The 569,989-nt window shown below is 35.7% G+C and overlaps 45 protein-coding genes and 4 long non-coding RNA genes across 128 annotated transcripts in view; 25 read left to right on the top strand and 24 right to left on the bottom strand.

Moving 5' to 3' along the window:
• LOC106167145 (uncharacterized) overlaps positions 1–7,775 on the bottom strand; it is an 8,889-nt gene extending 1,114 nt beyond the window's left edge. The window contains exons 1-7 of the mRNA XM_013545855.2: positions 7,619–7,775; positions 6,925–6,998; positions 5,559–5,650; positions 4,801–4,906; positions 4,271–4,375; positions 3,662–3,864; positions 1–3,474 (exon numbers count right to left, since the gene is read on the bottom strand). The exon at positions 1–3,474 is cut by the window's left edge and continues 1,114 nt beyond it. Of these exons, the coding sequence (XP_013401309.2) occupies positions 3,262–3,474; positions 3,662–3,864; positions 4,271–4,375; positions 4,801–4,906; positions 5,559–5,650; positions 6,925–6,998; positions 7,619–7,662 (837 nt within the window). The 5' untranslated portion in view covers positions 7,663–7,775 and the 3' untranslated portion in view covers positions 1–3,261. The remainder of the gene's footprint in view (positions 3,475–3,661; positions 3,865–4,270; positions 4,376–4,800; positions 4,907–5,558; positions 5,651–6,924; positions 6,999–7,618) is intronic.
• A 99-nt stretch (positions 7,776–7,874) lies between these two features.
• Positions 7,875–19,780, top strand: LOC106159756 (dolichol kinase). The gene is made up of 13 exons (XM_087002942.1): positions 7,875–8,034; positions 8,321–8,474; positions 14,443–14,545; positions 15,029–15,108; positions 15,702–15,914; positions 16,206–16,381; positions 16,672–16,716; positions 16,949–17,134; positions 17,335–17,559; positions 17,832–17,994; positions 18,277–18,375; positions 18,753–18,830; positions 19,122–19,780. The coding sequence occupies exons 2-13, from the start codon at positions 8,378–8,380 to the stop codon at positions 19,286–19,288; spliced, it is 1,632 nt and encodes a 543-aa protein (XP_086859068.1). The 5' UTR covers positions 7,875–8,034; positions 8,321–8,377; the 3' UTR covers positions 19,289–19,780.
• On the top strand, positions 8,694–10,518 carry LOC147764169 (uncharacterized). The gene is made up of 3 exons (XR_015332254.1): positions 8,694–9,025; positions 9,463–9,518; positions 10,013–10,518. It is a non-coding gene; the product is annotated as an uncharacterized LOC147764169 (long non-coding RNA).
• On the bottom strand, positions 10,583–13,895 carry LOC147764168 (uncharacterized). Its single transcript, XR_015332255.1, has 3 exons — positions 13,377–13,895; positions 12,347–12,476; positions 10,583–11,638 (listed from the first exon to the last, which is right to left on the bottom strand). It is a non-coding gene; the product is annotated as an uncharacterized LOC147764168 (long non-coding RNA).
• Positions 19,781–20,117: 337 nt separating the features above from the next.
• On the bottom strand, positions 20,118–36,725 carry LOC106159758 (calcium/calmodulin-dependent protein kinase type IV). The gene is made up of 12 exons (XM_087002943.1): positions 36,530–36,725; positions 34,404–34,482; positions 32,661–32,723; positions 28,290–28,372; positions 24,567–24,639; positions 24,305–24,343; positions 23,989–24,040; positions 23,721–23,795; positions 23,184–23,259; positions 22,314–22,431; positions 22,000–22,155; positions 20,118–21,641 (listed from the first exon to the last, which is right to left on the bottom strand). Exons 1-12 carry the CDS (start codon positions 36,622–36,624, stop codon positions 21,537–21,539), a joined length of 1,014 nt encoding a protein of 337 aa, XP_086859069.1. The 5' UTR covers positions 36,625–36,725; the 3' UTR covers positions 20,118–21,536.
• Positions 36,726–38,390: 1,665 nt separating this feature from the next.
• LOC106159753 (poly [ADP-ribose] polymerase tankyrase-1) lies at positions 38,391–49,205 on the bottom strand. 2 transcript variants are annotated; one of them, XM_013536153.2, is made up of 27 exons: positions 48,968–49,205; positions 48,042–48,266; positions 47,676–47,884; positions 47,465–47,559; positions 47,179–47,245; positions 46,776–46,962; positions 46,473–46,594; positions 46,248–46,339; positions 45,999–46,077; positions 45,651–45,822; positions 45,380–45,483; positions 44,999–45,150; positions 44,798–44,864; positions 44,530–44,628; positions 44,199–44,292; positions 43,947–44,072; positions 43,666–43,775; positions 43,306–43,428; positions 43,058–43,123; positions 42,656–42,753; positions 42,038–42,354; positions 41,740–41,837; positions 41,353–41,421; positions 41,043–41,226; positions 40,695–40,803; positions 40,266–40,422; positions 38,391–39,632 (listed from the first exon to the last, which is right to left on the bottom strand). In XM_013536153.2, the coding sequence occupies exons 1-27, from the start codon at positions 49,152–49,154 to the stop codon at positions 39,570–39,572; spliced, it is 3,471 nt and encodes a 1,156-aa protein (XP_013391607.1). In that variant the 5' UTR covers positions 49,155–49,205; the 3' UTR covers positions 38,391–39,569. The 2 variants fall into 2 exon arrangements, with proteins under 2 accessions (XP_013391607.1, XP_013391608.1); XM_013536154.2 differs by lacking the exon at positions 40,266–40,422 and adding an exon at positions 40,070–40,226.
• Positions 49,206–49,226: 21 nt separating this feature from the next.
• LOC106159755 (DNA replication complex GINS protein SLD5) lies at positions 49,227–57,704 on the top strand. The gene is made up of 7 exons (XM_013536157.2): positions 49,227–49,434; positions 49,799–49,945; positions 50,231–50,284; positions 50,690–50,787; positions 51,036–51,124; positions 51,953–52,043; positions 57,237–57,704. The coding sequence occupies exons 1-7, from the start codon at positions 49,345–49,347 to the stop codon at positions 57,331–57,333; spliced, it is 666 nt and encodes a 221-aa protein (XP_013391611.2). The 5' UTR covers positions 49,227–49,344; the 3' UTR covers positions 57,334–57,704.
• Positions 57,705–60,653: 2,949 nt separating this feature from the next.
• Positions 60,654–66,090, top strand: LOC106159754 (protein phosphatase 1 regulatory subunit 3B). 2 transcript variants are annotated; one of them, XM_013536156.2, is made up of 2 exons: positions 60,654–60,824; positions 63,741–66,090. In XM_013536156.2, exon 2 carries the CDS (start codon positions 63,748–63,750, stop codon positions 64,735–64,737), a length of 990 nt encoding a protein of 329 aa, XP_013391610.1. In that variant the 5' UTR covers positions 60,654–60,824; positions 63,741–63,747; the 3' UTR covers positions 64,738–66,090. The 2 variants fall into 2 exon arrangements, with proteins under 2 accessions (XP_013391610.1, XP_013391609.1); XM_013536155.2 differs by lacking the exon at positions 60,654–60,824 and adding an exon at positions 62,002–62,193.
• Positions 66,091–70,213: 4,123 nt separating this feature from the next.
• Positions 70,214–73,677, bottom strand: LOC106164517 (glutamine amidotransferase-like class 1 domain-containing protein 3, mitochondrial). The gene is made up of 7 exons (XM_087000739.1): positions 73,495–73,677; positions 73,262–73,314; positions 72,544–72,654; positions 72,202–72,321; positions 71,609–71,701; positions 71,272–71,427; positions 70,214–70,959 (listed from the first exon to the last, which is right to left on the bottom strand). Exons 1-7 carry the CDS (start codon positions 73,603–73,605, stop codon positions 70,830–70,832), a joined length of 774 nt encoding a protein of 257 aa, XP_086856865.1. The 5' UTR covers positions 73,606–73,677; the 3' UTR covers positions 70,214–70,829.
• Positions 73,678–73,745: 68 nt separating this feature from the next.
• LOC106159752 (protein O-mannose kinase-like) lies at positions 73,746–76,088 on the top strand. 4 transcript variants are annotated; one of them, XM_087000733.1, is made up of 3 exons: positions 73,746–73,956; positions 74,260–74,501; positions 74,765–76,088. In XM_087000733.1, exons 2-3 carry the CDS (start codon positions 74,412–74,414, stop codon positions 75,524–75,526), a joined length of 852 nt encoding a protein of 283 aa, XP_086856859.1. In that variant the 5' UTR covers positions 73,746–73,956; positions 74,260–74,411; the 3' UTR covers positions 75,527–76,088. The 4 variants fall into 4 exon arrangements, with proteins under 4 accessions (XP_086856859.1, XP_013391606.3, XP_086856858.1 ...); XM_013536152.3 differs by having other exon boundaries at positions 73,747–73,956; positions 74,210–74,501; XM_087000732.1 differs by having other exon boundaries at positions 73,778–73,885.
• On the bottom strand, positions 75,759–85,353 carry LOC106164522 (ELMO domain-containing protein 3-like). Of its 6 annotated transcripts, XM_087000725.1 has the most exons (15): positions 85,249–85,353; positions 84,741–84,798; positions 84,223–84,361; positions 83,895–83,930; positions 83,534–83,606; positions 83,254–83,325; positions 82,548–82,577; positions 81,737–81,825; positions 81,378–81,501; positions 80,481–80,603; positions 80,203–80,333; positions 78,075–78,151; positions 77,510–77,637; positions 77,033–77,172; positions 75,759–76,445 (listed from the first exon to the last, which is right to left on the bottom strand). In XM_087000725.1, the coding sequence occupies exons 3-15, from the start codon at positions 84,286–84,288 to the stop codon at positions 76,413–76,415; spliced, it is 1,122 nt and encodes a 373-aa protein (XP_086856851.1). In that variant the 5' UTR covers positions 84,289–84,361; positions 84,741–84,798; positions 85,249–85,353; the 3' UTR covers positions 75,759–76,412. The 6 variants fall into 6 exon arrangements, with proteins under 6 accessions (XP_086856851.1, XP_086856856.1, XP_086856852.1 ...); XM_087000730.1 differs by lacking the exon at positions 82,548–82,577 and having other exon boundaries at positions 85,249–85,351; XM_087000726.1 differs by lacking the exons at positions 84,741–84,798; positions 85,249–85,353 and adding an exon at positions 84,713–84,736.
• Positions 84,914–87,573, top strand: LOC106164520 (uncharacterized). The gene is made up of 5 exons (XM_013542462.3): positions 84,914–85,084; positions 86,174–86,388; positions 86,677–86,760; positions 86,948–87,074; positions 87,229–87,573. Exons 1-5 carry the CDS (start codon positions 84,964–84,966, stop codon positions 87,366–87,368), a joined length of 687 nt encoding a protein of 228 aa, XP_013397916.3. The 5' UTR covers positions 84,914–84,963; the 3' UTR covers positions 87,369–87,573.
• Positions 87,574–99,729: 12,156 nt separating this feature from the next.
• On the top strand, positions 99,730–106,424 carry LOC147764167 (uncharacterized). Of its 2 annotated transcripts, XM_087000736.1 has the most exons (7): positions 99,730–100,888; positions 101,018–101,803; positions 102,214–102,396; positions 102,630–102,775; positions 103,076–103,469; positions 104,078–104,177; positions 104,640–106,424. In XM_087000736.1, exon 2 carries the CDS (start codon positions 101,173–101,175, stop codon positions 101,737–101,739), a length of 567 nt encoding a protein of 188 aa, XP_086856862.1. In that variant the 5' UTR covers positions 99,730–100,888; positions 101,018–101,172; the 3' UTR covers positions 101,740–101,803; positions 102,214–102,396; positions 102,630–102,775; positions 103,076–103,469; positions 104,078–104,177; positions 104,640–106,424. The 2 variants fall into 2 exon arrangements, with proteins under 2 accessions (XP_086856862.1, XP_086856861.1); XM_087000735.1 differs by having other exon boundaries at positions 99,730–101,803.
• A 5,939-nt stretch (positions 106,425–112,363) lies between these two features.
• On the bottom strand, positions 112,364–125,913 carry LOC106158479 (uncharacterized). Its single transcript, XM_087000724.1, has 14 exons — positions 125,736–125,913; positions 118,934–119,065; positions 117,585–117,662; positions 117,161–117,371; positions 116,788–116,861; positions 116,510–116,666; positions 115,958–116,157; positions 115,739–115,810; positions 115,343–115,372; positions 114,906–115,114; positions 114,367–114,642; positions 113,768–113,847; positions 113,131–113,482; positions 112,364–112,960 (listed from the first exon to the last, which is right to left on the bottom strand). The coding sequence occupies exons 1-14, from the start codon at positions 125,784–125,786 to the stop codon at positions 112,846–112,848; spliced, it is 2,037 nt and encodes a 678-aa protein (XP_086856850.1). The 5' UTR covers positions 125,787–125,913; the 3' UTR covers positions 112,364–112,845.
• LOC106169036 (helicase POLQ-like) lies at positions 119,184–137,600 on the top strand. The gene is made up of 20 exons (XM_024076661.2): positions 119,184–119,329; positions 126,091–126,210; positions 126,431–126,974; positions 127,120–127,254; positions 127,465–128,107; positions 128,420–128,598; positions 131,100–131,300; positions 131,525–131,603; positions 131,930–132,027; positions 132,328–132,435; positions 132,777–132,922; positions 133,226–133,465; positions 133,648–133,789; positions 133,894–133,998; positions 134,422–134,653; positions 134,910–135,067; positions 135,741–135,839; positions 136,067–136,357; positions 136,596–136,730; positions 136,913–137,600. The coding sequence occupies exons 3-20, from the start codon at positions 126,846–126,848 to the stop codon at positions 137,084–137,086; spliced, it is 3,294 nt and encodes a 1,097-aa protein (XP_023932429.2). The 5' UTR covers positions 119,184–119,329; positions 126,091–126,210; positions 126,431–126,845; the 3' UTR covers positions 137,087–137,600.
• Positions 137,601–138,733: 1,133 nt separating this feature from the next.
• LOC106158417 (potassium/sodium hyperpolarization-activated cyclic nucleotide-gated channel 3-like) lies at positions 138,734–159,177 on the bottom strand. Its single transcript, XM_013534369.3, has 10 exons — positions 157,112–159,177; positions 149,984–150,147; positions 147,303–147,473; positions 146,328–146,425; positions 144,089–144,238; positions 141,766–141,984; positions 141,310–141,456; positions 140,663–140,906; positions 139,953–140,207; positions 138,734–139,568 (listed from the first exon to the last, which is right to left on the bottom strand). The coding sequence occupies exons 1-10, from the start codon at positions 157,807–157,809 to the stop codon at positions 139,102–139,104; spliced, it is 2,613 nt and encodes an 870-aa protein (XP_013389823.2). The 5' UTR covers positions 157,810–159,177; the 3' UTR covers positions 138,734–139,101.
• Positions 159,178–163,261: 4,084 nt separating this feature from the next.
• Positions 163,262–165,725, bottom strand: LOC147764166 (uncharacterized). Its single transcript, XR_015331696.1, has 2 exons — positions 164,801–165,725; positions 163,262–163,963 (listed from the first exon to the last, which is right to left on the bottom strand). It is a non-coding gene; the product is annotated as an uncharacterized LOC147764166 (long non-coding RNA).
• An 837-nt stretch (positions 165,726–166,562) lies between these two features.
• Positions 166,563–168,377, top strand: LOC147764165 (uncharacterized). The gene is made up of 3 exons (XR_015331698.1): positions 166,563–166,917; positions 167,085–167,188; positions 167,643–168,377. It is a non-coding gene; the product is annotated as an uncharacterized LOC147764165 (long non-coding RNA).
• Positions 168,378–170,088: 1,711 nt separating this feature from the next.
• On the top strand, positions 170,089–180,489 carry LOC106167577 (NFX1-type zinc finger-containing protein 1-like). 2 transcript variants are annotated; one of them, XM_086999993.1, is made up of 5 exons: positions 170,089–170,390; positions 171,581–171,690; positions 173,624–179,917; positions 180,097–180,176; positions 180,303–180,489. In XM_086999993.1, exons 1-4 carry the CDS (start codon positions 170,337–170,339, stop codon positions 180,146–180,148), a joined length of 6,510 nt encoding a protein of 2,169 aa, XP_086856119.1. In that variant the 5' UTR covers positions 170,089–170,336; the 3' UTR covers positions 180,149–180,176; positions 180,303–180,489. The 2 variants fall into 2 exon arrangements, with proteins under 2 accessions (XP_086856119.1, XP_086856118.1); XM_086999992.1 differs by lacking the exon at positions 170,089–170,390 and adding an exon at positions 170,398–171,159.
• Positions 180,490–186,081: 5,592 nt separating this feature from the next.
• LOC106158494 (uncharacterized) lies at positions 186,082–192,337 on the bottom strand. 2 transcript variants are annotated; one of them, XM_087002667.1, is made up of 10 exons: positions 191,985–192,337; positions 190,417–190,615; positions 189,488–189,672; positions 189,063–189,213; positions 188,619–188,784; positions 188,221–188,415; positions 187,964–188,078; positions 187,516–187,710; positions 187,145–187,308; positions 186,082–186,824 (listed from the first exon to the last, which is right to left on the bottom strand). In XM_087002667.1, the coding sequence occupies exons 1-10, from the start codon at positions 192,073–192,075 to the stop codon at positions 186,660–186,662; spliced, it is 1,626 nt and encodes a 541-aa protein (XP_086858793.1). In that variant the 5' UTR covers positions 192,076–192,337; the 3' UTR covers positions 186,082–186,659. The 2 variants fall into 2 exon arrangements, with proteins under 2 accessions (XP_086858793.1, XP_013389968.2); XM_013534514.2 differs by having other exon boundaries at positions 190,417–190,621; positions 191,985–192,334.
• An 845-nt stretch (positions 192,338–193,182) lies between these two features.
• On the bottom strand, positions 193,183–210,209 carry LOC106158433 (uncharacterized). The gene is made up of 29 exons (XM_013534388.2): positions 209,839–210,209; positions 208,558–208,605; positions 208,134–208,197; positions 207,858–207,909; positions 207,658–207,713; positions 206,700–207,050; positions 205,778–205,858; positions 205,381–205,544; positions 204,935–205,049; positions 204,504–204,656; positions 204,085–204,190; positions 203,751–203,851; positions 203,371–203,463; positions 202,858–202,931; positions 202,565–202,658; positions 202,319–202,407; positions 202,027–202,132; positions 201,647–201,829; positions 200,061–201,260; positions 199,701–199,799; positions 199,319–199,462; positions 198,855–198,975; positions 198,275–198,483; positions 197,850–198,119; positions 197,479–197,544; positions 197,233–197,313; positions 196,819–196,993; positions 196,258–196,404; positions 193,183–196,004 (listed from the first exon to the last, which is right to left on the bottom strand). Exons 1-29 carry the CDS (start codon positions 210,027–210,029, stop codon positions 195,025–195,027), a joined length of 5,613 nt encoding a protein of 1,870 aa, XP_013389842.2. The 5' UTR covers positions 210,030–210,209; the 3' UTR covers positions 193,183–195,024.
• Positions 210,210–210,363: 154 nt separating this feature from the next.
• On the top strand, positions 210,364–225,967 carry LOC106158434 (uncharacterized). Of its 4 annotated transcripts, none has more exons than XM_013534392.3 (7): positions 210,364–210,513; positions 215,929–218,643; positions 220,156–221,630; positions 221,890–222,160; positions 222,541–222,713; positions 223,138–224,713; positions 225,198–225,967. In XM_013534392.3, the coding sequence occupies exons 2-7, from the start codon at positions 215,938–215,940 to the stop codon at positions 225,204–225,206; spliced, it is 6,210 nt and encodes a 2,069-aa protein (XP_013389846.1). In that variant the 5' UTR covers positions 210,364–210,513; positions 215,929–215,937; the 3' UTR covers positions 225,207–225,967. The 4 variants fall into 4 exon arrangements, with proteins under 4 accessions (XP_013389846.1, XP_086858792.1, XP_086858791.1 ...); XM_087002666.1 differs by lacking the exon at positions 210,364–210,513 and adding an exon at positions 213,699–213,767; XM_087002665.1 differs by lacking the exon at positions 210,364–210,513 and adding an exon at positions 215,043–215,323 and having other exon boundaries at positions 222,544–222,713.
• A 306-nt stretch (positions 225,968–226,273) lies between these two features.
• LOC106158436 (condensin complex subunit 3) lies at positions 226,274–235,751 on the bottom strand. Its single transcript, XM_013534396.3, has 20 exons — positions 235,653–235,751; positions 234,887–235,001; positions 234,264–234,500; positions 233,752–233,980; positions 233,253–233,483; positions 232,752–232,944; positions 232,303–232,452; positions 231,918–232,034; positions 231,451–231,664; positions 230,975–231,151; positions 230,576–230,683; positions 230,147–230,266; positions 229,612–229,899; positions 229,076–229,257; positions 228,689–228,863; positions 228,296–228,466; positions 227,708–227,971; positions 227,365–227,531; positions 226,937–227,107; positions 226,274–226,760 (listed from the first exon to the last, which is right to left on the bottom strand). Exons 2-20 carry the CDS (start codon positions 234,986–234,988, stop codon positions 226,712–226,714), a joined length of 3,345 nt encoding a protein of 1,114 aa, XP_013389850.1. The 5' UTR covers positions 234,989–235,001; positions 235,653–235,751; the 3' UTR covers positions 226,274–226,711.
• Positions 235,752–236,739: 988 nt separating this feature from the next.
• Positions 236,740–273,218, bottom strand: LOC106158443 (uncharacterized). Of its 14 annotated transcripts, none has more exons than XM_087009260.1 (24): positions 273,089–273,218; positions 271,803–272,275; positions 252,300–255,165; positions 247,834–249,841; positions 247,351–247,452; positions 246,212–246,518; positions 245,556–245,601; positions 244,809–245,066; positions 244,252–244,559; positions 243,908–244,072; positions 243,553–243,748; positions 243,363–243,417; positions 243,067–243,164; positions 242,749–242,803; positions 242,441–242,588; positions 241,775–241,934; positions 241,297–241,433; positions 240,988–241,074; positions 240,411–240,643; positions 240,160–240,244; positions 239,828–240,009; positions 239,497–239,569; positions 239,084–239,266; positions 236,740–238,757 (listed from the first exon to the last, which is right to left on the bottom strand). In XM_087009260.1, exons 2-24 carry the CDS (start codon positions 272,151–272,153, stop codon positions 238,614–238,616), a joined length of 8,247 nt encoding a protein of 2,748 aa, XP_086865386.1. In that variant the 5' UTR covers positions 272,154–272,275; positions 273,089–273,218; the 3' UTR covers positions 236,740–238,613. The 14 variants fall into 14 exon arrangements, with proteins under 14 accessions (XP_086865386.1, XP_086865399.1, XP_013389868.2 ...); XM_087009273.1 differs by having other exon boundaries at positions 239,099–239,266; XM_013534414.2 differs by having other exon boundaries at positions 241,297–241,430.
• A 257-nt stretch (positions 273,219–273,475) lies between these two features.
• Positions 273,476–282,000, top strand: LOC106158475 (small ribosomal subunit protein mS29). The gene is made up of 13 exons (XM_013534482.3): positions 273,476–273,626; positions 274,692–274,834; positions 275,469–275,573; positions 276,332–276,440; positions 277,569–277,661; positions 277,866–277,996; positions 278,316–278,396; positions 279,128–279,207; positions 279,711–279,789; positions 280,214–280,273; positions 280,818–280,910; positions 281,125–281,239; positions 281,531–282,000. Exons 1-13 carry the CDS (start codon positions 273,566–273,568, stop codon positions 281,614–281,616), a joined length of 1,236 nt encoding a protein of 411 aa, XP_013389936.2. The 5' UTR covers positions 273,476–273,565; the 3' UTR covers positions 281,617–282,000.
• On the bottom strand, positions 281,633–289,065 carry LOC106158476 (uncharacterized). Of its 5 annotated transcripts, none has more exons than XM_086996724.1 (6): positions 288,940–289,065; positions 288,481–288,564; positions 285,670–285,799; positions 285,208–285,318; positions 283,215–283,307; positions 281,633–282,696 (listed from the first exon to the last, which is right to left on the bottom strand). In XM_086996724.1, exons 3-6 carry the CDS (start codon positions 285,797–285,799, stop codon positions 282,392–282,394), a joined length of 639 nt encoding a protein of 212 aa, XP_086852850.1. In that variant the 5' UTR covers positions 288,481–288,564; positions 288,940–289,065; the 3' UTR covers positions 281,633–282,391. The 5 variants fall into 5 exon arrangements, with proteins under 5 accessions (XP_086852850.1, XP_086852837.1, XP_013389938.2 ...); XM_086996711.1 differs by having other exon boundaries at positions 288,475–288,564; positions 288,940–289,061; XM_013534484.3 differs by lacking the exon at positions 288,940–289,065 and having other exon boundaries at positions 288,475–288,651.
• Positions 289,066–289,178: 113 nt separating this feature from the next.
• Positions 289,179–298,131, top strand: LOC106169772 (hydroxylysine kinase). 4 transcript variants are annotated; one of them, XM_086996699.1, is made up of 7 exons: positions 289,179–289,308; positions 291,517–291,768; positions 291,969–292,127; positions 293,253–293,386; positions 295,547–295,721; positions 296,319–296,401; positions 296,517–298,131. In XM_086996699.1, the coding sequence occupies exons 1-7, from the start codon at positions 289,254–289,256 to the stop codon at positions 296,616–296,618; spliced, it is 960 nt and encodes a 319-aa protein (XP_086852825.1). In that variant the 5' UTR covers positions 289,179–289,253; the 3' UTR covers positions 296,619–298,131. The 4 variants fall into 4 exon arrangements, with proteins under 4 accessions (XP_086852825.1, XP_013404836.3, XP_013404837.3 ...); XM_013549382.3 differs by having other exon boundaries at positions 296,319–298,131; XM_013549383.3 differs by lacking the exon at positions 289,179–289,308 and adding an exon at positions 289,317–289,499 and having other exon boundaries at positions 296,319–298,131.
• Positions 298,132–301,858: 3,727 nt separating this feature from the next.
• On the top strand, positions 301,859–308,903 carry LOC106158486 (hydroxylysine kinase). Of its 6 annotated transcripts, none has more exons than XM_087002965.1 (6): positions 301,859–302,244; positions 303,869–304,175; positions 304,666–304,824; positions 307,126–307,259; positions 307,512–307,686; positions 308,069–308,903. In XM_087002965.1, exons 2-6 carry the CDS (start codon positions 303,926–303,928, stop codon positions 308,521–308,523), a joined length of 1,173 nt encoding a protein of 390 aa, XP_086859091.1. In that variant the 5' UTR covers positions 301,859–302,244; positions 303,869–303,925; the 3' UTR covers positions 308,524–308,903. The 6 variants fall into 6 exon arrangements, with proteins under 6 accessions (XP_086859091.1, XP_086859090.1, XP_086859089.1 ...); XM_087002964.1 differs by having other exon boundaries at positions 301,859–302,492; positions 303,924–304,175; XM_087002963.1 differs by having other exon boundaries at positions 301,859–302,492.
• A 2,791-nt stretch (positions 308,904–311,694) lies between these two features.
• On the bottom strand, positions 311,695–317,455 carry LOC106158456 (HAUS augmin-like complex subunit 1). The gene is made up of 9 exons (XM_013534453.2): positions 317,300–317,455; positions 316,101–316,275; positions 315,746–315,878; positions 315,030–315,164; positions 314,667–314,790; positions 314,333–314,398; positions 314,073–314,144; positions 312,298–312,345; positions 311,695–312,121 (listed from the first exon to the last, which is right to left on the bottom strand). Exons 1-9 carry the CDS (start codon positions 317,324–317,326, stop codon positions 312,068–312,070), a joined length of 834 nt encoding a protein of 277 aa, XP_013389907.1. The 5' UTR covers positions 317,327–317,455; the 3' UTR covers positions 311,695–312,067.
• LOC106158457 (ras-like protein family member 12) lies at positions 317,074–343,069 on the top strand. 8 transcript variants are annotated; one of them, XM_087002957.1, is made up of 8 exons: positions 317,074–317,092; positions 319,442–319,567; positions 319,957–320,084; positions 327,838–328,072; positions 334,345–334,401; positions 340,201–340,274; positions 340,735–340,922; positions 341,370–343,069. In XM_087002957.1, exons 4-8 carry the CDS (start codon positions 327,946–327,948, stop codon positions 341,728–341,730), a joined length of 807 nt encoding a protein of 268 aa, XP_086859083.1. In that variant the 5' UTR covers positions 317,074–317,092; positions 319,442–319,567; positions 319,957–320,084; positions 327,838–327,945; the 3' UTR covers positions 341,731–343,069. The 8 variants fall into 8 exon arrangements, with proteins under 8 accessions (XP_086859083.1, XP_086859080.1, XP_086859081.1 ...); XM_087002954.1 differs by lacking the exon at positions 317,074–317,092 and adding an exon at positions 317,622–317,688; XM_087002955.1 differs by lacking the exon at positions 317,074–317,092 and adding an exon at positions 317,709–317,729.
• Positions 343,070–343,444: 375 nt separating this feature from the next.
• Positions 343,445–353,898, top strand: LOC106158463 (uncharacterized). 3 transcript variants are annotated; one of them, XM_087002952.1, is made up of 19 exons: positions 343,445–343,534; positions 344,494–344,662; positions 344,865–344,966; positions 345,213–345,292; positions 345,518–345,576; positions 345,731–345,918; positions 346,061–346,147; positions 346,280–346,404; positions 346,620–346,680; positions 347,777–347,876; positions 349,562–349,636; positions 349,930–350,106; positions 350,381–350,512; positions 350,726–350,928; positions 351,118–351,480; positions 351,696–351,841; positions 352,368–352,435; positions 352,691–353,260; positions 353,347–353,898. In XM_087002952.1, the coding sequence occupies exons 1-19, from the start codon at positions 343,518–343,520 to the stop codon at positions 353,352–353,354; spliced, it is 2,730 nt and encodes a 909-aa protein (XP_086859078.1). In that variant the 5' UTR covers positions 343,445–343,517; the 3' UTR covers positions 353,355–353,898. The 3 variants fall into 3 exon arrangements, with proteins under 3 accessions (XP_086859078.1, XP_013389914.2, XP_013389913.2); XM_013534460.2 differs by having other exon boundaries at positions 352,694–353,898; XM_013534459.2 differs by having other exon boundaries at positions 352,691–353,898.
• Positions 353,899–361,330: 7,432 nt separating this feature from the next.
• On the bottom strand, positions 361,331–408,229 carry LOC106158445 (death-associated protein kinase 1). 4 transcript variants are annotated; one of them, XM_013534433.2, is made up of 26 exons: positions 407,988–408,229; positions 399,557–399,778; positions 392,310–392,448; positions 392,073–392,196; positions 391,744–391,819; positions 391,352–391,504; positions 390,861–390,906; positions 390,357–390,446; positions 389,196–389,303; positions 382,637–382,753; positions 382,088–382,186; positions 379,901–379,999; positions 379,457–379,555; positions 378,698–378,796; positions 378,013–378,111; positions 377,535–377,633; positions 377,247–377,345; positions 376,964–377,062; positions 376,504–376,581; positions 373,861–373,932; positions 371,510–371,720; positions 369,775–369,885; positions 367,913–368,107; positions 367,057–367,316; positions 366,049–366,237; positions 361,331–364,114 (listed from the first exon to the last, which is right to left on the bottom strand). In XM_013534433.2, exons 1-26 carry the CDS (start codon positions 408,047–408,049, stop codon positions 362,909–362,911), a joined length of 4,251 nt encoding a protein of 1,416 aa, XP_013389887.2. In that variant the 5' UTR covers positions 408,050–408,229; the 3' UTR covers positions 361,331–362,908. The 4 variants fall into 4 exon arrangements, with proteins under 4 accessions (XP_013389887.2, XP_013389888.2, XP_013389889.2 ...); XM_013534434.2 differs by lacking the exon at positions 373,861–373,932; XM_013534435.2 differs by lacking the exon at positions 378,698–378,796.
• Positions 408,230–408,406: 177 nt separating this feature from the next.
• LOC106158390 (very-long-chain (3R)-3-hydroxyacyl-CoA dehydratase 3) lies at positions 408,407–414,506 on the top strand. Of its 3 annotated transcripts, none has more exons than XM_013534334.2 (10): positions 408,407–408,539; positions 409,489–409,605; positions 409,837–410,007; positions 410,264–410,327; positions 410,819–410,929; positions 411,111–411,238; positions 411,390–411,502; positions 411,807–411,913; positions 412,110–412,241; positions 412,601–414,506. In XM_013534334.2, exons 1-10 carry the CDS (start codon positions 408,456–408,458, stop codon positions 412,684–412,686), a joined length of 1,113 nt encoding a protein of 370 aa, XP_013389788.2. In that variant the 5' UTR covers positions 408,407–408,455; the 3' UTR covers positions 412,687–414,506. The 3 variants fall into 3 exon arrangements, with proteins under 3 accessions (XP_013389788.2, XP_086857604.1, XP_086857603.1); XM_087001477.1 differs by lacking the exon at positions 408,407–408,539 and adding an exon at positions 408,989–409,188; XM_087001478.1 differs by lacking the exon at positions 410,819–410,929.
• Positions 414,507–417,327: 2,821 nt separating this feature from the next.
• LOC106158389 (transmembrane protein 221) lies at positions 417,328–426,487 on the top strand. 12 transcript variants are annotated; one of them, XM_087001486.1, is made up of 6 exons: positions 417,328–417,416; positions 419,634–419,735; positions 420,508–420,659; positions 423,871–424,694; positions 425,092–425,177; positions 425,760–426,487. In XM_087001486.1, exons 4-6 carry the CDS (start codon positions 424,189–424,191, stop codon positions 426,008–426,010), a joined length of 843 nt encoding a protein of 280 aa, XP_086857612.1. In that variant the 5' UTR covers positions 417,328–417,416; positions 419,634–419,735; positions 420,508–420,659; positions 423,871–424,188; the 3' UTR covers positions 426,011–426,487. The 12 variants fall into 12 exon arrangements, with proteins under 12 accessions (XP_086857612.1, XP_013389787.2, XP_086857609.1 ...); XM_087001488.1 differs by lacking the exon at positions 417,328–417,416 and adding an exon at positions 417,674–417,716; XM_087001487.1 differs by lacking the exon at positions 417,328–417,416 and adding an exon at positions 417,796–418,321.
• A 1,493-nt stretch (positions 426,488–427,980) lies between these two features.
• Positions 427,981–442,977, bottom strand: LOC106158465 (uncharacterized). Of its 3 annotated transcripts, none has more exons than XM_013534462.3 (16): positions 442,810–442,977; positions 441,768–441,970; positions 440,960–441,081; positions 440,425–440,596; positions 439,409–440,016; positions 439,126–439,169; positions 438,922–439,007; positions 438,355–438,488; positions 438,087–438,142; positions 437,563–437,639; positions 436,249–436,376; positions 434,995–435,788; positions 434,606–434,724; positions 433,826–433,974; positions 433,560–433,618; positions 427,981–433,253 (listed from the first exon to the last, which is right to left on the bottom strand). In XM_013534462.3, the coding sequence occupies exons 2-16, from the start codon at positions 441,953–441,955 to the stop codon at positions 433,221–433,223; spliced, it is 2,769 nt and encodes a 922-aa protein (XP_013389916.2). In that variant the 5' UTR covers positions 441,956–441,970; positions 442,810–442,977; the 3' UTR covers positions 427,981–433,220. The 3 variants fall into 3 exon arrangements, with proteins under 3 accessions (XP_013389916.2, XP_013389917.2, XP_086857600.1); XM_013534463.3 differs by lacking the exon at positions 442,810–442,977 and adding an exon at positions 442,619–442,755; XM_087001474.1 differs by lacking the exon at positions 442,810–442,977 and adding an exon at positions 442,251–442,483.
• LOC106158468 (uncharacterized protein C3orf38 homolog) lies at positions 442,941–446,005 on the top strand. Its single transcript, XM_087001479.1, has 3 exons — positions 442,941–443,133; positions 443,476–443,690; positions 444,920–446,005. The coding sequence occupies exons 1-3, from the start codon at positions 442,941–442,943 to the stop codon at positions 445,466–445,468; spliced, it is 957 nt and encodes a 318-aa protein (XP_086857605.1). The 3' UTR covers positions 445,469–446,005.
• LOC106158466 (endonuclease 8-like 1) lies at positions 445,709–448,982 on the bottom strand. Its single transcript, XM_087001476.1, has 6 exons — positions 448,432–448,982; positions 448,152–448,271; positions 447,499–447,629; positions 447,121–447,276; positions 446,753–446,850; positions 445,709–446,604 (listed from the first exon to the last, which is right to left on the bottom strand). The coding sequence occupies exons 1-6, from the start codon at positions 448,881–448,883 to the stop codon at positions 446,236–446,238; spliced, it is 1,326 nt and encodes a 441-aa protein (XP_086857602.1). The 5' UTR covers positions 448,884–448,982; the 3' UTR covers positions 445,709–446,235.
• Positions 448,983–449,954: 972 nt separating this feature from the next.
• Positions 449,955–453,110, top strand: LOC106158420 (uncharacterized). Of its 3 annotated transcripts, none has more exons than XM_087012981.1 (2): positions 449,955–450,426; positions 451,769–453,110. In XM_087012981.1, the coding sequence occupies exon 2, from the start codon at positions 451,815–451,817 to the stop codon at positions 452,823–452,825; it is 1,011 nt and encodes a 336-aa protein (XP_086869107.1). In that variant the 5' UTR covers positions 449,955–450,426; positions 451,769–451,814; the 3' UTR covers positions 452,826–453,110. The 3 variants fall into 3 exon arrangements, with proteins under 3 accessions (XP_086869107.1, XP_013389826.2, XP_086869114.1); XM_013534372.2 differs by having other exon boundaries at positions 449,956–450,766; XM_087012988.1 differs by lacking the exon at positions 449,955–450,426 and adding an exon at positions 451,060–451,083.
• Positions 453,111–453,621: 511 nt separating this feature from the next.
• Positions 453,622–456,294, bottom strand: LOC106158455 (tRNA (adenine(37)-N6)-methyltransferase). Of its 2 annotated transcripts, none has more exons than XM_013534451.3 (5): positions 455,905–456,294; positions 455,535–455,584; positions 455,064–455,248; positions 454,769–454,926; positions 453,622–454,627 (listed from the first exon to the last, which is right to left on the bottom strand). In XM_013534451.3, the coding sequence occupies exons 3-5, from the start codon at positions 455,225–455,227 to the stop codon at positions 453,867–453,869; spliced, it is 1,083 nt and encodes a 360-aa protein (XP_013389905.2). In that variant the 5' UTR covers positions 455,228–455,248; positions 455,535–455,584; positions 455,905–456,294; the 3' UTR covers positions 453,622–453,866. The 2 variants fall into 2 exon arrangements, with proteins under 2 accessions (XP_013389905.2, XP_013389904.2); XM_013534450.3 differs by having other exon boundaries at positions 455,947–456,294.
• Positions 456,295–456,300: 6 nt separating this feature from the next.
• On the top strand, positions 456,301–470,650 carry LOC106158452 (coiled-coil domain-containing protein 87). 5 transcript variants are annotated; one of them, XM_087012930.1, is made up of 31 exons: positions 456,301–456,457; positions 456,990–457,119; positions 457,386–457,458; positions 457,677–457,726; positions 457,988–458,101; positions 458,352–458,423; positions 458,588–458,684; positions 458,853–458,934; positions 459,086–459,236; positions 459,864–459,878; positions 461,142–461,213; positions 461,476–461,612; positions 461,840–461,879; positions 462,087–462,230; positions 462,586–462,714; positions 462,820–462,920; positions 463,376–463,439; positions 463,794–463,895; positions 464,129–464,245; positions 464,480–464,640; positions 465,978–466,029; positions 466,214–466,438; positions 466,659–466,768; positions 466,945–467,060; positions 467,234–467,366; positions 467,761–467,839; positions 468,149–468,298; positions 468,483–468,597; positions 468,821–468,882; positions 469,116–469,196; positions 470,148–470,650. In XM_087012930.1, the coding sequence occupies exons 2-31, from the start codon at positions 456,994–456,996 to the stop codon at positions 470,307–470,309; spliced, it is 3,132 nt and encodes a 1,043-aa protein (XP_086869056.1). In that variant the 5' UTR covers positions 456,301–456,457; positions 456,990–456,993; the 3' UTR covers positions 470,310–470,650. The 5 variants fall into 5 exon arrangements, with proteins under 5 accessions (XP_086869056.1, XP_086869038.1, XP_086869062.1 ...); XM_087012912.1 differs by having other exon boundaries at positions 468,146–468,298; XM_013534447.2 differs by having other exon boundaries at positions 456,346–456,501; positions 468,146–468,298.
• On the bottom strand, positions 470,465–474,282 carry LOC106158454 (large ribosomal subunit protein mL65). The gene is made up of 4 exons (XM_013534449.2): positions 473,365–474,282; positions 472,674–472,782; positions 472,300–472,467; positions 470,465–471,217 (listed from the first exon to the last, which is right to left on the bottom strand). The coding sequence occupies exons 1-4, from the start codon at positions 474,280–474,282 to the stop codon at positions 470,859–470,861; spliced, it is 1,554 nt and encodes a 517-aa protein (XP_013389903.2). The 3' UTR covers positions 470,465–470,858.
• Positions 474,283–474,423: 141 nt separating this feature from the next.
• On the top strand, positions 474,424–478,973 carry LOC106158489 (N-acetylgalactosamine kinase). Its single transcript, XM_013534506.2, has 8 exons — positions 474,424–474,607; positions 475,166–475,289; positions 475,624–475,861; positions 476,021–476,119; positions 476,329–476,481; positions 476,706–476,916; positions 477,180–477,381; positions 477,681–478,973. Exons 1-8 carry the CDS (start codon positions 474,460–474,462, stop codon positions 477,889–477,891), a joined length of 1,386 nt encoding a protein of 461 aa, XP_013389960.2. The 5' UTR covers positions 474,424–474,459; the 3' UTR covers positions 477,892–478,973.
• LOC106174695 (protein FAM227B) lies at positions 478,296–484,952 on the bottom strand. 2 transcript variants are annotated; one of them, XM_087012953.1, is made up of 15 exons: positions 484,837–484,952; positions 484,283–484,438; positions 483,995–484,103; positions 483,480–483,623; positions 483,141–483,211; positions 482,003–482,152; positions 481,710–481,808; positions 481,455–481,562; positions 481,149–481,275; positions 480,747–480,860; positions 480,300–480,535; positions 479,619–479,773; positions 479,384–479,461; positions 478,987–479,140; positions 478,296–478,795 (listed from the first exon to the last, which is right to left on the bottom strand). In XM_087012953.1, the coding sequence occupies exons 2-15, from the start codon at positions 484,430–484,432 to the stop codon at positions 478,700–478,702; spliced, it is 1,791 nt and encodes a 596-aa protein (XP_086869079.1). In that variant the 5' UTR covers positions 484,433–484,438; positions 484,837–484,952; the 3' UTR covers positions 478,296–478,699. The 2 variants fall into 2 exon arrangements, with proteins under 2 accessions (XP_086869079.1, XP_086869076.1); XM_087012950.1 differs by lacking the exons at positions 478,296–478,795; positions 478,987–479,140; positions 479,384–479,461 and adding an exon at positions 482,935–482,973 and having other exon boundaries at positions 479,496–479,773.
• Positions 484,953–485,961: 1,009 nt separating this feature from the next.
• LOC106174719 (synaptic vesicular amine transporter) lies at positions 485,962–504,675 on the bottom strand. 4 transcript variants are annotated; one of them, XM_013556391.2, is made up of 16 exons: positions 504,279–504,675; positions 499,207–499,434; positions 497,259–497,715; positions 496,197–496,255; positions 495,855–495,938; positions 495,404–495,496; positions 494,753–494,842; positions 494,421–494,522; positions 494,146–494,241; positions 493,880–493,958; positions 493,695–493,746; positions 489,985–490,048; positions 489,421–489,540; positions 489,227–489,272; positions 486,806–486,893; positions 485,962–486,435 (listed from the first exon to the last, which is right to left on the bottom strand). In XM_013556391.2, the coding sequence occupies exons 2-16, from the start codon at positions 499,343–499,345 to the stop codon at positions 486,337–486,339; spliced, it is 1,668 nt and encodes a 555-aa protein (XP_013411845.2). In that variant the 5' UTR covers positions 499,346–499,434; positions 504,279–504,675; the 3' UTR covers positions 485,962–486,336. The 4 variants fall into 4 exon arrangements, with proteins under 4 accessions (XP_013411845.2, XP_086856507.1, XP_013411843.2 ...); XM_087000381.1 differs by lacking the exons at positions 485,962–486,435; positions 486,806–486,893; positions 489,227–489,272; positions 489,421–489,540; positions 489,985–490,048 and adding exons at positions 490,065–490,991; positions 491,294–491,384; positions 491,640–491,685; positions 492,100–492,219; positions 492,703–492,766 and having other exon boundaries at positions 504,279–504,671; XM_013556389.2 differs by lacking the exons at positions 485,962–486,435; positions 486,806–486,893; positions 489,227–489,272; positions 489,421–489,540; positions 489,985–490,048 and adding exons at positions 490,065–490,991; positions 491,294–491,384; positions 491,640–491,685; positions 492,100–492,219; positions 493,130–493,193 and having other exon boundaries at positions 504,279–504,670.
• Positions 504,676–507,395: 2,720 nt separating this feature from the next.
• LOC106174702 (spermine oxidase) lies at positions 507,396–514,804 on the bottom strand. The gene is made up of 7 exons (XM_013556364.2): positions 514,545–514,804; positions 513,317–513,468; positions 512,238–513,014; positions 511,663–511,862; positions 511,286–511,394; positions 508,863–509,037; positions 507,396–507,560 (listed from the first exon to the last, which is right to left on the bottom strand). The coding sequence occupies exons 1-6, from the start codon at positions 514,693–514,695 to the stop codon at positions 508,912–508,914; spliced, it is 1,515 nt and encodes a 504-aa protein (XP_013411818.2). The 5' UTR covers positions 514,696–514,804; the 3' UTR covers positions 507,396–507,560; positions 508,863–508,911.
• A 1,196-nt stretch (positions 514,805–516,000) lies between these two features.
• Positions 516,001–518,623, bottom strand: LOC106174693 (grpE protein homolog 1, mitochondrial-like). The gene is made up of 3 exons (XM_013556354.2): positions 518,470–518,623; positions 517,264–517,411; positions 516,001–517,076 (listed from the first exon to the last, which is right to left on the bottom strand). Exons 1-3 carry the CDS (start codon positions 518,556–518,558, stop codon positions 516,648–516,650), a joined length of 666 nt encoding a protein of 221 aa, XP_013411808.2. The 5' UTR covers positions 518,559–518,623; the 3' UTR covers positions 516,001–516,647.
• Positions 518,624–518,634: 11 nt separating this feature from the next.
• LOC106169733 (uncharacterized) lies at positions 518,635–529,477 on the top strand. The gene is made up of 9 exons (XM_013549333.2): positions 518,635–518,770; positions 521,197–521,387; positions 521,848–522,039; positions 522,431–522,503; positions 526,341–526,502; positions 526,786–526,859; positions 527,306–527,354; positions 527,632–527,727; positions 528,102–529,477. The coding sequence occupies exons 1-9, from the start codon at positions 518,713–518,715 to the stop codon at positions 528,350–528,352; spliced, it is 1,146 nt and encodes a 381-aa protein (XP_013404787.2). The 5' UTR covers positions 518,635–518,712; the 3' UTR covers positions 528,353–529,477.
• A 4,652-nt stretch (positions 529,478–534,129) lies between these two features.
• Positions 534,130–549,707, top strand: LOC147764164 (RNA helicase MOV-10-like). The gene is made up of 14 exons (XM_086998616.1): positions 534,130–535,283; positions 536,112–536,288; positions 537,038–537,126; positions 537,627–537,742; positions 538,061–540,006; positions 541,641–541,914; positions 542,529–542,591; positions 543,249–544,123; positions 544,192–544,743; positions 545,154–545,334; positions 545,562–545,707; positions 546,009–546,755; positions 547,368–547,467; positions 547,938–549,707. Exons 1-5 carry the CDS (start codon positions 534,852–534,854, stop codon positions 538,123–538,125), a joined length of 879 nt encoding a protein of 292 aa, XP_086854742.1. The 5' UTR covers positions 534,130–534,851; the 3' UTR covers positions 538,126–540,006; positions 541,641–541,914; positions 542,529–542,591; positions 543,249–544,123; positions 544,192–544,743; positions 545,154–545,334; positions 545,562–545,707; positions 546,009–546,755; positions 547,368–547,467; positions 547,938–549,707.
• Positions 549,708–563,016: 13,309 nt separating this feature from the next.
• On the top strand, positions 563,017–566,462 carry LOC106169001 (uncharacterized). Its single transcript, XM_013548284.2, has 3 exons — positions 563,017–563,773; positions 564,143–564,283; positions 564,537–566,462. Exons 1-3 carry the CDS (start codon positions 563,220–563,222, stop codon positions 564,700–564,702), a joined length of 861 nt encoding a protein of 286 aa, XP_013403738.2. The 5' UTR covers positions 563,017–563,219; the 3' UTR covers positions 564,703–566,462.
• The last annotated feature ends 3,527 nt before the right edge of the window (positions 566,463–569,989 follow it).

Below are 569,989 nucleotides of genomic sequence, written 5' to 3'. Positions count from 1 at the left end.
TGCATCAGAATTGACAGCATCCTATTTTGTGCATTATTACTTTGTGCTTTTCTTCAGATGTGACTTATGGGCCTGAAAGACCTTTGAGAGGGTCAGTCTGTAAATTTCCCTTGGGTATCACTAAGCTAAGTTCAGAGTTATAAAGTCATTTGCCTAATTAATAGGTTATTAAATGAGATTACATAAAGCACAGTTGTTGATATTTCCCTGTAAACTCCCAAAGATTAAGCCAGTCTGCTAGATTAATAATAAGGAAGCAGTGATAATTATGCAGGTAAATTTTGCAATATCTCTGGGTCCACTCCTGTTATTGACCATGTTACCTGTTGTGCATGATTAAAATTCAGTGTTGACTGACAGTGCTATTATAAGCATTATTTATTATTGCATCAAAATTGACAAAATGACCTATTTTGCATCTTTATTTTCTGTTTTTTGTCTGTACATTTGACAGCTTTGCTGCCTTGTTAATTTCATTCTGATCAAAGGTGAGCCATCCAGTCCTCCTTTGGATGGTCTATTCAAGTAGAAGACTGCCTATTTTAGAGGTGGATGGTTTTTAAAATTCTTAGAGTTGGTCAACGTTTTAAAATTCTCATCATCAATGATAGAAGTCACGTACGACTTGAAAGTGTGAACTCTACCAGCAGGTATGCAATTTATTGTGCAGACTTGCTTAGAAGGCAAGAATGGAACATTGTGCATAGTCCAGGTACCACACAAATGACTGCTCTTTGTGCAGAAATTGAAATATCCCAGTTTAACAAAGAGTTCAACATAGAGCATGACATGAAGCAGTTTCTTCAAATCAAAATTTTAATATCCATGTCAGATGATTGTTATATGTATCATTCAATATTGCATTTCAAAAAACTATCACATGCACTGTGAGTGGTTTTGCTCAAGTGATACTACTGTACAATGTAAAGGTATTCACTAACTCCCTGAGTTTTTCATTGCTAATGGTAAGGGATCGTCATTACTTCCCTGATAATAACTACCTGTTACTAAAATCATGGCATTACGCATATCAGTATGCCTCCCTCCCCCAGCATTGCTTCCCTGCATTGTTACAGTGCTGGGTAGTAATGATGGATGATCACCATAATTATACATACATAAATTTCCATATAAATATTGAATTGAACATATACCAATGCTTCTTGTGGAATAAAAATTTTAAATACATATCTTCAGAAAACAACTTTCAATGCTTTGAATACAGAAAATAACACAAATTTTCCCTTTATTTTCTTCCTTTGAAAGAATATTTGGCTATTTTGCAATACTTCTGGGTCTAAGCATTTAGCACCAACATACAAATGTGGGTAACACATCAAGAATGCAAGGCATACAATGTAGGCAATTATTTTATTCATTCACCATGTAAAATGTTACAAGTAAATATATTTAATGCTTTAATATTAGAATCACAACTTCAAATATCTTTTCACTGTATTGCTTTTTAAAATTATTATACATCATTATATAATATTATAATTGGCATTCACCTTATATTGTATTGGTTTACTTTTCAGACATTATGAAATGTCCTGTGACCTGGTTTGTCAAGTTCCTCAAAATAGCAACACATCATCATGCTGAGTACTTTCCAGGAAAGCACCTTGGTCCATATCACTTTTCTGAGGTCAGCAAAACAACATAATGGCCTCAGTCAAAGTCACTAATTGTATAATATATCTTTAAAATATAGAAATTGTCAAAAAAAAAAAAAAATCTAAACTCATAATTCACATAAATATGCATAAAATTGCATAATGTATAATGTCACCTTAAAATGTTACTTAAGAGTATGTTTTATAATGATAATTACTTGGCTGCCTGATTGTAATCCCAACCCATGTAACTCCTTTTTAACAGGGAAGGCACTGCTTAAAACAAGACAATTAATATGGGTATGAATGTATACAAGTCCATATCCTTGCCAGTACATTATATACACTGATTAGAAAATGATTTTTATGTAAAAGATGCTAAAATCTTCAAGTGAATGCTTGTGACACAATATTCAGAATAAATGAATGAGGTGACAGATAAATACAGTTTTTTAGACGTGGTTGTTATATTAAAAACTCTCTTCTGAGAGACATGTATTCCCTTTTAGCCTTCACGGAGTAAACATGGAGTAACAGCATATGGCAGAGTCAACACCTACAAATGCCCCATCTACTGGTAGTTCTAAAAGAAAAAAGACCATAATGGCGAACCTCCACCGAATGCTGAACTCCAGTCAAGCAGTCCTCCCAACGGAAGCCAAGTTACCATCAGTCAAATACCACAGAGCAAGAGATGCAGACCACCAGTCCTGATTAAAAATAAGTCAGTGTTTTTAAAAATAACAGAAAAGTCCCCACTCAACAATTATGTTGTCTCATCATCACTGACTAGAAAGTTCAGTTTTCTGTGTGTTGTTGAAGCATGAGTAGGCCGAACATTATCTATAAACTTTGTTTTGATGGTTTATTTAGTAAATTGACTGACAGTTACCATAAACCATGGAATAACTCTTACAGATGTAATTTCCCATTTTTGAGCATAATATAAAGATTAAATTTTCATTTGCATTTTATTTCTTGGAGAGACTTGAGGATGAGCATGTTACTTCAGAGCAGGGGTTGGTTACATGCTAAACAAGATGCCACAGCAAAATGTATAACCTCGCTGAAGAGGGTATCAGTCTCATTTGGTCAAGAAGCAATCCAAGGACCCCTCAAACAAAAGGTGACATGCACAGAAATACAGTGACAAGAAAATAAAATAAATGATAAATGAATGACTAAGAAAAATGTCAACACTGCTTTTGTTTAGGGAAGGTGTTGGAAGTGCCAATGAATAAGACCTTGAGGAGAGAGAAGCCAAGAAGTCACCAAATTTTCTTTTTCTAAATGATCTGAATACAAACAGCTGCTTTTCTCATCAGTTTGGATATACTTTCCTACTGCAGTGCAACATCTTCCCAATCACACAGCTGACTTGATACCAGGAAAGTGGAACACAAAGTTATTTGTGATAAAAATGACATCCGAGTAATTTTGGAGCAAGGAAATATGTTTGAAATACAATGCAGTTGTGCTAATATGACTTGGCCTAAATTAAGATATTATTTCAATGGGAATATGCTTCAATAAGCTTTTCTGAATACATGCCTTCATAAAATGTCTTTAAATACATGGAAATGGCTGGTGGTACATCAACATACACTTATAAGTTGGTCTGTACCTCTCCATTCGCCTCTTTTCTTCACTGTTTTTGTTCTTGGCTACTACTACTGCTACTACTAGTGTCAGGAAACGGTAGCATACTATAAAGCAAGTCATTCTTGGTTCCTGAGAAATGTGGAACAACAGTTGGTTGTATTGATAGCTTTTCTTTCCTGTCTATCATATCTAGGTAGCATTGGGCAAACCTTTTGTTGGTATGGCTTACATCTGGATGGTTGATATATTCATCTAACTGGAAATGCCAAAACAAATCATAAACAGGTAATATTATCCTGACTAAAGCATACACCATTTTCTCTCCTCTACAAATGTTGAAACCTGTAAACTCCAAATTTCAAATCTGTACTCCATTCTAGTTTATGTTTACATTTCTCACCTCTTAAATGTGCAAAAAAATACTGCAAAGCTGTGCCACTTACATCCATCCAACAGCAGGCAGAAATTTCCCTGTCACACTTGGTTATTTCCTTTGACAAAGGCACCATTAGGCAGATAAAGTAGAAGTCATCCAATCCATGACGAAACTTGTGTTGATGTCGGAAACAAATTATTGACTGAAATTTACAGCGTACCCCAGTTTCTTCAAACACTTCCCTCTCTGCTGCTTCACCAATGTCTTCACCTAGTAGGTGCATGGAATGTTTAATTTTATGACATCTATGGAACACACATATATGCTTTTTTCATAAAATTTCACAGGCAAATTTTGAATATTTCATCTTTTAAATAAGGTTTCAGTCAGTGGCCAATTTAGATGCTTATTTTGCAACTCCTTTAAAAAACATGTAGGATAAAAAAGCTTTTAGCATATATTTTAAGTCTTGTCTTCAGACAAACATATATTCATTGTTTTGGAAAAGAAATATCTTTCTAACATTGTTGATGATTTAATCTAGAATGGTTGGTATTTTAATATCACATCAAGCACAATAAAATTGTTCAGGGTCATAAAATACCACATAGATATGAACACAATGTAACTTCAATTCTTAGTACTAACCAAATCTGTATGCTATATGCGCCCATACCTGTATCAGCCATTCCACCAGGTAACTTCCACGTTTTTTGAACATGGTACTTTTCCTGTATTACCAGTAATTTCTTTTCAGAGTTTACAACAAACCCAGCACAACCTGTTTGAAAGTAGATGAAACTGAAAATATTGTGCCACATAAATAACAGTACTGAGGTATATCAAAATTTTTAATAAAATCAATATTTAATTTAAAAGAATTGGTTCTCATTAATGACACAAAACATCAAATTTTGCCTATTCTTATGAAACATTGATGCCAAATGTAATTTCACCTTTTCCTTTCATCCAAATTACTACAGCCAAAATCTTATAGTTAATGGTCTCTACTTCAGTCAATGGGGTTCAAGCATGGTAAACATGAGATATACAATTTGGTAATTATTCTATAATTTACTTTCCTTTTTACTATAGAAAAAAGGCTGTTTTGCATAAACAATTTACATAAGAATTTTTTCTGCAAAAGAAAAATCAAGACATACATACAAGAACAAAGGCATTTTATTTGGTAAAACTTTGCATTACCTAAATACTGGTTTGCATATGGTGGAATGCAGTTTTCTTCATCTTGAGGTAGCCACCTAGTCATCATGACATAAGAAGGTTTAGCATGGTTGTACACAAATTTATGCTACAAAAAATAAAATCAATAATTTACAAAAAACTGGAATACACAGGAGATTATGTTCAATTTGAGCACCAGTAAATGCTATGCAAAGTGGAAAGAGGAAGCTAGAGTAAAGACACACACTAAGAAATTTTATAAGTAGTCAATTTTGGTTTTCCATGAGTACGGAATGCATGGCATTTAACAACTTATATGCATAAAAACAGGTCAGTAATATGACATACATCTTGAAATTAACTGAAGAGTAAATATTTCAACAGTATTTACAAACACATCTGGGACAATAACCCCTCAACCTGTGGGATTCATTCTAATTTTTCAGAAGTGAAAAGGGGAAAATATCCAGCCAAAAAAATAAGACAATCAAGATATAAGACAAGACAAGATCTGGTCTATATTTCTTATGCTGCATTTTCACTGGTCACATAGTGGGTTGTTTTAGGTGTGTTCCAACTCAAAGGTACTCATATGTACAATTCAAACCCTCCACCCACCCAGCCCCTCTGAAAATGAGCCTCACTCTGCCAACTTGAAACAAACTGATTGTTATTATCTCTCAAAATTCTTTAGCAATTATAATACAGAGTGCAAAATAATGCATGAACTGTAGAGGTTCATAAATCATATATAATGTAATGTAAGTTTATGCTCTTACCTTTGCACATATTGGCACCAGTGTTGCCATATCTAGGGGTATTTTCACCCACACACCCCGAACAGCCTCCTTTGACCAACTACACAAAGAATCTGACCAAAAAATCAGTTCACATTCATTAATATTTTTCAATAGCATACTTATATAACATCATCTTATGTGAAATATCTGTAAGTAAATCAGGCATTTCTATAAACATTCCTTTGCAAGAATGCTAATTCCAAATGCTATCAGTGAAGTTATGAACATTCAGCAAAGTAAAACAAGTCTCCCGACATACTGTGTCTGTCAATTAAAACATAAGCAAGAGGGTTATACTAGTAAGGCCACACTTTTTTATTTTTATGGATGACATCCTCTGTGTACCCGAAAATCGGTGCGAGAGGGCAAAAAAAAAAAAAAAAACAGTCCAAAAAAAAAAAAAAATTCTTAAGTAAAGGAATGCTGTCAGTACACAGCTGGAAACACAAATTTTACCACAGAAACACGTATCAAACTAACAATATGTCTTTATCCATGCTCTCAAAATATTAAAGCATTGTGAATACTATGTAGAAATGTAAAAAAAAAAAGTCATGAATAGATACATGTGTATACTTCATATTACCAAATCTATTTAAGGTTATTTCATGCATTTAGTTGGTATAGCAATCAATAAAACAAATATCAATCAAACAGTGTGTCTTTATTTGTATTCTCAGAATATTAAAGCATTTTGAACACTTCACAGAAATGTTTAAAAAATGATGCAAAGATATGCTTAATACTATCAAATCTATTAAAGGTCATTTCGGATGATGCCATTTTGTCTACTTCAACTCACACGAAGCAGCCAAACTTTCAGGTGGCCTGTCCGACCTTCAGCCCACCAAATACCTCAACGCCCTTGTCGACCCTTTTTTCGCTACAGAAAACCTGGTAAAAATGTGCTGCTTTGTACAGAATGTCACAGAAATTTTTCGGGCGATAATTGCTGGCCACCGCCAGTCTTTAGCACAATTGTAAAAAGGTGATATCTCCATGCCCAATATCAATGGCATACCAATCCAAAACGACGGCGCCCGTTCTCTTTATGACTTTTATTGTTGTGTAATTTGAAAGTAATCCTAGAGATAAATATGACGGCAAAGCGGCCACATTTCCATGTGGAGATAATACGTATGCGCAGAAAGCTCATATCCTGGCAAATTCAATAACGACTTTTGCGACAACCGACTTCGTTGGGGGCTGGATTTTTTTTTTTTTTTGGAGAACGGGCGAAAATCGGTGCGCGCGCAGGATGTCATCCATAAAAATAAAAAAGTGTGGCCTAATTTATTATTGCAAATCATTTTTTTTTTTTTTTGCTTTACCGTACAGTACATACTGACTAATTTTTTTTCAAAGTCCTCCTCAGTTTCATATGTTTGCTTGTTTATATCGATGATCACTCCATCATATCTAAAATAAAAACAAATAAATAAATAGAATATAAATATTCATACCATAATCATTTGTTTGAAATTTGAAATTGAAATACTGCATATTAACACATTCTTTTAACCTAGGTTCTTTTAACTTAATATAGTATGTCAAAGTACTTTTAATTTTGATTAAACACAATTGATGTGCTACCACAACGTTACACTTGAATACAAAAAATAAAATAATGTGCAAAACGGGTGTTCTCCACATCACAGCTTCAGAAATTTTTTGTCTATTTTCAGGGTAAAAATATTAGATTTGAAATAATCTTTGACATAATTTTTGGATATAAAACTGAAGGACGTGGACATGGACAAAAGTCGTGGAATACAAGCCCTTTTCAATACTAAAAACAGTGGTAGCACTACTGCATAAATGGAATTAATAGAATAAAAACGTTATCAAGCTGCAAGGCCCTACACTACTGTACCTCATGTACATGTAATTAACTGATGGGTTCTTTAAACTGAAGTAGGGTAGGTCTACAGATGTACGTCTCGATTGTCCAAAGGTTCATTGGTCCGAAAGAGTCGTAAACATTTTCATCAGTTTTTGTTTAAAAAGGTTACTCTGAACTTACATACCGTCAAACCTACCTATCTCTCTTTGCAGGAAGTGTGTTTGGATGATAGTCTGCCATAATTGCCGTCCTACCGCTGTGTGTCGGCTGCTCTTCGTACCCAGCAAAAACAAAGACAGAGTTATGATATTTTCGCAATTTCAGTTACACCTTCCGAATTATCGGTTGAATTATTGATAAATAACCATAAATAATAGATTTAAATCATAATAAATTAAGATTATAATGCTAAAATTTACAGTTTCTTCAAATAAGGTTTCTAAATTTCGTAGAAACTATTTTACATGTGCAGTATCGCTCTGTAACTGCGATTTCCACATCCGGCAGACAGTCTTAGCTTTAGCTTTTTTACAGAACTCCTTGCTAGAATGTAGAGAGTAACGCAAGAAAAAGATGGTGCTTTTTTTCAGAGGTTAATCATACACTGCAAAGGTAAAACACTTAATTCGGTTTAGTTAAAGTCGAAACTCATCTTTGACTCATTTTAAGACCTTTCTAGGTTCGGCTCAGATGAAAACTGCGCTACAGTAAGTGGCACTGCGGTGTGACTGTATTGCGCTGTGTTGCGCTATATTGCAGTGTATTGCGCATTTCAGTCACACCCAGTGGCACTGTCCACACACAATGCATCATGCATGAACTAAACTTGTTAAGTATAAAATTATAGTATTTGTTAAAACTTATTCATGTGTAAAATAATTCACTTTCTCATTTATAGGGCAATTGAAAAATGAACCATTCATAAGATCCTGCAGAGAGGGGAGAATTTGGCATTATGAGAGAGGAGGCTGTTCTTTTCTGTGCAATATTTTTTGCATTAAAAGAGCATTTTCAAAAACATACTTATGATGTCTACTTACTTGTTGTACATGGTATGTATCATGATAATTCCCCAATATTTTATAGGAAGACATAAGTATCTGATACAGTTTATAGAATTGAAGATATAATCTCCACGATTTTTGGTTTTTATCAATATCAGGGAGTTTTAACAAGCTCCTTGTCAATATCAACCACAAGCCTGGAGAACTGCAGTCTTCACAAAGGCGCTCTTTCACATTGTGCAGCATAGTTTTCTCAAAATCTGCATTGCAACATTTTGATAGATTGATAACTTAAAGGGACAAAAAATAGGATTAAAAACGCCTTTTTAGTGCATGGATTGCTTCTTTTTTAACTTATCTGAGAACAATTGCTATGGGTAAAGCATAAAATGGCAGGTAAATGGCCTTAATCAATATCGAAAAAAAGAATCATATTCACCGTCCACTTTCGAACCCCGGGCGTCAGCCATCTTGACACAGTTTGAAATAACGCGGCTTCTCGACTCCGATACGAGATGTAAACAATGCAGACAGCATGTCGTTTCGAAGGTGAGCGTGGACGTGAAGGAGAAGAGGAATTGCTCACCGAATCTTTGCAGGTAAGCGAGTTATATTTACCAAAAGTACTTTAAAATGGGAAGATGGCAATGGAAATCAAAATGTCTGGCAGAGGAAGTTAAAAAGCGTAGATAACTGCTAATAATTAACGTTTCCTCGGGTAACGCACTCGCAGCCAAATCACTCGCACTGGGTACGTACTACTAGTTATATGAAGCGAGATAGTGCACTTTACCCCTGAGGTGTATAGTTCTGTAAAGCAGGAGGAATACCCTTTTCTGCTCAATGTGGTCATCTACCAGTACTTACAGACTAACCTCACACCATATTCTCGCAGGGGAATCCCATGAGATATACAATGTAACTCGAGTACTAGTGGTGTTAGAGGGTGTTCTTTGTACGGCACGTAACTACGTTAGCTTATTTGTAAATTTAATAATATTGTCAATGAATATGATTATAAGGAATGATTTTTTAGCCTTTCAGAGGAGGAATTGGGTGATACACCCCTTCAAGCACGAGTGAAGAGATCAGGTATGTTAATAATTTTAGCAGTATAACATGGGCGGATCCAGGATTATTTGAAAGGGGGGGGGGGGGGTCCGCGGATGCAAAGCCGACCCCCCCTAGTTGGCGTGGGGTCCTGGGCCTGCTTAAAACTTTGGTATTTTAGAGGGTGAACAGTGCCATTTGGTACGGTTTAGCACTTTACTGTAGTAAATTAGCTAGTCAAAATTCTAATTCCAAGTGGGGAATATTAGTGTGATTTTTTTACATCAGTTCTTTGAAACCATGTGTGATTATGTTATTTCTTCTTGTGGCCTTTATGATTTAATGCAGCTGCAGATATTTAAATTTAATTTTTTTTTTTTTTTGCCATAATCAGACTTGCTTCTTTATAATAAGCTGGTTATCATGTAGTGATCATGCCCTCTAATTTGTTGATTTTTGTTAAAGAATAGTGCTGTTATGATAATATCAATACATTTTTTTCTTTATAACCATTTTATGTAATTTTACTATTACAGTGCCTCAAGTTATGTCTGGAAAACTCATACCAGGAAGCACTCCAATCTTACAATACTGCATCACTTCAATGTCGGTGTGACAAGTTGTGTAAAAGACTGCTACAAAAATTTGCAGCGATGACCACATGATCAACCACCTTTTACCAAAACCGAGTGAACAGTTTTATATTATAATGCCCATGTATATGTATTTAAAGTGACAAGACTGAGATCAGCGACAGCCTCAAGGCTTTTATTTTCTGTGCATTGTCAACTCTTCAATAATTTTATAATTTTGTCAAGTACATCCAAAGATTCAATTCTAATGCAATACTTGAAAACTTTTTTAGAATATATTTTAATGTCGAACATGTTTTTCTAAGAACTAGCCCTTTAGTAAATTAACATGTACTATCCAACTGTTATTATTAATTAACAAATTGTTATGTACAAAGCATAAGCTGCAGTATCAATGAAGCATTAACTGGGTAGAGATTATGAATGAAATAAAAGTTTAAATATTGAAACATCTTTTATTTATATTTTTATTTATTATTGGCAAAAATACAAGAATAAACAAAGTTTGCTACATAAGTTTGGAATTTGGCCAAATCATCTTTATTATTACCTGTCACATGTAATGAATAAGACATACACAGATTCTGTAAGCTAGAATGCATAATTATTTTCATACTCATTAATGCCATCTTCATAAATAAGCCTTCTATTCAAGCATTCACAAACTTTCACATTGTGCAGTACACATTATAGTATGATAACATTTTTGAGAGAGACTTATTAATAGCCAGGCTATCATGTTAAGAGTCTGATGTACATGCAGACCCATGAGGATTGCAGATCAACAAATTATCCCCCTCTCTGTCAGTGTATTGACTCATGTGAGCCGTCTCCATGCAAAGGGATGTGTCATAAGAAAGGACCAACCCAACTTACACAAACATAAATTGTTTCATCAGTAAGATATTCTATAAATAGAAAGGTATAAATATTTCTTTAAAAAATACAGGCATAGCTTCCCTGCATGAATTCTAAATAATGGCTGAGTGGAGAATTGAATACAGGCACAAGTGTTCACTCAAACCATTTTTGTAGGTCTTAAAAGAAATGACATGCAGTCATTTGCCAAATACAGAATTTTATGCTGTAACAAAGTCACAAAACTGCAACTGGTGATCTTACAAAATCTAACAACACACTGGTTTAAAATCAAGTTGAAATCACAATATGCCACCAGTACCATATTCCATAATACATTTGATGTCATTTAGACTTAAGAAGTAAATGCTGGACCAAAATGGTTCATTCTCAATATCAGGCATATGACTTAGGTTTGGGAGGAAAGACCACCTTGATTTCCAATCTGTCTGCATTATAGCATACATGTAAGTGCTAGATGGTTTGAAGTCAGCAGATTATGCTTTGTCACATTGGCAAGATGAGTTCACTGAATATATCCTGTAAGCAGCACTCGAAAGTCAGGAAAAGTCTCTCACTATCCAACTCGTCCCCGCTTTGGACCCTCAAGAAAAGTTCATCTTTTTTTGGTGGAGAGCCATGGAGTTCCTCTTCCATGTAAAAAACTCTTCTTCAGGACATCATACTGACAGTTGCTCATAACCTTTATGTCTAAAAAAGCAAATCAAAATAATAATAATAATAATAATTTATTAAGATTGCAACCCAGTGGGTTGAAGTTGTACATAGTGTTAAGAAAATTATAATGAAAATAAAGTGAATATTTGCTTGAATAAAACTGAGTTAAAAGACTGCTAATTGAACTTTAAAATTATTGTACTTAGGATAAAAGACAACATAATACTATTGGAAATTTAAAAGTGCATACGGAATAAAAGAGCATCAGAATCTGTCGGTCTTAAATTGTGGCACTTTGGTACTATTGTTTGATCTTAAGAGACGATTGGATTGATCAATAAAGATGTGATTCAGTTTGTCAGAGGATTCAGTTATTTTGTAAAAGAAAGTTTTGCACAGATCTCTTCGTTTATCTAAAGTACACATATGCCAGGTTCAGGGTTTCATCATAGTATAGGTCAGGGAAAATAATCTTCAAAGCACGAGTTTGGTCAGTCTCTTAGAGTTTGCATTGCTCTATAGTTAGTCCTGGATGCCACACAGGGCAGGCATATTCTAGAATTGAGTGCACAATACTTTGGTAAAGCTTAGCTCGTTTCAGTTGATGGAGGAAATAGAGTCTTGCATTATGTTTACATTATGTGTCGCCAATTTGGAAAAAAAAATTGATAAAAGAGAAATCATGCACCTATATGCCTAATATATGAGGAGTGAATATCAGCTTATTAAAATTCTGCTTACTCTAAAGACATGTTTTAGTCCCATTTTGGATCATCAGGATCCTTTAATTCCCTCTTCTTCAGCATCTTCCTCCTCTTCCATCTGCACTTCTTCCAGTTCAGGCATACCATAGGAAAAAGTTAACTTGATACTGCAACCAAAAAAAAAAAAAAAAGCAACAGTACATTAAATAAGATAATCGAGTTTGAGAAAAATTATGTAAAAACATAACTGAAATAAGTATATAACTCAACTGAAATAAGTATAAATGCCGTTTTTCTCAATATGATCACCTTAAATTATCTAGACTGTCATCTTCAACTGCACTAGTATTAACTACAACTTAATTTTGAAGTTTCTTGATCACTTCATATTGGTTTAATCTCCGAAATACTGGTTGGAAGTTAAAATTGTATGATCTAAATTATTACTCTGGACTATTTAATACATTAGAGTGATGTACCAAACATAAACATGTAATATCCCCTTTCTGATTTATTTATTTTTAATGTAAAAAGGAGACAAATTGTCTTTAAAATATAAAATCAAAATACTACTATTTATTTTCACTTATAGTTGACATGCCATTTAACATTGGGTTAAACTTAGATACAATAACAGCTTCTGCACATTCATTTTGGGATTTAGATGGCTAAAGAAATAGCATCTTTGTCATATGTCTTAATTACTGTGGTATGCCTAGATGTTAGAGGCACAAGAAATGTGCCCTCGGTAAGTCAAAAATTCGCCCTGGTCATTGTAATGTATATGTAATGAGACTAGTATCTCCCACCATGTCCGTTTTTATTTTAACTTTCTTTGCTCTATAAACTAACCCAAACCCTGTCAGAGTCGACATATGAGCAACACAACTTGCAATTTCTGTCATCGATACCACTCATATTAGTTACAATTTCATGGCATATTTTGACAGACGAGCCTGACAATCGTTAAGATATACAACGAACACACGTAAATAAACATAAATATCTGTGCTTATAAATATTTTCACTGGTGTCTTATCTCAAAGATTATTGTAAATGGTACTCACAAATCCAGTAAATACTTCGCGGCCAGGCCATTCTTCGTATCCATGGCCACCCAAGCAGGTTTTCATCTGCCTTCTTCCTCGCCGGTGTTTATTGCTTGCCTGTCGTACATTTGCTGATACACTGTTTTACGCATGTTTTTTGTAAAGGCTGTTTCTTTTTTCTTTTTGTTATCTGTCTTCGCTTCTTCGAAGGACTCCCAGCATAACTGAGCCTCCTGTTTCACGTTGTCCTTTCCCGGCAGCTTGAACTGGTTTTAACTAGGTCGCAATACGAGAATCTCGCGAGATCCGGAAGTCTAGAGAGCTCAATTATGAAATTGGAGGTGGTTGTTGGTAAACCTCCGCTTAAGCGGAGGTTTTCTTTTTATTGTATTTTCCAAAAATGTTACAGAGCGATGGCGAGTGCCGGGAATGATAGATTAAAGGTTGGTAAATCGCGGAAAAGTAGTGTTAACCTCGGGATAAATCAGGATAAATCAATTTTGGCGCGAAAATCCTCTTTTGTGTCCTTTTAATAACCTGGATATAACATATCAGAGTCCTCTCAATGGTGTCCTTACACTCGGTGTGGCCAGTTCCAACCTGATCAAATTTAATTAATCCAGACACTTTGAATTGAACTTATGAAAGGGACCAAAACCATACCATAATTATATATTAAGTTTAAGGACTGATCAAAAATCTGCATCATAGATAAGTATATTGCACAATGTAAAAAAAGGCTTTATTATTCCAAAGCTTAGCATAGGCCAATTAAATGCGCACATGGGAATTGTTTTTATTATCTTTTTAGTTGGAAAAAGGCCCAAATGTTTGCACATATAGCAATTTCAACATATTCATGCATATAGCATGAATTAAGTCTTTGGTATCTCTGCAAAGATATTAAGAAAAGAAAATTTAAACTTTTCAAACAATGCAAATTCTTTTAAATGTCTTACTAATCAGGATGAAAATAGGCTGTAATTATGAATTTTAAATATTTTCAACTGAAATTAAATGGAATCCTATACTTTTTATTGGTAGATGGCCAATATAAAAATAATGTTGACATTAATGTTTTCAGGAATGGCTCTTGTTTGTATTGTTTGTGGCTACAAACTTAACAAGAAAATTGAATTTCATCGCATGGTGCCAATGATGCAGAAACTAACTGGTTGGGAGTTAAGGTATCATATGCTGTCATTTGTGGATATTGATTTAAAATGCGTTTTAAACTTACCTGTGAATTCTCTGTGAAATAAAATGTGAACACAAGCCATCATCAAAATTGTCATGACAGATATGACATCAATCATTGAAGTTTTATGGAAAACAATAATGCACAGATGAGCCTGTCTTAGTCCTTGAAAAACAAGCTGAAGCTGCAGGCTCACCCAACTACCAGACTCGGCACCAAATGATTCTGAATTCACCAGTAGATCGGTCCACAATACCTGTTTTCAAGGTGTGTATCAATTGCTACACCGCTCTTGCCTAGTACTTGATAGTGACGATTCCCAGCATGGTTGGAAAGTAGTGGCTAAATTCGGGATCATTCGGTGCCGAGTCTGGTAGTTGGTTAGGCCTGAGCTGGCAGTCATCAGACTAGAGCATATTCATGTACTTGAATTATTGGTACAACTGATATCCAAAAAATTTTGATATTTTAGGGAGTATGCTGGGATGGGAGTGTGGTGTTGCATACTTCTGCCTCTTGCTACAGTTCTTCCTGAATATAACCTGAGGGGAGGTAAGCTAATGGTTGTTATTACATGCAAAGGTGTGTTTATGAGACTAATCTTTTCCAAAGGTCAAACAGATTATGCTTTTGAAACTGAATACCAAAAGGAAAAATTTACATTTGGGAGAAACTATGATTTTCTTTGATTTCAAATATAACCATGGTTTATTTTAACTTAACTGAGTGCATGAAGCAAGAAAATTGTATGTTTGTGTGTTTAGTTCAATGTGTTTAGCACTTAACCTTTTATTTTAATTCATATTGTTGATAAAATTTGTTCAGCTATTGTAAAGTACATTTAAAATAGTAATGACATTAAGGTTTCAGGTATAAAAGACACAGAATTAAGTCTGGCTTAAAGAAAATGTTCAAAACTAAAATACTATGATTTACAATCATCAATGGATATTATAGCTGTAGGGTAAAAGGTTTTTAAAAATCTCTTGCATTTGTCAAATGTTGAAAGCCTACTGTTGGTTGGAAGGAATTAAAGAAGCCCATAGGCAGGATGAGTTGTATCATCATAATCTTTTCAGTTTTGAGAGAGGGTCAATGAGTACCAAACTTTACTTTTATATAAACTGTCCTTGTTTGTTTTTTAGGACTGGATGCAGCAGTGGGACTTAGTCTCAACATATCATTTTTAATATGCAGCATATTAACCATTCACATACTTTGTGATAAAGTGAGAAAACTGTCACTGTCAAAAACAAAAACAGACAATGTACACCTGGAAAGAATCTGGAAGGACTTGATCCCTGGGGTGTGCTTAGCCAGTATTGTAGGGACAGCTGTGCCATATTTTTTGTTCAAAGGTACACACAGTTGAGGGACATTTGAAGAATGTTATTTCAGATATAAAAAATTAATGTTGAGTCAAAATATTGGTATTTTCATTTGTTATTATTATAAAATACATATGTCTTGTTATTATTTTTATGTTTGTTATTTGATGTATGGATGACTTTAAAAAAATTTAATATGAGAAAAAGTATTAACAAATTATGATAGAAAGTATATTTTGAAAAATAATGTTTCATCATATGTCCCAGGTTGTAGTAGGGAATTCAAAGTGTCTTTTCAGCATTGTTTTACTTCCATTTCAGGGAAGTTTGGTGTTATTCTTCTTAGTATAGGAATTCTTGGCCCCATCCTTTACACCTTTCTGCTATTGAAACTCCCAAAATGTTTACCCAAGAGTTTTACCTTTGGAGAAGCAACAATAGTGGCCCAGTCACTAGTGCTGTTTGTCAACAAGGTGTTCCTGAAAATTGTTTATATGGTAAGAACTTATGATATTGTAATGTATAACTTTTGATGAGGATGACAATCATAATACTTTACTGTTTAAAATTAGGTTCTTTTTTCGTGTTTCTGTGTACTCTTTGGCACCATGCACTTTATAGAATATTTGTAGTTCAGTTTACAAACCAATATAAAATCGTGGCTGGTACACAATCCTAAAGTGAAGGTACAATCTTGGGTTCCAAGAACATCTGATGGAAAATGTATTTCTTTGCTATGAACATGTGAAATCAATTTTGCTTTGATGTCATTACAATTGAATTTCAGAATCTTAACGTAGCTAATGACCAGAATGTGTCCACTATAACTATGGTATGTGTTGACATTGTACTTGTCTTTACTTATCTGGATACTGTACTTATCATTTAATGGGTTTTTCATTATTAGTTCTAATTGAAATTTTATTAAGTGATAAATACATATGAGTGACAGTTTTTTTTATTACTAGAAAACAATAAGTTTCTCCTTAAAAGTATAATTATTTTATACTTAACTACAGTAATAACAAATACCTGAGACTCTTAAATTATTAATTGTTCCTTAGGTTGCTGTTATGTCAGTGGGAGTTTTAGTCCTGTTGCTCAGATTATTTCCTGTCCTACAAACTACCAGAGGGTTTTATTTCACGCTATTGTTAGTCAGCATAGGGGCAGTCACTGGACTATATTTGGTGCTTCAAGACAATCTATTCATGTGGCTCTACCAGTACATTTTTTACAGCTCACTTAAGGTATAGAGTGTATTCACAAATTTTTGAAATATTGAGTGGAAATTAAATTGAAATTAAGATGATTCACAAACTTTAAAGAAAAAAGAACAAGGAGAAATCTCATATTGGGCTGATTGTTATTTAAATGAAGTATTATCAGTAAGTTAAAGAGCACACATTGATATGAAATCGTCATTATAGTATCTAATTCTATTTTCCAGAGATTCCTGTTTGCTTACTGGCTAGTCATGTCAGGGATAGCAGTCCTAATTGTGATATACCAGAATAACTGTCAAAAGAGTGATGAAAAGAAAACATCCACTACAGTGGTTAGGAAATATTTTCATATCATAGCAGTATGTGTTTATCTACCTGGGCTGTTATGGGACCCTGAATTTTTATACCTGGCCAGCATTGGGGCTTTCTGTGTATTTGTATTATTAGAGGTATGTACAGCTATATGATATACTTACTGTGAAGTCCATGTGCGTTGCATTACTATTCAACTTTTGGGAAACATATCCATAGTACTTAATCTGTTTAAATATGGGGAAGGAATGTAATACATTTTTATTAATTTTTTTTGACAATTAATATAAGTAACTTTATATAGTTTGCATAGAACCAGGGCCTAAAAATCATTGCTTATAGGTATGAAAAAATGTTAAAATTCCAAATGAAGTTGCAGTTCTGATTTAGTCTATGTATTCTCTTTTAGTCAATACGAACTCTATGTGTATATCCATTTGGTGAAATACTGAATATTTTTCTACAAGTATTCTTGGATGAAAGAGACGGAGGGCAGATAATTCTCACTCATATCTACTTATTAGTAGGCTGTTCCCTGTCATTATGGATATCTCCTTATGATTTAAACTTTGGTAAGTTGATGCCTGCAATGCAGTACTGTAAAAATTGAATCTGTTTTACAGTGATCCTCCTGATTGTAAAAAAAAAATGTACCAAACATAATTTTTGTTTGTTTGTTTGTAAATACAAGTTCATTTTAATCACAATGGCAATTTATTTTTACTTTTTTTAATGGAAAGGTGTATGGTAATATTTAAAGGATAAATTGTTAGTGCTAGAGTTAGTTAATTAGTTAGTTAGTGCTGTATGAACTGTTGTGCTAGAGTTATTTGTCTTAAAAATATGTCTTGCAGCTAACCACCTTCCCCTGTATAGCGGAGTCTTGTCACTTGGAATTGGAGACATGGTAGCATCAGTTTTTGGAACAGCTTTTGGTAAAACTAAGTGGGCAGGTATATATATGATTTATTTATTTATTTATTTATTTATTTATTTATTTTTCATCCAATATTAAATAGTAAATACCTTAAGTTATTAGTTACAGCAATAGCTCATTTTTGTTTTGATTTATTTAGATCTCTTCATTTTACAGCAGTAACCCTTATCAAATTACTCTAGATAAAATTTTCTTGTGGATTGTGAATAATTTATTACCTTTTGTTTAAAACACTTTTGTCTGCCAACAGTTTACAGGACCTTTTATTTATCTTAATCTATCAATTTAAATATTTAAACTGAATGATTATATTTATGTAAAATCCTGATTGCCATTTATACATTGATTTTATTATGTTCTGTTTACGTTTTGATTCATGTTTTACTTGAGTAGGCTCAGAAAAAAGTGTTGAGGGCACAGCAGCAGCTTTTGTAGCCCAAATTGCAGCAATAGCACTTCTCATGTATTTTGGTAAGTTGAGCATTTTGTTTTCTTACCAAATATGCATTGACATTGTTATCAGTGACTACTTAACATTCTAACAGCTTACAAAAACTAAAACTGGTTGATTTTGATCATTTGAATGAAAAGAATCTTGTAATGGGAATTAACATGAGTGTAAGTGTACCGTTTAATTTTGTGTACCATCAGCATGAGCCGTACTCATAGTTTTACCCCCAACCCATCTTGTCCACCTCTAGTTTCACACATGCTTTATGATATTAAAAATTAATGTTCTTATCATTTTTTTTCCTGTTTCAGGTGTTGATCCAAATTTGACCCCATCTGGTCATGGCCATTTAATTGACAGCCTGGTTCTGAACAAGATTGTAATTGGAATTGCGTTAACTTCTCTATTAGAGGCCTGGACAACACAGATAGACAACCTTGTCTTGCCTTTATTCATGTATGCAGTGATGGCTGGTTAACAGTATGCCTTACAAAGCATTTTCAAATTTCACAAAAGAATGTCTGCTACATATGATGGGGTTCTCAAGCAGGAGTTATGCAAGATGGTGCTTTTTTAAATTTTTTTTATTTTTATTTATTTATTTATTTAATTATTATTTTTTTTTGCAGTATAAAGTGATTGGAAGTTACTTCATTAAAACCAATTATAATGGAACTGGTCATTTCTTGATGGAAAAATAGTAATTTCTGGTGTGAAGGATGTCATTGTGAAATCTTTGCATATGAGGACATAGTTTAGAGGAAAAATCAGGGGAGTGTGTAATTATTTCAGTTCTTCAGATGGCATAACTGTTACACAGTCTAAATGTAAAAAACTTTTGGAGGTTAGAATAAAAGGTACATTTGGGGTCACAGAGTTCACCCCTTTTACAAGGGAATTACTCTAGGTTCAGTATGTTGTTATGCTAGTGTTATTGTTTATAATAAACAATTATATAGATTCCTGAGAATTGTTTATGACAAGATTTTTTTTACTACATTGTCTGTTATATTGTTTAGGACTTTGCATCAGAAATATGTCTCTTAGGGCCAACCACACAATTTATTACAGCCAGTTGTTTTTTGGAGAAAACTAATCAGAACTTAACATTTAAATGCAAACCCCAAAGTATTTATTTAATTGATGTGATCTCATTTGTTGTCCTGCTCTGTTGTTTATAGGTAATTATACTTATTAATATAATTGTTTCTGCTGCATAATAAGTTACAATTCAAATTTTACAGCAGATTTATTTTTTTATTTGTTTTATTTTTTACTGTTATTAAATGTTTTACATTTTATATCCATAAATTTTATATACAATCCTTTATTTCCTTAAGCATAATTACATTTCACAAAAAATTTGACAAATAAACAATATGTACACTATACCACTAAAGCTGTGACAGTTTATCATGGAATGGTGAATAGTTTTAGATGACTGCAAAGACAGATGGTTTTCAATATAACTGTGATATGAGATGATAATATATAAACAAATACTGCTGCAAGATCTAAGTATTTGGTTAATAAGCTATGTTAATGCAATATGTTTGATATAAATCTCATCTGAAGCTTTGCCCTGCTTATGACAAAAAACTTAAGAGCAAGACACCCAAAACAAAATTGAATGAAAATACTTGAAAGTAATTAAATTTTACAGCAAAACACTGTATACTACATTTGCAGCACAACACGTACCACGGTGCCTGCTTTATTCTTTGGACGGATATTCACAAGTATACATATACATATAAAGATGCACAAAAAGAGCCAAGATAAAGTGATAGTAGGTTAAGAATTAAGTTACATGTATAAATAGTGAAATTCTTTATTCTAAATAAAAGCTTAGCTTCTAGAATGAGATATCTGAAAATAGTTTATTATGGTGTAATAACGCATTTAATTGAAATGCAAAAAAGAAAAAAAAACATTTAGTCATTCTTGCAATAAACAATTGATCAGATGATTGATTGGAAGCGTCAAAATACAAAAACCAAAGAACAGTTAGAATGATTGCCAAATTTCACAACATTCAAAATTGGGGGGGGGGGGGGGGGGCAGTTAACAGTACAATAACATTAATATCTAAATATTTAAATTATAGATTAACAGATCTGCATGAGAATGGAGAATGTGCCTGATATTGTGGAAAGTTACAAAGATTATATAGCTGCATAACTTTACCATCAATCCAAACTAACTGGCTAAGAACAAGATATGGATTATTCAATCCAAATGCAAAATCACAGAGCTGGGATTATGCATCAGTGAAATCTTCCATCATGCCAATAATACTGGATTTATTTCAATCATAAAAGGTTCTGCAGGATGTAATGAACAAGAAAAAAAAAACAATGCCAATAATATCATTACAATAGAAATGATATTATTTGTATTCCTATTGAAAATGTTCTGATATTCTTTCAACACGTAAGGATATTCTACGAAGCAGACCTATATGTATTAATTTCCATCAAATTTCAGTGCAAAATTGTGTGTAAATAGTTTGTTCTGTATTCTCAATGCCACAAAATATATGATAACTTTGAGGAATGCAACACAGTGAGATATATACCTCTTCCCTTTCTGTCTCACTGAATATAAAAGATTTGGAAGGCCAAGTTTTATGAACCCTATCAATGTTAAGAGCACACTGTTCTTTCCATACTCTTCACAAAGACCAAGAATGTACATGTTTGCAAGTTGTCTAAACAGATTGTGTTCTATGGGACTTGCATGTCTTCCGGTACACTCCGTCTTTCACTCTGTGCTCTACCCTTGTCGCCCAGGGTCACTTTGTTCATAGCCATCACAACAGCTGTAGCTGCCTGGAAGATTTAAATCAACAGCAATAAGAACATCAACAACAACAACCATACTGCTGACAGACTAAAATGTGATATAGTTGTATTTAAAAAATTGATACGTGCTATTAAGAAGTAGCTTTCAAGGATGTTTATCATGAATATGTATAAATCCTTTGTGTGTGTGTGTGTGTGTGTGTGTGTGTGTGTGCGTGCATGTATAATTTTTTTACTTTTACAAACCTGATAATTTCACACATTTCACATAGAATCACTAAACAAACTTGAAACAGAGAAATAAATTGCTTAACTTTGTAACAGGCACCTTTTTACCGCAGTCATACTTAATGGTTAAGTGCAGTTATCTTTCAAAATTAATTACCCTGAGTTTCCTTTTGGCATTGAACTGTTTGAGTTTGCACTGAGCCTCCTCCATGTGCTGGCTCTTACATGCCCCTTTCAACCAGGGGTGCTCCAGAGCTTGGCTAGATGTCAGACGCTCTGCTGGATCAACCTTCAACAGCTGGCGAACCAAATCCTGACAAGTAAAAATTGCTTTGTAAAAGAAAAAATAATTTACCAAAAAAATAATAAAAATGTTCTCTAGGGAAGAAAAGTTTTATTGGTTGGTCTGCAAACCCATGTGATGTGTGTTTCAGGTATAATGTGGTGTCTTTACACATAGACCATGCTCACCTTTGCATTTTCACTGACATCATCCCACCAAGGTGCATCAAACATGTAGTCCCCTTTGATAATCTTTTTATACATCTCCTTCTCATTATCACAATAAAATGGTTCATAGCCACAAAGCCTGTAAAAATATGACTTTGATGAAAAAAGGCATGTACATTTTTCATTATGATCATAATATATTCTTGACTAGTTAACACATACCCTTTATTTTGCTACAATCAAGAAGTTACCATGAAACAAATTAGGACAAAGTATTTACTTGACAGGTGCTTATCCTTTAAGGGATAATAACTCTTCGCTTCAGCCAAAAAATGAATTTTCCTGGAGTAAACAACAATATTCCCATACTTACCAATGGTTAATGAATCCATTTTTACATTCAAACTTAGTCTCTGGTTTTTTTCCAAAAAGTTTGGTTTTGTGTTAAAATCTCTTAAGAGATTTTAACAGAGTATAGCCATCAATGGAGGTCACGTGATCTAAAGACAAGCTCAAATACCAGAATAATAGCTATAACTGCCGTTTTTGTGGTAAAACAGAATATATTATATTTCTATGAGTTATTCACAATGTTTTTATTGTGAAATATAGATCTCATACAAAGAGTTATTATCCCTATAACAATCTTATTATTTTTATCATAACAAATCTGTACACGTTAGTATTTGTTTTCAAATTATATATGCCATGCAAGACAAATGTGTAGGTAAAACACTCTCTTGGTAATGAAATAAATAATGCAAGATGAGTCCAGTCATTTTAAAAGCTTGAAAATCATATGTTCTTGGAATTTCTTGCCAATGGTTTATTCTAAAGATGACTCCTTCCAGATTTTGCTTTGTGTTTTGCAATTCATATGTAGATACTTACAGAATATATGTGATGACTCCCACACTCCACATATCAACTGCAGTGCTGTAGGGATTTCCTTGCAACACTTCTGGGGCTGGAATCAAAACAACACAGCTGAATTCCCTGAGGACATATACACTCCTTTAAATATTTTAAAGAATAAAACACATTTTTCTAACAGGACTGATAAAAACCAGAGCACCTATACACTGAACACAGAGCAAAGAAGGTGAAAGATATTATAAAATCTTAAATGCATAAAGGATAAATTATTGATGCAAGATATTCAAAGTCTTCTATCATATTTTTAAAAGATTTCTTTTGTCTGCTAATTAGGCATTATGAACCTATGTAAGTGAATTCAAATATATTCAAGTATCTTCTTTGTAATTAAAATAAAGTTTTACTGTTCCAGCATGACTAGTACAAGTTATGTATTCTCCCTTTTTTTAACACAACCCCCCTGCCTTAAAAAAGATAGGTCATTTTCAAACAAGCACTGGAATTTTATCTTAACTATCTTTTGCCATGGATCTTTCACATTAGATATCTTACCACAATATCCTGGGGTACCACACACTGTGGACATTTGGATGTTTGATTCGCAAATCTTCGACAGGCCAAAATCAGCTGAAAAGTAGCAAAATTTATTTACTTATTATCAAATTATAGTAAGAATTCACACATTTCAATTTCATTTAACTATTTTCGTAAGCTCTTATTATAACAATTCTGAAGTCAAACAGTTTTCATTTATTTTTCCCCTTTACTTGAGACTGATATAAAAATTAGAGAGAAAAATATAGAAGTACATGAAACTTACCAACTTTTAACAAAGACTCATCAGAGCTGTCTTGATATAATAAATTTTCAGGCTGAAAAATTCCAGAAAACAAATATGAATTTTAACCATGTTGCAAAAGAACAATATCTGTGTAAACAAATACCAGTTCTTTCCAATAGTTTATAAAATTATCTTCTACCTGGCATTCCAATGAATCTAATCATTCCTTTTTCATTCTCTCTAAAAAGATTGCATTGCTCTTCAGTGCCATTGTTGTGAATTCATTGTTGTCATTTATTTGAACAATATCTAAATATCAAAACATTATTCATTTTGTAAATCAACTTAAATCTACCTTAAGGTCCCTGTGTGCAACATCATTTTGGTGAAGAAACTGCAAGTAAAAGATAGCAAGTTGACTAAATAGTTGGACAAGAATTAAATGCTTCAAACTGTTACAATATTTTAATAATAAGTTTAAATATTATAAGGCATTTATTGATATTCTGCCCTCCAAAAAATGAAAAATTATGCTTGGCAAAAACAAGTACCCGGTATATGCTCAGCTTATAGAGATAACAACATGCAATAATAAACTCAGACATAAGAGCACCCACTTTGACTGCATCCAGCATTTGCTTGACACAATTTGCCGCATCCTTTTCACTGTAACAGCCTCTTGTTACAATCCTGAAAATTACAAAAGGTGAATGCAGTTTCAATCAACCTAAGTGAAAACTGAGGACAAGAGAAATTGTGCTCTCCTGTTACTGTTTGCATCAAGCTCAACTCAACAAGGTCAACCTGGCTTTTGTTGTTAGCTTGAAGAAGCTGCAGAAGTATATAAAGCTATTTCTAATACTCAAAAGAGGCAAGCTATCTATTTGAACGGAATAGAAATGATAATGTGGCCAAAGAAAAAAAGAGTCAGTTTTTTCTGACACCACACAGAACACTTCTTAATTCCAAACGTCAAAAAAAGAACATTCTTTTCCTTCTGTTGTCTTATAATAAGACAAATAAATGGTCACACCTTTTTTATTACTTTTCACTTAGAGGAAAAATTCTCGGGAATTGACTTAAACATATTTTTATGTCTTCTCCACCCCAAATTGCCACAAGCATTCTAACCATGCCATCCATACCAGGTAGGGAAATCAACAAAAGGTATTGGTTGTTTGAGATTTTGCCAATCAAGGCTGCTTTTATTAGATGACAGGGATTAGCCAAACAATGATTTATCTAGAAAAATCCATTTCACATTGTAACTAGTTATTACCAGTTTTAAATATGACCCAAGGAATTAAAATAAATTTCAAATAATCAGTTAGACAAATAATCCAAAATATTTTGTCGTTATCAGTCAGCATAAGTCATTGTTATTCACAAATGATTCTGGATCTATTTAATTCATAGGGTGCTAAAAAGGCTATGCCTGAATATAAAAAGGACGCCACATACCTGTGTGCAATTTCAATAGAAACAAATTATTACAACAAAAACTTATCTAGGGTGACTGCTGTGGAAACTACAGACATGTTTTTCTTCTTAATCCTCCCTTCCTTTTTTGACATAACCTTCCCGTTTTTACTTTATTTCATGTTTCTATTTTACTATTATTGAAAATGTACCTGTTAGTAAGTTCAAAAACAGATGCGCAAATATATGTACATTTTGGTTACATCAGCCAGTGACACGAGCCATGAACCAGTCATAAGTACTTTGAAACCAAATCCACCCAAAAATTATCAGTTGAACCATTAGTCCTGCACTTGTCTTCAAAGAATAGCAAGACTTGTCTTATTCACACTAACCTTGAACCCATCATACACATATGAATTTAAGTGTAGTTAACACTGGGCAATAGACGGAAAGTATTGAAAATGCAATCAAAATTTGCTTCACATAGTACTTCACATCAATTACTTGTTATTGTATATCACCCCTGTTCATTCTCTGTAGCCAGGTTCTCCCTCTTTTAGAAAAAAAGTCCTGACACAAAAAAAAACTTGGATTCCAAACTTTTGCCAATATTACATGAGCTGATTGATTAAAAACTACTTTTCACCTAAAATATGCGATACTTGATTGTTCAAGTTCTGAGGCTTCATGTAGCAACTAGCCTCTTATCAAAACCACATCAGCATATTATCAAAATAATTAAAATCTTACAGTTTCTATTCCTTTCCTTCATAATCCCACTTCTAGTCTTACAACACCATAATAGTTTGCACTACAGATACCAACACCTTTATACCTTGAGAAGACCCAGGTGATGCAAACTGCTGCATAATCCTTCTACTCTGATAGCCAATAATACTTTCAACAAATAACTCAAAGTCAATTGATCCTCTTACTTGGCGATTGGTGTTTAAATTACTCTGTTTTAAAACAGGATGCTATCCTAGAAAATAAATTTCAAGTTAGGAATACAGTGCCTGCTCTTTATTTAAATACCAGAAGGATGATCATTTACTAGAGTCAGCTGACACAAATGACAGTTTGTGTTTATAAAATGAAATGTATGAAATTTTTATAGAGTGTAAACTTTATGTAATATAATCTACTGTCCAAATAAGGAACAGTACAACACCAGATGTATGATTTCAATTTCTATATGCAGATTTATCTTAATCCACCCAGTCATTTCAACACTCCAGCTCTGAGAATTGAAAGCATCAAGAATGTACACATAAGATCAATAACAAGCCAAAAGCAACTGCCTATCACTTTTTAATGTACAATCCCATTATATATACAGAAAACTATGTAGCTGCCTAGATGACGTGATGGATGAAATAATGCCTAGACCAAATTCAAGGGGCCACAAGCTATTCTACCTTGTAATATATACCATTTGCTTTCAATATATAAGACATGGCATTTATCTAACTTAACTAATGTGGTTAGAAGATTGACAGGTCTGAAAATTTACTTTCAATCCCAGCTCCCCAGATCATTTTAAGTATGTTCTAAGAGAGACGAAAGGAAGATTTAAAAGCAGATAAACCAAAAGTTCTGTCTGCCATTATTTACTGACATGAGATGGACATATCAGTCTCCACTGCTGTATTGGTCTCCAGAGAAGGAAGTGCCCATAAGGCTATGGATGATAATTACTTTATCAATACCTTCAAAAGACATTCAACTGAGATAATAATTAAATAAACAGCACTTTATTTGACTTCAGTAAAGTGCCAAGAAAAAATCAATGAAAATTCTTAGATGTTTCTTCTTGCACATTTTATTGTGCTGGAGAATGGTCTCAGTGTGTAAGAAGACAATTAGATAATCTTTGAGATCAAGCACTGACTCTAGTCACAGTAGAAGAATAGAAAATCACCTGAACAACTGAACTGTATGCGATTTTAGCTGCCCCAATAAGGTTACTAATCATCAGCTGAAGGAAAAGAAAATGGTCTATTGCGAATGTGCAGTACCTCTGTTCAGCTGTTTTGACTTGTTACCAATGTCACATGAAACAAACAGCAAGTAGATTGCAACGAATGTCCTATTTCTTCTGATGACCTATACAGTTTCAGTGTTCTTAGAAATACATAAGTAGGCAAACAGTACATTTGTAGAAAATCACAAAAACAGCAAAAAGCAAACAGCACAAACAAATCTGGTGGCATTATGTGTTTTTATCTGTAAAAAATATAAAATATAATTTGTGCCATTATCGCTGATGAATTCACCTAGGAAATCAATGGGAGGAGGCTCTATCTGTTTGGCCCTAGGCTCCTCTGACCCCACCCTACCCAAACATACACCATTAAATGTTGCCTATTGTGCTGGTAAATTCCCTGTATAAAAATCACTCTCACTCAGTTTATATATTCGTTATTTGTTAAGACATGGGTAAACAGGAAGGAATGTCACCTGACCCCTAAGCTGAGGACAAGTAAGGTGAAAGCTTTTTCTGTGAGAATTGTATCAATAATGAAAGCTTCACACATATTCCAAATACACATCTGCTGGGAAATATTCTTCACAAAAGCTGGTTTGCCAACATTCAAGTTATAAGAATCTGTAGATCTGCAGATCAATTTTTTCATTATTTTTTTTACAACAGAATATCTAGCACCTGAAATTATAAGAATTGATATCCAAAATGTGTATCATATTCAAAAATTGCTATGACCTAGTGGTCTGAATAACCATTATAAGTCAAAAGGAAAAGACTATTTGGTTCTTACACGTAGTAAAAGATTAATCTACAACAAATTTACTGGAGGTTAGCTTTCAACAGTTGAAGAAAAAAAATCAAATTTAATCATTTACATTTTGCAGTGTATATTTGTATTTGTAAAGTGCATTAAGTGGGTAAACTGACATACCTGTCAAACAACTCCCCTCCTGTCACCAATTCCAATACCAGGTATATTTGAGTAGGTGTTTCATATATTTCTTTCAGTCGAATCTGAAAAGATAACAGCTCTCGATCAGTACTGAGATGAACTGCATGTACTTTTCAAGTAACAGGGTTTCAACTTCAGTAGAAAAGATAAAGCTACAGAAAAAATACAAATATTCCTAAATATTCTTACAATACTCAATATATTCTTGATGTAATGTACATTTTAGCAGTTGAATAATTGTATTAGGCAAAATCAAGATATATGTATATAACAATTAAATCAATCGTAATGAAAAAAATAAATACAATCATTCTCTGTTGTTGAAAAGCATTTGCATTGAACACTGTCCCAGCTATTATAATGCTTCTACTTTCATTATATTACGGAATCTAAATGGATGGGAGCTAGTGTGATAAAATAACAGCCAACCTCTATGAAATCCATACAAGCTTGTAATATTGATAAACTAGACCATAGAGAGCATGAGTGGGTGAGCTTCTAAGTTGGCTTGTGTTGGTAAATGTTTCCTGAAATCCAATCAAACTTTACCTTTCTTTGTGAGATTTCTCAATGCTTACATGTATACTTAGTAAGACAATAGCAAAGTACATTTACTGAATCAAATGGTGGTGGTATGGAAGGTTTCTGAGTAGCCAATAAAATCAATAGAGGGAAATAAAAAATGTTTATTTTGGCCTGGCTGACATGTTGTGTGTAGGTGTAAAGACTTCCTTCCTTGATGAGGCCTGCTGGACAAATTTATCTTGCATTTTTACAGCCTACATGCTCCTATCTAATCCTTTCTTTTTTTTTTTTTTTTTTTTTTTTGTATGTGTTTTTATCGGTAGAAAATATAAAATATCATTTTTTTGTGTGCAATGAATGCACGCAAGGACAAATGTGTTTTCAAGTATTTGGCAAAGTTTGATATTACATATATGGCAATTTGAAAACATTCAATATGAAAACTGAACAACAAGCAGGATTATATCACACAGGGTATCTCTTGTCTCCATTTTGCACCCGTAGTCTAAAACTAACATTTGTTCTAAATGTCAAACATTCATGTACATGTATAAAACCTCAGTTGAATCCGGTAAAATCTGCTTCATATAAAAAAGTCTCCCCTTGAGTATACTGCTATATAAAAAGAGAAGCAAACTAATGACAAATAGCTTAGCTAGGTCACATTGAAGCCTGACCCTAGAAACCAGATTGTGAAGCACAAACAGTTGGGATTGAACATGGATAACTGCATTAACACCCTTATAACTCTTGGTGTGGGAGATATACAAGCTCAAGAACACAAAAGTTAGACATTAATCTCTGGCCACTTGGCTTCAAGAAAAATATATCAATCAAAATGTTAAGTTTGCAAATTGCAGATAAAGAATAAAACTTCAATCATTTTAGTATTAATCAATAACATATCTTATTTAGATATGCAAAGAAAGTTTGTATCAGTATTTGGCCATGTATAACACTTTCACGCCTTTTTCTTTCTTACAAGCAAAACAAGCAACTTAATCAAATTATTCTAAAGATAAACTGCAGGAAATAACATTTATTAGTATCAATTAAGAAAAGTTTCAAAGACCTGAGCCTCAATATTCTATAAGTTTATATCAATATCATGAACCAATACAGAAAGGTGAAATATCATTGATAAATGTGCAAATATTTCATTTAAGTTTATTTGTAAGACCATCACTGCTTGATAAATTGCTTAAAAGCACTTTGAACTGTCCAGTTTAATTTCAAAATAAACACTAACTTAAGTTAACTTGATTAATTCAAGTGATCAGACAACAACACAACAAATCATAAACAAAACCATGCACATGCTAAAAATATGTGCATCTTGTGGCCATCAAAATTCTAATTTACATATTCTGATTAAAGTAGAAAATGAAACAACAACAATAATCTTGCTTTTTGAGCAGGGACACTTACTGGAGCATGGCTGACTAGTATGAACTGGTGATAAATACAATACTTAATTCCAAATGAGAGAAGAATAGTGAAGTGGTCAAAGTACAAATATTGTTTGCTTGATTTGCACTAGAAAATACTAATTCATAAGCAAACATTCCTCATTCTGACAAGAAGTTAAGGATGACAAAGTTCCCAATCTGGGAAGCTAATTGAACTGCCTTATCTGATCAAATTCTACCTATCATCCCTAATTAACTGCTGTGGGAGGAAAATAAGCAAACAGACTAGTGCTCCATACACCTTAATTCAACCTGTTATTTGCATTTTCTTTTGCTGTGTCAATAAGTTTACAAGAAAGACAATAAAGCATGCCTTTACAACTATGAAGGCCAAAGTGAACAAACAGAAATTTGAGAATTTTTGCCTGTTCTCTATATGTCTGTTGCTATATACATATTTTTGACATTTTTCAATCAATTGCTTGGCATCAGTGAGACAGGAAAAAAGCTGTATAGCATCAATTTGTTATTCTTTATAAAAATTTCCATAAGTTTATTTTTGCACAAGGTTGTAACAATATAGTTATGAAATAGAGAGGTACCATTTAATGAACTTAAAAAATTGCTTCCATCCCACAAGTTTGCCGCATTAAATAATTTTAAATTAGTTATTGCTTTTAAATGAACCATTTAGGACAAAGCTCAACAGTAAAACTAATCATACACAAGAACTTTTCTCTAGGGCAATTTAATTAGTTTGATGAAAAAGAACAATAAGCCAACAATAGGCACAAAACATGCTGCTAAGCATATATATTAACGACATTATTAATTGGTGCAAAATGAAGATTGTAAGTTACCAAATGTTTTTTGTATATGGGACAAAATTGATCAAAAGGAAGTGGATGGAAATCAATAAATTTTGATTAATAAATAAGAAAAAAATAAAATTTAAAAAATTGGCACCTGTACACATATAAAAAATCAGATAAAACAAATTGGTACACATATGAAGCATACCAGTAATAGTTGAAAAAATGCTAATTTTGACTGGGTTTTCATGTTTCCAATGGCAACCACGTGTAATTGAGAATAAATGATTAGTGGTAAATGCCAGCAAGTGAAATAAGAATTTGAGTCGGGAAGACTGAAACTTGTGACCATACAATCTTATTGCACATAAAGAGATATATATTCATACATCAAATAATCCTATATGAAGCAACAGCAAAGCAAACACTATGGCAAATTAAATTATGAATAAATGATAAAGTCGCTGTTTTTCTGTTAGTGCTAAATAGGTAGCCTATAGTGGCATGAATACAAACTATTGGAATTTGGGAATGTATACAGTGAATATCAAATTGGTCAGAGAAAAGGGACATTAAACAAGATTTGCCACCTCACACATCCATCTTGCAGGTAAACCTCTTTGGGTACTTCATTCTATATCAATTTTTATGTTGCCTTTTTAATCTGAACAAAAGTTCTACATCAAATTAATATGCAATAACAACCAAAATCTGACTTTCATTTAAACTAAAAAAAAAATCAAAACATAACTGGGAATGGCTTATTCATTTAAATATATATATTTACAAAGGTGCCAGAAATGCTAAGAATCCCAACAAAAAATAAATGCTTATATTTTTTTCCAGTAGAACCACTGACAGACAAACGTCCCCTTTCTGGTTTTCCAGAAAACTAGCAATGCACATTCAGCTGTACATAACAAAGGCAGGCAAATATCAATTATATGAGGACGATGTCAACAGAAGACCTATTAAGATAAAACATCACGTCTACCACCTGTGTATCATATGTCAACAATATAGCATGAACACCTAATCTTCCAGGAAAACTGGTTGTCCAGGGCACACACACATTTGTACCCCCCTGCTCCCTCCTATGGTTATCAATTGAACATGGACCTATGTTGCCAGGGTAGAGAAGATATATTTTGACATACTAATAATATTTATTCTTAAGGGAGAATTGTTTGGCTTGGTTGATGCTTAGTGTTTCTACAGTGATAAAGGCACTAAAATAACAGCATCTACATCAGAACATGATAGATTATGGGGGAAGCACAAATCAATATTTTAAGTCTACAGATGCTTCTAGAACTATCTCACTTCCAACAGGAATTGCAAAGGAAGGCAATCCTTATCCTTGTGCCTAAAGTTAAATCCCAACATACCCTTAATAAGGTCTCCTTTGCCAAAAGCGCTCTCACTGCCACAGCATTGTTTATGGATTCAATGCTGCTTAGTGACACCAGAATTTCCAGAACAATGTATCACTTATATCCACAGGCAGAACCCCTTGGGCTAACAACATACTGAACACAATAATGCATTTGGCCCCAGAATGTGTTTAGATAAATGACTACTAAAAACCACCAGCAGCTGCTTACCACATTACTATGCTTCAGCTTCAACAGCACCCCACATTCTGTTCTGACAATCTTCTTGTCAACCTGAAACACAATGTAGACACATATATAAAACACACAGACAGATTTTCAAATAATTCCTAAAAAGGTCTAATGAAATACAGATATTTTGTACCAAAATGTTCATCTGCAGTAAGGCAGAATTTGTTTTTTATACAGACTACCAGATCCCCAACCCATAAGCCAATTAACTTGATATATAACCCATGAAGACCCAAAAAAACAGCTTAAATGCATTGAGAATATTGAAATACTTTAATTGATCCGCTTAATCAAGTTCTAGTGATCCCCACTTCATTGCAAAACCCCAGATGATGTGTGGTCAGACAACAGTTGCTATATGCTATGTAAGACATATATACTTTTTTCTAATGAAATGCATTTGCAATTAATCCTGTGGCTGATTTTGCACCTATGCACCTTTGCTGCTACAAACTTAGAAAGTTAATGAATCTTCCCAACACAATGCTGTTAATTTCTATCCATGTTTGGGCAGATGAAGGGGAAGGTCAACAATAATTTCCAGCATCAATTGAAGTACATGTAAAGTGAATGTAAATACAAGGAATTAATTGCAAAAGAGTCTATTGATCTGCCCCATATCTGGCTCAGTGTATTCAAAGATTGCAGTTTATAAAACCACCAATCTCTGACATCAGAACAAAGTTTGGCTCTAATCAATCAATGGACACATTTACTAAATTGAGCTGAACTGCTCACTGATGCAACTAAATTCTCTGGTTTGTTTTAGAAAACCCTGATGCCTCGTCTAGTTCCTTAGAACAGTCAGCACTAAATGCTTTAGTCGATACCACATATCCTTATATCTGTCTAGTCCAAGGATATAAACAATTAATTAAGTTTAGTTGTGGTACCTGTATCTAAATGGATTTGCTGTGTATGCTCTTACGTGTCCAGGAAAGGATTGGAAGTTCTAATTTAGTACAATTAAGCCTTCAGTGTTTGCTAAATGCATTTGCATGGATGGCCAAGCCATACAAATATTTTCCAATGGACACAGAGATCTACTGCTGACAGCTAGTAAGGCACACCCTGTCATGCCAGTTACTATATAGTATATTAGTATTACAATAACATAATGCAAAGGTGTGTTGGTTTCCATTCCCATTATATCAGGTTTTAGGATCTTCAGGCCAATGAACTCTCATTTTGGGAGGAAATGAAACCTCAGAACAACAAACTTTGAGCTACTGAACCCTCAGACAAATCAACATCATGACCAATTGATTTTGGGAAAAATTGATGGACTTTTCATCTTTTTCTCAAACCAATGAACTTTAAAAATTCTAATAGAATCTTACACAATCAAATAGTTTCCCAGTAGAAAATGATTCCAAAGATTCATTTGTCTACAAATACAAAGTTGGTCTAGCTGACAAGTCTTAATGCTCAGCGGATGTTAAACTGAAACAATTTGATATATGAACTTGAAAGCAGAATGCTGAATGTTAGATTAGTTACCAGTTTAAAAAGTTTACCCCCACTAAGTTCCAGAATGTGAATAACAACTGCTCCACCAGATGCCTAAGTACCACTTTTACAATGTTATTTTAGTATGTTTATCAAAGAAAAATGGAAGGACACATAAATCCTGTTTTGTTAATAATCCACTAAATCATTACACTGATAATTACCTAAGGCAAGATTCTACAAAACCTTTTAGAGATTTGATTTTATGCTTACTTTCTTGGTCAATATCTTGACAGCCCATGGTTGGGCTAGACCCTTTTGTTCACATCTATAGACAACTGATGTAGCGCCCCTGCAAAAGAAAACAGGTTAATTATTCTATAATAACCACAGAAAAGGACGGAATATATAAATAAACATGCCCCTAAGATCAAGAAAAACAGACCTGATTTAGGGTGGATACCAGTAGCTACCTTCCAAATATTTATAGGGTTATTTTTGACTTTTAGAAAACATTTCAGAACACATTTCATTTTTTAGAAAACAATTGTCTGCATCCAGTAGCAACAACCCAACTCAAATTATAATGAACTTACAATATTTTATCTTTCTATTATTCATTTTCCTTTATCATGTTTTTCATTTTTTTTCCATTTGCCTGTTGAAGAAAAGATGCCTTCCTATTTATGATACATGCAGAGCAGGACAGTAGCCAGCAATTTTAAAAGGAGGGGGGGGGGGTTCTGAAAAAGTGGACCTTTTCCATGAAACCTTTGGGTACGTATTATTCAAACTTCACCAGAGCAGAACCTTTTCCAGTAGAAAGGGCAGTTTGTTTGAACTACCCAACCCTCAACCCCCCTGGCCATGACCCTCCATTTGCATGAGAAAATTGACCATAAACTGTTTATATAAGAAATCCATTATCTGTCCATGATAATTAATCCATTACGTAAGGCAATAGATTTTCAATATTTCAAGTTGTATTTATTCATATAACACTTATTTCAACTAACCCTTTTGTGTCAATCCCTAGAGAAAAAGCTAAAACAAAGGATACATATTCAACATTGCATGCCAACCATACAAAACCCTGTATTTCATTACTATCATTTTGCATCTCCAGTGACATTTGATTGTCCCTAGGCTCCACAGAAAAAAACATTGGATGTGGCATGTCACTACATAACTATATATCTGCTGCAGGGCACCCCTGTTAATGGGGCCATTCAGAATAGATGATCCGAGTACTAACTGATCTGCTGACTAAATATGGCCGACCACATTTCAAAAGCAATGTTGCTGATTCCCGGTGGTCTCCCTGCCTCCACACGCACCATTAAATGGATTAAATCTCGCCTCTGAAGTTTAATTGCTAGACCCCTGCAGCAACAGTGGAGGCAGGAAGGCCATCACGGAATTAGCAGCATCGCTTTTGAAGTAGGGTCCGCCATATTTAGTCGGCGGATCAGTTAGTAATTGGATCAGCTATTCTGAATGGCCCCAATGAAAAGAAAAAAAGAAGCTGCTTCTTGCAAAAAGAAAAAATAGACTTGATAATATAATACTAGAAATCTATAAAAAAACATTTTGCACCCCACACACTAATTCTTTAGATAGAAACGATAAAACTGATAAAGATTATGTTGGTCCAAATTAACCTAAAAATTAAACACAAAACATACCCGTATAGTCACCATTTGCTGTAAGTGCATGTTAATTATGCACTTTTTTTGCATTATATCATATGCAGCAATTTTTCAGTCTAGATATTGAAAGTATGTATGGCTTTTAAATACTAAAAAGATGTGATGCAAAGGTTATACAGGACCAAGCAAAATTGATGAGTTGGTTAACTAACAACATCTCTATAAAGAAGATTGGTACAAGAAATTTTATTTTTAGATTCTGTTTAGCATAGTAGCTAAAGCTTTTTAAGGGGGATGTTAACCTCACTGAGTGGGCTATTTTGTACCGCTATTTTACGGCTTAAAAACAACAGAATCAGAGTTTTTCTTAGGTCAATTGTATATTTCTCCCACTTATCATACCAGTGCATTTTTTTTTCATTTGAAAAAAATTAATTAATTGATGTAAAGCTGCAAAAAAAGGGGGGTCGGTCGCGCTCATTAACCAACTTATCAATTTACTATTTACTAACATACTATTAATAACATAGCAAACTTTTCTGTGCAGAAGCTGGAAATTATACAGTGGGATTTCATATATACTACAACGCAAAATACTCCTCCAAACGTCGTAAATCTGACAGAGAATTTGATATTTCATTGATGCATTGGGCATCCATTCAGCAAAGGATTTACTTCAACCACACAGACTAAGTTAAAAATTCCTTAGCAACCCAGTAATCTATTGACTATATAAATTAAATTACATACTTTCCCAATTCTTTAACTATGTTGTAGTAATCTTCAAATTTCTTGTCTTTTATACTATCTTCAATCCAATAGTCTTGCATTTTTTCTACTGGCATAATCGTTAGTTTCTTCTGTTGCTTGCGCTCTCACCGGATATCGAGTCTTACGATCAGTCTAGTGCGTGTTCAGGGTTTTGTTGTTGCTTCACTATGCGTGACGTCATGAAATTGAAGTGAGCATGCGTATCGAGAAGGGATTCCCCAATTTGACGTCATTTTGTGAAATTTGCCGCGCCAATTACAGCTTGTCAAACAAATCTTTTAATCTGCTGTCAAATCACCCACAGTATTAACTAAGAGGTTAAATAGTTTGATGTATAGCCCCTTTTCCTGGGGCTAGCTCGACTGCGTCCAAAAGGACTAATAAACCGGGATTCACGCGCTTTGTCAAGTTGATCGTTGAACGATCTAAAAGACCTAAAAGGCACAAGTAACAGATTTTAGAATTATACCACAATAGTCTACCAAATTGCAAAAAATCGGTTAAAGTATTTCTAAACAAATCTATCAAAAATTGACCTACGTAAACTAGTTACTAATGGAAGCTTGATAAACAAAAACTCGGCGCTACTACAAGTCACGCGTTCAAAATTCAATAAAAATCGAAACGGGCATCAAACTACCCACAAACAACTGTGGTTGCTAGCGTGGTCTTTTTTGTGGTTCTAAAATTTACCGATCGAGATGAAAGCAGAACGTGAAGATTTACACAAAACAATGGCAGTGTTTTTCAGCTGAATATAGGCCTAACCACGTTTTCAGCTTTGTAAAGAATCAATAGCAGCGAGCAGTCCTGTTTTCAGGTTCTCACTTCTGGTGCACCATTTCAGCAACAGCAACTCATCAGAATTTTATCAGGATATACATATGTGAAAAATATTAATCAATTTTCTTTAAAAAGCCTACAATCACTAACATTTATGTAAGAATACCTTTGAAGACTTATCAAAAAATGCATGTACATATTTATTTTTACAACCAAAGAAACCTAATAATCAAAATTTTACAAAAATAACATACACATGCCTTGATCATAACTGTGCTATTGCTTCGTAATTTTTCATTAGGGCTTTAGCATATAGCATTAGCCTAGTAGGCGTACCTTGTGGAAAAGTGCACACTGTCAACTTCAAGACCTTCAAGCCTCTCACCTTCTGTTAACTATGACAAACTCTGTAACCAACCCGTGTCTAACAGTATCACAAACATGATAATGACTCAGATCTTTTCAATGGGCAAAAATGCTTTAACTTTCAAGTACATAATTTTAAAGTCACAAAAATCATATTTCTATGTCACATTTGTGGTGCTTTTAATGTATAGAAGAGAACTATCAGGGATGAGACCAGTCCTCACTGAAAAAGTAGGAAAATTGACCGGGGATCCAGGGTATACGATTCACAAGAATGACCCAAGTGACCCTGATAAAGTCAGAATTCCGACAAAAGTCGGAAAAGTCTCATCAGTGACTATAGAGTAGCCTACCTTTTAAATTTGTTTCTACAATTCAGTGGGAATGTTCTAATTTTAAGAAATCACGACTTAAAAATAGTATCTGTAAAATTCACAATTTCCCCACATTGAAAATATAGAGTAATTACATACATCTAGCACATAAGAAAAATTTACCAGGAGTCCACATTTTTCATATTTAAGTGTGCTTCAAGCACCTCTTTTGAGTCAAATTCTTCAGATGTCCACATTTTTAACATAAAGGCATGTACCACGAGCACTTCAAGTTTCAAAAAGTAGAAATAACATTTTGAATCGAGAGAATACCTCTTTAAAAAATGCAAATAATACTGAGAAAATACAAAATAATATCATTTTGACTGAAATGGTTTATTTTCTTACAAAATGTTGCACGGAAGCAGATAATAATTTGATCCTAATTCTTCAATTATAGGCAAAATGGGTACCAACCTGTAGGCTGTATACAACATATAGAATGGATAATACCAACATTTCTAAATTATCATCTTCCATTCAAAACCTTTTGTCAACAGGGAATTGTCAATTAAGCACAATAAGCATGACACAAGTTAAACCATCTGTATTAAAATATTGCCAAATCATGTACGGTCCAAATTAAGATGGAAGGTCATATTTAATAAACAAACCTTCCGCTTATGACAGTAATCTGAAATAGCATGTTTACAATTTACATGGCAGTTATATACTAACCATAAAATATACTGTTTCTTTGAGCAAAAGCAAAGCTCACAAAGTCAAAGGTACACATTTAAGGTTTATTATTACACATTCATACCAGCTATATATTATCACTGAGTACATTATCATTTTCACAAACACACTTTAATGTGACATTAAAAAGAAAACTGTGAATTTATAATGTGCACATGACTTAAGTAAAAGGTTTTACAATTTTGTCTGGACACAAGGATATTGCACTAGTTCTTTACAGGTGAAAAAAAAATGAAAACAATACTAAGATGCTATTAAAGGTTCACCTTTCTTACAATACAAGATAAAGCAAACTACAAATAAAAAAATAAACTCACACTAATATCCTCAGCTCAGAGTGGCCATTTACAAGCATATCAATTCCAATGAAGAAATACACCTGTTATAATTATAACCTTGACAAAATTGCATTTTCATGAAGAACAAAATATTGCATCTGCTTTGGGATGTGTCATTGCCTTGGTACAAGTAAAAATGTGGGAAGGGGGGGGGAAGTACTGGGAAATGAAGAAACAAGCACGGTGATGGTTGAATTTAAACACAAGTCTAACTACAATCACATGTTCAAAGAACATAGAAATAAATAAATATTCTACAAATGCTGTTCCAAATATAAGCCAGATAATTTTTTCATTAAATCTGTCAGAAGCACAGAGAAATCTAGAACTATTTTAGTTCTGAAGCTCTTGATGTTATTGCAGAAGGATTTCACTCTGGTTGTCAAAGACTTGGAAATGACTTCAATTCTCTGTTTTTTCATAGCAAAATGAAGATTCTGTCCTCCCTGAGATCCAGGTTTACTTTTTCCCATCTGCTTCTGGTTTTACTATCTGGTATGTGATGAGATATTCTGGATAAGCCTGCAAAATGTTGAAGATCAGTGTTTAATTGTTTAAACATTAAAATTTAGACTTTAACTAAGACAAAAATCCACTCTCTGGGTGGTGTGTTTGTTTCTTCCAGATAAGCTTTCACAACTAAAATGTTTCAGGCAATAAAGCACATAGAAAACAACTGATGAAGTGCAAGTCTCTTATATATATATATATATTGTGCAAACTCTTGGTAGTCCCCAAATCAACTCACTACAGCTGCATTCATATCAGTGGACTAACTAGTCCACAGGCCAAATGTGTCAACCGACAAAAATGCTTGCTGTCTAATTATAGACACTAAATAGATTCCCCGTGGTAAAGTAGGTCAGCCATATTTGACCCGTGGACTAGTTAGTCCGCTATTCTGATTGCGGCCTAACACACCTGGCCTAATTCAGCCTTAAAGCACCACAAATACCTACCTGCTCTCCCCTGTACACCACATATTCAGCAAAGGTCAAGGCACCCATGCTGGGCCGCCCGATCACTGAGTGGTGGCCAGGAGGCGAGTGTGCCATTTTGATGGCGCTAAACTGTAGGAAAGACTTCCCAAGGGTCACACGACAAAGAACCAACTGTCTGAAAGAAAGTAATAATCCTGATGTATAGTTTACCCACCTGCTCACCCCTGTACACAACATACTCAGCAAATGTTAAACCACCCATACTAGGCCGGCCAATAACAGAATGGTGACCTGGTGGGGAATGGGCCATTTTGACAGCACTAAACTGCAGGAATGACTTGCCAAGTGTGGCACGACACAATAATAGCTGCCTGAAATAGATTGGATATATAAATATCAAAGCAAAGCTAAGACAAAAGATGAGCACAAATAAAACTTGAATCATCCTTGTTGCAGGTGTATCCCATCTTCTCTGATCATAGAAAATAAAAACAATAGCTATTTTTCAATAATTTGCATACCAATGATAAAAATATATATTTGCAAAATCCGTTTCATTTTTTAAAATTAGTACTTCTTAAAAAAGTTTCTGACTTGAATGAAACTACTTAAGCTTATTGCTATGTTACTAAGAGGTTCTTACCTATGACAAATGTAGCACGACTTGTCCTTGTGTACTGGACATCCAGTTCCTCCACCAATGCCATACACATACTGGTTACTTTTAGATGAATTCTCAGCAAAATATATACCTGTCATTCAATAAAAGAAAGGCATATGAATCACAAAACCAATACAAAATGAGCAACTGGAGACACGCATTGCCTTATCTCAATTTGAGAAGCAAACTTGCTGCTTCTATGTCTCCATTTTACATCTTTCATTACACAAGAGATGTACAAGTGAGGTACAACTCCAATGAATATATGTGACACTAGAGACATCTCCTTTTATCCAAAATCTTTTATTATTATGTGTTTCTGTCACTCACCTGCTCCAAACATGCCTCCAATGTAAGCATGCCTCTCATCGAAACCCTTGTGAACTATAGCATTAATAAATGGGGAGCCATGGAAAAGCAGCCTTTCATTATCATGGCCATGGTTTTCATCTGCAACTTCCTTTTTCCTGTGCTGATATCTCTCCCATAGCCTCTTGTTACGGATCTTCTGAATCTGATGTGAAGATTAGAAAAAAATCTCACAATCACATAGAGCTCTTGAAGCAAACATATTACAATTTGTTTCTGATTTCTCTACAACAAAGAATATTTAATGTAATTCTTTTTTTTTTTCACTTACCTTGATAATATTATATTTATCAAATATTCCTCCCACATTGTCTTTATGTTCACGAATTGTGCTTTGCATCTGTAATCGTGGAAATAAAATTTTCGTCATTCCAAGTTGGGGAAAAAAACATGAGTAAAGTATACAGTAAAATATATTTGCACAATCAAGTTACAAATTTCCATCAGATGATATGCTCTATAGGAAAAAAATGCTGATGTAAGAGATGAAAGTACTCTTTTTATTAATCCTAAAAATTATAAAGGCTACATAGGATGGGTATGAATTAAAACACTAAGGAATTTAACAATGTGATTACAGGACTTCCTTTGCTGGCACATCGTTTGGCGGACAATGCTGAAATCTAGCTTTCTCACACAGTAACTCAGAATCACTCACCTGTTCCTCCACAGACACATATTCTGCATCATCAGTAGTAAGATCTATGAGAATGGTGCCTTGTGGATTACTGTGTGTGGCTGGGGTGAACGGCATGGCTGAAAGGAGACACAACACATTTAAATACTTGTGACTGTAATTAGATATACTGCACGCATAAAACAGGTAATAAGGACCCAAAATTTATTACAAAACAATCTCAAATATTAAATACATCATCTTTATAAAAATTGCATCTTAAACAGGAGTCTATTGCAGTTAAAACCTATAAAGGCACATTGTTCTAAATAGTACTTACGTTGAGCAGCACCAGAAGGAAGTTTTTCAATCCCTTTTAAAATTTTATGTCGATGTCCATAGGCATTAATGCCAATATCTTTAAGTTCATCGTGCCTCATTTCAACTAAAATGTCCATAGTGATCTGTTCACGTTCAAAAATGTCTTTTAACTGATCTAAGCCAATGCTGCTGAGGAAAGATGCAACACTCATATTTTCCAGGTCCTTTTCGCCTTCAATTCTACCTCTGTCTATGCAGCCATCTCCAGTGTTAGGCTGGCTGATACCAATACCACCTACTGCTCCAACTAAATTATCTAGACCATTAGAGGCACCCCTGTAAGAAACAAATCAAGACTTCATGCTGAATGCTTTCAAGGCTAATATTTCAGTCCAACTTTCCCTGTTCAGCTTGAGCAATGTTGGAGAACTTATGCACTATGCTTTGAATTTCATTTATTATAAAAGAAGGCAATAACTTAAATGGAACAGTTTCAACCACTAGATCAGTACAGAGAAAATATTAACAAACACTTTTAAGGGAGCTTTAGTAAATCTGTGAATCACCTTGCTCATTCATTTATGTAGACTTAAATTTATTTAATAAACAACCCAGTTTTGAGTCTCCAATAACTTACACTGGGCCTGCTAGAGTAGGGACTGCAGCTTTGGTGGTTGTTGGTGGCATCAGAGCAGGGGGCATTGCATCCTGCAGCAACACTTTAACATCTTCTGCCTGGAAACAAAGATTACAAAAATGTATAGAATTTTAATCCTTGGTATAGCTTGCACAAAATAACTCAAAGGTCCACATTTATTTTAAAGCAATATTGCAATTAAAAATATGCAAACATTAAAATATGACCCACAAGGCTTTTCAAATTAAGCTTGTACAACTATGGCAGGGCATTTTATAACTGATCCAAATTCCAATGCCTCTACAAACACTTCCTTTACATAAAAAGTCACAGGACTATATGTAAATTATCAATTATACAACTAATTTCAAATTTGTTCATTAGAAGTTTAAAATATTTTACTGTGGTCAAGTCATGAGGTGTTTGGCCTTCTTGGTTCTTCATAGTTGGGTCAGCACCATGAGCAAGCTAGGAAATATAAAGAAATGAAATATATTCCCTGACAAATGCCTCGTCTATTCTCCCTTGCATCACATCAATTAATATAAAAAATACACTTTCTTTGAATAAAACTTCTGTCCTGTAAATATCATTCTTAAAATTAACTTTAATTAATATTACTCATTTTTCTGTCAATAAAATTTACTTACCAATAATGCACAAAGTTGTGTTCGGCCTTTCTGTGAGGCTTCATGCAATGGGGTAAAACCCCACCTGTCCACAGCATTAACATTGGCACTAAATTTGATCAGGAGGGCAGCAATATCCACATGCTGAAAAAATAAATAATTTCTTAATTCAAAAAAAAAAAAAAAAAAAAAAAAAAAAAAACGCATCAAGATAATAAATCCAGACAGGAATTTTGTAACTCCATCTGACCGATTTGTTTTACAAGCAGCACTGATGCCTTGGTACACCAATATTATAAAACTCTACTTGGCAATGCATACATTTAATGTTTAATGAGTTCCTGGAAGTTAAATTCCTTATTAAAACACTTTGCTACCAACCCCATAAGAAGAAGCATTGTGCAGAGGTATAAGTCCTCCTTTGTCCTGGGCGTTCACATCAGCTCCATGTTCCAGAAGAAACTCTGCCACTTCAACATTATTATACCCAGCTGTAACAGACATATAAAGATATTTTTCAAAAATGAAAAGATGAAAAAAATATGCATTTGCATTTGTAATTCAAGAAAACAGACATTCCATTTTTCTTTATACAATCCATTCCTTTGATACATCAATTGTCATCTAACGTTTTCTAAAAAGCTCTTTCAGTTTATTCTTACCTGCCAGGTGTAGAGGTGTAGAATTCCTTCCTTGTTGATCTCTACAGTTGATGTTATCAGGTGTGGCCAGCTTCTTCACTCTGTCCAGATTACCTTTTTTAGCAGCTTCAAGCAAGGCAGCATCACCTGTCGCATTTACCAAAAATTACTAAATATTGTTCAGAAAAAGTGAAAAAACTTTCATGTCAAACTATTTTCTGCCTTCCCCTTATAATTTTTAGCCTCAATCTTTAATAATGACTGTTACTCTACCTCTAAGTATATCAGCTACATCCTGGTCTCCTTCTTTTACCAAGTCCAGTGGTGTGTGACCATCTCTATTCTTCTTCACTGGATCTGCTCCATGCTACAGTGTGCATAAAATTACAATGGATAACAAATCAATCTAAGACTTACTGTCTTTTTATTTTAATAACATTTCTGTAATATCCATAAACTAATATCATATTTGCTGTTTCGTCCAAAATTGTCATTTCCACCACCTACCAACACTTTCCTCGGTAATCTTATGTTAAAATGTTGTTCTTCATTTTTTCAGAAAAGGCTGTGATCTTTACTTTTTCTGATGCAACTTATGTTTTACCTTTAAAAGGAGTTTTACAATCTCAAATTTCCCCTTTGCCGATGCTTCATGAAGAGGAGTAAACTTCCACAGGTCAGCTACATTGACACAAGCACCATGCTGAAAGAAAGTGAATAATATTGCAATTAGAGAAAAGAACAATGAGCTATAATATGCAACTTATTAGTGACTTTCACTATGCAGGAAGGGCACCAATCATTGATGGTTTAGATCACAAAAGAACAAAAACAAAAATTATCAATAAAAATTTAAACTGAAGAAAACTTACCTGAATCAATAGCTCTGTGACTTCCAAGTGACCATATGAACATGCATTGTGTAGGGGAACCAGTCCTCTGATTAAAAGAGACAAGAGATTAGAGACATTCATCTTTGTGAAAATAAAAGACAGAGAAATATGGAGAATCTGTAATATAGCCAACAAAGCCAACAACTCGCCAACAGTTCTTTTTTTTTTTTAATTACTTACCCTTTGTCTTTGGCATGCACATCTGCCCCATGTTCTAAGAGGAACTTCACCACAGCCACTCTATTATAACCAGCTGCAAAGTGCAAGGGTGTGGAGTGCCGCCCATCTAAATCTCGACAATTCACAGTGTTGGAATGGATACCAATCAGTTTCTAAAAGAATGCAATATATGTAAGTACCATGACGCACACATGAGCAGCTACTGCTTCGTGTCATCAATTTTTCTGACTTAACAGGTCACTTTCCTTGTTTCTCAAAATCCTGACAATGACTCAATGCTAATTTTTAAATCTACATGTAATTATTGATTTTACTATAGTAACTGCAGCCTTTATCTTCAATTAGAAAATGTCTATATGAGTCACTATATTCAATACTTACTTTCACCACTTCCATATCTCCTGCCTTTGCAGCCTCCAGTAGCTGTATATCAAAATCTGAAGCTCCTATGGCAGCCTCCTCTGCCATAGGCACTACTGAATCATCTTTATAAAAGAATGAAAATAAATTATTACCACATTTCCGTAAGTTAAAAAAAAGGCCATCTCTATGACAAGTTTGACAGTTATTATTTACATTAAAACCTGGTATATTGTGAGTTTAAACAGCTACAACAAATTTATCAAATAAAATTTGAAAAATTTCAACCCACCTCTGAGCACCTTCTGTATACTTTCTGTTCCCAGCTGGGCAGCAGTGTAGCCTTGTAGTGAAACTATACTAGGTTCAGCACCATAAGTTAGAAGAAGACGAGCAGCTTGGATATTACCTTGCTGGGCAACCCTATGGAGAGCAGTCTGACCAAGACCATCCAAGGCATTTACCTGGAAAGAATGAAACCACATCACTCCCCTATACCAACTTAATTCACTACCAAAAATCAGTTGAAAAAATTTATGGTACATACATAAGTATGTACATCTTAGAACCAACAATGGTGACCACTGTTATTTAGATTACAGCTTAGTGTCTATACATCTACTATTTTCTCCACACATACCTTGGCTCCATGTTTGAGCAAAACATCCACAATCTCAATGTGAGATTTGTCTGCAGCCATGTGTAAAGGTGTGAGGAACCTGGCAACAAAAACGGCAACAATCAGATTATAATGACAACTGGATCTGTTACAAATAATCCTGAACAAACAGGAAATAGACCTACAAAAAAATCATAATATTAAATTCTATTTTTACTTAACTAGGTTTTGCTGCTATTTGAGAAAGAAATGGGTGAAACTTTTACTTACTCCTTATTTTTGTCATTCAAGTTTGCTCCTTTTCTTATGAGAGCTTCAGTGACCTGTTTCCTCTTGGGGAATGGAGAGGAGGAGGAGCAGTGCTGGAATTGTGTAAAATAAAATGTGAAGGTATTATAAAACCACATTTTTGATTGAGTTTTAAAAGCAAGGCTGAGCAAATTACTAAACAGTTCTTACTATATATTTTTTTCTGATATGAAAAAAACTAATTACCAATGCTGAATCTCCAGTATAAGGATGCTTGAAATTGACTGTATCTGGACTGAGATATTTCTTCACTCTTGCCAAATCTGCCTGTCGAGCTCCCTCTAGCAGAGCATGTCCTCTGTATTCATCTGTAAAACAAAAGAGCAGAAACATTTACAGACATCTTATTTTTTTATGATCAGATACAAAGCAACTTTCACTGCTGGTTGAAATTATTTGAAATCACAATCAAGAAAACCAGATATTCTACCTGTAGAAATAGCAACCTCTTATAAACATCCTAATAATCTTCAATACATAAGCACTCACTCAGCAATTTCTCCTGTAAGTCTCTGGTAGGTGCTGCATCTATAGCACTCTTTGAGTGACAGTTGACAAGGGTGGGATCAGCACCATGAGCTAACAACAGAGAGCACACTTCTAATCTACTCTTGGAAGCTGCCTCATGGAGAGGGGTGAACTGCCACAAATCCATGGCATTCACATTAGCTCCATGCTGAAGGACAAAAAATCCAGGATTGAGAAATCAAAAGCATCCAAAATGTAAATAATTTAAAGCACCTATCAAAAGGTAGGTTACTCATTAATGTCATACTGCTATTGTTAAATCAATGTCTATTAAACCATTAAAACCATGTATTTGAAGATCAATTTTATATGTGGTTTCATCTATCAAAAAATATGTGTGGGTTTGTGTAAACATGTTCTTTACCTTGAGCAGCAGTTCGGTAACTTCAAAGTGACCATATGAACAGGCATTATGGAGAGGTACCAAGCCACTGGGGAGAGAAACAGTGTTTTTTTGCTTTAAAATGCAAAGATAAAACAAAAAGGATTTCCAGGCAATATGTTTACACATGAATTCTGACATCTGAATTCATGTACACAACAAGTGATGCATTTGTTTATAAGACTAAAAGAAAACATGATGTAAAGTTGTGGTTGTCTTAGTTCAAGCAGAAAATATAGCAATAGTAATCAATTCAGTTCACACCTACCCTTTATCCTTGGCATGTACATCTGCACCATGCTGTAGTAACAACTGCACAATTCTTGTCCTGTTATAACCTGCTGCTAGATGAAGTGGAGTAGACTGGAAAAATATAAATACAAATTTATGTCATTTTGCCAAACAAATGTTAATATCAAACTGATTAATTTAATATATCAGTATTCCTGTCATATTAAAAATTTTATTATCATTTTTACCTTTCTCCCATCACTAGCATGACAATTAACATTGAGGGGTGTAAGCAATGCCATCATTTTTTCCTCATTGCCACTTCTTGCCGATTCCAGCAGCTCATCTTTCTTATACTCTCCAGTGAGGACAATCTTTGCAGACTGCTCAGCCAGATCAAGGGCAGTCTTGCCATCTGTATTTCTTATTGAAGGATCTGCTCCATGCTGCAGTAAAACTGGAAATAAGATCAGCAACTTGGTATAACATATTAAATAGTTTAACAAACAAATAAAAATTCTGTAGATAGCAAACAAATAATAATGCCATAGATAGGAAAGACCAAGAAGTGACTTTCAAGTCAAGTGCAGTTTTCAACTTTAAATAATACTTACCTATACAAACATCAATTTTGCCCTTTATTGCAGCTTCATGCAATGGCGTATAGTTCCAGTTGTCTCTGGCATTGGCTTCTGCTCCCTGGCGTAACAAGAGCTGAACCACCTCTGCATGCCCAAATGAGCAAGCATTGTGGAGTGGGATTAACCCCCCATCATCTCTGGCATGAACATCTGCACCTATACCTAGTAAATGCTCCACCACATCCTTCCGGCCAAACCCTGAAATAAATACACATATTTTAATCAAACTTCACACTAGGTAACGAGTAAACTTAATTCACAAATACAAAACCTAAATTATTTAGTGGAAATACTGTATTTATGAATCTTCAAATAAATTGCCATAGAACCTTGTATAGTACAATTTTTTAACCAGCTGTCAACAAAGAGAGTTATTAGCCAGGCTTAAAATATTACAAATTTTTTTACACAGCCAACCCAGTCTGTGAGATCAAAATTCACTAAGATTTAGCTTCAAAAATTTCTGGTCTAAGGTCAATGACTAACAGTCATATTCTGTATCTTGGGTAGCCTGAGACAGTGAGAGCAACGAGTTTTGAAAACTACGATTGTAAAGGATATTAAGTTGTATGTGAACTTAACCAACAGTACTTCACAATGGAGATTAAACTGTCATGGCAGAGATATGTGGACAAAAACATAAATTTCCCACAGATAAAAATAGAACTTCCTTACCCACTTCCTTAGATTCTGAAAAACAGACTAGGTCGGAAAAGGGACTGAAAGGTTGTTGTGCCATCAAACTGATAGCTTAGAATAGAATATGCACTTTACACATAATAAATCTTAATGACGCACTAAATACGCTGCTAAAAGGGAACACTGACGTTCTAAAACCAGACGGTGTACGAGATAAAATAAGATAAGCGCTGAAGTGAAAAAGAAAAAAATTGACATACCTGCAGCGAAATGTAATGGTGAAGATTTCCTTCCAGCGGTATCTTTAGCGTTCACATTATTTGTATTGACGAGCTTTTTTACTTTATTAAGATCTCCGTTCCTACACGCTTCAAATAAATCCCGACCACAATCTGAACCGAGGGGTGAATTATCAGCAGTTAATCCAGCCCGACGGCTACTCGCCATTTTTCTGTAGTCTTCGCTTCTCGTTTTTTCGCGTTAAACACGCGAGATTTAAGTATCGCAGTGAATATCTTTTAGCCAATCACATTTATTGTGTCCATATGGCGGCAAGGAAGACACTTTTAGACACTTGACTGAACCTTCGCTACCTTCACTACCGCTGATTGAAGCGTAAAATACAATCTGTATTGAAATGGCTGATTTAACAGAAGAATTAGAGGATGAGAGTAGTGAAGAAGGCGAATCAATGACTGCAGCAGAAGTGTTACAAAAACTTGAAGAGGTAAGTCGACTTTAAGTCTCTCTTTCTCGGTCTCTCCCTCATCTTCTCTCTCTCGCATTACATAAGACAAACATAACTTTTACACAAGTATGCACATGCATTTAACACACGTCAGACACAAATCACTTATTTAAGGCAGCTGTGATGAAAACAACTGGTGGCGTGGAATGGAAAGCACAAGTAATACTAACTGTTCCTGGAGTTATGTACCAATTAAATGGTTTTGTTGTTGAGCTTGTGCCTTTAGATCACTCATTAAGTGACCCTGTACTAGATCTCTATGTGTTATTTTTTATGATTAAGTTGATAATACTGATTTTGGGTGACCCATACTGAAGCCTTCAAACTTAATTTTTTATTTCAGGCGTGGCTGAACGAAAAATTTTCACCAGATTTGTTGGAAATCAAAAATGACATAGTGGACTGCATGTTGGAACAGATTAAAGAAATGGAAGAAAATATAAGAAGAGCCAAAAAAGGAGATTTTAGGGTTGGCATACACAAAATGGAAGTAAGTATTTTTTAAAGAAGAAATTAAGTGGACCCTAATATATATGTATTTCAGGATGTTAAAGCAAAGTGACTTATTTACAACTTGCTAACAAACAGTGATCAAAGTTAACTTAAGTATTTAATGTGAACTTTCTTGTCAGTGTTTTTATAATCCCTTTCCTCAGTAAGGAAGAATGATTGAAATAAACATCTTTTCCAACATATGACCAGTAGTTTTATAAAAATTAAATTTGAATGGCATCAGATCTTGTAATTTGTATATTTTTCTTTTTGTTCTTTCCAGATAGATAGGATACGGTTCTTTATCAGTAGTTATCTAAGAACAAGATTACAAAAGGTATCATCATTTTATCATTTATTTTCTCTATGCTTGCATTTTAAATTATTTGTCTTCAAATATGGTGTTTTACTTCACTTTCGCTGCCCTTTGCCTCTTTCTCACATTAAGAGTCAAATAAAAAATCTACTTTGGTTGTAATGTTTGTCTTCACTATAAACTTGTTATCAGCTTGCACTTTTTTATCTTTGGTCTATTGCATTATTGCATTGATAAAAAGATTTTATATAATAGGAGCTTGCTACCGTTAATTCCCGTAAAGGAAAATATATCTAGGCTCTTGCTTCCCAGAATTTTGTGGAAGAAATATACAAAAGCAATAAAACTGTAGCCATAGTTGACATGATTATGTCAAAACCAATTTACAGCCTAATGTGGAAATTGAAATCTTTTTTTTTTTTCTAGATTGAAAAATACACAGCACATGTTTTAGAACAGGAAAAAGCTAGAGGGAGTGATGAGACACCACAGATGTCACCTGATGAATATACTTTTGCAAAGGAGTAAGATAATTTGATGCCTTTCTATGAGTGCTTATCATTTCTGAAGATTCAAGAATAGGAACACTAGTTTCCATAGTTGAGAAAACAAAGTCTTATTTTGTCATAAAACATGTTCAAGTTTTGCTTTCATATTTATATATACTCAGACACGTATTACTTACCTATAAAATTGCTTTTTGTTTATTTTTGTTTATTTGAATGTCATAAATCATTTTCAACTAAACAATTAAAACAATTTATCTTTTCAGATACTCAGAAAATATGGAAAATCACTTCAAAGTATTAGCACTGCGACACATGCCACCAAATTTACAAGCTCTAGATCCTAAACATACAGGTACAAATGTAGCAGAAAAGCAAATGAGACTTCAAGAAATACAATACACTAGATCTTTGTATTGCAGATGAATTTTATAGAATTAATCATATGATAATGTAATGATATTTTCTTGTTAATCTGGTCATCTGAGGATGGGTTAGCTGATTTTCATTTTATTTACTGTCTGATATACATTCTTTTGGGTAATAGATAGTGTTCAGTGACTAAATTAATTAAAATTTACACATATGTCATCTTACGGGTGACATCATAATGGTGATTTTGGGGTAAAAACTGAAAAATCAGTTTTTCAAATTTCTCTTTTACCTGAGCACCCACAATCACCGTTTCAACGCTGTAATCAAAATCTGTAATTAGGAGCTTATAACTCCTTAACAAAAGCATTTTAAACAAAATGACAGCACAGGATTGTAGCCTTTACACTCTGGCCAATTTTAGTGGTAAAATCTTGTTCAGGGATGAATAAACGCCCTATACCGATTGCTATCTCACCTCAAAATAGCCGATATTTTATATTTTCGAGTGTTTTTTTATTGTTTTAGATCAGCACAAAGAAAGGTGTTTTATTTAATAATTTTCGGTATCTGGATGATAATAAAAGGTTACAATATCCTTAAACAGTCCTGTCTATACAAATTTATTGTTATAACTATAAATGTTCATTCCTTAAAGATGCAAGAAATAAATGTCTTCCTGAATTGATTACTGAACCATCTGATGCAAATATGAGTGCAATTTCTGATCATAAAGATAAGTGGAAGTTGAGATTTATATTACTTGTATAAATTTGTTTATTTGCTAGTTAAATATTTCAATTTATTTTAGTAATGCGACCCAACTTGGATAGCTATGTGTTTTTACGAGTAAATGAAGATACAGCTGGTGTCCTTGTTGAAGAAGAAACTGCAGAGGCAGGGTGAGTACAGTTGCTGAGGATACAAAGCATGTTGTCTTGAAATATATTTGCTTATTGATAATAGTAATGCATTTCACCAGTCTGCATGTTAGGCAGCATTTCCAAGCAAGCTGTGATGACTAAAGTAGTGCACGCTTTCTCTGTTTAGCTTTTCATTGTAGAAAGCTAATTTATTCACAATGCTGCGTTTTGTTATTTATGTAACATCTGTAACATAAGACTGACCCTTTTTTTTTTTTTTTTTTGCTAGAATATTATAATCTTGCTTTAGATAACTAGTACTAATTTTATCCATTACTCAACTAGGTAACAAAAATGCCGTATCTGGTGTTGCTAAAAATGAGTGCTTTAACATTGGTTATTTATATGACATTTATTGATTGATATTATATTTTATACCATTTGTACCCTTACTGCAAAAAGTATTTTCGATTCACTTTGAATTTGCTAGGCCTTATTTGGTGAAAAGGCTGATGGAAATTGGCATAATGGGTTTATTTTTACTAAAGTTATTGAACATTTACAGCATTTTCAACCCTATTGTCTAATATCCTCTCTAACACAATCCATTTCTGATACAACCACATCCAGTGTTGATAAATTTGATGAATTTTGCTATGAGTTGTTATGTTTCAGTATTAAGTCAATACTTTATTTTATTTTGTAATTGGTTATTGGAAATAATTTTGTAATAATGTGACTTGTTTTAATGACAGTATCTCTAATAAACAGTGAGCATTTCATCTCAGCAAAATTTTGAGGCATAGTAGTTTTGTCATATCATTTGATTTCTTAAAATATAAAGGTAAAGGAAAATATTATGTTTTAGAAACAGTGAAAGAGGTCTTCATGTTCTATTTAAATTGTTTGTATTTATTTTGTGTTGAATGCTTGTAACCTTTTTATCAGATTATGAAACTATTACTCCTGCTAAAAATTGGATTTACTCAAATTGAGCTGTTCATTTAGCTGAAGCCAATTCCAGAAGATGGTGTTTAAAGCCCTTTTGGGGACTTTTTAGTTTGGAATTCTTAATTGATGGATCACAAAAAAATAGTTTAATACACTGGGAAAATGTATAATTTTTATTTTTATTGCTTAATTGTAGTATACATTCTCTTTAAGATCTCTAGAATTTTAATTTAACCAAAGTCACTTGTAAATTAGTTATTCATTTATTTTCTCTCAAATATACCTGTGTTTAGCCTGAGTGTTGGATCTGATACAATCCAGCTTCTTCACTTTGAAATTTCTACGTATGCCTGCAAAAAAAAACTGCTTTTTTATGGAGATTTGAAAATGCAAAACATGGTGTATATCAAACCTGAAACACAGGTAGTCGTGTCTAAACTTCTTGATAAAATGAAACCCTTGATGTTTATTTGATTGATGAGGTAAACACTGAACCATGACCAACCAGACAGTAGATAAAACAGGAAGCTTGAGTGTGACTTGGATTTTAATGAGATTTCAAATATCCTGAGCTCCTTGGCACAGTTGTTACCAGAGTAATCAAAGGCGTGAAGAAAGTAACATAATGTAGAAACTATTTCCTGTAAAGTATTATCTCTGACTGTATCACGGACAGATTATTGGCAGGCATGACAATTACATGTTTGAAACAATGTGCTCTTATGTATGGTGTCCAATTGCACATTTTAAAGAAAACACTAGATACAGGGTTTGTGATGGTTTTTAATTTTATTCATATCATTGCTTAAGGTTTGTTGGACAGTTTAAAGATGAGGCCAAATTTCTTACACTAATGTGGTTTCTAGGATTAACCTGATGTGAGGTCTTTTGGTTTTTAACTCATGCTTGGTTTGACATGATATTCAACAGATTATGAAAAAGAGGTTTTGATGGTGTTCTTGGTATATACTGGACATTGGAGATAACAGAAAGATATAAATGCTTCCAGTCTGGTTGTGAAATAAGCCTTAATATATGTGCACGTTGATGGATGTAGCCTCCCACCTTTTTTAAAATTAATATTATAAATCCAGTCCACATATCTTCTAGGAAAGGGAGAAAAGACAGAGGTCCACCTTGCTTTTTATGTACTTTTTTTTTCTTTTTTCGTAATTAAATATCTGTTTAAAAGCAGATTAACATTTCAGAATTTAACATTTCTTCCTTTTTAATAATAATAATAATAATAATAATAATAATAATAATAATTTATTTTTCTATGGCGCATTCCATTAAAAATCTCAATGCGCCTTACAACATTCACTTAAAAGAGCTAAATAACACAATACTAATATAAGAACACATTACAATTTTAAAGGACTAAGAACTAATTTAAAGAACCAATTATTCATATTCTAAAATGATAAGAACCTAAAGTGACAACATTTAAAATTAATCATAAAATTACAGTACACCTTATTAAAAACTAAAATTAACTATATGATAGCTACTGATAGGCTATTCTAAAAATATGAGTTTTCAAAAGCTTTTTAAAAGTATCTATGTCACCTGCTGCTCGTATTTCAGAGGGTAAAGTGTTCCAAACTTTGGGTGCATATATCATAAATGCCCTTTCACCGTAAAATTTACCAGCTTTTTTCTCTAAGACACTGTGTTCTAAAAGTAAATGACTAAAAGTTGAAGACCTGGTAACTCTTCCATGCTGATGTTGCTTCATAAGTTCTGAGATATAAAGTGGTTTATTCTCAGTGACTGCTTTAAAAATGACACATAAAATTTTAAATAAAATTCTCTCTCTTACTGGAAGCCAGTGAAGTTCCATCAAAACAGGTGTTATATGCTCTCGGCTATTCCATCCCATTTTAGTTACCAGCCTAGCTGCAGAATTTTGAATTAATTGAAGTTTGTTCAGATGATTTTTGCCTAAACCATATAAGAGACTGTTGCAATAATCAAGCTTAGAAGTAATGAAAGCATGGACTAGTTTTTCAGTTGAAGTTTTGTCCAGTAAGTCACGTATCTTACTAATTCGCCAAAGTGAGTATGATGCCGATTTGCAAATTTCAGAGATCCGTCTATCCATAGTTGCATACTGATCAAAGGTGACACCTAAATCTTTCACATAGCTAGATGGATTGATGTTGACACCACCGATACAAATATCAGATTTCATTGCATTTCCCCTGTCTGACTTAGACCTTGATGTAAACCATATTAGTTCAGTTTTTCCATCATTTAGTGCTAGCATGTTTGTTTTCATCCAATTTCGGATCTCAACTAGACAAGTTTCTATTGAGGTGATAGCCATGGAGCGATTACTTTCACTTGTGACATAAATTTGAGTGTCATCAGCAAAAATGACAGTGTTGAGACCATGTTTAACTATAATGTCTTCTACTGGTAGCATATACAATGAAAAGAGCAATGGACCTAGCACAGACCCCTGAGGGACACCATACTCTAAAATAGTGGGCTCTGATAGCAACGACTCAATTGACACCTTTTGTGTTCGATCTTTTAGATATGAGGTTAACCAATTAAGTGCTAAATCTTTTACTCCAAATCGGTACTGTAGTCTGTGCAGAAGTATGTTGTGGTCAATGGTGTCGAATGCAGCAGACAGATCTAAAAGGACTAAAATAACATCTTTTTGTTTGTCTAAAGAAAGCATGATGTCATTATGAACCCTTAGGAGAGCTGTTTCTGTGCTATGTCCTTCTCTATAAGCTGATTGAAACTTGCCATATAGACTGTTTTGAGCTAGATAGTTATTCAGTTGTATACATGCCATTTTCTCAAGAAACTTCCCTAAGAAGGGCAAGTTTGATATTGGTCGATAATTTTTTGATATCAGAGATTTACCAAACTGTGCATCTTTCAAAATAAATCATACTATTCTTACAGAAGTTTGTAAAAATGGCATGAATTGACAAAGTTCAGTAAGGATTTACATATTATATTTTATGTATGTTTTTATTTTGCAATTTTTAGCTTTGCTTTTAAGAAGAAGTTGAATTTTGTTTTCAACTCAACAAGGTTTTAAAGCCCTAAAGCTCCTGTGACTTTAATTCATTTGCACCCATCCTTTGTAATCATGGAAGAGATAGTACTGGCTTGTTCATGTAAAACCAGTTCCATTGTAAGCTGTGATACATCATACACCATTGCTTTGTGAACTTAATCAAATTGAAATGTAGGGTCTTAAATGACCCCTGTCACCTGGGTTACCCAGGCATAGAATGGAAACTTGTTTTTTTTTTTACATGAAGACAGATGCTTTAAGGGTGTTGTCATTTATCTTGTTACAGTGCTCTTGCTACTGTGAATACATCTCAAGTGATGTCTAGGCTAGGACTGTTTTAACTTAAACTAGTCATTCTTGTAGTTTTTTTTTTTTTTTTTTTGCCTTCAAATGTTATGCAACCCAGTGCCTAAGTTGTCAGCAACGTGCAGGTTTACCAAAATTATTTTAAAAATGTATTTTACATTTTGAAAATACAGATAACATGAGAAGACACATTAAGTTTAAAAAAAAACTGACAGTGAGTAGGTGGGAGGATTGACATAAGGTCCCTGGCCTGATACCGTTTCAGTTGTCAACATTTATGTTCTTAAAGTTTCTAAAAAACAGCTCAAATTAATGTTTTTTGCTATGGCAATACTGGCTCTAACTCATCTCAGCAGCTAAAACTTGGGTCATGACCTCCCTTTTTCTGCGATGATTGTTGGTTTTTGTTGTCATTTCATGTCTTTGATTAAGTTGGTGAAAAGTGAAAATGTCTAATATTTACATAGAAATTGTGTTTATGGATTGACTCAGGAAATCATAGATATTGGTACTCTAAAGTAATGCCTCTTTATTATACTTCATTTAATTGAAGTTACAAAAAAGTTGAATAAACTTTATTATTATAGAAAAAAAAACTTTTTTTATTATCTTTTAAAACTATGTTTAATTTTTCGTTGCTCTTCCAACCATTAGTTTCATCATTTGTTCTTCTCAAGTCTCATCATTGGCCTTTTGCTTTTACTTCTTAAGTAGGAACTTATTTTTTGCTTAATCAACATATCATTCAAACATTCCATTTTAGATACTAATAAACCTCTTTTTTTTTGGGGGGGGGGGTATTTTCCAACCTAATATTTTACTATTTTCATCAGCTTAAATAATTTTCTTACATTTAAGTTACTGACAGGCACTCCAGAAGAGGATGAAATATTTATCCAGTGACATTATATTTGTTCTGTTTACAATTTCAGGGAAGAGGTGATAGATTTGGAAAAGGGAGATCAGTTGATCGTAAGGTACAGACCAGTAGCAACACTAGTGGAATCTGGAGCAGTTGGACTCATTTGAAGTGACTTGTGGTTTTTATAGATTTGCAACAAACCGATCTTTCAAATATGATCAGCAGTATTTTCAAGGAAAGTGATTTCCTGATCTTTAAAGACAAACAAGAATTGAAAATGCTTTTATTCATCTGATTAAATTTTATTCACTTCAAATGTTTAAGAAGGTGTAGATTGTGATATTGAAGAGGATATATATTGGATAATAAAGATTTGCTTGTTCAAAAAAGCAGATGCATATGATAAGCAAATAATATCCATTAAAAACATTAAGACTTTGCAAGTTTCTAAATATTTCAACAGATTAATATTTATAGTGATCAAACATTGCTCTGAAATTTTTATCACTGTATTTAATAAAAGAAATCTGAAAATGTTTTCTTGTCTCAGTGTGATTAAACTAAACCATGACACCACACAAAAGTTATCACATTGATGTTACCTTATGCTTCATTTTGATAGTTATCCAGAACAATTTCAAATTTCTATCCATTATAATACATTTTTCATATGCAAATAGGGAACCCCCACCCTGAGCTTCAGAGATAACTTGACACTAACCTCTTCACTATAGCCTATCTTCGTCGTGTAACTTGACATGATGAAGATAGGCTATAGTGAAGAGGTTGGTGTCAAGTTATCTCTGAAGCTCAGGGTGGGAACCCCTCACATTGGTTTACAAAATTATTGGCCTTGAAAAAGGTTATCAGACTGTAAACCAGTCCTCCAAAAAAGCAAGCATGTCTGACTTTATCTCAAGTTTGCCAGTAAATGTCATTTGCAAATAAAGTTGAGGCTGCGGCACCTGAGGTTACCTCTCTAAAAACATTATCCCAACACCCACGTCTCAGGGCCTATGGGGAAAATTGGGGATTTAAAAGGGAACTGATGGTCTGAAACAGAACAGAACTAGAGCATATGATAAGTGTTTTTTGGTCAAATTTGAATAGAAAATATCCAAAAAGTACAGCAGGTCAGCACTATAAAAGTGTCATGAAAACCAATGGCCAGTAAACACCTCAAAATCATATTTTCTCTCAAAACATTTTAGTATAAATTGATTTTTATAATATATTGAGAATTTAAAACAATTTGAGTAGGTGATTCAGGATTTTAATTAAGGAGTCAGCTTTGCAAATGCATTGCTTCATTTATTTCAAACAACCGTCTTTATCCTAATAGTAGGCCACTGTAATACAAAATTCAATCCTCTAGCATGTGACTTGATGATATCATCAATTCAATAATGCTATTAAATAAAGTGATTGCAGGTGGTGCAAAGATTCTAAAAACTGCTGTATCTGAGATACTTTATAGAGTCTGTACTGTACCTAAAAACTGTAGTCTCCCAGGTGTCTTAAAATACTATATGAGTAGTACGATAAGTTTTCAAACTTTGGGCACCCTAAATTTTTCTGGAAAACTGATACGACAATAATTTCCTACTCTCTACAGGAGTCACAGAGATATTTTTTCAGTAGATATTCACAGATATTTCTCTGGCCATTCTGTATACATTTTTGTACCGTCCAGCAAGATTTTTTTGTAAAACAAATAATGTCATTATTCAGCTGGCATTTGGTGGACAGTAAGCTTTTTTTTCCAAATATGGCATTCCATTCAAACAGTACAATGTTAGTGGTTTCTAGTGGTATCTCCATATATGTAAAAAAAAAAAAAAGATGACATAAGCTGAAAGATAAAATCTATCTAATAAATGTTTCTGACATGCAAATTTAATGTCTCTCTCTGGCAATTGATTGTGTTCAGCATGTGATGATTAAACTAGCAATGATGCTCTGTCCACAGTTAGATCAGATAAATTTATTATTTTACAAATTTCTACTGTGTTCTTAAATATTCTCGGTGACCATTAAAAATGATAATGGGCTCCTTGGCGTCTGCCTGCATAATACAATACAATCCAAAACTAATTTCATTCAGGGTTTCCATCGAATTTTACATCTGAACTGCCGTGACCAGATTGATAATAGTAATTCTTCAAAAGATAAAAGGTAAAACCATTACGAAAGATAAAAACTATTACGAAAGCTAAAACTATCACGCTGGCGACTTCATTAGTAGTGATGTACAATTTAATCATTCATCTTATTATCGAGATCTGTGCGCAAGGCTCTAACAAAAGTTTATCAGATCAGTATTAATGTTACAGTTTATCAGCTGTCTGGCCTTGACGGGGCATAAACATATCAGTCGTTACAGATGCTTACTTTTTACGACGGCATACTTGCGTCATAACAGTGCTCGGTTATGCCGTAGAGTATGCCCTAGACGTTGGTGCCGCATGATAAGTGCGTGTACTCGTGGGTCTTCAGTCTTCTTATTGCCTGTTTTTGTAAACATATTCTGTCTGCACACACCACTTCAGAGTAGTGATTTTTTTTTCAAGTGTGTGGCAGGATAAGCAAAAATGTTAATTTTAATAACGTTTCAAGAACGATTCCCAATGTCAAATAGGTGTTGTTGTTTTTTAATCAAACGCGTTTTTGAGATCGTCTTAATACCATACCCTTTAGTTGTTTACAGTCAATTAAGGCTGAACTTGCTCTTCATGCTTCTCACCTTCACGAGGTAAAAAAAGCCTACCTGCAAGAATCCATTCATTCTTGATACCAGCAGCAGGGGTTGATTTTTATTTTTAGCCTAATCTCAGGTCACAACAGTCTTCGGTTATCATTAGAAGAAGGCTCAGTTTACCCCAGACGCGTTTATTATTATTTTTTTAATTGTTATTATAAAACTTTCACGGTCATGTAATCATGTGTCAGTTTCTTATCTCAGTGGTAAATCAATATCATATTAATGGGCCCCTTGTATAAAATCGAGACACCCTGAATAATAATAATTCCATACTGTTTATTGGGCATTCAAAGTTTTGTAAAGTTCCAGACACCGCCACCTTCACTGTTGGGACATTTTTTTCCTGCTGGACAGCAGACTCAGTCATACAGCACATATACCTGTACGTTGTAGCTCCTGAACAAACAAACTTTTTAGTAAGCTAATTAAAAGAGAGTTCTTAAAAAACTCTTTCACGCTTGAGTAATACTGCTCAAGTTTGTGCACATTGTTATTCGGCGTTTGGCAATACCTGTATGTATTTTTGTCGTATGCTAGATCTACGTGAAACAAAGGAAAAATGGTTGCATCATAGGTTGCCGAACAAAACATCACGGTTGAACATCAATTCCTCTCGAATAGATTTAGAGAGTATATTTAAACTACACCATATTACCAGGGAGGCTGAGTTAAAACGGGCATACATGTCAAGGCCGGCATCATGCATGTGAATGCTGATGTCAGGGGCTTTTCTCACGCATGACCTTCACTGTGTGCATCTGATGTAAACACCATTAGCTAACTGAGCGACTGAGCCACTTGAGCATCGTGAACATTTTGCTATGAAGGATTGACGTTGCAGCCTCTACACTGTCTATAAGCAGGCTACATCTATCAGGGGATTTGTATTCGGTTAAGGTGAGTATTAAGACTTAAAGTTAGGGAAGAAAGTGCGATTAGAGACTCTACATGTAGAAATGTTAACCGGAATTCTGGTAGAAACGCCGATTTGCCGGTTCTAGAATAGATTCTTACAGGCTTTTCTACTGGTTGCAGGTGTCGGTGAGATTTGCCAGCATTTAAATACTCAATACAGTAGATTTGGTAGTAAACGTACCCTTAACAAACGCATAAACACAGAAGGGTTGGGGGAAATGCACACCTACAGATCGGGTTTGTGAGATAAAGGAAATTATTGTATAAGCATCAAGATGTACTTGTAAGGTCTGCGATATTTCCAATATCTTCTCTTTTGTCTTTATTTTATCTGTTTTAATGAAAAGGGAAAATCCACTATGTTGAGAAGTTTATCGTATTTGTAAGCAAAATTTATCGTATGTTTGGGATTGGTTTCCTTGTCGATTTTATTCAAAACTCATTTCCAGTTACCATTGGGTACAATTAACAGGTGAGGTACGTTTGTTACATTGATAGCTGCCCTCCCCCATTTTCTCCACCCCCCCCCTTTTCAACCCCTGACAGGCCAGTAGGGGGCCTATAGACAGACGCTTGCGGCTTTGCTTAGTACTTGTGCCTTAGTATAGACAATAGACGGAGACGCTTGAGTACGTGTGGCGGCGATAGAATCACGCGTGATTCTGTTCACGTGAAGTTCATTTTGGTTTCGTTGAGGTTTCTGAAATTTTATGTCAATATGTAGGCTATTATCCAGTCTTTGTAAATGTATTGTTTGCCATGCCAAGCTCACAATCCTCTTCTGCCATTTAGCATGTAGGCCGTCTACCGTATGTTGAGGCAGACGAGACATGTTTATTTTACTGAGGCCAACACCAAATAAAAAGGGAGTGCTTGACTGGCATGATCAGTGACGCTCCCTCCACCCCCCCCCCCCCCCAACTTCCACCCAGTGTACTTAAGATGTGCACATTTATATCATAGTATAAATATATGACACCTCTGCCGAAAGGTTGGCAGTCGCAGACGAACATAGGTCAGTAATTGTTCAATAAACATGCGGCCATCAGGTTGAATGTTCTTTTAGTTGTCTCGTGAAGCCATGCACGTGAGTCGGCGATTGGTTCACACGTGACCCAGTTCTTGTAAAGTTCATATAAGGTTCTCTAAGTCATTTTGATTGGATGAACTTTTGTCTTGTCGCCCTATGATTGGTTGGCGTTTGTTGTTCACGTGCGGGAAGTACACTAATGACCTTGTGCTTTCGTTCCATTTCACTCGTACGTGATAATGGCGTGAAACTAGCTCTAAAGGAGATAGCTTTACTCGAGGGTAGTCATTGGGGACTGTACTCAATATGAAGATGAGCTAGGTGAGTTATTCGAGCATTTGATATCAAGATGCTAGAATTTTGTGGTTGATATAGGTGAAGGTGAAATGCCTTTATATGGTCACGTTTTCGAAAGAAAAAAATTAAGGACTCGGACTGAAAAAATATGCAGTCTCAAATATTTTAGTTTCTCTTTACATTTAAATAATAGATGGTTCATGAGCGTTAGTTTAAACAACATTCCAAATTAAACTAGCTATATTCCCTGTTACAACTAACGAATGCCAGATATAGATCTACGGTATGTAACAGCCAGCAAACGGAAACGACCAATATCATTTATTGATTAGTAGTCATTCTAGTCGTCGTGATCGCAACTTATGTTATAATTTACATTATGAATCGCATTTCACAACAAAAATGTAATAGTATAATCAGTAATTATCAAAACAAGTATCCCGATGGTGCACTTCGTTGTTTTTTTGTTTTTTTTAATTATTCAGTAAGAGTTTTTACAACTACCGGGATGCATGTAAGACTACCGGCAAATGCTCAAAACACGGAAACAAAAATCCACATGCTTTTGTGTACACAAAGCTCAATATGTTTTCAATATATCATATAAATTACTGATTAGAGTATTACATTTATAAAGCTACCTCATTAAAACCGTTCATCTGATCCAACATTGTGTTTGTGTAGTTGTCTTAGATCGCATTCACAACGAGTTGAGCCTGGCTTTACAAATCCTGGAACTAAATATGGCAGACGTACATGAAAGATAAACCGCCTAATCTGATAATAGTCTCTTCGTCTCTCACACGCCTCCCCACGCGTCGTCCCTGCAGGGGAACAGTTATTAAATCTCGGCTCCATTCGCAATGCAGAAGCTACCTGAGAAATATTAAGTGCGCATGCTCACCAATTAAACTCGAGATGAAGAAAGCATGGTGGCTGGAGGCGATTGAAGGAAAAAAGCTATTATCTTTTAAAACAGAGGCGAAAAAAGAATGAATTGACCCGTAGAGCAACAATGAATCGGCTATCTACGGAGATAATGTCACCAGAGATATTCAGGGTCCTGGGAGATACCCTACTTAATTAATGCACGTGATATTTTACTTTGGAGTAGGCCTACCAACGCAAATGAATGGCTTTTCACATCCGTCTTATGCTGTTGTGAAAAATTATCGTCGGTTAATTTCTTTATTGGAAGGGGGGGTGTTTTCACGATTTAGATCCCTATGAATTTGCGCACTTAATATTTCTCAGGTAGCCTCCGCATGGGGAATGGAGCCGAGATTTAATGACTGTACCCCCGCAGGGACTACGTGTGGGGAGGCGTGTGAGAGGCGGAGAGACTATTAAAAGATTAGGCGGTTTTTCTTTCATGTACGTCCGCCATATTTAGTTCTAGGATTTGTAAAGCCTGGCTCAACTCGTTGTGAATGCGATCTTAATGTCTTAATTGTTCCTTGATTGTCAAGAATCCAACTTTTCTCTGATATTTGACTATATATTGCCTATGCCTGCTGCTTTAGTCACCAGGCAGTTATATATATAACCTTTTTTTAAATTTTGTTTTACAGTGAATCGATGTTGGCTGTAGGAGTTCCACACCTTGGAACTGAAAGATCAGACATGCCAGTAGATCTGTCGTCATATCTGCTGGCTTCAAGTCCCCCAGTGTTTGATTTCTATGAATACCCAAGAGATGATTTACTGCAGCAGCTAAGAGACAGTTGCAAACAATCCTTCAAACAGAGAGAATATGAATCTTTCGACCTGCTGCAGTCATGTGTGGACACTGATGATCAGCAAGATGTCTTCAGAGGAGAGACAACCCCAGAAGACAAATCCCCAGTGACAGATGCTCCTCATTCTCTTTTGATACTGTCAAAAAATAATAGACCCAAGAAAAGGGTAACATTCGCTGATTACAATGGGCTTGCCCTTTCAACAGTTAAGATAATGACAGAGCCTTCAGATCAACCTCCTAAACTTCCACAGTCTATATTGGAAGCAGTCACAGAAGGAGTGAAAGCATCAGCCACAAGTGATGCACCATTGGAAATCAAGTTTCCTCAACCAGCAGCTGACTATATGAAGTTCAGAGATAAAATACAGAATAATTTTGTGTCACTGGAAAATGTTATTGTAAAGGAGTATCATGTTTATGGTACAGTGAAAGTAAAAAATGTGTCCTTTGAAAAAAAGGTTTTTGCTCGCTTTACTCATGACTCTTGGGGCAAATATGATGACATACCAGCAGAGTATTTGCCTCTGGGTGCAGGGGAATCGTCGCAATATTCCTCTATAGATACATTCTCATTTGAGTTTGATGTGCCTGCTACTTTTGACCCATCTAAGAGAATTGAGTTTGCTATATGCTATGAAGAAAATGGCATTCAACATTGGGACAGCAATGATGGGCAGAATTACGGAATTGCTAAAGCAAACTGCAATTCGGGACATGTGTCAGATACTCCAAAGTATGTTCAGACTGTCACAGACCTCCCAGGTGTGAAATCTTGGGCAGATATCTCCTCATGGAAATATGTGGATACATCTGTACCATATTGGTAGTAATCCGGTTATAATTGTTGAATGTTTTTGAAATTTTCTGATTTGAGGCAGCTCCTCTGCAACATATTACAACACTGAACATGTGTTTGGTTTGGGTGGCATTTAAAATCTTTGCCATTTTATACATTTAAACAATGTTTCTTTTTAACAATATAGAGTAGTCCATATTATGAGTGCTTTGGCACCAGTATACACTAGCCATATTTTTGAAACTTGGGTAATGTTAAGAAATGGTATAATAAAAAGTGCTATTGTACCACTTGATTTGACAGCCTCACATTGTTCATTTCGGTGCAAACCCAAATGCTCACTATTTTCATGGGTTTGCCATTTTACAGTACAACTGAGGTGTTGATCAGGTCTGTGGAACACTACAAATTTGCATCATTTTCTTTATACAAGTAGGATGGATCCAGGACTAGACTATGTCACACTGTACAGTCTTAGGTTATTCTCATATGGCAGCAATATTTAAGTAAATGCTTTCACAGTGATGGTGGTATTTCAGAGGTCTGTTATCCAAGTGATATAGCAAAAACTGGTTTTTACCTCTTGCACTTAATTATAACCAATAAACATCTCTAGAAACGGGGAAAAGAACTACCGTCCATGAAGTTGAATGCTACAGTCTCTTTGATGATAAAGATGATTGTCAGCCAGATAATGAACCCAGACCACATGTTTGCGGTTACATAAATTTATGCAGAATGTGAATTGCCTCAGCTCGTAGAATATTGCACCTTTTCACTGTTTATGATTCCTTGAGTCATCCACACCTGTATTCATTATTTTATGCACATCATTGCCTTTTTTTAACAAGGAGGTGCAAGTTGCTGCAGAGTTGGAATTTAATCAATTCATATGGAGATTGATGGCATCAATCAACCACTTTTACAGGTATGGTTGTATTGCCACATAAATATACAGGGTTAGTGTTTTCAGTAATATGAATTTCCATTGAGCACTGTATATAGCTGCTTTGAAGAAAATTGGCTGATAATTCGTACTTCAAAGTGAAATTCTACAAAGACATCTTATGTATAATGGTTTTGTGAAATATCCCTATGTTCATGTTTTGTTATCATTTCCATCTTTTTAATGTGGCATATGATGCTGAGCTTAAATTACGTAGACAAATGAATACCTTTTTTTACTGGAGAAACAGAGCTAAATCCAATAACACAGCATGCAAATGTTATTTACATGTGCATCAACGTTAAATTGTAAGATAGTGCATTTATAAATGAAAAAAATCTGAAGTGTAATCTGTGTAGGCTGTGCTTAAATTTGTGCAATTGTAAAAAAATGGACAGTATTATTATCTAATAATAAATTGGAATATTATATTTAAAATATTTGTTTTGCAGATTGATTATATTTGAAGTTGATACAACCTAAAAGTACATATTTGAATTTAGGTAATCTTGTTTTACTCGGTCCTACATGATACTGCTGCACAAAAAGGTATTCGCCTGCCCTAACTAAGAGAGGGTGCTATTCTTGTGCTTGTTTACCTGACCTTCACTTGAGCAACCTTGAATCCCTCGGCTTAAATTAACCTGGCAGACATTCTTTATACATGTCATATAGTTATTTAAAGATTAATGCACTGACACATTATCAAATTCACTTGATAAATAAGCATTATGTCGCCAATCAGTGTGTGTACTTAAAAGTTTAATTGTGTGCTTTACTTCAAGAAGGGGGGGGGGGGGGGCACCCTATCTGAAAGTAGTTGAGGAGGTAGGTGAGCCTTGACATTTTCTCTTTTTGTTACGTAGTTACGTACTTAATAAAAAAAAGAAGTGCATTCAAAAATATATATTGCACCGAAGAACTTAATACCTTGGCTTTTTTTCGTCCCAGATGTTCCCGTAAAATATGGACCAGGTGCTGAGATACTGCTTGTTTTGGTGTGCATTAAAATATTTATCGGAATGCTCGCAACATGTACGTTTGTTCTACCATCCACTATAACATTGAATTACCTAGTATTATTTTACGTTGTAAAGGTCAATGGCACACTGTTGATGGTTTTAGATTGTACTCTGGCTTTCTTGATGCGATCAGTTTCATTACATTGCTGCGTAAAGAAGCAAGATCTTTTTTCTCTTCAGTCAGAAAATTTAGATAAAATTTTGATACCGTTAGAAAAGATCTGTACTCTCAGAAAAGGATGATGTTAAATATATCTGCCAGACATTACTCATGTCGTGTGTTGGAACCCACCAGCAGTAGCAGGTGATTCATGCCATCAGCAAACAGCAGCACTGCGTGCTATGCAATGTTAATGGCTTCAACAAGGGACCCGATAATGAGTAATAATCTGTTGACTAAGGTCATTTTTTTATATTCTTCAAAAATAGTTTTTGTTTTGATACATGGAATTTCTTTTAATTTGCCTAAGCTTCTCATGGCATGGTCACAAAAGTGTCGAAAGTGTCGTCGTGCTTACAGTTGCTGGCCGTTTGCGAGGTTGCAGCTGGTCAACTGAGGACAGAGCTTGTCATATTACTTAATCTAGTTCGTTGATTAAATTTATATCTTCATGGCTATTATCAACCTCAAACAATCTCCATGCTGTCACCATCTATTGGCTACCGTAGTTTTATATCTTAAATGAACATTTTCCAGAAGTCATGAAAATGGTACTGATGCTGCGTGTTGCGATAAATTCACTTTAAAAGTTTACATAAACAGATTAAGAGATCCAAAGGTGAATTAAAGACAAAAAATGTAGTTCCGATACAACTGATGATATACATATAATCCATTCGCTTTAATTTGCACGTCTACTTGTTCGGCCTAGTCGCACAAGCTCGCAGGTAAGCGAGATCACATACGGTCAACTCACTCACGGTCAACTGAGGACAGAGGCAACCATATTACTCAATCTGTATGACGTAAGACTAGCCTGGATATTTTCACCTCAAATAACCTATGCCCTGTTACTGTACTGTACAAGACGTATAAGATTCCAGATCCTGTGAAATAGATCAAAATAAAATAGAAGAAAAGGCTCTACAGAAGTTTTCATAATGGATAAGGTCGCGTGTAGCGGTAAATCCATATGAATTATAAAATTCATGAAGAATTCCAGACATGAGCGAGGGACCATTACAAAAGTACTTAACCACCGTCACAATTGATTATTCATACATCAGAGAAGTGTTTCATAAACCATAGGCTGTACGGGGTTTTCACAACAAAAGGTCATTTATCTCGAGAAATGAAAGCGTTTTTTCATACGGATTATTGCTCGACCTGTCCCTGAACATGGATTCGATGTATTCTAGACCATTTCTAATTTAATAATATAATTAGTTTTAAACGAATCATGATTCTTTAAACCATAACGAAATATTGACATCAGGTACTTTTGTTATAGAGGTATAATCTACTTTAAGGTATGGGTTCCGAGAGATAAGTAGCTTTGCAGAAAATTCAGAAATAATAAATATAATTTTGGGACCTTTACATATGCATATATGTTCATCTTTAACGTGTCTACCTGCTCCTCAACGCATAAAGCGTATTCAAGCTCCGGTCATACCCTCTACCAGGGCAGCAGGTTGGAGAAAATGTGCCATGGATTGGCCAGATATATATATATATATATATATATATATATATATATATATATATATATATATATATAATGAAAAATCAATCTGCGGCCCTGGTAGAGGGAACAATCATACATGCATAATAACTTCTCTTTCAAGTCTTTCAAGCTACCGGTTGTTGCCCAGGTTTTTAATGCATCTCTTCAAAGTGAAGAGAAGCATTACCGCTAAGGTCAACTGCACATATAAGCTACTTCACATTTGCACAATAAGTGCATTGAAAGTTTTTGACTTAGGAGGAGTGTAACCATTTCTTAAACTGGCTATGTTGACACCTACTTACGGGTGTGGCATACAGACATTAACCCCGTCTCTCATCTTTATTCTAAAGCTATCCTGGCTATCCAGGTCTAACCTGATAAAAGACACGTAGGTCTATCTATATCACGAAGGAACATCTATAGTAAAGGTATTAAGACTTGTTTGTCAAGGCGATGGCATCAATTACGACATCAAATACATACGAAGTTGTAGTGACTGTTAATGGACAAAAAGAAAGAAATATGAGACTCGTCCTTGTTGTATGTGTAACTGTCAATTGGATAAATTTGCAAATCAAGTTTAAGATAATTGGCTTGTACAACTTGACTGCAATTTATGCTTTCATCGATTTATGACGAAAAATATGCAGAATATTTCCAAGGCTTTCATAACCAACCATATTTATATTGCTTACTCGCGTGTTGTAAGTGAATACAATTGAATGATCTGATTCGTAGAGACTTTGTATAGTTCTTTGATAAAATTCGATATCAAATTATACAACTGTAATTAATGGAATCGACTGTCATTGCCACTGGACAAAAGATATTAATTTTCTTCAATCAAGAGAATTCAGTTTTTTTTCTGTTAGAAAATAACATGCCGGCGAGAATCCTTTCAGTGATTTCTCCGCAAACCACAGAATGCATTGTAACAGTTTTTAGGCATTCTGAGGGCCTTGGAGGTCAAAAGCCATTTTGGTCGGTAGAAGGTTCTCTTCGAATCAAAATACTTTCTGTATATGTTCTGTGAAACCACGTACCTGTAGGTTTCGCAGTAAAAAAGATCCACTTTTTTTCAGAAAAAGAAATCCGTTTGATAGCGCTTGTCACAGGAAAGCTCTGACGCAAAATGGAAAGTTTGGATTAGTTTTCACATGACCAGGCGTAATATTTATTTTGTCAATTTACAGTAAACTTAATTCGAAACGGACTTCTGCAACCTAAACATGATGGTAAACGAGGGCTGTCTCAAATACAGACTGCGAAGTCAGGAGATTTCAACTTACGTATTCAGTCGATGCAACACTGAGCAATGCGGTAAATTGCTTGAAATACATTAAGTACAACATCAGATACGAGATAAGCAAAACGACGACTGGTGTCACGTGCTTGTATAATGGCCACGGAACGTTTTAGATATACTACTGCAAATTGCCAACAAATTAAAGTGGAGATGTCACTATTTAACAATCGTTGGGCTCATCGTAACGTAAATAGCACTGAAAAAAACTTATCACGCTTATTTTTTACTAATTTGGTAGAAGATTCGAAAAAAATGGCATATTATTTGCGGTCGTTTATCCACAACCCAGCCAGAATCTACACAGTCTTCACGTATATCTGACTTGATCATCTATTTGTGCAGCAGCATTCAAAAAGGTGAAGCTCATCAGGCTCAGATGACTAATCAGCAATTCATGAAGACAACCATGCGTGTACTGACGTATACTGTAGCTAAAATATTAAAATAGCATGCAATGATTTTCCCTTCCAAAAATTGATCTTCAATTCGTAAAACAAAACGCCAAAGCTCTTTTTCAGCAGCTCTCCTCTCTTAACCTTTCACAACCTCACAGGACAAGATCATTAACATTCTTTACACCACATTTTATTCATCTCAGGTATGAATACATTACAGCAATGATTATGCAAACGTGACATCTGTGCAGCCTATAATGACATTTTAACACATGGCAATTTTATAAGAGGGCACCTCCTACCATTGAGCGGGCAGAAAATGTGCCAAAAGACACAAAAGAGGCCCTTTTCCCCCTCATAATTTTCCACATTTTTTGAGTGATTGCAGTTGGCATTTAGATCTTAAGTCTGTGTTAAATGAGAATGAGCAGGATCTTGCCTTTATGCATGTCACTGACCACCCATACATTGTACCATGCAGTAGCCACATGTGTACATTTAAGCTTTTCTTGTTTGCTTGTGTTTGTCATTTAATTGTACATGGAAGTAGCTAGGTAAACCACAGGACTACTTTACCCAAGCCTCAAAGTGGCCAAGGGAGGGGAACACCCATCCGAAAGGTATTAGGGCTGTTGAACCTATAAGAATGTCCTTTTAATGTGACCAACACAAAAAAATGTATGCTTTTGCATGTTATTATATACTTCTGGACTTTGTAAACGAAGCATGCAGCAAGAATGTCCAACTCCAAAAGCACTGCCTTTATAAAGAAAAATCTCTTCAGTTAGTCTTCGACCAGCTTTAGGACATTCTGGATCATGCTACCAATGCCATCATATATTTCATGGACTGCAGTTTCACACATATAGGCTGGGGTGGTGACAATCTTGTTTTTTGAATCCACATGTGCCTCTTACAAATAAGTTAAGGAATAAAACTTAAAAACTGATGGTTATAGATCTTACCTGCAAAATCTGGACTGGATTTTATTGGAATAGGTTTGGGAAAAGGTCGCTTATGATACAATGTATCACAATGTGTTAGTTGTGAAATAAACGGAGTATATGCACAACTTCATAGATGTGTTAGGCTCTAAAGACGATCTTATTCATCAATTTATCAGTTCATCAATTATCAAGTTCAACTATCAGGCAAATGAATAAATCTTATTAATCCACCCAGTACATAAAAATAAAACAATACAATAAACATTTTAAAAGGATATTGTAACCTGTTTACAAACATGCTTTCCTCCCATGCTGTTGATTGCTGCAGCTGTTCCAGCATATGGCCACTTCCCACCTTCCTCTTTATCTGAGCCCACTGTCACTTCGCAACCCTTCAAAATCTTGGCAGCCAGCACAGGGGCAATGCAGCATAATCTGAGGAGAGACATCAGGTTTCAAAAATTTCCCTTTCCTAGTCTTTATTACAGAAATTATTCAGCAAGCAGTGAATTCTTAAATATGCAAAGAGCCAATCTAATTTTTTGTGAAGTTTTTAAGTGATAAATTAGGAATTTTACACAAACTTACTGACTGATCAACACTAAAAAAAACTTACCCTATGGGTTTTTTTGAACTATGAAAATCTTTTAGAATATTTTCTACATCAGCCTGCACTGAACAATCTGCACCATTTACAGCAAAATCAGATCTAAAAAGGCAAGGGTGTATTAATTAAACCTTTTCTAAAAAAAAGATGCTTCTTATGGAAATTTAGAACTGAAATGTAAAACTGACAAGATTAACTGTTGCTGTGAACAGCCTTTAATGGAATGTAAACAAAAATTGGAAATTAATTACTACCATTATATACACATTTTTCAAAGTTATAAACAGTAACCATCCTTTTTTTGTTTAAAATGTTAAGGTACATTTTTCAAACACTGCATTTTAACTCTTTTTAGTTATACTCGTTTTAACTAGTTATATATGAATGATTAGTTAAAAGTTTTGAAAGGAGAGAAGTGTCAGAAAAATTGTTTTTCAGGTAACTAAACAAAATAAATCCATTGGAATAAGTTAGATATTTAAACTTGTAAGTAAGAATGCTTCCTCTCATTCCAGACGAGTACATTTTGTCATTTTGTAACGCACTAGACCAGGCGTCAAAGTAATAGAAAATATTTTCATTATTGTGTCCTTAAAACTCACAAATTCTTTGCAGCCCCAAATCCTCCAGGGAAAACAACGGCATCAAAATTCTCAGCTTGAAGATCTGATAGTTTTTCTATTTTACCACGAGCAATTCTGGCAGATTCAACCAAAACATTTCTGGAATCATAAAAAGTTAATCTCATAGAAAAAAACATATATCTGACAAACTAATTGATTTAAGCACTACCAATCTTTCTAGTAATTAAGCCTGCCAGGAAAACTTATGATGATTTTAAACATACTTTAGTTAACAGCTATAACATTCATAAAACAAATACCATATCTTTCTAGTTTAATCAATATTTTGTTTCAAAATAAACCCTTGAGATAATCTTTCACCTCTTTTGATCCATGGGTTCTCCTTTGGTGTGATCAACAACATGCATCTGTTCCATGTCTGGTGCAAACATAGCAACCTCAGCACCTCCACGGCTCAGATGTACTAAGCACCTAAAGTTACAACATTTTCAATGTACTAGTGCAAAGATTAAACAGAAAAAACTGTTTGGGCATTGAGTGCAATTACTACAGTAGTACTGGGAACAATACTAAAATCATGTGAAGAGCATTTAGAACATTCAGAATCTTCAGTTTCATTTTGGCAACTACTGAGTACATGTATGTTTAAAATGAAAGGCATACACCACTGATTAGACCTCATATGTAGCAACAAAATCAATTGATTTTCCTTGTCTCTATAACTCCATTATGAGAATGACTCAAAATCTAGAAACCTACCTGTACAACCAAAAAATGGGCTTGTGAATCTTAATTGTGTAAACTGCTTTGGACACCTTATAACTTGATGATTACACCTAAAGGACACTTGTTGGAATTTACGATAAAATAAGTTTTGTTTTACTATACATGTATAAACCTCTAACCTTCGTTGTGTCCCTGTACCTTTACGTGTTTAGGAATCTGTAACCATCACAGATGCAACATCCAAGGTCACCTTACTGTAGTTAAAACCTTACAAAACACCAGTAATTAGCACAGTGAAGCCTCAAAAGCAGTACCATCCAGTGACAAACAACGAACAAATCTTGCAACTTACGCTGAGGCCTCATGCACTTCACTTCCATCAAAAACACCACATCCAGACAAAACCTGCAAGTTAAGTAAGCAAATATCATCACAAGTAATCATGTTGGCTTCGTGATGGTTAAAGGCAAATTCAAATGACAATCAACACAAAAAATATTGGTACTTCATATAACGTTAATAAATGGCGCACTTCACATTACTGGGCATTTCTCGTGAAACTGAAGGTCATGTTTCTCAACTTACCACGGCTACTTTCTTATGAGCTACAATAGTTGTACTTATGCCGTGTTTAGACAAAACATGGTGATGAAGTGGTGTCGTGACACTGCGATAAAACCCCCTAAACCCGAGCATTTTGATGCTGTAATGTGTCCCGTCTCGTTGTTTGGGGAATCCCTCTAACGTTAGTAGTGGACCTAAATGAAAAGGATATTTTGATAGGTGGTTATTTTCATCGTCCAATCGAAAATTTTGTTACAAGATACTTGTAACCGAAACTGTTCGTCTCCAAATAAATGCCTCTTTTTGAGATGTATTGTTTAGAGCGAGTTGGGTCGAGAACAGATCAAGACCTAATCAGCCGATATAGGGAAATTCGCTTAAATGCGTTTTGTAATCAAACAGTTGTTGGCAGGTGTACCCCGAGCTGTACTTCAGGAGCAATAATACGAGTGTTTACTTCTTGTCATGGTCCATGCAGCTAATGTAAGGAGAAACATTGCATGAATGATGAAGCGCAAACTCGTGTGGCTGCCTTGATTCCAATCTAACATTCTAAGTTAAAATAGTAACACTGTAAAAGTCTTTGCTGTTGTGCAAATCTAAATATTAGCTACATGTACGTGTTTGCTGCGACAAGCAGTTTTATGGTAAAGTAATGCCAAACGTGTAATAACAAGTACATTTTTATAATGACTAACTTATTATTTTTTTTTTAATTTGGTTTTCTGATTTCTAGATAAAAAATGCTCTCTACATCCTGCATCATCATAAGTATTTTGCTCCCAGTATTGTTTTCTGGAATTGCCTGGCTGTTGATCAGAAAAGAAGCACTCAGTTGGTTGCCCTGGATACACAGACAAGATTGTTGGTTTGACATTGAAATTGGAGAGCCAGTGTGCAGATGGTTGTGCAGTTATGGCTATTACAGTAGCCCAGGGATGGAGCAGTGTCAGAAGTGGCTGACCTGTGAAGAGATTTTGCAGAAGTTTGATTTCCTTAAACCCATAGGGCATGGAGCTGTTAAAGGGGTTAGATAAAATAACAACTTTATAAAGTTTGTAAAATAATGATATGAAAGGCAAAACATAAGTGTTGTTGGTGTTCAAATCTTTCATAATGGAAACATTAAGAACTATGTTTATTTTCTTAAGTTAAGATTTTATTCTGTAAGATTTTTCAATTTCATTATTTTTGGCAGGCATTTTTAGTGACAATGCCAGGTATTCCCCATTGGCTATATTCACATTACAGTGGTATCGCTAATGCACTGATTTTGCTTTGATCATTGCAGGTTTTCTTGGTGATGTACCAGGATCAAAAGTATGCTTTCAACTACCTTGACAGTGGATATGTTGAAGATTTTACACATGGAAAGGAATTAGTCAGAGATCTACAACCAAGTCAGTATGTTGTGCAACTCATAGGAATTTGTGAGAATATTTATGTAACAACATATCACAAATTAGGCACAGCAAAGAATTTTGAAAATATTTTAAAAGAAGAAAACTTTGAGAAGTACAACAATATTGCCACAAGATTTAGACTGTGTATCAGGTATGCTGAGATTACTGCCTTTCTCCATAGCAGCCCTTCGGGAGTGAGAGTTATGTGTGATACAAATGATCTGAACAAAACACTTGATCAATTCCTTCTTACTGATGACCTAAACATTGTTGTCAATGATTTAGACGCTTTGCCCCAGGTGGACAAAGAAAATGGGAAACTGGTGAAATGTGGCCACCGGGAGTTATTTGGGGAATTTGTTGCTCCTGAGCAGTTGTGGCCATTTGAAGATAGAAACTTTACGGATTCTGAGATGCCAGGTTATGATGAAAAAACTGACATCTGGAAAATGCCAGACGTGTGCGATTTCTTTCTTGGTACTTCTAAAGAAGCAGAGGCTGTAAAATTCCATTTGTTTAGTATCCATAAAAAATGTAAAAGAGAAGAGCCACAACTTCGACCAAGTGCAGCTGATGTCCTCAGTGAATACAACAGAGTGTGGAAGGAGTTGGAAATTGATGAAAAACAGTTACCGACAATTCATGCATAGGTCACCACAGAGTAATTACTTTGAACTGGTTATTATTGCTTGATATGATAAGAAGGTAGCTATTTTGAGAACTTATATGAAGGCAGAGACTGCAGGTGCCTGTGTTATATCACGAATGGTAATACATTCTTGGTAGTATATATTCAACTTCAAAAATTTCACCGCTGGAAGTGTAATTGTTTTCAGTAGGAAGATGACCTGAAAAATACTTACAAAATTTTATACGTATGTTTTTGTTTATTTCTTATACTTTTTAGTTCATTTTATACAACAAATCTGTTTGTACTGTAGACACGTATAAAAAAAAAAAAAATTCTACATATTTTGCTAATAAAATATAAGAAAGTTAAAATACTCATCATAACAACATTATGGTAAAAAAGAAAAATTTGTTCACCATCTAAAGGTGGATCTTAAACAGTGGACGGGGTTATCACTAAATAGTATATAATATTCTAATACACCATAGTAGTATAATATAATGGTCAAAAGCATTATTGCTGTGACAGAGACTTGCAATACTGGCTACATTCCAAATAATAATCGCATCTAACCATTAAAAGATTTACATTCATGTGCTTGCATTTTTAATGAAACTACAGCTGTATTTTGTATGTAAAACAGTAGCATAAAATGACTAGAGACTAAGCAAGGTGCACTACATCACGTAGGTTTGTTACCACGAATTATACATATTGACTCCATGAAGTAAGGTCACAAATCCATTTATGCACGTCTTATAAAATCTGGGAGGAATGACATCTTTCTACATCAAAAACTGACTGCTGACAACATATTGTAATTCTTTAAAATTCTACTAATTCTTTGCAGTTTTTTTTTTTTTTTTTTGCTAATCCGGGAAGATTTTTGTGCTGAAATGCCTCAATTAGGAAGGTTCACCATGACCTACCCCTGGTTTCTGAAAGATAAATATGAATTTATAGTTAAATAACGTATATTTCATGTTACTGAAGTACTGTTGAGAACAGAACTGATTAAATCAGAAATTTAAGAACTCTGAAGAGTGCATTACACTTATTAAATAAAAGATTTACAAAATCCTCTTTTATCCATGTCCGAGTTGTTTACTGCCTGAAGTATACTGCCTGTTGTTGCATAACATTTTAATGTGTAATTTCATAATTTAATCAACTTCTACTCCTTGCTGGACTACAAGATTTCAACTTAAAAACATGCGATCGTCCCATTTGCTTGGAGTCCTCAACAGTTTTCTGGTACTTCCATCATTCTATCTACTTTCATTTTAAAATACTAAATATTTTAAGACCAGTTTTTCAATTGATGGTTTAAACCAAGTTAAAGACTAAGCATTTCTTTCAAGTTTATTTTGTATACATGTGCAATTTTTGAGCTGTTAGATGTGATTTCGTGAAAAAAGAATTTATTGTAATGCTATATAAAAGTACATGTACAGGGTATCTACAAAACAAATGGGAAGATTTAAGATGGTAAAAAGCATATACTTGTATATCATAAGTTTCATACCGCTTCATCAAGAGAAGAAAATGTGAACTCTTGCTTTTCCTTTGGAGACCCTGGAGCTTTACTGGTAGCTGCTGATTGTAAATAGGCCTCCAGGTTTCTCAGCACATGCCTTGGATTAGTTTTGGCTATATGTTCCAAATCTACAGTAAATCATTGCAGTTAACATGGTAAAAGACATCCACTAGATCATCATGATAAAAAAGGTAATTCACAGCCATTTCTCTAATACTCAAGATATTAATATTCAATTGCTTATGAGTAAGAAATATGTGAGAAATTTTTATAAGAGAACTGTGTACATTGATTAAATTGTTCATCCAAATGCAAAAATACTTCTAAGGTGACGTTATTGCCAAATTTTTAAACTTCCATACTGTACTGCAAGATGCTTTCAAGAAAAATATGTTCTACAAATAGGGTTATTTAAAATAAGTCTCTTATAAGCCACGTTTGACCAATGTTCCATTTCGATCTCACCGTTCAAAACTGGTCCTGAGTTGATGATGGTCATTTGTTGGTGTTTCCACTTTTGGTATAACATTAAGTAAAGCCCAACATACAGATCATTCACCACTGCAACCACCTGTCTGCGTTTGTTACACTCTCTGAGAAAGATGTGAATAAGAACATTAAGAGATATAATTATACCTCAAGTAGAATTCTAGGCCTTTTTAGTGCATGTTAATTTCAAACATCATATATCACATAAGATTTTTACATAAACTTGTACACATCAAAAATATCTTGCTGTGCATTTATTTTTCTTATAACTGGTAAAACATTTTAGTATCTTCAATAATTTGTTTGTTTTACATTTTAGATATTTTTATTGATTCAAAATACACCATCAATTCCTTCATACCTTGGTGAAAAATCACTATATTGTAACAAATAGTATAGAGCACATTCTCTCCCGCACTATTGAGAATAGGGCTCAGTGAAAAAAAAATTGGAATTTCCTCTCACTGCAACATATTTTTCATAGTGAATTCAGGGCTATGCTCTATTTTTTTTATTATGGGCCATGCCACTTCACACTTACTTATTAATGCAGTCTTCTCTAAGTGCCTGGAGAGTTATTCTGGTAAGATTTATACCCATCAAACAAAAGGGGAAATTCTAGAAATTAACGTAGCAACTAATTAATCAAAATACTACTGCCATATACCAACAATGGTCAATTTCATGTAAGAAGATTTAGACCTCAGAGATGATAGTGTCATTAAGTATTGTGCTTTGCAGAGCATATTAAGTAAATGAATTAGATAATTGCTTTTTTGCTGAATTGCTAATTTAAATGCCATGAAGATAAAAACTAGAGGATCAGATATTGTACCACCAGCTGGAGCAAGCGCATTCGTATAGACCCCCACATACACAAAATAAGGGACACAGCCACCAGTTTTGTGCTTAACAAGCTGTAAAAATGCAATCAACAAGAATTTTTAAACTATTGCAAAAAATATATATGGTACAATCAAATTTAAGTTCTTTGTAAGATAGGTCAAGGGTCAATTTCAAGGTCACAGTAAATTGCCAGTATATGACTTCCTATTCAAGTTCAAGAGTAACTATGCAGGCCCGTAGCCAGCAATTTCAAAGGGGGGGTTCTTTTTCTGAAAAAGTGGACCTTTTACCATATAATCCCCATGTACCTAGGTCAAATTTTACCCAGAGTGGACCTTTTTCCAGCAAAAAGGGGGGTTCTTTCGAACCCCCCGAACCCCCCCTGGCTACGGACCTGCTATGGACCTATCTCTGTCAAGTTTGAAGTTAAAAGAGAAAGAAATTAGCAGAGTTCACTTCATGATAAAAAGTAGGTCAAAGGTCAATTTCAAGGTCACACTTAGATTGCCAGTATAGGACTTCCTATTCAAGTTCAATAGTAACTATGGACCTATCTCTGCCAGTTTTGGAGATAAAAGGGAAGCAAAATTTGCAAAGTTCAGTTCATGGTGAAAAGTAGGTCAAAGGTCAATTTCAAGGTCACAGTAAGATTGCCAGTATATGACTTCCTATTCAACTTCAATAGTAACTATGGACCTATCTATGCCAGTTTTGGAGATATAAGGGACTAAATGTTATAATTTTGGAGTTACCATAATGTGCCTTAAATTTCGTACAGAAAAAATTAATTAAAATAAAGAAAATGTCATTTTGGTCAAAATTCTTGAAATAGGAGGTGCTCTGAAGTTTCAGAAGTTCAAATTTGATGAAATAATGTCATTTTTGAACACAAGTTGTCTGCTTTGCCAAGCCTTATGTTTTATTTTTCCAGAGTTCAAAATTTATTATCCATTACCGTACTGCACATTTTGCTTTTACCACCAATATGTACTTTTTGATACAGCGTAACTCGAAAACCGTATGGAATACAAAAAAACCGAGGCCACTTCCAGTGTTGGGCTTTACATGCTCTACAAAATGCAAAAAAGAATGGGTCTCTAGCATTAACGGTTCCCGAATTAGAGACAGTTTTCAGTTTCGGTATCTTATGGCCGCTACTTCCGTGAAAATGCACCGATTGACCCCAAATTCATGGAGATGAAAGATGACCTGAAGGGTAACACTTTCCAATAATATTATTGGTTAAGTCTGTGTAGTGTCTGAATAACAGGGAAAAAAAATTTTTTTTCGTAAAAAAATTCATTTTTTTGAAAATTTTGACCCATTTGACCTTGAAGTAAAGGTCAAAGGTCAAATCCAAGGGTATATTTGAAATCTACACATATGACTTTTGGAAAGCCGTCTATAGAAATTTTTCCCATAACTCCTTCCGTAGGGTAGATAATTAGCATTTAATTTTGCCATATTTAGACAAGGGTGCATTGTAATGAATGCCACACCCAGACCCCAATACCGACAAAGCCCAAATTTTACGTGGAACGAGTTGAGATTATAGGTGACCTAAATCCATGAGATGGGTACGGGGGCCCTTACCGTCTAGGAGGAGAAGCGGTAACGGTAGCCGTCCGGCGGAGCCGGCGGAACGATCCGGACGGGACCGAAACCATGTGTACCGCCAGCGCTAACGCTGGTGGTACAATAAGTGTATTCATCTGTTAGGAAGGATGTTTGACTTTGAACAAGGTTTTTCATTTCTAATGAAATTGTTTTCTTTCATCTTTGGAAAACGGCACTAAGCAAGGGACTAATATATCATACTATACCTGACTTTCATGTAATGAAAGTTTATAAATGTCTCTGGCTAGAGATAATAGTTTTGGATCTTTTACAAAATACAATATGTGAAGAAGACCTAGGAAACCAACACTCCTAAGGTCTGTTGCTGGGTCAGTGCCTGAAAGTACAAGGTTATCCAAAAATTAAGTGAGTTTAGGCATGCGCAACAGTCTGGTGAAGACAATTCTTAAATTTTTAAGTCTTTCATTACTTTTGCACTTGTTTAAGCAGAACCAAATGGTAAAATCATAGAGCTTGATCTCACCTTGAAACCCAATTTGATCCCAGTGGTCACCATATCTTTTACAATCAAATTTTGACCCAGTAATCTGCTTAAACATTGTCTGCAGTGTTCTCACATGGACACTTTCATCATTGTCAAACTGGCCTTAAGAAAATAACCATGGTATGAATTGCCAAACACACATTTGAATATGCTTCACACTTAAAATTTTTAACATTTTTCTACTGTGATACTATAGACTCAAAGAGAAATTCTTAAGAGCAGAAATACCAAAATACCAGCTTAACTCTGATTTTTACAGTACAGTATATACATATCTATTAAGTAAAAATGACTTAGCAAATGCCCTCAAACACAACAGATATCAACTATTAACTGGACAGCAAAGCTGACAAATATACAGACACCAACAGAAAACAAGGCAACAAAACTGACAAATGTTTAGATATTACGCAGGAAAGAGTGCACCAAATAATGTTTTGGCCAATTTTGATGCACTGTTACATATTGCTGTAAAACAGCATTATCACTCTTACCCTCTCACATCATATACTACAGGTAACATGGAGAATGAGAAACTAGCAAGTGATTCAGTTTCATGGTATAAAAAGGCCAATATAAATGCTTATGTGTGAAAAAGAAAATATCAAAATAATAATAATAATAATAATAATAATAACAGAATAATTACCATAAATGTAAATCGATCATGCAGATTTACAAAAGCAACCCTCTTCTTTACCAAACAAAGCTACTCAGTAAATTTAAGGTAAAACAAAAATACGGTCTGGTAGTTATGGAGTGAACATCATGTGTTGGACAGCTACAGCGATGACACAGACAGACAGACCAATCAAAATATATACAGATACTTACAGTGTCTGTATTAAAAAAACTTTATTTAAAAAAAGGGCTTACTTGCTGCTATGCAAAATATCATGTCTCTTTCCTGTAAAAGTTCTCTGTGAAGTTTAGGTGGTCCCAACAGAAAATGCTTAAATGCTGCAAACCCCCTTCTTTCTATGCTGGTTTTAATAAGAGGCTTTAGAAATATAAAAACAAATGAAAATTCAGAGTATAAAAGAAATGAAAAACTTATATATTTTTCCCACCCTGATGACATCTTAATTTTTAAATTCTTCAGCAATTAAATAAGCCAATGAAAACATAAGTTACAATATGGCAAAGTTTCAAATAATCTTTAATAGAAGCAATCATATTTGCAACTTCAGAGAAAATAGAAGTATTTATAATTTGTAATGCATCTGTTTTCTTACCCTGACATCAGATAAGTCCTTTGTCTGATAATATTGCAATGCTTCATTGAATGACAACGGCTGGCTCTGTTTAGAAAAATTGGGAGCACCTACAATATTTTTAAAAACAAGAAATCACAAACTTTTACCTTGGTTGCATTTTCACAAAGGTATTAACTATGTTAGTTGTAATGTGAAAAATGTAAAAGTTGACAGTTTTGTGATTTAGATTATTTCAAGTACCCCAGTATTAAACATACAAAATTACAGACTATCTGACAATTTTTTTCCTTGTTACATTTTTTTATTCTATAAACTGTGATCGGACAGTAAATTACTACACTACATTATCAAAATATAGATACTATACCATCAAATTGCAGAACAGTGTACAACATGCAGTTAAAACATTAAGGTACAAAATCATAATTAATGAAAATGCTGTGGTCATTAGTGCACTACTAAGTGTTTTGTACATCCATAAACTTATAAAAATCAGAAACACTGCACCTTTCAATTCCAGAAAAATATCACTATAAAACCCATGAAACCTCACTAATGATTTGATAATTGCAACTACTATCACAACAATACTGCCAGAAGGGCTCGTCAAATTCTTCACCATTTTTTGCTAGCACCTCTATTTTTAAAAGAAACAACCAGTAATAAGCAAAGCAAACTATTACTTAACTCTTCTAGCTACTACCAAAAGGTGTTCAAAATTAGGTAAAATCAATGCTTTGTCACTAGGTGTAGATACTGTAGGTGTATAAGGATTGATGCAGAGAGTAAAAACACACAGAGAGGGGAACAAGATTAGGATACGCTATACCTTCAGAACCCATAAGTTGCTGGTCAACCCCTTAAAAGAAGAGACATTAGTAGACTATCATTTTAAAAAAGTTTGCAAAAAGTAATATCTATTAGTAACATTATTAATCAGATTAATCCAGTATACAAATTATGATTCAGAAAAGACAGGTGCTAATGTAGGAACAATAGCAAAACAGCTGAAGACACTTTTGTTTCAACAGGCATTCATAACACTTTACACCTAAAATATTATTCAGTAAGACTTACTGAAATAAATTTATCAAAAGTGTGATTTAGATAATTCAGATTAGACAAACTGCAATTATGAATACCTTAATGCAATGAAAGTTGTACTAATTGAGGCCAAAAATTTTCAAAGCTTACTATTTCATTATAACAACACCTTTCTTTGGAAACTACAGTCAAGTTGTATTCAAGTGGAGAATGCTACTGTTTTATGACATGATTAAATATTATAAATATGTAACATCTGTACCACTGGCCCACTGCTTTACTAAAAGGACATATCCATATTCTAAGTACTATATGTATAATCCAAATGTATAACAAATAATTGATTATCACAGAATGGTTTGGCCCTATTAGGCGAAATGGTTTGATTTTGTTCATAATTAAATAATTTGCTTTCCTTTAAATGGACAATCATAAAAAATTACATGAAGACAATTTTAAAATTCTTCACATCAATTATGATTGCAGCATACCTGGAGTGACAGTTTCTACCTCGTCCCACTCTGCTATGGCAGCAGCCAGGTCCGAGTTCTCTTCAGATTCACCTGAAATGTCAAACCAATACATTATAGAAGAAAATGTTTTTCAACAAAGAAGACTTCAACAGAAATTCAGACATTTTGAAGTATTAAGCAAACAAGACATCAATTTAAAATAAAATAATAAAACATGCTAAAAAGGATAGTTAATCAGTAATTAGTTCTGACAGTTAATTTAGTTAATTGATATTAACATAATTCAAATGGTTCATACTTTGACCATCTTCGCAATGAGTTTTCTTCCTCATTTCTATATTAACATCTCCATTTTCATCTACCTGTCCTTCCTAAATAAAGAATGAAAGATAAAATTATGACATCAACAAAAATAAGCAGTGATCTACATATAGATATTTCGTCTTCAAATTTAGTATACATTTGATTTCTTACAATTTATTGATATTTTTGACTAAACCTTACTTCTTACAGTTTTAATGTATCACAAATATTTGATTTCTTACAATTTATTGATTACTTATTACTTATTACATGTGTTATGTATTACAAACACTTTGTTTGGATAAATGTTTACAAAGCTAAAAATGTTATATCATTACATATGCAGTCATACATACCTGGTATTTATCTGCTGGTTCTCCTGCTCCATTTTTCTTCAATAAAAAGAATTGATTTAATATTTTGATGGTAACATAAACAATTTCTTATTTGACAAAAGCTAGTAAAGGAGGAAAAAAAGTGTATTCTTTCTTCAATATTTCACTTGTTTTAAAAAGTCTGAAAGAAATATAAACATGCTCAGTTGTAACTCTTTGAAAATTAAGAAGCCATACATGCCATGATCTCATTCTTCAGAATACAATATTTACTTCTGATTCATGTAAAGCAAAAAGACCTCAATAAAATAAGAAACCTCCAGTTTTACAGAAGGTAGTGTTGTCTAACCTTGTTATTAGCTGACTGTCCCCATTTAGGTGCAGGTAATGTTCTTGCTGCAGATGTTTGTTTCATCTTGAATATAAATTGCACTCAAAGAAGTTTCATGTGCAAGCAATGGATACCATATTTATAAATGGAAGCCGAGCTGAAATAAACAAGAACAAGATGTGTACCAGTACATAAATTTAACTCACATTTCTCACTTTAAACAAAAAAATCCACTAGAGTACTTAAAGCTTTTTTGTGTTTAGTTGCTGTTTTGCTTTGAAAGGATAATATTAAACCGCAACATGTACATCTTTCTTCTTTTAGTTTGGGTAAATTATTCATTTCACATTTCGTCTCTAATAGGTTCTGGATTTTCCGGTAAAAAAAGTGACGTTCAGTGCCATGATTTTACACGTAACAACAAAAGAACAAACACCATGTAACAGAACTTTTACAGCCAGTGACTCGAGAGCCATTACGAGCTTGCAACTCATTTACAATGACTGACACATTTCCAGAGATGCTCGTTTGTTTACCTCGTCCGCCATTGCTGTTTTCCAGAGTGAATGTCCCGCAGCGCACTGCACCAAAATTCTACAAATAATCGAAGAGAAGTACCATTATGATATTAAGCAAAACGAACTCAATCAAATTTCAATGGCTTTAAAAATATTCTGAAAGGACATTTGAATGTACATAAAACACTTTCATATATCAATATAATTTTGAAGTTTGTAAATAAGTGCGGGACCCATCACAATGGCGACGTCCATACTTAAAAAAGCTTTCCCTAATTTACGCTATGTTTGGCGCACGTATTTTAATGTAAATGCGACGAAAGTGGTAAACATAGATGTTTCTAAAAGCTTGCGATCTATAGGTGAGAATATCAAAAACTTAATAGTTTAAGTAAGGGAACGTCTCCTGGACCTAAACTCCATGATCTTTTCCCCCCGGACACTTTAAATAGTCTCGGGCATCCTGTATATGTTTTTGATAATTCGGAAGTTCAATTTGTCTTGGTATCTGGCCTTGCACACTTACCTGCTGTGAAGTGCGTGCAGCATGTTTAGAGTTGTTCCTGTAAATGTAAGGCCGAATGTATAGCAGGTCCGAATAAATTCAGTTTATAAACTGAGGCCCAAGACTTCGAAGAGATGACTTGTTTATAAGGGCTCAATGTAAAATTGCTTTGAAAGTATATGGGAGGGGGGGAAAGATGGTTATGTTACACGTGTCCTTCCAAAATATGTACATTGCAAAGATATGTACGTCTGAGATTTTTTTTTCTAACAAAAAGTTAACTCTGTTCAAGATTATTTTCAAGGGAAATCAAAATAATTATTTAAAGTCCAAATCTCAAATTTGTGAGATACTGTATGGCAACTTAAAAAAAATAATTTTCAGTGTGGGAGCAGCTGCTTACACAACCACACATTTGAGAAGCATAACATAAAAAGAATACTATTGCCACCCCTCATTTTTTTTATTACCCCATTAAAGTTATTTCTTTTATCTAAATACATTTATATTAGATTAGGATCTTTTCAAATAAAACTGCAAAATGTTCTCAAAGTTCGCTGCTTTACATTCTTGTTCATCACCAGATTTGCATATTTTGACATGACATCTCATCATTTGAAACCCTTCTAGCTGGTCAGCGACATGAGAGGAAGTTCTGTACAATATCAACAGTAACGAGTACAAGTAGCTCGTGTTGACATGTTGACTAAAGAACTTTAACATTTTATCTGTCAATGTTATAGAGATACTTGACCCTGCCTAAAGCATTTTACTAACACGATCAGTTTAGGATGAGGCAAACAACGGACAACTGGTGCATCCATATGTGTGTGCGTGCATGCGCAATTATAAACTACATACATTTGATAGACAAGTGATAACTTTTTCATCACAGCATGGGAAGGTAAAATATTAGCATTAATTGCTCTATTTCAATATTTATTAGGAAGTGCAAATTTTACAACATCAGCTAGGCTGCAAAAAGATTTTATCCATGATGAGGATGAATTTAGTGGGAAACAAGATGAAGCTACAGATGCTGACATTCATGATTTGCAGTCAAAAGATGACGGGGGCTTCTCACGAGAAAAACTGATTCGTGCATTTCAAGCACAAGAGCGAAGGGCAGCTAAAATTTTAAGAGAACAAAAGTCTGATAAGGTAGAATATAGCTTGAGTTATTTTTATAAAACACACCATATCCTTTCAAGGCTGTTGTCTGCTCTGTAACTTGGCACTTAAAGCCTCCAAGATACATTTTGAACATCTGTTCCGTGTAGCACAGTCCCTTGTAAGGTTTTAGAGTTTGTTTACAGCTTCTAGGTATTATAGTACTCAGATATTGAAATGAAATGGTAAATAGAAAATAAATGGGCTTCAGGGACAGACAGTTGGCAAGAATATGCTGGATTATTTGTTAGGGTTTAATGTGGATTTTTTTTTTCAAAGCCTTTCAGGCAGATGAGCAATCCATACAAAAAAAAGCGAAGAAAGTGTTACTTATGTGAATATGATGTTAAGCTGGATTACAAGGTATTTTTGTGTGTAATTTTGTAAAATTGTTTTTGGAATGTAAAAAAAAGTTTTGATTATACAATATGTTGTGTTTTATAATTAAATTGCACTAATCTTTTGTTCTTGGTAATATATGAAGACAAAACTTGGGGATTGCTTCAGATACTTGCACTTCTAGATCTTGTTTCTTGTATTTTTGTTACAGAATACTCAACTGCTTAACCAGTTTATTTCTCCCCATACTGGCAGAATATACAGCAGTAAGATTACTGGTTTATGCATACCAATGCAAAAGAGAATAGTGGTCCAAATAAAAAGAGCAAGACGATTTGGTGAGTGCACTTCTGCAAAGAGATAATAAATTGTAGCATGTGTAAAAACATATCCAAGTGGTTATCTAAATTAAGTAATTCAAAATTCTTTTTCAAAATTGGTTCTCATGACACAAGGCTAAATTATTAGTAAATAAAAGTCGTCTTATTTTAGGTTTCATGCCCACACTACACAGAGAAGTGACATATATCGGTGATGCAGTACCATACAAGGATCCATATTTTAAACCCTCTAGCGAAAGCTCAAATTTCACTAAGGAAGAAAGGGATATAGATTTCACTGAAAAACCATAACCAGGACCTGGGCAAGAAAGGAGTTTTTTCACTAAAAACACAATTGGATGAGAATGTGGACTTATGTTGGTGAAAGAAACAACTGAAAACAATTATTATTATAACCAGAATGTAACTTACTCCATAATTTGGAAACATAATTTGTTTATAACGCAAATTTTCTCTAATAATAAATCAGTAGACATATTCTGCTACAGATACCATGCAGCCACGTTCATCATCTTGAAGAGCAACCCCAGGTTCACAACTATGACATTTTATTGCATGTCGAGAGGATATGCTATGTAATGCACTGTGCTTCAGATGTCACTTTTTCAAATATTATCCATTGTAAGGCACCAAAATTTCACTTAATATTACTGGTAACTTTGTTACTTGGTAACGCAGTGTTCACTATGAAAATGACAGTAAAACAAGGCAGCAAAGCTGTCAAATGTACAGACAAAAAGCAGGAAATAACAAAATAGGCTACTGTCAATTCTGATGCAAAAGTACATTATGTTAAACTGCAAATTCAACATCAAATTCTAATTATGCTCAACAGGTAATACCAATGTAAGTAAAATGTGTAACAAACATAAAGCTTCAGGCCCATGGGAGTTCAAGTTCACCCTTTGAAAATGTAAAAGTTCCAGAAAAAGAAGTCAATTAGACTGCTTTTCCAACTCAGGCTGCATTTTAGTCCTGTATTTCTTTTTTGAAAGTTTGGCAATCATAAGTAACATGGTTTTCCCATAATGGTCATCATGGCAGCAGCACCCAAAATTGTGTTTTCTTCTATTCTGATGCAATATTACATAATGGTTACCAGCATAATGACAATCAATTTTTAATAATAAAATATACGTATCATGGATTTTCATAAAATGTGACAAGCATGGGTCTTCAAGCCTGTGGAACTTCAAAGTCACACCTTGAAAATGTCAATATGTGAAAAATTAAAATTTCACAAAAAAACTGTTTAACTGGCAGATTGCATTGCCTACTGAAGCTATATTTTAATCCCATGTTTCTTTCCTGTAAGTTTGAGAACAGTAAGTGACATGGTTTTTCTTAAATGGTCATCATGGGAGCAGTGCCCAAAATAGGATTTTTTCAAATTTTGATGCAATATTACATAATGTTTAACAGCATAATGACCATCAATTTTTAATAATAAAATATTAGTATCATGGATATTCAGAAAATGTGACTAGCAAAGGTCTTCAGGCCCATGGAACGTCAAAGTCACAACTTGAAAATGCCAAAATGTAAACAAGACAGCACTGTTCTGAAATGTTTTTTTTCCATTTTTAACATTTTTTAACATAAAACAAAATGAACAGTTTACTGCCATTTTTATATGATCAACTAAGAAAATTGATGAGATGGGAAAAATATCAATAGAGCAGTGTTAAATGTCCAATTTCTTCCATTCTGAGATTCTGAACATAGTGAATGATTGAATCTGACAAACTGCAATGATATGAAATTATTTCCATTTTTGAAACTTTATTACACAATACACGATAACAAATTAACCATCATTTTTACAAAATCAACTAACAATGTTGTAAAGATGCAGGAAATGTCAAACAAACACTTTTAATATCTTATTAATTAAATAATGAAACTGTTAACATGCCTAAGAATTGAATCTGAGAAAATGTGAAAAAACAACATAACTTCTAAAATAATGGCCCGATTATGCTGGTCTTTTAACTCAACCTGTGTTTTAGAAAGATTGACCACTCCTGTGAGTTAATGACAATTGGCCTATCTGTTTTTATGTACAGACACAGATGTGTCTGTACGTATTGCCATCACCTGCGTCTGTCGTCGCCGTCGTTGCCGTCGCCGATGCCGATGCCGGCGCCGTGCACTTTCCTTGTTAACACGATAAGTGGAGGGCAGTTTTACTTTTTGGCTTTATATTTACAGAGCTGATGAATATTCATAAAACACAGGTCAAGTTCGAAAATCAGCATGATCGGGCCATTATTGTAGAAGTTATGCTGTTTTTTCACTTTTCAGCATATATGCAACCCTGTTAACACATTTTAAGGAAAATCGATAGGCCTGTTGTCATGAAACTTACAGGAGTAATCAATCTTACTAAAACACAGGTCAAGTTCGAAAATCGGCATGATCGGGCCACTATTTTAGTAGTTATGCTGTTTTTTCACTTTTTAGCATATATGCAACACTGTAAACACAATATAAGAAAAACAGATAGACCAATTGTCATTAAACTCACAGGAGTGGTCAATCTTACTAAAATGCAGGTTGAGTTTGAAAATTAGTATAATCGGGCCATTGTTTTAGAAGTCATGCTGTTTTTTCACATTTCCTCAAATTCAATTCTTAGGCATGTTAACAGTCTTATTATTTAATTAATAAGACACATAAAAGTGTTTGTTTGACATTTCCTGCATCTTTACAACATTGTTAGTTGATTATGTAGAAATGATGGTAAACTTGTTATCGTGTATTGTGTAATAAAGTGTCAAAAATGGAAATAAACTCATATCAGTCAGATTCAATCATTTACTATGTTCAGAATGTCAGAATGGAGGAAATTGGACATTTGACACAGTTCTATTGATATTTGTCCCATCTCATCAATTTTCTTAGTTGATCATATAAAAATGGCAGTAAACTGTTTATTTCATCTTATATTAAAAAAGTGTTAAAAATGGAAATAAACCCATTTCAGCACAGTGCTGTCTAGTTTGTCACTTGATTTTAGAGAGATTTTGATAGATATCATGTAGTCAGATTAGGTACAACTCTGTTAAAGAACTTGTGAATCACTAATTGTATGAAAATAATCAAAATTGGGGTTTGAATAATGCTTCAATAATTGTCTTAATCATTTTGACTTGAGCCTATTTTATCTGTGAATATCAGATTTTAATATTTTTAATAACATTTTATCAGTGTATTTCAGATATGCTTTATGAAAAAGTGTTAAATTGACAGGAGTATTTTTATAATAAGTCAGTTTTAGAAATCAAATTGATTCTATACTAGTGAAAATGTAAAATTCCAGAGTATATTTTTAACCAGTGTTTTCTGTAATGTATCATACAGTGTGACTGTGTTTGTTCTCACCCTATGGGGAGGCAGAGCCTTCAAACTAACTATTCCTTGCACTTGCTTTACTAAATGTTTGAAGTTGGTTTGTAGTCTAAAATCTGAGCCTATAAAGACTTAGCTGGCTAAGTTGCACTTCACGGTTGTAAGAATCTTACAGATAGCCTAGGTCAGAAATAACTGATAAGTTGCAATGACTCACTGTAAAAAAGGTTGGTAGATTGCATGAATCTATTTGTGGTCTAAATTTTGTCTTTTATGCATATGTTTAATGAGAATAGCATCCAAAGGTTAAGGTTGGGCTTTCACTACACCAATCCCCTATTCCCCTTTTTATGTACAGACACAGATGTGTCTGTACATATTGCCATCACCTGCGTCTGTCGTCGCCGTCGTCGCCGATGGTGATGCCGATGCCGATGCCGATGCCATGCACTTTCCTTGTAAACACGATAAGTGGAACACAGTTTTATTTTTTGCTTTTATATTTACAGAGCTGATGAATATTCATAAAACGCAGGTCAAGTTCGAAAATCAGCATGATCGGGCCAAATTATAGTAGAAGTTATACTGTTTTTTCACTTTTCAGCATATTTGCAACGCTGTAAACACATTAAAAGGAAAACCATTAGGCCAATTGTCATTAAACTCACAGGAGTGGTCAATCTTACTAAAACGCAGGTTGAGTTCGAAAATAAGCATAATCAGGCCATTATTTTAGAAGTTATGCTGTTTTTTCACATTTCCTCAGATTCAATTCTTAGGCATGTAAACAGTTTCATAATTGAACTAATAAGATACGTAAAAGTGTTTGTTTGGCATTTCATGCATCTTTACCACATTATTAGTTGATTATGTAAAAATGATGGTAAACTTGTTATCGTGTATTGTGTAATAAAGTTTCAAAAATGGAAATAAACCCATATCATTGCAGTTTGTCAGATTCAATCATTCACTATGTTCAGAATCTCAGAATGGAAGAAATTGGACATTTAACACTGCTCTGTTGATATTTTTTCCATCTCATCAATTTTCTTAGTTGATCATATAAAAACGGCAGAAAACTGTTAATTTTGTTTTATGTTAAAAATTGTTAAAAATGAAAAAAAAAAAACATTTCAGAACAGTGCTGTCTCATTTACATTTTGGCATTTTCAAGATGTGACTTTGAAGTTCCATGGGCCTGAAGACCTTTGCTAGGCACATTTTCTGAATATCCATAATACTAATATTTTATTATTAAAATTGGTGGTCATTATGCTGTTAAACATTATGTAATATTGCATCAAAATTTGAAAAAAAAAATTATTTTGGGCACTGCTCCCATGATGACCATTTAAGAAAAACCATGCCAATTACTGTTCTCAAACTTACAGGAAAGAAACATGGGACTAAAATACAGCTTCAGTAGGAAATACAGTCTGTTTGGTAATTCTTACTGCCAGTTAAACAGTTTTTTGTGAAATTTTAATTTTTCACATATTGGCATTTTCAAGGTGTGACTTTGAAGTTCCACGGGCTTGAAGACCCATGCTAGTCACATTTTCTGAAAATCCATGATACGTATATTTTATTATTAAAAATTGACGGTCATTATGCTGTTAACCATTTTGTAATATGGCATCAGAATAGAAGAAAACACAATTTTGGGTGCTGCTGCCATGATGACCATTATGGGAAAACCATGTTACTTATGATTGCCAAACTTTCAAAAAAGAAATACAGGACTAAAATTCAGCCTGAGTTGGAAAAGCAGTCGAATTGACTTCTTTTTCTTGAAATTATACATTTTCAAAGTGTAAACTTGTCACATATTTTAATTACATTGGTATTACCTATTGAGGATAATTAAAATTTGATGTTGAATTTGCAGTTTAACATAATGTATTTTTGCATCAGAATTGACAGTAGCCTATTTTGTGCATAGTTATTTCCTGTTTTTTGTCTGTACATTTGACAGCTTTGCTGCCTTGTTTCACTTACAAAATGGCAAATATAAAAATAGGTGCAAGAAAAGTTCTGATTTAATCAAAACTAGAGTATTGTTCGCTCATTAACCAAGTTATCAATTTTGCCTCATTTTTTCCAGTCTTTTTACTTTCTTTTCACTTTCCTTTGATTTACAGTTTGATTGTCTTGGCAAGTCTTTTACTTGCAGGGGTGGATGTTCTACCTGAACGTAACACTATCGATTTTACTTTTACTTGCTGGGGTGGATGTTCTACCTGAACGTAACACTATCGATTTTATTACCAATCAATATGGTGATCTGTTACTTGATTTTTTGATTAACACTAGCTGCTGCATTGTTAATGGGCGCGATACTTGTGCATCTAAAAATGACTTTACATCTGTGTCAGCCCGTGGTCATGCTGTGGTTGATTATTGCATTACAACACATGAGAACCTACCTATGATTCAAAATTTTACTGTGCAAAGGGTTAATGAATTATGTAATGCTTTAGACCTAAGACCGGTCTGTTCCTTACCCGACCATTCTCTGCTCTCCTGGGAATTCGACCTCTCACCTTGGAATGCAGTTGACAGCTCTCACCATTCACATGTGCCAACGGAAGTTCATTACAAGTTTAATGTGGATACAGTGCCAAGCGACTTCATGAATTCTAATGGAATTTCTCTTAAAATTAATGCTTTGTTACAAAATATTCCCACGATGGATCTCACTCAATCAAATATTGATAATGTTTATAATTTAAATCTGTGTTACTGAGTGAAATGAAAACCAAACTTCCTTATAGATCTGTGGGCGGTGGAAGCACCCGGGCAAAGAAGTATTTTAGACCTAATAAAGAATGGTGGAACGATGAGCTTCAAATAATGTGGGAAAATGTCAGGGATTCGGAGCGGCTTTGGTCATCAGTGAAATCAAATAGTAGTATCTCTTTACAATTAAAAAATGATTATGTAAGCAAACGGCGTGATTTTGACCATGCTAAACAACGAGCTAAACGCCAGTTTTGGCGTAAATCGCAAGAAGAACTCTTACAAAAACAAACCAGTGATCCACGGAACTTCTGGAGAGATATTGGTCGCATCGGAATTCAGAAGGATAGAAAAAGTACCATTCCCATGGAAGTAGTGAGAGATGATGGAACTGTCTCCACGGATATCACTGAGGTTTTATTGAAATGGCAAAATGACTATGCAGGTGTGTCAGATAAAAATTGTGATAGTTTTGATAAATTTTTCTTAGCCCAGGTTAATGAGAAACTTTATAGTTATAGACAGGGTAAACTTGATACACCAGATTTGAGTGCCAGTCTTAACACTGATATTACGTTTAAAGAAGTTGAGCTTGCAGTTAATGGTGCTAAGTGTGGTAAAAGCCCCGGGCTTGATGACCTGCCTTCGAAGGTCTTAAAAAACAATTGCAACTATTATATTTTTGTACAACCTGTTTAAGTACTGTTTTGCTAATTCTGTGGTCCCTAGTGATTGGCTTAGGTCTGTCATTAGTCCCATACCGAAAGGTAGTGGTGCTAATTCATGCAACCCACTAGAATATAGAGGAATAACATTATCATCTAGCATATATAAGATATACACATCTATTCTGAATAGGAGATTATCGACGTGGGCAGAAGATAATGAAATAATAGTTGACGAGCAAAATGGTTTTAGACAAGACCGTGGGTGTTTAGATCACATGTATGTAATGTCCAGTATAATAGAAAATAGTTTAAAGCAAAAGCCGAGCATATATGCCTGTTACATCGATGCAAGAAAAACATTCGACAGAATTAATAGGTCTCTTTTATGGTATAAATTATTTAAACTAGGAATATGTGGAAATTTTATGAATTCCCTCCAGGCTTTATATGATAACCCAAAGTGCTGTGTTAGGGTAAATAACTATACAACAGGTTTCTTTGATATTGAAACTGGAGTAAAACAAGGGTGCCTGTTGTCACCTTTACTTTTTGACATTTACATTAATGATATGGTACATGATCTGAAAGCTCTGGGTAAAGGCATTAATGTAAACGATGAGCTGATTTGCTCGCTTCTTTATGCAGATGACGTTGTGCTTTTGGCCAAGAATGAGGAAGATTTACAGTCAATGCTTAATGTGGTGCACAAGTGGTGTTATAAATGGCAGTTGACTCTGAATGTGGACAAGACCCAGATAGTTCATTTTAGGTCCCCTAAAATACCTAGAACAAATTATGTTTTTAAATGTGGCAATTTTACAGTAAACATTGTTGAAAAATATAAATACTTGGGTATGTGGTATTTTGAACACTTTGATGTGAATAAGACTGTATCATGTATAGCTAAGTCTGCAAGCAGAGCTTTAGGTCTTCTAATTGCAAAATGCAAGGCTTGTGGGGGCATGCCCTATGCATGCTTTACGAAATTATACGATGCACTTGTAGCTCCTGTGTTAGAATATGGTTCTGCTATATGGGGACTCCAGGAATTTAGTCAGATTAATGCTGTTTTCAATAGAGCTTGTAGGTATTTTTTGGGCGTGGGTAGGTACGCGCCAGCCGCTGCCACCCGTGCTGAAATGGGATGGATTTTGCCTTTTGAAAAGCAGTTAATTAATGTGACAAATTTCTGGTGTAGATTAGCTAATATGGATTGTAATAGGTTGACTAAAAAGGTGTTTTTATGGAGTTTACGTGTATCAAACAATGGAAAGAAAAATTGGATAACTAGGGTTAAAGGTAAATTTAGTGATCTAGGAGTAAGCCACCTATACGTAACTGATAATGATATATCGAAGGCTAGTACACTTAATTGTGTTAGGGAGAGTGTAGCTTTTGAATGTCACTCCGATTGGTTGGCGAAGCTATGGGATGATACCCCACGTAGAAATGGAGGTGGAAATAAGCTGAGGCTATTCAGACTGTTTAAGCAAGACTTGGTAGTTAGTGAATACATTAAGAAACCAACTTTATCGCTCAAGCACCGGCGGGCATTGGCTAAGCTGAGATGTGGGGTGGCCCCACTCAGAATAGAAACTGGACGGTATGACAACTTCCAGTGCTGGAGAGAACGTGTGTACTCTGTGAATCAGGTTGTGTTGAGGATGAGATTCACTTTTTAATTAATTGTCCATTTTTTAATGATTATCGTACTGATTTAATTAGAACTGCTAAATGTTTTAAGCCGGATTTTGATTTATTGGATGAACTAAGCAAATTTCTTTTCCTGATTGATGATCCAAAAATGATTTTTAGCACTGCCAAAGCCTGTAGCCTTTCCTTAGGATTAAGAAGAAATTTTATGTATTTAAACTGTAATTAGTTCTTTTAGTCTCTCATAGTTCTCTGTATAGAACTGCCTGATGACTGTTTTAATTTTTATTGTTTTTTAATTGTATCTATGGGTGAGACTTTAATAAAATAAATTGAATTGAATTGAATTGGTGTCAGTAGCCCATTTATGTATATTCTACTCATCAACTGTGGACCAATCATTCTTAAAAAATTGTAGTTGTAAGACAATATCGCAAAGTTGACTTTGTATAGTTGGCTATCCAGATTTAGCAGTCTAAGCTTAATTTTTTTGTGAAACGGTTCCCTTTTTTCAATGAGCCAGTATACAGTACCTAATCAGTATTGAATTTACATATTTTGTCTTTATCAGCACAATAAGAATCTTGCCATCTACTTTGAATTTTCATTGTTATTAACATTTTAGAATTGTTATGGAATTAAGCTAATTATGTTATCAGTAAGAACAAGATGTTATTATAATGATACATTTATGTACTGTGTAGATGCCAGTGCACTACTAAATTATGAGGAGAAATTTTTAATATTTTTTGGGATGGAGGAAACACAATTAATGAGGTTTTGGGGATTATCTTAATTTTGTGCAAAATTGGGCAACAGACAATGGTTATTTATGTACTGAAAATATATCAATAAAGCAAAAAAGAATGATAGTGCTAAGCTTTGTGGTGGAACCAAAATTTTAAGAAACAGATTTTGTGGGGTTGCAAAATATCGTGTGTATCACGTCTATAGACCTAGCAGTATAAAAAGCCTTATAATTCTTGCAAGTGGTTTCTTCTTAGTAATTTGGACATTTAAGGTAAATTGAGGACAACACCGCTTCACTAAGAAATGACGTAAAGTCACAAACTACAACGAAGATGGACTGTGAATTATACAAAAGTAATGACTGATCGGAGAGTGGGGGTGCATTCGAAACACATGACCTATTGTCACTCTTACGTAGTTTTTTTTAAATTACACATACACCATAATAATAACTTTAGCTAGAAGACACATTTTGTACGCCTAGTTCTAAGGACATAAGCCTACGAATGTATCCAATATATATTAGATGGGGTTGGGGTTTTTTACCTCTCCTAAAATAAATTTTAAAACTCCAAGACCTAAATATTTTCGTAATGTACGCCTTATGACACTTGATAACGTTCACGTGATTCAGATGAAGACAAAATGTGTCAAAAATATCTGAAATCGATATTGGGAAAGGGTTTAAGGGAATGATGTAAGGCACATGAGTAAACTGTGGTCACATAAAGAGATAATTCTAGTTTTTTATGTAATTATGCAAACATTTTCCGACTCATGCATGCCTCAAAGTATGGGAAGTTTAAATATTTTAAATATCGAAGGCTTTAAAAATATCCTATGTGGATAATATTTACACGTTTTTAATACTAACAAAAATTAGACTGCTATAAATAGGTATTACGACATGCACGTTTATTTTTGACACATTTTGTCTTCAACTTCGGTTGAATTTTTCACAGTGCCTGGTAATGAATGTTTGCTAATTGCTTTCTAAGAGAATGCAGTTTTTGCCGTTTAAAAAATTTGACTTTTCCCTGTCACCATTTCGTCTAGCTAATCGTGGATGTAACTGAATTATAGATTCTATCAATGGCTAAAATATTACAAAAAAACATCAAACAACTGAAAATAATGACCCGCGACAAAAGACGCCCCGAAAAGTTTCTTTTTTCAATTTTTAAAAACCGGGCGACACCTCGAAGGTGGCCGCATTAGTGCGTTATTAAAAAAATTCTAGTTATTTTCGGAGACGTTAAAACGTCAGATTTAGTTGCTAGGCTGATGTAAGTAAAGTTTCACTTGGACAAACAATTCTTACGTTTAGTAATATAAAAAAAGATAAATGGGCCTACACATATACTTGCATTATCTTTATAAAAAATCTTTTTCTGTTTCTGCTCAACTCATAACTCATGTTACTGGTGTGGGAGTACTGATAACCCGACGCCATGAAGGGAGACGTCAGTTGTTAATTATTACCTAAATCAGTAGACGTTTTGAATATAGACATATACATTCACTCGTTTCTTCTGCCTTGCATTAGTAATATGATCCACTGCTGCTATCTTCCAGGCTATTAATTATTACCTAAATCAGTAGACGTTTTGAATATAAAAATATACATTCAGTCGTTTCTTCTGCCTGGCATAAGTAATATGATCCACTGCTTCTATCTTCCAGTTTTGTAAATCAATATAATTTGTTTTTTCATTTTTCAGAATAACAAGTCAGCTGATTACAAAATGTGTTTCAGAGTACTTGGGTGACTGAACATGCTAAGTCCAGTGTACTTCCAATTGTCTCTCTACAATTCACTACAATCAGAACAACCATACTCCCTCAGGCTGCCTCAAAAATGCAGTCACCCTACGCCAAATTACATTATCCACATTTTGGATCAGTGTTCAAATACACGCACACTAAAGTAGCCTGCGAGAAGTTCACAGCTACCAGCTTAACGAACATCGTACCTATAAAAATTTTAGGGAGAAGGTATGTTGCTCAGAAATTTTCATCAAATTTGCCTGCACATTTCACAGACACTGCTTAGAACTTATTACTCTTATTATAAACAAACTGACAGGCAGAATAATCAAAATATAAAATATAAAAGAAAATGTATATGTCGATAAGATATTATTACCAACATTTTCGCATCACTATCAAAGGCCATCCCCTTTGAACAAGTTGACCATTGATGACAACAAGAACGCCATCATGTGACTATACGTCAACAAAGGTATAAAAGCGCAAAATTTTAAAAGTGCGTTCACTCAACAGCGGACAGATCTAGAGCAACAGGACGGATGCCATGTGCTGCGCCCTGTATCAAGCACAAAGGACACGGGAGTCGACTCCCATTTCTCCGAATCTTCTACTCATCCTACGTCAACGCATCGCTCTTCGACATATTGTTCCCTGCACACGCAGACGTCTAGACGGTGGATTCGGCGTTTCTCTTAGCTGGCCAGCTAAAATCTTCGCTTCTCCCCACGAGGAATCGTCGCTCGGTCATCTTCGCAGGATACTTCACCTTTTTGCTGTCGTGGGCTGGAGTCGTAGTGTCATTGCATATTCCCATGCTTTCCAGGTTTCTTTTTATTACAGGTCCAGGAAGCAGACTGCAAACTGGTGGAGGCCACCTGTGGGACTTCGACTACACTCCTTAAGGTATGTAATCTTTTTTTCTTTTTGGAAGGGGAGTTTGAGAAATGAAAGAAATCTAATCTCGTTTTTATTTCTGTTTACAGGACATAGAAGATGATGGGCGCCACCTGTGGGACTTCGACTACACTCCTTAAGGTATGTAATCTTTTTTCTTTTTGGAAGGGGGGTTTGAGAAATGAAAGAAATCTAATCTCGTTTTTATTTTTTGTTTACAGGACATAGAAGATGATGGGCGCCACCTGTGGGACTTCGACTACACTCCTTAAGGTATGTAATCTTTTTTTCTTTTTGGAAGGGGAGTTTGAGAAATGAAAGAAATCTAATCTCGTTTTTATTTCTGTTTACAGGACATAGAAGATGATGGGCGCCACCTGTGGGACTTCGACTACACCCCTTAAGGTATGTAATCTTTTTTTCTTTTTGAAGGGGAGTTTGAGAAATGAAAGAAATCTAATCTCGTTTTTATTTCTGTTTACAGGACATAGAAGATGATGGGCGCCACCTGTGGGACTTCGACTACACTCCTTAAGGTATGTAATCTTTTTTCTTTTTGGAAGGGGAGTTTGAGAAATGAAAGAAATCTAATCTCGTTTTTATTTCTGTTTACAGGACATAGAAGATGATGGGCGCCACCTGTGGGACTTCGACTACACTCCTTAAGGTATGTAATCTTTTTTCTTTTTGGAAGGGGGGTTTGAGAAATGAAAGAAATCTAATCTCGTTTTTATTTTTTGTTTACAGGACATAGAAGATGATGGGCGCCACCTGTGGGACTTAGACTACACTCCTTAAGGTATGTAATCTTTTTTTCTTTTTGGAAGGGGAGTTTGAGAAATGAAAGAAATCTAATCTCGTTTTTATTTCTGTTTACAGGACATAGAAGATGATGGGCGCCACCTGTGGGACTTCGACTACACCCCTTAAGGTATGTAATCTTTTTTTCTTTTTGAAGGGGAGTTTGAGAAATGAAAGAAATCTAATCTCGTTTTTATTTCTGTTTACAGGACATAGAAGATGATGGGCGCCACCTGTGGGACTTCGACTACACTCCTTAAGGTATGTAATCTTTTTTTCTTTTTGGAAGGGGGGATTGAGAAATGAAAGAAATCTAATCTCGTTTTTATTTCTGTTTACAGGACATAGAAGATGATGGGCGCCACCTGTGGGACTTCGACTACACTCCTTAAGGTATGTAATCTTTTTTTCTTTTTGGAAGGGGGGATTGAGAAATGAAAGAAATCTAATCTCGTTTTTATTTCTGTTTACAGGACATAGAAGATGATGGGCGCCACCTGTGGGACTTCGACTACACTCCTTAAGGTATGTAATCTTTTTTTCTTTTTGGAAGGGGAGTTTGAGAAATGAAAGAAATCTAATCTCGTTTTTATTTCTGTTTACAGGACATAGAAGATGATGGGCGCCACCTGTGGGACTTCGACTACACTCCTTAAGGTATGTAATCTTTTTTTCTTTTTGGAAGGGGGGATTGAGAAATGAAAGAAATCTAATCTCGTTTTTATTTCTGTTTACAGGACATAGAAGATGATGGGCGCCACCTGTGGGACTTCGACTACACTCCTTAAGGTATGTAATCTTTTTTTCTTTTTGGAAGGGGGGATTGAGAAATGAAAGAAATCTAATCTCGTTTTTATTTCTGTTTACAGGACATAGAAGATGATGGGCGCCACCTGTGGGACTTCGACTACACTCCTTAAGGTATGTAATCTTTTTTTCTTTTTGGAAGGGGAGTTTGAGAAATGAAAGAAATCTAATCTCGTTTTTATTTCTGTTTACAGGACATAGAAGATGATGGGCGCCACCTGTGGGACTTCGACTACACTCCTTAAGGTATGTAATCTTTTTTTCTTTTTGGAAGGGGGGATTGAGAAATGAAAGAAATCTAATCTCGTTTTTATTTCTGTTTACAGGACATAGAAGATGATGGGCGCCACCTGTGGGACTTCGACTACACTCCTTAAGGTATGTAATCTTTTTTTCTTTTGGGAAAGGAAGTTTGAGAAATGAAAGAAATCTAATCTCGTTTTTATTTCTCTTTACAGGACATAGATGATGGGCGCCACCTGTGGGACTTCGACTACACTCCTTAAGGTATGTAATCTTTTTTCTTTTTGGAAGGGGGGTTTGAGAAATGAAAGAAATCTAATCTCGTTTTTATTTCTGTTTACAGGACACAACTGCAAGGAGACACCCCACATCTACACTTAAGCTACTTCGACCATCCCTTGGAGCCAGCGAGTCCTGCCATGGTCTCTCTACGAGGTGGCTTCACTGGGGAAGCGTCCAGCGAGTCCTGCCATGGTCTGTCTACGAGGTGGCTGCACTGGGGAAGCGTCCAGCGAGTCCTGCCATGGTCTGTCTACGAGGTGGCGGCACAGGGGAAGCGTCCAGCGAGTCCTGCCATGGTATGTCTACGAGGTGGCTGCACCGGGAAAGCGTCCAGCGGGTCCTGTCATGGTCTGTCTACGAGGTTGGCTGCACCGGGGAAGCGTCCAGCGAGTCCTGCCATGGTCTGGTTGCGAGGTGGCTGCACTGGGGAAGCGTCCAGCGAGTCCTGCCATGGTCTATCTGCGAGGTGGCTGCACTTGGGAAGCGTCCAGCGAGTCCTGCCATGGTCCGTCTACGAGGTGGCTGCACTGGGGAAGCGTCCAGCGAGTCCTGCCATGGTCTGTCTACGAGGTGGCTGCACTAGGAAGCGTCCAGCGAGTCCTGTCCAACGTTTCATGGCAACTGCAAGGAGAAGAGGGCCACGTGCACACTTCCGATACATCCCTCAATCCTTGGTGCCAGTGAGTCCTGCCACGGTCTGTTGAGGAGGCTGCATTGGAGAAGCGTCTGAAGCATATGGTGTTTCACTGAGGCGGAAAAACCTGCAAGGTAACCCGTGTTACTGGCGAGAACAATACACTAAAATTAATTTTTCAGCAGCAGTCTGTGCCATAAATTTTTCACCCTACTGGCCATTCAGTCCACCTTCTTTCCTAAAAACTAGATATAGATGTCTGAATTTTGATTCACTGGTTCGAATACAAAGTTCAATAGGACTAGACTGGATTGCATTAATATTTGTATTAACAAGACCTTGACATTTTTCTCGAATCATGATGTAACAGTTACATTTAAAATAAATCAAAAGCTCTTTTTCATACTTATAGATAAAATCTAACAGCCATGTCACCAAATTGACACATTCTGGAAATCTACCGATTCCAACAATTTTTCTGGCTGCAGACTGCTTTTGATATACAATTTTTGAAAACTTATCAAATTTTCCTTTCTATTTACAGAACTCAATTAGGGCAATTCCTGATAAAGTCCCGCTTTTTTGAAAGAGGTGCAAGAAGAGGGTCACATTCAATCCTTGGTGCATGGTTGAGTCTTGCCATGGTCTGTATGTTAGGGGGCTGCATGGGGGAGCAGCAGAAGCATATGGCGTTTCACAGAGATGGAAACCTATCAAGCTTTAAAAGGTACATATCACTCATGTTTTTTGGGGAAAACAAAACACTTAAGTGATTTTTCATACCTTGAAAAACTAAAAACCGTTAGCCACATTAATTTGACAGCTCACATTCAGAAGGCAATGTCAATGTCTTTTACCCATTACCCACTCCTAGGATTAAGATATTTATGGTTAGTAGATTGGATTTGGGTGGGAGAAGTAAAGAGGGAAACTTTTGACTTATAATTTTTTATTTTGTAGTTGAGGCAGATAGCATTGGGGAGCGCCTGTCCTGATGACGGTCCATTTTAACAAGGTTAACAAGGCTAAAAGGGAGAAAGCCATGTCAGCTATATCATATAGTGTTTCAAGAGCCCTTCAATAATTGTGATTAGAGAGCATTCAAGGTAAGTTATGGGACAGGATAAGGGTAAATGAACTAGATTGTCATTCATTGTATAGATAATACAAATCTTTTATCAGTGCAACTCCAACAAACTGAGCATTTTGTGCAAGGTCTTAGACAATTGTTTTAAGAATGTTTGGGACCTGTCACTCGGTGCAGGCATTTGTTTTCCATTTACAATTTACTCTAGCAAATTCAGTGCTCATTTTTCACAGGTAAAAAGCTCTTTTAATTTGTCACAGATGTGGAAAAACCTTATCATTCATACAAAATATTTGACATGCCATTCGTCAACTTTCAGATCCTCAACAGTCTCGATATTCTGCAGAACGTTGTCAATGGTCGAGATTACTTGGAGCTACCGCCCCCACCACCCACCACCACCAATGTGACTCCGAGGCGTGGTCACTGGTCCAGATTACTTGGAGCTACCGCTCCCACCACCCACCACCACCAATGTGACTCCGAGGCGTGGTCACTGGTCCAGATTACTTGGAGCTACCGCCCCCACCACCCACCACCACCAATGTGACTCCAGGGCGTGGTTACTGGTCCAGATTACTTGGAGCTACCGCCCCCAACACCCACCACCAATGTGACTCCGGGACGTTGTCACTGGTCCAGAAATTGTATACTAGCAGCTACCACCCCCACCTCCAGTGCTGTGGTTGTGGTAATAAAAGGCCACCGTAGAAGTGAGTATTTATTTCCATCTCTCTATATTGTTCAGATTGTTAGGCATTTTCCTGGTTTATATGCCTCCCTTTACGCCTCTTGTTCTCCAGTCACTTTCTTTTTGTAGAATCTTGGCACTCTCCCAATCAATGTTTTTTTGTGATGGTTCGTTGTAGCAGAAGGCTACCTTGGGCTGTAGTGTATTTTTCCCTCTTCGGGTACCCTTTCTTATTCCTTCCCGTGTTCTTTAACTCTAACGTTCAACTTTCTCTTTCTCTCCCATATAAATCCTTCACAAATTAAACACTTGATGGAATACTAGTACACTCCTCCCGCTGGATCTAGATTGTTCAGGCTTTACTTAAACTTGTCTTTGAGTAGTCGTTTAAATGCTGTTAGTATTCCTTTTCCTTCGTTAAAACTAATTTGTGCAATACCCCATTGTGACATTAAGTCTGAAGGTCGCCAGTGGCATGTCAAAATATTTCGCTTGAATGTTTTTTCCAAGTTTGTGACAAAAGTGCTTTTGATATTTATTTCCCATCAAACTGCTGAAACTTTAAAAACACATTTCATATACAAATGGTTGACTTTTATTACATTTTGAAGTAATAATTTAAATTTGCAGGCTACCAAAAGTGGTGGATTCTAAAAATGAAGATTGCAACTACCAAACCTCCAGATGAAACACTTCTTCAGGATTGAGGGATCTTTATAAAGATAACTTTGTAAGTTATTGGGGATCAAGAATAAGTGGTTCTGAATTTTTAAGTATTATTATTGGTGTATTATGGCATTTCTTATTATTGACAGTGATCAAAAACTATATCCTATGTAAACAAACAGTAGAATTAGAAGTAGCACAGACAGTCAACAATTTAACATGTAGGCTAACATTACAATATTCAATATAGCAACATCTTTTCTTACTTTTTTGTCAAATGTTTGAAATAATTTATTTTTTGAAGACTGCTGTCTACTTACTCTAAAAAGTTAATATATATATTTCAATAAAGGAAGCATATTTCACTGTACATTTGGAAATAACGCTCTGATCATTTTAAGAACCAAGCTTTTCATTAATGTTAACGGTGTGTAAATACCAGTGATATACTTTCTTTGTTGCAGTTACTGCAAGCTTTCGATATAGCTTTTCATACTTTTGAGTAAAAGTTGGATTTCATTTGTAGGCTACGAATTGGGAGTTTTCCAATAAAAACAGCCTGCCTGCATGATGTCGGATAACGTCGACCCAAGACCAAATGTCCAAGATGTTAAACACTGTACAGCGTTAGCAAGGAGCCCTGTGGACACTTTCATCGATGCTCGGACATCCCACGAGTTTTGGTGTTGAAGGACACGGCTTTTTCTGCAAACAAATATAGAGAATGTGGAATGGTAATGAAGGCAATATACAGTACTGAATACAGTCTAATGTCTTTTGGATGCTGAGAATATTTGGGGTTCATGGGTCACAAACATGTCAAGGTGAAATTGCTTCAATTTCATTTGTATTTTATACCTTATGCAGTGAACCATTTTATTTCAATAACAGAAGAGAAAACTGAGGTTCAAGATAATTCTTCATTCCATACAAGATCAATTGCATAAGATGTGTGCTTCTGTAGGAAAAGTCTACCTCTACAGTTGCTATAATTATTATATTAATAAATTTGAATATAGAGTTGCTTTATCCACATTCTGAATGCAGATAGTTTTTTGCTCACAAAAACATTCCCACCACTTGTGGTCGTCTGTGTTTTGTTTCAATCTGAGATGGTCATTTTTCAAATTTGTGCTTTTGATGATGTGGAGTTGTTTGTCAGTATGGCATTTGAAAAGGTCTTAACCTGCACACTAACCTTACTAACAAACCCTCACATCTTTGTAAAATCTGACTTCATGTAAACGCTTTTACATGAAGAGATTTTACATTGATAGATTGTGCAAAATCTGTAATTAAATATTTTACGTGTGAGAAAATATTTCATTATATTTTTTGTACAGTCTGCTCTTCTTGAGAGATGCTGTCATCTCTCAAGATAGAGATCACATTACTAATATTCAGATTTTCTCAAGTGTTATAGTTGACAAATACATCCACTTCATCACATATGCACCTTTTCTCCGGATCAAAAAAATTCAGATTCAACTTTACATGGGCGGTCATACAGTGTAATGTGAGATCCGAAATATTTTGAAGCAAGCTTGCTTTATTCTGTACTTGTATCATGCAGGTAGTTGCGATTTCAGTGCAAAGTTACATTTTAGAAACCTGGTATTTTAAGTCGAATTATATATCAAAGTTTAGTTGAAATCATTGATATTCCCGAGTTATAATCATATTACTTGAATCTGTTTGCATTTTATCATAAAGAGAACTATTATCAAGTTTTGAAAGATGCTTGCAGTTGTAAAATGATTAACTTTATTTATGGTTTTAATTCTCCAAGATAAAGTCAAAATGATTCTGTTTAATTGTTATGTCTCTTGTTAGTTTTTTATTGGCTTCAGTGCCTTTTTCTGTAAGAATTACTTTAATAAGTTTTTATGCTTCACCTCGTGTATAGTATATATAGAGAATAGTTAGTCAAGACAAAGGTTATTCCGTCACACAATGCTGTCTAAAACGGGACGATTCTTGAACTGTACGCAGCGCCGTGCCAATAGAAACCGATTTCGTCATGTTATAAGGACCGAATTTTCCGGGCGTGGGCACTTTCCCGGCATTCCCCACGAAGGGTTTAGACGGTTTTTTCCCCACGGCCCGAGAGCATCTGGTACCAGTTTCCGACCACAAGACCTGCATTATCGGACGCTAGATGAAGACGATGGAAAATCTTAGAACTTTTGATAATACTGCTATGTATTAATTCATTGCGTTTACGTAGTTCATTACTGATTATTAGTCCTTTTTAAATCAACTGTAAATATTCAAAATTGTACATAATAGTTGAATAAAAAATATTCTATAATTTTCTTTTTTTTTTTTTTTTTTTTTTTTTTTTTTTTTTTTTTTTTTTTTTTTGTAAAAAAAAAGTGGTCGTGTACAGATCGCTAAAAAAAGCGAGACTTGCAAATAAATTTAAATGGACTCGCATGTATGCTTGTTTAATCATTAGTAGAAATTATCCTCTTTCGCCTCTCACTTAAACTTTTACAATCTCGTCACTATTTCTGTCACTCCAATTTCTTCCATAAAACTAGCCGATGTCCAGGTAATGAGTTGAATTTTAGTTTTTTGATACAAAGCTGTGGTGCTGCGTTACTTTGCTCTCCCGGGCCCCGTAACTCGAAAGCAGCGCGCATTGCGACTGAGCGCAAGTGTCTCGATTCCATTACTTGCCCATGCTCGCCCCATGTAATACACTGTAGCCTCTATGTGATATCGCCGTTCGCAATACGCGATGCTTTTAAGTTATGGAGCCCCAGGAATAACTCGAGCCGTTACCTAGACTTTCCTGAGTCAAATTAGAGAAGTAACTATCTTACTTAAATAAATCCCACTGTAGATTTAAGAACCCAACACCTCTTAATGTTAACGAAGGGGTACATTGTGTATAAATGTATATGTTCTTGACTATAACACAAGTAAAACGAGAAAAAAACTAGTTTTTCCCATTCCTGTGCCATTGTTATCCTTATCTACTGGCACTATTTTTTTTTTTTTTTTTTTTTTTTTTTTGCTGTTGGAATTGAGGCCCAATTTTTTTATATAAATGCATATAGCAAGCAAAACTAGACAAAACCAAGATTTTTTCCATCCTCGTGCCATTATTGTCCTTATCTAATAAAATGCAAAAGCTGATGAATGATAAGTATTAAAATGAAAAACTATTTTTTGGATCCCTTTTCACTGATTTAAACTTATTCAACCATTTTGAAGACTTGCAGTTCCTAGACTTCCAATCTTAGATTGTCGACTGGGGGCGTTGCTGTCGCCACCATCCTGTCAGTTTGGACGCGGGGGTGTCGTGTGAGAGTGAGACACAGATTTCATTATTTGTATTGTATATACACCTACGTTTGAAATACATTCAGCGTTTTCATACCTTAACTTTTTTGTTTAAAAGGAAAAAATCACACATTTACTTCGGAGGGAAGAATCAATGTTAGGCTATAATAGTTTTTGAAGGGAAACCACGCATGCCTCTCCCCTAACTGTGATTGACAGTGTCCTTGCATCTTGTTGACATGATATCAACTTGAAGTTTACCAACCTGCCCCAGGCCGTCATTGAACGACCTTGTCCGCGTACACTGGAACACTTATCCACAATATACACTGATCCACAATGCACTTTGAAGAAACTTTCATTTCATATCTTGTTTCACAGATGATGACAATAAAGATGAAGTGATAATACATTTTTGCGATTAATATTTATGTGGAGTTGTCCAGTTTCTTTGGTTGCTTTGATTTTGCAAGGAGAAAGGATAACGAAAAGATAATATGCTTGCTGTGATTTTTAAATTAAAATGTTTTAGTTACTATTTATAATTGCTTAAATATTTTAACATTTCTTTGATTTGCTTGAAAGAAGATGGCATGCAGCGACCCATAGTTCCCCTATTCACAGCTCAGAACTGGCATTACATGGTTTAAAAAAACTTTCGCGTGTGTGTTTGTGTGTGTGTGCGTGTGGGGGGGGGGAGGTAGGGAGGTAGGATGCCTCACATTTACCAAGAAGTTATAACTTCTTGCATTTACCAACATCAAGTGGTGAGAGTATTAGCGAGGCAGAAAGTGTTTCAGACAGCACATCTGATTAATTATCTATTGTTTATTATACATTTTTTATTCTCATATTTATATATTTTGTATAAAATAACTCTTGCATTGCTTTCTATAAAAGGTCTTTATCACATACATTATCATATATGAAGTACTTTTTAGGTGATTTTTTTTCATTGTCATACAGATTATTGGCCATTACTGTTATTATGTGTACTACATTTTCATTTAGTTTTTACTTTTACCTTATCATTATTTTGGTACAATTTATACCTTGTTTATTGTATGGTTAATGGAAACATTCCAAATAGGTGTTTAGAGTGCTTTAACACATGATTTTTTTGTGTTTCTGTAACAGCCTTTTGCTTTTAGCATTTTTTACTATTCTATAGGGCTCTGTACAAAATGTGTATTGGTTAACAATATAATTATTTAGACCAACAAATGCTGGTCTGTGAGAAAAGTTATATAAAATTAATAAATACGCTGATACAAGTTTTTCTAGTTACAAGACTTTTATACAGTTAAGTGAAATCAGTGATGGTTTCTGTGAGAAAATATTGTAATACACCACCCCTCCCTCTCTTCTCTAGGATTAAAAAAACAAACAAACAAACAAAAAAAAAACAATTACTTTCCCATTTACTTGTGCCACATCGCAATTATTTAACATATAACTCTTTTTTTCACCACAAGACAAGTTTCATTAGAAAAAATTATTTATGCAATATATATGCTGAAATAACTTGCTCTGTTTCATATTAGACTGCATACAACAGGTAAATCTGGTTACCTCCACCCCCACATATAACTCATTAAAAATACGATGCCTCAAACCAAATAATATTTTTTCACACAACAAATATATGCATAAACTTTATAATAGCAAATTATTAAAAAAATTTGACGATAGGCACTTTGCCAATGGTTATCTGCACTCATCCTTAAATTTTTCACATATCGACATTTTCAAGGTGTGACTTTGAACTTCCATGGGTTTGAAGACCTTTGCTAGTCTGAATATCCATGATAATTTTATTTCATTATTAAAATTGATGGTCATTATGCATTATGTAATATTGCAACGAAAATGAAGAAACTCTATTGGATTATCATTTTTTATTGAATTAACGCAACTTTTTGTGAAATTCTCATTTTTCTCATATTACCTGTTTTGCATAATTTAAATTTGATGTTGACTTTGCAGTTAAGCGTAATATATTATTGCATCAGAATTGACAGCATCCTATTTTGTGCATTATTACTTTCTGCTTTTGTTAAGATGTGACTTACTGGCCTGAAAGACCTTTGAGAGGGTCAGTCTGTAAATTTCCCTTGGGTATCACTAAGCTAAGTGCAGAGTTATAAAGTCACTTGCCTAATTAATAGGTTATTAAATGAGATTACATAAAGCACAGTTGTTGATATTTCCCTGTAAACTCCCAAAGATTAAGCCAGTCTGCTAGATTAATAATAAGGAAGCAGTGATAATTATGCAGGTAAATTTTGCAATATCTCTGGGTCCACTCCTGTTATTGACCATGTTACCTGTTGTGCATGATTAAAATTCAGTGTTGACTGACAGTGCTATTATAAGCATTATTTATTATTGCATCAAAATTGACAAAATGACCTATTTTGCATCTTTATTTTCTGTTTTTTGTCTGTACATTTGACAGCTTTGCTGCCTTTTTCTTATATTGTGTTTACAGTGTTGCATATATGCTGAAAAGTGAAAAAAAAAGCATAACTACTAAAATAGTGGCCTGATCATGCCGATTTTCTAACTTGACCTGCGTTTTAGTAAGATAGATTACTCTTGTGAGTTTCATGACAACAGGCCTATCGGTTTTCCTTGGAATGTGTTTACAGTGTTGCATATATGCTGAAAAGTGAAAAATAAAGCATAACTTCTACAATAATGACCTGATCATGCTGATTGTCGAACTTGGCCTGCGTTTTATGAATATTCATCAGCTCTGTAAATATAAAACCAAAAAGTAAAACTGCCTTCCACTTATCGTGTTTACAATGAAAGTGCACGGCGCCGGTGACGGCGATGACGGGGACGACAGACGCAGGTGATGGCAATATGTACAGACACATCTATATATATATTTACTTTACTGTTTGAGAACAGTAAGTGACATGGTTTTTCTTAAATGATCATCATGGGAGCAGTGCCCAAAATAGGTTTTTTTCAAATTTTGATGCAATATTACATAATGTTTAACAGCATAATTACCATCAATTTTTAATAATAAAATATTAGTATCATAGATATTCAGAAAATGTGACTAGCAAAGGTCTTCAGGCCCATGGAACTTCAAAGACACAACTTGAAAATGCCAAAATGTAAACAAGACAGCACTGTTCTGAAATGTTTTTTTTTTCCATATTTAACAATTTTTAACATAAAACAAAATTAACAGTTTACTGCCATTTTTATATAATCAACTAAGAAAATTGATGAGATGGGAAAAATATCAATAGAGCAGTGTTAAATGTCCAATTTCTTCCATTCTGAGATTCTGAACACAGTGAATGATTGAATCTGACAAACTGCAATGATATGAGTTTATTTCCATTTTTGAAACTTTATTACACAATACACGATAACAAGTTTACCATCATTTTTACAAAATCAACTAACAATGTTATAAAGATGCAGGAAATGTCAAACAAAAACTTTTACGTATCTTATTAGTTTAATAATGAGACTGTTAACATGCCTAAGAATTGAATCTGAGGAAATGTGAAAAATATGCTGAAAAGTGAAAAAACAGCATAACTTCTACAATAATGGCCCGATCATGCTGATTTTCGAACTTGACCTGCGTTTTATGAATATTCATCAGCTCTGTAAATATAAAGCCAAAAAGTAAAACTGCCCTCCACTTATGGTGTTTACAAGGAAAGTGCATGGCGCCGGCATCGGCATCGCCATCGGCATCGCCATCGGCGACGGCGTCGACAGACGCAGGTGATGGCAATATGTACAGACACATCTGTGTCTGTACATAAAAATGAGGCCAAATCTTACAGTGCTCTTTTGAATTTTGTTATTTTTTTTAAACAAGGCAGCAAAGCTGTCAAATGTACAGACAAAAAGCAGGAAATAACTATGCACAAAATAGGCTACTGCCAATTCTGATGCAAAAGTACATATTGTTAAACTTCAAATCCAACATCAAATTTTAACAAGACAGCACTGTTCTGAAATGGGTTTATTTCCATTTTTAACACTTTTTTAACATAAAACAAAATGAACAGTTTACTGCAATTTTTATATGATCAACTAAGATAATTGATGAGATGGGAAAAATATCAATAGAACAGTGTTAAATGTCCAATTTCCTCCATTCTGAGATTCTGAACATAGTGAATGATTGAATCTGACAAACTGCAATGATATGAGTTTATTTCCATTTTTGACACTTTATTACACAATACACGATAACAAGTTTACCATCATTTTTACATAATCAACTAACAATGTTGTAAAGATGCAGGAAATGTCAAACAAACACTTTAATGTATCTTATTAGTAAAATAAAAAGACTGTTAACATGCCTAAGAATTGAATCTGAGGAAATGTGAAAAAACAGCATAACTTCTTAAATAATGGCCCGATTATGCTGATTTTCGAACTCGACCTGCATTTTAGTAAGACTGACCACTCCTGTGAGTTTAATGGCAATTGGCCTATCGGTTTTTCTTATATTGTGTTTACAGTGTTGCATATATGCTGAAAAAAAGGAAAAAAACAGCATAAATAGTAAAATAGTGGCCCGATCATGCCAATTTTCGAACTTGACCTGCGTTTTAGTAAGATTGATTACTCTTGTGAGTTTCATGACAACAGGCCTAACGGTTTTCCTTAAAATGTGTTTACAGGGTTGCATATATGCTGAAAAGTGATAAAACAGCATAACTTCTACAATAATGGCCCGATCATGCTGATTTTCGAACTTGACCTGCGTTTTATGAATATTCATCAGCTCTGTAAATATAAAAGCAAAAAATAAAACTGTGTTCCACTTATCGTGTTTACAGTGAAAGTGCACGGCGACGGCATTGCCATCGGCATCGGCATCGGCATCAGCATCGGCATCGGCGACGACGGCGACGACAGACACAGGTGATGGCAATATGTACAGACACATCTGTGTCTGTACATAAAAAAGACTTCCTAATGCTGACATTTTCAGTCGGCATAAGTTATTATTCATAATTGTTAAGTCCACTAAAGAATGTCACATCATGAATAGATTTTGTTTGTATTGAACTATTCAGAAAGCCTGATGACCAGATTTACCTTTTCCAGATTGAAACAGAATGCATCACCAGGATGGGGCCTGCCTAGCCATCAAAGTATAATGCCCAGAGTGCCATAGACAATACTATTTAAGTGTTACATCACAGAGTAATAGTGGTTATATACTTAATAAGAAAATAAAATCTGAAGTATCGGGGCCTTTTAATCTTATTTAATATATAAAATGAATAACATATTCCATGTTTGATTTTTTTCATGTTGACTATTCATGGGGTCAATGGTAATATATTCTTGATGGGGGTCTATACCATATGTCCTAAGTAAAAACAATGGCTTTTATAGAAAGCTTTCTTAATTAATGTCTTTCCTAATGTCATTAATTCTTAACTTGGTTGTGTTTTGCAATCGTATCTAATATTTGATATGCTTCCTGAATCGGCTGTGGATGTGTCAATTGTAAAATCCAACAATCCAGGTGAAATCCTTCCAACACTTTTTCTGAAATGAAACAAAAATTGTTTTTAGATCAAACATCCAATATTGTCCATTTGAAAAAAATAATGGTAAGCCTCATTTTTCAGACAAAATTATCTGACCATTCAGTCATGAGTTTAAATTTAGGATTTTAAGTATATGACAGGGAGGTTGTATGGACAAAAAGTACTCACCTTTTGCTTTTTGGAGGTGGCCTTTTGTCAACCTTGCTGATTATGCCATCTAAAATAGTTGACATATTTCCCGCTGGGGCAGATTGTTTATGTTCTTTGTCGCTTCCTATGTTTACATAATTTCCACTATGTACCTGAGAGGGCATGTCTGAATTAACACTCATAGAATGGGAGTCTAAGTGGTCTAATCTCTTGATTTCTGTTCTTTGCATCATTTTCAAGCATTCATTGCTATTAGATACTGTCTCCCTTTGCTTTGAATGATCATCTCGTATCTCCTTTACAGTTCCTTTAACTCTACTTCTTAAACTGTTCTGGGGATGTTCATCTACAATATCACCTACAACTTGACCTGCCTGTAAAATTAAATGAGTGTACTTAACATGATTTAAGTTGAGAAGTCATTGTATTACAAAAAAAAGTAATTGCGTATAAAATTTTATTAATGACACCAGGTGTAAAACCTGAGGAAATAAAATCATCAACAAAAACAGAAGTGAAAAAAATCTTTTCAAGAAGAAAAAAGTTCTCAAATGCTTTTCTTTCATTATTTTAGACTGTAAGATGCAACAGACTGCTAAATAGTAATTTCCCCATTTTATATAGATCTAGGTTATATTATTTTTTGGATTAAGACTTGCCTCTTTCAGAACCATTTGTGCAGTCTGCATCAGTTCATCTTCATCCAGGACATACACTGTCTGACAGATTCTGCTCCTTCAATTAACATTATAAAAGACAACACACACTTAAATGTCTGCCTTTGAAAGATGGTGAAGATTAATGCACATAGGACAAACCTTAGCAAAAAAAAAAAAAAAATTGCAGCAAATTTGATGCAAACTTGAAGTATGCAGCAACCAGTTTGCAGGGGTTTGCAAGAAAGAAAAAAAGGTTAATTTCCATTTAGACAATTTAATGTGCCATTGTTTTAACTTTGTTTGGTTTACACATGTAAATCAGCAACTTAGAACAACATTCAAAGTTAAGGTAAACATACTGCTGATTGTTGTGAAAATGTTCATTGCTTTCTAGAAAATATCAAATTTATCACTACTGCTGATACTTTTGAGGAAAAGAGAACCAGCACTACTGAAGCATCTTATTCCTTCATCTTAATTCAAATTGTCCCTATAACATGACAACTGTACAATATGCTGAAACAAGCTGCCAACATAAACATATTTCTAACATTCTTTGTTTAGCTATACCTATTTTTCAATAGTATTATGTTACCTTTTTACATTTTGTTCAGCAACATCATCAGGGTCATCACAGTCAAGGTCAAGTGTAGAAGATACTTCTGACACATTCTGTATTCCACTACTCCTCTCCATTTTTTTCTTCTTGCATAGCATCCACTTTGGAAGGTCCCTGGTTTTGTCACTAAGAAATACTGTTGGAGTTTTCCTAGGAGTCTGGACAGGTTCAGAGATATTGTGATTTAATTCTGCTATCCTGCTACCACGTTCATCGATGGGAGTTCTATAATGTTTGTAGTCTTGTATATAACTAAAATAACAAATTTGCCAAGGGCTTGTGGTTACAGCAGAAATGAAATGTACATTTTCAAATAAATGTTTTAACTTGAACGGTTCCAAATCAACCAGCATGCAATGTTCTTTATTGTAGTCTTATGCATCAAACAAGTAAAAAACGTTATGAAACACATAATTTTATAAACTTCATTCATACAGTATGTAATAAAATATCCCAAACCTGAAAAACAAATTGTCACCAAAGTGCAGAGATAATCAAAATCAATTTTCTTGTACCTTTCCAATTGACCAATATCTCTACAAAAGAGAAACATTTTTCTCCTAAATCCTAATTTAACACAAGTCCATTTCCGATTGGTAAGTGCCTCCTCATCTTCAGCCAAAGGTACTGCTTGGTGTCTCCACCTAGAAGATGAGCTAATGAAACCAACATCAGCTAACAGTGGAGGTGTATATGGGGTGGTCACTCCATAACCAGACACCATCTGGAAAACAGTTACTGGCATGATAAATATCAACATAATTTGCTTGACTATACTATAAAGCTGATGAACTAAAAACCATAAATTGTGTTACATCATCTTCAAAATATCCATATGCATGCCTTGCATTATAAGCTGTATTTTTCAATGTTGAACTATTGATGATATGATCAAAAAATTTTAAGTGTTGACATCAGGTAGACTTACAATACTTAAATAAATGGAGCTTACCATAGCTGGATTAGAAAATGCTTTAGATGCCTGAAAAAAAAAACATTTAGATTTCAACATCTAGAGAGCTAAAACTTTTTGGTACTTTATAATGTTCTAAGATTATGAGATATTACTTTCACAAGTACCTAAATGATCTTTCTTTCACCTGTTACACACAGATTGTAACTTACAATGAACACATAGCTAATTCTTGTGGATTATTTATTTCCTAGGCAGAATGAGAGTATCCATATCAGCTTTAGGCCCTTCTAATTTTTTTTGTCTGAGACACTTAAATCCACATCTTACTGACCCAAAGGTCCATCCACAATGGCAAAAGTCTGGCACATTCTCACTGGTACATGTAAATCCAGAATTTGAAAATATAAAAGCATTCTTACACTTGAGTTATACCTTTATATGCTTAACTCCTGCTGCTGTCGCACAATGTAAATGTTCTTGGGAAGTGTATAGGTAAACCGTGCCCTAAAATAATTCAATTTGTCAATGGTATACATGTAAATTGTGACAAAGTAATCAGCAGTTACAATGGATTGCTTATAAAATTAGAAAAGAAACTTTCATTTACTGCAAAATTATGAATTTTAAAACTTTCAAAGTTACAATTCCTGCCTTGTTCTGAAGGTCTAGATGATGCAGTCTCTGAGCAAAGGCAATGAGGCTGGGTCCTAAAGGTTCGGCAAAATCCCCAGGTATTTCTCTGTTTTCTACACAGAGTGCATAGATAGGACAGGACCGAATCTGTTCTGAAAATTTGATCAAGGTATCTTCCATCTGTTGAAAGTTTGACTCCTTTTGATCTCTTCTTGTGCCTAAAAAATATATATGTATAATGGGCACAAAAAGTGATGCAGTATACATTTTCTGTTTTTTAATGTGCTTGACAAAAATTAATATCATTTTTATCTACAATACAAAAGATTATCAACATGCTACCATTTCACATATATTGGTGTTCAAGAGTTTGATTTATTTTTTTAAAAATGAAAAATGTCAAGTTGTCAAAATTTAACCATCTACACTTCTCCAGAATGTCTCTAATCAATCAAGTACACTTTCATGCCCACCTTACTGTGTAAGTTATTACACTGAAATACATCCTCATCAATAAAAATAAAATATTAATATAAATAGCCCATTTAAATTCCAGTAGGTTTATCTTACCTTTTCTTCCATCAAAAATGATGATGACCCTCCCACACATGTACTTTGTATACCAGGCCTCGACAGCTTCCACTGCACCAGTTTCTATAGCCAGTTGTTCAGAAGGTCTAACATTCAGTAATGACTGCCATTCTATGAACAGACCAGGAACTTCGAACTGGAAAAAATCTTGTTCTTATTTAGCTATGATAAAGTTATATAAGAAGACACTGTTTTACAGCACATAGTAAGTACAGTATTTTATGTTCTTTAGAAAGATAAGTGAGTTGTATGCCTACCTTCCATCCAGTCTCAACTTCCAATCTCAGACTGATGTCTCCAACTGTACAACCTTCAGATTCCTTTGGCATGTCTACAATGATGGAAATGTTTTGTATCAAAATTTTTAAAAAATTATTTAGTTTTGTATTGGGAACCATAAAAATACTTACAACTGTCAATGTTTAAAACATTTAAACTCTTAAAATTGTTACAAAAACATTGAATTCACACACCAAGGCTTATGTGCATTATGGTAAAAACATTGAGAATTTCAGTGGGTACATATTTTAAATTAACTGACAAGCATGTTTGGGTATTGTGCTTTGAATAAATCTACAAGGTGAAGTTGACATATGGCAATAAACAGTGCATGGACCTAAACTCTTTTACCTGGCCCATCATCATCATCTGCATTCTTTATACCACTCAGTGCATTCAACCATGATTTGAACTGTTTTTCTGTTGAAGGTAAGTCTTCAACATCTTTCAAGGACTTCCCCGTGAGAAAATCACCAGCTTGTGAAAATGCCTGGGCCCACTGCAGCTGAATCATACCATATTTAGGCCGGAAGAGAACTATTGCAATGCTGCAGTCAGGGACCTAAAATGATACAGTACAAGTAAAAAAGTAGTCCAAGTTTTACATCAAAGCATTCAAATTATATCTTCTGCAAAGTATAACTAAATACACCATGTACATTATATATCAAAGAAAACTGGATTTCAAAAGATTATTCAATGAATGTTTCAAACTGCCAACTGCATATAGTTCATATTTTAAATTTGCTTAATTAAGACATGCTGTATGCTTTACCTTTTCTTTTATGATATGGATGTAGCATTTCCTCAATTTTCTGGTCTTATTTTCACCATCCACAGCAACCCTCTTTCCCTGTTAGAAAATAATAACAATTTGGAAATGAGTGGCAATCAGTTTTGAGTATTAGAGTTGTTTTCTACTGACAGGAAGAGGCATGTTTGATTACTACCAAAATGACCAGCTGGGGCAGTCTGTTTGTTTTGGTACCCAGTGATTAAAATGCACAAATCTTGTCACAATGCTTTTTTGTACATACATATAAAAAACAAAATGAATAGCCATAATTATTGAAATAAACCATTTCAAAATAAGAATGAAACTTTCCACCACCTGTAATGTATTTGCTATTTCACATTTTTTAAATACCTGGGCAAATTAACTACTGTAGCTTCCAAGGACTTACAGTATATCTGTATAACTTCAAAAATACATGCTGCCCTTTTTTCAGACAGACTACGGTGTACAATAAAACCACTGTGTTTGATCAGTGAAATCTCCAGCCACCTCTAATTAATATTATAAGTGAAAAAAAATTTTTTTTAACTTGATATTTACAGAATTATTATCAATGCCATGCTTTCACTTAATTTTTTACAGATATGACCTTATATTTTAGTGCAATAAAACCAGAGTAACAAATAAAATATACTTCTTGATATTTCAGATAGCTCATTCTCTTTGTGTCATTTTTGGAAAAAAAATTTATGTTATTATCACGGGTCATGCATAAACTGATGACGGGCTTTGTCTCAGTATTTGTAACAGAATCAGTCATTAGCTGGAAATAAAAAATCACAGGTATACTGGCCTGCTTGTTTGTTTGTGGTCAGGTTTTTGGCCATTTAATAATAGAGGCCACAATTTTTACAAAATTGGTTTCAAAAAATTCCCATAGATTGCTATTTGGTCAAGGATGAACCCTATTGACTTTCATTAGGATCATATTTTTTGTCAGAGACATAAAATTTGGCATAGTTTCTGAAGGTATATTCCTCAAATCAGGGGCAAAAAGGGAACCCCTTCAAAACTTTCCCAACATCATCATCTGGCTCTAATCTTGACAAACCCAAGTCATCAGCTACTCCTGCAAGTTCTCTTTGGGTATGTACTTTATAATTTGAAAAATTTTACAAGTCTCTGACTCAAAAATTGCATTAGCTCTGCTTCACTCCAGCTAGAGAAATCTTCACTTCAACTTGTGACCCATAAATTTAGCCCTATCTTGAAGCAACTCTCACAATGTCTTGCACTACTTTGTTCTTATTAGCAAGATTTGTTTGAACCTCAGTTGGCTCCCATTATATGTGTTAGCAATTAATTTACATATCTGGCACATAACCTACCTGCTTCAGCAGTTTTACTACTTTCAATGCAAGTTGTCTTAAACCCAACTGTTTGTCTTTTGCAATTTCCTCTTCGGGTGAGAACAGTACATGGGTACCTGCAAGTTTGTTCTTAAAAAATAAAGTCTTTCCCTGAAAAGAGTAATAATCTAAGTGTAAGGTTTATATTGCTTTTCTTTCATTGTGCTTGAAGAGCCAGGTGATCCAGCACATCTGATGCAATGTACATTTGCATAAATGATAACTTTTCATTCAGGATGGTACCCCATGAGTTTGCACTTTATTTCATTCAACACAGTGTCTTCGTAGGAGGAACACATGGTATATTCTTTCTTTTTGATCAGTTATTTTCACTTTTGCTACTTGAAATTTATAGTTACAGGAATGGCAGAAATGGTGAGTTTTTTTAATACTGTTTATTATCATTTGATTATTAGTGCTTATTGTAAATTATTAGTTTTTGTGTAAGAAAATTTAAGCACATAAATCTCGGGTAGTGAGTGTATTATTGTAATTTTCTTTTCTTTTCTTCTTTTTAGTTTTTATATGTCTTGTGAATTCTTACGTGAAATAAAACCAAGATCCAGTGAACATCTAATGCTTTTCCTTGACTTTAACTTACCTGTATAGCCCTTGCTTGTTATAATAAGTGATATTAAGTATGATCAAAATAAAATAGACAAAAACTCAGGAAAATGGTCATTTCAATCATGAATCCCCATCATCAAATCAGTCATGAAAGATACACAATACTGATTCTTAGTTATGTACTCCACTACACTAGTCACCTTAGTCATAAGATAAATTGATCTCCACTTGGTTCACAAATTAGCCACAGCTATATTAGCCTGAGTAATTGTACCCTAGCACTCCAATGACACTGAACCCTTTATATCATCACTATTTCTGCACCACTAATGAAAAGGGAACATACATGTATGTTATGGCAGGTGAGAGGCATGCTTAATTGTCAGAGAGTCAGTCATAAGCTGGAAAAATACCTTAAAGAGGACAAAATTCTGGGCAAAGTCACTGACATTTTTTCCCCTTTTTTTTTTACAAAAAGGTAGAGCTATTTTACAAATGCACTTAGAGGAAGTGTCCTGTCTACTTCATTTGTTCTTGATAATCACTGACAAAGCTTCACATTTGAATTCCAATGAAAACATGTTACACACATTTAGGCGTAAAACAAAAAAGATCTGAATATGAATAGGGGTCCCAAATGTTTATGTGACTATTTAAAAACTGTTTAAAAACCTTGACTTTTTAAAAAGTACTATTGGCACTAAGGTAGACAAATGAAGGATTTTAAATTCGTTTTATGTGTTTTTTAGTTTCACTGGCCAATAAATTGACAACCAAGGGTGGGTAGTTGCTAGGATCTAACCTCATTAAAAATTACCAATACTCAATGTTGTTGACAAATTAGCCAAATATTTGGATAACTTAGACCACATTACATATGTACACCATAACATTTGATAGCAAAGTGTCAATGAATTAAGTAAGTAAAAGTTTAAGTTTCTACAACAGCAACCTACCAATTGGTTTAAATACCATCAACACGTATAATCAGCAGTGTCCCCTGGGATTTGTAAGTCCCGCACTGAAAATGGCAATATGTGAAAAATGAAAAGTGCACAATAAACTGCATAGCTCTTGAGAAAAAAAGAATGCAATCATAGTGGTTTTCCAACTCAATTTTGACAGCATTATCCACCACCATTATCCACGAATATTTAATTATATAATTAAAGTATCATGGATATTCAGACAATGTGACTTGCAAAGGTCTTCAAGTCCATGAAAGTTTAAAGTCACACTTTGTAAAAAATTGGCACTTCACCAAAAAAACAAAATGCATAACTTCCAGAAAAGGAAAACAATCAGGCTGATTTACAACTCGGGCTGTATTTTATTCTTGTTTCTTTTCTGTTAATTTGATCATAAATGACATGATTATCTTCAATTCGTATGCAATAGTACATGATATCAAACAGCATAATTACCACCAATTTTAATTATGCACTGCAGATTACTTGTGACCAAGTGTGATCAAGTTGAACCAATGCAGTGTTTTTGCCCTCTCTGCTCTTGACCATTTTCTATGGAATGGCTTCTTCCCTTCGTTTGGAGCAGTTAGGACATGTAAATTGTCTGTAGAGGCCATCTGTTGTTTTCACTTTGTAGTTGCAAAAAATTTCTTCGTATGGTGCTGTGGTTGGTCCTCAGGTTTTCTTTGACCAAACAACCCTGTCTACATGGTATCTCTCAAATACTGTGTCAAGATAATATTCTCCCCATGCAATTATTGCTCTCTGTGTTTCACTGTAATACCCACAGATGATCTTGTGCAAACTTTTGAGTAAATTTGGTTCATCTTGCACCCTCCATTTGACCTTCATCTTGAGTCCATGGTTGAAACTTTCACAGTTATTATTAGTCTAGCCGGGTTTTACTTCAGATTGTGCAGAAAGTATTTGTATTTTCTTCAATCAATGGAAAAAGCCAGCATCAAATCTTGAAGCATTTTCCCTAATGACTTGCAAAGCCTCGTCATGGCGCTGCTCCAGGATGACGAGGGAAGGAGATGAGGTCAACCTGGCACATGTCTTAAAATCGGAGTTGCTATTGATAAACATAGTTCCAATAAAAAGTGGGTGAGTTTTCCCGTTGCTCAGTGGATGAGGGCTAGGTTTTTGTAAATCCTACAAGTGGCATTCAGTTGGCCTAATTATAAGTCTTATCCACCCCTAAGACAGTTCCATGTGCAGTAGGTCCAGCTCAACAAAATTGTTGCACATCAGCAATTTGCTCTTCTGATGAGTTATTCTTCTCACAAAAGGATGCTGATGTTTATAATTTCTTCAATCAATGGAAACAGCCAGCATTAAATCTTGAAGCTTTTTCCCTGATGACTTGCAAAGCCTTGTCATGGCACTGCTCCAGGATGACGAGGGAAGGCGATGAGGTCAACCTGTTCTCTCCAAATATGACATCTGTGACCACCTTTCTGGTGTCTGTGGTTGTGCCCACCAGGTCTCTTATATGTAGTGTGGCGTTTTCCTTCAGATGCTGCTGGCAAGACACCAGGTTAGTGCCACTGAAAGCAAAGGACGCTGCTTTTCTCAGTGCTTTCTTTTCATCAGACCCAATAACTGGTGGGCAAACAGAATCAACTAATTCTAATGCCAACATCTGAAAAAACTGGCATATGTCTTAAATTCAGAGTTTCCATGGATAAACATGGGTCCGATAAAAAGTGGATGTGTTCCTGTTGTTCGATGAATGAGAGCTAGGTTTTTGTAAACCATACAGGTGACATTCAGTTGGTCCAAGTCTTATCCACCCCTTAGACAGCACAGTGTGTAGTAGATCCAGCACAACAACATCTTTGCACATCAGCAATTTGCCCTTCTGTGAAAAGCATTATTGTTGGAACTTTCTGGTGCTAGTGAGTTATATATTCTTCTCACAAAAGGATGCTGACGAATTCCACTCTTCAGGTAAAGAAAGTTGCTGACCAGATTCATACCCCCTGTTTAGAAAGAAGTTTTCTTCCGATTGCCTCTTTTTTTTTTTACAGAGTCCACTAAATTCTGCACCTGTCTTAAATTTGCATGTTTCTCATTTTCAAGTTGAGCTTCCTGGTACAGTTTTTTTGTATATCTCTTTGGGTTTTAAGCGGGCTGCATTCTTCCTTATTGCGTCAAATACAATGGATGACATGGGACAATAAGAAGTTCTTTGTTGCATTGCCATGTGGAATTTGGTCTGGGAATTTCCCTCTGTACTTCACTAGGATCACATCTGGATATTTTTTAGTCTATGTAATGCGGCTACGATATGTGATGTTGCCTTTTAATGAGTTGTAAGTCCTTTGGACATTGATTGTGGTTTCTGGTTGTGGGTCCATCTTGGATTTCCCTTAACTGTATGTCGAATGCAAAAGAGACAATTCCATTTGTAAACTTTCCAGTTTTCATCTTCCTTTGCTAATACAGTTTTAGAGGAAGGATTCTTCTTCCACACCCTACAATTGGCTTCAAAAGCACTCGGTTTTCCTTCTGTAAATCTTCTCACATTATTTGAGTTTGAAACCCAAAACATAACATTCTCTCTAGTACCATCTGAGATGCTGACATGAGGATGGACCCGAGTTTGATTAGAGAGTTTCTACTGCTTTGCTGATTTGGAATAACTTTGTGAAGTATGTTGTACAGGTTTGTATCAGCAAAGCCGACACGGGAAAGTTAAAAAGTCTCATGCAGCTCTCTCCTGTATTAAATCTACTCTCAAACTTTATTCTTTTTAATATCTGGCCAAATAAGAACTATGCTTTGGCAATAGCAAATAGCTCCCATATGATTTGAACTACTTTTGAAAGGAGACATTATTCTAGGTCAAAAACAACTGACATCTTCAATTTTCATAAAACAGTACATTATATTTCACGGCATTGTTATCACCTATTTTCATTATGCATTACGCAAGATCAACTAATTCTTTGTTTTTGCCCTCTCTGCCCTTGATTGTTTCCTTTGGAATGGTTTCTTCCCCTTGTTTGAAGCAGTCAAGACATGCAAATTGCCTGCAGAAGCCATCTCTTGTTTCAACTTTGTAGTTGAAAAAAATTTCTTCATGTCCAGCTGTTGTTGCTCCTTAGTTTTTCTTGCCCACACAACCCTGTCTACTTTGAATTTCTGATAAGCCGTGTCAAGGAGATACTCTCCATGTCCAATCATAGCTCTTTCTGTTTCCCCATAATAGCTGCAGACCAGCTCATGCAAGCTTTGGATTAAACTTGGTACATCTTGTACCCTCCAGCTGACTTTCATTTTGAGAACGTGATTGATACTTTCCCAGTTATTGTTCCTCCAGCCAGGCTTCACTTCAGGTCTTGTGCTACTGATTTAGCACTTCCTGAGGGCACAGATTATGCATTATGCAAGATCAACTAATTCTTTGTTTTTGCCCTCTCTGCCCTTGATCGTTTCCTTTGGAATGGTTTCTTCCCCTTGTTTGTAGCAGTCAAGACATGCAAATTACCTGCAGAGGCCATCTCTTGTTTCAACTTTGTAGTTGAAAAATATTTCTTCATGTGCCACTGTCGTTGCTCCTCAGTTTTTCTTGCCCGCACAACCCTGTCTACTTTGAATTTCTGATAAGCCGTGTCAAGGAGATACTCTCCATGTCTAATCATAGCTCTTTCTGTTTCCCTATAATAGCTGCAGACCAGCTCATGCAAGCTTTGGATTAAACTTGGTACATCTTGTACCCTCCAGCTGACTTTCATTTTGAGAACGTGATTGAAACTTTCCCAGTTATTGTTCCTCCAGCCAGGCTTCACTTCAGGTCTTGTGCTACTGATTTAGCACTTCCTGAGGGCACAGATTATGCATTATGCAAAATCAACTAATTCTTTGTTTTTGCCCTCTCTGCCCTTGATCGTTTCCTTTGGAATGGTTTCTTCCCCTTGTTTGTAGCAGTCAAGACATGCAAATTGCCTGCAGAGGCCATCTCTTGTTTCAACTTTGTAGTTGAAAAAAATTTCTTCATGTGCTGCTGTCGTTGCTCCTTAGTTTTTCTTGCTCACACAACCCTGTCTACTTGGAATTTCTGATAAGCCGTGTCAAGGAGATACTCTCCATGTCCAATCATAGCTCTTTCTGTTTCCCCATAATAGCTGCAGACCAGCTCATGCAAGCTTTGGATTAAACTTGGTACATCTTGTACCCTCCAGCTGACTTTCATTTTGAGAACGTGATTGATACTTTCCCAGTTATTGTTTCTCCAGCCAGGCTTCACTTCAGGTCTTGTGCTACTGATTTAGCACTTCCTGAGGGCACAGAGCCCCGGAAGCATACCACTAATGACAACCAGATCCTAATGAGTGTAATGTCAAATGAACCTAAAAGTTCTTTGATAAAACTGTTATTAATATAAAACGTAATACAGTCCATGTATTAATTATAAAAAGCGTGCAAGTCCACTGGGTTAGTGGTATTATCTATACACTGTAGTTGTCCCGGAATGAGACTTTAGTCCCTTTTCTTAAAAAATAATTTGCCAGTGCACACATTTGCTATATATGTATTGATAACTGCTTTGGTAAAATGGAATTTGGTATGTAGAGAGCCTTTATTTTAACATGATTTGAACAAACAAAAACAACTTTTTTATGATGAAAAACATTTAGTGATTGAATATTTTCTTTATAAGGTTTTATGCAAATACAAAGTTCTTACAACTTCATGTACAGTTAGGAATTTTTCACATGCACAAAGAAGACATTTACAAATAAGTATTAATTGACTTCAAGTTGGAACAAAACAATTTTGTATATGTTACTTGATGAATGTTTGTTAGTTTCTTTTGTATGTATTAAGTATGCAGAAAATGTGTGCTGTTATCCACATTCATATGCACGAAAACCGCATTACTGGCATGAGAGAGCAATACTTGCCTGAGATGGCATCTAGTCGGCCTGAGGGGACACTGCTGTTTATACATGCCAATTGTAAACCAAACATGGCTCCCACGCTAGGTTGCCGATCTAGAAAACTCGGCTGTTACATACTCAATTCATTGAAACATCGTTATCAAAGGTCATGATGTATGTAATGTGGTCCAAGTTATCCAAATTTTACAGCAATTTGTCGAGAACATCAGAATTGGTAGGTTAATAGTGAGGTTTTTGCCGAGCAACTTCTGGTTTTCGCGGTTTTCGTATTTTCGGTGGACCAGGCTAGGGAGAGTAAAACTGACTGCGATAAAAAGGGCACAGCTTTTTACTTACAACTGATGGAGGTCCGACGAATAACAGTGCTTGCTTTGATAGAAAGTCCATTTTAGATATGTTCAATATATTCTAGAATATCCCCACTCTTGCGACAAATTGCATGTGCTTGGGCACTACATAGGTCGAAGTGCCTTTTCATGTTTTCCTTTCCCATTCAAAACATTAATCACATTTCGCTCTTCTTGTTCGCAAGAGCTTTGAGATACAAGAAAAAATTGTGCTTTTACATTTTATATCAGTTTTAAAAACAAATCATACGTAGTAGATACAGTTTTATGCATTCGGTTTTTTAAATTAAGTCAACCAAACTGCTAATTTTGGCTCTTTCTTTCTTTCTTTTTTTTTTTTTCAGACTTTCCTGGCGAACACAGCGCCATCTTTAGATTGACTTTATATCGTCGCGGAAAGTTCGGTTGTCGCAGTTGTGCAACTTAGTGGCTTAATTTGCTTCTTCTTAATCATTCACGATGATGTAAGTTATAAACCTTTTCTTGAGATTCTTGCGATTACAAAAATAATAGATAAAGGCAGTTCTTATTTTGAATTGATTGGTTTCATACCCATTTTATGGCATTAACTTTGGAATGGGAGCCTCCTTTTAATTTTTATCCAACTTTTGGGTGTGAGAATATGCTTTTATTTGAAATTTACTGTATTTTTTGGTTCTATAAATGGTTTTATATTGACTTCAGATGAAAACAACAGAAATTCAACTTCATAATGGAGAGAAGGCGTTCAGGAGGAGACTGGATTGATAATTCATTTGGTGACGAGTCGTCTTCAGGGAACCCCGTGGTTAAGCCAAAGCCAAACACTGTGCCAGCCAACAATAATAGAATACACAGTGGTAAAAAAGTGCACTGTTCACAGAGTTGTGGTAACCGAGACTTTCCAACAAACATGGAATTCAAACAGAGCAGTGAAAGTTACCACAAGATGTCATCAAAAACAAACTGCAAGAATAATAAGAAAAACAACTCCAAATATTATCAGAACCACAGCAAAAATGCATTAACGGCGTGCCCAAAAAATGGTTTTCACAACTCCCTCATGAGGGTAACCAAAGATTTTATAGATTAACTTGTTGAAAAGGAACAGGTATCAGTGATGGTGGATAACGGTTCATATTCGAAGAAAATTATGCCTCACTTGAGCCTGAAGTCAAACAATGCAGAGAGCAATAAACATCAGCAAATATTAACATCAACTCCCCACAGGAAAGTCAAAAAGGCTAAGGTAGTAAAATGAAGTTGTTGTATTGATATTAGACATCCAGTTTTGCTAATTAATTATATATATGTAGTGAATTTACATATCAAATTTGCTACAGCAATACAGCCCCCAGAAAGATTTTGTATTTTGCATTCTTGTCTAATTGTAGGTTGGAGAGGATTCAGAACCAGCTCATTTGTCTACCCCAAACATGGGCCTTGACAGCTTCAATGACAGTGATACCCTCTTAGCTCAAATAGATGTTGCAGCAATAGAACAGGAGCATTTATCACAGAAAACATGTGTAAGAAGAAAACTCTGCTGTTGGATTTATGGAAGCATGTCTCATACAGTACCATAGTGTTAATAATAACTTACCTGATAACCGTCAATCCAAATTAAGGTACAGTATATCAATGTTCAAGCGTATTTAATGCATTTGCTTTGATCGTCCTTGTCATCATACTAATATATAATACTTATGTATACACATATTTTTGCATTATTGATTCAGGTACCACACAAAAATAGAGCATCATCTGGGAATTCTCCACAGCTTAATAAAAATGCAAGAGGTGTGAAAAGAAAAGTCTTTTCCTCGACAGTCTGTGATAATGCATCACATACTGATCCCGAACCTTTTGATAGTGGTAGTGGAAATATGTTTACATCAGTTGAATTGATAACTGACAGTATAGGAGCTGATGGTGATACTGGTAACATGCCACCCACAGCATTTGTACAAAAACATGGCCATTTATCTACTGAGATGACCAGAGTAGATAACAATTCTATTCAAGTGAGTGCCCCAGGGAATAGTGCAATACAGGATGATATTAACCAAAGCAGCATGAACATAAGAGGACATAAAGAATCCACACCTTTGAGTAGACACAAGGAATATGAGAAAGTGACACCTGTAACTTCCAAATCATTAAAGGAAAGACTAAAGCAATCTTTACAAAATAATGCAAAAATACCCACACCCCAGAGTTCAAGGGCAGTGAAACTTAAAGCAGAGTCTGTACAGAAAGCTTTAGAACAAGCTGAAAAGATGCAGAATGAGGGATCAGAATATGATATAGGCCCTTTCTTTGGATTGCCTAGTAAAGTCAGAGATCTGCTGGAAAGTATTAGGGGTATAAAAACTCTATATGGTAAGCTGTTGGTTGGAGAATAAATCAGTGGCAAGGTTTTGATCGTAGTTTTGATAAGATTTATACTTCAATGATTTTAGTGTAATGTTCAGTACCACATAGCCTAGACTATTATGATAGCTTTACATAAGTAGCATTATAATATATTTACCACGGAATCACATTTTATTTGTTTTTGTGTGCAGTCTTTTGGGAAATATCAACTTATGACGACTTTGATTGCATGTTTAAGCTGAAGGAATTTTCAATCTGATCTTGTGACGTGGAGAAAATGACCCCATTATGAATAACTTAATCTGTTTGTTCCCTTAGAATGGCAGACTGAGTGTCTTAGTCTTCCCCCTGTGTTGGAAGGCAAGAATTTGATCTATTCTCTCCCTACCAGTGGTGGTAAGACCTTGGTGGCTGAGATTCTCATTCTGAAAGAGCTGCTGTGTAAGAAGAGGGATGCCATACTAATCTTACCATTTGTGTCCATTGTTCAGGAGAAGGTAAAGTGGCCATTCCATGTTATTTTTATGTACAGACACAGATGTGTCTGTACATATTGCCATCACCTGCGTCTGTCGTCGCCGTCGCCGATGCCGGCGCCGTGCACTTTCCTTGTAAACACGATAAGTGGAGGGCAGTTTTACTTTTTGGCTTAATATTTACAGAGCTGATGAATATTCATAAAACGCAGGTCAAGTTCGAAAACCAGCATGATCGGGCCATTATTGTAGAAGTTATGCTGTTTTTTCACTTTTCAGCATATATGCAACCCTGTAAACACATTTTAAGGAAAACCGTTAGGCCTGTTGTCATGAAACTCACAGGAGTAATCAATCTTACTAAAACGCAGGTCAAGTTCGAAAATCGGCATGATCGGGCCACTATTTTAGTAGTTATGCTGTTTTTTCATTTTTCAGCATATATACAACACTGTAAACACAATATAAGAAAAACAGATAGGCCAATTGTCATTTAACTCACAAGAGTGGTCAATCTTACTAAAACGCAGGTTGAGTTCGAAAATCAGCATAATCGGGCCATTATTTTAGAAGTTATGCTGTTTTTTCAAATTTCCTCAGATTCAACTGTTAGGCATGTTAACAGTCTCATTAATGAACTAATAAGATACGTAAAAGTGTTTGTTTGACATTTCCTGCATCTTTACAACATTGTTAGTTGATTATGTAAAAATGATGGTAAACTTGTTATCGTGTATTGTGTAATAAAGTTTCCAAAATGGAAATAAACTCATATCATTGCAGTTTGTCAGATTCAATCATTCACTATGTTCAGAATCTCAGAATGGAGGAAATTGGACATTTAACACTGTTGTATTGATATTTTTCCCATCTCATCAATTTTCTTAGTTGATCGTATAAAAATGGCAGTAACCTGTTAATTTTGTTTTATGTTAAAAAAAGTGTTAAAAATGGAAAAAAAAAAACATTTCAGAACAGTGCTGTCTTGTTTACATTCTGGCATTTTCAAGTTGTAACTTTGAAGTTCCATGGGCCTGAAGACCTTTGCTAGTCACATTTTCTGAATATCCATGATACTAATATTTTATTATTAAAAATTGATGGTCATTATGCTGTTAAACATTATGTAATATTGCATCAAAATTTGAAAAAAAACCATTTTGGGCACTGCTCCCATGATGACCATTTAAGAAAAACCATGTCACTTACTGTTCTCAAACAGTACAGTAAATATGTACAGATGTGTCTGTACATATTGCCATCACCTGCGTCTGTCGTCGCCGTCGTCGCCGGTGCCGACACCGTGCACTTTCATTGTAAACATGATAAGTGGAAGGCAGTTTTACTTTTTGGCTGTATATTTACAGAGCTGATGAATATTCATAAAACGCAGGTCAAGTTAAAAAATCAGCATGATCGGGCCATTATTGTAGAAGTTATGCTGTTTTTTCACTTTTCAGCATATATCCAACACTGTAAACGCATTTTAAGGAAAACCGTTAGGCCTGTTGTCATGAAAATCACAGGAGTAATTGATCTTACTATAACACAGGTCAAGTTCGAAAATCGGCATGTTCCACGGGCTTGAAGACCCATGCTAGTCACATTTTCTGAAAATCCATGATACGTGTATTTTATTATTAAAAATTAACGGTCATTTTGCTGTTAACCATTATGTAATATTGCATCAGAATAGAAGAAAACACAATTTTGGGTGCTGCTGCCAAGATGACCATTATGGGAAAACCATGTTACTTATGATTGTCAAACTTTCAAAAAGAAATACAGGACTAAAATGCAGAGTAATTGATCTTACTAAAACGCAGGTCAAGTTCAAAAATCGGCATGATCGGGCCACTATTTTAGTAGTTATGCTTTTTTTTTTCACTTTTCAGCATATATGCAACACTGTAAACACAATATAAGAAAAACATATAGGCCAATTGTCATTAAACTCACAGGAGTGGTCATTCCTGCTAAATCGCAGGTTGAGTTCAAAAATCAGCATAATCGGGCCATTATTTTAAAGAAATGCCGTTTTTATGTACAGACACAGATGTATTTTACCTGTTGAGCATAATTAAAATTTGATGTTGAATTTGCAGTTTAACACTACTATGTACTTTTGCATCAGAATTGACAGTAGCCTTTTTTGTTATTTCCTGCTTTTTGTCTGTACATTTGACAGCTTTGCTGCCTTGTTTCTTTTTAAATATTTCCAGCTTTCATTTTTGGGGAAAAAACCCAAAGAACCATGCAAACAAATGTGCATGCAAGTGTATCAATTAAATACAGTGCAGTAGTGTACCTAACATTTGCCTCCAAACAAACTTTCATGCAAAGTAAAGTTTGAAGCCAGTTGCTTTATGTACACATCTTTATATATTTTTAATTGTCTCAATGTGTGGTGATGTATTTGTTGATGAAAAGTTTGTACATGTGAATGGTAAAAGGAAATTGTTCAGATACATCATAAAAGTAATAATATTATTATTAATGGAAGTATATAATTTGACTTGCAGGTTAGGACTCTGTCCCCTTTTGCAGTGGAGCTGGACTTCTTAGTAGAAGAGTATGCTGGCAGCAGAGGTCCCATGCCTCCACGCAAGAGGAGAAAGAAGAAATCCCTCTATGTGGCAACCATTGAGAAAGCAAATAGTTTAGTAAACTGCTTAATAGAACTACAAAGGATGGATGAAGTGGGCCTTGTTGTGATAGATGAGGTACTGTTGCACATATGTTAAGGAATAGCACGTGTTAAGGAAAGTTATATTTACCAGTATTACTAAATGTGAGACCAATAATGTATCCAATTACTTCTTCTCTGTTAGTTATTGCTAAGGAATGGAGTATTATAAAACAAATTATTGTGATAAACTTCCCCATGTATTTCATTTGATTCTGAAAAAAGAATTTGTAGATGATTGTCTTTTAAATTCCATTGTAGCTCCACATGTTGGGTGAAGGGGGAAGCAGGGGTGCAATATTAGAAATGACTCTTACCAAGATCCTGCATGCAGGAGGAGGTGAGTATTGTAGTAGAGAATTCTATCCTTGTCTTATAAAAACCTTGTTTTTGTTTTACAGTGGTAAACTTTTAGGTTATATATGGTTAAAATACAGGACATGCTTCTAAAACCAGCCTAGCCATGATAGACTGGTATATAGAAAGATGTTTTAATTTCCTTTTGAAAATGGGTCTATACAAAATTTTATTGTCAGACTGCATATATTTTGGCATTGAAGTGAAAATTACTGTACAATTGATGACCATCATTCTTGTCTTCATACCTGCTTTTTTTTAGCATTTGTATATACACCAAAATTTCTGTTTAATTCCCTTGTGTTCCAGATGATACTCAGTTGATTGGTATGAGCGCCACACTAAATAACATACAGGATTTGCAGAAATTTATGAAAGCTGAAATATACTCCAATGAGTTCAGACCTGTAAGTTGGAAATGGCAGTAAATAGCCTTGGGACATTATTTTTATATATATATATATATATTTATATATATATATATATATATATATATATATATATATATATATATATATATATATATATATATATATATATATATATATATATATATAATCATTTGAGCAGCAAAGAACTGTTAGGAAAGTGAATAATGAATTATTTCATTACAGCATTATTAGTTGTTGCCTGGTTGTATTAGTTAACTTAATGTAGTTTTTAAAATTCTTCCTGATAATATTATATATTATATACGTACATTACAGGTTGAATTGCAAGAATATGTAAAACTTGAAGATAACATTTATGAAGTGAAACCCAAATCTCTGTGCCCTGATGATAAATTGATGCACTCAAGAACAGTTACATTTCCAGTAAGTCTTTCATATAACTGCAGTAAAAGACATGCATTATGTACTACTTTCATTTATTTGCAAAGTTAATATGGTTTCAGTAATAGGCAACAGTTTGATTTTAAACTGTACGACTTGTTTTAATTGGAAGAAAAGTAGAAATGTGTTTTGTATTGTGTTAAATGATGTTTCTTTAAATTGAATAATGACCATTTGTTTCACATTGATTCTTTCGTGCTCTATCATATAAACTGTGTTTATCATGTATTTCTAATAGGCAATTTATGAGATTGAATCCACGTATTAGGTTTAAATGTTTTAAGATGGAGGTTATGTAATTACAAGACTTTTGTACATTCTAGTACACTAAGGAAATGATAAAATCTGATCCAGATCACATCTGTGGACTTGTTTCTGAAGTTGTACCAGACTTCTCTTGCCTTGTGTTCTGTCCTACCAAGAAAAACTGTGAAAATGTTGCACTTAACATCTGTAAAATGATGCCTAGGTTAGTGTTCTTTGGATATTATACCCATGGAGAACCATGGCTCATATGACATCAACAGAATAAATGCAGTAGGTCTGCAAAGTTGATTTGTAAATATATATCCAGAACAAAAAAAAAACAACAGAATAAATGCATTGAATGTGCAAGGTTCATTTTTAAGATTTTTATCCAGAGTACAAAGTAAAAATCATGTTGTGTGAAACCAAGTTTTGTAATGCTTTACTAAAAATAGGGTACTATAGGGGCATTTAAACCAGTTTAAAACCATCTAAATGATGTGTAAATAGATTCGATATGTTCCAGGCACCTGACTGGGGTGAAACGCCCAGAGAGGAAAGCACTGTTAAAAGCCCTGTTGGAAGAAGGCAATGGAGAGGTTTGTTCAGTGCTGAAGAAGACCCTGCAGTTTGGAGTAGCTTACCACCACAGTGGTCTGACCATGGATGAGAGGAAACTTATTGAAGAGGCTTACTCTGAAGGAACATTGTGTCTGCTCACGTGTACCTCTACACTGGCCGCTGGGGTCAATTTGCCTGCCAAAAGGTTTGTGTTTTTTAATGTTTTCAAGGTTTTAATATTTATTTCTTGAATTCTTTAACCTGGTTTTGAAAATAACAATGTGATCAAATTGTGACTTGAATTCAGATTGCAAAATTGAATATTCTGTTCAAATGTTACTGTTAAATTAAACATGTTCATAAATTCTTTTATTCTTTTCTTTACAGGGTTATCCTGAGATCACCTTATGTTGGTAGTAACTTCATCAGCAGAAACCAGTACAAGCAGATGGTTGGTAGAGCAGGCAGAGCTGGCATTGACACCTCTGGCGAGAGCATTCTCCTCATCAAGAGAGCAGATAGACAGAAGGTATGTATTGATTTTGTTGTTAAGGAACATATTTGGTGCAAGGGGCACTTTTTAGGGGCATGAAAAGTGACATGGTTATCACCCATTAAATTTCTTTCTTGCAGATACTTGACCTACTTAGTGGACCCTATGAATATTGCAGAAGCAGCTTGCAATTTGAAGATAAGAAGGGGCTTAGAAGGTTGTTACTCACAACTATAGGTCTCAAGGTAAGTTGGAGTGTTGTTTGACAGGCCATCTGCATATCCCCTATCATGCTAACACATGATTTCAGTAATAATATGCATAGTTAAGGATAAGCTAGAATGTGTTGTGTGTATGTTGACAACAGCAATTTAGTAGGTTGGGTGTAGGTGTCAATCTTCACACCCACGGGCCACCAATACCAATGGGCTTAGGCAGCAGAGGCAAAGCTCAGTGCAAGGCAGCAGTACCTATGGATGGAATGAGAAAAGAATACTTTACAAAATTTTTCAAAACCTCATTTTCTATTAATTTTTTTCAAGGTCTTTTTATTCAACTAGAGATAAACATTTGATTATTTATTGAACATTGGAATTCATAAATCTTGTTTTTGATCTTATTTTCCCAACACAGAGCCCTCAAAGTGTCTTTAACACTTTTTATTACAGATCACACCCAATATAATGTCTGTTATTGAATTTCTGAACAAAACGTTGCTTGCTGTTCAGAGCAGAGAACAAGATATTGATATCTCTGAGTTGTCCAGAACAACTGTTCAACAACTACTACAACTTGAAATGGTGGCACAGAGAAAGAATAGCCCAAGTTCTGCAAAGACTTCTGAGGACCTTTCCTTGCCAGCCTTGGAGGTCACTAAGCTGGGAAGGGCAGCTTTCAAAGGTTAGTGTCTGAATATTGTGGAACAGTTATCTTATCTATTCATGTATGTGATTTCTCTTTGAGTAGAATTATCTAAATTCCTGGCTTGAAATTTCCTCCAGATATATTTTACCACATAAGAATGGGGCCCCAGTGGAGTGGTTCAAACTTTCTGTGCAAGGGTGACTTGCCTCGACGCCTTTCACCTCTGGCTACAAGGCTGGTTTGCATGGATGGTTAAATAAATAAATAAGTCATATGTTTTATCATCCAATAGGTGGTATTGATGTTGACATGGCTAAGCAGCTTTATGGAGACCTGTGTGCAGCACGTGATGCTATGAACTTAACCAGTCACCTGCATCTTCTCTATCTTGTCACACCTTATGACATGGTGCAGCAGGTCAATGTCTCATGGTTGATATTCTTCAAGCAGGTTGGTTGGTCTGTTCTTTGTTTATATCCGCTCCTACCTGTGTAGTATCAGAAAAGATTACCATGCTATCACTTGCACCCCTCTAAGGGATTAATGACCAGATTGTGTCTGATGTGCAGGTTACATACAAAAATGAATTGGCCATACAATACATCATTTGTCATGATTGCCGAACATTTATATAAAAGTGACTAAATGTTTGTTTCATTCATAATCATGCTTTGAAAGAACACATTTTGAAGATGTGTACATATCTTTGTGTCTGTCAGAATGTACAGGACTTTGTTTAAATAGCAATGTGATATTATTTGCAGTTTGTACTTAGAATTTAAAAGAAACTAATAATTCTAATATAAGTGGAAGATATCCTCAGCAATGACTTGTGGGTGGTGTAAACAGAGCATGCATCTTAAAGACATAGATGTCGTGTTTAAGCACACCACAACATTAAACTGTCTCATTTCCTTCATACAACACATTTAGTGAAAAGTTGTATGGCTCATTGGAGACAGACAAAATTTCATTATTGCTAATTACTATAGACTTTACAAAATCTAAGAATAGCTTCTTGGAACATAAGTGATATCATTTTTCCTTAGATATGTTCACTTCCCATTACTTGATGAAGTTTACTGGTATTTTATCCCTTAAAATGTGGTTTCTTATTTTCTAGTTTAGCAGCTTGGAATCCACAGAAGTTAGGACAGCTGAATTAGTGGGGATTACAGAGAGCTATCTAGTCAAGAAAGTAGCTGGACAGAGGGTGAAGGAGGTATTGATTTTCATTGTGTGCTGCTGAATACAGCACACAATAAGACCAAATTGTGTTATGTAACACTTTCATTGGGGTGATATCTACAGTTATTATTTTACCAAATTCAGTCAATCAGATTTTAAAAAGTTGAAATATGGATCCACATTTGAAAACTCATTAGAACTTTCTAACATTTCCACCTTCTTAATAGCTCTTTTGCCATTATTATTCCATAATTTTTACAGTCAGAAGAGCAAGCTTTTAAGGCGAACCGATTCTATATCACACTGGTGCTGTACGACTTGTGGAAACAGAAGACTATATGGGAAGTTGCATCTAGATACCAGTTACCCAGAGGGACTGTGCAGAACTTGCTCCAGAGTGCTGCCACCTTTGCCTCATGTGTCATGCACTTCTGTGCTGAGCTGGAAGAGTTCTGGGCATACCAGGACCTAATGGGAAATTTTGTTAAAAAACTCTCATTCTGTGTTACCATGGAGCTGATTCCATTGATGGAGATACCTGGTGTCAAACAGGTGACTGAGTTATGTTTGTGTGCTTTCATGCACGTGATGTGTCGTATGAATGTGTGTATGTGCATGTTACATTTTAATCACAATATTTATAGTGGAATCCTAAAAACTGAAGGGTACATTGGTAATATAATAAACAGTTACAGAATGATAATCAAAGTTTGTGCAACATTTTGCCTTTTATATCTACATCTCAGATCTTCTCAACACTATGCCTAATATGTGTTTTAATGTAATTCAGGGCCGTGCCAGACAGCTGTATAGTGCAGGGTATAAGACCTTGCAACATGTGGCACATGCAGACATTGAAGACATGGTAAAAAGCATTGACCATCTGTCTCGGAAAGTAGCCAAACAGTTGACATCAGCCGCTCTTGTAAGTGTATGTTTGTGACATACGAGAAGCAGTTTAAGTTATGCCCATTTTATTAATCCAATGGGAAACATGCTGTGCAGCTAATTTTCAGTGACCTGAAACGGCCAGTAATGTAAATTCAACCAGTAAATTCAAAGTATGTTTTCACTACAGATAATGAAAACTTACTTGTTCTCCTATAGATGCTGTTAAATGAGAAAGCTGAGGCACTGAGAACAGAGGCAGATGATATGGTAATGGTACCAGAGCAAGTAGTACCTAGTGCCAAGGACAGCACTATGCCAAGCAGTGGAGTATCAACCCCAAGCAGCAGTGCCACATTCTCCCAGCCACTGTTTAGCCAGGAGTCTTTGTAAACAGCCTTGTGAGCAGGGGGCCACAGGAATCATGCCAGAAGAAGGAAGGCACACTGCTGAGCACATTCCTATACCAAATGATACTTATAAATGACCTTCAGATGGTTTAAGCTGGTGCTGTTATTGCTATTAAATAACCTCAGTATAGTATTGTCATCTCTCTATGTAGTGTGGAAAGTGTGGAAATCTGTTGTTCACAGGGTGCTGAATTGCTGAATGTTCCCACATAGCATATTGTTTTTTAATCAGTTTTGTAGAATTATTATGTCAGACAAATGCTCTGTGATTATTTCAGACCATGGTTTAAAAATATAAAAACACTTTGCAAGGGTTGACTTAATCAAATTTGAAGTAATTCTTTTCCATGGTCACATGGGGACCTTCTCCATCATCTTCACTGATGAGGTTATCTGTGTTGCAGAACAGGAATGATAAATGAGCTAAAAGCTTACTTCATTTAATTCTGTTGTAATGTTCGCCCTCCTATCTCAAATAAAAAAGGTTTACAGAAAAATATGGCTTGTTTATTTAATTTACAGTTCCACTATCGGATCAATTATCTTTGAAAACCAATTTGTATTTTTAGTACAGATCAACTCGTAATTCACAAGTGCAAATAGAAGATGATCACTCGATCTCATCATGATTAGATTTGCAGCCAAGAAGTCTGTATGTTAGTAAGGTTTCTGTAACTTGTTATGTCCTGGCACTTTAGTATGCAAAGCATTTTCAGTAATTAGGACTGGTTTCCCATACCTAGATTGATCCATCTGGACCGGTCTAACTCCCTGGGGAGTCTCACTAAATTGCTATCAACTGATCCAGCTTAAATGTCTCTCATGCCTACCGAATCAGCTAGGGTAAAGATAATTACCCCCCCCCTCTCAACAGCTTTACTGGGTGTAACAGACATTTAAGCCAGTTAGTTTGATAGCAATGTAGTGAGAAGCCCCAGGGAGATAAATCGATCCAAATATCTGTGGGAGTGGTTCCTAGGACGCTGTACAGGCTGTCATCGGTGCTGTTTTCAAGTGAACTAGTTTGCAGCATCCATGTTGGATCTCCCATATTTCATAATGCCAGTGCAGCTACACATATTTCAAGTCCCTTGATTTAAAGTTGTGTCAGTTTATATGATAGAAAAGCTTGATTCCCTTTAGTTTCAGCAATGATTGCTTTTTTTAGTGCTGGAGACATTGACTGAAACTTAATGTGATCTTCACTGCGTTATGCTTTTAGACTGAAAAATGAGATGAATCAAACTATAACTACACTTGGGAAATGCACAGTTCACCTTGGGGTTAAAAGTTCATTTGAATGTCAAAAGAATCAAATAAAGGTTGATAACTTGGACACCTAATGAATTCATTTATAAAAAAACTGCTGAAGGTAGCAATAAAAAACATGATGCTTAAACATCTGGAGTCATTCTTTTTTGCCTCCTTGTCGCCATTTCTGCATCACTCAAACTGCAAATGATAAACCCTGCATGTACTTTTAAACAGACAGCGGTGTAATTACACTAATAGAAAGCTCTGCTTGCCATATAATGGCCAGATCAAACGCTTTTTAATGGAGTGCGAAAGACGATGAAAGGACTGTACTTATGTTCACGGCTCTATAAACCCGAACCGACTCTATTCGAAATTCGGTTTCCCATTTTATTGCGTGTTTGTTGTTATTTACATTTGGCATTTCATTTTAAAAGACAATTTCGTATACGTTAATGTGCAGTTCATATTAAGCTTTACCCTAAAACAACTATGTACACATGTATTTACAAAAACAGGACATGAACGAATACATTTATAATTTTGATCACAGTCTCTAACACTTTGGAATTATGCAGATTTCCTAGCAAATGTTTTGATTTTTGAAAATCACAGTAACTTCGTAGAGATTCTATACACTAGAAGGCGATGAAGAAATAAGGGGATAAAATTAATGATAAGGAAATGTTCGTGAAGTATTCTAATCTTATGATCCTTGAGTAATTAATGGCACCTTGACTAAAATTAAACTAAAGATTCTTTTTCAGCTACATTTGCGGTGGCATCTGCGGTCTCCTCCTCATCCTCCACATCGACGTTCACGTAGGCCACCTGACCGTTCACCTTGTCCGTGGATGGGCTGTAGAAACTGGGAACGCTGTGGTAGGTGCTGAGCGTCCCCTGGGGCACGGACAAGAGAGGGGACGTTCCCCCAGAGGTGCCCTTACATTTGCTGTTGCTGTGACCATCGCTGCCGTCATATTCGTCGTCAACGTCGTCAATATCACTGGTTTCTTCCTCATGAACTTCCCCGCAGGTGGTGTCTGACCTGTCCTTCTTGGTCTTGAATTCCAACAGGAATGGCGCTTTAAAGATGCTGCTCAATCGCTTTTTCTTCTGTTTATGAGGCCTTTCGTCCACCTCCAAGAATTCGGAGCTCCTGTATTTCTTGCTCTCCCTGCGTTTCTCATCGGGACTGTTGCTGCCGGTGTCTGTAAAATAAATGTCTTTTGTTTAACTTAAATAATACTCTTCGTTATAAGTACTGTTTTTATCGCAGAGATTTCCTGAATCGCAAAAGACTAGAAGAAGGTTCGAAGCCAAGCTTTGCCTGTTTCATGTCTCTTGCTTTACTGCACAGAAAAGAGAAATATAAGTTTGAAATGTATAAAAAGACGATCCTGAATGTCAATATGAAATATTTACTGGAATAAATTTGGAATGTTTGATCATGGTTATCAATTGGTTAATGAAAGCAGCTAGCCTTTTTTTACGGAGATAACATTTGTGGAGAAATAAGGAATTGGGTTGCAGTTTATATGCCTTCAGATTTCAGTATCACGACACTAAGCCTCAGGTTGTAGGGGCTTAACTACCTGACCGCAGTGACGCCGATTCTTGGATGATTTGGTTCATGGCTTTCACATCTTCCTCCTGCACGGTGCTCATCATGTTAGCGTCCTTGCCGATCTTGCTGAGCCGCTGTGCTGCAACGCTCTCCAGTGTTCTACGCATCAGGGGATAATGCTCCAGTATCTTATTGAAGTCCTCCACTGACAGAGAGAACAGGTTGCAGTAGGTCTCAGCGTAGACGCTGGCCACGCGCTTTGCGTTGGTGAGGAGACAGATTTCTGAAAATTAAAAGTGTAAAGGTGTTGAACGATTTTGAGTACTGATTCGTAATCTCTGTCAGTTACAATTCAACAAAGTTTTTTTATACCTCCCCCATAAAAAGAGAATTTAAAGAATGCTGTCAAAAAACTTTTCCACCATCCTTAATTACAATGTGTTCTGATTAGTGGCTTTCGTGTAGCAAATGATCACTTTACAAAACATAAAATATAACATGCAATATTACAGTCAAGGTGCGGAGAAGGAAAAAAAACGAATTAGCCTATAGCGCGAGTGCAGCGAATTCATCCTGTAAATTGATTCCAATTTATCTCTCACAAAACAGAAATCCAATTTGAAAATGAGGTCAGGCGTTTCGGTTCAAGTAATGGGTAATTGCTTTTGATACTGCATAAAGTCACAATGGCATCTCTCTGAAGACACACATATACGAAAAGCCCCATTCAGAACCTACCCCCAAAATAGGATCCGTCTGACAGACTAGTGGCTACTTCGCCATCTTTGGTGATGATATCGACTATGCCCTCCTGGATGAAGTACATCTTGTCACCTCGCGTTCCCTCTTTGATGATGAAGTCTTTAGGCTGGCACACCTCGTACTTAAGTTTTGAGATGACTTCTGTGACAAAGTGCGGGTCGGCATTGGTGAAGAACGGCACGTTGGCAACTAATGCCCTGCAGTTGTGATTAACAACGCTCTGTAAGGACATTTCGCACATATTAGTATTTGGACAACTGTCGTAAATATTTCAATTATTCCATATACAGATTTACTGATTAACTTCGTTTTAATTCGCAATCAGGCAAAGACATTTTTGATATACTTTGGATATACTTCGACCTCAACGAGAATATATGTTCCAAAATAAAGTAAAATCCTGTGCAAAATGCAAAATGGTATAAAATGTCCCATTTCATCATTTTAATAAAGTTGGACACATTCTTTGCAATCGGATATTCTTTATCAGTACCGTTCTTAATACTATTTACTTTAGACACTAAGTAATTAACACGGAAAGACGCCTGATGTGATTACCGACTTTCCTAGAAAGTGAGCGATATAAATTTGATTACAACTTTATAGTCCCATTTCACACTCACCTCACGTAATGTCTCCGAGAGATCGTTCAATATTGCATCCTCGTCAAACATCTTTCCTCTATACTTATGTTCGTAAAAATCTGCAATCTTCCCCCTGAGATCACGCGGGAGGCGGCGGTAAGACATGTATTCTTCCACTTGTTTATACTAGGCGAATAAAATATTTAACATTTAGTGAAAATAATGGGCATGGGTAAATGCTTAACAGTAGAATTTATACGTTATGGTAGTTTGTCTCTTTTTATTTCATGGACTTTATCCAATACTAGAAAATTAGGCTCTGGTTTCAGGCGTACATGCAGTGACACAATTATCCAAACATACGGAAAGAAAAAAAAAGAAAAATGAAAGCATGGGTTCGGACAACACCAGCCCAATGGCGATACTCATTGGCCATAATGGCATACATTTTGCGATAACGACTGCCAATATTTCTGGTAAGATCTGAAGCAGTACCTTTTCTCTAAACAATCTTCTGCCGGTGTCAAATGACTGAATCAGCGTAGTGGCATGTCCAACAAAGAGCGCGTAGCACGTGGCACCGGTCAACATGCTGATGATGGTCAGTGTGACGTCAGTGACGTTCTGAGGTGGCCAACGACCGTATCCAATGCATAGCATGTGGGACAATGCCTTGAACAACGCCCATGTGTATTGTTCTTTCCAGTCGGCTTTCTGAAAATATTTATGAAAAGACCTATTTGTGAAATACTTCTCTCTGTTCGTTATATTTGTGTCTTAACACACTAGAGACACATGGGACCAAGGTCTATGGTACGTTGCAAGCCTTAAAAAAAACAGGTCAGGTTAAGTATTTTTAAAACTTGCGTCTTTTACATAAATGGGCTTACCAGTTAGAGAACGTTCAGAGCTAACTTTTACAGATAAATTGTTTCCTTAATGATTGATTTAGCACTGCTCTATGTACTTTGGTATGTCTCGCTATAATGCATACCGCTGAGATAGAGAGAGAGAGAGAGAGCATAAAGGAAGACACATTGTACGAAGGGATACAGCTACATGTACCACTTTTCAAAATTTCCTTTGATATGCTTTTCAGGGAAATACATTAACTAAGGTATGATCGCATTTAACGTTAAGGCATACGTGTCATAAGTAGATATGGTGAGATGCCAAACTTTCATCCGTTTCCTAACTTTGCGATAAATAAATAGCCTACTATATTTATCTAAACAGCATCTTAATCATTGCTTGGAATAAAGTAAATCCTTTACAGTAAGCTGTAATTCCCAGGATAAAAAGAGATTTAGTCTGAAAGTAAAAGTAAGAATCTGGTGTACATATTTTATGGTTTGAAAATGGAAGGAGCGCTACCGTTCCGCCACAAGTTTCCCCAGCCAAGCCTTTAAAAGCAATATCAAATCCCCATTTGAAAATACCACTTTGTATGGCAATATTGGACAAAGACCCCAAATCTAAGAAAGTAATTTGATTGCCAATAGTGTGTGATTTGAGACAATCCTTTATTTCACTAGTTTTAGTGGTTATTGCACGCTTGTTAAGTTACGTTCACTGAAACCAAATCAAATTATCTGAAATGTTATTATGAGCGCAAGGAATGTACAAATTGGCTTCATCTTCTTGGATTGAGGAACTTTGCCTGGATGTCTTTTTCTGTGCACGAGTCATCAATATACCGTTATAATAAAACAAATGTAAACCGGGGACTTTCCAAATATGGAAAAAAGTATATTTCCCATTTATCTTTTGAAGTTGAGGCTTTGGTTCTGACAACTTTGGACAGTTTTTCACACGGGGTATTTGAACGACTGTATGTAACATGGGATGTAATACGAGGTAATGACGAAAAATAAAACCATACAAATCAAATCTGAGTCATCTAGTATGTACGAAATCTTTGGGCTCCTTGGTCAAAAATTTAAAAGTTTAGAACACGAAAAATGTTTTTAGATAGAACTTAAAGTGGTAAGCTTTCCAGCTTTTTCTAGTAAAATGAAGGATCTGGTGGTTGATCTGTTTTGGAATGTTTACACTGGGCAATCAATAATACTGAAGTACTTGTGAACTTTGCTGAATTCTAAATCTGATGTGAGTGGCTTCATCAAGGTAGGCACTTGAAATTATTATGCAATGATATAAATGAAAGAATGAAGACTAAAACTTCTGTTATCAAATTAACAGTGAGGCAATTGTTACCCACGCAGTAATGGCACGACTTAACTCCGAGACTGTGCGCAACTAAACTGCAAGTAATCAATTTATACTTATGAAGCAGCGAGTTAAGAAATGCTATTTAATTTGATTTGTAACTGTTTTCAAAGCTAAATCTGGCATAAATGAGTAAACGTCTGCAATCAAGGCGCGCCTTATTTGCTGATAACAGAATTGGTTTTTACGGCTTAAAGCAAGTGGACGCAATAGTGACGTTGCCCATTTTAAAGAGTATAAGTTGGTATGATCGAATAAACATCTAATGTCTAAGCTTTACTGACAAAAATTTACTCCTCAACAATATCCGTATATCAATTTTTAAGCCCACACGATATCTTTAAATGACAGTTTCTATTATCCTTGCTACCATTTGGTACCATGGGTAGGCCTACTGCATTATAAACATTTTAGTATGAAAATATGAAATAATCCAAAATTTCGTTTACCGCAAGTTCCGCAACCTTAATTTTTTAAGTTCGACATAAATTAGCTCAATATTTCTTTTACCTGAAGTTCTTCCACGTGTTCCATCGGCGTAAATCAAAAATATTTTTTTAAAAATGAAGTTCTCTCAAAGTTCTCTTACCGTCAGCTCCTCTATTGCTACCCAGCAGTCCGGTGGGAACTCTTGCAACATCGGCACTAGGTACTGTAAACAGCCATTCCAGTGACCCAGTAGCAGCATCAGGCAAATCAAATTGAAGATACGGACAACCACACCGGCGACGCTGAGAAACTGAAAGTTTCAATTTCAATCATTAAAACGATTTCCCCTGTCAATATGACAACATAAAACAATGAAAGTCACGCTGTCGTGATGAAAGAATATGAATCGCTGTCTTTAAGAATATCACTGTAAAACAGGCTAGCTCGTAAGAATTGACGTTTGCCTTCACTTTCCAAATCCTATTTATTCTCAAACATCATTGCTATCGTATATGCGCCTCATAAAAAGTCATTGCGCTACTAGCTTCACGGATAAAGATTATATTTTCAAGACTAAAAGGTAAAACGTAAAATTTGGCACTGCCCTGATATAATCGCGGTTTTTCAAGGCCTTTCTGATTAGAATGACCCCAAAAAGAAAAGGACATTGTATTTTGGTGTTATCTATTCTTATTCAGCTGGAAGAATACAGGTCAATCATCAGATGGGGAAAAGGTCAGAAGCTTATCATACAATTAAATACAGATTTTGATGGGCTACAGCATGTTAGGACAATAATGACATTAATTTTCTAACTGTAGTGAGATAGAAAAAAAATGATGCACAGACATAGTACTTCGTTGAATTTACTGAAACTAATTGAGTAGCATGATACATAAAAAAGTGCTAAATCGTAAAACATCAAACATTTGAAAAAGTAGAAAAAATACGCTCTGATCAACGCCACAACGTCAATCCAGTCATGCGATTTAACCCCCTTGCTAGGTAAATTGATTTTTTGTCCATCTATCTAGAAGAAGTTAAAACAAGACATTGCGGTAATGCCTTGTACGATCGATAGACATAGACTTAAACCATCCTTAAATTTTGCTTTCTTTTTGATTTTGGACCTTTTCATAATTCTGACATTGGTCTTACAGGGGAATGCTTGAAAAAAAAATAATTTAAGAAAATCCATATGAAGAAAATAAAAATGAACAAATTCATAAAAAATGTAAGATTTTTAGCAAAATTATTCTTCATTCTGTATAAGATCTTTAAATATATGCTTGACATTCCATTCAAAGATGCAGAGATCTGCAAAGGTGCAGAGAAAAGTAGCATGCGAAAGATTTACAACGAAACCACACACTATCGCCACACCACATTTCTTCGACGAGATGCTCCGCGAACTGCATGAAATGAGAGTGAAGCAGCCATTAAACCTAAATTATCACACAGAAGCACCCCCAAAATACATTGGTAACTTAAATCACAATCGAGCAAAGAAATAAAATAAACGAAAAATCAAGACCACCTCTGCATTATTTTGGCATACTCAGTTGCATTGCTTAACCTACCTAGGCAGAAAAGTAAAATATTAAATATGGAAATTGAAAATTTGAATTTGGGTTACCGGGACCATCACATTACCGATTTTTTCCCAACGCTTGTCCCTGTATCGAAACCATCGCCTAGGAAGAACTACAAATCAAATCATGATTAATAAAATAGTTGATGGCCAGGAGCACAAAGGAAAAACTGTTATATTGTTGGTTTGTTTCACAACATCTTTCCCCATAATTTTTAGCTCTGCCTGGTTTTCATAAAATACAATGGAGGAATTACCATGGGAGTTGTCGCTATGTGACGTCATGCATGTTCATGCAGAACCATGTGACTGACACCTTTCAAAAGTGTTTTAAAGAAGAGAGAAGCAATTAAATTTGATATAGGTTATGCAATGTCTGTCTATCAACATGCTAGTTTTGATAGCAGGATTAAGTATTAGATTCCCACAGCTCCCAAAAGCAAAATATAGCAATAGCCTCACGCAAACATTTGCTGATCATAAAGAATAAGCAGATTGTGGAATCAATTTTCCAGTCTGAATAATGAAGGAAATAGAAAGACTCATATTGGTAGATTTTTATAAGGCTATGGCCATGATACAAGCACTAATGGTATATTCTTGAGAAAAATGACCAATTTAAAACTAAAGTGACAATAATTTAGTATCACATTTTCAAAAGAGAGTGTTTTGCTTCTTCCACAGAATCTCACTTATCTATAAAAGGTGTCAATCTTTTATATGATAAGCGAGAACACTATATCGGAGCCTTGTGAATTGTCGCTATCACCGCCTACAGGTACATGTACCTCGCACGCGCTCAGCTTACCTCTTCCCACTGGCTGACGTAACGCACGAGGCGGGATAACCGGAGAAGACGGAGGAGACTGAGTAATTTGGCAAACCGGAGGATACGAAGTGCACGTCCTGAAATCAGATATTTTAATGGAATTACCTTCCAGATAGAAAATGGCGAGATGTTTTTGTTCTTATAGAAATGTCTTTAAAAAAATAGACGGAAAACAGAAAAGTACGTTATGATATATCTAACGTATTGGAAGATGGTACTGAGGAATGGGTTGCAACTGTTTTAAATGATGTATGACTTGACGCAGAAAAAAATTCGGACGCTCCAAAGCAAAATGATTTGAGAAAAAAATCCCTCTCAAAGGTCATATTGATAGAATGGCAAAAGGAAAAAGCAATCGTTAGGAAAATTAACTCTCCCACGGCCGTATACGTTCCTGATGCCCATATTATTGCGCCCAAGTTCGAATACAGGCGATGGCTGGCCAACTTCACTTGAAGCAGTTGTATTATTCAGCTGCCAAATTCGTTTGATGCATACTTCAAAATCGACGGAGTAGACAGCAGTAATTTATTAGACGTATCAAACAGGGTTGTTTCGCATGACAGGCATGAAGCTTTGCTGGGTTGATAATAACGCACATTTCTTACTTTTTCATATATATCAATAATGACATAAAATTCCTAAGTTATTAGACGTCTACGGCATTAGGATAATGCTTCAAGTGAAGTTGGCCAACAAATCTCTGTATGTGAACTTGGGCGAAATATTATAACTATAAGTGGCCCTGTGGTGGAGATAAAAGTGAAATCATTGTGTTAAGTTACAGGTTGTTGGAAATTTTATGATGGCAGACAAACAATCAATTGGAGGCGCTGGAAACTACACTGCAGGATTCGAATCAATCTCACAGATATTGGCACTTAAGTCCCTGAAGATTTTTCAAAACTATCGAATGTTGTGATTAATTTCACACGTGAACAACCCGTGTCTCACCTGCTTGCATAAGTTGATTGACATCCGGAGTGTTGGGGTCAAACATAAGGAAGATATAGTCTAATGGCAGGGAGCTGATGAGGTCCAGGAAGAACCACGATTTGATGTACGATATAGCAATCTTCTTGGGTTCTAAGATGATTTCGTCTGCATAGTCTGCATCTAAAACACCTGATAAAAAATATAATTTGATTGAAGTAAAAGAAGAAAATGACAAAATATCGATTGCTTTGGGTATCTTTTCATATCTTTGTCTATAATGGCAGTTTGAACCAAGCTCAAATTGTTCAGAAAGAATGTTAGATTTTCCCATTTGCATGTATACTGTACCATGTGAGTTAATATTGTAATTGAAACCTATGTGTATGTTGAGGATTGAGAAAATTAACTTCGCGATATTGTCAACAATATTATGACAATGAAAAACAAATCAGGAGCCACGTACACTGTAGAGAACAATGTTATGACACTCGACTGAAAACAAAGCAATGCTAAAACACCTTTTTTAAGAATTTCAGAGAGATGCAAGACCAGTCTCTAGATTTACTGATCGGTTTTGTCGACACATATGATGGAAGATCTATTGATTATCTAATAAAATTTTAGAAGACGTAGCAGCAATGTAATGAGGTTTGTTTCAATCACGCAAAAATGAAAACGGACGGCGAGGTTGCAGGTACTCTAGATATGTATGAACAATAATATGGCTAACTGACTGAGGCTTACATTTTGTAAATAAGAGGGACAGAGCCTTAAACAAAATCTATAGCATCATTTGTCTTTCGGTACGTGGACTTCAAATACTCATAAGTCTGCAAAAAGAAAACGAAGCAGTATGATGAAAGTAAACTTATATGGTGATACACCACAGTAGAACACTAGCATTAATGTGCACTATATTTCGGGGCAAACTGCGCACCTGCGTGCATTCAATTCCATTTATTGCATGGCTAATTACTGAGAAGTTTAGACCCAGAGCAGCTAATTTTAGCAATGTTATATCGAGTAAGACGTGTATTCCAAAGAATGGAAACCTTACCCCATATTAATATTGTTTCCCTACAATGATCAAATGTCATCGGAGATGGCAGTATAACATGTGCCAGCCTCGAAGAATATTGGCTTTTACCATGTATGAATCGGCTTTATTGCAAGCAATACATTCCTATTGTCACACAAGAAGTTGCTCCTTAAGTGAGCAAGAAGCAGCATAATAGACCCAACAAATGTCCATTCACATCGATAGTTACCTTTGAAACGCCGGGCTTTTAATACTTCCATCAAAATCTCATTGCGCGTCCCAGCGGTGCATTAGTATAGTTGCCACGCACCAGAATACATTCATTATATTTCTCATCTGTAACCCACGACGAAACATTTGTTGAAAAAAAGAAGAGAACTGTGTTGCAGTGTAATGGTTTTGAGACATTTTCATATCTCCAGAAGTAGATTAAATCCATTTCGTGTCTTAAAATAATCCATCCAGGTTTTTAGAAGCCCTACAGAAGTACCAGGAATGAATATTTTTAACTGTCAAAATGTAAATATTTGAATTTCGAGAAAATGCGCTTTTTATAGGAACGTTATAGACTACTTTCGAAGGGCATTGCTAATCTAATCACCTTGTCAACAAGTCTGCACAGCTTGTTCACAATTTGCAATACTTAGACATAAACCAAAGGGCAATGTTTCAAATTAATCCTACCCTTAAAAATGCAAAGTAAAATAAGTAAAATCCAGTTGCAACCTACTGGTGTTGCTTAACAGTGGTCAATCTTTTTATCTTATGATACTCAGATATAAAAGCATTCTATTAGAGATAATGATATGTGCTGTTATTTCAGTATTTTTTTAGTTTGGTCATATACATGTAAGTTAAACTACTTTTAGTGCTGAGTACTGAATATGTAATGCTTCTGATACAGAAATGCATACCCCAAAAACGTTTTTGCATTTCAAATTAAAAGCCAAGATATTTTAACATAAAGGTTATATATTGATAACACCTTTAAATCCTTTCTAAGCTTTCCTTCTCATATTGAGCATAGAACTATGACACATCCCTAACTGGTTTTTCTGTCTTATACATTTGTCTGATGCAAAATATGATACGGGCTTTAATGTTAAACGAGTTCACGTTCTATATCCCTAGAGGAAACACTGTTGACGTCTCCGTGCCATTTCAGAAGAGAAAACTACCGTAGGAGGTTATTATTGGTGGTTTTACTAATTTCCTGTTCTTAATGGTTATTATTATGAAGAGATGTGGAGGTTCTAGTGAACAACAAAACATGTCAATAAATGTCGATTTTCTTACTTCTTATTATGGCATGGCCATTTAAAATTTAAACACCAGTCAATTAATGAAATTTGAGAACTTGACATGACAAATAATAAAGTAAAGTTACTTAAGAAAATATAGGTCATCTAAAAGGAAGCAACGATGCGGCATTTTAGTGGTGCTGCCAGTCTCTGTACTCTGAGGATTAAAGATGGGCCCTACGAATACTGATGCATTCACAAGTATCTCAATTTTCCAGTATTAACTTTGCATTCTATCAACATTGACATACTTTTCTGGGATCTTTAAAAGTATAGACTCTCCTCAAATATAACTGAATTTTAATTGTGTTGCGCGCGACAGACTAATAGGAAATGAATACCTAGCAGACTATACTTACCTGTTCGAAAGTTAATGAAAATATCCAAGAGGAAAACGGTATCTGAAGCACAGTTAAAGATCACCCAGTGTATACTTAGGTCGTCGTTGAAGAATGAGATAGCTACAGGTAGAATTATGAGATTGGCTATCAGCATAAGTAACATGAACAGGTCCCAGTAAAATCTGGAAAGACAAAAAAGAAACCTGTAAATAGAAGGCCACAACGGAACAACAGATTGAAATGAATTGAGATTTGGTACAGATGTTGTTTCTACCCAATGTAGTCTTATATCATGCTATCGTAATGTCAATCATAGAGCGATCATGCCAGGAGATGCCTTTTCATAACCATCAACGAATAAGCTTGTTTCGATTTACCGTTGTTTGACAAAGGGGACTATTAATTCTCAGCGAAAACCTACGGTTAATACATTTATCATATTTATTATTATCACTGGGAATATGTGGATATAATATTGGAGTAAGAAGGAGACAGAAATAACCAATTTGACTTCTGTTTCTGCAAGAGGATACCAAATCTGCTACAAAGATTGTTTCGAGTTTCTCCTGCAAATTACGCTTTTTCTTTATTTCAGCAGCATTATCGATTATAGTCTGGCCTTCACTCGTCGGAGAATCCTAACTCGACTCAGCGCCTTCTGTTTTATTCACTGAGTAGTCACAAACCATGGCACTGCTACAATGTACAGTTACCCAATAGAAATCTCGGTCCTCACACAACATATTTCTTAGACAGAAGATAAGTATTGAAATTATTGTATCTATAGATGTATTTGAAATAGTCGAATTTGAACAACAAAAGTACTTCAGCAAAAGGAAGGAAGCGTTTCAATAAAACAGCAGACAGATTACCTCTTTTACATGAGTGCTTTTAGAGCTAGAGTCACGTACATTCTTCTGTATATCTCAATGAAAAATAAGACTAGGAAATTGCAGAATCAGATTTTAGTACGTTGTCTAACTATGCGGTTAGATACTGGCGCTGAGACGTATATTGATATTTCCCATTTCGAACAGCGCAAAAGATAAAATATAATAATATATATTATCTGTATCACAAATAAAATTACTTCTTTGGCAGGCAAAAACAGTTACACATAAAACCACTTGCAAACACATAAAAGCATTTGCACTAGCCCTATTTCGCTCTGGTTTATTGCTCAGTAGTTAACGCTTTCCAAACCGATATAACATTAATTCCCGTGTGTGTAATCTCTTCGCCCACAGCGAGTAATCAGCTGGTTATTTTTGGTTAAGGCAAGATTTCTACAGGAACCAGAAATTGCCATCCATTCAGTTTTGTATCCAGTGAATATCGCATTTAATGTGTTCTCGCATCAAAAGTATAGGTAAAAACCAAACGTGAACTCGCTATAGACTGAAAAACCCCAAGGTTCCCCGTGAGTGTTCCCTGAAAAGTGTTGGCCAAATGGCGAAGCTGTAGCACCATACCAGATTTCTTTCCATGCAATCCCCACGCAACACTGGGGGAAATAGTTTGACGTAAGCATTTGTCTTTTTTTTTTCTTCTTCATTTTAGACAAATCCATAGACCATAGGTTTGTACCTGTAGTGATTCCATCCAAATATATTCGTTATGTTCTTCACACCTTCACGTGGTCAGTGATGGCTGTTTATAGTTTTTGCATCACAGTTAATTAATAACCTGTGTGAGTGTTACACTATTTGTCGTGTTGTTTATGTAAGTATGGACTTTTGAATATGTCAACCATGCCAGTATTATTGCCGGGAACAAGACACTCTTACAAAAATGCCCACACAAACAATGGGGATATTCAGGCAAACATCTTTTTAAAAAATGTTACCACGTGTTCAAATGATGAGATACTGCGTAATCAATATGATGTCCACATTCGGTATGATTTTATGTCTATTTTCATGATGTAGGGCTTCTGCTTATAACGATCCTGTCCTTGTTAATTGGCAGTAAATGGAAACCACTGCTTACAGCTACAAATAATAGTCACTTTGTCTGGTACCTTTTGATAATTATTGTGTTCTCAGCGTTCAGACATGGCCATCCCAGCAAACACGTCACGTTCGGTTCACATGGCTAGCATTATCACGTCATAGCGACGGATTAACCACGTGGTACCAACGTGACGTGTTTGCTGGGGTACACTTTCCGTGAAAGTAAGTTGTACTGCACTTAGAACTGTATCATATTTATTTTTCACGGAAATCATACAATAATATAAACATGAGAAAAAAAAAACAAGAAACTTGCATGCAAATCACATCTCACTCATTTCATGACCAACATAATGGCAAATGATCATGCTTGGAAAATAGCAAGGTCGGAGCTCAAAATGTTAAGTCACTATGTTGAATCGCACTATTATCTGCGTTACTTGACAGAGGCATTGGGAAATTTTGGCACTGCACATGTGCACGCTTGATGAGCGCTCTGACGCAACTGCCTGATCAATCTCAGCATCCCACTAAGCCAGATACTTTCCTGTTATTGATCTAGCACTACGTGACATGGAACAAATGACAGACTGCACAAGTAAAAATGAAGCATTCCATCACCATAGAACATGTAAACATTTGCTTTGTTTGAACTGTACACTTTGACAAATTTGCAAATATTTTTTTTCAACGAATAGGGTTGAATCATAAATCTCTACAGTTTTCCCTCAGCACAACACATATACAGTGTATCAAATATCAACACATATAACTCCATTCAATGCTAAATACTTTTTTTTCTTATTCATTTGTATCTGTTTTGGGTTAGTAAGGAGAACAAATGAAGACGACCCTTTAACCTACGGCGGATCCTGCGCCTCGCCCCCATATTAACATAGAAGTAGAGAAAGCACTACTTCAATGATATTAAATAATGATTAACGCGATTATCTGTTCATAATATATATATAAATGTATAATCATATGAGCATATCTTAAATGGATCATCACGGTAATCATTCTGTTTAAAAATGCATTGAGCTATAACGGCATTTCGCTTACTTGTTGAAAGTGTTTCAAGCACAATGTACGTGTTTAATGAACTCTCATACTTGAACACAAGAGGATCATAAAAGAACCGTTAGCAGAACTTATTCAGTTTCGATTTGCATGCAGAGATTTGACTTCAGCTTCTTCCGTGATACATTGTTAGCGGTGACTGGTGAATTAAAGGATGTTTGCCGTCTCACGGGATCCCGAATGCATTTTAAAATACCTATTTCAGGATATTTCCTTTTACTCATGTTTGGTGACACTGGGGATCGAGTGATCAATTACTAAGATGTTTCGATAGCGAAGTAATTATTTGAAGTAAACCCATGAATGTGGCCATATTACATATTTGCTTTTTAAAAATGCACTGTACGAATAGAAAGTTACAGAATGTTATACCACGAAATGCATATGCATATGTAGCATATCTGACATATGTAGCGGAGCAGTGCTAATGTTTCAAAATAAAATGCCTGCAATGCCAGTTTGCTTTGCTTAACCGGAAATAACTACGTATGTCTGATGACAGATTACTGATCAAAATGATAACTATGTGATGCACAAATCGCGCTACGGTTTATGTGTTGCCAAGCACTGATCCATACTAAGTTTTCATAAATACTTTTGCAATTAAAAACACCTCCCATTCATACGTTATGCTTGAGGGTGTATTTATCATGTTCGAAACAAATACGGCATGTCTTCAACAGATATCCCTTTTTTAGAATGCACTGCACATAGTAAGATGCCTTGTGGGTTGTCGCAACTAGGAGAGATTGATCATAATCTTACAACAGTCCGCGGTTTCACTCTGGATACTCATTTTATAAAGTAGTAATTATTTTGCTTAGTTCCTTAGCTGAGTGGTGTTATGGCAATAGTTGTCGTGACAAACATGGTAAATTGATTACTGTTAAGAGCTTACCAAGCGGACAAGCTGTGCAGGTGAAACAGACCTTCCTACTAAAACCATGTGTATAATCGACGGGTGATATTCACACAGCATAAACATTTCGGAAGTCCGTATTAACAAACCATCACTTCACCTTCTAGGAAATATGAAAGTATCTTGAATATCATGTAAAAAGACGACTGCTAGGGACCCTAAAAACTTCTCTTTTTATCCCAAAAAACGTTTGCTCTCTATGTGAGAAATATATTAATCTTGATAACACAACCTATAAAACACTAAAAAAAGCCCAAGGCGTATTATATCTAATGCCCCTATTTCAAACAGACCACGAATCCCACGAATCGCCAGGAATTAGTTCGTAAAGTTCTTAACAGATTCGTATGTATTCGTAGTCAGTTCTTGCAATTCTTGATCAATCACGAACTGATAACGATTTAACCACGAATCCTGAAATTTAGAATTGTCAATTCCTGGCGATTCGTGGGATTCGTGGTCTGTGTGAAATAGGGGCATAACGCGATAGTTGCCAAAATGGGCCCGAGTTTCGTCCACAAAAGTTTTCGGCATACTGTATACAATAATGTTACGTTATTTGTAACAGTGATTATAAGGAGGGCACAAGTATCAGTAAAAGTACGCGCTCCTACTATTCGATATTTTCTGAAGGCGGATCAAACTCATCGGACCACTCGTTTGTGGAGACGTCCCTTCCATCAACCTTAGATTCATCATGATATCGAATGTCGGCGTCATTTTTAAACTCTGTTGACTCCAATAAACAGGTTCAGTCTGGCGAATTTTTAGAACTATGGTTATATCATCCACCCCAAATGTCGAATGAGCATTTGGGAAGGATCGTAATTAAATGCTAGTTTAGAAAATGCAAATGGTTCACGGGGCATTTTTAACCCCTCAGGTACGAAAAGTAGATGACCACGGTTTGTTATCCACTTGGAAACGCGGCTTACAGCTCAACCGGATAGCTCAACCGTTAACAGCTCTGTCACTTATGTGACTGCAACGGCAACAAGCTCATCACAGTCAACGTGAGAGCGTAGCTCATAAGTTTCCAAACCTGCATTATAGCGGTATCTACAGAACGAATAGCCAATTTGTACAGTTTGAAATCTATAACGATGTTTGAGCATGTTTTCTGATGGGATTCACCATTCAAGCCATTTTGTTATTGTTCCAGCTCTCATATAACATGTTTGATAGGAAACATCAGTTTAAACTGTGTTTTTTTCTCAATTTAGTAGATGGGGTTAGAATGATCTAAAATGATACGAGGATAAACTTATTCAAATATGGAAATATGTCTAACATGTAAAAGTTACTCCCAGTGACCTAATTCAAGTCTCTCTGAGGTATTCAAACGACTTCTGTGGCAAGGCAAGATTAGATTAACAATAACTGCCAGACTATCGACCACCTACAGCTTACCGTTAGGCAAATAATGGTAAAATGTAACAACATTTAATATTCATCAAAATAAAAATATTTTAGGGAATGGTCATAAGAAATATTTTGGTTTTTACACTCGGCCAATTGACAGGATTTATTACATTAATCGATTGAGTTCCTTCTATTGCAGTCACTATCTCAGTTTGGAATCAACGTTTATTAGACTGTTAATATTAACGCTGTCGAGTCCCTTGGTTTTTGGACGATTTTTCTGTTGGTAAATGGAAATTGAAATTAAACTCACGATTATATATAGGACCACAACGCAATTGTGCGCACATACGCATACGCTCATGTGAGTGATAATTACTGAACATCAACACCTGATTCAATATAGCGGGATTCACTGTGTGCTATATGTGTTGCTTAAAATTCACAGAGATTCAAAATCTCTTCCAAAAATAACATGTTTCTTCACATCAAAACTGCTCCGTTTACCTAAGATATAAACATTTTGATGCGAAAACACGTGATGACATAGTGCAGATACCAGAAAGCAGTGCAAGTCTTCATAATGCAACGATCATTAGTTTATCTAAAATCCCAGTGGTTTCCATTGAACCTTCTAAAACCTGCCCATTAAACTGTGTACACACATACAAATTGAACTAAATATGTGAAATCCCGGCTTGTGTTTCCTAAAACACGGCGGCACCGAATCGATGGTGTTCTTTTTGAACAAATATTATGCAGACAACATGGCGAGATAGTTTTGTAAAACAGATCATTGGATGGTGTTGAAGCCGTGGAGACCTTTCACGGCTCATACACACTCATGTTGTTAACGAAAAAGGTGGACTGTATGTAGACTGGTTCACGATACAGCCCTCAAAGCTTACAAGCGCACGAGAATGCCACGTAAATATATGTAAGGTAAACTACATTAAGTATCGGTCTATTTCCAAAATTTTCTCGGGACAAAATGCTTTGAGAACAAACAATATTCTGAAGAAATGAAAACTCTAATGTCACCCGTTTTGTATGACTTAACAAAGAGCTGCATGTTATTACTTAACTGGTCAACCAATGTCACCTATAGCGTGCTCATATACCAATAATATTTCGCAAAAAAAAAAAAAAAAAAAAAAAAAAAAAATCGAAAGCGACCACCAGTCGGTTCACATAAATTAAAACGGATGAAATGTCAATATTTACTTGTCTGCATCTATTTTTTCCCAAAAAACAGGTTTATTTTCAATCTTTTACCTAACCGATAACTTTACCTATTAAATAATGCTTCCGGACACCTTATTTGAATGAAAAATGAAAGCTGTCATATCATTTTCACTGCTTTTGGCTATTTTTAACATTAAATGGAAGTGGATGGCGTATTATAATCGACTTTAAATCTTTATCAAAAGAATATATTATGTTATGCTAATACGCGACAATCTTATTGTTCATTGCATGGACTTGTAGGAGCTGAAAGATATAATAAAGGAAAAGCCTCACTTTGGGAGGCTTAATACGAAAAAAAAAAAAAACAGCGAAGCCAATCAACATACACGATTCTTTCTTGATGCAATCAGTATGTATATTATGGGATTCTGATGTATGGCGTTAGGGCAAGGGGTCTTTGGGATGGTATATGCAGTACACAAGCCTTACGCATACATGCTTCAGCTGCATGTCCACAACGTTGGCAAAATGCAATCTCGCCTTTACCCAAAGGATTTAAAAGCGAGATTCTCTTCCACAATTGAGAAAAACACGATGTTTTCTAACTTAGTGTCAATGAAAACAAAATATTTAAGGGGAACATACCTGAAATTACTGCAGGGATGAATAATCCAAGTTCCAGTAGCTCGCTGTCTCTGTCTTTCTTTAATCAAAGCACTTTTGTTTCCAAATAGTTTCATGGCAAGTCTATTGTCTGAGGGTTGAAAAAATGTGAGAATCTGGTCCTTTAGAAAATTTGTCGTGCTTGGTGTATTACTTCTAGTGTCGGATTTTGGTAACAATTCCTCTTTGGGCGTTCCATAGAGACTCGCATCATCTCCAATGAAAAAAGGTTCCGATTTTGTTTTTTCTTTTACACTTACAGGAGGACTTTCTGAGCCCTGTTCTTCATCATTGATCAGATTGATAGCAGGTGATTTATTTTTCGATTTCCCTGATCCAAATCGATTAAGTCTAAGAGATGGAAGCCGCTGAAGAAGTGTTTTACTTTTAGATTCATTTCGATCCGGTAATTGTTGCAATGTGTTAGGTTCCGTGGTAAGTGGAATTGTTGTTTCTTCTGTGACTTCACAACTTTCGTCAAATTCAAGCGTAACCTTCGTCGTTGTTGCCACTGATCCTGGTGTGTTACACGAACTATCCGTCACCGAGCCAAACACGGTTTCAGATTTGCTGGTAGGGGCAGAGGAGGCCGTGGTGTACGCTGTCCTGCCGGAACACGGGGATCCGGTGCTCTCCTTGTAGGAATCCTGACTCAGTTGCCGTTGTGGCGTCGAAGCCATCCCGGCTAGCTAACTGACGCAGGTCAGCAACCCAATTTAATTGTTATGCCTCTCTATCCGCGATGAACTTAAATATTGGGTTTCCTAAAACTGACAAGAAACCGCAGAATCCTGGCTGGCTGAATTACGCCACTGGTGATTCTGCGGTTCCTGTCACTTTTTGATTTTCCATGACAACAGTTCACAGAGGGCGCAAACTGGACGTTGGATAGTTAATATAGCCAATCATTTGTCGTACTCTTTTATGGCGTCATACAATAACGTCTACAACGCAACGCAACAAAGAGGTCGGTACGTTTGGCTTACAGTTGGCAAAAACTGATTTACTAGTTTTATGAGCAAACTCTTGTCGTCTTGAGGCCCCTGATATGACTGGATCGATTCTGCAAATCTCTAATCAGCTAAATTCGATGTTTTTCCTTGAATATTAGGTTCATTGAAATAAATCGATGATATAAGAAGAATACAAAAATGACGATGGAGATGAATCCATAGCTGCGTGACTGTCATGTCGGCCACGATATTTCTAGGCGCTATCTCTATGCCAACATATTTTTCTTCTGCATGTAAGGTCAAGCGACGCTTCATATAAACCTGGTTTTTTGTATATGGACGCCGAAATACTTTCGAATAATTTTCTATACAATGCAGTTCAAAGATTTTGACACCCCTCTCTCAAAAGTAATCTCAATTGAAAGCAGGTTGTAATTAGTAATTACTGTGCCTCTTGATTGTGCGCCATCACAAATCTTTTCTTCACCTCCACCCTGTTTTACTGTTCATCCATACAGAGATACTGAAACAGCATGGTCGTTCTTTCACATACCTGAAAGAGCGGATCCGTTTTCACTCCAACATGCCCGTCATCTTCACTCGCGTCACAAGTAACGGTGTCGCCTCTCTTGTAGAATGGAAGCACTAACGGCCCGTTGAACCGGCAGTGGCTATTGATTTCTAGAAAACGTAAGCGCTACCCTCACTGGTAAGCAAAGCGCTCGGCGTGTGCAATGTACTATGCCGCGGAAAGAGACAGATGGAGAGAGGGACAGGGAGAAAACGAAAGGGAGAGAGATCGCTGAACGGAAAGACTGCGATTTCTAATCGTCTCCCAGAGGTCGACAGTACTATGAGCTTATTTGTAATAGAGAAATCAATAAGACAAAGCCATTAAGCATCTTGCTGATTTTGGCTTACCTACCTCTTGATAGGCAGATTTAATGTATTGGAGCGGAAATTACAAGAACCCAGCCAGATGGGAATAAGAACCAGGATGTTAACATTATACATTTTCCAATTGCCGCAATCCATATATAATTTTATACCCCTGCCTCATATAACTTTTCCATGGCAACCAATCTTTAAAAAGTGTCGGCAATGAACTTTATACCTAGTGCTCCTGATGGCTTAGATAAGACCTGCTTTCATTTAATAATAATGTTAATTAACATGCATATATTAGTTTCGCCTATCCATGTTACATTATTCCACATGAATGGAAAACAGTTTCATATTGTCCCAACTTTCAATAAAATTGAATGCTTACTACTGTATATATGATGTTAAAACCAAAAATTATGAATGTATTGTACACGAATTTCATTACTGTAATCATAGCAATCAGATTTGTAATGACAAAATCAACTGACATGATTCCAATAGCAAGAGCGTTTGGTGAATACTGATTTTCTTTTTTCTTTTCTTTGTATTTTCCACATTAAAATTAAACAGTTTACGTCTAATTACCTGAAAGAATGGGCCGAAGAAGGTCCGTTTAACAGTAGGAGTGACCAATAGGGCAATAGGGGAGTCCAATCAAAATTTCTCTTTACGTTTAAAGTATTGTGTTATATTTTATCTAATATCAAATCTGCAAACGTCGAGGTTGATCCCTGGGGTTGTTTGTTAATTACGTCTCTTGGGAGTTAAAGCTTACATTTAACCCTCGTTTTTCCATATTCATACGAATTATATTTTATGTAACATCTATATGTAGATAGTTATTTCGGACAATTTTACTGATTTTATGAGAATATATCTTCAGGTGCTAGCAGGAAATAAAATATCTGATCAATAAAGGGAAAGCAAATACGTTTTCTTAGCAACATCTGCAAAGAAGCATTTTTGCTGTTTTCTCTATCACAGCGCACTCCTGTCAGATCGATGGTCAGAATTAAATATTGAAGGAAAGCCACTATCGTAGACGCCAACCTCGTGGATCCCCCTTAAAATGTCAATAAAATGATTGAGTAGTCCATGGTATGACTTTCCACAAGTTATATCCAAATACATGTATTAAAATATAAAAGCGCTTTTCCCCATTTTTAAAAAGTAATTATATCCTAGGGTTAAAAGTCACGGCCCCAAGAGAGAGAGAAAGAGAGAGGAGGGGTTAATTCATGCTGGGCCAACTAATACTAATTATTTCGACTGAAATGCTATTCCCCTTATAGAATTCATTAGGCACAAATCTGTACTCGAAGAAATCAAGGAAACAAATCACCCAAACCATTTATCTGGAGTCGTGCTGAGTGAAGTAAACAGTTCTCTTGTCAGTGCTGCAGTTCCAAGGAATGCGAGTCACCAAGTATAGGGGAACCTGCATATGTGGTTTTGGTTTTCCCAATTTTTCTGCCAATTCTTAAATTGTCCTTCTAGAACTGGATAATTTGTTTACAGATTTATATTGGTCTTTAATTCTTTTAAGGAACAAGAAAATAAATTACCACGATGTAATTTAATATATATTTCTTTGTTTGTTTAATTATGTCGCAAAGACCTCTTCTTCTGCATTTTTCTCCAAATATGCTTTAAATTATATTTATATTTTACATTACGTATCATTCAATAGCAATCATTATATCTATGGAAGCATCACACATATTTGAATTACACCAAATAACATAATACATATTCGTAGGCTATATGTCTGTAGCAGCAGGCACGGAGCAGGAACGCACTACGGTTCATCACTTTCCAAGAATGTGACTCGGTGTTGACCGCAGTGACAGATGCTTAGATGCTGCCATCCTAAGAAAATAAGACCTATTTTCCTTGGTGTATTCAAACATACCGAGAATGCAGCTAACATTCCGTAGGATGACTAGCGGCCCGCCTGACACTTAAAAACACTAAGTCTTTAAGCTCACTGACCCCACATAACAGCTTTCTTCAACCTTTAAAAGCCTAGCGGGTAGCTACCACTTGCATGGGCGCGCGTGTCAACATTCCCCTAATGAACAAGATAAGATTCCAGATACAATTTTCGTTGCTGTATAATTGGGAAACTACACACACTGGACAAAAGAAGTGTCACCCCTACTGAGCCAATACTATGGGGGAGATAAATGACTGTGGAATGATATGCTCCTAGTATCATTTTATTAACATCAAATTTCACAAAAAAATCACAAAATGAGAACAAAATATACATTCTACAAAAATATGCAGTTTCAAGTCCAAAATTAGTACTTAGTGGCATAGCCACATGACCTAATAATAGGTGCCAGTCTACGAAGCAAGGATTCATATAATTGTCTGATGCGTTCAGGGCTTATGCTGGCCCAAGCATGAAACACTGAATATAACAGAGTTTCTCTGCTGGTTAGACGGGCATTTGTAAAAAGTTTTGACATATAAATCCACACATTTTCTATTATGTTTGCATCCGGACTCTGGGCAGGCCACATCACCCTGCGAATGTCCTGTTGGTCAAACCAATCATCAACTGCTCTGGGCCTGTGACAAGGAGCATTGTCATCCTGGTGAACAAATGGATAATTCCTGTCACCAAACATGTTAGCAATAGATGGTAGCAAGCCTGACTCTAAAACATCGATATATTTCTAGCGATTCATGTTTCCATTAACCACTATCAATTCGCCCAAGCCATGGATGCTGATGCAGCCCCACACCATGATGAATATGCTGCTCCGGGTTCGAAAATTCAGTGCATGTGGTGCAAATGCTTTACCAGCAGTTTGCCAGCATAGTACCTCTGTCATCTGAGGTCAGACCAAAGCGACACTCATCAGAAAAACTATATAGGACCAATTGTCATGGACTGTCCAGTTCCAGATCCTGTTGACCCTAGTTTACTCTACGTTGCCTGTTTTGTAACGATATAAGAGGTTTCAGTCTTGCTACCCTGCTGTACACTCTCTGAGCATGTAACCGACGCCTAGCAATTTTCACAGGCACATTCTTATGTGTGAAATTGTTCCACTGTGTTGTCAACTGACAAGCAGTGTCGAACTTTGACAACCTGGACATCAAAATCAGTCGTCGGTCCTTACGGCCAGTATTTTTTCTTGGACGACCCATCAGAGGCAATTTGTCACTTGATCCAGTGTTTCTATGCCGAGACCAGACCCCCTGCACGGTTCTGACTGAACAATTCAATTGTATCGATATTCTGACATTGCTTATATTCCGCCTCTTCAGGTTAATAACTTGCACCTATAACCGTTAGATAATTGCCTGTATCTTGCCATATTGGAGTAAGACAGGAATAAAATTTGCTGTACATGTACAAGACCAACAATACAATTCCATGGTATAGCGGTTTTATACTCATTAGTCACATTATAAGTAGACCAGGCATTATAAGTACCCAAGATCTGCCTACTTTTATTACTCTGAGTTAGGGGGTGACACTTCTTTTGTCCAGTGTGTGTATTTCTAGGGATGTAAAGGTTTAAGATACTTGAACGTTTGCAAACCAGAGAAGTCTCCATCAGTTACAGACCCGGTTTCAATGTTGGCATTATTTTTTAATTTAAGGGAAACTTTAAGACTGCATGCCCACAGATTTAGATCGATCCATCTGGATCGACCTAACTCCCTGGGGGTTCTCGCTAAATTGCAGTCAACCGAGCGCGCACCATAGTTAATTACCCCCTTACAGCTTTTAGTAGGCGGGACAGACATTTAAGCCTGTTAAGCTGACACCAATCTAGTGAGACTCCCCAGGGGGATAGATCGATCTAAATATCTATGGGAATGGGGTCTAAAATTCTGCATTTTGGGATCCATTGAAAGATAAATTAAGTTATCATAGGTTGTGGCATTTCAAGAGCCGGTGTAACAGGAATGGAGGTCCTAGGAATGGAAGTCCGGGCTCCGATATGATTAGTACAGGTTAGGATTAGTTGGAGTATTGGGGTTCGAATATGGGATGAATGTCACCTGCACAAAGTAATGTGAAGCGGTTTCTAGCGGAATTCCATTCCTGTTACACCGGTCGGTGTGCGTGCTTCATCCCAGGTACGGGTGCAATGGCCGTGATTTGCAACATCAATATTCAAGGAACGGCGTAACCCTACATCATGAAGTTTGTTGTTTGGATTTTTTGTCTGTAGGGAATGAGACCCGTTTACTTAAGTACCTGTGAATTGATTAAAGATCCAAGTAACTTTTTTTTAATCATTAGATAATGCGATTTAAAAAGGCGATATAAGAATATGTATGTATCTATCAAATTTATTGCTTTTCAGGGTCCTCCTGTGAATAGTAAAACATCTGAAACCGCATGAAACGTGTTAATAAAAAAAAAAACATCCACAGAAATGAACTGATAGCATTAACTTTGTATTTTAGCTTGCTTTGATACATGTGCCATTTGTTGGTGGATTGCAGTAGCTGCGGCCGTAGGTTAACACATTCCGCCAGTTCCAGTTAAGATCGAACTAGACGCAAATACATGTAGGTCCACAATTAGTCCGATAAGTCTTTATACAATTTCTTGATTTTTTAAAATTTCTTCTCAAAATGCAGCGGTATATATGTTTTTTCGTGCCCTTGTAACACATTGTCTTACGTTTTTTGTTTCAAATCGGACCTCATAGAGGATCCTTTTCGAAACCATAAGAAAATACATGTGAGTATAAAAACAATGGAAAACGTGAATCGAGACGTAGCAATGTCACTATACGTCAAAACAGACCCTGTGGTGAATACTATAATCCCAAATATGAAGAGCAATGCCATGAAAACTGTCGCCCCTGCGACCAGTGCAAAAAAAGCAATAAAAACGGGGAAAGTTATCGTGCTGAGCGTCCTAGACAGGGGTCCTGCGTTTGGTTCCAACCCTAGTGCTCGTATAAATGGTGCCGCCAGTTCCTCGTGGACGGTCCTCGCGTCTTTTCGTAGCACGGATCTGCATTAAAAATGAAAAATGATTTTATAAATTGTAATATCCAGTCTCCACAAGTTTATTCCATCAGATTATCGATTACACCAATAATGTATAGAACGTAGCAAGGAAACACATAAAATAGAGAAATAGCAAAGTGGAGAAAAGAACTAATAAAAGAGAGAAGAAAAGCAATAAAACTGTTTTGAAGAAGATTTTTTTGTCAGCGAATTGTTATCAAACCTATACCAAACATTTAAACCTGCACCTGGTCCGAACTCATCATCTTCGGCTTTCAAGAAAAAAAAAGATATTTACCAACTAAAAAAACAAGCATTGATTTATTCCATACATGGGACTATTGTGTCGTTAAATGAATGTTCGCGTCTGGGCCTACTGTATCGATCTGTTTTACTTATCGATTACTCACACATGGTTATTAAGGTGACTCGCATGTACGATTGTGTTGGTTGTATGGATCGTTCGTTATAGTTGTGGAATTATATTGGGTTTGATCCCCTATAGCTTTTGCTGCCGTGTTCGAAAATAGTAAACTGCAAAGTTTCACTGGCCCATGACAGCCCCATACTGTATATACGGACCACTCAATAATAAGTTAACTGTCAATAAAATATCGTACGAGTGCGAATTTTTGAAAAATCAAACCAGGTTGCGAAAGGTCATGAGCTTGCATATGATTAATCACGCTATACTCCTCATGATAGCTACAATATTGAATGTAGCATATCGTTTACCTTACATGGGTACGTGTCGTATTCTCTCCAAGTCAGGTATAATCACAATCGTACCTCTAAAGTTTTGTAAATACCCCCTTTCTTTTCAGTATACGGGTCTACTTACTGTATAATGAGAATTAAATACACTGGCAACATCACTACATGGAAGAGAGCAGATGAAGCTTTTCCCCGCGGCGCACTATCTATCACAGCGAATATAGAGGATGTCGACATGGTAGAGATCCACAGAGCCGAACCGTCATTCCTCTCCTATCTTTGCCAAACTTATCTTTTCAAATATAATAGACTTCATCCTTTGCCGAATATAACGGTCCTATCCTTTTGAATTCACGAGCTTTTGTATTAGTTATCGTCAGAAGTCATCTGTCAATAATTGACCGAGATAAGCATACACAACTGTTCTGATCGATTGGTATGCATTTAATATTAAATTCTTGGGAATATCTAAGTGTGCAAGCTATTTTCTCTCATTACTTGTGGTCAATTTTCAGATAAGAGAGATAACGGAGGCGAGTTTATTGTCCCTTCAAATATACATGTATAAGGAATTTTATTTCAACATTTAAACAGTGTAAGTGTGAAAAGAATGATAAAAATATAATTTACAGTCTGTACCTTTGGCTCCTTTTTCCCTCCATCTTTGCTGAAACTTAAATTTATATCTTAAACGCGTAAAAGATTTACCATACATGAATATCATTCACATGATTATATTTAACTATATGTATTTTCAATTCGTACTTTGTGCATTAATCAAAGTACAAATGTCAATAAAATGACATTTTCAACTGACAATTATTTATGTTATAATTTAAGAAATCGCGAATTGCTGACAGCAAACTAGCCTCAGAGACTCAATTCATGCACACACAAATACGAGATAGTGTGTGTCTCTCTCTATCAGAATACCGCCTTATGCATGCACCACGCATTTTAAGGTAATGTGAAGTTGACCTTACACAGGTAAATATCGAAGAAACACTTAAATCTGTATTGGAGTTTTTCTCGTGGACAATTCGAATGATTCTTATAAGAAACCTCTCACAGATTTCTTTCATTTACACATTGGGACACGTTCTACTATATAATAGATAAGGCTTAGTGTCTCCTCTCCAACATTTCATTTCGTTTTGGGAAGGTGTTGGCGAATCGAGGTGGGTGTTTTGTATCACAGGACTGTATGTTTCTTTCACTTCCAACGTCAAGGGGTACTTTTAAATGATAATAACCACAACAACAGCAGTAAATAATAAAATGATAATAACCAAAACATCAGCAAAACTGTCATTGATCATCAGTTGAATGACTGCACAATATAAACAAAATAAATGTTAATTTCCATTCCATAACCTGAATTCACACATTTGAAAATGTGTGGCCGAAGTTTGCACTAATTAATGTTTAATCACCTTTTCATATTCACCAAAAAGATGGGAGGGGGTTTGCAAAAGGAAAAATCAAAATATCAGCGACCGAAACTATTTTTCATTTTGTGTCATTTATTGGTCACTGATGTTAGAAAAAGTTGCCGAAGCAATAAATTACGACAAACATATCATTTCCATACCATTCTTTATATTCCAACAGGTTCATCGAAACAAGATTTTTAGTTGGGGGGGGGGGGGGGGGGGGGGGGGAGAGAGGGTGCCTATCTCCCACTTCATACATGTATATAGACATGATATCTTCAGCCTGACCAACGACGAGGAATGTATCACGACATTCCACAGCATCGCAATAATCTACACATTACGATATACCTTCATCAGGAACAGTTTACTGGTATCTCACGCTTTTTGCCACAATACAACGCCCATGTAATAGCGGGTCGAGATAAAGTGCTATCGCGTGTTATTAAATGTGCCATTAGGAGTAACATTAAAAACTTGTGTTGTATTATCTAATTTATCTCCGCTGCTGTGGACAATATGAGGGCGATTTTTGAATATGCTTCATCACATCTTCATCCTCAATGATATATCTTCCCAAATAGATCAATCACAAAACTTACTGTCCACTTCGAAGCTGTCGGGCATGGGTGGTTAAGTGAATCTACAGGGGAACTACAAAGTATCAAGCACACGCGATTACAGTGGTCAGCTCTGAATGTGTTACCGCACTGAAATGTGAGGAATTTTCTGCTATATGGCACTGGATATATATATGACTGGACATCATTCTTGTAGGAAAATATGCACAGTCATATTCGTCAGCTGAAAGGTAGGCTTACTGTACGTGCATTTATTATACAGATTGTATAGCTTTGTTCCCAGGTACGGATGATGTACATGTGTAGGCCTACATGTACACGTAAAACATTACACACAACTAGTTTATGACAGATCACTGTCATCTTTTCAGTTTTCATTAATTTTTGATTGTTTCAGATGAGTAACATGTTCATCAGGATGAAAAACACACTCGGACCGTAGAAGAGCGTTAAGATTTGCCATTCATTGTGAAAACCAAATACCGTGGAAATTCAGTAGAAGTGGGTCGAGCCTCTGTAGAATATGAGAGGAAGTAAAGTGAACAAACAGTACAGAGAGACTTGTATTTTCAATTAATGTTATTTGGCCCGAACAGGTGCCTGTGTACATGTACGAAGATTTACAGTATATTCCTCGACATTTAATTACTTTTAAAAAATGTCTCATGAGAATGTCACTCACTTAAAAATTCGTCATGTTTCCAAACAAATTCTTCTACTCAAGTTCGTGTCTAGAATTTAACTGATGAAATAGAATAAAGAAAACCCAAGGTATTGGGCCAGATGTGCACACGTACAATGCACATTGGAATAAATGTAGTGCACTGATATTGAAAATAAAAAATATTCAATGGTAAGTATTTATGTGCGGACATTTTTGCGGGCAAGAGACTTACAAATTTGTACTAGCATTAGAGCTTAAACGGAAAATTTAAATACTATTTTATAATTTCAGATGTAAAATGGTGAGGCCGGTGACGAAACTAGCGGGACCGTTTTCGCTAAAATTATTACACGGATTTCTACTTATGCCCGGTCATCACTTGGCTGCCCACGCCCCATCAGGACTCTACGGAATTCTATACCACGTACTCATGCTTCCAGTCCATCTTTCCTTGTATTTGATTGCACTGACTTATATTTTACTACTCTTCGTATCTGCGGCGGCTGTAGGGCTAGTGACTCTGCTGACTGGAATGGCGCTCTGTCACTATGGGTGTTCTGCTATTGCTACACCATTCTTCCTGTCTGGGCTGGGGTTGATGCTGCTTCTTATACCGTTCTTTCATCAAATTGACAATTCACGCGTGTAAAAATGCTGTATTATCCATACAATAGGATGCGGTTTAAAGCAGTCCTTCTCAAAGACATTCAAAATCATTGACCAAAGTATTGTGCACAGTATATGAAAACACAGCGTCAGGTTTATCGACATATTTTTGCTCGTATGAACTTTTGACGTATCATTTTTCCAAACTACCAGACCTACTGGTATGCTCATTTTTGTGATATCTTGTTAGTACCAGTAGGTCAAATAGTTGACAGTAATGGAAAAAATAGCATCGACGTTTAGGGGACAATTTATGCATATGTTATGTGTCGTGGTGCTTAAAAGTTTGATTTTCATCGAATAAATAACGAACTGCATGGCGTTAGCACCACCTTCAAAAATTGTCATATGGTTAAATGTGTTCCTGCCATCAATGGCCGATTTATTTGGGGGTCAGGGGGGTCCTGACGCCGCCTTCGGTTTCTGAAAAAAGTCACACTAATATTCCCCTCTTGGAATTAGAATTTTGACTAGCTGATTTATAATACTTGCATCCGCGGACGCCCCTTTAAATAATCCTGGAGTCACCCCTGTGCCATACTAATCTAAAGCTAGTTGAAAATCAATCTGTTTCCTCGATGGAAAGTAAGGCTCCTTGTGGTCACTTTCCCCTTGTTTTGGACTTTGGACAACGAGGGTGATCATCTTAGACATAACATTTTAACATATCCACGCAATCTCTTTTTAATACGATAGCGAAAGAGGGATCATCCAGAGATTGGAAGATGCTCTAGAAAATTCTGCAGTTAGTGAGAATGTACAGGCCTGAACCAGAAATTTCAAATGCGGGCATTTCACCAAAAAAACCTCCATGTGCCTAGATCACATTTACCCAATGAGGATCTTTCCCGACAAAAGGGAGGTTCGTTCCTGATTTTGCAATGAGTATACCAGGACAAACATGCAAGTGAAGTATTACTAAAAAGTCATTCTGCAAATGGCGCACCTTCAGAGGGGTTTCAATAAAAGAGAGGGAACAGAATAAAATGACTTCTCTCACCCCACCCTCTCTTATCACGTTATGAAAAATAGTGATAGCCTTACATTCCACTCGCCTACTCAAATTAAGAAATTAGTTATAGTTTCAGATGGCAGAAAATTTACTCTGAGAACGTAGATTAAATATTTGATTTTTGATTTTTTACTTGAAGTATTTTTTTTTGCTCATATAAGAGTTTGCGGATCACAATTTGAAGAAAAGAAAAAGTGAGTTTTCATTTAAGCATGGTGCGATGTTTCGGTAGATACTGATATTAAATGTTGAAAAAAAAAACACACTCCACAGGTAGGTTTTATTTTTGCAAGACTCGCGATAAGAGCTAGGGTTCGATATACAGATACTGCAGGCCCCAGGTTGAAGTTACTAGAGTAAGGGTGCAGCGAGGCATGGAACGCATTCGTACATAACGTGTTGTAAAATGTCAAATACAACATGGCTGAGCCTTTTGTTCTACGCGCTAGCCGCAGTTTGATTCTAATTATTGAACAAAACGAAGATGTATATTTTATATTTTTGACAAACCTGGGGTAGGCCAAGCACGCGCTAGCCGCAGTTTGATTCCAATTATTGAACAGAACAAAGATCTATATTTTATATTTTTGACAAAGAAGGTATGGTTACATACCTGGGGTAGGCCAAGCATGACTTGGAACACGTATGTGGGTAGATGTGTTTGGGGTGTGTCAGTTATCTGCACAGTCTAACAGTAAAATTAATATATAGACGTTCGCTAATAAAAAGAAGATTGCTTCATTTGTAAAGACACGGGAAGAAGATTTGAAGATTTGAAAATACATGTTTAATTTCACTAAAAAAAATCAAATCAATAGATATAAATATGAATTTAACGGAAAATGTGCAAAGGGGAGTCGTAACAAGGGTTACGTGATGACAAATTTTAAACTTATCGAAATACTTCAATTATCCATGATCGTGAATTATTAAAAATGTTTCAAGACACTGATTATTTTTCACGACAGCTTGGTTTCCGACACACATTTGAATTGAAGAGAAAACCGGGATTATTTCTTGACGCGGAAGTATTAATAACAGTTTTCGTTACTAACCGAACAGGGCCATAGCTTCAAGTTCTACGTATTTCCTATCAATAGATTCCGTGGAAGTGAAAAGTGAAAGTCACAGTAGGTCTACCTATTGTCAGCGACAGCCTGAGAAAGTTATGATTAACTTTTGTGTACTAATTTATAACATGAATTGAGATAGTTTTGATCAGCAAAATTTATGGTAGCAAAGGTAAAGTTAGTGGATTTCAACACAAAAAGGATACCTGTCAATATACATTAAGTAACAAGTGAATAATGGCGGACGGTAATAGAAATGAAAACCCGCAAAAGCCTCCAGATCTACGACAGGTAAGCCCCGATTTGCATACTCTTATTTTATTCTTGATTTTTGTTGTGATAACTTGTATCTGGTATATTTATTCCAGAATCATTTTTGTCTCAGAAGGTGCATTTGTAATATGTAAATATGGCATTAACTTAAGTTATATCTTATTCCGAATCAAATTATCAGGAAAGCCGTAGCTATGTAGACTGTTATTTTGTGGTTTGCACGAGTACAAAGTGCAAATTTTCAAATTGCTTGATTGAAGCGTATAAATTATTTGAAGTCAACCATTAAATATGCATGTATATATACATCGAATTCTTTTGAACTTTTATATAGGTAGATAAGGCCATATCTGTTTTCGTTACTAACCGAACAGGGCCATAGCTTCAGTTCTACTAGCACGAAAATTCATGCGTTAGCACTCCTATTGACGATTCTGATAACACAGCCAGTACATATCAGAATCGTCAATAGGAGTGCTAGCGCATGAATTTTCGTGCATCAGTTCTACGTATTTCCTATCAATAGATTTCGTGGAAGTGAAAAGTGAAAGTCGCAGTAGGTCTACCTATTGGCAGCGACAGCCTGAGAAAGTTATGATTAACTTTTGTGTACTAATTTATAACATGAATTGAGATAGTTTTGATCAGCAAAATTTATGGTAGCAAAGGTAAAGTTAGTGGATTTCAACACAAAAAGGATACGTGTCAATATACATTAAGTAACAAGTGAATAATGGCGGACGGTAATAGAAATGAAAACCCGCCAAAGCTTCCAGATCTACGACAGGTAAGCCCCGATTTGCATTTTTAGTATTGGGTATATTCATTCCAAAATCTTTTTTGTGTCAGAAGGTGCATTTGTAATATGTAAATATGGCATCAACTTAAGTTATCTTATGCCGAATCAAATTATCAGGAAAGCTGTAGCTATGTTGACTGTTAATTTGGGGTTTGCACGAGTACAAAGTGCAAATTTTCGAATTGCTTGATTGAAACATATTGCTGGTGATAACAAAAATGTTTTGGGCATAGCATTACCATACACCTTCGCGAGAATATCCAAATGTTTGTTCTGTCCTAGCATTGCTTAAAATACAGTGTATAGTATACTTTTTTTACATGTAGTATATTAAGTTTACATTTATTTGATATCGTAGCAGCTTGAAACTATTTACTTTATCTTTATTTCATTTTCCTTGTACTTTTAGTTTCTGAATAGAAAGCGGCGTCATCAGTCGAGTGAGAATAATGCGGTAAATCAGAGGAGAGGAGATGAGAGAAACTCTTCACATCTAACGCCAGACAGAGATAGAGATCGGTAAGTACGATTTACTTATTTTGTCAATATGACTTTTCCTATCACATGTTTTATAGTAATGAAAAAGAGAAGTCATGAAATATGAAACCCATATTACAACTCATCCCTTAGATAGCTCAAAATAAGTAGGCTATCGGTTTTTATCAAATATGAGTGCATTGTGTGGTCTGCGATTCTTTTGATAAGGACACAGAGCACATGATGAGGCAGGACTCATAACATCCATCATAAGTACAAATAAAGAAGTGCGTGAGCTAGAAAGCGAGGCCGGGAAGTGTAATGGCGAATTACGTTTACTGCGAACAATGCAATTTAGACATTTTTCAGTCAGTAAAATTGAGTTATTCGACATAGCAAATTGGATATACATTATTAATGGTGACAAAATCAGGCGAAAGATGACATGTGTAATTCTAGGCCTACTATTTTTAAAAATCGTTTTAATTTTTAATAGATGATTCCATTTTTATATTTCATATTAGGTCCAACAGGACTATATTACGGATATATATTCCATGAATATAATATGTTAAAACAAAATAAGATAGATGGTCTAGTATTTGAAAGTTTTAGTTATGACGTGTGAGAAACGGAAATACAGGTTCACAACAGGGAAATACAGGCACACAACAGGGGTGGCACTTGATATGGTTATTCTCTTTCTTACAATGTTTGTCCTTTGCATCATATTATACCTATACTGCTTTTGATACTTGCTCACTGATTTTCATTAAAGGTGCATATGAGGTCAAATTTTGGCAACAAAAGCCAACCAATTGCCAGCATATAGTTTCAAGTAATATAACTAAGAGAATTGCCAAAAGGCATAGTTTAATTTTACCCGAAAATGATGTTTGAAAGGATTTTTCTGCTAGCATTCTATGCTGTATGTCAATGGGGCAGAAAAGTAAGTCACGAAAGTAAGTTAAATTTTTGACCAAAAATTTAAAGAAAGGAGCAGTCTAAAGCTCTTTTATGGCTGATCAATTGATCTATTCAGTTTATCCCTTGGCATGTCGAATCAATTTGAGTCATATAAGAAACTGGTAGAAGTGCTTTATTTGTGTTACTGTGAATCCACGCTCCACCAATGCTCGGTCCGTATGTACCGTTAAGAAGTAAGATTTTTCCTGCATGGTAGTTGCAACTTTCATCATTCCATTCTGATATCAAGTCAGAAATAAGGAAATTATGTCATTCTGATATCAAGTCAGAAATAAGGAAATTATGTCGAGGAAGAACATGCCGAAAACTGCCCATGTTAAGTTCTTCAAACTTCAAGGTGATATATATATATATATATATATATATATATATATATATATATATATATAATGGCAGACACACCCCAGAAAATATATCGTTCACTCGGGCAGCGTATCGGAAACACTAATTTATATACTGATGTAGTTTATGAAATCCACTCCTAGCCTATCCACTGAAAAAAGACAAATTTTGGCCCTTAGAAACCCAACAAAAAAATAGACCAAGAATTTTAAAAAAATAATAATAATAACTAATGCTAACTGATTACAGGATGATACATTTGATGATGTATTTTGGATGATTTGTATAACTGAATATATACATGTATACCCACTACGTTTAAACCTGAAAATGTTTTAAATATGCGTATTATTGAAGAGAATCCATTTTGGAAACAGAATTAAAGTTACTTAAAATGTTTGAAAGTACACGTAGAATTAAACATGTACATAGCCTTAAACTTTGACTACACCCAACGTTATGTAAAAGAATTATTTTTAAAAGTAGATTATGACCAGTAGTTTGTTATAAAATTCGACTAACTGCATTTTGCAAGTTGAAATTGAACACACTGGTACTAAAATTCCCTAGACATTGTGCGTCGAAGGCAATAAAACTTCTCTGTTAAAACACAAAACCATGTATCAAAGGACAATCATTTTTACAGCAAGCGCTTCAAACTGGAAAGAGGTTATGAAAGTGACGTTACTAAGTTCCACAGAGACCAACGGAACACCAACCACCGGAACACCAACCACCCTGGCACGACACTGCACAAGGATAGAATGCATCAGTTTGGTGGATATGATTCTGATAGAAGACAACAGCGACACCTAAAAGCCACCAAGTATGTTGACAGATCAAGAAGTTGCACGTATGCATCTCCCCATTCAACAGCAACTTTAGGGACAACCCAGAGGGGACACTTCCACGCCAATATCCAGTATGCAGCTGCCAGTTCAGAAAGAGGAACGAGCACATTGCAATCGATTCGCTCGAGGGCTGACTTCATTCGAAAAAGAAAAAGGAAAGATAGTCACGATCACAGCTTTACACTGGACAAAGACAGAATGTCTGAAACTAATGAGAGTGGTCTATATCTTTCCAAGCGGGCAACCACAACAAGAGCCTTTAGGCACGAATCCTATTCAACAAAAAGTTCAGGAAAAACACTGAGAGGAAATTCCCACTCCAGGGATATCCAGTGTGTTAAATCTGTCACAGAGATAAAAGAAACTGACACGAAAACGGGGAGAAGGGATAGAAATAATACTGGGAGGTCAAACAGAAGTGGTTCAAAAGCAAAAACAGCAACTTGCAAAGCACTTGGATATAAACGGCTGGAAAATATATCACTTTTGGAACCTGATAAAGCTGCATTGGAGCTTGGATCAGATGGTGAAATATTTATTAAAGAACTGGAAACGGGGAAACTGTCTAATGACAAATTACGCCTTGTAGTCAAAACATTGGCCAATGTTTCATCTTCTACATATGACAACAACAAAAGAGAGCTGTTACGAAAGGTGTATAATACCAGCTTTCTTGAAAATGGATCAGATTTGATATCATTCATCAGTAATTTTTGTATTAGTTTTGAGTCCTCCCGGGATGAAGACTTTTTCAAACAATTGATGACGGTTTTGAAAGAAATCATCATTACTGTCGATGCCCAAAGAATCATGCAAAAACTTCTTCCCTTGACTACAGCGTTAGATGCCACAATTATGAACATTAAGGAGAAATGTCAAGACCCAAACGAAATGGAAGAGCACAGAATTAGTCTCAAACGCATCACGGATACTTGTATATCTAGAGCTAAAAAGAAGTCAAGCAATATTGAAATGGGGCCCCCGGATGACTTTGTTGAAATTTCAGTTCTCCCCTCAAAAGAAGACTTGCTGCAGAAAGATACGTTTTTAAGAAAAAATCGTGTAGTAGGAAGTTATGAATCGTTGCACGACTACCTTGATGTACAGTTTCGTCTTATGCGTGAAGATTTTGTTCAGCCTCTAAGAACTTCTCTGAGAGATTATTTTTTAGACAAGAAGGTAGACAATATCTACAAAAAGCTTCGAATCCTCCCATACAGCGTTATAGATCCTCAGTGTGGGATCGTTTATCGAGTGCAATTTGATACATCAACTTTGAAAAATGTTAAATGGGGATACTCGAAACGTTTGATGTGTGGTTCACTTGTGCTTTTGTTTACCGACAACCTAAATAGTATTGTTTATGCTACAATCTCAGGGTGCCATAGAGATGTCAAAGCACTTGAAAAAGGACTTATTTATCTTCATTTCTTTTCCTCTGCCCAATATGTTCATTCACTCATGAATCAAGAATTTCAAATGCTCGAATCACCTGCATTCTTTAAAGGTTATGAACCCATTTTAAAATCTCTAAAGAGATTTGATGAGATGGAAGATTTTCCATTTATGAAATATATAGTGCATTGTGCAACTATTGTTTCCCCGCCGTATTACTTAACAGTTCCAAAGACTGAAATGAGCAATTTTGGGTCACCATCATTCCACCCCGGAAGTGCAGATATGGTCCATACGCCGAAATTACATTATCCGATGTCGCTGCCATACCAGGACATTCGGAGATCGCCCCGCAGAGCGCCGTCACCATCATACAGTCCCCTGTCACCATCATACAGTCCGGTCTCACCATCATACTGCCCAGTGTCGCCGTCAGTCAACCCGACGCTACCAGCACACAGTTCACCTCTCACGGGCAGTCCAGGTAGGTCAAAGATCGCCTCATGCATTCTAGAGAGTCCAACGTGCGCATTAACATCTTCAGATATTACATCGATGAATCAAGACTGCGCACCAGCATCACCACAAACCAGGGAAATTGAAACGTTGTATGATTTCAGTCCTTTAACACAATCTTATACTGATGCAGCCCATTTTGGACATGCTCACTCTTCAAAAGAGTTACTTGTCCCAGTGCTTAACCTTGAACAGTGGCCTGAAGCTCATGAGCTTGGCTTGGACGAAAGTCAGAGAAGAGCCATTCATTTGGCATTAACAAAAGAACTTGCCATAATTCAAGGGCCGCCAGGAACAGGAAAAACTCATGTTGGTTACAAAATTGTCCAACTTCTACTGCAGAACAGTGACAAGCGACGCAACAGCAACTCTAATACCCAAATTTTGGTTGTTTGCTACACAAATCACGCACTAGATCAGTTCCTAGAAGGTGTATTAAGGACGAGTAGCAAACATATTAAACAGACTAGTGACATGATAAGGATTGGTTCTAGGTCAAAAAGTGAGATGCTCAGCAAGCATATGTTATGTAATATCAAAAGAGATATCATCTCAAAGATAAAGTCAGGCCATGAAAGAGGAAATCGTTTGATTTCAAGGACTAAGAAAGAACTTGCCGATATCGAAGGGGATTTCAAAATGGCTCAGGCAGTGCTGGGGAAAATTGATTCACGCGCATGCATTTTTAACGAAGGTGTCCTACATAGTTACGGCTGTATATCATTCAGTCAAGAACAGGCTTTCTCTTCCTGTAAATCAGAACAACCACTGTTAAAGTGGTTGAACGTTTTTAATGTTTCGATATCTGGGCATGCTAAGAAACCGTCTCGTCCAAGCTTTCAACAGAAAGTAAGAGAAACTGAGTCCGGTGAAATAACGAGTGATGAGAACATTGACCCCGAGTTGATCGAATATATTGAATCAATAATGGAATATTCTGTTGAAGAGGTTTGGAGAGGCAAAAAAGAAGATTATGAAGAGCACCTTCGGTCGTACGTTGCCCTTGACACAGTCAAATTACAGGATGACATGAAGAAGAACAAACTGAAAGGCATTTGGGCGAAAATTCACCCGCATCACATTCCAGACATAATACAGAATGTTCACAGGGAACTCCAAGATGCTGGTAATGTACTAGAGTCCACAATGGTCAAAAATGTTTGGGATCTTTCTATCAGTGACCGATGGAAACTTTATCGAGCATGGGTGATGCGTTTTCGTTACATTATCGATCAAAAAGTTACTGCATACAAAACAAAATATGCAGATACTTTGGCCAAGTACAAGGAAATTCAAAATGATGAAGATTACGAAATCTTAAAAGATGCAAAAGTCATCGGTTTGACCACAACTGGATCAGCAATACGTTACAAAATTTTAGAAAAACTTCAGCCACAAGTTATTATCGTGGAAGAAGCTGCAGAGTGCCTGGAATCACACATCACTAGCACATTAACATCATCGAGTCAGCATCTTATTCTCATTGGCGACCATCAGCAGCTTAAGCCCAAGCCAACTGTTTATGCTCTGGCAAAGAGGTACAATATTGATATTTCACTGTTTGAAAGGCTAATAAACAACAAACTGCCACACGTTTGTCTTAAAGAGCAGCATCGAATGCGACCAGAAATTGCAAAATTTTTGGTGCCGATCTTCTATGACAGCCTGGCTGACCATAAATCTGTTCTGGACATCAAACCCATCCGCGGAGTCCAAAGGAACTTGTTTTTTGTGACTCATGATGAGGCAGAAATCAAGGAGTTTGAGAAAAGCCCATCCAATATGCACGAAGCACACTTCATCATTGCCCTACACGGGTACTTACTTCAACAAGGTTATCAGCCACACGACATCACAATTCTCACCCCCTATTCTGGGCAGGCCAATGTATTACGAAAACTTATGAAGGCAGAAGATAACCAAAACACAAAATCTAAAGCAAATACTCCATATGACAAAGAATATAACAGAACTCCTAGTAAAGAACACCCAATGTCATCAAGGATCGCCACAATCGATAACTTTCAAGGGGAGGAAAACAGGATCATCTTGTTATCATTAGTGAAAAGCAATGAAGAAGGTAAAATTGGGTTTCTGGATACATCCAACAGGGTGTGTGTTGCGTTATCTAGAGCCAAGGAAGGGTTTTATGCTATAGGTAACTTTGCGTTGTACAAAAAGGAAAGTGATGTGTGGAGGAAGCTGATAGATAAAATGTATCAAGAGGGAAATGTGGGCAGTGCCCTAAATTTGTGTTGTCCGAACCACCCTGATAAAATTACAGAAGTGCGATGCAGAAAAGATTTTGATAAAGTGCCTGAAGGAGGTTGCCAAGTCCTATGCCAAACTCGTTTACCTTGTGGTCACACATGTCCAAGAAAGTGTCACTCAGACAATGTGATGCATGAAAACCAAATTTGTCTTAAGACATGTGAAAAAGAGATGTGCAGCCAAGGTCACCGTTGTCAGAAGCCCTGTTACACTCATGAAAATTGCGGCCCTTGTAACATAGAAGTTACAAAGATTATACATAAATGTGGGCACAAACAGATGGTACCTTGTCACATACCAGAATCAAATTTCTCTTGTCGGGAACCTTGCGAAAAGGTCCTGCCATGTGACCACACCTGTCAAGAAAAATGTGGAGATACGTGCACAGTGCCAAGTAAGTGTAAAGGCTCGGTGAAGGTTACCCTCAGGTGTGGCCATGAGGTTCAGACCGATTGTTACATTGGCAAAAATGCAGTATGCTCTGTGCCATGTGTAGCTTTACTTGAGTACTGTGACCACCCGTGTTCTGGGACTTGTGGAGAATGTATGCAGGGGCGCCTTCACAAAGCATGCAGTGCACATTGCGGAAGGATACTTCTCTGTGGGCATGAATGTAATATGCCGTGTGCAAAATCCTGTCCACCATGCACTAAGCCGTGCAAAATTAGATGCATTCACAACAGATGCCTTAGACGATGCTCATATATATGCCAAAATTGTCGAGAGCCATGCCGTTGGCGCTGTACACATCTCCAGTGTAATAAACTTTGTTTTGAAATGTGTGATCGTGAGCCATGCAATGAACCCTGTGAGAAGACTCTAGAATGTGGTCACCCATGCATGGGACTCTGTGGCGAACAGCACCCAAAGCTATGCAGAATATGCAATGAAAATGATGTACAGGAAATTTTGGAGTTGTATTCTTATGAGGAAAACGATAGCGAAGCACGGTTGATGATGCTGAGAGATTGTGGACATATGTTTGAAAGAAAGTTTCTTGACCGTTACATGGAATATGAACAAAGTTCAGATATCCATTCCATTCAGCTGAAGGCATGTCCAATTTGCAGGACACCACTATACAGCACACAGCGGTACGGAAACATTTTCAAACAGACACTTCGGGATATGCAAAGAGTCCGTAAAAGGATTCTACAAGAATCCAAGTCTCAGTTATTTAAACAACAGAAAGAGGATCTTATTGCACAGTTAGAAGACAGGGAGAACACTGTGCCTTCGGAACTTGGAAGTAGATTGTTAAAAGAAGTACAGAAGTGTGAAATGAGCCACATACTCAGAAGCTTGCAAGGAGTATCACTATCATTAATCAAAATAGACCAAGTAGAGCGTCAATTTTGCGAAATTTATGACAAGTTTGAAGATGCCCCATTTTTAGACGAAACCTTCATGCATACAGTATCAGATGTAAAAGAAGACATTTCAAAGCTTAAGTTATGGCTTTCAAAGAAGCGAACATTGTCAGAGTATCAAAGTGGACAACTCGTCAAAGAGGTCCAACGATTAACGCTAGCAGGCAGCCTTTTTCAGATATTAATTTCAATAACCTCCCAGTTCAAGGGCAATCCTGTCGAGAATAAGGAAGAAAGGGATAGGCTCACTGAGCATGGAAATGAAGCGATGGGTGGTTTTAAGCAGATTAACACGAGACACCCTCCAACCGAGGAGACATTGGAATCAGTCACGCGTTTGATATCGTCTCTGAAGCAGTACAGTGGACCCGACACAGAGAGCCTTAAACTGGTAGTCAAAGCAATGGACTTTGGTCCTCAGAGTCATTGGTACAAGTGTCCCAATGGTCACATCTACTGTGTAACTGAGTGTGGAAGGCCTATGGAAGAAAGCGTTTGTCCGGAATGCCAAGAAGTTATAGGAGGGGAGAACCACAGGTAGAGGATAAGATGCACTTGTTTTATTCAGATACTTAGATAGTCAAATTAAATGCTTTGGAAAAGACATGATCTTCCGTAATATGTTCAGTGTAATCCGCTAACCTCTTCCTGATAAAAGTTTCTGTGTCTTCATGAAAATAAAAAATTATAGTGTTGTGTAATATCTTTCTCTTTAGGCTTCGGTCGGACAACCAGGAAGTAGATATAAACGCTCTGGTATACACCTAACAACAGCCATATGATACTTTTTGTGAAGGTAACTTTTCAAATTATCTTTATGAGTGAATTTATAATAGAACTTGGAGAATTTATTAAGTCGTTTATATCTTAAATTATGCCACAGTTCATGCTGCTTTTAACTATGTATCATTTTTTATTTTAGTTCAATGCGTTACTTCTGGAAATTGAATCGGCGTCCGACGTTCGACGATTACTTACATATCCATTCAGAAGCGATAGTACAAATATGGCAGTTGCATTTGTCTTTTTCTGTGAACTCACTATAATCGTTTTAAACCCCCTTAATCCATTCATTTTTTTTGTTATTTTGTTTATTTTGTATATTACGGTACCTACAGTGCCGCCGGAATGTCCCCTTACCAAATGGCCGTATGGTTTCCCAACCCTGCCCCATATGGTCGAACAATAGAGTCCGTATGATAATTACAGGGTAGGGGAATCCCCAAGAAATCCTTATCGGACACCCAAATTAGTCGGTTCAATGAACACGGTCTGCCCCTTCTTAATTGCCTCACTTAAAGTTTCTATTATAGCTGATGCAAAGAGATTGCTATCGACACGAGCAAACAATACCGGGTTATGTGTCAACTGCAACAGAAGACTCGAGTAAAGGCAAGTCAAATATTAGAACAAAACTCTGAAGAACAAATCAGGCTTAGTTTTAAAACACGTACCCTGTATAACAATTTTATTTGATGATAATAAGTCACGATCAACAAAAGCGTAGTTAAAATGGAAAATTTTAAATAGCTAATACATCAAATAAATATCAATGTCTCATTACCTTTATTACATGTGTTGCTAGTTTAGTAGCCTGATGCACGACCTTCTCTCTCAAGTACCGCTGGAATCATCTTCTTTAGGTGATTTATATATTTATTACTGTATAATACACTTTTCTGCGTTAATATGGTCATCTCCTCGTCTATAACGTTCATGTGGCGCAGGTCAACCTTTGAGGGACGTCCACTTCGTGGCTTATCTGCAATACCAAGCCCTTCGTCGTATTTCTTTAACGCATAGTAAATGGCTTGTCGCGACACTTTATGGCCTTCATTTTCCATTTGTGCGGTTATGTTTTTAATTCGCACCCCTTGTTCTTGGAGGGCGATGATACGCAGACGCACGTAATCGCTAAGAGGCATCTTGGAATTGTGATGATTTGGAAAATTTGAGTGTCGATTTATACCGTTCACTTGGCAGGTGACACGATGGCATGGAAATCAGTGACATAAACAGGTCATATTAAACAAAATACTTATTGTCCATTTAGGAAGTCCAGATACACAAACAATCCTGTTTGTGTCAGTTGATTTAATATTATGTGCAATTGATTAGTTTGGATTGAAGAGCGTCATCGCAATGTTAACATTAATTTTAGACGACGCGTGTCACACAGTAGTGATTATGTAATAGTCAGGGCTTAATCACTGTGTTTACCCAGCATGAATAAAGCTAACCTGAACTGATTGTTAATTAATGTGAGATGACACGTGCCAACCAGTGAAGTTAGCCCGAGAGATTGTAATCCAGTTTTTTAAATTAATTTATTTTGATGCGTTTAAGTATGAAGAAGGCTTTTGGTTAAGTTTGGGCTTTAGATCGTAAAGATGAACTATTCCTATCGTTTTGAATTACATATCAAACAATGATAGAGAAACAGTTCCTACTTTGTGTCCTACAGAATCAAGGAATCAGTCTTTCGGCCGGCCACCCGTCGCCTTGTCAAATAAAGAAATATTCGAAATTCGACAACGGGCAAGTTCCCCTGGCAACTTTTGCGTTCAGTTGATGGGAAGGTTGTTTACGATTGATGAACGAATACGAAAGGACAGAAATGTTACGGGTGTAGATGAGAGAGATCCTATATGCAAATATAGACTGAACTATATTAAAGATATGGCTAACAAAATGTTTATCACTGAAACAACTGACAAGTCTTTTTGGAAAAAATGCATTTCGTCTATGAACAAAACTAATAGATATATAAGGACATACTATAAAAATAAATTTCAATCTTGTTAATAATATGTATATAGGAAAGACAGTTTGAAGCCTAATAAATATTACATGTACAAGTAGTGTTTTATTTGATCTTTAATAAATTCATAAATTCATTTATTAAACTCTATGTAAATTTAATCAATTCATAGTACAATGTACACGAAAATTGCTGTCATCACCGAATCTTTTTGGTAAAGCGACTTTTAAAAATCACTGTTGGCAAGTTCTTATACTTAAAATCTCCGTATCTGAGTAGAGTGATCAAAGTAGAGTGAAGCCACCGCGCATTAAAGGTCAATTAACTCTTGGACGAACACTTAATTGCGACCACGCTCACCTTCGATCTTTATCTCAGCGAGCTAGGGTTAGGCTCTTTTGTTAGCAGAAAGTTTGTCACGATAATTGCCCGACGGGCAGGGTATGGGACTATTGTTAACAGAAACCAAACAGCGTATGGATGACAATGTTATTTCCATAGTTACCGAGCCAGGCCGTCCGTACAACCCGCAGCGACCCGGAGGGTAAGTAAGGGGAGATTCCGGCGGCACTGTATATCTTACTCACCATTATATAGATTGTACATTGTTTATTTTCAAAGAAAAGACGGGTGTATAAAAAGGAGGGTATTTAACTAGCATACATACCAGAAAATTATACGGTATGATGATCAATTTGAATACTTGCTTCCTTAGGTGCGGGTGCTTTCATGTCTGTCTTTTTATGTTATGTTACATATGTGATCTTAATTGCCTATACATATCGTGCGTATTTTTTCATGTATTTATTGTGCCTACCAATAGGTATAAGTAAAGAATTCTGCCTGTGTATTTAAAATGTATTTTATGTTTTTCAAAAATGTTTTCAGTGTTTTAAGAGGATCTGTATGCTCTTCACAGACCTGTGACACTTGGCAGGACTATTTGTATAGATGGGAGAGTGTATTTAATTCTATTTTAAGCCTACATTTTTGTAGACGTGCTCTGTATATAAACTGTATATACACTGTATAAAATGTATTTCAATTCACCGAAAAAATTGTCGAATTCCCAGGATGAATGTCATAGTTGCAGCCATGGGAATGATCAATTTCAAAAATATTACTGAATAAGTCTGCAACGAAAACAAAGATCCGGTAAATATAGTGAAGATGAGTACTATTATTGCAATCAAAACTGTGAAAAATGCCGCCGCAACAAACGCAAATATGGCGATAAATACTGGAAAAGTGAAGGCCACAAGAAACTTTGAAAATTTTCCAGAATTTGCTGCCAAACCAAAGACTTGAAGAAAAGGTGCCATTAGCTCGCTGTGCACTTCTCTGGGGTTTTTCGTTAGTAGTGATCTGAAAATATAGAAAAATTGGTCAATATGCAGTGTATCATTAAGTATCGAATGATACAGTAATGGGTGTTATATTTGCCCACACTAGCTGTTCATAATTGAGTGGCTTAGTTTCATATTTTAGTCTATAGTCTTTTAAATATATTTGTCTTAATAATTTTAAGCATTGAGATATGTACATTCAAAGCCGAAATGTCTTTTTTAGGGAAAATTGTCAATGCAAAAAAGTAAAATGCAAGGGACATTTCTTTTCTTTTAGTTAATAATGTAGAAATAACATTTATGTATTACTGTAAATCATAGCTAAAGTTGAGTGTTAGGGTCAAATTTTGACTTCACCAAGGCCAAGATTTAACGTTCAAGGTTTTATTTAAGTTCACTTTTAACACATTATTTCCAGTTTGTATAATAACTGTGTGTCAACTAATAATGATGGGGTGTTATATGAAGGGGTGGCTCAAAAGTTATGGCTATCAGGCTTTTAAAATCTCTGCCCCCAAAGTTTGGAATGCCTTTTATTAGAAAAGCAGAAGACTTTGACAATTTTGAATCCCTTTTAAGGACCCACATTTTAGATCTGTCTGTCTCTTATATTTTTTTATATATTTTAATAAGATTGATTTTTAGTAGTGGTAATTTTAAATGGTTTCCAATGAGTGTTTTAGAATTAAATATTGATTAAAATGTAGTCATGATAATGATTTTAGTCATATTATCCATTATTGTAAGGCGCCTTGAGGTATAATGTACCGTAAGGCGCCATATAAGAAGCTTATTATTATTGTTATTATTATTATTATGATCTACACAACAGTCAGATTTATAATGATGTATACTTTTGTTGCACAGACTTAAGTCCTCTATACAGCGGTCTTGATGTAGGCCTAATATCTGTGTATTTTCAATGACAGATAAAAGATTTGTATAAATAATTAATTAATATTGGCTAAAAAGGTATTTGGCTGATTTCGAGTTCAGCAAACATAACCAATCTAATATAATTCTGATATAGAAAACCTATCAACCTGGAATCAGATTATTTAGCTACATTGAGAGTGATTATAGTATTCAAATTCACTCAATAAAATGTATCATTTTAATCTAAAGAGGTTTTCTTTTAGCCTTGAATAATAAGAGATAGAGAGAAGAGAGCGATCCACGATTTATTTTACGCAAGTCTGTTACTCTATAGCCTTAAGCCGTGATACCATACCTAATATATCGAATAGAATCGGAGACAATCGATGTTTTTTTTTAAAAGCCTAATTTTTTTTAAAGCCTAATTTGGATCACTCACCGCAGACCAAGTACAAAATGTACAGGGAACATGAACACCTGAATAATCCTTGATGTATGGCGGCTTTGCATCATCCTGTTAAGATGTAAGCGCACACAAATAGTAGTTGCAGGATGACACCTCCAGCTATATTATCCAAACACTGTAATCTTTGGAAAAATTTGGTTTGGGCAAATATGCAATAACTAGCAGTTACGTTTCACTGAAAACACCATATGCCACAAGATCTGCTTGAAAGATTTATGTGCCCTATATTTACTTGTACGTAAGTGGCTGGGAAAATGGCGCCACCTCTAGTGTTAATTGTGAAAAGGTGTGTGGTAATTTGGAGCAGGTAACGAGTTTATCATATGGCAAAATAATTCAGGTATTCAGCTTTTTAAGTGCGTCTCCTGTAACCTACCTCATTACAGCACACTTTTTTGGGGGCATTCTAAAGAGACGTTGCCATCGCGACGAACTAAACGTGCAAAAGAAACGTTTATAAGGAAAAGCAAATCACCAAAGAGTTAAATTATAAAGAAATATTTCTTTTGTACAGACACTGTTGTATCTGTACATATAACCGTCACCTGCGTTCTTCGTCGCCGTCGCCGTGCACAGTTATTATAACGATAAGTGGAAAATTATTTATCCTTTTGTCTTCAAATTTACAGAACTGGTGAGTATTCGTAAGGTACAGGTCGAATTTCGAAAATCAACTGGATTGAAACATTTTCCCAAAAGTCATGCCCTTTTTTCGCTTTTTTTCAGCATATTTTATCCACCTTCGTACACATTAAATGAAAATCATTTAACCTTTTGTCTTCAAATTTTCAGAACTGGTGAATATTCATAAAATACAGGTCGAGTTTGAAAATCAGTTTGATCGACCCACTTTTGTCAAAAGGTTTTTTTTTTTTTTTTTGCTCTTTGAGCATATTCTATCTACCGTCACACAAATAACATAAAAACCGTGTCGTATTTTGCTTTAAAACTTGCAGGACTGATTTAGGACTAATGTGAAGATCAAGTTAAAATTATCTTGATCTGTTTAGTTTTGATGAAATTATATTTTTTTTTGTAGCCTATATAAGTGGTGATCCCTTAGATTCAATTCTTAGGCATGTTAACAGTCTCATTATTGAACTTATTACATACGTAAAAATGTTCTTTTGACATTTTCAGCATCTTAACAATTTTGTTAATTAATTATATAAAAATGATGGTAAGTCTATTATCATGTACATGATAAAATCATAGCCTTCTTTCAAACCATGAAATAAATCCCAAGGCAATGTTGGAAGAAAAAAAAACAATTTATTCCGTTTTAAACAAATATCAATCAGCTGTTGAAACAAGAATTACGACCAGCATAATTCTTTCATAATAAACACAGTGTCTGAAATAGCAAAATTTCTACGACAGTTACCACCTAATTCTAGGGAAAGATTTTGCCCTTGATATATACTACAAAACAACATTTTGTTTTAACATCCCAGTGATATGTGTGATTCGATGTAGGCTCAGATGTTATACCTTGAGACGACATCGTACATCTAACCATAGAAGTAGACTTCTATTATCTAACGTAAACACGGTTATAAAGTCTTACACTGGATCGTTAGGCATACATAGTGTTTAACTGTCCATTAATAAACAAAACGAACGTATTTTAAAAAGGCCAAAATCAACCGTTAATCGAAAGACATCACAATGCGCTACAAACACAACCTTAACTTAAATTGTAATAGGAATCCTTTTCGAAAAAAAAAGGAAAAATTCGTCATTTTAACGGCGTATGAAATGCTTAAGCTGATACAGTAGCAATAAATTAAACGTCGCTACATTTCTGATTAGATATAAGTCTAAAGAGAATCAAAGAGTATTGAAGGAAATGACAAAAAGCATCAGCATCCACAATGCACTGGATTTAGAAGAACGCCCAGATGAATGAATTTTGACAGCCATCTTGATTGCTTCAGGATCAGACTGCACTATTTCACGCACGTCTGTCACGCCAACTCGAGTCATTGTGGAAATCTAATTGTAGAAAAATAAAAAGACAAACTCCTGATATTTAACAAATCTATGATTTCAAGTGGAGACTGATAATAAAGATATATCATCCTGTCGAGTTTTTACATGGAATAATTATGGTGGTACAATCGAAAGTCACTTTTAAAAATTTTCTTTTCGTTGTAAAAGAAAAGCAAAAGTATAGACACAGGGCATATTATTCAAAGACATGGCATATTGTCTAAACTATTGTCAGTTTTACTCGTATAATTGACAGTTTCTAACGAATTAATATCTTTTTAATTTTAAAGGCCCAAGAAAAAAGACGACTTAGTGCACATCACCTGAGGGTCATCCGTGACGATACAGTCGAACTTGCATGCCCTTTGGAAGTCTTCGTCCTTTATATCTTTGCAGGCGTCTGTGCACTTAGTTACTCTTATTTGTCTTCGCACTCTAGACGGTCCATAACGTGTGAGGCCATTTTTCCAGTGACCAATCCACTTGTCTAAAACAAGGCCGACAAAAAGGGTAGATTATTTTAAAATTCTGATATTTTGAAACAATTTTATCTTTGAATTCCTATGATACAACAAACAATGAAAATAATTTAAAAACTTTTTTTACAAAGTTCACCAATACGGAGTCGTTATAACTTTTGTCAAGTGATTGTATGCTTGAACAAGGATTTATTAAACATTACAAATTCACTCACCGAGGCCTATGAATTCCTGCTTGGGGCACCCAGTGGCAAGAAGGCCAAATGATTCCCATACCATGTTTTCCGCCATGCGCACACTAAAAAAGTAGTTCCCTTTCCAGTGTCTCACCATGTAAACCACGCCCACAGCATACTGAGATATCACCACCCTCGTGACAAACCCAGTCATCAGCATGATCTTGTCCTTCCCTGGAAATGTATACCTTTGCTAGACAACATGTAAAAACTGTTGGACATAGAGTATTTAAATATATAACTTGGACAATAAAGAAGGACAACTCAAAATTGCAAACGATAATTTGGAGAAATGAAAGAAGGGCGGCGGTGTTTCTTGCTTTAGAGAGGGTTACATATCAAGAAAATATCTAATACTGGCTTATGACTGAAGGCATTGTCAATTACATTATTTAGTGATAATAACGTTAACACCACTGTCCTTTACCTTGTCCCAGGACAGTTCTGCTGCCATCGTCAAACGTCTCTGGCAGTTTCCCGCCCGATGCTGTGTAGGTGGCCAGCATTGTTTTGCCGTCATAACTTTTCATGGTAATTCTTAACTAAAAACAAACAAAAATGTGCACACAACCTAAAAGTGAACGATCCTAAAAGTACTGATAATATTATACCACACTACATTATTTTTCCTATTAGACACACTTTCCTTCATCAAAAGTCTAGATGAACACTAAAACCACTCACCCACTTCAAAGTAGTGGCTCTAGAGTCATGGCTTTGGTTGACAAGCTCATTGCTGCCTTGTATTTCCACGAACTGGTTGCTTAGAAACACTTGTCGTCCTGGAGCTGAGCACGTGACCAGTCTTCTCTGCTCACATAGGCGCAAGTGGGGATCCCCGTACACTCCAACAGTGCAGCGTTTTAAGTCGGCGAAGTTCTGAAAAGAAAAGGCATTTTAAAACTGTTAAAATTTTCATCATCCCATCATGACGAATCTCGGCACACACCTTGCTGAATACTGTGCCACAGCTTGAGCTTACAAATTGGCATTTGATATAGATAAGAAATGGGCCTTGGAGCTTAAATAAGGACAAAAAATTGTGTATAAAACATGAGTATCGTAATTGAATATATACGTACTACTTCAGGCGAATCTTTCACGGATTCTTCTATATTTAAAACGGACACGTTGAACAGCGCAGGCAGCTGGAGCTTGGCAAGGTGCCAGAAAAAGTCTTGAGAATGCTGAGCGCAACTTGAGGATTTAATCACGTCTCGCATGCACCGCAACGCTGCCCTTGCCAATCTGAAACACATTCATGAAAGGCAGTCATTTTCAGACAGTTATATTCACAGACAAATGATATAGTCAGGAGTACGCAAATTACACTGAATTGAAAAAAAAAAACGCCTTGTCACGTGTCGAAAAAAAAAAAAAAAAAAACAGAAAAAGCATGCCAATCACGTAAATCAACATGTAGGTATCCTTTTTTTTAATGTGAGACATGTAGCACAATCAAAACCCGAGTAAACTGTTATAAATAATTCTATCATCAACTCGACACAAATAAGGCATTTATCTACCCATCCCAGCGTTCTTTATTTTCCATATAAACTTGGTAGAAGTTCCCGGGTGTATTATAAATTTCAGTCATGGTGAGACCCGTGCAGTTCTTAAAACGCTCGGCTTCAGTGTTTGTCAGGCAGGAACGCCGCACGTCTTTGTGAAAACACACTTAAAAGGAATGAACAAATAAGTCTCATCAGTCTGTTAAGATAATCCCAAGGAGACAATCAAAAACTTTGTATTATTTGAGTGGGAATTAATGTACTTCTTATATCCTTTAGAACATTCGATCCATTCGAAAACCCTGGATGTACATATCGCATCAGAATATCTAAATTGAAAAGTCAATCTTAATGAAATATCTTCACATGCCTTAATTGCTAAATGGAACAAAAACAATTATGTAAAGCTTTATATGACAGTGGTATATTAATATACTCACACTTGGTCACTGCAGGACTAACTCTGTCGCCATCGCAGGTTCTGTCGTAAAAGGCATACTGCCCATGGGTCAAAACTCTGAAAGCAGTCGGACTGTGACTCCGGTTGCGAAGAAATTGTGACCCCCACTGGACGCTGCACTTTGGTTGAAGGGCCTGCACACACCGAGCTGAGGCAAGCCACTGCCTGAAAAGTGTCGCACGAGGAATGGTGAGAAGACGGCCACTAGAGCAAGCCAGTGGTGGTGGCGGGGGGAAAGGTGGCGGTGGCAGGACCGACTCTGTGTACATGTTGAACAGTAAATACAAAATAAAAGCAATCGCGTTCATCTTCCTGTCTCCAGCAAGTAAGGTATTGATCATTCTGAACGATAACGGTGTTGAACAAACCGAAAGCTTCCTTTTCAACAAAAGATAAATCTAAGATTTCAAGCAGAATTGCTGGTCTTGTCAGAGTCAGTCAATAGACAGGGCACTTGATTTTCCATTTGGGAAATAAATAAATGCACACTGGCTTACACGGGCCTAACCCTTGTATCTGTTACTGGATAAAATAGAGCGAAAATGATATGGTTACAAAGCTAACGTCCCTAAAGCCATTGTTTTGTAACGATTTGTCCGTGGAAGCAAAAAGCGTGCAGGAATTTTGGGATAATCTAATACTACAAAAACACTCAAAGTGATCCAACACACCCAGGATTCAAACAGTATAAATGAATCATTGGTTTCAGTAAGGAAAAGAATGAACAGTTTTGATAAGACAAAAAATAAATAAATAAATAAATAAATAAAAAAAATAATAATAAAGAAAAAGGAGCAACAAATACATGATAAAATCTTACAGAAAGAATTTCTGATAAAATCAATTTTTGTAGAGGCTAGGGGGAGTGGGGAGGATGGCTTAATATCTGGAAGGTGCAGTTTCAGTCACCTGCATATTCGATCCCAAAAGGTTCTGTTCTCAAACACGATGTAGGAAAGCGCCTTGTCGCGCTGCTGGTACTCCTGCAGCCTGAAGAGCCCCAGCCAGTTGTCAATGCTCTGGGCACAACACTGGGCAGAGTCCCTGAAGTCGGCGCTGTAGGTGCGGTTCCAATGGTACCAGTTGATAGAACTGCACTCTTGGGTGCCTAAAACTGATTTTTTTTTAGCGACAAAATGGATCAGATGAAAACAGTAGGGCTATTGCTCACGTTTATATGTGTTGGATACTTCATATAAACTAATAAGACATTTACGGTATCATAAAGCAACAGAGTTCAAACCACGGTCATAAATGTATGAAAACTTGAAGTAACTTTTCTGATTCTTGAATTATTTATTCCAACATCCATATTTTCCCAAACCAACACATATCACTAGTGATAAATAGTCTAGTAGAAAGACACCCAATGCTATGCATCTCATGTTGTTACCTCATCTGTATGCATCTTACTCAATCATGCTGTACATGTAACGGAATGAAAGACACTGATTACAAGAAAAACGAAAGTTGCCCAACCATGTTTGCATTCCAGAAAAAAATATCCTTTTCAAAACCTTTCGTGAAGACTAGTGTGACATTACATAAATATGCGTCCCCCAATAGTTTCACTCCTGAATTAGTCGGTTTTTAATAACGTATCACGTCTTCGTACATGTAATTTAGATTTAGGGAATGGCCGAATGATTTTAAAGGTCACCTCTGACTGACAAATATCTTTTTTTTTATAGTTTTATTTTCCCCTTATTAAAATTTTAGGGGAGGTAAAGGATGAGACGGGTTCTGTCTTTCTGAAAGAAAAAATGTTCATTACTTTTATATGTATATATATATATATTAAAAAAAACTGAAAATTCCTCGAACAAAAACGATTGTGTCATGTTTGTTACTTAATGCATTTATAAATGAATTTCTTATCTAATCCCAAACTATCAATTTCATATGGTGACATTTGATACTAATGTTTATCATTCGCCTTTAACATTGAAGGTTGACGAAAAATCGAGGCATTCTAGTTAATGTAGAGGGAGTGCCTAACTTCAAAACATCTTGTACAATGTACGAATAGAGAACACAATGCCAATAATAACACTGGCAGAATTAATATCTTCCATAGACGGTGCGATTAACGATTTCTGTCAACTTCCATAATATATTTGCCCGACCGCAAATATCAGGGATGGTATTAAGTGCATAATGCCGTTAATGGACACCTGAGCTATATGAAGTATAGCTTTTTCAATACAACACTGCCAACAGACTACAGTCTTTTTGGAAGGAGGGGTGAGGGGCTCAAAATAAATAGATTAATCAATAAATAAACAAACAAAAAAGATAAATAAATGGCGAAGGAGGTCAGTCCCAGTCTTCTCCCAAAAGTTAAAAAAATAAAACCCTAGACTTGAGGCCCACAAATCATGCACAGTAAAATGCCCCAGATCACTTCTTGGTGTAAATATATGGTAGGCCCTACTTTCTAATTCAAGCAGATTAGAGTGAAAACGGATATATGTTACCTGTATTATATGAAGGAAAAGTTAATACTGCCAGTACAATGAACACTGCAGGCAAGGATTTCTGAACGTTGACGTGCGATAAGTCTGACATTTTAAAACACAGCAGCAGTGGGTTTAGATCCTGTAAGTACAAACCGTAAGAAGTCGTATTACTATTACATATGCTGATAAAACATATAGCACCATCGAACAGTTTCCCGATGTCGTCTGGTTAGTCCATGAACTCTGTCCTCAAAACCACGTAGATTATTTGTATGATTACTCATAACACTCTCGTGGTGGGAATAACGATGAATCTCTTTCCTTTGAGTGTAGAATAAAAACGACCTTGACTTTTTAAAGAGAACTGGAATAACGGGGTCGCTATTTTTATCTGCTACCTTGCGTTAGTGATAAGGCGGATAGGCTCCTTGGTCTCCATTCAATGCCAGTCGACATATTAAGCAATTATTTGCATGTTCTCACCATTATGATGAATCCAATGAACTGTGTAGCAGTTTGACGTTTAAAAAAAATCTTTATCTGCCAGCTATAATTTATTGTGCGCGATGAAAACAGACTCGGTTGACTAGACTGGGTGCTGCCCTTACTTCCACATTGACTTGTTTCATTAAAACTGAGATATATTTTGACGGAAGAATCATAAACACTTCTAAAGTATACTGCATTTGAGTCCTATATCAGCTTAGCGACTAGAATTAACTCCACTACTTTGGAATAATACCTATATAAAATTTGAAACCGTTACCAAGTAGCTCCATAAAGGAAATATATTATCCAACCATTAAAGATGTAAAAATAAAAATTTTGAAAGCAAAGGGAAGCTAAACTACAAAATTGTCATATCCAACTTTCCTAGAAAGTTATAATGATGAAGCTTACTACGAAAGGCAATGCTTTCTGCATCGATCCATTTAAATTATAGGAGCTAAGGAAAGAAAGATTGGAACTTGCTGGCTCCTTGATATTTAATTCTTTTTTCTTTATTTACTTTCTACTTATTAACTCTTATTTTTATTTTTTATAGTATGTATGTTTGTAAATTGCATAAAGTGTACTTGAAATCAACGCTCTCGTTGAACACAGCCCTTCCTTTAAAAGCAAACTGCCGTGAAACAATAATATTCTTAGCATTCCTTGACACGTGCTTGCTTATTTTGCTGCCCTTAAAAAGAAAATGACAACCAGATAAACTAGCTACAGTTTGTACAACCGTTTTATTTTAGTCGTAGCAATCAATTATCCAACTGAATACAGAACATGATAAGGTAAAGCATACAATAAACAAAATAAATTTTTGTACTTTGGTGAACAACAGCCAAATTTTTGCGATTATTTTACAATAGGAACATTTAACTTTGACTTCAGATGGAGTTCAATCCATCTGATACTTCTACTACCTACATTTCGTTGCAAACTGAAACATCTATCCCTGATACATAAGTTACTGCACAAAACATCTGTTATTAATAAAATATAAATATAATACAATTTGACTTGCAAATGTTTTAAAGCTAATAACATGAACATTTAAGACCTTTTGGCTAATATTACGCTCTGGAAAAAACGATGAGAAAGTCGTAACATTGTACTTAGTGACATAATTGGCAAGCTTTCCAGAAATAGCTCTTTTACCTAGTTGAGGTGGTTAACCTACGGTTGACTCTTAAACATATTACCTTTCACAAAATACAGAAAACTTATTACAAATGATCATATCACAGTAAACCAGCATGCCCCTCACTTAAAAAGCCACTGAATTTCTGGAAAAACAGAAGATGAAGGAAACTCCTTTCTTTATCCAACTAGCACATCTTTTCCAACATCTTACAGGAAAAATATTGTTAATATCTGTGAAACTTTAACGTTAAATGTAAGTTCAAGGATAATATAAGGGAAGTACGCCTGCCAGATTGCTCAATATGATTACATCCTCTTTGCAAGTAAAGATGTTAAATGTGACTATAATAATTTATCACAGAATCGTGCTGGAATGTACGGTAAATAAGCTTACCAACAACTTCTACTTTTAAACTGACACCAATAAATTTTGACAGACGACAGTTTTACATCCCACCCACATTACATCTTCTACATGTGCTCTGCCTTAGATTAATACTTCTGTGCACTACAAGGTACCAAAGTTTTATTTTTTTTAAAAATAATTACATAATACAACTTTTCCATTTTAATGCAGTTCAACTATAACAAACGATACAACAAATGCTTCAAAAGAGAGTTAGGTTCATAGTTCAGGTTTATAGACATCAAATATATTCCATTCCTTTTGCTCAAAGATAATTTGCACTTTATCAAATATATTCCATTCCTCTTGCACAAAGATAATTTGCTCTTTATCTTGGTAAACTTGAACCCAAGACAAAGATATCACAGACAGTAATTTCCATCAATATCCACTTTGGCATTGCCAGGGTATAATGACAATTCGGAAAAATACAATTTACAGACAAACAATGCCATAATAATGTGTTGTAAAAAAGATTTTTAAACATTTTAAGCACCTTCAAATCAGACCTGCATTATTTACAATCTCTCAAGCCATGTAATCCAGTAGCAGTTGCTTCAATGTCTTTGTTCAAACATTTCTTATGAATTCAAACATAACTAATATTCTGGGAAATAAGTGTTTAAATTGTTTTGATGATGCCATATAGTCTAACAGAATAAAATAAGAAAGCATTATAAGATCAAAAGGAAGTCATTATAATCAGATCTGAATTTTTACAAATATTTTTAACACATGGTACCCTTCTGTTGAAAATCGACACGTAAATACAGGCATCAAAATATTTTGACAATACTGCTAAAACCTCAACGTCCTTATGAAGGTCTGTGCAAACAATTACAAATGTATTGCACTTCAGTTTGACCAAATTCTATCCATATGAAAAAAAAAAGCATACATCATACAAATGTCTGTTAGTGTAAGTCAGTTCAATCACCTTCAATATTTTCAAATATGTATATTCCATGCCTTAAAAATGTCCACTTTGAAGTGTTTTCAGGGAAACAGTATCATTTATCCAGGAACAAAACATCCAAAAAAAGGTTTTACCAACGGTTTGTCCATGCCTTCCACAAGTTCCACTGGAACATGGAGTTTCAGGAAATCTCGGGCAAAAACATCCCTTTTGCGTCTTGAATACAAGACAGCTACTATGAACTCCAATGTGACGTTTTTATCCTTGCATTTTTGAAGCAAGTTAGGAATGTGCTTGTGCTTGTTATCTTTGGCTCCAGACACCACCACATAGTCCTCTGAGAGAGACAGTAAAATTTCCTCAGCCATCTCAGAACTGCCGCAAAAATCATCCATGGTAATAGAGTCAAAGATGTTGCTGAAGCAGTAAAAATGATTTTTAGATGCATGAAAAATCTGCAAGTCACTGGTACTTGAGGAACCAGGGCGACTGCTCAAACTGCTCTTGAATGATTCGGCAGAGTGTCTCCCTAAGGCAGAGCCTTGTGGACCCATGTTCTCCACCAGTTTGTCTCTCTGACTCAATGCTGGACTTGCTCCCCGAGTGTCAGCATGATCTCCAGAATTCAGGTACTCTGGAATCTGGTCTTGAAGCACTAGGTGATGAAGCTTGGCTGCGCCTACTCCACTGGTAGGTCTGCTGCAGTCCCCTTCACTCTGGATTCCGCTATCACTGGTGTGTCCACCTCTGGCACCATGATGGACTTCTACCCCAACTAAGGTCTCCTTAGGAACTTGGCTAGAAGGGGGAAATTCTGCACCTTCATCTTCAGATGATGATGAATCTTTCACAGTTTCATCTGAGTCACTGTCATCACTGCCAGCAATGCCCGTGCCATTGTCCAGATTTCTGGTGGACTTGCCCTGTGAATTTGCACCCATGGAGGTACTGGGTTTGTTTGTACGGCTGCTGTTGTCTGAGGCTCTTTTGTTGAAAGTTGATGCTGGGCGACTGTCTAGAGTTACTTGTCCAAATGGGTTGTGTATATTGGAGAAATCACTGTATGTACGACCCCGTGCTGTTAAAAAATAAATAACCAGTTTTTACAAGTGTATCAATCCACTTTTTTTAATGTGGAATAATAAGTATTAGATATATACACAATTATTTTTTAAAAAAAGGATTCGCATCTGTCTACAAAGTCTGCTATATACAACTGTGGGCTTTACATCAGCTTTATGCACAATCCCAAAAGTCTAAGGACGATTAGGTAACAACATTCAGAAACAACAAGAGACAACAGAGATGTATTAACCCTCTAGACAGTATACCTGCTGCTTTGTACATGTCTTCCTCCACGCTGCAAATGACTCCTTTCTCCAGCATTTTCTGTCCCAGGTGCCCTGCTTTGGCCACCATGTCCTCTGACTCACTTTCTTCTGTTGAAGAGCTCACCGAGTAATTGCTATCAGAGGAATCTGAATGAAAGCACACTGACTGATGAAAAATATCTCATGTAAAAATATATATAAATATCGATTTATATTTAAGGCATTAAGAACAAATTATTGGCATGAAACACTCAATGAAACAGATTTCGATCCTGTTTTGATCTCTCTATACTTCCAGCAAAGAAAAAAAATTATTCATTCAAAAACAATATCCAAAAATTTTCAAGATTATTCTTTAAAGTAAAGTGTCCAGGAAAATTTGCTAAATGCTGTTTTTGCACCAAATCCTGTTCAATCAACTTAAGACACCTGTGCATGAGAATAGCACTTGGAACTTGGAGACTAATAAAACATGTCAAATTTTCCAATAACATTTCAATGAATATCTGTCAAAATCTTTTCTTTTGTCTCTTTATAATGTGCCTTCAGTGACATACCCACCTTGGCTTTGTTTCTTCTTTGGGTGAAGAGCTTGTGGATGTGTGACAATCCAGTCCACAAGTTCCTGTCCACTGAAACACTTGCGTATAGCATGTAAATCATGCTGCATATGAGCAATGAAAAGCTTGTTGGGAACTTCTGACCCTGGGGTTTGTGAATAAGTATCCTGCATTCTCTGAAATAAATTTTACTTAATACAGGAATGTGAACTGAACAAATTAAAATGTGTATGGCTTAACTCTTCCTACTCTTTGGTGAATATTTGGAATTACCAACTAATAAAGCAATAACAACACAGACTATACTATGTATTTGAATTTAACCTCAGTGCATTAGGTTCTTTTATTATTAGTAATTTTCATAAAATGGAAAAAAGTATACATTTGCAGTTAGCATATCACATAATTTCTTTACCTCTGCCTGCAGCTGTAGGTAAAGTCTCATTAGTCTTACAGTTGGTGTGGTGTACAACTGAAGCTTGAAAATCACATTTTCCTAAAAATAAATAAACAAAAAATGAAAAAAAAAAAAATTTAAGCACAACAGCTGTGTCCCAGGTGCCCTGAAAAAAAAACTGAAATAGTTAAGAAGATATTTAGATGTCCTTTTTGCAATTGCTGGTATATCTGTTCAAGAACAAAATAACAAATGCCGACTTACCACTTCCGTGGTCAGAAAGTCTAGGTCCAATCCTCTGTCATCTTCATTCAAATATTTTATGAAGAACTATAAAAAAAATCCAAAATTGTGAACATAGATATTGGCACATAGATACTGAATAGACGACACACTTTACAAACTAATTACCAAGGGTATTTGCTACTTATAGAATACAGATGAAGCTGAGTGAACAATTTAGTTATGTTGGTGCTGTAAACTGATATCAAAATCAAATTTGATATGAATTCCAGCTTCCCATGATATCCTCACAGCACAAACACAATGTATAAAATGTCCTAAATCCATAATATACTATTAATGATTCTGTATATATCACAACTCACAACCTCGTATTCACCACAGTGACTTACAGCTATGGTCTGCAGCATGACTTCTGCAATGGCCTCAGAGTTCATGCTTGTGTACTTTAGGCTCTCCACCTCAGCATTAAAATCCTTGGCAAGAAAGAGCCACAGAACTTCAAGAAACTTCCTGAAGGAGTCCCTGTAAAGCCACTGTGCCAGGGAGGTCAAATGGTCAGTGAAGAAGTCAATGAGTGGCTTCAGTTGTTTTTCAATGGACAATGTAGGGCGCTGTATAGACAGGAGCAAGGTAAGGGCATCCTTGAAGAACAGGTTCATCTGGAAGGTTAAAATAACATATTAAGAAAAGGGGTTTTACTTGACAGTTCTAGTTATATCTTTAATTCTATTAAAAGGCCAGGATTTCAAAATTAGAATTGGAAGACATAGAGCCTTTCTCACCAAGAATATTAAAATTTATTTCTAACACTCACCCTATAAGCCAGTATGTTGACGAGCCCTTTCCATATGATTTGAAGGTGGTGTTTAGTCTTTTCTTTCACCTTGAGCCCTATTTTTGGGATAAACTCGTCTGTCACCTCAGAGCCATGGGAAAGCACACTGTCACTAGACAGCTGTCTGGTGAAACTAAAATACCTGTCTTCGCTGTCACCAAAGCTGGACTGATGAGCAGAGGACTCCCCTAAATGATTATCACAATTCTTTTAATTCTTCATTTTAAGCTTTTCAATATATGATGAAAGGGATGGGTTAAAATTAAAACTTTATGGATGTAGGTCACCATTTTATTCTTTTGGGAATTTTCACATCATTCTTCTCTCTCAAATTCTTTCAATAAAACATTGAAAAACTACCAATAAAGTCTATTACCATTTCAACACGAGGTGCAACTGTTTTTTTTATTTTGTAACTTTCTATAGGATGTAAAAAGATTAACAAGTGACAACAGAAAAATGATATTACGGAACTGAAAAAAATATTATGTAATGGGTCAAATTTTCAAAAATATATGATTTAAGAAATACATTAAAGCTGATGTGTCTCTTATTTTACCAGTTCCACTCCTGCTTCTTTCTTCAAACAACCTCTCAGCTTCCACAGCCCTTGACATCCTGGCCCACAGGTCAGGTAACAGGTCCAGCAAGGCTGTCACATTGTTTATCCTGACACACATCTGGAGAATTAATACAGCAGCTGAATTAAAGCTCAGGCCCGTAGCCAGGGGGGTTAGGGGGGGGGGGGGGTTCGAAAAAAAAAAAACTTTTTGCAGGGAAAAGGTCCCCTCTGGGTAAAATTTAATTAAGGTACATGTAAGTTTCATGGTTAAAGGTCCACTTTTGAAATTTCTGGCCACAGGCCTGAAACTCATCCAGAGAAATTCACGTTTGGTTATTGTCGACATCTCCACTTGAATTTAGGTTTCCTAGAAATTACACTATGTTCCAAACCAGAAAAGTGTCTCTAACAATTATGGAAGTTGAGCTGACACTAATAATTTGTTTTGCCAACAAACTTACACTTTCTGTAATTGGTTCGTGTGATCCTGACAGTATGTTGGGATTTTTCCTCATGTAAAAGAAGCAATCCTTAATCCCCTCCAGCTGATGTCTACAGCCCCATATAAGACCTTGCTTCCTCTGCTTCTTCAAATGCTTAATCAACTGAAAAATGGAATTTCATTTACAAGGGGCTTCAAGTTAAAATGGACAGTATTTTTGTATATATAGATTCAATCTACTTTCAACTTAATGGGTTGCATTGTTGTTTGACTGTGTGTTACTGATAAAAACTGCCTTCCATTAATCCTTTACATATTTTACAAACATTCATGATATCAATATCAATAATACCATTTATACAACTAAGGCTGTCCAAATAAAAATCTAATTTCAAATTTACCTCAACACCAACTAAATCTATTCCCTCTTTCTCAAACACTGCACAAAGATCCATGGACATCATGTTATCTGCGTACAAACAAACTGTATTTGAGACACACTGAAAAGAAAACATAAATGGGGTAAAACAACTGACATTAAAAGTTTTTAATCATCTGATTTTCCATTATTTTTCTTATTGTATTAATCTCACAAATCAAGCAAAACCAAGACCAATTTTATACATCATCACACAAGAATGCAATTTATTTACAAATAAATAACAATTAAAACCTCTTATTAACTGCACATGCAATCAGTTCACACGCATGCACATGCACCCACACACACACAAATTCATGTATCCATGGAAGTGACATACCTGTAACAATTTATTGTACACTTGTTTTCTTCCTAACATGGCTTCCTTGGCTGCTGCTCTCAGACTAAACTCTGGATCCAGAGGGTTGCTACTGGCTGTGGAAGAACCCATGCTTTCTTCAAGCGGTGTGGGTGGTGGGGTGTGCTCCTCAAACACTGGCAAAGGGCAGATGGTGTCGCACATAGTCTTTGCAAAAGTCACATAGCGCTGGGACATGGTGACCACATCAAATACAGATCCAGAGATGGGGAGGTGGTAGGCAGGGTCGGCTAATGTTATTTCTGATAGTCCATGCTGGGTCTTTTGTGTAGTGGGGCTTTTAATGTGTGATCTACTACTTTTTCTGCTGGATGTTGGTCTCTGAGCAGTTGAAGCACTGTTGACTTTACTTGCTAAAATCCTGGGTTTTTGTGACTGACTTTTCCCCCTAAGACTGATAAATTGCAAGCCTTCCCCTAAGGGCTTTGCAGTGAAGCTACTCCTACTAACATAGCTTCCGGTGTATGGATCAAAGTATGGCATCATTTCTGGCCTGGCATCTGCAAGCTCTCTCTGCTCAAAACTCTCTGAAGAAAGAACATCTTCATGAGCTGTCATCTGAGTTTGATTATCTATAGGTTTTAAATGGGCAATATGTGTGAGAGGTGGAAAACCAAACCCTTTTTCTTGTTCCGAATCATCCATCTTGCCTGTCAAATTTCTGTTGCTGTCTTTGCTCCTGTTGATGCCCTCAGTGCCTGCTGCATTGACTGGAGTCCTTTCTGAAGAATGTGGATCTTTCTCAAATGTTACCCCATTTTTTGGCTTGTTCGCCTTTGGAGTCTCCAGTTCAGGAGAGCCAAACCATCTCCAATTACTGTCATCCTTCATTCCAAAAGGTGGCGAATAATCGGATGTATCTGAACCATAATCTGATGAAGTGAAAAGAGTTGGAAGGGATTTGCTATGGTGTATGGTCTTCTGGAAAGTCAATACCCCTTGCATGGCTGGAGGTGTAACAAAGCCACCCTGTCCTTGCGATAATGCCTCGGTCTGCCACACATCCACTGATCTGGTGTCCAAGTCATTTTGTTGTCTCACTTTACTCTGATAGATTTCATAGTGAGTCTGTGGTTGCTGGAGAGATGACCCCTTCCTGTCTCCATGTACCAAAGCTTCCACGGTAATCCTTGAGGCCTGTCCGTTCAACTGCGCATCCTCCTGAAAGAAAAATTAGAATTTGTAGATAAGTTTTCTTAACATACTGCTTCTATTACACATTACAATAAATTAACATAAGACAGAAAATCTTCAATCTGTGCTGATGAGCTGCCAGAGAGGCGCACTGTGCTAAATGCCGAGTGGTAACTTACCTCTATACCAGGAGTACTGTGTGCTGATGAACTGCCAGAGAGATGGTGTGGTGTGCTAAATGCCGAGTGGTAACTTACCTCTATACCAGGAGTACTGTGTGCTGATGAGCTGCCAGAGAGATGGTGTGGTGTGCTAAATGCTGAGTGGTAACTTACCTCTATACCAGGAGTACTGTGTGCTGATGAGCTGCCAGAGAGATGGTGTGGTGTGCTGAATGCTGAGTGGTAACTTACCTCTATACCAGGAGTACTGTGTGCTGATGAGCTGCCAGAGAGATGGTGTGGTGTGCTGAAGGCTGAGTGGACAGATGGAGTCAGGGAGAACATGGAAGGAGAGTGCACTCTGCTGTTATCACTGCCTAATGGTGCCAGGGATGCTGCCTGGTACAGCTCCGATGTTAGCTTGAGCATTCGGAACTAAAATAATACCAGTGCACATTTCATGTAGAAAAAATGTACTGAGAAATATTTTATGGCTATTTTCTTTTCAACTCATCTCATTTCAGGAAAAAGATCTTTTCAATACTAATAGATAAGAAAAGGTATAAGATCAAACTAAAGCTTTTCACTTTAATATCAATAAATATAACTTGTTATTAAGAAACTTCAGTTACCTGTTCTGTGGCCACAGATTCCAGCACCAGTGTTTGCATGTGTTCCTTCAGGACATAAAGCCAGTGCAGAACTTGAAGCAGAAAAGGATGTCTCCACCTCTGAAACCTTAAAAAAATAATAATAGATAAATAAAAAAAGGAATGTTAAATGTTCCAAACAGATTCAGCACATAAACTTTTTATTAATCTTGTATCTTATCAAAGTTGCACAAAGTACACAGGCAAAACTTAAACAATTACTGATTAAGTGTGTGTGTCTTCTTAACAAATACAACTAAATAGACCAACTAACTTTGGTCTGATGAAGCAGGCCCAGTCCTGGTCAAGTTGTGACAGTCTATACGCCAAGCTGACCATCAGCAGGTCTACCTCGTCTCCAGTCTGGAGAATAAAACAAAAATGTTTGAGCATATTAAAAATGGCACAACCAAACTAAGAATTCAAATATAGAAATAAAAGGAAAATAAAATAAAAGTGATTTATCTATTTACATTCTAAATTGCCAAAGGGTTAAAATCCAAGACAAAAAAATTCTCACCGTTTGCTGCAGTGTGGTATCACATAGATCCTCAACATCTTCCATCAATTTTTCATAAAAGGAAACTGCTGCAATTTGGCTGATGTTGAAATAACTAGAAAAAGAACAAATGCAGACTTACATATTTCTTTGCATTTAGTTCATGAACACAAATACTAGTCTAAGAATCAAAACATAATTTTCATTAGTTTCATAGGTAAAACTAATACTACTTTTTTCTAATAAAAGGTTTTGAAGATAACATGAGCAAGTTGAATAAACCCATATATTGGGATCCATCATTCAATACTCACTCCTCAAATGTAGCTTGATAATTTGTTCGGTAATCAATCAATTCATCCCTGATGTTCAACATAATGACATTAAGCTAAAAACAAAACAGATAAAGTAAAAAAGAAATACTGAAGGGTAATAATGTATTTATCTTACCTAAGTTTATAAAGATTGCAACTTCTTAAAAGTGAATTATATAAAAGCAAATTGTACTTAAAATTGAATTTCTTAGTGACTATTCTTATTATCTCCAAATATTGGAGACAACACAACCAAGTATAACTGATTATGAAACAATAAATGAACTAGGTGATAGAGAAATACCCTTTGTACCCATAATCAGAACTTGGAAGGGGGATTCTACAGTCCCTCTTTTTTAAGAAACTTAACTTGGTGAGACCAGTACAAATATTTTTAAAAAGTGTTAATGTCATGGAAAAATCCCCATTTAAGTTCCTGCCACCAATGATCACGATCACTGTTCTTTGCTGCTAATGCAAAGAAAAAATTCTGTCTTAGGTAAACTCACTTACCAGTTTTGCAGATAGTGGTTCCAGCACAGTGTTCATCTTGAGGTCAGTGGAAGCTATGGTCTTGTGTCTCTCATATGCAACCAGAAAGCTTTCCTGAATGAGCAAGTTGAAAAATATGTATAAAAAAACTGGGAAGTGCTTCTTACAATAAAAATATACAGCATGTATATCACAAATAAATAATATAAATATCTCTTATGACCAAGATATAAAGATAAGCAGTCATGCACAGTACAAAGAACAAGACAAATAGTATAAAAAGCTATTATTTTGAAATAAAGAATAACAGAAAATCAAAGTTTTTTGTCAGATATACATTTATATTTCACTACTGCATTGCAATAATAAATGCTACAGAAGTGTATAAAATCTCACTGTACCTCAGCATACTGCTGCAGCCAGTCACCAACAGAGGACTGCTTCTTGCCAGACAGATAGACCTTCATCTTCAGGATGTTATCCAACAGCTCAATAATGGTGCCTGGTTTGAAATTACAGAGGTACAATTTCAAAGAATTATTTGTGTAGTGTGAATTAAATGCTATAAGTACAAAATCTGTTATTTCAGAAAACAAAACAATAAAAAATTATTTTCAGTAAGTAGAGAAGAGACAAACCTAAATACAATAAAATGTAATCAAATATTATTTTTGAACACACTGCAAAGTTGGTTTTCAAGTTGATAACAAATTACAAAATGAACTTATAACTGACCTACTCCACTCTGTGGTTTATTTTCAGGAAACAATCTTTTCATTTTGGTCAGGAAGTTGCCACACTGACCATGTAGCTGGATAATTGCTGTTTGAAGCTTCTCAAACTGTAAGAACATTTACCATTACTTTATTATGTTATTTAAAACCTCATCAAATGTTACTTCTTTAACATATAACAGAGAAGATCTTAAAACAGGAGAGTAACAGGCAACATGAGACACAGAAGCAAATAAATAAATAAATAAATAAATAAATAAATAAATAAATAAATAAATAAATAAATAAATAAATAAATAAAAATAAAATATATGAAAGTGTACTCAATACAGATAAAATTTAAATAAATTGAATCAACTGAGACTGTCAAAAAGTCAACACCAAACCTAATAAAAATCGATAATGTCAAAAAGTATTCACCTCTTGCTTCACCATGATGACCCTTCCTCTATTTTGTGGCAGCATGTCACGGATATTGCAGAGAACACAGGTAGTGTGCTCCACAAACCAAGGCTCACTTTCCAAGTTCTCTGCTAAATACTGCAAGTACACTATCCTTCTGTATAACTCCCCCTAGAAATATGTAATGGGGATTGTTCAAGTGTAAAAGGCTGTTATCAGAAATGCATAATCTCAAAATCTCAGTGTATTAGTATTTGCTGATACTTTAACAAATGTATTGTTTAAGCCAAATAACTATCATTTCATGTAAGTAATCCAAAACATATAATCCAAAACATATATTATAATATTATCTTTTTCTTTAAGTGAAGTAAAGGGTGACCAAGTGTATGCTCCCCTCCCCCCAACCCTTACAAGAAATATCATGACAACAAAGACAGTATACACACCACACCATATCTGAGCCCAAACTCTGTGAGTATTCTGGCAGAGGTGGCAGAGTAGGGAACACAGCGTGCATACTGCGGAGTTCCAGCATTCTGCTGCTTCATACAGGTCTCAAAACTAAAGAGAAAAATAATTCTCTATTAAATAACAACAAGACTATGATAAGACATGATGGATTAGATTGTGCACTTTTTAGATATTAACATCTGATCTAACTGAATTGCATTTTTTAATATCAAAATTATGAATATCTGGATAGTCTTCATCTGAAGGAGTGTCCAGACCTGAGTTTTCCTACCCTTTACTGGTTTGTCTTCTCATAATTCATTTGCTCATTAACTTTGTCATGGTCAGCTATTATCAGAATAATGTTATTTTCATGGACAAATTAAGAATTAAATGGCTAGCCGCATCATATGATAACCTTTAGGAATTCATGAATATTTACCTGATTAGTCTCCTCATGAGATACTCATATTCTTCATGGACTCGTGAGAGATCTACCGTTTGACCACTGCTGAGAGGGGGAAGCGAGAAGTGCCAGAACTTATTGATCAATTCAGTGATGACAAGTCTTTGCTGCTGCTGCCATTTGTCATAGGCATTCCTTGTCTGGGGATATGTAAAAAGTTAAAAAATTAGGGAAAATAACATGAGCATATTTTAAAATATTCAATTAGCATGCCCTTAAAATTTTCAATTCATAAAAATGTGAAAAAAGTGCTCTGTGATATTGTAAATAAGTAGCGAAATATTTTATAGAAAATATTCTCTACTTTTCACTTTTTCTAAAAGCAAATAAACTGTGAAGTTTTCTAAGTATGAATGAGTAAATTGGAACTCACCAAAAAGTTGTGAGGATTGTAAAAGGGATGTTTGTTATTTTCTAGCACTGACAGCTGGCCAACCAACTCTTCAACTAAGATCTGAAAAGAGATATACATGTAAATTGAGAGAGGTTATTCTGGTAAATATGATATATCAAGCAGATAATAACAATATTTGAATTTTAATCTCTTAAAAACTACCCACCCTCTTTCACTTAATACAACTTTATGTTATGCAACAGAAAAAGATATGTTTTTAAATATGTTTTAAAAAAATATGTTTTAAAAAGCCATGTGGCATTATATACAAAAATGTTAGCTCAAATATGTGATGCTGGAATTAGGCATTTCATATTTATCTAATTAATACCCTTCTGCTATAATGCCACAGGCTTTATCCATATGATAATTATATATTCTAAAATCAAAATTGGAAGACTTTCTAAACCATTAATATAAGTCAAATAAGAACATTTTTAACAAGTTGCATCTTAATTCATACCAAAGCTTGACCCCAATTACAACACCCTGTTTGAAATCTAAAGCAGAGAAAGTGCATTTGGTGGGAGTCTAACAGATGGCTATCTTATATTTCAGAAGTCTGAGAATACATATTCCTGTAGCTGGTAGATGTCAAGTGCGAGACAAAGATAAATCAGTGACTAACCAGCTTTTATAACTGGGACTGAGACTGGTGACCACAATTATAACTGATCACTATAGGAATGTTATTGAGTCCAAATGTTTATTTTTAAGAGGCAATATCAGGAGGTAATTAAATCTTTATTAGATTTCATGGATAATCAACAAGTTATCAATGTGTACAGATCAGGGCATTTCTTACAAGGAATCTCTTGCAGAAATACCTGCACCTCATACTGCAACTGCTGAAGACTTGCATAAAAACAATGATAACTTAACAAATACCCAATATATCTACCTTTGCAGGTGGTTTCCTTCCATAACTGTCATATACTTTCTTATTATATTGCATTGCTCTGTCTTTAGCCAGTCCAAATGCTTGTCTCAGTAATTCACACATTCCGTCAGGCTGGACCAATGAGGCAGCTTCATCTTGCTGTTCAAAGGAGAACCCTGTAGGACTGATGGCTCTGAGGGATCGGTAATGTATAGAGCCCTCGGTGGAGTTCTCATAGCTATAACCCTTGGCTGGTGTTGTATCTGAACTGGTGGCAGGGTTAGGGGTTGGAGTGGGCGAGGAGGGTGGGTCGGGTGCACACAACTGAGGAAAATGGGCACACAGAATAGCATGTTTGTACACAGTGAAATCCTGAAATATAAATTTAAAAAAAAATGTTACAATGTGCCTTGTCATTTTTTTAGAGTGCATTTTCTGTAGAAAGTTACAAGTCAGAATTTAAATCTATTCAGCCTGTGAACAAGTTATATATAAAAATGATCATTTCATTTCTGAAAACAACATCAAAGTGCATTCAAAACATATCCCCCAGTGTTCCTTATTTTTTATCTAGTTATTATATTTTGATAAAATTATGCAGTCTAATTAGTATTTTCAGTAAGATAATATAAGAATTAACTCAAGAATAATCCACAAGGTATAACACATATGACAAATGATAAATATTAATGTAATATTCCTTTAATATAGCTTTATCACCAGTTTTGATTAATGATAACCTTCATATCTGGCACTGAAATGTGCCACAAATAGATTAACAATTTTACAGATTAGCACATAAAGGTCATGATTTTGTCTGAGGAAGCAGTTACTGTCAGTCAGATTACAGATATGATATTTAGATTTTAATCTTATGCAAACAGGATGATAGAGAAGCACATACTTCCTGCTCAGAACTGGGTAAACAAAAATAAAAAGCATATAAACCAAAGGATACCAAACATTCATAAAAACTAACCTTTTCATTCAGTTTAGAATTAGATGTAATTATTTTCACCCTTCCCGCTATGGACTCTAAAATAATAACACAAAAACATATTGTTAGTTTAGACAGACAAAACATTAAAAATCATATTAATTAAAACTTTATATATTAAGTATGTATGTATTAAGTTTTAAAAGCTACATTAAATAATAAAACATAATGTAATTATTTACCAACTGGAGGTGGACTCTCTGACACTGATACATCAGCAGTATCACTTCTCACCTGCAAATATCAGAATGGATGCATGTAACACTGAACTCTTAATTCAAAGATAAACACTGGCAAAACATCTGCAGTCTGAATTTTTTAACAAGCAAATTTTAAGTGTTTTTTTCAAAAATATATATGCAGACGATGATTAAAACATTGTGCCACACAATTTCTTTGAAGCTTTATTAAACAAACCGTTAACACTGTTACACAGTTTTCAATTTAGAGCTGCTTACTAGTCTGATATTGCTAAATGTAGTGGGTTGAGCTGGTGTCAAATGTAGGCAACATTTCCTTGCTCTGTAAACAAGTAAACATACTTCAAAAAGCAGTAAGGAATCTTCATCAATACAAACAAGAAAGATAACTATGTATGACACTATATATTTCTAAATTATATTTTATTGTATGTTCATAATTCTTCAAATACAAGTTAACCAAAACAACTTCTGGCTTGTGAACAATAAATTTGCCTCCAGTGACAAGCTTGAGATCATGGTTATCTATTAACTCATATATGATAAATAACTCACGCCAGGGTTTTAATAAGTGCCCTGCATGTGATAAGAGGAGTCCATCCATGAGTTGATGCACGTGCACATAATCAAAGACACATGATTGACCTACCTGTTTATTATTGTGTCAAAACAGATTACTTACTCAAGATTGATAAAGTATCTCTGGATGTTTTTCAGTGCTCTGCAGTGCCTGTAATTGGAGAAGACAAAAGACTTGAAACTAAGATAGCTTTAACTATTAATGGTCAAATACAGATATCATAACATATAGTGCATTAGCGCAAAGAAATAAAAGCATTACATGAAATGAAATACTTCTATAACAACATTACTTTTGATAACTGTATTCATTGACCACATTGGCTTTTTAAAACCTGATTAAAATTCCTACACTGTTTTTAAGATTTTTGTCCTAATAAAAATGTTCCTTCATAAAAAAGCAAACATACACCTAAAATTTTCATCTACTTTTTTTTTCAGTCTGAAAAGTGTGTGAATATTTTTTTCGTATCATTTAACATTCAAGCCAGAAGCCATAAATCAAACCACTCCTTTGCCTTTCACTCATCTTGGCTAAATATTGCAGCTGTCTAGCTCCTTTTCTCTCACAAAACACCATAATAAATTTGTGTGTTCAAAAATCACTTTTGAACTTAGTTAAGCTTTGCATTTAAATCAGGCTGTAATTCTGTATTGTCATTGTATATTACTGTTATTATTCTTTCTAGGCTATAATTGTATTAACAGAAAAAAATGAACTATGTACATTCTTTAATTTGATTGTGCCAAAAGTAATTGTCAAAATAAATTTTAAATATAGCAAATGCTACTACTCTCTTTGGAAGTTTGAAATTTAAGGCAGTATAAGGTTTAAAACTTTGCCTAACACTTTAGAGAAACCATTCCCACAGATATTAGGACTGACCTATCTCCCTCCCTAACTCCCAGGGCGTTAGACTGATCTAGATGGATAGATCTAGGCATGAGAAACCAGTCACAGATGCCTGCTTATTTTTCAGTCACCTTATCAAACATAAATATACTGCTTTCATTCCTTTCTAGTCCAATAACATCAAAATAAATAATATATTTTGTATGCATCAATACTTCTAAGATATATAAATAATACTACTAATGGAGCAATGTTTAAAAAATACCGGTCCTCAGTAGCTCTACCTTATTTAAATCACTTTGAATGAAAATTCCCAAAAGACATTTCCACTCGCTGTAAATACCAGACAGCATAAGATAGAAAGAATTCTCATATCAGACGCATAGCAGTTGTTCTCAAGAGTCACTGACAGTGATAAGCTTTTTGGAATTTCTGATTGTGTTGTTTTCATTTTCGTTTTCCGACAAAAAAGTTCGATAACATATAAACAAACAACAACAACAACAAAAAATTAATAAACATAGCTAATACCTTAACAAAACATTCCCAACTTCAATGTTCGGGTTGTTTTCTTTGCTGTCTTGTCCATTCTCAGCATTTGCAATGTCCAGGCTCCTCCATTTATGTTCCTCTGCCTCATAAAACTTCCCTAACACTTCGGTTATTGGTATCAGATTTGCACTCTCGCTAATTGATACCACCTTCTTTCGCCGACTTGACATGCTTAATTCAAAATACGATATTTACATGACTTTTTGTGAAATGTTATAAACGTTTGTTATTTGAAAAACGCCATCCAACATTGGTAATATAAGAGTTCCTGTGCGTACATCACTCGGAATCCGCCGCCATTTTGTTCAATCACATGACTGCGATTGATTGGGTCGAAAGACTTTTTCTATTTTGATATACTTTCTGAATGCAAATGAAGGCAATTAATTGACAGAAATATTGAAAGCAATGAGTATTGTCACCAGGACAGCCATGACATTTAATATTTTTTCTAAATATTTCACAAAACTTTAAAAATATCCCAACAAAGAAACCCATTAATTTGTTTCACAACGAGGCATTCGCGGGTCACATGACGTTGAAAGATGGCGGACATTCCAGCGGGTAAAAATATAATCCGTCTGCAATGTTCTCATAATATTGCAACGTTTGTGACTGATAATGCATCGTAACAATAAGAAATAGAAATATAAGGTAGGTTTTTATGCGATGTAATGGTGACTCTTTGAAATTAAAATATGTAAATATTACTAGTAATGTTAGAAGATTGGTCAAAAAGTAGGTCAAACGTGCCTGTGCGTGTGGGGTGCATGTGTCGTGCATGCAGGTTTGTTTTAATTCACAGTTAAATCTTAGGATATCCTGAACCGGGATGTATTGTTAAGTAAAATGCTTGTGTGTCAGTTTGCGTTCATTGGAAGCCCTCCCTTTTGTACACATGAATTATTATGATTGATAATAACAATATTATTCAATATTGCAAACTTACATTGTACATATGCAAAGTACGTATCATTATTGGATATTTGCATTGATGTTTGTTTAATGGGAAAACAACTATTCATTTTGTAAAAAAAAAAATGGATTTACCTGGGACAATGGATAATTTCCCCATATGAAGCAATAGTTAATTAATCCATTCCAACATTCAAAGTTAACCCCTGTTTTTTTCTAAAAAGTTTGGTTTTTTGTAATATTCTCTTAAGAGATTATTACATAGTGTAGTCATCTATGGGATAGTATGATATGATGTGATGACAAGCACAAATTCTAGAATAAATTGCGTTAACCACTGTTTTGGTGGTAAAATAGATTTTATTATATTTCTACCAGTTGTTTACAATGTATTTTTAGTGAAATATGGAATATATCATACGAACAGTTGTTACCCCTTTAACTGTACAAGTTAAGATATTGTTTCTTAAAAGCTTAAATTCATGACTTTGCAGGTAGTGTAAAACTTTTCTTATGTGAATATTAATCAGTTATTTTCTGAGTTTGACATGTTATTTGTATTTATTATATGAATTTTTATTATGTCCCCAGATGAGTTATATAATTGTTTTTTTTTTTTGGGAGGGGGGGTGCTTGTGTGCATTACTTTTGCCTCAGATTGACCAGACTCGATAACAGTTCATGTACTGTGATGGATTTGTGGAGTAAGGCTACTCTTTTAAGTGAAAATTTCACAGTTTTAAAGGCAATTAAAATTTATTCATATGTCAAGGTATGTGCATAAAGGATCCCTTCTGTGATAAATGAATGAGTTGCCGATGGCCATATAATAAACTACTAGCAGAATTCCCACTCACCATTTTCTGTGGGTTTGCATGTTATTTTTCAACACCTATGCACTTTTTGCTGAATATTGGGATCGAGTTGTTGATGACAGTATCACATGTATTCCTCTTACAAAGGGTCTACTGCAGTACATCCATGAGTATAGGCAATCAAGGCATTGGCTGGTACATGCATAACCCTTATAAATTATAATAAACCACTCCTTATAATAAAACTTTAGTTCGTATTATTGCAATGAATAAATATAGTGAAGTGCAGATAACTTTTCTCTTTTAAGAGACCTGATGTTTTCCTTTTAAAGGTGATTTTTTGTCTAGTTTTGTACATGAGGTTGTTGATTGTGGTTAAATTGATGAATCAATACCATAGACCCATTAAAGAAGCATACTTTTTATTGAAAATGCCAAAATTAATAACTCCAATTGAAATTGAAAAAATAGAAATTTTGACACAAGGGGTGTTATTAATTAACAGAAGACAGATAAGTAATGCAGAGAGCTTACATATTTCTTAATGCAAACATCTGCGCCATATGTTAAATATTTGCTAGGTATATCTTTATAGCATTGTCAAAAGAAAGATTTAGTATTCCTGATAGTTAAAGCAATAATAACTCTTCGTTTCGGCCAAAAAATGAATTTTCCTGGAGTAAACAACAATTTTCCCATACTTACCAATGGTTAATGAATCCATTTTTACATTCAAAGTTAGTCCCTGGTTTTTTTCTAAAAAGTTTGGTTTTTTGTTAAAATCTCTTAAGAGATTTTAACAGAGTATAGACATCAATGGAGGTCACGTGGTCTAAAGACAAGTTCAGATATCAGAATAAAAGCTATAACTGCTGTTTTTGTGGTAAAACAGAATATATTATATTTCTATGAGTTATTCACAAGGTTTTTATTGTGAAATATAGATCTCATACGAAGAGTTATTATCCCTTTAACTGTGGCTTGATTAAATGGCAGTTAACTGTAGTTGGCTTGAGTATATAAGATGTGGCTTTTTCCTAGAAATTAATACCCTTTTTAATGAACCTCTTGTGAATTAATGCAACTTTATCACAAGAATGAAACCTTTGCCATCATTTGGAAAACCGGTTGAATATTCCATACTGATTTCATAGTGATCATTAAGTACTGGACAGTTAAGGTTAAACTGGTACCTTGCAGAGAATTGTTTATCACAAGATAAGATTGAACTGGCCATTAACTAGTGCTATTACCTTGCCTTCACCCTGTACTGATTACTCAATAAACCTGTTTCTGATTGATATCTCGTGGTTTCAGAAATCACCTTTACAGTTGCAGCATGGCAATTATATGATTGGAGGCTTGACAAGTGTGGCATTTTTGTTTCCTAATTGCATCACAGTTTGGTGGTATAACAGGTCGTTATAATTTAACTTTAACAGGATTCTAATAAGATGTTTAAAAGGTAAATGCCAAAGTCAAGATAGATACTTTTGTGATTTTAGATGTTTTTAAATTTTTCTAAAATATTGATGATAATTTTATTTACATAATTATGTGTACTTTGTCAGATATGAAATTCTTAGTTATAAATTTCATTTACTGAACAAAAGATGAACAATTTTATCCCAGACCACCATATATACATACTAATATGTGATGGCAGTCATTATATTGGCCCACATCTATATGTAACAGTAGGCTGGCTGATAGCAGTGTTTGTCATGGAAACACAGTTATTAAACCATTTGCAATTTACATCCTGCATTAAGTGCAAATATATTTAGTCCACATTGTATATAATAATGGTTGCCTCTTTCGTTAAAAGTCTTCTGTAGTTGACGAGGCTCAGGGCTGAACTAACAGTAGATATTGATTGGCAAGCTGAAGCAGTCTTCACTGAATTTGCAAAATCTGAGTAAGATGGGAAGTTATTTGGTGCATGCTATAAGGTAATATGCTGTGTTCACTATTTGAATATTATCAGCAAGGAAAATTGGATCTTGAAAATGATTCACAAAGCATGCTGTAAATGTTAGTATAATACAAACTCTGCATTGATTGTAAATGCAGCAGTTAATGCTATTAACTTGTTAATGTATATTGCAGGGGATGCATCGTTTTAAAAGAGAGATTACTGTGAAATAGATGTTTTCTTGTACTTCATCCATAAACCAGGTAATGGTAATCAGTTTATAGTCAGTTAAAAAGAATTAAATGCAGACTTTTTGTTATTTCCATTAATCTCCAAGGGGAAACTGTTAAAGTTCCTTATAACATTTATCTATTTATTGGCATGCTCATTAATTATTTGAAAATGTTTGGTTTGTGTACTGCTGTCAAAAATACTGTTGTCTGCCATAAGTTGGATGCTGTGCAGCATTTATAGACACAAGTATGTGGCATGACACATTGACAGTGACATAATGGTTGCAGAGCCATATATATTGATTATCATTTCTTGTAACATATAGAGGCAGGTTGACTCTATATTGCAAGTTGTATAGAAGACTGGGTGTAACATTCATACAATCAATACATAAAGGAGTGGTTTGCAAGCTTTGTATCCTTTATGTGTATGAATTGGTTTGTTATTTGTTTATAAGAAAACATGCATGATATTACTATGGCACCTATATACAAATGAAACGGGTGACCCACATTTTGGACAAAGCTTATCTAAAATGTACGAAGGTTATACCATGAAGTTTTGCTTTCTGTGGTACTTAAGTGCACACTGTGTGCTTAATGGCTGCTTTCTTTGTTATAACTTTTCTCAACTTGTTGAATGTTGTTCTGTTTTATATTTTTTATATTCAAGTAATATTGATCTTCCTTATAAGGTTGTATAACTACAGATAACCTTAATTGAGTCATACCAGGATGTTTGCATTGTGTGGTATGTATAATGAGTGTGGACTTGGTTATAGAGCCGTTTTGCACTGACATTGGAACAATCTCAAAGGTTGGGAAGTGTAGACCACATCCTGCCAGAATAACAGCTTATGAAGTGAAGGCTGCATAATGTTTCCAAGTTTATATTTACACTTGTTTATTTTTCACTGAGGTTTGTTTTTAAGAGCAAAATAGGTTTAGACTGAAACTTTTGCTCTCTCTTCTTTCAGTTCACTTTACTTATGAAAATTCATCGGTCAACTGCAGATCTAACCTTACTGTCTCCCATAGACCAGTATTTTAGTAACATGTATATAAACCAGCCAACCAGGCAGTGATACTATGGGCAGGCAAATAATGTCACATTTAAAAGATTTATATCATGTACATTGGGAAGGTCAAGTTTCCTCTTAAACTGAATGTTAAAGCACAATTCAGTACATGGCAATTATTTTATCTTGGGGATTTTGATTAATAATACTTGTTTCCATGCAGTATTAAGTTTTTTTTTTCAGGTAAGATAAGTCTGTCTATAAAAGAAAACATTTTCTGGTTTGCAAGTCAACCTACAATGCTATCTGTCATTCTATCACTCCACCTTTGTGCATAGATTTAATCACTTAAAAGCAAAGGTCTGTAGCTGACATGTACTGTGCATGTCAAAGCATCTGGCATCTATTTATATGAGGTGGGAAATGTATAGTGCAGGAAGTCGCATCTAAGCAGCTGAGTATTATTGACTGGAGGTTTATTATTGTGTGATGGATATTTCGAAATACATAAGTACAAATACAAATGAAAGGTTGTTGGTTAATCTCTCCAAACCAAAATTGAAACAGGTGTGTTTATCTGATTATACATGCCTACGATAACATTGCATCATGTTCACACTATGTGCAGTTAAATTTGTAGGAGTGCCTGGTTTAGAGTCATTACGGAATTGAATTGGATCTCAGACTGAAAGATTATGTAGCCAGATTTTTATACCCAAGTGGATCATTCGTGAGAGAAAAAAAATAACATGGGGTTCATTTACAAGATAATATTTGTTTTGAAATAGCCTAGATACTTTATACTGCTAACTGCAGCTGATCGTATTTCATTCTTATGTAAATACATAAAAATGTGTGTATGCAATTCATTCAGGCACTTTGCCAATAGCATAGCTTTAACCTGTGGGATATATCATGCGTATATAGGCATATTGGTAAAGCCTTTGTTGTTAGCAGTTTATATGCTAGTGGAATGCCCTTTGTATAAGTCCATTGTGCAACTTTCAATGCACATAAATAGGGATTTTGTATTCTTGTTTACACTCTATATAGTATTTATAGCCAAATTCTTGAAAAGATGGAAAGGTGTATATTTTGAGCAGCAATTTTTTGCAAAATAACAGGTTTTGAGATTTGACCTATCAATGAGTTAGTATTGTTTTGCTTTCCAGACAAAGGAAATGGACGAGTTCAATCCACTGGATGTCTTAGCTGCAGCTGCTGCCCTAAAGAGCCATACGCTTTGTGATGCCAAGGATAGTAGTAACAGTCCTGACCCTAAAGACTCCACTACATTGAAAGCAAAGTCAAGGCCATCTATTGTGAACAATTCACAACAGGACATGACTATCAAGACTGCTGCAGTAGATGTCACTAAAAACCTCAACAAAACCACAAACGGAGAGGTCAGTGCATCAGACGAGGAAAGCAAATGGGATAACAATACATGGCAGAAAACAAATGGAGATGTGAAGTCTCCTGAACATAAACACACTGTGGTTAAAACAAAGAAAATGGTCATCAGTGCTAGTGGAACCAGTGTATCACAGAATTTTCCAACCTTGAGGAATGCCCTAGATATCAGTGTGTGTGATATCAACAGTAATAATAAACAGGTGGAGCATGTGACTACTAATCACCAGGATACAGACAAGCAGTCTAATTTGGAAGATGACTCATGTGTATCTGCAACACAAGCTGGGATAGGCCCCAATACATTGACACGTGGAGCATTCCATTGTCAGACTACTACTTCTGAAAGGACTAACAAAGGGGAAGTTGATAGTGATGGTAGTGTGACTGAAGTAGACCAATCAGAGCAGAAAAGTGTGGTTATAGCCAAAGGATCGGACTCTGTGGACTCATTATCAGCTAAGGGGCCCAGCAGTGACAAGTCGGACTCTGAAATGGGATGTGATACAACAGTGGCACCAGACAGCGACTCTGGTGTGGAACCTGGGTCACCAGAGGAAACAAAAATTGAAAGTCATGAGATGACAGAAACGAGTGTGGAAATGACTTCTCCTGTAACAGTGGCAGCTAAGCCCAGTACACTAACTCTGTATGTGACTACCAGTTCTAATGGACAGAAAATGGTGAAAACTCCACTGCCTGGTGTACAACATAAACATCAGCTGGCCACCATAGTAGCTAAGCCTGCTTCACAGCAGCAAAAGACAACTTTGGCCTTCACAAACGGTAACAAGGTGGTTTACCTCCCAGTGAAGTCGGCCTTGGCTCAGGGAAATGTAGGAGTCAAAGGGCAGAAAGTAGTGGCTGTCACACAGGCGGGTGCAAAAGTCCAACAAAGGCCGATTGTTAGTCCAATCCAAATGTCTAGTAAGACTTCTATTTCAACTGCAGCTCTAAATATAGGAAAAGTAACAGCTCAGGCAGGTACTAAAGTAATTACAGTGTTTCCTGATAAATTATGCCAAGGGCAGTCGTTACTTGGTAATAGAGTGACAGATGCTGGTGGTGATAATGGACTGACGACCACTTGTGGCCAGAAGGTGGTGTTACCTTCAACATCCAACCCCTCAGCTACAGAATCTCAGCCAGATGGGGAGAAAGCAGTAAGTTCTGCCTTGGGCCAGATCAATAGCATGCATACTAAGCTGAACAATATGAAAAGCTCATCTTGCCCATCTACTGCAGTAACACTGGATAATGCACACGAAGATGGTTTAAAGTCATTGGATTCATCCATCAGTAAAAAAAGTAATCTGCTAAAAGATGATGCTTCTTTTAATTTGCCCAGTATTGTGCCAGATGAAAGTCAGCTAATTAATGTGAGAACTAACCAGTGTGGTAGTGGTGGCGAGGATGTTGAACATCCTGTCTCTTGTGACAGAACTGATAAAGAAAAGGAGGATAGTGATATAAAATCAAGTAGATCCTCACATTTAATTACCAGTGACAAATTGCCCTCAGCTGCATGTGGTGATGAAGTCGGCTCCTCTCATAGTGCAGCCAGTATAACGCATGATAATAAAACTCACAAAGGAGAAGCTGTACAAACAAGCACTTCTGCCAGGACAGACTTGGGAAATGAAAGTAAACCCGAAGTTGGGGTTGAAAAATCAGACCTTGGTGAAAGTAGCATTTCTAAGTCTTTAGCAGTGACATCTGTAGGTTATGCCAGTGGGGTTATTGCCAGACCAGTGACACCTGTGAACTCGTCCATTACTAGGATACAGGCACGGGGCTCTTCCCCCATTCTCACTTCCCAGGCTCAGGCCACCCCTCCTGTAGCCTCAGCTCACCAGCCTATGAGGGGGATCATTCTCAGTGGAGGGTTGGGTGCACTGAGCAATGCCCAGGCTCAGTTCAGTGCAGCTTTGCACAAGGCCTCCAAAACTACTCCATCTACAGCACATATCCTCCCAGCTGGTGGTGTGCTGGGCCCAACCACCACTACTACTACACCTCAGGGAATCCTAACCAAAGCTGGTATAGCAGGAACAGCTGCCTCAATGCAGGCATATTCCCAACACATGTCCAGTAACACTAGTCAAGCTCTACCATTGTCCACAGCTACAGGAGCTGGGGTGGTCTCCCCCAGCAAAATACAGAGATATGCTTCCTTCATGAGCTACCCTGTCCCAAGGAAAGCAAAAAGTGAAGACAAAAGGAATATTAAAATGCCTGTGGAAGCATTGCTTCATTCCCATGCCCTGCTAGATCATGACTATTGCTGGCATGCTTACTATGAAGTGGCTATCAATAGTGTCCTGCCAGAGAAACCCAAGAAAGAAAAGAAAGAACCCAGGGAGAGGAGGAAAGGAAGGAAGTCTAAAGCCTCTGAAGTAGAGAGTGATGTCCACTCAGAGGTCTCCACGGAAGACTTGGCCATAAGTTTAGATGGGGAAGACATTGCTGAAGTGGTATGTAATCTCTCTCTTTTTCTCTTTTCTTTCTCTATCTTTTATTGCTGAAGATGAACTTTACCTAATAAAGCTAGTTAACACAACCATAAAGTAGTGTGTCTGTAGGATATTTCTGATAATTGCAAATTTTACGTTTTTTCAAAAATCTCTGCAAATTTTACATTTTTTCAAAAATCTCTGGAATTTCTACCCTCCTCTTTTGTAGTAGGCAAAATTTTATATGCTGTAGTGAGCACAGCTAAAATGAGTCATGTTGTACACAGGTTTCCTCAGTATCTACACTGCATATTGATTACAAGCAGTAAAATCTTAGAACATTTACATGTAAGGCTGTTGTTAAATCTGTCAAGGTTTTGCACACCCTGTTTGTCTTAAAGCAGTAAAATTGACCTGTCAAAATTATCTCAGGCAGGCATTTGTTTTACATCCTGCTCATAACAATAGCTGATGAATTACCTGTAGTTTGAATTCTATACAATGGTGCATGTTCTTATAAATGCTCATCAGTGTGTAGCTTAGCATATAGATTCAACTTCTGTATAATTTATTACCTCCTAGTGCGAAGGAAATTGCTTTCAGTTTCTTGTATAAAAAAAAAGAAAGTTTGCACAGGGAAGAGAGTTGTTTGGTGATTGGCACACATAGTGGAATTTCCACATGACATGTAACCCATTCAGATAAGACTGGCTGTAAGCATTTCCTAGCTGATAAACTTTTGTGTTAAGTATAGACCTAGAGAAGTGTGGAATGGCACTTAAACCTTTAAGCAAGCTTGCAAATATTTATATAGCTTTTGACGCCTAAATTTTCTTTCCTGATCAAACTTGTGACAAGTTAAACTGTGGATGGTAGGATGTTCATATAAGTATCCTTTTTGTGATTCAAAAGGTGAACTTTATCAAGGTGTTGTTAATAATTGACAAACTTTCTTATAAACCACTTCTACTTCTCTTAAAAAAACTTAAATAAAGTTGACATGTCAAAATATAGCAAAAATAACTGTAAATTTTCACCTTTTCATATTTCTCATTGGAAACTGACCTATTTATCCACCTTCAGTTTGTAAATGTTCACCAAATGACTAAGTAATTTATGATGCATTCTGTGCATGCAATAAATGTTTAAATGAGGGTTATATATAGCACAGAAAGAAAATAGAAAATATCTGTTCAATATTATTTTTTTAAAAAAATGTGAGATGATGCCTTTTGGTATTTCTTTAAGTGATGCTTTTGAAACTATATCATGTTCAGGTTTTGTGGCAAAAGATTTGACTTCATGTGTAACTTAAATATTTGTTCTTTTGAAAATAAAAGATGAAGGATGGCTGTGAGGTACAAGATATTTTTGCAATGCATGCATTATGTAAATTAGTAATATGGTTAGAAACTATTTTGCCCATAGTAATAAAAAAGTTTAAATTATGTAATACTGATATATCAGTTCTACTGTTTGTTTGGATTTGCTCTGTTATAAAAGTTAAGTATTTCTTGGTTTGTTTGTTTAAAGGCTAGCCCATTGGAGAAAGAGGATCACAGTCCAGACCATGCTGTCCTTCAAGATAGTCCTGAAGATGCCAGCTCAGGGGAGAGGAAAAAGAGGAAATATGTACGGAAGAAACCTCGCAAATCTGACAGTAGTGATACGGAAAATAACAAAGAAAAAGCTGCAAAACAGGCCAAGGCAAAAGCAGAAGCTGACAATAAGGTTAAAATATGTGGCAGCTTTCAGGACCACTTTATATATTTTGCAACCAAGAAAATAAAAAGCCGAACTCGCAACCTGGACAAGAATAAAAATCAGAATGCTAATGCTTATGAAATTGCCCCAGGTGATGTTGACTTCTACAGGAAAATGTGGGTACCAGCCACAACTAGTAGCACAGTGCAGGTGGCGCCCTCTACAGCTATAGCTAGCCCACCAAAGTCCATGACTGATTCTCTCCTGCCTCCACAACAAAACAACTCTGGCGGACTGTCACCAGGGAGAAAGGAGGACGTGTTTGAGTTAGTGGATGAGTTATATATGATGTCCGAGGGAGGCATACCTATATCAGATGTTGATACGTCCTTGGACACCTCATTTATCACCACAGAGACTGTGACAACTGCAAGCTTTCCTCCTGTGCAGAAGTTGCCACACTCACAACCTATTCCACAACAACAACAACAACAGCAGCAGGACATTGATGAAATTCTGAAAAGCTTAACGGCTGAAGAAATCAAAGAAATCTTAAACAATATGAACAGTGATGCTCTCATGTCTACTGACCCGACATTGAGTAGTATCCTTGATACAGTTGTAGATACTTCTGCACTGCCAGTGGGGTCAAACGTGGTGAAACCTGCCTATATTGATGCACCATTGTCAGGAATTGTCGTTGAAAAGCTTGATTCTGTCCAAACCGAAGATGAAGTAGACAAAGCAACTTCCTCCACAGCAGAGGTGCTAATTGACCCTGTTGCTGGGGCCTCTGCAGGTCTACTTCAAGCCTCAGTGGAGACATCCCTGGTGGACAGTTCTGTCACAGGGGTGTTAAGTCAAGGGAGCTCTGGTCAGCTGTTTGACCTAGCAGAGGTGCAAACAAGTGAGTACATTAGTGTACCACAGAACACCGTGAACTTGTTGCTTAATGATCTCAACGCATCCCCTGTAAAACCATCAGCAGGTGAGGTACCTACTTCAACAAATCTTGGTACACCACTGGGAGAGAAACTACTCAGTGCTCTAGCAGAGAGCAGCCCCATCAGACGTCCTCAACCCCAGAGTGCTACTGTGGCTGCTCTGAACTTTGACCAGGCCCACATGGGACTGGCTGGTGCTGCCGGGAGTGGCATGCTGGACAAGACGGAACTGTTCCCAGATATGAGTGGGAATGCAGCCCCAGAGACGAGCCTGGACAGTAGCGTGCCCGAGCTGACCACTGTGACCATGTATTGGAATACCTTCCCTGCTCTCATGATCAACAATGAGCCACATGTCAGGTATGCTCATAGTCTATGTGAGACATTTCATGCACACTTTTTAAGAGCTTAGAACTTGGATATGTTCTACAGAGGAACCTCATTCCTCAGAAGACTTATTTCAGAACCCCTGTATGTTCATTGTTGATGAACTTGTCATTAATTTCAAGTGCTTTGTAGAAATTGGCACAAAAATTTCAACATGTTTTGGTGTGGTATAGTGATTGTCTGGGTAAATATAGAAATGATGTGTGTTGAGGTAATTGCTGCTTGGTTTCAGGTTGGTAGATATCCACAAGCAGGCTTTGCCAGCCAAGGATACTGGTTTGTTAAAGAAGCGCTGTGTTACCATGGGTCTTGCCATTAAGAATTGTTCAGATATGCAGAGGGATTTCCTGATACGATATGCCAGGGCTTCCCCTTCAAAGAGCACCGTTATAGTTTCCAAGACAACAGCAGAAGAACTGATTGGTTTCTATGTCAACCCACAGCCCAAAATACATCGATCATCCAGGGATGAGAAACTTGACAATGATACTAAAGTGGATGAGGTAAGGTCATCCAGAAACTTAACTAAAAGCATTAGGGGTATGTTCAAGGACTTCTTTGGGAAGAGCAGATAAATGTTGGTTGGATTAACAGACTGCAAACTCTGAACACCGGATGTTTTTCCTTGTGGTTTTGTGGTTCTTAAAAAATAATTCTGGTGACATTGTTTTACGCTGCTGTAAATGAACTACAAAAGTAAACATGGTTCTCTGTTTTATAGAAAGTTACTAGATGCAAAAGCAAATGCTCTTGATAAAAAGAATAACCAAATTAATCTCAAATAGAAATAAAATAATATTGGTACCTGTGTCAAAAATAAATGATGAGCACCCACTATATCTTTAAAGTAATCAACATGTTTGTATTCATGTCATTTCTTTAGGAGGTCTCTATGCCCAGTAGTTCAGAACAGGGTGGACAGAGTGATAAGGAAATGAAAGATGTTGTGCCAAGGAAGAGAAACTCCTCGCTGGGTGCTGGGCCTGCCAAGAAACAGAAAATCCACTTCAAACTGCAGGGAGATGATGTGCTTATTGCAGAAGTACCAAAATCTAGGTATTCATGTTTTTGCCTTTATTGCTTTGCTTGTTAACTGCCTAACTAATTAAGTTGTGGGCAGATTTAGATAAAACTTTCAGGATAAGCTAGAAATGGGCTAACTTGAAATTGATTAAATTTTGAGTGACCTGTTAAATAATTAATGAATATTATTATTGAGCTGCCCTGGTAGATATCTGATTGCTTTCCAATTTACGTAACAAGTAGATAATTCTTTTAAGAAGTGTGTATTTTTTCAAGCAGAGAATATCAGTTATTTTGGCACGTACCAGTATGAACCAGGAGTGCTTTGTTACAACAGTGAAAAGTTTCAGGCACATGGAGTTTACAGTGACAGTTTTAGTCTGTGGTTGGTAAATAACATCAACAATTTTTTTTCGTTACAAAAACTTAAAATTTTCATATATTTTTTCCATTTCAGTATACCTGGTGATAAGAATAGTGATCCTGGAGCAGAGGAAAATGATGCAGTTACTGACTCTAACCAGAAAGTACCCACTGACATTACCAAGCCCAAAAAGCAGAGAAAAAGAGAGGAGCCTTGTCCCTCTAACAGGTTAGAACGTCCAAGACGTGGAAAACGTGTTAGATATGACCAGCTGGTACAAGGCAGTTGTGCATCCGACTCCAGTGATCATGAAGAAACTGAAAAATGTGGTTTTGAGCCTCCTGCTATGGACCAAAGTGGTATTGATCCTAGTAGTTTGACAGGCACAAATACACCTGTGGGAGATCAAACAACAGATTGTAAAGCATCTTTGGATTCTAAAGGAGACACCACTGGATTTTGTTCAGAATTTCAAAAGTTTATTCTACCACCAACACCTCAAGACACAGCACTTAAGGTAAAACTCAGAGGAAAGAAGAGATCTAAAAAAGGGTTTGGCAGGGGGAGAATTGCATTAAAAAGTTCAGGCTCTTCACTAAATAACCAAGATGAAAATGATAAAAAAATGAAAACCCCAGCCATGTTGCCGGATGGTATAGTGCCCATCACCCCTCCAAGAGGACGCCCCAGAAAGGCTGAATTAGAGAAAATGAAGCTTGTAAAAGCAACAAGAGACCTCCAGAAATTGAAACTAAAAGCCATGAAATTAAAAGCAGTTGAGGTGAAGGAAAGGCACCGAATTGAAAAGGAAAAGATGAAGAATTTACACAATGCTAAACGACAGTCTCCAAGAAACAAAAAGTTTAGCCACTCTCCTCAGCATGACTCCCAAAAGCAAAAACTTGATCACTGTTACTCCTTCTACCCTGAGGATCGAATGGAAATTGAAACTCTGGATGACACCTCTGTGGGTGAAAGCTGTGAGGTCCAGCGTGTCATAGCTTGTGATGGGGAGGTGAAGCCATGTACAGTGGCCATGGAGAAGCAGAAACCCTTAGAGGTTGTCCATAGGGATGCGGTTCATAGAGATGACCAGAGAGGGCGCTCTCAGGATGGGGACCTTTACCTTCACCTGTATAAAATGAAGAACTCCCAGTGTGTTCAGTGCACCACATGTTGCGAGTTTTTCACTGTGAGACTGTTCAAGCAACATTTTCATGATCCCAATGATCCAGACATGATAGTCCAAGCCACAGTGACCCAGAAATTGGAGATGCGCAGTGTTAATCCAACAACGGAGGAAGAACAAAAATGGGAGAACTACACCAAACGTAAAAGGTACTTTGAAAACCAGACTGAGACTCCAGGGGGAAAACATCAAGAAAAAGAGGACAGTTCCATTGTCCGTGCTTTAAAGTTCAAGATCCAGCATCTTGATCAACTGGCTGCTGAAGGTGATCAGTCCAAAAATAAAGTTTCAACACGCCACAGTACACGTGAACGCAAGAAAAAACAACTCTATCCTATGGAGAAGTACACCTATTCCAAGCTGCTACCAAACTACTCTGCTGAACTGAAGAAGGAGCCGTATGTCCCGGAACTTGAGATTGGAGACACGCGCTATGGTGAACTAGAGCAGAGGCTGCTGCCATCTGAAATGAAAGCTGAGGTAAACAGAATGACTATAAATATCAATATATCTCCATCTAAAGATTTCTGTGAAAGTGATGGTAGCACTGATAGTTGCCCCTTTAAAGAGGTGATTAAAAAGTATGACCTTCAAGTAAATAGCAGTTCAAAACTACAAGAGGCCTCTGGAGAAAAATGTGCTGTTGCAAAGAAAACCAGGACTGTAGACTCTCAAGATTTTACTGCTTTATCCTTAGACTGATTAAGTTTTTATGCTTCTCTATGAGTCAGTTTCCATATAATTGCTACCAATGAGTATTGTCTCTAATTTTCATTTTATTTACTGGTATTTCTTGTGGTTGTTTTGCATATCTTGTGTGCCTTCTACTGTCAGCTGATTTCACCTGAGTGTTGTGGGGTGGTTTTGGGTTTACTTCCTGCAATATAATTCTTTTACTCATTATACGTGTTATTCACCTTGGATAGTGACTATTTCTGTCTCACACATACTTTTACTTTTGTAGGTGCCGTAGGGCATGACTAGTTCAGAAGTTCTGGACAAAAACATCAGTTGCAGGCAAAGGATGGGGAAAAGATGAAATCAGAAGATAGTAAAAAAGGAGTCTGGCACAGTTTTGATTCATACTGGACATCAGTTAATGTTTTGTACCTTAAATCAGTTGTCATGATCCTAGTATGGTAGAGCTGTATGAATTGTGACCTTTCATACCAATATAAAGTATTCAAGAGCAAGATAACAGATTTTAGATAATATTTACTAATGCCTAAAAAAAAAGATTATTGGAAGTTGTATACAATAGATATGATCTAAGTAAATAATTAATGCTTATACAATGAATATTACATCTCTGACAAGTGATTAAGTGACAGCTTTTTGGTGATTTGTTTGCAAGATTGGTAAAAGTATCATTTAAGAGTGGTTAATTTTCTTGACAAAAACCGATAAAACCTAATGGTAAGAACTACACCACATCTGGTGTTATTTATTGACAGTTATTTGATAGAAAAATGTGAAAATGACCAAAAAACATGTTATAAGGTTTTGTTTTGTGGTAAAAGATGACATAACAGATGAAAGAGCAGAAAGATTAAGTTCTTAATTGTGATTGTTATTGATGATCAGTTGTCATCAAGTTGAATATGTGGACAATACTGTAGATTTGTATAACATAGATTGTATATTGTGTATAGTTTGTATATTCCAGTTTACATAGTGGCACATTTGTGCACAGTAAAAAAGCTTGTAAATACAACCTGTTTTGTAGCAAAATTATCTGCTTTTGTTTTGAGTATGTTATAGTTTAACAGATGGTTTCAAAGTGTTCTTTCAAACATTGAAAACAATTAAAAATGCCCAAGTGTTAATTTGTTCACAGTTTATCAGGAAGTCAAATGATGTGATAAATATAATGTAACATACTTATGGATCTAGACTAAGAGTCAATTATTTTAAGGGGGTTGAACTCTAGTAATGGAGGTTCTATGAGTGGATAGATAATTTCAACATTGTCCTTTTTACACACTATACACTTAAAACACCATGCATATTAAAATTTCTTAACTAAAAGCATATACAAAATGCAATCATCTAAGATTTTATTCAATGTTAAACATTGGTTTCAGGCTACATTTATAAAAAAAAAATGCATTTTGTTCAGAGTTCCAGGAGGACACACTTTTAACTGCACTCAGTTGTTCCAAAATTCAGATCTAATAAGTTCTTTTTTACAGAAACTCCACCACATTATTTGCAGTAATAAAAAGCTTTAAAATTGACAATTGTGATACTTAACAATTTTAAAGGCTTTTTTACTTCATCAGTACCAAATTTGAATGACTGTCTTTGCTAATTATGTAAGGTGTGTAGTAAATTTTAGCTATGTAATTACTTCAACAAAAATCAATTTCTCATCCCTCATAATACAGATGTATAATGCAAAACGTTTTAAAGCCATTTTTATGAAGTCTCTCAAGTTCTTGAAAACTGTGATGACTCCCGAGATTAGGTTGCATTCCCCTATGAAACTGTGTTTTCTATGTCACTCAAAGCTTGGTTTCTTGAAGATCTAAAATAATGAGAAACACGTGGCTTGATGTAACATTTACATGAAGTTTTGTATTCAAAAATACTTCAAACATCTGCATGAAGTTTTATTTTCAAGAATATTTAAAATAAATGTGATATCCAAATATGTCCTCTAGTAACACTTGGCAAGGTTTTAATTTTCTTATCTTCATTTACCTTGTTCTTCCTTTTGCAGCAGTTTCATTTTCACTTTCACTTTCGGATAAACAGTCACTAAAGTTCACTATCTTCTTGACTGATGCCTTTCTTGGAACCCGTCTTCTGATAGGTTTGAGGGTAGGAGACGGAGAAGCAAACACACTTGCTTCTACTGTGTTTTCTGTGTCACTGGAAACAATTTTTTTCTCTTAGTAAATGATTTTATAAATTGAGCATCCTCTCCTCCCTGCATGGCAATATGAAGTAAAACGACAAAACTTTGAAAAAAAAAAAATAAATAAATAAATGAAACACACGTATTAAGATCTAACACTGACTGGGGCAGGGCATGTAACAGTTTGACACTGCTGTGAAAAGATTGAAATACTGCAGCAAAACTGCTTAAATCTATCTTGAACACTAGTCATCACACTCAAATTTTGTACCTGTCAGTATTCTCTTGTTCTTCCTGTTGTTTAACCTTATTCTTCCTCCTCTTGGCTGTCCCAGGTGTATTAGCTGTCTTGGGATTGCCTTTCTTCTTGCCTTTGGTTGTGGTAGAACATGGGGCATCTGCTGCAGGAAGTTCTGAATCAGGAATGTTGTCTTCAACCTGCAAAACCAGTTATTCAAACTGAGCAAAGAAAGCAAACAACAAGAAAAACAGGCAAAGTAAGATTAATCTGACAAAGTAAAAAAAAAAAAAAAAAAAAAAAAAAAAAAAAAAAGCCAAGGTTTTATATCCATTACTTCTAACAACAATTTTAAATGATAATATTTATGGTGTACCTGCTTAGATGGCTGAGCTATCTCTGTTGCTACAGGGTCAGTTACAACATTGTCCACTTGACTGATGCTCTCAGCAGCAGCAGCAGATTCTTCTGTCTGTTTCTCTGCGTCTGTTGTGGTGATGTTAGTTGTATCATTCACGGTTTCATTTACAGCAGCTGTGTCCTCTGCAACTGGGACAGCCAGTTGTTCTTCTTGCAGCAGATTGGAAACACTCTTCTGGAATTTCTCCAAGGCTTTGACACACTGTTTCTCCTTTACTTCCTAGAATATCAAGTAAATTATGCCTCAGTTTAACTTCTTATGTAAGATATGATAAAAAAAAAAAGTTCATTCCTCTTTAAATAAAAAATGATCTGCTGAGAGCGCAATTCTCAGCATGATTCAACAAAATAAACTCAGAATTTATATAAAAAATATGTAAAACAGAATACCCCAATTGTTATGCATTAAAACTTGAAACAATGGTTGAATAAAGCACTTTAAAGAAGTGGAGAGAAAAAAAAGAGAGAACTTTTTAAACAAATATTTGCTATGGATTATCCCAGTGTAATTGTGACTCTATGTGTACTATCTTTGCCTTCCTACCTCCAGCATCCTGTCAGCCAGCACCTGCAGGTCTTTGAGGTTGGAGGTGTTCCCAGGGCTCAGCTCCAGCAGGTTCAACACCTTCACCAAGGTGCGCACATTGAAGGAGTTGGGGTCACTGAGGACCTCGTTACTGATTGTCACTGCAAGGTTATCATGGACAGAACTCTCCTAGATAAAAAAAAGGGGGTCCAGTAAAGGAATAAGACATACAGTCCAAAGTTAAAAAACAAAAAACAAAAAACAAAAACAAAACAAACTATATTTAATATCAATACCTTGGTTTTAAATAGGGTGTTAAAAAATGCAAAACATGACCCAGTTACATAAAAAAAGGAAAAAATGCCAATTTTTTTAAAAATAAACTCTAATCTCTACCTCTAATCTCATTACCTGTATCTCTGTGTCCCCATGCGGTGCCTGTAGCAGGTGTTTATGACTGGTTAACTGGGTCATCAGCTCAGCCACACTACTCACATTAACATCAGCCAGGGGACTGGAGGCTGGGGCATTGAACAGGGTCTTCAGAGTAGGGAGGAAGGCCTGCTCAACTATCTCCTGGTTGGTTCTGAAACAAAAGAACAGAGTGTCAAAAAACTGTGTATCCATCACATCAAAAGATTTTTAAAAGTCCCACTGAGGAAAGAAAGAAATAAGAGCACAAACAATTACACTGCTGTAACAATATTTTTTTTTGTATTTTCATTAGTACAGGGAATGTGACACAACAGGAGTCTTTGAATTTCTGGCCAATGCACCAACAAAGGGTTAATATGTTACCTTCCAGCAAAAGCAAACACTGGGAAGAAGGTCCCCAGGCAATGTCGAAGGTGTGAGTCATCCTCTGTTACAGGGTTAAACCACAGCAGCAGCAGGCGGGAGAGAAGTTTGGCCGACACCATGCGTCCAGATAGCAGAAGTTTGGCCAGACCCTCAGCTGTGGCTGTCCTCATGTCAGAGCTCTGAAAAATACGTTGAGCTATTTACAGAAATGAGTCAAATATATCATTTTAATGTGTTTCACAAACTCCAGAACACTGTCAGCCCGGGTGAAAAATTGCTTATAAATAAAGTACTATTTATTCAATTGATCAGATACACTCCATGTCAATAGGACTGACTTGACCTCAGTATTTTTCTAGTCCCAAAGGATTATTATTGGCCTGAGACTGTAGGATCAATTGTTTTGCAATATCTGTAATCGGGGAAAATCACTTAAATTACTTGAAAAATACTGCAATAAATAAAAGACAACTTTACACACAGCATACACATTTACAAATGGCTACAGAAAGCTACATTGTAGCCATGCCCACCTCACTGTCAAGCAAACCCAACAAGATGGTGACAAGAGAGGCTGCAATGCTAGTATTCTTGCTCTGGTCATCTGCCTCCTCTTCCTTCTCCTCTCCCTCAACAACTGAGACCTCAGAATTCTCCTGGGTCACTCTACTGTCACTGTTGCTGTCTTTAGTCTGGTCAATATCCTGTGTTGTGTTTTCATTCTCTTGCACATCAAAGGCCTCCAAACCAAAGATGTGCAGCAAGTCAAATATCACTTTGAGAGCTGTAATCTTAACCGTTTCCTGATCAACTTGGGAAACCTAGTAGAAAAATCCTATCATTTAGTTTCAGTGTTATGCTCATGATTAAACAACGGCTGCTTCTAAACACAGGATGCTGAACTTCAAATGCAGCAAGTCACACTGGTTACTTTATAAGATAAACTGCCATTGTCATGTAAAGTTTTTATACAAACATACTTTTACAATCGATGAGTCACACTTGGAAAGAAAATCTGTTTTTCATTTTTGAAAGGATTTCAAACATCTGTTCAATTGACAATCATACCTGTATAAATAGAACTAGGTGAGATCTAGCAGCTTCCTTGCTTATAATACAGCACAGACCCAGAGCACGCACCGCAGCATTCCTTACTGCTGGGTCTTCATTCTGGAAGCCAGGCAGGATCTGAAATAGGAAATATAAACCTGAGCAAGTCCAGTATTCTTTCATCCCCCCCCCCCCAAGATGTGGAATATGCACTCATCATTTATTTTTCAAAGTCCAGGGGCCTAGAAGTATCAACTTAACTTAATCTAATGATATCGAATTTAACATTTTCTTTTTTAGAATTAACATCATTAACATCAACAAATGCCACTAAAGCAGTCCTTCATAAATACGTTTCATCAAAGCCATTAAGAGCTGATAACCCCTTTCACAAAATAAGGAATATCAACATATTTCAGTTTCCCCCCACACATTCCCTATCCTCACCAGACTTTCAATGAGTGTCTGCAGCACTGGGGTCAGCTCTCTGATAGTCAGGCCCTGCAGCAGTTCACCAGCGATGGTCATACACTTCAGCAGAGTTGCAGCATCATTCTGAAACATTTCAAAACAAAATATGTCACATGTAAAATAATTTCCCTATAGACAACACATTAGCATCTTCACACCGACAATACTGTCCTGTGTAGGTTGTTTTGATATTTCTCTTGACATGATTTTAGATGTTGACAAATAAAAACTTGTATAAAACACATAAGTATTAAACAATAACCAACCAAAGGAAATTTTGTCATATTTCAGGAAAATGAATAGTTATGGAAATTAACAAGGAGGATGACAACAATGGCAACAACAAAGTTAACAGAAATATCTCAATTTACGTACCTTCTCCTCTCGCACCTCCTGTGTTGTGGGCAGCATGGAGTCTATGAGGGAGGCCTTGCTGGTCTGGAGGTCACTGACCTTACTCTTGATCTCAGCTGCCTTCTCAAACTCCTGCTGCTGGACACACTGGTCAAGCTGATCACGGAGTTGGTTCAACTCTACACGGATACTAGCAACCTGAAATGTTATTGTAGACTTTGCAAACAGTTTTCATGCTCAAGGTGGTTCACATGGAGACAAACGCCTGATGTCATGGCATGTGTTACACCACTTTCTGACGGACTGTACTGTTTATAATGGTTGAGAAAAACAGTTGGAAAAAATTTAAACATTTCTTGACTTACATTTCTTGGTTTGCTTTTTGTACCTTTTCCACATGCTGGGGAAAACCAGAAAACTTAAATAACTTCAATGGATAGTGCTCTTTAACACGGATCAGTTCATTTTATCAATTCCCAACACATCCATCTTCTAACCTTGAGATCAATCTGCCTCCTCTCCTCCTTGCTTAGTTCCTGAGTTTTTGTGGTGATTGGTTCCCTGATATCTGATATGATCTCCACCAGTGTGGCAATCCTGGTATCTTCATTGGTCTGGAGCTGGTTCAGCCTGGTAACCAGTGGTTTCACCAAGGTGTAGTTGACGTGGGGCAGCACCAACAGGTCATGAACAAGCTTGAACACACTTTTCCTGCAAAATGCAAAAGGACAATATGCAGATTGATTGACAATCAACTACATTAATGTTTTGCAATTTATAACATGAAGTGCATTGCACATTAGTGAACTTTTCACATCAAATACATAATGCCATTTTTCAAATATAAATTAATCCTTACACTAATAATTCATACTACAATAAATTACTGAAATCTGACTCAGTGTTTTTCTCTTTTCTTAACATATCAACACAATGCCCATTAAAAAAAAACACTGTTATTTACCTCCCCATCTCATCTGAGATATCCAGTAGCCCTGTCATGGTGAGCAACTGCTGGGCAATAAATTCATTTCTCAACTGCTCTTCTTCATCATCAACATCCTTGGTGTCCTCAATAAATCTGAAGAAATCAAAGATGGACCCACTCTGTAATATCCCCCATACTACAATCATGGCCAATAATTAACATCCCTTACTATATTACCTATCCTTTGTGAAAATATACTGAACTAGAATGTCTGATAAAGTATTTTTCTTTTAAGCTCTAGGTCCTTTTAAGATTTTTAGAACAACTATGGTGACTACCATTTATTTTTTTTTTATCTTACTCAAGTAATCTAAAACTCTATTCATATACAGCCTAGGTATCCATAAAATACCACACTAACTTGTGTATGTAATCACAAAACTTGACAGCAGGTGGCAGCACCATCTCCAGCTGTTCCTCACCACTCTCCCCCAGTCCTGCTAGGTGTTTGCACAAACCATGCCAGTAGTATACACTCTCACAGCTTAGGGATTCTGTAGGCAACACCAGCCTGGAATACAGAACAATAGTTACATTTTTGTATGTTTAAACTGTACACTGTGGGTGAACAAAAAAGATGCCACACATATTTATTGTGTTGAATGGCTAATTACAACCAGTACGATTCTTTAAAATATCAGCCAATAATTATAATTACTTTGTACAAATTGGCCAACTCTTATAATTTCACCAATCCTAATCTTTTGGTCACTCTTGATGCTTATGGTCTTCTCCTATGCGAACTAAACCCCATCATTCAAGGCAGACCTTACAAAGAAAATCCTGTTCAATGCACATCTCTATACTCACTCCTCATTCAACTGGTCAAAGTTCTGCACCAGCTCAGCAGCTGGCACTTTCTGGAAGAGGGCACTGAGAGTCTGCTCCACCACCTTCAGAGAGTTCTCCACATCCAGACACTTGAGGAGTTCCAGAACATTGCCCTCAAAGGCTCTCAGCCAGGACTGCAGGAGTTTACTGCTGCAGGCCTCTTTCACCATGTCTGGAATACAAAGTGGGATGGAATGACCACTTATTTCATCTTTCAATGGGATTTGAATACTGTTTTCTGGTTTTAAACTTTCAAAAATAAATAATTTTAGGAATATATATATATTGAACAATTTGCCATATAGCTTCATACCGTTAATATTTTTGTTTAAAAATGCTGATAAGGATTTAAATGACCTTGAGCATATGAAAAAAGTTGACAATATCATCTTTATTATACTTAGATGTAGGGTCAGGATAGAATGAGGGAATCAAATAGAGGAAATTCACATCCAATTATATGTAGCCATAAACACCAACCTGCTCTGTCATTGAGGCCGTCCTGCAGCAGTTTCACCCTCTGTGCAATAGTCAAGGCCCTGATGTGAATCTTCTCTGCCAGAACTTGGTACGCCAGCTTCCTGACAGTGTCCTTGACATCTCTCGTGCGCTCAATGATGTGCGGCAAGGTCTTGGTGGAGGCGGCTATGTTCTGCAGCACAGCCCTGCGCACATCTGGGTTGGGGTCAGAACTCAGTAGGAACAGGTAAGCTAGAAGAAACATAGACATTCATCAATACTTTTATATCAGCATAGAGATTATGTTTGAATATAATTCAAAGACAATATAAAACGTAAATCTCTTGAACTTAAAATTTAGTGTGCAAACTATAACCATACTTAAGAACTATTTTCTATTTTTTTTCAGAGGCACAATGGCTAAACTCAACCATGCAAGTCATATAATGCAGATTGATGATATAAACAATTTTCAGCATTCTTTCTTCAATCATTCTAATTTGGGTAAACATTTACTCACCATCTATAACAGGGCAGTCCTGATCTGTGGGATCCTGAAGTCTGGCAACAGCCATAACTGCCTGCACTCTTACTATGGGGAACTTGTCCTTCAGCCTCTGCAGCATGCTGTTGTAGATTTTGTCATAGAGGTCATCATCTATCTGGGCATCTTCACCAAGGTTGTTCAGCAACTTGTTGATCATTTGACAGCAGCGAAAGCGAACAGCTCTATCTCGTGCATTGTGGGACTGCATATGAGTAAATAAGTCAAAGCCATTCAAGTTTTCCCATTCATTTTTTAACAACTGATTTCAAGTTCATACCAGACATAGACAATCTCTCATGTAGCATTTTGTCCCCAAAGATCTTTCTGCATTAAAAGAAATTTGCACTTCCACATTACTTAATACATGGGTTTGTGGATAAACCCCCCCCCCCCCCCCCCCCAAAAAAAAAAAACAAAAAAACTGACATCAAATACTTTCTCATCCTGGTGTATATCAAGACAATAGCGATTACATATTTACCAACCTGTAGAAGGAAATCAAACATCTTCAACAGGAAGTTGTTCTCAGAGACTTCATCATCAGTAACTTCCTCTGTCTGTGTTTGTTCTTCTTTATTTGTGTTTTTCTCTTCTTCATTTAGGGACGTGGCAAATTTCACCGCAAAGTCCAATGTTCTTTCAACAGCAGGTTCCCTCTTAAAAACCACCATAGAGAACTTGAGGTGGTGAACGAAGTCGAGCCAGAATTCTTCTAGATCAGTCTGAAAAAAGACAAAGACAAAATGAAACAACAAATCAAATGAATTATAGTTTTTCATCATGTTTTGATGGCAAATTAGTATACATCCTTCATTTAAAGCATGACTGTCGACCCTTCATCAAAGGGCTTTTATCACATGGCTGACTTGTCAATGATGACTCAAGGCATCATGGCTCATATACAGAAAAAAGACTCTATTAACATATTTTTAACGAAGATAAATTGTGTATAATAATAATAATATGTAATTTGTTTCAAATACAACAGACTTTTTTAAATAAATAACTAAAACACCACTACTTATGCTAAATTTTGCTTCTTTTGGTATTAATGCTATCACTTTAAAAAAAAGGCCATTCTGAGAAATAAAGACTGGATAGCACAAACCTTATCATAAATATTTTTCAGCATCTTGATAAGTTTTCCATGGCTTTGCAGTCCACGCTGGCATTCTGTAAACACTTCTTTTAGTGATAGCTGTGGAGCCATCTTCTATCTTAAACTGCATGAATAAGAAAATAAATAAATTTGACCTTATCGTCATCAGTGCTGCAAAGGTTTTTCTGTAATATCATAACTTCCATTACATTACAATGCCACCCTCACAATGGATCATTTGTCTGCTATTACAGTAGTACTGCCACTGGTGCCAATAAAATAGAACTTGCAAGCACAGTAAAACTTAGAGCCTAGCTGTAAGTTCTTGGATCATGTTTTCTCGTTTTTACAATGCCAGTGGGCTAATAAGTTTTGGTTCAGTCTACATTATTACATGTACATGTTTCCTTAGACTTAGTACGGAAATGCTAGTTGTTTTTAACTAATAAGTATACATATTAAAACATCTTTTTTACATATAATATATCTTGTCGACTTTAAGTTGCCGTTTATATTATCTATATAAATTGAGCTGTCGCGGAAATATTATAAGACACACTTTCAGTGTCTGAGAACGACACGGTCTCAACGGAGCAAGCACTGCCACCTAGTGAAACCTACCAAAGCAGGACCCATTTTTTAACGTCCAAACCCATCAGTCTCTCTTTGCCAAGCAGTTAAGGGGTGTTCAGACATTTAATTCTTCTACGTGAATGCTTACTTTATCGAAAATTGGCATGATTGTTTAAGAAATGCATATTTGGATACCACATACCTGTAGGCTTGGTTCAAATTTATGCCGCTGCTTTTGAAAGCTTGATCACGTGATCTAAAGCGGTATATTACGAGATGTAGTTTACTCCTTACTCAAAAGGTGTCACCACCATACAAAACTTGTTTGTAGACTGAGGGCCATCTGCAGAAAACATTTCTCCCTCCCTCTTCTAACGTTAACGTTATGTATAAGATCTGCCCTTTATAGCGAAAAAATTGCTGTAAAATGGACGAAGAGTGGGCACTGGGGTCTCAATAACTCCACTAACTTGCCAAATTTCTTTAAATGTTTAGTGACATAATAAAGAATGTTTGTAAAATTTTATTTGACACTGAAAACAAGTGCAACTTCAAGTGCAACAAGTGCAAGGAATTCATTTGTTTTAACTTTCATCTGCGATTAGAAGAACCAGTCCCGCACACTGGCACTATTTGAAATAAGTTTTATAAAAGCATATTCAAATTTTACCTTACCCATGTCAACAACGTACCCCTTTCTTCACCCAGGAAATGTTGATAATTTAGATTAAAAACATTAAGTTTAGGTATGTACTCTATTGCTCATCCAAGCTATTTTTGCACCATGTTTTCCTCTTGTAGAGAGTCACACAACATGGTTCATCTTGGCTACGTGGCAAAGAATTAGGACCAGATTAACAAATAAGACTGATAAAGGAATTTAATTGTACACCCTCAGTCAGTAGCGGCCACATTATTTTCATCAAACAAATGATTGATTTGTTCTTTTTGGTACTACAATAAAGAACTTGTCTCATCCTATTGTCAACTGTTATCAGCAGTGGGTATTCCAGATACATTTCCATTTCATAATTTTTAAATATCTTATTTGAAAATGGGGAAACAAAATTGATATTTTAGTTTTAACGGGGACACAGCTATAATAAATCGAAATTGGGGGAGTAGAATGCTGAGAAACAAAAGGTGTTAATCTTCTGGTTATTATTCAATGACCGGTTTAGACTCACTCTAGTATTTCAGGAATTTTAACAATTCCATTAAATGGATAAATGTGCTGTTTATGCAATAAAAAACCAGAGTATGATTTACTTAAAAACAACAAACAAATATTTCAAACAATATTTACTTTAATGATATGTTATTTTCCAACATTACACACCTGTTGTAACAGGAATCCATTCATAAAATGTTCACAAGATATTTACACTTCAAAAAAACAAATATACATATCTGACAGTGTTTTCCGACTGTCAACATTTGTGCTGCTTCTCCCCACTGTCACATTCCTGCCCGGCTCAATTATTGCATAACTGGCTCATTGTCTGGCATGATTTGCTTTAAGTGGGAGATGAAATCTTTTTAAGACAAACAATAAATTAAAAGATCTCCTGTAGATTGTAGTGTTACTTAATCTTTCTATACCACCCACAAATAATCTTTTTACTGTTTCACAGATCCTTAAGACATAAATACATTCTGGTAAGAATACATTTCTAAAGACCATGTGCAGGAAGCACTATATAGTAGACTAAATGCACCTTAGCTGCAGCACACAGCAACAGTTGACTTGGTTTAAAAGGATCACAATCTATTACACAATCTGTTCTCTACACAATTCAACTGTGCTCATAAAATACATCTTGCACTGGCATAAAAATAAGTTCATGAAAAATAAATATGACTAAAATCTACTTTTGACCCATTTTCATGAATAAGTGTATACATACCTAAAATTGGCAATTATCACCGGCTAGATTACTACACATTTACAATGTATGTACAGATTTTTGAAACCTAGAGTATCATATACTCTAAACATAGAAGAAAAAGAAAACAAATTACATTAACAGGATATGTTCCATATCAATTTAACCACAAACAATACATATACAATGGACATGAATGCCCGGAGGACTCTCAACACATTACCTGTTGACATTTGTGACCTTCAGATAAAAAATAAAATATTTTTCATACCATTGGGTTGATTAAAAAGTACCTGTATTTGACAAAAGATGCCTTTCATTCATAAAGGCAAATAATGATATCCAAATAATTATTCCAAATAGGCTGATTTTGTTAAAAACTGGATATATATATATATATGTATGTCAATATATAATAATACATGTAGAACAATAATTTAGCCCTGCATCAGTAGCACCAATTGCTAATGTCTGTAACAGCAGAGCATGTCAGAAGCCATTCCGTATATTTAAGATAAGAAGTTTTCTATGCCTTAACATTACCTGCTATGTTCAAGCTTCAGTTAAGCATGTTTTGAAATATTGTTGCAAGTATAAGTTTGGGTAAAAATCAAAATATATCCACCTTGCAGTAAATGCATGAGCACAAGTCACATATTAAGAGAGTAGCTGCCTAAAATGCAAAATTTTCAAGTTTACTTCCCTCCAAATACTTATTTCATCTGCATTCAGAAAAAAACAAAGTTTGCTCCTGTTGTTGGTGTATTTCTGTTTAAGCTGCCTATCTTTTTTCATTTTGCATACAATGTAGGTCATGATTCCCTTTGTGGATTTAACCTTTCTCCTGTTAATGATGTTGTTTGATACAGTATAATCTGCAGATCACATGGTCATAATTTAGATAAGAAAAACCATTTCATGATTGTGGCTAAATACAAATACTTGACACACCCACTCCCAAGTTCTGTGGCTCTTGAGGTGAAAGTGTGCAAGAATTTTCACAAGGCAAAGTTGGCCAATAGTGCTTTATCCGTATTTTACACCTTTCCTTAGGATAAAATTTCAGTTGCTGTTTTTCCTCCATGTAGATGGTCTACAGAACTACTCCAAATTCTGCACACTTCTTCCAAGCTCCACAGTCTAAGCACAAGGAGTGCTTAAAAATCCACCAAACCTGCCAATATTGATCTATATTTTCATTGAATTGCTTTCAGATACACAAGTTTGCTGCAGATCCCAGAACTTCCATGTTATATTTTCTATATCTTGTGGAACACTTAAAAAGCATGTAGAGACTTCTTTCTGGCTCTCTTTCCACAACCCTCATCCAGTAAGTAAGTGATGTCAATCTTCTGCTTACCAGGAATAGAACCCAACAGTTTAATCAAGTATGCATTCAACCTGGTCTTCTTCTTGTTTATCTGAAATACAGCATATGCATATATATACATATTGAAATATAGATTGAAAAAGTAGATGTAAAAATGTCAATGTTTATACAAAAAAAAAAAAAAAAAAAAAAAAAAAATTCAGCAGACCCTTAAAACTTTTTTTTTGATATTATCTTGCTCAAAAAATTAAACTCAAAACCACGTAAGTTGCATTCATTCCCAACTTCAAAACAGTCACAGTAAATTTATATAACACAAAATATAAACCTGATATTGGGAGTTTCTGAAATTTCATGACAAAATGCATTTTAGCTTTACAACTGTGTGTTAGTAGGTGAATGGAATTATCGACCAACCTCATCTTGTTTCACCTTTGCCAGTGGCACACTCTCAGAGTCACTCTCATCCTCTGTGTTACAGGGGTCAAGGTCAGGTTTACCGTTTAGTTCCTCTGTCTCCTGCCTCATCCTGGTGTTCAGGTCTGAGGAGTGATGTTCTGCTGGGCTCCTTCTCTTGTACACATCAGGAACATCATGGGGCTACAGAGGGAGAGAGAGAGCCGTAACAATGGGTATGCAGGGAAAATCAGATATTTTGAAGTATTTCTGAACAGCAAGTAGGTTTGATGTTTCAGCACTAAAATAATTCTGATTGAATTAAAATGAACTCTTGTTAACAGAACAGAACTGAACTTGTCTTACAGCAAATCAAGCAACCAAAAGACATAATATGGTATTTCTTTCTACACAACAACAATCTGTTCACTTACTGAGAATGTTCTTTTGGGCTGCAGTTTCTTCTCAAATGTTTTAAAACAATATGACTTTGTGTTTACTGGAAATCTGCAACAAAAAACAATTTACAATGTACATTGCTACTTACCCAACATAAAGATAACTCTACAAGAATGATATATATTTAATAAATTCAAATTCAACAAATAGTAGGACTTAATATGCAAAATACATGATGAGACTACTTCACATATTTCTGCCATAATAATTGTTTAAAAAGTTTACTCTCCAAACCTATACAACTCATAAAAGAAAATTATTTCAGAAAAATTATGGTCTGGATTATCATCCATGTTGAAGACTTACTTTGTCCTGGAAATCTTGTAGAAGAGGTGTGCAGTCTTGTCCAGCCTGTATTCACATATGTAGACATCCTGCTCCCTGCAGCCGAATGGGCGTCCCTTACAGTAGACATTGAGATCCAGCACCCAGCACTGCCCCACTATACACTCCAGGGGAATGATGTCATAGAGAGGGAGACGGAACACCTGGTGACACAATTACATCCCTTTAAAACTATGCTCAATTTCATAATTCGATTTAAAATGCTTGGGTTAAGTAGAAGTTAAGACAGCATATGAAGAAATTCTAAATATGGGATTTTTATCAAGACATTCATCCTTATTGTAAAAATTTACCTCATTTTGAAAGAATTTCCGAGTGGGTTCATGGAATGTTTCATGTGGACGGCAGTAGTAGTGACCATACGCAAATTTCTCACCCCTGAAAAACAAAAACCAAAATTTGTAAATAACATGCTTGCAACAAAGATACAAACAAGCACAACTTGGAAGATTTCTTTGAAATACTCAAACAATTCAAATATCAGTCTTCCTTTCACCTAAGAGCCCCAATCCCTGCAGATTCTGTGATACAAGTGCACACTTACTTCTCACTGATCCAGAGCCTTTCAATGCGGAATATTTCCATATCATCCGGGTTAGTGTTGGAGAGCAGCCTGTATGACATGCGTACCGGCAGACCATCACTGCGGCGCTGAGGATTCTCTCTGGTGATATACACACAGTCCCCCACCCTGATCTGTAGGTCATCTCTCATCAGTGTCATGTAGTACTTACAGCCTTGCAGACCATCATGGGGCTGGGGGATCTGGTACACTTCCTGAAACAATTCAGAGAGGTTTACCGTGGGGTTACCTTAAAGTTGGCATTATGAAGTTAAGATTTTTTACCAGATGAAAGTGAACTGACAGTCACCTAAATATTAGCAAACAAACTATAAATTCAGTGTTGCTTAACAAAACTAAGCTAAGTAATAGTTATGGTTATAGTAATACTATCACCTAATGCCTGTCTATCAAGGTCTTCTCTTTAATAATGAACAATATTCTAATAAACAGTTTTATTTAAATTTTGGTGTATCATTTTGGTTGCATCATGTTATCTTGTCAAATATATGCAATGTTTATCACAACATTATGACAATAAAAATACTTCTACACTCACTGGATTGATGACTCTGGGATCACAACGCTCACAAAGATAGTTCTCCACATTTCCATCAATGCCAACACAATCACAATGCTGCCAGATCTGGAAATGAAACATGTGCCAGTTTTTATGAAAAGTGTATAATTATCTTCCTCCCCGTGCTACTTCAGAATTTCTTTTTGCATGATAGACAATTCATATACATAACATTAATTTTGTAATAATCTTAAGAAGATTTACGTAGGGTTTCAAACTTTTTTCTCTAGCATAAAAAAGCAGTAACTTTATTAATATATTATATTAACAGAATAACTGAAAATTTACCATGCACTTCTCACACTGTATCATCAAACCCTCATCTCTGTAGATGTTACATATACACCTAATGATCTCTTCCTCCTCCTCCTCAGGAGCATCCTCCTCTTTCTCCTCCTCCTCAGGTGATTTCTCACTGCCACCTGCTAGGAAACAGGACTTCATGACTAACTTTATCAATACGCAATATAAGAAGCTAATATAAACATTACCTTATGGAGATACAATATCATATACAGCAAGCAACAGGGTACAGAACTTTTCTGTCAAAATTTCTCAAAGCCAACAAAAGTTAGTGTGATAAGAGTTTGGATTTCTTTTACAAAAAACATGCCTCATAACAACACTTGCATCATCATAACTAGTATAGTTAGAGGGTCTCTTAACCTCTTATTACCTCATGCTATTAGAACAATAATTATTCACTCCTGATTACAGCCTCCATATATATAACTACTAACTAAAAATACTGAATGTTGCCACTCACCCTCCCCTGTATCAGTAGACTCGGTCTCAGAAGTGGTGTGTGGAATGTTCTCACCCAGAATCTCCTCAAACAGTGTCTGTGCATCTGCCTTGGCCGCACAGTACACCTTCCTCAGACGCAATACCAGGCGACCCATCTCCGACTTTCGTCCACAGTATTTCTGAAACAGAATAAATATATTGTTTATTGTATCTTGTCTCAGGTGAGAGCTCTACCTTTTGAACTACAGTTTCATTCTTAAAACTTTTTTAGTTTTTGTCACGCAGGTTGAAAAAAATGCTAATTTAGGCACAGAATGAAAAAAAAAAATCAGAATTCCTTTTGAAACCAGTTACTGGTTTATAACAGCTTAAAGGTACATAAAAAAAAAAAAAAAACAGACCAATTGATATTTCTATAGGCATGGCACAGGGGCAGAGTAACAAAACCAAAAGTCAAAGACCCTCCAGACAAGGTACTTAACCTGAGAGAGATCTGACCACAAATACCATTTCAACAAGCAATATCTTCAAGTCCCCAAAACCACAAAGTAGCTTGTGGTTAAGAGTCTTAACCTTGTATCAGCATGATTAATACTGTCCTATTTTGTCTGGTTAACCTTACACAACAGGGAAGTCCCAAAAACCTGCTATTTTGTAACTCTGAAATAGCAAATAAATTATGTACCTCAACATTTCGAAATAGTTTCAGGAAGTCGGCATCAAAGGCATCCACTGTTTCATAGCGACCAGTAAAGATGTTATTCTGGATGGTGCTGAGGTCTATTCTGTCCTCTATCATCTCGTAGTACTCTGGGTATCTGCAAAACCACAGGCTTAAATTGAAACAAAAGACAATTAAGTCTAATATCACCAAGATAACGAATTCAATTTCTTCCTCATACAAGGCTTGTGACTTAATGAAATAATTGGAAACCTGTCATATCTCTGTTGCAAATTAAACGAAAGCAACTAATTGGAAAAAAGCTGACTTACTTTTTCTTTGATGGTAAGGACATCAAAGGAGTTGCCAGTATATTGCCATCTTCATCTGAAATATGCATACAATCGGTTGCAGGAAATGGTTGAGGCATTATATGCATGATTACTCACATTTGCGAGTTCTCTACAAATATCCATAGATGTCAATTTCTTACATATCTTATGCATTAAACAGGATCGGAGGAACCAAGCTGTCAAGAATGAAATATGTATTAACACCAGTCTATTAACTTGACATAACAACCTGTCACTGTGTAAGCAACCTGAAGGACCTTTAACCTTAAAGTGGCACTTTGGCATCACTCTACACACCTTTACATGAAGTGACAGCAGTGCAGATGTCTTTGAAGACCTGGGCCAATCTGGCAGCTCGTGTCACTTCACTGTTCTCTTCAGCAAGTGTCAGGCGCCTAAAATCAGCAGCATGATGTAAAACAGTACTGTTCTCAGCAACATTTAAAAAAAGATCACACTACCTACTTTGACAAAAACTATTCTTACCAACTTACACCTTATAATTTAATGACACAACCATGAAAGATGATGAATTATCTTCAATGAAACATCTTAATATTTCTTTTATGGGACATTTGGAAGAATAACCTCACCTGGTTTTGACAGATCTGGCAGTGTTCAAGGCAGTAAACTGTGTCATGAAAACATCTACAACAGCAATGAAGAAAACAATTAATTTTACAGACATATAATAAGTGAATATCTTACATAAACAATGCTGTATTATTAACATAAAATCTACACAATTGAAATATAAATCTGATCTGAATTCAGATTACTTACCAGTTTTTGAGAAAGGAGTATGGGTAATGTAGTTTTGTTTCTGGCGGCTGGTCACATCTTGATGGTTTTGTCTGTGCCTTAACTGCTTCACTTTCTCAATGTTTCTCAGCAAGAAAATGCGATGCTTCTGGGCAAAGGTGCGCTCTCTGTGGGACATCGGCTTGATGGGCGTGTTCTTGTGGTTGTTGTCATGTTTCTGGCAAAATGTCAATTATAGTTTAATTAGAAATTACAGCTTGGGTCCAAACACATTTCTGACAGCAAGTAAAACAGAGAAAAGCTGTAACAGGTATTTAATGATTAAACAATTGTTTTCACAACAAAACTTATTTCAGACTTTGTATACTTTATCTACCTTATCTTTATATTTCTTGAGCTTAGATTTTGACTTCCTCTTGTCCTTAGGTGGTCTTCCTACTGGTCTTGATGTATTGGTCTTATCCCTAATCTGACCATTCAACCTTTGAGTCTTTCCACCCATAATGCCTCGACACTTGGTGCTACCACACTTGCAGATTTGCTGAAAATGTAAACAGATTCACTTTATTCATTTTTGTACCTCATCTCAACTTTACAAAAAATAACTCTCCCCCAAAATGCAATTTATATCAAAATTACCCCCATGATTATAATACAATTATTTTAACAGGATTGGGACCATTATTTGTGCCTCTAAAACAAGAACTGAACATGATTTACCTGTGAATCCATATTAAAAGCATGGAAGTTGTAATCATAAGTGAGCTCAGTATCTGCTGGAATATCCTTCAATGCAAACAGCCCAATCCTGTACACTCCATTCACATTCCACTTCTGCATCTCACAGTTCGGCTGGCAGGAATGGTTGACAAATCTGCCAATGTTGCCCATCCGGTAGCCATCAATGACCGTCCCACTGTCCAGGTTCAGGCAATAATGGTGGAAGTCATGACTGTAGGTCTCCATCATACGGCGTCTGAACTCGTGCTCGCTCACAACTTCGCCAACATACTCCAATATGAAACTGCCTACAGTAACAAAGAAGTTAAAAGGGGATGGTGATTACTATGTAGTATATCACAAAAACATTTAATTTGCATCATATAGCCAAATTGCTTAATGATAGGACAGGTGAGACTATATCAATATTCTTCACCAGAAAATCATTAATATTTTATGAGCTTTGACACATTTGATCTGATCTAATAAAAAAGCATTTTTTTCTAAATGGCACAGATGAGATTCACAACCTCACAACTGTAGCAGTCCATCTTTACCTGTTTTAATATGGGCCTTGGTCCTCACTCCATACCCCCTGTCCCCAGTCTGGTACTTTTCCAGGCAGTCCAGCCACTCTCGCCTCTGAATCCTCTGGTTCTGACAGAAGTCGGCACACGGGCAGGAACCGGGCGCACACTCAGTGTACACCATTCTATTGAGGCATTCCTCCCCGCAGCCACGCCTGTCTGCAGGCCTCTCACAGTTACAGGGATGGGGCTCATAGTCACACATGGGTTTAGCATCCACATACACATCTGAATAGCGATCATAGGAAAAATAAATACTTGCTGGAGATTTTTTTATATTTTTTTTTATACAACTGGCACATGTACAGTCAACCTCTTGACTTAAATGTTATGGAAAAAAGTCCTGTACACTAACGGTTGGAATACACACAAAAGTTGTTTGAAAAAAAGAAAAAAAAGGCCATATGCTATACATTTTTTAATCAAATAAGCCACAACAAATTACCTTTTCAAGAGAAGCAATGAACAATATTTGCCATATATTTCTACCATATCACAAGCTGTGTAATTTTCGACATGTTTATGTAAATAATTTGTCAGCTTACCAGCACAATCACTCTTCAAACAAACTTGTTCATGAAAAATACATCGTTACCACAGCTTAAGCGTATTGAAAAACATATATAGGTTTTTGCATTGATTAACACTTGCATGTCACCCTGCATCATAACATTAATTTGGACTAAATGTAAAGGAATGTAAATATAAATCACTTACTATGCCTTATCTTCTTGTATTTTGGGCTGCTTGTACCTTTTCTTAACTAGAATAAGAGGCAAAACATGTTACAAGTTGTAAATCCACAGTGTAGTCAACATTACAGAAAATCTACTTACAGTGTAAAGCTAAGTGTAGAACCCATGCAGAATCCAATTAAATCTTTACATACCATATAAAAATATCTTGCTACATACATCATCTTCATAAGCATGCAAGACAAAAACTTTGATAATTTTGAAACATTTTTTTTCTGGAAACTGACATCAACAACAATTGAATGCAAATATTTCTCCGTTTCCACTTTCAACTAGCAATAAATATTACTGCTGTGGAGGGACACATCAGTTGAGAAGCTCCCACATTGACAAGGAATTAAACTAAAAACTACAGGATTAATACAGACATATGAAGGAGAATAAGTAACAACCAGGTACAGTAAAGAAGACAGCACATGTACAAGATACCAGATGAGGAAAAAGAAAGGAAAAAAAGTTATGTGAAAACTGACAATAAATAACAGAGGGGATGCTGTAATTCAAACCAACAAGATCAACCAACTCCCTAACCACACTAAATCCAATACCCAAAAAAACAGATTATAATTCTCTGGAATGCAGGAGCTTCTCAACGTGATATGATATATCCTCACCCACCTTCTTTTTATGTTTCTTTGAATCAGTAGTTTTACAGCGAGAAAGTTTATGGTGAGTTGATAACGAAGGAGACAACACAGAAGACTTGGACGCAGGTCCACTGTGCACTAGCTTCTCAGCTGGGCCAGCCTGAGTCTTTACCATTTTGTGCTTATATAACCACCACAGATCATAAGACAGCTTGAACTCCTGTTTCTTCTGGCGCAGGTGTTTGCCGATATGGATGGGAGGGGGCATCAGGCCATGCTCGTGTTCTGAGGGATTGTAATATAGTTTGTCTTTCTTTATTTCCTGTGGTTTTCTTGGCCTGGAATGATAAAACAAATGACCTAAAGAACTATACTATATTTACACCTATAATACAATTGTTTATATTTTGGAATCACCCTAGCATATTTTTTATTCACCTGTAACCAAATCAAGGACAGTCCAAAATAAAAAATCTACCAACAAAAATTTATTTATATTGATTCCAAAAACATAATCATTTATGCTAGTGTGAGCCTCGATTTTCATAGAGACAGCAGCCCTGAAATTTATGCACATGTTCTTCTTTGCTCACAGTCCCTTGTATTTTTACAACAGAATAATTTCCAGCACTACTGTCCAGAGCATCTATATGTTAAAGCCTAGCAGTCCCCCAGTGTTCACTAGAGAAGAGGGGGAGGTGAAAGTGCAATGTTACAAAGGTGCTCAGAACATTCATGCTAAAGAATGGAAAATATAATTACTTAGATCATCAAATGGTAGTATTATGCTTTATCTTCACAGCTGTTGAGCTAAAGTCTGTAAGTAAAATCATAAGTGTAAAGAAGTTAGCTAAAGAATGAGTGGGCCTAAAATAACAGAAGGGTTAATCGGAGAAGACGGAATTCATGTCCTATCGGAAAACCAGAACAATTTCAGTAAACGTGCTGGTTCTAATGACACTTCCTTAATGCATCATTTAAGTTTACTGAAACTGGTCTGGATAACGAAAAATCCCTAAGGAATTCAAGACACTAAAGATGACCAATCTGTTACATTATCCCCCTAACCCTCTTTCCTATTCCCAAGCTTACATGGACTCCCATTGAGTCCGCCTTCGGATTTTCAGCTGGTTTTCTTCTCTTTTGGAGTTTGAGATAAATATAACTTACTCATCTGTCTTGTAATAGTTGGAGAACAAGCCTGCTTTCTGGTACTTCTTTTTGGGTGGTTTCAGTACTCTCTGGGGATCACTGCAGCCTTCACGGGGAGAGCTGAAACAATTTCAGATGAACAGTTTTGAGGAAAATACACAATAACTGTTTTACCAACACAAGTTTTACTTCATTATAATTTGCAATTTTTCAGTTTTTCTACATTTTATCCATTCCTAACCCTGATAACAAAGTTTGTTAACAGAATTCTCAATATTATCTTTTTATCATTCTTTGCATAAAAATATGTGGCTATATGCTACTACTGGCACTTCAAACCAAACAAGCAGTACCACTGAAGTATCACTAAAACATCTAATAATGTTCACATTTTTGCATAGAAATAAAAGTCATAACATGATGTTCTTAATATTTTAAAATAAGGGGTACACAACAAGATTTATAATAACAAAAGTCTCTAATATACATAATCAAAAATACCTGATTGGGTCTGCAACCTTGCTTTTCTTGAACTTTTTATGTTCCAGTCTCCCATCTTGAGTGCTTTTTCTTTTCATGCTGGTTGGAAGAGGTTTGATGTCCGACTGTCTATTTTTAATCGCCATGGCTTGTTCAAGATCCTTGTTTTTCTTATTTGATTTGACCTTCTCTCTCAGTTTAGTCAATACTTCATTGTCTGAGTCGGAGTCACTCTGTGGTGTTCTATAGTTGCCAGGTTTGTGCTCTCGTGGCTGTTTTCTGTAGTTATTTCCTTGAAGATGTTCTAATATCACAACAGGCTCTTGGGATATCAATCTGTTGTCTCCTGTATTATCATAACTCAAAGACTTGGAGATATTATTTAAATCCAAAGAACCTCCCTCCTCATGAAATATCTTCTGTGACAGGGAATTCCCCTCTTTGTACATTGAAGTAATTCCGTGTGCTGGGGTCTTGATAAACTGCTCAAATTCAGACTGGAACTCCATTAGTGACATCTTTGAATGGTTTTGTGGTGAATGAGTCCTGTTCTTTTGATGCTTGTGGTTTGATTCTGTTTTACTTACAGATAAACTTGGTGAATGAATAGCAACTTGGTCATTCTGGTCTCTATGGTAAGATTCTATCACAGACATAGCAGAAGCTTTGTTTTTAATCTTTTCCAAGTTTTTTGACGGTGAACTATTTGGGCCTTCTCCTTCCAAGGTAATGGTTTCCTGAGTTCTATGATGTCCTTGTCTTGGGGGTGAACTGACACCAGAAGTATATTTATGCCAGACTGGAACATGAGCACTGGATAACCTGGATCCTGAGATGCTGCGGGTTTTTATCAATTTTGTTTCCGATGAAGACATGCCTTTGGGACTAAGTGATCCCTCATCCTTTGATAGTTTTCTCATTTTGGCTCTGGGAGATGTGGGTTCGCCTTTGCCGTCAGGAAAGTCATCATGGTCAACATGATCATCCTTTCTCAGTGGAGATGTAGTGCTGGACTCTCCAGATCTAGAGCCAGTATCAGGACTCTGCTGTCTTTTCCAAGGTAAGTCCCACCTTGACAGCCTGGTATCAGATGTATATTTTGGTATCTCTTGTTGGTTACAAATTGTCTTTCTCGACCCAGATACACTCCGTGACCTATTTCCTTGAAGTGGTTCACCTGATCTTGACATGCTGGGTGATCTGTGCCCATCGCAGGATGCCACAGCATCTGAGCTTCCACTATTAATCCGTCTCCTCTCTGATGACGAAGACATGGACACACTACGAGTTCTAACTGGTCTCTTCCATGCTGAATCACAGTTTGGGCTAAGTGAACTTTCCCGGTTTTTCCTGCCTTTTCTTTTTTCTCCAATTAAAGTTAATGGCTTCAAACTGTCAGACTCTCTGACTGGAGAGGACAAACTCGATTTTCTTGTCCTTGAAGAACTACAATTTCTCTGTCTTCCTTTACCAATCATGTCAATGTTGAGACTCTGTGAGCGAGCTCTGGGTAATGTTCCCTCAAAGTCTTGTGATTCAGTGGAAATCCCAGTAGTAACACAATCATAGGGCTTACTGATTTGTCGATTGGGTGAATGCTGGAAGTTGTGAGGTTGCCTTGGAATGTTTAGGTTTTGTGATTTATTTCCCAGTGGTTTCTTTTTTGGGGGTCTGCCCCTTCTTTTTGGTACAATGGCAATATTTCTGTCTGCAGAAACACTGGCTATTTCATCTCTGACAGATGCTTTAGATGCTGTTACAGTCCTTGTTTTCTCCTTTTTTCTATAATTCAACTGAAAGTTTTTGGCCTTTGCCAGAAGTGCTAATGGCACATTATCAAGAGATTTGCCCATCTGAAGTTTCTTTTTCATTTCGGCCAACTTCCTTCTCCTAACTGTCTCTAATTTCTCCTGTGGGGATTTTCTTGGTCTTCCACGCTTTTTTTGCACCTTGTGCGATGAAGATGGAGTAGAGGTACTCTGCACTGATGTCACAGATGGTCTGGTGTGTTGTTGGGTGTTATTTTGAACTGGAATACAACATGAAGACTTGCTTATAGCGTGTAAGCTTACTCAAAACCAACAAGTTTAAACATATGTCTCTCATCAATTTTATAAATGATATATTGCACAGCAGCTAATAAATTAAATTAAAAAAAATTTTTTTCACACAAGTATGCAACAATATATGAGAAATTTCTCTCTTACAGACAAAATGCACTTTTAAGCATATGTTCCCTTGACATTGCTTTATTTTACCTTTTTAAGTTTAACGAGTCCAAACCAATTAATATAAAATGAGTAATTATCTTAATTTGAAAGATGTTGCTATAGAAATGTAATCAACTGAACCAGGTTAACTTTTACATGCAATGATAAGGTGTAAGTGAAAAAAAAATCAATGAACATTATTTCCTCTTATCTGCAGCTATCTAAGCAAAAACATCCTGCCACAATTATCTTATGAATACATTCTCCAACTGGCCGAAATAAAAAAGGACCACAAACTTGCCCTGAAAACTGGACAAAGCTTTCAAGTTTTAGATCTTCGGCCAGTTACTGAGCACAAGCTTCACTAACACATTTTAATGCACAAGCATAGAGTAACATGAGCAAGCAGTTTCTAATATAAGTGCTGTTATTCCCAACTAAGCCCAATGTTTAATTAAAACCTTTTTTATTCTTTTCAAAAAACATTTTGTCTGGTTAAAGGTTTTAAAAAAATCCAATTCAATGCTTGAATAGATTGCTTACTCAGTCCTTATCCTATTAAGCTTTGTACTGTTGACCTGAGAGCTGTTTTAAAAAAAACTTCATAAAATGTTTTTAAGGTAGGTTTCTGTGACCCAAGGAGGCCTATGAAATGTGAACTCTGCGGCTCACATTCTGTCACTTACTCACGCAGCCAGTGGTTGGGTTACTAACGGTATACCAAGGATCCCTGACTTGCACATTGTATGGGATATTTCTCTGACAGACAGAAACAGTTAAAATTTTCTTACCACATCTGTTTTAGCCTTCAAATCTTTGAAGGTTGCTTTTACAAATAGTCTGCCTTGAATAAAGTCATAATTTTCACTGGGCCAGAATAACATGTGGTTTGGAATGCAGAAACATTTTGGGATTTAACGTTTTATAGCTGGTCAACATTCATTCCCTGATAGAGACATGCCAACACATGGAAGGTTCAACATAGATCACTTTTTTGCTGACATTTATTTCTTCCTACATTTAGTCTGAGAATGCCAATTTTCTATTGAAAGGCATGAAATGGAACTTTTCTATTACACAGATTCTTGGCTCAAATCTTTATGAAAGGAAAAAAAAAGTGGGGGAAAAAAACTTAGGTGATATTAAATTTAATCAACCAATTTAAAAACAGTTTATGGGTCATCACTTAACAGCATTGTAAGAAATCTTTATTTTTACCAAAATCTACTCATGTTGAATGGTGCATCACATTTTAAACAAGACCTTTTCACAGCATGGAAACCTATAAGGGCCAATGAATGTTTCAATTATGACAGAACAGGGCAACTTATGATACCGACTTTTGTTTCGGTCAATGATGTCAAATCAACAGCTACTGTGGCATTATGACTGTGTTAGTTTTCAGTGGGAAGAGTTTTGGATTGGATCAATGCACAGCAGTCCTTGTTTACAAAACCAACCTTTAACAGCCAAAATAAACTTCGTTTTAGACCCTCTACAGCAGTGTTTTTGTTATTCATACATTTTATGCATGTTTGTGTAAACTGGAAAGGGTACAAGCCTTTTGTACATGCACATTTAATATAGTGGGGGTTCCATGTTATAAATGAATCATTTTTCTTCCAACAGAAAGTTCAAGTTTTCTAAGCTGTGTGACTCTCCAGGAATGTGTTTAAATGCCTCAAGGTGCGGTGAGGAATACTTTGGCTAGTTACCAGCAAGTGCATCTCCTTTAATTCTACTGAGTGGGTCGACCCCACCTAAACACCTTGTTCATCATCTCAAGTATTGCAAACCTAATTTCTTATCAAACTCTTAATACTATGCGCATGGTGTAAATACGCATATGAAAGGCATCATTTAAATGTAAAATGGCACAAATTTATTTTTCAAGTATTTACAGGTAGGGCTTACTTTAAGTACCAAAATTGATTTAGATGAGGTAATAGAGTATTTGTTTTCTTTTCTGCCTTCTTAATGCCTGTGCACTTTGAACCTTTCACACTCCCCAACACTTCCACAGAAAATAAAATTTACAAATATGAGTGGGCAAAACAAATTATCACCAAATTTTTAAAAACCTGCCCTAAACACCCAAATGATCTGCATGAACTTGAAAATGAAAAAGGTCCACAGTTCCTCTTCAGAAATACACTTGGAAAGGGGGTCACTATACAGATAATACAGCTGCTGTACTTGCTGTGACTTATCTGAACACTGAAATCACTGCTATGTTAACATAAGTTAACATTGCACATGAATATTAATATATCTTACCTTGTACTTGATGCCACTGCTGCACCAACTGAAGCTGGAGATCTTCTGGTCTTGGGTATTTCCTTGGTCTCCCTACTCTCCTCTTCACTGGGACTCCCTGTGGTGGGAGTGAGGCCACTGGAAACTGTGGGGATAGGGAATTGGGAACTGACGTGGACGGTAACATAGACAATACTTTGTGCCGTTTCTTGAGGGGGAGACAGTTCTGTTTGCGGTCCAGCAAAGGAGGAGGACTAGAGCTAGTAATGTGATGTTCTGGAAGTTTTTTCTTCAGTTTCTGGAGTGCATGCATCTGTTCCAAGGACATCAGCATTTTCCTCTCTTTTGCTATCTTCAGTTTGGCTTTCTTTTCTTTGATCTCTAAAGGGAGATTTGTATTTTTCCTCCTACACATGTTTTTGTTTATTTGGAATATGCTAGGAAGCAATGTCTGTCCTGGCAGGCAGCTGACAGTCAATGGATACTTGGCACTTAAAGCAAGATTTTCCAAATCCTCTGTGATATCATCCAAGTCTGCCAAGAATACAGGGTCCACTATGTTTTTATGTTTTGATTTAAAGTAAATGAGTTTCTTCTTTTTTCTCTTTTTGCCATCAGAAGGGGGTTTATGCTGGGAGCAGGATAAAAAATTTAATTTGCTTGACTGCAAAATATGTGAAACATTGTCAGAAATGTCAGAAGACATGGATGTCATTGTGTCACGCCTGCGTGGTCGAACGTCATCCCTTTCACTGACATTTTCACCTTCTTGGAAGAACACATCAGTGCTAGTTGATGGTAAATCCTTGAAAAAGTCAACAACTTCGTCACTTTCTTGCTGCCTCTGTTTTGATAAAATTTGTGCTTTCTTTTTACGGCCCCTTTTTTTATGCTTGCGCATCATCACATGAAGCTTTGGCTTTTTAATTTTGGGTTTTGGGTTCCGTGAGTCTTTGAGTTGTGATGTCACCTTGACTGGTTCTAAATCAACTGAATCAAGCCTGGAATTAACATTTTCCCCTTCGTCTTCACTACTGGCAACATCTTTAAATTGGGTACTGATAGATGCATTAACACTTTTGATGAGAGTGTCAAAGTCTTCTGATTTGCGTCGCCTTTTCTGACACTCCATCCCTGGAGCTTTGACAAGAACTGGCAGCTCATCATCATCGTGTAACGATTTTCTGAGTCTACGCCGGGAACTCAAAGAATGTTCTAAACACGGAGCCCTTTCTAACACCGGGAGCTCATCCAAAGTACCCTTAGAAATAGATTCTTGATCCCCCACCATCTGAGGCAAGGGGTGCTTGCGAGGCCTCCCTGGTTTCCTTTTTCCAGGCACAGTCTGAGAGTTCTGTTTAAATGGTTTCTGATAACCTGAAAGAGTGTGCACTAAACTAAGTGTCTTTTTCTTTTTACCAGAACCTTTTGGTCTTCCTGGCCTACGTTTTAGTGGAATCTCTGACGAATTTTGGATGGAAGAATCAGAAATGTTTTTGACTTTCCTTGCTCCAATCCTTTTATTCTTAGTTTTACGGTTACTAATTTTGGTGCATTCAGCACTATCACTGGTAATAGATGACAATGTTTCTGCTGTTACTGTCCTCTGTAGCAACTTATGTTTACTTGGTGGCCTGCCTTTAGGTCTTTTGACTTTTGGTTGTTCAAAGGGGGGTTTATTTGTGCTGCTTATTAATCCATGGCCTACTGAAGTGGAGTTTTCTGTATTTATATGTCCAGTCGATATATCACAATTGCCTTTAGTCTCATTTTTTACAAAACTGTCCTCAACATTACGTTCCAGGGTATTCTCAACAGTAACTGATTCCTGTTGTTTGGGGAGATGTTCAGAGTCCCCACCCCCAGGAGGAGGTTCATCTGATGCCCTGGCCCTGTGCTGGTCTGTTTGTGCAGATACTGGCTCTGCAGCAGCAGTAGGACTAGGAGACTCCTGTCCCTCTGGAGAACCAGCAATTGACTGAATCCCACTGTCTGGGGACACATTGTACTCTGTGTCAATGCGTAAATGTATTGGTTCTGGAGGCTCATATCTTGGTACTGCAACTTCAGCAACCCTTGGTGGCTCTGGTATTGGTTTCGCTTTTGGAGGCCTTCCTCGCTTTCTTTTCACTGGTTCCTCTGGTTTCTGCTGCACGTGTGACTGTTGTTGTGAATGCTGCTCTTCATTGAGATTTGGGACCAAAGCGTCCGTGAAATGTCTACTGTTATGTACTAAGGAATCCTGTGAAGCCTTACAACTTATGTCTTTATCACTTTCATCATCTCTTGTTTTTGCTTTGTTTTCTGAGTGTGAAACAGCCAAAACAGTTTTCTGTGTTTCCTCCACTGAATTATCCCTGGTCTCACTGGTTTTCTCATGTTTCTCCCCACCATGCCTGCTGTCAGGCTGATAACATGTTTCACTGCCATAACTTGTATATTCCACCTCTGATATAGGCAGGGAGCCATTTTCTACAGCACGAGCAAGTTCATTCACAATCTGTTCCCTAAGTGCATCGTCGTCCACTTCTTCCTCACTCCCGCTTTCAGCTAAGTCCACGGGGAATGGCACTTGGCAATGGTCCCCACCATTGGCTGTGTTATTGACATCAGGTAAGATGGCTGCCAAATCCTCCTCATTGATCTCCTGTAGGCTGCCAGACTCCTCACGTCCTGCTGAACCATTCACAAGAGTCTTTGTCAAAGACTCAGTCAAATCAGGGACGTCGTGATCTTGTAGCATGGATAAGGACCTGTGAATCTGGGGATGACGAGCTTCAGATGCCGAGTTATAGGTGTCGCTAGTTCTTGGGCTTGGCAACGACTTGGATCTCATTTTACTCTTCTTCCTGTCTCTGCTCCTTTCTTTCTCCTTTTTGTGCCGATACTGCAACGAGCAATTATGAGAAAAGTTTCAGTAAACACGTAAAGTGAATCACTCAAAAACATTTTGACTGAATGCAATTGCAGGACAGCTGACCACACTAGGAAGTAACACCATCTGTCTTAAGTAAACCTGATACATACTACTTGTGAGAAAAATGACAAATTAATGCAACAAACTTTTCCATGGTATGATTCATGGAGAAATCTTAAGCTTCCTTCATCTGAAAAGTCTCATTCAGTGGTATCCCATCAGGCGAAGGATAAGTTGCTTTTAGGTGTATAATGCACATATGACACAAGGTAAAACAACACAATACAATCCCCATTACAACTGATTGCTTCACACATTTATCACATTGTTGGTAAACACTCTAAATTCTGACATGGCAAATGAGGATCAAAGGCAAATCAATCAAATTCTTGTGTAGAAGCTCACCTCAAAAATGCAAGTGTAAAATATAGCACAGATGAATACATATTTAACATCCTGTCGGTGAATATTTAATATTAGAGAAAGTAATCCATTAATGCGCAAAAATATCAATATGATACATCCTGCACCAAAATCCATATCAGATGAAAAGAGTCGAAATATAACGCATGACCTGGAATTTTCCTCCAACCAAGAACTAAAAGTATGTTTATCTGCTGATAGTCCAACTGCCTAAGAAACTATAACCGCCAAGATAGAAGATTTTAAGTGTAGTTAGCTGCAGAAGCAATCCAAAGGTCGTACCTCAACACTTGCTTGGAACTGGAAAACTTTTAAGCAATGGAAAGACTCAAAGTTCACCGCTTAACTTACCAATCCAACTATACAGCTGGTTAGCCTTTTTTAACCCTGAGCCGCCCCTGAAAGGAGGCTTCAAAATTCGAAACGATTTCTTTCCGTTACATGCTGTTGCATAAGAAGTCCTGGCCTGGAATCCAGGTCAGCTGATTATGGAAATACTGTTTCTTACACAGGGGCATGACCTGAACCCATGTCAGATTGAGCATGGGTAAAAATGACATACCCTAAACTTCTGTACACCAGTTTACACTCAAATGTATCCTAATTTATCATGTCGCTTCTGTGGTTAAACTCCAAAGGTGTCACTCTATCATAAAACTGCTTCCACACCTGAGATGCTTTATAATACATGTCTTGTATTTTTAACACAGGTGTACAATTACACAACACTTAATCCAGACAGCAACACTGATAACCCTTCCCTAGATACCTTACCAGGTAACCTGGTACCTTACTAGCACCTGTGTCAGTCAGCTAGAACTGAGGAACTTTTTATCTATTGTTACTATGACATGAAAGCCATGTACAAAACCTTGAGAGACTTGTTAGATTGTTTCACCAATTTACAATTTTACTCAGCAGGATGATTTGTGTGTACTAGTATCTTCTCAAATATATACTTCTGCAAATAAAAGAGATGGGCGAATGTTGTCATTCTTACCTTTACTGAACCTTAGAAAAAGATTTTGTCAGAAGCACCTCTGGCTCATAAACCTTGCCTTCCACCCCCTCATATTATATTTTTCAAAGACTATGTCTCCATATGAGATCAGATGGTGCCTTGTTTTCTTGGGTGGGGCTAGAGTAGTATCCTATAAATTTCTGTGCCTTCTCCGTTTTATGTGTTACACTATTATGGTCTGCATAGCCAAGCCAGAACAATCTAAATTCCAGAAAAGCTTTCCTAATTCATCCCCAGATAACAGAGCTAAATGTTAATCAAGCAGCAGAAAATACAGCACAGGGCAACAAATTACATTTGGATAGTAGGTATAACTGCAAATATTGCAAGTTTAGCCGAATAACAGCATCCTCCCTGGAGTCCTTCATGAAGCCGGGCAGGATGCGGCTAAGATAGCCCCAATACACAGCACTAGACTTGATAAACATCTTAAAAATAAGTGAATCATACACACAATCTGCAACAAGAAGACCTGGTTTACACTTTTGCATTAGGCTTCTACTTAATCAAATCTGCAGCAAGGCATACCCAGATCACAGAGCAAGAATAATATTTATCAATTATATGCTTAGCTTATTGCAATAACATTGATTCCCAATTACTGATGGATCATCAGCCTGGTCTGCCTTTAGAAAGATACATAGCTCACAGTTGCAAAGCAATATTTGACCAGATAATAACATCCACACACTTAGGCACACACATTGCTGTCAGATCTATTAATGGTTATTAAGAGGATTTCATTACCACTAAAAAGTGACACTACCCAGATTTGGATGATTCCTACTTTGTCAAAAGCACAATATAAGTATATGTATCCACTCCAGTAGCATGTAATATCTATTGCATGTAACTTAAATCTGTGATGACTGAAAAGCTCATTCATTTCAATTAATTTCCAAAGCCACTGACACACCTCCACACACACTTACACTTCGCCATTCATCATTTTCACAACTCTGCTTTGAAGGGTATCCATTTATGCCATGTAAGGCACACAGAACCTTTTTCAATGACTGCAATTTCTGACTAATCAGATAATAGCCTTCGCTGTTTAATGTTATGCTTTGTTAGTGTTTGCTGCTTCTGCTGACAGCTTTCTGCGCTAATCCAATCCTACACTTCTTCTAGTGTATTTACCCAGTAAAAGCCCTCTTGTGTCAGGCCCACTGACCCATTCATTTAAAGAAGTAATTTCGATTAATATTCCACAGTCTGTCAATGAATTACTCCATCAAGCCTTCAGTTCAAATAAAAATAATCTACTTACCCTGTAGTCATTCAATATAGCATACCAAGTCAATGGATCTGAAATTCTTCTCTGTAGCCAGATTGCACAGCAGGACCATGACAGATCATGTGATGACTGCAATCTGCAGCGACTCTGATGGTTCAATTAATTATTGCCTATGTATGCATGCTACTGATCTTGTGCAATTCTTATATTCTTCTGTCATGGTCATAATTGGTTGGAAGAAGTGTGTTTGCAACCTGACATTTGCGTAAATACACTATGCTGTATCCATAACTAAGTAAAATATTGAACGCGCAAGTCCAATAATCAATACAAGGCTAAAACAGATCTACTGTGGCTCTCCATAGCTGTGCCACGAATAATGATTTTCAGGTCTTGAAGTGATATAGTGTAAATACCAGGTTTTTACTGGAGTGGCTAATATCTTTGTTCACAGTAATGAGCTTTCACTCCCATGTTACCATAATTGACTATATGATAAAACCCCTCCAAGCACAATGGAGCCATGTTTATCAATTCAACACCCTGTACAATGCCTCAATTGCCAATACAGATTTCACACAACATATCCTGTATTCACATTTCTGGGAAATACATCACGGGCTCCTGGGACCCAGGATCAAACTGTTCCCTGCTACTTCATTTGTAATCAGAACCTTGGAGGTGCGCTTCACACAGATGCAGATTAAGATAGTGTAGTATCACCAGGCGAGGCCGGGGACTGCAATTTCTTTCCTCTCATTAGCTAGGTAGCTTTCCAGTTGATTTTACACCCATTATCACTATTTTGATGATTGTCATTGCCACACCACATCTGCAAGACCTTTCAATGCCATGAAATCATCCAGCAAACTACAAAGCGATCAGATTGTTGATATCATGCCTCAGCCCACTTATTTCCTACACATTATACCACTCACCAGTCGGCTGAGTCAACAATTTACTGGAAATGGCAACTCAAGATAAAACAAGCTAAATGTCATGTGTAGATATGTTACACAGATGATGCCTAGCTTTAAACCATCATAGCTCACCTGCAGTCTCGTATCATCTCATATTATACATGACATACCTACTTGCTAATTATGCTACGTAATGCTATGAAAAACCCAGTACCCAAATTGCTCCTTTGCCTGACTTACTAGCAGCATAAGAATAAAATACAAGATGCCAGTTATTGCGTTTACCTTGTTAATCATATTACATATACAAAAATTCATATTCCCAGAACAGTGGGAGTGCTGTTGCAGCATCACCATGGCAAGTGCCAGACAATAATGAGAAGAAACCATATGCTTCAACCTGTCATGGTTTCAATGTCACTCTCATAAAAAGATATTCCAGCTAAGACCTTAGACAATGTACTGACCACTGATTGATGTTTGACAAGCCAGACACTTGACCAATGTTTGGATAGGGGGTCTGCTGACCAATGGCTACTGTTTGAAGGGCACCTGCTTCAATAAATGGAACCTTTTAAATGCTTAATAGGTGCCAAAGAGAACATCACCTGTCCAGAAATCAACACCTGGTACAAAGGCTTTTATTCTTTGTGTGGGTGACTTGACTCCCGTCAAACTGAACCACAATATGATGCATAACGCTCTCTTTTCCTGTTTGTTACACCTAATAAATATTCTTTCAAGAATCAATATTTTTGTTTGATAATCTAGTAGTTCAGGTTGGAATATGTATAAATTCAATATAATGGGCAGAAATTGAAAATATGTGGCTTGCAAGCAAAGACATCAAGTGATATACATTCAGATACATATGACATATGTTATACATGAAGATATTTCTATCCCCAGAATTTCCAATCATGAAGATTGGATTTTCCTGGTACAGTTGGCTTGTTTTCTATGTAGATGTCATAGCTCCTGCACTTTGACAGCCAGGTAGATGTGTGCAGCACCTGCCTCCAATACCTCCCCGCTGAGTTAATGGGTGAGCATTTTACAGCAAAAGTGTACTCTAGAGTAAAGAAGATCAGAGAGCAAAACTACTCTAGCTCATGAGGGCAGGCTGCACTCAATACACGCTTGACATGTAAATCTATCGGAGGCTGCCTTTAAGACCAGGCAAAATTCCTCCCCGTGGGAGGGATAACCAAGATAACAAGAAAACTACACTATAGATCAACCATATCATACAAGAACTATACCAACAGAAATTGATCAATTTATGCAATGATCTGGAATTTACTATCATCGATATATTTGGGATGTAAGTGGGAGAGGGGACAGGAAAACGGTACGCTTTTTCAAGATTGTTTGGAGAACAGCTCAAGGTGGTCACCTTTCTTTAACAGTTCACATTGCGATTTGTTTTGACCCTTCCTTCAGATCTCAGAAAATAGGTCAGCCAAATAACACAACAGTGGACTGCCCTATTGATTTCAATTGGTGTCCAGTTTGTAGTTTTCCTTCAAGTAAACACCGAAGAACTCATACACTAAATAACAGGACACAGCATTGCTTCCTATTTGCTTAATCACTTCAATCATACTGGATGTCAATAAACATTCTGTACTCATGTTTAAAATATATCATACAGGTTTGACCTTTGAGCACAATATAACAGTGCTGTTTCTGGTGATCTTGAAAGGGAGACAGTGCAGCTGAGATTTCAGTGTACATTTAATAATGCATACTACATAAAATTATTAGTATGTTAAATGGGTTTTCCCCCATCATCTTTCTAAGTGATAATTTTTTTTCGATGCAATATTTGCTCTCACCTCCTCCAAGTAGAGATCAAGGGGAAGTCATGTCGTGATGATTCTAGTGCCTTCTACTGCTTGCTTGCTTGGATAGTAAGATGTGTGTATGCGCACATGTATTTGTGCGTAACCTAATTTATCACCATATTACACACAGCACATTGTAGAAACACTTTTTGTTCTTTCACACAACAATGTCCCTTTCTCGGGAGAGTAATCCCTCCATTCATACTGGGATTAAATAAACAGACTCGGCAAGCACACTGCAGTGCTGAATCTAAAAAGCATCACATTTCTGTCAACAGAGTCAGGCATAGAATTCTATTGTGATTTGCCAATGGAACTGAAACTACAGCTTGCAAGGATACACTGTTTGTGAATGAAAATTCCACAGGGTCATATATATTGTTTATTACTGGCATAAATACTGATACCCACAATAAACATTCCAGAGGATCCTACAGGCCAAGAAGTCATATTCTACCAGCCTTACAGAGAAACACAATGTAAAACATGCATGTAATATGGTTTTAATCATGCTTAAGTCTTTTTTTTAAAAGCAAACCAACAATGGCATATTGTTTCTACTTACTTAATGATGACAAGTTGCCAAAAGAGGTCAGTCTTGTAGCTCGACATAGTGCAGTCCCTGTGCCATCTTGACAACACTCCTATGCAGGCTTCCTACTCAGCATGTCCTCCAAAAAATGAGAACTGATAACATAATCCTGCCCTGACGCAATCTTATGTAGTGCAGCAAGAATACAAAACCACTACTGTTATGTCGAGATGGTAAAACCAGATCGCGAATTAGGTTACTGAAGTTGAATGTAACAAAAAACACTCAAATGGCAGCCTACGAGTAAATGAAAACTATCACGTACCAGAAAGGTTAAATGCTTAACATAATACCATGGTAACAAGAAGGATGCCATGACCTTATTCAGAATGGTGGAACATGCGTCTTCAAGATGTATCGTAAAGGAATGTATCACATGCTCAGCACGGCGCATGCGCACGCACACTCATCTTATCTAATACGACACTAAAGTATAAGTCTGTTGAAGACATAACCACACGTAAATTTTTTTCTCTAATCTTTATCCCTAATTAGATATATATAAAACACTCATCCGCAGATGACAGTAGTAGTAAGCATCTTATGTTCTAAGCTTTTACCTTATGTATGCACGCCTGCGCAAACAAGCCTTGCTTTCAACATAGCACTGTTCTCTGCAATAAAACTTGGTAAGTATTCACAGTCAACGTTTTTTCTTATACACTGAGTCTTTATGTACCTCAAGTGGAAATAAAAAGTAACCCACACTCTTGAACTATAGGACAGCCATCCTCCTGACAGTCAAAGACATAGATGCATGTGACCTGCATACAACAGTCAACTCTCTGATTGTATTATAGCCAGTTCCAGTGAACAAATAACTTGGGTGACTAGAATATCAATAGCTACACAAGGTGGCACCTTTTCCATGACTTATTACACTAAAAGTGTAAGACAGGAAGCTATTCAGTCTGTCTAAGGTTTAAGCCAACTGTTCACTATATAACTGATATACAAAAGGCGATTTCGAATTTTTGTGATGACCTAAAAATAACTACTATATATATTGTATTTATTTCTCAGTAATAACTCACTGGTTGTAACTTTTGAGGTACGAAAAACACAGTCTAAAAATAGGCAATAACCTACTTCTCGATAATTTATCTACAAATCATCAGAGTACAGAGCAACAATCTCACATTTTTCACATTTTATAATACATATTATAAAACTTAAAGCACCAAACTTTAAAATAACACAATCTACAGTCAGAAACACATTGCTTTCACCTCTAGCACAATACAACACCCTTTAAATTGAACTCCCTTATAGATTTACTTAAACATGTAATCTATTAATTCATTTTAAACCGTGTATCGGTAGATTTCTGAAGTATTATCTGACATACTCAAGTACCAATTTCCCAACATTTCTAATGTCCTATTAAAATACACCAGGCAGAAGCAACATGCTCGTTTCTACCACCATGTTTGGCCCCTCCTCCATTCCTTGGGCAATTTAATCTTCCAAGTGCGGTGTTCTCAACCATGCTTCCCTCTCTCTACACTTAGTGACAGGAAACTTGTTAAATTCTTTCAGAGTTTCTGCTTCTATGTGAGGTATATGTGTCCGTAAACAACATAAAGTCAGACCCCGTCAGCATGACTTACATCGCCCTCAATGAAGCACTATCCTAATTCAACAATTGAAAAAGCTCCCGGTGATCACATTTTCTTCACTAGTATACTTTGAAACGCAAATCAATTGCACATGCCCGTGTTTACTGAAGAAATTGTATCAATCTCCAGCTAGCTGAGAAATAGAAGTCACAGAAATAGTAGCAATTAAGCTGCATGGCCTACACAAGCCTAGTGTTTTCAAATGTCAAAGCTATTAAATTTCAAACTGGTTGGATAATGCTATGATAGCTTAACAGGATGCAGCAATGTACCTGTTGTTCACATGGTTTTAACAGTTCAAGGTAATTTGACATCTTGGATGGAGCCAAGTACAGGGCAAACAGTCCCTCAAGGATATATACCCTGTTAACTAATATCAGTATATATCAATATAAAAAAAAAACCTAAAATCAAACTTGTTATGCTATTATACCGTCATATAATGTTCTTGGGTATTATTTTTCTTCAAATTAAGAGCGGTGATTTTACTGAGGTCACACATCGTAATTTTAATATATATCAAAAAAGATACATTTGAAGTCAATATTATGCCACAAAAACTGACCAAATGCCATTATATTGTTTCATATGTTTAAGTAAGAGAAATACTGAAAGATATCGTTCCCTACTACCTGAAAAATGATATTTGAATGGATATTTTTTATTACTTTCTGTGCTGCATAAAAATGGGACAGATTAATAAGTCAATTTACAACCAAAAATTTGAGGAAGTTGCATATTTAGACTCTTTAACGGAGAAATTAATTTGGTTTATCCCTTAGCATGTCAACTTTATTTGAATCGTATACAACACTAAGTAGAATATAAGGCAAATGTAGATTCCATGTAATGCACATGAACCAATATCTGATGGGCATAACAACAAGAAAAATTTCAACTTATTACATGGTTTTAATTCAAGTGTGTAAAATGCAAATTGATACATAAATAAGAAAATAAAAGGAAAAAATTAAATAAAGTGATATAATGATCCATTTCAGGGCATACATCCTTCAAGTTCAACCCTGAAGGCAAGAACAGAAACAAACCACACTTCTTTAATACAGGGACACAAGAAGAGAACACTTCATCCCTTAGAGCTTGCTTTATTGGACAAAATCTCACCACAAATAAATCTCAATTCTAAAGTTTCTTTTCCTTCCTTTTTTTATATGGGGGAGGGGATACACAGTCACTTTGCTACATCAGAATGTATACCACATTTTATGTACACTGCGTTAACAGACTCCTGTGAAATCAATACACAAGTGACAAGATAATATGACCAAACTAGCCTCGTTGTTAGATATGAGCTCATCATTTGATCCAGGCCTTTGCCTTCACCTGTATGGTAATTTGCAACATCTGCTTCACTTGCTAAAAATATTAACTTCCAAAGTAACTCTGCTTCTTCTTTTATCATGGCTATTTCAAAGGTCAACAATCATCATTTTGGAAAAAGATTGGTTATGTACATTTAATAAACTCAATTTGAATAAACAATACATGTTTTCTTAGGACCAACATTTTTACATGCTACAGGTACACTATACCTACATCATAAAAGCTATTTTGCCAGCATAAAATGAAAACCAGTGAGTGAATGGTGGATTGCCCAAGGGTATTTAATATCTGCTATTAGTTGAGAACAATTTGATGAGGGTTTCTGACCTTTCTTGCCCCCTTTTTTTATTTTTCATCAATCAATATAATCATTACGCATGGACATCCTTGCTAATCTGCTGCAAATCTAGGCTATTCAAAGATACTATCTGGAATGCTGGCTGCAGCAGTTCTCTGCAGTATTGATCACAAATGCTTTCTCTAGGCATTAAGTGAGTTGTTTACACCAAGGCAGAATCAAGACCCAGCATTATTCTTATAAATGTATGTGCAGTTACTATGCTACAACACTGGGTGTGGGTTGGAAGTGAGCCAATTCTTTTCCAGAAATACATGTTAGGGCAATGTGTTTGCTTGGAATTATGATGCTTAATGATGCACATCCATCCATATATCATAAATATTTTATTGTGTGGCTGATACATGTAACAACCATGCTCAAAGCTAGGTAAAAAAAAAGAACACCTGTCACTCTGACTTCATATTATTATTTAGTATTATGGGTCAACAGTGCTTGTCTATGTCATATCCACTTCTGGCATAAATCAAATAATTCTAGACATTATAGATACTTATGTTATTTTGTTTACTATTGCCTATTTACAGCCTTGTACTAAGTATCTTGACTTTTACTTAACATTTCACAGTAAAGATAGACAACACTAATAGTCAAGGATGGACAAACCACAATTTGAGGTGAATTTTACTTCTGACCTCAAAGAACCCATGACTAACCCACAATAAGAAGATAGCATTCCCCATTTAACTAACACCCTATCCCCTATTACTCAAGTGGCTATATAATACCAGTACAGCCTGTGGTCTCTCCACTGGGGAGTCACCAGCCCAGCCATAACAAACCATCAAGAGTGTACCAGATGACCAATGTATCTGATCCTAGATGAACCATGCAAGCACAGAGGAGGTTTACATGGACAATCTCCTGCCTGACCCCCAGATAACACAGGCCACTGTAGAGCTAGTTATCTACTAAGTGCACCTTTTGCTTCAAATTTCAGATAAACAGATATGGAATGCTGTTCTTTTTTCCACTCTTCTTGACAAGTAAAAGTACAGTAATGTGGAATTACTTAACTTCACCATTAACACCTTCTTATGCAATATAATGCCTTTGCTACAACCAAATTCACTTATCTTATGAATCTCCCCCTCCTCCACTGGTACCATACATAATCCACTTAAAAAATATGGTAGAACACACATTTGCAACTATGAGGAATTTGAAGATAAAAGTACAACGTTTACAGTTTCCCCTGCAATCTCTTAAGTCTTTTAGTTCAATTTAAATAAGATGTACAATGTACTGCCTACCATACCTAACAATAGTTGAAGTGCAGAAAATTCTGTGCCTGTCATCTATACTGCTATACATAACATGCAGCAAACAAAATCATTAGAAGGTCAAGAATAGCAAATGGATCATTTGTGGTCACAGGTCGGGCTTAAAACTCTAGTTACAGGTAACAAAAGAAAAGGAAAAAAAAGATAACAAATGGATTATTTGGTCAAAGTGGTATGACTAATAGTAGCAAGGGAATAGATATATTGCTCGACAAACAACAGGAGGACCCTGGATGATTGCAGTAACACAGGATACATCCAAATGCACAAACATGTTTACTTTCCCACAGAATTGTCTTGACTATCAACTGACTTGTAAGGTGTATTTGGCATTGTTCTGCATGTGACTTGAATTCACAATGACGGACCATTTGTCATCTCTGCAGTCACCTACTGACACTCCATCTTTCAAAGCCTCCACATGGGGCTATTCTACCTGTTACCTGGCCTACTATAGCAATAAAGGTGAGCACAGGTAACCCACACCAACAGATCGTTTGAAAATGACAGCTATTTAAAAGATGTCAGTAAATAAAAAAGCGAAGGGCAGATTATTATTAATGCTGCTGTTTGTTAAAATGACATGAACAGGTCAACAATCAATATTTATTGCAATGAAGAAGGGAGAATAAGACGTGAGATGAATTTAATTCATCAAATTTCAAATGTCTGGTCTTTTTTATTTAAATTGAAAAAACAAATACTTCACTCAACCAGTAGATTATAAATGCTTTTACATTCCAGCAGATCCTCAAATGATATAAAACAAACAACCTTGCGACAAATGAAATGCAATAAATCTGTGCGTAATATAAATGTCTGCATAGTTATGCATAGAATTCCAGTATAATGGTGTCACATTGTATGGCAAATACAGCTAAAGTACCAGCATCTGCATGTTCACTCCTGCATTAAGGTATATTGTTACACTATTGTTTGTTGTGAACCTTGATCTGCCTAAAAAACCTGATACATGCTATCAGCTTATAAAGCAGATATGTACAACATGGGGCCTTTAAAAAATCATAACTGGGGGGTTAACAAGTTGTCTCTTCTCCTCCCCTAAACAATGAAGGCAAAAAGGATAAGAAAAGACAACCACTACAAAGCTGCTGTCCCCCAGACAGCCAGGCATTAACCTTTCTTCCTACCTGTAAGCAGCAGCCTGGAACTGTCAAGATGGCTGACCTCTCCACATCGTTATACACCTGTTTTTGGCACTAACCATATACCACCACCCATCAATTTTACATATTCCTTTACACAACCTAACAATCATAGCCTATGATGAAGCAATTACCAGAGAATCTGGAAAGTATATAGGAGGCACAGTTCAAAGGTTGGGTTTCCTTTTTGCTGGGGTGGGTAGGGGGGAACTATTTTAGTTGTAAGGCAGCTAATTGCAACTTTTTGGTAAACAAACAGAAATAAATCACCTCAAAATGATGCAGGAAACATATTGGCATTCTAGAAGAGGAAATACCATATCTTAAGTGAAAGGTCACACTAGCATTTTAGAATTTGATATAAAAACTCAGTGAGTTAAACTTACCTCTGGTTACACAAGGGACAAAACGCTTACTGGGGGTTAAGATATCATCTGTTCTCTCTCAATCTTATACCACTAAACTGCACACTCCAGTTGATATCCCCAAGAACTGTGTATAATGCAACACTAGCTTTACATTAAATATTATGTAAGGCACGCAGAAAATGACCCTTAGAAAACCAGGGCAGAGTTCACCAAAGGTGAATGCTGTTTGCAAAGCATGAAAAGAAGAATAGACCTTTGAGCCAGCCATTAAATAAAAATGTGTTCCGTTCTTATTTAACTCCAATACACTTGCTTAGACAGCAGTGCCATGTAATATGATAATCATGACCTGCACATTGTGTAATCCAAAAGAGGCTTTAACATATAATTCTGGTGTTGTTCATCTGGGTGAGCTTTCAGATTCAGTAAGTAGTAAAACACAATTAGTAGGGTCTTAAACTCATTTTTTGTGTATGAGTGAGAGAAAATTCCAACTGTCTATAAAGGTACATAATTCTCTCATGATTGGTGATGCAGTATTTTATCAACATGACATAACTGTCAAAACAGGTGTGATATAATGCTCACAGATATTAATGTGACTTGCTTCTGTTTTGGCACAGTCCTTCTATACCAATACCAGGAGGGAGGTGACGCTAAAACATATGCTTTACTACTGAAAAAAATATATTCAAAATTTACAGCACATGAACAAAAACCGCCAAGAATCAATGAATTCTGAGAACTGACTTCTTTTATCTGGATACAAGCATGCTTTCTATTCCCTCTGCTGGCTATGTCAAAAGAGTAAACCTATCTAGATCTAATCAATTCAATTTTCCCAGTGAAGCACATAACATTAAAACATGGATATCAAATATATAGTAAGTACTTGGATTTTACATCACTCCAATGTTTACCATGGAAATCTATTTGACACGACGGGCAAAACAATCTATTTCATTCATATTGTTAGAATCAAGCCATTCAGAGTACATCTCATGATGTAACATGATCTCTGAATGGACACTTTGTGAGAATCTTTTTGTAACGAGTCACAGCACCCAACTTAATAATCCCTCTGGCTTAGATAAACCAATGAGCGAAAGTCAATAGATACCATGTTATTTCTGGTGTGGATCTATTTTCAGGGAAGAGCAATAAGAATACACTTGTTCCAACTTCTTATTGACCAAGCAGCTACAGGATGATACATGTATGTTTGAGGATGTTAAATCCCCTGTCAGAAACAATTACTCCTTACTTCATCTCAGATACTATTTGGATTGTTTCACTTATCCCAACATATTATGTTCATCATTACCACCATTTCCAGGAAAGCCAAGTCCTGTTCAGCAGGAACAAGGCAGCAATCTAACACATTTAATTTTGAGAACCATATAGATATTGGCACTTCATAACAAAAAAATGTTATATTCTCAAATCCAGAACATTCCATAACTGACAAACTGTAACTTTATGACCCACATATATGTCATGTTACAAACTGACTCATTTTCAGTAGGTCACAACCTCCACAGCAACACACAGAGACTGGGAACCATACCTTGAAACTACAGGCGGTAGCCCTCTGGCAATTTTCAAAACTGTTTGCTATGTAAGACATCCCTTTTCAGTTCTTGTTTTGAATGCTACTGGGATATCAAATATACACCAAGCAATCTGCTGTGGGTTTTTCAGTAGGTTAAGCTAAATGTTCTTGGGCTGTAGATAATAAAAGGAATTGGGAGGAAAAGGGAGCTGACCACAATTAGACAGTTATGGCAAAAAGGTTATCTGAATATTAGCTTAGGTTTATCTCCTCACCCTAACAGCTTAATATATGATCAGCCACTGAAGTATTTCATGACATGACTATTTCACCTGCTTAATACACAGAATGCTCCCATATCTTATCTCTTCAGATAACTATTTGGCTATTGAAATCAAGTAAAACCCATGTAGAGACATGTCAATGGAGATGTAGTAGATTTTTTAAGTGTCAAAACCATGGACAGGAACCAAGATTTCTGACCAGTGGGTTAGGGAGTGGAAGGAGTTGTACAACTACCTTATTATCTGGTTCAAATGAGACACCTGCCCCTCATTGTCTATTAACCTCATTGTCTATAACCTTTACACGGTCTGCTTCTTGTTGACTTTTATTTATAAATTAGAAACCATTAGTTTTAAATGAAATAACACGACAGACGTATTGCGTCTTTTTAAAATGACATTTTAAACAAACTCTCTATGTATTTTACATACCTCTAGGAAGCATTTCTGACTATGGACTTCTTTGTTCCCTGGTATTAAAGAATTGACCCCTGTAATTGTATCAATGCATTTTTTGCCACAAAGAAATGCACAATGTCTAGCACACATATAGCAGGCAGCAGCTGGTATGCCCTAAATGGCAATTAATCTCCCTTCACCACCCAGTCATGAAATCTGAGGCTTTTTACTTGACAAGTGCAGTTGCAGAGTCTTACCTATTGTAGTGCCTTAATTGATACAGACTATCACCTTTGTGTTAAAACTATTTAAATAAACTGACAAAGTGAGAGGCCCTAGTCTAATCTGAATTAATTCATGGAGTGACTACCATAATGGAAGAACCTAACTTAATCCCTGTATCATTTCTAAAAGCAACTGTGTTTTATTCTATTCATAATGGCATACAAGGCAGGTAGAATTTCTTTCACAGCAAACATCTGTCATGCCCCATGGCTGACAGACAACATGCAATAAAATTATTCAAGACTCATTATCTATTACAGTATAAATTCCTCAACTAGTTTGCTCATATATATTTTAAGAAAATGTGTAAAGGTCAAAACACATAAAATTATGTATCCAACACCCAGTCATGAATGGGTTGTTGGTAAAATAGCTATATGGCTTTTCAAATAAAGAGAACCATATGTTTCACATGGACAAAAAATATCAAAATACTAGCAAAATATTATCCCTCTATTCTTAGCATTTGTTTTTGCCTCCAAACATGTTGGTGGTCACTTGATTAACAATAAGATGCAAGGCTTTTATGTTAATGATGACCTCAACCTTTCTGGTCTTACTTTAACATGCAATTACTGTGTTCAGTGCCTGTGACCCAGATCCATAACATCCCTCAGTCCCATATTGCATCAAATTTAATAGTCCTACAGTCTGGAGCCTATAAAGTGTTAATTAATTTGGTCTGTATTGGTTTGGCTTTCTTGCTTTGTTCATTGGCTGTAATGCGCACCAGTGATGAATCATAGTGACAAATATAAAAAAGCTATCAGAGCTTGCTAATCATATTAATTGACTTCTCCTTAAATGCTACTTGACTGGATGTAGTAATATCTTGCACCTGAGTTTTGACATCCTAATGCAGCAGCTTGATATTCACTAAGCTGCTGTTAACAGCATGACAGTCAACCCCTGAAAGCCTCTCACTCTCAATAAAAGCAATAACTATTACGATAATTACTCTGGTGTAATTAAACACTATAATTAGGGCTCTGTTAATCATGAGTATGTATCTAGCTGAAGTGCCATATTTTATCCTGCTTAACTGCATTTTCTTCCTGTACACCGTTACAAATTATATATATATATATATATATATATATATATATATATATATATATATATATATATATATATCAAGGTTAAAAGAGATGTTTACATTTCTAGTCAGTTGAATCAAGAAAAACACAACACAACCCACAAGCAGGTTTACTGTTTTTCCAATTATCTGCCAGCAATGCCACTTGTGTATTCCACTACTCCAATTATCTAGGATAAAGCATAATTTGTCCTGAGGGCCTGAGATTAATACTGATATTGCAAGGCCTTGGTATTATTTCAATCTCCAGATGACAGGTCCAATTAGCTGCCTGACCTGTAATGCAGAGCTGTTCCATTGTAGAGAAGATGAGATTATGACAAATAGCATACCTCATTCCATCTTTATTAATCTACCTGATTGTGTGTGATGTATGGTAATCTGGCAGTATATTCAAATGTTTCAATCAAACGATATGGTCCATCCAATACAATTTCTCAGTCAAGAAAGTTGACAATTAAAAATTACACACACAGGGAATGAAGTAGTTTAACTGTGCATGCCAACAAAACATCATATGATGATTGTATGCCCTTATCTCATATCAATTTTTTTTAAGGCAGCCTGCATAAAATGTGCCACCTTCATCACATTCCAATTAAAAAGAAACTGATCATTATGCATGAAAGTAATAAAAGCAAGGCAATATTACTTTAATATTTACAATTACAAGAAATATATACTGGTTCAATTAAACTTCTAAACTCAAAATCCTATAAAAGCACTAAATTGAGTTAAAATTTCAACATTTTCCTTTTTAACCAATATAAAAAAACATAAAAGAGCAACAGAGAGAAAGGAAAAACAACTCACCTTTTTCTGATCTTCAGTATCCAACAGGACTTCAGAATGTCCTGCCTTCTCTTCATTACAAGGTAACTCCTGTCCAGCTGTCTTCCCAGCAAACTTCATCATATCTTCACCTCCATCCTCTGTGGTAGGGGTTTCCCTTGGTGACTTTTTCACAAGCTTTGTAGATATCTTCAATTTCAGCTGCCCTTGATCAAAATTGCTGATGGAGAAATGGCGCTCATGAGTCTCATCTATCTCACTCCCAGATTCAGAGTCACTGGTGCTGGGTTTCTTCTCCTCTTCCTCCTCTGCTTCACAAGGACCCTGGCCCACAGTGGGCCTGGGTTGTCCATCCTCTTCATTTTGTTCCATGTCAAGGAACAGATTCAGGGATCACGGGGTCATTGGCCCTGTGCCTTGCTTCAGTGCTGCACAGGTATCACTCAGATCAAATGTGCTTGTTGGATTTGTAGAAGTAGCTTGGCAATCTACAACTGTGAAATATAAATCTGACTATGTAAATCAAAATTACTAAAATGAAAGAAAAAAAAAAAAAAAAAACTGGGATATTATGTGTTTGAACAAAAGGGCCACCTCACAGACCCAACTCTGTTAAAATATTCATTTATATATTTAGACACGTTTACAAGGCCATAATTATATCATTGTCCAACTGCGCATACATACACACAGCGCACAGCAAGTAAGCTAAAATTCACAAAGAGGTGGTATAAGGCATTTTACAACAATTGAACTTGATAATGCTGTGTGTATCATGCAACATGTAACTGTTTACAAAATATATTCATTCATTTCAACCTCATTCAATTGTCTGGAAGCTCTTATCTTGTGGGGGGGAAAGTTGATGCATATTTGTGATTGGCTTAACTCTACAAGCTCTGTTGCTGTACGATATACATTCGAGGAAAATTCTTGCTGCTTTAAGCTAAATCAAACAGTCACAAAGCAGTAATAAACGTATGTTTGTAAATATCTAAACAAATATATATCAAATAACTGTGCTATGGAAAATGCTTACCTACATCATGAACATCAGATTGATTAATAAGGTTTGAGGTACGGTAACTACATGAAAAATTTGAATTACTGCTATCTGACCAGATTTAATTATGTTATTAATATCAATGTTAGCACATCAAACGTTGGCAAAATTACTGAGTAAGTAGTTTAAGTATCAACTCGGAGAGACAACATTCACAGTGTAGGTGGACAGGTAAACATTCAGGAAAGATCCAACAAAAAGCTACTCAGAAAAACGATGATCATACAGCGCCCCATTCACTCACCTTTCAACTGCAAGTCGTTCTGAAAGATCTTAATGGGTAGACACAGTAATATTGGTCAATAAACAACTTCCCATTAGAACACAGGAGCTCTCCTCTGTGTATCAAAATGGCGCTGTGTGGTTTGAAGCAAGAAAGGAATACATATATTTGATCATAAAATTTAGAGAAAATAATATGCATAAAAGAGTAAAATTCATAACTAGAGTGTATTTATATATTTTAGATAAGGTATTTGGGCAAAAAAATGCACAATAGTTTTAAAAAATCTAATATTAACAAAATGATGTGTAAATTTAAAAGTCCTTACGTGTCTCATTTTAAAATGTCAATTTAAATTCTGTTGTTAAGTAAGCGTATTTTGGATTTAAGAAACACATTCTTATTATTTTTCTATAAAAATGCGTCACCAATAATAACGTGTTTAAAATTACAGATTAATTCAAAGTAAGATGAAAACTCCCACCATGCAACAGTAAAATGGCAGCCTCCATGTTGAAAAACATGATTGTGGGCCAAAATAATATTTTTCGAGTAATAGGTAAGCATTAACAAGTCAGTTACTGTTTGTTAAAATGTATTTGATAGGTTTTTTTTATTTATTAAGCACTGAACAAACTTTTTGTCAAATAATATGATACCATGACATTTTTTGATTGCACTGCATGATATTGCCAAGGTGATCCTGCACTTGGTCAGCGTAGATTAATTAATAAAGGTATTTTGTACGGGATTTACCCGCCATAATGAATTTTCCTCTGGCGAAAAGCAAATTTCTCCTACTCATGAATCATTGCTGGACCCGCCCTTGCACTTGGATTTGATTTAGTTTTAAAGTTAGTAAACAACAGGCCAGTCATTTAAATCTTTAGTACGAAATTCATGTGCTAGCACACTTATTGACAATTCTGATATATACTGGCTCTGCTAGTGCATGAAAAAAGGCTTCAAAAAGTGTGTAATGAGGGCTGGTTACCAAACCCGTCATGACTCGGGGAGCTTTCAAATTTTAATCTTACCTCTCATCTCCGCAACTTGCACATTACTGTACAGCCAGCCAGTTTTCCCATCAATAGAGATGTAAGCGCATAAATTTCTTAAATCCCATATTTTCCTATCCATTTCTGGAGAAACTGTCAATGCCATGTACCAAAATTTAAGTTATAATATGAGGCCAGATAGTTCTTAATTGGTTGCTGTTCCAAATTATCAAAAATATTATCTAAGTTAGTTTAATAATATAACCTTGTATAAATTTTAAGAAATAGATTGTAAAGCTTAGTGCTGCAAAGGATTTTAGATTTATCAATACTTTATCTTAAAAATTTAACAATGTTGTCCAAAATGATCCCGTAAATATGTATATTTTTTAAATCACTTAATAACACAATTTTTTTTTTCTGAACAGTCTGTTCATTGTCAAAAGGTCATCTTAAGCCCAGTCTCTTTATAATTTATTTGGGCATATCACATGGACAGTAATGGTGCATTTGATAGCATGGGTTTAAGAGAATAATCCTTTGCAGCACTAAGCTTTACAATCTGTTCAAGTGCATGAACAAAGTCAGTTAAGTGTCATAAAATGTTTTAATCTTTTTATTTCTAGGTTATACTTTTCCTCATAAAAAAGTATGCTTGAACCATTACCGATGCTGCACCAGTATTGTGAATGGTAATGATAATGTTAGAACAGAACAGGACGTCAAACCACGTAGGCCTAGAGTTTGCAGGACAACTGTGTCAAGCCCAGTGAGTTTTAAATGTATATGAGTTAATGTATATACAAGGATTTGTGCACATGAATAATAATCATAGAGAAGAGGTAGTGTGTATCAATTTACGTTCACTAAAGAATTTGATGTTTTATTTCTTTGTTTATTTTATAGTTGACAAATTGTTACTGTCCCATCAGCATAGTACTGGATGTGCCTTGGGCTGTATCCACAACCAGAGTTGGTCTGGGGATTAACAGATCAGCAGATCAAGGATGGCCGACCCGCTTGAAAGCTTGCTGTGTAATCCTCACAGGGAATCTATTTAGTGTCTGTTAGGGGATTACACATCAAGCTTTCAAATGGGTCAGCTATATTTAATCTGTGGATCATCTGGTTGTGAATATCTGGTTGGACTTGGTAGCGTTGTAAATAACTTTTCAGTTGAGTAATTAGACATTAATTCTGCAAAGGTAAATTATATGCTCAGGCAAAACATAAATGTTATTTTATGCTGATAGAGCACCAAAGAGTTATGTTGACATTAGAGAAAGACATAAGAGAAAGACACAACTCATGGCATCATTAAATAAACAGGTGATAAAATGTTTTTAATAACAGATACATTGTGAAGTTATATAAAGGCACAATTTTTATTATTTTTTCTTCAGGCACATCAAACAAAAGACCAAATAGGGCAGTTTTATACTGTTCCAGAACCAATAGCAAAAAAAGTATTTACAAGAGGTTGGCTTAACCCTAAGTTATTGCAATTGGTAAGGAATTGTGTGTGTGTGTGTGTGTGTGTGTGTGTGTGTGTGTGTGTGTGTGTGTAGCCGTAAAATATTGTTTATTTTTTCAATTGTGGTCACTTTAAATGTCACTGACTGTAGGTCATATTAAATTAAAATAAATAAGGTAATGGCTAAAGTGCAACTCTTGGTAATACACCTTCTAGTTATAAAAATTTGGTATCTGTTAAAATGAATAATTTTATCAGATATGGATATTTGTGTTTTTTCAGGGATCAACAATATACTTTAAGAATTAAAAATCTTAGCTTGATTTCATCACAGTCAGTGGTCTTTTACACTATTTAGTCTTTACCAGAGGTGGCAGTGTTTCTCAGTTTTAGTATATTGTTGTCTACATAAATCATAAAAAGGTAAATTGTCAACAGTACCACACTGCTGCCCAGTGTCAACCTTGGAGCACAGGGGTAGACAGGTTTATCATGGTGCATCACAGTGCAATCCAGCATCACTGCACCTGGCTTGCTGAACTTTTAAAATTCTTGTGTTCCTAGTCAGGATTTTTTACAAAATTTAGCTTCCTAAATACAACTCTGTCTGCAAGTTGTCAGAGAAAGAGAGAGGATATCAGTTCCCCTGTTGTATGGTGGACTTTTTGTGTGAGCTTTACTGATACTGAACTTAGCATAAGTTTTTCACTGCTTGTGTTTATAGGGCTTCTCATCAGGTATCATGTTGACTTATGTTTTCAGTTCAGTATTTTTAGTCCTTTTATTTTTCAGTTTGACACCTTTAATGAAACCAGCATAATGGTGAGAAAACCAGCCCTAGAGATAATTGACTTGATGAAAAGTGCAAATTATAAAGATCCTGTTATCAAATATGTAATATGTATCCTTTACATTTACGGAAGTATTTTTTGCTTTCGGACACAGTTTGCATGTGCCTAAAGCAATCACTGCATCTGTTGGTATTGCTAGAAAATTATTGGAACTTGAGCCAAAGCTTTGCACACCACTATTACTCAGGCACATATTGATACAGGTATATTCCTAAATTTGTCAATATCAAATTATGACTTGGTGTTATATGTTGGATTGTTTCCAGTTCAAGAGAATTGTAAGAATTGACTTGTTATTTATTTTTTATATATTTAAAGCCAAAAGTACATTTTTTAATAGCTATATTTATTTGTTTGTGGACAGACACCAGTTTTTTCTTTCTTTTTTTGTGATTATTTCATTTTTCACAAATTGGTATTTCATGGTGTGACTTTGAACTTTCATGGGTCTGATCAAATGACAAATTAAGAGGTGATCTGTAAGTTATCTTTTCCAACAGCAATTAAAAAAAAATTAAATTAAAGAAAAACACTTCAAAGTAGGACACAATACAAACATGTTGTATGTTAGTTCCATAGTACAAATAAATAATAATTGCAGTTTGTAATGAAATATCACATTTTATTAGAATTTGAACTGAATCACAAAGGCAATTTCAAATTACTTTCTTGCTTTTTCCAGGTAAGTAATTTGAAATTCCCTTCAATTCAACAGTGTTCTTTCATAGCTTAGAATTAAAATTTAGTAAGGCTTTAAGGATTAAAAAGCCTTTGTTTTTATGACTGCTCCTAGCTGCTCCCTGTGGAATTTTTACTTTAGTTCGCTTTATCAGAATGACTGTAGTCGGAAATGTTACTGATACTATTAAATGCATTCCAAATCTATAGGTAATTTAATGAGTATTTAAGATTTTAAATTGGTTTGCCACTCATTAAATTATACGCAGTGATTATTTTATTTATTTGTTTTACTTTCTTATGCTTTTGATACAGCTTGTACAACCCACAGTTGTCATTTTCCTTTCCACAAGTCTAGTCAGATTCTGTGGTGCTTCTTTGCCTTTGATTGTTTATTTATTTTGTTTGCTTCTCTCCACTTCTTTGGGTTTCCTTCCTATCATTTGTAATCACTTTTCTGCGTTCAAAAATTTTGGCATTTATCACTTAACATGTACAAGATGGTCCCCAAGGAACAGGCAAAAGTACAACCCTGGCTCATGTTGCACATTATGCCCTAGAGGAAGACTTCATGATTATTCATGTACCATGGCGTAAGTAACTAGCTATATTGATCAAGAAATGATTGAAGATGTTTTGATAAACTCAGTGCAAGAATGTCTTTTTGAATCCTATTTTTGCTGAAGCGATGACACCCTATTTTGCTATATAATGTGACAGTATCAGTTTTATTGCATGAACCACGTACTCAATAGGTAATGTTGAGCTAGCCTCTCACCTTTTTTTTTTAATTTCAGCTAAACACATTTATCAGTTTCCTGCAACTTACCAAGAATCAACTTATAAGGAAGACCGTCATGACACATTGGTTGAGTCATTGAAGTGGATGAATTCATTCAGGAAATTGAATCAACATCATTTAGAAAAGGTGAAGTAATTATTGACAGTGTGGACAGCTGTAATCATACATTGTATTTATGTAATTATTATAGCAATTCAACAGAAGTGATATTTACACCATTTTAATGTTATACATAAGTTTCTATCCAACTGCTTTAAGAAAGGATGAAGAATTAAGTAATACTAAATACATCTATGATCAACTTGCACATCTTTTAATATTTTATTATTCGTAGCAGAAAAACATGCTTTTTATATATATTTGATATTGAAGTTGCAATAACAATTTTCAAGACATTATAAAATGTTCTTTGGAAAATTATTTAATTTTGTGACTCTTTTTGCAGTTGAAAACGACAAAGAAATGTGTTTGGACAAAAAAGGATTCATCTTTAGAAGGAACTCCTATCACAGATCTGATAGAAATGGTTTGTGAACAATAACAAATTTGATTACATTTTACCCAAGTCAACACTACAGTATTAGAAACTAGAAAAGCACTCTGAGAGCGCAGACCTCCGCCAAGGCAGCAATTTTTGATTATTGATCACCACCAAAAACTAATCATTTTTTTCTTGGCCCACTTCTGACAGTTCCTGAAAATTTCATCAAAATTGGTCCATAACTTTTGAGTTATGACGATGATTGATTTTTGATTATTGATTGATTATTGATTTGGATCACCACCAAAAACTAATCACTTCTAAGTTAACCCATTTCTGATCTACCCGGAAAATTTCATCAAAATCTGTCCATAACTTTTGGAGTTATGTTGATGACAAACAAACAGACAGAAAGAAAGACAGACAAACAGGGGTGAAAACATAACCTCCTTGGTGCAGGTTAAAAAAGTGTATAAAGCTTATGTTGTAAAAACCAGAAGTTAAGTTACATATGTGTATATATATAGGTAGTAATAACCCAAATTAGCGACAAAAATTATTTTACAACCAAGAATACCTCAGACTAGAAAAGGAGGCAGTTGATTGTACAAATATTTTAGCTAGAAATGTTATTTGTGCCTGTTTCAATATTTGAGAAAATTTTAATGAGAACATTGTTTTTCAGATATAAGGAGAATGTTTATAACCATTTTGGAGCATATTCAAATCCGTTAAAATAAAGGTGTTCCATCTATTTCCTTTTTTTCTCACTGTAGGGGTTAGATAGAGAGAAGCACATCCCAGATATAGTTGGCATGATTATCAGAGAAGTGAAAAAGCAAGCAGCAGATTTAGGGTAAGTACGACCAATTATTTACCTATTATTTCAGCCGTCGTGTACATTTTGACTTCAGCATTAAATTTTCTACAAAGGCAAAGGCCAAAGCAGGGCAAACCTGAGAATACCAGATTCCTGACATGGGTGGCAAGCAGTCTGGTTATGATGTTTTTACTTCCTGTTTATGCGCAGCTCAGAATGGGAATGGATCAACAACAACAACAGCAACAACAACAACAAAAATTAACAGTAACTCATGGGAGTCCACAATAACTGGGCAAGTTCGGTCCGGGATAACATTAGCTATACAAAGGCAATTGGCAGCATTCAAACCATTCTTTCCCAAAAGTTCGTTTTTTTCTACAGTGTCAGTTAAGCCATTCCTGCTATGAGCCTATGTCAAGGTATGAGAACAACCAATGGAAAAAATGTATTGAAATATATTATCAAGATGTTGGATCATGTAGAAGCACTATGGTTATTAGACAAAGAGCAAACATATATCTTCCTTTTGATTTCAGGTTAAAGGTTCTGGTGGTTGTGGATGGTGTGAATTCCTTATTTCAAGATACTACTGTAAAAGTTGCACCAGGAGAGTTTGTGAGTTTGCAAAAGTCCATATTGGATTATCCTATTGCTTGACATGTGATGATCAAATATTAATGGGATAGAAAATTATATTATTAGTTTTAAAATGGGTTTATTTATGAAGTTTATTTTTTCTCTTGAAGAACCACCTGATTAGATGTACCAAGTTATTCTTATTAATTATAAGTAGTTGCATTTAAATACATTAACTTTTCATATCAATGCATCACCAGGTAGAAAAGTGCTAAATCTGGCATTGGCAAATTTTACAGTTCCATTTTATTTTCAAGCATGTTGCTTTCGACACTAATCCATGCCCCTTTCTTGATATCACACACAAACCAATGCCAGTCCCTTCTCCATTGTAAAGTTAATTGCTGTACCCAGCACATCAAACATGATATAATTTGTGTAGTTTTGAATAATTTTTTTCCAGAGACCAAGTTCCCAAATTGGGCTTGTGCAACATTTCATGAAGTTATTGCAAAATGATTGGGTTTGTTCTTTGTTATTTAGTAAATGACATTTATTTGATATAAAGTGCATTATAATGCATTTCAGTGCACTTTACAGGTATATAATATAAAATTCTCTAAAATTACAGTACTAAAATGATACAAATGTAGTTTAAAAGATTAAAGAGTCTTACAAGATGAGTTTTAAGAGAGACTTTAAAACTGTCATGATCACTTTCAGCTCTAATATATGTTGGTTTTTTTATAAAATTTTGGTTCATAAACAGTATATGTTTGTCACCATAGTGTTTGTTACATTGTCTTTCTATTTAAGATTAAGTACAAAATTGTTGTAAAAAGAATGTCATTTACAAAATTAGCATAATGTGCCATTTCTGAATTTCTCTGGTATCATTTATTTCAGGATATTTATTGACTTCAACTAAAATTTTCTCAGTAAGAATAGAGTGTTTAATATGAATTATGTACTATAACAATGAATTGTAAATCCACTGTAGTATCATGAACAGTTTTTAAGTTAGATGTTAATGCTGTTGTCATGTGATATTTTTTTCAATAACTTAGGCTGGTGGTGCTGTGCTACTCACGGTGGACAGAAATGCCAGCAAGGAAGACAAGAGGGAATCAGACTTACCTAAATATCTATTGGGAAAAGAGGTTAAAAAATGTCTTTTTTTCCAATTAAAATATAAATATGTTACGTAAAGCAATTAGCCATTGATGTTTCAAATGATTGATTTGTAAGAAGTCTTTCGATTTTTTCGTCAGAACGTAAATTAATGCCATGTACTAGTACCAGTATTGAAAAAAAGAATTGTTAACAATATTGTAGCTTTTTTATAAACTATATACCCAGTTCTTTGTTTCTCAGGGTTTTGCAGTATTGGATCCATTCATACCATTTCAAACAGAATTATACTCTGAAGAGGAATTTCACTGTTGTATAGAATATTTTAAGGAACGCCGTTGGCTGCAAGGAGAAAAGGGTAGGTTTAGTATTTGCCAGATCTTTTTGAAAGAATTTCATTTGGCAGACATTGCAATTCTCTCAATATAATGTTGATAAGTGCTGAAAAAAGTTTTATAATGGAATGACAATGGAACCTGAAATTTGCTAAGTGTTATTACAGTAACTGTACCCTTAGAGCAAATTGTGGCTGTCTGAACTCGGATTTTAACCCTCATTGGTGACAGCAGCCCATTTAGTAAGTCAAGTACATTTATTGTGTCAGTTGTTTGTAAAATCCTCCCTTATTGTGAAAATCATTTAAATTCAGGTCAAACAGAAAGAGGAATACAGCAAATAAGATTTCTAAGTGGTAGAAATCCATACTTTGTAGAAAGAGCATGCTCTGCTTGGTGAGACTGACAATTTCCACTTCTGAAGGAAAACCCATGCTTTTATTGAAATCAAGTCTGGAATACTATTACAAGTGCATATCTTATAAGAGAGAGAGATATTTGTCAGTATCCTTACTTGTAATAAAATGTCAATGTATAAAGTTGTATCATCTTGTATTCTCCAGGGCACTAGACCTGTAGGTCTGTCTGGTTATTATCTAAATGGGCATTGCGCAAGTTAATGAAAAGATGTCATTTAACTGAAAAATTACAAGTCGTTACATAAGAAGTGTTTCAGTTCTCATGTCAGTAATTTTTGGAGCAATTTTGATATTTCAAGTGAAGAGGAAACTGTAAAATAATATGTACATAAGCCTGCTGAATGAATAAAATATAAAGAAATGGATTAAGTTCTTTTTTTCTGTTTTGTCTTGTTAAATGTGATTACAAACTGCATTGGGGGGTGAACTCTCAACTCCTATACTCCAGGAAACTGGCACTAACTGCATTTTTCATACTTTTTGCTGATTTGCTAATGTCTAAATATTTTACAAACCAGTTTTCCAGATCATCAAGTCAGAAAACTTCCGTCTCATTTTGGCGTGACACTTTCCCTATGCATTTAAAAGTTGCTCATTCACTTGAGAACCTTTGCACTTTACTGGAAACGTGCTGGAATTTTAAAAAAAACTTTTGTTTGTTACACATGCTCCATTAGGAGTCTGCCACAATTCTGATCTGCATACAGACACTTATTTTTCATGACGTCCTGATCTTGAATTCAAATGGTCTAAACTTTAAACAACTAGCCTGATCAATTTCAAGTCATTTTGGGCTCGTATTGTCTTCTTGGGGAAAGTTTGTTGGTGCACTATCTGCAAGTACCTGGATGGATCACTTCCATACAGCACATTAACTCCTTTACCCAGTTTAAAACATCCCAGTGGAATGTCTTCAATGTCTACGTGGTAAAGACGAGCCTGGATCTTGACACAGCCAGATAATTTGGAGCTAGAAACACTCAGATTGTAGAACTTTATGCAGAGACTGGCAAAGTCCTTCAAGTGTGGTATGGCAAAGCACAGGGGTGGTGGGTTCTTGGCTGAAGAAAAAATAAATGAATGTTAGTAGGTTCAAAGCTATCAAATACAGTAATCAGCGGGTGCATATTGGGTTTCCACACGGTTTTTAACTTGGAGGTAATTATAGATGTGGAAAAAAGGAGAGTAGGAAAATTGCAGAATGTCACTTGAGGACTTCCAAAAGTTGCATTTTCAGAGGCCATTTAGAAGAAAAAAGGCAAATGTGACTGAATCATGCTGAATCAAGGCAATCAGCGGCTCTGCAAGTTAGTGATTCATTTATGCAGAAACATGCCTTTAATACAACCCTATGAATACCAAGCAATATTTAGAAATCTATAAAAATTTGTATTCAGTTAACATTTGTTAAAAAACATTGTTTCCTAATTAATATTGCCAACTAGTTGTGCATATGCTTGAGTGTAGTGAGCTACTAACATTTATTCATCTACAAACATTTTTAAACAGCTTGATCCAGTTGACAGACCTGAAACTTTAAAAGGGTATAAAATTACACTCCTATTTTGCCTACACTTACCAGAAATGGTTTCATTCACGTACACATGCCCATTTAAAGAGAATGTTAGAGAAATACCATACTGGTCGGGCAGATAGCTTACATTCACACACCCTGGAAATCAGAAAAATGAATTAATTTTTGTATACTTTCCTTGGGACTTTGAAGATAGGCTCTCTCATTCCATGGGTTCCCTCGAAAACTTTTCATTCTTAAATTTGGGAACGATTTTAGAAAGTTGCAGTGAACAATGTGGGATGCTGAATCCACATTTGTTGTTTATTTGGTCAAATTAGATTATTTACGCATCCATTTTACACAAATCCAAGTCATTTTATTTCTGCCATTTTGCACATCAGCATTGCCTCTTGAAAGTTTTTGTTGCATTCTAGTAGTTACAAGGTGCGCATGTTTGCTTTATAAAAGACTGTGTTTTATGCCCGCATGTTAAGGATGTAGATAACAGTAAATTGTCAAAATTTGGGTGTTTTTCTGAATTTGTCAGTATTAGATAGATGAAATATCAACTATATATCAGCCTATCTTAAAATAATGGAAGTTTACAAATAAACCCGTAATTTTAGCCTAATTGCTGATTTACCCCTGTGGTAGCGTGTCTGAGTTTTAAAGTAGGTCACACTTGTCCATATATGTGTTTGATTGGCAGCTCCACTGTGCAGCTGTATATTTCCCGTACTAGATTGCTGCTAAGCCTATCACATTCTGTGAGTAACGTTGCGCTTTCACTTGCCAAACAATACTTTTCATTTTGAATTTATCAGTGAACTTAATTCTGACGATCTATTAAAGCTTTAAAAAGCAGACATATAGATGAGACGTATATGGGCAAAGGCACTCCCCCTAGGTGTCACGTGGTGAAGAATGCTGACGTCACGACTAACATGGTGGCTGCTGTCAATGCATGGAGGAGGCCTCCGGTTGAAAATGTTCAATATTAATGTTGAAAATGGATGAAAGACATAGTGACAGTTACATAGGCAGTGAGTAGAGGGCTGAACCAGTATAAATAACTAAATTTCTCAGCTTGCCAATGCAGCTCACTGATTATATAACGTTGGAATCTCCGGGGAGCACTAAAAGGCTGATTTCTCTGCTTCAGTTTATGGCTTCAAGAGAACGATATAGACCAGTGTCAAAATTAATTAGAACTTTCAACTGATGAAAGCTGGTATTCATTCGTTAGATCTAAGGTTTGTCTGAAAGTATGTGTCTGGGATTTCATAACATCAGCTCCGTTTTCAACTTAGGCATGCTTTAGTTAGGCTAGGGGGTCTCGTTGAACTGGAAACCAAGTTTATTTTGATATCTCTGCTAATTTAACACATATCGCTAATTTGAGGCACATTCTTGTTGATCCCTATGAGGGCTCATGAGTCAAGCTGTCTACACATGTCCATTTGTAGTGGACTTCTAGTTTTTAAGGTGTAAAGATCATGTTGAGCACACCTATTAAGCATTATATCTCATTACGTAACGATTACATAATAAAATAAGGATATGAAATGAAGAGCTGTTGAAATAAGCTTTCTATTGATATGTAACATGTTGGTATATCTTGGCCGGTTTAGAAGATAGCTACCCCTGTTATCTACATCCTTAAATGAGTCTGTAGTGTAATGTGTTGTTTGCTATTTACTGAACTGGCAAGTTGCTGTTACTTTTGCCAGCCAGGAGGTACTTGATAACTTGTCCAGGCAGTACTTGGTGGAAAACTCCCAAGGTGAAATTTGTTTTACATTTCTTTATATATATCAAAAAACAGAAAAATAGGATAAGTTAAAAAGACTTACTTTGCCATTTTCAACAGGACCCCTCCCACCACTGAAGAAAAATCAGTAAAAAGCTATACCGTAAAATCTAATGTCCATTAATCATCTTATCCAAGCTAGGCCTCTTTGCTCCCAATATATGTTGGTCACTTTCTTTAGTTGTTTTTGTTGGGGTAAAACTCCAAGGTACAAAAAAAAAAAAAAAGCATTTTATTTATACTTACCAGTCTCATTTAATTCAATTTTGGACACTTCCATGTGAGCACAGCATCCACAGTTGTAATTGACACATTTGCATCCAGAATTTTTCACTTCAGATTTACTGTACAAAAGGTCTATTAAAAAAGAGATAAGACTCAAAACATACATTTTCACAATTACAATGATATAAAGTCCAGTACTTCATTTATGAAGCATCATGAAACATCACTGCAGTTTCATCAGTTTTCTTCACGTGCATCTCTGTACGTATTACAAGTAAACCAAATTTTGTTGTTATGCACAGCGACTAAAACAAACGCCAATTGGTTTATGACTATTTCAAGGATATAGAGCTGTACAAATACATGTATGTAAACAAATTCATTTTAAGTGGAAAGTACCATGTTACTTTCAATGTTTAAGGATGGAATTCATCTGATTCCAGCCAGTCACTGTGAGTAAAAGTTCCCCTAAACATACTGTACCTTCAACCACAACTTTTTCAAAGTCAGCAAGGTCAAGATGTATGGGTGCACGAGATTCAGCAACAGCTGTCAGAAGTCCTGCTATGATAACAACGTTGACAATACATTTCTTCATCCTGATCTGTAACATCTGTAATAAATATACTGTATGTAAATTATAAAGATGTCTCCAAAAAGAATATTCTGTACCAGTGTACTCTTACAGTTTGTACATAAGCATTTACTTAAGGTAGCACGTACAGTATGTACATGCTACCTTAAGTACGTACAGTATGTACCTCGTGAAATGTAGGCTTTGGAATTGAGGCAAGTGTGGTTGGAACAAGTAGACTGACCTCAGTACAAAATGCATTTGAACATATACATGTACCTACAGTATAAATGCACCGATATGGCAACAGATTTAACATGAAGCAGTTTACCTTCTATAGCTTTTAAAAGCATATAATTTGATTTTGTGTTCCTCCCTTTCTTGCCATCACATTATGGCAACTATATTTGTCCTGGCCTGTTGTTACTAACACAGTTCTAGAAAAAAGCTCCGGTCCTGATCAGACTGATGAAGACCGAGCAAGATCGAGCTAGGCAGATAGAGTCTTTTCCACGGTCACGTGTCTTCCGCTAAATTATCCGTGGGAACGCGAGATTTTGCGGGATTTGAAGTTTCAGGGGGAAAGTGTGGAGTGTACACGACGGACGCCATATCGAGGAGTGCTCATTTCAATCTGAATTTTCAAAGTTTCGTAACATGTTATCACTTGATTTTTTTCGAAAACACATTCATGGGAGCAGTTGGAATAGAAATTAAGCAGAAGTACCTGATGACTTTTCAATGAAAGAACTAAAAACTTACCTCATCGACAGCAAAGATAGGACATTCGGTACTTTTGAAGTATACCCCCCACCCTGTAACTTCCTGAAACCTTCATTTTTCAAACATTTTTTACATTGTCTTTTGCACCTATGTCAAAGCTGTTGAAATAAAATGTTTTTGTAATTACCTGTGGTCTTTTTATTAGTTTTAATCACGTTTATTCCACCCCATTGAAATACAATGTGAAAATTTACAATGTAACCGCAGTCAATAACTTGCTGCGTTTTTGTTGGCTAACTCTACCTTATTTTATGTGAACATAGGATTGATACATTGTATACTTGGATTTCCTCTGTGAAATTATTATGAGCTTCTTGTTCACATAAAATTACCTTAGAGTTAGCCAACGAAAATGCGGCAAGTTATTGACTGCGGGTGTAAATTGAAGATTTTAACTTTGTATTTCAATGGGCTGGATTAAACGTGATTAACCAGGGGCGGATTTAGGCCACACTTTTTTATTTTTATGGATGACATCCTCTGGGTACCCCAAAATCGGTGCGCGAGGGCGAAAAAAAAAAATCGTCCAAAAAAAAAAAATACTGCTTAAGTAAAGGAATGCTGTCAGTACACAGCTGGAAACACAAATTTTACCACAGTTACACGTATCAAACGAACAATATGTCTTTATCCATGCTCTAAAAATATTAAAGCATTGTGAATACTTCGTAGAAATGTAAAAAAGTCATGAATAGATATACTTCATATTACCAAATCTATTTAAGGTTATTTCATGAATTCATTTGGTATAGCAATCAATAAAACAAATATCAATCAAACAGTGTGTCTTTATTTGTATTCTCAGAATATTACAGCATTTTGAACACTTCACAGAAATGTTTAAAAATAATGCAAAGATATGCTTAATACTGCCAAATCTATTAAAGGTCAATTCGGACGATGACATTTTGTCTACTTCAACTCACACGAAGCAGCCAAACTGTCAGGTGGCCTGTCCGACCTTCAGCCCACCAAATACCTCGACGCCCTTGTCGTCCCTTTTTTCGCTACAGAAAACCTGGTATTAATGTGCTGCTTTGTACAGAATGTCACAGAAATTTTTCGGCCGCCGCCAGCCTTTCGCACAATTGTAAAAAGGTGATATCTCCATGCCAAATATCAATGGCATACCAATCCAAAACGATGGCGCCCGTTCTCTTTATGACTTTTGTTGTTGTGTTATTTGAAAGTAATCCTAGAGATGAATTTGACGGCAAAGTGGATGCATTTCCATGTAGCGAAAATACACATGCGCAACAAGCTCATTTCCTGGCAAATTCAATAACAACATTTGCCACAACCGACTTTGTTGGGGGCTGGAGGGGGGGGGCTTTTTTTTTTTTTTTTTTTTTTGGAGAACGGGCGAAAATCGGTGCGTGCGCAGGATGTCATCCATAAAATAAAAAAAGTGTGGCCTTAGGGCGTCTTCTGGGTCTTCCAGAAGACGGTCAGATTTTCAAGTTTACATTGGCGGGTATCTAATTTTTTCTGTCGAAAGACAGTCAAAAATGAAGAACGGATCAACAAAGATAATTTGGAAGACTGTCAGGAAATAACTCTGAATCCGCCCCTGTTAACACTAATAAAAAGTCCACAGGTAATTACAAAAGCATTTTATTTCAACAGCTTTGACATAGATAAACAATAAAATGTAAAAAACTGTTTGAAAAGTGAAAGTTACAGAAAGTTACAGGGTGGGGGGTATACTACAAAAGTACCGAAGGCCCCTTCTGCTCAGTGCCTTCTACTCTTTCCCCCTGAGAAACAGTCCCGCACAAAATGGCGCGAACTGCGCATGCTCACGATTTCGTGGAAAAGACTCTATTGGGAGGATGTGAGACCATGCGAGGGGCGGACAAATGAAAATAAAAGGAATTAAAGATCAGAGTAAAATCCAAATTTTTAATAAATTCAAAATTTTCCAAACATACCTTCACCTTGATTTCTTTATTTTGTGATCATCTGTCGACAAGGCTTCAACGTTACTTCTGCGTTTGTTTACTTCCTCATATACGGGTACTCTACAGCGGATATGAACAAGGGACTTTCATTATTCAGATTCAGTACCGCGCGTCACCTGTTTTGGCGCGCTTTTCAATTTCACTTGTATGTGTATGGTATCAGCTAGGGGCGAAATAAAGAGTAAAATGCCTACACTTCAGTCAGTAAACTTTGCTTCTTGTGCTAAAATACACATGTAAAAGTATCTCAAAATGGTAAATTCGATCATTACGCAATATATATTTTGCAGTGCTAAACAATATCAGACCGTTGCACTACTATACATGTATACCAGCTAGTACTTGTATACTCGAGTATAGCCTATAGGTAAAGGGTGCGCTTGTAATCTGTTACAAAAACTTTGAGGGTACTTTCCAGGGCCCTCTAAAATATACCTAATCACACTGTGTCGCTTTCCAAAATTTTGTAACTAGCGCACTCTGTGGGCAGAGTACAAGTCAGTACATGCGCCCTGCATGCATTTTCGGACCTTGGTCAATCCAGGGAATTCAACGCCAATTAAGGGCAAGAAAAGCTGTTTCTCTGCTGAATTTGAGTATTCTACAAGAAATACGAATACGAACATTTATTTCCCTCTATTCTTTAAACTGCAACCAACCTAGCTAGCTATATTTTATCATTCTTAGCAACTAATCAAGCGTCTTCAAATGTGTATAGTAGTACATGTACTTCCTGTTTTGACGGACCAATGAACCTTCGGACTATCGAGACGCCCCCTTTTGACGTCTTGGGGACCACCGGCCGTATGTAAATTTCCTCTTACGATCTTATCACCACCTTCAGTGTGTTAGCTTATGTGTCATGCCCAGGGGTCAAAGGTGTTTTTATGTGTACTGGGACCAAACATTTTGACCGTCAAAGCAGCACATCTTATTTTGACCCATCTTGCACTTTGAGGTGAAAGAACCAGGTTAAGTTTGGAATCGAGTGAAAGGTCAGTTTTCAGGAACGCCAATTACGAAATGCCTATGCATAAACTTTCTTTCGAAATGAAGACTTTTAATTGTTAGATTCACTCGATCAAGATTGGTTGCTGTTTTCAACTAGTTTACACTAAGTTTCTCGCGTTAGCATTCGATTTCTGATATTATATAAGCCTACAGTATGTACATGTAGGTCTATCAGTAGGACCAACTTAATTGGTTTGCAGGCCTAATTGTTATTATAATTTACATATGTAAAATGATACTCCTACGTACCTACGTACCAAATATGTGTAATTACTGGTATAAAAAAAAACGTAACCAAAGTGACTACACATGGGGCTTAAATGTTACGCAATATAACGAGCAATTGACGACCTTTATAGGCCCTAACCGCCTTATAGACGATCTGGTAAAGCGACCATAACAATTACTCTGAGGGTTGATATTATGCTGAAATGAAATTGTTTTTCAGTGCATGAAGGCTCATGAAGTTTGTCTCAGGTTGTTGGGTGGATCCAGGATATCGATTGGTGCACATGGGGTGGGGGTAATTTATATGCTATCTTTTAGGGGGTAGAGGGAAAAGCCCCTGAAAAGATCCAATAAAATATTATTTATTCATAGGTCGATGTATCAACCTGAGTAAAGTTGAGTAATCTTTCAAGTGAACATGTCTCAACATGGCAAACAGTTCCCCCTACACCTTCATGGCAAGGTGGTTGAAATATGGTAGAAATATACCATTTTGCTTCTATAGTCATTATATCACCCCTGGGCCTCCAAACAGTTGTGATGCAAAACAAGACATTATTTTAAAAAAAGCAACATAACAAGAAAACAGTACCAAACTATTCTTGCAATCTCACAGTATCAGCCTCAATGTACTTATTAATTTAACTCTCTACCGGTACATATCTTACATGGTTAAACATACCAAGACATTGACTCTAGGTAGAAAATGGGCACAATCAGATTCAGAAACAGCTGGTCATTTTCTTGACTCTTCAGTTAACAAGAAAAAGATTTCATATCTGGATTGCCAGTGGTGTTCATATCTTTGTCTGTTACCCCACATTGCTGTCTTTGAAGAAACAATATAGAATCAAATAGAAGTGCATTGTAAAATATGAACAAAATATTGTAAGGACTTACCAAACACTAGTACTAATGAAAATGACTTCATCTTTTCAATGGGCAAAAATGATCAAACTTTCAGATACATAATTTTATAATCACAAAAATTATATTTCTATATAATACATTTTTGATGCTTTTATTAAATAGAATAGAACTATAGAGTGGCCTGCTTTCTAATTTTGTTACCTAACTTAAAAAAACTATGACTTAAAAAACAGTAACTGTAAAATTCACAATTATCCCCCATTTGGAAAGATCCAGCAATTACCATACATGTGCTACTTAACCAATCAGCTCAGCATTACCAAACTAAAACTGTATCTGCACAAAAGTACAGTAAGAACCCATTTGAAATTAAACTTGTTTTCTACATCTGTCATAGGTCACCAAAAGGTAATGGGTTGCAGACTGTGTATTGCAAATCATTAATTACGACCCACGTAGTGGTCATAATTCTATTCGTCATTTGGTCTTTTTTGTATGCAGGGAGGCAAGAGAGTTCTGCAGGCAGGCTGTCTTGTTTCCCTATGGGGCAATTAATATGCTGCAGCATCATGAATCCAGACCTAGAACCAAATTGAATCAGTTGCTTTCTCCCCTTTTTATTCTGCACTTGGCAGAAAATAAGTTTTAGTCCTGGTTAGTAAGTACATGGTATGTTAAAATTTGAAGAAGGTGCAGTTTTAAAGCAATTTTTTGGGTGAATGAGAAATGAATTTGGTTTATGACTTGGCATGTCAAATTTATTTTAGTCATATAAGAAATAGCAGAAGTAATATATTTGTTTCTGGAATTCCACACTTGCTTTTGATATGTCTACATGTAATGTAAGTGTTATTATAAGCTGCTTGATTCATTAACTTTTAAACATATCTGAACTTTGTTTAGAAATGGAAGAAAAAGGACCCTCTGAGAGAATAGTCCGCCCATATGTACCAGATGCAGTTGCAACAAGATTAGTGACAACTTTGTATGGATTAACACCAACCAGCCTCCATAAGATGAATAGCTATGATGACCAGAATTTCCATGTGAACGTTCAACCAAGTTCAACCAACCAATTCATTCCTGAAGTCTGGCCCCATGGTTATGTTCTGAAAATACTGAATGCCATTGATTCCGAAGAACCTCAACACATGGGTAGGGTGTTTTTACTAATTGCCAAATTCCAAGCCATGGGATGACAGCAGTTGAGTTGTTCAGGAATTTTTTCTTGTACTAGGGTTTAATTCACTAATTTTATAAATAAAGATATAATTTTAAAATACTTTAAATCTTTGTACATGCATGTTTTCATTCGACCATGTTTTGCATAGAAACAAGACCTTTTGTCATTTCAGATGGACAAACTGAACTTTTGAAGCATTTAAATGGTAAAAAGATTAAAGTGAATGATGAGGAAATGCAATTCCCTGTGCCAGTAAAAAATATTCATGGAAAATATTGGTCAAAAGAAAAATTGCACAGTCAATTGGATGAAAATCTCAAGGAGACTAAAGGTGGGAAAACCTGTAGGAAAGTGCAGCAGTTAGTGTTTTGCAGAATTAAGTCATGTATAATGTATATTTACCAACACAAAGGGACCAGAATTATGGACTGTTAACAATGTGAAAAATGAAGGTTGTGCATACAGTACATATTGACACATAAGGCAGTACATGTAGGTACATGTAGTTTGTGAGACTGTGACTGGGTTCCCATCCCTAGATTGATTTCACAGGATCGGTCCATCCGCACAGGGTTTCTCGCTAAATTGCTTTCAGCTTATGTGGCTAAGATGTCTGGCATGCCTGCTAAAGCTGTTAAACGGTGATTAATTACCCCCTATCAGCTTTATTAGGCATGGCAGACATCTAAGCCGCTTAAGTTAATTGCAATTAAGCGAGAATCCCATTGGAGATAGTTTGATCCAAAGTTAGTACGATAGTCTCTGGGAATGGTCTCAAACACATAGTTCATTATAAAATATGAACAATTTATCAGCCTTTTATGGAAATTTGTACACTGTATCACATTTTAGTTGGGGCTTTAAAGATGTGTATGAAGCCAACCTTTTGCCACAAAAGCCAACCAAATGCCAGCATACAGTTTCTAGTAGTATAACTTGGAGAATTACCAATTGTTTAATTTTACCCCCAAAATTATATGCGAATGGATTTTTCTGCTAGCAGTCTATGCTGTATATCAATGGCGCAGAAAAGTAGGTTAAATTTCTGACCAAAAATTTAAAGAAAGGAGCAGTTTAAAGCTTTTTTATGGCTGATCGAGTGATTTATTCAGTTTACCCCTTGGCATGTCAAATTTATTTGAGTTGTATAAGTAACTATAGATGTGGTTTATATATGTTACTGGGAATCCTCGCTCCACCGATGCTATGTACCTTTAAACAAATTGACTAAGCCAGCAGTCTCTTGTAACATAGCCCAGATTAAATCACCTGTTTCTGAAGGTTACAAACTCTGAATATGATACTGGCCAGTGAAATATATGTATTTTCTGGATAATTAAAAATAATTAATGTTTTATGTATCAATGTATCAACAGTTACAGATGAAAACTAATGGTATAATATTGGCCCACTTTCATTCACATTTCCATCTGGTGGCACATACTTTTGATTTCAGATATTCCATATGATTACTATATTGTCCGCTTGCTACTCTTTGTCCCTGGAAAGATATTGTTTCAAGTTCCATACACTCCTTCAATACTTTTTGAAGCTGGCATGCTTTGTGGAGAGATGAACAAAGCTTTAGAGGTCAGTAAACTTCCAAGTACTTTTCATGATAATAGATAATGTCTAAGCTCTTCAAAGAATTACTGTAGATGTAGTTGGTATGAGTAACAAACTAGAGAGCTCATTAGCCAGTCTCCAAAATGTATAGCTGCAAAATTTGCGGAAGTCGTTCAAAGTTTCAGACTTTTAATTTTTGAAAAAGTAATAAAAAATGTGGAAATTAAACTTTTTTTGTCCTAATTGTCATCGGTCTCCTAATGTCGCAAGAGATTATCTTCTAGCATTTTACCACTCCATTGGCCTGAGGTCTGGTTGACTGATGAAAAATCCCAGCCCCTTCATAAAAGTAGCAAGAGCCTCACTTACGAACTGTTGGACATTATCTGTACAAATAAACAATGTGAGCCAATGAGTGTCAAATATTTTGGACAACAATTGAGTGTCTCTCTCATTTGTGGTAACTTTGGTCACTTCCAATGCAGGCCTTAAAAAACAGATTAGCAGTTTGCAAACTCAAGCCACAGATTTTTTAGCATGAACACCCAAATTAACGACTTGAGCCACAATTTAATGCAAAATGAGCAGGCATGAGCACTACGGGACCATTCCCACATATATTGGATCGACCTAATTCCATGGGGAGTCTCACTAAATTGCCATCAACTTGACCAGCTTAAATGTCTGTCATGCATAGTAAAGCTGTTAGGGGGGTAATTATCTTTACCCCTAGCTGATTTGGTGAGTGTGACAGACATTTAAGCCAGTTAGTTGATAGCAATTTAGGGGGAAATATATCTAAATTCTCAGACTGTTTTAGTGTTACTGCTTTTGCCAGATTAGACATTCATTTTTCGGGAAATTTGCTGCCCTGCTTAATTATCATTTTTTAATTTGTTATTAGTACCACCAGCTTGTACGCTGGCGGTACTCATGGTTTTAGTCCCAACCCGTCTCGTACGGCTCCACCGGCTCCGTTGGCTTCGTTGGCTCTGCAGGGTGTTGTGGGATACAAGTCACCGTTACCGCTTCTCCTCCTAGACCGCAAGGACCTGTGTCCCCATCTCTTGGATTTAGGTCACATATCATCTCAACTTGAACCCCCTGGTATTTTTGTCTCAGTCGGTGCATTGGCCTGGGCGTGGCGCTCGTTGAAACGCACCCTTGTCAAAATTTTTGAAAATTCAATGCTAAATATCTCCCAAACCGAAGGAATTATGGGAAAAATTACTACAGAATTCTGACAGAAATTCATATGTATAGATTCCAAATATGCCCTGAGATTTGACTTTCGACCTTTTATTTCAAGGTCAAACAGGCCAAAATTTTCTAAAAATGGGAATTTTCTGCAAAAAAATATTTGTTTGTACCAATTTTCAGAAACTGCACAGACCTAAGCTCTCATATTATGGTGAGGGGTTACAATCAGGGTCTCCTTTCATCTTTGGGAGTTTGGGGTCAATTAGTGCATTTTCATGGGAGAGGCAGCCATCAGATACTGAAACTGAATACTCTCTCTAATTCTGGTACCGTAAATGCCAGAGACCTTTTATTTTTTTTATTTTGTAGAACTTGTCAATGCCCATATTAACTATTGAACTTGAATAGGAACTCATATACTGTGACCTTGAAATTGACCTTTGACCTACTTTTTCACCAAGAACTGAACTTAGCATATTTTCTTGCTCCTCATATCTTCAAAACCAGCAGAGATCTGCCCAGTGTTGGCCCCAGGTTTTTTCTTTTGTCAGCATACTATGGATGCAATACTGATAACACATTTTAAAGAAAACCAATAGGTCTATTGTCTAGAAAATCACAGGAGTGATCAATGTTAGGAAAATACAGGTCAATTCCAAAATCTGCTTGATTGGACCATTAATAGTTAAGTTTTTTGCATTTATTTTGCATATTTTGATAACTCTTGTTGATTACATTTTATAGAGCTTGTCAAGCACAAGACTGGTGGTGGTGTCCCTTGTTTTTGGTTTTCCGTACAAATGCGCTCACTCCAGCTGGTGGTACAATCTGGAGGTGGTATCGCCTCTCTGATCCTCTAGTTTTAGAAGATGTTTAATTGGGATTGTTTAAATTAATATTATACATTGTCCATGAATACCTGTTTAACAGCTGATGTTTTCCAGACAGACTGAGAAAACTAAAAATTATCACAATTCACTTCAGGATTTTTGGCATCCCTCATATGGTAAAAGGGATCTGCTCTGGAGAATGGATAATCTTCCAAAGCTTTCAGAACTTGTTCATGTATTTGAAGATGAACAAAAGCGCAGAATAATTAGTGAGGTTATAGATGCATTTAAGACTGAAGTATTAGATAGCTTGATGGATCTCTCAAAAGGTAAGGAGCTTCAATTTTATTTGAGATTTGTAGAAAATCAGGAAGAAATACACACTTTTTTGAATTTTCAGTTATTTGCTGAAAATTTAATTAATTGATGATTAGTTATATCTGTAACAAATTGCTGTCAGTTGATCAACAATGTCAAAGTGACAAATTATGCTGCAGCACATGTGCTGTAAAGTCAGTGAAAAATAAATAGTCATTGAAAATGAATGGTGGGAACCTCAAAAGCTATGGGAGTCTCAGCTTGAATTTAAATCTTTGAAAGAAATCTAGAAATAAATTTTGTTTGAAATTTCCAATATTGTTCCTATAATTAAGTGGACTAGTATTTTTTATATTTTAACAAAAAATTCTTATAGGCCTAATTCTTATATTTTTGGGGCTTTACATGGCTGGGAGGCCTTCCAATATGATTGATTTGTAGCATAAATTGTGGAGACAGCAGAAGTACATCCTCTAACTTAATTCGGGAAATATAATAAATTGGTCTATCAGCAAGGTTAATTTGAATTTTCCAATGGAAAATTAGACTTATTGATTACATATGTATGATTTAGCAAAATATTTATCATCAGTATGATTGATTTGTAGGTGTAGTGCATGGAGATTTCAATGAGCAGAACATTTTGACAAGAAAAAGGCAGACCGAAGATGAAGTAGAGGTTACTTACAACGTGTGTGGCGTAATTGATGTTGGAGACTCACATTATGGTTGTTACGCCTTTGAAGTAGCCATTGGAATGGCATACATGATGATAGAATCAAAAGTCATTGATCCTTTGCTTGCAGGTGGGCATTTTCTTGCAGGATATTTACAGGTCCGTCAACTTACCAGCAAGGAAATGGATGTACTATGGATATGTGTTGCTGCTAGACTTGCCCAGTCATTGACCTATGGATGGGATGGATACTTGAAAGACAAAAGAAATACCTATTTATTAGTAACCCAAGAGAGTGGCTGGAGGATTATGGATAAATTGTGGGCTACAAGCAAAGCAGATTTAAATACTAAATGGAAGGCTGTCATTGATTCTTACCATTAGTTTGGCTTTTACCGGGGTACATTCTGCAGGTCTTCTTACAGATTTCCAAATGATCTCCAGAAGCGATTTGTCTAATTTCTAGTAGAATATTTGAGTTGGGTCCCCACCCAAGAGGTACCTGTAGTAATTTAGGGTACTTGGTCTCATGCTGGAACATGTATATGTGGTGATTGCATACTTTCATCTAGAGAGCTACAGAGACAAACAGAGACAAACCTAGATTACAGAGACAAACCTAGATTACATTTGCCATGTGGCGTCCGTATATCTTGTGCTGCTGGCTAATTCCTTTGCGTCTGTGTCCGTAGCCTCTACGGTTTTGTCAAGCTAAAAATTTTGACAAATTTGGAAAATCGTAAGCCTGTAGGTCATAACATTAGCGTAGATGGCATTGAACAGTTCCCATACGGGTACTGTTCGGTGGACTTGCGGTGATCATCATAATGGTGAAACAGACGGGCCACACTGGCGTAGTCTCTAACACTAAATATGCTAAAACTTAATGTCATTCGCTTGCATAATTTTGATATTGTACTTTTGACCACACGGGTGAACAATCGTAGGGGGGACCGGTGCACCGACGTTCAAGGAAGTCGCACTGATTGCGTACGGCAACTGCACAGACTGAAAGGACTTCGTACCAACACTTTTCAACTGAAAACGTGATTTTTTTACTGCGTAACCTCAAGGTTATGTTGGAGAATTAAATGACACTGCACCTGTGTGTTATGTACCCGTAACCACTAACGATGTCAAAAAATCGCACGGAAAGTCTTATGCGATTTCATCGTACGGCACCCGCGGCAAATGTAATAATAGGTTTTACCAGCTTGCGTCTAGATGTAATGAATCGTGTCAGGAGAGCAAGAGGGAGGGGGGTCACCACTACAGGCTTCACTGAAGGCTACGTGTGAATTGCTACGTTTTTCCAAATAATGATAAACATTACGTGAGAATCGCAAATTTTCCATGTTACAGGAAGGTTGTAAACACATGCATGTGCCAATCATTGATTGCTACTTATTAAGTACTTATATGAACTTTTTTGGGACAAACTGTTGAATAATTGAATAATTGAATAATTCAGGTAATTAGTTTTACATTATCATTCATGTGAAATTTTGAGACAATCAAAGACGTAACGTTTATGAAATCTTGTTATATTTTAAGAACCAAAGATTTTCCTTTCTTATTGGTCAGATGACTGTAATGCATTCATAGTCTAATGCGCACGCCCACACATGCACTTGTTTAGATTATATTTTTGTTTTAATAATTTGATAAATTTAATTTTGACAACATGATTTGATAGGTATTATCATATAGAATAAAACCTTTAAAAATAAAATATTTGAATCCAATATTTTGATTTTATATTTTTGACATTGAAGTAGGGAGATTTTGACTGGGTTCCCACCCCTAGATTGATCTAACAGGATCGGTCCATCTCCACGGGGTCCCTCGCTCAATTGCTTTCAGCCCAAGCGGCTTAGGCGTCTGGGACGCCCACTAAAGCTGCTAAACGATAGTTAATTACCCCCTATCAGCCTCAGCAGGCGTGACAGACATCTAAGGGCGCATTCCCATAGATTTTAGATCGGTCTATCCCCGTGAGGAGTCTCACTAGATTACTGGTAGATAATCCGGCTTAATTGTTCGTCCCGCCTACTACAAGCTGTAAGGGGGTAATTAACTTTCGTGCCCGCTTGGCTGACAGCTATTTAGCGTGAACCTGCAGGAGTTAGGTCGATCTAGTTGCACCCACAGGTTTTAGATCGATCTATCCCTGTGGGGAGTCTCACTAAATTACTGTCAGCTTAGCCGCTTAAGCGTCTGTCCCGCCTACTAAAAGCTGTAAAGGGGTAATTAACTAATGTGCGCGCTCGGCTGACATCAATGTAGCGTGAACCCCCAGGGAATTAGGTCGATCTAGATGAATCGATCTAAATCTATGGGAATGCACTCTAAGTCGCCCAAGTAAATTGCAATTACGCGAGAAACCCCTCGGAGATAGTTCGATCAAAAGTTAGTAAGATAGGGTCTGGGAATGGTCTCTTTGAAGTATGAAATCAAATGTGTATGCTTACATTCTCTTGCATATGGGAGTACCGTATTAACTAGAGATGCAATTTCACCTACTTACTCCACCTGTCGAACATCCTTCCCTAAATGTTGTTTGTACATGGTTTAGTAACAAACACTTTAAAACAACCGCACCTTAAGATGATCAAACTCGAAATACAAAATCGTACATATTTTTTAAAAGAGAGTAGGGCTTGGTGAACGGCTCTCTTTGAACAATAGATGCTATATTCTACCTTTACTTCTTTTATTTCGATTAACGATATAATTATAAAATAGAAACGCTTGATTTAAATTAAGTTTATCATGAGGACATAAAAATCTTTAATTGTGACTTCGTGAGTGTTCGTTGACGCTTGCAAAGCAAGGATGCATTGTGCTTGTAACAAGATAAATTATCCAAGACATGGGTATTTCTAATTTTGCAACATTTTAAAGCCAATTTTTGCTTTAAAAATGATAGAAATATAATCGTTTAAACATCTTGAGGTAAATTACTACGTTTGTGCACAGTTCATAGAGTCTTTGACATGGCATTCCGTACCCAGAATGAAGATAAGGGGCACTGCGCTCAAGTATTAGTGCAAGAGTATATGTGTGTAATCAAAAGAAATGTGTTAGCCCTCAGTTTCTGGTACTGCATTTCCTAAATGAAAAAAAAAGAAAACTCGCGGACTGGGTCTCGTCCCAGAAAGTACTAATATGTTATTACCAGATATGGGCCCCTCTTGTCTTGCTAATACTAAAAGGTACTTTCGCTTTTTTTTTCTTTTGACTTAGATTTAGATTTCTTTAGATCCAGCTCTGTTGAAGTTTTTGAAAACAATCCTTTTAGTAGGGTTTCTAACTTACAGATTCATCTTAAATGTGACATTTTCGAAGTACACTTCAAATAAAGATTAGATAATGCGACACAAAGCTGTTCACTGTTTTATTACCCTCAATTTACCACAAACGTCTTTAACCAGTCTGATGACTAAAGCGTTTTTTAAAAATCACCTTTTTTACATACGAATTACCCCCAAAGTGGCAGTCAGATATACTACTGGAAGTAGTGAGTTAACATCACGAAGTGGTGTTCTTTACTGTATGCACTGGGTCACTCACAATGCTGCCACGCATGCCTGGAAGCTGAAGCAACAAAGAAATCAGATAATGTACAATTTTATATGAAAGTGACCTCAACGGACCCTGCGATTGACCCTCTACAGAAAACTTGCTCTTTATGTAAAATCGAAATATTTAGATCATGTCAACATACCATAACCATTGACAGTCCACTGAGATGAGATTATTAGACCTGCTTCACAAAAGGAATATTTCAGACGGATATAGTTGTTTTTTAATGAACTGCTACAGATTTATTCTAAACTGAAGAAAAAGCCTAGCTAAGACCGCGTAAAGGTATACACGTGAACTGGACTGGACTGCGTGTTAAACCTGCCCTATATTGCAAATCTGGTCATATCATCTCTAACCAGTCTGGTCATCCAAGTGGCAAGAACGGGTGAAGGCTCGAGCACTGGCGTAGACGTGGAGAAGGTCGCTGAGAGGTGAGGTTATATTTGTTTTGATAAAATATACAAAGAAGATTATTCATCTTTCTAGAGATTATCATTACGCGTGACGCATGAATATGTGACAGTGACGGGAAAACCCACTATGATTGACTTCTAATCAATAAGTAAAAGGAGACGAGTACTATTTATCTCTGCATGTGCTACTGCATGTACAATTGTTACAATGTGTAGATCTCTTTATGGCTGTTATATGTGTATGCACCTCCTGCAAATGCAAGCAATCGACCAGTACAAGTATAATCATGCTAATAATTGGGTGGAGCCAGACGCTGTCAAGGGGATACACATGATAAAGTCGGTCTAAATCTTCATTTGTAAAAACTTTGCGTCAGATTTCGCTGCTTCAAGTTTGGTGTCAAAAGTAACAGCATATTGGTGTCACTTTTTTGATCCATTCTTTTCTTTTATAACAACAGCGAAACAACAAAGTGAGAAAGTAGGCCTAAAGTAGATATAAAGACTTATTCGTCTGCAAGAAATTACCATTAACATTAACTTGCTAGTTAATAGCATGGCAGGTCTGTATTAATTTTGTCGGAGACTTGTCTTCTTCGAAAACCACAAATGTGCTTCCTTTTTCTGTTTCTGTTCCAACAATGGAAACTGGTGTTTACAAGCACGTACATGACCTTAGCAGCAACGTCGAGATATAAAAAACCATTATAAATGTTCAAGCAATGTTTTTCACTATACTTGGTGTGCTTATTTTTCAAAATACTGCAGCAAAGTTTACATACATGTATACAGACAAAGACGCAATACGGTCTGTCATTTAAGGTAGATCGGTCGTTACATGTTCCAACGTTCGAATATTTTTAAATTTTTTTTTTGTTTGAAGAGACACCCAAGTACATTAAAAATTTGCAAAAAAAATTGGGGGTCACCGACCAAATAAGAGAACTAGCCCCAAATATGATACACCCTGCATATCGCACAAGTCCCCATTCAAACCAATGGGAAAATGGGTGTTTTCTCACTAAAGCATTATTTTTTATGACTTTCTGACGTTCGAATTTTTTTAAAATTTTTTTTGTGTAAAGAGGCCTCCAAGTACATTTAAATTTTACCAAAAAATTGGGGGTCACCGACCAAATAAGAGAACTACGCCAAGTTGAAGTGCGTTACACCCTGCGTGACGCACTAGTCGGAAGTCCCCATTCAAATCAATGGGAAAATGGGTGTTTTTCACTAAATTGTTATTTTTAATGTTTTTTTTTTTTTTTTTTTTTTTTTTTTTTTTTTGTGTGTGTGTGTGTGTGTGAAGAGACATCTAAGTACATTTAAAACTTTCGTTATCAGTTGAAGTGAGTATACTCAGCTATTTTCAGATTTGTCAAACTGATGAGAAGGTGTAAGCCATTAACCTTACAACAAAATTATTGAAGAGAATAATAAGGGAAATACTCATGCATATGAAAATAGTTTCTTGCCGTTGTTATTTATTTATGAATATAACATGAACGTGACATCGTAAACACTGTGTTGTCAAGTAAAATGAAGCGTCTGATACAAAGTATCAAATGCGGCATTCACGTGCTTGCTTGCGGTGCGTTCAGTACACTTTGTTTACACTGACAAGTCAAGGTCAGAAGTGCACAATTTTTCTGTATAATATAACGCAGTTTCAATTTTGATTAGTGAATTTTCTTCAAGCTGTAGACCCTATGGCCATTTTCTGAACATTTGTATAAGCTACGAAATATTTCTCAGTCCAAATTTCTCTAAGTCCAAATGAGTGGCGTTACGACGCACTTCCGGTTTTCGTCGAAATCTAAACTACAGCAGCACATTCAGGGCGTTCTACCTCAAAATGTACGCAGCCGCTTTGATTGGAATTTACAACACTTATTCTTTACATGACATAGCACCTACGTGCATAATTTGTGAGCTTTAGCTGTCATACATTTTCTAGTGCCAATTCAAATTGGAAAAGGAGCTATTCCGACGATTTCTTGAAGGGCAAGTCTATGAACGTGCTACAGTTGCCGTATGGAATCATAGTTGACAAACGTTGTCGAAAATCTGTATCGATCATACAGAGTTACAGACAAGTTGATAATGTGTGTTTATCTTATAGATAATTGTTTTATTTCCTTAAATTAATAAAACAGACTGAAGTGTCGTTAGAGACGATTGACGATGCGCTGAAATTGCGCAAATCGTCAAATTACGTAACGACCGATCTACCTTAAGTCGAAACTTAACGATCGCTAATATATGATCCATTTTCGAAAAACACGATCAAATTTCGTCGCATTGGAATTGTTAAGATGAAAGTTATCTCTTTTTTAACTTGATGGCCTTGAAATTATTCTATAATGCAAACGAAGTTATGTTAAAACTTAATCTTGGTGCATATAAATAGGCCTACACGGTGGCAATTCTGAGCAGTTTTGATTTCCTATCAATTTTATATGGTTTTTGTATTGTGCATTTGTACAGAAACACGAGGAGGTTTTTGCCACTGTTAGAGGAAGATACAAGTACCTCCATAAATACAGTTTGATTTCATGTTTATGCATGTTTGTTCAATCATGAGATAGCGTACCATTGGTCGGACTCTTTTAATGTCATTAAAGTTCGGCGTTTTGTCGAACCCAATTTTATGGTAAATATGGCTTTTAAGTTGCTTTCCCAAATTTCACAAATAGTGGGTGTCCAGGTGTCTCTCCATTTCTTAGGAAGAGGGAGGTAAGTTTCGGCTCTGGCATCCATTTGTAATAAATGGGTTGACTGGATTCTGATTAATAAGCTTTATCAATATATTTCACGATACCTACATATCGCCCGGAGCCTAACTGAGCTTTAGAAAAATATGCCAGTCCTTATTTTTAGTGCCTCTGGAAATTAAAAATATGTACCTTTAACTTCCAATAATGCTTATAGGTAACACGCATTTGGATGTTTTATAAAGTGCCTTTTTTGGCTATTGATATAACTCCCTAGGGGCACAGTTTCCATCCATATATTATAATATAAAGCATTATTGTAACTCCTGATCATAGATTTGATTATGATTATTTAATCTTATATGCAACAATCAATATTGCGTCATGTTGACTGATTGTTAGTAATTCCATAATACGTTAATTGAAATTCTATCTTGCGAAACGGATAAACTAAGTCTAATAGTAATTATCAATTTGCATTTAATTTAAGTTTTCCGTTTGCCTTGTTATTTGTATGCATCGTGACGTTTGTTTTGTACAAGATGTAGTCGTGCTACAAAAATGTATTTAGCATGTCCAGCATTTTTACAGTGACACATTGAAAAATTAAAGATGTCTACTAGGCCACATTTTAAGTATTTTAAATGCAACAACTGTGACAAGTTATGTGCCATTTGCTGTTTGGATCGCCAGCCGGATGGTGGCGTACAAGTCAGTCATATCTTGAAAGTAACAGTTTTTTATCTTTCTGCCCACCTTCCTGGTAGGAAAATCCGGGATCCATCAATAAAATAGTCACAAATTAACGGATTCTCTGTTCAGCAATGGCGGAAAGAAGACCTCTGGAACGGGTAGTTCGTCCATGTATAACAGACACAGTTGCAGTAAGATTGGTGAAGACTTTGTATGGATTAACCACTTCCAGCATCCACAAATTGGATGGTTATGATGACCAGAATTTCCATGTGAAGGTTCAGCCATGTTCCACCAATCCATTTATTCCCGAAGTCTGGCCTCATGGTTACGTTCTGAAAATACTGAATGCCATCGATTCTGAAGAACCTGAACACGTGGGTAGGTTTTTTTTTACTGATTGTTAAAGGGATAATAACTCTTCGTATGAGGTCTATATTTCACAATAAAAACATTGTGAATAACTCATAGAAATATAATATATTCTGTTTTACGACAAAAACAGCAGTTATAGCTATTATTCTGATATCTGAGCTTGTCTTCAGATCACGTGACCTCCATTGATGGCTATACTCTGTTATATAATCTCTTAAGAGATTTTAACAAAAAACCAAACTTGGAAATAAACCAGGGACTAACTTTGAATGTAAAAATGGATTCATTAACCATTGGTAAGTATGGAAATTGTTGTTTACTCTAGGAAAATTCATTTTTTGGCAAAACGAAGAGTTATTATCCCTTTAACTTTTATATCATACGATTACAGTAGTTGGGTTATTTGTGAAATTTTTTTAAATGCTGATTAAAAAAAATATTATTGTACAATTTTATTTGGCTGTTCACTGTTGAAGATAAAAATATGTCGTTTCAGATGGACGAACTGAACTTTTGAAGCATTTAAATAACAAAAAGATAAAAGTGGATGGTGAGATAATGCAAGTCCCTTTGCCAGTGCAAAATATCCATGGGAAATACTGGTCCAGAGAGAAACTGCACAATCAACTAGAAGAAAATAATAAAGATATGAAAGGTGAAGGAATCGATGTTTGATGGGCAGGCTTGGTTCTGGATCTGACCTTACTTTGACAATTAATTATATATCTGTTGGGGTAAAACGTTCCAAAATTTACTTATTCAATACAATATGATGACATAACACAGACCCGACAAAAGCAATGCAAACCATCAAATGCATTGAAAATGGAGGTAGCCCCTGAATCTGGTGAAATTTGTGTTTTATATTCTATAATACTGATGGAGGTGGAAGTTAAATCATAAGCAATATTTAACGTTTTTATACCACATAAAATAAAAGCATAAGTAAATATCAGTTGTTTGTGAAAACCATAGGTGAATGCATAATGGATTCTATCCACCTTGGAAGGGAATAGTATAGGCGTTGTATTCTTTCAATATGTGTATTGTCAGCAGTTGTGAAAACTTCTTGGCGGAGAGTATTTCTGCGGTTGGATCGACCTTTCAGGATAATCTGTCTATAATTGTTGGGTTATGTCTGTGCAGACAAATTCACCCTGCTTTAACCCTTCTGAAGTATCGAGCTTTATCTTATTGGAGTATGTCCTGAACACTCGTCGTCCTCGAAAATAAAGGTGTAGTTGTGACCTCCACTGGTGTTTTTAATATTGCCAAAATGTCTTCCGAAACACATTCGTAAATTTTGTAGTCTGTATTACTAGCAGAACTAACTCTATACGGCCTATAAAATGTCTTATAACGGCAGAGTAGCCAGTCCCAAAGGGTAAATGCAGTTCAGGGATCTTGTCAGACGCAAACTTGCCCATTTCACTTGCTTTCTGGTAACCCATCTGGCTATTCTTCTCCTATTCTATGAAGACTCTACTCAGACTTCTCATAAAAACCCTAAGGCACGGGTAGTTTTGGGTGTAGTTTCCCTCAGGTTGTGACACTAAAATGTAACCAGAACCTCAGGTTGAATCGTCTTAGTCTTTTGTGAGAAAAAACACGTTTCACGTCTCTTTATTGTTTTCTTTGCAGTTCAGCGCACGTGTCTACGGTAATGTGCCATGAATTTCGAACAGTAGAAAATAATTAAATTTGGGAAAAGATCGTTCTGGCCGAAATTCATGAAATGGAGGTGCTCAGAACTTCCGAAAGTTCGAATTTCATGGAATTCTGTCAATTTTGACCGGAAGTTGTCTGTTCGTCGCTAGGCCTTCTGTTATCTTCTCCCGACGATCTATTTAGAGTTACCATAATGTATGATTGTGTGAGTGTCGGTAATTGCGACCAAAGGTATACACGTACTTTCACCCGATCACTGTGTATGGCCCATAGATAGAGCGGTGCTGTTGTTTAGGGCCGCAAAACAGCATCGTTATCAGTAGTGTCGTTTTTCAAAAGCGATTCTGGCAGCCAGAAACTAGTGTCGTTTTTCAAAAACGATCCTGGCGCTCAGAACGGGAGTGGACGGAGGGAGAGACGGCCGACGATTAGCGTCTGCCACGGCCAGATAACCTTTAATATGGAAGCTTAGTGTTACCGTTGCTCCTTTCCGTGCACTGAAACTGAGACGACAGCCGATCAGTGTCTATGGCGCACGTGCAGGTAGCCTTCATCTGCTTCATCTGCGTATTTGGAATCCCACTGAAAGCCGTTTTCGTGTGATTTACGCTTTTTCTGAAGTCTTTTACTCTTAAAAAAATATGTTGACACGACAAGTAGCAAACAACAATTCTGTTGACAGCCACGCCTTCCAGCGGTGGTGATTTCATACTGGTGATTTTTAAGATCACGTAATTTATCATTCTTTTCCAATATTTCTGGTAGTGTTTCGGGAGTAATCAACAACTTTTCTCGTCAATATGAGCAAATATCATCAACCATACCCCGTCTGAAAATAGGCTATATGCAACACGTTGTTGTCGGGACTGTGTATGTCATTATTTCATGGTATTGCCTTTCCGTTCAAAAGGTTTGACGTTCAATACAAAAAATGACACACTAAGTCGAAACTGCAATCTCACAATTAGGCCTACGATAATTAATTGAATTTTTCCAAATAAAAGCAAGTAATCATAAATCTTTCGAAAACTCAGTTTTGTCTTATAAATCCAATATTTGCTTTTTTTGTCTAATGAATCACCGAGTCTATCCAATTGTTGCAGCTTTCGTACGTGATAATGATAACATTTTCAGCCAGGATGGGGAAACATATCTTAGCATTTAGACAACATTAAAATTCTTTCACAACTTGTGTCTGAATTTAAGTCTCATTTTATATACATGATGTTCTAGAAAATGTATGCCTTGGTCATTCCACTTCATTTATTTCAACAAATTATGGTTTTAGGTGTTCCATACGATTACTATATTGTCCGCATGTTCCGCTTTGTTCTTGGTACGACGTTGGATCAAGTCCCACTCACTCCTGCAATATTATTTCAAACTGGTAAGCTGTGTGGAGAGATTAACAAGGCATTAGAGGTGAGGAAAGCTTCATGGTACAGCTTCACATCATTACTAGCTTTTGTCTTTCTTTATGCCGAGCTGAGATTGCTGGGTCCAGTTTCACAGGCCAAGGTTCATTTACGAAAATCCCATTCAATAATAAAAAGTCATACTAGCCTTTAATTCAGCAGGTAAAAAAAAACCAAGAATATTAACAATATACCTTCTTAAATTATTAACTTTAGGCATACCTTTCATTATAATATATTTCACCTTGGTGCATTTCAGGATTTTTGGCATCCCTCTTACGAACAATGGGATTCAATCTGGAAATTGGACAATCTTCCAAAGCTGTCAGAATATGTCCAGAAATTTGATGATGAAAGAAAACGGAGAATAATTTTTGAGGTTATTGACACATTTAATACTGAATTATTAGACAGCTCCATGGATATTACAAAAGGTAAGTTTTTTCTTTTTAAATTTTTATGTTATGTGCAAGAAAATTATAAGATTTTTGAAGAACTTTTCACAACATTCCAATTTCCAAAACTCACACTTATAGGGTTGAAGATTTTTCTCTCAGTTAAAATGTCTGTATTTGCCTTTGCCATTGACAACAAGTATATTAAAAACTTAGGGCAGCATTGGGAAAATCACACCTCTCATTTCCTCATAACTTAAATTAATATACGTAGATAACATACATTTAGTTATATTCTCATAAGTGTACTGCTTTAAGGGAGTAGGGTTATGTGGCTGGCTAGTAGCCTAATCCTGCCTTGTAAATACATTTTTTTTAAATTCACTGCCATTATATTTTTGTGATACATGTACAATTGCAGGGATAGTTCATGGAGATATAAATGCACAGAACATTCTGACAAGAGAAAATTTATCTGGAGATGATGCAGAGGTTACATACAGTCTATGTGGTTTCATTGATGTTGAACACTCACACAATGGTTGCTACGCCTTTGAAGTGGCCATTGGAATGGCATATATGATGATAGAATCAAAAGTCATTGATCCTCTGCTTGCAGGTGGGCATTTTCTTGCAGGATATTTACAGGTCCGTCAACTTACCAGCAAGGAAATGGATATACTATGGATATGTGTTGCTGCTAGACTTGCCCAGTCATTGACTTTTGGATGGAATGGATACTTGAAGGATAAAAGTAACGCCTATTTCTTGATCACCCAAGATAGTGGCTGGAGGGTTATGGATAAATTTTGGTCTACAAACAAAAATGAGCTATATGCAAAATGGAAAGAAGTTATTGCATCTTACAACCAGTAGTGAGGTTAACTTCTTTGACCAGAAAGACTGCTGTACTGTAAACAAATTGAAATGCATTGCCTTTGGTCATGTAAACTACTACTGAAGATGAATATGCTTGCATATCACAGGGAATGGTATATAGTCAAGAAGCTGATTCCAGCAATCTATTTTTCACATCATCTTGTTATTGTGTACATTTTGTGCATAACCAACATCTACATGTGTACTAATCATGCTAAAAGGATCAGATGATTAAACAATTTTAGTGCAATATTACAGCATACCAGTAATTATTACAAAATTTTAATTACTTTCAATTGTTAATGCAGATGTTCAGAATAAGTAGCTGGCTCCAGGTTTCAGGTCCAAAGGAATTCAAAGTTGCAACTTGAAAATGCCAATAAGTCTTTAAAAAAAAAAAAAAAAAATTGACTTTGAAATTAAGGTCAAAGGTCAAATCCAAGGACATATTTGAAATCTCCACATGACTTTCGATCAGCCATCTCTAGCAATTTTTCCATAATTCCTTCAGTTAGGGAGATATGGATGTCTTTGAACAAGCACAGGATTCAAATGAGTGCGCATGTGCGAAAGTGTGTTGTTTAAAATAAACATGTTGGTCTGCCACTGTTTACCATCTGGTTGATTTAATTTAATTTGCTTTCTGGTGTCGTTTTGAGAAATTATATTGGAAATAATCTGTTGTATGTATTAAAAAGTAAAGTCATCGGACTTTCCTTAGAATAACATTTATTTTGCCTTTATTGTATACAGACAGACATTTTTGTAATATTGGAACTATTAATGTGTATATTCATTAATAGGTAAGCCAACTCATTTTAGTAATGTTATGTAGTTGCTTGCTAGATTTTATGTAACTTTAGATACATGTAAAACGGGCTTCTCTCAGCTTAGATCAATATGTTAATTATTTTCAGGTTATAAAAGAATGCAAATATTTTGAAAAATAAAAATTCTTTTCAAAGCAACGGCTTATTTTCATAATAAACAACCTTTTCCATGCAGTGCACAGTACAGTTATTAATTTTGAAAGATTTTTCTATGCAGTACAATTATTCGGACAGTACAATTGTAAATTTTGAAGATTTTTCCACACAGTAGGCCTTCAATTATTTAGAACTTCAGAGAAGTAACATCTAGCCTTTTTTTCAGTGTTTTTAATCATATAAAAATATTGAAATATCGTAAATTGTGACTAAATAATTAACGGCATACATTTCTTAAAAATGGCCCACTTTTTTTTTACCAATTGGGCCAAAATGGCCCAACCAGATTTTGACGTAGGAAGATCCCTGTGGATGAACTGAATAAATCACTCAAACATGAATAAATCACTTAATCATGAATAAATCACTCAATCAGCCATATAAGAGCTTTATTTTTAAATTTTTAGTTAGAAATTTAAAAGGGATAATAACTCTTCATTTTGGTCAAAAAGTGAATTTTCCTGGAGTAAACAACAATTTTCCCATACTTACCAATGGTTAATGAATCCATTTTTACATTCAAAGTTAGTCCCTGGTTTTTTTCTAAGTTTGGTTTTTTGTTATAATCTCTTAAGAGATTATAACAGAGTATAGGCATCAATGGAGGTCACATGGTCTAAAGCAGAGCTGACATAGCAGAAAAATAACTATAACTGCCTTTTTTTTGTAAAACAATATATTATATTTCAATGTTCTTATTGTGAAATATAGATCTCATACGAAGAGTTATTATCCCTTTAACCTACTTATCTGACCTACTTTTCTGCCCCATTTATATACAGCATAGAAAGCAAGCAGAAAAATCAGCTCAAATATCATTTTTCAGGTAATATTAAACAATGCCTTTTGGCAATTCTCATAGTTATACTATTTGATACAATATGCTTGCATTTGGTTGGCTTTTGTGGCAATTTTTTTTTTTTTTTTTTTTTTTTTTTGTGACAAAAAAACATTGTTTGGCACTTATGGGATAATGGTCTAGAAAATTGTAAAAATTATCTGAATATACTGGAATTTATCTTGCCTCTTTGCTTTTTTCAACATATATCAGATAACGCATTAAGTAGGGAACAATTTGACCCATTGTCTACAAACTTGTGAATATTACTAAAATACAGGCCGAGTTTAAAAACAAGCCCGATCAGATTATCACATTGTCTACTTACTTTTAAATAAAAAAAAAACAAACTTTTAATGGATTCAATTTAAATGGACTCAAAACTTAATCGAGGGAAAAAACATTTTGAAGAAAAAAAGTTTTTTTTTTTTTTACTTATGACTTTTAATACTTAGTTTTTGTATTATTGTCTAAAAACAATATTAAAAAGGAAGGAATTTTTTTTCTTGAAAAAGCAGCCAGCCAGGATTTGAACTGTGGTCCTTTACATTGGCATGCAATCAATTACACATAATTTACCAATCTTACTTTGGTATACATACTGTTGATAAAATAGACCATAAAAATGATGAGTGTCAAATTAGTCCAGCAGGTTACCCCCCTACAGGTACGGGTCCCCTGCAGGTTTGGGATAGGGTAGTCCAATGCTTTAGGCTCAGTGGATAACCCCACTAGACCACGGCTCAACATGAGATGTTGACTGATTATTTCCTCTATTGACACTCATGCCAGAAGTAGTGTATATGCTGCCATCTATCCAATGGAATTTGAATGACAGCAATGCTATTATGTCATGGTCTTTTCATAACACAACAATGGAATTCCAAATGCCTTTCATTTGTGCCAAGCAAACTAATTTCATTTCAATGCATTTTCCTTTTTAGCCCGTTGGCTAAAACTTATTTATGTCAACTGTAAAATCGAGTTGGAGATAAATTACAAATAAATGAAATATCACTTCTTAACATTTTGAAGTTATTGGCGAAAACGCTAGGATGTGCTGGACATAATCTTCTGACAGTTCTCCTTGCTGTATTCGAAATGAGTTTACTGACACAAATAATGTATCAAAATTAATACTGGTGATAAGTTATGTAAACAGATGCAGCAGTTCTTTGATTTCACAAATAGAACAGTCAATAGAACAACCAGTACAGCTTACCCAGTAGCACAATGCTATATGGTTCATAGATGGTTACAAAGACAAAAAAAAAAAAAAAAAAAAAAAAAAAAAAAAAAAAAAAAAAAGCAGTTTATGGGTTTAAATTGCTCAGTTTCAAAAGATTCTGGAGTTCCATTCCTTTATTTTCAACAACAACTCAATTCATTCAAAATCTAACTTTTTAAAATCTAACAGAATTTTTGAGTTCTTTTTAAAATTTCTTTTCGCTCAAATTAAATTCATAGCCATATCTTGCCATTATAAACTTGTGCTCCTCATTATGAAATTCCCCATTTCTTCACATTGTAACATGTAGTTAAAGTATTTCTTACCATGACATCTTCATGCTGCTAATCAAACAATCAAAAAAAGTTTTATCTTGACAGAAACAGTTCACCAATTGTACCTTTTAAATAACATCTCAGTCTAAAGGCTCTTATGCAGTTTTGTTTGACTTTGGCTTTGCTGGTTGCATAACTCTGGGTTTGTTATGTACTACAGCATGTGCATTGAATCAATGCGCTTTGCCAGCTCTGCTTCTAATACAGCCTATGGAAGAAAAAAAAACTATAAAAAGCAAATTTTCATTGGGAATTTTAATGCCTTAACTCCTAATTTGTAAACCATTTTTCATGATTTGCATACCATTAAAACAAAAGTGTTCAACTTACGAGCTCTCTTTTAACTTCTTCAATTTTAACTTTATACATAGAATTTCAACTTACCAGGTCTCTTTTCACTTCTTCAATTTTTACTTTAGCCATAGAAATGTTCTGGAAAAGAAAAACACAAGAACAAAAAAATTAAGATGTAAAAACAATTTAACGTAATGATTCAGTAGTTTATATAAACAGATTAGAGGAAAAATAAGACAATAAGGTTGTCTATAATTAGGTAAAACATAAGACTTCAGGAATTGTAGCTTAAAGAAAAGGTAAAATGGCAATTGTAAAATAAATTTTAATCAACTGAAGACAATTTATTTCCAAAATGTTGCTAGCTTAACAATGGACACACAAATAACCTGGAGCATCACCAAACACTTTTTTTTTTGTTTTAGTCCAGTTACAAATTCTTGCACCATAACAAAGATAATTGAAAAATAATTTAATAAATAAATAAACAGAAAATAATCCAACAAAAAGCAATTTCACACACAACTGTCAGCATTGCAGTATTCTTATACAGAACCAATTACAAGTAAAAAATATTATACTTAAAAAATGAATTGATTAGAAGTCTTTTAAAATTGAGAGGAGTTCAACTGATACCATATTCCATTCTATTCAATTGAATTGGTCAAAAAGTGCCTTTCCTGAATAGGTTTTAAGACATTTTTTTACAGGATTTTTACAGTTTCAATATAAGCTGATACACTGTGAATTTCTTGTTGGAGTAGACGGAACAACTAGATCTTTAAAATAAGTTGGTTTCACTGCCTTCAAATAAGAATTTAAATGAAAGCCTGATGCAACTGTTTTGCCAGAATACGATTGACTGTAACTGCAGTAGAGTCCGAGAGCTGACAGAGTAGGTTCCAATGTCAATTATGAGAGATTTGCATAAATATGGGAAAATTTTTGCTTGCTTATGTTAAGTGCTTTGTCAATAACCTGCACAATTGTTTCATATCTTTTGTTCACATAATAAAATATTAAGAGTATTAACTTCGATGTACCTCTCAGCCAAATATTATCATATACCACCCCAGCACACTGTGGGACTACCCATCTTTCCTCAAACCCCTGCACAATGCTTTCCAGTCTTCTACCAGTAGACATTTGGATGAACTTGAGGGCTAGATGTTTTGCAGTGGCATCAATTGTTTCTCTGGATATTGCAAGGCTGAGGACCTCCCAATACCAAACGTGTAAAATGGTCTTATATTTTATCCACAGAGTCACTGCAACTTGTAGTTCAGTTGAATGGGACTTAAAACAGAGACACTGCACTGTACAATACACTCACAACAACAGCAATAAAAAACTCTCATGCGACTTTCTTCTCCCTTCTTTCCGTCACTTTACTTCAGCTAGAGTGCAAATAGTGTGCATGTGTGTCCAGGTAGCTACTGGAGGCCAAGTGCATGAAAGTTAGTAACTCCCTAGCTGCTTTGCTAGACATTTAAGCTGCTTAAAAAGGTTGCAATTTAGCATGAATCCCCATGGAGTTAGATCGATCCTGTTGGATCTATATATGTCTGAGAACGTGGTCTAACTTAATAAAACACCAAGGTTTTTCACTCCATTCATTTACCCAATGTTTCCAGCTCTGTCATACTATAGAAACATTTTTGTCTTCCTGGCTAAGGAAACATTATCTATAGCCTATTTTTCGGCTGGAGTAGCAGACCACCAATTCCTGCAATTCTTCTCTCACAACGACACAACTAATATCAAGACAAGAACAAAGTACAGAATATTTCAAACTGCATTGAGAAAACTATATAAATCCTGATACTTCAGGTCAGTGCCAAAAACTATGATGACAAAACACTTACAGGAGGAAGTCTATGATATCCATCCAGCTTTAATCGTAATGGCCCAAGTTTGGCTTTCAGCTGTTGCAATTCCTGCAAGAAAAAATGTTTTGATTTCTTTAACATATTTTAACTTATTTTTAGTCGAAAAGCAACTCAGATTAACTATGTTACACTTTCACTCATTTTTTTCTACATAATTTTCAGTTTCTATCAAATCTAATCGACCCTACTTTAGTCAAATATCAAGTGATACTCTTTGATAAAGAGGTTATTGCTACCTCAGCCTTCTTTCCCAGTGCTTGATGATATAGATGTGGTTCCATACCACTCTGAGATAGTGTGGTCTAAAAACAGAAATATTGAAAATAATTTCAGAAAAATTATTTTACGCAGCCTTATCTCCTAAGAAAACAAAATATCAGAGACTATCCTAAACTGCAATATCAGATATTACACTATTAATTTATAATCAAGTCTATAATAGCATTTACAGAAAGTACAAATCATTATCATCACCTCTTCTATGTATTTTATGGAGCAAAAACTTTGAAACACCTGTAGTAATCATAATATGCCCAAACTTACTGATATCATGGCAAAAATTTGTTTTACCTGATATTTCTGTATATGTCCTTTATATTCACGAGCTTTGCTCTGCAAGAAACCAGCTTGCTTAGCCTTTTTCTCTAGGTCAGGCCCTTGGTATTTTGCTTGTTCCTTCAAATTATGTATTGTCCTATAACAAGTTTTCAGCATTTTGTAACTGGTTGACATGCAAACACCCAACTTTAACCAACTAAGCTATCATAAGATTAGTTACTTACTATATATCATATAAAATTTGTAATTTAATAGTCACTCTTATTTAGTTGAGTCTACATTCAGAAAGCCAAAGTGACTGCATAAACTAACTACCTGGTCTATGCAACTATGAATTTGTATAGAAATATTAATAACCTGTTAGTTTAAACATACTTTTTCAGTGCAGCCGTTTTGTGAAGAGCCGAGTTGGTTTGGGAAATCAGTTGTCCTGTTTGCTTCTGTTCAGCATTTCTTGCTTCTGATATCTTCATCTGAGCTTGGGAAATTTCGCTGATGCCCAACAGAAAACTTAATGAGAAAAGGAAATATATGGTTAGTTTCCATATAAAAGATCTGCACAGCCTACACTTCTTAATCAAATACTTAAAACTTTTTTATAAAAAAATGAATAAAACATCTGAAAATCAAGAAAAATTATATTATTCTCAGTATAAAATGGTGCAGAATTAATTCTTTTTCTTTACAAAAATATGTTTTTAGGAAAAAAAAACAATCCACACATTATTAGTCAGAAATGATGACTATGTTAAATGCTTGATTACAATTTAAAACAGTGTCTGGCATGTCTATATTATCAGTTATGAGTGAAATCTTATCATCTTTGGAAGATGTAGAAAGGTGGAAGCGGGAGAGAATTTTCCAACTCTCCACCAAAAAAAAAAATTAGATTGGGGAATACTGCAGTGTTAGTAAGAGGATTTTTTTTCCAGATCTTTGAGTGGGCATGTGGCAAAATCCCCCTCCCCATTTTCCTTTCTTTCCTTTTTATTTTTTTTAAGGTCTCAGTCCCCCTCTCCTACTTGTCAGTGATCACTAAAATCATGTTGAAAGAAGAGCTTAGATGTCAATATGTTTCAATCAATTATTACCTTGTATCACAAGCATCTTTGATTTCTAATAACTGTGCCACACTGGTAAGTGTGCGAAGGCTGACAAGGCCAGACTTAGACAAGCTGCTTGTGGTCAGTCCAATCTCTTGCAGTATTCCAGCAAGCCTGACAGCTGCAAAGTTATCAATTCTTTAATTACTTGTGTTTATAGCAAAAGCTTATACTTATTCTAAGAACTCATATGTGCAACTCTTTATAAATGTCTTAAAAAGAGATGATATAAAGACATTTTATATCCTCTTTGTTTTCTATATCGAAAAGTCCCTCACAAAAGTGATAATATAATTAACATTATTTATCATATACAATAATTTGAAGCACAAGTTACTAGTACCTTCCAAATTGTACTCTTCAGCTTTTTGTCTGTCATCTTCTATCAGGAGCTGTGCACATCTATCATTCTGTTCGTTCTTCAGCATGAGCTCATAGAGAATTTCTACAGGTCTCTGGCTAATCTCATACTGCGGAATAGGATCACCAGCATAAAGCTTTTCCAACCAAACACGAACCTATTAAACAAAATATAAATTAGTTTTTTTTAATGTTTCCTGACTACTGGAAAGGGTTAGGAATGAGGTGAATGGCCTGAAAATTTGAACAAGACACCATCTACAAATATGGGCAATAGAAAATGAAATTCCAACTTGCATGTAGAACAATACATAGAGCACAACTGTACTGACAATCATGTGTCAATGTAAATAATATCAAAAACCTTTCATTACATCCAATTGTGAAAATTTATTTTGGAAGGATGTGGAGAACATAGTGCATGCCAGTTTATAACAGTTATTGGTGAGTTAGCAAGAAAAGTGCACATGTTATAAGATTAAACTCATCATGATTTATAAAGCTAAAGATAAATGTTGTGAAATGTATCTCAGTAACGTGCCTCCATCAAATGATGATGCTATGATTGACTATATATTTGCATTATAAAAATATGGAGAAAGTAGCATCAAGCATATGATAGGTAAGGCCATAGTAGCAATAAGACATAGGGCAATATCATCCCAGATATTCTAGAAACCTCTGCAAGTTGCCATGACAAGTGTTAGAATTTAACTTTTAACTTTAAACAGAATAATCAGCTATTTGAAGATAGTAGCAGTCATTTAGAGGAATTGGAAGACGCCCCTCTAGTACCTCAATCCTCAACTTCCTGGACAGCAGGGTTCTGTGCTGCAGGGTAACGTGGTGCATGGGAGTCCACCAGGAAAATACAGAAGCGTTCACCTCATATTGAGCCTCAAACTATGAGGCCACATAACAGGAGGGGGGGGGAGGATCAGGGGAGAACAAGTGCAGAGAGAACTGGATTAAAAGGTAAGATTACTGTACCAGGTAGTGTACACAATACTTATCCAGTACAGTGTCTGAAAGGCCAAGACGGACTACTGTGCCAGACAGTGTGAATGATACTGGCAACACTGGCCATACATACCGTGCAGAGAGTAAAGCCTGTAAATCTATATTGAACGGTACACTGCGAGGTCGTTATCAAATTGTTGTTTTAATGTAAATAAGTATTACCTGGCGATGCTTGTCGTTTAACGTCATGGTAATTTACACCCACGGCATTTTACTTCAACAAACTTCTGTAGACATTTCAGGCGGTCCACTCAGTGGTTCGCTCCCAATTTTGCGCACAATGACGTCATGCCAGAGGTTAGCGTCAAACTAAGATTTAAGTCCGGAAAAGTGTAATATATATAGCTATGATTTGATAAGAAAACATTCACAGAAGGTATGTAATAAAATCAAAGAGATGAAATTTTGCTTCAAAGAAACCAATTCAATTTTCAAATTGAATGGCTTCCCGTCAATTTTTATTTTCCAATGATATGATTTCTGTTTTTATTGTTTCCAAGACGAGCCAAGATGTGTATTTTGGTGTGATGTTTGGTGCCTGAGGGTCGAGGGTAAGACAATTCAGGCAAATCGTTTACAAGATAAATAAAAAGTAAAATAGTTTAATGTTTCAAGATACATTTAGCACGAGCATTCATAGCAACCAAGTGTGTGTGTGTGTTTTGTTGTTATTAATGTTGTTGTTGTGCTTAGTGGTGCTCGCAGCTTGTGGTTGCTTTTGGTGGTGTCTGGTCGAAGAGAGCTACAAGTAAAGTTTACATTAAAAATAAAATTACTACTGTTATTCCCCTCAACCGTTTTGGAGTAACGATTAAAAAAATTATTTCTTTCGGGTCCCAAAAGGGCCAGGGTATATTTTGGAAAAAAGTTCTTGCAACATATAATGTTAAACAGTAAGATTTTAAAATTAAGAAATATGTTTTATAACTTTTTACCATGTGATGTCACATTTTTACCAGACCAAATTTTTGACTCAGTTTTCAGGCTTGCATGCTAGGCTTGCTTCAGTTTTTGGCCTTACATGTAACGTTCGTACTGCAGCTTAGGCCTCATAACACCCGGTGTTTCAAACCTTTCAACACTATAAATATCCACATATAGGAATAACTGTGTGTCCACGTTGCACTTTGAAGTATATCATTTGTAAATAAAGTTGTTTTGTTTCGTTATTTCCTTTTGTTTAATTTCTTGTTTTATCACAAACTGGTGAGGGATATACTGGAAAGTAGAATAAGTTAACAATCAGAAATTTAAAGCCATTTTTTTTACTTTTGACTGACCAAGTGATTAATTTTTGTTATTTTTTGGCATGTGGATTTTATTCAAGTTGTGTAAAATTGTGTTAAAGAAATGTACACAGATGTGCTCATGCTCATTATGTATTTTTAGATTTGCAAAAAATAAAACCTTGAATTCATTTCAGAATGTTTTGATTTTTTTTGTATCTTTTAAGATACCAAAGTGTCATTATTACAATAAAAGTGTATTTTTGAGGCCAAACAAATTTTGATATTTTCCTGTTCTAGCAAAGAAAATTTCACTTTCTTTCTTTCTTTTTCTTTTATTAATTTATTAACCCAATTAAAAGGTATGCTATAATGAATTTGATTTCAAATTCCAATTTTTGTGTTAAGCTGATTTTGTGTTCAATTATTCAATGCACAAACTTTTAAGTAAGCTGCAATATAGACATGCTGTTGTCGATATATGAAGGATAAAATTTTCATATTTTTGTTTATGTGACAAGTTCTGTTAATTTTTTGTTATTCTCACATAAAAACTGCTGTTTAGCATAATGTATGAATCCAGTGCAAACTACTCCCAAATTTAATTGGTGCCTTTGAAAGGTTCGGTTTCATCTACTGCACTATGGTATTTCCTATGCCAGTTAAAACTGCCTGGTAAGAAAATATTGTCATTAGCTCAAATGGCACTCATGATCCCTACACGATAATGCCTGTTGACTTTGCCCAGTACAGTTTTAAATTCACATTTATTATCAAGCAAAATATTAAGTAAATCAGTAAATTGGCTCCATTACAAGAGGCAAAAGCTTAGTTTGTTTGCTGAGCATGTCTCATTGAATAAGTCTGTGGCCATCTGACCCACCTGATCGAGTAAGGCGTTATTTGTAGCAATAATTATTTTGATCATTATTTAATGTTTAATTTAAATGAAAATGTAGTTTAACAAGATTTAGCATCATACATGTTATAATATATTGTAGTGAAAAATTTGTTAAGTTTAGGTTATGGATTTTTGTTTTCACTGCAAATATAACATGCATCATATTTTTTTTTCAAGCATGAAGACATTATGTTTCATGAATGCCAAATGCACGTGTTTGACACCCTGACAATGGGACCACCTAGCATATCCAGGTGACTTGTGAAAGAAGGTGCGACCTGTAAATTGCGATACAATTGAAAGGTATGTTTAGCATATATGATGTTGCCTGGGCAGAATAAATTGTGCACTTGGCATCCTTTAAAGACTACAAAAGATACAGGTTAGTTGTAAGAGCTGTTGCTAAATACTTAATTCTGTGGAAGTTGAGCTGGAGTTACGGGGATTTTATCAGATGCATAAACATTAAACTGCAGTGTGGGTACCAGGTTTTTGTTTACCAAACTCTCCTAGAATTCTTACCCATCCTGCCTCTGTTGATAAAGCACAGCTGATTATGCACTATTGTTTAGAGAACTGAAGAAAGGTAAAGGAAGCTCTGAGATTCAGAAAGAATGAACTTTGAAGTATTGTTCGACCTATGCGTGAGTTCATGTCAACAAATTTGATTTTGTTCTTATGATTGTTGACAGAGCACAAGCTGGCACAGTCCACTTGATGAGGAGAACATGTGCAGAGCTGGTTGACAAACTTGAACGTCAGAATGGAAGCAAAGCCACAAAAAAATGTAGGCTCATTGAAAAGCCCAAGAATATAGCAGGTAAAAATTACATTTATAAGCAAATGGTAAACTGGATCTGTCTTAAAGTTTTGTAGCTTAGAATATAACCCAAGGTATTATTGCTTGACTAGATGGAACAGGTTGTTTTGTGCAATGTTTAAGTGACTTTTTCTCATTTTAACAGGTCAGATGATTTGTTTTTATTTTTCAGGAAAAATATAACATGAAAATTCAGTTTTACCTTATCACTTTTAAATCTATATAACAGCAAATGTCTTGTTACCCAGATACAAAACGATAACAAAGGATTGACAAACATCTCTTACTCAACATAAGTGGCAGCAACTAGACCAGGAAATAAATGTGTTTGCAACATATTTTTTTATATTATTTCATGCAAGTTTACTCCCACATTGCCTGATAATTCACATAAGCATATTTTATTGCAACCTCCTAGCTTATTGCAAAAAATCCACCACTTATGTTGCTGTATGAACCATTTTATTGCATGTAGAACATTTATGCATGTGTATAACATGTCTGTGCAAGGTAGGTTATATTAGTCAAACAAAACTCATTGTATGACTGACATTTGTCATTTTATGGGGAAAAGGTATCTTTAATGTATAACAGAAATCATTGTGAAATTTGATCTATCTGTTTTTGTATCTGGCTGAAAAAGAAATAGTAGTGGCTATAACAGTCAATATTTGGATTAAATCTTTACGCATCAAGTTTGTAAAAAGTATATCTAATGAATCTTAATCTAAGAATGAAATTTACTTTGAAAGTATGAGTGAATAACATTATTCCTGAAGATAATGTGTAATTGTTTTCCAAATATAAGTTCCTCAGAAAACCACCAACTTAATATGTTACATTATGTAAATGTAGGTTTTTTTTTCAGATTTCTTTTCAAATTGAATGTATTATAGATGGCTTAGTTTAGGGCATGATTTTGATGATTTGTGTTACCTGGCTATTTTTGCCTAGTCCATCAAAGGTTGATGATTACTCCTAGTGATCAGCTATCTATAAACTGTTTAGATCTGATGGAGTCAGTCTGGGTAGTAAACAGCTTAACCCCAGGAAGTAACCACTTCAGATTATGCAACTGTGATATAAGGGTTTACCCTACCTGGAGGCAGATTTGATAGGATGTGCTGCTAATTATGTTTTGGTTGAAGGTCCACCTTGATTGAGGCAAAGGTAATATTTGAAATGATAAAGTATGTGTTGTGACAACATGATGTAACACTAAGCTTTTATTGTTACTAAACAGATGCAGATATCTATGCTTTTTCATGAGACTGATGTGTTAGAATTCAGTATTGATAGTAGGAAGGTAAAATGAAACTAACTTATGATCTTAATTTGTACCACCAGCGTTAGCGCTGGCGGTACACATGGTTTCGGTCCCGTCCGGATCGTTCCGCCGGCTCCGTTGGCTCCGCCGGCTCCGCCGGACGGCTACCGTTACCGCTTCTCCTCCTAGACGGTAAGGGCCCCCGTACCCATCTCATGGATTTATGTCACCTATAATCTCAACTCGTTCCACGTAAAATTTGGGCTTTGTCGGTATTGGGGTCTGGGTGTGGCACTCATTGCAATGCACCCTTGTCTAAAAATGGCAAAATTAAATGCTAATTATCTACCCTACGGAAGGAGTTATGGGAAAAATTTCTATAGACGGCTTTCTAAAAGTCATATGTGTAGATTTCAAATATACCCTTGGATTTGACCTTTGACCTCTACTTCAAGGTCAAATGGGCCAAAATTTTCAAAAAAATGAAATTTTTTACGAAAAAAATTTTTTTTGCCCTGTTATTCAGACACCACACAGACTTAACCAATAATATTATTGGAAAGTGTTACCCTTCAGGTCATCTTTCATCTCCATGAATTTGGGGTCAATCGGTGCATTTTCACGGGAGTAGCGGCCATAAGATACCGAAACTGAAAACTGTCTCTAATTCGGGAACCGTTAATGCTAGAGACTAATTCTTTTTTGCATTTTGTAGAGCATGTAAAGCCCAACACTGGAGATGGTCTCGGTTTTTTTGTATTCCATACGGTTTTCGAGTTACGCAGTATCAAAAAGTACATATTGGTGGTAAAAGCAAAATGTGCAGTACGGTAATGGATAATAAATTTTGAACTCTGGAAAAATAAAACATAAGGCTTGGCAAAGCAGACAACTTGTGTTCAAAAATGACATTATTTCATCAAATTTGAACTTCTGAAACTTCAGAGCACCTCCTATTTCAAGAATTTTGACCAAAATGACATTTTCTTTATTTTAATTAATTTTTTCTGTACGAAATTTAAGGCACATTATGGTAACTCCAAAATTATAACATCTAGTCCCTTATATCTCCAAAACTGGCAGAGATAGGTCCATAGTTACTATTGAAGTTGAATAGGAAGTCATATACTGGCAATCTTACTATGACCTTGAAATTGACCTTTGACCTACTTTTCACCATGAACTGAACTTTGCAAATTTTTCTTCCCTTTTATCTCCAAAACTGGCAGAGATAGGTCCATAGTTACTATTGAACTTGAATAGGAAGTCATATACTGGCAATCTAAATGTGACCTTAAAATTGACCTTTGACCTACTTTACACCATGAACTGAATTTTGCAAATTTTGCTTTCCTTTTATCTCCAAAACTGGCTGAGATAGGTCCGTAGTTACTATTGAACTTGAATAGGAAGTCATATACTGGCAATCTAAATGTGACCTTAAAATTGACCTTTGACCTACTTTTCACCATAAACTGAACTTTGCAAATTTTGCTTCCCTTTTATCTCCAAAACTGGCAGAGATAGGTCCATAGTTACTATTGAACTTGAATAGGAAGTCATATACTGGCAATCTAAATGTGACCTTAAAATTGACCTTTGACCTACTTTACACCATGAACTGAATTTTGCAAATTTTGCTTTCCTTTTATCTCCAAAACTGGCTGAGATAGGTCCGTAGTTACTATTGAACTTGAATAGGAAGTCATATACTGGCAATCTAAGTGTGACCTTAAAATTGACCTTTGACCTACTTTTCACCATAAACTGAACTTTGCAAATTTTGCTTCCCTTTTATCTCCAAAACTGGCAGAGATAGGTCCATAGTTACTATTGAACTTGAATAGGAAGTCATATACTGGCAATCTAAGTGTGACCTTAAAATTGACCTTTGACCTACTTTTCACCATGAACTGAACTTTGCAAACTTTTCTTCCCTTTTATCTCCAAAACTGGCTGAGATAGGTCCATAGTTACTATTGAACTTGAAAAGGAAGTCATATACTGGCAATCTAAATGTGACCTTAAAATTGACCTTTGACCTACTTTACACCATGAACTGAATTTTGCAAATTTTGCTTTCCTTTTATCTCCAAAACTGGCTGAGATAGGTCTGTAGTTACTATTGAACTTGAATAGGAAGTCATATACTGGCAATCTAAATGTGACCTTAAAATTGACCTTTGACCTACTTTTCACCATAAACTGAACTTTGCAAATTTTGCTTCCCTTTTATCTCCAAAACTGGCAGAGATAGGTCCATAGTTACTATTGAACTTGAATAGGAAGTCATATACTGGCAATCTAAATGTGACCTTGAAATTGACCTTTGACCTACTTTTCACCATGAACTGAACTTTGCAAACTTTTCTTCCCTTTTATCTCCAAAACTGGCTGAGATAGGTCCGTAGTTACTATTGAACTTGAATAGGAAGTCATATACTGGCATTATAAATGTGACATTAAAATTGACCTTTGACCTACTTTACACCATGAACTGAATTTTGCAAATTTTGTTTTCCTTTTATCTCCAAAACTGGCTGAGATAGGTCCGTAGTTACTATTGAACTTGAATAGAAAGTCATATACTGGCAATCTAAATGTGACCTTGAAATTGACCTTTGACCTACTTTTCACCATGAACTGAATTTTGCGAATTTTGCTTCCCTTTTATCTCCAAAACTGGCTGAGATAGGTCCATAGTTACTATTGAAGTTGAATAGGAAGTCCTATACTGGCAATCTAAGTGTGACCTTGAAATTGACCTTTGAACTACTTTTTATCATGAACTGAACTCTGCTAATTTCTTTCTCTTTTAACTTCAAACTTGACAGAGATAGGTCCATAGTTACTCTTGAACTTGAATAGGAAGTCATATACTGGCAATTTACTGTGACCTTGAAATTGACCCTTGACCTACCTTACGAAGAACTTAAATTTGATTGTACCATATATATTTTTCGCAATAGTTTAAAAATTCTTGTTGATTGCATTTTTACAGCTTGTCAAGCACAAAACTGGTGGCTGTGTCCCTTATTTTGTGTATGTGGGGGTCTATACGAATGCGTTTGCTCCAGCTGGTGGTACAATATTTGGAGGCGGTATCGCCTCTCTGATCCTCTAGTTAATGAAAGTTGATTGTATCAGAGTTGGTTACCATGGAGGTGCACAACTGATTTTAATCTTTAAACAAAATTGCAGTAGCTGAGCACACACATCAAATACCGGAAATTGTTACAGAAATACTTTCAGTCAGGTGATCTTCTTGAAACGGAGAAATACATGTTTTGTGTATTTGTCAGGGAATGAGAGTACAAGTACTTATTTCCTTATCATAGCTCACAGTTGGACTTAAGTTGGACTTTCATTGATAACTCGAGAGAGTAAAAAGTAGATAAAAGGCAAAGAATTTCAGCAATTTTGAATTTTGACAATCAATGGCAGGAATTGTTAAGTATTTGCTTTTGTGAATTTAAGTTACAAAATATCCCTCCATTTCACCAAAATTCATCGAAATGAATAAATAGATAATCAGAGTTCTAATCTGGCCATACAGGTGTTTTCTGGTTCTAATTTAAGAGTTTTGACATTTTTTTCTGCAAGGTTATTTGCTGAGTTTGTTTTTTTTTTCCTTGAACATTTGTAGAAGCCAGTATCGAGCATTTAGAAACAACAACAGGTGTGACTATAGTTTTCACCAAAGAAATTCACTGCATTACAGGGAGTAGCTTTTCATTATGGTGACTTATCAAGAAAAAAGAAAATCTATGGAATAGAAGGAAGGAATCTCTTTCTCTTTCTCTCTCTCTCTTTCTCTCTCTGTTTATCTGTCTGTCTCTGTCTCTCAATGTTAATTCAGAACACAGCTTAATATTGACAATTTAAGACTCTTACCTCCCTGAAAATATACCACTGCCCTTACAGCCCTATTTAACATGACATAAGCATTAAAATAAAACCACAATGTTTGCAGCAGGTAGACCACAGCTGTAAAAACCAAATCAGTCTGCCATCAAACACCAGCAGAATGAACTATTATGGTCACGCTTAATACATTTAGAAGGAATAAATTGTTCAATGAAGTAAAAACCAATGTATGTTTCCCTACCATGTCTACAGAAATTTTTACCATCCACTCACTTGGTAAGTGTGTTTATTTTGGCGGAGGAGAGTTACTCAATCAGGTGGTGCAAATCAACAAAAGCTATAGGATTTAATTTACAAATTTTCTGGAAATGGAGGTTATTGTGCTTCTCTGCATGCCCATTTTTAATGTGATTTCAGAAGATCTGGCACAGGTGTCAAACTTCATTAGAAGAATATTCTTTCTGTTCACAGTTTGCAATACATATAAACTAAATAAGTTTAAGATGAAGTAAGCCTCCCAAAAACCCTAAGGCAGCACTTTATTCCATCATGTCATTTTAGCTTTTAGGTGGAAAATAAACCAAAAAGCATGCTTCATAACTCTTACATTAAGTGCAGTCTGTTGATATGAAACTTTTCAATTTTGTGAGTGTTTGAAAATTGCACTCTTACGTAACTCAAATGTGAAATGGTGGTTTATGTTAGCCAGTTCAGTACTTGTCATTAATTTTATCTTTTCCGCTAAATATATAGATACATCAGTTGCCATCATTATCATTAAGGGATAAGTTAAGTTCCCAGAAATGTTTCTGGCCAATTGCAAAGAAAGGTGGACAAGGCTTGCCCAGAATGTAGGCAATGCTGTCAGCACCTGTCATGTGGAAGACAAAAAAAGAGCACAGTTAAGTGGTCTGCCTTTATGCCTCACCTTTGCTTCACATGGGCTCTCAGATGACAGGTATTCATATCATTGAAAGTACACTAAACCTAAAACTGTTTTCATTATTAGTCAATTTTTTTAAATGTGTGTGTGTAAAATCTGTTAATTTCAACTAAATTAAATATCGTTATTTTATGTAATTCAAAATCAAATTTAGCCCATCAAAAATGTATATTAGATATAAGAAGAAAAAAGCAATTTTATTTATTCAAATCCTTCTGGGTATCATGGTAGCATAAGTGTACTACTGAACAGACATATAACATTGCGTTAATTGATTTAAATATATAATACCGTTACTCCTGGTTCTACCTACTGTTCACCCATTCAGTCAATGGATAGACTTGTTGAACAATTTGGAGCTTGGACTGCCCACACTACCAGTTGCTGATTGGTCGCTTGGCAGGCAAGACATAAATTCTGGGCAAATAGCACCTGAGAGCTTAGATGGATTTAGCTTTAGCTAAGTTCATTTTGGTCATTAAGAAGATGAGTGCTGAATGAATGGGATTATCAGATGCAGTTTGATGTATTGTACAGATAGCTGGAAATAGGTGTAAAAATCTGCTGTACTGGTATGTAGCACTGAGAACAACTGCACCAAGAACACTATGTTTTGCATTAATCTCAAAAGTGGCAGGATCTGATTGAGGACCAGTGCTGTTGTAAAATATAAAAGCACATGTAAAGGGAACAGTGGGAAGGTTGAGTTTTAGCTGGAGGCTGACGAATTAAAGACATTACGCCAAAATTCCTGTAAACCTATGGTAAGGGTCTGATGTGGTCCATTTTTTTCCTGCACAAGTGAGGCAAAACTAGAAGTAGGAAATGTGGTCTTAATTTGAAAGTGCTCAAGTGAAGTAATTGTGGAGTAATTTATTTCTCTTCGAAAGTCATAACTCTTCACAGGAGGCCTAGTTGTGAACCAGAGTCAACCAGTTGTACTACTATTAGCCTTCAGAACTATTGGTAGAAACAAATGCATTTTACTGGAGAAAGGACATTGGCTTGAAAAGGTTGGTACTGTAGCTCCTACAGTTTGGGCTTTTTTTCTGCTGTTTTTCATTGTTATGTAGATTCGTGGTTCTTCATTCTCTACTTAATGTAACAGTTAGTAACAAGATTGCAAAGCTTTTGGTAAAACTGAAATGTGATGTGTGATGTATATTTATTTTAAAGTTTTCAAATAGAGGTGCTATTTTTCCTATAAAAAGCACAAATAACACATTTTGTGTCCAAATTTGGAACTGGTGTTGATTCATGTAATAGTTCTTGAAGGTACATATATATTGAGTTTATTTCAAGATTTGATATAAGTTTCCAGTAAGTTCTAACCAGACGATAGGATAACTGACTGTATGCTGTTGTTATTTTAGCTTGTTTACTTGACTGTTTAGACAGAGGTCACTGCTCTCTACCTGGAGTAGCTTATGCAATACAAAGTTGCTGGAATAGGCAACAAAATTGAAGTAGTCCCAACTTTTTGGGTTGCCCAAGGAATAACTCAACTGGACATTGTTGATGATGGTCACTAGTGGATACTACAAAACACTGTTCTTGATGCAAGGAAAAAAATTGGGTTTCAAGGGACTTGATGACCATTGCCTTTGGAAACATTGACACCAAATGGCATACATTTCATTTGCCTAGCTCAAATTTAACTGCTTTTATTGTTACAGAGTGACTGTGAAGACCCTGTGAAGAGGTGTCTGGAAAATCTGCGGCTTTTGATTCAGGGAAAAGAAGAATATTGTTCTGTAATTTGTCACTGTTACAAGACAACATTCATGCCGACAGCAAATGCAAGCAATACAGCAACTATGACTTCTAGGAAACCACAGCGGAATGGATCTTCTGTTTCGCTGCCAGAGTTCAACATTGCATTACTAGGAGTACTTGGGGTAGGAAAGTCAGGTAAGCTGAAATTCATTAATCCATTTTCTTTGTTCTAGGACAGTACAAACATTCATATCTGGAGCACAGACAGTATAATTCACAACAAATGATCACCAGAGCAGACTTTTTGCAAAAAATAGCTGCCTCTCTCACTAAGTTATTGCTGCTTGTAGAATCATTTGTTTGTGAATTTCCTGTTGATTGATGTATGACTTTGGCCAATGCATTTATCATGTTCACTAACATTAGCAGTTTCTGCATCCAAACGCTAGAAATCTATTAGGATGTTTTCCAGTGTTGATGCTATTTGATTTAGTAAACTCAAATATATGAGGCTGCCAGACATAACTTGTTATCAGAGGGGATTTCTATAATGGATAATTAAGAGTGAACAAGCTGCCAGCTGTCTGTCAGTGCTGTCAAGTTGTCCTCCAACTCACACTCTATTCTTGCTGTGCCTGATTCAGGGAAAGCTGAAACATGTCAAAGTCGAGTAGGAGTTGGTAGTAACATGAGTTGACTGCTGCTGCACATTTTTTTAAGGCACTGAAATCATGTTGCTTTACACCTCTTTGATTTTCACAGTCTGTTAGGTTTTTCATGTTCTCACACAGCACTTGGGATCAAATTATCCCAGAAAAGAGCACCTGGTGAAATGGTCTGTGGTAAAGATTGAGCTCTGTGGTTTCTTTAATTAGTTTACTTTTAAAGCAAGAATATTATTTTAGGAATATTAAAGTGTTTGATCTTTGTAAGTCTAATAGGGGTTAACTCATACTATTTATTCAGTAAGTGCACTTCCCAACTCCCTCTTCTCTTGAACTCAGAACTGCAGATGCAAAAAATGTTTTTCAATTTTCCCTTTTCAGAAAATAAATGGTTTGAAAAAAAAAGCTACTGTGAATATGGCTACTCTGTTGACCCAAGAAAATCTCTCAGTTTGCCTGTAAAGGTAAACTATGCATTACTAATTTGATTTGAGCAGGATTTTTCCAGACATAGACAGGGGGCTGGAGAGACTCTTGGAATTAGATTAGCTAAAGCCAAAATGATATGCTGTTTATAACCTAATGTATTTCTGATTTCCTGTTAATACATTTTCTCCTACTTGATAGAGACAGAATACACATTCAGTGGGATAGTCTATCTGGGATCTGATGTATATATACATGTGGGCAGACACCTTGACCCTTGTGGTGTGGTGAGAGTTCCTTTCCTTTAGGCCCTAAGAGGAACACCAAGGTGAAAGAGATATGAACTATGATCCAAAGGAACAACTTTCATGCAAAAAAAAAATGTTTGTGTAGATCAGTGCTGATTTTAACTATGTCTTGGACACGAAATGTAAGCTAATGAAAAATAAACATTTAGAAGTAGTTGCAGATGTAAACCAAAGGGTGTAGCTTCTCTGTTCTTCAGGAGAAAGCTGTTCATTTTAATATAATACAAGTATATTGTGAGGTATCTGAGGTAAAAAGATATGGTATGAAGAAGGAGAGAAAGGGAAACATGTGGCTTGAAGGCTGGAAATACTCTATTTTGGATTTCCTTTGAAGAGAATGTAGACAACATGTTGGTTGTTAGGAATGGGTTGCAACCACTTGCGTTTTGTCGGTTTGATTTGGTGGTTTCCTGATGTCATATTTTGTGTGGCTTTTAATCAATATTACAACCATATTGAATGAGAATTAATGCATAATGTGTATGATTACAAGTATATTGAGTGGAGGAATTTGTATGATCCATTTATTGTAAACCAGCTCAGTGAGTGACCAATGTGGACCTAGTAAAGTACTGCAAAATACTGCAGCCATATTTGGGTATCAGAAAAATCGAACAATCTCCAGGTTCCTGGAATCCAGAGTCATAAATAATAAATGAATATTGATGAAGTTAGATTTAATTCAGTATATCATCTTTAGTTGAAAAGGGTAGAATCCCAGAAGTCTGATTATGGCCGGTAAAAGGGAGCGAGGAGATTTATCTGTGGTTTGGTTCAGTGGGGATTGATGGCAACTTGTGGACAGAATTAATTAATCTTTAGCTACAGATCATGCTAAATAATGGCACACCTTAGGATATTGTGTGGGCTGCCTAATAAGTAAGCCAATGCATTAACTTGATTGACATATGTTGTTGGCAGTAAGCTTACAAACTATCACCTGCAGACTAACAGTATATGCACTTTGTTACTGCACTTTTTGTGAACTTTGCACCACAAGATATCTAAAATGTCCTGAAACATGTCACTTTTCATTCTGTGGTACATGTAGCAAGGTGCACCTATCTGTTGTACCTGCTACTACTCTCTGTGCACTAAGGCCCAGTTTCATCAACACTGGATACTGTTATCCTATGGATAACGCTATCCATTAGATATCCATTAGATAAAACTGTTATCTTCTGGACAATTATCCTGAAAATGGTAGCCATTGGATAGCAATATTAGAAAAAATAAGTACCTACTGTGTAGAAAACATTTCTTAACCCACAGGATAATTGCCCAGAGGATAACAATTTCAGATAGTGTTATCCACAGGATAGCACTTTCCAGTGTTGATGAATATGTACACATACACAGTTTTAAAAATATTGGTAACTACAGTATATGCATTGAAACATGGTATACCACAGACCCTTAGAAGATGTTTTATTTTACTGTCTGTAATAAGAAAACCATTAAAAAATCTTAAACAATTAGATATTCTATACTCAATTTGAAATATGCTTTTTGTCCCTTTATTGTAACATTTTTCCTGAAATGGGAGTCCAAAGCAATATGAAGGATCAAGGAAATGAGTATTTGTTATTGGTGAAAACACTTTTTTACTTTGAACTATATTTCCGGTAATCTTTTTTTATGCAAGCAATGAAAATAAGCTGATTGGTGGAAATTAGATACAGTAGGTACAGTGTGAAAGATGACAGGCATCTGTTCAGATAAAGGAGTAAATACTGTAAAAGCACCCAAGTAATTTCTGGTTTATGTTGTTTTGCCATGTACAGCATCCAATACCATTTCCTACACACCTGTTGGTATGAATTTAATTTTCTTCTCTATGTTTTGCAGGCTATTATAATAATAATTAGTAGATTGTAATGACATATTCTACAATGTATATAAGGTACTGCCTGCTGAAACCCAGGATCAGATGTTTGTTGAAAAGAGAATAAAATTGATGCAAAGCAATCAACCCAGGGTGGCTGCATAGAGCTGTATGCTATTAGACTGGGTTCCCACGCCTACTGTAGATCCATCCATCTGTAATGTATTGGTCTATCTCCCTGGGGAGTCTCACTAAATTGCTATCAACTTAACTGTCTTAAATGTCTGTCATGCCTACCGAATCAGCTACGGGTTAAAGATAATTACCCCCTAACAGCTTTACTAGGTGTGACAGACATTTAAGCCAGTTAAGTTGATAGCAATTTAGTGAGACTCCCCAGGGAGGAAGATCGATCCAAATATCTGTGGGAATGGTCCCTTAGTTTCAGTTTTGTTTGTGATGTCAAGAACGTCAAATATCAGAGAAGGCAAAGGGACATACGAATATCTTAATTATTTTGTTTTATCCAATTTGAACTAAGAGGGAAATAAAAACACTTAGTTTCATGGACCTCAGTCAGGGAATACTCCTAATGTCAGCACATTGTCAAACTAAAACAAAGAATTATTACTTCTTAGCTGTTAGATTTCTTCAAGTTTTTGGTACTGTTGGAATCTGCATGTATCTTCAAGCTTTGTACCTGTTTGATGATGAAGAGAGCAGGGTGTAAATGAGGGAAAGGGGGATAGATACAGGCCAATTTAAAAAGGGCGCCATGTGAGGGTTTTAAACCTGCCTGTTTTGCCACCTTGCAACCAGCACTTTCTGAACAAGTGGAGCCTGAGTGAACATATCTGTAGTAAATTTTCTCCCAGGCTTTGACCATTGAATTTAATGGTATATCTCTTACCCTCATTTAATCAAATTCGAGACTCAACATGATTAGAATGGAAGGCATATCTGGCTCTTTTTAAAAATAGCAATTCAGCCAGGCGGCACATCTGGGAAAGAAAGAAGAAGTGAAGTACCTTGGAAATGTCACTTTCTCTGAGGCATGTTATCTTGCCACCTTAAAACTTGCACCGATAAGGTCAACTGGTTTTGCATACACTTTAAATCTAAGAAGACTGACATATCCTCCGTAATTATGCTCAATCCAAACATTTTTCATAGTTTGAACATTTTTTTACACAAATTCTGTTAAACCTGCCAAAAGCAATTTCTGGGAAATGTGCTACCAGATTGTAGCATAATACAACATCAAGTGTTGTAGGAAAACCATTATGCACGGCTTACACTTTACACTAAGATTTGTTTTAGAAACAAGTCAAACTTTTACCTTCAGGTATAGATGAAAGACGACTTCTCAGTTAAAGAAATAGACATTAGATTTATTCAGTGCCTCTATAGTTCTCTTTTAACCATGAAGGACTGCTTAGAAACATGGTTTTTATCATATTGTGTGAGATAAATTGGGAGAAGATATATTTCATAAATTTTTATGCATTATAGTTGTTGTCATTTTTATCATGGGCAAATAATATTGTCATTGTTTGGAAAACGTAACTGACTTGAAACTTCTCATTTGGTTCTTTTGAACTTTGAACAAGTATGTCTCAAACTTACAATCCCATATTGTAATCCAAACAAACTTGTGCCCTACCAAATAAAAACAAATTAATATAACAAAATTCATTGAGTGTCAGACTACTTATTTCTGGGCGGCAATTACAGGCATGCCACAGCTACCTGCTAGGTAAAATATGTGAAAGGTAAGAAAAATGTCATAACCAGTAATGTTCAAGGAAAAAACATGAAAGATGAAAGGCATGTAAATTGTTTTTACTGCCTTTTGCACAACCTCTGAACTGGATATTCAGTTCTTTAGCATTTGCTTTAAGCCAGCATGTAACCTTAGCAATGCCTACTCTATTACATCATAACAATCAGGGAACATCTTTACTTGGCATTCAGAGTGTTTGAGACATGGGTGTACATTTCTTGTATTATTACCACAAAATCGGCAGTGCCATCTGTTTGGAATTTCAGTTGTGATTATCTTTAATTTGATTAAGCAATGCTGGGAGAAAGTAGTTTCTTTTTCAGAAGCAAGGATTGCTTGCTCGTAATGTTGGGCTTTGTTTTCAGTGCCTTAATTTTTTTTAAGAAAAAAAGGATTAGGATAGTTCTGTGCGTAAATAAAAGAATATTAAATTACATCTACAGTGCACATGGTAACACGATCAAGCTAAAATAACTATGTATGCAAACTGTTTGAATATTGAATTTCTTAATGTGACAGTTGATAAACAAATATTACCTTTCCCTGTCCAATTAAAAAATACTTTCCCACTTACCATAAAATGGTATCATGGTTGAATGAGGCTGTTTTTGATGGATGAAGTAAAATCCAGTAGCAAAGGTTATAAAGTAAAAAAAAAAAAACTAATTTCAGTCAGTCAAATCTGATAGACTCATTTTTTTCTTCTAATTAAATCCAGGTATACTTATATTAACAGTTAAGACAAAAAACTTAAGAAATTCCATGTATAATGGAATTACCTTTCAAATAAGAACCTGTGTAAAGTGATCATTCCCAGTGCTATATTTTTCAAGGGGATTTATCATGATAACTCAGGATATGCATCTCTTTGATTGGTTGATTGGGGTGACAAGGTCAGTACCATAAAACACGCTTCTCGTTTTGGTTCATTTCATGGTATTTTGAAGGCTTTGCAGGTTAATGAAAAAGTAACTGGCTTATTTACTACTTCAACACCATTACATGCATAACTCTGACAGAAACCAACCATTTTAAGGATGTTGTACTGCACATGTAATTTTTTTTTAGAAAGGCATGTTCTCTCTCTCTCTTATCAATAAAATGTATGGAATAGAAAAAAATGTTTCTCTCTCTCTCTCTCTCTCTCTCTCTCTCTCTCTCTCTGTCTTCCTTGGATGTCTGAACTTTACCTCTACCTGTCTAATGTATACATATTCAACAAAACTTATTGTCATAGATTCACTCTGTGTTAAGTGTCTTGAAAGTTGGCATTTGTCAGATGTTATTGGTGTGTTTTATCAGAAGGCTGCAATTTAAAACAATAATTATTTACGGCTTAAATTTTGCTTCAGAATTAAAAATATATTTCTTATTTTAATGTTATCATGTTTTATATACATTTCTATACTTGGATCTAACAAACATTTGGTTTTGATGCAGATTTTTTTTTTCTCCTTTAGCTTTGACTGTCAAGTATCTGACACGGAGATATATAATGGAGTATGATCCCTATATGGGTAAGTATTGGAATTTTGTTATCCATTTTTAAGTATGTTTATCTTCAACCCACCATGCATTGATTTTTTTCTTTTTTTTTAAATTTCACACCTGGTATTCCGGTGTCTTTATGCTAACATGCCAACTTTTTGGTTGGCGTTTTCGATATACCTGAAGAGATGGCATACTGGCCAAGTTTTTTTTTTCACTTCTCAGTAAATTGGCTTGTTGTTTGGATGTGTGCCTGGAATCATTCCCCTTTCCCATCTGCTTCCAAATAAACCACAGCCTGTTTGATATCACATACACTGATGGCAGGTTTACTGGACCAAAGGCTTTACAGAAGCAGTTTCTGATTCAGTTATTTCTCTCAGGCCTACCCAACTACCAGACACGGCATGGAAAGATCCAGAATTTACTGTAGATCGGATCATGCTACCAGTTTTCAAGATGTATATCAGTATGCGCTTCAAAGTATCAGATGCAGCACCTTCTTGCCTGGTTTGCATGCTGCATCTGATACTTTGTAACGCGTTCTGATATATATCTTGAAAACTGGTAGTGTGGTGCGATCTACAGTGAATTCTGGATCCTTCCGTGCCACGTCTGGTAGTTAAGTAGGCCTGACTCTTAAAACGGGCTCTGTACCTCATCTGATGATCACATTTTGATTTTGTAATTTACTTTTTATAAGACATCTTTTTCAAACAGTACTTCTGTATTCTTGAAAAAAAGCAGAGAAATTATTATTAAAGATGCATTTAAAGTCAAATTTTTGTGATAAAACCCAACCAAATGCCGCGATATCATTTCAAATAGTGTAATGTAGAGAAATACAAAAGGGCATTGTTTCATATTTCCTGAAAAATGATATTTGAATGGATATTTTCTGCTTTCTTTCTGTGCTATAAATATTTGTAGGAAATTCATTTAAATAAGTAGCAATTGTGTGGGCAGCTATAGTTTGATACATCTTAATGAGAGTGATGATTATGCAATGCCGGTGTACCATGAAAATCTGACTCCCCTAAAATGTGACTCCCCAGTCAGATTTTCATTATGAAAATGTGACTCCCCAGTCAGATTTTCATAATGAAAATGTGACTCCCCCTATGAAATTTTGACTCCCCCCCAAAAAACATTCATTAATATCATTTTATTTGAGTAAATGACTATGATTTTGTAGTATGCATAATGGATGATACATTGGCACTTTTTTGTAGTTTTCAGGTGAAAATTTTCAAAAAAAAAAAGAAAAATTAAAAATGTGCACATAATGAAAATGTGGTTCCCCTATGAAAATTTGACTCCCCTACAAAAAAACATTCATATATCTCTAATTAATTTAGTATATGACTGTGATCTTGTAGTATGTAAAGTGGTTGATACATTGGCACATTTTTTGTAGTTTGCAGTGAGAATTTTAATTAACAAATAAGAAAATTAAAAATGAGCACATAATGAAAATCTGACTCCCCCATGAAAATTTGACTCCCCCTCCACAAAACTTCATAAATCTTATTTTATTTTGAGTATGTGACTGTGATCTTGTAGTATGTGAAATGGAGGATACATTGGTGCTTTTTTTGTAATTTGCAGGTGAAAATTTTCATGAAAAATGAGAAAATTAAAAATGTGCACATAATGAAAATCTGACTTCCCCATGAAAATTTGACTCCCCTGCCACAAAACTTCATAAATCTTATTTTATTTTGAGTATAAGACTGTGATCCTGTAGCATGTAAAATGGTTGATACATTGGCACATTTTTTGTAGTTTGCAGTGAAAATTTTAATGAAAAAATAAGAAAATTGAAAATGTGCACATGGTTAAAAAATTGAGAGAAAAAAGTAATAAAACACATGAAAGAAAGAAAAATTAAGGATTTGTTTTCTAACACCCAATGGCTCCCCTATAAAAAGCTATTTATTTGATGTTTGATGATCATTCTGACAACTTTTCTTTTATGATACTTTATGAAAAAATTTATTGGAAATATTAAAAAGTTTTATGGTAAAATACTGCGTGAAAATAAATGAAAAATGGATAATAAATTTGCATTCTTGTACCCGTAGGATTTTGACTCCCCTAGATAAAAGCACTTATTTCATATTTAGCACACATTTAAATGTTTTTACTTTTTGCAATAAGTGTTTGAAATTTAAAAATAGTGAGAAATTCAGTATCATATTTATTTTGCACCCATGAGAAGGACAATTATTTTTTATTCAGTCATTATATCACTATTTTCCACATACTTTTCATTGTATATATAATGATAACTCTGCACACTAAGCTATATGAAAATAAAAATTGTTTTGGGTCATATCAGAAAAGAATATTTTTTCAATTAAGTGCATACAATATCAACAAAATGTAGATGAATGTAAAAAGGATCCACTGAGACAAGAAAATTCTGCTTCTCTTCAATATTTTACCTTGTGGCAGTGAAAACTTAATGATTACTTTGCACACTAGGCTAAATCAAAATACTTTTGCCCCTTAACTAAAAAAAAATCATATTGGAATTTAAGAACACAATAGTAAGGAAATATCACCAACATGTGAATAATGCTGCTAAAAAATTCTCAATTTTGACAAAAGTTATCACCACCAAACTTTCAAATGTGATAGGACTGTGACATGCTTGGTGGGTAGCTTATTCATATGACGTAGCTTAAAGGAAAAAATATTAAATATGAAACATTTGGTTTGTAAGATGGGTCGTCAAAGTCCTATGGGCGCAAGAATGCATACTTATTATCCTTTTTGCTTAATAAACCCCCATCTTTCATCCACCTTTGGGGAAAATAATGGGAAAACAAAAGAAAGTGTTTTGTTGGGTATGCTATATAAGAAGAATTAAAAAAAAGGCGATGGGGCCAATTTCTTGTGTTAAAAATGTAGTGTTTTGACATGGGAGTGCAAAACCTACAAGAATAAAGATGGATACTTGTTTTAAAATATTGACCAAAATTTTCATCATCAAACTTTCAAATAATGACAAAATATCCATCTCTATGCAAACTATGTGGAAAACAGTGGTATGGTGACTGAATATAAAATAGGTCCTTTTCTCCATGGGAGTCCAAATCTCATGGGTGTAAAAATAAAGATTTTCATGGTTTCTTTTTCATGCTTTCACTATTTTATCATCAAACCTTTAAATATTTCCAATATATTTTTCATAAAGTATCTTAAAAGAAAAGGTGATGAAATGATCATCAAATATTAAATAACTTTTTCATAGGGGAGACAATAGGCGATTAAGTGGACATTTTTAATTTTCTTATTTTTTCATGAAAATTTTCACCTGCAAATTACAAAAAAAGCGCCAATGTATCCTCCATTTCACATACTACAAGATCACAGTCACATACTCAAAATAAAATAAGATTTATGAAGTTTTGTGGAGGGGCAGTCATATTTTCATGGGGGAGTCAGATTTTCATTATTTGCTCATTTTTAATTTTCTTACTTTTTCACATAATTTTTCACCTGCAAACTACAAAAAATGTGCCAATGTATCAACCATTTTACATGCTACAGGATCACAGTCATATACTCAAAATAAAATAAGATTTATGAAGTTTTGTGGCGGGGGAGTCAAATTTTCATGGGGGAGTCAGATTTTCATTTTGTGCACATTTTTAATTTTCTTTATTTTTCATTAAAATTTTCACCTTCAAACTACAAAAAATGTGCCAATGTATCCTCCATTTTACATACTACAAGATCACAGACGTATACCCAAAATAAAATAAGATTTATGAAGTTTTATGATGGGGGAGTCAAATTTTCACGGGGGAGTCAGATTTTCTTTATGTGCACATTTTTATTTTTCTTATTTTTTCATTTGAATTTTCACTGCAAACTACAAAAAATGTGCCAACGTATCATCCATTTTACATACAACAAGATCACAGTCATATACTCAAATAAAATAAGATGTATGAAGTTTTGTGGAGGGGGAGTCAAATTTTCATGGGGGGAGTCAGATTTTCATTATGAAAATCTGACTGGGGAGTCACATTTTCATAATGAAAATCTGACTGGGGAGTCACATTTTCATGGGAGTCAGATTTTCATGTTACACCGGCATAAAACTGTGTCATTTATGGGACTTAAATAAAGTGAAGTGATGGATAAAAAGGTCAATTTACGACCAAAAATTTGAAGAAGGTGCCGTTTTAAACCTATTTTTTAGCAGAACGATGGATAAATTTGGTTTATGACCTTGCATGGCAACTTAATTTTAGTTGTATAAGAAACTAGTGGAAGTGGTTTATATGCCTTATAGGGATTCTACGCTCACTTTATATCTAACTTACATTGAAAATTGTTAAAAATGAAGAAAGGGAAAGATCATGTTTTGGACGTGACCATTACCCTTCTTCCACATTTCTTATATATATATATATATATATATATATATATATATATATATATATATATATATATATATATATATATATATATGGGTCTATTTCCCCTGAATTAAACTAGAAATGCTGTATCAAGTAATGGCAAATATGATAACTAGTACTCCTGTACCGTTCAGTAACAAAATATTGCGCAGAGGAGAAGAGAAGACGTAAATTGTTTACACCATGTGCTTACCAGACCATGTTACTCTCAGTAAACACCTGCAACAAAAATTGATTATAAGAATGACTGGCATATAGCTGTATGGGGGAAATTAAAATCAACATTTGGCATGTTCAGTATACTACTTGTTTACACTATAATCATGCAATTCTCATATTACAATTTTGCGTCATTGTTTAATGAATTACCTGTATCTCTCAATATTATAAATGTTTTTTTAAAATGACAGGACAGGCCTAAGAAAAGGAAAGAATTGTTTCTAAAACCAGTAGATGCAAATATCATACTTTCAAGCATCTTTCAAATATGTGTTTTGAATTATCAGGCATTTGTAATTCAGACCTTTTTTGACAAGAAGAAAAGGCAAAGCTTTGGAAAAGCATCTCGGGGCCAGAAAATATTTTAGAAAGAATGGTGTGTAATGTTTGATTTTTTTTCTTTTTGAGTTGTAAAAATTATCTCACAGATTATCATGAAAACTAACAATGAGTATACAAGTACATCAAAATGGCTTTGAGTAGATACCCATTGATGTTGCAAATTTAGTCAAAGTGATTTTATTTTTGTAGTAAAGCTCACTTTAAAAAGCATTTTATCTGTTACTGTTTTTTCATCAGACAATGAAAAGAAAAAATATTGAAAAGGATTATATGTTACTGTGCACCATTGTGACCTGCATTGTAATTAGGAAATTGTTCTCAGAATTCAGATGATTTCCCAGCACAAAAACAAGAGCTGTTGACATTCCATTGGCATTATGAGGCCATTGAGAGACCAATAAGTTCATTTACGTCTGTTTATTAACCAAATCATACTCAGTCTGATAATTTGCCAGAAGTCATTTGAAATAGATGCTTTATTGCTTTGATAATCCATCTGGTAGGAGATTTGTGGGATGCTACTGTTCTGAGTCTCTGAGAGAGTTGCAGGGCATTTGAGTAATGACGCATTTACTAATATGAGATGTAAAGCCACACAAGTATTACTGGAGTAAATATAGCTGATAAGCTCCACACACTGTTTATGAAAAAATTATGTGTGGGCGACTTACGTGTACGCATTTACCAAATCTTTTCAGCATGTTGTTGCAGTAGTTTGTGATTATATCTGATGGACACTTGTTTCAGTTTGAATGTAATATGAAGTGTATTTTATTTTTCCTATTAAAAAAGTTAAAATATGTTCACAATTTTATAATTTTTCTCTTTTAGAAGATACATATACAAAGCATGAATGTATAGATGCACAAGAGATCATAGTCAGAATAATGGATACTTATGATAGGGTAAGTTCTCTCCCCCTAAAGTTCTTAATAGGAAATTCTTTTTCATTTAAATTAAATTATTAAAGGAAAAGGCCTGTAAACTTTCTAAATTAGAAATTTTGAAAAACAAAAACAAAAAATCTTCATAAAAAGCCTAATCTTATATTCCTGCCAATTGTCGTTTTCACTCCAAAAGCAATAAAAGCAACCAACCATCAAATGAAAAACAGATTTCAGTGTCCAATAACTGTAAAACAACACCTCATTTTTCGTTGTTTTCTAAAGCAGATGGTTTTTATTATGATGAAAAAAGCATTGAAAAGTCGTATGGGTAATGGAATTTTTTTCAACAATACATTAATATCTGGTTAGAGTGGTTGCAAAAGGGTTTTGAAAGTGATCATTAAAAAATGTGGATTGATTTGAAACATGAAATGAAACTGAAGATGAATAATTCTCAGATGATCATTGTTTGTTTCAGGAGGGTTCAGACCCTGAAAGATATTTGCGTTGGGCAGATGGCATCATAGTAGTATACAGTATAACTAGCAGGCAGAGCTATGAAGAAGCCAGGAACTACATTTGCTCAGTTTTGAATTATCAGAATAAAACAACAAGAGAGATTCCACTGGCATTAGTAGGGAACAAAATGGACCTAGAACGATATAGGTAAATGCACTACTAGTACAAATACATTATATTAATATAGCACATGTATAATATATGTACATGTAACAGGACTGAATCCAGGATTAATTAAAGGGGGGGGGTCCGCGTTGGCATGGGGTTTGGGGCAGCTGAAGGGCCCCGAAAAATTTTGGTATTTTAGACGGCGAACAGTACCATTTGGTACAGTTTAGAACTATGATTCAGCTAGTGAAAATTCTAATTTCAAGAGGGGATCATTGGTGTGATTTTTTTCAGAAATCAAAGCCCCCCCGCCCCCCCCTTAATCCGCCACTGTGTAAATATAAATAAGGCAACCTTGAGTAATGTAGTTTAAGAGTTGAATGTATTCTAAATGTTACTATGTTTTATATAATTTCAGGTTATTTTTTTTTTTTCATTCAAAATTATTTATGCTTATTTTACAAGGTAATATATTGTTATTTCCAGACAAGTCAGTAAAGCAGAAGGCTCAGCACTTGCCACAGAGCAGGAATGTTTGTTCTATGAGACCACAGCAGCAGAGGATTATCAGTGTGTAGAGACCGTCTTTCATGGAATTGTTAAGGAAATTCAGAGGGAGAAAGAGAGACAAATGCCTTTACAACCTTTATTTATTACTGAGGACAAACCTTCTGGCAGTATTGCTCTTGGACCTGGCTCAACAGGAAGCTTACAAAGACCTGGCTTCAGGCGAGCTAAATCGCCAAAAAGTGAAGCAAGAAGTGAAAAAGACAGTGCCCGTGGAGTACATAAAAAATCTGTGCCAAGCTTTAGAATATTCAACAAAAGTTTCAAAATATTTAATTGATCTCTTAAATGAAGAGGTAACAAGAAAGGTGGTGTTCCAACAGGTTTCAGTGTTGAAGTCAATTACATACATAAGATAGATTTTGACATCACTCACATATTTTTGTCTTGATAGAATTATTTGCTGCAATGCAACAGATTACTATGAACCTATTTTATAGCAAAAAATGAAATTGACAGTCTTCATAATGAAAGTGAAAAAATCCTGGTTGCTTACTTTAAATTAGGGGAGGTTTGTTTTCATACTTTCATACTTTTCATACTATTTCATCTGAGGTAGAGTGTCACCATTGGTGTAAATGCCTCAGTACTGACAATTTATAAAATTACATCAGAAAGCTGCAGTCAGATATATATATTTCACAATGGTAGACATTAAGAGCAACCATACTATCTCTTACATTATCTTAAGCATCATAAGATATCTTCATGAATTCATCATCATTTTATATAGAGCATAAGGAAGGCTGTTTTTTGTTTTGTTTTGTTTTGTTTTTTAGTAATTAAAGAATTGTTCAAGATCATTTTCTTTGTGTAAGGAAGTGTATAACATTTGGACATGTTCCAGCAAAAAGACAAACCATTTCATGGAATTAGAATTTATTGTCACATTAGAAATAATTTTGCTTTTTAGCCTGCAAATACATGCCAATTGTATGCATCATATTTAAAAGCATTCAAGTAGATATCTACAGCTTTGATGCATCATATAGTTGCCAAATGAAATATTTAATATGTTCAACATTTTGAAATTCTTGTTACTTTCAAAAACTTTTAGAACACAACTTACTTTTAGAACACAACTTATCTCATTAAACCTTGCGTCAGCAACTGCTTGATCAAAAAACAAAGCAATATGTAGAGCGTTATTTTATTTGGAAAACAAAGCATTGTTTGTAACAGTATCTCACTCAAATTATTTTTGTTGCAGCAGAATTGTGAGAAATGTAAAAGAACCAAATAATTTGTTTCAGGTGTATATGGATATGATGAAATGTGTCTCTTACAGAGAAAACTGTTGAAATTAAAATCATTATCATTATGATGTATTTATTTTTATTTAATTTGTGGGACCAATTTTGTGATTTCATGTTTATTCCTTGTCACAAGTAAAAAATCAATTTAATTAAGGTCCTCATGCGTCAAAGTATTTTTTTTTATTATGTTATGTGCACTGTTAATTTAAAGACTAATGTACAACCTCATTGTCATTTTTCATGTGTTTTGTTTCTTCATTTAGTAAAAGTTTATATAAGTAATAAATGTCACACTGTTCATCTCATGTATTTCATTGTTTTGGTCTGTACACAATAAAATACCAAGGATTTATTACACAGGAATTTTATTGCCTTTTCTATGTTGAAATATTTCCATTTGAGATCTTTTGGATTGATGGTCCTATGATATATCCAAAGCTTTCAATGTCAAACAAATTTTGATTTAAGAAGAGTTAAATTGCATTACACATGCATGGTGTTCAGCAACATCCACTGCCCCTCTTTCACTCTCAAAATCAAGATAGACCATAACAAGTAACAATCTAATTATCAAAGTGAAAGGCTGACAAATACTTACTAAATAAAAGCAAACCAATTTAAATAAATTATTTTAAATAATAATTATATCTGCCTATTAAGTAACATTACGAATTAAGTAATTTAATTTTTATAGTTTCTTGTTGGAGTAGTGAGGGTTTTACAAAATTACTCCCACTCACTAACTCATTGCGTTAGCGGAGATGTGTCCGTGTAATACGTCACGTGACCGACACAAGAGACTTACAGAAAAATGGCAGCTGTTGAAAGGTGCGTCTGTTTTTTCATTAAATTCTAAATATTTGACCTTCTTAGCGATAAAATCACTTACTCACGTGTAAGATTAACACTTCAATTTCAATAGTCAGCATACAGCGTCAAATAATAATCGAGCATTTTTGAATGTGGATGTACTGTACTTGTTGGAGAGAGAGAAATTTAATCTTTCTTGCCTAGTTATAACTGGTCGTGTTATTTATGTTTAATTTATTATCATATTATCAATTTATCAGAGAAGTAGAAAAAGTGAGCACTGCTTTGTGAAAGTGATATGTTGATAGTTACCACAACTCAAGATTATAGACCTACACTGTTACATTATTAGTGGTTATTCGTCTCGAACAACTAGCGGCACTTTTGCAACCTCTCTCTCTCTCTCTCTCTCCCTTTTATCACATAGTCTTCGGTTTTATGTGGTGACTTTGAGCAATGTCTCTGCTACTCCAATACAATTGGCAATTCAGTTACTTGTACTTTGGAATGGCAGAGAGATTGATCAAAGTCAGCACATAATTTAATAAGCATTAAAAATTAAAGAGGTATACGGTTTGTGGACGGTGTGTGGGCAAATTTGAAGACTTGATTTTAGCCTTTTGAAAAACAAATGAAATGGATCAGTGTGATTATATTGACTTATATGATATAAAAATGACTGAAACCCTTTAGGTACGTGCTATACTTTCCCTCTCACTAAATCGTGTTTTGTGGAAAGAAAAAATTCAAAGTATAATCATCAGGTTTCAGTAGATTTATAGCAGTGGGCTGAAGTCAAAGTTGATGTAACATTTAAGTGAACCATGATTTCTCATCTTTAAATGGTCTCCAGGAGATAAGCCCTTGTGTGGAGGTAGTGCAGTTGCCCCTGTATTAAATTATATGACAAAAACAAGGATAGAAAAGTTGGAACCACTGATAAAAAATATCTACTGACTTTTTTCTCTTTTTTGTAGAAACAGAGCCAGCAAGTGGGATAATCCTGCTGTTGCATCCAGTGCTCAACGTAGTAGCCTGGAAGCTGCTGCAGAGGCAGCAGCCAAAGTGAATGCCATGTTAATAGCCAAGGGAAAGCTAAAGCCATCACAGTTATCTCAGCCAGCTAGTATACCAACAAAACCAAAAGTAAGAGAAATCTCAGAAGTATTTTGAGAATGGTTTTCAAATGACTTACATGAGGGAGCAATTTTGTATCTTTTCATGTGAACATCTATTTTGGCTTTCTTATCTAGATGTCTGATTTTGGATCTTGCACTTGTTATGGACACAATTGTGTTTTGTTCCTTTTTATCCACTCCATTCAAATTTGGGTTGTTCTGTTTTGCAGACTGGATCACAGCCAAATAGCTTGATAGTTGCTGAGGTAGAAATAAATGATGTTCCTATTGGATGTCGGAACATGCTCACAAGAGGGTCAACACAAGATGAGGTAAAATCACAGAACTCGATTCGAATTTTCATAATTTACTCTTGAGATATACTAGCCTGGATGGGCATCGAAAAATATGCATTTTTAACATCACATGCTGCAAAAGTAATTTAAAAGTAATCATAAAATTCTTCAATGATAGACATGTTTGACAGTTGTTTAATGTAAAGATGTGTAAAGAGGAAGGTTTTATTTGTCTGGATAAAAGTCTATAGTAAATTACTGATGGTGTTATTTTATTGCTAGATATCCAAGATGAGTGGAGCTGCAGTGTCCACCAGGGGGAGATTTATGAACCCAGAGGAGAAGGCAAGACATGCTAACAAGTGAGCTCTTTCTTATATTTTTGAATGTAGAATGATAAGTAATCTGAATATTGTTAAACAGTGTTTTTAGTAAGTTGGTTTGAGATGCTTGAATTATTTGCTTGTAAATTGATCCCAGTAAAATGCTTATGTTTTGTTTGACATAGCTTTGTTTCATGTTGTAACGTCCTCAGTATTAAGATCTGAAATCATCAGTTTGTTACATGATGTTTATGCTTTTTCCAGTGCCAATGATCGTCCTTTGTATTTGTGTGTTCAAGGTGCTACACAAGAGTCAGTTGATAGTAAGTGCATAACAGAGATATTTTAAAAAATGGTTAGATAAAATGTTATATAACTCGTGCTCCAGAAAATAATTTTAGCTTTTAGAGTCAGCAAGGTTGTCAGTGTCTGATTATACATTTACTAACAATCTTTTCATCCTTTCCTGTATTTCAGAAGCAGTAGATAGAATCAAGGAGATAATAGCCAATGGTTACAAGCACAAGGCCCAGAAGATGGCTCAAGCAGCTTTAAAGAACCCCTTGGCAGCTCCCCCAATGCCTGGAGTGCTATCCAGTGTACCGCCCCCTTTACTTAGTCAGCCACCCCCTCCACTCATGTCACTTAACACACAGCCTCCAGGGGTGAGAAGCTCTTTTGATTCTTTCTTTTAGTAAACAATTGTCATAATTTTAGAAGTCAGATGTTTAAATTGTTTGTGGATATGACCAATGGGCTTCCTGATTTGATGTACTTTGAATGTACAAGAAGTAATTTTTTTTTCAGTTATCCTTTGTCCAAGAAAAGTTGTACATTGGTCTGGAGCATGCCCCACCCACTTTTGATGTCAAAAACAAACTTCTTGGTCCAGGGGTAAGTTGGAACCTGAACACTTCTCCATGTATTGATCACATGTCCACAAGTTCATATATATATGTTTGCTTAATTTAAGACAGTGCATATTATATATTCATTTTCATTCAAACCATGTTATTTCTGTCCTAGTGCTCTTTCCTGCAACACATCCAGCTGGAAACTGGAGGCAAAGTGATGCTTCAGGGGAAAGGATCTGGTTACATAGACCCAGCCACAGGAAGGGAGTCCTTTGAGCCCATGCACATATTTATACAGTGAGTTGACTGCTAGGGATTGTAACAATTTGGGAATGTCTATGGTTTTTTGATGTGTTTGTTAACATAGACAGTACAATGACCATGCAAGTTTTCTAGAAAGAATGCTCTGTAAAAGCCTCCATTGCTTTTGATCATGTTAATTGAATGATGAATCAATATGTATTCATTTAATTTGTTACTGCAGTATTCTTAAAAAAAGCTTTTTTTTTCAGGCATGCTAATATGGTGGGTTTACAGCAGACCAAGCAGTTAGCTGCAAACCTTATACAAACAGTAGGTGGAATTTTTGTCTTTTTTTGAATGATCCCTATTTGAATTGATGAGTCAATTTTTTTCATGATTGGACTTCATTTGAATTTTAGCACAAGTTAAGCAGGAATCCACCCACATTTTCTCTCACTTGCCATTTCAGTTTTTGCCTTTTTTTTTTTTCAACATTATAATTCCTTAGATAATTGATCAAAGTGCTCTCTCTCTCATTTCTTAACCATAGGTTGTCGGAATGGAATTTTTTCATCTTAATTAATATGTACGGTTACTGATTTCTTTCTTTTCAGCAGCTGATTTCTTTTTCAAAAAAAATGAATAACAAAAACAAGATATATTTTAGAGAACCATAAGGATGTTTATATGAAAAATTCTCTTTAGGGTAAAGTTATATAAGAATTTACAAATTGTTATATTGATGCATGTTGGCTTGCATTTCTTAGATTACTCTCCAAATCCCAAGGAAGTTATACATAATTAGTAATATACAAGGTTTGTAAATATGTATATGTTTTTATTATCATGTTTGCAAGGGAATGATATGATGGTGGGTCAGATGTAGGAAATACTGTGTGGAATGATTGGTTGATTGTTTCTCCAGTTGTATTCCTTTGATCATAAATGAATGCCTGAAACCTTTTATTCCAAAAAATACAGGCGTTCAATGAGAAACCATTTCAGAGGACGTATTACATATGTTGGGTCATTAAAGGTATCGAAAACTAGGCTGTCTTGATGTTTAAAGCAGGTGAATAGAAAAGAAATATGCCCAGATTGGAATTTGCAGGAATTTCACATTATATGTCTACGGGGTATTTTCCCTAAAACATATAATTTTTGACCAAATAGTTTTTATAACATTCCCTTTCCTTAAAGGAATGCAGTGTGTATGAAATGATGAAATGTGATTAAATGGAAATGTGTCAGTTTTGAAAGAGCAGTGAACTCCACCTCCTGTGAGCTGAGATGGTTGCCAGCCAGTGCTACAGTCACTCAGGTAGTATGTTTCCTCATTCTGGACTTTCCATTTTTTGTTCATCCTCTGTAGGTCAACTGTTTGTCTTGATTTTTACCTTGAAATGCCATGTGAAATCTGTTGTAGGTCCAACAAGAATATGCCCAGTTCCAGCAAGCCTTGGCAGCAATGCCTCCTGCAGTATCACCAGGTACAGCTGCACTGCTAGCAGGCCTACAGCACCAGAGTAAGTCTTTACCACTAATTTCCATGGCAACCAGACATTTCCTGTTTCAGTTCTCGGACAATGGACCTTTCCCATTCTTTTTAGTGAATATAGGTGAAGGAATGTAACTAAAGAAACAACAATCACTTCCCACTTCATGCAGTTTGGATGGCTATTGTACTGTTTCCCTCATGCGAAGACCTGAAAGTAACCTGGATGCCAACTGCCTGAAAGGTCTTTTGGTCAACAATTTAACAACAGATGTTCCCAATGAAGATGCTGTATATGGTGGATTCCTTTGGCTAGAAACTCGTGATGTCCAAAGTTATATCCTTACTCTGAAACAGAGGTTGAGACTAAAGGGTTGCCTGTGTCAAAGATTCATCCTCACAAACTGCTTTGCAAGATATGTATGTGGTTTTATATTACCATTAAAAGACAGTCAAAACCTTGATTGATTTTACTTTCTTTGGGAAATGCATTTTTTGTTTCTCTTTCAGATGTTTGTTTTACATTATTCAGTACTGTTGTCAAAAATAACAGACAAACTGAATGGTGCAATGGCTATTATCTAATTGTTATTCCAGCCCAATGATGCTTTTCTCATTTTTAATAGCTATCTTTTTGCATGTATGTTAATTCACAATGTAGATAGTTTATTTAGACTAAGCATTCTTCTGTTCTGCACCTATTATTGATCTGAAGATGTGCTCTGTGTTTTTGAACAAATTAAGGGGCTGGAGGTGAGAAGTAGATAGTTTATATGTTAAAAGCAAAGCATGTTTTTTTTAAATATTTTTGGTGCTTGATTATTTGTGTAGAAGCAAGTTGTCTGCTGTCCCCTCTTGCCTCTCCCTGTTCTTTCCCAGGTGTCACTTTGCATACAATCTTCAGTAACTGCAGTAAGATGGTGCTTCTACACAGCAATCCAAGTGCTTTTGGAAGTCTTTACACTTCAATATTAGTTGCCTAATTGAACTTGCTGCTTCCAATTAACACCATATGTAATGTGTTTTTATTCCTGGTAATATGTTATATTTAGGTTGATTTTAAGTTTCTGACAATAATTCACTAATTAAACATAGAATTTTTTTTAAACATTTTAACTCAGAATTGAGGGAAGACTGCTCAAGACACCAGCCATCCATATTTAATGATTTTGAAGGAGTACCCTACCCGACAACTTAAAGGAATATCAAAAGATATTTTATTCCTGTCTGTATTTTTGTCCATCATTTATTGGTATTCAAGAAAGAATATTTCTCTGTTTGGCACAAACAGATTATGGATGTCCCTTTCTTTAACACTGATTTATATCAAGGAATGCAAGAAGACTACTCAATTACAGCTGCCTGATCAATTTTAGGTATTCACTGCTAATGGATGCGCATGTTTGTGGAGAAAAAGACTTCCAATTCAATGGGAAACTGTCAAAAAGACAGCAGTAATGGCAAGATCGAAGCATGCTAGGGACTGACAAAATGATTTTTCACAGCTTCTACCATTGCAATTATTGCTGTACAGTATCTTTCATTTGATATACAAAATGAAAACTGTGTAAAGTCACATGAATAATGTTTTGTTTGTATGTTTGTGAATTCCTGTTGCTTTTATTTGAAAAGGTGAAACCACTGTTGACATGTACTGTCTGTGTCATCCTGCTTTCTGTTGTTTTTTTCTCACTGACATATGTTCCCCTGTTTCAGCATCTGTTGCAGGCCAGAGTTTGATTGCCCCACCTGGGTTAGGATTGACACATGTGGCACAGCTACCCACTTCAGGTGATTACAATTCTGCTGTTGTGTTCAAATGATGTTTATGCATGCAGCATAAATTTTGTAGGAATCGATTATGAACTGCCTGGGGCATTCTAATTTTATGTTAAGGTGGTGTTAATATGAATCTGCATTTAAAAGATTCATTCTGTGGTAGTGGCACTGAAATAAAATCAATTGTAACTGAGTGGTAAGCAGTGCATGTTTCCAAATGAAAGCAAAACATCTAAAAATGTCAAATAAACTGTTGGAACAGAGTTTTATTACTATATGTGATGGCCATCATTGGTTGATTCCAGTGGCAACTAGTATACCCAGCCTACTGAGCACTCCAGTCATACCCTCCAGCAGCCTGGGAATGCCAGTGTCCGGCCCCTCTCTGATGTCCACTCTGGCCTCTCTGCTCCAGCCAGGCTCAACACTAACCACTTCACTGGCACCTTCCTCTGTACCATCACTGCTGGCACAGTCAGAAAGTATGTATTCCAGGGAATGTAGTATGCTTATGCAAAGCTCATTACTCAAGAATGGATTTTGCCTACTTGAGAATATATCTAGCTGTCTACTGGCTGTATCAGGAAAACTGTAAATGTGAAAAGTGATCATGTAAAGCATGGAATAAAGAAAATTCTAATTGCTAATACTGAGGAGTTTATCATACTTCTTCCGGATTGCTGAATTACTTAATAATAATTTATCCTTCTTAAATATTATGACATACATAAAGATTTTTTATCATTTTTCTTTCAGATTTGCTCACAGCGGCCACTTCATTGAATCAAATCTTGTCCAAGCCTCCGCCCCCTCTAGTCAATCACCCACATATATTACCACCACCCAGGGAACTGTCACCTGGGCTGCAGTCAAATGATCCAAGATTAAGTAAGTTATAGACAAGAAGATTTTTAAGAGAAAGAAAAACACTTATATAGTAGTATCAAAATTGTATTTTGTAGGAACAAATTTACTTAATACTGTGATAAAAAGGAAGGAGCACTCATTTAAAATTGAACCAGAAAGAAGCATGGTAGCATGATTGTTGTCTGGTTTGGTCATTTATTATCATGGTGTTGTATTGGAAATTGTTTTCTTCAGGCACCGGTGTTTTAGGGGGAATGCCTGATGTATCCCAGTCTCCGCTATTACAAAGTCCAGCCAGTGTCAGTCTTAGCCAGCAGCTCAATGATGCTGTCAACCAGCTCAACCAGATCACACGCATAAGACAACAACAACAAGAACAGTTACAGCAACAGCAGCACCAGTTACAGCAACAACAACAACAGTTGCAACAACAGCAAGTAAGTGGACAAATTCTGTATTGTTTGAGTAATCACTAAAGGGTCTAATTGCTAACTTTTATAGCAGAATTATTTAAATGTTTTATTTGTGGTAGTGTTATGTTTCCCATGTAACATCATTTTCTATGAAATATATGGCATTAAATTCAACTAAATTTTTATGCAATTTTATTTGACATTTACATTCAGGTCCAGCAACAAATCCAAGGGGGTGGTCAGCAAATATTGCAGCAGGCAGCACCTCAGCAGTTCCAACAGTTACAACAACAGATACAGCAACAACAACAACAACAGCAGATGCAGGCAGGCTTGGGTCAGATGGGCCCCAGTGGTCCAGCACCTCAGGCCAGTGTGGCCTCCAATCTTCCAGGGAGCCCAGGGCACAGTAATGGTGGGGATGGGTTCCCCTCGGGCCTGCCTCCTTATTATAATAACTTTGCTGGCATGCAGAGGGAGATGGAGCAGCAGCAGCAACAGCAGCAGCCACACAAGAGGAGGTTTACAGAGGAGAAACAGGAGGAGAAATTACCAGAGGGGTTGCTGGGATATCAGGTTTGTTGACATAGGAATAATAGTTTGTGCAAAGAGTAATACTGAGGACGCTTCCTTAGTGTTTTCTTAAAGCCATCATAATATGTCAAATACATCACCTTAAAGATTTTGAGATTGTAAAAAAAAATAATAAAATAAATAAATGTTTTCACCAATGTCATTGAATACTATAATTTTGATAAAAAAGTTTTATTGTTGGATATGTGCTCTTTCAGCATGGTCCAACACACCTGGTGAACTTGGTAGCATCTGGGCCACCCCCACCCCCACCATCATCACAGGCAGGACCACAACAGCCACAGCAACAACACTTTGGTATCACTCCGCCCCCACCACCTCCACCACCCCCAGAGGAGTTGAGGTACAGTTGATACAGAAAAGATCAGATGTGTAGTTGTCTCGGCATGAAATACTTTTCAAGTGCCCCACATTATAAATCCTATCATTTGGACATTTATTAGCTAGAAAGTAGCTTAAACTGTCATTGTCTTTTTACTTAGGTTGATGGTTCATTAATATAAGATGTAGAAAGGAGTTGCAGAGAAATGATCATGATATTTGCTTATGAATTGCAGTATAAAACAAATAGAAATTGTGACAGAAGTAAAAATGAGTGCAAGTTTCTCTAATGGGTGGAGGGTTAAGAAAGTGATCTATGTACAGGGCTCACATAATCACTGATACACCCCTCCAAAATAAAACTGCTGGGAGAACAATCTTCTGACTGCTAGTTACATATCAGGAGGCTACTTTTCAGCACACAAAACAAATATAAGATATGCCAGATATCCATATCCTTAATTGCATTTGAAGATTCAAAACAGCTTCAAATGATATGAATAGTTACACCAGAATTTGTAATTCCATGCCATATGTCATTTTTGCAGGCAAAATCAAGACAGTCTGCTAATGCCACCACCCCCTCCACCTCCCCTAGGAGCCTTACAAGATCAAGGTAGTTGTAATATTTGCTTCCCACAAACTGAGAAATGGTTGCGTTTACCAGTTATTACTTTTTTTTCATCTGTAAATTGAAACTTTATCATTTGCAATTGCCATTTCCTGGGAACTGAAGGGATGTGATTCTCTTGATAAAATCTTAAATGGGCAATACCCTGAACAATCACATCCCTGAAATGACTAATGTTAATTCTGATGTTTTTCATATTTTTGGTTGAAATTGATGAAATTGTACAATTTACCTTTACAGCAGTGGAGCCCCAGAGAAAGCGTATGAAGGGAGCTTTGCGTAATGTCACAGCATATGGATCAGATGATGAGGAAGACACTGATGTGAACTCGACAATGAGGCAGCAACACAGAGAAGCTGCAAAGTATGCTTTCAATCAGTACTCTAGCAAACCCCAAATATATGGCCAACCAGGCCAGCCACACTTTACTAGTCAAGAACAGTTTGAACAGAGTCAGTTTGCTGTCCAGCAGCAACAACAAGGGGGCCAGTTCACACAAAGTCAGTTTGGACAACCACAACAGCCACAGTTTAATCCACAGCAGCCATTTGGACCACAGTTTACACAGCCACAGGGACCAGGTCTACCCCTGTCACAGCAACTGCCTCAGTCACATCAGCCGCCGCCACCACCACCACAGCAGCAAGGCCAAGCATTTGCTGCTGGGAATTCAACACAGTTTGGAGGACAGAACCCAGAGCATTTTGGAAGGTCAAGCCCCCAAGACACGTATGTTCAGCAGAGGCCAGTGACTGTATCATCCCCTGGGTTCCAGATACCACCTCCTACAATGCCTTTCTGGATGACACCTAACTGATGTAATAGCAGGGGCTAGTGACTGTATCATCCCCATGGTTCCAGATACCACCACCTACAATGCCTTTCTGGATGACACCTAACTGATTTAATAGCAGGGCTAGTGACTGTAGCATCCCCAGGGTTCCAGATGCCACCCCCTTCTATGCCTTTCTGGATGACACCTAACTGACAGTGCAATTGACTTGTATATTGATAATGCATGAGCAATTATAAATCAAAAGCGTTTATTTGAATGTTCAGTTGGATGTCAGGGAAATGATAAGGTGTGAAGTTTGAAAAGAGAAGAGTTATGTTTTTTGTACAAACCATGTTCTATAGAAAAGTAGCTAATTTCTGCAGGAAAAAAAATGTACAAAGCATTATAATCCATTTCCCATTGTAATGTTAACTAGCTGCTCAGATTTGCGCCTATCGTTTCTGTAATTTTACTATATATGTTGTTCTTTTATCGTAAAAGTACATCATGCTATTTATTTCATCCGTGTAAGCCAACATTGAAAAAATAAGATCCTGACAATAAATTATAGATTGCAGATATGTACCAAAGCAATTTGAAGAGCATTCAGAATCAAAGTTTGATGCTTACATTTGTATAAAATGTAAATATAACAATTATGATATAATTAAACTTCCCTTGTTGTGACTTGTTATTTCGAATTTCTGAAACTTGAAAGATGGTATTAATATTTTTCGAAGTTTACAGAACATTTCCAGTTATTAATTTAAGAGGAATTAAATTAATCTGAGGAAAGTTCTATAACTCGTTGCTAAGAATTTTTTTCCAATTCCCTTACAAAAATTTACACGATTGGCTAGCGGAAGAAGCCGTCAATATCTGCGTGATTGAAGTGGTATGTAGGGCTCTGATGCATGATCCAGATGTCAACTTTCCAAAAATCGTAATAGAAATAATACATCTTCCAGTTTTTGAATTCTCTTGATAAACATCTGGAATGTTATTCATGTAGTTTATCGCTTACTGAGCTACGTTTTAGTTCTTATAGGAAAAGGGAGAATATTGTCATTTATTGTAAAACGTACGTAACAATGATCCATCGTTAAATTTAACATTAAAAGGTTAATTCATGTTTATCTCCAACATTTACTGATAGATTAAAAAAAAAAAACAGCACCGGTTACTATTCTATGTTAGGTTATTTTTCAGAAGAAAAGTAGGTATGACACAGAAAATCGACTGAAACTGATGAAAAACGTAACCTACTGGGAATGAAGAGCACAACTAACACATTGCAAAATGGTTGCAGCATTGTGATCGTATTTTAATGCAAGACTGCAGTGCCGAACTCTAAAATTATGTGCTTTCATACACTTCTTTAGTTGTATTCAATTCACTTTTAAACAAATTATGTTCTGACTCCTAAAATGAGTTTCTCCTGTCTGAAAATACCCTTAAATCTTCGGGGACGCACTTATGTGAGGTGTGGTCACTTATTCACTGGTCATTCGCAATGCCATGTTTAATCAATACAGAATAAAAAATATGAGAACGGGGCTCGGGCGTTTTGAAGAATATGGCACAGATACGTCGAGTTTTCCCCCTAAATCTCTACCATATTGTTGCTTGCTGGCAGCAAAGATAGTCACTTTGTTTTTCATATGGTTTACAACTGAAGAAAACGTATTTATTTTCAAAGTTCTTTTTAGATTACACTAGCGATTTAACTCCTTTTCGCCTGAATATCTACAGGTTACAGAGCGTATCGGTAGGATACCGCATGTTAATGGAGTTAGTAATGACCTAAGAGATCTGTCCAAAGGGATTGCCAACTAAAATTCAATTTACGTTGAGCAAAAGTAGGCAATTTGGACGTACTAGGAACATGTTCTTGCTAGACCTTTGCTTGATGTCCATATATAACGGGGTGTGCGTCCTTTGTATCAAAGCAGTAAATATCCTGTTTAAGTTGGACAAGTTCCTGGAATTAGGGCTATAATCCCGCCGGAAAACTTGAAGGCATTTGGACAACCTTATTTTACAACCTTAATTATCATATAGCCTACACTTTTCTCCTACAGCTAGGGTCAGGCTACTCTCTGACCACAGTGTGTGGTCAGAGTAGTATTGTGTTGCAAAATCATTATATCGCTGATACCTTAATTTTGTGTGCTATTTTAGAAGCCCCTGGCGTCAGAGGTCAGGACCAGGAATCCCATGTCACAACTACATGGCATTCTGAATTATTCAATAGTCAGTGTATTGTCCACTTGGGGTTTATTGTACAAATGAATGCAGCGCTTAATATTTCGTAGTCTCGTAGACTGGTGCAGCCTCTCTCCAAGTGTTTATAACATTTTTTTATAAGGAAAGGGCATCGTCCCACACATGATTTTGAACAAGTGTCCGATGATGATGGATGACTAGATTCACAATTTGCCTATTAGATAAAAAACGAGTCGCAATATTAGTGCCTACCTAGAACAAAATGTTGTAAGTAGTGGGAGTGACACTGCAGTCGGGTAAAAGAACAATGTGTCAGTGGGTTGGGATGACATTTTTGGTATACTTCAGGGAATACGTCATGATAGATCGAGAAATAAGATTGAAAGGAGCTTGTAAATTAGTGATCTTTTTAAAGAACTAACAGGAAAAACTTGGTAATACCAATTTCTGGGGCTATTTTTTTTATTTTAGAGGGGGCTGTTATGTGAAAATAAAAGAAAAGGATACAAGATGTAGTTTCCACTTACGCTCTTCGTAAGTGGGTTGTTGTACATAACAGTGTGAAGATATTGATCGTCAGAATTCACAGAAAATTCACAATTGTCTCTTAACACATCAGCATGAAGAAGAAATTTCCAAACTTAAATCTGATTTAGAAATGTTGCCTGTGTCACTTACAAAACCCATGAGTGTGATTACATTGGCGTTGTTCGATTGCTTGTCAATATGTGGTACCGCCTCGAGGACTAGATTAGATTTGCCACGGGCACCGTACGATGAAATCTTACATGATTTTCCGTGCGATTTTCTTGACATCGTAAGTGGCTAAGGGAGAGTACCTACCAGTTTACATTTTGAACGGGTGCAATCCCATTTCTCCGACATGACCTTGAGGTAAGGTAGGGAAAATCGGTTTGTCGGTTGAGAGTGATCATACGGAGCCCTTTCAGTCTGAGTGCAGTTGCCGTGCACCCTCTACGTGTCTTCTTTGAAGATCGATACGTTGTCTGTAGGCTACAATCCCTCTTCGTTTTTAGCCCCCACATGGTCAGAATAAGAAAACACACGACTTCAAATTCTTAGAAATGCAATAACGCTTAGTTTCACTATCGTTCTACCCCCAAAGCACCAAAGGTGGAAAGTAGAGAGACAAAAACGGAATCGACCATTCCGATCATTGCGATTCCACCGAACAATGCCCCCACGGGAACTGTTCAGTGTCAACTACGATGAAATTGGTACAGCCTACTATACAAGCAAACGATTAATAAATTGTCAAAAGTTTAGGCTTGATTGCGAAGGCCGAGAATCCGTTCGATTTCGGACGGCTCACGCCTACCTCCGTACAAAATCGATGCACAGGCAATATTCGGGCACCGACTTCGGACGACAAATGTTAACTACAACTGCATATACGCTAAGCATTGCGACAATTTACATATTAGGGGACTTAAAATTACATTTACGTGACATACATTGACCCACTTATTTCAACTCAAATTGTGCTTAATTTAATTACGTTTTTTACTGACCCGTTTTCAGTCGACTAGTTAATCCATCATTCACGAAAAAACCGCAACTGAACTTGACATTTAGATGTGGAGTCCTAGAAACATTTCCTCACAGGAATCAAAGATAATTAACTATGTTATTTGTTGCCCTTTTTCTGCCTGCAGGAAACGTTTAATCTTATTTCATAGCTGATACAAGGAAGGAGGCCAGGACGGCCACCTTGGAATTGATCTGCTAGAATCAAAATGATCATATCTTGGTCACCTTCCAAGATCAGGACGTTCTGTCTTGATTGTTGATCTGTGTGTCTGTCATCAGACAACATTGCACAGGGTTATGCTAAATTTCTACCTTTTAATTACTTCTCTCTTTGAAAAAATGCTTAGATAAATCAAGTGCATGACAGGTTGTATGTAAGTCATAACCAACAGGTAGCAGTTTTTGCATATCTCAGTATAACTCTCTGATGGCGCTGAAAAGATTACAGAACCAGTGGAGTATCTTAAGGTAAAAGTTGATATAAGGGCAACAGCAGGATAATACTACTGAAATTGTGTTACTAGTAGAGATCAAGCCCGAAATCACAGAGCTCTCTGCAGTTTGCTGATAAAATGACAACTCAATAAGAAATGAAAAAGGCCTTGCGCTTCATCTTAGACTGGGCTCTGTTTCTCGTTGAACACAAAGTAGGTTTAACGTACTCAGCTCTGGAAAGATTTTTATTTAGACAAACTTTTTTAACATGTCATCGTTTACAAAACAGGCCCCTAGATTGATGATACACAGTAAACAGACTTAAAGATGTGCTTAGGTTGTGTTCAGATTTGGAATTAAACATGGAATTCAAGATACCTCTGAATTTTTTTCGAACTACTTGACAGCTACTTGCTGGACCCCGATATCATTTTATTTGCTAAATAATAGAGATATATTGTAGGAGTCAAGATCAGAATACACGAACTCACGCCAATGGATATTGTAGAATAACTAATTGCTGATAACTATTGGCGTTCCCTAGAGACCTAGACAGCTGTGTTTTCTAAGAGATTGTAAAACATGTTCAGTTTGAGATATTGGACCTTTAACTTGACATCTTATTGGATATATTTATATAGAGATTTTCACTAATAAATAAAAATAAAAATAAAAATTCACTAAAAAATAGAAATAAATAGAAGCAAAAATATGCAAAGTGAATTTATGGTATTTTATCAACATTTGGGTGCTGGTTTTACAAAATAACTACAGACGTAATTTGGTCCTAACTTTTAGAGCAAAATTTAAGCCTACTTTGACCCCAAATAAATCACCGGTAGTCCAATTGAATGAAATATTGCGCCCATTAACTACACTAAGAAACATGGTTAATGTTTCAGACCAAGACTTACTCTATTTAAATGGATTAATAGGAGTTTATCTTACTGTTAAACTGAAGTAGATCAAATTTTTGTTCTTCAGGTTCAAATCTGTTTTCGGATTCTGTTGTGAAACCTCAGGTGTACTATGAATTTGAAGTAACTTTTGGGCACAAAAATTATCATTTAACCCCTTGTCTTGATTTCAGTATGTCTTTAAGAATTTAAAGTGCAACTTCGCATTGGCATCGTTGTTTAACTATAACATGTAGGCCCTACTGCCGAGGTTCAAAAAAGATAATTTATGAGCTCCATCATTTTCCTACAAAAATATCATACCGTCACTTACAGTTTAGTCCAAATTGTTTTCCAATCAATTCCTCATTTTTGTTGTAGGCTCAGGCCTACCTTTTTATGGCTGTTCAGAAACCGATTTCCTTGATTTAGATGTCATTAACGGAGGCAGCGTGACGCTGCATAGGGCTCAGCCAATCCCATGTGATGTTTGTATATCACAAACAACAAGACCAGCAGTGTAGCCTGCTCAGCCAGACGACTACATGAGCTGTAGGGATGTAGAGTTTTACATCGAGAATTGTTCGCAGTAACATATATAGCGAGCATTGCTGCGTACTTCTGTCACACATGCTATCTAAGTATGTCTTCTAACAAGACAGCCACGTGCTACTACAACGAGCAGCATGTCCAAGTAAGTTGGGACAACGTAAGGGATGATTTCGATGAATTTATGCTTTCTTTTGACGAGTACAAACTGTCGGGGACGTTCTACATGTGGTTTTTACCCGCATTAGTTCTACTCGGAACAATTGGTAACTTTTTGTCACTCCTGGTGGTGAGCAAAGACAAATTTATTCGGCAACATTCGGCATCTGTGTATATAGCTGTGATGGCTGTAATGGACACCCTCGTGCTATATGTCAGTGCGTTCCGGCTCTGGGTCGGGAAAATCACGGAGGAGGACTTAAAGATGAAGAGTGATTTATTGTGCTCAATTATTGGTGGATTTTTGTACCATTTCACGAGACATTTTGCTGTCTGGTGCGTTGTTGCAATCACCATGGAGCGTCTGTTACTGGTTATATTTCCAACAAAGTGTTCTGCCAAAAACGGCAAGAAGCGTGCCATAATTACGATAGCAGTTTTAGGCGTGTGTTTGGCGATATTTGACTCATCTACACTTTTCACATACACAATAGTTGAAGAATGTTTCAAGTTTAACTCCGATTCTGACAAACTACAGCTTCATTATCGTTGTTTCACTGACGAGGCGCGGAAAATTTGGCCCTGGATGGACATGGTCGCCTATGCATTCTTACCATTGTCACTCTTGGTTCCAATGAACATTGTCTTAGTGGTCAACCTAGCACAGTTGGACAAAAGACGACAGCAAAACTTTTCGTCCTCTCTCACCAGGCAAACTTCAAGAAACAGTCTGAATACGGACAGCGGGGAACAAAGAGAACGCCAGAAGCGCCGCGATGCGCGTGGATATTTCACCATGATTCCAATCATAGTCAGCATTGCATATATACTGCTAGTCTTCCCAATGACGGTCATAGAGGTAGTGTATGCAGATATCACAAACGTGGACAAGCATTCCGTGGCGAAGATTAGACTGGCGCGGAGCATTTGCTTCATGCTTATGTACACAAATCACTCAATTAATTTCATTTTGTACGTTGCAACAGGACGTACGTTCCGTTTGAAATTGATTGATATCTTCGGATTTAATTGTAGAAAAGTTACGGTGAGTCAACTTTCGTCAGACGAAATGGGAACGTTCCGAGAGTCTCCGCCAAAAAATCATAATTCGGGCATGGTTCCTTAATTCAGATTATATAAAATTTCAATACAGTGCTCATGGGATAATACTGACATTGAAGACGCACGTTTGGCAAGCTAGTCATATATCCTGAGATCATCTTAATTAATCACTGTTCTCATTGAAAAATTTTCTCATTGAAAAAGTTCCAATATGTCATGTAGGACTGTTACCATGAGATGAAATTCACAAGCACGAATGAAAAGTACAAATTATTAACAAATGGCCAATTTTCAAAATTATCGTACAATTTACGTCTTGTTGGTGTCATTTTTTTTAAAGGTCGATATCGAGCAGTGGCACTAATCTTAACCTTTGGGGACATCCGTTTATCATAATAAATTTGCATGGCTGTATATTATTATGTTTGTCCGTTTATGCGCAAAACGTTAAGGTACCTTTCCCACGTATTTACTTCGAAGCTCAAAATCGCAGATCCTTCTTCAAATTGTTCTGGAACCGGAGAGTGAATAGCTTGACCTCAGCTTTCCCCAAATATTATTATTACTCTTGACATTTCAAGGAGCGAGCAAGGCCAACAGAGTTTCCCTTCCGACTTTTCCAAATGGCATTTCACTACTTGCTCGGTCAATTCCAAAAGCCGTTTCGTACCTCAAAGGCGCAGGTAACCCCGTGTTTTACCTGCAGACACCCGCTACATAGCTTGTGGGCTTAACTCACCTAGGTTATTGACTCCAATAAGTAACGCTGTCAATCTGTACTATGGGCAAAAAAAACGGTCTGCGGCTAGTGTGTTACAAGAAACTAAAAACAGTTGTCCGAATTTCATACATTATCAAGTTCGTTCAATAGGGCAGCTCTGGTTATTCATAAAATTATCAATTGACCAATATCAAGTAACGAGAGAATTTTAGATAAATAAATACAATAAGGATTTTAGAGTTAATTCATTCCTACATCGCACGTGAGCCCTCATTTTCATTACATCTAATGTTACTTGAGGAATAAATTAAGAGTTAAATTGCTGCATACAGGATGTCGCAAATTTAAACGATTTCTCGTGTTTTCCAGTGTTTATGTTCTGCAAAAAAGGTGAACATTATTACACTGCAAACATAAAAATTAATAATACTAATAAAAATAAATATGTAAAATAATATAATAAAAAAAATGTATCAAGTGATAAAAGAAAAACTAACACACCTGATCAATGAAAGACTTTTTAATTTTATTTTGTGCCAAAGAAAAATTCTGAGCATCCATAAATAGGTCGCCATTTTATCATTCAAAAACATTTTATAAATATAATCAATTGTATACCTGTGGCATCTAGGGCTTTAAAACCAATTAAAATATCATGGAATGGCGACTGACTTCATATTAACTCGCACATTAAATAATATCAGAATCACTTATCACACTGAAAACTGCCAGTCAAACTGACAACTGTAGAATACAACATTTAATAGAATACCCTTTCTTTTGTGACTAGTTTAAAGAATGTCAAACTCCCAAGTAGTCCCCTAAGTATCTGGACAATACAGTGCTAAGTGGCAACAACCAATTCTATTACATCTCTGATACTCTATGCAGATTGATTCATCCAAGTTCCCTTTATCTATTGCAACCAGCATTTCAGATAATGAAATTTGTTTTGCTGATAAGGCTTAATTGAGGATGTGATAAAAATACCTAGATATTCTTTCTTGGAACACATTCCAATTGAGTCTTTACATAATCCAATGCCCGTCTCTTTTCCTTCGTCAATTCCTTTCTTCCTCCCTGCCTCTCCTACTCTACTTTTCAACAAAGTGGATAACAGTAACCATCAGGAATTAATAACCATTATTAGTATCCAAACCTTGTGAAATAGTTAGCGTACAAATTGATACAATAATTTTCTGGCCCTGGTTTCATATATACTCTTATGTTCCTCTCTCATAAAAATGCATTGGTGAAAAACAGAATAAATAAAAAAAGAGACTTAAATCAGATGTGCTTCATGGAGATATATCCATGGCAGCACTGTAAGCATTAATAACAAAACAATGGCAATTCTTATGACACTTATGATCTAGTCCCAAATTACTGTAGCTAATTAAATTAGAGAAGGAAATGGCCATAAGCAAATTCAATAACATCAGCCTTACAGCTTAATTACATTTTTGGGAGAGAAAAATGGTTCCTTCAAATAACTAATTAACCCTATAGTGCAAAAAAGCATTGCTAAATTTTCTGTGAAATATCTAGTGCATAAAGATTAGCTTTGATTCAGTTATAGATAACACAAAACCAATTTACCCAAGATAATAACTATATTTACCCAACGATAACCATTAACTAGCTAATTGATACTCTGATCTAAATTTATCCTTTGAGTTTCAGACCACAGGCATTGGCTTTATTTCATCTACTACGAGATATGAAACAAAATTAATCTCTTTGTTTTAAATTCACACATGGGCATTTGAAAAGTCTCCTTGTCCTTGGTAATGTTCAAAGGCAACACATTTTATATTGCTTTGATCTAAGTCAACTGAAAGACTATGACTACAAGATGAATGGTTCCTCCTAAATTGGCTACACAACAGCAACAATAATATGTTTGAGAATGCCCCTAACCCCTTTCTTGCTCTGTTCATTTCAGTAAAGTGTATGGTATCACAAATAACAATAAATACATCTAATTTGAAGACATTATGCTCTGGAATTAAATTACTAATCCTCCTGAGAACTTGAATCAGGGGGCACCACTGTTTGAAAGCTGTGTCTATTGAAAAAATAACTACCTGGAAAGGTCTGACACAGTGTTAGTAGAGTTATACCCCTGGGTTCCAGCACCTTCTAGGCCATCTTGACTCTGCTCTTCCAGGGGGGACACTCTATATGCAGGGGCAGTATATAGTAGGACATCCACAGCATCCTGCCTGCCAAGTTCTTGTAGCTTGAGAATCAGCTGTCCAATCGTACTGCCAGCCTCTTTGCTCCATTTCTGCAACACTTTGTCCGTCTTGCTCTCAGATTCATCCTGAGAGGAATCCAGTCTTGGCAAGGCATCTGTCATCCCCATGTTCACTGCTAGCAAACACCAGTCTCTCCCCATGTGGTCGTGAATATCTAGGAGTGAACTAAGGTGTCTCCGTGTGTGCAGCGACAGTGCAGATACATGCAAGTCTATGCCCAGTGTTAACGATGCCTCAACCTCCTCTGAATGAAGGCACAAAACATCAAAGAACCTTTCCTTGGTGCCATTGTAAGTCACTTCTAGCTCGCCCAGCAATTGCTGTTTCAGCAGCACTGTGTTGGAGTATGCGTGCACAGGAAGAGAATGCCTCTGGAGCTGGGCGGAACTCAGAAGCTGTCTTTCAATGAACAATCCTGGGCATGCATCTATGAACACTTGCTCCACTAGGGACACAAGGTCATCCAGGAAATAGTATAATGTGCTCCCAGAATCAGACGGTCCACGTACTTTAATATCTATAGCATCGAAGTCTTCTAGGGTTATCATTCCCTCCATAAGTCCGCAACAGAATTTTGAGCCATGGTACCACTGGTACAAGTCATTGTCAGGGTCTTGGTTCTCACTTTGGATGCTCCTTCTTAACTGGACCTGAACTTTAGGAAATATATGCTTCAGCTGCATTGGGACCTCACTCTGCAAACGGACACCTCCATAACTCGTCAGCGTAGAGTCACTTTCCCAGAGTCCGCGCAAAGTCTCCACGAAGTTCAAGCATGGGAATTCATACTCTATGTCCCCATCATTTTCACACTGCACACACATCTCCACAGCCTGCAGGACTTGTAGCAGATCCAAGGCATCTGCCTCAGGAAACATCATCTGGAAGTCATCCACTGTGTAGCAACCTGTTGGACGTGTGTGCACTATACGGTCATGTGACAGTAAACCACCAATGACATCATGACATAGCCATTTGGGGGACAAGATCACCAGGTCTTGCTCAGAATCTGTCTCCAAGTAGATTACCTAAGGCAACAAAAATATAGACATAGGAGTATGACTGAATATGTATGATATATTGTTAAAGCAATAATAACTCTTCCTTTGAGATTCAAAATTCCGCAAGAAATACATTCTAAACAACACACAGAAATATATTATACTGCATTTCACCACTAAAACGGCTGTTATTGTAGTAAAACTAAAAACTGTGCTTGTCAATAGGGCTTTCGGTGCCTTTCTTCCCGGTCGTCAAGGCATTCGTTGCCAAGGATTTTGGCGCATCACGCGGATTCTCGCGTGCATTCGAGACCAAAATAACATGTGGAGGGATAAGATATAGCACAATCCTCAGACGTAAGTTGCGAGTTTTTGTACAGTGTGTCGGATAATGAATAGCCCAGAACTGCACACGTTGTGGATATAAATGCATTCTGAGCAATAAGACGATTATATCGTATGAATCTTATTTTACTGTAATAAAGTGTTGTTGTTGTCTGCTTTTCCCGCGGTTTTAAGTAGGTCGTCAGAAAACCCCGCTCGATACGCTATGTCAGAGAGAGCTCCGTCAGTTAAAATCTCTTAAGAGATTTTAACAAAAAACCAAGCGTTTAGGAAAAAAAACCTGGACTAACTTTGAATGCAGGAATGGGGTCGTTGACCATTGGTAAGTACGGGAAAATTGCCGTTTACGCCAGGAAAATCCATTTTTGGCCAAAACGAAGAGTTATTATGACTTTAAGTAAACCAAAAGAACAACTTAACAAACCTTTTGGACAGCTGCAGCAGCAAACAACTGCTTTCCTTTCTTAAACATGAATATACGAGAGACAAAGAAATATACCCATGCATTTTAAGTTGAGTATAAGAACAGATAAGGAATATATATATATATATATATATATATTTTTTTTTTTTTAAATGAGACAATATAATCATGTCTAACAATATGATGGTTACTAAACATTTACGAAGAACACAGTTATTTTACTGGAAGGGAAGTTCCAATGGCAATAGGTAACAGATAGTACAAAAGTGACTTAAATACTACAAACATTTCACACCAATATTAAAAATTTTCAAGATTTATCCTTTTTGTTAAAAAAAATTCAAATAATATTTTCAGTCATTACTTACGCTATTAGTTACACTTTTTTCAGAATACATCTAATCACCATTTTGGTGTGAATTTTATGAGCAATTTACGTACAAACAATAATTAATTCACGAGCACATTACCCACTCAAGTGGAGTGTGTGTAAAAACAACAATAGGATTGCATGTCATGCACCATCTATAATTTGTTCAAGAAATTTCCATTCCATACCATGGGAATATCACAGGACATGCCATGTTTTCATACCATCAGATGATTTTTCTTTGAACAAAAATCAATATACACATTACGGTATGAGCACTTTGAAAAAGAAGATTGATTTTCCACTATAGAAAACTGTGCAGGCAATGAGTAAAAGACTCACGTGCTGCATTATCTTGTCTTTGTTTTGACTTCACTGAAAATTTTCATTTGAGCAAATGAATCAGAGTAACTTTTGTTCCGTAAATCAAATGGCTTCAACAATTTATTGTTATTTGAAGCGTCAGGAAAATGTTCCAAGATACCTAAACAATGCAGCACTCCGCTCACAGGGAAAGATCATTTTTAAATATTCACTCAAAATCTAACTTCAAAGGCTTCCGCTATTGTCTACTTTTAGTTTTATAAGGCTAGGAGCATTGACTGCTGACTCACTTTGATGTTAGTTGCCACATAACATGCAAAGTGGTTACTGGCAGCATGTTTATAGCTGTTCAATGTACTGCTGTCAATAAAACATATTGGTTTCAAATAGTTCACGCCCTTAACAAAAACAACAAAACTTAAATGATGGAGCAAATACATGCTATTCTCCAATCCACTTCTTCCCCCCTAAAGTGCTTTACTCCAAGTAGGTGCTTACCTCTCCCATCAACTGAAGCTGTTGTATTAAAGTCTTTAAATGCTCTTCACTGGCCAGAGGGTTCACCTTGGCCCTAGCATACTCAACAAACTGTTGCCATGACAACACAGGAAAAGACGAGGAAGACCTTCTCCATGATGGCAGCTGAGCCACCATTGCGTCAGTAAAACCTAAGGTGGTTGGAAGATGCTGAAAAAAGTTAAAATAAATGTTTGGATGATTATTGATGATTATAATTTTTTTCCAGGCAGTTTTTCAGAATATTAATGAACTGATGCATTCATATAGCAACTTAATTGATTAATTCTATTGATCAATCCGTCAGTCTGTAACTAATATAGGTTCACTTCTGCACCACGAGTCTTAAGACCACCAAGATAAATGCCATCCTTAAACTAAAAAGAACTCTCAACAGTTTTGATTGGTATTATAAACCTAGAGGGAGGTAAAAAAATAACATTTTAATACTCCCTACTGAATCTCTGATTGATATTGTTTTCAAACATAATCTAAGAACAGGGTCTCTATCATATTCCCAAAGCTTTGCTCTGAGGCATTAAACATATCTGGAAAGCCCAAAGCAAATACCAATCCCAGAATAATAGGAAAATGGAAAATAATAGCGAGTGGAAATTTGGTTGAAACAATTAAAAGGAATGAGTGGTGAAACTTTTGAATTAAACATTTCCAGGGGCTTCAAATAGTATCTAGGAATTATTACATCAAGGGGAAACAACATTAATCTTTATTTTCAAGCTGTAGCTATGGAATATTTCTTTTTGACTGAACTTGATTACTTAATCATCACTTTTTTTATATCTGCTAAATATCTACTAAGCTCTTTCTACCTGACATCCACTGGAATCAAATAAATAAATAAATAAATAAATAAAGAGAATAACCATTAACTAAAATTTAAAAATACCCCAACACACACAAAATAAAGAGAGAGAGAGAGAGAGAGAGAGAGAGGGAGAAAAGACAAAGAAAATAAAAATAGTAAAATACCTGGATTGTGGACATTTTTAGATCTGCAAGATAGTGTCTAAATGCCTTCATATCATTGGACATGGCAGAGTTGGCATCCAGGACAAATATGGACTCTGAGATGTCGAAGTCCAGCCAAAACCTTTGCCGCATTTCATTTAACAGGGACAGAGCCTCAGCATTGACAAACTCCCCGCGAGAATTCTTGAAGCACATGGCTCTATCTGCATGCGTGGCTATCAGGACTATCTTGGCCAAGTTTGCCTGCTTGCCACAATGACCTTAGAAAATAAACCAAACCAATGGCTCTTTATATCACACTGCTCTTTCATGAATCTACTATATATTACATATATATTGCCTATTTATTTATTTCTCATCGTAAACAGTACAGAACTTAGCCATTTTTACCTTCTTTGTTTAACTTTCTGTGCAGAGGAAGCTGAGGATTTATGAAAAAGAACTGTATTTCTTGTGATATATGCTATGGAGAAATAGCTTCATTACTCCTCAGTCAGACATCAGGGCATATCAAACACAGTCTAGTTGGTATTAATGATTCCACAGTATCTTAATTTTCATATTTTTTAAAGCAAATTCTGACCAACAAACTGTTTTGAAAGGTGAATAAAGACAATTTCAATCTATAATATGATCTGCAACACTTTCCAACAGCATGTTCTCTGCGACAGCATTGCACAAACATGGTTCCTTCAACAAGTTCCGGAAATCTAATCAGTGTCTCTTACAGTCTAATTTATTGACATTAAAAAAGTAAATGATACAATCCATTGCATGAAAATGCCACATTGAATGTGCATTTTTACAGCTAATCAACATATCTTTTCAGGGGAATTGGTAAAGCAGATGTTCTTACCTATTGGTTCTAATGGCTGTATTCTGGCCCTGATGAAGTTTAACCAGTAGGCCACCTGAGCTCGCCTGATGTCAGGGGGGTCAGCCAGGCTGAATAATACAGTGTGGACACAGTTGATGTCGCCTATGAAGTTGTCATAAAGCATGTAGTAAGGCTCATAGCCAGAGAACTCCCAGATACTCAGGTCTCCAGCAACTGAAAAAAAAAGGAAAAAAAATCTTCAAAATTTTATTTGACAAATGCTTTTGTTTGTGCATGGGATATATTCTGATGAGATGTGGAGGAAGTGGATTTGAGGGTGGCTGTTAAGGAAACAGGAAATTAGCTGGCAGAACGTACACCTGTTTACTAATTTTCAAAAACTATGTGAAAATATATTTCAAAGGATGAGTTCTTGAAGTGACACCTCAAATGCACTAAAAAACTATTTTCAGTCCTGGCAATTCAAATCAATCATTTTTAGAAACACCATTTAGAACAAAGATTCGTAATGAATAACACGTGTACCAATTAACCCAGTTGTCATATTTCTATGGCAGGACTGATACCTCAGTTATATTATCACATGGCCTTCCCAATAACACCTGTACTTTTTTAATAAGTTCATTTGAGGACAACTTGAATACAAGGGGTAATATCAAGTCAAACTACACCATGATCAGCCTAATGAGAAACAACACTTTGACTTTCACCACCAGCTATCAGACATGACCTGCAGAGAGAAGGCCATTCTCTCTCCTAAAACGTACATCCTCTTGATGTAAGTGATATGATTTATGTGGGGTTTCAATGGTTTTAAAACTACAGTGGTAATTTAGCATCAGTTTACCATGGCAGGCATGCAAGTGTGGCACACTCATTAGAATAACTGCTTTTATTTAGTGCTAACCAGATATAGATATATATCCCTTTGCCAAAACATGCCTGGGCGGATACTTGCCTTTTTCTTTATCAAATATTTCTCCTTGTTACTTCATCTTTCATAATACAGATTTTTCTTTAAAAATTTATTTTGATGAGATAAATCCACGTAAACTTATCTGGAGAAAATGGCCTTCATGCACCAACAAAGAGAAAAAAGTCAAAATGCTACATGTTTTCTTAGGTTACTAAGTAAGTCACATAAAGGGGGGCCTCATAACCAAGTTTTTTTTTTTGCATGTTTTTTTATCAACTACTGCTAATTTTTTTTATTCATTTTTACGAACCAAGTTTGAATTTTTGTCATTATGTACCAATATGAATGACAAAATCAAAAGATTTAAATTTCAGAAATTGATTGAAAATATACACCAAAAGACATAAGGCACTGTGTCAAATGTTCCTGTCGAACCAGAAGTGCAGCAGTGGCATATGTGCTGATGCAATTGTCAATATGGTGTAGGTCGTAGCTTCCACAAATATTCTTTCTCAGTAACATATTGAAAGAATAGCAAAAATCCATAGCCTTTAATAATTTATTACTCCTGCAGTGTTGTATCCCATTTTATGTCAAAGTGCAACCAATGTCATATCTTAAAATCAGATATCAGCTGAGCATTATCTTTGTCAGTCGTTTTTTCAGAAACGCTGTTCTCTGTTATCTTTGTATGACTTACAATATGTAGAGGAATAATAAGTCTTTCAACCAATAACAACCAGGCCCATTTTTATTGATGTCTAAATTTGGTATGTTTAAAGGCACGTTTTGGCAAAGGGCCATAATTTATTATTTTCTGAACTTTCAAATTTAAGTCTTTTTAAAAGAAATATTTTAAAGTTAATAGAATAAAAACACTTTAGTTAAATGAGACCTGTACCAGCCCTTTATCTCCATATGCACGTTAAATTTCTGGCTGTACACCAGAGACCAGGTCACATACCAGAGATATTGGCAAGCTGAACATCTATGCCTTTTGTGTAGTGGTCATGTCGGACTTCATAGGACAACTGACTAGGAAGACTTCTGTGACGTTGCAACCCATTCACATGACCTAATGAGAAAGAAAAACATAACGTGATTATTTTTTTGCACTGACGAATAATCACATGACCACCATTTTATGACCACCAGAATTTTAAAGTAAATTCAGACAAGATAAATGTTTAAGTATTTTTTTCAATAACCAATGCTAATATCTTAAACATGCAAAAATGTGCATAAAATACTATGAATAATTTGTTCTTATAAAAAGATGACTAATACTTATCAAGTGACACATAAAAAGGCTAAAAGATAAGCTGTCACCAATAGCAGAATAATATTTAAAAAGCCAGGAAAAGGTCCCTTCCATTTGATTGTCAGTTTAATACAAATTGTTGTCTGGGGATGGTCCCACTGGAATAGAGAACAGCTGGTGCAATACCCTTGAAATGGGGGAAATTGATGGAATTCTTATAAGTCCCTCTTATAAATTGCTTCTATTGTGAAAGTGATGTACAGGCTCAAAGTTATTTAATAACACACACACACACACACACACACACACACACACAAATAATGATAATAAAAAACTAAAGTAGAGGACTTTTTATCTGAAAAAAAGGATCTCTTACAAATTTGATCTGACTTGATCAATATAATTTTGGATATGAAAGTGGTTTTGTCTAGGTAAACCATTAAACCATGAAACACAAGTGTAAGGTCTAAATTAGCAACATTTCTCTCTTTTATTCTCTGTTGAACACTTCATACTACAGGTGAAAGCAGTCCCCACAAACTTCAATTGATTTTTGCACACACTATATGGCTAGACTGCCTATCAAGAAATCATCCGTCAAATGTGTTCCATTCTGTCAACTGGATAGATGGTTAATGTGAAATGACCTTACATGAAAATAAAGCACGTTCCAAACACAGGTTATTAAATCAGTTTGACTCAAAGAGTGCACTTAAATGGCAAATAAATGATCCATTTCAGTGTAATTGCATGGCTGTGCATTGCATCAATCCCACGCTGTTTTGACGAAATTCCAGATTTTCCTTTAATATGTGGACCTTTCTCTTAAAAATCATTTTGCATTTTAAGCCAAATTTGTATTTACAAACAAAATTTTCACAATAAAGCCCCACTCTTGTCAAATGCACTTTTGGTCATAAAAAAGATTTGTTACTCTACTGACAACAATTACTGGTAACTATACTTGATGGTATGGGGAGAAGAGAATAATGTTTTTTTAATAAAAAAATAAATGATCATTTAATTTCTAAAACATGAAAACTCACGTCACAGTAGTATACTTGCAATAAAAATGTATTTCTGATTCATTTTTTTCCAAGCCCCACAAAAAAGTATGTTTTAATAACTCCCTATAAGCATATGCCCTACTACAATCTAATTGATAAAAACTGCACAGAAACATGTATCATAATCTAATTCAGCATAAGAACCTTTAAAGTGACTTTCTCATCCATTTCATCCATGCAAGCATACAGTGAAAGATAATTTGCCTGTCGCATGCATTTTTATCCCTGTCAAAGCCACCTCCTTTCACTTACGATTATTTACTTACAGGAAAACTGCCATGGTAAGTTGTAGATATTCAAAACCATGGCAGCTTTTTAAGTCAGGAAAAAGAACTGAAAACCATTGGGTTACCCTGTAAAAAAAAACTTACTTCTGTGATGGTTTTGGTGCCAGTGTGACTTGGCCAACATGGCACTAGTGCTGGTGATCCTGCGCCGGAAGAACCCAGTGATGTAGCCACATTTCAAGGAACTAATCAGGGTGGTCTTGCCCACACCACTGCTACCAAAAACTTTCAGTTTGATTCTCTTCAATGGGTGACGTGTTGGCACTAGCTGGTTGATGAAGTTCACCCGTCGGTCCTGAGACAATTAACAAAGAAAGATGCCTATATTTAAAATATAGAATCAACATTCTTTTCAGAAATAACAATGCATTATGTATATCATTTATAAAAGTTAACAAGTTCAGTGATATAACATTCAGTTTGTATTTTTCAAGATATTAAAATTTCAATCAAAAATACAAGACAAAAGTGTAAGTACATGAATTTGGTATTACAGAATTTAATAGTTTTTAGACAAAAGGGGTAAAAAATGTGAAAGAATTTAAAAGATTGACATACTAAAATCATGCAATGTGTCTAATATATCAGGCAATCCCAATATAATGCAAAGGAATTTCATTCTGAAAAGCATATCTTAAATCATTTCTCCCCTACTCATAAAAAAAGAAACAAATTGATTTCAAATTTCTAAATCTAAGGATACATGCCATTGCTCTGCATACCAATCTGCATTACTTACATTATACTGTAATGAAACAAAATTTATGTGCAGTGCATTGAGAATAAATTAATCCCCCCCCCCTCCCCCCCAATTTTTTTGTTCTGGAGTGAGGCAACTAAATTTCCAAGATTACTTGCACTTGCCCACAAAGAGTTCTTGCCAAGGTCTGCATTCTGTACAAGTATGACAAAAATAGAATATCCTCAAAATGCTCAAAACAAACAGGATGCCAAATTTCAATCCACTTCATTGTTTTTTTCTTACTGGGGGACAATCTCAGAAGTTTACATTCATGTTTTTTTTTTTTTCAATTTTAATTACTTGAATTTGCGGTAGGTGATCAGAAGGTCGCATACATAATAATGAATATATCAGAAACCAGTAAAATCTCTATACCAGTTCAACCACTGAATATTATAACAATATACATGCCTCAGGAAAAAATGGAAAAGTCATAAAGCATCATGCCAAGCCTTATCTTCACAAACATTTTCAGCATAGAAAATAAAATTATTCTTTACTTAGAGACTAAATAACATCAGCCAAACACAATGAATGGTGATTTTGCGCCAGAATCTGACTTCTGTTATTTAGTCTCTAAGTAAAAAATAATTCTAATTTATCATCCTATCTAGAGGCCTAGATAAAACCTCTTTTATAGCGCATTATCAGTATAATTGTGCAAAGCATGTCCAGTGTAGCACTCAAAACTCCAATCAAACCATGTTTACAGGCTCAGATAAGTAGGTAGACAAAGTGCAAAACAAGTGCCAATTTGCCTAATGGCCTGCTATATCAAAGGGCATTACAGTTCACCACCTGCTGGGACACACTCAGGAGTGAACCATACACCCACATCATATAGCCAGCCGTCTGTATCAGCAAATATTGAATGTTACTGATCTTTTACCAGCAAATCATTCATCCCTGTAGTCAGAGGAGATTAATCTTAACTGAGATCTAATGTACTTCTACAAAAAGCACTGATGATCTATTCCTTTCAAAAAAACATTATTCATATTTTGTGCAGTTTTATTTCTTATTTGTTTCCAAAAAATCATTCATTATTTTCATTTTATTGACATTTGCGCAGTTTTATTTCTTATTTGTTTCCAAAAATCATTCATTATTTTCATTTTATTGACATTTGTGATAAAGCGTGATGAACAATGCAGCACGTCTGTGTCTTATCTTGCGCGTGTTCATATCAAGTATTATTTAGCAGAAAATGTTCATTTGTTTGACAAATAAATGTTGAGAAGATGGGCGTAATTGATTTGTGAATATCAAGGTGACCTGCAACAGAAAGCCCTTGCTCCAAGCTAGCATATCTAGGTAAATGAATGCAACTGCCCACGCAAATGAAGACAGATAACTGTTGGAGGAGTCCTACTCACTTCAAAGAAAACCATTCTGGATACAATTGCCATGCATGGGTATCAACCTTATGCAATACTTGATCTTGCTAAGCCAGGCAGTAATGCCAGAGACTAGGATAGCACTGGGATGTATCCAGGATGGAGATTTTCCGAAATGATTTTCAGATTATACCAACATATTAAGAAAAAAAATGTGATTTTGCTGCTTTTATCAATCACTTATATCTATCGCTTCCTTAATTACCCCCCCCCCCCCAACCCCACTAGATATAATTCCACCCCAACCCCTCCCCCCATTGCCATCCTGAGTGCATACATCAGTCTATTCGACTAACCAGACGGAATTTTTCAAAATAAAACTGGCTGGTATCACTGTAGTCCCAGGGGATCATGTGCTCCAAGAATACCTGGAACAATACACATTATATACCTGTTGAGTTGTACTGTCACAAGGGAGAGATAAGGAAGAAAAGCAGCCTCTCCAGCAGTCTATCAATTCAATGAGGATATTTATTGAGCCCTGGTAGAAGATACTTACACAAGCCCCTGGCTGAAAGATATCCTGGCAGAACTGTTGCTAAGACACATGATTTATCATATGGGAAAAATTAGTGGAAAAATACCAAATTAATTCTGAGATATGTAAAAAAATGAACTTTTGGTGAATAAGAGGGCTAACTGCATGAATGCATGGCCGGGAAGAGGAAAAGGGTACTATGTAAAGGAAACAACTAACTGTATAGAATAATTATTTCCCAGAAAAAGCAGCTTGCACATGGATGTTCATCATAGGTGTTATTATAGTATAGTATTTCACTGCACAGAAAAAAAAAAACGCCTTAACTGCCTATGAGCATGGCATTTATTTCCAAGAAGCTCCAAGTCCCTTGCCTCTTCATTAACAAATATTAAAGAAATTTCAAAGCATTATCTGAAGAGTCAACTATTTGAAAAACAAAACCTGGTAAATGAACATTCATTTTGGATGTTTGTGCACTCTAACGAAAAGATGCAGAATGTGATAGCATCGACTAAACCATTCAGAAGTTATGAAAAAAAAAAAGGCATTTTTCTGCTAGCAATGGGGCCACTAGGGAGAGACATTCCTGGCTACCATATTGTAAGCAAGGTCCATTTTTTAAGCCTTGAAATAACACTTCCTTTATTGTCATTTAGGAAACTCCATTACCTAACAACAGTAAGTGCTTTACACATGCATCACTATTAGTGCTAATACCAGGACTGTATAATGGATAAGATGCAAGGTAGAATAAGAAAATGTGACTCTTGGATGCCACTTCAAAAATGCCCCTATTTTAGAAAATGGAATATGACATAAATTTACATTTTTCTTTTCTGAACAAATTTCAACACAATCCAAGTGTTAATGCCTCATTAAATATTTCTCATCTGATTCAATTGATATATTAGATTACTATAATAATGGGTATTTTTACATGTCCTATGCATACAATTGATTTTCTTACATCTAAGAATAAGAAATCCTTGTTGTAAAGTAGGCTTTTCTATAAAATGAGTGAGCCAATTATTGATTTGTGGTAGACAACAAAGTATATTTTTCATTATGGAAAACTTAGAGGTAGCTTACTCACACATACAGGCTTTAAGCTGTAGTGCTATCTCAATAACATTTTTCTGGTTTGAGAAGGGCTAAAACCATTTTCAAGCATGGATTATGCACTTTATCTTAAAATTTTTATTGTTAGGCAAGGAATAGGCAAAGAACAAAACCGTCTCAAAAGGATCCAAGATTTCCAAGAAATACTTTGTTCTTAAGTCCATAGGGGAACAAAGAAGGGAAATTTAGTTTTATATTTTGACTGACGAAGTCAGTATCACACTTATTCAGAAAAGCCTGAAATATGCTTGTAACAATGTTGTTACATAACAACAATAGCTGAACATGTCTTGAATAAGAAAACCCTGAAATTGTACATCAAATTCTCATCTCGAAAAAAAAAAAAAATCTATTGCATCATCTACATGAAAATGTTACGTGATATTAATGGATGGTAAATCTACAGAGAGCGTGTTAATCACATTTCATTCATCATTTGCTGCATTAACTGTGGTTTTTGCATCCATTTACAGGGACCATATACCACTTAGTGAAACCCACTGGAACACCACCTCTTTTTCCAATGAATGACTGATTATTTCCTTATAGCAACACAGCTTTTTAAGTTCATTAACATTCTTAAAGTCCATTATTTAGTCGATACATTCTTAAAGCCATGCTCTGCACCTGGCTTAAGCTATGCAAGGAAATTGTGGTCAATAAGCAGTAAACTATGATTCAGCATGGTTAGCTCTTTCATAGGTCATGGTGTTAATAAATTTGATTAAATATTTTAAAACTGTTAATGAAGGGCAAAAGTAAATGAAAAAAGATTATAAGGTCAGTTTTGGTAGAGTTTGGCCCAAAAAAAAAAAAAAAAAAAAAAAAAAAAAATACAAGTATTCTACATCTCTGTTTTAATTTAAATGTTTAGCTAGTTTGAGAAGAATGGCAATTCCACTCCTCACCCTGGGTTTGATGACCTAGCTGTTGGTCGTTAGAGTTCAGGAAATAGTAGTTCAAAGGAAAAAATACAGTCTAAAGAGTGGACTCTTTGATTCATACATCAAGGTGGAGCAGTGTGATAGCAGGTGGCTTACTTGTCAAATAACATTCCATTTTCTTGGTAAATAGCTGATGATTGGTCCCTGGTGATTGAAGGGGAATAAGTAGGAGGCAGTAATATGGAAACGTTGTCTCTTACTATGATGAACAACAAGTAGCTAATTTCCGGTTCAAAGCCGAACAGAGGAGTGTGTTGAAAGCAATAGGACCTGTATTGTAAAGTGATGATGTTTAGCTATAGGCCTGGATAACATTCACCTGAACCTTAAGCCACAACAAAATAACACTTAGTGAGGTGGTACAGGAACAAGACAGAAACTGATTATATACTTACTGGTTTCATCCGTATGAGAAGATCAGCTATCTCAGAGTGCCCCTGGGCCAAGGCAAGGATCTCTGCAATCACACCATCCTGTGGAGAGGAAGTTACACAATTACTTCTCGATCACCGATTCAATTTACATGTAACACTGAGATAAATGAGCCATTTGTTGTGCAGGCCGGTGAAATTAACTGAGTAGTTATGTTATCAGTAGCAAACAAATGTTCTTTTTTTTTCTCTTCATAGTCCATGTCACCTTCAACAAATAACTTTAATAATAGATAATCTTTTGGCAGAACAAGCTCTTTCCTATTAAAATGATTATCATAAAAGAATAATGGTATCCAATGCTATTGGATAGTAACAAAACCATTACACCACACACTTTTGACTGTGGAACAGACAATCGAGGTAATTGCATCAAGTGTGACATGCATTATCCAGTCACTGTTACAAATTTAAAGCCTCTTACCTTGTTGGGCACATCAGGGTCAGCTCCAGCCAGTAACAGACAGCGGACTATCTCCAGGTAGCCACCCTTAGCTGCAGAGTGGAGAGCAGTGAGAGAATTCTGGAAAAAAAAACTTTTTTGAATGCAACCTGCCAAGAGCAACTATTCAGAGACAATGAGAATAAAGTTTTTTTTTTAATACTTGCTTGAAAATTCTGAAAAAATTACGACAATAGAATACAATCTAACGATTTACCTTTATAGAAACTGACGCTAAAACCACAGTAAATTCTGTTTTGTTTACCTTGCTAATAATATTGACATCACAACCATAAGCACACATTGCCTGCACCACAGAGAACAGTCCTTCATGTGCTGCTGCATGGATAGCACTTTCTCCAGTCTAAGAAAATAAATTTCAAGCTTTATACTATATTTACATTCTCCTATGTGAATAAGATAGATCTGAAGTTAATCACTCTTATACAGTAAATAGCGTCTGTAAAATAAATATTGTCACTTATTATCTATGCCTAGCTGTCTATGTATGTGATGATATTTTCACATTCTCCTGATTGCGTTTCCTGCTCACCTCATCTACCACATCTAGAGGGCACCCAGCCTGGACCAGCTGCATGGCTATGGCAGTGTGGTGGCGCCTGCAGGCCCAGTGGAGGGCACTGCTACCACGCTGGAATACAAATTAATAATTGAATATATATACACTTAACATGATGCTCTAAACTCATTTGTTTATAGTTATGAATCTGTCTGAATCAAATGTTATGTTTTTTTTTATGAATTTCTCAAATAAATGATAACAAGTTAAAGTAGGTTTAATACTAAAGTAAGGTTTCTATTCTATTTTAAAAAACATGAATTTCCTCATATAAATATATTAAAACTTTCTTGCTATTTTCATAGGTATCTAACGTGGTCCTGTGAACTCTTGTTCCATAAAGCTGGAATATATACATTTGTTGCCCAATGTTATTACGGCTTCCAAGCACTAGAAACAAAATCCATCAATTATCATCTATGAAGCATCATGTGGCCCGTTTTCTCCTTACTTTATCATACAGGTCCAGCCTGGCCCCAGTATTCAGCAGTACCTTCACACACTCCAGGTAACCACGCCCAGCTGCATTATGGATGGGCACCTCGCCATCCTACAACAAAATATGGTTTCAAATATTATGGTGATTAATTTCCACACTGCCTTTAGATTTAAATATATTTACAATGCAGTGTTTTACCCTTTCTAAAACTATGGGGAAAATTATACCAAAGCCACTACTTCTCTTACTGTATTCCTTTTGAATAAAATCAATTCTACTTTCTAACAGATCAAAAATCTGAAAAATCATTATTCCTTACTTTTTTTGAAATTTAATCTACTTAATTCTGACAAGCCTATGTTTAGATAGAAAATATACTTAAGTTGACAATGCATAGATAAACATAGGTTTGTGTAGATAAAATTGTTTTGATGTAAGAACCTTACACTATTGAAACTGAATACCCTTTTATCAACTTAAATCTGTAAAAAAAAACACTCGACATTGCAATAAAATGTCACAGGCTCAAAGGAATACATAAAGGAGAATGCTGCAAATGTGTGAAAAAAAAATACATAAACTGAGAATAATTCTGCCAAAATCTATGCTAGACCTCTAGTCATTAACATTTATTTCATTTCATATAAAATCTTATGATGAACTACCCCTTTCTGTTAAAATTTTCTGTAAGATTCACCTTATTTTGCACGTCTAGTTGGCATCCTGCATTGCACAAGTATGTACAGATAATGGAAAAACCATGCCATGCTGCGCTATGGAGAGCAGTCTCACCAAGCTGGAGGAAAAAAATAATAAAAAAAAAACATCCATGCACGGGTTGACAATGACACAACAAATGACACTAAACATCAAGAATTAACTGAGTGGAAAGACTCAAACCATATATCTATTTCCACAAAAGAGTTTCACTTGAAGACAACAAGTTGTATATAGATCAAATGACTGATTTCCAATAAAAATAAGTTCAAAGAATTCTTTTTCTGGATTACAATATTCAAGTTTATATTCCACATGCAACAACTGCCTGCCAAGGAGACATTGACAAGTGTCCACACATACAGACAAAAGCATGCATGCAACATAAAACAAATAATTAAATAACACATCAAGTATTTTAATTGATTACATCTTGGCACCATGTATCAAGATGTCCATGCTGCCGGTTCAGGCTACAACATAACAAGGTATATTTAGGTAGGTATGTATAGGCAGAAGACTGGGATATTTGCTGATGTGGTTACACCTGGCCCGACTTTAAGCTCAAATTAATCACCGTTTAAGCTGGGCTTATGCAATGCGCCTGTATGTAGTACACTGGGAAAGAAAATACAAAGCTGGGATTTCATTTTGTAATTATATCACTTGACACATTTATTCTAGATATGACTATCAACTTCTGCCCGGGGTATTTGAAGCCATTCCCCAGTTTATTCACCTCATCTTGAAGATCCACATTGGCTCCTGCCTCACACAGGTATTGGACCACATGGCTGTGTCCATAGCGGGCAGCTACATGCAAGGCCGACTCTCCAGACTGCAGACAGAAACAGAAATTATCATGTGACAATTGTCTTTTGTAACCATAGTTTACGAAATGACAGTCACATCTAAAAGGAAGTTATGAAACCATAATAAATGAATGAAGCCATGTAGTTTACAATAGGAAGATTATCACTTTCAGAATGCATTAACCACAGTGCAAAGTAATGGAAGAGTCATGTAAAATATAATGTTATTTTCCTTTTTTTCATATATTTATGTAGCTCCATTAACAACTTAAGTGATTGATGTATGTCATGAACTCGAGGTTGATTCCCTTTGAAATTCACCACCAACACCCTACTTCTTTTCACTGTAAAAGTGACATCAGGTTTTTCACCTTATTTTGTTGATCCACAGAGACCCCTTGTTCTTTGAGATATTTGACCACTTCCACGTGCCCTTGCCTAGCAGCCCAGTACACAGCATTGTCCCCATGCTAAAATAGATATAAAAGCACATTTATTTTTTAACATTAAAAAAATATCCTGAAAAGGGATGGCACATACACGTCTTAATAACAAGAAATGTCTTAATGGCAACAACTGTTTGCACATTGCAGCACAATTAGACGTACATACATACAAAACCAATATGGAAACAATTAATCATTAGAAGAGAAGCAATTATCGTTTATTGTTCAGCAACATTCATACATATGTCTGCCTGTCAATATCACTTCTTAGTTGTCAGTAAATGTAAATTATGGGTTTAATGGGTGGTTGACAACCTGGCCTTTCACTATCATCTATTTTGTTTCTAACGAAAAATCTGTTTGCTGACTTGGAAAACAGATTTCAGTTTGCAGCCACAATATCTTGCAGCAATCACAAATGGGCTGGAAACATTGATTTCTCATACAGTAAAATATTGGATTTCTTCATGTGGTAACCTTGGAATGGCAGACAAGAAAAAAAGATGACCTAAGAGAGTTAGTACCAATCTCTATTATTGACAGCAGGATACTCAGATGTAATTTCATATTGCGACCTTTTAGGCACAAGATATAAAAAATTCTTTGAAATAAGACCATTAGTTTATCTAAAGCAATGGCCAAACAAAAATTAATACAAGGTTTACTCTCAGAGCCCTTTGAGTTATGTTTTATCTTGAATATATCCCACTTGAGTACTTGCCTGGTCTATCTGTCCCCTTTTATCTTTGTAAAATAAATTATATGTAATAACTGTAATAACAGGTAAATAGAAATTGAACATCGTCTCCGGTATGGCCAAGATAGCTCATTAAACAACAATTCTCAGGAAGAACATCTCATAAAAGTAGTGTGCCGAAATCAATCAGTGCCACTACACTACCAACGAAAATCCTTATCTGTTTGTAAGAATCAACCAACCTGAAAATCAATCATTCTTGGTAATGTGCATCCGACCTGATATCCTGGCAATAATGCTCAAGAATAGCTAGCTCTGTCTGACATTGCCCAGATTTTCACTGTAAAACCCAGGAGAAATACCAAGACACATTAGTCCTTCATAATACAGTAATGTCTGAAGGCCTAGTTATGAAAAAAATCCTCTTCTATCCTATCTATCCTACCATTACTGCCTAAGAGGGTAATTTAACTTGCTGATCAAAGTTGAGCTTCTTCATACAGTTAAGCCTAATTACATCATTACTCTTTTTTTTATGAGACAGACACACAAGTAGATCTTGTAGTACTTTAGAGACTCTTATCAATTCAGTTACAAACAAGAACTGATGTCATCATTTCTAAAATTTCTAAATCTCAATTTCAATTTTTAAATTGCAATTTCAAGGCAGTTCTTGATTATGCATTTTTAATGCCTATGCATTCTCTATAACAAAGTAATTTTTAGTTTTGTAAGTGTCACATCCAATACTATGATTATTAATATTAATTATCTTAAACATTATTATTCATTTTGTACTGACAGTGACTTAAAAAGTACATTCATCTTTTACTTAAGCTTTCTGTTTTCTGCAACAGGCACCTAATGTAAGGTCCCCCAGGATGCACTAAACGAGTCTACTCTATATTCTAAATCTGTCTTACTTATATCATATTTGTAAAAAACTTCAGCTTGCATCTAATAGATATAATATAATTGGTTTGAAAATATAAGAAAACAAGTCCTGCAAGCTAGAGTTCTTTGCCAACTTTGAATACCTTTTTCTTCAAAGGATAAAATGTAAAATCCTTTTAACATTCGAAAGTAGTTTTTTTAACATCAATATCATACATTGATAACAAAATTATCTGAAGTATTTGTCCAGCATAATACAACTGTATGCAAGGAACACAGCATATCATAGCTGATATAAAAATGTGCAAGGATGAAACATTAACTGCAAGGTATATTGCTACAATTCCAATAGACATATTACAAACTGAGGAGGTCATTTGGTCATTGCTCTTTTTCAAAAGTAATACAAACCGTTCTTTTAATTTAAAAACATCTTGGTATAAACATTTTTTCTTTTTTGTCTTAAGTTATCAGGAAGAAAATTTTCTACCAATTTCTATTTCTCTGAGTCAGTAGTTTACCTGGTCTGTGACATTGAGGTTCATTCCATTGCTCTGTAACAGTTTCACTACCTCCACATGTCCTCCGCTGGCAGCCCTGTGTAACGCTGTCTCCCCATGCTAGAACATAATGAAGAAAACATACAGAACTTCAAATTTGGAGAGTTGTAGGTACCTCCTGAGTTAATTTTAGCACTATCTGTAGGGTATGCACTAGGAAGTGGAAGAAAACTTCCAACCATTTTTTGGAGTTAATTTATATGTATGGACAGAAAGATTCAAACATGGATGAGACTGCCATTCATTGAAAAGGTCGGAAAAAATGGCGTGAGGTCCAGGGGGCCACCTAGACCAATATTTCCAGATCCCCAAAAAATAGAAAATCCACCAATAGTCGGAAAAATCTCATCCCTCTTCAAAAGGGAAAAAATACTGAAAAAAACAGTTTTTAAGTTTTGCTGTGACATGGGCAGACATAGGGCCCAGATGCAGGGGAGTGTTACTGTGACTATATATGAAAAGTTACAGTCACATTGAGATGCTGACACTGTAAGTCTGCAATTGTCTTACCCTATTTGATATGTTGATGTCTAGTGAAGTCATAGAAAGCAACCTTTTTATTCCAGCAAAATTCCCATCTTCAGTGGCACAAAACAAAGCTGTCAGGACAAAATTGTCTTCTTCTTCCTACAAAAGATGAAATGATACTTTCGTCATGCTATCTTTCCCATGTGTAACAATATATGTAGCTCAGATTACAGTCTGAATATAATACTTTTTTAAAGATATCCACCATTAACAAAACATAATGGGGTTGTAATATACAGTTCTCTGAGCAAAAGCAGAAAAAAACCTGTTCTTGTGTAAATATGAGAAATTTATGGTTTTTATCAACCATAACTAGGTCTCTGAAATATTGCTAAATTTGCACATTGCATTAAACTAAGGCTCATAATTGATTACAATATCTTCAATGTCAGGTTCCATCTGGGCATTAATATTTGAGGTTACATCACCTAAATTTTTATAATTTATCAAACAACTGTTCAAAATGGTAATCTTTTTGTGCACAATGAGCCATCTTTAACTGGCAAACATCAACTGATGGCAATAAGTTTCTAAAAATGAAGTACAATACGTAGTTAAAAAATTTTCTTTTAAGTTTTCAATCATGTAAGCTTTCAAGATTAATTAAACAAAACACAAAAAAAATTACAGAAAATGCCATTCTTAAAGATTACTTGGATAACATATGCCAGTAAGATATTTCTGTGCTTAAACTGCCTTCACACCACTTTATTCTTTCACCTACAAATTCAAATACCATTAGCACATTGTTGGTTTCACTCAGAGATGAAAAGTTCTGCAATTCATTAATCTGACTACAAAAAAATGTATTCATTCCATAAATGCAATAAAAATGCCACTTGTATATATGTAGCTACAGTTCAGCTCTGCCAAACACATAAAACTGGGCATTTATTACTCGCTGTACCTGATGCTGGTAGACTAACTGTCTGGTCTGTAACACTGCCAACTTGCCAGGTATAACATGTTACTGTGAATGGTGATGAGTTGTATCACACACCATACAAACTTTGGGAATGTAAGCTGATACTCAACTTTGATAATTCACTTTTTTCTTTTATACTATGGTTCTTCAAAAATCATTGAGAACAACAACAGAACCAAATACTAGATAATGTAGCTATTTTTTTCCTTCTTGAACACTGTAGACAACTACAACTCAACCTGTAAACAGGCTCATTAGCAAAGATACATGTCCGGATATGAAAAACACTGTAGCACTTTGGAAACACCCATCAAATGACACATTTTGTGACAGCAAGGCACATACAAACATGCTTAGCATCCCTAAAAGCTTAATTTATCTTCTTTCACTTGGCACACAATATTTTCACCTTTTTTACCTGATAGCTTACTTTTATATCATGCTGAGTTCAATGCTTATAACATGTGCCCACATATTAACTACACAGTGCATCATGTAAAATTCATGCAGGCTGATTCCATCTATGAAATACTTTGTTTGTTAATGTTATTTATAACTGTGTATCTATCTGACACCCAAGTTAGCAGGTAAATATTACCCCAAATATACAGCTCTCTTCCAGAACTGGGGTCCTGGTGCCTTCGGATCCAACCAAAGTGCTCTCAGAATGACTCCTTCTCAACTCAAAGTCCTCACCATCTTCTGCCTGTTCCTTCTCTATGGCTACAACACCGCAGTCTACTCTTCTAAGAGGAAAACTGTCAGGTTCGTTCAGATCTACCTCTTCCAGTTCCTCTGTAGGATGAACAGTGTCCAATACATTTCCCAGCACTACATCAGAGTTATCCCCCGTTTTAATTGGTGGCTGAGAATTGTCAGTTTGTATCTCACCAAGTTTTACATCATGTACAATTTGGTGGCAAAAAGTATCCATCTTTGAGACAGATGTCACCGGTGCTTCTTTCACTTCTGTCGAAGTCTGACATGAAATATGATCTCCTGTTTCAGCCGTGCAGAAATTGTCATCCACAGCCAGCTTATCTGTCCCATCAAGTTTCACATTGGTCACTTTGGCTTCAGACAAATTCTGGAGCTCAAAGTTTTCCGTATGCTTTCCAAGTTCAGCTTTCTCAATCTCCATACTGTTCGCCTAGTCCCTGATGAATCGAGCCTTGTAATGCTTTTCAGTGTTAAAGGGCATTTGCAGACAGCTGAAACTGAGATTCAGCATACAGTACAACCTTGCCTAACATTGTGCATGCCATTATCCCACACAAAATGCATTTAATTGAAGCACCCAAAGGTATCATAAAGTCATTATCAGCAAGTGACTTTTTAACCAACAAATGCTGGATGCCTTTTCCTGCCAGTGATCTGATTGAAATAGGTACCACTCACGCGAGTCCTTTCATTTATTTTCAAAGACCATTACTGTGGTTTAGTGGCTCATTAGCTTTGCAACCAAACTTCTGGATGAATAAGTTACTGCTTTCCCGCTGGCCTGCTGATGCTGAATTTATGATTTAATCCACCGTATATTGGTTTATGTCTCTATCCACCCAGGCCCTCACATCCTACACCTAACCTGTGCTTGTCAGGTAGTTTAACTGGAGCACATACAATAGAATCGTGTTAACTTGTTAGCTGCACTGCCAGATACTTCACCCTTCATCTCATATTAGCTCATTTATTTTTGTTGTACGACCTCTGCCACATTACCCATTGCATCCATTTTTGATGAATTTCCGGTTGGCTTAGCTTACTGTTTGAACAGTTGTATAAATTTATTTCCAAGTAACACAGACTGGTCTCGTTATGTCAAATCAGCTGTCAAGAAGACAGTGATTCATTCTGCAATTTGTCAAAAGAGAAAAATTTATTCCTCTAGAATGCCATTATTTACAATGAGCTGAGGTCATTACATGAGACAAGATAGCATTTCATTGCAAGTTTGTTGGATCATTATATGGGGCATCTTTTCAGGATGGAGAAAAACAAATTGATGAGGCAAATGAAATCTTATCTTTCATTGTTTAAAAAACTAAATCATTTGTCCCCTAAATAATTTTAACATCAAAAATTGGACATAGTTGTCTTACTTCAAGCTATTTTCACTAATTGTCAAAAATGGGTTAAATAATTTTTGAACAACATAGTCTTCATCAATTAAATTGCTTTTAACTTCAAAAATGTGCTTAAAAATAAAAAATGAAGTTTTTCATAATGTCTTTATTTACTTTGGAAAATTTGAAAAATACCATTTCCTTCATGGTATTTGGTGAATGAAATATACTCAGGTCAATGTATCTGCCTCACTAAAAACAGAATCTCACCATAAGAAGAAATCAACTTGGAAGAGTCATTTTCTCTTATGGGCGAGTTAACACAAAAATAATGAGAACAAAGTAATTTTTATTTCACTAAAAGATTGATACAATGACAACCACAATTTTTATCTCAAGAATCAGGTAATAAAGTAAATAAATGTCATCTCATCATAGTTATGTGTTATATCTATGACGAAATTACATTTTCTCCTCATGTACAATTTATGTTTCTAACTATACCATCCAGGCAAAAAGGCAAAATAGAGAAAAGAGGAAAAGGGGCTAGATAATGTGATCATTTTCAAAACAGGATGAAAGTTTGGATTTATACTTTAAAGATTTCCTTAATATGGTGCACTCTACAAAGACACAAACAAATGGTCCACAGAAAGTAGTTTTAAAAACTTTAGCAAAAAAGGTAAACAAAATAAGATGAAAATAAATTGACAATAAATAGATAAAAAAAGACTTAACATTATACACTTAAAATTAAGTTTATAAGTGGCCCACATAACTTTCTTTGCCAAAAAATGGAAGAATGTATCAACCAAAAAATAAAGATTTGGTTCAGGATGAGTTAGTCACACAGTACATTTCTGGCATGACACAGACACAGGTAATGTATAGTATTGCTAAATATTGAATGTTAAATTTGTTTTACATAAAGTGTCAAAGTTATGTAAATGTAATAATACCACAAAGTAATAACTTTGGCATAAACAATAACCCTGTAAAGGCAATTTCCTATAGCACACAATCTACCTCAGCTCTGTATGCTAAAAGCAATATATTCTCAGCTATTAAAAACAAACATACCAGCCTCTTCCATTTCAATTTTCTGAAATTGTCTGGTTCCTGTGAAAAATGTGTGTGTGTGTGTGTGTGTGTGTGTGTGTGTGTGTGTGTGTGTGTGTGTGGGTGAGAGAGAGAGAGAGAGAGGGAGAGAGGGGGGGTTCTTCAACAAAAATGATTGAAGACAAGCTAATGGATGTAGACATGAGTTACAAAATGGTTCAAAATGATGAAGCCACATTGCATTATTGAAATATTTTTTAGTCTTAAATTGTCCATTCAGCTATGTCATTTTAAGCACCACAAAATAACAATTAAAAATCAATTTCAGCGTGTTTATTGCATATTGCTGCACAGTCATAAGCATGCTTAAGGACTTCAACAGGAAAAAAATCAGAAGCAATGAAACCACTACAAACAATTCACCACTTTCTGTCATGCAATACAGACTAATGACAATTACTTTGATATAACTGCCTGAAAAATGCATTTGCGACAGAAAAAAAAGGCTGAATCATGGCTGGTGCAAATTCATGTCATTCATATATTCCCCATGCTGTCTCACATTATGGTTATTTGTCAATCTAAACCTGAGTAACACTGGGCAAAATGGCAATATAAGTCCTTAATATCACAGTAAATCTTAATATTAATATTCAAATCTAACTTTTCATCTTGTAAGACATTAATAACCTGTTAGTTGATGCTATTACGACTGGAAGAAGCAACACATAAAATTTAATCAAATTGCAGAAGAATTACATTAAATGAAATGAGCTTATGTAACACTGGCAAATATTGGCCAATTCTGAAAGTAATCTGTGTATAATCTTCTGCTTAAAATTCCATATTTTGTAAAAGCTTTTTTTTTGGAATATGGTACATTATCTTTTTTTGATACAATGTACTTTTTCTTTCTATTGTTAGTTGTCAAATGAGTCCATATATATAAATTGTTAATCATATTCATAACCAAGTTTAAAGTCACAATTAGTACAAGAAACTATGAGATGTTAGTAATGTCAGTAATATTGCCATCATCATCATCATTATCATCATCAGCAACAATTTCTTCAACATCATCTCCCTGATCATCGTCATTGGAGTTAAGTACATTGGCCTCTTCCATGCTTTCTTCAGCATCTACACTGGTAGTTGCACTTTCTACAGGTGTTTCTGTAATGTTCCCCATGGAAGCCACAGCCTGGCATAAAGTGCAAATAAATGAAAGAAAGAACAGCAAAAGTAACTCAATCTAACTGTAACTGAAGGAGGAATTAATACGGGTTAAAATAGCATTTCAAGCAGAATGTCAAGGATCAAATAATTGTGTATCAATTTCACTTGGAAAATAAAATGATTATGACCAGCGATTTTTAAGAAATGTCATGAGAGTTGCAAAATAGTCTTGGTCTGCTTGAAATGCTGATGCTATATGGAAGGTTAGTCATATTAGCAGAGGTTCATGAAGTTAATGTTGAAAAGTATCTAAGTAAAACCAAGAGTGATTGTGATAGGATAGCAATACAGAGTTGAAGTATTGAGAATTTTACCATGCAAGTTGTAAATAGGAGGAAAAGTATGGAGCATGCTATTGAAAACAAATGCAAAGCTAGGTTTCCATGCAGAAATTGTCAGTTTATTCACATAAATCATCTATAAGTGATCCATTTGATGATACAACACACATAAATACATACCAAGTAGAAGTATTACCTAGTGTTCTCATATGAACATATATTACAAACTCTCACTTGCAGTGCTAGCTATCTTATGTCTGGTGATTCATGCCACATCAACACTGACAACTATACCTTGTCATATGCCAGTTATTATACTACACATATATATATTATAACTACAAAGTTATTGACTATATCTTTATTACTTATGGTGAATTTGACACAACATACAAGTGAGCACTCCTCTGAAACAACTCGACTATAAGTGATGTGAACATCATCACTACCAAATTAGCAAGACATTACATCATTTATCATATGTATGTATACAGATATATCTTGTGTATATGTATATGTATATGTATATGTATATGTATATGTGGAAAACGGAAAGAGGGGCGCCTAGGCTGCATCCCCTATGCAGACTTGCTTAATAGCTACCATACTGTGGTAACCAGGAGAGGAATAGCTTAATGGTGTGATCAACATCTAGGCATAAAATCACCTAAGCTACTACAGTCAGTCCACAACAATACTTCTATAATGGGATGGTTTGATGCTTCATATGAGCAGAATGTACCAATGATAATTACATGTCATATTAAAAGTAAAAATTGGAGAGTACGGATCAAAAACAAAACTGAAAGCAGCATTTAAAGCCTAAAAAGAATCGAAATTACAGCTTAAGCCTCATTTCTTGCCCTTAGTTTAAAAGAGGAAAACGTTATTTCAGAGGAAAAAAAAAAAACAGTTGCACAGGCAAGTATGTATTACTTCCATCAAAATATTGGTGCAGAAAGCCTCAGTGTACTCACCCCTCCCACACTGGGGATACTCTTAGTGCTGTTGACCACATCCCCACTCCTGCGGAGTAGCATGCTTCGTGACAAGCGGTTGCATAGAGAGACTACCCGCAATGATTGCTGAAATAAAAAATTACCAGTTGCAATGATCACAACACACTTGTAGTGAAAGGAGGAATCAAAAGATTAAAAATATGTTATATACACCATTGGTTCAGCCATTTTGTAAAATCAAACAGTGATATTGAAATAAAACCAAAAAGTCATTCAACAATATATAACAGTTATACTGGGATACTAAATGGTGATCTGTAAACATTTTGCACATATATTCCTCCAACTAGTTAGTGGTTAATCAGACTTCTTGTGAATTAGTGAAAGTGTCTCCCCCAACCCCCAACATGGGATGGTTCATCTAATCACTTTTCAACCACTAACTGTGGAACTGTGACATTTAGTTGACGCTTAAGATAAATATAAATATTTAGATGGACCAGGCTCTGCTTTTTCTTCAATTTCCCCAGGTTCACCTTATTGTTGAGCCTGACCATAAGTACCCCCCAACATGGGATGGTATGTCTTATCACTTGTCAATCAAGGGCTACGGGACTGTTATGATCTGACATTTAGTTGAAGAAATATAAATATCTACACCTGCTACTTAAAATTACAATTCCAGGAAATTTCAGGAAAATCAATAATGAATAATATAAGATTACAATAATATTTTTTTATAAAATTGTTCAGTTGCATAGCTGCAAATAATGTAAAAAATTAAGTACTAATAAAAGTGTAGGGAGTAAAGAGTGAAATACAATGCAAATAGATACGTGTCATAAAGCCCATACTTCATCTGGATTAATGGTACTTGGAGCCACAAATGAAAACTGTCTGATCACTATAGGCACCAAAAGAACTGGCAACGAGGACAGTTATCTATACAGCGACAGCTTTCAATATTACTGATAGCAAACAATTTCCCATACACTTGAAAAATGTTGTATGAAAATTAACTTTAACATTCAACATGCACTTAATTCATCACTGTAACATAATATGACGAGATAAAAACAAATGCACACAGAATGTGAGATAACAAAAATCAATTACTGTTCTCTCATGCCAGCAATTTAACTTTGTTTGCATTACATATGAAGGATAGGATGATGTTACCTTCCAACGTTTCCGGGCAGTAAAGGCCTTCAGGTTATCTATGTTAATGTGTGACTTTTTCCGAGCTTCTCTCTGTTTCTTTTCAATCGGCTGAAACACAGAGCCAGTCCACAGCATATAGCAATCAAAAAAAAATCAAGCTATATATAAATATGCGAATATATATCACTAAGCATGTCTCACAAATTCAGTAACATCCATGCATATATGCAAATTATATTGTAGCACTGAAAAAAATTTAAAATAAGCAACAACATATTATGAAAATTTTTTTCATTTAAAAGCTTCAGTGCTAGTTGCCTACTAGTAAGTAATTCATATCTTTAATTCAGAACTTTTCAATTCTAAATCAACAATGCATACCCATACACAAAAATATTTTTAAAAAATTCATGAAAATACAACATGAGCATCCAAACAAAGCTTTTCCCATTTTTATGTCACTATTTCCAGAGGCAGCACATGCTCTCCGGTAATACACATGCAGTCAAGCATATCACCTACCTGGATCCATGGGTGACGTAGGGATTCATGGACGGATAAGCGTTTCCTAGAATGATCAAATGGACACAATTAACGATTTTTTTTGCACCTGGTTTGAAACAAACAAAAAGACTCATCTACATACATCAAAATCCTCAAAGAGGGATTGGGAAGTAACAAGCCAACAAAGAAATGAAGAAACAAGAGAATTAGAAGCTTTTTAATGTTCATTACTCCAGTATGTGTTGGTCTAGTAATCCTGGATAGCTTGTGCCTTGTACCAGTAGCATTTGGCAGGAAAGAGATGAACTGACAAGGCTAGACAACTTGAGGTTCATGCACCAGACAGACAACACTGGCCAGCTCTGGTGGATGCCTTATGTGCCACCTTGGCAGTAAGTGAGTGACTCTAGCATGAACTTAAAACATACTTCAGGTTTAAACAAAATTTACTGTTATTATAAATAAAAAAGCCAAACTAAATACTCAATTTGGATTTTGCTGGTTGCTACCTTGGATCCTTAACAAACAGTTTTTTTATGAAGTCCTTGGCAAGATCACTGGTTGAGGCAAAGAGGTCATCATCAAATCTGTAATCTACTGCGGTAACATTGCGGAATGTCTCTTGTTTGTCATCACCAAGAAACGGAGAAGCACCACTAAGGCTGCAAACAGAAGAGATGAGTTACTTATTTGAATTTTAAAAATTTTAATCAAATTTTTTTTTCAAATCATAAAGTTTGCAAGTACCCACGTGAACTAATATAGTGTTTTGCTTATTGTTAAAATAATGCAAAAATAAATTAAAGGTCCAATTTTTTAATGCGTTCACCATAGCAGAAATATCCTTTATTCTGAAAAAGACTTTAGATTTTTAAAAATCAACAGCAGGGCAAGTACTCACAGTATGTATGTAATGACACCTATACTCCACATGTCAGAGTTCAGATGAAGAGGTTCAAAGTTGATCACTTCAGGAGCTATAACATGTCAAATATTTTACAATGAAATTATAACAGAATGAAAACTGAAAATGGTGTACAAAAGATTCGAAATCAATAAAACCTTTTTGCTGCTTTCTTCCACAATGTTCTTAAGATTGTACAATTTCAATGTATTGTCATAGGTAATCCAAACCAATTTCACATATCGGTACATTAACTTGTAGTAAGATGCATTGTCACTGTTCCTTACAGACACATGCTGTTATTTACAATTTTTTCAATAACTTACCTACAAATTCAGGAGTTCCCATCATTTCCCGTATTTCTGCATCTGGGAGGAGCTTTCTGGACAGACCAAAGTCAATCAGCTTGATCTTCTGACTTTGTTTACTAGTGAGCATCACATTTTCTGGCTATAAGACATAATAAAAATGTCTCAAAATGTTAGTAAGCTACCTGTTAGCGTATGTGTGTGTGTGTGTGCATGTGTGTGCACACGTGCAAAAGAGAAAATAAGTAAACATACCTTTAGATCTAAGTGCACAATGTTTTTATCATGCATGTGCCTGACACCATGGAGGATCTGCTTGATAAATGCAGAGGCTTCTTCTTCACTGAGTTTTTCTTTTTCAGCAATGAAGTCAAACAATTCACCACCAGAAACCCTAAGAAAAAAGAGAAGACTATATAGAAGACTATCAAATAAAAGACACAGTTGAATTTTACATCTCCCCCCCCTGAGTTCAATAAATCTTTTAGGATGAAACACAATCAAATAGCACAACTGTTGCAATGACAGCATAAGAACTACAAAAACAGCACTTAATAACACATCCATCATACAGCCAACTGAATTCTCCAAGGGCATTCAATACTATTTTAATTGTTGCACAGTGTTTTTCAAACAAGGCAGCAAAGCTGTCAAATGTACAAACAAAGAACAAAAACAACAATGCACAAAACAGGAAACGTCAATTCTGATGCCATAATACATTATGCTTAACTGCACCGTCAACATCAAATTTTAATTATGCACGACATGTGCTACCGATGTAAATAAAATGTGAATAAGCATAAGGCTTCAATAAGCCCATGAGAGTTCAAGTTCACAAAAGCATAGGCACAGGACAGTGTGCTGAATAGACATAGCATACTGTACATAGATAGTAAGTACTATTTCCTACCTTTAAAAATTCATATTTATCAAATATAGACTTGCCCTTCAAGAAATCGACGGAAAATAGCTCTTTTTCAAATTTGAATGGGCACTGTAGAAAATATATCACAGCTAAAGCTCTCAAATTAAGCACATATGTGTGATATCATGTGAAGAATAAATTCTTTCAATTTCAATCCAAGCAGTTGAGTACATTTTGAGACAGAACGCTTTAAATGTGCAGCAAACCGTAACGCTAATCCCTTCAAGATCTCGACGAAAACCGGAAGTGCGTCATGACGTCACTCGCTTCTACTTGGAAAGCTGCTGGGTCATTTTCCGATGAGAAATATTTCGTGGCTTATACAAATGTTCGGAAAATGACCATGCAGATAAAAGAAAATTCACTAATCAAAATTGAAACTGCGTAATTACATAGAAAAACATTGTGCATTTCTGACCTCGACTTGTCAGTGTGAACGCATCGCCAGCAAGCACGTGAATGCCGCGTTTGATACTTTGTATCAGACGCTTCATTTTACTTGACAACACAGTGTTTACGATGGGCATGACAGGAAAAACAGTGCAAAAAACACGCACTTCCGGTTTTCGTCGATTTCTTGAAGGCGTCGATTTCTTGAAGGGCGAGTCTATATACTTCCACAAGTACTTGGAGTATAGAAAAATAAGTCTATACATGCCTTAAAAGCCTTACATGAAAAGAAGGAAATTTTATTTCAAAAAGAAACAGTCAATCAATAATGCTTGCGATACTTCAGAAGGTCGTTATATAGAAAAAGTCCTTGCTTAACAACTTCAATCTCTGGGTATTTCAACTTTCTAAAAGAAATGTGAGAAGATCAGAACCAAATGACCAGAAGTCGAGTCCGTTACTCAGCTTTTATGAAAATATACAGGCCAAACTTATTTGAATTCTTCACAATCACTCATTCCCTATAGCATAGGACTTGGGGAAGGTCTTTACTCTAGCAAAACAACACAGTTATAATATGACACATAATGACTGCCTGTAAGATAGAAGTAAAACATGCGTGCTAAGGGTATATATTAAGGTTCCAGTTATGGGCCATTCCGTGGTATTTGGTCCGCAGACCTCAAAATTTGAAAAAGAAATCCTACTTATAAAACTTATAATTTCTGAAACCAGACATCATAAGACACCAGAATCCAAAAGAAATTTCAGGTTTTGATGATTAATCATGATTTTATTGACACTTTTATCTGGAAAACTTATAAAATAGTGTCACGGAAGGACATTTTTATTTTTGATATATTTTTCAAATTAGAGATCATTTTAAACAATAAAGGCTAAATACATTAAATATAACCTATTTCTTACATTTAGTCAGGTGCATTCGATTAAAAAATTATTTGATTATAAAATAATGGATTAATCAATATCAATTTGTCCTTCCGAGATGATTTTGGTACCTATTTTTTAAGTTTTCTCAGTAACTACAAAAGTTAAAAACTTATAACTTCACATTCTCCTCAAACATGAAAGGGGCCAACAAAATATGAAATTATTTTTGCTTAGAACCACTTCAGTAAGAAATTAAATCCAAATATATAAGCATTAAACATGACACCTAGCACAGTGGAAGCACGTATGAGGCATTTTGATTGGACCATAACAGGTCATGTGACCAATGAGCCCCAAAACCCTTGTCTTTCAAGATAATCTTGAACTTAAAATTCACAATTATTATATATAGAAGCATTTTTAAACTGAGAAACATTTCATTTGAATGGATAATTTTGAAGTTATTATAATTTAGACAATTGATTATATTTATAATTAATAGATTTGGTAAGATTTTCTCAAAAAATGTCCCAATATTATTTAAAGATGATCAGAGCAGATGAGAACTTATATTATAGTCAAAATTAGTATCATGTTTAAAGATTAGATATATTACCACAGAAAGACATGTTTACATTTGATATTATTCATCAAAATTATGCTGGTATGTATTCATAAAATATTATTATTAGTCTTATTTTACATTTTATTTAGCAATGGACAAAACGTCCTTCCGAGACTTGTCCTTCCATGACGCCCACTTGATTTTTTTATATGCAAAATTTTCAAATTTATTATTTTTTTCCAAAAAATTTTTTATACACTGAGAAAGTAAAATAATCAAATATTCATATTTTGATTTGATTTTAAAAATATCTACACAGACAGAGCAGAATTTTAGTGTTGAAGTTGAAAGTTAAAATTCCATGTCCATTTCACGTCCTTCCGAGATGCTAACTATTTATTACAATTTTTTGATAACTATAATTTTTTTAAACCTAATTTTTTGCCTAATTATAACTTACATATAGAAATATAAACATACAAGAAATGGACCTTGTAACTTTTTTACTTTTGAAAATATTTTCATTTGAAGTGTCAAATGTCCTTCCATAACAGCAAAAAAATACCACGGAATGGCCCTTATCTACTTTGGTGACAGACTGAGGGGTATCACAAGATCATCATAATAGATTAGTGTTAGTCTTTTGGCTTAAACAGTTAACCACTATGCAAACTAATGGTCCTGATATTGATCAAATGGAAAAGAAAATGAAAATGTTACCAGCAGCTTGTATTAGGAGCGCACACAAATACACTGAGTTATCATAAATATTGTGGAAGCTACTGGGTAAGTCTGGCATTTACAAATGTCTCTAGCTGCACAGGCAAAAACCATGAGGATGTGTTATATATATATCAGTCTAGCACTTTTTGCTACACATGAATCCATCCTATCTGAAGATACCCATGAGAGAAGCCCTGAATCTGGATAATCAAAGATGCAAAATAGAGCTGATCGAATTGTCTGATTTTCAACTAATCTTTGTGAAAAATCAGACAGTCTGGTGAGAACTGCCTGGTTCTCTCATACAAAACAGTAGCATGTTTAGATTAGAAAGATAACCCAGATTTCCTCCTTCTTGAATAACAATCCTGATATGTTGCATGCCTGTGAGTCATGCTTGAAAATTAACTTATGCATATGTGCCCATATAATCATTAAACTATAATCATTGAGAATAATTCTATCAAACTATCATTATTTTTCAAAGGGACAATCCTGTGAAAAACACAATAAGCACTGAAATACATTTGCAATTAGGTTATAAGTTTCTTTTTTCTGCAAAAGAGTAAGATTTTTAATTTTATAATTAGCGATTAGAGTTTTCTACATTTTTTTCATTTTTTAAAGCAGTTCCCCTTGATAAAACTAAGCCATTTTGTGCTACCCAGTGCTGTGACTGAAAGAACAAAATGTGCATTTAAATAAAAGAATTACAGTCTAAGAAAAAATCTAAATGGTGCTTATTCTCCTTTACCCATCTCTTTATATATTTCCACTGCCAAATCAACACGCCTCCAGTGTATATTTATTCCTCTCACACCTTTAATGCATAACCAATGTACATTTACCCATACAAATGTTATTACAAGCTTACTGCAACACTGTAATGTGTAAAACCAGGTAATCACAGCTTGAGTCTGGGTACAGTTTGTTTGTACAGTAGATAAACCTAATTTTGTTCTAAGCTGCTTCACTAGATATCTCTACAGTGCTCCTGCCTCCTGTTTTAAAGAACTTATCACATTACATCAGGGAAAAAATGAAAAAAAAAAAGCAATGTCTTAATAACCCCATTCACACGAGACACTTTCAATCGCGATTAGTGCCAAATCGCGATTCTATCGATGTAAAGTTTCTAGTGTGAACGCAGTCGAGACGCTAAATCACGATTCAAATTAATCCTACTCGAGAGGTGGATTCTATCGATGTAAACTTAAATCGCGATATAAAATTTCCTAGTGAGAACGGGATCGATGTTAACACCGGAAGTTGAGGACTTAGGCGCGTGCACAGTTTCTATCGAAAGAACAATACAATACAATACAATAAATTTTATTTCATGTCGGGTATAAATTGAAACGAAACATTAGCTAAATACATCTATTCGCCGACTGGAAAGTGAAAGAAAATAAACTGTCCACGCAATTTCAAGTTTCTTTGCACTCAGCAAAATGGCCACGAGGACTTACTGGCGTGAAAACTCAGTGGCAGCATAACTAAATATTTGGGCCGATGAGAGTATTAAACAGAAAATAACACCGTACACACCGAAAGCATGGTCTTGAAGGCAGCTACTGCGCACGATCAACAGGATATACCGTGACTCCCCTAGCGAGCGCAGTTGCAATTACCAGATCTAGCTAGGTAAATCGCGATTTCGTTTTTACATGTGTGAACGCAAAAAAGTGAATTTAGCTAAGCGCGTTAGAATCGCGATTCCCTTAATCTCGATTAACCATGTAGGTGTGAATGGGGCTAATATTAATCACGTAATAAGTTAGTGCATGCAAACAACTCATCACTTTATCTCCATCACACCAGAGATATTCCCAAATAATTTTAGCTGCCAAAAAAAACAAGCAGTACCCCAGGTATTGATATGAACAAGAATGAATAATACTGGCTGATTCTCACTATTAATTAAGACAGAAACCAATAAAACATCATTGTATAAACTGGTGCGACAGGTGGACACTGCAAGCAGCTGTTACACTGAATCATTTTGATTCCTGTCCCATTATATAAACTGTTACAGGACAAAACATGGCTCCACTATGTAATGCAGGCACATGTTATGTTGGTGGCAATGCCAATCAATAAACACAAAGGAAATACCTTTTAGTAATGGAAGCTTATGCTAACCAGTGGTATTTTATTCCATTAAGTGTTTTTCCCCCTGCTGCCCTGTTTCACCTACACTGATTCTCACAATTAATGGCCTAACCATCCATTAAATATTGATGCACAACTTACGGTCAAATTAATCATACTTCTCCCCATTATTGAACAATTAGTGCTCCCATTTATAGTAGGCAGAATCGATTCAATCCATCATCAGAAGCTTTATAAATGCCTAGACTACTACACTTGTTGCTCCAATCATTCATCCATTTAATACTGATTGGCTTCCATGCTGAGCTACCATGCAACTGGGCAGTTAGTTTTCTAACTGGAGGAGCAAAGCAGTGCCTTACTGTTCATAGTCCATCAGAGTTAACAAGACAGGGGCAATTACTAATTGGTTCTAATCACTTGGTGAGATATGTTCGGAGTGTGTGGGCATATCCCTCACATCAGTTCAATATTGGCCGTGCTTCCTCTTAAGTTATCCATTCCAAAACCTTTTTCAGGTGAAAAGCATGGCAGGAAATTTCAAAAGAAGTTTTCAGTAGAAAGGTATTACGCTATACTGAAATAATGTGCCCATCTGTTTACTTAGATACTAATTTTACTTCAGAACATTTGCAGTAAGAAAATAAAAGCAAGATCTGCACATAATTTACTATGGATCACACCTTCAAAGCAATGAAAGATAAATAAAAGCTGGGAAATACCTCCTGCATAAGTATAGTTATTAAACAGGTGAGTGGACATGGAAAGCATAGAAGTGGACAGGTATTAACACTGCCAGGAAATGCTAGATACAGTACAGTCATCATGTAAAGGGAGAGCAACAATTGTAAAACATTCACTTTTCCACTCCACACTATCATTACAATCCTAAACTCTCGCTTCTCTTTCCATTAATTAGCTACTCAATCCATTCATTACATATAACCCTGCACTTATAATTCTATTTCATTTAATGATAGTTCCAACTGATAGTTGTATCAGGTAAGATACAATGTACACCAATGTAATGAGACAGGGAACCAGGTATCTCTGATGCATCAGCTACAGGTAGACATTATTTTCACTTAAAACCCCAAGTGTCAAGAGAGTGTGAAAGACATCTATGATGAACTTCTGCTAGCCTGGCAGCCCAACTCTTCCACATCTATCTTTTATGAAGCAGATGTGCTGCTGCAGAAGCTGTGCAACAGATGTTCTAGCTAGGTCACAATCGAAATTTCTCAGAGTTAGTCAGCATAAAGTTGCTTTCAGTCTGACTCATATTATATCATCCTTCCAGGTGGTGTATCCTGGGCGACTGCCCAGCTCCACACCATTATTGAAAAAGATTTATGAACCATTTTCTTGAAACAATGAAACAAACAGCAATAAAACATCTACTGTTATGACCTGGCAATTACGGTGTGATTTAACTGTCTGAACTCTATAATGGAAAAGGTAACAATCGGCCATGACACAGGTAATCTTTTGTTTGAATGACACTAATGCTGATTTGGAAAAATGTCAGGGATGGGTGAAAAAAATTGCTCTTTACATGTCTGTGTTGTTTTCAGTTTGCCCTGTGGTGACCCCTGATACAGACTGGAACAGTGGAATACACAGGGCTGTGGCCAATGCCACAGTTCAAATGTTATCTATAGAGGGAGCACCTTGATAAAACACATAATGAACACTATAAAAATAGATAAGTCGACAGGATTACAATACAACCAGTGTAGTATTTCAATCCAAGTACAATTAAAAATCTACCAAGCGTATTTGTCAATTTTAAATTTTGCTAAGTGAAAATACCATGTGGATTTAAAAGAACTTAGTACACAATCTGATATTTTTGGGCATCAAATATATTGTAACTAAGCTTAATATACTCACAGTTCCAGGACCAATACCACTTCTGTCCTACTTTCGTATACATCATATAGTTTTATGATGGTTTCATGGTTGATCTCACTGAGAAGTTCCACTTCCTTGTGAATATCATCCAGTTTTGCTCCTCTTCTGCTTGCTGCAGTTCTTCGCTTTCTAATGAATTTAGCTGCATACTCCACTTGTGATTTGATGTGCTTGCATTTCTTGACAACAGCAAATTGGCCACTATGGTAGAAATGAAAAATAATTATTCTATATATGTTAAGAAATCTGTACACATATTTTTATACATGAAGGCAATTATCACCTCCATCAAATTTAATACAAAATGTCTTTCTTTGTGGTCTTGAAAGAATTCTTTACAGCTTATATTTAATCAAAACCTTGGCTGAGAGGAAGGGACTGAACAAGATGGCTAATGCTTTAACACATTAAAAAACATTTTTATGTGCACTTTTAGTTGCTGTGCCATACAAACAAAGTCTAGAAACTTTTAATTTGTTCAAATAACTATTTCCTTCTCAACTCTGCACAAAATAATCAGGCAATAATTATTTCTCTTTTGTTCAAGTCGTTTGCACAAATCCTTAATGGAGTTAATTTTGTGATAGGACTCGCAGTAACTTCCAAGTCTACCAGCATTTGTTTGCATGGCAACTACTCTCAGACCGGAGAAAGAACAGTTGTATAACATATGGGCATACAACTAAACTGATAATAAATCTAAGCTGTGCTAGGCAAAGAGGGTCTATACTGTGTAACACCCATAATTTACCTAATTTGCAGTAGGTTGTTGAAAGGCCCAGTCCAGAATGTTGTAAGCAGTTGCTTTCCTGGCTTTCTTTTGTACATGTGATATAAATTCAGTAAAGTAACTATTGCTACCCATTTTACAGACTTAACAACTGCCATTCTATCATTCAATTAAATTCAAAAGTCATGATACTGCATCAGTTACTACCCAGCCCTCAAAATGAGTGGAAACTAGTCCTAAAAAGTTCTTTTGACCCAACTTTTAACTTTTTCAAACAACACTGTCCAAGACTTATTTTAATGCCTGCAACCTATTGACAAAAAATTCTGAAGATGTTTCCAGTTTACATTTAAACCAACAGGTATATGTATAATGATGGCAACCAGGGCATAAGTTCTTCCACACCAACTGTGCCGACATAGGTACCTGTCTAGCTCCTCACAGATGCAGTGATGAGGAACAAATACATCCATAAAAACCTCAATATACCACTACGGACTTGGGCATTCATACATATATACTGTATGCATTAGCTTTCATTAAGTTAAAACGTGTATAAAAATTTTACACAAATAGTATTTCAATACGAAGTCAGTATGATATCAATTTTGTTGAAATATTACACTTAAGCCTTGAGTGAAAAAACATCAAATATCAAGAACTAACAAGAAGAAACTTCACGCTCAACTCAAACATGTACCCAACCTAGTAAGGACGTTCCTTCTTGTATTGCCCAATCTTTGTGGGTTGTCTGATTTTAGCTAAGTTCACCATAGGCTGTAATTTTTTCCAGCTTACTGTATTCCAGCCTAATGTCATCCCCACCTATGGTGCATGAGACTTGATTAATTTCAGGGAACAGAAGGATTACATTAGCTGCCTGTGATGAACTAAGCTTCATCAGTCAGCCTGCAGATTTGGTTTGCATGTAGTAGGATTGAGCTAACATCACGTAAATACACCTATATTACCATCATAGATCTCTTGCAGCAAAGTTTTTTTTTAATTTGAAGGAAAGTTCTTTTTATCAGTATGCACAGCCATTCTTTTTTAAATAGAATGTAAACATTAAAACAAAGTAAAATATTAACATGATATACCACTTTATAATCTAGTTATAAAATGACTAGGGGCAGGTCCTGGCAAATTCTTTACCTGTATAGTTTTGATATAAGTTATATGTTGCAGCCAAATGATTCATTCTGATCCTGTTGATATATATGTCTGATGACTAGCTATGGTCACCTGGCAACTCCTACCAGCACTATCTACTATGCCTACATGGTTATTGTGGGTGAAAAGACATGCAATGATCCCCATATTAGTCCGGTGGCTTAAGGAAAAAATCGTGACACGGCGGATAAAAGCACCAAATTTTGCATGTGGGTACCTTTTGACATTCTAAATCAAATTAGAGCCGTAGCCCTAGGAAAAAAATTACCGTTTGGCTAAAAAATCCAAAATGGCCGCCAATTTATTGAATTCTTTAGAAATATGCATGTACATACCTATGTTGATTTTTATCAAATAAATTATTTTCTCAGAATTTTCCACACCCTTATTACCCATTTTATTCATATATGTCAGATAGCAAACAAGTCCCCTTGGAATTTTTGAAAAAATCCAAGATGGCTGTCATTTGCCATAGAAACAGCCATATGAATACTAGTGCACAACTAATACCAGCTAGAACGATAGGTTGTCCACTATCAAATTAAGTCTGTTTCTCAGATCTTTGTTACCCACATAATATTTTTGTTGTGAGTAACTACGAAGTGTTCTTGGGCATTTTGGAAAATCCAAGATGGCTGCCATGTGTCACAGGAATTCTAGTATATGGGGGATTCAACTAATGGCAACTGGAAAGATTAGTTTTTCACTATCAAATTAAGCTGGTTTCTGAGTGTTTTCCACATCCTTTCTACCCACACGATATGTATGTGGTGAGTAACTAACAGTATTCTTGGGCATTTTGAGAAAATCCAAGATGGCCGTCATATGTAATAGGAATACTTCTAGTATTACAAAGAGTTGGAACTAATGCCAGCTAATTCACTATCAAATTCAGTTTATTTTTTACACATTATTATTACACTGTGATACATATCTAGCAGGTAATAAATGTGCATATTTGATCATTTTGAGAAAACCCAAGATGGCCGTCACTGGCCATAGGAATACTACTGGAATTACAACTGCACATCCATGGCTTTTCATCTACTACCAGGGTGAATTTGTGTTTGCTTATCAAGTTTTGCCCATCCTTATTAGTCCTTTGATATATATCTGGTGGGTAAATAGTGTGCATCCTTGGATATTCTGAGAAAAAGATACCTACAATTTAACATAGGAATACTAATGGGTGGGATTCAATTGCTGCTAGAGAGGCATATGGTTCATTATACAATTACATTTCCATGGGTTTGTTTTAAAAATAATTTATGTTTTTCATTCCATTTATTATTACCCCTATGATTTATACCTGGTCTGTAGCATGTGTGTATCTTTGGGTATTCTGAAAATATTCAAGATGTCTGCCTTTTGTCATTAGAATATTCGAACACATAATCAAATAATGCTAGAGATACACTGAGTGCGATTTAAATGTAGTTAACTTTGGGTCGTTTTTAAATGTTCTTCATATCCTACTGTATTTATCCTTATGAAAGACTCTGTGTGTTTTGAAAGTGTATGTATCCTTGAGTATTATTCAGAGAAAACCCAAAATAGCTGCCAGTTGTCATAGGAATATATCATTCAAATGCACATAGGTGTCAATTAATAGAACAGTTCAGACATTGATTCCAACATGAAATAAAGCCTTTGATGTTTAAACATGTTGACATCCTTATTAACCTTACTCTTTATAAATCTGGTGTGTAGCAAGTGTGCAACTTGCGTATTTGAGAAAATTCAAGATTGCTGCAATTCACAATAGGAATAGTACAGTCAACTACTGCCAGAGAGACATTGGGTTCAATATAAAATGAATTTTGTTTCTCGGTATTTCCCACATTCTTTTTGGACTTTTAGATATCTATCTGGTGGGTAACAAGTGTATACCCTTAAGTATTTTGAAAAAATATCATGATTACCCTCATTTGCCGTAGAAGTGAATATAAAATCTAATGCACCAGTTTTCCTATGGGGAAAAGAAGGCTATCTTGGATTCCCCAAAATGATAAAATATAGACATTAATTACCTAACAGATATGTATCATGGGATAACAATACTAATAAAAACAGAAAAACAACTGAATTCAGCTTCATTTTATTTGTAAGCCTATCTCTCGCAGGTATTAACTGAACCCCACCTTCTATGGCTAATGGCAGCCATTTTGTTTTGTTTTGTTTTCAAAAAGGATACACATAACATTCTCATCACATATGTATTATGTGAATTAAAAAGATGTGGAAAATACTCAGAAACAAACCTAATTTATCAATTAATATTATATCTTCATGGCAGAAGAAGCCCTATGTGTATACTAGTATTCCTTTGACATGGGGGCCATCTTGGATTTTTCTCGAATTGCCTGTGAATAAAGGTTAGTTACTCACCACAAATATATCATTTGTGTAATAAGAAACAAAATTAATTAGATAGTGGGCAATGCATCTTCCAAGTTGGCCTTAGTTAGTTGTATAACCCTTGTACATGTTCTAGTATTCCTATGCCATACGGCGGCCATCTTGGATTTTTCAATAAGTCCAAGGACACTAGTTTGTTATCTGACACTTATGCATAATATGAGTAATAAGGATGTGGAAAACATTGAGAAAATACTTAATTTGGTAAAAATCAACATAGATATGTATGTATTTCTACAAAATTTCAAAAATTGGCGGCCATTTTGGATTTTTTGGCCAAACGGTAATTTTTTTCCGTGGGCTACGGCTCTAATTTGATTTAGTATGTCAAAAGGTACCCACATGCAAAATTTGGTGCTTTTATCCGCTGTGTCACGATTTGGCCATTTTTTGGCCCTAAGCAACCGGACTATATTAACCTGGCTGCAATTTATGATTTAATTAAGAGCACATGTCAATTATAAAAATATTCTTTGAAATGACCATTGAAAAGTTCATAAGACATTTAATTTTTTACAGAAAGGGTTATCATCCTTAGCATTTTGTTTAAAACTAATGTGCTTACCACCTGTGTAATTAAGTATGATATACTGACTTTATAATTGTATAATTGAGGTCCTGGGGAATTAATGTCTTGTACTGCTAATAATAGGTGCTTAAATAATAGTTCTGTTTTGAATATTCACAGACATGCCCTTCTAAATGCCATATAAATGACATTATGACTGAAACACCAGAGAATTGTATTTAGTGCATTACACAGATTTTGCACAAATTTTATAAATCAAGTTTAAACTCTCTGCAGATTATACCCTCCAATTAATCTTTTCTTTACCACAAAATCTTATATTTTTGCCAATAATTTTTGTCAGGCCAAGTAGGACAAAACAGGTAAAGTGGAGAATATACCAGTGCCATCATAAAAGGGCACTAGAAACCATCCCCCCAAAAAGATGAAATATGTGCTGCTATAAAATGAAAATCAGATGAAAATCTACATTTGCCACAGGTCAAATTCCTGATACATAAGGTCATTCAACGTTATGGTGACTGGTCTGTGGAAAAAGACTTTTATCAGTTGTACATATCTCTATACAAAATCCTCAATTTATCAAATAGATCTTGTGTGATAGGAGGCATGCCTGTCTCACTCGGACATATGAACCCTGTCGTACATACTTGACCTTTTTCTACAGTTGGAATACGCAAGGATTGTATATTATTTATGCCATCAGCCCTTATTTCAAAGATCAACCAGCATAGAACTGTCTGATGTTCATCTAGCTGTGGTATTAAATACAACATTCCCTCCATGATGGATCAAGAAATGTTCAAGAAAAAAAAACAGAGTCTGTCTTATTTGAAGAGAAAGAAGTTACCACCCATCATCAGTTTTTTTCTTAAATGGACGATAAAACTTTTTTCTAATTTTTTTCGATATAAATACTTTGCTCAAAAATTCCCCCAATAACAGGTTAGAACATCTGTTAAATTTATTGCCAATATAAAAAAAATACATACATGTAATTCATAAATACTCCACATTTGTAAGACAGAGACTGGAGTGTTTAGAGGTACAAATGAATCATCTAAATGAAGAAAAATATGACTGATGATAATGTGAATGTACGCTTAAAAAGGCACCACTACTCTAAGTAATTTGAAAAAATTACAATTTTTTTATTTCTCAAATACTCAGTCTATACAAGAAATACTTTAAAAGCATCACATGTAATATGCACTGCAATAGCCCAAGAAATGATGCATAATGACCTTGAGCAGTGAATGAAAAGGGAAAATCCACTGATCCTGACATTCTTCTGTGATCAGTAAGTTCACATAGTTCTTTTACATCTGTATTCACAAAGGTTGGTCTAGTGTAAACAGATTGTATTTACTGGATAAAGGTGCAACCATGATCCATAATGTTTCCCTGCCATCAGGACTAAATGTATAGATTTCCGCCACAATACAGTATTTGCTTAACACTTGGCTGGGGGAATACTAGCTTTCCCTGATAACAAGCAGCTTATAGTAGTGAAATAGGAGCACACAAGCTCCAAAATTTAGCTCAAAATGTTTAATCAAAAATTTACTGAACACATCAGCTCTATTAACACTAGGTTCAAATGTTTAGACCTATATTTTAAATCATCAAGCGGGTGATTTGGTGGCTGAGACCAACACTAGTCATAACACAATATTTAATGTTTCTAGCACTCTGCCAAGTCAGCTCTACTGTAATACATCTATTAGAGCTTTATCAATTTAATGGTTGTATCTTTTCATAATGAGACTCAATATACATGTCTGAAGTAATTCAGTGTATAAAGTCTAATTTCCAAAAACACCAATATTATTCTTGTAAGCAAAACTGAACAATATATAAAATGGGAAGTGAACTTGAATAAAACATCCCTTTGAAGATGCACAAAACCAATTAATGCAAACACATAATTCTCTAATATCATTGCTTTTGTTGGTTGATTAGACATTGGCAAACATGATGGCTGATAACATTAAAATAATTATAAAAAATCATCTATTATAGAAGACATGACATAAAACGGAATTTCAACCTGTAAATGTTTCTAATATGTAATATGTAATGGACTGGTTGATCTTAGGAGTTACTGGCTCCAACAAAAATCTAAATTCTGAAAATATCTAAGCTTAGATATTCTCCAGTCTTTATGTATTATTCATTAGAAAAGCAATCCTTTATTCATACAGCACAGAAACCACTATACTTCTATGGACAAAAAGTGGAGAGACAAATATTTCATTCCAGACTTGGGCCAAGTGTTGCCCTTTTGGAAAATAAGATTCATATTTTACTGACCTGGCTAGACAGTCACTGCTTGGGACCAGCAGGTCAATGGTACATGTGAACACTTTATGTGTATATAAAAGAACAGCAAAAGGCTCAAGATGTGTGACAGCTAATATTTCCAGATAAATAATACCTAAATAAGTGTCATTGTAAACTTATATTTGCCTATTTACTAATTTGTCAGTTGAACATTTTCTGCATTTATTTATTGTTTAGTTTAGCTAAAATATGGACATAATGTGCTTCTGTCCTTTTTTCAAATTAATTATGCTCTTATGTATGTATTTAGTACTTAATTTTTAAATTTTGTTATGTATGACTGTAAACAAATGATTTTGTATGACATTATTATTCTGAACTGCCATATCATGAACCTTCTGTAAATCACATCTATTTAACAGCAGCGTGCCTATTAATACAGTGTAAATCATATTGCCAAAGATAACACCTATCAACTGAATAAACACTGCATAAATAGAAGTATCTGCTATTATATAAGTCCCATATATTATCCATGCCTAACAAACAGTGATGTAATGCAGTTTAATTCAACCTAGACTGGAACTAAATATTTCTGCATATACTTTAAAAATCAGTCTGTTTGAAATTTTAGGCCTGAATTCAACTAATTTCAGCTGATACACAACTTAAATTATTATGGATCAAATAATGATAAAAGGTATGCTCAAGAGCACTCTTGCAAAATTAACAAAAAGTAAATTTAATAGCTAGCTTTGAGAGGAAACAAAGAAGCCTTCCAAAACTATCCCATGTTAAGATCAAGTTCTATTGGTATGGTCCCCCCATTTTATTACCAGTTCCATCTATACTTTACTCTAGGGTTATTCATTTTGTTGTTAAACAAGGACCTCTACAAATCTGAAACAGCAAGAAAAAATCCCAGGAAAAGTCAGCTGCTGCACACATTATCTGACTGGGTTACTTGCAACACATCCATTTTGTATCATAGCTATCAAGAATGTAGAATAAATCTAAAAATAATTACCTTCTTTCAATGCAACTGACAAGTTGTACATAAGATTCTAAAATTAATTGGCACGAATCAATTTTGTGTGGATAACTTTTCATCCGCAAAGCAAAGTGCGTTTAAGTTGTTAAAGAATAGAGTGTATGCCACTTTTAGACATAAATCTGAACCTCCCTAATGATACAGGACATCGTTTTGCGGTTACATGCTTCTGACTGTGCCAAGAGCTATTAAAGTATTAATAATTGGAAAATAAACTTGAACTTACCTTCCGATTTCATCTCCAACTTCATAGAAGTTTTCGAAAGGCTCATTAGAAAATTCTATCATATTCCACTTCTGTTAGTGTCTTTTCCCGTTGCACAAAGTTTCAACTCCCCTCCATATCAAAGCATAGAAGTTCGTGGAATTTGATTAATTTGTTGCGAGTACTACAGCATCTCGACCCAAAAGCGCTCACGATGTTGAACCTCCAACTTCACCCCGGAAGTAAATAATATTCAGAACGCGCTAAAGTTTTTGATTACGCTGATTGCATGAGAATCATCTATTCAAAATGATACAAAGAGTGAAAAGCGTGAGTATTCATATTTTATTAAAACTTTTTCTATTTATATAAAATATTTTGATGCTATTTTTATTGTAAAAATTAACCCTTTGTCTTATTTTATAATAATTTACAAAATCGTTTTATATTTATCGCTGACCTATTTCCTGTCGTCTGTTTTCAGCGGTAATGGCGGAGATATTAAGTCCCATTGTTTACTGGGGTCAAAACAAGGAATATACTTCTTTGAATATTGAACTCAGGGAAATTACGGTAATTTAAAAAACGGTAGATGATGCCTGTGGGATATATCTGTGATGGTTCTGTGCTGTAGTGCATTTTGGAAAGCCCAACCAGAAAGTGTTCTTGAGCATGCAGTTTTACTCCAGGATTCAACAGTTCTATAGACGGCTTATCTGCTGTTCATGCAGATATAGAAAGCGTTAATAGGAGCATCAAATAATCTAACTAAATATTTATCAAATATTTCAGGTTTATTATTGTTACTTTATAATTTAAATCCAAAGAGGTAAAATGGCGGTATGACTTGAACTTGATTGTACCATGGAATTACATGTATAGATAAACTTCCATGATTGTACAGATACCGGTGTGGCATGAATCGTTCAGGGCGTGAACCATCCGTTCTGCTCATGCGCACAAAGCGCAGGCAAATCTGAGACTTCCGGCGTGTACAGTCCATCTCTATCGAGTCATCAATACATTCTTAGACTTATATAAACATGCGCTGCTGAGAACATGCTGCAAATTCAAACATCATCTTTAGAAGTATTTATATCTTATAGATGTTCACCTTTACTGCGATTTCCCTTAGGTGGCCATATCAACACACTAGCCTAGTAAAATCAATATGAAAATACATATAATAGGCCAACAGCTGAATAACGACGACCTGTCCACGGTAGGTTCATCCATGCGCCAAACTGTAATTTGACGCTGATAGTCTATCAAAATTATCAATGAACATATTAATTTTACCTAGAAATATCCACATTATAGTAAATATATAATGAGGTAGGAAATGAACTATCCCAATATAACAGTACAGGTGAATAACAACGGATCATTCACGGAAAGGCTTATACACGCATCTGCTGCATGTACAATCGGTCAGGACGGATGGTTCACACAGAACGGACCATACACGTGACACCGGTATAATGAATTGGCAAATGCTAAATATGAATATTATTACTTTTAGAATCCCCAGATTAATTTGACAGAAGATCGACTTTATTTTAAAGCTAATGGAATAGGAGGGCATGGACAGAATCAATATGAACTTGACATACCATTTTTTACACCCATTGAAAAAGAGGTGAGGTACTGTACATTATCAACTTAGAAAATCTTGATATGATTATAATTGTTTTAATTTTTTTTCATTTCTTGTTTCTGCCAAATGTGAAGAATATTACAGCCAAGTGATATTCAAGTTCAATGTTTTTTTTATAGCTTATAAAAAGATCTGTAGGTATGCTATTTGAAACACACACAGTTTGGAGGCTGTTTACATTCAATGTATTGACGTTGTCATCTTTTTTTACAGGGTAGTATTTTTACTCTGACAGAGAATGGGGTACGGTTCAAGTTGAAGAAAGTGAGCTATGGAGAAACATGGCCAAGACTGATGCTAGATGGAAGGAAACCTGCCTGGCTCAGAATAGATTTTGAGAAGATGACCTTTGATGACTCGTCTGAAGATGAAGAACATTCAGAAGTATAATCTGCTTTTTCATAACTACATCTTTAAATTATTATGCTGTGTTTTAAGACAAATCAGTATGGAGCAGTACATATATCCAATTGTTTCATGCACCAAAGTCCTTTTTCAAATACCACAGACTCTTCAGTGTTTTTTCTGTTAATGTTTAGAATGGTTTATTCAGTTTAGTTTGATAAAAATCAAAGTAAAGAAAAACAGATGTAAACAAAGTGTGATCTAGATTTTATATATAATTTTCTTTAATATACAGGATGAAATTAAAGAGGATTGGATGAGGAGAATTGAGAAAGAAATACAAGATACACAACAGTCAGGTATGTACACCTGATTATATGTGGGTGTGGAGATACATGATAATTGAACGTGCATATGGGTTTTAAGTAAAATGATTTGGTATTCTATAACATTTTAAAAACATGTTTACTTGAACAGCTCAGAGGAAATATTTCTTGTGGAAATTACACATCTATAGACTGTACACCATAACTGAATTATCATTTATTTTAAATGGATCTAGTGGCATGTTTTTCTTTGTTTGGTATCAGCTGAAATTTTTAACACCAGAGTCTGTCAAATATTGTGGGAGTTAAAATATGAAAAAGAAGGTATACATCAACTCTAAAGCTCAAGTAGTGCTTATTTCCCTAACACATACATGTTTGTCATTCTGTGTGTGTGTGTGTGTGTGTGTGTGTGTGTGTGTGTGTGTGTGTGTGTGTGTGTGTGTGTGTGTGTGTGTGTGTGTTGAGAGAGAGACAGAGAGAAAGCGAGATATTTTATATAATATGTGACTTTTTACTTTCAGCTGTTGGAGATTTGAAGATGATTTATCTTTTTATATACAATTTGTTTCAATTTGTTGGTTACTCCTATATAATGGTGGCTATCATCATCAGATATATTAGATATGGACAAGGTGAGCAGTTATACAAGTATCTTTTTTTATGTGATGTAAGATTTTTCACCTGCATAACTATAAAAGATCTGAACATTTGAAAGATCTGACATAAATAGTCTAAAGGCAAAGGAGGTGCAAAAGCAAACATTTCAACATTAAATGTAACCTAAAGTGTAACAAGACTTTTGCTTTCTCTTAGCATCCCAAACTGATGTATTCAGTGCAGTTGGTGCTCAGATGATGATATGTCAGATAGCAGCTTTGGTAGAAATCATCAACCCGTTGCTTGGTATTGTGAAAACAGGTGTCATGGCTCCACTCATGCAGGTAAAGCAATACTTTTTTTCTAGAACGTGTAACAATAGAATGTTTTGAAAATGAAAAATGAATTTAATCAATCTCCTATATTTTTTAAGTTTATTCTCAAGACTATGAATCAATGTATTTAAAATATTGGTAATTATCTTGATATGCACAGGTGTTAGGGAGAGGCATTGTGGTATTCATGGTAATTGCACAGGAGCCAAGGGTACAAGAAAGCAGAGCAGTATGGCTTCTATTTGTTGTTTATTGTGGAATAGAAATAGTGAGGTAAACAAATATATTATATTGATAGTCCTTGTGTTTAGTGCTTTGCATAACAGTTTAATTGTTATTCATATGTAGATTTAATTCATTCAGATCTGTGTTTATTTATTTTCTGTATCTATCATGGACCGTCTGAAATGAATAATGTTTCCTCTAAATGTAGGTATTCATTTATGAATATGTGAGATGGTTTCTAAAAGAATCAGCTAGTCTTGAATATAGTATTTGCTGCATTTTTATTTTACTCTCCTTTCTCCTAATAGTAATACTCAGTACATGTAAATTTTCTAAACCTTAATCATTACAGGTATCCGTATTATATATTGAGTGCTTTGGAATATGAAGTGAAGATTGTTACATTGCTGAGATATACTTTGTGGATTCCTTTGTATCCCGTGGGTTTTGGTTGTGAGGGTAAGCACTTGCAGTATTTATGTATTTGACTGCATTTGCAGTGTTGCTCTTTAAATTTAAGGGATCTCTCTTTTTCTAGAAATTAACATTTGTGTGATGTTTATTAGTGAATTTATAAATACTCTGAAACCCAATAGCGAACATTGATAAGGAAAGATTAAATTGCAATTGCACGGATTTTTTTTATTTGTTTCAGGTGTCATCATTTATAAGGCCATTCCATATTTTAAAGAAACTGGAGCATTTTCTGTGCAATTGCCAAATGTTTGGAACTGTTCTTTTGACTTTCCTACATTTTTGTGGATATATTTAGGTATAATTGTCATAGGTATGTATCATTTATGTATTGTGCTTTATAATTTCTATGAAATTATTGTATTTAACTCATTTGCTTTATTAATTTCTTAACTATCTGACAGTCTGAAAGACTGAAAAATTGTACACAGGTCAGAGGAGAGAAGTTTTCTTAGTTGTAAAATGATGGCTGTGTTAATGGATACACTGCACGTTTTTTGTTGTTGTTGTTGCCAAGTAACTAACTTTACCCAAAATTTATGAACACTTTCTTCTCTTCAGCTTTGCTTATTGATAAACCTAAAAACAAATTAATATCTTGGCTTTGGTATCTATGAAAAAATACCTGACAAATAATAAGAATGCTGAGATGGTATTTGTTTTGTTTTCTAGCTGGTTCAATGATGCTGCACCACATGTATTATCAGACCAAAAGAAAGTTAGGCATGAGCATAACATCAAAGAAGAAAAAGAAATAATTTCCTTGGATGTGTGGTAAAACTGCAAGGTCAAATTGTTGAAGAATGTTTAGATAATAGGAACAAAAGGATTCATTCATCACTGAAATCATGTTTATCATATTTATATGGAAAAGTTTAATATGTAGATTTTTATAGGTGAAAGGCAATCAGTGGATATTATAAGTGATAAGTTATTAAAAGGCAATCAGCAGATATACAGTGGATTTCAAAAAAGCACCAAAGTTAAAAATTTGATTTCTTGAAAATTATCTACTATTCTATAATTCAACACAGTTATATTTGAAACTGCAACATGATATTGCTTTCAGCACATAAAAATTTTGACTCACTAGCTTTTATAGCATTCCTGTGGTGTTCAATGCAAAAAAATGCTCTGGAACACTACAGAATGTGTACTTTATAATTATGTTTTCAACCAGGTTGCATTCCATGCAACTAAGGCCACACATGCATATTTTGAACAAGTCATGTCTATTTTGATAGAGATCGGGCTGGATTTTCAATATCTTGTTTATAATTTAAAGCAACAACATTAGGGTCTGCCTGGCCCAAGGAAGGGTGTGGTGGTCAGTGGCAGTAGATGTAAATATAATGACCATATTTCAGAGGTTTAGGATGACTCTCCTTGGAAGGATCAAGACACATATTATGATAGAAAAAGAGTCTGAGAGCAGTATCGAAGTGTGCTGAAGAATGAAAATAAATCCTTTTCAAGATATTACTAGTACAGGTGGGACTTAATTCTGGCTTATGACTTTTAAATTGATTGCCAAAGGAATGCCCAAAAAACAATTGTGTCAGAACTTTAATGTATCAAAGGCAGTACCAGAAAGTAGTGCAAGTGAAGATTAGATGATGTTGTTTAATGATTTATGATGAATTTAAGATGTAGTGAACTGAAAACTGAGGAATGCATGTAGTATTGGTTCTGCATTGTAAAAATGTTGTGCAAATACAAGAATAGCTTCAAATTTTTGGATTTTGGATGTTATTAGTATTGTGATTTGCTTGTACCATGATCAAGTGACAGTATTTTTCATAAGATAATGAACAATTTTTTTTTATATATTTTTTTGGAAATTAATGTCAGTTTCTATTAAAACCATTTCTTGCCCCAACTGTTGTTGAAACCATTATTAAATCACATTTTTTGCTCAGGTTATAGTGATAACTTTTATATAAATGGCATTTTTTATCATTTTGAATGGAAATTTAGAAGTAGAGTTTTCAAAGATTATTATATATTGTAACTCTTCTTATATGAAATATGCATATTGGTATCTACTAGGCATGTAAAATGTTAAATGATTATGTAATATTCTAATTTGGAATGCTCTATGAAACCAGGTTCCCTAAATATCAGGCCAGTGTTGACCTGGACACACTCTCTCCCCCACTCTCTCTCTCTCATTCCAACATAAGTTACTCTTAACGCACTTGATAATATCTAGCCCAACTGCCATAATTTTATCATTCCCATGGTCAAACTCAGACACTGTAAAACTTTGTTTTGAAAACAACAGTCAGGGGGTTTATAGTGTAAGTTTTATCTTAATGTTGTAAACAAAGATCATCATAGATATGCACTGGTAACTGGTATGAGTCTAAGCTTAAAATATGTGTTCAAACAAAATGGATTCAATTTTCACTGCTGCGTGTTATTCTGATTAATGACAACTTACTGGAAATGAGGGTTTGTAAGAAAAAACAGTATTGCTAAAACTTTAGACTCTGATTTGTATATTCCAAAAGATTAATCAAATCATGTAATCTGTTTTTCACTCTTGTTGATTAAAGAAATTTTAAAATACCCCTCATGTGGTGACTATTTTGTTTCTTTTTACCACTAGGGAATTTTGAAATGCTGTAAGTTACGTTAGTTCTACAGTCTGGACCTAAAATAAGTACATGCAATATTGGAAGATTTGGACAAGCATGTTTTTTTTTTTTTTCCTGACACCCTGAAGCTTTTAAGCCCCCTTTACACTGGAAGGCATCCTCTCTGCGTCCCAGTAGTATGGCCCGGTTTGAGAGTAAAAAAAAGTACTTTCCGTGCTGACAACTGGCCGATCAATGAGCATTCATTCTGCAACCAAAGCAGTCAGACAAAGGAGTCAGAGGCAATATTATTGAGTAGCAGGTAGTGAAATATCATTTAATGGATGTTGATATGCCCTTCTCCAACAGTTATTTTTTTATGTACAAACACAGATGTGTCTGTACATATAATCATCACCTGTGTCTGTCATCCCTGTCCCCTTTGCCCTCACTATGCACTTTCATTGATAACACATAGTGGAAAAATATTTTACTTTGTGTCTACAAACTTACATAACTGATGAAAATCAGCATTTTTTCCAACATATATGCAATACTGATAAAACTTTTCAAACCTGATAGGCCTATTTTTTTTAAACTCACAGGAGTGATCAATCTTACTGAAATACATGTCATTTTCAGCTTTTTGTCTGTATATTTGACAGCTTTACTTCCTTGTTTATCAATTATTATTATTATTATTATTATTAAATTAAAAATAATGAGAAACACTAAAATATTCTTAAATCTTTTTGGTTGAGAGATGCAATTATTCTGTCCATCATAAAACTACCATAATGTAACTTACATTAATTTCTTTGTTATGCTGAACATGTATCCTTTTCCTTTAAATGATTGTAAATTGTATGCAAATATCTTATTTGTGATATCCAAATTATCTAAGAACTGGAGTTAGCATTGTGAAGTAATTCCTAGATTTCCCATTGTGATTTTATTGCTGTTGGTGTACTGTTGGCAGTCCATCTAATGCATTTCCAAGTTAACATTTAGTTGCCTAAGTCTGGATCATTAAAATTATATGATGGGGGTATGTTGGAAATGATGCTATGAGTTTAAAAATGTGAACATTTTTATTTGCATTGCATGAGTCTAGCAGTTCTTTAATTTTTAAATTAGTCAAAACCACTCCTTTGCTGAATTACTAAATTACAAAGTTGTCTCCTTGGGAAATTGACATGATTACATGACTTATTTAAAATGTTTGCAGTTTTTGGTTTGAAATGTGCATGATAAATAACTGTTGTCAATAGTTCAGCTTCAAGCAAAATAAAAAGAGGAAAAAAACATAGGATAGGCCTATACAAACTGATAGACCTTTTAACGATATTTTCTGTTTATGTCACTAGAGATGGAGATGGAAGAAAATTAATATAACCTGTCTGTCAAATTTGGGGCAAACTTGGCAGATGCAGGTACTTGAAGCTGATTGCTTACTGCGTAAACTTGATTTAATATATGAAGATCCAACTAGTATGAAATAGTTTCCATGAGAAACCGTTCTGTTGCAAGGAATTAACAGACGATTTTCAGACTCTGGTTTTGTTTTTCTTCAATTTGTTTTCAGCAGACATCTTGGGATGAATAGTCAGTTGCTTTGGTTTTTTAACAGTGACTAAGTCAACTAACCTTCATATGACACGAGGCAAACTACTTCCAACCAGATCTAGTCCCAATATTATTTCTTTATGTTACACTAGACAGTATCTGTGAAAAGAATTTTCTATGTTGTTTGATACCTTTTCATCCACAGGGTTATTATTGTTCAGAAGATCAGGGGGTTATGCATAACATGAAATGGCTTCAGAAAAAGAAGAGAAAAACAAGAAATACAAATATCAATTGACAGGAAGTGAAAGAAAAAATCCCTCATTCGTGCATTATAAAGAAAAGAAAGACATTTAGCATTGTGCGTGTGGCACTTTGTTGCTGAATGAATAGAACGTTTTCTTTTTAATTGGGATCATTTTTCTTGCATGGTGTATTTTATGTTTTTGGTGAATTTCCTTCCTTTAAAAATAATAAGTTGTTGTTTGACCATGACCAAAAGTATTTATATTCTGTTTAACCATAGGTGTTGATAGGATATGCCCGTGCATGCTTAGGTCACAGCAGGTTTGGGAACTATTGTCAGAAGGCACTCAATTTGAACACAGAATTCAAGCCAGAGTGTTAGTTCAGTTCTCTGTGCACGCTCTCATTATTCGCTTATTTCATTGAGCTTGTCTCTATCTGTGCGTCTATCAACATTCCACACCAATAGCCACAAGGCTCACCTTTACAATTCTCTGTTTATTTATATCTAATGCACATACTCTGTGTTCATTCCCCTGAATAAAAGACCTGTGCAAAATGTGCTTACTTCAAATGAACAAAACCTGATACAGACCTTTTCAATGCAGCACTGAAGTGAAGAAAATTCCAACTTAAAGATGGAGGGTGAAGTAAAGTGTGAGCCAAAAAAAAAAAAAAAAAAAAAGAAAGAAAAAATAAAAACCACAGACACACAAACACACACTGAGAAGAAACAATTTATTCGCTGATCCATGTCCAATTATGCAAACTGAAGGGTGTCAAAATTCATTTCCAGTAACTGTGTCAACTTGATATAAGTCAGTGGCCCATAGAAATATTGGAATTCCATTTCCTGTAACTTGCTTTATTTCAACTAATAGAATGCTTCCTACTTTACCTAATATTGTAAGTGAGCATACCTGAGCTAATCTTAGTCCTTCGGTAAGGACTACCCCCAGTGAGATGTTAATCTAGGATTTTGACATTTTATAGCCTTTCATCCAGGTATGTAATTTTAGAGTGGAGCCAGGCATTAGCCAGTGGTGAATAAATATTTACAGGTACTAATGATCTTATCCAGTGGAAGTCGGCACATGGTAAGTATAGCATGCAAAATACATGGCTTTGCTTTTTAAAAGTTTAGCAGAAACGTACTTTGTTTTAAAAGTGTGTATAGTTTGAAACTTTTCAAGTAGGGTTACCTTTTGCTGTGCTGTCCACAGATGCTAAAATGTATTCCTTGTACATGTCAAGAGTTTGAAAGGTACAGTATACAGACCTGTTAAAATGATATAATATTGCAGGTGAGTGTGAATTTGGGGAGGAAGAATTAAGTCTGTCAACAGTGCTGGCTTGGGCTGTGTTTATCAACAATAATGTTACACAAGGCTACAGTGGTAATTAAAAGAAGTGTTTGAATTATTAACAAAATATTATACGCCTGGCTTGTATTTGTTGAAATCACTATGAAACCATTTTACTACATTGTGTACAAATGGTATTATTTTGCCAGTGAGTATAAGTCATTCATTTGCTAAATGTTGCAGTGATGAATTTGTTCAATAGTTTATTTGTATATAATTTTAGATTATTACTGTGTCTGAAGTTTATATAGGATATTGTATTTTAGAATTTCACCAAGGATAATACAGATAATAAACTGGGTGTTCTGTGTAACTCAACAGTAACAGCACAATTGATATGAACAACTCTCGTGCTGTTGCAGTATATCTCACATCTTTACATCCACTTTTTGTTGCACACCTGGGCGCACAATCAAAGTCTAAGTGAACACAAGCAGACTGGGAAATTAACTCATTATTAGAACAATTTGAAGGAAAAGAGGAAAGGAACTGGACTTTTCTATGGTCTTGACCCAGCCTGAAGTATTGTATGGCACAATCTAAAGTTTTCTGCTTGCTTGATGACATTGTGTTACCTGTGACCTGAGGCTGTTTGAATGTGCAGAACACCCTTGGTCAGTTACCACCATAGAAAAATGGTATGGTCACGTACAGTGCAATATCTGAAAATGCATGTTAGGGAGAGGGGCACATTGTTAGCATACCTGACTTTTGCAAAACATACAAGTGCAGTAGTGGTCAGGGCTGCATGGCAAAAGGTAAGGTCAGTTGGACATTTGTAAGTAAAAATGATTTACTGGCTGTTAGTTGAAAAGGTGGTTACAGCTAAGAGTATTCTAGAAACCAGGTTGAACATCCTTCTCAGTGGATTAAGATTCGAAGTACAAGTACAACAATCCATGTTATCAAGAAAGCTTGATGCTACATGCATGGAAAATAGTTTTATTATATCATCCATCCATGGCAATTTGTATCAGCAAAGGATTTACACCAGCATGGTATAGTGTGTGTTGATTTCAGGTAAGTCATTTATTGGATTAGATTATTTGCTAAATTCCAAGGTTGGAAGCAGTAGCCAGGTGGCTGCACTCGCCCTCTGGGAGAAATATTTTCGTGTCAAAAAATCAATGTTTATGCACCTGGCTGTGCATTGGTCAGGCTGCAATGGGGCACACACCACTGGTCGCAGCATACAGAAACTTTTGTTTGGCTTGTTTGTTATACAGGTTAGCCAGTCAAAAGTCATATTTTTTCAAAGGCTTGATACTAATAAGCAGACCTTTTGGTGTGTGTTTTAAGGAAAATTTTCGAAAATTATTTTCACACATTTGGGGAGTTCTTGAGGTAAGGTTGGATAGGTTGATGCTTTTATGGTTTCACTTTTGAAACTAATGCAGTTTCAGTCTGGACATACTTGGTCTTCTTTAATTGCATGATAAAATCCAGGCAAGTTGTTCCTTACCTATATATAACTGTAAAGTGATGCAAGTGCCCATGAAACGGATAGGCTGTATGCCAACATGTTTCATGTTAAAATTTAAAAGTCTTTTACAAAAAGTCATTGACCCATTTCAAGAGAAGCCATTATTGAATGATTCATCTATGCAAAAAAAGTAGTGAGAAAATAACCAAACAACATTTTGAAAACTTTAGCAGATCAATTATTTTAACACATTGGCAGTTGGCGTATTTGCAGTGCGCTGCATTGATTTTGGAATTTTATGTACATAAGGAAATCACAAATACTGCCTCAATGACATATGGTAATTGCTTGCCCTGTATTGGAGCACACACGACACTGGGCTACCCCCAACATTTAGATCTTTTCATCCAGTGAATCTACAGGGGTCGCAAGACTCAGGGTGGCAATCAGAGGAATTGTAAGAAATACCAAAGCCATTGCTGATGGGAGGTGAAGTATTATTCAGCTCTTATTTGATCTTTTTGTAGGCAGTTGTAAGCATATTCACCTGAAAAAGAGACTGCAAAGTAATTATTCCAGCCAGGGAAGACTTGGATGTAGTTGTGTGTGACTGACAGGGTCCAAACAAGGTATGTATAAGATAGATACAATCACATGTGTGATTTCCAGGTTTAAAATGCAACTTTTTAAAATTAGTATGTTTTTAAAAAATTTTTATTGGAAATATTGTTCCTTTTCAAATATATTTTTTTTACAGATGTCAGTTTTAAAAATTGTAAAAGAAAGAAAAAGTTTCAATGTAACAATATAAAAAGATTATGAAAATGTATGAGGACAAGTATAGTCTGGTAAAATATGTAAAAAAAAATCTTATTTTTAATCTTTTATCATAATTTTAGATATTTTGTTTTTTATTTTTGATGTTGAGAGACAATACACCAAAATAACATATAAGGAGCATCAATATTTTACGGTATTTCAAAAAGATATCATTTTTGAAAATTTAAGTCATCGTTATCAAATGTGTCAAATGCCTAAATTTACTCACCTGTTCCTGATGAAATGTATATGGGCAAGGATATCAAGAAATGAAAACATCAGTACAATGGCAGTGTACTTTCTAAAAATTGCGTTATTATCTTTACAATCATTGGCATAAAGTGAAGTAGTGTAGAAATCTGTCAGTTATGAGGGCAATAATGGTTTCTCTGTTAAAACAAGCTTGGCTGCTTTGAGTAAGCAATGTTATGCCTTTCTTGCTCCTTGAGTAATAGATCCATACACATAAAGCTTGCATAATCCCAGTTTTGATCAGCAGAACTTGTATTATATATTTGCAGTTTACACTCTCACTCACTGCATTTAAGGTATGCTCAGTTCTTGTAACCTTATATCTGCCAGGTATTATCAATGAACCTTACCTGGGGTGCCAGTATCTTAGGCTGCATTTAGGGAGAGATATTGTGATATGCAAATTAAGATTGAAGAGAAATTCAACACTAGCAGTGTTTTGCAGAATATCTTTAGAAGGCAGCATATGTGGGAGCTTACAGGTAATGTGAGGGATTATGGATATTAAAAAGAGAGTGGTGGGATTAATAAAGATTTGTACCTAAGGACAGACTTGGTGGGGTGATGAATCCTAGCATTAAATGTACTTTAGTAGAATGACAGTAATTTGCTGAAATCTAGCTCAGTGCATGGGCATTACACTAATTCTACAGAAGAGACTTTATGCTATCTTTATTCCCTCATGCTGTCAAAAAATCCATCAGCCATAAGGTGAAAATTTCCAATCAGAACAATTAATCTGCTATTGAGGATTTAGAAAAATTCAACATTCATTTTGATAAATGTTTAAATTAGTTATGTCAAGAAAATACAATAAATCCGAAGTTCATTTTCATGTTTTTAGCTTTAACACAATATCAGAAAGATCTTAAATCTTGAACCATTATTCATTGTCCCACCTGCCTGTTTAAGGTCCACCTATTTTACCAGATGGTTCTCTCAATAAGATTAATCACGTTAGAAAGAGTTGTTTTATTAGAAAGGACCAGCAGGCACTTCTGTCCACTACTTTTACTAAACACCAACAAAGGACAGCTGAATCAGTTACCTTCTGTTCATTTCTTATCCTAGAATGGTCAAAATTAAACCTCCATACCATTGTGTTTTCTCAGATTAAAATGAAGGACAGTGTTTAATTTTTTTAACACAAAAAATGTACATTTTTGGCAATTTTATAAAAACAAATTACTAAATATTTTTAAAGTCAAAATCTGTAATATTTGATCTTTTATATGAATATATAATAGCATATTCTCAAACATTTAAAATTCAAACCAAGGATGGGAAAAAGATAAAGGAAACATATGAGCATATATCCCTTTAGTCTTGGCTATCAGAAAGATAACATTTTCATTAGAGGCTTTACAAAACATGTATGAAATCACTCACTGGTTTCAGTTTTGTTTTATTTCATAGATAAATGCAAAATATTTTAACTCACAATTTTCTTCTATAAACTAATTTTGTGAAATAGTTATGCAAATGAATTAGTCCACTGAATGTGCTATTTAATGAGAACCTGTTCCACTGTCTCACCAGTATGTCACAGAAAGCTTTTAATAAAAATTTAAGCTATGTGTATTTTTCCACAAAGTTTTATGAAGTCAGCAGCCAAGTATTGGCCAAACCTGGCATCTGTTAGTGACACATTTCATTGTGACAACAGAACAATAGCCTCCTATAGTTAGACATTGTAATTATTCATAATTTCCTGCAGCATGTACAAATTGTAATCAATTAGAAGAAAATGATTACTTATTTATATCTAACAATGAAGTTATGCTGTATAACAGATTGTTAGTGACAGAATAACTTGAAAGTGTTGAGTCAGACTGACCACAGTGGAAGAAATGTTAGAAACCATTTCTATAACAGCTCAGAACTATGGTATCCATGACAAGACCAGGTTTTTAATATTAAAAGTGTGAACTGGTGGTACATTGTGTTAACTTTGTGTTCACGTCAGCTGCAAGTGAAAAATTTTCCTGAATTACTTCTGTCAAACTTGAGCTTATTCTTTGTAAGATGCAGAGATGTGTCACGGATGGATTGCAAATATTGACAATGTATGTCAGCAATGCTAATTAACTCAGTTTGATATTTTTTTAAAAAACAAACTCAGTACCATGACTAGTTGTTCCCCAAATTAGCAGCTTAAATCTGGACTGTACACTTCAGAAGTCTTTTTAGTCTATTTAGCACTTAACCGTATCATTACCATATATGGAAATAACCGATTCAAAGAATCGAATAAGAAGCTGTGATTGGCATATTTTGACAATCAGCTGAAGTTCGGAGGTTTGAGGTGGGCTGGATATATTGGAATAAAAATAACTGTGTGAAGATTGTACATGTAAATTCACAGTTCATGGTACCTGTACCATGCTTCAAGCCACTAACTACTAAAACCTTCCATTTTACAGAAGAACCATCTTGCTGTGACACTAATGACACAACTAAGGTTTATTACTTTAATTATGTGGCTTATAGTTAATAGACTTTGACATAAAATTGTACAGGTTCCAACTTAACATCCAACCCCTAGGTGGTAAATGGCAGTGTGAAGGTGATAAAACAATTTTATCATTGTATCACAAGGGGCACGAAGATGGAACTCAGACAGGTGCCTGAAGTTTCACAGAAATAACCCAAACAGCAGGTTCATGAAATTCAGTAAGTGCATATACGTATGCAGCGTAACAGGATATTTTCAAAAATGTATTCAATGAATAGCTAGAGCATAAGATCTTTGAGACATTGCCAGTTTTAACCTGGTATTAGATTGTTTGAGGGTGTGAAGAGTTGACACACATTGATGGGTGTAAGCAATATCTTTAGTGCTTATTTTCAAAGAGAAATATGTAAGGGGTTGAAGTCTGAATTCTTAAACTATAAGTGGATTTATTCTATGTCATTCCAGTTCTGGAAGGTCTAACAAACAGGCCAGCAGAAGCAATGGTTGGCAGCAGTCTCCTACCTACATTAATCTGTCAATTTGAAAAAAAAAAAATCCAAGTTTTATATCCCGAATTAAATGTTGTGTAATATGACACATAAAAGCATCTTTTTGACATGCTTAACAGTGAAGTTGGTTAACCCCATGCATGCAGTATGCTCAATGTGTCAGAAGACTAAACCAAGCATTTCTGATTTATTTGACATTCCGTCTTTCTTCTCAATATCTGAACTGAACTGATTTCTTGTCACCTTGAAGAGGGTAGTGTAATGTAGCAGGCGTTTTGCACCCTAGAAAGTCATGCTTGTAGGCTTCTTGACTGTGTTCTTTGATCCTTGTAGTAAGGAGTGTGAGGAGCACTGGGGTTATATCTGGGGTATTTACACCAACATGACAAGATAGTCAATACAAGGGGCTTTGGGTCAACTTCATCTTTTATAATTGCTGTCTCAAGGGGAGAGTTGGCTTAACACATAGTAAAATGCACTGGTGGCTGCTGAATGGTGAAGGTGCCATTTGGTGTACGTACAATGTGTCAAGTTACAGTCCAAGTCAACAGTGAAACACATTAGGCTTTATATGCTGAATTTGCTGTCTGTGATGTTAGAACAAAAACATTTTTCATGTTGTTTAATTTATACAATACTTTTACTGAGTAACAGATAGTAGTCACCATTCATTGATAAGATTTATGTCAAGTAGGTTGATTAATGATTGTTATTTGCTTGCATTTACAGGTTTTCGAGGTGGAATTGCATCTCCATGATTGCCATTTGAACATTTAAGACTTCTTCATGCAATGTGAACTGAGCAACCACCACTGTGGAACAAAGTACCATCACCTTTATATAGAAGAGTTAATTCAAAGTGAAGCAAGGGCATCCTAAAGGCATTTGTTTCCAAAGCAGATTTAAAGTTGCCTCTAGGGACATAAGTAAGCATACAGCATTGTGCTGCAGAAGTTTCTGGGAAAAGAAATTGGATTTACTACCATTTAATGAGGTTCCGGGTCCCATTGCCTCTGGAATATTGGCTTTAAATTCCACTAAATCACAATGTTTGAGTACAGAAACTATGGCTATTACCCTGATGACAGTCCAAATGATCTGCGCGACACAAGCATGCGCACATTTGACACTGCTTCAAGAACTCCCACTTACAAACAGAATGGTGGGATTAATTTTTCTAAGCATCATTTGAGTCAATCAAAGCACAGTTTAAATATGTCACGGAGGAGTCTAAATCTCTCAAAACTTTCCCTGTATGGCAAGGATTACGGAGTGCAGAAGTCTCTGGCAAGCCTAGCTTTACTAGCAGTCTTATCTACTGTTTTAGCAATATTAGGCGTACAGATGATTATGACACTGACTGCAAAGCAAAATACAAAATCTCGAAATAATGGTACAATGCTGCGTCAGGACGATGCTTATGAAAGTATTCTAGAGGTGGCTGTGGCACTGTCTGCTTTTGTAGTGATGCTCAATTTCTGTTGCCTCATCGTGTGTTCTCTCCAGTGTTTCTTTGTTGCCAAGATACTCAAGGTGCCACAGGGGGAAGAAAGGTGAGGTCCCTAAATTTTAACTTCTTTTACATAGTAATGATAACGTTTGAAGTGTTTCATAACCAAGTACAAAACCTGTAACCACTATGATTGTATGTCTGTTTTGAATTTGAAGCCTAAAATTAATTGACATGTATTTCAATACCACCAGACGTTAGCTATGTGGGGACCATGAAAAGCTGCTGAAATGTGTTGTTTGGAAGGTTTTCAGTTCGATCACACTTTTTCATCATTAAATCATATATTTGGAATATGTTATTTCTTTTTCTCACCTTTCCTTCTTATTTAAAAACATGCACATAGAAAAGATGAAATAATGGTCTTATATTTCTATAATAGAGATTGAAATACTTCACTTCATGGAATAATGTTGCAGCTATTTTATCTCTTGTTTCAGGGCATTTAAGTATTTGAAAGAATCTGCTGCAACGAGATTCATTTCAGCTTCTGGCTTCTTCATTTCCATCCCTGCATATATTTTAGGTAAGTTGGGTAGGTTGCAGTTACAGATCCATTAAGAGTGTTAAAAGTCATCATTTTTAATCATTGTAGGTAGCCTTCAAAAGAGGATAAAACGGGAGTGTTGCAGGGATTAACTGTCCACAGGTTTTTGACCTGGTGCACCTTTTGTTTCTATGCCTTATTTGACATTTCAACAGCCTAGCTGCATTTTAGAAAGCACTAAAAAGTTAACATATTGTTCTTTTTTTTTACACAAGTGGTTCCAAATACATAAGGTGTCACGGAATAGAAATCACAAGATTATAAGGATTCTTTGAGTTCACTGTTGCTATGGCTTTAGTTTGATACAGTAGGGTCATATACTTCACATAAATATCATCTCCTCACCATTGAAAACTCCAAGAATTGCCTATGTGATATTGATTGATTCAGATCCTTTCATAAATGTTATCTATTTCAAATATTTACTTATCACTCCACTATATATTGGTTTCCCAGCAAACTGAGCATAATTTTTGTGTTTTATATATATGCATTTTACAATGCTTATGTATTATTTTTCCACATAACGACATCATTAGTTGTAGATTTCCTTTCTTTTAGTGATTCTGCTATTCATGGTGATGGAATTTCAAGTAACTCCTGCCATCATCTCAACTGCCATTCTAGGAGTTGGATTCATATTCTGTGTTATAGCAGTGATACAGAATACTTACTACTGGCGGGTGGAGAAAGAGCGAGGAAACAAGAACCTGCCTGTATTTGACTTCAAACATAACAAACAAAAAAATGACCAATTAAATGGACAATCCACTGCCGACACAACTAGGAGTGAATTATCCACTCTGGTGTAACATACACTTTGTATATAGTTGTTGGCTTAGCTATAATGCCAAGATATCTTCCATTAGGGACTCTTATGTTTTTGCTTAAGACCAATCTTAAATTCTGAGGTATTAAGGGACTTCTCAAGACTAAGTTGTATTATCCCATTTACTTCTTTTGTGCCAAAGAATACCTTTACAGGCAGCATTTCTTTTTGTACAGTTTATGGTAAATAGAATGTGGCTAATACCATATAATAACCAGACATCATGTTTTCATCATTTAACTTAAGTTGTTTCTCATAGATGTTCATTAACTTTGTGTAAACATTATGTTCTGGTTTGTTATATATTGCTTTGTGTAACTCATTGATTTTATGTCAGTCGAGTTTGCTGAACAAAGTGAAGGACAACAAGCACATACATGTTATAAAAATATAATCTTTGTATGTTCAGGTATTGCTTAGATTCTAAGAAAGATTAATAAAAGCCACTTGAGCAAAATAATTAAGTTGACTTAGCAGTCAGAGGTTTTAAAAAGCCTGTATATTGTATTGTCAGTTGTTTGTTTTTGAGTCAATTTTATTTAAAAAAGGAAAGGGGTGCTGATAAATACAACAACTATTTAGAATTTCAGAAAACTCTTTATTGGAATAACTGCAAATAATCTGAACAAGCACTACATAAAATAAGCTTTTTAGTGAACCAGTACACCAACTTAAGAAAACTAAACACCTAACAGCAAGAAAAAGACCAACTTGTCTTCAAGTACTAGTTACACCACAAGTCGTACACTGTATGCAACATACAAGAGCGTAACTATATTGAGGGGAAGCCAAGAGATAATTTGTTCTTGTATGTCGCATACTGTGGACAACGAGTAGACCAGACTAGACTGGCGCTTCAAACAATAGGATGAACGCACCAAAGCGTTTGAAAATACAGGCAAGCCTGTATGTGAAATACAATAATAAATGAAACAATCTAAGAGGGAATTCTGTCTACAAAATTGAACATATATGTAAAGGAACTTCTCCATTTAAGAAGCATCCTCATTACCATCCTTTAAAATCTAACCTAGTACCTACCAGGTAGGACACAACATAACAAGCTTGTTATGTTGGGTCCTAGATAAAACATAAGTACCTTTTTGGAATATGTTCTATTACATAAAGTAAAAAAAAAAACCTACAATTTTTTTTCTACTTCTTGTGAATGCATGATGCAAGTGAGTGTCAACTGCTTGCTGCATTACACAATTGAAGAGTGATAAAGACAGGAAGAAAAAGAGCAGAGAAGTATCTCCATCCCAGCAAGCTTGCCACAACGTAATGGTAAAGATTCAGAGAAATAATGGCATTGGATTATACTGGGCCCCTTGTCAATAAGAGGGGAGATGGGAGTAATAATGAGATACAACTCTTTTATCTGCAAACGCAACTGGTGCTCCAGAATAGGACTATAAAGACCCAGCAGTAAGTACAACCTAACAAGACATTAGAACTAAGACTGATGTCTTATCAAAAAGGTGGTATTGTAAATCATCACATGACCACTCTCTTCTATGCACCTTAAGAAATGTTGGGTGACTTAACAATATGAACCTTTTCACACACCACTAGAATTTGAGCTTTTAACATTTCTGTAATAACACAGTTCATGTGTTTGAACACACTCATTATGACTAGGGATAGAAATTACAACAATTTGCATTGCTTTACTCAAAATTTTAAACTTTAACCTTACTAAGGCATTAGAGTTGCTGGAAAAATATTGAAGATGACAGAAAAGCGAGTAAATACAACACATTGAATATTTTATATTACTTTTCTGACTTTAGTCAGCCTATTAGGTACACTTATAAAAAAAAAATACGAGCAGCTCTAAGAATCATGTACAAGGTAGCAAACTGAATCACATGATAACATTTTCCTTTTCTGCCTGCATTACAGTAGTTCTGTGATCTATTCACATATGCAGTGGTGGTTTTTAACTAGATCAGTTATGAAAAAGAGCATCTACTAAAGTAGCACATCTCTTGGAGAAGGAAATGGTGAAATTAAAGAGTACTTGTCAATAATTCCTGTGATTAAAAAACTCGAGACCAAATGTAGCTGAAAATGTTTGATCATTACCTTGCAGGTAACAGAAGTGTATACTTTTACTGGACAGAATTCAAAGAGATATATGCTGACAATATTTAAGACCACAAGAGGACACTTAAGATATTTGGATGGGCTAAAAAGAGAAAGGAAAAACTATTGATCAACAGTGTGTGTTTTTGAATGGCTTTACCAGACAACTAGACTCCATTCATCTAGAACTAAATTGTTACAGCAAGGACCACATTATACTTGTGACAGAATGTCACTTATTTCCTTTGGGATTAAGACTTTTATTCAATCTTCTACTTATTAGGCTTATGGAAGAAATTTAAAGATGTATTATAATGGCAACAGTTAATCTTGAACGTGAACAGAGAAGAAATTTGAAATTAAAAAAATCTTACAAGATTTAATCATTTTTTTGATAATTTAATGACATATTAAATATTGGAAATATTATTAACAAAGTGCCGCAAAGGAATTTGACAGACAGCAGAGGCAAAATGAAAATTTAAATAAACCATGCAGTCAAGTATTAGGATTTCAAATATCATAACATTGTGATAATGGGCACAAAATTCCTCTCTTTGTACAGCTTTTCGCATACCAAGAGTAGGCAAACGCTTATAGAACAGGTGGTAGTAGAAATTAATTTTACAGTAACCACAACAAAAACAAAGAAATGGAAGGAAAAGTTAGACATGCAAGAGGGTCTCTCTTTTAATGGCCCACAAGAGGCTCATCTGAGATAGAACAAGAGTATGCATGCTCAGTGAGCATACTTGGCTATAGCATTACTTACATGTAGCAATGAGAACTGGAACATTACTTTTTTGATTGTAGCAGTTATGGATAACCAACATGATGCATTTCTTTTGGACATCATTTTGTGAGTTTGCCTGTAGTTGTAGTTGACTGCACCTTAGTGCTAACTAAGATCAAAAACAGCGATGTTTTTACTAAACAAGGGAAACGTGCTACAATAGCAATAGAATATGCAGAAAGATAAGAAAGAGACAAAAAACAGAAGAAGTGGAAAAAAAGACTGATATAGACCAAGACCCAGGAGAACACTGGATCTTGGAACAATGATCCAACAATGTTTTGGATCTTACTTTTAGCAATAAAACCAATATTCAATCTTAAGACAAATGTAGAAGAAAATGCATAGCATAGACGTCAAAGCTTCCTACCATGCATATCACCCTAAGATCAAAACTGATGATATTCTAGATCCAGACTGTGTTATCCCAAAAATCTGTGGTAGCACAGCTGTAATTTAGATCAGAAGTTAGCTGAATTTGCTTCTTTGCCTTTATAGACACTGAAGTATGAAAAAAAAAAAAAAAAACTTCTAATCAGAACATTTGAAATGAAAGAGACAAAAATGAAAATTCAAACATTCTGAAAATGAGTATAATTGCATTCAGGGATTTGTGAGGACAAGAGAGAGTTTGAGGAATAACCAATGATCTTTTTAAATCATCAGTTCTTCGATCAAGTCTGCTTGCGTAAGACTTTTCAGATGGCTGGTAACAATATGTTTAATATTAAATTTGTCAAAGTCCAGTATATTTATATCTATTATGATGGAAGAGACAATGTAGAGTTACTGCTTCCTAAGGAGTAGATCAAACTGTCTGAATCACAGGGCCGTAGCTTCCGGGGGGGTTTAGAATTTTCCACACTGGTAGGGGGACACCCCCTCCCCCCTCGGGGGCTTCGCCCCCTCGTGTCCGCTTACTGCCCCCCCTGGCATTTTGCTCAGGCTACGGCCCTGAATCATAATATCCACTAGAATACAACACAAACATCTCCAGTCTAGATATAGGAAAATTAATACATGCAAACTACATGTAGTGTCTGCTGTCACATTAATTGGTGGAATTAAAATAAAACTTCCACTGATACCATCCAGAGTAAAAAAAACTTATTACCCAGAACTATTATGTTCAACATTACACCATGATACTGAATCAGTCCCACTAGATAGATGAACAAGGACTTCCGTTCAAAACTAAACTGAGAACAATTGCGATAAATTAAAAACTTATACAAATCCTTATTCCCAATTTGAAAAACTGGAAAAAATACAAACAACACCCCAAAATATTTCTTCATCATCATCATAATTCTGTACCACTTACAAAATATGTAAAATTCGTAGTAATCATTTAATATATAGAGAAATGGGGAATGGGGGAAAGGGGAGAGCAATACAGAAAACACAGCTTGGTGCCCTGTGGTAAAATTATTGGTAAAACAGGAAGGCAGCCGCAGAAATATGAACTTGTTCATTTAAGAACATTGCTATGTTTGAAAAAATACATATAAAATGTATTTTCAAATTGAAAAATATAGAACGGTCAATAAAACAGAAAAAATCATGACAATTACTAAGCAACTATTTAACTGTATAATGCTTAGTGACTGCCAATTCATGTATCATAAAATTGAAAATTAAAGATCACTGAAAATAATGTTATTACGTATATAAATGACCCTATTATGCTAAACCCATTGTACTAGCTGGATCCGTGGGTGAGTCTCGCTAAGTGCATTCAGTGTAATCAGCTTAATTGTCTGACATGCCTCCTTGAGTGAAAAGCTTCTGAGAGTTGGCAGACATGATAGTCAATTACGCCCTTGATGGTAGAGGTGTGTCAGACAATTAAGCTGCTTACAATGAATGCACTTCAGCAAGAATCCCCCCAGAGTTGGTATGTTGGGTTAATCTGAATGCTCCCTATCACATCACTAGGGAATTCTGTCCTATCTGATTGAACTGGTCAAGAAGAACTGAATGTAAAGCAATAGCCTACCCAGTGAGCCTCATTTCAATTACAGACAGTATGTGACACACTAGCAAACAGGATCCTGTACCCGTATGTAGTCTTAACTCATTCGGGGATTCGTGAATCCCTGGATTGACCATGAATCGGCTACGAATCAGTCACGAATATTCGCCAAAGCATGTACGAAGCAAGTAAGAACTATCTATGAATTCACGATAGCATATGAATTGGCCACAAATCCGCTACGTATCTCCCGAACCTATCATGAATCAGCTACGATTGCCAGACAGTTGGGTATATAAGGAGTTTAACATTAATTTCAGGTCATTAGCTGCTGACGACTGTGTCACGAAATCCATGAATTAGCAAGATGCCAAGAAAACCTGCAGGAAAGGGCAAGGAGAGAGGTAAGGCAAGCAAGCGAATCAGGGAAGATTTTACAGCAGGCTCCCCACCTAGAGAAGCAACCCCCCCCCCCCCTCGTAACTAAATCATAGAGCGTATCGAATAAGGCCAGAAAATTTGCAAAATCTCACGAATCCTAATGAATCCTGAAATTTGTCAATTCCTGGCAATTTGTGGTCTGTGTGAAATAGGGGCAACACTGGCCACCATGAAGAAACCTGCAGAAATCCAGTCCACTACCCATGCAATACTTCACACCATGACTTCAATACCATATTTGATGTCTATAATAAGACAACAGTAACCCCCATGTTGACATATTGGTGTTTATGTCAGCCTATTTATATGAATTTGAAAGATCCAATCTTCATCAACAAGAACATATGAGACCATTAGATTATCAAATGCCAATGGATTATTCAGAAAACTAGTTTGATCTTTTACAGCATTCCTGCTGAAATGGCAGATCAAGTCTTTTTGTTGTTTTACAAAAACATAATATTGAATGTCAAGTCAACATTCAATTCAAAAGGATGGAAAATATTCCATTTTATGCAAAACATAATTGTGGCCAACGGAGTGTGGCTCTGCAATTCTTTTACGTAGCAGTTGCTTTCATAATAATAATAATACTTAATACTTTTGCAGAGGCACATTAAAAGTACTGGTATGTACTACCAACCTGTTATGTGTTTGAAAGTGGAACAACATAACACTATTCACAAACAGCTATGAACAGAAACAACAAAAGCAGGGCAGTTCTGATGGAGCCAAAATGCAGGCCTACCCAACTACCAGACTGGGCACATACCGGGGGTAAGGATCCTGAATTAACGGGTATTTCGGACCACACTACCCGTTTTCAAGGAGTGTGTCAGATTGCATTTCCGAGTGTCATACCCCAGAACAAATTTTGTAGGACGACCGCGGGCTCATCCTGTCGGTGTTCTGACTGATACTCCGAAATGCGATTTGACACACACCTTGAAAACGGGGAGTGTGGTCTGGTTTACCGGTTAATTCAGGATCCTTATGTGCCGGGTCTGGTAGTTGTGTAGGCCTGAAATGTGACTGACCATTATAAAATACATAGCTGTGAGTGAAGAAATGGCTTGTGAAAGTAGTGGGAAAAGCTTTTAAACAATAATTTCTTCAGTTGACCCTGAAAATGGGTAGAGGTCCAAGTTGGAATCTTTGTTAAAAGTGTAGGGCTAACTAGAAGAAAATAAACTATACATATTGCAAACATTCTTATATGTAAATTTCAAAAATGTTCTTTTTTTTTAATTGCTACTCAGATCTTTGTTGTAGTTCTTATTTTGAAATCATCCAACTACTTTCTCTTCCAGAATATTGATAAAAAAGAATTGCTTCCTTCCATTAATTTCATTCAGGCCTGCTCTATACCATTTTTGAAGTTGGGTCAACTACGAGGGTAAAAGTGTCCACTTTTTCTGAAAAAGTCACCCCCTGGCTACAGGCCTGTATGTCAATGTAGTTAAAGGAAAGTTCTTAAAAAAGTTCATTAGTCTGGTAATTATCCATGAATTTTTAGAATTAATAGTGTCACAGACAACGCTTTTTACCGTCAAATTAAAAACTAGTCATCGAATACTTCTCAGCGCAAGATCATCAGGGCATGACCAGTTTGTCCTGAGGAAGGCTCTTGAGTAGAGCTGAAAATTTGACGGTAAAAAGCGTTGTCTGTGACACTATTTATTCTAGTTAAAGGAAAGTCTACCTAAATGTATTATTAACTAGGTTCATTAACTATGTTTGTAACTTAAGTGTCACGTTTTTAAATTCCCACCTATTTTTCAGCAAATTTCATTCCAAAGATAAAAACCTAAAAGAAGCCGTTAAAGCTCCTACTTGCTGCAAATCTGTATCTTATACATCTGGCTAGCACACACCATGAAAGCAAACTGTTAACATTTATTCCCATAAGGACACCACTGGTACGCCCTCCTAAAAAGAAAGATGAAAACTGCATTGAGTGAAAAAAAGGACAAAAAAATGCCAGAAATAATCACTCTAATACTTTACAGTGATAATTTTTTGTTGTTGCAGCTGAACTCTAAATGATTTTAATCAGGTTTTTGAAAAGTTAAGAGAAAAAATTAGGACTCAGATAAGTAATATTCACTCATAAAATAGGACCAAATTTAATCAAACAAACACATCCCATGCTAAACTTCATAGTGTTTTTTGGACTATAATGTCTTATAATATTTTGCATTGAATTTCTAGACAATATGGCAAATAGCAACTTACTTCAATCCTTAGCACCTCTGCCTCCACTTTACTTCCACTCACTGGGGCTATGCCACTGCCTGCAAAACATATCATTACAATAAGACAATATATTTGTAATATATTCTTTTTAACTGACTGTTATGAAATATTCTGAAAATATATGTGAAAAATTTTCATAATAAAGCAATTTAGACATGAATAAAATGAAATGAGAATTGAAGTCTGGCAAGGTTAATATATTTTTCCAAAATCAGTTAAAGACACCAATTTGATAGAGATTTTACCCCATGTAAATGCCCTTGCCAAAGCAGCTGGTTCCTCCCACAGTTCATCAGGTACCTGGCAGGTTTGGTTTACAAGGACAGAGTGGGAGAATCCATAGTCACAGCAGAATACAATCAGGTTAGGGCCATCATTACGAACTACCCATGCCCTAGAACAAATGTTCAAATAAAAATAATTCAAATTCATGATAGTTGTCTTAATACTTTGTGAATACTATTATTAACTATTATGTTATTGCTATGGTTGACAAATTAAGGGACTTAGTGCATATTGTTCAATCACCAGATTAGATCTCAGTCCTCTAGCCAGCAATTTCAAATGGGAGGAAGGAGGTCTTTTTCCAAACATTTCCGGACATTTCCCATCAAAAAGGACAGTTCATTCAAACTCCCTGAACCCCTCTCCCCTCCTTCGCTACGGAGCTGGATGTTTTTATGCCAAAGTACATTCTTGTTTTATAATTAGGTTTTTGTAACCTATATATAACTTATTAGGAAAAACACCTAACTGAAACTGACAACATAAGGAGGAGACCCTGCTGAGACCAAAGAACAATGGTGTGCACTACTGCTACCATGGTTAAAACACATGATATTTAATCCAAAACATTTAAAATGTACTTGCTAAGACTGTATAGTACCTTCAATCAACAAATTCCTTTTAAGCGGTTTTCTTAATTGGATGTAATGAGTGAGTAGTGGAACAAATACTCATTTTAATGAAAACAAGACAAAACTGTGACTCAGACCAAGGAGAGTGACTTTTCAAATACCACTCACCTGTACCACTCCTCATCAATGCACACACCAACCTCCTTACAACTGCTGGTAACAGGTACTTTGTTTTGAATACCTTTAATAGCTCTGTTCATTTCATGCAGCTGTTCAGCACATTTTAACTGGAATTTTGAGAAAAGTTAACCTATGCTTATCAGATGAAAAGAACAAATAATTTTGTTGATTCAGTTCGAATTTCGTGAAGCAATTAGATATCAGGCGTTCTTTTATCTTTTTAACAAGACCTATCATAGTTAAAGGAAGTAATAGGTAGTATATACTGTAAAAGAGGATGAAAGTCACATACAGTATTCACGTTAATTTTCAATGCTAATAAAGTAAGAGTTTTATCTTTAATGGATAAAATAAGAGATCAATTTCATTACACTTACTTGTATATTAGTGATAAACCCATAGAAGTATTTTTTGTCTACTGTGTGTGTGATAAATATTTCTATAGTCTCAGGTAACTGATCTGTGTTCCCAAGATAGGCAGCAACATGTTTAAAGATCTCTCTCTCCTCTTTCAGACTGACTGGCATGGCAGCAGGAACAGGGGATCCATAAGCCTCATGAGCTGGAACTGACTCCATGGGAGATAATGCTGGTGTCGATCTGCCGTTATCAACTGCTGAATCCCATTCTTCATCTTCTTGCTGTGAAGGCCTCCCTGAATGCTGGACACCTTTCATGTGCTCTTGCTGTGGTGCTTTCCTTCCATCCTTTTTACCAGATCTTGGAGGACTCTTGACATTTTTCTGCTGTTGTTCTTGTTGTTTGCAATTCTTACTCTGATTGTCTTTATCCTGTGGCTTAGACTGACCTTTCTCTTGTGGCTTAAACTGCCCTTTTATCTGTGGGTTTGATTGCCCTTTCTCTTGTGGCTCAGACTGCTCTTTCTCCTGAGACTTGGACTGCCCTTTCTCCAAGGACTTTGACTGTCCCTTTCCATCAAACTTTCCTTTTCTTGGTTGATGTTTCTTGTCCTGGTTTGAGTGGCTCTTTTGAACATCAGGCTGCTGTTGTTGCCTTCTTAGCTGTCCATGAGAATTGTGCAGAAACTGTACTAGGTCTCTTTGCTCATTTTGCAGAATGTCACCATTTTCCAAAAAGCTTCTTTGCATTCTTAGATTCTGAAGTTCTTGAGGATTGAAAAGGGGCTGTATCTTTGCATTTTTTGTTATTTCTGCAAGGACAAATTCATGACATGGTTATATACTCCTTGCTGTCTTTATGAGAGATTATCAAATTTTCAGTTATCCAAAAATATACAATCACCAAAAATCAACTATCATAAACCAATAAATTTTGCACTGTTTCTCAGCAAAAATAATCATTCCAAACCATTAGTACACAGACTGGCCCCATTTAGTTATGAATCACTAGCAACTCAAAGAAAAATTCTAATAAGTGTATATTTTTCAGAGATTTTAAGAAAATTTAAACACATGAACAACTCCATAATCTTGAAAGGTAAATGATATCTTTAATATCAAGTTACTAGAGTGGCAAAAAATGTTCACGACTACAAATTTTGCTCCAATGCCACAGAAAGACTACTGAAAGACTACTGTCACTGTACATAAATATGCTTAACCCACTCTAAAAGTTATTTTAAAAAAGCCTTCTTTTAAAACCCTTCATACCCGTCTCCTTTAGGAACTTATTTGCAAAATCCAAGTGCAAAATCTTTCCCTTGAATTCTGTGCCATTGAGGCTGTGTATTGCACTTGCAGCTGCTTGAGCATTGGGAACAGTGACAATGGCATAATATCTGCAATTAACATAGGCAAAATTATGTATATATAATATTTAAAACATCACTATGTACAGATGCTGGCGCAGGAAAAAATACAAAGTATCATGCACATCAACATAATATACTAGTAATCAGTGATTTAATCAATAATACATAATACCACTTTTCCTCATAGTTCATCGCTTGATCGAATATACCACTTTTTAATGCAGTATATATCAATTACTAAGCTCTAATGTCTAGTTGGAGGAATCACAATTGCAACAATACTCTTTAGTATCCTTGTATTTCAAGTATTATTAATGATAGTTACATGTAGCAATTGACCTCAACAAGAAATCAAGTACACTATATAAAATAAACTGTCCTGTGAAATTATGTTCATTCTCCAAGAATAACTGGAGAGCAGGGCTCAATAACTCTGAACAATCACTATATGGGACAGCACGCAAACATTGTGATCAAAAGCTCCCTCCCCCCTGCTTTCAAGTAAGGCAACTGTGCCGGATTGCAATATTTGCGTGTGGTCACAATATGCTATGCTTTCGAGTTATCCAGCCCTGAGAAAATACAGCAAGGCACTAGGAAAGACTTAAAAGAAAGAATTTGCAATGCAATCTTTGTTTTAACCGTGTGGTTTGTGATCCATTTTGAACTGCAACTATAAATATAATGAATACAGGTTAAGAATTTTTAATAAAAATAAACAGTTAATAAATTACAAAATGAATAATTAATCAAATAAAAAGCTTAGTCGCCAACCATGCACAGTCAAAAGACCTGAAAACCAACAACAAACACAAACAGTGCAGACGGGTTACAACTGTGCCCATACCCAAGGTTTCTCACATCGTCCATGCAGGTAGCACCAAAAGAACGCAGAAGGCTCAATAAATCACCCTATAACGTGAGAAAGTGAGATGCCAGTAAGATCTAGAGGTTACAATCATTCCTAGCAGAGGAAAAGGAAGAAAGCAATGAAGGCCATTTTGTCGACAATTGCAAACCACCAAAATTCCTTTTTTCACCCCCTGCTACCTATCATTTGTCCATTGTGAACAGTTTATTGCATAACTGCCACTTATATAATAATAGAGAAATCTAAATGTAATTTAGTGGTTTGCAATGGTCCCCATAGAAACGGCAGTCTCAAAGTCTACATCATGCACCTCTCCTCACTACTTCTGCTACTGGTTCTCACCTTTTAATTGGTTTTAATTCTGACACCATATAAATATTACTTGCACCTTTATGAAATGTCATTAAAATGATATCACCCTGCAATAAAAATGGTATCTATCATTTAATTTTACCATTTCCTAGTACTAAATATGTTTACTAATTTCACAAAAATCTGACCACATTTCAATATTAGAAAAAATAATAAACAGAAGTGGCTAAGATCAAGTCAGCTTCACAATGGTGGGTCTTCAGAAAATTCCACAATATGTGTATTACATGCATACATAACAATACTTAAATTCAAAAATGAATACACAAAAGTTAGTGTTAATACATTCACCTAAAGTTTAACCTTTTACTTGTAGAACTAATAAAAAATTGTCATTGCAGAACCTTTAAATATGTGAGCCAACTTCAAACATTACTATAACTAAATTACTTCTGTGGATTAAAATGGCTAAATCAGAAAGTGTTTGTTTTAAAATGTTCGCAGTTTTGATTCAGATAAAAGCAATTACATTTCTACAACACACTGTATTTTACCTCAGTGCAAGATTCAGGGAGATTGGCAACCACTATCTGAGCCTCCCCCTTCTGACCTGAAAATCAATGATGTGGCAAATTTCATGAACAAGATTTATTAAAAGATTAGATGAATCAAATGCATAGCATTTGAGTATTAAACACACAACAGTTAGCTGTACATAAAATGAGACTGATGTGCGACTTCCAACATGTGTTTCATTTTACAAGTGTGTGATAAAGACTCTGTATGATGTTGTTTTCATTTGAAACTGCATACAAATCTTACCAGGAATACTCAAAGGGAGATCATCTGGCTTTTTATACCTCAACTTGACTCGCCTATCTATGAACGTACGGTCATTTATGTCCTTGATTGCCCTCTGAGCTTCAGGCTCAGTAAAAAATGTGGCAAATGCAAATCTGAAATATTATATTATATTATATATTATACTACAGATAACAAAAACCATGGGGGAAAACCTCACAATGTCACTTTCAACATCCAGTTAATTACATGTACATGGGATGAAGACATCTAATCAAAACATCCCGACTGATGTTCACAACAAGGTAATATCAAGGTAAAATTCAACTTTACATTGACAGATGACAAATAGGACCTTACTGAATTGACTATAGGAGAATACAATTATTGTCTGGAGTCAAATCAGGTACTTGTTTGCACCTATCCAGACAAAAAAAAAAAGCTTTTTTTATCACAATATATCAGTAAGATGATTTTTCTAGAATATTGAATAAAATATAGCGACTTAAAATATTAAGGCAAGATGCTTTTGCATCTCACTTAATAATTTGTATTATTTTTTTTAAATGCTGTAGAAAAAAAATTTACCTTTTCTTTGGACCACCATGTGGTTCTTGTTCAACGAGTTTGAACTCCCTTAGTCTATGTCCAGTAAACAGGGCTTCTATGTTTTCCTGGAATAAATAGTGTATGGTAATTTTAAAACTTCTTAAGCCTCACTTAAAATTAAATTGCCATAAAAAAGCAGCTTTGCACATCTTTACTTTGTTTTTCATCATTAATCTATCTCACCTTTGAAGCTTTGTATGAAATGTTGCTTAGAATTGTTTCACAACCTGCAAATACAAAAGGAAAGTTTGTAATCACTTAGTTTAGAGTTACTTCGATCCCATCCACATGGAATAACAAGTGGTGTGTTCAAATTTAAAGAAACACTGACTTGAATGAATTTTGACCATAGGTTCCTCTTGTTAAATTATTCAAAATGACATTATTTATGAATTTAAAAGAAAAACTTTAAGAATCACAAGGGCAATGACAACAAAACCCATACACTTTGGATACAACGAAGTACCTGTTCTTAGCTCTGGAGCAGTATACCCAACTCCAGGTACACCTTGGAGAAGGGCACCCTGCATCTGTTCCTGGAGCTGAAGGTCTAAAATCGGTGAAGCTAGTATTCTTGGAGAGATCTGTTGTGGAATTCTTAGGCCCAGAGGCAGACCCTCTCCTACAGCATATGACACACTTGGCTGACTTGTTGCACCATACTGAATGAAGGCTGGCTCAATTACAGGCTGACGTGGAGGAGATATATTGGTTATTGGGTATTGAACACCAAGTGGCAATGGGGCAGCACCTAATATACCAGGTGTAATCTTTGGTGCTCTGTTCTTGGGTTCGTATTTTCCTGAGCTTCCAGCAGAATTACTCACTCCTATATCATTTTGACTTTTTCCCTTAGGCTCGGACTTATAATTTTGAAACAGATTAGTTGGCATTCTAGCGGTATCTCCAGCCATCTCAGATTTTCTGCCCTGTCCTGTCTTGTCCCTGCTAATTCCCTTAGAACCCTGCACTGAGAGTTTTTCCTTAGCAGGGCGCAACCCACTAAAAGTTGATGCCAGAGTCTTAAGTGCTTTGACTGCATCTGCTCTTCTTGCATACCTCACAAATATGAGCCTGAATTAAACAGAAAAAAACTTAGGGAGCTGCAAACAAAGTCTTGAGAAAAATATTTTACAACCCCCACTCCTTTAAGTAGATTGGCTGAAGTCTCTGAGTGGGAGATGCAACATAGTTAATTAGACTAAAACACAAACCCAGAAATAGACTTTAAAACATTATTTATGTAAAATATGCCTATATAACTAATAATTCAGTAATTCCAAATTTAAATTTACAAGTCACATAATTGTGCTGTTCTTGAAAATATGACAGACTGTTTTTAGTCATATATGATATAACACACACTGTCAATGCATCATATTTGAAAATATGTATATCTCATAGGCATATTAAATTCATAGTTTTGAAATCTTAATCAATTACAAGCTGTTCAATATAACTAACTGCAAAATAAGGCTATACCTTGAATGACCAAAATTTATGTCTTTCACTTCCCCTATGCTTTTGAATTTACTCTCCACTTCTTTGTTTGGCATACTGGTGTGATGCTTCTCAAACGTCACACAGAAGAGGCCTTGGTGGTTTGGGTGCAGCTCTGGAAACTCGTCAGCATCAACAGGCTCATGAGATCCATCTCAAAAACAAGCAAGGGAGTGTTAAATAATGAATCTAAAGTGTTCAAGTACCACATTCGTAATGCAAGTTGATATTATGCTTTAAATTCCCTATTAAAAATTAAATTCCCTGCTATGCAAATTATATATGTGCTATCCAACTTACACTGTGTAAAGTTTAATGCTCCATCTGGACTTCCACATACATTCTCCAGAAATTAACATGTCTGAGGCAGAGTGGTCTTTTCAGTGCCTAAGACAATTACAGAGAGACAATACGGAGCCTCAGACACTAAACCATTCATGACTTTGTTTGATATTATTTATTCAGTAGTTAGTTTTCAAACGACAGCACTACAATAATACTGTGATGGCATACTCACCTTTATTATTGTTTTCTGTTGATATCTTTTCTGCTCTTTTGAGGGCTTTGACAGCAGTGTGTGTCATGAAGGAACCATCACTCTTACCATACACCACTGTCCTACCATCTTCTTCAATAAGACTAGAAGATATATAGAAGAATTACCTTAGACTTGAACAACAAAATAATTAGATCAGTTTCTAAAACAGGGGTATACACATTGTCTTTAATTCACATATTGTACTCAACATGGGGTCTAATATGGATATGTGATGCAGCAAGCAATGATAATGAAGATAAGCAAATCATGGCAACATTAAAGGGGAGTCTTATGTCTACTCATAAAAATAATGAAAGTAATCAACTCTAAATAGCTTGGCTCACATAGGGAGTCTTCGGGTGTATTCCCATAGATTTTAGATCGATCTATACCCGTGGGGAGTCTCACTAGATTACTGTCAGATAATCCAGCTTAAATGTCAGCCCTGCCTACTACAAGCTGTAAGGCGGTAATTAACTTTCGTGCCGCTCGGCTGACAGCTATTTAGCGTGAACCCCCAGGGAGTTAGGACGATCTAGTTTGGATCAATCTAATCTCTGGGAATGGGGTCTTACATTTACATGTAAATGAGCCACCTGTTAATAACAGTATAATTACATACCAAAGACTCCCTTGTGGGTTTGTCTAATATGTCTTGAGGCAAACTAAAGTGCTAAAGATTATAATATAAAGACTAAAAAGGTGTTGCTTAGGTTAATGTTTTAGTAATGTTCAATTGCCTGAAGAGCTTGATTTCAAGTTACATTTTCTCCACATCACAAATTACCTCACTACATCTGGCATAGCTTGAAGAAAGTCTGTTAATCTATTGAATTCCAAAGCCTTCCAATTGAGTGCATGGCCAACAAAGGTCTTGTAATCAGTTGTAAAATGGCACAGTGGAACTCCTTTAACTTTAGACAACAGCACTGCTCTCACCTCCTTCTTCACATCACTGGGTATGGGCAAAGGCATTTTGCCTGCACAGCTCTTGAAATTAAGAAACAAAATTATTTTAAATAATAAATACCCAATTATATATCCAGAGAAAAATACATAATTGTGTCTTCAAACTAGATAGAGTCTTTGGCTAGGAATTGCATATTCTCACACTCTGCCACATTGTTGTAAAGAGCAGCTCACCCAAGGTACCCTATACCCGGGATACCTATTGCCACTGACTGGGTCTTGATTATTGAAAACGGACATCATTATAACAACACAACAGTAGGAAATATATATGCAGTATGTGAAAAATAGAATCATCCACCATCAGGTTCAGCTTCACTCCCAAAGTGCTCAAAAATTCTGAAAGATTATGAACATATCTTGCAGAATTAAAGTGTTACTATCTATATTATTGGATCAACCTCAAAGTTTCAAGTTCCTCAGTCCAACGGGTTTGGAAGAGATGCATGTAATAACAAATACCCCCGAGGGGTATTCGGCGCACTAAAATTCTGAAGGCCCATGCTCATCCCAGCTGATAGAATCTACATGTACGTCTCTCAATCCCAAAACTTACATTTTTTCAATGACATGAGCAATGGCAGAAAACACAACGTGTTATAATAAAAGAATCATTTGTTTGTCAGTTCTATCTATATGACAGAGAAAAAAGAACGAGCCCCTTTTTACCCTTCACTATTTTAGCGCTTCAAATAACAAAGACCGCTTCGGGTAGCAGAAAGTTGGTCTTTCTCGAAGACGGGAACTCGATCCAGGATCCGTCCACTTGCACGTGCTCGTGGAATCAGTGTTAGACAGCCACACTCAATCAATGCTCTGATAAAAAGCAAACTGTAAATTAAAATTTAAAAAAGACGCACCTGCTATTCTTTAAATGTAGATTTTAGTCCTTTAGCAAGTTCTTCCTCGGTCGGATAGCATCCAGGGCACCAACAATGAATCTGGACCAAGTTTAAACGCTTCTGCGGACCACCGGATGTTGTGACCTTCAATGTGCAGACAACAGGAAGTGTTGGTGAAGAAGGCGCACGTCTTGTGTCCTTTTGAAGGTGTAAATGCCCAAATGTTGAGTGACATTGAAAAGAAAGGTTGTGAAGATATCTTAAATCGTCTATCCAGCGAGGAATTGATTTCCTTGAAAGACACTGTTACGAATAAACTGATAGCAGTTGAAGGGAAACGAGGCAGGTACCAGTACAAGTAACAATGTGCAGAAAATTTTCACTTTCACTTCAGGAGTTCAGTTCTTATAAGAAAACAGAGCAACATCCAGAGATAAGGTTTAGTCTTAAGTGAAGTGTGTGGCAGAATTTACGTGAATATAATAAGCGCTTATTTTTTTATTATAGTAACAAGATCGAGTTAGTCATCTCAAATTGTTGGAAAACAAAGGGACATTTCACTGTCGATAACATGTATTTACACTTCTTCTTGCCTCTAACTAGTAAATGTTCAGTGAAAGTAACTTTCTGAAATGCTTCCATCTTAAAACATTTGTGGACTATGTATATTGTTATATTTTTCAGAAGCAATCAAGGTAATCATTTCATACACAGAAGATGTTCAGCAGTTACTAAGGAGGAAAAAAGTCAAAAGGGACCTGCTTTTCCAGTACCTGTATGACAACAATGTCACTGTTCCTCCTTCGGCTGAAAAAGCAGCCCTTATTCATGAAATATTGATACTTTGGAGATCCATGCCTTCTAAAGTACAGCAAGAACCTGAAGATATCAATGATGAGGTATCACATCTCACATTAGAAAAAAAAATATTATGCCTGAAAAACAAAAGAAGCCAAGAAAGCAGAAAAAGGCAACAAATTTCATATTTTAGTATATCAATAGTTCTTAACTGCTGTTCAAATTTTTTCGCTTAACACCATTGGGGTACTGGGTACAGAAATAACATTTTATTTTAGCTAGAATTGGGGATATCAGAGCTTCACCAGTAATCACTCAGAATTGAGGGTAAATTGAAATTTTGCACACTCCCATACTTCCGTTAGTCATTTTTAGAAAAAAAATGCAATCTAATCTTGACCAAGGGTATATTTTTCTCTTCTTTCAAATTGGGTTCTTCTATTTGGATTCCCTGACTTTGATCACTGCATGCTTTCTCTACTGTGTCCCCAGTATTGCAACACCTTGTGTAGTCTGTCAGGGGTGAATCTTTGATTCAGGCGCTTGTTAAATACATTCTAAATTGACTTTAGTGATGTGGGACATTGCCCTATTCTACCTGATAAAAATATTGTCTGCTGAATATATGTGATGTTCCAAAAGAGGATAATCATCTATTTTTTCAACAGTGGTCATAGCAGTCAAATGAAAGCTATTGAGACAAACTTCCCTTTTCCAGAGGCAATTTCTTTTGTTGTATTAATGAAGTTAAATGATTTCTGAGAAATTGAATTTTGAAATTAAGAGCACACGGACGATTGCATATGCGAAAGGTTAAAAAGTTTTTTTTGATTTTCAAAGGCTCACACTGCCATGCCAACACCTTAAGGTGTATTCCCAGAGATTTAGATAGATCCAGAGATTAAGATTTAGATCGACCTAACTCCCTGGGGGTTCACGCTAAATTGCAGTCAGCCGAGCGCGCACCATAGTTAATTACCCCCTTACAGCTTTCAGTAGGCGGGACAGACGCTTAAGCCGGCTAAGCTGACAGTAATCTAGTGAGACTCCCCACAGGGATAGATCGATCTAAAATCTATGGAAATGGGGTCTTAGTTTTTAGATAGTAACTGGTTCACTTCCATGATTTTCCAAGGAAATGATACAGATAAATGATTTTGCATATGTGTATCAACTCAAAATTAATACATTAATATATATCAAATTATCAATTAATTTAGTGTGGTATTCTTAAGTGATAAATGTTCTCATATAAGAAGAGGACCAGTTTTGTTGCGGTGTATATAAAAGATACCTTTGTTTTAACTCGTCTTTTTTTTTTTTTTTTCAGTCCAAAACTGATGTACGTGTAGCTGCTCCAGAACAAAGAAAACCCACTAGTGAGGGTCAAAAATTGGCAGAACACTTTGTCACATGGTTTTACAACATGCTAAATTCTCATAACCCAACTTGTCCAAGCCAAGCTGAGGATCAATTTAGTCATGTGCACTTCTTTGAAGACTGCAGACTTAAACTTGTATGTGACACGACAGACAGCAGGTTTGAGGAATTCGGTGGGGCTCAATTGGTCTGCCAGAGATTGCTAGCATTTGTTCAGGAGGAATTATTGACTTTCAACCCTAACACTAGTCCTGAGGGTCTGAGGGGGTTGTCTGAGCCACATGGTTTGGTGGTTGTGATGGTCTGTGGTACAATTCACAGGCAGCAAACATGTTTGGGAATATTTGAACAATCATTTGGCTTAGTCAAAGATCCACACTGTGAGAATAATTGGAAAATAAAGTACACAAATCTGAAAATGCTAGGTACACCCGTAACGCAAATACCAAAGTTAGAGCAAAGCAGCAGTCTTCCTTTACCTTCCACAAACCTGCAATAAATGCCATACATACTGCAAACTTTATCGGGCTGCTGTGATAATTAGTTTTTTTTTTTTTTTTTTTTTTTTTTTTTGTTTGTTTGGTTTTATCAGCTAAAAGTCATTGGCGGAAAAAAAACAAGGAGGCCCAGTACTTCATATTGTGGCTTATTAAGTTTATAGCAAATACTTTTAACATCAAGTTACTCAATTTTGTTAAATGTTTGTTGTCAACCAGTTAAGGAAAAAATAATACCAAAATTCTTCATTCTTAAAAATCTGAGTTGTTTATTTTAATATTTTCAAAAATATAAAAATTGTAAAACGGTAACTAATGACAATTATGTTTGAAGCATGCATATTTCATTATCACATACTACCCTCTACAAAAGTTTGTACCTAAACTACATTTTCCTCTGGTTTATTAATTGCATTGCCAGTACTTGGTTGTAATGTTTTTCTTTTCTGTAAAGGTACAGTGTATTACTACAGGGAGATTCATGCACTTCAATGTATCCCAACAAGACACTGGGTAGTTAATCATTGTTTGAATTCAGATTTAAAATACTTTTCTAAGGTTGTTCTTCTCCACATCTTCACTCTTTTCAAGCGTGTTTGATAAACCTCTACTGATGTTACTAAGTCAAACATTAAGAGTTAAAGTGACTCAAGTACATAATCTCAATAAAAAACATGCTGACAATTACCAAAATGCAAAGATTGGGGTCTTGTACTGACATGTAATACACCCTCTTGTTATGAAAATAACTGACACTCGGAGCGAGTGTTTAGTGACCCTTGGCAGATCTCCTTTTGGGTTTGGGTGCTGTAGTTGGCATTTCTGCTGTTTCCACAGACGAGGTTTTTGCACGCTTTAAACTGCTTATCCCATTTGAGATGGCAGTAGATTGTGTAGTGTTTGAACTCCTCTTCTTAGTTCTTAAAGATGTGTGTGGTTGTTGTTCTTGTTTCAAATCAGTGTTAGTCCCAACTGTCTTTTTCACAGAACTTCTTGTAACTCTGTTGGAACTTCCTCTATTTTCTTGTTTAATTGAATCGTTGTTTGGTCCCACACTCTTTAATTTCTTTCTACCTCTTGGCTTGTCTGTGGCTACTGGAGGCGACTTTTTATTTCTCCCTCTAGATGGCTTTTTGACCTGAGAAAAGGAAGCACAGACTTCTTTATGCTGTTTTTCCCCAATAAAATTAACAGCATTTACATGACACCACACTCATCTTACAGTTATTGCCATATTTCACACACCTCACTTTTTATATTTTTCAACATTTAACATTTCAATTCACCTTAGCTTTCGTGTCCACCACTTCCAAATTTTCTTCTTCCTTTTTAATTTCATACTTTTTGCCTTTTGCCCTTTTTATTACACCTCTTGATTTTTCCTCTGACAGAAAAGAAAAAATAGCATTAAGCAAATTCCTCAGAGAGTTGGATTGATCTACATAGTTCCATTAAGAATGAGCCCTAAATCTGTTCCCTGTTACACAAATTTCTGCCTCAATCTAAAACAACTACCTTTTAATACAAGTGATACCTTGAGACTATCTAAAATTTAATCTCTCAAGTTTCTTTATTTTAATTTCTACATCACGCAAATGACCCTGAAAAAGTTGGAATTCTGACAAAAGTCTGAAAAGTCTCATCAGTGCTTTACCTTTAGGGGTCATTGGGCCAGCTGGTCCACTGAACCATATAGTTCTACCATTATGATCAACCATGTTATTCATGCTGGTGTTGTAGTAGCAACGCAGCCAATTGGCAAATGCATCATAATCGTCAGATCTTCCCTCAGGATCATAGCCTTTTCCACCTTAAAATAAACTGATAGTTTAATAAGGTTATTGATATTTGCCGTCTCATTACAATCAAGCTACTTTAAGGACGAGTCAATATTAAAATTTAAAGCATATATCGTAATTCCCTTGATATCTCTCAAATTTTCAAAATGCTATAGGACAAGAAATACTTATTATAAACAAATGTATCAATACAACAATATTCTTAGTACATTTATAAATGCCATACTTCATACCTAGATTTATAACTTCATGAGGTAGAATATTGCAAAGTTCAAGAATATCTGGTATCTCCTTTTTCACTTTGCTGTCATGGGTCAGTGGCTCCAAGACAGAGCGAGCACCTTCAAATGGAGGGATTCCCAGCCTAAAATGGGTACACAAGAGATAAAGAACTTGAAAAGTACACCCTTGTTTTTACTTGCTATACTCACTTTTATTATAAATGTTGTGTTTATGTAATGTGGGTGGTTAGCTGATGTATACATGTATATAGCTCTGTCACTAACATGTGACTGTAGCACACATGACGTGATTTATAAGAACTACAAGTACATGCCAAAGTCATGGTCAGGAGATTTCCCGGGATTTGCGGTACAGGGAGTCCAGAATGTGAATCTTTAATTTGGTCATTTAGAGGGAGTCCAACCCAAGCAAGCTCAACCAACCAATAAATACAGGCCATCTTTTGAGGCTAATGGTTGGATGGCTCTCTGGGAAAAGCCTTGGTCATGGTATATAGTACATAATTATACTTCCATGGTTATGCAAGATGCAAGGCATGTATATAGAGATGTAGGTGTACAGTCCATATCAGACACTGTACTGTATATATATATATATATATATATATTATATCAGTGCTAAGCCATAAATTTCATGCTGGTACCTGTATAAAATTTCTGCTCTCAGATAGTTTCCAATACCATTGAAAAACTTTTGGTTCAGCAGTGCTTCACATATTGGCTTGTTAAATGCAGCATTTTTCAAATTATTCAACACATTGTCCCTACAAAGAAAATGAGACATTAAACATAGTATATTCAAATTGCATTCATTTTTAAAACACACTGTTAAAAATTTAACATATGAAAATTTTAAGTACTGGCTATAATACTGAGTCTGCGTGCAACCACCTAAATAACTGCATTTGTAAATATTTAACCCACCTGAATTTGTCATATTCAAACATAACGCACGGCCCCCTGTCAGCACCCCAACTATCCGTGACTTCCCAGCGTCCAAAGCGTCTGTAGTCGACAAAACTCAACACCTGCTTCGGCTCATCCCTGGTGTAGAAATTAAGGTGAGCATGCTTGTGCATTTCATTGACTGCAGTGAACTGAAATTTTCCTGACATTCCAAATCTAAACAAAATGTTAATGGATTCATTTGGTTTTGGTTTTTTGCTCTTCGTTTTTTGCGTATCCGTTGAGGTGAGAGTCAAGCGAACTTCCTTCCCACGAGAAGTTGCACTGATTGTATAAGCTTCCGCCGGCCATGGAATGTCAGGGTTTTTCGTGCTAACTTCCGATTTGACGATCGTTCCAGCGAAAACTCGACCTTTGCAAACTTCATTGACAAAATGGCTAGCAAGATGCAGCTCTGGACCTTCTGGCATTTTCAATCCAACTATGCAGCTAACTTTTTGAGTTTAATCTGGCTTCAACTCGAGCACGTGTTGCGGTGACTACTTTGTTTACATCGAAGAGAAATAGCCTCGACTACGTTATGTTACATAAATTAATGAAACTGCCAAATTTTTTCCAACAAAAATTAAGGTAAAATAGTCAACATTTTGTGAAATAAAGCGTTATTTATTTATTTAAGCATTTGGTGGTATAACCATTTGTGTTTTTGTTAGAGATAAGACAAAAATGTATTGACTTGTGCTATAGACATCATAGAGAGTATGAAGGTCGTGGTATTTCAATGAGATCCAGTAATAACCCATCCTGAACTTTCATAGTCTCAATATGATCATCATCATAATAGGCAGACAAAATTCTACTGCCAGACTTACATGATCTCGATGTTCCAATGAAAGAAATTAAATTTGACAAAAAGCAAAAGGCGACCTAATGCTTTTTCTTACTCTTTGGTTCAGACAGCTCCTTAGTTCAGACAGAGAATTATATCATCTACGATATAATTCCCTTTTTCAGATCACGATTTAGAATGAAATCCTTCAGTTAGCAAGAACAGCATCTGTCTTTACTCACTATTATTTATTTATTTACTTATTAAATTTATTACAAACCAGAGGAATAAAAAGGCCAAAAAATTAATTAAAAACATCCATTTAATATCGTGAAACCTACGGGGGGATTAATGATTATTATATAATGCTATTGTTGTTGTTATTATTATTATTATTATTATTATTATTATTATTATTATTATTATTATTATTATTGTAGCTTTTACATGCGTCGATCACGACAATGGGCGTATTAATTTATGAGCAAGAATTAAGGTGCATGTAGGCCTGTATATTTGTTTGAATTTAAATTATTAAAACATGCCGCCTCATTCAACATCAAACGTAAAAGAAAGTAATACTATATATATATGTGAGCGTGTATTTGTTTTCACGGTAGGTCTACATACCATAATCGTTTAGTTGTCACGTTTTCACGTTTTTAACCGCCAGTTTTACCAATTTTCTTTGTATAAGGAATATTAACCATGAGTGAAATACCGTATTTGACTAACGAGCTCTGCTTCAAAAGCAAACAAACCCATTCATGACCAACAGTATTTATGGGGCATTGCATTTATTTGGGAAAATTAACCTGCGTGCATGGTACTTGGTTATGCAAGCATTTTACAGTTGAAGGAACAACAGGAGGGATAATGTTATGAAAATAATGCAGTAAAGATCATAAATAAAGATCGGGATAGGACAACAAAGGGAAAAGAAGAAAAGGTATAGAATAATTACCACTATTGTGCTTGTCCCAGCAACATGTACAAATGAAGTGACCGCGTGGAAAAACAGCCAGTGATCCGTTGCTGGCAGTGTTACAACAGTGTTACAAGGGAAAGAAGAGAGGAAATTAAGGGTAAAGATGTCACGTTATCGATTCTTGCCTAGGAGATTTACCGATGTTTGAATACCAAGTACCAAGCAAGTTTTTCTGCAAATAGCGATAGTCCCACAGGTACGACCATCAAATAAAACGACGAAGTTTATTGACATAGCACTGAATACGATGCTAAGCCGACCCCAGCTACTTGAAAGAGATTGATCCCGATCATCACCATAACAACGTTTACATAGTCTACCTGAATTCACGACAGGAAGAATACAGGTGCTCGTTTGTGTTCGGAACCAGTGTCTGTAGCACGTATTGATTATGGAAACGACATTCCGTTCTGGATTTGTTCGGCCTATTTTAATAAAACTGCTAGGTGATAACACAGATGCACAGTTGTATAAAGGAGTGTGACATTTCCAGCGTATTTCAGTCATAGGTCCTACTCTAGTCGCTGTCTTGTAAGGTAAGATCAATACGATGTAAAGTATTATGTGGCTTTAACCACAGCGTAGAAAAATTCTACCCGTTTTTTATTATTATAATTATTTTATTCAGTAGATTTTTAATGCGAGAGGAAATAAATACGTCTCACAGTGTGTGTTACAATGGTTGCAACGTGTAGATCGAAATAAGCAAGGGATCAATGTCAATACTCGCAAATCAGGACAAACTGAGGACCAGAAACGGGTTCCCTGAAAAAAATAAATGAACAAAGATTGGTATTCAAAACAAGGTTGAAATCATAATCGAGAACGACAGTGGCCGAATAGTGAGGAAGTGGTAAGTGTCCAAAGATAACGGAGGCACGTATTCCATTCTATCTTTATTTGAGTACAGGGTATTGGTAAATTTAGATAAAGGTGTATGTGATAGGATAGGTTAGTCTCAACCCTCGCCTGAATCTCTCTCTATCACCACACAAGTATTTTTTTAATTTAGTAACTAACAAGGCGGAGACTATACAATGTTATTAGATTCTGAATCATTATGGGTGTCTCGCTCTTCAGGAAGGTTTTAACGCACTATAAAAAGAGATAGAGAGTAGAATCTCAGTCAACGCAAATGATCATGTGTTTCACACTATCCATATTTTAAATATATTTCGAACCGTAACGTTCTATGGTTATTTATAGTTAACAACACAATGTCATAATATTTGCTTGACGGATTAAATGTTAGAAAACATCTCCAGCCGGTTACTATTTATTGTTGATTTAACTGATATCAATAATCTAAACTGCTAAATGATACGTATACATGATATAGCGTTAAAATATGAAAACCGTGTAAATGTCCTTCAGAAAAGAACCCTCATTATTCTCTCCTTGCGATATTTCGGTTTTTAAATTAGTTTTTAATCAATATTGTCACTATTCAGAGCGCTTGAATCCCATAGTTGATATAACTAGGTTTTAAGAACTAATGTCTAGTATGTTATTACAAGTTTTCTCTCATTTCATTTCAGGTGAATATTTACCAAAACAGGGGTTATCAAAGCGAATTCCTCCAACATGAGTTCTATGTACATCCACATTCAAAAAGACACTCCGCCGTCTAAAATGTATGGCTTTCAAAAACTTCACTGGGACGACATCAAGATGATAACAAGTAGGATGCAAAAGCACACCTTTAACTCCAGATTAGGACTGAATGAAATGGCACAGTGCAAAGCAACACAGGGTAGGCCCTCACACTCATCTCCATCGCCAGTAACTTGCGATCGGCAGAGGAAAGTGAAACACCGGCATGCAGGGTCTCACAGTGGAGGCGACTACTGGCAAGGATACCAATTACAACATTACGACTCGGACCAGGAAGATGACGATTCCAACCTTCACAGCGACCAAATGACGCAAAACTCGTTGCACTCTCCCCCAAGCGCATCATCTTTTACCAACAGGAAAATGTCAAAAAAGAACATAGACCGGATAGTTAATCGCCTGTACTCAACCCCGACTTTGAGCAGTGCTCTCGCTGCTTCGGGTGTGGGTTATTACTGTGACGTGACTAACATGGACCCAGTGGCAAAGTATGCAATAACCAAACCACGCCCAAAGTCAGCCCCTGTGCCCAGTGGAAGTGCAGGTACACTGCTCTTCCAGCGCCCCACGACAGCTTACAGAGGAAAGCAAGTAGGATCCTGTCAGTTTTGCGATGACGACAAAACTGACAAGTCCGTTTTTGAAAGAAATTATTCAGACGATAAAGTTTACTTCGAAAGTGAACTGGAAGAGATAGTTGAACGTATCCGCACACCTACCCACGCAAGCGAAGGTGGGATCCCAAAGTGTAAGAAAAGCACTCCCTTTGTACTAGAACATAAGGTTATTGCAGCAGAGCCCGAACCGAAATCATTTGATTTTAGACCAAGAAAGAAACGTAAAACGAAAGAGGAACCATTACCCCTCATAAGCGGTCTAAGAAGAAGTGCAAATGTGTCAGAAATAGTCAACAGGCTGTATACGCCTCAAAAGAGAACTGCAACTGCATGTACTCCAGTTTCTTATCCAACTGCTCGTTGAACTTGGGTGAAATGTACCGTCGTGTTCATTGAAATCGAATCATTGAAACTTTTGCGGTTTTATCGCTAGTCAAATTGTTCCACGCAAACGATCGTAAAAGACAAAGTTGGGCTCAACACATTAAGGCATTTTCAGTTTTAGATTTGTGAGGTACAATACATAAAGGGATGTGGTCAGTTTCCACTGGTGCATGGTGTGAAAAGATCCTATATACCTTTCTAGTCATTAACTGACTTTGAATAGTGTTGCAATATCTTATGCATGTAATAAAAGCAAGAAAAGTGATCATATCCATTTCAACTATTTTATTAATGTAATATTATATGGATTGAAAAATTATAATAGCAAGGCATAATTTTTTTTTACAGAAACTCATCATTCTAAGCACACACAGTTTTACTGAGCAGGGTGGGGCGTTTCATCGCTTTCGATTTATTTCGATCTTTTGGGAATTTGATAGCAATATCTTAGAATTGAAATCTTTTTATCAAATTCACCATTCTATGGGTGGCTTTTGCGGCAGTGCTTTTACAACCTACGGTAAGGCAAAATATTGTAGAGCACAGAAATCTTGTCCCTGTGGGAAAAGGACGTGCGACCTTCTTGTTTCTGGTGTTAAGTCGTCATAAAATTCCACAGTCCTTTCTACCGCTTTTCTAGTAAGGCGAAACTTAACAAAAATGTCACTGTCGGTGGTGGACTTTAAAAAATACTCTCCAAGGTGAAACTTTCGCGGTGTGTCGCCATCCGATGACACCGGTTAGCAGTCAATATATTTCATGAAGACAAAACACAGTAACTAAGCAGCCTTTTATTTCATTTCTTAAGCATGCGTATGATTAGTCCAAGGTCTGACCACCTCACTTATTAGCCAGTGGTGGGACAATAACGATAGCTCCGTGAAATGCACCCGAGCTTCAGAGATAACTTGAAACGTACCTCTACACTATGTGATACCCTTGCCGTTTTAAGTCTCTGAAGCTCAGGGTGCGCGTTTGCATAAGTTGACAGAAAATGTGAGTGCTACAGCATCAACTTTTTTTATTTATTTGTCTCCTCTGATTCAAGTTCTGTCAGATAAGTCAGCTTAGAAAGGCTAACAGGTTTAACTTTCAAAACTTCAGCCACATTAACATCGTCATCAAACCAAGCCGTCACATGAAATGAATCAATGGCAAAATAATACAGTTTGTCAGTACACTTCGTCCTTCGGTATGGTGACCTTGGATCTGCTTGTAAAATTTTTGCTATGGCATTTTTTGCATCTTGTACAGAATCAAAGTGAGAAAATACATAATGGGGGTTAGATGAGCTTTTAGAAAACATTTCAAGTTCCTTCGTGGCAGTGGGGCTAAATCTCACATCAAGTTTTGAAATGGGTGGAGCTGAAATCCACCCAGCTTGTGTTATAGCTTCAGCGGAGGTCAGCAGATCACTACTCAGTTTTTCTTCCTTGACGTTCATTTGAGTTTGGAAAGCTGTATTTTCATCACTTAAACTGGTATCTGTGATACAAACGTTATCCAATTGTGACTCTCCCTGTTGGTTTTTATCACCACCACGTGACATACACATTTCTGTGGGTTGTAAAAATGACATTTCATCTTTTATGCCAATAATTTTACTGTGAACATCACTATCAAGTTGAAAGCATTGTTTAATTTCCTTGTTCACATCAGACGCCCCTTGCTGCTCGTGTTGCCCATAAGATCTAGGAAGATCATAGTCATATATGTATGGTTTGATGTCCAACACAGGAGTTCCATCTAGCATATCTATCCCTGAGATATATATTGTAGCACCTGAAAAAAAAAGTCTGAATTCCTTTGCATTCTTTTACACATTATCACTTTTAAAAAAACTAAAATTATACTTTTTATGTACATGTATAATTACTTAATGTATATTTTATAGATACTCTTCAATTCCTTTAAATAACATACCTTCTATCTTTTCAATTTTGGCCAACGTCAGCCCAATAGGGTTTGGGCGATATGGACTTCTCGTTGAAAAAACTCCAACTTTCACACCATTCAGTCTCGGTGGTCTAACTTTGGCTTTTGTGTATTTGTTATTATTCATGTGAAACAAAAACATAACCCTGGAAGACAAATATCCAGTGCAATGGCATATACCTATAATTATCAATTCAATTTCATCGTTTTACAAAATCTTTCCTATAATATGTTGAGAGAAAAAGTTCTTGAAGAGAAAAAAGATGTTTATCATACCACTTACCATATGTGTGAAAATGCTTCCAAACCATCTAATGCATGCTCTGGATTTGGAAATACTGACTTAAGGATTGTCAGAGAGCCTTTGGACTGGGCACAAATGGATGGCTGTCTGGGGGTGCCATTCTTCTGTTTGAAAGGGGAGCTGATAAAACCAATAGGATTCATCTGGACTTTTTTCACTCAAAACTGAAAGAAATAAGTTAAACACAGCTGCATATTCTCTAAAAAAATTAAGAAGCCCATGAAAGGCTAACAGGCTGGAGTAATACCAGCCTGGTTATAAAAATCCTGGCACTTTTAATATATCCCCTAGCAGGAAGTTCATGCATTAACACGCCTACTGATGATTTTGGGTATGTACACTTTGTTAAGGCATGAAAGCAAAGGCCTTAATAATTGTAAAATGACGACCAGAGGCACTTTTGCAGTGTCCCCCCCCTCTCCCCACATATAACTACTTGATTTTCTGTACCTTTCTCTAAATTATTTTGTGCAATGATTCTGAGCAGTATTTCTGCTATTCTGAAAATAAATAAATAAAAAACAATCAAATAAAATAAGCATGGCAATTAATTCATTTACTTATTTAATAATGTTTTTAACATGAAACATTAAGGTATCCAAGAGGCATCACTGGGGTAAAAATCAATTTAATTGCTGTAATTATTACTCAAAGATAAAAAAGTTTTTAAAAAATTCCAAACAAAATTATTTAAATAGCAGAGACATTGATCAAAGTTACCACATGACTTAATTTTGATTAAGATTAAAAATTAGAGAGTTATTGAGTGGGGAACCCGGAAAGTACTGGTACCGAAAAAGTACATGTACAGTATACCGACCAGTTTGCGCATCAACCGGGAGCTCCCAGAATTATATCTTACATCTCATCTCCTCAACTCGCACACTCCAGTTTCCCCGTCAACAGTGCTAAGTTAACACCTGACATTCGTGTCATACATTCCCAATTACTTTCAAATCTATGATGTTCAATATACTTCCTTTAAATTCCAGCTATGCGTTGAAATTGATCAGTGCGTCTGCTAATTTTCGAGCCAAGAGCAAACGTTTTTTTTTTTTTCAAGTGGAGAACAGTGGTTGCTGTCAGTACTGATGCTCAGCAAAGTGTCTGGGGTAATCCTATGGAGAGGGTCGAAACGGCTATTTTACGATAGTACGATAGTACTGTACTCAACGTAGACACTCAAAAATTTAACGTTATCGGACAGGGGTAATAGGGCGCAGCCATATTAGAAATACCCGGATGAAGTAAAGGAAGTTGCGTACATATCTGCGTAGTGATCATGACAACAGTTAATTGTAGGACAAGTAATTAGACCTTAACAGACAAAATGTGAACCGAAATTTGACGTTTAACGTGAAGATTAGCCACTGGTATGTTTTTTCCATTGTATCTGATGAAAGAGAAACAATAACATGTAAGAAATTAACTGTTTAGGAGAGTAAAATTGGTGGTCGCCAAGATAAACAAGATGGCCGTGTCCAGTGGCGGAGATGTCAAACAGAAGTAGACGCACATCGTTTAATGTTAAATTATGTAATTAAGATGTAAAAAAAATGTTTTTTCTCTAGGTCAAGTATGTATTTTATAGTTTTGAAGTTATGACACTTTTAAACTTACAGCCAGAACCTGCAAATTAGAACTTGTACAATTTGTAGTTGTTCAGAAGCACTGGCAGTGCTTTCCAAGTAGTTAGCACGAAAAGCAATCCTGTTTACGGTTTCTGATATGTATGCTGTGCTAACGCATGAACTTTGTGCTAGCAAGAGGACTATGAATGAACTAACAGAGACTCAAATATTTCACCAGTAGCTAGCCTTTGACTGATAAGTATTAACTTTTGTACATGTACAGGTACTAGTACAGTTTCTCACTTTTAACAGGCATGTATGGTTGATTTTCAAGCAAAATGGCAAATCTTAAAACTCCGCGAAGTGCAGGAATGAAGTTCCAATTCACAAAACAAAAGAAGCCATTTGCCTCGGAAAAGCGAGAAGATGATACCTATCCAATGACAAATTTCCCTGTAACACAGGTAATATAAATGTTAGTTTTATGTAAGGAATATAACAATAGAAATTGATTTTATTGAAGTCATTGCTTATATCCTAATAAGTAAAATGCCTTCATTTTATAACATAGTGTATTGTACTTTTAATAGTGGAGAACAATTAATGGCTGTACCACAATACTGATACCAGCAGAACAAACTTTCTTTCTTTCTTTCTTTCTTTTGTCAGTTAATTTTTGATTTTCAATAAAAAAAACCATAACAATATGTATTATTTTAATATATTTCAGGAGGAAATCAAAGACCGTTATGAAGGTGTCATGGGTCCTCTTAGTATATTTGCGCCTTATCCACATGAAGATGGTTAGTAGAAATGTAGGAATTCAGTAGTACGTAGTAGTAGAAATAGTAGAAATAGGAGTATTATTTATGTTAATCATTTATCTTAAATAAATACACATTGTGTTACAGTAATCAACATTTTTTTTTTGGTTCAGAGGTATGATTAGGTGTTACAAAATATGTTCTTGAACAATAAATCAAAAGTGATATAAATGGTTTTTGCAATATGTTTGTTCCAGAGCCCCCTCCAGAAACAATACAAATGGAAAGACCAGTTACACCCATTGATGTATGTATGGTGTTTATAAAAGCAATTAATGTAACAGTATGTGTGAAAAAAAATTATTTTGATGTGAAGATTTTTTATATGTATAAAATTGGACGGCTTGAATACATATTATCATCAATGTATTACATTAAAACATATAGAATATAGAACTTGATTGGTTAAAAGAGATTGATAAAGTATGTTTAGTATAGATAATCGTTACTTAAACAATAATTCAATCAAAACAAAGCATTTCAATGAAACATTTGTCCTTAATTACAGGAGGAAATCAAAGCCCCACCATCTGATTTCAATGTTTTAAGAAAATACATTCGTAGGAGGGTGGCTGCTAAGCCAGAGGTCCAGCATCTGACCATAGAAGAACAACAAAGTTTGGTAGGTGTTGTCTTTCAATATATTTCTGTGGAAACACCTTTAAGATTGAAACCGGAGACAATGTAATTTTTTTTCTTCTATGATAATATTTGTATGGTTTGTAAAAAGGTTGAACATGCAAAGATAAAAACTCTTGAAAAATATTTCATAATTTCTTCAAATTATGCATTTGTATAAATAACCTGAATTGTGCTTTATAGTTGAATTGATATTTACTCTAAGTAAAGTAATAGGATTTCTTATTATCTAGGCTGGTGTTCTGGTTGGTGAGGTAAATGGAATATGGAGAGACATCAGGAGACAAGTAGATGATCCATTTCTGGTAAAAATGGCTTTGAAGCAAGCAATTTAAGTAAACACTGGTAAAATTTCTTGATGATTTGTAATCATTTTTTGTGACTTATGAGTAAATAAATGGAATTGTATTTTGAAGAAAAATGTAAATCTGTTTTAACATTAATATTTAAGAATATTTTATTTTTTCAGACACCAGAGCAAAACAAAGAGTTACAGAGAAGAATCACTGTTCATATTGTGACTGTCTGTGAAAAATTGTTCAAGCATTTTTTAGAAAAAGCACAAAGTAAGAGTACTCAGTAGTTATGTTTTTCATAATGCTACATTTCTTAGCAGATTTGTGCAGTTGGTTTTAGCTTGTGTGTGTGTGTGGAAAAAGTTCATCTAACTTATCAAATTCATGTGATTTATGTCAATTCCATGCATAATTTAAATCTTTCATTTTTTCTTCCAGTTTTGAACAAAAGGGGTGTCTTCAGTGGTCCTGCAAACATGAGTAGACTCAAAGCACAGCTTGCTTTGGATGCTGACAAATAGTAAGAATTTATGCATTTTACAATTCATCATTTTTTGAAAAAACTTAAATGCTGATGCATATTTACCCACTATCACCTGATAAAACATAAAAGTATTGAAAATATGAAAATATGGTCAGAGTTTGCATGTTACAGAGGCATTTATTTTCAGTTTGAATATCCTCACTATAAGAAGATACATAGTTGGAGATCTAAGAAGACAAGCAGAAGATATAGAGGATGAATCTGAGGAGTACATCTATCCCAGTAAAAAGGAGTCCATGGTAGAAGAAGCTGTCCCAGAAATATCATTCAAAGGACTGGTAAGTTTACCTTTCTGATGTACGTGATATAAGGCGGTATTGTATAAATGGATGTCTTTAAGTTGTTTTTAGATTTTTCACTAATTTTCATTATTACTGAATTTTGGTGCTAAAAGAAATGTTGAGAAAGAATCCTGTGCTGTGCTGCAAACCAGGGGCAGAAGAGTGCCCAGGCTGAATTATGAAAGAAATGTACAGTTATGTGAGTTAGCCAGTGATGGTAAAAACTATTTTCAGGTCTTTCCTAACATATATAAGTTGTATAATGTACAGCATTACAGACCCTTACAGACAATCCAAGTTCCTTTGGAAAATATTGCTCAATTTCACTGTTTTCTCTCTTAACTGAACATCGGCATTGTAACTAAAATGTTCATGTCTTTGAGATCATTAATATTCCCAAACTCTCATCTTTTTTAGTTTAACAGATAATCTGTTATAAAACTACACACTTTATGTTTCTAATGCACGTGGTGTCAGTAATTGTAATATTGGTAATTGGTCCAGTGGTTAATCATTAACAATTATATCTGTTTGTTATATATGGTACAGTGTACATTTGTATATGTTTGTTGTAAACGTTTGCATGTTTGTGAAATGTTAATAGTGTTGTTTAATTTTGCACAGTTGCCTCCAGGAATGGTAAGTGTCACAGCTCACTAACCCATCTGGTGGAGTTGACTAAACCCTGTGACTGTTGTCACCCTGTGCACTAATCCAAAACCTTAACCTGCCTTTTAGATAAACTCACAATATCTCATAGAACATTCTTTTTCAGACACATCTACTGCCATTCATGTTTCAGGGAACTTTTTTAGCTTTGGAAGACTTTTCAGTTAACTTTGATATTATTGCAGTAGAAATACCATTATAAATGTGCTTGCATGAAGCCTGGTGTTACTATTTATTTCATTTTAAAATTATTGGCAAGGTGTGTTTTAATGCTTATTATAGAACAGGGTCAAATTATGAATGTTTTTTTTATAGAAGAAAACATTGTAATATAGGGCTAGCTAGGACCTGTTGATTTCTCTTTACCCCAATAGTGGTATATATAGTTTGATAGTTTTTAAAAACTTTTATTTTTTGCAAATAGAGGAAAATGGTATCCCACACTAAAATTATTTGCCATGATAGTAAAAATAGCATCTGCTTTTAGACATATTTTATAAACCTGTCACATTATTTCTTGCTTTTTAAATTAGTTTTACTGTAGAGATGGTAGAGTAAGTTGTAAATATATACAGTATGTAGGTTTCACCTGTCATATCACAACAGTTAGTGTATACTTGTTCAGTATTGGCAGCATGATCAAAACATGTCAGTTACTGCCAAAGGGGTAGAATTGTCACAATTTCACTGATACTGATACTAGCTCACTATTTGGCAGATTCATACTTTAAGACCATGAATTAATAGTTTATCATCAATTAGTATATACATTCTTTGGAGTTATATGTATGTATATGCTACTTAAGCAGAATTGTTTTATGACAAATTGTAGAACAGTTTTGTTGTAGGAGGCTGATTTCACTTCAAACATATTTAAGTACTCTTATAATATTTTTGGTTATAGTATTATAGGGGTTTAGGTGGATATATTAGAAGTGATCCTAACACGTGGGCATTTACATTTTTGAAAAACATGTGTAGATACAAAAAAAAAACATTGATATGAAGATTCATATAAGTACCAGAGCACTGTAAATTTTAAAACTTTAATGAACAGCTACTAATCTAAACATATTGAACAATAAGATATTAATTTTTAAAATGATTCTTTTATTTGTTCCAAAAGTTTTTTATTCAAAATGGGATTGCCCATCTCTTTAGGCAGAAAGAAGAAAAAATAATTTCTCAGGATGAATGAAATTTGAATAAAATAGGTTAAAACTGGAATTTCAGATTGAGAGTAGTCGACCCAAAAGTAAAATTCAGAAGCATAGATTCACAACAGTTGGTGAAGATTTGGAAGAGGTATGGGCTTTAAATTTCTTCTTTACAAATAATAATGCCAATCTCTATTGAAAGGAGAAACATTAGAATTTTTTTAATTATAAAATTTTAAAGTTTCAACCATAATAATGATATCTTTGTATTTACACACTATTTTGCAAATTGAATGTATAATCATGTTTGGTCATATAGTGATCAGTGGTAGTAATTTATATTTAAATGGAATTGTGTTTTCTGTGCCTCATTAATAAAAGGTCAGTACAGTTCATGTGTACGTTTTCAGATTCAGTCCAGAATGCCCATCCTTGATACTTCCAAGCTGTTTTCAATTCTCGCTGACATTCCTGAGAGGAGTATGGCAACCCCAGTATCAGATGACATGACTAGATCTGCCAAGAAAACAACTGCTGTACAAAAAGAGTGAGAAAAAAAAACAATAGATATTTTTGATAGATATACTGGGTATTTCAAATTTGAATTACTTAACATAGATATCTTTCTCAAGTTCAAGTGTGTAAATCAATATTCCTAAAAAGTTAAGAAAAACATACACAGTGAAGTACTATCTGGACAAATTTACAAATTCAGAGGCTTGATATAGCAGCGTTAATTTAAATTCAAGATAATAATGAAATGATTTTTTTCAGAAATCCAGATGCTGCTAGTATACAAAAGGTGCTTTTAAAGGTAAGTGTTATGAAAAACTATAAGCACTTTTGTTCTGTTGAGCTTCAGTTGAAAGCATGTGCTCAGTAAATGAACTCTGACTCAAGCAGATGTGATGTACATTACATGTTATTGATGGTATAGCATGAAGGTTCACATTGTGCTCTTCATTGATTTACATTTCATTTACTTCATTTCAGAGATCACATATTATTTACTTCATTTCAGAGATCACATTCCCTTCAGCGGCTCCCAGGAATGGGTGAGACATTACTGGAGGAGCTGGGGATAAATTTAGATGAAACTAGAAGTACTGTGACAGATAAAGCTGAGGCAGCCCTAGAAATGCGATCTATTTCTGGAAAATCTATTGTAAGTGCAAAAAAAGTAACATCATTATTATTTTCTAAGTAAAATATCATTTGGTATTCAGATATGGCAGATAAACTTAACTATGCTTTAAGAATTTTAATTATACACATACAATATTATAATCAGATATGAAGTTCAAGACTAATTTTAAAGAAATAGGGGGCAGCTTGAATTATGCTGTTTAAAGTTGGATCTGAAGTAAAATATCATGCCTAGAAATATTGTATGCTTAATTCCCACAAAATTTGATTGGCTTGAATTTTAATGCCTCCCTACAAATACATAAACTTTTTAGTAAAAAAAGCAAGATGAAGACAAGTGTGGAGATAAATTCTTTAATGTTTGTGTCCATTAGATTTCAGAAAAGAAGGAGACAACACGCCCTTGCACGCGGCAGTTTCTTCGAAATGATCTTGAGAAACTGGTTCAAAGGCAAACAGCACAGGAACCTGAGGATGCTGATGCCTTGCCTCCATTACTACAGGTACACTGCTATTAGTTCATTACAATCATGTTATAGGCATTTTCTTAAGTCCTGTAATTGTACTGCAAATTATAATTACATAATAAAATTATGTTTTCTTTCTAGGCTCTCTTAAGGCCTGCAAAACATGATGGCAAGAAAGCTATTTTAGATAGGCAATTGAAGCAATTGGAAGAAAAACAACAAATTGAAAAGGAAAAAGACAAGTAAGATTTAAAGTTTATTTATTATTGCAAGGAATATATGTATAAATGTATTTATGCATTTTTAATTTGTTTATTACCTGATGCATGTTTACAAAATATTTTTCATGCACACAGATTTGCATTTGTAATATATGCTTGTTTGAATATAATTGTTAAAGCCAAAGCTTTATGTCACAGATATCTTTCACCAGTACATCTTGATTATTTGGATACTGTAATTATGTTTCATACTCCTTTTGTATTCAGTTGTTTTCATTCATGCATTATTAAGCATTGAGAGAATTTGTGGTTTGGTTGACATACATGTATGTAGCACAGAAAGTGCAAAGTTAACATTAGATTATTAATGTGATGCATGTGCATGTTATGTTTGTGAGGTTGAAAAATCTTTATAATTTTTATATTGATGAGATGTCACAAATTACTTGCACTGCACTGTGTGTTGTTTTATTCAGTGTTCCTTTACAAGAGCCCACACATCCACAGCCAGCTACAGTTTCATCTAAATTACCCAATAAAGTAAGTATCTGGCCCATGTGGAGAAATGTGAAGTTGGAAGGTTTGCAGTCAGCATTGAGCTTCAGACATTTGATAGAAGATAGATAAACATTTTAAAAAACTATCAGAAATAAATGCTTAAATAAATAATACTGTTTAAATAGTAATTTCTTTATGGTGTGCAAAATGCTGAATGGTGTCCCAGTATGTAGCATGCAGTTTTGTCTGTTTTCAATTTCCAGCTGTTTTACACAATAAAACCCACAATCAGGCAAACTAGTGCACACCAGTACAATGTTTTACATCTGATCAAACATGTAATGAAATAATTTTATAAGACAGATGAACCTTTCTTCAATGCATTGAATATTACAGATGGTTGTGCGGACATCAGATGTCAGAGTGTCTGAGAGAGTTTGCATGACCTCCATTACCCTCCAGAAACATAATCCTGTCTACAATGACCTGACTGATGAGGTATGGACGGTTCCATGAACTTACTTTAATGCCTTTTTAGGTTGGGGACTACATATACTAAATATAACTAAATAGTGACTTGTACATAAGATCATTGAAGCAGTATTTATCTAGCACATGTTGATTTAATAAACTGTTTCTAAGTTACTAGTGAATTGTTATAATTTCCATAGCTTTGCAATATCTATCTGAAAAAAAAAAGTGACACATTTAGTTATTGTCTCTTTCATCAGATTGATCAGGCAACTGTGAAAAACTTGGACAAAAACTTATTCCTTGGTGAAGAGATCAAGGAAGTATATCGTGAAATAATGAAGACAGTGCCGTCCACTCACTTAGATGTTGAACAGGTATATTACTGGAATATGTGTGAATCCTTAACATATTATAAATCTTAGATTTTCATGAATGCAAATATTGGTCTGTAAATATATAAGATGGAATATATATTAATTTTTCATTGATAAACTGTTATCTCGTTTTGCAATTAGAATATATAAAAGAAATTCCATATGTGCAGTCTCCTTTCAGACCTTTTTAGGCAATACATGTTTGTCAGCTTGAATTTTTTCCCACCATTTCAGGATGAATTAGTGGTGCCCTCTGCTGACTCAGTTAACCTGTCCTCAGTGCTGGCATCTAGTACTTTATCTAAGAAGAAAAATGAGAGGATTATAAACTCTGAGTTAAGAAGCAGACAAGAACCTCCATGGGGAGAACTGGATGTTAGGGAATGGGCTAAAACGTGAGTAACATGTAATGCATTTTGAGCCCTTTTTCAGTAGGTGTTGTCATCTTGCCTGTTAACATAAGCTGTTATCATGTCTGAAGTTACACTTTATTGTAGTGACATTTGTAAGCACAAAATATCGTATTCAGCTTGAGATGCAAATCCTTTTTATTCTTAAGTAAAGCCTGTTGCTGCATAATGTTGTTGCATATCATTATTTTACTTGTTATGTGTAAATGGTATATGTTGTGTACTGTCCTGTTTGCTGGTAGCATATTTGTAAATTTGGCCTTCTGAGCAGTTGTACTTCTAGTTGTATGTAGCAATGATTATGTAAAAGGGTTGATATTTGTACTAATTTGTGATCTTGTCTTTCTTTATACCATGTACAGTCAAAGGTGGGTCATTGAGGCATAAATAACAGCATGTTCTTTGGTCTTTGCTATTCATTCTGTCTTTTTGTATGCATGCGGCATGTTATCGTGCATTTAGCCAAGAGGCTCATTTGCATGTTGACTTTTCTTTGGCTCAGAATTTTTGCTTCTTTTAATTTGCAGGTTAGCATTGATTTGTTTTTAAAAATTGCATGATTGTTCTCTTCTTTTTCTAAATCTATATATATATCGGGTACTTTAAACTTTAAACTGGTTAATTTGTCCAGCTAGGGTGTCCTGTGGTGTACTGAAACTGTTTTATCTATAAGTTGAATTATATCTAAATTGTATATACACTGCATCATTTCCCTTTTGATATAAATATACATACCCATAATTCTTTTTGTATATTCTGTGGTCACTAGTTCTATATTCTCTGTACAGGTAGTACCCATCCCATTATTGTTTAAACCATGTATTTTTGCATAATTATTTTTGACTTGACTTGATTATTTTACTCATATGCATGTTACTTTTACCATTGTTTTTTTTATTCTAATCTGACTTCTCTATGTACCCTTTCCAAAATATACTGAACTATTTTTAAATAATTATCTAAAATTGTAGAAGTTAAATTTATAATATTTTAGATGCATCTGACCTTCTAAAATATGCTTTTTGAGAGCAAAAAATCTAGCTGCAAAGTAAAACAAGTAATTTAGATGTTTATAATTGGCTTGTTTGCTAGAAGAGGTAGATGTATTTTGCAGATAAGATGAACCAATTTGGCTTCTCACTAGTTAATTTAGTAAATGTTGTGATGTGAAATATGTCAGATTGAATATAATTAGGTTTTTGAAAATTAACAGTTTAAATAAACAAAATACAGATCTGTTATCTTTGACGATTATGGATATTCCAATTTATTGTTGCAATGCATACATTGAAGATTTTGACTGTTGTTTTTTAATCTTACAGGCCAACAACACCACCTACAGATACCAAAGGAAACACTTACTTTGATCCAACAGTAAGTCTGAATCAAAGACCATGGGTTTAGATCAACCCAACATAATTACAAATATGGAGCCTAAAAAATTCAGTCAACTGTTTCTTAAGACCAAATACAGTTAATGCCAAAAGTCTTATTTGAATAATAAAGGATTTTCAACTTTCTGGGGAGTCTTTCAAAATGTTTTTTAAAACTGTTCCAGGTTCCCAGTAAGGCCAATCTTGCTGGTCCCCCCAGACCTGGGGCCCACTTATTTGAGGGTCTTGGTATGGATCTAGGGGGTTTGGGAGATGACTCCTACAGGGCACCTGTCCAGGACATGCCTGCTGCTGTGATGGAGAGAATGTCCAGGTCCTATGCCTCCTGGCTACAGTGGTGGAAAAGTACCATTAATACTGATGATTACATGAAGTACTTGTCAACTCAGGTTAGTTGCTATTCTTAAAATATGTAGGTTTGGGAGTTATAAATTTGTTTTTGTTTAGACTGGGATTAAATTTTCAGACATTTTATACGACAAATATTTTTATAGTTTCAGCTGTTTCATAATGATATATATAAATTTTATTCAATGATTCATAAAAACTGTATTGATTTACCAACACACTCTTTTCACCTTTTTTTAAAATGTTATTTATTTATTATAGGAATCTGATTATATGGGAGTCATTTGTCATTTTTACAACTCTGATGATGAAGGTGATGAAGATGAGACTGCAAGGCTTAAGTCTAAAGAAGCTAAGGAAGCAGCAAAAAGGTAAAGACTTGCCCCAAAAGATAAAAATGTCTTAGAGGTTTTCTTTTCTATGTTGATGGTTAGCTGCCCCCCCCCCCTCCCCCCATTTTTGTATATTATTCATATTTGATAGAAATCAGTTTATCCCACAGTATTGAACTTTACTGACAACCCATTATAATTGATAACCTTTTTAGAGCAAGAGAGGAAAAGATAAAAGAGATGAGAGTACAAAAGACAGAATTTCAACCAGGAATGTGGAATGTAAACACCATAATGTTAGGAGGACTTGGGCGGGATCCTGAGTTGGAAGGTAAGAGACTGGAAACTGATACAGGCACATTTGCTACTTGTAGAAAGGGGACTTAGCATGTATCTCTCACAAGTTATCATGAGAATAGGAGAAAAGACATGTCAAACTTTAGTTTTTTCAATGGAATGTTTATATTTACTGAAAATTTATAATATTATTTTAACTCATTACAGAGGAAGAAAAAGAAAAGGAGAAGCCTGCAGAAGAAACAGTAGAGAAACCCAAGAAATCAATCTCCTTGATTTCAAAGAAATCTAAAGAAGTTTCCCAAGACTCATTAGATCAGCCTCCCAGAGATAAATCTAGGTATTACAAAATAAATTTACATATTTTGTTTTATATGAAAAATTAATTTCATACATCTAGATAGGTATAGGGCTTTCATAAAATGGAGATATGTTGATAATATTCTTGGTAAAAAGATCCACAACAAAGCACCAAATGTAGTGTGCTGTGGCAGTCTGCATTGTTAAGCTCTAGAAAAGCTTACACTAAATTACATATCCTAGCCCTAATAGCCCAAAGGGCAAGTAGCCTAAAAAGTACTTGGCTGAGACTATGAGACTACTAAGGCCATAAAGAACTGTATTATATTTTATCATTATATACATGGTTTCTTATGATATCTTTTATCATGAATCAAGTAAATTTTTTGGTTTAAGCAGATTTTTGATAACTTTTGCTTATAAATTTATTTTAGACTGAGTGACAGAGGAGCGTCCAGATTAGCAACACAATCAAGAGGAGGAGAAACTGTGAAAAGTAGTGTAACTGGAATGGTAAGATAAAACTATTTAATGCTTCTTAAAAAACTAAAATATTTCAGGGAAAGTGCCACTTTGGTCAGTCTTTAAGTATATTAATGATGCTGAAAAAAAAAAACACTCACCCTTTTCTATTGAATGGAGTAAATAATCAGCTTAATCAGATGTGAACTTGTTGCATTTCACAGAAACTTACACAATTTGATTTGTAAATTATTTAATGAGGTGGGAACAATTAATGCCATAATTAAAAAATTCAAATATATTAATTTCATGCACTTTGAAATAACTAATACAGCTGTACACATCATTTGTTTATAGAAGACTCCTGCCTCTGGCGTCCCTCCCTCCACAGTGGGCACCCCCCAGGACCGCCTGGAGCGTGTGTGGACTGCACTGAAAATGCCAGACAACAAGAAGCTGGACATGGCTATCAAGTACAGTTCAGAGGAATACATAGGATTACTTGAAGAGGTATGATCAGAATGCACTTGAGCTCTATTGCCCATGCCCATGTTTAAAACATAACTGTGCACATCTACATTTTCTTATGTGTAACATAAGCATGTATAATCTTTTTTATTTACTGCAATTTGAAGATGTGATCATATTACTGCTGTATTGTTTTTTAGATTAATGGTAATATTATATTTTGCAGTCAATTGAAGCCTGGGAAAAGTCAACAGACCTTATCTTGTTAAGAGAAGGATTTATAGCAAAATTGGAAAAGTTTGAGAGGTTAGCCTCAGACCCAAACAGGTTCTTTGAAAAAGGTGAGCAGTTTTATTTGATGGTTGTTATAATTTATCTGACATTTTGGCTAAACTAGAGCTTTATACTAGTTTTAAGTAAATGAAAAAGATAATTTGGGAAGATATTATGACCACATGTATAAAGCCATTTTTACGATAAGTGCTTCATAAATGAACCAGTTTGCTTTCCATATGTTATTACAGGTAACAAATAGTTTTTCAACTTCTGCTCCATTAATTACAGGTTACAGAGGTTCTTCAGTGGCTAGATTAGGTGAGGCAAAACAAAGGAGCTATCTTTATAAGGTAGGGGTGATCACAGAGTTTCATGCAAGTTTAATAAAAAAAATTCTAACAGGACTTTACAGCAGCAACACTGGCATTTAAAATAGTTTTTTTAAAAAGCTGGTAATTGGTTTGTGGTGTTAAAACGCTGCTACTCCATTTTAATTTATAACTAGCTACAGTCAAAGGAAATTTTCCATGTTAATTTGTATTTATATTTATTTAATTATTGTTACCATTATTATTTTTTTTAGAAAATTGAAGAACTGGATTCTTTAGTGAAGAAGGCAGTGTTGAATGTAAGAGACAAGTACCAGGATGTCATAACATATGCGGTAAGAGAAATTTCCAGGTGGTTCATAAAAGAATACCCTAATCAGCTCTACATTAGTGCATATGATATTTAGGATTGGCAGGACTATGTTTTGGTTAAAACTCCGACTTATATTGAACCTAAAAGGTACCCATCTGTTCTAACTTTGTCACCATAGTGGCAAGACTGCCACTCATTTGCTGAAGCTGTGAATGCTAGGTCTTTATTTGCAATTACCAGTCGATGGCAACCCACTTGTGTACACACCATATATCTACAGGTTTTCAAGATATCTGTAACAGTTGAAAAGATCATATATCTGCATTTTCTCAGATTGTTCCATTAGAATTTGAATTTATGATTTCTTTTTAGTTTGCAGATTTTTAAACAAAGTTCTTTATTCAAGTTTTTTCATGGGTATTTCATACAAGTTAACAATCTAATAATACGATATTTAGACCCCATTCCCACAGATTTTAGATCGATCTATCCCTGTGGGGAGTCTCACTAGATTACTGTCAGCTTAGCTGGCTTAAGTGTCTGTCCCGCCTACTTAAAGCTGTAAGGGGGTAATTAACTACCGTGCGTGCTCGGCTGACAGCAATTTAGCGAGAACCCCCAGGGAGTTAGGTTGATCTAGATGGATTGATCTAAATCTATGGGAATGCAGTCTTAGTCTAGCTATGTATTTCTTACAAAGGGATTATTCATGGGAGCCAGATTTCAAGATAGAAGCAATATTTGTAGTTCTTGTGCTGACATCTGAAGCTGAGAGCAGAAAAGAAATCACATGGAAAAGATGTACTATGTTTGTTGAGAGTAATAACAGGCATCTTTAATATTTTGCCAAAGGCATCTTGTTTTCATATAGTAAAATTAAGGGAAACTCATCACAGCTAGATAGCTAAAAATTTAACACAAACAGCATATACCTGTGCAGGAACACATTAACAGATGTATTTTGATATTCCAGGGCCGTCCATATCTAGAAAAGCTGAAATGGGACAGAATAGAGATGTTGTACTGGTTACAGGAGGAGAGGAGACAGCAGGCACTGGAACAAGAACAGATGTACAGAGATGCAGTCGGCCTAAGGATGACACAGCTAGAGCCAATATTGCCACAGCAGACATGACGCACACACATGCTGTATTGAATTCTCTATAAACCAAATGAACAGTGCTATTGTACCATTCACACATTAAGACTCTTACAATAGTACAATTTGCAAACGGATGCCTTTAACAATAAATTAAAGCACATATAAAAACACTTCACTTTCAAACAATGCTCATTTTAACATTTATTTGAAAACTACTATAATAGTTTCTGATTATATTTTTCCGCTTTTCCGTCCACTTAATTTATTGTTGAAAATGATTACTGTACAATCATTGTATTTTATGTGTTCATTACAAAATTAATTTGTAAACAACCTTGTACATAATGTAAATAAACCAATATTGCTTACCAATATTTCATATTAAATTATAATTTATTTGTTTTCCTTGGGTGCCACAATTAATAAAGAAAAGAAAATGCCATTAAAACACTTCTTAATGAAAACCACTGCAGCTCACCCATAGCCAAGTTTAACTGCACCTTGTTCAGGCTGCATGCAATTGGTCTCAAAACACAACCCTTTTTATGTTCTTGTAACATACTAAGAATCTTCTTGAGATTTTTAATTTCTGCCATGCTTCACTTCTTCTGCAATGTACTCTTTTTTGTTAACAGGAGCCTCATAATCTTCTGGCAGATAAGGCCTCAGATTAAATTCCCTTTCTTCTGGCTCAATAAGAAAACATTTTATCAATGTTTTCAAAACCTCGTCATTGAATCCTTTGACTTCTCCATCTTCCACAGTGTCATATAGGGCGAGGTCATCGAGAGCCCAACAGATATTCCTTTGGGGAATAACCTCATCAGACTTCCATTGCTCAAGGGTGTTCAGCTGGTATGCAAAAAAACTGAACCTCCTCCCATCACCCACAATAGTCTGGCATGTAAGAGGGTATGTCAAGTTGTGATACATGCTAAAACCTGTAAAAAAATAGATATAGCACCAATATATTTATTATAAAAAGTAGGTTTATTTATTATTTTTAAAAAGTAGGTTTACATATTATTTGACCATATGGTTACTGCATTAGTAGTTTGCATGTACTTATAAGTGACCAGTTGAACAGTCAACCATTAAGGCTTGGATGTAGATGCCAATTTCAGTTGAGTGAATTAAGAGAGTAGGGCACAAATAGGCTTAAACTTTCAAGCATCCACAGTATTTACAGTATACCCAGAAGATAAATAAACAACATTTTTCTGGAGTTTCAAAGGAGTTGTTTATTATATATCGCACAGCATGCACACATACATATCTATTATAGCAAAAAAATGCCTGTTTATGTTCACACTGCCCTGAAAGAAATTTTATTTGTAAAAGGTAACTAGACAGCAAAGCTGGCAAACATACGTATATTATGCAGAAAAAGGCACACGTTTTGGCCAATTTTGATCCACTGTTACATAAAGCTCAAAAATGGCATAATCACTCTCGCCCTCTTACCTTACATACTACAGGTAACATGGACATTGAAAAACTAGCAAGTGATTCAGTTCCATGGGATTTAAAAACCAATAAAAATGCTGTGTAAAAAATGCAAATTTCACACACACACACACACACACACACAAAAAAAAAAAAAAAAAAAAAAAAGAGAGAGAGAGAATAACTTCCATAAATGTAAACTGATCATGCTGATTTTCAAAAGCAATCTACCTCTTTGTAAACCCAAACAAAGCCACTCAGTAAATTTAAAGTAAAACAAAAATACAGTTTGGAAGTTATGGGGCAACCGTCACCAAAATTGTAAAAAAAAAAATTATAATAATAATTACTCTTAATGTAAACCAGGCTATCATCCCTTTTTTGTAAGCAACTTACTTCTTTACCAAACAAAGCCACTCAGTAAATTTTACGTAAAACAAAAATATGGTTTGGCAGTTATGGGGCGAGTGTCATGTGTCGAACAGCGACAGCGATCAGCATGATCAGCACTTACAGTGTCTGTATATATAAAAATGATCATAAATTTTCATAAAAAAGTACTATATAAATTACATACCCAAGTAATGTGCCTTTGCTAGGAGCTGTGAAAATGAGATTCCAATCCCTGCTTGCAAAGTTATAGTCTTCATGTCATCTGGGTGAGGTAGGGAAGCTTCATCGATTTCTCTGCCTGGGGTATTGATGGTTAGGTAGGCAAACTCACAGGCTTGACCTAGGTGGTAACCTATTTGAAAAAGTATTAACTTTATTTTTCATTTCAACGTAGTATGATTCAGAGATAATATTTTGAAGGGTCGCTAGTAAGGTACTGCTTTTTATTCAAACGAGTTTGAAAAATAATTCTGTCCAAAAGTTGCTTGTCAGGTGTGGTGTGTCCCTCAAAGGCACAAATAAGAAGTTCTTCTTTAAATCCACTCATTGATGTCCCACCTGGCACAAATCTTGGTTTACTTGGTGCTGTATGTTGTCCAACTGTCATAGGATTATATCTGAATTGGGGAATTTCTTCTGTGCACAGGGGATCTTCCTTTGAGATAAACTGTAACAAATATGAGAAATAAATGTTCTGTAAATGCAAAAGTAAAATTAGCCACAACAAGTCCACTTCCTTTCCTCCCCCTACTTTTTATACCTATATATCCTGCGAAGCTACTCATCTTTCCCAATTCAGACCTGTAAAATATCAAAACCATCCTAATACAAGTACCTGATGTTAATATATTTCCCTCTGAGATGTAGAGAAAAATAAAGCAGTGTAAGTGACTGGCCAGTCATTTGCAACTTAATTATCTTAAGAATAAAAATACACTATTAACATCTAAACAAATTACCAAAGATTTGAGAGTACAAGAGGGATGAAGGGAATAACATTGACTTGTAGGTGAGTCTTCACATTTTTATTAGTATGTAAAGACAAAAAGTACACTAAAATTTAATTAGTAATTACACATCTTGACCTTCATCTTCCCAAAATTACCCATATAATATGGTGCTGGTCCTGGGCTACTGAAAGTCCTGATTTTAGTGTGCTTTTCATGAGCCTTCAAATGCAGCCTATGATTCAACAACTCGGCAACTGTGCCTTATGATATCATCTAAAATTCAAAATAAAAGCACACACCTCAGGTATTGGTTGTTCTGCAGTCAGAACAACATTTGCAGTATGGGATGATTGGAACTTGAGAGCTTTTGTGACTTGATCAAAACCCTTCGGATGTTTGAAACCTGTATTAAAATATCCATTATCTTCTATGGCTTCATATCCACTTCGCAACCAGTAAGCCTCTATACGGACTTTCTTGTCTTGCAATAACTTCATTAAGTGAGGCTTTTTTCTGCATAAGGAAGTCCTTATTACATTCACAATTTGGCGAATAGATTCCTCTTCTCTTTTAATTCTCTCCTGTAAAGGAGTGCGGTGTTTAATAGGTTGGTGTGGGCGTCCATATTGCACCACCTGTGCTTTCTCTTGGAGGATCACTTCTAAAACCAAAGGTTTGATGAAGTTAAAGGTTTCATCATCCACTTCAATACTGCCATAAATATCTGGTAGCTCTCCTTTCACTAAGTGTGTCTTCGTGATATACTGGAAGAATTCAACCAGGCCATGTTCGCGCTGCCAGAGAGGAAGCTGGTAGACGATTACTTGTTCTTTAGAGCAAAGTTCCTCCAATCTTTCTGCTACATGTGGTATATCAAGAAGCTCTTTTCCCTTTTCGTACATTACCCAAGCTTTTCTGTCGGGGATACATCCCCATTTTCCAGGAGGGAATCTCTCCTTAATCGGAGGATACTCAGCAACATCACCTTGTGGTTTGGGGTAGTCGAAACTTGCCGTCGCCGAATAGAAAGGCCATTCCTTCATGGTTGTGTTCTTATGAATTATTGTAGGGGGATTCCTTTCTCTCACTTTCTTTCTAATTTTGGCTCCAGATAAGTGTCTTCGACAAATTTGAACAGCATTTTTACCCGCAAATTGTTGCAACCGCATGCAGGCAGCCATCTTTACTTCTTGGTGAAAATTTCCAAGATAATCCATTAATCTTTAAATTCACAAAGGTTATGTTTAATTTTTTGTAAAATTTCTCTTTTTGTTCCAAACATTTTGTCCCCCAATAATTTATCGAGTAGGTGTACTCTCTGATGATTACTGATATGCACATTGGCTCATCTTGATAATACAATTATACATTACATCTGCACACCGAATGGGTTTATGACCATGGTTGACACACCTCCGCCGGTTTCTCTTATCCCTCAGGGGAAAATGCCAAGGTTTTCTACTTTGAAGGAAACGTTTGTAGCTAAATACGGTACCTATCCCGAGTTCTTTGTGCGTGCTCCCGGTAGAGTCAACCTCATAGGTTAGTACTATAAGCGCTAAGTTTGCACAGTTTCCTACCGTGCTGGGAGGTGTAAGTAAAAAAAAGTGAAACTAGAACTAGAAGGCGATATATATATACATTAAGCTGTTTGGACAATTTTAAAAATGGGATTCCGCGGTGTTATATCCTTAGGTCTTTAATTCTTTAATTTATTTAGTAATTATGCGTTTCATTAAATTCCATAAGTGTGTAGATGATTGTTTTAGATTAGGAAAAAACTAAGCATACTGGTTTGAAACTGAGATCCCTTTGGAGGGACTAAAGGATGTTTTCCCAAAGACCTATCTCAGTCATCAGTGAAACCATTGGGCTCTTGATCAGTTATTGACACTTTAAATTGAGATATAGTGGAAAATTAAAAAAGTTCTGCACTGCATTGGAGGTACAAATTTCGTTAATTGAGGATAATTTTCTCCAATTAACTTCACACGCATAATCAAGCAGAGCATCAGTGAATTAGCACGATGATAAAATAGAAGTTTGATTGCCATTTTGACTTGGCTGTTAATATGGATTATATTATTCTCTATATTTCAGGTGAACATATTGACTACTGTGGTTATTCAGTTCTCCCCATGGCCATTGAACAAGACATTGTCATAGCAGCTGCAGCAAATGATAGCGAAAAGATCGTGCTCAGCAATACAGATTCAAACTTCAGGTACTGTCATACAGTGTGTATATGACACATTTTTACTGTCATTTATACAAATGACATATATGTGTATGTGACTATGAGAAGTTTTATACTAGTACTAGTATATGTCAAGATATTTATTGGCACTTAGTAAGTATCAAATATATTTTTCATTTTTTTTCTGTATAACTCTTTTACAGATTTACTTTTGCTTTACTTTATTTTTAAACTGGACGATTGTCTTAATAAGGAAGTCCTCTATTCAGATCCAAAGTCTATATCGACATGTGAACACCAAAATCATAGATTAACATATGTGTATTTCAGACATTTTATACATTTTATTCTATCCTTTCAGTGAGTATAGCTGCGCAACAGACAACATAGAAATTGACAAGTCTAAGCCTCTGTGGTTTCACTATTTCCTGTGTGGATACAAAGGTGTCTTGGAGCATCTGTCTCTTAAGAATCCCAAAGGCATGAATCTGGTCCTAGATGGCACTGTCCCAAGAAGTGCAGGTCTCTCAAGTTCAAGTGCCCTTGTGTGTTGTGCTGCACTCACCACAGCTCATATAAATGGACAGCAAATGGGCAAGGTAAAGCTATTATTTTTTTCTATAGGAAAATAAATACTGTAACAGTATCTAGTCTTTTTGGATTCTGGTAGATCATTGTGCAAGACACCGGGAAAATTTGTATTGTATTTTTTAACAGCAGAATGCAAATTCCCCTACAAGTCAAAATGTATGTTTCAGGTGGAGATAGCAGACATGTGTGCCCTCTGTGAACAATACATTGGAACTATAGGTGGTGGGATGGACCAGGCCATCTGTTTCCTGGCAGAGGCTGGAAAGGTAGGGAAAAGTTACGACTGTGCTGTGATGTTTATTTGTTTTATGATGGTCCTTTATCAAAAAGCTGATTCATTGCTTTAAATTCAAGATTCAATAAAAGATGCTTCATTTTTTTCAGTTTAAAAAAAGTAATATGCTCCAAATGGTAGCACATTATTACAGAAAAAAATGCCATCTTTTGTTCACCTACATGTAGAACATGATTTCAGGCAAAATTGGTAGAGTTTAACCCTTTGAAAGCCACCAACGTCAGCCTGCCTCAAGGAGTGGTGTTCGTTATCAGTAATAGTTGTGTGGAGATGAACAAGGCTGCTACCTCCCACTTCAATATCAGGGTAGTGGAATGTAGGCTGGCATGTCAGGTAAATGTGTTCATGTATATATGGGTAAAGGTTATGCTTGATCATAATATTCTCTTACTACATGTGGTATTTCCACAAATGGTTGCTTCATTAAACTCTTTTTAATTGAACACTTTTGTTTGAGTTAAAATTAATGATATAGTGTAGTTGTTTCTTCACATTCATAAAGATTGGATGTTTTCTATGAATATCATAGTATGCTATTTAAACTCACATGTTTACAGATAATGGCAAAAGAAAAAGGCCTAAACTGGAGGGAAATCAAAAAGCTAGGAGACTTACAGAAGACTCTTGGTATCACTCTTGAAGATGCAATTAAGCTCACCCAAAGTGTCCTCCATCCTGAACCATACAGTAAAGAAGAAGTGTGCAATATTCTTGGTGTAAGTGCTGAAGAACTTGCACAAACAAGTCTCAGCCAGAACACTCTGACAGGTATGGGTTTCTTCCCTTTTTTTCTCTTTGAACTTCATATTCTGTTCAATAGCAATCTTGTAATCTTCTTTGTAAAAAATACGCTATAATTTGATATAACTTCTTCAATTATTCTTTTACTTGTAACATAATTGTGTCTATTTTTAATCGTGTCAGCACAATATGAAAAGCGGTAGAAATGTAACAGATTCATAAATGCTTTGAACACTTTAATTATAGTTTTTCTCTATTCTTTTGATAATCAAATTGTTTTATCATTTTAGTTGAATCATTTAAGTTGCATGATCGAGCCACCCATGTGTATAGCGAGGCCAAAAGAGTGTGGGATTTTAAGAAAATTTGTGATGAGCAGCCTCACAATGCCTCGGAGATGCTTGGTCAACTTATGAATGACAGTCACATGTCCTGCAGAGACCTTTATGAATGTAGCTGTCCAGATCTTGACCACTTAGTGGACCTTTGCATGTAAGTATCGGAAGAGATTACTTTGTAGAAAACAGTGATATCAGTCTTGATTCATGTACTTCTGCATTCCTGTTTTTCTTTTACAATGTCTACATAATATAATTCTGTTAAAAACATCACATGAATTTAGTACATTTGCTTGTTTTTCAAAATTTTATTTTACATGTATGTATAACATCCACATTTTACAGACAAGTAGCATTTCCAGTAGATTAAATTCATACTTCCAATTATATTGATATCCCGGCTTAAGTTTATATACATTATATCTCATGGGACATATTATTTTATTATATCAGACAATCTGGGGCTCTAGGCTCCAGGCTGACTGGTGCTGGCTGGGGAGGATGTGCAGTGTCTATGGTGCCAGCTGATTGCGTACAGGAATTCATCACCGCCATACAGCAGAAATATTATGCCAAAGATCCAGCCAGAGAAGACAGAGTGAAGGAAAGTTTGTTTGCCACTGTTCCAGGAAGTGGTGCAGTTATCTATAAGTGGGATGATTAGCCACAGCCTGGTTTTACTTGAGTGTGAAATCTGCTATAAGAACACACGGTACCAATAATGCCAAACTGCATTTCGGTCTTAAAGTTGGTGTTCATCAGAGCAATATATTTTTAACATTTGATTTGATATTTGTATAAAGTATTGTGATTTGCTTGAAGGATTAAAATATGAACTGCAGAAGTTCTGCTCAGACTGAGCTATCACTATCAATAAAAATGTCATTTATAAAGTTAAAGAAGATATATTTTGATATACATGTATAATAATTAAAATAATGAAAATTCCTAAGCTTTTATTAATAATTAGTGATAATGGTGGATAACTTGACTGAGCTTGTTCAGTACGTTTTCAATTAGAGAAGCTAACATTCCAAAACCTATTTATATACAGTAACAAGTCAATAATGTTACTATTCAGAGGTTTATTATCTTTTAAGACATTTACATGAATTGTGTGATTTTAATCATTTAAAAATATGATATACATGTCATCATGAGTATTTACAAATATCAGATAACCTAAACTGACCTGCTTTTTGTTTCATTAATAAAAGAATAAAAGGAAAATACTTTGTTTTTTAAAATGTAGAATGATTAAGAAGTAAAGTGGAAAAACACAAGTACAATCCAATGATGCCATGCCATTGTTTCAGATTTGCATGTAATACATGTACCTAATTTGTCATGCTGCTGAAAATTATTAGAGAATTTACTAAAATGTTCTTTACATAAATTTTGTATGTCAGTGAAAACTTTTTGCCCAATTTTTAAACTGATCATATGAAAGTTTTATTTGTTAGCATGTTGCCCTACATAGCACCATCTGTATCATCTTCATCCTCATCATCTCCTCCAGAAAATGGATTCTCCATGCCCAATGGAAGAGGTGTGTGGGTTTGTCTCTCCTGAAATGAATAAACAGAACAGAATGTCTAGTCTAATGTCTAGTCTTTGTGATTTTGTTTCATTGGATATAAACCATATGAAAGTTTTCACTGATATATCATAAATTGTACATCATGTCAAAGATGGATGACTTTAATAAATATGAGGACTATGAAATCTTTGTAGATTTTAACAAAATTGTCTTCTTTACCATTTTCTTTTCCCACAGTTTTTCCCGCAACATTTTCAATTCCATGCTGTTTCTGGCTGCTGATACTTGGTCCTTCATTTTAGATATCTCACGGTTTGTTTCTAAACGCTTCAGTTCAAGTTTTAATATTTCTTGGTTAGTCTGCTCTGTTATTCTAAAAAAAGTGATTAAAAAAAAAAAAAACTGTAGATCCATGTAATTTGCACCATTTTGCTAAAATATATATATATTTTTTTTACATTACGACTATCATTTTTTATTTTTTTTTGTCTACAGAGTCAAAAATGTTTTATGTATTCAATTCAGATAAATGGGGGAAAATAACTTACTGTAAATGATTGAAATTAAGAGGTGATGTATAAAACATCTATTACAAGCAGTAGATTGGCAGTCTTACCTTTGATACTCCCTCTGTATTGCCTGAGAAAATGCCAAGGATTTGTTGATGACCTGCTTATAGGTTGGTGCCGGCAAAGTGGACTCAGTTAAGAAAAAATATGTATCAATTATTTCCTTTTTTAAGTAATGCACGTAGGTAAATGGAAAAATTGGGTGTAGCATCTTCTCTGATGGTATTTTAGAATATATTTAGAATATATCTGGTTTTAACAAATTAATATATGAAAGGATATGGCAGATGTGCTATTTCTGTCCTCCGTATCCTCCTGCCTGGTTGTTCCAGGTCTTGTAACTGTCTCATGTGCATGTAGTGTGCTATCAGGGGACTCTGGCCAGTTAAGTTAAACTTGACACGTTCAAATTCTGGTCCTGGTCCAATTTGATGAGACTGAAATAAAAATTTAAAGCCATTACATTGTCTGATATCAAACCAACATCTTTTTATGAAAATAATGCTCTTTTCACATCAAGCTGTATGGCTGGTCCCAATAAGTAATCCAGCTATGTTTTTTACTCCCTTTCAAAAGCCCCAATAAACCATGCCAAATAATCTGGTTATAACTTGCTGTGTTGAGTGCAGAGGTCCTGTGCACGTTACCCTCTTTTGTAATAGCCAGACTATTGAGTTGTCAATTTCTCAAAATGGCAAACTGTTCAACTCGATGTGAAAAGGGACTTTAGTATATATAATGTATAATATATTGTAAATGTAAATTTCATGAAGGAGTTTGTTTTAAAAACTACATACATTATGTGCTATTCAGTATATTAAATTATGGAAAAAGTTAATTCTCTTAGAAATGATCTTTATCCATTTTTCTTTTACTGGAAATGATTGTAAACTATGTATCTATGAGAAGATTAAAAAACATGGTACTTCGTGATTATAAAACAGTAAAGGTATATATTCTTACTTCCACAGGCTTTCTCCTTGGTGTTCCACAGGTGGCCACTCTTGATTGAGTCAGCATATTCTGGGTATGTGTTGGCAGGGAGCCTGTTGTTTCCCTTGTTGCCTTGGTGATCTCCCTGGATACCAGGTCTCTAGTTTTGTTAGATGTGCTTTCTCTGGAAGCATCCTGGTCTCTCGGCTCATTGCCAAAGCTCATCACATATTTCTCAAAGTTTTCCATGTCTGATTTGGCTTTTGCTGGCAATGAAATAAAGGTTACAGTTAAGATGGAAGTTTCTTTCTTTACAGCATTAATGATATGTGCCACAGATTAAATATTTCTATTTTCATACATCAAATGGTCAGATGGAAACTTTTACTATTTTACATACTGTATTTCAGAATACATCCGTGGGTTTCCATGATTAACATGTGCACTATATATTGAATGCAGTTAATTATTTTGTACCATTTTTCTCTTGATCTGCCTTCAGCATCCTTGCATTATCATCCGTAGCTTTGGCCTTTGGTTCCAATCTTCTTAGATTCCATTGCTTGTGAGTTCCAGGAACTGGCTTAACACCTGGCAAGGTCAAACAATATTATTTGACAGTAATGTTTGACAACTTAATAATATGTAAAATTCCATAATTATTGTAAAGTAAATGCAGTAAAATATTGGATGTTCAAAGATATAGAACGTAAATATTCAAAAGATTTTTTTATCATGATAATGGCAGTATAATGAAATTTAGATTATACTATTAAATTATCAGCAAAGCAGTCAAACATAATTAGCAAGCAACTGAGACTTTTTGCATGATATTGCCTAAAAGATCTACTGCATATAGTTACAAGACTGGGACCTCACCAGTCATCCATTCATATGTTGTATTGAGCAGTTCTTGTTTGAAACCATCATGGAATTGAACTTTAGACTCTGGGAAAGCCTCCAAGAAGGCAGAATAGATGGCTTGAGCAAGAGCCTCAGGATACACCTGAAGAAGAAAGTTAAAGCAGCATATCATACATGTGCACATAAAAGGTTAAACTGAGCCTGAAAAAAAAACAGTTCCATAATGACTATCAATCATAACTTCACTTCAGTCTAAAGATGTAAGTGAAGGAAATGTGGCTACATAGCTTACAATAACTGCTGGTTTTTGTAGTTGCTTACCTGGAAAAACTTGTCCTTAACATCAGGATGGATACTTGAAAACAGGGCAACAAAGCTGTCTGCAATTCTGTCAAACAGTTGGTCTTGCTCACTGCTGTGCTTGGATTTCTAAATTGTGTAATGGAAATAAATGCAAAAAGAAAAAAATCTTTCTATAACAGTGACATGTCAAAATTGAAAAAATTCAGCCAAAAAGATGCACAAATGGCACATAACATTATCTGATAAAAACAGTATGAAATACAAGTCTCTTACCTCATACTTGTTTATAAAAAACCACCAGAATGTGTCCTGCATCAATGCCACTGATGCTTCTGATAAGAAAACTTTCTTCCACATCTTTTTGAAGCCACGCTAAAATTGCAAAGAAATTGGTTACATATATAATAAATATAATTTTATGTTTTTGATAACCTCAATCATATAACATAAACATGTAGCATTCAAATGAATCAAAAATATTTTGTAAAGGTTTATCTTTATCTGTCATACAAGACCATTCTCTTTTCTCTTTGTATTTATTGAAAGGTCATTTTTGACTTGCTTACATTAAAGTCCTGTGCCTTGGTCACTCTATGCAGAATTTGTGGAGTCTCTAGCTGTGCTGGCAGCTCAGTCAACTCTCCCTTCCTGAAGCCAGGGAATGTACAAAACTCTACTCCTTTTTTCCTCGTCTCCAGCATCACCTCTGCCAGATCCTACAGAAATGGACACCATCATTTTCAGAACAAATAATGCATCCAAGCTAAGCAATCATTAGTTTTACATCAAAATAAATTGGCAATTTGGCCAACATTATTAGTTTCCACCAAAGTGACATTTTTCACATAGCCATTGACATGCATCAAACTGCATTCATTCATTCACATGATTATATCAATTGACATAAGCCAGTGTTCATTGACTCACATTACCACACCATTTTATAAGACATATTTCTACATAAATGTGCATTTAGAAAAGGAAAATGAATAATTAATGGATGAGTTACCAGAATAAAAGAATGTGCTTTTAGAATATACTTTAGACCATGTTAAGAATTTTCCTGACAATGAAAGCAAAAATGGAAAGTTCCAGCTATTACACATAAACTAAGAAATGTCAGATCAGCAGGTTGGAAGGAAGACTAATCTATAAGATTAAGAGTAAAATTTTCATTAAATCCATGCAGTTTCTTTTAATTTATATTTACATGTGTATGTAGGTCCGAAAATACAAGTGACAAATGCTAGCATAAATACTAGTTAAATAAAAAAGAAAAGACAGAAGGTGTGCCAAACATACTCGTATATAAAGTTCAACTGTCCATATTCTTATTTAAAAAAATCCTTACAAAGGGAATGTCAAGACTACAGAAGTAATGCTTGCAAGCATAAATCTAGTATCCATGCAAACACCATGCCCCAGCCGTCCAAAATATATTTCATGCATTATCATAATAAAGCAGAATATTATATCATAATGCAATTTATCTATATACCCCTGGTTTCCATGTGGCAAATTTCATTGCTAAAAGTTTCTGAAATAATTAGAATGAGAGGGAATGTTGTACAAATGGTTCAAAGAAATATCTTCAGATTTGGCTGATGTGATAATTATTTTAATTCCAATGAGTAATCAGTATCATTTTGATGATATTAAAAAAATTGTATATTCAAATCTGATAATAGTGGACAACATTACTACCTTTGACTTTTTGGCTTTGCTGCTATGATGTATTTTGACAGCATCTGATTCTGCCATTTGTGTCAAGAAAGCTGAAAAGAAATCCATTTATTAAAGCATGCCTGAAGTACTCATTGCCAAGTAAATGGTTTCAATCTTAATAGCTGATCTTAACTATTTATCATAATTTTATAAATAATTTTAGGAACTACTGCCTGTATTTAATATTCTAGACATTTAAACCTGTTTTCTTAACATCTTAATCAATGTTATAACTTTTAATATTTATTTTCGTTAAGCTCTTAGCTAACAAAATAATCAATAAGAACAAAGGAAAAATATTGATGATTGCAGCATTACTTTTTGGTGGTGCATAAAACAAGTTTTCTGCTCTTCTGGATGACCGTGTTTCTTCAGTGATAATTTGATCTGCATAGTGTCTCAGTTTTCTTTCCAAATCCAGTAATCTGTCTTCAAGGTCATCCAACAAAGTCATGTCAATGGCTAAGTGATCAGAGTTAAAGTGGTATAATAAACAGTACAAAACTTAAACTAAAAGGGGTATATATATATTAAACAAAAGCTAATCGTGTAATAAAAATATAAAACAATTATGTATTTTGCAGAAGAACATTTGGATATATACTGCAGTATATACACAGTACCAGAATTATGTACATGTATATGGGACAAAATATGCCACTTTAATTGCCCTTTCAACCCCTCATAATTTGTATAATGTCTCATACAGGAAGAAGTGAGTATTATCAGTTAACATTTACACATACTGGGTATATCGTGTGCCTTTAGATAGAAAAGGTTTTGCTTGGTACATGTATCTGTCTGACCACTTATACAGATTTTATCAAGGATACGTGCTTCCTCCTTCAGCAAGTTGTATATATCTTCCTGTCCACCAAGGAATCCACCCTCTTCTTGCAAGTGTAGAGGTCCTTCTGAGGTCAGACGTTCTGGCCATTCTTTCTGTAACCACAAGTGGCAAAATTTAAGACATGAGTAACAAAAGTGTGTTACACCATACAATGTATCAAACACAGTTTACCAGAAAGCCTGTAAACAGTGTGACCAATAAACTGCTAACAACACATTGCACACCCTGCTGTACACAACATTAATAATATATTTTTGTATATTTTCCTTACCAGACCATACAACTTCACATATTCTTCATACGTTTTTGGAGGTTTCTGTTCTGACGAAGATTCAAATTTATTCTGCTCCACTCTGTCTGCTTTCATGCCATCCAATTTGGCAAAGATGTTGGCCATTCGATCCTCACGCTCTGCCTCCATACTTAGCTGAATATTCAATGCAAAACAGATTGGGTTATAAATGTGTATCTCACTCAGTGTCAGTACTAGCATAACTTGGTAATCATATAAGGTATGTGTGCAAATGACTTCCTTCAAATTCAAAACATACCCAGTCATTTATTATATGACAATGCGTTTACCGTACGTAAGTAAGGTGAAATTATGTACAAAGTCTAATAACTGGCATTCTATTAGGTACGCACAGCACGACAGTAAAATAAAAAATGCCTTCACCTCATTGCTCAGTCGCTGTGACAACAAATAGCTGTCGTTTAACGTCTTTGATGTTCAGTTTATTCCAAAATTCTAAAAATTCATAAAAATCATAATGGAAATAATGACTGATGCACTTGACTGATTCAAAAACACAATATATAACTTACTTGATGCACTAATGACGTTACAAACACCTGCTAAATTCGGGTTTCCATGGACGCCTCCATTTTGCAACCTTAGAACTCTTTTGGGAAAAAAGGTAGGTATTTTGCAATCGCACTTCTATGATCACATCTAATGCATCTTACCATAAAACGGGACAGGCAGTTGTGGTTAGGCTGGTAGCTGTCATCACACATTTAATTTCTTTTTTTTTTTTTTTAACTTTAATCATATAATCATTTAATCAACGACACAAATCCAATTAGACATAAAGCCTCAAATAGTGAAAAAGGGAGTCTATTTACCAGGTACAATGGGTATAAAGTTCGGCCAATGAATAATTGCCAAACGGACGAGCGGGTTTTACTGGACGCATCTTTTTCTTAGAAGGGTGTGGAAGGGATGCTTGAAAGCTGAGTTAAACCTCGGGAAATTTGACTATTTAACGCCTGAACTGCATTCGAGGTTGTGAACAGGGCCCTCCCAAAACTGTTCAAAAACTCTTTGAGATTGAAGTGGATATCGATTTGGGCCTACTGTCTTAATATCGACAAAATTCATGTATCAGTGTCACACTATCTCTTTAAGAGATAAGAGATAAACAGACAAGAGATAAGGTTTATTTAGCCAATAAATAAATAAAATATGCAATATTAAAAACGAACAGATTTAACAGGTCAAAAATTTTGGGTACATATAATATTATCTTAAGATTTATACAGAGACCGTTCGGTTATTGAAAATTGTGAATTTGTTTTTCCTTTTATCTGGTTCACGGGGTTGATTAAAAAATTTTTAAATTGCAAAGTGGCTGACAAACCAGTGATTTTCTCGCGTTAGGCCACCCTCTAAACAAAACAACCAGGAAATAGGGAAACGATTTTTCTGAAAAGCAGCAATATGTTCAGGCGCTATACCCGCTAATGTGCAAGATAACTTTACTTGTTAGTCAATTTACTTGCAAGTGCTTATATTCAAATTAAAAACGGCTTTAATTTAATAGCTGACCGACTACTAGTAGTTAAAGCTGCGTTTAAAAACTGCATTGCTCACATTTGATAGCTATGTTCCCGATGCTCCTGTGATCGGAATTGTGATTCTGTTTATTCACACAACATAGACTCGAACTGAACACAATACTTATATAATTAATATTTTTATTCCGTTGCAACACGTAGGAAATGGCCTACATTTACATTGACATGCATCTACCTGTAGTACATCGCATGGACATCCACTCTTTCAACCACAAAATTAAATTGTGACGGCTACAATGGACTCAAATAAGAATTATAAATTACTCAATATTGAAGTGTTTAACAAAGCCCGATTACCACAAGATAGAGCTATTTCAGATTGGTTGTAACTATTGGAATTGCTACGGTATATGACATAACAGTACATTTTTTTTATTCTAAAAGTTTCTTGAATCTCGGTGTCTTCAATATGGTTGTTTCCAATGCTGCAATTCTACACAGGACACTGCCTCCAAATTTAGCTGAATTTCAAGGGCGTTCATCCGGGGATACAGCTTCGTCCAGCGTAGAGTAATTTTGAGCCTGGGTAACGTACTGAATCGGACACTTATCTTTCATGATCAGCGCCTGGAAAAGGATTCAAAATTCCTTTCTAATAAATCAATTAACATACATGTATATTTACGCAGATACCAAGAAGCGCTGTTTAAGAGAGTGCATTATCCCAATAATGCTTGCCTATTACATTGAAGAGTATTGCTTTTAAGCAATAAAAATAAACTAAATTTCACCAAGTCAATACCATAATAAGGCAATGCTGACAGGTGTTCCGCGGACACCTGAGAATATCTTGATGTATGTTTTACATGGAAAGTTTTCTACTCCTTGTATCCCCTTCATCATGGAAATGCTTGTGGCAAATTGACAAATAAATATCTCATGGTGGCAATATTCTTTCTAAAACATTTTAATATACAGTAAAATATACAGTACATACCAGCGTCTCCTCGCGCACTTGCGCCTGGCGTAAGAAGCACACCAGGGGAGAGTAGAGGAACACTACTATAGCCATACCCCACAGCATCCTTGAAAGAAACGGTAGTATTCGTGGAATTGGCAAATTTTTACTCAAAAACTGCACCATATGAAGAAAAACTGTCAAGGCTTTTAAAGTGTATCATAGAACACTCTGACAATTGCATGAGTATTATCCGAGGTGCACTGATCCTGAGCAACGTTGCCTAAGAGAGGATTTTTGTTTTACGTTGCCTATAAGATAAATGGGAAACTTTCCTATAAGATAAATACTGGTCATAAAGAAAGACGAGTTCCAAATCCTCCTAACGAACAGATTCAGTGCACTATAGCTAGAAGGCGAAGATGGAGTAGATGAAATGAACGATAGAATAACGACCACCATCCTAGAATGTGCATCAGAAGTCGCACCGGCCAGTAAAATGAAGGACTCACAGCTCTCAACAGAAACGAGGATTCTCATGAAGAAAAGACGGATGATGAAGAAAACGGAGGTAAACAACAACAGGGACATCAGAAACAACATCGAATATGCAGAACTGGATAAGACCATCAAGAAGAAGGCAAGGGAAGACATCAGGAAGCAGAACATGAAGAAGATAGCAGAGACCATCGAAAATGGAAAGAGCATGAAAAGAGCAAAGAGATCCTTTCAACTAGGGCAGGATAGAATGCTGACTCTTCTAGACAAAGATGAAAATGAGCTCACCACACAAGACCAGATATTAGAACGAGTAGAAGAATTCTATGGAGAGTTGTATGACAGCAACAAGGGAATAGAAATCTCAACAAAGGCATGCGATCTACCAGACATAACAGCTTGGGAAGTAGAGTCAGCAGTCCAGAAAATGAAGAACGGAAAGGCTGCAGGTAATGACAACATCAAAGCAGAAATGGTAAAAGCAGGAGGAGATATCCTATCTCAGGAATTAGCCAGGCTCTTCACAAAGTGCTTACATCTGAAGGAAATTCCTGTAGCATGGAAGAACGCCAACATGATCATAATGTTCAAAAAGGGCAATAGGAAAGACATCAAGAATTACACACCCATCTGCCTACTTTCTAATTTGTACAAGATTTACACCAAGATATTGACCGAAAGGCTAACAAGACAACTAGATGAAGCGCAGCCAAAGGAACAAGCAGGTTTCAGAGGCCAGTACACCACTACTGATCATATGCACACTGTCAACCAGCTCAAAGAGAAATGTCTCGAGTATAACATTCCACTATGTGTAGCATTCGTTGATTATGAAAAAGCCTTCGACTCAGTAGAAACCCAGTATATACTGGCATCCCTGCAAGATCTAGGGATCGAAGATGGATACGTAGACGTCCTCAGAGACATATACACCGATAGCTCTGTAACAGTCAAACTACACAAGACCACCAATAAGATCAGGATCAAGAAAGGTGTACGCCAAGGAGATACAATCTCTCCTAAACTGTTCACAGCAGCATTGGAACGTATATTCAGGGATCTAGACTGGCAGGACAAGGGCATAAACATAGACGGTACCAGGCTCAATCACCTTAGGTTTGCAGACGACATCATAATAGTAGCAGATGATGCAAAAGACCTCGAAGAAATGCTACAGGCGTTAGCAGATGAAAGCGCAAAAAGTGGGCTAAAGATGAACACCAGCAAGACAAAGGTGATGTTTGGACCACTAACCACCCCTTGCACAGTGAAGGTCAACACCAAAGAGATAGAAGCAGTAGAAGAGTATATATACCTTGGGCAACGGTTCAGCCTTAGTGATCGAACACTGGAGAAAGAAATCCAACGAAGGATAAAAGCAGGATGGGCAGCATATGGGAAACACAATGACATCTTCAAGAGCAACCTTCCTACCTGCCTGAAAAAGAAAGTGTTCAATGCTTGTGTGCTGCCGGCAATCACCTATGGTTCAGAGACCTGGGCACTGAATGCCTCCATGGAACACAAGCTACAAGTAGCTCAGAGAAAGATGGAAAGAATTATGTTAAACATCAATCCAAGAGAGCGGAAAACGAATGTATGGTTACGTGAACAGACCAAAGTTAAGGACGTACTGCTCACAGTTAAAGAAACGAAATGGAGGTGGGCAGGACATGTCAAAAGAATGAAGGACAATAGGTGGACAATCAGGCTTACAGAATGGACCCCAAGGTATGGACAAAGAAAAAGAGGAAGGCCGGTCAAACGATGGAGGGATGAATTAGATGACTACTGGAAGTCTTGGAAGAAGAAACCTTGGCCAAACTGGAAATCTGAGGCTCAGGATAGGAAACAATGGAAAAAGCATGCTGAGGCCTTTGTCCAACAGTGGAACACTATAGGCTCTAAATGATGATGATGATGATGATGATAATAAGATAAATTCTTTAATAGTGTGCTTACCAAGGGAAACCCATCAGTTTTACTATTGTTCCACACATCGAGGGCCCTGAAACGCACAAACGAGGAAGAGCATTTAGTTCAGTATGCCAGAAAAACTCATAATAAGAGTACTTGTTGAATGAAATGTTACCTTAACTCGTTGCAAATTAATAATAATAATAATAATAGATAAAAAATAAAAATGAATAAAGTACCAAAAGCGTATCCAACACAAAATGCCACGTCGGCGATAGCATACACACTGCCGTACACAGAGGTATGGCGAGTGTCAACCAAATATCCCATGTGTGGCATCATGGACGAATCCACCATACCTGAGATAAGAGAGAAAATATATTGGCACGTTTTTATGTACTCAACTAAGAGAACTAGCTTTTTTAAAATTATAGCGAGATTCGTAACTGTCATTAATTACACGACTTATGTCTCATTTTAAACATTTAAATTTCAATTAAAAATTGAGATCACGCTCAGGTAAATAAAAATCTGGAAAATGAGTTTGTAAACATTGTTTTGAATAAATGAATAAGGTGAATTTCAGTTAAACATTAAGGGAAAAATCGAACTCTGTTTCATGGAATATTATGCGCCAATAATTCGTATCCTTTCCCTCAACATTTTCTCGTGTAGCTTCTTTGGTGAAGTTTTAAAAAGTTTTTAAACATCAAACAGACGGCACGTTAATATGATTGCAATATCATTTTTATTAAAATTGACCAGCATAGCAGAAGCTGGAAAGCTGGAAAGTACATACTCACCAATTGAAAAGCCAAGTCCAGCCATTGGCGGTATCAGTGCAGCAGGAGTTGCGCAAATAGGAATCTGAAAGAAAACATGCTCATAAGCTGAACGCTTATCCACTTTTAAAGTAATGAATTCCCGCACAATGTGCTAACACAGTCCAAGCAGCCTAAACATGCAAAGCAACATCCAAATACAATGATTTTTTTAGCATCAAGAATACTTACAAGTATAATTTTGGTTGGTTGTTAGTGGAGTCGTTTCTATATGGTGTTTGTTTTGTTAGTTTACTATCTAACATTGTTCAATTTGTTGTGATAATAAATCATGTTCGTGCTTACCTTCTTGCTGAAGATGACATTGTGCTCGATCATATTTTAAACATATTTGCCGTTAATCTTTAATCTGCCGGAAATCTTTTGTCAATATCATGTACCAGATGAACAAAACTGTTCAATTAATTTTTTTTCTTGACTTGCCTCAATTTTAAGTGGATTTTTTTTTCAATTTTTTAATTGATAAAACATGATAAAATTTGCAATTTGTTTATTCCTTTCATAGACAGGATAGCTGGAAGCAAAGAAAAGGCATCTATACTTGAACATTAAACATTTGTGCGATTGGTCAGTAAATTCCTTCACCACATAATTACTTTGATGCAAAAGTATCTGAACACTGAATCCTAGTTACCCTCTCCATAGATACTGCCCATCCTACCGGAAAATGAAATACTTATCTACAAATACAAGTGATGTTACTCCCATCTACATTCTTACAGTCCATACTAATAATTCATTAAAATACGACCAAATTCGCCCATGCAATTGTCTGATAACGGGCGGTACGCTTCAATAAATATATCTAGTTTAAGGTATTGGATCGCCCTTAAATTAAGCTATGCCAGATGTTAATAATCGTTGTAGGATTCCATGGTTTCTGGCTCATCATCCGAATTATCCGCACTCTTTTGGTTTTGGGCGTAGGTCACATACTGGACCGGGCATTTGTCGTTCATGATAAGTGCCTGGAAAAATGAAATTCACTTCTTTAAAAATAGTTCTAACTGGTTTTTAAAGTATCGTGATGTCGACACATGCAATTTCAATTTGCAATGCATTACTTGAATTGAAAAGAGTACTTTAAATGATATTCACAAAATATACACTTAGTATAATATTAAGAACTGCATGTATAATGCATGTATAATGTAGAGCACAAGTGTATGTTTAGGATGTGCACTTAGTGTATGCAGTTTGATAAGCCTGGTATCTAGTGTGTACGTGCATGGTCCTGTGCATTCTCACAAGCGATGATAATGGTTCCTACCATCTTCTCCTCTTTGACAGCGGGTGGGTTGCGCAGGAAATACATCAGCGGCGCGAACAGGAATACAGTTATGGCCATCCCCCAAAGCATCCTACAAAGATAACAAACCTGTTCATCATATTCACTAGTACGTGGAATGTATTCTGCCGTTCGTGCCGTTTAGAATTAAAAACTAATTAGTGGATGAATAAATACGACCACCTTGCGTCTCCCAATCTATAAATTGCCTTATAAACTTAATTTGATAACATCTTGCCATCAAAAGGCGTGCCTCAGAATTTTGCCTGAAAAAAGTCAATTTTACGTTGCTGGTTTCAAAAGAAATGTGAAAAAAAGTGAAACTTGCCATGAAAATCCAACTGCTTTCACTATCGTTCCACTCAAAGACGGCCCTATAAAATAAATACAATTATCAAACAGAGACTAAAGGTTCATTTCCAAATGGAACTGTCGTTCCACGTAGATCTATCCAACTCAGTGGGGACTCTCGCTGAATGCAATCAGATTAACACGCCTCCTCCTGGCGTTGAATAGAATACAGAAAAGCTTGTGATCATACGAGTACGTTGGAAATAAAAGAAGGCGTGTTAATCTGCTAAGCTGAATTGCATTTAGCGAGAGTCCTCGCGGAGTTGGATCGATCTACGATCTACAATAGTTTTGTGTGGAATGAATTTCAACACGAGAGCAATAACAATTGACAGTTCCCTTAAATTATATATATATATATATATATATATATATATATATATATAAAGACGATGAATCAATATTTTACCCATTTTTTCGTAAAGTTCTGTACGTACCAACAGCAAACCCCAGACAAAATGCCACGTCTGCTATGGCATACACGCTGCCGTAAACCGACGTATGGCGCAGGTCCACCAAATAACCCATGTGAGGCATCATAGCAGAATCCACCATTCCTGGAATAAAAAATGATTTTCATGCCTTTGATCCTAGCTAGAGGTTTTATTCCTGACCGCAAATGTGTGCGATACATTTTTCAATACATTTAACAAGGAGTCCAATTTTCCTATGACAAAGATTGTATTAGTAATGTCGATCAACGTTTTTTTTACAGAATTTAAGACTGAGTTGACAGGTCGTTGGTAGATTTATTTGAAAAACACATTTTAGTTACAATAAAAGAGGTATACATACCATAGCATACCCTTTCGACTTATATTTTGGCATACAAACTAATAACTGCAATAACTGCGTTTATGTAACATGAATGCATGCATTGATAATGTAACATGAAGGTATTGATAAAACAACCAGTTTAATTGAAATGCCATTAAACAAAAAAGAAGCTAACGGTTTCACTTAGAAAGACCAAAGAAAGAAGAAAAGAATAACTGATAAAAGGAGCTGAAATCTATGAAACTAGAGAACGCGATACTTACCGATAGAGAAGCCTAAACCTGCCATCGAAGGAACAAGTACATTCGGATTACGGCAAAATGGAATCTGCAAAATTTGCCTGGATTTTGAATTCACCGCTTTGTCAGGTAAATAAGGCAATGAGAGCACCGAGAAAGGGCGATAAGAAGTTTAGTACTGTAGACTACTTCAGCAGCGACTGTCAAATTGTGCTTTAGGTCAGCACTTGACCATTCCGTTATTGAGATAAGTGTGGACCAAAACTTTTTGCCTGAAATGTATTAGCTTGATCAACTGATTTTAAATTAAGAATAGTGATTCTGACAGTGCTCTTGAAGGTTAACAACAAGGCAACAACATACAATTTCCTACAACAGAGTCTACAAACAATAAGGAACACGGATACATTGATATATAAACAGTGCATCAAGCATGCCTACAGTCACTTACCGATAGCAAACCCAAGCCCAAAATTTGGCGCAATGAGGTGAAATATATTCTTGGAAAAAGGGATCTGCAATGACACAATGACATCACTGACGTTCACAACGTTCATTGGTAGAGTGCAATTGAATCGTTATAATAAGCGTGACAAGGGAAGTGACATAAATTTTTTTTTCGTGTAAGATAAGTAATGTATCACTGTGGAGGGTGCATCACGATGCTGTTCACAAAGTGTGTTAGCTTGACAACACAAAATGTGTCACGAACTGAACAACACGGCACACCGAAATAATACGTTACTTTAATCGTATTAATGAAGGAGACATTAATGAAGGAATTAAAGAAACTATTCTTAAAATTTGGGAGGGTGCAAAATCTTGATAGATTACAGCACTATATGTTGATAAACAATTAAAATTGTAAAAACTTATTGTTCAAAGAACAACTTGCCTGCTTTTGTGAAGAAAACTATAGTTTTTTTAAAATTATTCGGATATCTTTTATGAGTAACCCATCTTTTTAGATTTCTGTTTACGTATAACTGGTCATACAAACCACCAAGATAACCTACCGCTACGAGGCAACAGCCGATAATAATCATACCAATCAACGAACTAAGCCATCTGAAGAAGAAAAACGATCCGTTAAAAAATAAATATATATTGAGGTCTGAATGCATGCTCCTGAGAGACAGTTTGACAAAATAAACGATTTGATACTGGGACAATTATAGACAATATGTATTGAAAACTTCACCTTCCGATCTTGTTAGCTAGCGGTCCAAACGTATTTGTTCCTATCATGTATGATATGCTGGCTGGGAGGAAAGCTGTGCCTGCAATAGATATAACGCCATTTGCAAATACGGGTATCTCCATTTGCACTTACGGGTATCATATCAATATCAATTATTAAGACACGTATTTTGTTTTGATGCGCTAGATATTATTTCGACAGTAGATTTTCAATCTCGACATCTGGGACACTGGGTACTGAACAACATTCAGCAAGAAAGTAATCACCTTGCTGCCATTCCGGTGCATTCATTGTATCCAGCATCCATATTGGAAGTGAAGGCTCTAGCATGGCAATGCCCATGTTAGCAAAGGTAATGGCCCCTAAAACAGTGCAAAACGGACTCAGAAGTAAGATTAAATTATAGATATCGGTATGAACGTAACGAGGACGCACTTTGTCAAGAGTGATATCATTTGACACGGTAATGTTTATATATATAAAATGAGAATAATTATACAACAATAATGATGATAATAATAATAGTTGAAGTAAATTCTACCTGCGGCAAGAAGAATGTAAGGATCTGTCAAGAGATTTTTCAGGGAAGCTCCTTCTTGACACTCCGGAGTTACTCGGGGTTTTAGGACGATAAGCTGTAATACTGAAAGGCAAAATATACAATTAAACGTGCAACATGCACAAATATTCTTTAATATGTTAATATTTAGAATTAATATGGGTATGGGGTTAATGTGTACGGTCGCTTAAAATGGGAATACAGTGAGTACATACTCAGAAAAAAATTAAAGTATAGTAAATGATAATTGTATCCAGTTTTTATCGTGTTAATCTGAATTCTTACTGTAGTCTTAATGGTGTGCGTTAACTTACATCCATCAAATAAAGCCAATGCCGCTAATATAAGGAAAGGCGCTTCCTTGCCTGCAAATTGGTACATCACACCACCGAACGGAGGACCAACTAAAATTTGATAAATACCACATTTTACTATGTTTCTGTAAATGTTGCTACCTCAAAACAAGGCCGTAGGATTTTAACCTAAAATACTTTTTTTCATAATTTCTCGTGTTTATGCAGTTATCTAAAATGTTAGATACCTTTTAATAAAGATATTATTATCCCGATAAAAATTGTATTTTTGTGAGAAGTACAAATATACATGTAAGCGTTATCTTATAATTAGCCTAGTGAAAAGTGAACGTTAAAACATATCTAAAGCGAACTTCGATCGGACAAGAGTGTCGGTCGGTAAGTTCAAGAAAAAATGTCATGACGTAAGAAAAATTCGATATTTGTGTTATTTTGAGTCAAAATCCAATAAACCTTGAAGTGTATGTCCTCCAATTTGATGGATATTTAACGAAAATGTGGCATTCATGCAAACTCATCATAAAAAACGTGTACATTGTTACTGAATACGATAAATATTTTTGCTTTAGCCTGTATCCTTCTGTCTTTCACTTTTTAGTAACGATAAAGTTTTTGTTCAATCTCCCGGAGCTTCCTGTGCTAAGAACTCACTAAGAACCCCTAAAGCTAGTCCACTTAAAGCAATCCCCATGGCGTGTCCTCGCTCGTTGTCATCAGGGTATACCTCCGCTATCATACCCATGCCTGCAACAAAGAATACCCCAACATGTATACTGTCGTGGTGGACCCAGGCACGTTAGTGCATTGTATAATGAACGGTGTATAGCTTCATCATTGATCATGTTGATAAACTGAACCTAGTTTGAATCACTGTAACCACATTCAAGGCTGAAACCACACAAAACTATTGTTGATCTACTATCCGATTGTTGAGTGCATGAAAAGCCTTTTCATTTAGGTTATTCATCGAATCGATAATTCAGACAGTGAAACTGATTGGATTCTGAACTTGGCTCGTTAGGTAATAATGCAAGAGACACTTCTTACGCTCGAGTATTTGGTACTGTTTTAAAGACCAGTGAACTTGGTAATGAACACTTACCTGACACACTTGAACAGGAAGACCCTACGCCTTGAACTGCCCTCGCCATCAGTAAGAGCCAAAAACTCTCCGCGAAGGCAAAAACTGCAATGTTATTTCATTAATTATAGTAAGCTACTTTATCTCTTCAATTAAAACAACTACAATATCCAACTCTTTACTTTACAATGATCCCAAAACGCAAATGACAACAGGAATTCAAACTACTAGTTAAACACTTCAAATGGAATTAAAAAATATATATAAATTTTCCGTCTTATTCTCCAATGGCAAATTAATATTACTCGTGTTTTCAAGTTGCACATTTACATAATATGTGTTAAAATAAGAACGAAAACATACTTATTGTTGAAACAAACATGATGACAAATCCTGTGAACATTGGTATGCTGTAACCGATCCTGAAATTGTAAAAAGAGTAGGAGGAATACAAAAACAAATTAACGTTACAGATAAATCATTCCATCATCTAACCGTCATAGTTATTGCATGATTAAAAATATCCACACAAAATATATCTACATAAACTGAAAGTTAACTTTATGTAAATAGAAATGTTAATTTCTCGAAAATTGCCTCCCATAATTCAACGAAATTGCACTTGATTCTACAAAGTTTTTAGTTTCTTAGATTATAGCATTCTTTCTGACTGCCAGTGCCTATGTTAAATTAATTACACTTCCAGTCAGGATGAGCCAACAATACATATTGTGTTTGAATCATAATAAATTTTGTCTGGACTTGCAATTACTCTGTTTAAAATCCAATGTCACAAAATTGGGGTCTGCCTATCCGAGAGCTCCTTTAATAAAATAATCTTATTTCAGATGTTTAAGAAGATATTTGCTGATATAAAGACATGTTTCATGACAGAAGAGAAACTGAGAGCAGTACACGCAAGTGTATACAAGCTGATCGATTGATCAGCTCTTCTAAGAAAGTCCTACTCGCACCACAGGTAAAATCCCCAAATCACTCCATATAGTGCAAACATTGAGTTTTTGGACTGTGAATTTTGAACTGAACGCCTTAGGGATATATATCACTTCAGCTTTAAGTTAAAACTTATGTGCACGAGAAGAAATATCACAACGTAGTATGTTGCCTATGTTTAAATGTAAAATTATTAAATATCAAAAAGTCCGGTAAGATTTTTATCCACTTGATTTCAATATAGTTTCACGCCGAGTGCACAAGAGCGCATTTGAATTTTGGGTGTTACTACTCACTTCATCTGCATGTACGTGCATGTAAAACTGAAGATGATGACAAAAGGTCCTTCATCAAACTTATGTGTCAGGTGCATTTACCAAACGTAGATCTTCACGTGTTTATTGTTTTATTAACAATATGTTAAATAAGTATTCTGGATTCATATATGTAATAACGTCAACGGAAACTCACCTGTTGGTTAAAGGCCCAATGAATGGGTTCGTAAGTAGTTGTACAACTGCCTTAGAAGCAAACAGTAATCCTACTTTGACACTTTCGTTTACAAGATACAAATGTCGCTTTTTTGCCACTTCCTCTGTAGCATTCATGACCGCCTCAACGTCGATATTGTCCTCCACACTGGTTGCATTTTCCGCCAAAACAGTCATTAAATATCTTATTTCGTAGCACTCATCTGGTAGATTGGCCTTTGGAATATAATGCTTCACTACGTCATCCCAAGTAAAATTAGACCTCGTGGTTGCGTTATGGTCTGTGCACTGTTTCTTATAAAGGACCGTGACATTTTGATAGGTCTCATTGCCTTGTCTGCTAATGTTCAATGAGTGCCTAATAGAAGAAAGGTTCCTTGATGCTGCGACTAAATCTGGATGATCCAAATGGTACAGGAAATTTGGAATAATAGGCACTGAAAGAAATGAAAAATAAAAAAGAATTCTTAGTCATATGGCAGGAATAGGGCCTATCTATCTATTTGTGTATATGCAGTAGAATTTAAATTCAACCAAAATAATATTGCCTGTCTTACACACACAAAAAAGAAGTTTACGGAGTGCTTCGTATGTAAAGGAATATTAACCGTTTGTTATTTCCAGTAAGGCATAGGATTGATCTAAATTATGCTTGGCAAACTGAGGTTATCCCTCACACTAGTGGACTGTGTTATGGTGAACTAAAGATTGGGATAAAAATTCCTCTTAGCGTTTGATCTAAATGGTAATTTTGCTCAAAATACCTAATCTAGCCGCCTATCCTTGAGTCTTTGAGACTTTGCCTTAAAAGATGATATCTGACATTTTAGCTTCACTGCTTGCACAAACACAATTAATCAATAAGCAAAGAATGTAATTGCAGTCTTTATTGCTACGGCATACAATCCCAGAATGAACCCTAATGGATGTTATTATTCCAGCGCTGATTTTAATACGCAAAACCATATTGTATTGACTAGTTGCTAGAAGAAATTCCAACCAGTGAGACGAGATATAGGATATCTAGTTTCTCTGGAAAGGATAGCGATGTTTTTAGTTTGGAGAATTATTTTTAAAATTTGCGTAAAATCCAATAGCTTCACACCCTGCAGGGGTGTCAGAGACATTTTGGGTGTAGATATCCCCCTTTTTTTGGAAGTCGTTCCTCTGATAAAGGACATCTATAAAAATTTTAAGGATTTCGCTGAACTTTCGGTTCTGTGTGAGCGGATTGGTAATGACAAAATATGACAGGTGTACGATTATTATAAGATTTATTATATTTCAGAACCTTAAAGGAATCCACTAGAATTTTTTCCGTGCCGCGTTTAAGTATACAGGACTTCCCACATTGTAAACGTGCCTTCAAATTGCACGCAATACCTCGTTTTCATAGATGGCCTGGTATCAAATTCCCATCATGTATTTCCAAGAACAGTGCATGGCAAACTCAAAGAAACTATCTCAATGAAATTAAATGAATAGAACAGCATCTGAACGGGCATTCCACTTAACATGTCAATGGTGAGGCCAATAATAGTTTGGATTGATGGATTAACATTTTGGAGACGGACAAAATTGGTTTTTAGAGGTGTTATAGACCTTTTCTATTATTGATTACAAATGTTATGTATTTGAATTAAACCATTTGTCTTGACTTCGAGGGCAAATACAATACCGAGGGCGGTAGGTAAAACTAATAATGCTAAAAGTGACAGATGAAACTCTCTTGCCAAAGAAACGCTTTTTTGGTAAACTACCTGGTATAAGGTCAAATGTTCATGCACGAATTTTCTGGGATTATTATAAGTATCATCACGGTAAATCGCAACAAAATGTAATGCCTATTAATATCAAAATATAAAGGTGTGAGATTGAATGAGGGGAAAATGAAAATGAAAGAAAACTGGCTCAAACTTGATACTCACCTACTGTTGTCAGCAGCATGTTGTCAAGAAATATGGCTATAAACACCACAACCAGTACAAGGGTTCGTGACTGTCGGCATTTAGCGAAGCAATCCTTTACTGTAAAGTTCCTCAGCTGCTCCTTAATATTTAGCGTCATTTTCCTGACGGCGGTAAAGAAAAGATGCGTCTTATTTTTGGGGAGACTCAAATCAGGCAGTTCTAAGATGCAGTGACAAACCTTCAGTCCTGAAAAGGCAAGACAATAAGGCAGTTATATAATACCCATTCGAGTCGCACTGTAATAAGTATTTTATATAGTGCGATTACACCCATGTTAAATACACAGACCATGCCGTGTGCCTATCGTTATAAGCATTATAAACAAACAGGGTCATAATGCGTCCCGCGAAGTTTCGAAACACTGTCCCTGGTGCATATTGGGATATTCCAGATATTTTACTTTGTATTGATCAATATCGTGGCACTTGCATGTCCATCTCAATTCGCCGCCGATAATCATGTTGCCACAGCCTTCGCCGCCCGCGGTGCTGATGGCGGGTATCACAAGCGGGTTTCTCTGTTGTTTTATTTACAGAGCTTGCGAACTTCCTCAACAATGACCTCTGAAGAACAGAGCTATGTACTGACAAAACAGCCATCAGCAATATTGCCGGTCGTCGATGACTTTGAGTTTCATAGTTTTTAATTTTTTTTTTCAATTTTTAAGCATTTACAAAATAGTTCAGTTTCTTTAATTAGACCATACCTTTTTTCAATCAGATTAGGAAGTATGTTGGTCTATGTTTGTGCTAAACATCTGTCATTCAGATGACAAATCCTGCGCTCAGTAGACCAAATGGGTCAGAAATTAAGTTTTAAGCTTTCTCTACCTCTATCATATAAATTACCCACTATTTCGGCAGGGACAGTATCTTGGTCCTCAACTAAAGAATCCCGCCAAAGGGATCAGAACATATCTTCTTTTTACTCACTCTGATCACCGGAGAAAGTTTTTGCATTATCGCTGTACACTACATTTGATAGTCCTCTTCTCAAGGTAAATCTGAAAGACAGGCGAATTTTTACACCTGACAGAGCATTCACCATCGGCTCCAAATGTATACAGGTTCCTGTGCAGCTCTCACAAACCCACAACGAAAATAAGAACAAAAATTCTGCTGACGAAAATTATGGGAATATACTGGGCCCACATAATCCACGCTGGGGAGGATCTACCCACTCTGCTTTCAAGCAAAACTTAGTAATTAACACTATGTACGGGCTTGCTAATATGACATGCATTCTGATATCGAAGTTATACGGAGTAATTCCCCCCCCCCCCCGTCCCCTGTGAAATCAGTGATGCAGGAACATCTGCATATTATAGCAGATTGTGTTGGAATCTCATGATCACCAACAACTTGGTACAATTAAGTCTACCCATTACTCTGAACAGAATTTTACCATCCAAACAGGGAATTATGTCAAACAACACAGATCCTAATATGAATTGCTATGCACTTTCTTATCAATATGATAATTTTCATATGACGAGCATTGCATTCCACTGTTCCTCGACAGACACCACCACCAGAATACTTCAACACGCCGTACCCGACACTTAGGGTGTATTCCCAGAGATTTAGATCGATCCAGGGATTAAGATTTAGATCGACAGTCAGCCGAGCGCGTTCCATAGTTAATTACCCCCTTACAGCTTTCAGTAGGCGGGACAGACGCTTAAGCCGGCTAAGCTGACAGTAATCTAGTGAGACTCCCCACAGGGATAGATCGATCTAAAATCTATGGAAATGGGGTCTTACATATATCATTATTCTAAACTGACAATCTGTTAGATTTAAACATAGCGAGGGAGGACGAGTGAAACTACCTGACTATCATTGGAACACGACTTGACTTTAACATACTAATCAATGAGATTTCACCTAGTACTCTATTTAAGAAAGATTGAGGTATGTCCCTCGCATAAACAAAAACTAAAACTGCACTCATCTTTCAAGAGAATCTGCCACATAGACAATCTTAATATCTTCCTCTTATATGCCACCACGTGCTTACATTCGCCTCTAGCGGCTTCAACACCGAATTTAGCCTAATTGAGAATCCACACAATAAATGCATATATATTGGCCCGCCCAATTTGCACACTGATTGTTTTAATCATTATTTTAGTGAAGAGGGCTTGTGTAAATAAACCCATCCTTGGTAGTTACTGTTACTATCAAGCCCGCCTTCCAAACGGAAATCATATAGGTTTAAAAATCACAAAACGTCACAATTTTGCGTCATTCAATTTCTCAGAAGCTCTTTTTAAATTCATCATTTGTATCTTAAGGAGTGGTACCCAGTGGTAGCACAATTGTTTATCAAAGTATTAAAATGATTTAAAGCGGTTATGTTTTTCAAATGACGTGTCAACTTCAGGAGATATTCATCCTCTCGACTGACGAAGGCAGAGTCAGCAAAATTTACTTAATCAGTATTTTATTATCAGTAAAAAAATCTGCTTACAAATAATTCTGTAAAAAAAAAACTTTGATTGCGTGACTTTAAGTTTGATTACGTTTAACAAACCAGGATACGTTATTGCAAACTGATTTAATGGCTTGTAATATCCAAAGGTTATTGCTTTAATTACAACAGACGAGAAACCAATATCTACGCTATTACAAGGGGATCAATGAGAAAATGAAAGCTTTACGTTTATGGAAACCGAGTGGGCAGGCGCCTGCCGCTGCGTCACGTTCAGCACACTCTACTAAGTGACTTGATTATTGTTCACTTCAACCAGTTATCATAACATCAAGTCAAGAGAAATATGGAAACCAGATGAATGGCGAACATCTTGGCCGATTATTTACTTGAATTACTACTGATTTTTAAAATTTTGGAATCGGATAAAGTAATACATACTTTTTATATACTATTTGTCTTCAATAACAATGTGTATAGATATATTTTCATATAAACAAGATGCTAGTGGCGTATGCGGGTATGCAGTTTCCTTTGAAACTTTTGACTGAAATCGGGGCCAGATATTATAAGTATAAAGTAATATCGGGATTTAGTACACAACATTTAGTTCTTCTTAGTTCATAATAGTTCACAATAATACTTTACAGTGGTATTTTTGCAAATCAGCATCGAAGAACCTTAAAAAAGACCATCTTATTTGTCTATTTTTATCTCAAGTGCACATTATTCATTAGGCACATTGAAAAAATTTTGTCCGTCGAAGACTGAGGTTTTATTCCACTTCACACAGAAATCTTACAACAATAAATGCTCTGAGGCTGATTACTCGTCGATATAAAATGCACTAGACATTTATTATAGCAACAGACGGGCTTAAGACCCGTGCATGGTTTGATCAATACCTCGCAGTGATTAACTTTAGATCTTATACAATTAGAGTGCTATTTATTGAGATCAAATATCTCTAACGTTAATGTTTGCTTTTCTCATAACTCCCAACGCCTGAACCGGATAAAAGTTGGTGAATACATGAAATTTCCTCATTTTTAACCGTGTTTGTTATACCCGGGAAGTTGAAAACTAAACTCTGCCACCGTTTGATTGGTCAAATCTATAGATCGTGAATTGCTGTCTATTTTGAGGCAATTATGAAAACATTGTCCTTGTTTGTGTAGGAGTGTGCTTGTATAGGACATTTAGTGGATATGAAGATGTCTCTTAAGCTGTTCTCGTCATTCTGCGTTTACATTCGCAATGGCTTTTATGCGAAAAAAATTGTACGGGATAGTTATTAATTGCTGTTTTTCAAAGTAAAGCAAGAATGTTAGTCAATACTTTGAGCACATTATGCGAAGCGTCACTGCTTTCCAGACTGTTCTGATGTCACAACTTTTAATTGCTTTCCAAATATTATTTGGAGCCGTCTATTATAGCCATTTATCTAAAAATGCCTCCATAGCGTTTATATGAATTTTTTGGCTAGGTATGTACACAGCAAAGCTAGCTAAAGCAATGATTTTCCAATTCCTATATATCTGCCATTCTCATATCTTTGTGGGCAGTTTAGTTTCACTATCCGCAAAAGGATTCCCCCTTTCCATATCGTCAGTGAGGACATTTCATTAGGTAACTGGCCTAGGTAAAATGTTCTATACAATATAGGTCGTGCTGCGAGATGTTAGCTGCACGTGATGCAATTTGAAATTGGGGACTAATCTTAGTTATTGCGATGTTGGTCTTAAACATTTTTGTCGTGATACCACGATTAACTAACACTACGTACAGCAATGATTTAAAAAATACGAACTACTATGTCGCTTACACAACTACTTTCATCAAATGACCAAATGGCATGAATCAATCATTCATTCAAAGGCGAAATGTTGCATTCTTGTCAAACTTGCGATTCTATTCAAAGCTTAATTACCCTGATACTTAATCCACTTGTGTGCGCTGACAAAGACGAAATGTGTATGTAACAGTTACTGCTGTAATAGCCTAAATAAAAAAGGATCTGATTCACTCAACTTATTTCTGCGAATAATTTCATAAAACCAGAATAGTCACCGTTACTCAAACTTGTGTCAAAAACAATTAACTTGTGATTTCTGGTTGAAGACTTCTCGCTAAAGCTGCATGCAATGGAAATCATCGTTTGGATTTATTACAACATAAATAGTTTGAAGATTCTTCATTCAGATATATGGATATGGAACCAACTTTTCATGCTGCGTCGATCGTGATGGTCTTTGCCTTTCCATTGGTAGTAAAAGTACAAACTCGCTTCAAGCACGCCGTCTTACAACAAGGTGGGCGTCACCATTCGGGTGGATAAAAGTCTTAGAACTGGTTATGGGTAAAAAAAAGTGGCAATCCTTCAAATGAGATTGCATCTTTCAGTTTCATAGACGCAATTTTATCTTCAAGAATCAAACATCATTTGACTTTGTGTACATTTAAAACCCAGTGAATGGTTTGGTGTTTCTCTCCTGATTTCAAACGCGTCAACAGCAAATAGAAAAATGAATAATATCATGAACTTTTTGAGCGCATGGATATCACTTTTTATAAGACAAAACAAAGCCACAACTTACTGTCTTCCGAATCCTTTTGAAGCTATCTCTGGTCTCCGTGGTGAGGTTTAGGCTTGTTAATTTGCTAGAAGTTATCGCTCGTTCGATGTCAGTTCCTGTTCTTAATTAAAGTCGACACCGAACCCAACGACAGCTTAGTGGTCTTTTACCGCTTACGTCTATAACCAATAAGATGTGTTTACTTTAGCCCCGTAAAATTCCCTGCTCCCAGCGAGCGCTGAACACCTCTCGGGATTGCTGTTGTTCGCCAAATGAACCTACAGATCGAAGCTTGCAAAGCTCGAATTCAAAATCTCAAGAACAATTGTCTAATCTGACGTACGCTTAAGATATACGTACCCGTGAGCACATCGCCTACAGAGGGCCTGCAATACGGCATGCAACACCCATTAGTTTCAACGTCACAGCACTACGTCAGAGCAAAACAAATAAAATTGGTGGTTGAATGCATTGCCTCGTCGTTTGTCCACATTTACTCAAAAAATTATGCCAGGGTTTGTCCATTTATTCGAACGAAGACAAGTCTTTTGTGCATTTTGACCGTTCGCTTTTTCTATTGCATTATTTTTTCTATTTAACAATGTAATTTCTTAAATTCAGTTTCAACTTTATTTGTCAAACAGCAGTTTGAGATATATGTGTAATTCCGGCACACGTGAAGAATAGATAGGACAGACGAATTCTGTGTTATATTTTTAGGCACCAAACTAGCATGGCTGAACGTTTTCGAAATTAGAAAGCGGAGATGACGCTAAGACCACCAGCTAAAGGCCTACCCCGACAGCTAGCTAAGATCAATTTTCACAAAAGCTTTTAATTTCCCTTCAATGAAAGAAAAGTATTTCATACAAAAATCGTAAATATTCATGTCGGAAGCCGTTTCCGTGGTGATCAAGCAACGCAGGATCCTAAATCGATTTGGGGGATCAAGAGGCAGAAACGCATTGATTCGTAAGTCAACAAATCAAAATTGCATGCTTCAGTAGATTAATCAAAGAAGGCTGATGGCTTAAAAATAAGTCGGAGAGGAGAGCTTCTCTATTTGTATGAAACGACAAGTGCTATTCTGAAGATGAATAGAAATACATGTAATCAGTTAATAGTTGTCAAGGAGTTTAATATGGAAGATGTCCTTTCAAATGTGCAAACAGAGTGCACATTGTTTTCAGCGTCCTTTCTTAATAATCGAATCGTCACGTTCAGTCGTATACTTACATGTATCTAATCACTACGGGAGTTACATGTACATAAAGACTGTTGCACTGATAGGAAATAACGGGATACGTTGTAGAGTTAGAACAATTTTGACAATTTACTGAATGTATTATGAATCTTTTCTCATAAATGGAACAGATAATGCAAACTTTAGAGTGGGTCCCTATTTATCAATGTGGATGCTATCGTTTTGTAGGCGCTTTCGATGGATATTTTTGTCACGTGCTCTCATTTCGTAGAGGAAATAAAAATCAAATTCATGTTCATGTTACAAATATCAGGGAATTGTATCCGATATAATTCCCTGCATATATCAAAATGAAATACATTAAAACTAATAAAGAAGGCTGGGGTCAATAAATCATTTATGGTCTAACCTGGGAGAAAAGTAGAACTCAAGACACCGCAATACGAATTATTTGAAAATAGACAAAACATGCGAAAGACGAACTTCAAGATATAATATCACTCCGATTTAGGAAATCAAAAACAAGGACCTACGAAAGTTGAAACGCTCACGACCCTCGTATAGACAAATCAGGATTATGTTTGACCGACTTCAGAAGTTCATGCTAATATTCGGGTTTTTAATACTCATCCTGATATAATGCTATTCTGCTTCGATTGATATACATGTTCAACGCTGTTTAAGGGAACCTTCATGCACATAGCGTTACTTACTGAGTAGCTCAAACCTACTTATAAATTCATGAAAATTTTTAACATAAATTTGAGCTATCTCGTCCACCAAGAAGAAGGAATACCATCACCAGAAAAGATACAATCTCCTCCGTAGCAGATGGATAGGATGCGATTTTTAAGTGTGTGTGTGTGTGTGTGTGTGTGTGTGTGTGTGCCATCGCACGCACGTCGGGGTAGGCTGTTATGAAAAATATGTAGCTACATGTATTCCCCTTATGACTAGCGTAGTTAAAAAAACCCCTCCCGTGGTTCTTACTCCTGGGGATCGTCAGATATTACAGGTTACATGCATCTATTTTGATTTTTTTAATTCAAAAAGAGAAACACACCAGACATAAACAATATGTTTATTATCCCACATTCATATCATAGGCATTAAGCAATAATGCAATGCAGTCTGCGGTCTATGATGAATGTATAAAAGGCCTACTTTTTAGATAGTTCATAATATATAATTGATGCATTTGAACGAATCTTAATGTCGCTGTGTGATTTCTTTATTTTCTTCATTTTTTATGTTCTTTTGCAGAAGAAATTCGGCAAATATCTTTCCTAGCAGAAGTACATTTCTTAATAATTCGAGGATTGTTTTCCAAACCCTGATTGGAAAAATGTTTTACTTCAAATACATTTCTGGACTGCAAAACAAAACAGCCTACAGTGGCCACACTTGCTTTGGGCCCGCTTCCCATTCTTGTAATCCCCACATAAGGCCTTGCTCGCGTTCCCTGGTATAACCCAAGCAGTGAGAAACATACCGCACCCCGTCAATGACCCTGTCGCGGTTCCTGTGCTGATGTCCATGAACATGCAATACAGAACCAAGCTTACGAATCTGTGACTCCAGAGTAGTGCATCCGGCGTATCGTGTGAAATTAAACCCAACGGCACCCCCTTCAGCGGGTGGGATAATTGGTGACAATCCTAGGGACAGCCGTTCCTGTTGACATAACCATTCTTCACTTGCATCGGGTTTAATAAGATCTTTTCGTGGTAAGAAGTGACTAAAAGATATAACTGGCGCATCGTAAGTCCTATCAACTCTCTCCTTGTTAATGTTTGTAAAATATTCAGATCTTGATTTGAGGTCTAACTTCGGCCACTTACACAGGTGATTGTCCATCCAGATTTGATTCGATTTTTCAGCATTTTCCACAAATTGCGTGGGTCTTACATAGAGGGAGTCTTCGACGTTTTCTTCTGGTGTCGTATACCACGAGAAAAGCGGTACAACCCAGAACTGATCCGCTATCTTCTCTGGGTATGTTAGAACACCGACAGTTCTACACAAGTCTAAAATCTGATGGAATTTATCAATGGAATCCGAGGTGCTGCTTCGTTTGCGAATCCACAGGTCATGATTGCCTGAAGAATAATCAAGACCATACATAGGAGTACAAAAAATGTGAGGGCATTTACCAACGACATTAAATAAAGAATTGAATTAACGCAGGGTAGGGAGAGAGATAGCACGAAAGTTCATGCGTTAGCACTCCAATTGACGATTCTGATATGTAGGCCTACTGTCTGTTTGCAGACAGTATATATCTGATATATAATCTGATAGGAGAGAGAGAGAGAGAGAGACTAGGCTTCATTGCCCATTTACCTGGGACAAAGAATACTCTGAAGAAATTCTCTTTCAGTAACCGAAGAGTCTTCTCCAACAAGTTTATATTGTCCGACACGTCGCCTGCCAATAACAAGCAGTGCGACCCGTACTTTTCTTTATGCCACTTTCCAATAATATCCCAGTTGTCATGGTAATCCACATGGAGATCAGATATGGCATATAACTTTGTCATCCTTACTAATACTTTTTTCATACCCACGCTGATAATGCATCAGACTTAGCACAGGAAGTCATTCCAACACATTTGGACTACTGTCGCCATTTTGTTCATAATCTAGGGTCACATGAGCAACAGCAGATGCGTTAGAGGAGAAACGAATGTTTCTTCCATTCTCTCTAGAAGCGTTTTTTTTAACCGTTTTTAAAATGAACTATAAACTGTGAAGAGTTTATAAAAAAACCGAGCCCACCACAAATAATTGTCATCTTTTTCACTATTTTTGTCAATTGGACTGAATGTAGGGATGGGTACATATAACCTAAGATCTAATATACCACTTTCTGTTTATTAGATCTTAGATTGGTCCGAAAAGTGGTAACATTTTCATCGATTTTTTAATATAACAATAAGCACAAAGTAAACCGCGCGTTATTAATTTTCAAGTAGGACTATCTCATTATGTCCACTACATTTTCTCTCTTTTGAGACAATTATCATAGAATCTGCATATTATAAAAGACCATCACTAAGTAGGCTACTATTACATGGTATCTCCTCGAGCATAAAGCCCAAAAAACATTTAGGCCTACTCGGTAGTTTTTCATTCATGTTCCGCTCAATTTAAATTGTAGGCTAGCATTTCGTGAATTTTTTTCAAATCAGTGATGACAGTTTCTGAGAAAATAAAATCGGAATTATACATAGGAAGCAAACATAGAGTATGTGAAGAGGTTCTGGCAGGCCCTTAAAGTTACCGTTTTAGCAACATTTTCTTTCTATTGACGAAACAGTGACACCAATTTTAATTTAGGACTTAAATGAGACACGTGTACAAGAAAAAAGGAATAGCAGTTCTGTCTTTCATAGTTCATACTTTCTTCAGGCCATTTGATAAATTACATCGAGCCCGTTTACGGCAACTCTCAGACCTTCCCGCCATATAAGATGCTGAGTCTCATCGCCTCTCGAACACCTGAGGAGAATGCACCGTGGACTGTTGAAAAGTGATGGGGGCTTGTTGCTTCTCCGGCAAACAGCACCAGTGGATTCTAGAAATATGAAAGACTGGTTTATAAACATTCAAAAATTAAATCAAGTCGAGTGCACTGTAAAAACAGTGTTTAGCTCCTAAACACATTTCTAAGCGCCTGTTTTGTCTCACTTTTTCCACACGTTTAGCTCCTAACATGTTTAGCTTCTTAACATGTTACACGCTTGTGTTTAGCAGTATGACGCGTTTGACGGCTTTATATAGGGTGTATTTGTTTAACTTTTAGGTGCTAAGTGTTTCAATTGTTTTAGTCGTACTCACACTCACACACACACACACACACACACGAAGTCACGGTCACCTTTACCTGCTATAGTTATCTCTTTCTATAACAGGGTACCGTGAACTGTCAACATCGTTGACTTCCTACTATCTTTTTTACAGCTGTATTTATTCATCCTTGTATTAGCTGACCTTGCGAGGAAGTTTATTGGAATGTATTTCTGAAAAGCAGGTTAGGAAAATTCACTAGTTCACTAAAGGCACGAAACAACTATCATTTTTATTTTCAAACACCTTTCTCCATATTTTGATAATATGCGTTACGGTATTGATATCTATTATTTTTTTCCGGAAGTAATGTACATCGGGATGATAGTGGGGTTTTCATTATAATACTTTATTTAAGCTTTCATGACATGCTGGTTATTTCGGTACCGATAGTCCGAATGTTTGCACCGCTCTAGTCGCCGACTTGCCCAAGCCCATTTTGGAATTAACCGCTAACTGTAGTTCAAACAGCATAAGACGTGTTTTGGTTATTTATATAAAAAATGTTTTCAAAACATTATAAAATGTTTTCCCACAATGTTATAAACACGCTGATAAAAATCCACAAAATGACGTTGCATGTATCATAAAATTTTGTAGAAACGGTCTTCGAATCTTTTTACAAATTATAACGTTTCTGTACACCATTTTGCATGGAGTTAAAACACCCATAACGTTACCATAATGTTCTTCTAAACCATTACCATCATGTTACCATCTGATAACGTCGAGAAAACGTTATTTTTTATTTGGATTATTACTTAAAGGTACATATGAATCGAGCATCGGTGGAGCGTGGGTTGCCAGTAACACATATAAACCACCTCTACTAGATTCTTAAACGACTCACATAAAGTCGATATGCCAAGGGACAAACTGAATAAATCACTCGATCAGCCATAATAGAGCTTTAGACTGCTCTTTAAATTTTTGGTCAGAAATTTAACCTACTTATGTGACCTACTTTTCTGCCCCATGTATATACAGGATAGTAAGCTAACAGAAAAATCCATTCACATATCATTTTTTGGGTAATATTAATCAATGCCTTCTGGCAATTTCCTTAATTATACTTTTTGAAACTATATACTGGTATTTGGTTGGTTTTTGAGCAAAAAATTGACTTTGTATGCATCTTTAATAGGCCTATTTTAAATAAGCACGCGTTACTGCAAGAAGGACACCAAGCGTTCGAGCAGACTGCTCCACGCCTTCAACAGCTCCACACGTTTACAAGGGGAAGTGTTAAGCCAAATTGTTGAGCCTTGTAATAAACTTATGGGACCGGTGAAACTAATCACATAGCTGAAGTGCGACACTTCTAAGAATGTTAAACATTTTTATTTCTTCTGAAAGAAGCTTGAAAAGCTAAATTTGTTCTTCAGCTACCCTCTACCAGGGCGACAGATTGATTTTTCACATATATGTCTCTAGATAAATAGATAGTCAATTTGGTCTGATGTAGCCTCAGCAAAAAAAATGTCCCCAAGAACTGCGGCCTTGATAGAGGGTATTGTTCAGCAGCTCCACGCGTTTAGGAATTCCACGCCTATAGCAGCTCCATATGTTTAGCAGCCTCACGCGCTTAGCAGGGGGAGTGCTTAGCCAATGTGCTTAGCTTGTGATAGACTGATTATAGATCCATATATCGGTGAAGCTAAGCACATAGCTAAACGTGTAACACTGTCAACGTGTCTAACATTTTCTTCTGTGAAACGCTTGAAAAGCTATACGTGCTTAGCTTTTACACATATTTCTAAATGCGTATAGGTGCTTAACGTATGTTGTATGTATTTAAATGCTAAGCACTGTTTTTACAGTGTGCGTCTTTAACACAGCTGCTTGGTATTTTAGAGTAAATAAATAAGTAAATGAATATGGTGAATAGTAAACTATGAGTACAAATAACATGAGATAGGCCCTTACTTTTCTATATATCATTTTAATCCTGCTACAGAATTTATGCACGGACCTACCTTTTGGCAAGGGACTGGATCGGCTAAATCACAAATATCCTTTTCAGACGCACCCACTGGCAAGTAGGAGTAGGATCCAAGGATGTATGGGGTACCGGACCAGTAAGTTCTGAAATTAGATCTGGGATAAGACACGGTTGACAACGATGCTATTTATGTAAATCAGTATGTAAATTAGTTATGTAATCGAAATAATTAAACAGAATATCGACTTTCTTACCAAAAAAGTGAAACTTTAAGTTAAAAAATCGAATCAAATAAACTGAAAGACAAAGAAATTTTTGCATGAATGTATATTTTGTCAAAAATAAATGCTTCTCCCAATACAGGCAAGAGCTTCTATCATGGCATAAAAAGTAATAGATCAATACATTTACCTTGTCATCTTAACAGGATTTGGAATGTTAGCATTGTTAGTGAACCGTCTTAGTATTTCTATCACCACCGCTTGAAGCTCCGCGTCTGGCACCGTCTCCATGGTAACTGCGCTTTTCCCAGAAATCCACATTTCCAAAACATTGGGCAACTTATCTAACACGTCAAAGCTTAAAATATCTTTGTACCAAGGACACTTAGCCTAAACATAAAAAATATATTCAAGCAGCAACACACAGACACAGACAAAAATAATTTCTTTTTCGCGGGACTTACAGATTGCATAAGTGTAAAACAAATACAAGCTTTAAAGTATACAAAAATATGTAATTCAACACGGGGCCGTAGCGATAGTCCGAAGGTTCAATAGTCCGAAGGTTCATTGGTCCGAAAGTTCACTATAGAACCTTCGGACCAATGAACCCTTGATTAAAAAATCGATGAAAATGTTACCACTTTTCGGACCAATGAACCTTCGGACCAATGAACCTTCGGACTATCGAGACGCCCCCTTCAACACAGACTGAAGAGGAAATATCATTTCACAGTAGAATATGTTGATGGGCATAATACGTACAGATATGCTCTCCGAATCTATACAGGAGAGTGTGAAAGGTTGGTTCTCGAGCCAGCACAAAATGATGTCATAATTCTCGTCCCAAAATGGTTTTTCAAACTCAAGATACACCTTGTTGACCGTGCCGAACTTCAGCCGTTTCAAAGCATTCGTCTTCACACCTGGAAGTGGTGGCTGAAAAAACGACTCCGAATTTTCTTTAAGAAACCCCAAAGAAGAGGTTACAATGACATGATCAGCGTTGAATTCATCTCCATCTTCACAGACTACTTTGACTGGGGACGTTTTGGCACAGGATGCTGCATTGACAGATGATGACAAATCTTGCTGTTTCAAAGAAACGGGGTCGTCCTGATTGTATTGGATCGATTTAACTGGCTTGTCGAAATGTATCCAGTCAGATTGGACATCTTCCACAAGGAGATCCAAGACAGGTTGATATCCGTGCTTTAGCTCTACGTCACGCTGGCTTCCTTCATACTCCAGATAGCATCCCCAATGTTTAATGCAGACCTCGTCCATTGTGTCGCAGCCATTATCGACCATGTTGAACCGAACATACGAATCAAACACGCCTTTCTTTAAAGACACCCTGTCTGGCTGGTCGTCGCACGCTGCTAAATAATCCAAGAAGCGTCTCCTGAAAAAACTGCCAACAGATAGCATCCCTTCGTCAACAGGTAGGCCTTCCCTGTAAAACCTGTCCCCTTCTATATATAATTTATTCATGACTGTGGTCACGTCCCGTGCTATTTTTCCTTCTATTTGTTCACCAAACTGAAATACAGTGTGTAGGTATCATTGAGTATTGCATATTTCAGAATCGATCAGGAAAATTTATACCCAAAATATAAAAAGGTCTAGCAGAATGTAAAATGCTTCCTCACATAATAATAATAATAATAATAATAATAATAATAATAAATCCAAGGATGAAGAGTTTACAATTGAAATTATCATACATGAAGAAAGGGACAAACTTTTGAACGTTTTTTCATTGCTTCGGAAAAATAAGTAACATACAACATCTACACTCTCATTTCTAGTGTTTAAAAATACTTTCCAGCTCGAGGCCCCACCTGTGTGAAGTATTGTGCTTCATTGTCACTTTCCTCGTTGCTACTGTCATCTCCAGTATCATTAACCAAATTGTTTGCTTTCGCTAATTTGTAAATGGGATTTTCACCTTGGCCATGAATCCACTGGGCTCCCAACTCTACAATGTGTGGGCCTAAAAAAGTAATATTCTTATGTGTGATTTTTTTATGGCATTACTTATCCTATGAATTATGTCTACAAAAAAGGTGATTAAAAAACATCGTACGAGTAATCTCAGTTACCCCAAGCAAGAAGTTATAAAGAGAAGGCCTTCTCTTTCAGGCCTACCCAACTACCAGACTCGGCACCGAATGATCCTGAATTCACCGGTAAATCGGACCACACTACCCGTTTTCAAGGTGTGTATCAGTACGCATTTCACAGTATCAGACCGACACCGCTCTTGCCTAGTACGCGATGTGATAGTGACGATTCTCAGCGGGGTTGAAAAGCATTGCATCACCACTCAAAATTTGTTCAGGTATGTCTTTATAACTTCTTGCCCCAAACTACAAAATAAGTGAAAAGCGGATAATTCATATAAATAACACAAAAAAAGAAACAAAAAGATTACAATTCGGCAACATACCTACAGGTAAAAAAGATTTCATCCAAATATGCTTTTGAAAGTTATTATGCTCTTGCCGCTTTGCTTTTAGATTTTGGTCACGCAGTTTGAGGAATGCTGCGCGCGTGAGGGTGGATGTTTAGGCTGCACTTCATTCGCAATTGGGCCTACACGCTTTCAGATCCCTTTTATTCCAGCTATATCAGCTTCATCACTTTTTAATATTCACGTATTTGCATGCTTATATTTCTATATATAAGAATGCAAAAGTGCTAATCTGCGTTGAGTCTGAAACTCAAGCTACGGGATGAGTCTACAGTTTTCTTTTACGACAAAGGATATAATCATTCAAATAAAAATGGGATAAAAATAAATGCCTTTTTGCGGCCAATATATTTTTGAACCTATCCCAGAGCTGATAATCTTGCACAATAAAGCATTATTCCGTAAGAGCAAATTCCGTAAGAGACAACAAACTGTCTCGTCTGCCTCGATCAGCCTTGTAATGGCCATGAATCAGATTATGCAGTCAGTAAGTAGTGGAAAGTGGCAATTAAGTAAGGTCAACTGGCCTTACCTTAATCTGGGTTTGTGTGTGAAGTGAGTGAGTATCTCACACCGTTATCTATGCTATGTCTCACCGTACTGCTTAGTAAGGACCCTGCCCCCAACTCTGTTGCTGGCTTCAAGGATCTTCACGTCTCTAAATCCCCGTTTCTTCAGCTCCCTAGCTGCTGAAATCCCAGCAACGCCGGCTCCAACGATTACTATACGCACGGACTCCATCTGCATTAGCTCTTGGCCAGATCAATACTGCTTATATGCACTTGTGGTGGGACTTCTTATATGTCTGCATGTACCTCTCAGCTGTCGCCCGCTGAATATAAAAATATAGGTCAGGAGCTTTATCCTCTTGATTATGCAAGCAAGGGGGGGGGGGGGAGGTAGGTTTGAACTCACAAGACGGAAGTACGTTGAGGTTATTGATAATCCTGACATTTTGTCTCTTAACACACAGTACACTTCGATACACAACAAAACCGGGGCATGTGTAAGCTCATATTATTTTCAGTGCACCGTGTGTATAAGAGACAATGTCATGATCGGGTTTATTAACAAACTCGATGTTCTTTCTCTTTCGTCTTGGGAGCTCAACCCCCTTGAGCACGCTAGGTTGACAACTTGATTGGTCAATCGATCTGATTAATGAACCTAAAAACCACAGATAGCCAAATAAGAAAAAACAAAATACACTAGTCTACCATTACGCAGATAGCCTGATAACAATTAGTATTAAACTCATTTTATAAAATCGCCATGCTTCCCCATATAGACCATAAACATTTTGATCGTTTTTTTATTTCCGTTATAGTAGATAAGTTTGATCTTCTGAATAAGTCGTTTTCTATGGTCTTTGGGATCATTCACCTAGTAAAAGGTTGATAAATCAATCAAGGTGACAGCTGGCGCAAGATAACAGTTCCTCCTGAATTTGATGTCTGTAAATATTGTTTTGATTTTCGTGCATGAACTTTTATGCAACAAGTGCTCACGTGAATTAGCGAGAGGCGACGTTGATGGTGTTCGCACATCTTATCATGACGATAGATTAACTAAAATCTCACCACCGTGTTATACAAAATAGCCGTTTTTATTTTTTGTGCCAGAACATGTCAGAAGCCCAAAGCACTCTCGTTTGCAGGACAAAAAACTCTGTGCGAAATAAAGTCGTCCAATTATGAACAATCGACATGAAATGACTGAAAAGTGCAGCGCTCCAAGTTCCTGTATAGGTATCACCAATGTAAGCACACTAAAATCGACCGAATCGGGCTTAAGTAAGCTCAGCGCCATGGGCACACTTGGGACGAAATAGAAAAAAATGGGATATGTAGTTCGCACATCGGTTCATGTTTTTTTAGTGTAATGTGTGTGAAAGAAACAGAAATGTCAGGGATATAAATGAACTCCACGTACTTTCGTCTTTTGAGTTCGACCTCTTGAATATCGGTCGCCAGATTCGATTTTCACCTTGTTAGTCACAACGGCCTGTATAATACATTTTAAATAAATAAATAACCCAGGTTACAACAGTCGTGGGTCTGATCAAATTTTCTTTATTTTGCAATGATACAAAGTTGCTCCTTTAAAATACTTTTCATAAACCTGTACGTCACGTCTCGACGAAGAAGAGGACCACTTGCATTACAATTTATAGGTTGTCCTGCTATTGAACTTTCTTAGGTTGTAGGTCATATCCTTGGTCATACACGTATTGTACATTTCCATGCTCGATCCGGGCACAGAGATGCAGCAATAGCAACCCCATCAACAATTTAACAATGGAAAGAAGCTTATATATATTTAAGGGCGTGAGATGACCAGGAGAGAAGCTAAGCACATTAAAAATTTTAATTCATATAATTCTGCGATATATATTGTGATGTTATAATTTCCGACAAAGCTGTTCTATCCAATGTTCCCATTTCCTTTGTTATAATATAACAAGAAAATACTGCTCAAGATACTTGTACAGCATAAAAAATCAGCCAGCATTTGCTTGACTTTATCATTTCTGTTTAACCAAAAATACAGCCAACTTCAAATTAAATAATAAGAAAGGAAAACATTTAACTCATAATATCAATTTCCTGTACATAAACTACTATTAAGAAATGATATATATGTCATTAAACCGCTGTCTTAAATCATTATTGTTCCATGTCTTTTATACCACGAAATCTTTATTCCTTCACCACACCTACAAGAGCAGGTCTTATAGTGCGATCATGTAACTTGTAACCAATTTTCATAATAGCTCCTATTGTTCCTGGCTCCATGTTAGGCACTGGAATCTGAAACTGTGCATCATGCAGAAAAGGATCAAACTTGTCTCCTTCCTTTGGAGCTATCTGTTCCAATCCATGACGGCGGAACACAGTCAACATTTCTTTTTCTGTCAGAATAACTCCTTCATACAAGTTTTTCAGGTGTGGATTCTCGTTATGGATTTCATCTTTAGGAACAACTTCTCCGGCTTTATTCAATACATCTGCTACGTCCAGCAGATCTTTACAAAAGCCCTGTATGCTGTATATCTTCGCATCATGTATCTGTTTCTGCATCCTGTTCCGTACATTTTCAGTTTCTGCCAGAGCCCTTTTATACTTATCCTGAAGTGAAATAACAAGGTTTATAACATTTTTGAAAATAAATAATGCCAATCAATTTAAAAACAAGTTGCTTTTATGCAGGATGTGAAAATTACAGTAAACAAGAGTAATGAAACATACTATACATAAAAAGGAAACGGATTTGGTAATGTAAATTAGATAGTTATTTGTGCATCATGCAGATTACCTCCAATTCTTTTAAGTCTTTCTCTAATTTTGCATTTGCTTCTAGCAATGCACTGTGTTCTTGTGGGTTGGACTCGGTTGTTTCAGCTACCTCCGGAGGTTTAGATTCAGAGTCTGTTGCTGTCGTTGACATAAATCTTGGATAAAGTCTGAAAAAGTCATAATTTATACATAAAACTGACAATATCAGGCGGTGGCATATCAGCAATCTACATGCAAAGTTAATATGCTTTGGAAATTTATTTTCAGTTTCTTGACTTGGCAAACTTTACAATAAAGGAGCACAGGTGGCGCTAGTTGTTTGTTTGCACAAGCTGCCATAAAAAAGTCCCCAGAACATAAGATTTTTATATTGCATGCTGCTTCAAATCTACTTTGAGAACTGAACCAGTGTTAAAGAATGGCTAAAAACAGCTAGTACTACCACATGGACCCTGTTTTGACAATCTAGGAAAGATTGGAAGTGTAAAAATGTAAAGGCAAACTTTTAAATTGAATTTTTCTAAAAGCTGTTAAAAGGCCGCATGGCAAAACATGCCATGCATTAGAACAAGGACTTTTCCCCTTTTTTTCTAGGATATCCGATCCTGGGGACATCTAAATAAAAAAAAAAAAAAAACCAAAAAATTGAACGGTTTATTCATACACAGATATGTAGCTATCTGTGTGAAAATTTTCCAGTCTCTTGTTTAATTAGAAAGAAATCATGTGGTGACCCTTATTCTAACTATCACAGATTAGATAAATAATAACATACTTAAAGTACTTTTCATATTCAATGATTCCTTAAACCTGAATCCCATAACCAATGTTCTAATACAAAAGCTTCACTTCAGTTACATATAAAAATCTAAGCAAATATTCAGATACTACAAGAAGTCTTTGATATTGCATCAGGATTTTTAATTTCAAAAGTGAAGAAAGTAATTTTACTCTCGCTGACTTTCCCTTAATCCCTCGACTCTAATCCTTCAATAGATCCCTAGTCCTCATCCCAACCAACAAATAGTACTACTAAATTAAAACACAAGAGAAAGACAACTTAAATCGAAAACTTACATAAACACTCACACTGAACATTGCGAGTGGCACACGTGTGTTACGGTATAAACCACCACAAAAAAGAAGTAACTTTCATCCGTTTAATTTAATGATCAACCAAAGGCTACTTGTCAATAGGTGTAAATGCAGTTTGCACAAACATTACCTGTTTTTAGATGAAAACATGCCATTAGAAGTTCTAAGGGAAGAAAAAATTCGCCGCGAAATAGATGAACACATGCCCGTCGCCGCCATTTTCTATTCATTCGCGTCTACATAACAGTCTAAACGATAATATTCGAGATTTGACAAGAATCAGTCACATGACAAGTCATGTGATGTTATTACATATCACGATAACCAGAGGCCTGGGGAAACGCGGTCGCATAGATTGAGACGGATTTTTGACATGGCTGTCGTACGAAGCACGCAATTCCTAAGGAAACTTGGCAGTGCCAGACCAACGGGTTGGTATTTTCAAATTTTAAACATTTATAACAAACTGAATAAATGATATAGTATTGCTGTAATTATTGGCAGTGAATTAGAGGCAACTGAAACTGAAAGCATGCGTGGAGAGAAAGATGGGGTGTCACTTTGCCTGGGGTTGCGGTGGTATGACAGTGCATAAAAACCCAGTATGGTATCAAATATGCACTTCGTAATGAGCATAGTTCAGTACCATTTGAACTATATTCACTCTTGTAAGCGATAAAGAATAAATAGAGAAGTGTGTATAATTGCCTTTGGCAGCCAAATGGATACCTTTACACATGCATTCTTATTGGGTTGTTTTGTTGTGTAAGGTCAAATGGTGAAATGAGGTCAAAACTACTACTATTAACCCGTTGTAGTGACGTCATATTTGTTGTGTAACTCTTGACCCGCTGTCATGTTGCAGGGAAAGAACGTCGAAAAACAGTAGCTTTAATATAGATGAATGTAACCAAGTAAAAAATACAATAAACTTCATATCATGATTGTGTAGACCAAAGGGTAAAGAATGTACTTCACTTTTTGTTTGTTGGGAAATAATATGTAATTGTACATTCCAGGACTGTTTAGTGTGTAATCATAAGTTTGACCTTTCATAGAAGCAACATTTTTTTATAAAGGAAATATTTAAGGAGAAACTTGAGATGATCATCAGGATCAATCCTTATGTACTCAGAGAAGAGTATTCAGGACATGTCCTTATGACATGAAATATTGCTGTCAGATGTGACTTATCCCAATATCGTGAAGTTGTCAGAAACTATTTTGGCATTCTTGTCCTTCATGCTTTGTTTATTAGGAAGTAACATATGATTGTTGTTTGAGAGACTTGAATATTTTACCATGAATTCAACCATTCATAGAAGCAACATTGCTTCCTTGTTAGTATTTGATTAGTTCAACCATTCATAGAAGCAAAGCATTTTTCACACTTGTTACTTTTCTATAAACAGTCATGGACAAAATCCAATAACACAGTTGTTGAATTGATCTTCATTTCTGCATTCATTTGCTTTAATAAAAGGAGCAGTGCACATTTTGTATGAATAAAATCAATCATCAAATGCAAAACATCGTTGACACAATATTGCACAATTCAGTGACAGCTAGATTATCAGGGCCATTTCCTTTCAGTTGTTAACACTGCTGAGATTCAGAGAAAAATATTTATGTTTTAAATGATGCAGTAGCAACATGTAAATCGATTGCATAAGCATATGAAGTCAAATTAAGTGACCATAATTTAAGAAACCTGCTAAGTATGTTTTTATATCTAATCCTAGTTACTTTTATATATAAATCCAGGTATTGTAATAAGATACTGAAGGGGTAGGTGACAGGGGGTACGCCTTATATTTTAAAGGTTTATTGTTCCGATCGGTCTGATATTCTGAAGATTTAAAGAAGCCAAGTTAAAAAATCTCTCCTGTTCTGAGGGTTCGATATTCCAAATGGAGTCTGTCATATTTAGGTGGTGGATAAGCAGTTCTGAATGCACTCTAATATAATGAAGTTCAGTCTTTATGTAAGGACAAGTTGAAAGAAAGTTGAACTGTCAAAAGAGGGCGGAGTTTCTTGATTGATTGGCATGATATAACATGTCTGTGTCATGCTTGGAAACATTTAAACTGCATTGGTTATATATATAATCAGAGTTTTGTAAGGGTGAAAGACAATATATAATCAGAGTTTTGTCAGGGTGAGAGACAGCACTGAATATGTTAACATAAATGAGATTCAAGGATTTATCTTGGAAATGTTTGGATATACATTTACTATGTAGTGTTTTGAATGAGAAGACGAGTTTCAGTTGACATTAGACAATTAAAATCATTAAGTATGATTTTTTTAGGTATGCTTACATTTACTTTGTGTTTCTAAAAATGAACTTGTGATTGGAAGAATTTCCTATTACAACCTGGACCTTTCTGTCTGATTTCTGTTTAGAGTTGATTGCTGGCTCTATTTTGGACTCCGGCAATTTCTCAGATTCTCCACAGGTGTTTGGTAGTCCTTTTCCCCTTGGTTTTAGAATTAGCATGCAAGAAATAGTGATGTTCATGAACAAGTACTAGTAAATAAAGGCTTTTATGTTATTGTCTGTGATCTTTGTATTTTTTGTGATGCCCCAAAATAAGTATTTTGTCATAAAAGTGGTTAATGTAGAATATTTATGCAACAGCTAGTTTGTTAGTCTAGTTTGAAGAGTAAATGCTGAAATTTCCATTATGTTTCTATTTTTTACATTTATTGTGTGTTCACTGCCTCTGAAGAAAGTTCAAATTTAACAATTTAGCTTGTGCAAAAGCTGCTGCTCGTAATGCTGGTAGATGTTATTCCCAAATAATTTTCCTAAAATGATTAGAATGTCTGCTACACTGTACTATTTCTGTCCTAGTTTTCCAGTCCAGTAGAAGTTATGGCACTAGGACCTTCGTCACCAAGAGACCAGTGCTGCTAGGTACAGCAGCAGTGGCTGTAGGGACTGCGGGAGCATATACAGCTTACAAACTGTATGGTGGTGATGTTCCCAAACATGCTCTCCTTCAGCCAGTGCATGCTGCAACCTTGCCGGAAAGTCAGCCATCTGTGAGTATGAGTATTTCAGTATATTTGACTTATTTGAAAATATGAAAGCTAAAGTACTTTTTGTTTTTCATTTTAATTTAATAATTTTAGTATTTTTGATATTTAGTCATAAGTGCTTGAGTGTGAATTACAACCAACTTTGTTAACCAGGGTCCAGTCTCATGGACACTGGATAGCACTATCCAATGAATAACACTAGCCTTACGATCAAATTGTCCTTTGGACAGTTATCCTTAGGATAGCAGTCATTTTAACCACTGCATAACAATATCAGAGATAATGTATAAGCAAGCAAACATACAAACAAGCTTATAAACCAAGAATTTCAGAAAATATAAAAAATAAAAATAAAATGGAAAATCCTGATGTAAAACAAAAATAAATGTTATACTAATAATATTAATAATAATGTTATAGTACAACATAATGTTTTCAAAGTTCAATTGTCTTTATTTTACAGGTCTTTTCTCAGACCAAGCAGCATGCTTTGTACCTTTGGATCCACTTGAAACCAGAGGCAGATTCCAAGGCGTGTGCTAAAGTGGTGGCCAACCTGCAGAAACATGTTGATGCTGTGGACCCCCCTGCTGACAGAACTGAGGATTCTGAGATATGGGCTGGTGTTGGCTTTGGCCCCAATTGTTACAGCCAGGTATAGACATTAACCAAGACCCACTTCAAACAGCACAGAGCACATACTGGCCCAGAAAATATTTCATGCCAGATCTGCTCTTGATATTATTGCCTCCCACCACCCCCACCCCCCCAACAAAACACTTCCTTCCATTATAGTTTTTCCCATGTAAAATTGCTCATTTGGTTTATATGTTTATTGTTACATTTACTGATAACATATGGTTTGTAAATACTTAATGTGCATCATTTATCCATTTTCTGACCTGTCAACTTATGATATATAAAAAAATTTGAATCTTCTCTAACTGACCTACATGCTAGTATTTGTTTAGCGTAATTTTGGTAAATATATACCGTATATATATTTTGTTTAACTTACTTGAAAAAAAAATGTTTCTGCCTTTCAGCTTGGTAGAAAAACCAAACAGGACTATGCATACCGACACCGCCAGGGTCCATTGGGAGAGATGCCCAGTACAGGTACAGCAATGTACATGTACCAGTATATATGCAAAATAACAATGCATATTGTAGAACAAGTACATCAATTTCATGCGTCATTTAAAGCATTCGGAGCCAGGATTTTCCTGCCATAAACTCATATTAAACAAATTTACCCAGGTTAAATGGCATTTCCCGCCAACTTTTATTTACCAACCTTAATTCTTACTTTTTATGTACAGACACAGATGTGTCTGTACATATTGCCATCACCTGTGTCTGTCGTCGCCGATGCCGATGCCGATGCCGGCGCCGTGCACTTTCCTTGTTAACTCGATAAGTGGAGGGCAGTTTTACTTTTTGGCTTTATATTTACAGAGCTGATGAATATTCATAAAACGCAGGTCAAGTTCGAAAAATCAGCATGATCGGGTCATTATTGTAGAAGTTATGCTGTTTTTTCACTTTTCAGCATATTTTTCACATTTCCTCAGATTCAATTCTTAGACATGTTAACAGTCTCATTATTAAACTAATAAGATACATAAAGGTTTTTGTTTGACATTTCCTGCATCTTTACAACATTGTTAGTTGTAAAAATGATGGTAAACTTGTTATCGTGTATTGTGTAATAAAGTTTCAAAAATGGAAATAAACTCATATAATTGCAGTTTGTCAGATTCAATTATTCACTATGTTCAGAATCTCAGAATGGAAGAAATTGGACATTTAACACTGCTCTATTGATATTTTTCCCATCTCATCAATTTTCTTAGTTGATCATATAAAAATGGCAGTAAACTGTTAATTTTGTTTTATGTTAAAAATTGTTAAAAATGGAAAAAAAACATTTCAGAACAGTGCTATCTTGTTTACATTTTGGCATTTTCAAGTTGTGACTTTGAAGTTCCATGAGCTTGAAGACCTTTGCTAGTCACATTTTCTGAACGTCCATGATACTAATATTTTAATTTATTATTAAAAATTGATGGTCATTATGCTGTTAAACATTATGTAATATTGCATCAAAATTTGAAAAAAAACTATTTTGGGCACTGCTCCCATGATGACCATTTAAGAAAAACCATGTCACTTACTGTTCTCAAACAGTACAGTAAATATATATACAGATGTGTCTGTACATATTGCCATCACCTGCGTCTGTCGTCGCCGTCATCGCCGGCGCCGGCGCCGTGCACTTTCATTGTAAACACGATAAGTGGAAGGCAGTTTTACTTTTTGGCTTTATATTTACAGAGCTGATGAATATTCATGAACGCAGGTCAAGTTTGAAAATCAGCATGATCGGGCCATTATTGTAGAAGTTATGCTTTTTTTTTCACTTTTCAGCATTTATGCAACACTGTAAACACATTCCAGGAAAACCAATAGGCCTGTTGTCATGGAACTCACAAGAGTAATCTATCTTACTAAAACACAGGTCAAGTTAGAAAATCGGCATGATCAGGCCACTATTTAAGTAGTTATGCTTTTTTTTCACTTTTCAGCATATATGCAACACTGTAAACACAATATAAGAAAAACATATAGGCCAATTGTCATTAAATTCACAGGAGTGGTCAATCCTGCTAAAGCGCAGGTTGAGTTAAAAAAATCAGCATAATCGGGCCATTATTTTAGAAGTTATGCTGTTTTTTCACATTTCCTCACATTCAATTCTTAGGCATGTTAACAGTTTCATTATTTAATTAATAAGATATTAAAAGGGTTTGTTTGACATTTCCTGCATCTTTACAACATTGTTAGTTGATTTTGTAAAAATGATGGTTAATTTGTTATCATGTATTGTGTAATAAAGTTTCAAAAATGGAAATAAACTCATATCATTGCAGTTTGTCAGATTCAATTATTCACTATGTTCAGAATCTCAGAATGGAAGAAATTGGACATTTAACACTGCTCTATTGATATTTTTCCCATCTCATCAATTTTCTTAGTTGATCATATAAAAACGGCAGAAAACTGTTAATTTTGTTTAATGTTAAAAATTGTTAAAAATGGAAAAAAAAAACATTTCAGAACAGTGCTGTCTCGTTTACATTTTGGCATTTTCAAGTTATGACTTTGAAGTTCCATGAGCCTGAAGACCTTTGCTAGTCACATTTTCTAAATATCCATAATACTAATATTTTATTATTAAAAATTGATGGTCATTATGCTGTTAAACATTATGTAATATTGCATCAAAATTTGAAAAAAACCTATTTTGGGCATTGCTACCATGATGACCATTTAAGAAAAACCATGTCACTTACTGTTCTCAAACTTACAGGAAAGAAACATGGGACTAAAATATAGCTTCAGTAGGCAATGCAATCTGCCAGTTAAACAGTTTTTTTGTGAAAATTTAATTTTTCACATATTGGCATTTTCAAGGTGTGACTTTGAGGTTCCACAGGCTTGAAGTCCCATGCTTATCACATTTTCTGAAAATCCATGATACATATATTTTATTATTGTACCATCAGCGTTGGCGCTGGCGGTACACATGGTTTTAGTCCCGTCCGGTCCGGTCCGCCGGCTCCGCCAGCTCCGCCGGCTCCGCCGCCATGTTACCGTTACCACTTCTCCTCCTAGACGGTAAGGGCCGCCATACCCATCTCTTGGATTTAGGTCACCTATAATCTCAATTCGTTCCACGTAAAATTTGGGCTTTGTCGGTATTGGGGTCTAGGTGTGGCACTCATTGCAATGCACCCTTGTCCAAAAATGGCAAAATTAAATGCTCATTATCTACCCTACGGAAGGAATTATGGGAAAAATTTCTACAGACGGCTTTCCAAAAGTCATATGTGTAGATTTCAAATATGCCCTTGGATTTGACCTTTGACCTTTATTTCAAGGTCAAACGGGCCAAAATTTTCAAGAAAACGAATTTTTTTACTAAAAAAAATTATTTGCACTGTTATTCAGACACCACACAGACTTAACCAATAATATTATTGGAAAGTGTTACCCTTCAGGTCATCTTTCATCTCCGTGAATTTGGGGTCAATCGGTGCATTTTCACGGGAGTAGCGGCCATAAGATACCGAAACTGAAAATTGTCTCTAATTCGAGAACCGTTAATGCTAGAGACCCATTCTTTTTTGCATTTTGTAGAGCATGTAAAGCCCAACACTGTGGGTGGTCTCCGTTTTTTTGTATTCCATACGGTTTTCAAGTTACGTTGTATCAAAAAGTACATATTGGTGGTGAAAGCAAAATGTGCAGTACGGTAATGGATAATAAATTTTGAACCCCAGAAAAATAAAACATAAGGCTTGGCGAGACAGACAACTTGTGGTCAAAAATGACATTATTTCATCAATTTTGAACACCTGGAACTTCAGAGCACCTCCTATTTCAACAATTTTGACCAAAATGACCTTCAGAATTGACAGTAGCCTATTTTGTTATTTCCTGCTTTTTGTCTGTACATTTGACAGCTTTGCTGCCTTGTTTGACAATTGCCATAACTCTAACAATTCTTGATAAAGCACAAGATTTGTCAAGATTGCTGAATATGATTATTATTTACAATATTGTATTTTAAAAGTTTCAATTGTCCTCGGATAAGTTCAGCAAGAAGTGATTCATGCAATGAGAATGTGTTCAAAATCCTGGCTTGGATTGCTTTAATTAACTTCATAAAATTGATGCTTTAGATAGAGGGTCAAAATGTAACACAGTTTTTAATGATAGTATATTTTCATGCACTGGTATTCAAGGCATATGTACATTATATAATAGATATAACATGCTGGCAAAGAAATGTTCAAAATACATTTGACTGTATAAGGTACTGTATATTGTTGGTGTAGTATATGATCAGTTTGGGTATATTTTTTGAGGGTTCCCTGTTTTCTGCTTTAGGTGGGGATATTTTTGTCCATGCTAAATGCGATGAACAGAGCAAGTTGTTTGAGCTGTGTCAGCAGATCTTGAAGAGTCTCCCCAAGGACAGTGTCAAGGAGTATGAGGATGTGTACAGCTTCGTCTTCAGATATGGCAGGGATCTGTCAGGATTCATTGATGGTGAGTGACAGCAATGCCTTTGAAGCGATGTCATGCAGATTATTTGGGCAATTAAAAAACTGGTTCTGAGTGTTTTTGTAGGTTCATGATGAGGTGCCAGTTGCATGTACATTGGTTTTGTTATTTTTCTTGTGTTCAAGATCCTTTTTGTATTCTTTCAATAATTCTCAAGTACACCAGTATGTTTATGTTAAAAGCCAAAGGAATGAAATCGATTATGAAGAAAAAAGATTCCATTCTGATGTTGAAGAAGTGTTTAATTGCGTTTTCTATTATGTGTCAGGTACTGAGAACCCAGCAGATGATGAATCTCGCCAAGAAGTGGCCGTGGAGAAAGAGACTGGTGGGAGTTATGTGGTATGTGTATTGATTAATGTACTTGTTCTATATTGTCTACATTGATGCTGATGATGTGCAATTTTACATGGATCATTACTACAATTTTACCAAAATTAAAAGTATCTTGTTACTTATTAAATTTATCATTTAGGAAGTTATTTGTATCCACAGACAACCTGCTTGTCATAAAGCAGGGGTACATGCATTTCTGTTTATTTGGGTTCATATTTGTCATTTGTGTTTGTACCCTTACCCATACCTGAGTACAAGCATATTTAGGCGCATTTTTGGACCTAAATATCATAAATGCAATGGTGATGTTTTGAATTCCAAAACGACATCCTGTAAAGCAAAATATAGCACACTGCTATGAAGAAAGGGACTGCAAATTAAGCCTTCAATTATTGCTATCAGGCATGGAAAATAAATGCAAGTAAATTAAAAATTCACATTTTTTAAAACAGATTACACAGAAGTGGATTCATCGAATGAATGTCATTAACAGCACAAAAGGTAAAAAAAATACACTAATTACATGCTAGTGCATGTATATCAGCAATCCATTAAAATTGATATGATATGGAAAATAATGTTGAACTAATTGACACAATTAGGAAAGTTAATAGTGCTTAAACCAAATCCAGAGTGACAAATCTTAGCTACAGACCACTTGCAAAAGATGGCAAAATTTAAAACTGAATTAGTGCAGTGTTCAGTGTTCATTGTATAAAATATTTCTACTTTTTCTAACCTCTTAAGTCATTACTAAGTGTTAAAGTGTTTGTTTTAGACTCTGTCATGGAAGGTTGGGTTGGCAGAAGTAGGGAAGACAGCACCGAGTTGAAGAAAAAACCCATCTCTTCTCATGTTGCCCGAATGACTGGAGGTGAGTGAGAGTGATTTATTACTGATTGAGATGTTTTGGTCATTATATCATTAGGAAAATTGTTGTTAAATTCAAACATCAATGCTCATTAAAAAACTATGCCACAAGTAACAGTTGGTGCCCGAGTAAGAAAACCATACATACATTGTTGAAAGCCAATGTACATGTACAGCTGTTTTGCTGAATGTGTGCTTTGGAGTACAGTATTTAATGTATGTGTGCATGAACTACTGGTTATTCAAGGACTATGCAACACTCCTCATACTAGTACAGTGTATATATGTTGATGTTAAATTTAATCCAGAAGCACTTGACATTTTTTATATCGAAAATACTGGTTTTGGCGTAAATGACTTCATTATTCATCCATCCAGGAAATGCCTTTGCACAGCCAAAGAAGTTTGAGATTGTTCGTCAGTCCATGCCCTATGGCAATCTGAGTGACAAATGTGGTCTGTTCTTCATTGGCTATGCTGCTCATCCTCAAAACTTTGAGTTCATGCTGGATCGCATGGTTGGCGCTGGCGGAGACCCTCACTCGGATGATGTGATGAGGCTTTCAGATTGTGTTAAGGGAACCTACTGGTATTTCCCTGGAGCCGAAGAGTTGAAAAAATTGCGTTAAAGATGAGTCAGATCAGAAAAAGATTTACAGGGTGAAAATATCCTAAGTATTGAGTGATTAGCTATTTCACTAGATTAAATAACAAAAATTATTATTTACAAAATGTAGGACTGACATTTTGTTTATGATATACATGTACCACACGACTTATTTTATGTGCAAAATACAGGATGTGTAATGCTACATTTCTTAAGATCCAACTCCTGATAATGTTTTCATCAATGTTTAGTTTTGTGGAAGAGGCAATTAATTATTAATGGAAAAAATGAAAACAAGTTTGGAATGTTTTATATATCAGATATTATGCAGCTTAATGAATTATTGTTGTTATTGCTTGCGCAAAGAATATCGTCGCAACTAAAGACGGACACCGTGATACATGTACATCGTGACAGACAAATTTAGTGACTAACATTTTATATATGAAATGGTATGTAACCAGTGTACCAGTATTGTTATCCTAACTTGCACAGAATATATTGATACAGTTCTAAAGATATATGCCGTGATAATATTCTTCATTACATTTCAGTGTTGTGTAAGAGGCAGCTATTGATAAAATGAACGCTACAATCAATACTTTTACGTCATTGTATATTTTAGCAATAATTTTACATGGTATTTTTGTGAAGTAATTTTGAGCCTGTCAATTTTCCAACTGCGTTGATAAATTACTAATATTTAGTAGATAAATTGTAATGTGAACTGAACGAACAATTGCTATTGTTATAGTGGTATATATTTCATTTAATACTGGAAACTGCTGGAGGCAGAGGTGGGTGGGTCATCGTGCAAATCTGTCAATGTGTTTCAAACTTAACATCGAGTGATCGTGTCGGGGTGGTCTATCGGCTATACTGTTGTAAACCTCGCGTAATAATGTAGAATTAGTTATGCCATGTGCTCAGCAAATCGCGAAGTGAAATTGCAATCTTTTCACTGTGTCTTTAAAAGTATGGGTAGGCTACTAGTACAGGTAGCATGTACATGCGTCTGATATTTGTTGGCCAAGGACATATATAAATGCTATGCAAATATTTTTACTTGATATTATATGCATTCTGCTTTGTATTGCAATAGTTGAAAGAAAATAAAGGAGTTTACTAGTACGATAATCATCAGAAATGGCCTTCGTGTTAATTCGTACTTTGCAAGTATGCGTATGGCACAGATGCCATGTGCATTTACCACTTTGTTTTTAAGTAGGACAATCTGTGAATTTTGTTTAATATTGCAATGATATTTTGAAGTGAACTGCATAGAAACGAAAAATACAATTAATAAAATCGCTTTTCATTTCAAAATTCGCCTTTTTATGTACAGACACAGATATGTCGGGTCATTTTTAGGGAAGTTATGCTGTTTTTTCACTTTTTTCAGCATATATGCAGCACAGACAACATGGTTAGTGGAAAGCCATTTTACCTTTTGGCTTGAAACTTACAGGGTCATTTTTAGGGAAGTTATGCCGTTTTTTTCACTTTTTTCAGCATATATGCAGCACCGATAACACGATAAGTGGAAAACCATTTTACCTTTGGGCTTGAATCTTACAGAACTGATAAATATTCATAATACGCAGGTCAAGTTCGAAAATCAGCATGATCGGGTCACTTATAGGGAATATATGCTGTTTTTTCACTTTTTATGTACAGACACAGATGTGTCTGTACATATAGCCATCACCTGCGTCTGTCGTCGTCGCCGTGCACTTTGACCACCGATAACATGATAAGTGAAAAACCGTTTTACCTTTTGGCTTGAAACTTACAGAACTGATGAGCTTTCATGATATGCAGGTCAAGTTCGAAAATCAGCATGATATGGCCATCTATATGGAAGTTATGCTGTTTTTTCACTTTTTTCAGCATATATGCAACACCGATAACACGATAAGTGAAAAGCCGTTTTACCTTTTGGCTTGAAACTTATGGAACTAATGAATATACATAATACGCAGGTCAAGTTCGAAAATCAGCATGATCGGGCCATTTTTATGGAAGTTATGCTCTTTTTTCATTTTTTTAAGCATATATGCAACACTGATAACACGATAAGTGAAAAACCGTTTTACCTTTTGGCTTGAAACTTACAGAACTGATGACTATTCATAATACACAGGTCAAGTTTGAAAATCAGCGTGATTGGACCAATTTTATGGAAGTTATGCTGTTTTTTCACTTTTTTTTAGCATGTATGCAATACCGATAACGCATTTCAAGGAAAATCAATTGGCCAATTGTCTTGAAATTTACAGGGGTGATCAGTCTTACTGAAATACAGATGGAGTTCGAAAATAAGCTCCATTGGTTCAGTTCTGGTGAAGTTATGCCTTTTTTGTATATAAGTGTTTTTTCCTGTGATTTAATTCTTAGGCATGTTAACAATCTCATCTGTGAACTAATTAGATATGTAAAGGTGTTCTTTTGACATTTTCTGCGTCTTAACAATATTGTTAGTTGATTATATAAAAAAGATGGTAAACCTGTAATTGTGTAATAAAGTGTCAAAAAATGGAAATAATAATAAACTCATATCTTTACAGTTTGTCAGATTCAATCATTCACCATGTTCAGAATCTCAGAATGGAGCAAACTGGACATTTAAAATTGTTCTATTGATATTTTTCCTATGTCAACAATTTTCTCAGTTGTTCATTTAAAAATGACAGTAAATTGATTACTTTGTTATATGAAAAAAAGGTGTTGAAAATGGAAGAAAACCAATTCAATACAGTTATCTCTTGTATACAGGTACATTTTGGCATTTTGAAAGTGTGACTCTGAACTTCCATGGCCTTGAAGACCTTTCTATGTCACATTTTCTTTTATTTTATTATTAAAAATTGATGGTCATTATGTTATATTGCATAAAAGTTGAAGAAAACTCTATTTTGGAAATGGCTGCCGGAATGACCATTAAGGAAAAACCATGTTACTTATGATACTCAAACTTACTGAAAAGTTTTGTAAGACTGACGTGCAGTTTGTGTTGGAAAATCAGAGTGATTGTTTTCTGTTCTGGAAGCAATGCAGCTCTATAGAGTGCTATATGGGGCTACTGTTTATGGATGGTGGTAATTGTCCCTTGGGGTAGTCACAAGCTAAATTCAGAGCTATAAAATCATTTGCCTAATTAATTTCCAAGTGCCCATTAAATAAGATTACATAAAACACTCGTTGAGATTTCCCAGTAAAGTCCCATAGGTTAAGCTCTCTTAACTGTGTAACATAATTAGGAATCTGTGATAATTATGCAGGTAAATGTTGTTTAATATTGCAAATAAGTTAACAAAAGAAAAAAAAATTGAATAACAGTGCCTTATTATCCTCAAACACATTGGGGTTATTCATATCATGTTATTACAGCAAGATTAAAAGTTTGAATAGCAGCTTTAATGGGATATTTTTGTTGTGTTTTCTTTTTAATTTATTTTTCAAACACTGGCATTTTCAGCTCCCATCCACCTGAAGCTCTTCACATTCTCTGTATTTCCACATAAACAGTTGCATTGGTTTTTATGTCTTTAAACATTATGTAATATTATTTTATGCATTGTCATCATTATTCAAATATTGGGATTTTCATTATGTGAATTTGGTCCTGAAACTGTAATCTTATTGCAGGGGTGGATTGAGGCCGTCTTCTGGGTCTTTCAGATTTTAAAGTTCATATTGATGGGTATCTGTTTTTTTTCTGTTGGAAGACCATCAAAAATGTAGGATGGATCAACAAAGATAATTTGGAATACTGTCAGAAAATATCTCTGGATCCGCTCCTGTTATTGACGATGTCACCTGTTGTGCATGATTAAAATTCAGTGTTGATTGACAGTGCTATTGTAGGCATGATTTATTATTGCATCAAAATTAACATGATCGGGCCATTTTCTGCATTTTCTCAGCATATATGCAGCACTGATAACACAATAAGTGGAAAACCATTTTACCTTTTGGCTTGAAACTTACAGAACTGATGAACATTCATAATACACAGGTCAAGTTCGAAAATTGGCTTGATTGGACTATTTTTACAAATTTAAAGTTATGCTGTTTTTTTCCATTATTCAGCATATATGCAACACTGATAACACATTTTAAGGAAAACCAATCAGCCTTTTGTCTTGAAACTTACAGGAGTGATCAGTCTGACTAATATACAGATCAAGTTTGAAAATAAGCTTGATCAGTTAAGTTTTGATGAAGTTATTAGCCTTTTTGCATATAAGTGGCTTTTCTTCAGATTTAATTCTTAGGCATGTTAACAGTCTCAATATGGAACAAATTAGATATGTAAAAGTGTTGTTTTGACATTTTCTGCTTCTTAAAAATATTGTTAGTTGATTATATAAAAATGACAGTACACCTTTTATTGTGCATTGTGTAATAAAGTATCAAAAATGGAAGGGAACTCATATCATTGAAGTTCGTCAGATTCAATCATTCACTAAGTTAAGAATCTCAGAATGGAGCAAGTTGGACATTTAAATTTGTTCTATTGATATGTTTCCTTTGACAACATATTTTAATTGATCATATAAAAATGACAGTAAATCGATTATTTTTTTTCATGTAAAAAAGGTATTGAAAATGGAAATAAACACTTTTTAATACAGTTTCTCTTGTTTAGATTTTGGGATTTTCAAAGTGTTTCTGAACTCTATGGGCTAGACACATTTTGTGAATATCCATGATAGTTTTATTTTATCATTAAAAAACTGATGGTTATTATGCTGTTAAGCATTATGTAATATTGCATCAAAATTGAACAAAACCCTATTTTAGGCACTGCCTCCTTAGTGACCGTGAAAGGAAAACCATGTCACTTACTCTTTTTACACTTAAAGGAAAGAAACATAGGACTGAAATACAGCTTCAGTTGGAAAATCTGTCTCATTAGTTAATTTTCTGGAAGTTATACAGCTTTTTGTGAAAATTTTTATCTTTCACATATTGGAATTTTCAATGTGGGACTTAGAGCTCCCTTGGGCATGAAGCCCAGTGGTAATCACCTTTTTTTAATGTCCATGTTTTTAATAGTAGATATTTAAAAATTGGTGGTATTTATACAGTTAATCATTATGTAATGTTGCATCAAAATTGACAAAAAACCTCTTTTGTACACTGCCACCATTAACGTTATAGAAAGAAAACTGTTACTTTCTAATTTTTCAACTAGTCTTACAAGAATGATTCTTAGGATTGATTAACAGCTCATATTAGAAAACCAGCTCTATTAGATTATCACTTTTATTAAATTTATGCATTTTTTGTGAAATTTTCATTTTTCTCATTTTGGCACTTTCTAAGTATAAACTTGAACTCTGATGGGCCTGAAGCCTTATGCTTTTACTTTCGTCGGTGTTACCTGTTGTGCATAATTTTAAAAAATTTGATGTTGACTGTGCAGTTAAACATAATGTATTATTGTATCAGAATTGATAGTCTCCTATTTTGTGTATTATTGTTTTGTGCATTTCTTAAGGGTGTGACTTATGGGCCTGAAGACCTTTGAGAGGGTCAGTCTGTAAATTTCCCTTGGGTCTCACTAGGCTAAGTTATAAAGTTATAAAGTCATTTGCCTAATTAATAGGCCATTAAATGAGATTACATAAAGCACACTTGTTGATATTTCCCTGTAAACTCCCAAAGGTTAAGCTCTCTGCTGGATTAATAATAAGGAAGCAGTGATAATTATGCAGGTAAATTTTGTTTTATATTGCAAATAAGTTTTTAATATATATAATTATAATTATAATAGTTTTTAATATATTTAATTATAATAATATGCCTCCAACAGCCATTATAATAAAAATGATAATATGAGTAATAGTAAAGTTTTAATCTGCCAGTGTGTGTGAGTGTATGTGTTATGAAATGCATTAAAAGGGGAAGTTACATTACTACCTCGGGCTTAAATAAAAATGAAATAAGACTATGACTAAAAGAAAAGTGAAGTTGAAAATTGTGGACAAAAGTACTATGATTAACTATAATATTTACAAAGGTGTTTGAGAGTCTGGTAAAATCATATACATGTACATGTAGGACTTATTCTAAAAGCTTTTTATTGACCAGTGATTTCTGCTTCTGAGATTTAAGTAAAATAAAAGGTAATGCAATTAATGAAACATTTTTACTGCTATGGCTGTGCCCAGAATTATTCCTTCAATAATTTTAAATTTGACAAAAGAAAGTCTTTCTTTTGACTAGGACTAGGTTTTGACAAGGATCAGTTTTTTTTGGTAGTTCTATAAGCTCTGGTAAAATTGCAAACACTGAAATACTTTTACATGTGGTAGTAGAGATTTTGTACTTAAGCATTGACAAAATGTCTCTTTCATCTCTTTTGTACATATATTGGTGAAATTAAAACCTTTTGAACCTCATAGTTATTTAGTTTCTTTGATAAAGAATAACTTCATTTATACATTTATACATGTATATGAAATGTCTCATCATTTTAATGTCTTACAGGACTCTCACTCCTAGAAAGATACATGACCTACTGTGATGTGTACAAGAAGAGGGGTGGTTCGAGTCCTGGCTCAGATGACGACGATCAAGATGTACTGTACCAACGTCAAGGCCATTACAACCCATTTCTCCTTACAAAACTCCTCAAAAACTACAGATCACATCCTGCTATCCTCAAGCTTCCAAACGAACAGTTCTACCACAACGAGCTAGAAGCCTGTGCTGACCGACTTGCCAGGGAGTCCCTCTGCAACTGGGAAGGTTTACCAAAAATGGGGTGTCCCTTTGTATTCCATGGAGTGGTTGGGGAGGACATGAGGGAGGAAAGGAGTCCATCATTCTTCAATCCAGAAGAAGCAACTATTGTGTTGGGATATGTGGAGAAGCTACTGGAGGCCAGAGGCATCCGAGTCTTGCAGAATGAAACTGGAATTATTTCCCCCTACAGAAAACAAGTGAGGGAAATATGACAGAACTTATTCCATGATGAATACAGGCAACCCCTCCCCAGTCCCTCTCCCTTTTCAAGTTACTAACAACAGTTTGCAATATCAAATCGGGCTTCACGCCAAATGCCAATTAATTGAAGCTGCCTAGTAAAACTTTGCAAATTTGTTTACAATTATTAACTGGGCCTTTTTGCTGAGTTAGGGCAAAAGATTCTAAGAATGTGGCATAGCTCTAAAGAGCCAGTAGTCAACATTCTTTAAAGGTCCAACATTCCATTTACCTTAAATTAAAGTACAGCCACAATACATCTGAGTTAATAGTATGTTATAGATATGGTACTGTTAGGCTTATGAAAAGTCCTACTTTAACTACAGAAGTGTACATGTGATAAAGTATAAAGAAAAATTTAAAAAATTAAAATTAAAATTGTGGTGAATTTGCTCACTCCCATCTCACATGGCAAATTCAATTACTAATCCACCTGAGCTTGGTTATAATGTAATGTACTAACAATATGCAGCCTGTTCAGAGTTATGGCTAACTACTAGATATAGTAAAATAAGATAAAGATAAAGTAATTGCTGAATGTAACGGATGAGTATTATATCAGGCGCGTAGCCAGGGGGGGTTCGGGGGTTTTAAAGAACTGCCACTTTTGCTGGGAAAGAACTGCCACTTTTGCTGGGAAAAGGTCCACTGTGGGTAAAATTTGATCTAGGTACATGAAGTTTTTATGGAAAAAGGTCCACTTTTTCAGAAAAAGAACCCCCCTTTTGAAAATGCTGGTTACGGGCCTGTAAATGCACAGACATCCCTTTTTATTCTCTCCACAGGTTCAAAAACTGAGGCAACTGCTGTTCAAGAAAAACTTTCGGGACATAAAGGTGGGCAGTGTGGAGGAATTTCAGGGTCAGGAGAGACGGGTCATCATGGTGTCCACCGTGAGTAGTAACCCCGATTACCTGGCTCTGGACGCAGAGTTCAAGCTGGGCTTTTTAAAGAACCCAAAGGTCAGTCATTTGTACACTTATGCATGTGGACACATAAACTGGGGTAGAGTTAACACTGCCCATTTAAGCCAAATGCTAAAACTGACTTCAATTGGCTAAACAAAATAGGGTTGATTTGACTTATTTTAGTCAAATTTAAACCATTTTGGAGAAAAAAGTGATGAAAAAGTAGTAATTTGGCTTTAGAAAAAATTTCTAGTGCCACCTCAGCATATGGTAATAACTTGATATTTTTCAGTGGGGGGGAAATCGTGAATTTTACAGATGCGGTATTTTTTAGGCCATTTATTTTTAAAATTTTGATACTCCTACCCAATTCCTATTGGATGGTCACAACAGAATAAAAAAGTAAGCTAATCTATAGTTCTAATCTGTGCAGTAAGAGTACCACTAATACTATATACTTTATGTGTTTATAAAGGTATACATTTGAAAGTTTGATAATTTTTGCCCATTGAAAAGATAGTGTCATTACCATGATTGTGCTGTGGCATGTGTACATGCGTGAACACATAATTCATAAGACTTTGTACATGTGGATGTGCACACACATATTTTGAAATGTAAGGTTATTTAAACAGCTAGAGTCCATACTATTTTCATCACCATTTCTTTCCACTATGGCACTGCGGAGACTATGCCATGTGATGCGGAATTCACAGAAGAGATATGAACAGTTAGTCTCAGACTATACTGTCTTCAGTGTTCACCCGCACATACAGTTACATGTGGGATTAATTTTTTTTCAGAGGTTTAATGTGTCGATCACAAGAGCAAAGGCCCTATTGATTGTTGTAGGGAATCCGTTTCTTCTTTCGCAAGATGAACAATGGAACAGGTGAAGTGAATTATTTTAATTTATTTGATCAGTAAGCAAAAAAAGTTCAATCAAATTATAAGACTTTTTCAAACCAAACACAAATCAGCCATGTTAGGTTCAAATTTTTTTTCCTTTATTTAATCTTTATTTAATCTCATTGTTTCTAAGAACTTTTGTTCAGACAGACAGACAAACCAACAAAAAAAGAAATGTTAAGGATTTAATAAAGTTCATAAATTAAATTTTTAATGTTTGTTCAGACAGACTGACAAAAAAAAAAACAGAGGATAGAAAGATTAAAAAGAGAAAGCTATCATGTTTTAGTTCAGACAGACTGTTAAATGAAAAAAAAATAGAAAAAAAAGGAAAGTTAAAAAACATGTAAATTAAACTCCAAATTGACAGACAAAATAGTGTCTACTAGGCAATTCTTTCTTTTATTGTGAATGAAAGTCCATACAGAAAGACAAAAGAAAGTAGGCAATTCTTTCTTTATTTTCAACTTCTCTTTGGTGTAGTTTCCTTAAGTACTGCCTCGAGAAAAAAGCGAACACAGGATGTGATTATGATGACCCTACTGATCAGCTCGACGATGTCGTAGAGAGGTTTGCTGCAGTGAATATTAAGCAGTCAGGTACGAGCAGGATTTACTGCAATCAATTTCTCTGTTGAATATTTTATTTTCTCAGATTATTGGCTATAAATAATCTAAATCATTAGGACTGAAAAGTCAGAATTTCAAATAAATTGCATGCACATGTACTATCTACTAGCTGTCATCTTGCATTTTCATTACTTAAAGTCCATTTTCAAGAGCAACTATTTTCTTCTTGTCTGTCATGTTATTCAGACGTACGACAAGTAATGCGTCCAAGATTTATTGATTTTAATTATTATTATTATTATTATTACTGCACCATCTAAACTTTTTTGGAATATATTATTTTTCAAGATGTAACCATGGATGTCAGCCAGGTTCAGTTGCAAGAGGACCCCGAGTGGAGAGGAGAGGCCTAATTTTAACTCTGTATTCTCAACTGTATTCTCAACTCAGATTCTTCTGTGATCAAGAGGAAATGCAAGATCTTTTACTAGGGGACCCTGAATTTGAAAATCAAAATATTATGACGAATAAGACATGGAGGCTAGAGAAACTGATATAATATAATATTGTTGACCACGATATAAAGCTGCCTCATGTATATTAAACTATGACATCTACCTGTAAACGCAGACTTATCAAACCTTGCAAGTTCATCTTTTTTTCTGGAGAATGGTACATTCAAGTGACATGACGTTTATTATGAAACAATTGAGGATATTACTTACTTAAGCCATATTTTATGGTGCTTGAAACTGTGGGCATTTTTTGTCACTTGATTTTAGAGAGATTTTGATAGATATCATGTAGTCAGATTAGGTACAACTCTGTTAAAGAACTTGTGAATCACTAATTGTATGAAAATAAACAAAATTGGGGTTTGAATAATGCTTCAATAATTGTCTTAATAATTTTGACTTGAGCCTATTTTATCTGTGAATATCAAATTTTAATATTTTTAATAACATTTTATCAGTGTACTTCAGATATGCTTTATGAAAAAGTTTTAAATTGACAGGAGTATTTTTATAATAAGTCAGTTTTAGAAATCAAATTGATTCTATACTAGTGAAAATGTAAAATTCCAGAGAATATTTTTAACCAATGTTTTCTGTAATGTATCATACAGTGTGACTGTGTTTGTTCTCACCCTATGGGGAGGCAGAGCCTTCAAACTAACTATTCCTTGCACTTGCTTTACTAAATGTTTGAAGCTGGTTTGTAGTCTAAAATCTGAGCCTATAAAGACTTAGCTGGCTAAGTTGCACTTCACAGTTGTAAGAATCTTACAGATAGCCTAGGCCAGAAATAACTAATAAGTTGCAATGACTCACTGTAAAAAAGGTTGGTAGATTGCATGAATCTATTTGTGGTCTAAATTTTGTCTTTTATGCATATGTTTAATGAGAATAGCATCCAAAGGTTAAGGTTGGGCTTTCACTACACCAATCCCCTATTCCCCAAGAAAAGGTGCAAGAAAAGTTCTGATTTAATCAAAACTAGAGTATTGTTCGCTCATTAACCAAGTTATCAATTTTGCTTCATTTTTTCCAGTCTTTTTACTTTCTTTTCACTTTCCTTTGATTTACATTTTGATTGTCTTGGCAAGTCTTTTACTTGCAATGGTGTCAGTAGCCCATTTATGTATATTCTACTCATCAACTGTGGACCAATCATTCTTAAAAAATTGTAGTTGTAAGACAATATCGCAAAGTTGACTTTGTATAGTTGGCTATCCAGATTTAGCAGTCTAAGCTTAATTTTTTTGTGAAACGGTTCCCTTTTTTTCAATGAGCCAGTATACAGTACCTAATCAGTATTGAATTTACATATTTTATCTTTATCAGCACAATAAGAATCTTGCCATCTACTTTGAATTTTCATTGTTATTAACATTTTAGAATTGTTATGGAATTAAGCTAATTATGTTATCAGTAAGAACAAGATGTTATTATAATGATACATTTATGTACTGTGTAGATGCCAGTGCACTACTAAATTATGAGGAGAAATTTTTAATATTTTTTGGGATGGAGGAAACACAATTAATGAGGTTTTGGGGATTATCTTATTTTTGTGCAAAATTGGGCAACAGACAATGGTTATTTATGTACTGAGAATATATAAATAAAGCAAAAAAGAATGATAGTGCTAAGCTTTATGGTGAAACCAAAATTTTAAGAAACAGATTTTGTGGGGTTGCAAAATATCGTGTGTATCACGTCTATAGACCTAGCAGTATAAAAAGCCTTATAATTCTTGCAAGTGGTTTCTTCTTAGTAATTTGGACATTTAAGGTAAATTGAGGACAACACCGCTTCACTAAGAAATGACGTTAAGTCACAAACTACAACGAAGATGGACTGTGAATTATACAAAAGTAATGTCTGATCGGAGAGTGGGGGGTGCATTCGAAACACATGACCTATTGTCATTCTTACGTAGTTTTTTTTAAATTACACATACACCATAATAATAACTTTAGCTAGAAGACACATTTTGTACGCCTAGTTCTAAGGACATAAGCCTACGGATGTATCCAATATATATTAGATGGGGTTGGGTTTTTTTACCCCTCCTAAAATAAATTTTAAAACTCGGTCAGAACTTATAATTTGATATTAAATAACTTAATTATAAATTTATAATTGTATATATATGCATTAAAAAAAGTCATCAAATCACGTTCCAAGACCTAAATATTTTCGTAATGTACGCCTTATGACACTTGATAACGTTCACGTGATTCAGATGAAGACAAAATGTGTCAAAAATATCTGAAATCGATATTGGGAAAGGGTTTAAGGGAATGATGTAAGGCACATGAGTAAACTGTGGTCACATAAAGAGATAATTCTAGTTTTTTATGTAATTATGCAAACATTTTCCGACTCATGCATGCCTCAAAGTATGGGAAGTTTAAATATTTTAAATATCGAAGGCTTTAAAAATATCCTATGTGGATAATATTTACACGTTTTTAATACTAACAAAAATTAGACTGCTTTAAAAAGGTATTACGACATGCACGTTTATTTTTGACACATTTTGTGTTCAACTTCGGTTGAATTTTTCACAGTAATGAATGTTTGCTAATTGCTTTCTAAGAGAATGCAGTTTTTGCCGTTTAAAAAATTTGACTTTTCCCTGTCACCATTTTGTCTAGCTAATCGTGGATGTAACTGAATTATAGATTCTATCAATGGCTAAAATATTACAAAAAAACATCAAACAACTGAAAATAATGACCCGCGACAAAAGACGCCCCGAAAAGTTTCTTTTTTCAATTTTTAAAAACCGGGCGACACCTCGAAGGTGGCCGCATTATTGCGTTATTCAAAAAATTCTAGTTATTTTCGGAGACGTCAGATTTAGTTGCTAGGCTGATGTAAGTAAAGTTTCACTTGGACAAACAATTCTTACGTTTAGTAATATAAAAAAAGATAAATGGGCCTACACATATACTTGCATTATCTTTATAAAAAATCTTTTTCTGTTTCTGCTCAACTCATAACTCATGTTACTGGTGAGGGAGTACTGATAACCCGACGCCATGAAGGGAGACGTCAGTTGTTAATTATTACCTAAATCAGTAGACGTTTTGAATATAGACATATACATTCACTCGTTTCTTCTGCCTTGCATTAGTAATATGATCCACTGCTGCTATCTTCCAGGCTATTAATTATTACCTAAATCAGTAGACGTTTTGAATATAAAAATATACATTCACTCGTTTCTTCTGCCTTGCATTAGTAATATGATCCACTGCTGCTATCTTCCAGGCTATTAATTATTACCTAAATCAGTAGACGTTTTGAATATAAAAATATACATTCAGTCGTTTCTTCTGCCTGGCATAAGTAATATGATCCACTGCTTCTATCTTCCAGTTTTGTAAATCAATATAATTTGTTTTTTCATTTTTCAGAATAACAAGTCAGCTGATTACAAAATGTGTTTCAGAGTACTTGGGTGACTGAACATGCTAAGTCCAGTGTACTTCCAATTGTCTCTCTACAATTCACTACAATCAGAACAACCATACTCCCTCAGGCTGCCTCAAAAATGCAGTCACCCTACGCCAAATTACATTATCCACATTTTGGATCAGTGTTCAAATACACGCACACTAAAGTAGCCTGCGAGAAGTTCACAGCTACCAGCTTAACGGACATCGTACCTATAAAAATTTTAGGGAGAAGGTATGTTGCTCAGAAATTTTCATCAAATTTGCCTGCACATTTCACAGACATTGCTTAGAACTTTTTACTCTTATTATAAACAAACTGACAGGCAGAATAATCAAAATATAAAATATAAAAGAAAATGTATATGTTGATAAGATATTATTACCAACTTTGCGCATCACTATCAAAGGCCATCCCCTTTGAACAAGTTGACCATTGGTGACAACAAGAACGCCATCATGTGACTATACGTCAACAAAGGTATAAAAGCGCAAAATTTTAAAAGTGCCTTCACTCAACAGCGGACAGATCTAGAGCAACAGGACGGATGCCATGTGCTGCGCCCTGTATCAAGCACAAAGGACACGGGAGTCGACTCCCATTTCTCCGAATCTTCTACTCATCCTACGTCAACGCATCGCTCTTCGACATATTGTTCCCTGCACACGCAGACGTCTAGACGGTGGATTCGGCGTTTCTCTTAGCTGGCCAGCTAAAATCTTCGCTTCTCCCCACGAGGAATCGTCGCTCGGTCATCTTCGCAGGATACTTCACCTTTTTGCTGTCGTGGGCTGGAGTCGTAGTGTCATTGCATATTCCCATGCTTTCCAGGTTTCTTTTTATTACAGGTCCAGGAAGCAGACTGCAAACTGGTGGGCGCCACCTGTGGGACTTCGACTACACTCCTTAAGGTATGTAATCTTTTTTCTTTTTGGAAGGGGGGTTTGAGAAATGAAAGAAATCTAATCTCGTTTTTATTTCTGTTTACAGGACATAGAAAATGATTGGCGCCACCTGTGGGACTTCGACTACACTCCTTAAGGTATGTAATCTTTTTTCTTTTTGGAAGGGGAGTTTGAGAAATGAAAGAAATCTAATCTCGTTTTTATTTCTGTTTACAGGACATAGAAGATGATGGGCGCCACCTGTGGGACTTCGACTACACTCCTTAAGGTATGTAACCTTTTTTTCTTTTTGGAAGGGGAGTTTGAGAAGTGAAAGAAATCTAATCTCGTTTTTATTTCTGTTTACAGGACATAGAAGATGATGGGCGCCACCTGTGGGACTTCGACTACACTCCTTAAGGTATGTAATCTTTTTTCTTTTTGGAAGGGGGGTTTGAGAAATGAAAGAAATCTAATCTCGTTTTTATTTCTGTTTACAGGACATAGAAGATGATGGGCGCCACCTGTGGGACTTCGACTACACTCCTTAAGGTATGTAATCTTTTTTTCTTTTTGGAAGGGGAGTTTGAGAAATGAAAGAAATCTAATCTCGTTTTTATTTCTGTTTACAGGACATAGAAGATGATGGGCGCCACCTGTGGGACTTCGACTACACTCCTTAAGGTATGTAATCTTTTTTTCTTTTTGGAAGGGGAGTTTGAGAAGTGAAAGAAATCTAATCTCGTTTTTATTTCTGTTTACAGGACATAGAAGATGATGGGCGCCACCTGTGGGACTTCGACTACACTCCTTAAGGTATGTAATCTTTTTTCTTTTTGGAAGGGGGGTTTGAGAAATGAAAGAAATTTAATCTCGTTTTTATTTTTTGTTTACAGGACATAGAAGATGATGGGCGCCACCTGTGGGACTTCGACTACACTCCTTAAGGTATGTAATCTTTTTTTCTTTTTGGAAGGGGAGTTTGAGAAGTGAAAGAAATCTAATCTCGTTTTTATTTCTGTTTACAGGACATAGAAGATGATGGGTGCCACCTGTGGGACTTCGACTACACTCCTTAAGGTATGTAATCTTTTTTTCTTTTTGGAAGGGGAGTTTGAGAAGTGAAAGAAATCTAATCTCGTTTTTATTTCTGTTTACAGGACATAGAAGATGATGGGCGCCACCTGTGGGACTTCGACTACACTCTTTAAGGTATGTAATCTTTTTTTCTTTTTGGAAGGGGGGTTTGAGAAATGAAAGAAATCTAACCTCGTTTTTATTTCTGTTTACAGGACACAACTGCAAGGAGACACCCCACATCTACACTTAAGCTACTTCGACCATCCCTTGGAGCCAGCGAGTCCTGCCATGGTCTCTCTACGAGGTGGCTGCACAGGGGAAGCGTCCAGCGAGTCCTGCCATGGTCTGTCTACGAGGTGGCGGCACAGGGGAAGCGTCCAGCTAGTCCTGCCATGGTCTGTCTACAAGGTGGCTGCACTGGGGAAGCGTCCAGCGAGTCTTGTCATATGGTGTTTCAATGAGATGGAAACCACTTAAAGGTAAGCCTGACTGCAGAGTGCTGACATAGTATGAAAAGTCATTAATTAATTTTTCTTTCTGTTGACAGAACACAACTGCAAGGAGACGTCCCACATCTACACTTAAGCTACTTTGACCATTCCTTGGTGCCAGCGAGTCCTGCCATGGTCTGTCTCTTTGATGTGGCTGCACTGGGGAAGCGTCCAGCGAGTCCTGTCATGGCCTGTCTACGAGGTGGCTGCATTAAGGAAGTGTCCGGCGAGTCGTGCCATGGTCTATCTGCGAGGTGGCTGCACTTGGGAAGCGTCCAGTGAGTCCTGCCATGGTCCGTCTACGAGGTGGCTGCACTGGGGAAGCGTCCAGCGAGTCCTGCCATGGTCCGTCTACGAGGTGGCTGCACTGGGGAAGCGTCCAGCGAGTCCTGCCATGGTCTGTCTACGAGGTGGCTGCACTAGGAAGCGTCCAGCGAGTCCTGTCCAACGTTTCATGGCAACTGCAAGGAGAAGAGGGCCACCTGCACACTTCCGATACATCCCTCAATCCTTGGTGCCAGTGAGTCCTGCCACGGTCTGTTGAAGAGGCTGCATTGGAGAAGCGTCTGAAGCATATGGTGTTTCACTGAGGCGGAAAAACCTGCAAGGTAACCCGTGTTACTGGCGAGAACAATACACTAAAATTAATTTTTCAGCAGCAGTCTGTGCCATAAACTTTTCACCCTACTGGCCATTCAGTCCACCTTCTTTCCTAAAAACTAGATATAGATGTCTGAATCTTGATTCACTGGTTCGAATACAAAGTTCAATAGGACTAGACTGGATTGCATTAATATTTGTATTAACAAGACCTTGACATTTTTCTCGAATCATGATGTAACAGTTACATTTAAAATAAATCAAAAGCTCTTCTTCATACTTATAGAAAAAATCTAACAGCCATGTCACCAAATTGACACATTCTGGAAATCTACCGATTCCAACAATTTTTCTGGCTGCAGACTGCTTTTGATATACAATTTTTGAAAACTAATCAAATTTTCCTTTCTATTTACAGAACTCAATTAGGGCAATTCCTGATAAAGCCGCTTTTTTGAAAGAGGTGCAAGAAGAGGGTCACATTCAATCCTTGGTGCATGGTTGAGTCCTGCCATGGTCTGTATGTTAGGGGGCTGCATGGGGGAGCATCAGAAGCATATGGCGTTTCACAGAGATGGAAACCTATCAAGCCTTAAAAGGTACATATCACTCATGTTTTTGGGGGAAAACAAAACACTTAAGTGATTTTTCATACCTTGAAAAACTAAAAACCGTTAGCCACATTAATTTGATAGCTCACATTCAGAAGGCAATGTCTTTTACCCATGACCCACTCCTAGGATTAAGATATTTATGGTTAGTAGATTGGATTTGGGTGGGAGAAGTAAAGAGGGAAACTTTTGACTTATAATTTTTTATTTTGTAGTTGAGGCAGATAGCATTGGCGAGCGCCTGTCCTGATGACGGTCCATTTTAACAAGGTTAACAAGGCTAAAATGGAGAAAGCCATGTCAGCTATATCATATAGTGTTTCAAGAGCCCTTCAGTAGTTGTGATTAGAGAGCATTCAAGGTAAGTTATGGGACAAGATAAGGGTAAATGAACTAGATTGTCATTCATTGTATAGATAATACAAATCTTTTATCAGTGCAACTCCAACAAACTGAGCATTTTGTGCAAGGTCTTAGACAATTGTTTTAAGAATGTTTGGGACCTGTCACTCGGTGCAGGCATTTGTTTTCTATTTACAATTTACTCTAGCAAATTCAGTGCTCATTTTTCACAGGTAAAAAGCTCTTTTAATTTGTCACAGATGTGGAAAAACCTTATCATTCATACAAAATATTTTGACATGCCATTCGTCAACTTTCAGATCCTCAACAGTCTCAATATTCTGCAGGACGTTGTCACTGGTCCAGATTACTTGGAGCTACCGCCCCCACCACCCACCACCACCAATGTGACTCCGAGGTGTGGTCACTGGTCCAGATTACTTGGAGCTACCGCCCCCACCACCCACCACCACCAATGTGACTCCGGGGTGTGGTCACTGGTCCAGATTACTTGGAGCTACCGCCCCCAACACCCACCGCCACCAATGTGACTCCGGGGCGTGGTCACTGGTCCAGATTACTTGGAGCTACGGCCCCCACCACCCACCGCCACCAATGTGATTCCGGGGCGTGGTCACTGGTCCAGATTACTTGGAGCTACCGCCCCCACCACCCACCGCCACCAATGTGACTCCGGGGCGTGGTCACTGGTCCAGATTACTTGGAGCTACGGCCCCCACCACCCACCGCCACCAATGTGATTCCGGGGCGTGGTCACTGGTCCAGATTACTTGGAGCTACCGCCCCCACCACCCACCACCAACAATGTGACTCCGAGGCGTGGTCAGTGGTCCAGATTACTTGGAGCTACCGCCCCCACCACCCACCACTACCACCAATGTGACTCCAGGGCGTGGTTACTGGTCCAGATTACTTGGAGCTACCGCCCCCAACACCCACCACCAATGTGACTCCGGGACGTTGTCACTGGTCCAGAAATTGTATACTAGCAGCTACCACCCCCACCTCCAGTGCTGTGGTTGTGGTAATAAAAGGCCACCGTAGAAGTGATTATTTATTTCCATCTCTCTATATTGTTCAGATTGTTAGGCATTTTCCTGGTTTATATGCCTCCCTTTACGCCTCTTGTTCTCCAGTCACTTTCTTTTTGTAGAATCTTGGCACTCTCCCAATCAATGTTTTTTTGTGATGGTTCGTTGTAGCAGAAGGCTACCTTGGGCTGTAGTGTATTTTTCCCTCTTCGGGTACCCTTTCTTATTCCTTCCCGTGTTCTTTAACTCTAACGTTCAACTTTCTCTTTGTCTCTCCCATATAAATCCTTCACGAATTAAACACTTGATGGAATACTAGTACACTCCTCCCGCTGGATCTAGATTGTTCAGGCTTTACTTAAACTTGTCTTTGAGTAGAGTCGTTTAAATGCTGTTAGTGTTCCTTTTCCTTCGTTAAAACTAATTTGTGCAATACCCCATTGTGACATTAAGTCTGAAGGTCGCCAGTGGCATGTCAAAATATTTCGCTTGAATGTTTTTTCCAAGTTTGTGACAAAAGTACTTTTTATATTTATTTCCCATCAAACTGCTGAAACTTTAAAAACACATTTCATATACAAATGGTTGACTTTTATTACATTTTGAAGTAATAATTTAAATTTGCAGGCTACCAAAAGTGGTGGATTCTAAAAATGAAGATTGCAACTACCAAACCTCCAGATGAAACACTTCTTCAGGATTGAGGAATCTTTATACAGATAACTTTGTAAGTTATTGGGGATCAACAACTTAAGAAAAGTGGTTCTGAATTTTTTAAGTATTATTATTGGTGTATTATAGCATTTCTTATTATTGACAGTGATCAAAAACTATATCCTATGTAAACAAACAGTAGAATTAGAAGTAGCACAGACAGTCGACAATTTAACATGTAGGCTAACATTACAATATTCAATATAGCAACATCTTTTCTTACTTTTTTGTCAAATGTTTGAAATAATTTATTTTTGGAAGACTGCTGTCTACTTACTCTAAAAAGTTAATATATATATTTCAATAAAGGAAGCATATTTCACTGTACATTTGGAAATAACGATCTGATCATTTTAAGAACCAAGCTTTTCATTAATGTTAACGGTGTGTAAATACCAGTGATATACTTTCTTTGTTGCAGTTACTGCAAACTTTCGATATAGCTTTTCATACTTTTGAGTAAAAGTTGGATTTCATTTGTAGGCTACGAATTGGGAGTTTTCCAATAATTATGCCTGCATGATGTCAGATAACGTCGACCCAAGACCAAATGTCCAAGATGTTGAACACTGTACAGCGTTAGCAAGGAGCCCTGTGGACACTTTCATGGATGCTCGGACGTCCCACGAGTTTTGGTGTTGAAGGACACGGCTTGTTCTGCAAACAAATATAAAGAATGTGGAATGGTAATGAAGGCAATATACAGTACTGAATGTAGTGGGAATACAGTCTAATAATGTATCAGTCTTTTGGATGCTGAGAATATTTGGGGTTCATGGGTCACAAACATGTCAAGGTGAAATTGCATCAAATTTCATTTGTATTTTATGCCTTATGCAGTGAACCATTTTATTTCAATAACAGAAGAGAAAACTGAGGTTCAAGATAATTCTTCATTCCATACAAGATCAATTGAATAAGATGTGTGCTTCTGTAGGAAAAGTCTACCTCTACAGTTGCTATAATTATTATATTAATAAATTTGAATATAGAGTAGCTTTATCCACATTCTGAATGCAGATAGTTTTTTGCTCACAAAAACATTCCCACCACTTGTGGTCGTCTGTGTTTTGTTTCAATCTGAGATGGTCATTTTTCAAATTTGTGCTTTTGATGATGTGGAGTTGTTTGTCAGTATGGCATTTGAAAAGGTCTTAACCTGCACACTAACCTTACTAACAAACCCTCACATCTTTGTAAAATCTGACTTCATGTAAACGCTTTTTCATGAAGAGATTTTACATTGATAGATTGTGCAAAATCTGTAATGAAATATTTTACGAGTGAGAAAATATTTCATTATATTTTTTGTACAGTCTGCTCTTCTTGAGAGATGCTGTCATCTCTCAAGATAGAGATCACATTACTAATATTCAGATTTTCTCAAGTGTTATACTTGACAAATACATCCACTTCATCATATATGCACCTTTTCTCCGGATCAAAAAAATTCAGATTGAAATTTACATGGGCGGTCATACAGTGTAATGTGAGATCCGAAATATTTTGAAGCAAGCTTGCTTTATTCTGTACTTGTATCATGCAGGTAGTTGCGATTTCAGTGCAAAGTTGCATTTTAGAAACCTGGTATTTTAAGTCGAATTATATATCAAAGTTTAGTTGAAATCATTGATATTCCCGAGTTATAATCATATTACTTGAATCTGTTTGCATTTTATCATAAAGAGAACTATAATCAAGTTTTGAAAGATGCTTGCAGTTGTAAAATGATTAACTTTATTTATGGTTTTAATTCTCCAAGATGGTCAAAATGATTCTGTTTGTTATGTCTCTTGTTAGTTTTTTATTGGCTTCAGTGCCTTTTTCTGTAAGAATTACTTTAATAAGTTTTTATGCTTCACCTCGTGTATAGTATATATAGAGAATAGTTAGTCGGGACGATTCTTGAACTGTACGCAGCGCCGTGCCAATAGAAACCGATTTCGTCATGTTATAAGGACCGAATTATCCGGGGTGGGCACTTTCCCGCCATTCCCCACGAAGGGTTTAGACGGGTTTTTCCCCACGACCCGAGTGCATCTGGTACCAGTTTCCGACCACAAGACCTGCATTATCGGACTGTGTGCGTTCCGACGCTAGATGAAGACGATGGAAAATCTTAGAACTTTTGATAATACTGCTATGTATTAATTCATTGCGTTTACGTAGTTCATTACTGATTATTAGTCCTTTTTAAATCAACTGTAAATATTCAAAATTGTACATAATAGTTGAATAAAAAATATTCTATAATTTTCTTTCTTTCTTTTTTTTTTTTTTTTTTTTGTAAAAAAAGTGGTCGTGTACAGATCGCTAAAAAAAGCGAGACTTGCAAATAAATTTAAATGGACTCGCATGTATGCTCGTTTAATCATTAGTAGAAATCATCCTCTTTCGCCTCTCACTTAAACTTTTACAATCTCGTCACTATTTCTGTCACTCCAATTTCTTCCATAAAACTAGCCGATGTCCAGGTAATGAGTTGAATTTTGGTTTTTGGATACAAAGCTGTGGTGCTGCGTTACTTTGCTCTCCCGGGCCCCGTAACTCGAAAGCAGCGCGCATTGCGACCGAGCGCAAGCGTCTCGATTCCATTACTTGCCCATGCTCGCCCCATGTAATACACTGTAGCCTCTATGTGATATCGCCGTTCGCAATACGCGATGCTTTTAACTTACGGAGCCCCAGGAATAACTCGAGCCGTTACCTAGACTTTCCTGAGTCAAATTAGAGAAGTAACTATCTTACTTAAATAAATCCCACTGTAGATTTAAGAACCCAACACCTCTTAATGTTAACGAAGGGGTACATTGTGTATAAATGTATATGTTCTTGACTATAACACAAGTAAAACGAGAAAAAAACTAGTTTTTTCCCATTCCTGTGCCATTGTTATCCTTATCTACTGGCACTATTTTTTTTTTTTTTTTTGCTGTGGGAATTGAGGCCCAATTTTTATATAAATGCATATAGCAAGCAAAACTAGACAAAACCAAGATTTTTTCCATCCTTGTGCCATTATTGTCCTTATCTACTGGCACTATTTTACATTTGCTGAGGGAATTAAGGCCCAATTTTTTTATTCTTAAGAACACCTCACTCCCATCCCTGTAGCATAATACTTGCCGATTGCATTTATCTTGAGAATCAGATTTTATATAAATGTATAATGCAAGCAAAACTAGACAAAACCAAGAATTTTCCCATTTCTGTGCCATCACCGGTGACATGTACCAGAAAGTCCCCCATGACAGAGAGTCCGCTTCCCATTCATTTGTACAAGTGAGCCTCGCCCTAGATTTTGACCTACTTAGGTCAAACTAACCCTGACTATATGGAGGGAATCGGAGAAGACTGATTGTGCCCGGAAGTGACGTGTAGTGGTGTTAGAAGCGAAGCTGAGTGGTCATTTTAACCTGGAGGTGAACGGGAGAGAAGACGTGTAGTCGGAGGAAAAAGAAGTTTTCTAAACAACCTAGTAAGATAACTCTCTTTTTTTACGCATTTTGGGCAGAGAATACTTGTAGAAATAAAAGATGCATGATATGAAAACGTGACACGGAACTTGAAGGTGCAAAATCGTGCTTAATTTGCGGTCAACTTGTTTTGAAATAAATGCTGCATTGACCGCCAGCGCGACAAAGAGCGGTGAGGGAAAATAATTCCCGGGAGTCTATAAATCGTTGTCATGCGGAAATTTGGCATTAATTAGTCTATCGCTCATAGACTTCCAATCTTAGACTGTCGACTGGGGGCGTTGCTGTCGCCACCATCCTGTCAGTTTGGACGCGGGGGTGTCGTGTGAGAGTGAGACACAGATTTCATTATTTTTATTGTATATACACCTACGTTTGAAATACATTCAGCGTTTTCATACCTTAACTTTTTTGTTTAAAAAGAAAAAAATCACACAATTACTTCGGAGGGAAGAATCAATGTTAGGCTATAATAGTTTTTGAAGGGAAAACACGCATGCCTCTCCCCTAATTATGATTGACAGTGTCCTTGCATCTTGTTGACATGATATCAACTTGAAGTTTACTAACCTGCCCCAGGCCATCATTGAACGACCTTGTCCGCGTACACTGGAACACTTGTAACGTTAGTAATTGACAGCATGCAGCGAATAAGAGCGGGGAGTGTTTAGTAGAGTAACGTAAGTTGATTGACATGCTCTTATGGTATTTATACAACTGCGCTTAGTGTAAACAGGGAGAAGGCCGCTACAGATTGCATGAGGTAGGAATAGAAATGAAGGAAGCGGCGCGGGTAATAACTGGACAGTAGTTCAATAAATGATAAGAAAGATAATATCTGAGTTGTATTTTGCTACCTCGCGTAACATGACGAAGACAAGCCAATAGCTTCGTCACAAATGGTGGAGGATGCAAAATATAAATATTTGACATCATGAGTCTTGTCGGAAAGAGAGAGAACGATCACCGGACGAGAATACGCAGGCGAACACAAAGTATCTAGATGAGAGATTGGAATTGGGCAAACATAAAATGGAAGGTAAGACAATTGCTTTGAACGATTATTTTAGAAAATGTTTTTTGCGATATTTCGATGACTTTATGGTAGCCAGCCACAATTTCAAATATTGCCTTAGTGAGGTAAACATAATTTCACGAAGGCTGAGGAATGCAAACTTAGCATTATCTGAATAGTTTCATTGCGCGAGAAGAGGTCATAAACATGTAGTTTCGCGTTGATTAAGTGTAAGGTAGTGCCAGAATTCCATGCCTATTTGAATGTATTCTAATTTCTAGAAGTAATGAATTATTGGTTATTGAATTTATCCCCTAACAGATTTCAATTAAGCAGAGTAAAGGTAAACACCTCGCGAATGTAGACGCGATTAGCCGCCGCCCTTACCATGAGGGAAACGTTGAAGAATAAGACTTAGAAAAACATAAAACCCTGCATAGTTTTTTAATGATGCATGTTTGAACAGAATACATATGTTAGACACTATCTCGGCACAAGTACTTTACTTTAATTTAAAACAGAGTGGCTACGAATTTAAAGGTCTGGAATGCTTTTAACATTTAGAGAAAGGTGACAAAAATATGACGTGGCCAAAATGTCAAGATTGCGAGGCATTTGTTTTAAAGAGGAATTGTTTTAAAAAGTCCAACGTAAAGATAAGAATTTTGCGTCAATTATCACATACTTGACATTAGACGAACTTCTACTTAGTTGCAAAGGCGCTTGGCTTCTTGTTGTTAGAGATAGGAGATAACGTGATAATTGATGGCAGAAAATCACCCCACCCAGGAGGTTCTTTGCAACTTGTTTTTCAGACAAGTTAGAGTACAAAGTTTTGTCTAGTTTACACGACAACGCAATCGGTCATAAGGTTATTCAAAACACGTAGTTACTATTACGCACACGAAGTATTTTTTAGATAAGGTCATTTACAGATGTCATTATGTTCGTTCTTGTGTTGAATGTTTGACAAGGAAAGTTCCTCCAAAATAACTCCAGGGCTTCGTTGCTAACTTTGCCCATAAACAAAGAGAGTGAAAAAAAAAAAAAAGAAAAATGAAGAAAAACGAGAAAATGAGACTGCAGGACAAGCGAATTTGTCCCAGACCACTGATGAATTATTTAAAGTAGAAGCCTTACGAGGTCGCGTCAGATAAAAAGTTGGAAGCACAGTATCTTATTTAGTGTAAATGGATTCCCTTTTGGTTAGAATATTAGGGATCCAATTAAAAACTAAACGAAGCGACATTAAAAGGAATAACATAAGAGTAAAGGAAAAGAAGAAAATATATTAAGTCGTGTGTCAATGAGATAGAACACACCTGTTTAAAACAGACAGCAAGATGTGAGTAGCAGACGTGACAAAGTTAAATTCTAATTGGATAGAATTAAGATATTTATAAAAAGACTATTTTAAAGTGATGTCATTAAACTTTTTTATAGAAAATATTAAAAGATGCTCTTAAATTTCAATGCCATTAACGTTTGTTTTTTAAACATGTACGCTAAGTCTTTTCTAGGACAATACTATTAGGAGTTCAATGGCGATATATTTGTCCCTCATTTTCCCTCGGAATCCGTAAAAGATTCACGTAAGTAAGCGTGAGTATTGATTAAAGAAATAATTTGAATTGGTTGTAGACTTGTTATAAAACAACACGTAAAATTTGTTTGGTGAATATATTTTGTATGTCTTATATTTTCCGATACCTGCTAATTTAGATAAATGTAAACATTATCCATCTTTTGATACGTCTTATGTTTATTAAGTAAATTCATTTCCGTTTACATTTTATGCATCTATTGAACCTTAAGAATTTTACAGGTTGCGGAATGTTTGAAGAGATGCCAACAGCTGAGATATCTCACTTCACTGTTGAAAAATTCGTGACAAGACGGAGAAATGCATTTGGAAATATTTTGTTGTTGACTTGAACAAAAATGTTGCACTAATCAATATTGATAAAATAGGTTTTTTTTTCAGGTTAGCCAGGCAGCGAATTAATTTTTCGTTTTTCGTCTATCCTTGTAATTTTAATATACATCATAATGAGTTTTTAATTTCTTTTACAGGATATAACGCTTAAATGGCATTCACTTTAATTTCAGGCAATACTTATTATTATTGCACCTTTTTCGGTTTAGGGCTCTGGCCTTACAGTCTGCGTAATTTCAGATAATGAATCATTATTCTTTTCATAAGAATACCCCTTCTGTTTCGCCCACTACCCCCTTGCAATGTCAAACATCGCCGATAGTGCGCATGCACCTTTGAAGGTGACAAGCAAATATTAAGATTATGATTAATCTACGTTATTGGAAGTCCCTTCAATAAAATTATGTTTTTGAGTTGCGAAGAATAAAATTGGAGAATAGTTTCTCGATAAATTGCCTTAATTAAAGTCCTAATCACTGGCATTTCAACGATCTTCTTAAAATGATCTTGTCAGTTGATAATGTGGTTATATTGGCAATCAAAAGATCGAGTGGAACAAATTATTTAATGAGAATAAATGTTGCAAGGATAAATGGCCATATTTGGATATTATTTGATATATTGTGATGAATAAAATGATTAAGATGTGACGGATGTCAATGTGGTTATGGATAACTGAATATGTGGAGTTGAGGTATAAAAGTGTGCGAATGACGTCATATAAATACTAGCATCTGGGACGCCAGATTGCGTTATTATTATTTTCATTATTAGCATAAGTATTATTGTTGGAAAAATTATCGTATTATTAGCATGGTTCCATATATGTTTTATTGTTATCATAATATTTTGGATGATTAATACTATGTCAAGTTAAAATCTTGCCTGTTAAATGTGACTGTATTCAAGTTTGATGATGATTGTTATAATATACGTAGTTAAGTTTTTCTTGACATGCATTTCTGCTTCATTCATTTTGGATATATTCGTAAACGCTGGACATGGACATTCGTGGATATACAGGAAACTGTGAACATTTATCTACATGTATGCCAACGTGCGCGAATAAGACGTTTATCCATATACAATGAGTGGCAGATGACAATCGCTATGTACTGTCTAGAAGGACGGATTTGACATTATATGATAACTGAACTTTCGTGCTAAAAATTCAAAAATGGAGGATATAACGGACTATACCAAATGGAATTTTTCATTTGAGTGGATATGAACTTTAAATTTTACGAGTTAACTTTGCGTCAAATGTTATTGCATGTGGTTATAAGAAAATGTTAAATATTGTGTATTGAATATTAAGTACGTGACTTATGAGAAGTATATCTTTATTCAGCCTGTCGGTCTTATAGTTATTAGTTATTGATATTTAACTATACAGGTATTGGTATAGGAACAGTGTACCTAACTTTTATAAAGATGATGACGTGAAACTGATGATATGCATTAAGGAAGATTCTTACTTTATTATTTTTCGGTACGTTTTTGTTCAATCGTGGATTGGGTTTGATATAAAACGATTGTTTCTCTTATAGCCATCAAAAGAGAACGCTACCGTGTGGATAAATATGAAGATGAACAGGTACTTCGTCATCGACGATGCGCTGGTCGCAACGTTGTGTGGTGAATGTTGTTTATATTCGACTGGGGGTGGCCAACCCTATTGTCTCACGTAGTGAATTCCTACTATATCTAAAATGACAACCAAGAAAAAGAGAGAAACTGTAGAAAAATGTGTCAGAGCCATAATAAGAGAGTAACAGATTTAAACATCCGCTCGGAGAAAACAAATAAAAAGTATCTGTACTCTTGGGCCGCACATTACAACATGTAAATGCACATCCACGAAAAATAATATTTTCATAAAAATTTATCAATCTATCTTCCTTTAAGTTATATTTGGGGTTTCATGTCAAATGAATTTCTATCTTATCGTAAGTTTATTATAGAATATTTATGTACTTAGTTTTGTTTTGCATGAATTTATGATAAAAGACAAATGCAGTGTTTAAGAAATTTTATTTTTCATTAATGTATATTTTAATTTTAAATATGCCTAGGGACAGGCATATCGTCCCCGGGAGATAATGTAACGTTAGTAATTGACAGCATGCAGCGAATAAGAGCGGGGAGTGTTTAGTAGAGTAACGTAAGTTGATTGACATGCTCTTATGGTATTTATACAACTGCGCTTAGTGTAAACAGGGAGAAGGCCGCTACAGATTGCATGAGGTAGGAATAGAAATGAAGGAAGCGGCGCGGGTAATAACTGGACAGTAGTTCAATAAATGATAAGAAAGATAATATCTGAGTTGTATTTGCTACCTCGCGTAACATGACGAAGACAAGCCAATAGCTTCGTCACACACTTATCTACAATATACACTGATCCACACTGCACTTTGAAAAAACTTTCATTTCATATCTTGTTTCACAGATGATGACAATAAAGATAAAGTGGTAATACATTTTTGCTATAAACGTTTATGTGGAGTTGTCCATTTTTTTGGTTGCTTTGATTTTGCAAGGAGAAAGGATAACGAAAAGATGATATGCCTGGTGTGATTTTTAAATTAAAATGTTTTAGTTACTTTTTACAATTGCCTAGATATTTTAACCATTTCTTATATTTGCTTGAAAGAAGATGGCATGCAGCGACCCATAGTTCCCCTTTTCACAGTTCAGAACTGGCATGGTTAAAAAAAACTTTCGCGCGCGCGCGTGTGTGTGTGTGTGTGTGTGGAGGGGGGGGGGGGAGGTAGGGAGTAACCTCCCTCAGCTCCTGTGATCTTTTGTGTTGTTTAATTACCTAATAAACAGGTCTGTAGCCGGAAAGAGGGGGTCGAACACGGGGGTTTCATGGTAAAAGGTCATCTTTTCCAGGAAATGACCCCCTCCTTTGAAATGGCAGGGTAAACTACAATTTCTCTTTCCTTCTTTCAATTTCTTTAATTAGTTGGATATAGAATAAAAAAAGTCACGTTTTGATATCCTACATCTCCTACAATTACCCAAATGGTCTTTTATTTTAAAAAAGATTAACAAAAAGCATACAACGAAGAGGACATTGTACATTTTATCAGAAGACTGAGTCTCTAATAACCAAAATAAAAAAGTATACTTTTAGCTTTTAACGGGTTCAGGGGTTGGGGTGAGAAGTAAAAAAGTAGAAAGCCAAAATGATGAAATAACCTATATGATATTACACAGCTTATACGAAGCATATTTTTCTTCTTTTCTTTTGCTTTTTGTCTGTACATTTGACAGCTTTGCTGCCTTGTTTTTAAATAACATCCCTCCTCCCTTTGCATCAAAAGGGTGTGCAGGTTATCAAAAAAGACCACTTTGCTCCACCCATTCCCCATGTTCTCTCTGTATTTACTTTACTGTATTAACTTTTTGCCAGTTATATTTGATTCTCATTGAGCAAAGGGCTTGGGCGAGACTCAGATCTCCCCCCACTTTGGTCTGTCCCATGCAACCTCTGCTTGCGCTGCTACCCTCCCTTTCAACCATACGACGTTGATGATATTTGTAAAGTTTAATCTGTTCATTCAAGTGGTTCCCCACCTGCGTGCACTTTGTCAAACAGACTGATAGGTTTTCTATGGGTCGTATGTTATAAATTCTTTTTGGAATCATATTAAAATAGCAACAGAGAGAACATTAGGTAATAGTGACTATTTGAAGTAATTACATGCAGAAAGACGTTTTAACAGGTAAATGGTCATTCATGTAATCACTCATTCTCAATATACAGGTCCATTTACCGTTTTTTCTTTCTTTTTCTTTTTTTCATTTTATTAAGATATAGCGACCGGAAGAATTTTGTCCAAGTGGAACTTAACTAACATCAGTGTAGCAACTTCAAAAGTAAAAATAATAATTACTAGATTAATCTGTTCTACCACGAAAAAATAAAAATAAATGAACTTAAATTCAAACTTTCGTTACTGTCGCTCGCAGCACCATCTCACATTCTCCAATCGATGTAGTCTTTTTTACTAAGTAGAAAATCTAGAAAATCTGCAACTTGTCAGGAAGCGAGTAAGATGTCTGAAGTCTCAGAAAACGTCTAGAATGTTTATGAATAAACAAATTGAGGCTACTTTCGCGGTGTCTCTGGGTTATTGAAAATTAAAAAAAAAAACTTCGTAACATCTTTTATAGCGTAGGTCGTTTTTGTGTTTGATGTTTTTGCAATATTTTAACCATTAATACAATCCTCAGTTCAGTTACATCCACTTTTAGCAAGACGATATATGGTGACAGGGCACAGTCAAATGTTTTACACGAAACGCAGCATAACTGCGTTCTCACAGAAAGTAGTTTGCAAAATCTTAGTTACCAGGCATTGTGAAAAGAATACTCGAGGTTGAGGACGAACTATGCCAGTAAAATGAACTTATATCTCGTACCATCCCTTCAGCGCACTTTAAATTTTGTTAGTAGTAATAACGTGCGAATAATATCCAAAAGGGTTGTTATTTTTAAAACTCGTTACTAACGATACTCGTTACTAAATACGAAAATTTTCTATACAAGCAAGGCATGAATTTTTAAAATTTAAAATGATTAACACAAAACTCATTTATCACTTTCTGTCACCAGAGATACAGAAAAAGTAGAATTTGCGAATATATCTTTAGCTTCCTTTTTCACTTCTCTGTTGTTGTAAACGGTCCTATATATTGGGAATGAGTGAATACATTTGAAAAGAGATTTTCTGGACAATGAAATAATGTATTCTGTACAGCCGTTCTTGTTATTTTCCTTAAACCACGGCTAGCGCGTAGAACAAAAGACTCGACCGTGCTGTATTCGACATACAAGCACGTCATGTACGAGTGCGTTCCCCGGTCTGTTGCACTACTAGTGTAGTAGCCAATCAGAGGCCGTGGTTTAAGCCAGATACAACACTCGTCGCCGAGCTGTACGTGAAAATTACTCGTGTATTGTCTCGCCTGCGGCTCGCCAATACACTCGTAATATTTCACGTACAGCTCGGCGACTCGTATTGTATCTATCACTTATTGATCTTTCACGTACATGGTTATTGGACAATACAAATAACAATCAGTTGATGGCGTGAAGATTGGAGAATCGATAACGGTAATTAAGGGTTTCGCTCGATCATGGGTTTGCTTAATAATTGATTGTAATTGATTATATTGAAGTGGTTGTCGTCAGTAATTGCTATAGTTGCAGCAATCAAACACACTAACAGTTCGCAATGATCCGTGCTGTTTAGAGGTCGTCTTTTTTTGGAAGTTGTCTCTCGCAGCCAAAATGGAAACAAATATGGACACAAATTTTATTCGGCATTTTGAAAACATGCCGCTGAACCGAATGTACATGATGGTGAAAGAAATGACGTTCAAACTTTACGAAGAAATACAGAAAAAGTACAAGGAAGCAGACGAAACAGGTGACTTGGAGGTCTTGAATGAAATAGATGATGTGGCGAATTTTCTAAATGAGCGCAGGAAGGCGACGGGACATGAAGATATGATGTTGGGGACGCATGATTCTTTGAAACCAAATTTTAGTGAGTATCTCGTCAGCTTCAAGCAGGACGAATTTCGTAGAAGCCAGTTGCACGACGTTGCCAAATTAGCGCTGGAGACAAAATATCCCAGCAAGAGGTACATTGATCACCAACCTCTAATCAATGACGTAGTCATGGCGGCGGAGAGGATCGAAGGGGACGGTTTTGTCGTGGACAGTTACCACAAACTGAGAGAACTCTTTCCACGGAGACATTTTGTCGTTAAATATGCTCTTCTGAATGGCGGGAAAATTATTTGGGACACACCTTCCGGACAGGATTTGTTTTCAAACTCTATCTGGAACGACGAGCCTCAAATCCGCGCCTTGCAAGTCCGCAGGCATATGTTCCGCAACATTTCTCCTGAAGTCATCAGTAAACTCCCGCGCCGAAATGAATTATGTCCGCCTGTCTATATCCCCTTCTACGATCGCAAACGAAAAGGTGCGCCTGTCACGAAATGGAGAAAGTGCGAGCTGCGTCTAGATGGTTTGCAGAGTGTTGCCGTCAGGAAAAACCCGCCTATGTGGTGTTGCAATAATGATGAAGCTAGAATTGCCGAAAACAACAAACGCATGTTATTGTCCAACCTTACAAACAATGAGAACAGTTTGATCATGAGCCTAGCAGACGACGCGTCCGAGACAATTCACATCGACGCTACTTTCCGGTGTCTGTATTTCTATGCAACAATTGACAAGAATTTGAAAGACATGTCAACAACGAGCAAACGCCCCGTGTCTCCAATCCAAGCATTCGTTGGAAAAGCATCGGCAGGGCTCATTAGACGCTGGATAGGGTCGAACAAATCCCACTGCGCCAACGCTCTGCGTCTATTAAACCACGTCGCTGGTCTGCGTGAACATGACGCACTGGAGTATGAAACCATGGAGGGAGACGAAATCATTCAGCTTGTCGACGCTTACGTCGCACTTAACTGGTTGGAGAAAAAAGACCACGCCCTCTTCATCATTCCTGTGGACGAGGCAGCAGATGACTTGAGTCAGAAAGAAGTGCAGCTGATCAAAGATTATCAATTAACGGACATGCGTTTTGGACTTAACATGAGGCTTCCAAAAACGTCCGAGGATTCAGAGAAGAGCAGAGGTCACAGCATGGATAAAATGTCGCGAAGCATCGCTCCATCAACCATCCTAAGCCGTTCACCGCGGACAGGGAGTAGCACCTGAGTACTGAACATGGATAACAAATCCATTGGAACTATAGAAGACGTACCTAAATGTATACTTTTCTGTAACTTACATAAATTGATGACACGTTTTTAACTTTGAATAGCCTAATCGTGATATGAACGGACTTTATGTAACCAATCAGCATTTTTTACTTTATATACTATATTATGGAAAATCTAAGTTATGAATTCTCTGCCGATAGAATATATTGCAGGACGAAATGGATTCAAAACATAACGATATATTCAGTAGATGTGACGTACATACAGCGTGTCGACCATGTATATATATTAAGTTTTTTCCTTTTGTGAAATAATGTGAGACTGATTTATTTTAAAGACGTTCTTAAACTTCCGCACAAATGACATAGATATCAATAATTAATATTTTCAGATAATTCAGATTGTGTAAATATTTGCTAGTGGAGAGATGATGTTTCTACGGATATATGATGTTGGCGAGAAACGTCCTTATTGCCAATACTTATGATATGATGATAATATATTGTACATATGCCTACCAGAAATATTGGTCGATATCTAGTTTCTGCGTAATTTTCGATAAAATTCCTGTACATTTATTTTTTCAAATAAATCACAAATAGTCTCCAAAGTAAAATGTTATGATTTGCATGTATATTAAGCCATCCATGACATTGAGAAATGATTCTGGAAAGTAAGATATCACTTCAAGGACAAACCCCGAAATATCCACCGTTGAGAAAAGAAGTGCTTTGTACCACATTGACAATTTTCCGGCTCTTGAGAGGTATTGGCGGTCGGATTCCGAAAATAAATCCGTTTATTCGTAGTATAATAATTAAAAAAACTGTTGATATAAAGTTGCATGTGAGTAAGGAGCACACTTAATATAAAGAAATAAGATATTCCCAATTAAAAAAAAAACCCTTAAGTTTTAAGCTTAGTAAGAAAATCGAGCAGCCGCTAGTCGCCAATAGCCCTACATGTAGTAGCATCCACTGCTTTATTTACCTCAATTTACCGCATGGGCAGCTCTTTTAATAATGACAGGAATTGTGTAACCAGTCCAATCTAAAATCACCACTTGAGATTTTTTTCTTTTAAAATTCTAAATACTTGTTGTGTAAATAAACCTTAATGTATCTTTTTAAATGTATGCGAAGCTCTCCAAAGGCGTGTTCCCATGCCTTTACTTACAGAAAATACTGCAATTTGTGAAACGTTGAGCTAAAATACGATTATTCATGTCGGTTGAGACTATCCTAGCACGATATTAATGAAAAGTGCTGACTGACCTGCAGACACATATATTCTAGCTTCGCTATTTCTGTCGTTTTAATTTGAAGCTAATGTTAAGGTGGCCCATTTCCTCTTCCTGACTTCCTATTCAAGCCAAATTGAATACGGGTAACGTAAAAAACTGAAATAACTCAAAGTTACGTTTCGCTTAAATAAACGGCAAGGAGATTTACTTGAAATGATGAAATGACGGTAAATTAAACCGATTAACGCCGGAACTCTCCAAAACTATAAACTGTACAGCATGGAATACTGTAGCACATCATTCCGATTCATTTTGCTAAATCTCCACTTTATTGAAAAGCTGCGTTTTACCTCTGGCCTATTCTCACGCTCACTCACTATTCCTCTCACCATAACCCTATTATCTCATGGCACCCTTATCCTAATCCAGAGAGGCGGATTTAGGGAGGGGGAGGGGTCCTGACCCCCCCCCCCCTTCGATTTCTGAAAAAAAATCACACAAATACTCCCCTCTTGAAATAGGAATTTGAAGTAGCTGAATCCAAATGGCACCGTTCGCCCCCCCCCTTCAAATAATCCTGGATCCGCCCCTGTAATCGTCATGCTGACAAAATTTATATAAATATACTGTAGATATAGTGTTTATATTGATAGATAGTTGAATAGATAGGTGTCAATACCCTTCTAGCCTTACGATATATTATGTCATGAGTATAACGGCAGATCTGGCGGAGGAGGACACAGGGGACCATTTGCTTTTCTTTTAATATTTCATAGGCACTCCCTTCTCCCTTCCAACAAGAAAAACGAGAGACAAAATTTGCCCTACTTGATACGGTATAATTGTCTTCGTCTACTAATATCCTTGTGCCCCCATCCCCTTATCAAAATTCTGGATCCTCTTGGAACGGCTACAGTAACACGTTTCATTTGTGGGCTTTTTTCTAACGATAGTTTTAGTTTCCGGTTTAATTTTAAATACTTTTAGCGAACACTTAGAGATATTTGTAAAAATAGCAAAAGCGCTGGAGTGAATAATTGTAGCATATCCTTCCGCGAATTAATTAGGCTTTATCACGCTTCACACAGTTTTCGTTCATTTTTCAGTCATTCTTTGTAAGTTAACATAAAATGCTTTAAAACACCATTTAATTATGCATCCCATGTGGTGTTTTAATGCGGATATTAAGATGCAAATGTACAGTGAGTGTGTACAAACATGACTACAAGGGAGAGGAATTATACACGTTTACGTTGCCTTCCCTCTTATCCACGAAACACAGGTAAAGATACGGAACTCTACAGAGAGCACAGCAATATACTCTTCCATTTGGGAGCATGGATCTCACTTGGCATCTTGTTGTACTGTCACTAGTGTTCTGCGTTGGAAACGTAGACATAGGATGCTACAGGTCTGCTGTTGGCTTACTTTGCAATGGCCAACAGCAGGCTGAATGGTGGTGCCGCACTGTCATGACCATGCTGCAAGGTACTTCCTCAAGCCACTTCAAGCGGTATTGGCCATACTGTTGGTGCCCGCAAACGTCGTCAACTATGTCGCCCGCTGTGTCGTCAACTGCGTCACCAAAAAAGCCACCAACCGCCGATCCACCTGTAGCACGCCCAGGCGTTTGCAATCAAGAAGGAACTTACTGTCGGCCAATATATAATGTCTCTGATATCTACAATACGATTCCAGGGATTTTTGTCACCCGGGAAACCTTGGCTGAATCGGACATGGCCAAGTACGGCACAAAGTTGCCTATCTTGTCCATGTCTAGGGAAAGTCTAGGTTTGACGACTGGCTATATCAAAGTGGTTCCTATAAGGAAACGCAAGCGACGAGCTGGTGGTGGTGGGTTAGTCAGCGACAGAAATAGATGCTGTGAAGGGTAGGTGGATATTTGCGCAATACTGGCGAAATACAGTCAGTCTGACAAAATGAAATTTAATTAAATTTTGATTGAAATAGTTATTAGTCTTTTTCTGTACATGTATGTGTAATAACCAAACTTTTTAAATGATCAACTTAACTAAATGCACCAATGAATCTACATATCTGTGTTCCAGTAGAAGTCGAATGTCATTCATAATATCTAAAAGTTCTTGATAACACCGATAACGAACTCCCACAGAATTCGAGGTTGCCACTTAAAGGCACTGGGGGTGATTTATGCATTATAGTAAGGTGTGCCTTTTAAAGCTGCATTTACATATAAATTCAATCAAGTCGCCCAAAAAGAGAGAAATATGTATGATAGTTTTAGCTTCTACCATTGCCCTGGTGATGACGATACTGTAACAGAAGTTGTCGGCGGCCAAGACATCGTATGGCGGCCAATGCAGTCAAAACCCGACTGTACTGGAGAATATATCCAGGTCGTGCAAGTGAAAGCTTGCAGGTAAGCTCATCGCAACAAGCCAGTGCTGCACATAAGGGTTAGAATTAGCAATTGGTTACATTTACTTCTTTAAATGGGTTAGTTTAGTTTAAAATGATTTCTCGCCGATCCAGGTAGAAACAGGCGCTTTCCTTATTTTAGCCGAATGAAAAAACATAGGATGTTGCATCATCACCGAAAACTTTATAAATGCCACTTTACTACGACTGTTGTATTCTGTCACACCTAACGCATTCCGTTTTTCTCCCTCCAGTCCCAGCAGCTGTAATCAAGGGACGACATCACCGGGAAACTGTGAAGCCGAATTCCACAATCACGCCGTCCTGATGACATGCAATCCCAAGTGCCCTCAGAATGTACCAGAGTTGAAATTCCAGTTTCTGAGTTACCCCTCTGCTTGTCTTTGCCTTAATACGTAATTACGACACACGGTAGTACATGCAGACCACCGGATACCAAAATTAATAGTAGATGAAGACAATACTCTGATATTTCTTAAATTGTACATGTAGTCTCACTGCTTGTCCCAAAGTGCTCAGAACGCTGCTGGAAACATTAGGAGCTCATTTAGGCTGTAGAATCTGAACAAGGGCTCGGGCGTGGCTTAAACTATGTGTTTGCTAGCACTTTTATCGAGATAATTGCCTAACTGCACACGTATAATGCACCAATTTCTTGAATGAACATCGTACATCGATCGATCGTTCGAATGAACATCATTAATGACGTCGCTATGCTCACACCCCCGCAGGCAACACTTGGAGTACATTTCAAATAGGCCATAAAATCTGAACAATGGACGTAGCTTAAACTACACACTGGGCAAAAAGGTTGTCCCACCACTAATTCCATGTGCTTTTTTTTTTTACGAATTATCACAAGTGTAAATTGTTATAAACAGTGCTTTTTATTCCAGATACCATGTCTGGCATGCTCATTGGTACAGGAAATACAAAACTGGGGTGAAGATATCCATATTTTATACCACTTATTCAAATTTATAAAAAGTACATGTACCCCCTCAAACCCGACTGAGGAGCTATGGCATGGACTGGAGACACGTGACCTTTAAGAAGCACATCCTAATGCTTATTGTGTGTAAATTTGGTGACATTTGGTGGTGTCATTTCAATTTATTGAACATTTTTTACCTCTGTGGAAACCACAGTGAAACATCGGATTTGAGGGGGTACATGCTATAAATTTGAACAATTGGCATGAGAAATGGATATCTTGACCCCTATTTGTGTTTTTACTGTACCGTTAAACATGTTAGATAATTAAATGCATGGGCAGAGAAAAATGAAATCATTAATGAGGTGCAAGCAGGTTTTCGAAAATCTTATTCAACATCGATAATATATTTATTTTAGATACACTTATACGTAAATATTTATCAAAAAAAAGGTGGCCGTTTTAATTGAACTTTTGTTAATTTACAAAAGGCGTTTGACTGGGTATGGAGGGATTGCTTGAAATAGAAAATAATTTCATATGATGTACAGGGGAAAACGTACAGGGTATTACAGAGGATGTATGAGACAGAGAAACCATGTGTGTCGTTTGGTAGAGAAGGATATGTAACAGATTATTTTGAATGTGAAGTGGGTGTTAGACAAGGTTGCCAGTTATCTCCCTTTCTCTTCTCACTTTTTATAAATGATCTTACCCAAAAATTAAAAACTGACCATGACACTGGTGGTATCATTGGGCTTACAGAAGTCGCGCGCGTATTGTTTGCAGATGATCTAGTTTTGCCTGCAGACACAGCTATAAGCATGCAAAGAAAAATAAATAATTGTCAATGTATTGCAAAAAATGGAAGTTAAGTGTAAATATGTCCAAGACAAAAATAATTGTATTCAGAAATGGTGGATATTTACGGCACTATGAAAAATGGACCTACCTCGGGAAAGAAATTGTAGTGATATCAAAATATAAATGTATTGGAGTTACATTCACAACTAAAGGTATTTGGTCTCAGGCGCAGAAAAATTTGGCAGAGTAAGCTTCAAAGGCATTATGTATTCTTAAGAAACATATGTATGGATTTGGAGAAATTGATCTAGAAACCTGAGTTACACTGTTTAATAAAAAGATATTGCCTATCTTAAATTATGGATCTGAAGTTTGGGGGTTTCACACAGGTCATGACTGCGAAATAGTCCAAAATAAGCTCTGCAAAGTACTCTGGGCAGAAGTACTCCAAATGCAGCAGCAAGGGGTGAGTTAGGTAGAAATACGGTACGATCTCAACGCTTAGTTTAAATTATAAAATATTGGTTTGAGATTCTGAAATCACCAGAAAATAGGCTCATTAATGTGTGTTATAAATATCAGTATATATATATACTATAGCATGGCAGTAAGGGATAAAGACCGTTGGGCCAAAAATTTTTAAAATGTTCTATTCTCATATGGGTTAGGTATAGTTTGTTTTTCTCAGGGTATTGAAAATGAAATAGGATTTCTAAATGAATTCAAGCAACGATGCATAGACACAGGTCAGATGAGTAAGCACAAACCTGTAAGTTAGATGCATATCGACTGTATAAGCAAAACCTTATTTTTGACAAATTACTTAAGGGTGGTCGATAAGACTCACCATAGAAAAGCTCTTGCTAAGTTTCGATGTTCAAATCACTCACTCATGATTGAAAAGGGAAGACACCTTGGATTAAACCGAAATATGCGACTGTGTAGGTGTTGTGATGTAGATGTGGTTGAAACAGAAAACACTTCTTTCTAGAATGCCCGTTTTATTACGATTTGAGAGAAAAGTGGTTACCAAACATACGGAGTAGAAAAAAATGTGTCAGACAAAATATATGTAGAAATCATGTCTACAGTTGTTGCAGCACTGATCCGCAGAGTAGCTGCTTTTCTAGTTCACGCGGATAATAAAGAGAAACATGATTTTAGAGGTTTACAAAATGAAAACAAGAGTGCATTGCAAAAGAGTTAATGCTATTACCCTAGATATTAAGATATTGCTTAATGATGTAATTGTGTGTATGATGTCCTATTGTTTGTCTCATTACATATTAATTGTTGGCTTATGTTTCTGTTATACCATTGCACCATGTTCTTATTTTGTATTACTAGCAGTGATGAGATGTTTGTTACACTTGTATAATAATTTTCTTTTTGTCATACTACATGTACATGTGTTACTACATGTGGTTATCTTAATATACATTGTAAAGTGTAATATGGGCCGGTGACCTAAATTACTGGAATAAATTATCCTATTGTTATCCTAACATGTTAGATATGGTATCTGGAATAAAAAGCGCTGTTTATAACTATTTACACCTGTAAGGTGATCATTTTAAACAAAAGCACTTGGAACTGGAGGAGGGGACAATATTTTTTACCAATGATATACATGTACTGGTGTGTTTATGTTCTCTGTTGATCCTGGTTAATTGCCTTGATTGAACACTTAAAATGAACCAGCTCCTTTGATGAACAAATACAAGTAAAAGCATGGGATGCCTTCATTTTGGCTACCCTAAAAGTATTTTTAGTGTTATTTAGTTCAGAAATTCATGCCGCATATTTCAAATAGCGTTTGATCATCCAGGATTAAACCCCGGAAGTAAAAGTCGGGCCTTTTGACAGAAAAATGAGTAAACTAATATTAACACATGTTAAGTTAAGGTAAGCGTAGACTCCATACTGTGCAACCGAGCCTTTAAAGAACAAGGCGATTTATTTATACATATGATTTCAATCTGTACTTAAGGTTTGTCGATGATATTGCTCAGATACATTGCAGATACACTGTAGTGAGAGATTTACTCGGCTGGTGGACTTTCCCTACCCTCTACCAGGACGACAGATTGATTTTCCACAGATATTCACAGATATGTCTCTAGATAAATAGACGGTCATTTTGGTCTTATGTCACCCTGTACTGAAATCTCAAGGATGATTACATGGCTTGAATCTACGAATTCGAACAAGAGTGAGTGGGTATCACGTGTACTTATGTTCTGTTTTTTTTCTATCATAGAAGAACCCAACTTAACACGATTGATCCATTGGCTTTACTTAGCCAACTACGCAACAGGCTCTTCCCTGCACTCAACAGCTGATTAATCTAGTGGTAATTATTTTGCATTAAGCCTCGTCTATCACATTTATCAATAAATGGGAGAAATACAACATGATATATCAGACGATGGTCCATTTACGACCGTCAATAGGATGACGGGGGAGCAGAAAACCATTAAACTTATGGATGACACCGCACAATGTTATGATTAGGACTCGGGTTTGCCACGAACATGATGGATGAAAACCGATATCATAATACACTTATTTACGCTCTGTCACTCTGGCTTCGGAAAATGAAACTAAAAGCTTTTCCACAACATTTTTTGCAAGATAACCTCGGCCTTTTTAACACATCTCTTTTTGTTTCACGCCATGTTAATGCAGATACAGTGTAAAAACAAAAAAAGGTGAGAAGAGACTAATGCTGACAAATAAGGTTGTCTTGGCAGTGCCGATAATAATTATTGTACTCAACGAGGCACTTTTGAAAACAATATCATATATGCAGTGGTGCTTTTCCTTCATTCTCAACTTGAAATACTAAAAGGCTAGATACGAGTATTTGGTCTGAACCTTTGATAGATCCTAAGTATATCCAAGAAAATATGTACACACACACACACACACACACACACACACACACTAACTATACAAAAGAGAAAGCCCTTTGCATGTTTGAAGATAATCTGTTTTCAATCCCACCTTTCAATATGTTGGTAGACAAATTAAATGTGAAAGCTATACTTGGCGAGTCCTTCATCATTGTTGACAGCAGATGAAATGAATGGTTTCTCAGGGCTTTAGTTTCTTTTACGAAATGATGGGATGCTAGATAAAGCACGTCAGACATTAAAACAGCAGACGAACACTGGATGATTAAGACATCAAGGCTTATATGGGACAAGACAATGTACATCGACCAATGTACCTGTACAACCAACGTACTCATGCCTCATATTCTGGTTAATGGTTCATTTCACTCCAGCATGCAAGAGATTAGACGCGCTTGTAAACCGTCACGTAATGCGGTACAGCGCGTACAAAAAAAGGTCCACCAGATTCATTGGGACCATTCAGAATGAGAAGAGCCGAGTGCTAGCTTGGCCACGGCCTAAATATGGCTGACCTACATGAAAGGAATACCGCTTAATACTGTAATGGTCTCTCCGCCTCTCACACGCCTCGACCGGTTGCATTGAGACGAAATCTAATTATTGTGCCCCCGCAGGGACGACGCGTGGAGAGGCGTGTGAGAGGTGGAGAGACCATTACAGGATTAAGCGGTCTTCCTTTCATGTAGGTCCGCCATATTTAGGTCGTGACCTAGCTAGGACTTGGCTCTTCTCATTCTGAATGGGGCCATTCACTGAAGCTCTCCATCGTGATCTATCTACAGTGCGAGCACCGACGACAAAATGTTCATCCGTGCGCAATTTCAAGTATCACCTACCGGTATTAACTATATCGTTAGCGGTATATGATGAAACCAATCTCGGTAAAATCGCGTTCAAAGCGAGAAAGTTTTTTTTATGACGGTGTCACCATGCAATCATGAGGTCATCCTGCAACTGGTACAAAAAAAAAAAAAAAAAAAAAAAAAAAAAAAAATACAGGCAGCGTGCATGTAGGGGTTGCAAGAAATAT

The sequence above is a fragment of the Lingula anatina genome, chromosome 1, assembly GCF_051362555.1.
Source record: "Lingula anatina isolate TDL-2025a chromosome 1, LinAna3.0, whole genome shotgun sequence".
In the NCBI taxonomy this organism is placed as follows: domain Eukaryota; kingdom Metazoa; phylum Brachiopoda; class Lingulata; order Lingulida; family Lingulidae; genus Lingula; species Lingula anatina.
Note: the sequence above shows the minus strand (reverse complement) of the source record. Positions and strands in the feature narration are given on the sequence as shown.

Excerpts from the sequence above, each read along its gene's own strand:
- LOC106158475 (XM_013534482.3), top strand. The coding sequence starts at position 273,566 with ATGGCAGCCTCCATGTTGAAAAACATGATTGTGGGCCAAAATAATATT. Across the intron at positions 275,574-276,331 it reads ACCCTAAGTTATTGCAATTG|TTTGACACCTTTAATGAAAC; the intron begins GTAAGGAATTGT and ends TTTATTTTTCAG. Across the intron at positions 281,240-281,530 it reads TTGGCTGCAAGGAGAAAAGG|GTCAAACAGAAAGAGGAATA; the intron begins GTAGGTTTAGTA and ends ATTTAAATTCAG.
- LOC106159756 (XM_087002942.1), top strand. The coding sequence starts at position 8,378 with ATGAGAGAGGAGGCTGTTCTTTTCTGTGCAATATTTTTTGCATTAAAA. Across the intron at positions 14,546-15,028 it reads CTAACTGGTTGGGAGTTAAG|GGAGTATGCTGGGATGGGAG; the intron begins GTATCATATGCT and ends TTGATATTTTAG. Across the intron at positions 17,995-18,276 it reads TCCTTATGATTTAAACTTTG|CTAACCACCTTCCCCTGTAT; the intron begins GTAAGTTGATGC and ends TATGTCTTGCAG.
- LOC106159754 (XM_013536156.2), top strand. The coding sequence starts at position 63,748 with ATGTTGGCTGTAGGAGTTCCACACCTTGGAACTGAAAGATCAGACATG.
- LOC106164517 (XM_087000739.1), bottom strand. The coding sequence starts at position 73,605 with ATGCTCGGGTTTAGGGGGTTTTATCGCAGTGTCACGACACCACTTCAT. Across the intron at positions 72,655-73,261 it reads GAAGTGCATGAGGCCTCAGC|GTGCTTAGTACATCTGAGCC; the intron begins GTAAGTTGCAAG and ends TTGTAACTTTAG. Across the intron at positions 72,322-72,543 it reads GAACCCATGGATCAAAAGAG|AAATGTTTTGGTTGAATCTG; the intron begins GTGAAAGATTAT and ends TTATGATTCCAG.
- LOC106174702 (XM_013556364.2), bottom strand. The coding sequence starts at position 514,695 with ATGCAGATGGAGTCCGTGCGTATAGTAATCGTTGGAGCCGGCGTTGCT. Across the intron at positions 513,469-514,544 it reads GGTCCTTACTAAGCAGTACG|GCCCACACATTGTAGAGTTG; the intron begins GTGAGACATAGC and ends TTACTTTTTTAG. Across the intron at positions 511,395-511,662 it reads AATCCTGTTAAGATGACAAG|AACTTACTGGTCCGGTACCC; the intron begins GTAAATGTATTG and ends ATCTAATTTCAG.
- LOC106158465 (XM_087001474.1), bottom strand. Across the intron at positions 440,017-440,424 it reads ATAAATTTTGGTCATTCAAG|GCTCATATTTGTGAGGTATG; the intron begins GTATAGCCTTAT and ends TGTTTAATTCAG. Across the intron at positions 433,975-434,605 it reads ATTGATGAGGAGTGGTACAG|GGCATGGGTAGTTCGTAATG; the intron begins GTGAGTGGTATT and ends CATTTGTTCTAG.
- LOC106158390 (XM_013534334.2), top strand. The coding sequence starts at position 408,456 with ATGGCGGAGATATTAAGTCCCATTGTTTACTGGGGTCAAAACAAGGAA. Across the intron at positions 408,540-409,488 it reads TTGAACTCAGGGAAATTACG|AATCCCCAGATTAATTTGAC; the intron begins GTAATTTAAAAA and ends TATTACTTTTAG. Across the intron at positions 412,242-412,600 it reads TTTAGGTATAATTGTCATAG|CTGGTTCAATGATGCTGCAC; the intron begins GTATGTATCATT and ends TTTGTTTTCTAG.
- LOC106158417 (XM_013534369.3), bottom strand. The coding sequence starts at position 157,809 with ATGGCTTCGACGCCACAACGGCAACTGAGTCAGGATTCCTACAAGGAG. Across the intron at positions 144,239-146,327 it reads ACGTCAGCCAGTGGGAAGAG|TTTCTCAGCGTCGCCGGTGT; the intron begins GTAAGCTGAGCG and ends TGAAACTTTCAG. Across the intron at positions 141,457-141,765 it reads GAAGATTGTTTAGAGAAAAG|TATAAACAAGTGGAAGAATA; the intron begins GTACTGCTTCAG and ends TTATTCGCCTAG.
- LOC106158443 (XM_087009260.1), bottom strand. The coding sequence starts at position 272,153 with ATGGAACAAAATGAAGAGGATGGACAACCCAGGCCCACTGTGGGCCAG. Across the intron at positions 241,935-242,440 it reads AACTATTTCGAAATGTTGAG|AAATACTGTGGACGAAAGTC; the intron begins GTACATAATTTA and ends ATTCTGTTTCAG. Across the intron at positions 240,245-240,410 it reads AGGCTCTGGATCAGTGAGAA|GGGTGAGAAATTTGCGTATG; the intron begins GTAAGTGTGCAC and ends TTTGTTTTTCAG.
- LOC106158420 (XM_087012981.1), top strand. The coding sequence starts at position 451,815 with ATGAGTTCTATGTACATCCACATTCAAAAAGACACTCCGCCGTCTAAA.
- LOC147764167 (XM_087000736.1), top strand. The coding sequence starts at position 101,173 with ATGGTCTCTCTACGAGGTGGCTTCACTGGGGAAGCGTCCAGCGAGTCC.
- LOC106167577 (XM_086999993.1), top strand. The coding sequence starts at position 170,337 with ATGGCGGACGGTAATAGAAATGAAAACCCGCAAAAGCCTCCAGATCTA. Across the intron at positions 171,691-173,623 it reads CCAGACAGAGATAGAGATCG|CAAGCGCTTCAAACTGGAAA; the intron begins GTAAGTACGATT and ends TCATTTTTACAG. Across the intron at positions 179,918-180,096 it reads ATAGGAGGGGAGAACCACAG|GCTTCGGTCGGACAACCAGG; the intron begins GTAGAGGATAAG and ends CTTTCTCTTTAG.
- LOC106158476 (XM_086996724.1), bottom strand. The coding sequence starts at position 285,799 with ATGTTACAGATCAGGATGAAGAAATGTATTGTCAACGTTGTTATCATA. Across the intron at positions 285,319-285,669 it reads TGAAAAAGTTGTGGTTGAAG|ACCTTTTGTACAGTAAATCT; the intron begins GTACAGTATGTT and ends CTTTTTTAATAG. Across the intron at positions 283,308-285,207 it reads AATTGAATTAAATGAGACTG|GGTGTGTGAATGTAAGCTAT; the intron begins GTAAGTATAAAT and ends TCTGATTTCCAG.
- LOC106158494 (XM_013534514.2), bottom strand. The coding sequence starts at position 192,075 with ATGTCAGACTTATCGCACGTCAACGTTCAGAAATCCTTGCCTGCAGTG. Across the intron at positions 189,673-190,416 it reads TTTTGGGATCGAATATGCAG|GCAGTGGCTTGCCTCAGCTC; the intron begins GTGACTGAAACT and ends GACACTTTTCAG. Across the intron at positions 188,079-188,220 it reads GAGCCACTACTTTGAAGTGG|TTAAGAATTACCATGAAAAG; the intron begins GTGAGTGGTTTT and ends GTTTGTTTTTAG.
- LOC106174719 (XM_087000381.1), bottom strand. The coding sequence starts at position 499,345 with ATGACGCTAAATATTAAGGAGCAGCTGAGGAACTTTACAGTAAAGGAT. Across the intron at positions 495,497-495,854 it reads TTCCTGTTCAAGTGTGTCAG|GCATGGGTATGATAGCGGAG; the intron begins GTAAGTGTTCAT and ends TCTTTGTTGCAG. Across the intron at positions 490,992-491,293 it reads CTGTCAAAGAGGAGAAGATG|GCACTTATCATGAACGACAA; the intron begins GTAGGAACCATT and ends TCATTTTTCCAG.
- LOC106169772 (XM_013549382.3), top strand. The coding sequence starts at position 289,254 with ATGAACCTTCGGACTATCGAGACGCCCCCTTTTGACGTCTTGGGGACC. Across the intron at positions 292,128-293,252 it reads AAATCTCAAGGAGACTAAAG|ATATTCCATATGATTACTAT; the intron begins GTGGGAAAACCT and ends TTTTGATTTCAG. Across the intron at positions 293,387-295,546 it reads AGATGAACAAAGCTTTAGAG|GATTTTTGGCATCCCTCATA; the intron begins GTCAGTAAACTT and ends AATTCACTTCAG.
- LOC106158466 (XM_087001476.1), bottom strand. The coding sequence starts at position 448,883 with ATGCCAGAAGGTCCAGAGCTGCATCTTGCTAGCCATTTTGTCAATGAA. Across the intron at positions 448,272-448,431 it reads TTTGAATATGACAAATTCAG|GGACAATGTGTTGAATAATT; the intron begins GTGGGTTAAATA and ends TTTTCTTTGTAG. Across the intron at positions 446,851-447,120 it reads TGGCCCAATGACCCCTAAAG|AGGAAAAATCAAGAGGTGTA; the intron begins GTAAAGCACTGA and ends CTTTTCTGTCAG.
- LOC106169036 (XM_024076661.2), top strand. The coding sequence starts at position 126,846 with ATGGTGGATAACGGTTCATATTCGAAGAAAATTATGCCTCACTTGAGC. Across the intron at positions 133,466-133,647 it reads GTCAATTTGCCTGCCAAAAG|GGTTATCCTGAGATCACCTT; the intron begins GTTTGTGTTTTT and ends TTTTCTTTACAG. Across the intron at positions 135,068-135,740 it reads GGTTGATATTCTTCAAGCAG|TTTAGCAGCTTGGAATCCAC; the intron begins GTTGGTTGGTCT and ends CTTATTTTCTAG.
- LOC106169001 (XM_013548284.2), top strand. The coding sequence starts at position 563,220 with ATGGATCTCACTTGGCATCTTGTTGTACTGTCACTAGTGTTCTGCGTT. Across the intron at positions 563,774-564,142 it reads AGAAATAGATGCTGTGAAGG|TTTTAGCTTCTACCATTGCC; the intron begins GTAGGTGGATAT and ends TATGTATGATAG. Across the intron at positions 564,284-564,536 it reads GTGCAAGTGAAAGCTTGCAG|TCCCAGCAGCTGTAATCAAG; the intron begins GTAAGCTCATCG and ends TTCTCCCTCCAG.
- LOC106159752 (XM_013536152.3), top strand. The coding sequence starts at position 74,217 with ATGCTCTCTACATCCTGCATCATCATAAGTATTTTGCTCCCAGTATTG. Across the intron at positions 74,502-74,764 it reads GGCATGGAGCTGTTAAAGGG|GTTTTCTTGGTGATGTACCA; the intron begins GTTAGATAAAAT and ends TGATCATTGCAG.
- LOC106159755 (XM_013536157.2), top strand. The coding sequence starts at position 49,345 with ATGGCTGATTTAACAGAAGAATTAGAGGATGAGAGTAGTGAAGAAGGC. Across the intron at positions 50,788-51,035 it reads GAATATACTTTTGCAAAGGA|ATACTCAGAAAATATGGAAA; the intron begins GTAAGATAATTT and ends TTATCTTTTCAG. Across the intron at positions 52,044-57,236 it reads GAAGAAACTGCAGAGGCAGG|GGAAGAGGTGATAGATTTGG; the intron begins GTGAGTACAGTT and ends TTACAATTTCAG.
- LOC106159753 (XM_013536153.2), bottom strand. The coding sequence starts at position 49,154 with ATGGCGAGTAGCCGTCGGGCTGGATTAACTGCTGATAATTCACCCCTC. Across the intron at positions 42,355-42,655 it reads CCTACTCTAGCAGGCCCAGT|GGGTGCCTCTAATGGTCTAG; the intron begins GTAAGTTATTGG and ends TGTTTCTTACAG. Across the intron at positions 41,227-41,352 it reads ATAAATATAATATTATCAAG|ATTCAGAAGATCCGTAACAA; the intron begins GTAAGTGAAAAA and ends TCTTCACATCAG.
- LOC106158456 (XM_013534453.2), bottom strand. The coding sequence starts at position 317,326 with ATGACGTTAAACGACAAGCATCGCCAG. Across the intron at positions 314,145-314,332 it reads CACTGGGAAAGAAGGCTGAG|GAATTGCAACAGCTGAAAGC; the intron begins GTAGCAATAACC and ends TTTTTCTTGCAG. Across the intron at positions 312,122-312,297 it reads AAGAAGTGAAAAGAGACCTG|GCTGTATTAGAAGCAGAGCT; the intron begins GTAAGTTGAAAT and ends TTTCTTCCATAG.
- LOC106158479 (XM_087000724.1), bottom strand. The coding sequence starts at position 125,786 with ATGGACTTTCTATCAAAGCAAGCACTGTTATTCGTCGGACCTCCATCA. Across the intron at positions 116,158-116,509 it reads CATTTTTGATGGAAGAAAAG|GCACAAGAAGAGATCAAAAG; the intron begins GTAAGATAAACC and ends TATATTTTTTAG. Across the intron at positions 115,373-115,738 it reads CAGGAGTTAAGCATATAAAG|GCATCTAAAGCATTTTCTAA; the intron begins GTATAACTCAAG and ends TTTTTTTTTCAG.
- LOC106158454 (XM_013534449.2), bottom strand. The coding sequence starts at position 474,282 with ATGGATTATCTTGGAAATTTTCACCAAGAAGTAAAGATGGCTGCCTGC. Across the intron at positions 472,783-473,364 it reads CAGAACAACCAATACCTGAG|TTTATCTCAAAGGAAGATCC; the intron begins GTGTGTGCTTTT and ends TATTTGTTACAG. Across the intron at positions 471,218-472,299 it reads AGCAAAGGCACATTACTTGG|GTTTTAGCATGTATCACAAC; the intron begins GTATGTAATTTA and ends ATTTTTTTACAG.
- LOC106158452 (XM_087012912.1), top strand. The coding sequence starts at position 456,994 with ATGGCAAATCTTAAAACTCCGCGAAGTGCAGGAATGAAGTTCCAATTC. Across the intron at positions 458,102-458,351 it reads TAGAAGAACAACAAAGTTTG|GCTGGTGTTCTGGTTGGTGA; the intron begins GTAGGTGTTGTC and ends CTTATTATCTAG. Across the intron at positions 458,935-459,085 it reads GCTTTGGATGCTGACAAATA|TTTGAATATCCTCACTATAA; the intron begins GTAAGAATTTAT and ends ATTTATTTTCAG.
- LOC106158434 (XM_013534389.3), top strand. The coding sequence starts at position 215,246 with ATGGATATTTCGAAATACATAAGTACAAATACAAATGAAAGGTTGTTG. Across the intron at positions 218,644-220,155 it reads GGGAAGACATTGCTGAAGTG|GCTAGCCCATTGGAGAAAGA; the intron begins GTATGTAATCTC and ends GTTTGTTTAAAG. Across the intron at positions 222,714-223,137 it reads GCAGAAGTACCAAAATCTAG|TATACCTGGTGATAAGAATA; the intron begins GTATTCATGTTT and ends TTTCCATTTCAG.
- LOC106158445 (XM_013534433.2), bottom strand. The coding sequence starts at position 408,049 with ATGATAGAATTTTCTAATGAGCCTTTCGAAAACTTCTATGAAGTTGGA. Across the intron at positions 369,886-371,509 it reads GCACCAAAACCATCACAGAA|GTCATGTGAATGGGTTGCAA; the intron begins GTAAGTTTTTTT and ends CTTTCTCATTAG. Across the intron at positions 364,115-366,048 it reads AGCTTCAGTTGATGGGAGAG|GTAATCTACTTGGAGACAGA; the intron begins GTAAGCACCTAC and ends TTGTTGCCTTAG.
- LOC106158433 (XM_013534388.2), bottom strand. The coding sequence starts at position 210,029 with ATGTCAAGTCGGCGAAAGAAGGTGGTATCAATTAGCGAGAGTGCAAAT. Across the intron at positions 207,714-207,857 it reads AGAGAGTCCACCTCCAGTTG|AGTCCATAGCGGGAAGGGTG; the intron begins GTAAATAATTAC and ends TTATTATTTTAG. Across the intron at positions 205,050-205,380 it reads CTCATGAGGAGACTAATCAG|TTTTGAGACCTGTATGAAGC; the intron begins GTAAATATTCAT and ends TTTTCTCTTTAG.
- LOC106174693 (XM_013556354.2), bottom strand. The coding sequence starts at position 518,558 with ATGGCGGCGACGGGCATGTGTTCATCTATTTCGCGGCGAATTTTTTCT. Across the intron at positions 517,412-518,469 it reads ATGTTTTCATCTAAAAACAG|ACTTTATCCAAGATTTATGT; the intron begins GTAATGTTTGTG and ends TGACTTTTTCAG. Across the intron at positions 517,077-517,263 it reads AAGACTTAAAAGAATTGGAG|GATAAGTATAAAAGGGCTCT; the intron begins GTAATCTGCATG and ends ATTTCACTTCAG.
- LOC106164520 (XM_013542462.3), top strand. The coding sequence starts at position 84,964 with ATGGCGACGTCCATACTTAAAAAAGCTTTCCCTAATTTACGCTATGTT. Across the intron at positions 86,389-86,676 it reads GAGAACAAAAGTCTGATAAG|CCTTTCAGGCAGATGAGCAA; the intron begins GTAGAATATAGC and ends TTTTTTTCAAAG. Across the intron at positions 86,761-86,947 it reads ATGTTAAGCTGGATTACAAG|AATACTCAACTGCTTAACCA; the intron begins GTATTTTTGTGT and ends TTTTTGTTACAG.
- LOC106164522 (XM_087000725.1), bottom strand. The coding sequence starts at position 84,288 with ATGAAACAAACATCTGCAGCAAGAACATTACCTGCACCTAAATGGGGA. Across the intron at positions 82,578-83,253 it reads GGTAGAAACTGTCACTCCAG|GGGTTGACCAGCAACTTATG; the intron begins GTATGCTGCAAT and ends TCTTCTTTTAAG. Across the intron at positions 76,446-77,032 it reads TTTCTTCTCTTGATGAAGCG|AAACCAGGGGTAGGTCATGG; the intron begins GTATGAAACTTA and ends TTTATCTTTCAG.
- LOC106174695 (XM_087012953.1), bottom strand. The coding sequence starts at position 484,432 with ATGGAGGCAGAGCGTGAGGATCGAATGGCCAACATCTTTGCCAAATTG. Across the intron at positions 482,153-483,140 it reads GCAAAGCCAAAAAGTCAAAG|GATCTGGCAGAGGTGATGCT; the intron begins GTAGTAATGTTG and ends CCATTTCTGTAG. Across the intron at positions 481,809-482,002 it reads CCAAGGCACAGGACTTTAAT|CGTGGCTTCAAAAAGATGTG; the intron begins GTAAGCAAGTCA and ends TTGCAATTTTAG.
- LOC106159758 (XM_087002943.1), bottom strand. The coding sequence starts at position 36,624 with ATGCCAGTAGAAAAAATGCAAGACTATTGGATTGAAGATAGTATAAAA. Across the intron at positions 32,724-34,403 it reads TCAAGATATTGACCAAGAAA|GTTGACAAGAAGATTGTCAG; the intron begins GTAAGCATAAAA and ends ATTGTGTTTCAG. Across the intron at positions 28,373-32,660 it reads AGCTGAAGCATAGTAATGTG|ATTCGACTGAAAGAAATATA; the intron begins GTAAGCAGCTGC and ends TTATCTTTTCAG.
- LOC106158436 (XM_013534396.3), bottom strand. The coding sequence starts at position 234,988 with ATGGCTCCACAGCTATCACTAAAAGAAGTGTTTACAGAATGCCAGCGT. Across the intron at positions 230,267-230,575 it reads AGACACTCATTGAAAGTCTG|ATCCTGCCTGGCTTCCAGAA; the intron begins GTGAGGATAGGG and ends TTCCTATTTCAG. Across the intron at positions 228,467-228,688 it reads ATGGGGACACAGAGATACAG|GAGAGTTCTGTCCATGATAA; the intron begins GTAATGAGATTA and ends TTTTTTATCTAG.
- LOC106158468 (XM_087001479.1), top strand. The coding sequence starts at position 442,941 with ATGTGCAGACAACAGGAAGTGTTGGTGAAGAAGGCGCACGTCTTGTGT. Across the intron at positions 443,134-443,475 it reads AGCAGTTGAAGGGAAACGAG|AAGCAATCAAGGTAATCATT; the intron begins GCAGGTACCAGT and ends TATATTTTTCAG. Across the intron at positions 443,691-444,919 it reads CTGAAGATATCAATGATGAG|TCCAAAACTGATGTACGTGT; the intron begins GTATCACATCTC and ends TTTTTTTTTCAG.
- LOC106169733 (XM_013549333.2), top strand. The coding sequence starts at position 518,713 with ATGGCTGTCGTACGAAGCACGCAATTCCTAAGGAAACTTGGCAGTGCC. Across the intron at positions 522,504-526,340 it reads GGGAGAGATGCCCAGTACAG|GTGGGGATATTTTTGTCCAT; the intron begins GTACAGCAATGT and ends TTTCTGCTTTAG. Across the intron at positions 526,860-527,305 it reads AGACTGGTGGGAGTTATGTG|ATTACACAGAAGTGGATTCA; the intron begins GTATGTGTATTG and ends TTTTTAAAACAG.
- LOC106158457 (XM_087002953.1), top strand. Across the intron at positions 340,275-340,734 it reads TAATGGATACTTATGATAGG|GAGGGTTCAGACCCTGAAAG; the intron begins GTAAGTTCTCTC and ends TGTTTGTTTCAG. Across the intron at positions 340,923-341,369 it reads ATGGACCTAGAACGATATAG|ACAAGTCAGTAAAGCAGAAG; the intron begins GTAAATGCACTA and ends TGTTATTTCCAG.
- LOC106158455 (XM_013534451.3), bottom strand. The coding sequence starts at position 455,227 with ATGAATCCTATTGGTTTTATCAGCTCCCCTTTCAAACAGAAGAATGGC. Across the intron at positions 454,927-455,063 it reads GAAGCATTTTCACACATATG|GGTTATGTTTTTGTTTCACA; the intron begins GTAAGTGGTATG and ends TTTGTCTTCCAG. Across the intron at positions 454,628-454,768 it reads CAAAATTGAAAAGATAGAAG|GTGCTACAATATATATCTCA; the intron begins GTATGTTATTTA and ends TTTTTTTTTCAG.
- LOC106158489 (XM_013534506.2), top strand. The coding sequence starts at position 474,460 with ATGACCATGGTTGACACACCTCCGCCGGTTTCTCTTATCCCTCAGGGG. Across the intron at positions 476,482-476,705 it reads AATGTAGGCTGGCATGTCAG|ATAATGGCAAAAGAAAAAGG; the intron begins GTAAATGTGTTC and ends ACATGTTTACAG. Across the intron at positions 477,382-477,680 it reads CACTTAGTGGACCTTTGCAT|ACAATCTGGGGCTCTAGGCT; the intron begins GTAAGTATCGGA and ends TTATTATATCAG.
- LOC147764164 (XM_086998616.1), top strand. The coding sequence starts at position 534,852 with ATGACCTACTGTGATGTGTACAAGAAGAGGGGTGGTTCGAGTCCTGGC. Across the intron at positions 535,284-536,111 it reads TTTCCCCCTACAGAAAACAA|GTTCAAAAACTGAGGCAACT; the intron begins GTGAGGGAAATA and ends TTCTCTCCACAG. Across the intron at positions 537,743-538,060 it reads AGTGAATATTAAGCAGTCAG|ATGTAACCATGGATGTCAGC; the intron begins GTACGAGCAGGA and ends TTATTTTTCAAG.
- LOC106158463 (XM_087002952.1), top strand. Across the intron at positions 346,148-346,279 it reads ACAAACTTCTTGGTCCAGGG|TGCTCTTTCCTGCAACACAT; the intron begins GTAAGTTGGAAC and ends TTTCTGTCCTAG. Across the intron at positions 350,513-350,725 it reads GTCAAATGATCCAAGATTAA|GCACCGGTGTTTTAGGGGGA; the intron begins GTAAGTTATAGA and ends TGTTTTCTTCAG.
- LOC106158486 (XM_087002965.1), top strand. The coding sequence starts at position 303,926 with ATGGCGGAAAGAAGACCTCTGGAACGGGTAGTTCGTCCATGTATAACA. Across the intron at positions 304,176-304,665 it reads TGAAGAACCTGAACACGTGG|ATGGACGAACTGAACTTTTG; the intron begins GTAGGTTTTTTT and ends ATGTCGTTTCAG. Across the intron at positions 307,260-307,511 it reads AGATTAACAAGGCATTAGAG|GATTTTTGGCATCCCTCTTA; the intron begins GTGAGGAAAGCT and ends GGTGCATTTCAG.
- LOC106158389 (XM_013534333.2), top strand. The coding sequence starts at position 424,189 with ATGTTTGAGTACAGAAACTATGGCTATTACCCTGATGACAGTCCAAAT. Across the intron at positions 424,695-425,091 it reads GTGCCACAGGGGGAAGAAAG|GGCATTTAAGTATTTGAAAG; the intron begins GTGAGGTCCCTA and ends CTCTTGTTTCAG. Across the intron at positions 425,178-425,759 it reads CATCCCTGCATATATTTTAG|TGATTCTGCTATTCATGGTG; the intron begins GTAAGTTGGGTA and ends CCTTTCTTTTAG.